Source organism: Lithobates pipiens, unplaced genomic scaffold (assembly GCF_037356315.1).
Source record: "Lithobates pipiens isolate NorthernLeopardFrog02 unplaced genomic scaffold, aLitPip1_a1.2 Scaffold_16, whole genome shotgun sequence".
NCBI lineage: Eukaryota > Metazoa > Chordata > Amphibia > Anura > Ranidae > Lithobates > Lithobates pipiens.
Genome location: NW_027507748.1, coordinates 586,348,765 through 586,900,616, shown reverse-complemented (window position 1 = coordinate 586,900,616; position 551,852 = coordinate 586,348,765). Strand labels below are relative to the sequence as shown.

At 43.4% G+C, this 551,852-nt stretch overlaps 1 protein-coding gene across 5 annotated transcripts; it reads right to left on the bottom strand.

The window, feature by feature from the left end:
* Positions 1 to 107,503: 107,503 nt before the first annotated feature.
* On the bottom strand, positions 107,504 to 450,963 carry RARG (retinoic acid receptor gamma). Of its 5 annotated transcripts, XM_077483865.1 has the most exons (11): positions 450,817 to 450,924; positions 389,018 to 389,115; positions 330,102 to 330,454; positions 128,116 to 128,264; positions 121,053 to 121,194; positions 116,252 to 116,278; positions 115,961 to 116,124; positions 115,572 to 115,748; positions 112,645 to 112,849; positions 108,985 to 109,143; positions 107,504 to 108,338 (listed from the first exon to the last, which is right to left on the bottom strand). In XM_077483865.1, the coding sequence occupies exons 3-11, from the start codon at positions 330,292 to 330,294 to the stop codon at positions 108,148 to 108,150; spliced, it is 1,407 nt and encodes a 468-aa protein (XP_077339991.1). In that variant the 5' UTR covers positions 330,295 to 330,454; positions 389,018 to 389,115; positions 450,817 to 450,924; the 3' UTR covers positions 107,504 to 108,147. The 5 variants fall into 5 exon arrangements, with proteins under 5 accessions (XP_077339991.1, XP_077339990.1, XP_077339992.1 ...); XM_077483864.1 differs by lacking the exon at positions 389,018 to 389,115 and having other exon boundaries at positions 450,817 to 450,963; XM_077483866.1 differs by lacking the exons at positions 116,252 to 116,278; positions 389,018 to 389,115 and having other exon boundaries at positions 450,817 to 450,963.
* Positions 450,964 to 551,852: the final 100,889 nt, after the last annotated feature.

Sequence of the window (551,852 nt, the reverse complement as noted above, 5' to 3'; positions counted from 1 at the left end):
TTTAGAAAAAAAATAATTTTTTTTTACCTTTTGCTATAATAAATATCCCCAAAAATGGTAAAAAAAAAACAAACTTCTTCATCAGTTTAGGCCAATATATAATCTTCTACATATTCTTGGCAAAAAAATAGCATCTGCAAACTATGGAAAAGATTTATACCATTTTTATGTCATTTTTATTATTTATTTATTTTTACTGGTAATGGCGGTGATCTGCGATTTTTATCAGGATTGTAACATTGCAGCGGACAGATCGGACACTTTTGACACATTTTTGGGACCACTAACATTTATACAGTGATCAGTAAAAATGCACTGATTACTGTGTAAATGTCACTGGTAGGGAAGGGGTTAACACTAGGGGGCAATCGAGGGGCTAAATGTGTTCCCTCAGTGTGTGTTCTAACTGTATGGGGATACGACTAAGTAAGAGAGGAGACATATCTTTGTTCCTTTTTACTAGGAACAAACAACATGTCTCCTTTTGCCTGACAGCACAGGAATTTGTGTATTTACACACACAAATCCCTGTGCTGGTGATCGCGCCCGCCGGCCATGTGCATCAGGTCCTCTGCCATGCAGTGGGTGCGGATGCGCCCTCTGGCGGCTCTTAAAGGGCCGACGTACCCATATGTAATTTTGCACACCCGTGCCACTTTGCCAACCTATATCGGCGTGAGCCAGTCGGCAAGTGGTTAAATAAAATGCAATCAATCAGTGATCACCGGGGGCATGTCCAAGATGTTGGCGTGAGCAGACGTGCTTCCCAGAGCTCTGCTGGAGACTGATCCTGAATTATCCGCCTGCCTGGACTGTTCGACAGTGTACTAGCCGATCTGACCCCCTATGCTGTCCCGATCCTCCTCCGGGCCGAAAGGAGGTAAGAAGCTCTGCTTTCCCCCGAGTGAGCCGGTGCCTGTCGCCCCTGTAGTGCTCAGGGCGGCCATTCTAATATGACTCAGATGGCGACCTGTAGAGACTGCCCCCTAATCTCTCCCTGGCATCCCTGAGGTGATGGTGGTGATTTCGGCATGCCAGACAGCCTTGACAGGGAAAATGGAGGCTGTACAAACCTGGGGGCCTGGGGGCAGCTGAACAGTGTGTCGGCCGTGTGGAGGATACTGTTGAGGAGCACTCGGTGGCGTTCCACACCCTGCAAAACAAAGTGAGGGCCCTTGAATACCACGCAGAGGATGCCGAGAACCGTAGCAGGCGGAATAATCTGCGGATAGTGGGCCTCGTGGAGGGAGTAGAGGGGCAGAACCCAACTATTTTCGTGGAAGATCTCCTGCGTTCCCTGTTGCCCAGAGCCCAGCTATCCCCGTACTTCACCGTGGAGCGGGTGCACAGAGTCCCGCCGCAGTAACCTGATTTTGTGCTTGTTAAACTTCAGGGACCTCTCGAGCTCTTGAGGGCGGCACAAGTGAAGAAGGAGATTGCCTTCTCAAAATCAAAATTCTAAGCTGCTATTGTTCCCTGATTATACTATGGAGACCCAAAAACAGCGAAGATCCTTTGATGCGGTCAAGGTGGCCATGAGGGCGAAAGGGATTAAGTATAGTATCCTCTTCCCAGCGAAACTGAGAGTGGTCGACGGTGAAACCGTCCGGTTCTTTACTAATCCCAGGGATGCTGCCTCGTGGTTGGAGACACTGCCCTCTTTGTCTGCTTGCCGGCGGTGCCCATTTGTTTTCAGTAGCTGGACTTGGGGGGTCAGAGTTTGTTCCGGTTCTATGTTCCACTTACCCCTGAACTGTGGGTGCTGCCTCCCAGTTGCACAGGAGCTCTGTAATTTCAGATCTTACCTACCCACCTTCTATAGCGGCCCTGGATATGTCGCATTGGTGGGTGACTGTCCCCAAGTGCACTTTACACACGGGCAACACTTTGAACATTATCCTGAACAGTTCCAGGTTAACACGCAACTCTTTTTCTTAAGTTTTCTGCCACTGGTTGTACCAAGCGATTTGAACTCATGTGTTATTATGTTACTAAATACTACCTAACTCTCTAGCAACTCCTGCTGGGAGGTATCGCGTCTTTTGCGAGCTGGAGTTGTAGTCCCCCTCGTGAAATTAAGGGAGGGGGTGGCTGGCTCTCCTCTGTTGCCTAAGGCGCGACTCTCTGAGTAGGTTACTCTGAAAGGTTGGGGGTTTTGGGGTTATGCGGGACTCCAGTTGGGGGATTCTGCAGGGTGGGGGGGAGGGGAGAGCAGCCGTTGCTGACCCTTGTTTGTTTTGGTTTAGTTTTATCTTTCACGTTTTTTTCAACATACTTCTCTCCAATGTACTCAGGTATGGTAAAAAGACTATGCATTCTAGGAATTGCATGCCTTAATGACATCTCCCGCAGTGACAGCTGGACTTCTGCCCGGGTAGTTTCCTTGCCCCCGGGGTTGGGACACTGTTGGACTGACTCCTGGGACGCATACATACCTCATATCTCTTATGGCTAGTTTCTCAGTTCTCTCCTGGAACGTCCGGGGATTAAATTCAGCGATTAAACGCTCTCTGGTTTTGAATTTTTTTGAAAAGTATACTCCCCAAATCTGTATTTTACAGGAGACTCACCTTGTGGGCTCTCGAGTCCTTGGTCTCAGAAGGGCATGAGTAAGTTCATACTACCATGCCACACATTCTAGCTATTCCCGGGGAGTAAGCATATTAGTTCATAGATCTCTCCCCTTTCAACTCAATAATATTAAAACTGACCCGAGCGGAAGATATATTATTATTCATGTTACAATAGTTAATGTTGAATATGTACTAGTAGGACTATATCTTCTGCCTCCTGCGGACGTCTCCCTCTTGTATGACGTCATGCGAGTTGTCATACAATATGGGACCAGAATGTTGCTGGGGGACTTTAATTTGGCTCCATGTCTGGCCCTGGACAGACTCCACCAGCCGACCAGAGGGGCACCTGCTCTCATGCAATGGGCTGATACCTTTGAGTTAATCGATGCTTGGCGGCATTACAACCACTCTGAAAGAATGTACACTTGTCACTCATCCACATTTCGAACTCTCTTTCGCATTGACCTGGGCTTTGTCACACGGGCAATGCTGCAGCGGGTATTGAAGGTACAACTTCTCCCCAGAGGTATCTCTGATCATGCCCCCTTATAATCACTGCTCTTCTGGGGCCCCCCACCAGGCCAAGGCTGTGGAGGTTGTCTGGACACTGGATAGTGGACCCTACGGTTCAGGAGGACATGCAGGAGGCTTTATGTCATTATTGGCTTGAAAATACCAACTCCGCTGAGCCATTGACGGTTTGGGACGCATTTAAGGGTTGGCTGAGGGGGGAATACATATACTGTATTACCAACAGCCGTAAGCAGTCTGTGCGGTCGCTGGAGGAGTTGGAGGGTGATCTCATTAACAAAGAGGCTGGATATGTTGCTGCTCCTACCTCCCTTAACTATGGGGCATGTCAATATGCACTCAGGGCAGTGGAACTGCATAGGATAGACATGACTAAAAAAATCTATGCTCAGTACGGCCCAAAGAATTTTTGAACACAGGGATATAAATGGCAAATTGTTGACGTGGTTATCCCAAGGGCAATTCCCCAGTAATCATATTGGCAGCATACGAGATGAGAGGGGTGTTCCCCTTGCAAACCCTGATGAAATTCTTGCTAGGTTTATGTGCTTTTATAGCTCCCTATACTCCACTAGGGTGAACTATGGAATGGCAGATCTCCGGGCCTACCTGGATGGGGTGGATTTTCCCGCCCTCTCTCGGCAGGCTAGCGAGAGCCTGTAGCGAGATATTTCCCTGGAAGAGGTCCAGACTGCTATGGCCCAGATGCAACCTGGGAAAACACCCGGCACAGATGGAATTCCGATTGCATTCTATACCACAAACCAGGAACTCCTTGCCCCCAGGCTCACAGGGTTATTTTCTCAATTTAACAAAATAGGATCGTTACCAGAGTCCGAAGATGTGATTGTGCTAGTGCCCAAGCTGGGAAAGGACCCCGAGGACTGTGCATCATACAGACCGATCTCATTAATCTCATTAATTAATGTAGACGCAGAGCTGCTGGCAAAGATACTGGCTAACCGATTGGCGTAGGTCCTGGAAAAGCTCATCCATGTGGACCAGATGGGGGTTCATGCCCGGCAAGGGTACCGACATTAATCTGAGAAGGTTCCATCTCAATTTGTCCATTCCTCACAATAACTCTGGATCCAGAGTCATTGCCTCTTTAGACACTGAAAAGGCATTTGACTCAGTTGAATGGGGCTACCTATGGGAAGTACTGGGTAGATATTGTTTTGGCCCCCAATTCCTGAGATGGTTGCAGCTACTATATCAAAAGCCTTCAGCTTGTATTCAGATCAATGACAGGCTCTCTGAGAGGTTTTCGCTACAACGTGGTACACGTCAGGGATGCCCTCTTTCCCCTTCCCTATTTTCTCCAGCGTTGGAGCCCCTGGCTATCCAACTCCGGGCGTCTCGGAGGGTGGAGGGGCTGCGGATCGGCCCCTTGGAGGAGAAAGTGTCATTATACGCTGATGACGCCCTGTTGTTTCTACATAATGCGGACTCCTCCTTGCGGGCTGCTCTGGAGCTCTTTGATGAGTTTGGCCGTTTTTCGGGGGCTAAAATAAACTGGACGAAATCAGTTCTTTTTCCCTCTCTTAGTCAAGAGCTGCTGTGGCCACCACCCAGCTGCAATAGGTTGCGGTTTTTAAATACTTGGGAGTTCAGGTGAATCATGATCCCTTGCATTTCTATGAACTTAATCTGCGCCCCGTGTTGCTGCAGCTAAAGGCTAGGTGTGCCTCCTGGGGAACTCTGCCACTTAATTTATTAGGACGTATTAACCTAATTAAAATGGTGTTTCTCCCAAAGTTTAATTACCTATTTAGGAATTCCCCGGTGTGTATTCCGGGTACATTCTTTAAGGAACTAGATAGCTGTATTGGGACCTTTGTGTGGGGGGTTCCACTCCCCATTTGGCGCAGTTCACCTTGTGTCTTCCTATGCAATGTGGAGGATTGGCTTTGCCCAATTTTCGGGTGTACTACTGGGCTGCCATTTTACTGTCGGCCCGCTGGTGGTTCATTCAGTCTCGAGCAAACGCAGCGGTATGCCTCGAGGCGGCCTGTTTGGGCTCCCTTGGGGATCTGGAGAATCTTGTGTACAGGGGCGCCGGGGCGTACGCTGGTCTTCCGCATCCGACTAGGACAACACTCAGGGTGTGGGTTTCACAAGCCGAATTTGTGGTCACCTTTCCAGCCTCTGTGGGGTAGTGCTAACCTCCCACACTTCCGTACAATCCCAGACCCACAAGTTTGGGCTAAGCGTGGGGTGAGGACCCTAGGGGATATTATGCCGACAGGAATGCTACTGTCATGTAAAGACCTTTCAGTCAAATTTAATTTGCCCAGATGGATGTACTTTGGCTATTGCTAGTTGCGACATGCAGCTATGGCGCAGTTTCCAGGCCCAATTGCCCTCTCTATGGACCCCGCAGAGGAGCTTTTGGCTCATGAGTCGCTTTCCAAGCCTCTCTCCTCCCTCTATATGTCATTGCTTAGTTTTGATTCTCCCAGGTTGGAGAGGCTGTGGAAGGTGTGGAGGGCCAATATCCCCACACTGGAAAAGGAGGATTGGAATTACTGTTTTTAGGATAGCTCAGGGTTGGTTATCTCTTTTAGAGATAAGGTGATACAAACCAAGTTTCTACATAGGGTGTATTACACCCTGCACAGACTGTACCCTTTGAGAGATCCCTTCTGTAATAGGTGTCGACAAGAGGTGGGGACATACTATTATATGTTATGGAGTTGTTCTGAGGTGTCCTGATTTTGGGTTGCGGTGTTTGAAGCCATTAATGAACGTCTTGGGCTGTCATTGGTTCAGTCCCCGGAACCAGCGATGCTCAGCATACAGGAAGATGACCAGAGGCCACATTATACTAAACTTCTGATCGCTTTCCTACTCTACTATGCTAAACAAATATTCTCCTTAAATGGAAGTCTACATCTCCCCCACAGTGACTTTATGGGAGAATATCATAAATAAGGCCTTACCACTTTATAAAATACCCTGTTTCCCCTAAAATAAGACCTAGTGTGATTGTCGGTGATAGCTGCAATAAAAGCCCTACCCCCCAAATAAGCCCTAGTTAAAGTCCTTGTAGGTCTTCTTTTCAGGGTAGAACTTATTTTTGAGGAAACAGAGTAGGGCTTATTTGGGTGGTAGGGCTTATATTGCAGCCAACACCGACAATCACGCTAGGTCTTATTTTAGGGGAAACAGGGTAACTTATCTTAATAGGAAGTGTCCCAAAAAGTTTGACTGTATCTGGTTGCCCAGGATGGCATGAGACAATGAATGCCACAGTAAAATATCAGGGTTGGTTTTTCTCTTCACTCTTCTCCTGTGTCCCGCACCGCCCCCCCCATGTCTGCCTTCCATATTTTGTCTGATATGTATTGCTGAAGGACCAGGCTGATTTAAGAGTTCTGAGAAGTGTCATACCTTTTCTGGATCTTGGTCTAATGGTAATTATGTCTCATGGGAAGTTAATGTAACCTCTTTCACTTGCTGTGTACTGTGATAACAGTCATCTGCTCTTCTGTTTTGTACCATGCTTGTTCTTTCTCATTAATAAACCGAGATGTTTAACCATGAAAAAATCAGTGATCACCCTTCTCACTAAATACACATAGTGTATCGCATAGTGTATGAGCATGCACCTAAACATACTAGTTGCGCTTTCAGTGCCATTAAGTGTTAATGGCACACCAAACACAGAAGCAAACACACATTTTGCCATGTGAAAAATTGAGGGGCAAATGCTGCAAAACGCACAGTAAAAAAAAACACAAAACGCCAAAATGTTCCATTAACCATATGTTGTGCAGCCAATTGAAATCAACAGGCTGCCCTATGTGTGTCACAGGAAAAACTAGACACAAAATGTGCTCTCCCACTATGGGACCTGAAAGTGAAATTGGCACGATAAAACAAGAACAATGAGGCTCCATTCACATCTGTGCGTTTCCTTGCATTTCACTCTAAAAAATAGTTCTGAAGCTTCTATGGGGTGATTGCTGTGAGTAGGGCAGCCCATCCACCTGAATGGGCTGCCCTATGTGTGCTGAGTGAATATGCCTCTCCCTCATTAAAACAAAAATAAAAACGCATGTGACAATGCAAGTTCCCGCTATGCAGAGAGTGAACGGGGCTTGACAGCTGAGTGTTTCTGTCCACTCCCTCTTATGTACTTGTATAAAGATGGCCATACACTGTGAAATCTGCTTGTGTATTTAGTGAGAAGGGTAATCACTGATTGATTGTATTCCATTTAAAAAACATGAACCTGGGAATGGGAGGGTGGATGATGCAGGGTGTGTGCTAATGATGTCAGCTGGTCAACTCCTTCCTGTGTCAGGACCTAAAGTCTGATCAGGAAGACATTATTAATAGAAACGTCTGGAAACATGGATTAGGACAAGAAAAGTAAATGACTGTACATTTAATGGAAAGCTTTAATATTTTTGCAAAAAATGTACATGAATACTATATTAGTGCATAGGGGAGCTGAAATTTCGAAAAAGAAAAAAAAAAGTGTACAAAGGTGAACTTACCCTTTAAGATCAAAACACAAATATTCATACCATCACAGAAACATGCAGAGAGCCAAAAGAAAAAAAGGGGGAGGGGGCAATTTTTACCCACCCCTTTCCCCACTCCTTCCATTGTCAAGTCAATACACAATCCTTTTATCCTATAAGTAAGAACTATTTTTTCCCATACATCTATATTCCGGCAAACGTTTCTCCTAACTCAATCCCGTATCCATATAGTTAAGCCACGGCTTCCAAATAATGTCAAACCTATTAGATGAGTTCCACATAAAGAAATATGCCTCTCATAGGAAATGCATCTATTCAGATTGAATATCCAATCAGATGTAGTCAAAGGGAAAGGGGAGGTCCACCTAATGGCAATTTGTTTCCAAGCCACAAAGCCTGTGCAACAGTACACCACCTTGGTGGTTTAAGCACTGAGCTATCAAGATAGCCCAGCAGACATATTAAAGGATCCACTGAAATATTCAAATCTAAGATCCCATTAACCACTTACAGACCGGACCATTTTGCTGGTCAAAGACCAGACCACTTTTTGCGATTCGGCACTGCGTCGCTTTAACTGACAATTGCGCAGTCGTGCGACGTGGCTCCCAAACAAAATTGACGTCCTTTTTTTCCCACAAATAGAGCTTTCTTTTGGTGGTATTTGATCACCCCTTCGGTTTTTATTTTTTGCGCTATAAACAAAAATAGAGCGACAATTTTGAAAAAAACGCATTATTTTTTACTTTTTGTTATAATAAATATCCCCCAAAAATATATAAAAAAAACATTTTTTTCCCTCAGTTTAGGCCGATACGTATTCTTCTACATATTTTTGGTAAAAAAAATCGCAATAAGCGATTATTGATTGGTTTGCGCAAAAGTTATAGCGTTTACAAAATAGGGATAGTTTTATAGCATTTTTATTAATAATTTTTTATTATTATTTTTTTTACTAGTAATGGCGGCGATCCGTGATTTTTATTGTGACTGCGACATTGTGGGGGACCCATCGGACATTTTTGACACATTTTTGGGACCATTGTCATTTATACAGTAATCACTGCTATATAAATGCAGTGATTCCTGTGTAAATGACACTGGCAGTGAAGGGGTTAACCAGTGGGTGGCAGTGTAGGGGTTAAGTGTTCCTAGGGGTGTGTTACTAATTGTGGGGGGGTTGGGCTTTCATTTAGTGAACACTGATCTCTGCTCCAATCACATGGAGCAGAGATCAGCGTCACTAGTTGCTAGGCAGGATGGAGAAATGCTGTTTACACGGCATTTCCTCCATTCAGCCGTCCCGTGAGACGATCGCGGGGATGCCCGCAGCGATCGAGTCCGCGGGTCCCGCGACCGGACTCATGGGGGTCCTGACCAGCGCGGGAGCGCGCCGCCGGCGGCGCGCTCCCGATGGCAGGGCGGCATTGAATATTGGACGTACCTGTATGCCAATATGCCTGCCCGTGCCATTCTGTCGACGTACATCGTCGTGCGCTGGCCGGGAACCGGTTAAGTGTACCCACAACCTCTACCCAATACCTCTGGAGTTTTGGGCATCTCCATAGTAAATGTATCATGGACCCTGAATTGCCACATCTAGTGTAAGCAGAGTCAGTTGTTGAGCCATTATTAAACAAAAATTCTGGGGTCCTATATGCCCTATGCAATATCTAAAATTGTGTTAATCTAAATGAGGGTGAGAGAGATACAAGGGGAAGAGCCCGAAGAATCCTATCCCAGACATGGTCGGAGATGGGACCAATTTCTCTCTAGATGGACAGTGAAACTTATTAGAAGTACACTGTAATAGAGACTTATACATAGCAGATATTAAGCCTTTAGTAGAGGTTGCCTGAATCACACTTACCAAGACTGGGACCGGGGAAAACAAAACAGGAGAGGAAGGAAATTTGGCAAATAAGCCATGACGCAGCTGCAAAAATTGATAGAACCATCTAGGGTTCAAAGGGAATTCCCTTACCAACTGATCAAAAGGTTTAAGTACATCCCTCTTATAAAGTTGATAGAGGGTAACAATCCTCGCTCGTTCCCATCGCTGAAAGCCCTGGACGGTCAATATCTCTGGTAGCCTTTCGTTGCCCCAAATAGGGGTATATTTAGTTAGGGAGGAAAACTCCAATATCTTTTTAAAAGATTTCCACACCTTATATATAAGTACCAGGGTGAGTATATTAGAAAAGGCAGAGCACCCTGATGCCCCCTCCAGGGCTAGCAACGGCTGGCGTACCTGAAAACCAAAAGAGACTAGGTGAAATGAGGGAGCAGTTAAGGTCTCTGATTCCCACTGTACAAGATGCTACAATTGAACAGCAAGAAAATAAATTCTCGGATTTGGGGCCACTAACCTCCAAGCCTCCTTTGGATATTGTAGGAGATTGAGTTTGATACAGGGGTCTTATTCCCCCAAATCAAATTTCAAAATATCCTTTTGATTTTAATAAAGTTTTAATAAAGTTCTTCAGAGGAATTCAAGTTGCGGCATCCAGACCATCTTAATAAAATGTATGCGGCCTATTACTGAGAGAGGAAGTTTACACCAAACCCTACTTTGAATTTGAAATCTTGTCAATAATGGAGCAATATTGTCCGCAATATATGACAGAGGGGATGCGGTCATAATGACTCCCAAATATTTAAAGGAGGAAACAATTACAATCTGTGGGCATATTGATGGCCAGGGGCTTACCCTAATCTCCCTGTGTGGTGCAGATTCCCCCTGTTTAAACCCCTGATATGTTACCAAGCCCCCCTAACAGGGCTCCTAAAAAGTTTGTAAAAAATACAAAAAAAGCAAATAATACTAATAAAACCTACTGACAGCATCCACTGCCTTACTGACACCAATCTCTGACACCCGCCACTTCTCTACTGACACCGTCAGTATGTATACACATGTACACCCATAAGTATTTGAGCTTTGAGGTGCACACCCTAATGCAATAATCTGTGCACACCTATGTTGATGGCAAATCCTTTGGAAGTGGATACAGTGGCAAAAGCAGTTAATAGAAAGCTCAGAAACGTAGAAAACTCATTTATATAGTTCATAACCCATGGCACAGAGGACTGAAGGTCAGATAAGAATAAAATAACATCATCAGCATATAGTGCTACTTTTTCTTCCATCTTTCCTCTTCCCAAACCCGTTACATCAGAAGCCGCCCGGAGAAGGGGTACCAATGCAATGGCAAAAATTAGGGGTGACAAAGGACACCCCTGCCTTGTGCCACGAGATAGCATAAAGGAGGAAGACTGTACACCGTCAACCCTAATTGAAGCCCTAGGGCTAGAGCATGGGTCTTCAAACTATGGCCCTCCAGTTGTTCAGGAACTACAATTCCCATCATGCCTAGTCATGTCTGTGAATGTCAGAGTTTTACAATGCCTCATGGGATGTGTAGTTTCACAACAGTTGGAGGGCCGTAGTTTGAGGATCCCTGGGCTAGAGTATAGTAGTTGAATCCATTGACAAAATATTATCCCCAGACCTAATTTCTCCAGAAAGGCCCAAAGATAGGGCCATTCTACACTGTCAAAAGCCTTAATGGCATCCAGTACAAAGAGGGCCTGATCTGTATAGTTAACCCCCGGGATCTGCATATTAAGATAAGCTTGCCTAATATTAACAGCATGAATAATATGTATGTAGCGGGTATTGCAGCCAAAGACTTATATTAACACAGATGTGCTGCATGTACACAGGCTTTCCAGCCTGAAAGAGGGGAGAGAGCTGGCTGTCGTGTCTGCATGGGCTTTTTCACCCCCTCCTTCTTCCTGTTTTCACTGACTGAGTAATGTAATGTGAGCTGACACACACAGAGCTGTGCATTCAGCAGCCTCTCTTGTGCTCCTATTGGCTGGAAGAAGAAAACCAATTAAAGGCACAGTTACAACATTCAATGGGAGAAACTGTACTGAACTGCAGGGAGAGCTGCAATGGATTCTGGGACATGCAGTTCCCACACAAAATGGCCCCGTAGACTGGTATACAGAGAGAAATACAAATCCCAGCAGGCTTTTCTGACAGGAAAGTAAAAGACTCCATTTTGTGTCCTGAGTTAAAAGTCAGTCGATGAGGGAGTGAGAGAGACACAGATGTGATCTGAGGGGCTGCTGTTACCCACGGAGGGGATCCATCCAGCCACAGATCCAGAGGTTGGTGTGTTGATCCTGCCACAGCTCCAGAGGTCGATGTGCTGATCCTGCCATGGTTTCAGGAGTCAGACAGTGACGAACATCCCACCTGAGAGGGATCCCGGCCATATATCCAGGTGTTCCTGAGGGCATGGTCCGATCTGGGTACAAGGTGGCCAGTCAGGCCTTTCGGGGAACTTGTCGCTTGATCCTTTGGTTGCAGGACTGGTGAGTGGGTGTTTGCCCATCTTTAACCATCTCCATACAGTGCACTTACACCCCCTTCCTGTCCAGACCAATTTTCAGCTTTCAGCGCTCTCACAGTTTGAATGACAATTACTCAGTCATGCAACACTGTACCCATATGAAACTTGCGTCCCTTTTTCCACATAAATAGAGCTTTCTTTGAGTGGTATTTAATCACTGGTGTTTTTTGTGAAAAAAAATGCCTTTTTCTTTGTTTGCATTTCTCACAAAGGATCAACAGGCATCCATGGTGGCCAAGATCTTAGTGGAAAAGTTCTTTGTACACTATGGCCTGCCCCAACTTATCCACTCTGATCAAGGGAGAGACTCTGAAAGCAGCCTCATCAAGAGACTTTTAGACCTATAAGGCATTAAGACGTCTAGAACCACCTCATACCACCCTCAAGGTGATCCTCAGCCAGAGAGGTTCAACTGAACCCTCCTGGATATGCTTGGGACTTTGAATTCATAACAAAAGCAACACTGGAGCAAGCATATAGCCGCTATTGTGCATGCTTATAACAGCACCGCAATCTATGCCACAAGATACTCTCCCTATCATCTGATGTTTGGATGGGAGGCCCGGCTGCCATTAGACTTGGCCTTTGGCACGTCTTTAGACCATACCTCAGCAACCACCCACAGAGGGTATGCGGACCGCTTACGGAAAAGTCTGAAGACCACCTATGACAAGGCCCGAGCTGCCTCAGATGCAAGAGGACAGAGGAACAAAAGAAACTTTGACCTCAGGGTAGGAGTGCAGGACTTGCAACCAGGTGCTTAGAAACTTGGATGTCCCCGGAAAGCACAAGTTGGATGACCGCTGGAAGTCGCAGCCTTATGTCATTTGCAAACATCTGCCAGGACTCCCAGTGCATCAAATCTGGCCAGAAGGGAGCTTAAGCCCGCTGAAGACTTGGCACCGCAACCATAATTTGCCTCTGTCGGAAGCAGTTTGTGTTCCCCCACAGCCAGTTTCACAGTCCACATGCATAGCCTCTTGGTGATCCAGACAGGTGACTAGGTCTCAGTCTTTGCATCTTGCTGAAAACAGGTGTGACCAGAACTGTGTGGACTGCAACAGAGTGAACCAAAACGTATGAAGGTGAGAAAAGTAATGTAATTAATTAGGATAAGTGAACACAGAAATAAATGTGCATCCAATATCAAACAGTGTAAAACAAATCAACAAACAAACAATGACACACAAAGAACAACAATCTAAACTAGTATATACAGCAAATAGGGAGAAACCAGAATCGTAATCGTAGCCAGGCCAAGGTCAAAAACTGGAGATCAGCAGATGGGGGCAAGGAGACAGACAGGACAGGGAGAAGGTGGAAGGGAACAGGCTGCAGGGCAGGGGTACAGGATAACAGAATCACAGGAGGGACAGGAACAGGTACAAATAGAGGTTCAGGATCACAGGATACAGGTCAGGGCTCAAGAACAATACCAAGGCAGGTGTGTGAGTGCTTGCCAGGTATAAATACACATTTCCTGCAATTAATCTCAGGTGACACTTGATTGCAGGAGATGATGTCGGCTCCAGATTGCTAGGAGACACTCGTTGGTGGACACCAGTACTGTGGCCCAAAGATCAGACAGTGCCACCAGCAGGTGAATGGAATGGCTGTGGCCTTCTCAAATGCCAGCCCCCCCCCCCTTCGTCTCCTCCCAAGGTGACAGACATTGGGATTCTCAGACCAGAGGCTCCTGAGTTTGTGCCTCAAAGTCCACCTTCTGAAGGGTTGAAAGACTCTCAATCTTCCTTGCTGACAGCAGACCCCGAAGACTTCCCCTCCTTTATTGAAGAGGAAGCTGAGGCTGATATGCAGGAATAAGAAAAAGCTGTGGATGAAGCAGAGACCAGTGTGCCCGTAACTCCAGAGCCTAAAGAACAGAGAGAACAAAGAGCTATTCACCCACCTAAAAGACTGACCTACGATACTCTGAAAGCTCTGAGGAAGCTGTTTTCACTTCAAAAAAGACTCTTGAGCTTCCTGGTTCTTCCACCACACATTTAGTGGAAGACAACCCCAACTCACCTCCTGGCACATCTAGCTGGGCCATTCCAATTCAGATAGCCTGTAGGCAAGACAACCTTCCTTCCTATGATCATTGGTGGCAGTTTCCTTTGCCAGGTTCTTATGCAAATGCAAACTGCTTGTTTTCCTGTGTACACTAACTTGCTTTTCCCTCCACATGTATGTACAAAGCATGTAACAGGTAACAGACTCTTTACCTCCTTTGGAGGACCAAAGGTTCTTTGGTGAGGGGGAGTGTGTAGGTATTGCAGCCAAAGACTTACATTAACACAGGTGGGCTGCATGTTCATTAATATAGATGGGCTACCACAGATGACTGCATGTACACAGGCTTTCCAGCCTAAAAGAGGGAAGAGAGCTGGCTGTCATGTCTGCATGGGCAATGTAATGTGAGCCACTTTCCATGGGGACACCTATGCAGACTCGCTCCCAACCAAGTCCTGCTGCTGCATCCATGGACTCGGACCTGACCCCCGCCCTCCCCACTCCTGTGTCACTGGATTTGATTTTGACAGTGGGAGCCAATGGCTCCTGCTACTATCAATCTGTCCAATGGGGAGAGAGGCAGCGACTGGAGCTGCTGGGCTCGTGCACATGGATGATCTCAGGTAAGAAAAACGGGGGTTTGGGGGGCAACGGTAGCACAGAAGGTTTTTCACCTTAATGCATAGAATGTATTAAGGTGAAAAACCTAGAGACTTTATAACCAATTTAAATGGCAGACCCTCAGGTACAGGTTTCTCTCCAGCAAGGAGAACAGTGAATACCACAGTAGTAACTTCAATAAATCTCACTCCAATATTTGTATGACTAGCACTCACTGTGCAGGCTCTTTTTAATGAGAATGAAAGATCCAAAGTACCACATGTGTGCCATTGATAACATCAGGTGATAAGGGAAGATATCTCCCTGCCAGTCACCCTTGAAGAGTTATCGCTCCATTATTGCTCAACCTACATCTAGTCAACATGGTAAAATAAAAGTGGTCATGGACAATGGACTGCAGCTAGATGGGAATATAATGGCATATTATCAAGGAATCATTCAATAATTTAGAACAGATTATAATAGAGATTTACCCATTCATATTGCAGGACATGTATGTCTATTGACTCAATACACATATATAGTGCTATGCCAATTCAAGAATGCCCAACCTTACCAATAGACTTTCATCCAAGGGGTCTCCTGTGGTTTAAAGTTGCCAATAGACATCACCATAATTATCTCATGCTGCCAACGCCTGTAGTTTAAATAATATTGAAACTTAACAAAATCATTTTAAATTTAGCTTGTGGTTTAGAGCAAAGTCCGGCTACCTTAGTGTTTACATTAAAGTGCAGTTCCTAAACATTTGCAGACTAATATTAAGAATATTTAAGTACAAACAATCATTCAGTCAGCAGAATAGCACAAGTGCACAAAACAACGTACCCGTACGTCACTCCGTTGGTGGCGGCTAGCGGGTGTGTGCACTCCGCCGGCAGTGCGAGCATGCGACCGCCTTGCACTGTGGGCTGCGGATGTCCACAGGTGGCATGGAGAGGCAGAATGGGGAGATGCCTATGTAAACAAGGCATTTCCCTGTTCTGCCTAGCAACATGACAGGGATCTACTGCTCCCAGTAATCGGGAGCAGTGATCTCTGTCATGTTCTAGTGAGCCCATCCCCCCTGCAGTTAGAACACACTGAGGGAACACACTTAACCCCTTGATCGCCCTTTGATAATGTTTAACCTCTTTCTTGCCAGTGACATTTTTATAGCACTGATCACTGTATGTCAATGATCCCAAAATAGTGTCAAAAGTGTCCAATCTGTCCTCCACAATGTTGCAGTCATGATAAAAATCGCAGATCACCGCCATTACTAATAAAAAAAATTAATAATAAAAATGTCATAAATCTATCCCCTATTTTGTAGACGCGATAACTTTTGCACAACTTTTGCGACAACTTTTGCACAAACCAATCAATGATTTTTGTTTACCAAAAATATGTAGAAGAATACATATTGGCCTAAACCGAGGAAGAAATTCGTTTTTTTATATTTTTTGGGGGATATTTATTATCGCAAAAAGTTAAAAATATTGAATTTTTTTCAAAATTGTCATTCTTTTTTTGTTTATAGCGTAAAAAATAAAAACCACAGAGGTGATCAAATACCACCAAAAGAAAGCTCTATTTGTAGGAAAAAAAGGGCATCAATTTTGTTTGGGTACAATGACACACAACCATGCAATTGTCAGTTAAAGCGACGCAGTGCCGTATCGCAAAAAAAGGGCATGGTCAGGAAAGGGGTAAATCCTTCCAGAGCTGAAGTGGTTAAAGCATACATTTAACCTGAATCCAGGGGACTGCTGCCTCAGTGGTTTAACAGCCAGCAGGTTTTACAAGCAGTGTTCTTGAAGCATAAAACTTCTCAAGCTTCAGAACTAGGACTTGGCATGGTTAGAAGCAAATCATAATTACGTTTTTTCCAATGAGTGATGTAATGTAATGTGTGATGTAATGTAATGTGCTGCAATTTACAATTTCAGGCAACCCTCTTCAATTATAGGGTCAGCTCGCTCAAAAGTAATATTTTAACTCTAGCTGGAATCATGTTAGCTGATTCAACCTGTAGGCAGGTTGCCTACAGTTGTGAGTCTTGTTATGGTTAGTGAGTTAAGAATAGTACACAAGGGCTGAATGTCAGGCGGCATTGGCCGGTTCAATAGAAACCAGCCGATATTCGGCCCATGCGTACTGGAGTCGGTCGGACAGAAGGCAGCCATTCAGCTTCTGAGGGGCATGACCAAAAAAGGTCTGCCGATTGGCTCTCGATCAGCACTCTCAGCCATAGGCCAGAGTGTCCTGGCGGGGGGGGGGGGGAGTCCTCCTGTCAGAACACAATAGAACAGCAGGGGAGATTGCCGTACTATTAACATTGGATTGTTGGCTCCTCCTGAGCTGTCAGTCTTTTTTTCGTTCAGCCCTGCTGGATTGAATGAGAAAACACTAGTGTGTACTAGGCTTTAGTCTGCACAGTTGGGAAAGGGGCTAACCAGCTCTAGACTCCATTCCTGGGTTTTTGAGGGCCCTGCCTGTCCACCCTGTCATCTATAAATAGGGAGAAGGCCAGGTTCCTAGAGAAATAAAAAAAAAAATAGGGCACTTCTGCCTACTAGGTCTTGACAGTGGTGCTCAGGACAAGGACTATTCTTGCAGCTGGAGATGGCCTTAGAGCAGCTCTTCTAAGAGTAGAATTGACTCTAGCATGAAGAGAAAAGGACAGAGAATGTTCTTTTATGTGCAAGATGGCAGCAGTTTTTATTTAGAAACACTTACAAGGTAGGCTCATCATCAGTAAGTTCCTGGCAGAGCTCTGTCACTGTCTTTCCATCTCCAAATACCCTGTGCTGTCCAGTAGCTCAAGGGTGGGTAGGATAGCCCAGTCAAGATGGCCGCTGCTCTTCAGGGACCACGGTGGAACGCATGCAGGTTCCTAAAGAGCCTGCTCCCGAACTTGCTGTCTCCAGCATGGAATTGTAAAGTAGGGCTGCTGTGCCACATAGTACATCAAGAAGGCAGATCGGAGAACTTCCAAGCCATGGAAGATGCCAATACTAGACTTTCACATTTGTCAGGGTATGCCTGGGCAGTGTTAGTTTAGACAGACAGGGATGAGACATATTGCACTAAACATGTAGTGCTGTGAAGATTGCCCTGAGAAGCTTACAGTAAAGTTTCAAAACGTTCTAAGCCTGGTCTGAAATTAATCAAGGGGTGCATGGTAGACGTGGCGTAACAGAAGATCTTAGGTCATTGAAGCACTCAGCAAGACAAGCAGAAGGAATGCAGTTGCTATGGGTAACCAAGAACTAATACAAAGTACAGTCAAAAAGCGTTGTGCCCGGGACAGGTGAGGGGTCCTCCAGTAATGAGGGGGGGCGGTGTTCTGGCTCCCTCTCCAGCGGCTGTCCACCCATAGCAAACCAGGACCAAACCCACATTACAGAGACCCCCAAGCCTGGTGACATAGTACTGGAAGGGTAGAGTTAACAAGTGCACCCATGAGGTCCACGCTATGCGCATGGTGGGACCCCATTTTGTTACTGGGAGTGAGGTAACAAGGTATGCTGGAGTGATAAAGAGGGCATGGGCTCAGTGGTGTCCCTCCTAAATACATCACATATCAAGCAACAGTGTGTAGTGACATGGGACAGTACTTTTCAGTGTAACACTGTACTTTTATTACTGCACACTGTGACATGACTTATCTCTAATGCCGCGTACACACGATTGGAATTCTTGCTGGAAAAAGCTCTGATGGTTTTCCCGACGGAATTCCAATGGAATTTGGCTCAAGCTGTCTTGCCTACACACGGTCACATCAAATTCCCATTGTTTATAACGCGGTGACGTACAACACGTACAACGGGACTAGAAAAAGGAAGTTCAATAGCCAGTAGCCAATAGCTTCTGTTTCGTAGTTGAATCTGAGCATGCGGGATTTTTAGCGTGTCGAAATTGCATACACACGATCGGAATTACCGGTAGAAAGTTTTTCAGTCGGGAAAATTGAGAACATGCTATCAATTTTGGGCTGGCGGAAATTCGGACAGCTAAATTCCGATGGAGAATACACACGGTCGCATTTTCCGATGAAAAGCTCTCATCTGTCTTTTTCTGGCCAGAATTCCGATCGTGTGTACGCGGCATAAATTGGGGAATTATCTTAATGTTTGATTCTCACATGACCACAGTCCCCCCTGGTCCCAGACATTGACAAGTGCATGCACAGCGAAAGGTACCCCCTCATGAAGGGTCTAGTATAAAAAGTTTGATGAACAAATGTGACAAACATTTGCACAGCTACTACAAATTGCTATATTCTGTGATATATAACTATGTCATATGATTGTTAGTGCCATCTAGTGGCCATAATCTCATAATTGTTTTCAGATTCAGTAAAACCTTGGATTGTGAGCATAATTCGTTTCCGAAAAATGTGTGTAATCCAAAGCACTCATATATCAAAGCAAATTTCCCCAAAACAAATAATGGAAACTCAGATGATTAGTTCCACAACCATTTATTCATAAATCCTTCAGTTTATAATCCATATAAAAAGATTATATCAATGTGACCAGGTTGTGTAACCATAAAATGGCCATCCACAAATGGCAGCTTTCACAAGGGGATTAGAAGCAAAATCCAGCAGGAGCTACAGAATATAAAAGAGAAGAGAGGCGCCTCTAAGTGTAGCAATATGGTTACATTTAATGAAGGTACAATTAGCAACTCACATGGCTGATGATTAAAAGTGGCCCATCTAAGTATGTAGGTGTAGCGCCGGCTCCTGAAGAGCATGCACTATTTGTTTTAAAAAATTTAATATTCCTAAAATCACAGTTGGGTTTTAGGGCTAATTTTGCCAAATTATGGTTTCAGTACCAGTCTAGCTGGGTTGCACTGGGTCCCCCCTGGCTGCAGGTGTCGCTGTCACCGCCTGCAAGTGGTAGAACGCAGTCTAGCTGGGTGTATTGAGTACCATCCTTATCTCGGAACCAGCCCAGTGGGAGTGTTTGTCCTGCTGTGCATTCTGGGAGGTGCTATTTAAGGTGGGTTCCGGTCCAGAGGAGTTTCCTGTCTTTTTGGTCCGGACCAGCCACCATGGCCCTCCTGGCCTGGGGTGTGGATCCATGCAATTCCGAGTCTCGGGGCTGTATAGCCCGAGGTGAAGCAACTGCGGGGACAGGCCTGAATGGATATGAGGCCATAATAATTCAAAGGTGGTCCGGTGTCGTCTCATCTAAGGAGAGGCCCAGCACCTGGAGAAGCATCCAGGGGAGGACTTTTCGGGAGAAGGCCATGCGTAAGGCTGGTTTCTCAGAAGGAGCCTGGAGGCTCAGTTGAAGGACACTTTGTGGATCTATACTGATACGATATCGCCGGACCGGCTGAGAGATACTGGTACCATATCATAATTCTCTAAATTTATGTACGTCCCTCATTTACATTAAAGTCTGTGGCAGAGACTTTTGCTCAACTGTTCTACATTCAAGTCTGTGGCAGAGACTTTTGCTTTACTTAACACCCTACCAGCTGCTAGGCCTAGTGAGAGGAGGTCTATTCGGTAGTTGTAAGAATCCAGTTTTGAAACGGTAATTCTCTGGATTTCTATAGTGAGAGACTTCCTATTTTTTCAGTTCCAAAAGTACCTAAACTTTCTTCCTAACCCTCTACCCTCCATTAACCAGTAGAGACCCGCGCTATAGCCAAATGACGGCTACAGCGTGGACCTCTATTGACTTCGTCCCATGCACGAGCGGCCTGCGCGCCCCCTGAGGGGCGCGCGCGGCGCGCTCTGTGATCGGCGAGTCTACGAGACTCGCCTGATCACGGATCCGAGCAAGGGGTCGATCCCGTCCCCTTACCATGTGATCAGCTGTCAGCCAATGACAGCTGATCATGTGATACAACGGAGCCGGTAATCGGCTATTTTTCCTCCTCGCGCTGTCAGCCTACTTTTTGCACGCTGTCAAAAAAAAGAGCCGATCACCGGCGCCCGTGATCGGGACATCAGTCCCGATCACGGCCAGCTTACCAGTGCCCACCTGCCCCCTGCCAGTGCCACCTCTGTAATAAAAAAGTGCCCCCCATCAGTGCCACCCATCAGTGCCCATAGTGCCACCCAGCAGTGCCCATAGTGCCACCCAGCAGTGCCCACAGTGCCACACATCAGTGCCCACAGTGCCACACATCAGTGCCCACAATCTGCCTCAACAACGGTGCTGCACCCCAGTGCCACATATCCGTGCCCATCAGTGTCATCTAACAGTGCCCATCAGTGCCACCCATCAGTGCCCAGCAGTGCCACCTATCAGAGCCACCTATCAGTGCCACCTATCAGTGCCCATCAGTCCCATCTATCAGTGGTACCTATTAGTGCCACCCATCTGTGCCACCCATCCGTGCCATCTTATCTGTGCCCATCTTTGCCCATCAGTGCCGCCTTATCTGTGCCCATCAGTACTGCCTTATCTGTGCCTATCGTGCCACTTTATCTGTGCCTATCGGTGCCACTTTATCTGTGCCTATTAGTGCCGCCTTAACTATGCCTATCAGTGCCCACCAGTGCAGCCTATCAGTGCCCACCAGTGCCGCCTCATCAGTGCACTTCAATGAAGGAGAAAAATGACCTGTTTGCAAAATTTTATAACAAACTATTAAACATGATTTTTTTGCATCTTTTTTTGTTTGTTTAGCAAAAAATAAAACTCCCAGCTGTAATTAAATACCACCAAAAGAAAGCTCTATTTGTGGGAAAAAAATGATAAAAATGTAATTTGGGTACAGTGTTGTATGCCCACGCAATTGTCATTCAAAGTGCATCAGCGCTGAAAGCTGAAAATTGGTCTGGGCAGGAGGGGGTTTAAGTGCCCAGTAAGCAAGTGGTTAAGAAACTGTGTTATCTTTTAAATAAATATCCCAAAAAGAGGATTCAGTGTCAGTTTCTGCAATTCTTTGGGCCATCTACCACGGGAAACCCCTGGACGGAGGTGAGGTCAAGAAGGTAATGGTAAGCCCAACAAAACCAGCAGCTCCTTTGGGGGGCAGTTCTACATGTGGGGGCCTGTAGTCCGGGATTTACCGTTACCCCTCGCAATGAAAGGAAAAAAGAGAATTGTACACCACGTAGTATTTACATGGTAGAGGGTTAAAATTTTTGGATTGTGCCATTTCTTCAAAGAGTGAGTGACATCCACTGTTGGCACGAAAACTGTGGGTGGTGTTGGAAAAAAGCCTGTGAGTTGTGTGACCAGAGGAACCAGTGGGAAGAGTCTTGCCTGTTTCTTTTCCCTGCACGAGGCTAGGTTGTGCTTTGCTGCAGAAGAAAGAAAAGTGAAAATGTTCTGAATACCAGGGACATCGTCTATCTTGGGACCCAGGATGCCTTCGGTGGGAAATCCCACGAGTGTGAGACTGCCTGGGACTGTGCTAACTGATACAGGAATTCACCTGCTACCGCAGGGGCATTTTGTCCTGTATACGTCGGGAGACGTTGAGGCCCTTGGGATGCTCTGCAGAAAGTGTGAGGGACTAGTCGCAAGCCCCCGGCCTTTTGTTCGTTGTCTCCGGTGTGGAGAATACCTGTTCAAGTGGAACAACCCATTGTGCCGCCTAAGGCTTACTGCATGGTCTGGGCCATGGTCGTTGCCACTGAGGAGTCTATTATTCCCACTCCTATGGTGAGGCCTACAACTTCTACATTGTCTGCTGCTGCCAGTGTCCCGGAGGGAGATGCTGCTACTACCGTTACTGGAGGAACTACTCCGGATGTCATGGACACCACTTCATCCACTGTTACTACTACTACCAGACCTGCTCAGAAGAGAGTGGCTATGTCAAGGCCTCCTGCGGCCACAGTAGAGTCCCATCTCAGAGCTTATCCGAGCCAGATCCGTGGGAGAAGCTCATCCCGGAGAAGTCAGCCACAATTACCGGTGACCAATCTAGGACAATTGCGTTGAGCGGGACTGTGAGTAATTATCTGCCAGCAGAGGAGTTGGGGAATTCGAAGTTAGATTCTCTCTCCGATGCAGGGGATGATGATCTTTTTGAGACTTTGTCCCAGGAGATGTTATGGGCAAATGGGGATGATGTGGCTGCAACTTGCAGTGTCTCCGATTGGCTGGCCCTTAATTCGGGGAGTGCATTGCCTCAGGTGGGAACCCCTACTTCCATAGACTTAACTCTACCAAAGCCTGTAAATTTGCCTGAACCAAAGAAAACATCTTTTACATTAGTGCGCATATCTCCAAATTCCTGTGTGCCTCCCGGGGATGGAAGTGCTCGGGCTCTGCCCAGGCTCGCACTGTCTCAGCGGCTGCTGAATAAGCGAGTGGCAACAGAGTACGGACTGGAGTTCCCTTACGTGCCTAAGGAGATTATGGAGGGGACTGAGAAACATTGTGAGGACTGGTACGCAGGTGATGTTTGGGACTACCTCAAGGTTCCAAAACAATGCCGAAGGAAAGTGTGTGCCCCTGATATGTATGAGCGATTCACCGGCTGTCTCCAGCATTGGAGTTATGGAAGGCACATTTATTCGGACAAAGTTGTTATTTGTCAGCCAGGAAGAGACAATGTTGTTTCATAACTACAGTGGACGCTCAGGGGAAAACACTGACTTTGCCAGACCCAAGGTTCTGCTCTGTTGAAGAACTATCAGAACTGTGTTTCTTTTGACTCAAAAGTGTTTTTCTCCTTCTTGAATACAAGGACCGTCGGGTAGCTAGCTAGTGTTAGATTTTTAAGAAAGCTCCGTGTCAAGGTTTTCCACGGGTCACAGCACTTGTTTCAAAGACTGGCACTTCATGACTCTTTACCACAAAGTGGTGTGGGTCTGCACAAAAAAATGTCTTATGCCGCGTACACAAGACAGGACTTAAGTCAGGCAGACTTTCGACGGAGTTCTGACGGAGTTCTGACAGAGTTCTGACGGACTTTCCGAATGAACGGACTTGGCCACACACAATCACACCAATGTCCGACGGATTCCAACGTGATGACGTATGACTGGACTAGAATAAGGAAGTTCATAGCCAGTAGCCAATAGCTGCCCTAGTGTCGGTTTTAGTCCGTCAGACTAGCACACACACGAGCGGATTTCTGGGTCCGGCAGAGTTCTGTCGGAAAAATTTGAAACATGTTCCATTTCTAAAGTCTTTAAGACTTTTGCAAATCAAAAGTCCGCTGCAGCCCACACACGTTCGAATAGTCTGCTGGAATCATTCCGTCAGACTTTTGATGTTGAAAAGTCTGGTCGTGTGTACGGGGCATTAGTCTTCCTCGCTAGCTTGTAAATTTTCAGTTAAGAAGAGAGAGTCTTATTGTCTATGGGAATGAGACTCTGCCTTCTAGAAGTATAGTATAGTGTGTGTTTTGTTTTTTTGTATGTTTTCCTTTTCAGGATTCATCAAGAGTGTCTATCAAGCTGCCGGAGAGTGGGTGGTGAAGATAGCCAGGAATTGGGCTGTGTAATATGTAACCTGCTTGTGACAACCGTTAAAATTATTGCATTGTTCAGTGTTTGGTTTTTGAATGTTTCCTTTCCATTCCAACCTAAAAAGTTCAGGTACTTAAATTTTTCTAGGACTAAAGGGGTTTTTTCTTTTTTCCCAGACGATGAGAACATTGTTTAATTGGGAGGGGGGAGTATGAAACGCCGGCTCCTGAAGAGCATGCGCTATTGGTTTTAAAAAATTAATTTTCCTAAAATCACAGTTGGGTTTTAGGGCTAATTTTGCCAAATTGTGGTTTCAGTACCATCCTTGTCTCGGGAACCAGCCCAGTGGGAGTGTTTGTCCTGCTGTGCATTCTGAGAGGTGGTATTTAAGGTACTGCGATCACGTTTTTTGGGGGTTCCGGTCCAGAGGAGTTTCCTGTCTTTTTGGTCCTGGTCCTCCTGACCAGCCCCCATGGTCCTCCTGGCCTGGGGTGCAGATCCATGCAATTCCGAGTCTCAGGGCTGGAAAGCCCAAGGCAAAGCAACTGCAGGGACAGGCCTTAATGGATATGAGAACCTAATGATTCAAAGGTGGTCCGGTGCCGTCTCATCTAAGGAGAGGCCCAGCAAATGGAGAAGCATCCAGGGAAGGACTCTTTGGGAGAAGGCCATGCAAAAAGCTGGTTTCTCAGAAGGAACCTGGAGGCTCAGTTGAAGGACACTTTGTGGATCTATACTGATACGGTATCGCCGGACCCGCTGAGAGATACTGGTACCGTATCATAGTTCTCTAAATTTATCTATGTCACTCAGTTACATTCAAGTCTGTGGCAGAGACTTTTGCTCAAGTGTTCTACATTCAAGTCTGTGGCAGAGACTTTTGCTCAAGTGTTCTACATTCAAGTCTGTGGCAGAGACTTTTGCTTTACTTAGCACCCTACTGGCTGCTAGCTGCTAGGCCTAGTGAGAGGAGGTCTATCCGGTGGTTGTAAGAATCCAGTTTTGAAACGGTAATTCTCTGGATTTCTATAGTGAGAGACTTCCTATTTTTGCAGTTCCAAAAGTACCTGAACTTTCTTCCTAACCCTCTACCCTCCATTAAGAAACTGTGTTATCTTTTAAATAAATATCCCAAAAAGAGGATCCAGTGTCAGTTACTGCAATTCTTTGGGCCATCTACCATGGGAAACCCATAGATGGAGGCGAGGTCAAGAAGGTAACGGTAAGCCCAACAAAACCAGCAGCTCCTTTGGGGGTCAGTTCTACATGTGGGGGCTTGTAGTCCGGGATTTACCGTTACCCCTCGCAACGAAAGGAAAAAATAGCTCCTTCGGGGTCAGTGATACACAGGCATCCAGGGTAAAGCCGTCCATATAGACCAGTGCTCATCAACCGTTTCCTCAAGGCCTACTAACAGGCCAGGTTTGTAAGATAACTGAAATACATCACAGTTAATATAATTTGCTGCTCAGTGATTGCAGTATTCTAGTCTGCATCTCCCCAAGGTAATACATAAAACCTGGCCTGGTAGGTGGCCCTGAGGACAGGGTTGATGTCCACTGATATAGACCATCCTCCGCACCACTGACTCTCACCGCTCTCAGTCTGCAATTGTGACCGGGAAGACTACCCTGTATAGTGATCTGAAAGCGAGGCTTGAAGCACTCGTGGAGCGCATAGTGGATGGAGTTGCCACCTCATCCCTTTAAACCCAAACACATATGAATTACACAGGTAATGGTTACTTAGGCTAATTTAATGCAGATATAGCACCAAGTGAGTTTAATTACCACCTTAATCAGCCACAGAACCTGTGTAATTAATATGTGTTCGGTTTTAAAGGGATGAGGTGGCAAGCCTAATCGTGGAAGGGATGATGTCGATGGTTGTGTGGAGGATGGTCTATGTGGACAACTTTACCCCAGATGCCTGCATACTGAGATGTACCTGTTTTAATCATCAACCATGTGAGTTGCTAAATGTTTTACCTTCATTACATGTAACCATATTGCCACACCTCTCTTCTCCTTTATAAACAGTTGTGAAATGACGCTACTTGTATATCGCTTGTTTATCAAGTCAAAATTTATTTAAAAAAATGTTGTTTTTCTTGCAAAACTCTCTCAAACCAAGTTATTCTCAATCCAATGTTTTACTGTACCTCAATCAGGGGAAAACATTGAATTTTGGCAACCAGATGGCAATAATGATCATTTGAGATTGTTATATGAGTTTTATACCAAAAAATATCTAATATTTTCCCGGAGCTGTGTGAATGTGTGTCACATTTGCTCAGGGAAATTTTTATACATAGATCCCCTGGTGTTTTGCATGTCTTACATTTTTCAACATCTAGATCAGCCTTTTTCAACCAGGGTGCCCATGCACCTTGGAGTGCCTTGAGGGTTTTCCAGGGGTGCCTTGAGGTTTCTTCAGGGGTGCTTTGGCAAAATGCCTAAAAATGTATAAAAATTTGTATATAAGCCAGCGGGTGGATCAAGCCTGCTGCTTTTAGTTACACAAAGCCATGGGTTTTCATTATGCCTCATTATGACTTTCTAGACACTGGCATCCTAACACCCAATGACATTATCAATTGATAAGGTGGATCCTTGTTTGAACTTCCTCTGCCCCTCTCCCTCAGCACTGGGGTCACATTAGCTGGCTGATGGAGAGAAATTGAGGGAGAAGAGAAACATCAGAATACTAGTCAGTAGCAGTGTGAAAAAGTGTATTTGCTTTGGAAGAATAAATCATTTCTAACATTGGGTGTCCTACATGTGGATGTTGATGCATTATGTAAGGCTTATAGAATATTATTTTTAATTTTAGAATGGGGTGCCTCAAGACTGTCCATAATTTTAAAGGGTGCCTGGACAGGCAAACAGGTTGAGAAACACTGATCCAGATGTCTATGCAACAGATTGTACTCCAGTACACCCAGTATATATTTGATGCCCCATAATAGAGATATTTTTATGATCTTTGCAATGAGCTTCCTGTATATATTTCCTGCTTTGCAACATTGCCCTCATATATTATCAATATTATTAAATCATCCAACAAGTCTGCCGCTTACAAGTTTCTTGAATCTGTTGACCACATTCAAGCTTTGCATCTTGATTGCTGATTCCTGTGCTTGCCTGGTGACAGCCTTGGTCAGGCTAGGTAAGGAAGTGGTGATCAGAAATAAACATGTGTGCCACTAATACCAAGAAATAAGTGGTGTGTCTAGCAGGTTTTGTATGCCAAGGACATAAAATGTGATAAAATGGATATGCAGTTTAGGTAATGACAGCTCAGTTCTGAGTTTAGTTATTTGGCTAGACATATACTGGAAGATCTCTTAAACATCTAAAGGATAGGAGATGAGAAAGTCACCTCACAAGGCTATACACCCAGTCCTATGGAAGATTTTTTTGGTTACCAAAATCAATGTATTAATCCCTCTATTTTGAAGTAAAGGGATTTTTTTTCTCTTTTTTTTCTTTTCTGATTCAAGAAATTTCCCAAAATGTGGAGGGAGCAGGGGCATTGCTCACTGGCAATGTGTGTGTCTATGGATGCACACAGCCCAGCTTGGGAGAGAGCAAATGGGTGTCCCTTTAGTACCCGGCTTGCTTAGGGGGCACCTGGAGGAAGGATGAGTGGACAGCGCTGGCGGGAGACCACTCTGTGCAATATCATTGCACAGAGCAGGTAAATATAAAAAAATGTATTTTACTAAATAAAAGTTGTAGTGCACTACTCCTTGGGAGCTGCACAGTGTGCTCATCACCTTTCTGTTAACTTGTTCCATTCCTCCCATGCAAGAATCCACAAGCAGCAGACAGACTTTATCTTTGAAAAGGGGTTTATTTCTTGAACTTGAAGAATGTTATGTTGGAAGCAGAGGATATGAGTTGCCTTTGATAATCTGGTTCCTGCCTCTGTCTCCGTGTACTTTCCTTTGCTGAACCGACCAGCATCACTCTGAATAATGCTGTGGGTTATGGATGTTAAAAGTCCCAGGCCTCACTGCCTACCTTGACTCCTGCAATCCGCCCAGTGTCAGTTCTGGAAAGTGTCCCTCACTAAGTCCTTGGACACAAGCGAGCTTTACCGATAAGCACTGATGGGTTGCACTCCCTTTGTTCTCTCCCATCAACAGTCCATGATTGCCAAGGAAGGTCGATCCCAGTTTCCTCCGTCCATTTTTCACCTACTTCCTCCGCCGCATGGTACGGTACACCCCAGGCTGGGGCGCCCGGTTTAGCGACTGTGTGGGTTATCCAGCACTGAGGTCTCTGAACCCTCAGGCCTTCAAACCCGCTCCTTCTATCCAGCACTGGGGTCTCTGAACCCCGGGCCTTCAAGCCTGCTCCACGCTCTCTATATCTCTTCTGCTTCTCTTCCTCCTTCTCCTCCAACTCCTCCAGTTCCTCCAGCTCCTCCCAGGAAGCATGTGACCCCCAGCTTATATGCGAGTCCTGCCCCTACCAACACAAATGAATGATTGGTCCAGAGCTCTCCATACAAGCTGCCTGCCACTCCAGTCCCAAGTCCTGCCTCCCTTTCAGAACATTTCCACTGAAAGGTAAAGGGGATCTCTTTGAGCCAGAGTGTAGGTGGCCACACCCCCCTCTATTCTATCACTCCCCTCTCCCAGAATAAATAACCAGGCCAAAAAAGTGTAAGGCCCTGGCCAAATTTACCTATCACTACCTATAAAACCCTATCTAGCACCTACCTAAATAGGGTGGGCGCTACAAAGTTTTAAGCTTTAGTATCATTATAAACTCAAGCTGGGCTAGCTGTCAAGTGGTTATAAAGTCAAAAGATTTTTTATCTTAACATCCCTGGCAGTTTTCCCAAGTGTGGCTCGGGGTAAATTTCCGTACCATTAGCGGTAACCCCCGAGGATCTTGGGACAGTGTCCTTACCTTGTCCCTAGGACCCTGCGATGTCCCCCCCCCACTGTGTCTGCAGGCTCTGTCCTCCGCCCAATGCTCTGCGTGGCGGGCTCCATTCCCTGCGAGTGTTGCGACGCAGGGGGCGGAGCCCAGTGGCAAATTCAAAAAATTGAAAATTCATAACACATACAGTACACTGTAATTTTATAGATTACATTACTGTATGATATCATTTCACATCCCTTTATATACTTTTTATATACCTTTATATACTTTATATACTGTTCTTTCTGCCTGGAAACTGGAGATTGTCCATAGCATCTAAAAAGTGTCCCTTTACATCAAAAGTGGTTTTAGACCAGATAGAAAACAGCGATAGTAAATTAGAACACTTGCAGAATTGAGCGACAGTGAATCGTGGGGAAATTCATTTTATTATTATTATATAAATTTTTTGAATTATTTACATAGTTATTTATTATATTATAATTTATGATTTTGTGTTTCAAACTTTATCATACCCGGGATATCTACTAGACTTGTTTGGACAGATTTAAGTGTTTTATTACTAAGAATTCAAGGCCCCAATATAAAATGCCAAATTTCTATGCAAAACAATGTACTGCTTTGAAATGCAAAAATCTGACATAATCATACCGCCAGGGAGGCTACTGCATTCTCTTCATTAAGGTAAAAAAAGCTGCCCCGCCCACTCTTCAAGGATAAGTTCACCTTTTAAAAAAAAAATACATTGCCATTTCTTGCAGGCAGGGCCAGACTTACCATTAGGCTTGACTGGGCTCAAGCCCATGGGCTCCGCCCAATAGGGGGCCCCGCCAAGATACATAGCCGACTAAGTGTGACTGTGAGCTGAGTACACTCTGCTAATTTCGGCTCAGCTCGGGACTGCAAGAGGACCCGAGAGCCACCGAGAGGACCCGAGAGCCGCCGAGAGAACCGGAGAGCTGCTAAGATGCACAGGACTCTGTATCTCGGCGGCTCCATTTTTAAACTTCAAGACTGCAATGACAAGGCTGCAAATGACAAGGCTGCAAATGACAAGGCTGCAAATGACACTGGGGCAAGGCTGCAAATGACAAGGCTACACTGACAAGGCTACAAATGGCACTGACAAGGCTGCAATGACCCTGGACAAGGCTGCAGATGGATGGGCAAGGCTGCAGATGGATGGGCAAGGCTGCAGATGGATGGGCAAGGCTGCAGATGGACACTGATAAGGCTGCATTGATGAGCATTTAAATGTACGTTTTTTTCTTAAACTTCCCTCCCAAAAGTTTTTTTCCTTATACACCGATAAATACGGTAATGTATAGAAGATAGGGCCCAAAAGTGACTCAAGCCCAGGGGCCCCCACCACCCTAAGTCCTGGCCTGTTTGCAGGTAAAAAATGTGCCATTATTATTTTTTTCTAAGGAGCCTGCAAAGCATTGCGCCTGCAATCAGCAGACCATGGATGCAACGTCCAGCTCCTGCAGACTCTCAGGATATCTGTCTGCTCATACCTTGTACAGGCAGGCAGTTACCCGAGAGCAGGAATATCATTGGACTACGAGGATGCTCACCAGTGCCCCCCCCAAGCTTATTGAAAACTACAAGCAGTCAGCCGCAATGACTGTCTGCACAGGAGAAGAACCCCAGCCCGGAGAGAGCAGGGGGAGAGCAGCAGATGCTGGAACATGTTACATTTTCCAAAATGAACCTATCCTTTAAACACTTACAGTATCTGAGCTCAATCTGGATCCAGCGCTGTGTTCATCTGCAGCAGCATTTCTCCCCTCTCTTTCTTCTCACAACAGACCCAGTAGCAGTGGGAGCCATTGGCTCCTGCTCCTCTCAATCAAATCCTTAGAGGAGGGAGTGAAGGACGTGGTGTGTGTCTAGAAATCTAGCTCGTCAGCTTGCTGTGGGATCACTCAGACAAAAGGAGGAGCCAAGATTGCCAGTGTGGGAGTCCAGAAGAGGAGATTTGGGGCCACTCTGTGCAAAACTATTGCACAGAGCAAGTACATATAATATGTTTATTATTTTCAGAAAAAAAGAAGCTTTACAAACACTTTAAAGAGAGAGAACCCCTGATGGGTTTTACCTCATCTTTTGTTCCTTGCAAAGTAAAAGCATAATGGGCTAGTATGCAGTGCATACTAGCCCATTATGTGGCACTTACCTGCAAACAAAGCCTGCAATGTCACCGCTGGTGGCCACATCCACCTTCACCCCTCTTCTATTTGGGGCCATGACCTCCGGCTCTGTGACTGTCCGGAGTCGCGTGACGTCAATCCCGCGCATGCTCGTGGGAGCCGATGGTCACGGCACGGCCTTGTAGAAACAGCAAGATCATACCCTTTCTTTAGTGTGAATGTGCCGATGCACATTTTTTTTATGTTCCGTTACTCAACTACTTGAAAAAAATGGTAAAAACCTGTGCATGAACAGCATGTTAGTCCTCCAGAAATGTTACTTGCTGACTACAATTAAACCATGTATTCAGTGCCACGAGAAATTCAACATATACACCCTGAGACATTTTTCTGTTTGAATTATGGATACGTCTGGAATTAGTTCTGTATCTAAGATGTACCCGTATTGTTCACAATTCACATGCGATAAGATGTATTGCCTGTATAAGATGCAAGAGTATGCTGTATGTGTAAATTGTTTAATAAAAAAACTTTTGTTTAAAGAAAAAAAAAAAAAAAACAACAGTATATTTTCCAAAGGTGAAGCAGTAGATGGTTGTTTTTTTGTTAGTGCATATTCTAAATGGCACTGGATAAAGCACTGTCAGGTGGCTGCTGTGCTTGCGAATGTCTGTGAACCGATCTGCTCGAGGACAGCTCGGTTCAATAACACCGATACAGAGCCAATCCAAGTGACACTGTACCAGGTGATCATTGTGATATTTCTTATGCCGCGTACACACGACCGGACTTTCCGGCAGACTCGGTCCGAAGGGATTAGTCCGTCGGACAATCCGATCATGTGTGGGCTAGTCTGATCATTTTTCAATGGACCTCGAAATAAAACATGTTTCAAATCTATCCAACAGACTCAATTCCTACTGACTAAAATCAGCAAAACCGTTCGTCTGTGTGCTGGTCCGACGGACCAAATACAACGCAAGAGAAGCTATTGGCTACTGGATATTGAACTTCCTTGTTTAGTCCCGTTTACATCATCACGTTCAAAACGAATAGACTTAGTCCGTTAGTGTGTGGCCAAGTCCGTTCATTCAAAAGGTCCATCAGAACTCCACCGAAAGTCAGTCGGGAAGACCGTCGAACCTCGTCTGCCAGAAAGTCCGGTCTTGTGTACCCAGCATCAGATCCATGTTTCTTCAGTGACTATATATCAACCCCTTCACTTCCTTTATCCTACATATCTGAATGTCAATACCTTAATCTCCATGCTCCCATTGTATGTGACCTGTACATTAACCCTTTCACCGCTTCCTCACTTGTGTATGACCTATTACTACTATTGATACTGTATATTTAGGGCACCATTACCAAGTTCTATTTTTTATCCCCTTCAATACCAGCATGGTTCTTCATTTCTCAAACATTGTGGCAAAAAATAAGATCGCCTTTCCAAAAAGGGGTAATTCTGGTGGTTTTTGTTCTGTCCAGGCATTTTTTATTTGTATATTTTATGTCATATAAGAGAAAGTAAATTTATTTGTCAGTTAAACTATCGCAGTACTGAAAACCTACGAATGACCTGGTAATGAAGGCATATGGCAGGCTAGTACTAAAGTAGTTAATGAACAAGAAAGGAAACAGGATTTTTGTACTTACTGTACTTCATTGAACTTCAAACACCAGATTTTACAGTAAATACAAAATGATGACACCTCCCTGTGGCTTGGGTCTTTGCTTTTAGACCTGTTTATGCTGCTATCAATCTTTGGTACCACTTGATACCCACCTATACCTGAGAGCTTTAGTGCTAATTGTTTTGTAAGATGGCTGCCTGCCTGTTGTGTCTTCACATTAAGCCCTTGTACACACAGTCGGACATTCCGATGGACAATGTCCGATCGGACCGTGTTGTCGGATAATCCGACCGTGTGTGGGCTCCATCGGACTGTTTCCGTCGGAGTATCCGACGGACCAAGTTTTCCAGCTGGGCTATAAAATTTTCCGACAACATAATCCGATCGGACTTTGTCCGATCATGTGTAGAGAATTCCGCTCGGACAAAGTGCCACGCATGCTCAGATCAAATTCTTAGACCAAAGCTATTGGCTACTAGCCTGAACGTAGTCCCGTCGTAATGAAATAACGTCATCGCGTTCTGAACGATCGGATTTTCTGACAACTTTGTCCAACCCGTGTGTATGCAACAGTTTCGGACAAAATCCGTCGGACAAAATCCAACGGATTTGGTTGTCAGAACGTCCGACCGTGTGTAAAAGGGCTTAGGCCTGTTTTGTTGCAGCTACTGTAACGCACAAAACTCAAGCACAGCTCATTACATCACCTATGGTAAACTGTCCCCAACGAACAAGCTCTCTTTGTCCTCTCACTATTATCAGCTCCAACACACTGACACTATGGAGGAGATTTACTGAAATGGGTGCACTCAAAATCTGGTGCAGCTGTGCATTGTAGCCAATCAGATTGTTTAATTAAGCTTTGGCAAAAAAAAACCTGGAAGCTGGTTGGTTTCTATGCAGAGCTGCACCCGATTTTAGTAAATAACCCTGTATGGCTTTGAATCGCAATCTCTTCAATCTGCTAACCAAATCTGTGAGAATTGATACATGGTAGCTGCGACTGCTGAGTTGTAAGCTTTTTGAGCTAGTGAGCCACTGATCTAGAATAGGCGTGCAAGAGTGAGCATGTTCACACCCTTCTAAGAAATGAAGTGGAAGGAACTTACATCATTCTATGCTGTTGTCCACAGTAATCTGTGGAGGTATGTAAAATATCAAGTCCTAAAACATTCCTATAGAATAAATCTTTAATACAATTCTTAAATATTAGACCAAATTCATAGATGATGAAATAACAGTCAGCTTGTATTCTCCCAATATATATTCCACCTCACTCAACAAATTTCTCTAGATCTAAAATAGATAAGGTCTTGCATGCACGTGAGCCCTCTGCTTGGTTCTGCTATACACTTTATAGTGGATTTCTGTCTCTCAAGTCTCACCAGACTGGATCAATAATACAGCAATCACCAACGGAAGTATCGGTAAATGTATGGCTGGTGCCCACCACCATTGGTAAACACAAAAAGGATCAGGAAACTGTAACTTCTGATGATCAATTCTCTTAAAAGATTTTGACTTCAAAGCCAGGCAGATATCACCCTACTTATTTGATAAAATTAGATCTTAATTCTTAACCAAAATCCATTTGCTTTAAATTTTCTTAGTGCAGTATATCCATCCTGATTAGGTGGTATCTATGGGATTTATGCTTGGCAGACATGCCCCAGAACATATAAAGGAAGAAATACAAGGGAGAAAAGTTCCCCCAAACCCTTCACACCTCTTGTTGTCATCTTCCTTCCTCTAGTCTGCACTTGTTTTCACAATCATAGTATTAAGCGCACACACTTTTCATTTTCTTCACTTGTCCTTTTTTTTTATACATCCTTTATGCTAATCTCTCACCTCTACTCACACTTTTTACTTCAGTTCTATTCATTTCTCTTTTTTTTTCTCTGTATTCTTTTCACTGTGCAGAATACACTTGTTCATGGCATATTATTTTCACTTATAGAGCTGATGTTTAGTGTTGCTCTAACCCTCTGTTTATTTATTTTATCTATTTTTCTTATTTTTATGCATATATTGTCTGAATGCCATTTTGCTGGATTATCGCCCCAGCTCGGTTTTTGGGACTGCAGGGTGCTCTGGGACCACCTGGGGAGACGAAAAAAGTTTTTAAAGGATCTCCATGTAGGAAGTCTTTTCCTTGTTGAACATACACTATTGGGTAACTATATTACATGTCTGCACTGTATGGTATTTATTGTTCTTCCATTGTGCATATATAATTTTGACATGTATACCTACAATATGTATATTTTTCTTAGCAGACCGATCCTCTGAAGAAGACCCTTGGTATATGGGTTGAAATGCGTCAGCCCAATCTTTCATACTGTCGACATTTTATTATTAATGTTGCTATAAAACTCCTGTCTGCAAGTGTATATTTGGTTTAGTTTTAATTTTCCTACTGGAGCTCATTTTTTAACCATCATGTTATGCCCTTTGGTACTACTAATAAACAACTTTTTTATAATACAATATTGACAAATTTTTTCACCTTGCTGCCTAAAAACCCCACTTTGGGGAAACTTTTCTTCCTTGTGTTGTATTTTCGGGGTGAGCAGCATTCTCCCATCTCCGGTTGTGTCTTTTCTTTGCTATAAGGGAAGAAATACACCTTGTTTTAGCTGAATATTCTAATTGAAACTAAAGTATAGACAGGAAAAATGTTGCTTTCTATTGATCTTCTTCATAAAGCATTTGATTCCAGTTCCTGAGACTTGTAAGTTAAAGGTTCACTCTTTACTTTTTCAGCACCCTCAAGGTATAATATCAGGATTTCTTAAAGAGGAAGTAAACCTGCAGCGAAAAAAAACAAAAAACCCTGCAAGCAGGGCCAGATTAACAGCATCATGGGCCTGGTGCTGAGGATTTTGGTGGGCCTTTTTACGGAAACAAAATGAAAATGCTAAAATGTTTTGCTAAAACAAATTAAATATACTCTCAACAGTAATATCAGCCGTGCAGCCTTTGAGCAGCAGCAACACCCCCAATACCACCTGCTATGCGGTCTCTCAACAGCAGCAACATAGGAGACCACATTTCCAAACTGCCATTCAGGGAGATCCCCCCCTTCCCAAAAAAAAAAGAGGGGGGATGTAGTCTCGGGTTGATGGGGAAATAGGTGGCGGGGGGCGATTTTTCAGGCAAATGGCACTTGGCACTTAAAATCATCCTGACGCTATGCTTGATATGGCGTCGGGATGATCAAATTCCATTATTTCTATTACTACATTGTAATATATAGTGAAATAGTTCAACTCACCATGATGCATTATCAGTGGGAACCTGAGCTTGTCACTTCCCACCAGATGCAGTGTGTCGCTTGCCACCATTGCCTGCTGCCAGATGCCACCCGCAGCCTGCCACCAGATACAGTGTGCCACTTGCCACCAGATACAATGTGCCACTTGCCATCAGCATGCCACCAGATACAGTGTGCCACTTGCCACCAGCAGCCTGTCACCAGATACAGTGTGCCACTGGCAGCCTGCCACCAGATACAGTGTGCCACTTGCCACCAGATACAGTGTGCCACCAGATACAGTGCCACTAGCAGCCTGCCACCAGATACAGTGTGCCACTTGCCACCAGATACAGTGTGCCACTTGCCACCAGATACAGTGTGCCACTTGCCACCAGCAACCTGACACCAGATACGGTGTGCCACTTGTCACAAGCAGCATGCCAGATAGTGTGCCACTTGCTACCAGCAGCATGCCACCAGATTAAAGCGGGATTCCACCCTAAAGTGGAACCTCCGCTGATCGGAACCCCCCCCCCTCCGGTGTCACAATTGACACCTTTCAGGGGGGAGGGGGGTGGAGATACCTGTCAAAGACAGGTATTTTCACCCACTTCCGGGCATAGACTCCCACGGGAGTCTATGCCATTTCCTGCCCTGCCGCGCTGTCTGCTGGGACACACACGGGTCCCAGTGACAGCGCGGAGATTTCCTATTGCGCGGCGCAGCTCGCGCATGCGCAGTAGGGAACCGGGAAGTGAAGCCGATTCGCTTTACTTCCTGATTCCCTCACCTCGAAAGGCGGCGGCAGCAGCCGAGGCACGAGCGGTCGATCGGCCTCGGCATCGCTGGAACCCGGGACAGGTGAGTGTCCATTTATTAAAAGTCAGCAGCTGTAGTATTTATAGCTGCTGGCTTTTAATATTTTTTTGGGGGCGGAATCCCTCTTTAAGTGTGCCACTTGCCACCAGCAGTCTGCCACCAGATACAGTGTACCACTTGTCACAAGCAGCCTGCCACCAGATAGTGTGCCACTTGCCACCAGCAGCCTGCCACCAGCAGCATGCCACTTGCCACCAGCAACCTGCCACCAGATACGGTGTGCCACTTGTCACAAGCAGCATGCCAGATAGTGTGCCACTTGCTACCAGCAGCATGTCAACAGATACAGTGTGCCACTTGCCACAAGCAGCCTGCCACCAGTTACAGTGTGCCACTTGCCACAAGCAGCCTGCCACCAGTTACAGTGTGCCACTTGCCACAAGCAGCATGCCAGATATAGTGTGCCACTTGCCACAAGCAGCATGCCAGATACAGTGTGACACTTGCCACCAGCAGCATGTCACCAGATACAGTGTGCCACTTGCCACAAGCCGCCTTCCACCAGATACAGTGTGCCACTTGCCACAAGCCGCCTTCCACCAGATACAGTGTGCCACTTGCCACAAGCAGCCTGCCACCAGATACAGTGTGCTACTTGCCATCAGCAGCCTGCCACCAGCAGCAGTGTACCACCAGATACAGTGTGCCACTTGCCACAAGCAGCATGCCAGATACAGTGTACCACTTGACACAAGCAACATGCCACCAGATACAGTGTGCCATTTGCCACAAGCAGCCTGCCATCAGATACAGTGTGCCACTTGCCACCAGATACAGTGTGCCACCAGATACAGTGTGCCACTTGCCACCAGATACAGTGTGCCACTTGCCACCAGCAACCTGACACCAGATACGGTGTGCCACTTGTCACAAGCAGCATGCCAGATAGTGTGCCACTTGCTACCAGCAGCATGCCACCAGATTAAAGCGGGATTCCACCCTAAAGTGGAACCTCCGCTGATCGGAACCCCCCCCCCCTCCGGTGTCACAATTGACACCTTTCAGGGGGGAGGGGGTGGAGATACCTGTCAAAGACAGGTATTTTCACCCACTTCCGGGCATAGACTCCCACGGGAGTCTATGCCATTTCCTGCCCTGCCGCGCTGTCTGCTGGGACACACACGGGTCCCAGTGACAGCGCGGAGATTTCCTATTGCGCGGCGCAGCTCGCGCATGCGCAGTAGGGAACCGGGAAGTGAAGCCGATTCGCTTTACTTCCTGATTCCCTCACCTCGAATGGCGGCGGCAGCAGCCGAGGCACGAGCGGTCGATCGGCCTCGGCATCGCTGGAACCCGGGACAGGTGAGTGTCCATTTATTAAAAGTCAGCAGCTGTAGTATTTATAGCTGCTGGCTTTTAATATTTTTTTGGGGGCGGAATCCCTCTTTAAGTGTGCCACTTGCCACCAGCAGTCTGCCACCAGATACAGTGTACCACTTGTCACAAGCAGCCTGCCACCAGATAGTGTGCCACTTGCCACCAGCAGCCTGCCACCAGCAGCATGCCACTTGCCACCAGCAACCTGCCACCAGATACGGTGTGCCACTTGTCACAAGCAGCATGCCAGATAGTGTGCCACTTGCTACCAGCAGCATGCCACCAGATACAGTGTGCCACTTGCCAACAGCAGCATGCCACCAGTTACAGTGTGCCACTTGCCACAAGCAGCCTGCCACCAGTTACAGTGTGCCACTTGCCACAAGCAGCCTGCCACCAGTTACAGTGTGCCACTTGCCACAAGCAGCATGCCAGATATAGTGTGCCACTTGCCACAAGCAGCATGCCAGATACAGTGTGACACTTGCCACCAGCAGCATGTCACCAGATACAGTGTGCCACTTGCCACAAGCCGCCTTCCACCAGATACAGTGTGCCACTTGCCACAAGCCGCCTTCCACCAGATACAGTGTGCCACTTGCCACAAGCAGCCTGCCACCAGATACAGTGTGCTACTTGCCATCAGCAGCCTGCCACCAGCAGCAGTGTACCACCAGATACAGTGTGCCACTTGCCACAAGCAGCATGCCAGATACAGTGTACCACTTGACACAAGCAACATGCCACCAGATACAGTGTGCCATTTGCCACAAGCAGCCTGCCATCAGATACAGTGTGCCACTTGCCACCAGCAGTGTGCCACCAGATACAGTGTGCCACTTGCCACCAGCAGTGTGCCATCAGCAGCCTTCCATCAGATAGTGTGCTACTTGCCACCAGCAGCAGTGTGCCACCAGCAGCCTTCCACAAGATAGTGTGCTACTTGCCATCAGCAGCCTGCCACCAGATACAGTGTGCCACTTGCCACCAGCATGCAACCAGATACAGTGTGCCACTTGCCACAAGCAGCATGCCAGATACAGTGTACCACTTGACACAAGCAACATGCCACCAGATACAGTGTGCCATTTGCCACAAGCAGCCTGCCATCAGATACAGTGTGCCACTTGCCACAAGCAGCATGCCAGATACAATGTGCCACTTGCCACCAGCAGAATGTCACCAGATACAGTGTGCCACTTACCACCAGCAGCCTGTCACCAGATACAGTGTGCCACTTGCCACCAGCAGTGTGCCACCAGATACAGTGTGCCACTTGCCACCAGCAGTGTGCCATCAGCAGCCTTCCACCAGATAGTGTGCTACTTGCCACCAGCAGCAGTGTGCCACCAGCAGCCTTCCACAAGATAGTGTGCTACTTGCCATCAGCAGCCTGCCACCAGATACAGTGTGCCACTTGCCACCAGCATGCAACCAGATACAGTGTGCCACTCGCCACCCACAGCCTGTCACCAGATACAGTGTGCCACTTACCACCAGCAGCCTGCCACTGCCTCCAAGACTCTGCCCAGATGGATAGAAGAGACAGGGACTGCATAGTCAATCAAATCCCTGGAGCCCCCACCCCTCCTGAGCTGGGATGGTATGGCTGTATGTATGTATGCCAGGAGTTTAGTTTAGACCAAGTTGTACAGGGTTGTGTGTGCAAGCTTTTGGGCTCACACTGGTGTGCTGCAGTTGGCTGCACTGCTCATGTATCTGCAGTTTTAGCTGCAGTCCTATTGATTTATATCAGGTTGCAGGTTTTTGCTGCATTTTCTGACAGTGCGCCAAAGATGCAGCATGCAGGAATTTTGGTGCGCTTTCAGAAAATACAAACAACCTAATAGAAATCTATAGGACTGTGGGTAAAACGCAGGAAAACTGTGGATACACCAGCAATGGGCCAAAACACAGCAAATCAGTGTGAACCACCTAAAAGCACAAGGGGCCACCAAGCACTGCCACAGGCTGATGACACAATTCTAAACACTTTGGCTGCAGTTATAACAGCTACTGCTGGTGAAAAAAGTTAAAAACGAGGGAAAGGGATATAAGAAACCAGTCACTGAGCTCACATGTGGACGGTCCCTGGAGGCTCATCACTCACAGATATCCTGTTAACCTTCTATCTGCCGGTGTTTCCCGCCCACACGGCTCCTTCACTGCACAGACTTCACAGAGGGGGAGGGGAAAGGCAGAGCCGACTCAGCCTCTCCCATTTGTGTAGGGGGGGAACTGTGCACTGTGACATTGTAATAACCACAGTGAGCAAACACAGATGCAGCCAGACACCCCTACATTTACACACACTTCTCCTGTCCCATAGAAGTTTATGGACAGGAAAAAAAAAAAAAAAATCGGGCTTATGCTGCTGGCTGGGTGGGCCTATTTTAAGGCAGGGGCCTGGAGCTGCAGCTCCATCAGCCCCTATGTTAATCCGGCCCTGCCTGCAAGAGAAAGGCATAATTAGCTAGTATGCATAGCATACTAGCTAATTATGTATCACTTACCTCAGATCGAAGCCCCTGCATCGGTCCACGTCTCCCCCTCTGACCACCAACATGTTGTCCCGGAGTGACTTCAGGGTATGGCGGCTCCGGTGCTGTGATTAGCGTTATCAAAGGTGAGTGGCTATGTTTTAAAAAAAAAACAAAGACATTTCCAAGCTCAACTTACCGACCAGCCTTTCGACCAACCTAATTGACCTGTCCAATAATATGCATTAAAAACAGGGGTTTAGTTGCACACATTTTCAAATACATGCTTAAGCCACAGAGCCCCGGAAAGGTACCCTATTTCTGTGGACCTAAACTTTAATTTCTGTGAGTCTCCAACAATGGAAGCACATGCATTTAGATGGACAGGTGTAGGGAAGATAAACCTGGAGGGAGCCCACCCCTCAAAGGTACAGGGGAACACTGGACACCCAGCCCATAACACTATGTCAGCAAAGGTGTCAGTGTGCTGCCTGGCCAATATAATTCATAGTACAAACTATTACCTTTCAAATGCTCCTTACTGCAGTGACCAGTTACAGGTGGGGGCAGGAACCACTTGTTTGTAGAGTGAATATTTTTTAACCTGAGCTTCTAGAATTCACTATAAAAGATAATAGTATTGGGGACATAAATTGAAAATGTAGAAGACAGAAGTGTGTCCTCTTTGCTAATGATGTCAGACATCCCAAGTCTCCTGCATTTGGCTGCGGGCTCACAGACACCCACAAGCACTGGACTATCTCCCAGCTGGACCTGTCACACAGCCACAGACAGAAGACAGGGCAGCCTGAGTGGTCGAATGGAGTATGCCCGCTCGGCCTGCTCTGTCTTCTATCAGTGCCGCAGCGGTAGTTCACTAAGAGCAGGGGAGGGGGTGGGCCAGAGACCCGGGAGCACTACTGACTCTTAGACCCCACCCCAATGCAGTCTGGGTGGTCAAGAAAAGGCAGAAGCTGCAGGTGAAGCTAAGTATTGGGTCGGGTTTGGAGTAGGAGTGGCAGCACTGAGATCCCCAGATTGCAGATCGAATGTGAGCTGGCTGGCAGGTACAGTAGGTCATTCTCCCCAATGCAATCATCATAATGTACAATTAAACTGGCTGCCTTTAAATTGTCTGATGAGGGGGCATTGGTGGGCACTGATAGGCTGCACTGGTGGGCACTGATGAGGTGAGACAGGTGGGCACTGATAGGCTACACTGGTGGGAATTGATGAGGTGGCACTAGTGGGCACTGATGAGGTGGCACTGATGGAAACTGATAGGCTGCACTGGTGTGCACCGATTAGGTGGCACTGATGTACACTGATGGGCTGCACTGGTGGGCACTGATGAGGTGGCACTGGTGGGCTGCACTGGTGGGCATTAATGAGGTGGCACTGATGGACACTGATGGGCTGCACTGGTGGGCACTGAGGTGGCACTGATGGACACTGATAGGCTTCACTGGTGGGCACTGATGAAGCTGCACTGATAGGCTGAACTGGTGGGCACTGATGAGGGGGCACCGATGGACACTGATAGGCTGCACTGGTGGGCACTGATGAGGCTGCATTGATAGGCTAAACTGGTGAGCACTGATGAGGTGACACTGAAGTACACTGATAGGCTGCACTGGTGAGCACTGATAAGGCTGCACTGATGGACACAGATCATTCTACACTGATGGGGCTGCACTGATTGACACTGATGAGGCTGCACTGATGAGACTTCACTGATGAAACTGTACTAATGGGCACCTATGAGGCTGCGTTTAATTGGCACTGGTAAGGCTGCATTTAATTGGCACTGGTAAGGCTGCATTAAATTGGGGGGGTTGGCGCTGGCGCAAAGTGCCACCTCCCTGAAATGAGACAATGGAATGTCTGTGATGTACCCATGTGTATTTATTTCTTCTCTGCTCTTCATGTTAACTCACTACACTCAACATTTTTGTTGATGTCTGAAGGTCCTTTCATATCCATGTTTTAATTTAACCTTTCCTCTTTAAATTATGTCTGCTAAACATTTTAGCATAAACAAATTGAGTAAACCAAAGGTGCCGAGTTAAACGCTAAACATACAGTACATAAGGTATAAACATACAATATATGTGAAATAAATCGAGTGTTAATACATAATAAAGTAAAAAATAATAAATTTATAGTCCCACAGAGAAATATTGGTTATCTGCATAGTCTCAGTGAAGAGTGTATCAGTAAAAGGAATCTTGAGCCACACAATCAGTTGATGTTCCGGACACCACAACTAGTGATGGACGAACTTCCGACGGGACGTTTCGAGAATGCGGCCGATAGTTCGCGAACCGGAACGTTCGCGGCGGGCCCCATTGACTTCAATGGGAGGCGAACTTCGCAAACCTACAGGTCAAATTTGCAGCCACAAAATAATTATTAGCTGTGCAAACATAGTCCCACCACATGGCCAATGACATAACACATGTATGAGGTGAACTTGGGATCGACAACTACAAGCATTCTTTTTTTATATGGGAAATTGTTGTGACAATTCAGGACTGTGGAGCGCATGAAGGCAATGGAGGAGAGGGAAGGTCAGGGACCAGGGTAGGCAAAGAAGAGGGTGCAGGAGATGATCACCAGCAGCGTGACATACAGCAATGACACCTGCACTGTGATAGAGTCATCTGACAGCAGCACCGTGATAGAGAGCACTGACATCAGCAGCGTGACATAAAGCACTCACACCAGCACCGTGATATACAGCACTGACAGCAGCACCGTGACAGAGAGCACTGACATCAGCACCGTGATATACAGCACTGACACCTGCACCGTAAGCAGCCCCAGGAGGAAGTCAGCATAGCACAGGGATGGTGGGAGCCCCTCATAATGAGCATAGCACAGGGATGGTGGGAGCCCCTCATAATAAGCAGCCCCAGGAGGATGTCAGCATAGCACAGGGATGGTGGGAGCCCCTCATAATAAGCAGCCCCAGGAGGATGTCAGCATAGCACAGGGATGGTGGGAGCCCCTCATAATAAGCAGCCCCAGGAGTAAGTCAGCACAGCACAGCACAGGGATGGTGGGAGCCCCTCATAATGAGCATAGCACAGGGATGGTGGGAGCACCTCAAAATATGCACAGCAGAGGTACAGCCCCAGGAGGAAGTCAGCACAGCACAGGGATGGTGGGAGCCCCTCATAATATGCACAGCAGAGGTACAGCCCCAGGAGGAAGTCAGCACAGCACAGGGATGGTGGGAGCCCCTCATAATATGCACAGCAGAGGTACAGCCCCAGGAGGATGTCAGCACAGCACGGGGATGGTGGGAGCCCCTCATAATAAGCAGCCCCAGTAGAAATATGACACCACTCAACCTCTTCAAAGAGGAGGGTACGGGCATATAGTACGGTGTGCTTTTTTTGGACGTGAGCCAAATGAAGAAAGAAGGTCTCTGTGCTCGATTAAAAAAATTGTTTATAGACATATACATGGTCTTGGTCACATGTGTTGAATTCCTCCGAGATCCATGCCTCATTCATTTTTAGAAATGTGAGGTAGTTAACACTGTTGTGAGCTAGGTGAGTACGCTTATCGGTCACGATGCCCCCTGCTGCGCTGAACGTCCTTTTGGACAGGACACTGGATGAGGGGCAAGCCAACAGTTCGATTGCAAATTGGGCAAGCTCTGGCCAGAGGTCAAGCCTGCCCACCCAGTAGTCCAGGGGTTCATCACTCCTCAGAGCGTCCACATCGGCCGTTAACCCGATGTAGTCAGACACCTGACGGTCTAGGCGTTCCCTGATGCTGGATCCGGATGACACCTGTCGATGGGTCGGCTGAAAGAATGACCTCATATCCGAAGTCACCAACACATCTTTAAACCTGCCTCTTCTTGCAGGTGCTGTTGGATTGGTACCCGCAACTCCTTCTCTGGGAGTGGGAATTGCTCCTCTGCCAGCGCACGCAAAAGCAGAATGCAGCATTCCTCGAAGCAAGGCCTGTAAGTGCTGCATTCTGACAGCCCTCTGTGACGGCTGTAACATTTCCGCCATTTTGTGTTTGTACCGGGGGTCTAAGTACGTTGCCACCCAGTACTGGTCCTTGACCCTTATGCTTTTTATACGGGGGTCCCTATTAAAACACTGGAGCATGAAGGCCCCCATTTTCACTAAAGTGGAAGCAGTGTGGTGGCCTGGCTCCTGCTCATCATCCAGGATAATGTCGTCCTCTTCATTCTCCTCTCCCCATCCACGCACAACAGGGATCCCAGAAAGGTTTAAAGCATGCTCTTCTTGCTCCTCCTCATCCGCCCCGGCACCATCCTCCTCTGACTCCTCTTCAGACTCCTGTTGTTCACTTGTCTCAGATAGAGTAGCCCCCCCTGGGATTTCATCCAGCATTGCGACTTCCTCATCTTCCCGCTCCTGCTCCTCCACAGCTTAATCAATGGCACGACGCAATGCACGCTCCATAAAGAAGGCATAAGGTACCATGTCACTGCGCATGAGCAGCCACTGGCGTGGTGAAAAAAACCCAGCTCCCCAGAACCGGTTCTGCCACAGAGTTCATACAGGTAGACGTTAACTGCACGTTTCTGCTGGAGCAGCCTATCAAGCATATAGAAGGTTGAGTTCCATCGCGTCCGGCAATCGCAAATAAGACGTCTGACCGGCAGGTTGTGTCGCCAAACGCTTGAACATTAGGCCCACGGAAGCCTGCCTTTTTGCAGAAAAACGTGAGCTTGGCGTGATGGAAGGTGGAGTGGAGGACAATTGTGAGGAGAGAGGAGAAGGAGAAGTAGAAGACGAGGCTGGACGGTGAGAGCCTGCAGTGTGGCTTTGTGTGTTCCGTTGCTCCCACTTGGCTCGGTGATGGCTGCTCATGTGCCTTCTTAAGGCGGTCGTCCCTAGGTGAGTGTTGGGCTTACCACCACTAATGCGTTGACTGCAAAGATTGCAGATGGCAACGCTATTGTCAGCAGCGGACAGACGTTAAAAAAAGCCCACACTGCGGAGCCATGTGCCAGTGTCCTGGGAGCGCCAGATGTGACCGTACATGGTCGATGACTTGCTCCTGATACATTTGCAGTCTGCTTTGTCCCTCCTGTGCAATGTAAGTTATTCCTGCTTCTCCTCCCTATCTGCTGGTCCATATCTCCCTCTGAACTCCCCTCCTCTTCCTCTCTTGTGGGCACCCACGTGACATCACTAGACACGTCATCATCAACGTCACCTTCCCCACCGCTATAAGTAGAGATCTCGGAGTAGGCAGCAACACCGGGGACCAACCTCCTCCTTGGGCTGATCTGGGTACTGTCGTCAGACTGCTCAGTAGCGGTTGTTGCTACCTCCTGATCCAATACCAAGAGTGGCTGCGCATCAGAAATGTCTTGATATGGATCGGAAAATAATTCCTGTGACTCAAGCGGAAGGTATGTGGTGGTGGTGGTGGTGTTGTTGGTGGTAGTGTCTTTGGGGGTGCACATAGCAGAGAGTGAAGAAGAGGGTGCAGATCGAGAGGATGAGGAGGGTGCAGAAGAGTAAGGCTGAGCGAGCCACTCAACCAAGTCTGGTGCGTCCTTTAAATTAATTGAACGCACCTTCTGCAACTTCCCACTTTGGCTCAAGCCTGTTGCTCCTGCCCTACCCCTACCACCCCTGTGGAAGGGCCTGCCTCTTCCTTTGTCTGTAATTTTTTAAATGACCCTGTGACAAAACTCTCAGTCCCTATACCGATGAAGGACTGCTGCAGTATAGGGCAGCGGTCAGCAGTAGTGCACCTCAACCCTATGTATTGTGGACCTATACCAGTCCTTATAGAGTAGCAGACTGTACCTCACTCAACCCTATGTACTGTAGCACCCTAGACAGACCAAGTTACCAGTCCTTATAAGGAGCTTTGTGGAACAAGTGGGTTGTGAATGATTAGCAGACTGCAGCAGAAGGGCAGCAGTCAAGTATAATATTTTTTCTATATTTGGAAGAAAGAATATTATACGTGTACAAGCCTATTACCATACCACTGATACCAGTCCTGAAAAGAACCTTTGTGGAACTAATAGTAACAGCTACTGATTAAACTGACCCTCACTGCCTCACACACTGCTTCCTGCCTGTCCCTATATAAACTGACAAAACAGAGGCTACTGGAACAATAATTGAAATAGCACTTTTGTGGACCTGATAGTAACAGCTAATGACTAAACTGGCTGTCCCTGCAGCACACACCGTCCTGTCCCTTTCTCTAAACTGACAAAAGACACTCAGGCTGCTGCAACAATCACTAGCACAGCACTGCCTATACTGAACTACACCTAACACCTATACCAGTCCTGAAAAGAACTTTTGTATACCAAATAGCTAGCATTTGGGTCACTGTAATCTCTCCCTGCTCCACACATCAACCTCTCCCTATAGTGCAGAAGAAAGAATGTAAAATGGCCGCCAGATCGGGTGTATTTATAAGTTAGGGGGAATGTCCAAGTGTCCATGTGCTATATAGTCTCAATTGGCTGTCCTGTACCCCATGATGGATGTGTCATCATAGGTTAAAGTTCTTTTACACAGTAAACACGGAAGTCCATGTCCGTTCGGCGGACTAGTAGCGCCGTTCGCCCGGCGGACTTCCGTGTTTACTGTGTAAAAGAACTTTGACCTATGATGACACATCCATCATGGGGTACAGGACAGCCATTCTATAATAACTGGTATCGGTCCACAGTACATAGGGTTGAGGTTCACTACTGCTGACCGCTGCCCTATACCGCAGCCGTCCTTCATCGGTATAGGGACTGACGTACAGTCTGCTAATCACTCACACACAACCTACTTGGTCCACAAAAGTCCTTATAAGGACTGGTAAGGTATAGGGTACTACAGTACATAGGGTTGAGTGAGGTACAGTCTGCCATTCTATAAGGACTGGTATCGGTCCACAATAAGTAGGGTTGAGGTGCACTACTGATGACCGCTGCCCTATACTGCAGCAGTCCTTCATCAGTATAGGGACTGACGTACAGTCTGCTAATCACTCACACACAATCTACTTGGTCCACAAAGGTCCTTATAAGGACTGGTAAGATATAGGGTACTACAGTACATAGGGTTGAGTGAGGTACAGTCTGCTACTCTATAAGGACTGGTATCGGTCCACAATACATAGGGTTGAGGTGCACTACTGCTGACTGCTGCCCTATACTGCAGCAGTCCTTCATCGGTATAGGGACTGAGAGTTTTGTCACAGGGTCATTTAAAAAATGACAGACAAAGGAAGAGGCAGGCCCTTCCGCAGGGGTGGTAGGGGTAAGGCAGGAGCAACAGGCTTGAGCCAAAGTGGGAAGTTGCAGAAGGTGCGTTCAATTACTTTAAAGGACGCACCAGACTTGGTTGAGTGGCTCGCTCAGCCTTACTCTTCTGCACCCTCATCATCCTCTCGATCTGCACCCTCTTCTTCACTCTCTGCTATGTGCACCCCCAAAGACACTACCACCAACAACACCACCACCAGCACCACCACATACCTTCCGCTTGAGTCACAGGAATTATTTTCCGATCCATATCAAGACATTTCTGATGTGCAGCCACTCTTGGTATTGGATCAGGAAGAGGAGGTAGCAACAACCGCTACTCAGCAGTCTGACGACAGTACCCAGATCAGCCCAAGGAGGAGGTTGGTCCCCGGTGTTGCTGCCTACTCCGAGATCTCTACTTATAGCGGTGGGGAAGGTGACGTTGATGATGACGTGTCTAGTGATGTCACGTGGGTGCCCACAAGAGAGGAAGAGGAGGGGAGTTCAGAGGGAGATATGGACCAGCAGATAGGGAGGAGAAGCAGGAATAACTTACATTGCACAGGAGGGACAAAGCAGACTGCAAATGTATCAGGAGCGAGTCATCGACCATGTACGGTCACATCTGGCGCTCCCAGGACACTGGCACATGGCTCCGCAGTGTGGGCTTTTTTTAACGTGTCCGCTGCTGACAATAGCGTTGCCATCTGCAATCTTTGCAGTCAAGGCATTAGTGGCGGTAAGCCCAACACTCACCTAGGGACGACCGCCTTAAGAAGGCACATGAGCAGCCATCACCAAGTCGAGTGGGAGCAACGGAACACACAAAGCCACACTGCAGGCTCTCACCGTCCAGCCTCGTCTTCTACTTCTCCTTCTCCTCTCTCCTCACAATTGTCCTCCACTCCACCTTCCATCATGCCAAGCTCACGTTTTTCTGCAAAAAGGCAGGCTTCCGTGGGCCTAATGTTCGAGCGTAAAAAAATGATGACGCCGGATAACCCTCTTGCCCAATGGTTGACGGCTGGCTTGTCAGAACTGATAGCCCGCCAACTACTGCCATATAAACTGGTGGACTCGGAGGCCTTTCGCAAATTTGTGGCCATTGGAACACCACAATGGAAGGTCCCAGGAAGGAAGTATTTCTCAGAGAAGGGCATACCAGAGCTATATGGCCATGTTCAGCGGCAAGTGAATGTATCTCTGGCACACAGTGTCGGTGCCAAGATACATCTGACCACAGACACGTGGTCTAGCAAACACGGGCAGGGAAGGTATATCACTTTTACTGCCCACTGGGTGAACCTTTTGACGGCCGTCAAGCATGTAACCCGTGGCTCCCGTGTAGATTTGGTTTTACCACCACGGATTGCATGCAGGCCTGACTCTTCTTCTCCTCCTCCTCCTACTCCAGCGTCCTCCCTCTTCTCCTCGGCTGACTCCTCCTTTTCCACTGCTAGCGTCTCTTCCGCTGCGCTGCCCAAGCTCCCCAGAACCTATTCGACATGCCAGGTGAGACGTTGCCATGCCGTGCTGCGTCTGTTGTGCCTGGAAGCCAAGAGCCACACTGGCCTGGCACTCCTTTCAGCTTTGCGTTCACAGGCAGATCAGTGGCTAACACCGCTCAATTTGACAGTTGGTAAAGTGGTGTGTGACAACGGTGCCAATCTGCTTAGCACATTGAAACAGGGCAAAATCACGCACGTGCCATGCATGGCACACGTCTTAAACTTGGTCGTGCAGCGATTCCTTGTCAAATACCCTGGGGTCCAGGACATCTTGCGGCAGGCAAGGAAAATCTCGGCCCATTTCAGAAGATCTTACACGGCCATGGCTCGCCTTGCTGACATTCAGCGGCGACACAATCTGCCGGTCAGACGTCTTATTTGCGATTGCCCGACGCGATGGAACTCAACCTTCTATATGCTTGATAGGCTGCTCCAGCAGAAACGTGCAGTTAACGTCTACCTGTATGAACTCTGCGGCAGAACCGGTTCTGGGGAGCTGGGTTTTTTTCACCGTGCCAGTGGCTGCTCATGCGCGACGCATGCAGACTTATGCGCCCATTTGAGGAGATCACCAAACTGGTCAGTCGCAGCCATGGCGCCATCAGTGACATGGTACCTTATGCCTTCTTTATGGAGCGTGCATTGCGTCGTGTCATTGATCAAGCTGTGGAGGAGCAGGAGCGGGAAGATGAGGAAGTCGCAATGCTGGATGAATTCCCAGGGGGGGCTACTCTATCTGAGACAAGTCAACAACAGGAGTCTGAAGAGGAGTCAGAGGAGGATGGTGCCGGGGCGGATGAGGAGGAGCAAGAAGAGCATGCTTTAAACCTTTCTGGGATCCCTGTTGTGCGTGGATGGGGAGAGGAGAATGAAGAGGACGACATTATCCTGGATGATGAGCAGGAGCCAGGCCACCACACCGCTTCCACTTTAGTGCAAATGGGGGCCTTCATGCTCCAGTGTTTTAATAGGGACCCCCGTATAAAAAGCATAAGGGTCAAGGACCAGTACTGGGTGGCAACGTACTTAGACCCCCGGTACAAACACAAAATGGCGGAAATGTTACCGCCGTCACAGAGGGCTATCAGAATGCAGCAGCACTTCCAGGCCTTGCTTTGAGAAATGCTGCATTCTGCTTTTGCGTGCGCTGGCAGAGGAGCAATTCCCACTCCCAGAGAAGGAGTTGCGGGTACCAATCCAACAGCGCCTGCAAGAAGAGGCCGGTTTGAAGATGTGTTGGTGACTTTGGATATGAGGTCATTCTTTCAGCCGACCCATCGACAGGTGTAATCCGGATCCAGCATCAGGGAACGCCTAGACCGTCAGGTGTCTGACTACATCAGGTTAACGGCCGATGTGGACGCTCTGAGGAGTGATGAACCCCTGGACTACTGGGTGGGCAGGCTTGACCTCTGGCCAGAGCTTGCCCAATTTGCAATCGAACTGTTGGCTTGCCCCTCATCCAGTGTCCTGTCCAAAAGGACGTTCAGCGCAGCAGGGGGCATCGTGACCGATAAGCTTACTCGCCTAGCTCACGACAGTGTTAACTACCTCACATTTCTAAAAATGAATGAGGCATGGATCTCGGAGGAATTCAACACATGTGACCAGTAGACCATGTATATGTCTATAAACAATTTTTTTAATCGAGCACAGAGACCTTCTTTCTTCATTTGGCTCACGTCCAAAAAAAGCACACCGTACTATATGCCCGTACCCTCCTCTTTGAAGAGGTTGAGTGGTGTCATATTTCTACTGGGGCTGCTTATTATGAGGGGCTCCCACCATCCCCGTGCTGTGCTGACATCCTCCTGGGGCTGTACCTCTGCTGTGCATATTATGAGGGGCTCCCACCATCCCTGTGCTGTGCTGACTTCCTCCTGGGGCTGTACCTCTGCTGTGCATATTATGAGGGGCTCCCACCATCCCTGTGCTGTGCTGACTTCCTCCTGGGGCTGTACCTCTGCTGTGCATATTTTGAGGTGCTCCCACCATCCCTGTGCTATGCTCATTATGAGGGGCTCCCACCATCCCTGTGCTGTGCTGTGCTGACTTACTCCTGGGGCTGCTTATTATGAGGGGCTCCCACCATCCCTGTGCTATGTTGACATCCTCCTGGGGCTGCTTATTATGAGGGGCTCCCACCATCCCTGTGCTATGCTGACATCCTCCTGGGGCTGCTTATTATGAGGGGCTCCCACCATCCCTGTGCTATGCTCATTATGAGGGACTCCCACCACCCCTGTGCTATGCTGACTTCCTCCTGGGGCTGCTTACGGTGCAGGTGTCAGTGCTGTATATCACGGTGCTGATTTCAGTGCTCTCTGTCACGGTGCTGCTGTCAGTGCTGTATATCACGGTGCTGGTGTGAGTGCTTTATGTCACGCTGCTGATGTCAGTGCTCTCTATCACGGTGCTGCTGTCAGATCACTCTATCATGGTGCAGGTGTCATTGCTGTATGTCACGCTGCTGATGTCAGTGCTCTCTATCACGGTGCTGCTGCCAGTGCTGTATATCACGGTGCTGGTGTGAGTGCTTTATGTCACGCTGCTGATGTCAGTGCTCTCTATCACGGTGCTGCTGTCAGTGCTGTATATCACGGTGCTGGTGTAAGTGCTTTATGTCACGCTGCTGATTTCAGTGCTCTCTATCATGGTGCTGTTGTCAGATCACTCTATCACGGTGCAGGTGTCATTGCTGTATGTCACCCTGCTGATGTCAGTGCTCTCTATCACGGTGCTGCTGTCAGATGACTCTATCACGGTGCAGGTGTCATTGCTGTATGTCACGCTGCTGGTGATCATCTCCTGCACCCTCTTCTTTGCCTACCCTGGTCCCTGGCCTTCCCTCTCCTCCATTGCCTTCATGCGCTCCACAATTGTCACAACAATTTCCCATATAAAAAAAGAATGCTTGTAGTTGTCGATCCCAGATTCACCTCATGCATGTGTTATGTCATTGGCCATGTGGTGGGACTATGTTTGCACAGCTATTAATTATTTTGTGGCTGCAAATTTGACCTGTAGGTTTGCTAAGTTCGCCTCCCATTGAAGTCAATGGGGCCCGCCGCGAACGTTCCGGTTCGCGAACTATCGCCCGCGTTCGCGAAACGTCCCGTCGGAAGTTCGTCCATCACTAGTTACATCTGCAAATGGAGATACCCTATATAAACATGCAAAGAACACGGGGAAACCACATAGCATACAACTGTATATAATATTTATTAAAAACATGTACAGACTACTTACAAATTCAGAAGTTAAAAGCACTGAAAGAAACAAGCAATCAGAGGAGATAGACAAATCACTTCCTGCTTACGAAAAGCTTGATGAAGTCACAATCGATAGGTCCGCCCCATGAGTTTTGCCACATCTGACATTGTTTACTATTTATTAATGCACAATTTATATCGATTGTTGTGCCAGCTGCTTTAATGCTTGACAGTGCAATTTCGTGTTCATACGTACCAGTTTAAAAGCATATTTGCCATTTTTAGAGATGTCTGGCTGTTGATGAGGTCCATCAGGCATTTCCTTTCTTTGCCTCACTGTATCATCTAAGGGCATTTGATAGTGGGGGTACAAACACAAATACAGCACCAATTTACCAAAAACAGCAGATGTTTTTTTCCAATCTATGTAACAAACTGATTGCAGTGTTATGTATTTTTCTCAAAGCATGAGATTTATCAAAACTGACTGCATGGTACAAAAGACTTGATAGATCCAATACAGTAAAGCATGATGCATCAGATTTACATGGAAGATATGAAGATTAACTAGTTAACATTACGTATGGTATCAATCATAAATCTTTGGAACTCTGGAAGAAATACAGAATGTATGAGGTCTATCCTATTAAATAGCGGAAAGCTTTTGATTCTGGTTCCCAAGGTTCAGTGGAAAATGTTCAACGAGAAGTAAAGTTGACAAATCAGCTTCTTTCCTGTGCCTGTAACTGATTAGCATCGCGTCACACGTATTGCTCCTGTCTGCATTTCAAAAATGTCAGTGTGGTGATGATCACCCTTCCCTGAACCCACTATGTAAGTGAGAAACGGAACAGCATATAGCAATCTTTCATAGCCTTTTTTTCAGACCTTGACAATACAGAGAAATGGATTCAGACATCCAAGCCAAGACCCACCTTCTATGACTACATCCCATGCTTAAAATCATTTAATGAAAGGCACTTGTGTAGAGACACAGGTGATAGAGCCCCATCTCATATGCGTTATACAGCCCTTATGTCACGTACCTGGTATAGGAGCCCAGAATGCAGGGAGCGGCCTTTCGTAAGCCTCTGGCTCGAGAACCCCTGGAAGTGGGAACAGGAATTCAGGAGTACAGAGGGCACAAGTGCCATGCTGGTGTAGGACTGGTTCGGACCCAAAGGAGCGGAGGATCCACAGGAGCGTTGGATAGTAGACACCCGGCAGACAGGTAGGAACAGCAGAAGGCAGCGGGCACAGGCAGACGGGCTGGAACAGGGGGTGGCAGACAGCAGACGGCAGCAGGCACAGGCGGTCAAGCTAGAACAGCAGGTGGCAGACAGCAGACGGCAGCAGGCACAGGCGGTCAAGCTGGAACAGCAGGTGGCAGACAGCAGACGGCAGCAGGCACAGGCGGTCAAGCTGGAACAGCAGGTGGCAGAGAGCAGAGTAAAGTACAAGCCGGGTTGGTAACAGGCGGGCAACAACGGTACACAGGAAGAGGCAGAAACATAGTCAGACAGGCCGGAGGTCGGTGGCAGGCAGCAAGCAAACGTCGTCAGGAACAGGCCGGGTAACAGGAATCAGAGGCAATCAGGTAGCAAATAGCAGAATAACTGGACACACTGTAGACTGGACAGCAAGGAGGCACAATGGCAGATTCCTTAAGTAGCCCTTTGGGCGCCAAAAATGGTCGCACGGCGAATCTAACCGTGCGCCCGTTCGTGACGCCGCGCACCCACGTGCGTCCGTTCGCACCATTGCGCACCCGCGTGCGCCCGTTCGTAACATTGCGCACCCGCGTGCGTCCGTTCGCGCTAACGCGCGCCCAAGGATACGGACAAGTTCTTAACATGGGGATTCTGCGGGCAGGTCTCCTATATGCCATTGGACCACTGGGACGACCATGACATTGCCCCCCCCCCCCCCCCAGGGGCAGCCTCCGGATGCCCAACTGTGCCATCTTACTCGGATGGGACATTTTAAAGGCAAGGATCAATCTTCTAGCATGGATATTAGATTCCGGTTCCCAGGAATTTTCCTCAGGCCCATACCCCTTCCATTTCACCAGAAATTGAATCTGATTACGTCTCTTCCTACAGTCCAAAATGGATTCGACCTCATATTCGATTTCTCCATCGACAATCACAGGTTCCGGGGGACCGACATTTCGGTTGGCAAAGGAATCCGGAACTGCAGGTTTGAGTAGGGCCACATGAAAAACTGGATGGATCCGAAATGATTCTGGAAGCTTCAGTTCATGTGCCACGCTATTCAACTTCCTTACAATCGGAAAAGGACCCACAAATCTTGGACCCAGTTTCTTAGACGGGCAAGCCAGTCTTAAGTTCAAGGTGGATAACCAGACCTGATCCCCGACCTTGAGATCGAGTTCCCCCCTTCTCTTCCTATCAAACACCTCCTTATTGTAGTTCTGTGTCTTAGTCATGGTCTCCTGCAGAAGCTTATTGCTTTGAAGAAGTTAAGGTTTTCTAGCACAGCTGGTACCGGGCATTCGGGGAGGTTATTGGATAGGAACAGCGGATGAAAGCCGTAATTTGCAAAAAACGGGGATTGCTTCGTGGCAGAATGAACAGAGTTGTTATATGCAAATTCAGCCAGGGGTAGAAACAAAGCCCAGTCATCTTGAGAGAACAAAGAAAAGCAGGGCAGATACTGCTCCAGCGTCTGATTCGTCCTCTCAGTTTGGCCATTGGTCTGGGGATGATAGGCAGAGGAGAAGCAGAGTTCAATCTTCAGAGCCCCACAGAGCGCTTTCCAGAACTTGGAGGTGAATTGCACCCCCCTATCTGACGTGATATTTGCGGCGATGCCGTGGAGCCTCACAATCTCCCTGATGAAAGTCTTGGCAGTCTCCGCGCCAGAGGGAGTTCCCTTCATTGGCAAAAAGTGGGCCATTTTGGAAAGTCTGTCCACCACCACAAAGATTGTGGAATAATCCTCTGAAGGTGGCAACTCAACAATGAAGTCCATGGAGATCATACTCCATGGTCTGTCCGGGACAGGTAACGGCTTCAGCAGGCCCCATGCTCTCGACTTGCTGCCCTTGTTCTGAATGCAGGTGACACATGCTTCCACATACTCCTTGCAAACCTTCTTCAACTGTGGCCACCAGAACGTACGTCAAAGCAGTTCAACGGTCTTATGTACCCCAAAATGGCCAGCCAGCAAATGGTCATGACAGGAACTCAGAACCAAGACGCGCACTTCCTGAGGGACGTAGATCTTATCCTTGTACCAAAAGAGGTCATCCCTGGACAGTAGAGGGGTGTCAGGCGAGAGAACAGTACTTGTAGAAGCCTGCTTGATTTGGGACAGTAAGTCCCCCTGAAGCAAGAGGAAGTTCCCTGAAGAAAGGATGGTGTCTGGGGACGAAGGAATTTCTGGTTCGCTATACATGCGGGACAAGGCGTCGGGTTTGGTGTTCTTAGATCCAGGGCAATAGGTGATGTGGAACGAAAATCTGGTGAAGAAGAGTGCCCACCTGGCCTGTCGTGGTCTCAGTCTTTTAGCAGTCTTTAAATATTCAAAATTTTTATGGTCGGTATACACAAGGATCGAATGGGTAGCACCCTCTAGAAGATAGCGCCATTCTTCAAGTGCCGTCTTAATCGCCAGTAGCTCACGATCACCAACGTCGTAGTTTCTTTCCGCCTCGGATAACTTGCGAGAGAAGAATGCGACTGGGTGCAGAAGGGATTTAGGTCCTTGTCTCTGAGAAAGCACTGCCCCGACCGCTATTTCTGAGGCATCCACTTCTAGGATATATGGCAGAGTTGAGTCGGGGTGCTTTAGGACTGAGGCTGAGATAAACAAGTCTTTCAGGGTTTTAAAGGCCTCTTGCGCTTCAGGAGTCCATTGGAACTTTAGACCCTGTTTGGTCAGTCCGGTGATGGGGGAAATGATGGAGGAAAGCCCCTTAATGAATTTCCTATAAAAATTAGCGAACCCCACAAACCGTTGGACCCCCTTCCCGTCAGTAGGAGCAGGCCAGTCCCGGATAGCAGAAACTTTCTGGGGGTCCATCTCAATACCTTCCACTGAGATGATCAGACCGAGAAACTGGATGCTTCGTTGCACGAAGACACACTTTTCAGGCTTGGCATACAGACCGTGAAGTCGGAGTCGAGATAAGACGTTTCTTACATGTTCCCGATGTTCAGCTAGAGAGGAGGAAAAGATCAAAATATCATCCAGATAGATAATTACAAATAGATCAAGGTAGTCTCTGAAAATATCATTTACAAAGTGTTGAAACTTGGCAGGAGCGTTGCACAGATCAAAAGGCATAACTAAATATTCAAAGTGCCCGAAGCGTGTACGGAAGGCGGTCTTCCATTCATCACCCTTCCGAATGCGGGCGAGGTTGCAGGCACCCCGAAGATCCAACTTGGAAAATACTTCAGCTGATCCCAGTCTTTGAAACAATTCGGGCACTAACGGCAGGGGATAACGGTTCTTGATGGTGACTTTATTAAGTGCCCGATAATCCACACATGGGCGCAGGGAATGGTCCTTCTTCTCAACGAAGAAGATCCCTGCACCCGCCGGGGAGGTAAAAGGTCGGATGAACCCCTTCTCCAGGTTGTCGTCCAGGTAAGATCTCAGGGTCCCCAATTCCGCTTCTGATAATGGAAAAATTCTTCCGAAAGGAATCTCTGCCCCAGGAAGCAATTCTATCGGACAGTCATACGGCCTATGTGGAGGAAGGGTTTCAGCACCCTTCTTACTAAACACATCCAAGAAGCTGTAATAGTCCTTGGGTACAGCTTGTCGGACCTCAGCGTCCGCTTCCAAGCAGAGTAGGGAAGAAGAGGCTTTGTTGACAACCGGAAAACAATGCTGAAGGCAGTAAGATGAAGGAAACTCGATTCTTCCTGAGATCCAATTAATACGTGGGTTGTGAGCTCTCAACCAAGGCATGCCTAGTATGACAGGAAACAGAGGAGACTTGATAACATCTAGGCACAATAGCTCCTGGTGAGTCCCAGCTATGGTAGCAAGCAGCGGTAAAGTCTCCTGAGTCACTGGTCCAGATTTAAGAGTAGAGCCATCAGCCAGATACACCGAAAGTCCTTTCACCCTAGGCCGAAGAGGAATGTTATTCTTTAAGGCGAAGGACAAATCCATAAAGCCACTACAAGCCCCAGAGTCAATTATTGCGCTGGTTTGGATATTCCCTCCTGGGAGCTGCAAAAGAATAGGTACAGCCAAATGAGAAATATTGTTCGACAAAACGGGTGGAGGAGCAGGAGAGATTGAAAAGCACTTACGAAGTTTAGCAGGGCAAGTGCGAACATAATGTCCCGATTCTCCACAGTAGAGGCAAAGGTTGCCAGCCTGAAGACGTTGGCGCTCCTCAGGTGTCAAAGAGGGTCGGAGCAACCCCAGCTGCATGGGTTCAGAGAGTCCAGGGCGGCCACGGCAGGAGCAGAAGGGGCTGAACGGGTAGAACTTGGTAACATCCAAACATGACTAGAGCTTGTGGAGGAACGTTCCAGGCGACGCTCACTTAGGCGTCTGTCTATTTGAATGGATAGATCTATGAGGGCTTCCAGAGTCTCAGGGGTACCCACTCGGGCCAGTTCATCTTTCAAAGGCTCTGAAGGACCCATGCGGAACTGGTAACGTAAGGCAGAATTATTCCAGTCTGTGTCGGAGCTCCAGCGTCTAAATTCCGACACATAGTCCTCCACGGGTCTGTGGCCTTGTTGTAGTGCGTGCAAAGCTGCCTCTGCGGTGGCAGTTAGCTGAGGGTCTTTATACAATTGAGACATAGCTTGAAAGAAGGCATTCAGAGTATCTAGAGATGGATCTTTCCGTTCCAGGAGACGGTGGGCCCAGGCCTGGGGTTCGTCTGTCAGCAGTGAAATGACAAACCCCACTTTGGTAGCTTTGAGAGAGAAGGTCCTCGGTTGTAAGGCAAAGAAGAGTTCACAAGAGTTGCGAAAAGCTCTGAATTTACTCTGATTGCCGGAGAATCTTTCCGGAGTAGGGACCCTGGGTTCGGGCGGCATCATCACCACCGAAGGTGGAGCAGAAGATCCGGGGACGGCTGGCGTAGAAGCAGATAGGGCCTGGACAAGTTCTTCCAGTCGGCCGTAGCCTCCCTGCAGGCTCTTCACCGCCTGGGTAAGTCCAGCTAAGTGGCGGCAGAGTTCGTCCATAGGGGAGGCTCCCTGCGTGGGCTCGGACATGGCTGTCCAGTACTGTCACGTACCTGGTATAGGAGCCCAGAATGCAGGGAGCAGCCTCTCATAAGCCTCTGGCTCGAGAACCCCTGGAAGTGGGAACAGTAATTCAGGAGTACAGAGGGCACAAGTGGCAGGCTGGTGTAGGACTGGTCCGGACCCAAAGGAGCGGAGGATCCACAGGAGCGCTGAATAGTAGACACCCGGCAGACAGGTAGGAACAGTAGAAGGCAGCGGGCACAGGCAGACGGGCTGGAACAGCGGGTGGCAGACAGCAGACGGCAGCAGGCACAGGCGGTCAAGCTGGAACAGCAGGTGGCAGACAGCAGACGGCAGCAGGCACAGGCGGTCAAGCTGGAACAGCAGGTGGCAGACAGCAGACGGCAGCAGGCACAGGCGGTCAAGCTGGAACAGCAAGTGGCAGACAGCAGAGTCAAGTACAAGCCGGGTCGGTAACAGGCGGGCAACAACGGTATACAGGAAGAGGCAGAAGCATAGTCAGACAGGCCGGAGGTCGGTGGCAGGCAGCAAGCAAATGTCGTCAGGAACAGGCTGGGTAACAGGAATCAGAGGCAATCAGGTAGCAGATAGCAGAATAACCGGACATGACTGGACAGCAAGGAGGCACAGTGGCAGATTCCTTAAGTAGCCGTTTGGGCGGCAAAAACGATCGCACGGCGAGTCTGCACGCCCCCGCGGGTAACCGTGCGCCCGTTCGTGACCCCGCGCACCCGAGTGCGTCCGTTCGCACCATAGCGCACCCACGTGCGCCCGTTCGTAACATCGCACACCCGCGTGCACCGTTTCGTACCAATGCGCATCCGCGTGCGTCCGTTCGCGCTAACCAGGATACCGACAAGTTCTTAACATGGGGATTCTGCGGGCAGGTCTCCTATATGCCATTGGACCACTGGGACGACCATGACACCTTAGTTAAAGTGTTACTAAACCCACAACAGTAAAGTCTGTATATGCAGTAACCTCTAGCAACTAATGAGTGAGCCGTAATGTGTGCTGTAACCTTTAGCAACCAGTCAGTGAACGGTAATGATACACTGTAACCTCTGGCAACCAATCGCAATAGCTGCCTGATCTGATTCAGTAAACCAATTTTGAGTCTAGCTGTTATTTATCGTCTCAGAGCAGGTGTAGAGCAAGACTGCATGCGGGGGGGCCCAAGAAAAGTTTTGCCCAGGGTCCAATCAATATTAAAGATGGCCCTGCTCGACCAGACACTGATAGACATCACAAGACTGTTATATACCGCTGATGAGAAAAGGTATTTAGCAGTTTAAATTGACTAAAATAATTGCATTTTCATGTTCTGTGTACTGTAGAAGACCCAGTCCAGTGTTAGTAAACCCAGTATAGTGAATGCAGGGTCCTGGGTTTAATAACACTTGTTTAGTAACATGCATATAAACACATAACACATATTGCAGGCAGTAAAATGTCACACCATGTTAGTCATGGGTAGTAGTAGGAAAGTAAAAATATAGATGATAACTTTCATGTGGCTAACTGAATATATTTAGAGGAACAAGCTTTACAAAAAATGTTCCTTTCTTTAGGCCTGGAAAGATTGCACCTCAAAATATATTCAGTTAACCACATGAAAAGTATCACATACATGCAGGGAAACGTGCCAATGTGCTGATGTTTATAGGTCTATTCTGAAAATAATATATATTTTTTTATAATGTCCTATGTCAGTTTTCAGAAGTTTTATAATGTCCTATGTCAGTTTTCAGAAGTTTTATAATGTCCTATATCAGTTTTCAGAAGTTTTATAATGTCCTATGTCAGTTTTCAGAAGTTTTATAATGTCCTATGTCAGTTTTCAGAAGTTTTATAATGTCCTATGTCAGTTTTCAGAAGTTTTATAATGTCCTATGACAGTTTTCAGAAGTTTTATAATGTCCTATGCCAGTTTTCAGAAGTTTTATAATGTTCTATGTCAGTTTTCAGAAGTTTTATAATGTCCCGTATCGGTTTTCAGAAGTTTTATAATGTCCTATATCAGTTTTCAGAAGGCCATTGATGGTCATTTTGTTCTATGCAACCTCTCTACCTTTGAACTAAAGCCTTCTACATGCAATACTTCTAGGATTCTACGATAGGGACAGCGTGTTCCATTTATTTCCCAACATGGTGCACATATTTGAAGAGACTTTGAAGGGTGATTTTGAGAATCTCTGGCCTGCAGAATACTAAGTTGGGAATAAGGCTCTTGGACCCCAGGGCTACCAAAAAGCAGCCAAAAAGGTCATCCCCATATCAAATCATTCTCTGCAGCTATTACCTTTTGTACCACCACCCCCTCCCTTTTAGAATGTAAGCTCTACGAGCAGTGTCCTCCTGTACCTTTTTATATTGAACTGTACTGTAATTGTGTTGTTGTCCCCCCTATACATTGTAAAGCGCTGCGTAAACTGTTGGAGCAATATAAATTGTGTATAATATTTCTCAGGGTTCCCTGCTGTGCTATCAATGCCAAGATGGATTGCATTTTATGCAAAACTCTCAAGCTTCATTGGAATATACCTTCAAATGCACATTCGTTTTTATTGATCACTGTATTTTCTAAATCAATGGCACCAAAGAATCCTAATTTCTTTCACAGCAAAAGGACCTAGAAAATAAATCACTTATACACAGAGAATAGGTGCAGGAACCCCCCCTTATGAGTCACCCTTCGTGTCTTCCCCCCTACCCACCTCCGAGCACTGTCTCTTGGCTCCACCCCCTACCCACCTCCGAGCACTGTCTCTTGGCTCCACCTCCTACTCACCTCCCAGTACCGCTCCTTTGAGAGAGTACAGAACCAAGTATCATTTTGTGCTACTAAATTGTATGGAATTTGATAGACCCCACCCAAGCAGCAACAGACTCCACAACAGCAACAATAGATCCCCCAACACACAACGACAGACCTCCCCCCAGTAACAATGGACCCCCCAAATAAAATATCACCCCAGCAACAATAGACCCCCACAAAAAAAATAGATCCCCAATGACAATAGATCCCCCAGCAGTCAGCATCAATTGACCCTCCAGCACACTTTGCCATAGAATACATTCAGTGCTGGAGGTGCCGGAACTGCTTTGCCCCGGGTTCCCGCTGAAAAAAAGCCCTGCTTATACTTTATACTTCAGCTGGTCTGACAAAAGTTCAGCTGGCTTCTGTCGAAGGGTCATGACTGTAAAAGGTCAGCTGACCGGCTACCAAAAGTGCTCTCAGTCAAAGTGTCCCCCTGTCAAAACACAATAGCAGAGCAGAGGAGGTCACTGCACTAACATCAGATTGTTAGTGCAGTGGCTCCGACCTGTTATTTTTCTTCCACCCACTGGGTTAAATGATAAAAACCCAGTAGTGTGTACAAGACTTTAGGCTTCTATGAATGGAAAAAAAACAAAAACTAAGGGCTTCACTGAAGATTGACCAATGTACAATAATTAATATAAAGCCGCGTACACACGGGCGGATTGTATGGCCTACTTAGTCCGTCATACAATCCGACAGGCAGTCCGTCATACTTTCGAATGAACGGACTTGACCACACACGGATGCACAAACAGTCCGTCGAAAGCTTGCGCGATGACGTGTACAGCACGTACGACGGGACTAGAAATAGGAAGTCCAATACACAGCAATGCAACCTTTCGCTGTGTAAATCCTTTCTGAGCATGCGCCATTCTTAGTCCGTGGAACTAGCCTACTGACGAGCGGATTGTCCGCTGAAACCAAAGTATGACGGACAGTATTACGGAAATTCCGAAATACTTAGTACGCCAGACTGCACGCTGAAAAAGTCCGCTGAAGCCCACACACGAAATGTGTTTCGACGGACTAAGTAGGCCATACAGTCCGCCCGTGTGTACGCGGCTTAAGAGTACCGGTATGTGAGAGCAAGTAAAGTTTAAAGAAGCAAATAATAATGCAAACATGGGATGTGCTTAATTGATATAAAAAATAAATGAATAATATACATTCATATGTGTGGTGATACTAAAACCATATAGTGTAAACCAAAGTAATGTGCAAAAATAGATATGTGCCAATTATTTACTCAGAAGACCATAAATCAATATGTAATGAATATTCATAAAAATTGATAATATGCAATAACACAAGATTAAATCATATGAACATATAGGTGCCTTAAATAAAATTAAAATGATGGACTCAAGCCAAAATAAATAAGTGATTAAATGGTAATAATATTATAAACAAAGTCCAAATAAAAAGTCCCAAAAAGGAGTAAAATTTTCCAAGGTGATAAAAAAGTGAAGTAAAAAAGTCCAACAGACGTGTGGCAAACACTGCCGCTTACCGGATAATGGTGGTTCCTTATTACAGGGGACCACAATATGCAGGTGGCTTATCACCCCAGCCAGGGGTCTTGGAAGGATGTGTTGGCATGAGCAGGACTACCCCAATCACTGCGATAATAGTCACCTCCAATATTCAAACCAGGTACAGCAGGGACCAACAACGTCAGCATTAACATAAACGATAAAACTCGCAATAGTGTAAAACCTTTGCATTTATTATAAATAATAAAAACCAAATGCACACTTACATTTAAATAGATGTACACAAAGCATAAATCAATCGAGCCGCCCGATACTTCCGGGACTAGGGGTACAGCGGTGACATCAGTGCGTCGCTCCTCCTCCCTACGTGTTTTGTCCCTAACAGGACATCGTCACGGGGTACGGGCGGCGTCCCGACGCACCGCTTAAATATCTGACCATCAACCAAGCCTTGGTCTGATTCCCGGAAGCGAAAAACAAAGAATCGCCATCTTGGTTAAGGGTAAACATACTTAAAACCACATAAACTGTCAGTTTAATACAAAAATGAAATTATGAAGTTAAAAAAGGGGGATACAGACGCATCGAAAGGTTCATCCCAAGGATATCAATCAAGGCATACCTACCGGGTAGCCCTAATAGTATCTGCCAAATTAAAAAAATGAATTGAGAAGGATCAGTAGGCGACCCAACCCCCGCACCACACAGACGGCGCTACAAGGCCCAGCCAATCATAGACAATGGCAAAAAAAATCCTTGCCAAACAGCACTTAAAATTAAGTAATACATATAAAAAACAGTGGCGGACTTTGACAGCCACAGTTAAAACTATCAGCACCATTTTAATGGTGCTGTGGTAAAAATAACCCCAAAAAGAGGGGAATGGAACAGCTATCTGTATATTAATAAGGATACACAGACAGAGTCCCCAAAATGAATCATAAATAACAGAGACATAAAAGTACCGGAAGATCACTGCTGCAGGGGTATCTGGGAGAAGATGTCAACTTAACGCAGCAGCCAATAGGACCCTTGTCATTCATGGTAAGTACCTTCCCTGTGCTGTTTAACCACTTGACCCCCCAGGTCAATTCTGACATTTCTCACATTCATGTAAAAATCTGCATTTTTTGCAAGAAAATTACTTAAAACCCCAAATATAATATATTTTTTTGAAAGCAGAGGCCCTGGAGATTAAAATGGTAGTTGTTGCAATTTTTTATGTTGCACAATATTTGCGCAGCTATTTTTAAAACTCAAATTTTCAGAAGAAATACACTTTAATGAATCTTAGAGCACACAAACACCCATTGTACCCATTAAACCCATTGTTTTTTTAAAAGTAAAAGATGATTTTATGCCAAGTAAAGATATACTTTATATGTCACACTTTAAAATTGCCCGTAGAATGTCGATAAACTACGGTAGCTAAAAATTTCCTTTGGCTAATGCTGTATTAGCGTACACAGGTTGCCAGTTAAGAGTAACGCATGAGGTGTTTTGATAGAATTATTGCTCTCACTCTGACGTTCACAGCGGTACCTCACATGTGTTGCGATCACCATTTACATATGAGAGCCGGACCTGCAAATTTTGGTACTGGGATAATAGCTGCACCTGCAACTACGATCTCAGTACAGACACTTTGACCCAAGGAAGGACGTACAGATACATACTAAGCGGTTAAAGTGGTTTACATTTTTTTTTTACTAAAGGTCAGCTTCGAAGCAAAACTAAAGTAAAAACAATAGAATTGTGAGCAGGCAGGCTCTTTTTTTGCTGAAGAGACAGGCTTTTTTTCTTCTGCAATAAAATAAACTTGTTTGTTTGCAATCTTTTTTTAGGTTCTGGAATGCATGAACACGCATGCATCATTATGTCATTCCCCACCGGTCAATCTGGAAAGCCAAAGACCTGGTAGCAGGGAGAAGTCAAAGAGAAGAATTAAGGAGAAGAACCTGTTAAAGAAACTTTAACAGAATAGCTAATTGGTCAAATGATCAGACTATAACTTGCACTTGTACTAAACAGGTGCAATGTTACAATCATTAATGCAAAACATGATCAGAATGGCAAAAAACATGCATACACTGTGACTGCAGAATAATGAAAGCTGTACAAATATATAAAAGCTTCACAAGCATGGACTCTTCACAGCAATGACTATGGAGCTCAGTCAGGGTAACATATGGCTGCATAGCATAGTCTCTAAGCAGGCATGTACTGGCCATTCGGACTATAGGGAGTTTCCCGGTGGGCCGATGGCTCAGTGGGCCGGTTTCTGTGACAAAGTAATGGCTGAGCGGCTCGCCCTCAACTTCACGCAGTGATGTGAGAAAGATGAGAAAAATACAGAGGAGAATAAGTGAAATAATAAAACAGGTTAACATATGTTATGCTACTTATGTTTTTTTGCACAATTGCGTATAGTTTTATATACTGTTTTTGTGCTTGTTTGCTAAATTAAAGTGGGCTGGTCTGGATGAAGTCCAGGGCCAAATTTTTGTCCTAGTCCAGCCCTGTCTCTAAGGCTGGATTCATGTATGTTTTTTTTGTGCTTTTTGCTTTTTTCAGATTTGCACTACAGAACATATTCCATAGGAAATCATGGTGAATGGACTGTAGTGTAAATCTGCAAAATGCAAAAAGCACTAAAAATGCATAGGGGTGAATCCAGCCTAAAGGACCCTGTAAAGACAGAGAGTTGAAGTTCATTAATAATACAGTACAGAACACAGCTCTTGTGATTATCCTCATAAACAGCGTCCCTAACATTGAAGTCCAGGGTAGATCTGGTAACACAAATGGACAGCTGGAGGGATCCCAGTGCAGAGGACATAGGGTTTTCCCACTGGAATTCTGGTAGCAATTTAGGAGGAGCAGCCCACAGTAGTTGTTTTTTTGGGAAAAGCAGTATGGTAGTGGGCTCTGGCCCTGCTGCCTGCTTACTGGTTCTGACAGTGGAGGGCCTCTGACTTGTCTGCAGATCACCTGCCCAGCTACCGTTGCCTCATCCGGTGTGGACTCTCTGAGCTGCTGATGATGGGAAGCTGAGGAATTTGCACTCGCTGGGTGTGTCCAGGAGCCCACGAAGTTGTGGGATATGGAGTTAAAGAGGCCTGCCCATCTGACCAGAGCACCTTCTTCCACATGTTTGCTGTGTCCCCCACATGGCTTTGCGCAAACTGCAAACAGGACTTCTTATGGCTTTTCTTTTAACAATGGCTTTCTTCTAGCCACTCTTTCATAAAGGCCAGATTTGTGGAGTGCACGACTAATAATTGTCCTGTGGACGGATTCTACCTCCTGAGCTGTGGATCTATGCAGCTCCTTCAGAGTTACCATGGGCCTCTTGGCTTCTTCTCTGATCAATGCTCTCCTTGCCCGGCCTGTCAGTTTAGGTGGACGGCCATGTCTTGGTAGGTTTGCAGTTTTGCCATACTCTTTCCATTTTCGGATGATGGATTGAACAGTGCTCTGTGAGATGTTCAAAGCTTGTGGTATTTTTTATAACCTAACCCTCCTTCTAACTCCTCCACAACTTTACCCCTGACCTGTCTGGCTGGTGTGTTCCTTGGCCTTCTTGGTATTGTTTGTTCACTAAGGTTCTCTGCCAAACCTCTGAGGGCTTCACAGAACAGCTGTATTTATTTTTAAGATTAAAGTACACACAGGTGGACTCTATTTTCTAATTAGGTGACTTCTGAAGGCAAATGGTTCCACTAGATTTTAGTTAGCGGTATTAGAGTAAAATACAAATGCACCCCAAACTTTTCAGATATTTATTGTAAAATATTTTGAAAACCCTTTATCATTTTTCTTCTACTTCACAATTGTGTGCCACTTTGTGTTGGTCTATCACATAAAATTCCAATAAAATACATTTAGGTTTTTGGTTGTAACGTGACAAAATGTGGAAAATGTTAAGGGGTATAAATAAGTTTTCAAGGCACTGTAAAGCCTATCTTCATGCTGTTTGGCCATTAGGCCCTATTCATCCTTTTGCAATTTTTTGTGTCTGTGGTTATCCTGCACGATAATGGAAACCACATTACTCTCTATGGTGTTGGTTCACATCAATGCAACATATACAATTTTTGAAAAGGTGCAGATGTTTCTTTTGGTGCTGCAGAGTGTGCTTTTGGCCCCATAGACATCAATGGGAACACATAAAAAGTACAATAGGCCAAGTGGGAAGTGGTTAAAGATACTTCAAAAAGTTCATACAGGTATGTCTTCCCACGTAGGGGGATCTCACCATCAGTGCAACAAACATAACATTCAGCCTTCTGGCTCTCTTGTGCCAGCTTTACTACTCTGAATAGAACCTCTTTGGTCCTCCTGACCATCAAACACGTCCCAGTTCATGCAAAGACGCTGTACCTCAGCTCTGACTGTTTCCTCGCAGCTCCCTAGCTGCTTTATTCCCCTGGGACTTTCTCTCAGGCTCAGGCCTTGGTCTGTCCCGACCTGGACAGTATGGTGCATACCTCTCATGGCTTCCTTCATACACTGAATTCCTTGGGTGGGTGGGACTCTGCGCTCTAACTCTGGCTCTCATATGAAGCTAGAACACACCTGTGCCATTAGTGTGCTCTCTTCTTCCAAAACCTGGCATAAACCAACATTTTAAACAGTGGTACAGCCTCGACCTGAGTTTGGAAATTCTAGAGAAATGCTTAACTAATGCTTTACAATTTAACTAAACCCAACTAACATACGACTAAAACGAAAACAATTCAGATGATCAAAATATAACTAAAACTAAAATTACATTTTAGTCAAAAGACTATGACTAAAACAAAATTTAAATATGATGTCACAATTAACACTGTGTTGAAGAGGATGGAATTGGTTTTTGGTTTAAAGGGATTGTAAAGTAAATTTTTTTATTTTTTTTAAATAACAAACATGTTATACTTACCTCCACTGTGCAGCTCGTTTTGCACAGAGTGGTCCCGAACCTGCTCTTCTGGGGTCCCTCAGCGGCTGTCTCTGCTTCCTCCCGCAGGTACTTCTCATGTTCATGCGAGCTCCCTCGCATGGTGAGAAGCACCTGCGGCGCGCTCCCGTGATACAGCCGGCGGCTATAGCCGCTCGCTGTATCACACGGCCCCACCCCCCGCGCGCTGCGACATTGGATGTGATTGACAGCTGCTTTCAATCCATCCACTCCAGCCAATCAGCGGCCAGGCTGAGCGGCAAAGAGGACAGCGGGGGCGAGCGCGGGATTTTCGAGGGGTCAGGTAAGTAAAACGGGGGGACTGGGGGCGCCGGCAGTGTGAGATGTTTTTTCACCTTAATGCATAGAATGCATTAAGGTGAAAAAACATTTACCTTTACAACCCCTTTAATTGCTCTGAGTTAATACCCCAGACTGTGTCGAAACAGAAAAAGCCAGGTAATTAGCATTTTGAGAAGGCGTTCAGCCAGGCAACCTTCATATGTTTCGCAGTGGAGGTTTCTTTAATTCTTCCCTATGGCCACGTCCCAAAAAATGAATTAACCTTTCTGTTATAGCCCCTCTGAGCTTAGTTGTTATTACTATTGCAGAGATGAAATGGTACACGACTGTTTTATTCCTATAATTTGTATATTACTAGTTTTATTTCATGCAATATTAGAAACTTTACGACATGGACAGAATTAGAAATATAATTAGTTCCATGTACTAAATTTATATTCCACAGTGGGACCATGGAGAGCTACAGTGTTAAGACATTGTTTATATTAATTCAAGTGCCACGTCACAGTGGAAGAGGGAATTTATTAAGTAACGCTTTTTCCACGAGAACGATAAATGCACACTGGTTGGTATTATATGGGTTCCTATCAAAGACCATTTCAGTTTTGCTTTGCTTAGACATCTTGAGACAAACTAAAAGAAAGTTGGTTAACCAGAAGTAAAGACGACAAATCAAGTTCTTTCCTGTGCCTGCATCTGATTAGGGAATGGTCCCCCCCACCCAGCAGAACTGGCACAAAATGATCACGGGAAATGTGTGCATATGAGATGACGGGAGGGACCTCTGGTTAACCACTTCCCTGCTGCAGGCTCTTGCAAAACTCTTTCACAAGTCATAGTGCCAGTACGCACAACTGATCTCAGCAAATATATTTCTAAATATAGCTGAGGGCTGTCTTAAAAATAATCCAGTAATGGAGTCATAATGTGACTACCTATACAATAGGTCTCATGCAGTTCTTAACAATGTACTCATTCGAATAGAGTATATAAGGAAATTAGCATTACTTTCATTTGTTAATGTGCCGTGATGATTACCATATTACCAATCATATCATAGTATCATAATTGGTGATTACTTTTTTACCAATCAGATTTGATTCTTCAGCTATTTATCACAGGCCGACATACTTTGACCTATTGTTGAGGAAAGTGGAAAAATAGGATTAGCTCACTGGTATTGCTATCTTAAAGTACTGATGTCAACACATATGGTCTGGTTACCACATTAGCTACTTTTTAGATCGTCCCCCAGACTTTTGTTGAAATTAAGTTGTTTCTAGACCTCTTAGCAGTGGTGTAGGACTTCAATTTAAATTTTGTTTCATTACAATACACTGACCTATAACTGTTCGTTATGGGTTATTACATTTACCACTTTGACTTTGTTTGTCTGAATAGAAATTGTCTGAAAGTAGAGACCCTGGGGAATAAAATGGTGGAAGTTGCAATTTTTGATGTCACGTGATTTTATCAAACTGTTTATCAAACCCATATTTTCAGTAAACAATATATTATGTAATTATAGTGTACATAACTAAACATGTTATAGTGGCCAATTTTGGTAAATTTTAGAAAAGTTGAAGGTTGCATTGAGTAAATAGACACCTAAAAGACAAAGCTCTTAGCCCTTGTACACACGATCGGAGAATCCGTCGGAATGTGTCTTATCGGACCGTCTTGTCGGATAATCCGACTGTGTGTGGTATGCATCAGACTGATTCCGTCGGAATATCCGTCGGACCCAATTTTCCAACTTGGAAATATTTTCCGATGAACTCATGTGTAGAGAATTTTGATCGGACCAAGTGCCACGCATGCTCAGATCAAATTCCTACATCAAAGCTATTGGCTACTAGCCTGAATGTAGTCCCATCGTAACAAAATTACGTCATTACGTTCTGAAAGATCGGATTTTTCAACAACTTAGTCCGACCGTGTGTATGCAACAGTTTCGGACAAGATCCGACTGACAAAATCCGACGGACAAAATCCGACGGATTTGGTTGTCGAAATCTCCGACCGTGTGTACAGGGGCTAAAAATTGCACGCTCCTACTTGAACCTTTGCTTTAGGGATTGCAAGCAGTGGGTGCACTAGTCCACATTTGGTAGAATAGCTACAGAATTAAATGATTTTGAACTAGGGTATATAAGTTAATAACAATTATTACTGGGTCATAACATCCCTAAAACAAATTTATGAAGCCCTAAAGTAGTATTAAACCCAAAAACAAAAATGTTACATATTGCACCTTACCAATTCTTAGATGTGGTGGCTGCATTCGTCTTCTTTTTTTTAAAGTTTTTTTTCCCTTTATTTTCACCTGTTGATCAAGCCAATTAATCTGTGTTTTTTTTTCCAACTTCCAATATATTAAAGTGAAATTTCACCCAAAAGGGCAGCAAAGAATTAGTCCTAGTGAGGACGGTGCTGGATCCCTGGACAGGTAAGTGATGGTGAACTGGTGGTGGTTACCCTGTCCCATGCTTATCTCCCCTTCTCCCCACCTGTCTTTTACTGTTTGTGTTTGGTCTTTCTTAGCATTTCTCTTTTTAATATCTTGTCGTATGGCCTAAACTTTCAACTAAGGTCCGTCTATATACTTAAATTGTATGCCTAGTTAGAGCTTTCATGAACACACATGAGTTTGATTTTAAATGGTGGGTCATCCTGGACCCACACTGTTACTGGACAGTGAAAGAAGAAGCAAGACAGTGATGAGCTCATGTCTCTGTCACTCCGATTTCTGTTACTGCATGCCTCTTTGTCCTGCTCAATTGCAGCCATTGTGGCCATCAAATGCAGCCACTGTGCACATCATATGCAGCCACGTGTGCCCATGATATGCAGACACGTACGCCCATGAGATGCAGCCACTTGTGCCCATCATATGCAGCCACTGTGACCATCATATGCAGACACATGTGCCCATGATATGCAGCCACTTGTGCCCATCATATGCAGACATGTGTGCCCATAATATGCAGCCACTTGTGCCCATCATATGCAGCCACTTGTGCCCATCATATGCAGCCACTGTGCCCATCATATGCAGCCACTTGTGCCCATCATATGCAGCCACTGTGCCCATAAAACGCAGCCACTTGTGGCCATCATATGCAGCCACATGTCCCATCATATGCAGCCACTTGTGCCCATCAAATGCAGCCACCTGTGCCCATCATATGCAGCCATTGTGCCAATCCAATGCAGCCACTTGTGCCCATCATATGCAGCCACTGTGCCCATCATATGCAGACATGTGTGCCCATGATATGCAGCCACTTATGCCCATCATATGCAGCCATGTGTGCCCATGATATGCAGCCACTTGTGCCCATCATATGCAGCCACTGTGCCCATCATATGCAACCACTTGTGCCCATCATATGCAGCCACTGTGCCCATCAAACGCAGCCACTTGTGCCCATCATATGCAGCCACTTGTGCCCATCATATGCAGCCACTTGTGCTCATCAAATGCAGCCACCTGTGCCCATCATATGCAGCCATTGTGCCCATGAAATGGAGCCACTTGTGCTCATCATATGCCGCCACCCGTGCCCATCATATGGAGCTATTGTGCCCATGAAATGGAGCCACTTGCGCCCATCATATGCAGCCACTTGTGCCCATCATATGCAGCCACCTGTGTCCATCATATGCAGCCACCTGTGCCCATGATATACAGCCATTGTGCCCATCAAATTCAGCCAATTGTGCCCATCATATGAAGCCACCTGTGCTCATCATATGTAGCCATTAATGTCTAAACCGATGGCAACAAAAGTGAGTACATCCCTAAGTGAAAATGTCCAAATTGGGACAAATTAGCCATTTTCCCTCCCCGGTGTCGTGTGAATCATTTGTGTTACAAGGTCTCAGGTGTGAATAGGGAGCAGGTGTGTTAAATTTAGTTTTATCGCTCTCACTCTCTCATACTGGTCACTGGAAATTCACCATGGCACCTTATGGCAAAGAACTCACTGTTGATCTGAAAAAAAGAATGGTTGCTGTACATAAAGATGGTCTAGGCTATAAGAAGATCCTGAAACTGAGCTGCAGCATGGTGGCCAAGACCATACTGCAGTTTAACAGCGCAGGTTCCACTCAGAACAGGCCTTGCCATGGTCGACTAAACAACTTGAGTGCACGTGCGCAGCGTCATATCCAGAAGTTGTCTTTGGGAAATAGACGTATGAGTGCTGCCACCATTGCTGCAGAGGTTGAAGGGGTGGGGGGTCAGCCTGTCAGTGCTCAGACCAAACTCCACACACTGCATCAAATTGGTCTGCATGGCTGTCGTCCCAGAAGGAAGCCTCTTCTAAAGATGATGCACAAGAAAGCCTGCAAACAGTTTGCTGAAGACAAGCAGACTAAGGACGTGGATTACTGGAACCATGTCCTGTGGTCTGATGAGATAAACTTAGTTGGTTCAGATGGTGTCAGGCTTGCGTGGCTGCAACCAGATGAGGCGTACAAAGACAAGTGTGTCTTGCCTACAATCAAGCATGGTGGTGGGAGTATCATGGTCTGGAGCTGCATAAGTGCTGGTACTGGGGAGCTACAGTTTATTGAGGGAACCATGAATGCCAACATGTATTGTGACATACTGAAGCAGAGCATGATGCCCTCCCTTTGAAGACTGGGCCACAGGGCAGTATTCCAACATGATAACACCCCAGATGACCACTGCCTTGCTAAAGAAGCTGAGGGTAAAGGTGATGGACTGGCCAAGCATGCCTTCAGACCTAAACCCTATTGAGCATCTGCGGGGCATTCTCAAACGGAAGGTGGAGGAGCGGAAGGTCTCTAACATCTATCAGCTCCGTGATGTCGTCATGGAGGAGTTGAACGAGACTTCAGTGGCAACTTGTGAAGTTCTGGTGAACTCCATGCCCAAGAGGGTTAAGGCAGTGCGAGAAAATAATGGTGGTCACACAAAATATTGACACTTTGGGCCCAATTTGGACATTTTCACTTAGGGGTGTACTCACCTTTTTCTCCCAGCAGTTTCGACATTCATGGCTGTGTGTTGAGTTATTTTGAGGGGACAGAAAATGTACACTGTTATACAAGCTGTACACTCACTACTTTGCATTGTAGCAAAGTGTAGTAAGTTCTTCAGTGTTGTCACATAAAAAGATCTAATAAAATATTTACAAAAATGTGAGATACTATATATATATATATATATATATATAATCTCTCAAAATATCCACAATACACAAATTTTGATGAAAAAATATTGATGAAAAAACACCTTCCTTAGGGACTACACATATACATGCATATGTGTGTATATATATATATATATATATATATATATATATATATATATATATATATATATATATATATATATATATATATATATATCCATATAAACACACAAAACCTCTCATCTATAAGCCCTTATACACACGATCGGACATTCCGATGGAAGGTGTCCGATCGGACCGTGTTGTCGGATAATCCGACTGTGTGTGGGCTCCATCGGACTGTTTCCGTCGGAGTATCCGACAGACCAAGGATTGTGGGATGAATAGTTCCCAGTCAGATAATTGCTTTGCACGATTATGTGCCAGGACTACATATCCCAGGGATCTTTGCTGCCATTGAGAGGATGCTGGGATTAGCTATAAAAGAAGGCCTGCTGGGCCTGATGCAAGACAGACTCTCTGTGCAACAGGGAGAGAGAGGTCGGGGCCTACCACGTGGAATTCCATCTTCCACCCATAACCTGAGAGGCCTAACTCCGCTATCTGTTGTCAAACATCTTTCCAGCACCACTCTGGTCGCCTGCCTGTCGGTGTGTGTCAAGCATCACGTCGGGAGAACAAGATGATGGACGAGTGTCGCTACACGAGTTCCTGTCCGAAAGACATCAGACCGATGAGGTCATTGGTGAGAGGGCAATTTGCTGGACCTTTATCCATTCTTGTCACTGCTATTTTGAGACACTTTGCACAGACATCTTTTTTTTTTTTTTTTATCAGAAAGGTTGCACAGACATCTTTAGTTCAGTAATACTTTACTGCATTTATGTGAACACTGTCCTTAGACATCTTTAACCTTCTTCATTACAAGATATCTATTGTTCCCACCATACCTAATCGGATTACAGTTAACAAGCTCCAACAAGCCGGTGAAGAACATCAGATCTGAAACAGAAACTTTATTGCTATATATATATATATATATATATATATATATATATATATATATATAAAAGAAAGAGGTCCCTTATATTATCACTCTTATACCTGCTCTCCCTTCTCAGGATAGCATTATTAGTTGTCCAGGACCCATCTTTTACATTGTGGCAGTATAGGCATCTGTAGTATCCATCTAGGGAGTAAAATTATCCTTTAGATAAGTGTACACATATACATATATATCCTTGTTGTTGTTAATACGTGTCTTGTATCTTCGAAGGATTCTTCTGCTGCGTTGGCTCTGTTTACTTAAAGCTCAGTAGATCTACTACCTCCTTTTTGTAGCCACATCCCCCTTTTTGGTTCAAGTAAAATATTCCTAGAACCTAAATATGCTGAGTTGTCTGATTATTATTCCACAGTGAAGCAAGGATGTCTGAACCCAGAGTGTCAGGTTGATTGGAATGTTCACCAGGTCATGGCCGTGCAGATGAGCAGGTAATTCTAAACAATCTCCTAGGGGGGCGTTCTACACTTTGATGCATGTTCCCAAGGCAGTACCCAGCATTGACTTCAATGAAGTTAGGATTCGGTGCCCAAACTTTAACCAAGTTTGCCGAACCTGCCTAGAAAAATTAAACTTAAAAAAGTATACCTGTAAAGTCTGCACAAGTTCAGCCTGTGTGACAACCATGACTCCTTTTATAGATGCATTGGAGAAAAAAGAGTGCAGTAGTAACCTGCGATCCAGTTGCTGTGTGTTTTATGAAGTAGTGCATGCACTTCTTTTGGTGCAGTGTGGCTCAATTTTTGCCGAAAATTGCACTGCACCCGGATCGCATGTGAATTGCGCAGGAACGTACATTGCATTCTTATGCAATTTATGGTGTGACCCGGCCCGAAACATCATGTACAAACTTGGCCATGATTCTGTGGCATTAATTGCACAATATATTATTACAGATGGCACATCAGAGTCTGATATAAATGTATATCTGCTACCTATGGTTAAGGACCTTTGTATGCTCTTTGCTAATGCATCTTAACAACCTTTAGGATTTATTTTTATTTAATAAAGCAGACACTAGAAATAGGTAAACTCTGCTGGCCTCATTTTGCTAGCAGGTTCAAAATATACGCTGCCCTAATCTATCCATCTAAATTAAGGATTAGCTCCAAAGCAGTGTAATTTACAGAAGATTAAAATAAATAGACAAATATTTTATGTTTTATTTTTCCCCATGTCAGAAAATCAATGGTGCTGCTCAGTTCCACATACAGTGGTATGCTCCTTCTATGAATGATCACTACCATGGGAGCATTCCCTATGTGTACGCAGCAGGCATATTTTGTGAGCGGCATGGCTATTTCAGTAACCTTTGTAAAACTGTGTGACTCATCACAGAACAAACTGCAATTTGCTAAAGAAAACCTCTCCCATAATCCTATGTGACACCCATGTCAAGGGTGTCGTAATTAAATTGGTTATCTAAACACAGATCAGTCTGTCAGTGTGCCCTGCACTAACAGTTCCTTTATGGTATAAGCCATTGACTGTAGTGAAACCCAAGTGACATTTTGTTGAAAGAATCCAAAACTAAACACGTTATTGCTTCTGTTATTACCTGAAAAACTGGACTTGAGCACACAGGACTTCTTTTTTTTTGCCTTATATTTTTTCAAACTGTGCAAAAATTCACACTATTTCAATTATTTTACATTTTACATTTTAAATTTCTATTATTTTACATTTTAAATTTCAATTATTTTAAATTTTACATTTTAAATTTCAATGTATTACATTTCAATAAATGTATTATGAATGTTGCTATTATTAAGCTCAATGCATTTCAACATTTTAAGTGCAGAGCGATTTTGGTGTGTTAAGTGTAGTAAATCATGAAAAAAAAAAAAAAGATTTCACCTTATTTAAAGGATAACTAAGCCCAAAACACAAGATGTAATATATACCATATTCTTAGATGTGGTGGCTGTATTTGTTTCATTTTTTCAGGCTAAGAACAATTTCACCAAGTACAGGATATGCCTGTTGATCTTGCCATTATCCACGTCAGCTCTGGAAGATTTGCCCCCCTTCATGACCAGGCCATTTTTTGCGATATGGCACTGCGTTACTTTAACTAACAATTGCACGGCCCTGCGATGCTGTACACAAATAAAATTGTTGTCCTTTTTTTTCCCACAAATAGAGCATGCTTTTGGTGGTATATTTAATCACCTCTGCGGTTTAAAATTTTTTGGACTATAAACAAAAAAAGTCAATTTTGAAAGAGACAACTGTATTTTTTTACTTTCTGCTATAAAACACATCCAATAAAATTTTTTTAAAAAACAAAATTTCTTCATCAGTTTAGTATTGTATGTATTATGCTACATATTTTTGGTAAAAAAATTCCCAATAAGCTTACATTGATTGGTTTGCACAAAATTTATAGAGCCTACAAATTTTTATGGAATTTGTATTTATTTATTTCTACTAGTAATGGCAGTGATCAGAAACTTATAGCGGGACTTTGACATTACAATGGACAAATTGGACACTAAGTGACACCTTTGACACTTTTTTGGGGACCAGTGACACCAATGATCAGTGCTAAAAATATGCACTGTAACTGTACTAATGACACTGGCTGGGAAGGGGTTAACATCAGGGGCAATCAAAGGTTTAAATGTTTCCCTAGGGCAGGGGTCAGCAGCCTACGGCCGCACCCGGCCTACCGCCGCTAGATGTCTGGCCCGTCAGTGCACGTGAAGAATTCATGTTCATCCGGCCCGTGGACATTTTAACCTTGGTCGGTTTTCTTGATATAGCAACCGATGCGTCTAAGAGGCCGCTTGGCTGTTATCCCAAGAAGCGGGAAGGGACATTCCCCCCTCACGCCACCTCCCGTCCTACTGGGAGGCCTGAGCAACCAGCCGACACATTTGCCAGCTGGCCGGAGACCCAAACAAACCCGGAATTGGCTTTGATCAGGCCTTGGATCTAGTAACCCGGTAGCATACGAAATTAGCATATGTAAGTCGCAAACGCAAATGTAAACAGTGTTCAAACCACACATGTGAGGTATCGCTGCACTCATTAGAGGGAGAGCAATAATTCTAACTCTAAACAGGTAACCTGTAGGAATTTTTAAAGCATCGCCTATGGAGATTTTAAGTACCGTAGTTTGTCGCTATTCCACAAGTATGCATCATTTTAAAGCATAACATGGGGGGGGGCTGTTTATTATGCAGGGGGTGTTGTAGAGGGGCTGTATCATGTGCAGGGGGAGCTGTGTAAAATGCAGGGGGTGGCTGTGTAATGTAAAGGGGTCCAGAGGTAGGGGGGCCGTTTAGTATAAAGGGGTCCAGATTATTATCTTAATTTATTAGCAGGTGAATGCGACCCTCCATGCATTTACATACATTGAATCTGGCCCTTAAGTGGAAAAAGGTTTCGGACCTCAGCCTTAGGGGGTGCTTTCTAACTGTGTGGGGGTGCTTTAACTGTAAGAAGACAGAGATACGTGTTCCTGCTTATCAGAAACACAAGATCTCTGTCTTCTCCTGTCACAGAATGGTGATCTGCCTTGTTTACATCGACAGGCTGGCCTTCTGTCTGCCTCGGGAATGATTGGTGGGTCCTGGTGGACATCTGGTAAGCTGGAACAGCTGATTGGCTCCCACTGTGTCCAATCATAGTGGTCGTCGACGGTGTGTGTGTGCACCCCAGAAGAGCAAAATCACATACAGGTATGTGATTTCGCCCAGGAGAGCCGCCGCCCCACAGTATATGTACATGGGGCGGTCGGCAAGGGGTTAATGCAATGTCCTTATCAATTTCAGTGAGGGGCACTGAAAGCAAATCTATCCTGTTTTTCTAATGTGAACTACTAATCCCATCATCTTTCATGTAATGGAGATGAATAAAGGAAGACATGTTAGAAGCCCAGCATGGTTGACAACCATGACTCCCTCTATAGATACAGTGGAGGAAAACCAATGCAACAAACAATAGTCAGATAAGCTGACAAATATTACATTTTTGTTTTTGGGTTTAAAATAATTTTATACAGATACCGTCGCTGAATGGGTTCTCTTAATGTCACCTCACCTCCACCCTTCATAGATACTTACTTTGTACTCTTCTGCCACTCTGTTGATCTGTTGGGCCCCTTGGAAGCACCCATTACTTTCAGGTATGTGGGAACATGTGACCTTCTCCCCATCTTCTACCAGAATGCATTGCTCGGGTCTAAGCAGCAACAATATGGACACCCATAAGTTAAAAAAGGGAAGGTTAGTGTGACAATAAACTCAGGGTTTAAAAAAATCTATTCTAGTATATATTCATAACTTAATCCCTTCACACCAACAATACGCATATATATGCGGCCCCACTGGACTGGGCTTTTCTCCGTGGGTCCTCATATATGTGTATCTGTCTTTGTGCTTGAAGTACGCTGCACAGCATGCTCCCAACACACAGACCAAGGTCTTGACAGGAGCCCCAGGTCCTGTACTAATGATCGGTACCTGGAACTCCCAGTTCTGAGTCATCTGATCGCTGTGATCTCCTCTGATTGGCTATCGCCATGATAGCCCTCTGATTGGCTATCACGGTGATCAGTCACTGTGAAGCCTGCCCCTGTGTTTTTATCTCTGTGAATGGAGAGGAAAGATACACTATATTACCACTATACTACACTTTATTATATTACTATATTACCAAAAGTATTGGGACACTTGCCTTTACACACACATGAACTTTAATGGCATCCCAGTCTTAGTCCATAGAGTTCAATATTGAGTTAGCCCACCCTTTGCAGCTATAACAGCTTCAACTCTTCTGGGAAGGCCGGCAACAAGGTTTAGGAGTCTGTCAATGGGTATGTTTGACCAATCTTCCAGAAGTGCATTTGTGAGGTCAGGTACTGCAAAGGGTAGGCAAACCCAATATTGAACTCTACGGACTAAGTCTGGGATGTCATTAAAGTTCATGTGCGTGTAAAGGCAGGCATCCCAATACTTTTGGTAATATAGGGTACAGTGGTGTGAAAAAGCGTTTGCCCCCTTCCTCATTTCCTGTTCCTTTGCATGTTTGTCACACTTAAGTGTTTCGGAACATCAAACCAATTTAAACAATAGTCAAGGACAACACAAGTAAACACAAAATGCAATTTGTAAATGAAGGTGTTTATTATTAAAGGTGAAAAAAAATCCAAACCATCATGGCCCTGTGTGAAAAAGTGATTGCCCCCTAAACCTAATAACTGGTTGGGCCACCTTTAGCAGCAACAACTGCAACCAAGCGTTTGCGATAACGTGCAATGAGGCTTTTACAGCGTCCTGGAGGAATTTTGGCCCACTCATCTTTGCAGAATTGTCCTAATTCAGTTACATTAGAGGGTTTTCGAGCATGAATGGCCTTTTTAAGGTCATACCACAACATCTCAATAGGATTCAGGTCAGGACTTTGGCTAGGCCACTCCAAAGTCTTCATTTTGTTTTTCTTCAGCCATTCGGTGGTGGACTTGCTGGTGTGTTTAGGATCATTGTCCTGCTGCAGAACCCAAGTTCGTTTCAGCTTGAGTACACGAACAGATGGTCGGACATTCTCCTTCAGGATCTCTTGGTAGACAGCAGAATTCATAGTTCCTTTTATCACGGCAAGTCTTCCAGGTTCTGAAGCAGCAAAACAGCCCCAGACCATCACACTACCACCACCATATTTTACTGTTGGTATAATGTTCTTTTTATGAAATGCAGTGTTCCTTCTACGCCAGATATACTTGGACACACACCTTCCAAAGAGTTCCACTTTTGTCTCATCGATCCACAGAATGTTGTCCCAAAAGTCTTGGGGATCATCAAGATGTGTTGTGGAGAAATTGAGACGAGCTTTGATGTTCTTTTTGCTCAGCAGTGGTTTTCTCCTTGGAACTCTGCCATGCAGGCCATTTTTGCCCAGTCTTTTCCTGATGGTGGAGGCATGAACGCTGACCTTAACTGAGGCAAGTGAGGCCTGCAGTTCCTTGGACGTTGTTGTGGGGTCTTCTGTGACCTCTTGGATGAGTCGTCGCTGCGCTCTTGGGGTAATTTTGGGCGGCCGGCCACTCCTGGGAAGGTTCACCACTGTTCCATGTCTTCGCCATTTGTGGATAATGGCTCTCACTGTGGTTCGCTGGATTCCCAAAGCTTTGGAAATGGCTTTATAACCCTTTCCAGACTGATAGATCTCAATTACTTTCTTTCTCAATTGTTCCTGAATTTCTTTGGGTCTCGGCATGATGTGTAGCTTTTAAGGATCTTCTGGTGGACCTTACTGTGTCAAGCAGCTCCTATTTAAGTGATGCCTTGATTGTGAACAGGTGTGGCAATAATCAGGCCTGGGTGTGGCTAGAGAAATTGAACTCAGGTGTGGACAACCACAGTTATAGTATGTTTTAACAAGGGGGGCAATCACTTTTTCACACAGGGCCATGATGGTTTGGATTTTTTTTCACCTTTAACCACTTGCTTACTGGGCACTTAAACCCCCCTCAGTCCCAGACCAATTTTCAGCTTTCAGCGCTGATGCACTTTGAGTGACAATTACGCGGTCATACAACACTGTACCCAAATGAAATTTTTATCATTTTTTTCCCACAAATAGAGCTTTCTTTTGGTGGTATTTAGTTACAGCTCGGAGTTTTATTTTTTGCTAAACAAACAAAAAAAGATGCAAAAAAAAAAAAAAAAAAATCATGTTTTAATAGTTTGTTATAAAATTTTGCAAACGGGTCATTTTTCTCCTTCATTGAAGTGCGCTGATTAGGCGGCACTGATAGGCTGCATTGGTGGGCACTGATGGGCTGCATTGGTGGGCACTGATGGGCTGCATTGGTGGGCACTGATAGGCTGCACTGGTGGGCACTGATAGGCATAGTTAAGGCGGCAATAATAGGCACAGATAAGGCGGCACCGATGGGCACAGATAAGGCGGCACTGATGGGCAAAGATGGGCACAGATAAGATGGCACGGATGGGTGGCACGGATGGGTGGCACGGATGGGCACTGATAGGTACCACAGATAGATGGGACTGATGGGCACTGATAGGTGGCACTGATAGGTGGCTCTGATAGGTGGCACTGCTGGGCACTGATGGGCGGCACTGCTGGGCACTGATGGGCGGCACTGCTGGGCACTGATGGGCGGCACTGGGGTGCAGCACCTTTGAGGCAGATTTTGGGTGGCACTGTGGGTGGCACTGTGGGTGGCACTGTGGGTGGCACTGTGGGTGGCACTGTGGGCACTGCTGGGTGGCACTGTGGGCACTATGGGCACTGCTGGGTGGCACTGACAGGGGGGCACTTACTTTATTTCAGGATGGCACTGCGGGTGGCAGGTGGGCACTGGCAGGGGGCAGGTGTCCGCTTGAATTGCTGGCCGTGATCGGGACTGATGTCCCGAACACGGCCGCCGGCGATCGGCTTTTTTTTTTTCTCCTCGCGCTGTCAGCGCGAGGAGGAATACTAGCCGATTACCGGCTCCGTTTTATCACATGATCAGCTGTCATTGGCTGACAGCTGATCACGTGATAAGGGGTCGGGATCGACCCCTTACACGGATCGGTGATCAGGCGAGTCTCACGGACTCGCCGATCACAGAGCGCGCCGCGCGCGCCCCTCAGGGGGCGCGCAGGCCGCTCGTAACCGGGACGACGTCAATAGACGTAGTCCCGGCAATCTAGGTCCGCGCTAATGCCGTCATTCGGCAATAGCGCGGATCCCAAGTGGTTAATAATAAACAACTTCATTTACAAATTGCATTTTGTGTTTACTTGTGTTGTCCTTGACTATTGTTTAAATTGGTTTGATGTTCCGAAACACTTAAGTGTGACAAACATGCAAAGGAACAGGAAATGAGGAAGGGGGCAAACACTTTTTCACACCACTGTATATTGTATCTTTCTCTCTCCTTGCAGAGAGAGAAAAAACTGTGTGTAAAAAAAAAAGAATAAATAAATAAATAACAATAAAAAATCAATTAAAAAAATACTTAGATCAAGGTTAGATCTAGGTCAGTGCCAGGGTTAGTGTTTGGGTCAAGTATGGGCCAAAGCTCAGATCATGGTTAGTATATTTTAGACAAGATTAAAAAAAACAAAAAACATTTTTTAAATTATTATCAATGTCAGTCAGTGTCAGTGTGTTTTAGGTAGGATGAAAAAAATAATAATGCGCACTATTTTTTTTTGGGCTGTACTATGGGTGCATAGAGCAACTAACATACACATATGTGGTTTTGTTGCGATCATCCGAGCAGGAGAATTTATTTTGGGTTGTTCTTTGGGTACAGCTTTTTTTTTTTTTTTACTATTTTGGCCCAGTTTTTTTTTTTTTTTATAATAAAACAAAATCACGAGATATACATTACCATTTACCACCAAATAAAAGCCAAATTTGTCATGAAAAAACAAGGTATAATCCACCTAGATGCACAAAGAACTTGTGATGATATGTACAGCTTTACTAACACGTGTCAAAATAGGAAAATAGTGCTTAGGCATTAATATTTGTTTTACCCTTAGGTGTAAAGAGCTTAAAAAAGGACCTTCTATTGATCTGTCTCCTCAAAAATTTGGTTTGTTTGGCTGTTAGAGGGTGGCTATGTTCATTCTGCATGATCCCAATGTATGTAGGAATGTAGCCACCCACTATTGCTCACACCCAATATGAACTATGGGATTTATAACTAAAGTTTATTCCTCTGATGTCAGAGGGGTGTGGCCTAAGGACAGGGAATGTGTCTACAGCCAACTATGTACAATAAACTTATCAGTGGGTCTTCCATGGAGTACGCTCTTCTTTTGATGTTGCTAAAGAGCACTGTTTGTTCCAAACAAATGTAAGTGCGGGGCGTGGGAGAGATTTTTGGAAGCTTACGGAGGATTGTACATGGAGGCAGTAAAACACAGTAGGAAACAATTTCATGAAAACAAGATAAGTACTTCCACCTAGCAGCACTAGGTTTGTCGGTAAAAAAAAAAAACAACTATGGCGCTACCTGCCTGGAGTTTGCATGTTCTTCCTGCGCCTGTGTGGGTTTCCTCTGGGCATTCTGGTTTCCTCCCACACACCAAAGATATGCCGGTAGATTAATTGGCTCCTGTCTCAATTGGCCCTAGTGCGTGTATGTATGAATGTGAGTTAGAGACCTTGGATTGTAAGCTCCATTAGGTCAGGGAGTTATGTGACTGTACAATATATATGTAAAGTGCTACATAAATTGAGGGGGCTATATAAGTACCTGTAATAAATAAATAAAATACAGGGCCGTTAAGTAGTGGATGTGTATGGATTCTTTTTGGAGAATAAGGATATTGTTTGGTGTCACTTTAAAACCGTTAGAGATAAATTCTTGTAGGTGTCTTACTGAATAAATCTTATACATTTTTTTTTCCAACAGCTTAACTAGACTTGTAGTTTGGATGCAGTAAGTATATACACTACCGTTCAAAAGTTTGGGGTCACATTGAAATGTCCTTATTTTTGAAGGAAAAGCACTGTACTTTTCAATGAAGCTAACTTTAAACTAGTCCTAACTTTAAACAAATATACTCTATACATTGCTAATGTGGTAAATGACTATTCTAACTGCAAATGTCTAGTTTTTGGTGCAATATCTACATAGGTGTATAGAGGCCCATTTCCAGCAACTATCACTCCAGTGTTCTAATGGTACAATGTGTTTGCTCATTGGCTCAGAAGGCTAATTGATGATTAGCAAACCCTTGTGCAATCATGTTCACACATCTAAAAACAGTCTAGCTCCTTCCAGAAGCTACAAAACTGACCTTCCTGTGAGCAGATTGAGTTTCTGGAGCATCACATTTGTGGGGTCAATTAAACGCTCAAAATGGCCAGAAAAAGAGAACTTTCATCTGAAACTCGACAGTCTATTCTTGTTCTTAGAAATAAAGGCTATTCCAATGCGAGAAATTGCAAAGAAATTGAAGATTTCCTACAACGGTGTGTACTACTCCCTTCAGAGGACAGCACAAACAGGCTCTAACCAGAGTAGAAAAAGAAGTGGGAGGCCGCGTTGCACAACTAAGCAAGAAGATAAGCACATTAGAGTCTCTAGTTTGAGAAACAGACACCTCACAGGTCCCCAACTGGCATCTTCATTAAATAGTACCCGCAAAACACCAGTGTCAACATCTACAGTGAAGAGGCGGCTGCGGGATTTTGGGCTTCAGGGCAGAGTGGCAAAGAAAAAGCCATATCTGAGACTGGCCAATAAAAGAAAAAGATTAAGATGGGCAAAAGAACACAGACATTGGACAGAGGAAGACTGGAAAAAAGTGTTGTGGACGGATGAATCCAAGTTTGAGGTGTTTGGATCACAAAGAAGAACGTTTGTGAGACGCAGAACAAATGAAAAGATGCTGGAAGAATGCCTGACGCCATCTGTTAAGCATGGTGGAGGTAATGTGATGGTCTGGGGTTGCTTTGGTGCTGGTAAGGTGGGAGCTTTGTACAGGGTAAAAGGGATTCTGAATAAGGAAGGCTATCACTCCATTTTGCAACGCCATGCCATACCCAGTGGACAGCGCTTGATTGGAGCCAATTTCATCCTACAACAGGACAATGACCCTAAACACACCTCCAAATTGTGCAAGAACTATTTACAGCAGAAGCAGGCAGCTGGTATTCTATCGGTAATAGAGTGGCCAGCACAGTCACCAGATCTGAACCCCATTGAGCTGTTGTGGGAGCAGCTTGACCGTATGGTACGCCAGAAGTGCCCATCCAACCAATCCAACTTGTGGGAGCTGCTTCTAGAAGCGTGGGGTGCAATTTCTCCAGCTTACCTCAATAAATTAACAGCTAGAATGCCAAAGGTGTGCAATGCTGTAATTGCTGCAAAAGGAGGATTCTTTGACGAAAGCAAAGTTTGATGTAAAAACAATGTTATTTCAAATACAAATCATTATTTCTAACCTTGTCAATGTCTTGACTCTATTTTCTATTCATTTCACAACGTATGGTGGTGAATAAGTGTGACTTTTCATGGAAAACACAAAATTGTTTGGGTGACCCCAAACTTTTGAACGGTAGTGTACATAAAAAATTCATAATCAAATATATACATTATCTTTTATCACGTATGTTGTTCTTAATAGTTTTAGCGCACTGGGAGCAACTTGCTGAAAGTGCACAGCAGAGCTTATTAGATACTCAAATCGACCCTGCTAACATATTTTGTAGGAGATGAAGGGCTGCTCATATGCAAATTCACCAATCCACTCTAGACAAAATTATTTGATGCCGGTGCCTGTCCTGTTCAATGAAAGTCAGTGAGATGCATTGGAGGTTATTTACTAAAGGAAAATCCACTTTGCACTGCAAGTGCACTTGGAAGTAAAGTCGCTGTAGATCTGAGGGGGACATACAAGGAAAATAAAAAACAACATTTTAGCATGCACGTGATTGGATGATAAAATCCGCAGAGCTTGCACTCATTTTAGATCTACCCCTTAGATTTAGAGCGACTGCACTTTCAAGTGCACTTGCAGTGCAAAGTGGATTTGCCTTTCATAAATAACCCCCATTATGTATCTTGCCTGTGTCTAACATTGCTTCATCTTGACTGATGCATGGAATCCCCATGAATGGAAACTCTTAAGCCTCATATACACGATCAGATTGTTGGTCAACAAAACCGTGGAATTTTGTCCGAAGGGCGTTGGCCCAAACTTGTCTTGAATACACATGGCCACATAATTGTTGGCCAACAATTACGAACATAGTGATGTACTACATTGTTTTTCAGCTCTTTAGCGCCACCTTTTGGTCTCCTTCTGCTAATTTTGTGTTAGAAGAAGTTTGGTGAGTGTTGATTCTCGCTTTTCATTTCGCACTTTTCAGTTCGTTTCTGAACGGCTGCTCGTCAACCAGACATGTTGCGGAATCGGAGGAGATAAGGCGTTATTTATTGGCCTTGGAGTTATTGCTTTGAAATAATTTTTTTGGTTGAATAATGATTTGATTTGGTATATTTTCTATATTCTTGGATGCATAGAATGCACTTTTTGGTTAAGTTCTATTGACAGATAGCATGTCTAATTTTATTTGTTTTCTTTTTTTAATGCACAATAAAAAAATTGTGGAAAATAATACTTGGCTATGTATTTTACTTCAAATGACAGTTTGGGAAAAGGCAGTTACATTTAAAAAAATACAATGTAAAATTGACAAGGAACTCCAACATAGTGGTATCTTTGATCTTAAAAACTACAGGATATTGGTGTTGTGGTAACTTGCCCAAATAAAAAAAAAAGCATAATAATATTATTCTTGATATCACTAAAATAAAAGCCTTTGAAAATTTGTTTGCAATAACCCCATCAGTATCACCAGCAAAGCACCTTAATTATTATCCAATTAAAAAGAACAGAATTGTGCACTGCATTTCGAGCTTTCATAATTTGCCACGTCACAAATGTTAATTCTCCATTACGAACGCTAGTTTACAAGACCGACCACTTCTGGCTCGTCCTTGCTTCCGAGCATGCGTGTTTGCACTTTGGACGGACTTGTGTATACACGTTGAGAAAATCTGACAACACACATTTGTCCGCGTAAAATTTTAAAACCTGCCAGACACCATTTGTCCGCAGAAAATCCGACAATTGTATGATGAAGCATACATACGGTCGGATTTTCCGCCAACAGCCTGTCATCGAACATTTCCTGTCGGAAAGCCTGATCGTGTGTACAAGGCTTTACTGTTGCATGAGGGCAGAGCTTTTTTTTTTTTTTTTCCTGATTCAGACCTGCTTAGCTTTGGTATGCTGATATGGAGTAGCCACAAAGGTTAGATGTCTTTAATTCTTCTAACTGCAGGGGAGGTAAGGTTGTTTCAAATGCAGTTATCTTAGCATTGCTCTTTTTTAAATGCAATCTCCTGCATACCTCTCAAAACTGCACTGATTTAAAAAAAAAAAAAACCTACGATCTGGTATTGTAGAAGAAAATTTTTAATTTGTTCCTTTAGATAATTTTGAATGAACGGTCATGATCAACTCTCGAAAGCTGTGTGCTAATGATCAGATTATCATATGTTCACTTCTGATTTTCTGATCGTGTGTACTAGGCTTTACTGTATTGTGACATTACTTTTTGTTCTGAGTAAATTACCACATTCAATCCCCATTCAATCCCCACACAATATGGTTATGTTTTACCAATCAGGTCTTGAGATGTTTTTCATTAGGTTGTAGAATAGTGTATAACTTTGTTTTGTTTTTTAAAGTGTAAGTAGAGCCAAAACTTTTTATTTAGCTTTATCAAGTCTTTATTTTTGTCTTTGTCCTTGTTGGGATGATTCTACCAGAACAAGAGGTGAGGGTAAACTTTCTAATAGGAACATCTGCTAATTGTCCAAGTTGGGAATTGCCCTCGTTTTGTAGAAATTTCCTAAAGAGGAAGTAAGGGGAAACCTCTGCAATGGGACCCAAAATGCAAAAACAAGACCTCTTATGTGGTTTGAAAAGATATGCACACAGTCAGGTCCTCTTAAGGGCACTTTCACACTGGGGCGTTGGGGGCATTGGCGGAAAAGCGATGCTAACGGCCGAAAACGGGTTAAAAGGGATGCAAAGTGCAGCTCCTTTGCATTTTTTTAGCGCATTTTCAGTTTTGCAGAAATACACTACAGTCCATTTAACATGATTTCCTATGGATGTAGTTCACATCTGAGCATTTTATGGAAAGGGCCAGGGACTTTTTTTCTGTTTTTTTGGTTCCGTAGATTTCAATGGATGAAAAGCATGTATTCAAAATGCAAAATGCACCTGGAATATGCAAACTACAACCTGCATAAGTGTGAATCCAGCCTTAGGCTGGATTCACACCTATGCATTTTTTGTGCTTTTTGCATTTTGCAGATTTGCACTACAGATCGTGTTCCATAGGAAACAATGTTAGATGGACTATAGTGCAAGTCTGCAAAATGCAAAAAGCACTAAAACTGTATAGGTGTGAATCCAGCCTAAAAACAGGGGTGAACAGCGGCGCTAGATATGATGATAACATAAAATTATATAGCAACTGGAATATAGGTATACATAAAATGTGTGTGAATAAGCACACATGATATTAAAACATTTGTTTAAAACATAATGTCCATAAATGATCCGAGATCTTGTATGATTAGCACCTGGAGGCAGCTCCCTTAGAGTGAAGCGATGAGCTCTGTGTAGAAATGGGAACAGAGGGGCGCCAGACTGAGTGCAGTATAAATCATATATTTAATAAAAACAAGTAGTAACTCACAGGTTAAATTAGATGAGTTCAGTATGCAGTGAAAATCGCCAGTCCTGGAGTCTCATAAATGTCTTCCCTTTGCTCTAAGGGAGCTGCCTCCAGGTGCTAATCATACAAGATCTCGGATCATTTATGGACATTATGTTTTAAACAAATGTTTTAATATCATGTGTGCTTATTCACACACATTTTATGTATACCTATATTCCAGTTGCTATATAATTTTCAGCAAGCTTCTTACTCATATTTACATTCTCTTCGGTCTCCAGCCATCTACCTCTTTGAATCTGTGTATTTGATTGACGGGCTGGCCAGCCCATCAGATCTCTCTGTTTCTATTTCCTCTGCAATATAAGACTGCCAGGTTTGCCAGCCAATCATGGTCTGATGAAGAAGCTGTAGCTTCGAAATGCATTACCATTCCTTGCCACTGTGAATAATCACACTTCCTGTTCCTGTGAAGTCACGACCAGCTGCTTCTTGTTTCCTGCCTCCTGGTTCCCAGCATTTTCTGGATCCCTGTAAGATCACTCCAGTGAATCCAGCCTAAGGCCGTGTAGCAATTATCCCCAAAGGAGCTGCTGGTTTTTATTGGGCTTACCGTTGCCTCACCTGCTCACTGTGTCCGTCTTAGGGGTCCCGTTGTAGAGTGGATTAAAGAATGTTATCTCTGACACTTAGTCCTTTTTTTCAAAGATTTATTTGAAAGAAACATGAAGTTTTGCAATAGAGGGATAGAGGGTTAAGGGGAGTTCAGGTACCTTGTAATTGTAGGTTAGAGGTATTTACTTGATCCAGAGGACAAACAACTTCCAAAGGCTGGATCTAGCAATCACCGGATAGGCCTCTCTCACTGACCTAGCAGCCGGTGAGATGCTCAAACAAAGTCTCTGCCACAGACTTGTCAGTTCAACGGAATCGTGCAATCCTCTGCCACAGGAAGGTACAACCATCAGCTTGTTGAGAAATTTAAAGAATAATTGTCACACAGTACCAGTTTCTTTCAGCCAGTCCGGCGGTACTGTGTGGTAGGTGAACTGGGATGCATCCTCCAACTGAGTATCCAGGCTCTTCCAGAGAGCCTTGTTGTTTGGTCTTCTCCTGAAAAAGTCCTCCCCTGGATCCTCCAGTTTCTTGGCTTCTCCCCGCAGGCAAGACAGCACAGAACCACCCCTGGATCAGTAGGCCCCAAGAATTTTGGGCCCACCCTTTCAGTTGAAAGGCCTCAGGCTAGCTGGCCCCGAGACATTGAGGAAGGCAGCACACACCTCAGGCCAGGAGGACTATGAGGTCGGGATAACGAACCCCAAAAATATGGTGCCTGTACCTTAAGTACCCTTACCCAGAATGCACAGTGGGTGAACCACTCCCACTGGGCTATTTCTGAGTAAAAAGGGTACTCAATGCTTTCAGCCTGTTGCATTTCCAACACTTACCAGTGGTGAAAGCGACACCCACAGCCAAGTGGAAACTAGCACAACCCAACTGAACTGGTACAGAAGCCAGACATTTTACATAATTAGTGTGAGCCAAACTGCAGCTTCAGACAAACTTAAATTTACAAAACAATAGCTCATTAGGAGCAGGGCGCTATAGCTGCTTTCACACGGCCTGTCCGATCAGCTCCGCCTGTCAGTTTTTCTGGCGGACCCGATCGAACAAGCCATTTATCCCTATGGAGTGGTGGATGTCAGTGGTGACATGCCTGCTAACTTCCGCAGCTATCCGATCCACCAAATACAGATGGATGGTGGTCCTATTTTCCATCTATCAGGCGGATCAGATCGAATGAAAACGCACAGGTGGTCTGTTTTAATTCAATCTCCCCATAGAAGAGAGCGTGACTCTGTCCAGCTCTGCTCTGCACAGCGAAATGGAGACAGACATGTCATCCACCTGCTCAGCAGGAATCAGCAAAGCACTCCCCCGCTGAGCAAGTGGAGTCAATCAAACAGAAGTGTCCATGTGAAAGAGGTGCAGCTGCACCAGATTTTGCTCTTTCCAGTGTTCATAAATCAACCCCACAGTTTCTCTGGTGTATCATTTGTTAAATTTACATTCCAAAGTCTATAGTGCCTTGAAAAAGTATTCGTACCCCTTGAAATTTTCCACATTTTGTCATGTTACAACCAAAAACGCAAATGTATTTTATTAGGATTTTATGTGATAGACCAACACAAAGTGGCACATAATTGTGAAGTGGAAGGAAAATGATAAATGGTTTTCATTTTCTTTTACAAATAAATATCTGGAAAGTGTGGTGTGCATTTGTTTCTCAGCCCCCTTTACTCTGATACCCCTAACTAAAATCTAGTGGAACCAATTTCCTTCAGAAGTCACCTAATTAGTAAATAGAGCCACCTGTGTGTAATTTAATTTCAGTATAAATACAGATGTTTTGTGAAGCCTGCAGAGGTTTCTCAGAGAATCTTAGTGAACAAACAGCATCATAAAGGCCAAGGAACACACCAGACAGGTCATGGATAAAGTTGTGGAGAAGTTTAAAGCAGGGTTAGGTTATTAAAAAAAATCTTAAGCTTTGACCATATCACGGAGCACTGTTTAATTCATTATCCGAAAATGTAAAGAGTATGGCACAACTGCAAACCTACCAAGACATGACTGCCCACCTAAACTGACAGGCTGGGCAAAGAGAGCATTCATCAGGGAAGCAACCAAGAGGTCCATGGTAACTCTGGAGGAGCTGCAGAGATAAACAGCTCAGGTGGGAGAATCTGTCCACAGGACAACTATTAGTTGTGTACTCCACAAATCTGGTCCTTTATGGAAGAGTGGCAAGAAGAAAGCTATTAGAAGTCTTATTTGCAGTTTGCGAGAAGCCATGTGGGAGACACAGCATACATGTGGAGGAAGGTATTCAGGCCAGATGAAACCAAAATTTAACTTTTTGACCTAAAAGAAAAACGCTATGTGTGATGGAAATCTAACAATGCACATCACCCTGAACACACCATCCCCACTGTGAAACATAGTGATGGCAGCATCATGTTGTGGGGATGCTTTTCTTCAGTAGGGACAGGAAAGCCGGTCATGATGGGAAGATGGATACAGGGAAATCTTATGCCCTGTACATACGACCGGTTTTCGCATCGGAATAAACTCTGAAGGTTTTTCCAACGGAATTCCGCTGAAACTGTCTTGCGTACACACAAAGGTTTTTCCAATGGAATTCCGCTGAAACTGTCTTGCGTACACAAGATCACACCAAAGTCCGATCGCCAAGAAAGCAGTGAAGCACAACACGTTACGACGGGACTAGAAAAATGAAGTTCAATAACCAGTAGCCAATAGCTTCCGTCTCCTACTTACTTCAGAGCATGCGTTGGTTTTGGTCCGTCGGAACAGCATACAGATGAGCGGTTTTCCCGATGGGAATTTGTTCCGTCGGATATATTTTGAACATGTTCTATTTCTAGGTCAGTCAGAATTTTCGGGAAAAAAAATCAGATACACACAATCAGGGCCGTCTTTAATATTGACTGGACCCTGGGCAAACATTTTCTGGGGCCCCCTCTTCCATGCAATTTCGCTCTCTGCATGCTTTGAGACATAAAATAAATAGCAGCTAGACTCAAAATAAGTTTACTGAATCAGATCAGGCAGCGATTGCAATTGGTTGCCAGAGGTTACAGTGTATCATTACCGCTCACTGATTGGCTGCTAGAGATTACAGCACACATTATGGCTCTCTGTTATTTTCTAGATGTTACAGCACATGACTTCTGCTTGTTGATTGGTTGCTAGAGCTTACTGTACATCAATACAGCTCACTGATTGAATTCTAGAGGTTACTGAAAATCTATACCACTCACTAATTGGTTGTTAGAGGTTACTGCACATTATTACTGCTCACTAATTGGTTGCAAGAGGTTGATGCATAGCATTACTGCTCACTAATTGGTTGCTAAAGGTTACAGCACATCATCTCCTCACTGCCTGCCTGCATATTCAAATGCATCAAAATTCAGGGTGCTGTGGCACCATGTTATTTTGAAGAATCCACCTCCAATGTGCTTACTTGAAAAACATGATATGAAGCTTAATGACCACAACTGTAGGCAAGACTTTCAAGCATGCTCCTTTACCTCCCCAGTGGGCAGCATTCAGCAGAAGTGATGGTGGATGTGACCTCAGGGGGACATGATATACATATGAATGCCGCCTCTATTTAAATATCAATTCCCCGGTCCATGACTATTTACATATTAATGCCACCACCATTTACATATCAATGCAGGTTATTTACATGTAAACACAGGGTCTGCAGGTGAGTCATCTGTACATGACAATAGGGCAGAGCTGGGCAGCAGCAACCGCAGTTTACACTGAGATATCGGGACACAGCATGGGACTAAAACTTCAAGGGACAAGGGAATTTAAACTGGGATAGTTGGCAAGTATTAGGCAGCTGCTTTGGGCCCCTCTACAATGATGGGGCCCAGGGCAGCTGCCCCTTTTGCCCTGCTTTAAAAATGGTCCAGCACACAATCAGAATATACGATGAAAAGCTTCCGTCTGACTTGGAAACCTGTTATAGTCTGCAAAAGACTTGAGACTGGGGTGGAGCTTCACCTTCCAGCAGCCTAAACATACAGCCAGAACTAAAATAGAATGGTTTAGATCAAAGCATATTCATGTGTTATAATGGCCCAGTCCAAGTCCAGACCTAAATCCAATTGAGAATCTGTGGCAAGACTTGAAAATTGCTGTTCACAGACGCTCTCCATCCAATCTGACAGAGCTTGAGCTAATTTGCAAAGATGAATGGCAAAAATGTCACAGTCTAGATGTGCAAAGCTGGTAGAGACATACCCAAAAAGACTTAAGCAGCTGTAATTGCAGAGAAAGATGGTTCTACAAAGTATTGACTCAGGGGGGCTCAGGGGGGGGGGGGGGGGCTGAATACAAATACACACCACACTTTTCAGATATACATTTGTAAAATATTTTGAAATCCATTTATCATGTTACTTCTACTTCACAATTATGTGCCTCTTTGTGTTGTTCTATCCCATAAAATCCCAATAAAATTAATTTACGTTTTTGGTTGTAACATGACAAAATGTGGAAAATTTCCAGGGATATGAATACTTTTTCAATGCTCTATATGTCTTCCCATACATTGCAAACTAGAAACATGACCTACACATAAAATCATTGTACATCATATCAAGAATCCAGCTTAAAAATTCTCACTCACTGATACAGAGCACCATAGGTCCTACATTACATGTTTCCAATGACCATGCTAGGCTAATATGCAAGTTGTGTCCTAAAAGGTGTTTGGGGACCCGGGTCCTGCCCCAGGGGACATGTATCAATGCAATAAAAAAGTTTTAAAAATGGAAGTTTTTCAGGAGCAGTGATTTTAATAATGCTTAAAGTGAAAAAATAAAAGTGAAATATTCCTTTAAATATCATACCTGGGGGGTGACTATAGCATGCCTGTAAAGTGGCGCATGTTTACCGTGTTTAGAACAGTCCCTGCACAAAATTACATTTCTAAAGGAATAAAAGTAATTTAAATCTGCTTGAAAAAATAAAAGTGAAATATTCCTTTAAATATCATACCCGGGGGGTGACTATAGCATGCCTGTAAAGTGGCGCATGTTTACCGTGTTTAGAACAGTCCCTGCACAAAATGACATTTCTAAAGGAATAAAAGTAATTTAAATCTGCTTGCGGCTGTAACGTAATGTCGGGTCCCGGCAATATGAATGAAAATTGTTATGAAAAATGGCATGGGCAAAAACGGCACCCCCCCCAGCCCATTACCAGCCTCTTTGGGTCTTGTATGGATATTAAGGGGAACCCTGCACCCAAGTTAAAAAAGAAAAGGCGCTGGGACTGTAGGTTTGTTCTTAAGTTGAATCTGTTTGTAATTTGGAACAGGTACATTTTGTAAGTGTAGCTCCAGCCCAAAATTTTTTTGGATAACATAGGTTAGGGTTATCACCCCTGTAACATTTGTTTTGCTGTCTGTGCACATGTTCAAAAGATTTCACCTCACTTTCTGTCCCAATGACAATTGGATTTTGAAAATTTGGGGTTATTAGGGAAACAAGGATTGGTGATAAAACATCAGTGGAGACAACTTTTTCCCATATTAACTCTTACAGGAGAGAATTTCCCTTCCTAGGGGTAAATTTCCTCTCACTTCTTGTTGTCTCCCTCCGTTTGCAAGTAAGAGTCATTTGTAAGTCAGATGTTTGAAAGTAGGGGACTGCCTGCATATGCTATACGGCCTGCCCTATATACTCTGCAGAAAATTGGGCTTTAGGTGTTGGTGGAACCAGAACACTGTAAGCCCTCACAGTTACTCTTGGTGGGCGCTGGAATGTCCCTGCTGTGAAACATTATATCAAGAATTGTAATTACATGCCCCAGGGGCAGAAAAATTGGGTCTTAGGCAGTGGTGGTGGTGCCACAACACTGTAACCCATCACAGATTCTGTTGTTGAGCACAGTAACGAGCCCTGCTGTGAAATATTAGAGCAAATATAGTAATTACATGCCCCTGTTAAACAGGGGTAGAACAATTGGGCCTTAGGCACTGGTGGTGGTGGTGGCACAACACTGAAAAGCCTCACAGATACTCTTGTTGAGCGCAGGAACATGCCCTGCTGTGAAATATTAGAGTAAATATTGTAATTACATGCCCCTGTTAAACAGGGGCAGAAAAATTGGGCCTTAGGCACTGTTGCATTGTTGTGGTGGTGCCGCAACAATGCAAACCCTCACAGATACTCTAGTTGAGCGCAGGAACGATCCCTGCTGTTAAATATTTGACCAAAAATTGTAATTACACGCCCCTGTTAAACAGAGGCAGACGAAATTTTGGCCTTAGGCACTGGTGGTGGTGCCATAACATTGAAAACCCTGACAGATACTCTAGTTGAGTGCAAGAACGAGCCCTACAGCGAAATATTACAGTAAAATTTGTAATTATATGCCCCTCCTAAACAGGGGCAGAAAAATTGGGTCTTAGGCACTGGTGGTGGTGCCCTGAAACAAAAATGTTCTTAGAAGCTATCAACATGAACATTGAGGAGGAATATGATAGTCACTCAGCATAACAGGATAGTCACTCTGACTGATTCATTTTTATGATGTTGAGCTGATCAACCGAGTCTGTGAACAGGCGCACTCTGTGATCGGTTACAAAGCCTTCAGCAGCACAGAATGTGCGTTCAGAAAGAACGCTGGATGCAGGACAGGACAGTAGTTCAATTGCATATTGTGCAAGCTCTGGCCAGTGATCCATCCTCAAGACCCAGTAACCCAGTGGATTTCAGGTTGGAAAGGTCTCCAAGTCTCATCTTGCCCCTAGGTATTCCTGCACCATGTAAATCAGATGCTGGCGATGGTTGCTGGAAAGGATCAGACCTTAGGGCTGCGGACTAAAGAATTGTCTGAACGCATCGGTCAGATGGCCACCTTCTCCACCGCTCCTTCTGTGACTGACCGAAGCCTCAGCAACACGTTGTCCAGGAGGACCAGGAAATTGTAACCTCCCAGGCTCTGGAAACACATTTCATCCTCTGCTCCCTCTGCTAAGGCTGGATAAGTTCTGCAACCTTACCCTTGTAACATGGATCAAGAAGGGTTGCTAGCCAGTAATGATCCCTCTCCTTGATACCACGAATCTGAGGGTCCTTTCGCAGGCCTTGCGGGATCAGCAAGGCCATGCAGCGAAGGTTTGCTGAAGCATTTGATCTGGAGTCCTCTGGTTCACTAAGAATGACATGATCCACAGCCACCTCCTCCCAGCCACGTACAAGTCCATGGGTTTCTGGGGACTGAAGACAATCCCTTGAAGACTGCTGCTGATGCTGAATGCTAGGCTCCACCTCCATGCTGACACAATCCTCATCCTCCTCTTCCTGTGTGATCGGCGGGCCCTCAGAAATACTGTCTGGATAAAGGGGCCTTGAGGGGTAAAGAAGTCCGCCTCTTCCTCCCTCTGTTCTGCCTCAAGTGCCCTGTCCATTATTCCACGAAGTGTGTGCTCCAACAGGAAGACAAGCACTGGCATTATATGACTGTCGGAAATGCCTACAGACTTTCCCGGCCTGCCTCAGGAGATCCTGTAAGCACAAGAACCTCTGCACCACCAAATTAAGCACGTGAGCCCAACAGGGAACATGAGTCAAGTGTCCCTGTCGGAGAGGAGGTTGGTGCCATTGTCGCAAACAATATTACCGCTGAAGCTGGCGTGGCGTCAACCACCTCTGAGTCTGCCCCTGCAGAGCTGACAGAATCTCTGCCCCAGTGTGGCTCTTGGCCCCCAAGCAGACCAACTGAAGCACTGCATGGCATCTTTTTGCCTGAGTGCTTGCGTAGCCCCTTGAATGCCTATGGAGCACTCTGGTTCCCGAGGACAAATCTGTAGAGGAAGAGGCCATAGATGAAGAAGGGGAGGGTGTGGCAGAATCACCACTACTAGCATTTTGGAGGTGTGGTGGCGGAACAAGCTCCAACAATACTGCACCCTGTCTTGCATCCTTCCCATCTGCCAGCAGAATTACCCAGTGCGCCGTGAAAGAAAGGTAACGTCCCTGTCCATGCCTGCTGGACCATGAGTCAGTGGTAATGTGCACCTTACTGCTGACCGCCCTGTCCAACGAGGCCAAGACATTGCCTTCCACATGGCGGTAGAGAGCCAGAATGGCCTTCCCTAAAAATAAATGGCGTTTGGGAACCTGCCACTGAGGTACCACACATTCCACAAATTCATGAAAGGGGCAGAGCTGAAAAGGCAGCAGTGGGAGTGCTAGCAACTTAGCCAAGCTACCATTTAGCCGCTGAGCATGTGGATGGCTGGGACCGAATTTCTTTTGACAGTTTAGCAACTGGGGTAGGGAAATTTGTCTGCTACAATCGGATATTGGTGTAGCGATAGCAGATTGCCCGCAAGTACTTGGCACACCTAATTCTACACCTTCATTCCTCTCAGTGCAGGTTTCTGAGAGGACTGAAGGTATAGTGGAGTTGGAGATACCAGCTGATGACGAGCAAGGAGAGGTTGGCCTTGTTCTTTGGTGTGGATCTTTTAAGTACTGTTGCCAACAGACTGTATGGGAGGTCGACATATGTCTGGTCAAGCATGTGATGCCCAAGCAGCTGCTGTTTTGGCCACGCTTGATACGCTTCAAACATATGTTGCAAGCAGCAATGGTGCGATCTGCTGCAAACGTATCAAAAAAGGCAGACACCAAAGAACTTTTCAAAATAAGCAGGGAGTCAGCAGCGCTCTGCACATGCGGAGCTCTGCGGTATGATGCTGTCGGGTGGCTGCCCTTAAGCTGGCCCCTGGATGGCATCCTGCCTGCATCATCTCCTCCCTCCTCCTCACTGGAGCAAACCTGGCAGTATGCTGCAGCTGGAGGGACATGACTGCCAGTTTCTTGTCCTTCTTGGGCACCCCCCTCTCTCTGGGCTCACGTTACTGCCTTCCTCAACCTGGGTACCCTCATCGGAGCTTTCAAAATGCTGCGCATCCTACTGCAGCATGTACCCGACACTGTGGTCGAACGGTTCGATGGCTGCTTTGGCAGCTGCATTGGCAGGACTGCTTTGGCAGCTGTTGTCAGACAAACTCTGAGTCTGGTTGACAGAGGATGAAGATAGCTTAGTTATCCACTCTACCAACTCTTCAGCATGTTGCAGATCAACACGGCCAGCTGCCGGAAAAAAGGACAAGCATGCCCCACGGCCACGTGCTGAGGTTGCACCGTGTTCACGACCAGCACTGTTGGCTGTAGACACAGAGCCTGCTTGCCCACTTTTAGTGGCCTGTGAGCGCCTGCCTCTCCTTGGTGGCCTTCCAGACATGCTGTAAAATTTTATTAGCAAAACACCGCCTGAAGTTTACTAGAAAAAGTACACCAGGAATGGCCTGCAGTCAGATTTAGGCTTGGCTAGACTGGAATGCAGTGGATATATATATATATATATATATATATATATATATATATATATATATATATATATATATACAGGTCCTTCTCAAAAAATTAGCATATTGTGATAAAGTTCATTATTTTCTGTAATGTACTGATAAACATTAGACTTTCATATATTTTAGATTCATTACACACAACTGAAGTAGTTCAAGCCTTTTCTTGTTTTAATATTGATGATTTTGGCATACAGCCCATGAAAACCCAAAATTCCTATCTCAAAAAATTAGCATATCATGAAAAGGTTCTCTAAACAAGCTATTAACCTAATCATCTGAATCAACTAATTAACTCTAAACACCTGCAAAAGATTCCTGAGGCTTTTAAAAACTCCCAGCCTGGTTCATTACTCAAAACCGCAATCATGGGTAAGACTGCCGACCTGACTGCTGTCCAGAAGGCCATCATTGACACCCTCAAGCAAGAGGGTAAGACACAGAAATAAATTTCTGAACGAATAGGCTGTTCCCAGAGTGCTGTATCAAGGCACCTCAGTGGGAAGTCTGTGGGAAGGAAAAAGTGTGGCAGAAAACGCTGCACAACGAGAAGAGGTGACCGGACCCTGAAGAAGATTGTGGAGAAGGACCGATTCCAGACCTTGGAGGACCTGCGGAAGCAGTGGACTGAGTCTGGAGTAGAAACATCCAGAGCCACCGTGAACAGGCGTGTGCAGGAAATGGGCTACAGGTGCCGCATTCCCCAGGTCAAGCCACTTTTGAACCAGAAACAGCGGCAGAAGCGCCTGACCTGGGCTACAGAGAAGCAGCACTGGACTGTTGCTCAGTGGTCCAAAGTACTTTTTTGGGATGAAAGCAAATTTTGCATGTCATTCGGAAATCAAGGTGCCAGAGTCTGGAGGAAGACTGGGGAGAGGGAAATGCCAAAATGCCTGAGGTCCAGTGTCAAGTACCCACAGTCAGTGATGGTCTGGGGTGCCATGTCAGCTGCTGGTGTTGGTCCTCTGTGTTTTATCAAGGGCAGGGTCAATGCAGCTAGCTATCAGGAGATTTTGGAGCACTTCATGCTTCCATCTGCTGAAAAGCTTTATGGAGATGAAGATTTCATTTTTCAGCACGACCTGGCACCTGCTCACAGTGCCAAAACCACTGGTAAATGGTTTACTGACCATGGTATTACTGTGCTCAATTGGCCTGCCAACTCTCCTGACCTGAACCCCATAGAGAATCTGTGGGATATTGGGAAGAGAAAGTTGAGAGACGCAAGACTCAACACTCTGGATGAGCTTAAGGCCGCTATCGAAGCATCCTGGGCCTCCATAACACCTCAGCAGTGCCACAGGCTGGTTGCCTCCATGCCACGCCGCATTGAAGCAGTCATTTCTGCAAAAGGATTCCCGACCAAGTATTGAGTGCATAACTGAACATAATTATTTGAAGGTTGACTTTTTTTGTATTAAAAACACTTTTCTTTTATTGGTCGGATTAAATATGCTAATTTTTTGAGATAGGATTTTTGGGTTTTCAGGAGCTGTATGCCAAAATCATCAATATTAAAACAAGAAAAGGCTTGAACTACTTCAGTTGTGTGTAATGAATCTAAAATATATGAAAGTCTAATGTTTATCAGTAAATTACAGAAAATAATGAACTTTATCACAATATGCTAATTTTTTGAGAAGGACCTGTATGTATATGAAGGAGACTGTATATACATTTAAGGCACTGCAGATCACTGAATCGCCTGCCTGAAAGTGTATTTGAAAACGTACATACGGAATGGCCTGCAGTCAGATATAGGCTTGGCTAGACTAGAATGCAGTGGATATATACGGTATGTAGGAGACTGTATATATATTTTATGCACTGCAGATCACTGAATTACCTGCCTGCCTGCCTGCAAGTATATTTGAAAACGTACACCAGGAATGGCCTGCAGTCAGATATAGGCTTGGCTAGACTGGAATGCAGTGGATATATATAAGTAGGAGACTGTATATATATTTTATGCACTGCAGATCACTGAATCACCTGCCTTCCTGAAAGTATACTTGAAAACGTACAACAGGAATGGCTTCCAGTCAGATATAGACTTGGCTGGACTGTGTCATGGTTATGCAATAGAGTTTGTCTGTCAGCTCTCCTGTCTCCATGTGTTCATCTCTACAGAACAGCTCTCACCTGACTGATTTTATAATTCTTCCTCTAGCATGGCTCCACCCTAGCTCTTATCAGAGAACTCTATATTAACCTGTGCACTGCAGGCCAACCCTGTTGATCATCCTTTGTGTGTTTGGTTCCCTGTTTCCTTCCTGCCGTGTGCTCTACATTTATTTCTGTTTCCAATCTTGGCGTGTTCTCTACCATTCTTATCTACTCCTGACCCTGACCTTTTGGGGTGTCCCCGACTATCCCTGTTTGCCTGTGACCCTGAAACTTTGGCGTGAACTCTGTTGCCCTTGTCGGCTTGTGGCCCCTACCTTGGCTTATTCCCTTACTATCCCTATCCTTCTGTTTCCTAATGTGGGCATGAGCTGGGGGTCGCGACCTGGAGCCAGTTGCAGCCCAGTCCATCCTCAGCACTAGAGGCTCTGGTGAACACCTGTTGGCTCTTAGACTCCGCGCCCTAGGGAATCTTACACTCTAACCCTGGTGGGATCCGTCTTGGTGTTCCAACGGCCCTGCATTCCTTACCACCTTGACTCCCATTCACAGCAGTCAACCGTAGGGTCCACTACCTCGCGGTGCACTCCTGATCTCAATGGTGTGCATCTGTCACCTAGCCTCAAGGTGACCTGACAGACTGGAAAGCAGTGGATATATATATGTAGGAGACTGTATATATATTTAATGCACTGCAGATCACTAAATCACCTGCCTGCATGAAAGTGTATTTGAAACCGTACACCAGGAATGGCCTGCAGTCAGATATAGGCTTGGCTAGACTAGAATACAGTGGATATATGTAGGAGACTGTATATATATTTAATGCACTGCAGATCACTAAATCACCTGCCTGCCTGAAAGTAAAAATATATTTGAAAACGTACACCAGCAATGGCCTGCAGTTAGATATAGGCTTGGCTAGACTAGAATGCAGTGGATATATATATATATATATATATATATATATATATGTAGGAGACTGTATATATATATATATATATATATATATATATATATATATAATGCACTGCAGCTCACTGAATCACCTGCCTGCCTGAAAGTATACTTGAAAATGTACACCAGGAATGGCTTCCTGACTGCAAGAATGGCCTGCAGTCAGATATAAGCTTGGGAAGACTGGAATGCAGTGGATATATACATGTAGGAGACTCTATATATATTGTATACACTGCAGCTCACCTGCCTGCCAGAAGTATATTAAAAACAGTACACCAGGAATGGCCTGCAGTGAGATATAGCTTAACTGTATGCAGTGGATATATATATATATATATATATATATATATATATACACACACACACAAGACTGACTGTGTATTATATATATATATATATATATATATATATATATATATATATATATATATATATTAAATACACTGCGGCTAACTGAATCACCTACCTGCCTGAAGTAAATTAGAAACAGTACACCAGGAACAGGCTGCAGTCAGATCTAGCTAAACTGGATACAGTGTATATATATATATAAATATATATATATATATACACATATATATACATATATATATATATATATATATATATATATATACACCTTATTTATTGGCGTATAACATGCACCCCAACTTTAGGATTGGTTTTAAAAGAAAAAAACTTTTAGGAGGGAAGTTTAAGGAAAAAAATTTACATTTAAATGCCCATCAATGCAGCCTTGTCAGTGTCATTTGCAGCCTTGCATTGCAGCCTTGTCAGTCATTTGCAGCCTTGCATTGCAGTCTTGCATTGCAGCCTTCCATTGCAGCCTTGCAGGCTTGTCTCCTTGCCATTTTAAAAATGGCACCGCCGAGATGCAGAGCGGATGCCCTGTGTATCATGGCGGCGCTCGTTCTCGGCGGCTTTTGGGTATTTTCGGCCGCACTCGGCCGTTCTCGGCTATTTTCGGCCCGTCTTGCCTATTTTTGGCTGTTCTGAAAGCCGCCAAGAACGGCCGAATGTGGCGGAAAATAGCCGAGAACGGCTGAATATACCTGAGAACGGCCGAAAATACCTGAGAGCCGCCGAGAGAGGCAGAAAAGGTTAGGAAGGGCGGGGGATCAGCTCCCCCGATTTCCCCTTGATTTTAGGGGGAAAAAAGTGTGTTATACGCTGATAAATACGGTATACGGTAAAGACTGACTGTATATATATATATATATATATATATATATATATATATATATATATATATATATATATTAAATACACTGCAGCTAACTGAATCACCTGCCTGCCTGTATATTAGAAACAGTACAATAGGAATGGACTGCAGTCAGCTCTAGCTAAACTGGATAAAGTGGATATATATATTAATACACGAGACTGACTGTATATATATATATATATACAGTGCCTTGCAAAAGTATTCGGCCCCCTTGAACTTTTCAACCTTTTGCCACATTTCAGGCTTCAAACATAAAGATATAACATTTTTATTTTTTGTGAAGAATCACCAACAAGTGGGACACAATTGTGAAGTGGAACGAAATCTATTGGATTTTTGAAACGTTTTTTAACTAATAAAAGAATGAAAAGTGGGACGTGCAAAATTATTCGGCCCCCTTGCGTTAATACTTTGTAGAGCCACCTTTTGCTGCGATTACAGCTGCAAGTCGCTTGGGGTATGTCTCTATCAGTTTTGCACATCGAGAGACTGAAATTCTTGCCCATTCTTCCTTGCAAAACAGCTTGAGCTCAGTGAGGTTGGATGGAGAGCGTTTGTGAACTGCAATTTTCAGCTCTTTCCACAGATTCTCGATTGGATTCAGGTCTGGACTTTGACTTGGCCATTCTAACACCTGGATATGTTTATTTGTGAACCATTCCTTTGTAGATTTTGCTGTATGTTTGGGATCATTGTCTTGTTGGAAGATAAATCTCCGTCCCAGTTTCAGGTCTTTTGCAGACTCCAACAGGTTTTCATCCAGAATGGTCCTGTATTTGGCTGCATCCATCTTCCCCTCAATTTTAACCATCTTCCCTGTCCCTGCTGAAGAAAAGCAGGCCCAAACCATGATGCTGCCACCACCATGTTTGACAGTGGGGATGGTGTGTTGAGGGTGATGAGCTGTGTTGCTTTTACGCCAAACATATCGTTTTGCATTGTGGGCAAAAAGTTGGATTTTGGTTTCATCTGACCAGAGCACCTTCTTCCACATGTTTGGTGTGTCTCCCAGGTGGCTTGTGGCAAACTTTAGACGAGACTTTTTATGGATATCTTTGAGAAATGGCTTTCTTCTTGCCACTCTTCTATAAAGGCCAGATTTGTGCAGTGTACGACTGATTGTTGTCCTATGGACAGACTCTCCCACCTCAGCTGTAGTTCTCTGCAGTTCATCCAGAGTGATCATGGGCCTCTTGGCTGTATCTCTGATCAGTCTTCTCCTTGTCTGAGCTAAAAGTTTAGAGGGACGGCCAGGTCTTGGTAGATTTGCAGTGGTCTGATACTCCTTCCATTTCAAAATGATCGCTTGCACAGTGCTCCTTGGGATGTTTAAAGCTTGGGAAATCTTTTTGTATCCAAATCCGGCTTTAAACTTCTCCACAACAGTATTACGGACCTGCCTGGTGTGTTCCTTGGTCTTCATGATGCTCTCTGCGCTTTCAACAGAAACCTGAGACTATCACAGAGCAGGTGCATTTATACAGAGACTTGATTACACACAGGTGGATTCTATTTATCACCATCAGTCATTTAGGACAACATTGGAACATTCAGAGATCCTCGCTGAACTTCTGGAGTGAGTTTGCTGCACTGAAAGTAAAGGGGCCGAATAATTTTGCACGCACCCCTTTTCAGTTTTTTATTTGCTAAAAAAGTTTAAAATATCCAATAGATTTCGTTCCACTTCACAATTGTGTCCCACTTGTTGGTGATTCTTCACAAAAAAATAAAATGTTATATCTTTATGTTTGAAGCCTGAAATGTGGCAAAAGGTTGAAAAGTTCAAGGGGGCCGAATACTTTCGCAAGGCACTGTATATATATATATATATATATATATATATATATATATATATATATTAAATACACTGCAGCTAACTGAATCCCCTGCCTGCCTGAAGTATATTAGAAACAGTACACTAGGAACGGCCTGCAGTAAGATCTAGCTAAACTGGATACAGTGTGTATATATATATATATATATATATATATATATATATATATATATATATATATACTAAATACACTGCAGCTAATTGAATCGCCTGCCTGCTCAATCTAAATGAAATGATTCTCTCTCGGTCAATGCCAGCAACACACTACACAGGGCCGACGTGCAGGAGGCCTTATATAGTGTGGGGCGTGGACTTAACCTCCTGAGCCATAATTGGCCAAAAGCCTGCCTTGGGCAAATTATGGCTCTCTTTGCTGACGGAACTGTGATTGGCCAAAGCATGCAGGTCAGAGTGCATGCTTGGCCAATCATCAGACAGCAATGCACTGCGATGTCGCAGTGCATTATGGGACGTCACGCGCTGCTCGAATTTGGCATGAACAACCCATAATGTTCGTATTTTGATGAACGATGGAACAGCCAATGTTCGAGTCGAACTCTTGTTCAACCCGAACATAAAGCTCATCCATAATTACCACAAACTCCACCTTGTGGCTGATAAAGAATATTTCCCAAGTGGAGCACACTACTAGCTGATACTAAACACCAATTTTATCCCCTTAAACCCAGGAAGTAGCAATTTAAAGCCACAAAATGCATTTTATTTGGTGAAATAAAGTAGTTGGCTGTTTTACTAAAGCAGACAACTCAAGCTTATCCTTTGAATAACCACTTAGGGCACCTCTGCCAATGAAACTAATGAGATTTTCTTGTGACTCCTCTTACCAAAGTGTAACACCATGGTTAGCAAAAGTAAATGAAATCAAGCGCATGGAGGACCTTATACCCTCCAACAGAGATGCGCATGACAGGTTCAGACAGACCTGGTTCGCCTGGAATAAGTTCTCTACAACCGGGGAGTGTGACTCTATCCTGTGCCCTAACTCGCAGCAGTAAGAATGCGGCATAAAAAATAAAAAATGCTTTTTACTAGGTACCCTAGGCAAAAACAAGCATATGTCCAGAAGTGTCTGATTCTGAAAGGTCGTCATATGGTGGTTCCTCTACAATACAGCAGCAATCAGTGGTAGTACAGGCAGCAGGAAAGGTATTATCTTCTTTGCAGGCGGCGCATTATTTAGCATTTTTATTTTAGCAATAGAGTCATTTTAAACAGTCACCTTTATGTAACAAACACCCCCAGAGTCATGTGTGCAGTCTAGCTCTCTTCTTATGTGCATTCCCCATGTTTTTAAGATGCTCAAATTTCAAAAAATATTATTGTCTGCCCCTGTTGCCATTGGGGTCATTTCACTAAATAGGTGAGTTATTTTAACATCATTATTATACCTTATGTCAGTTTTTTTTCTTACTGTATCTGGTTTTATTTGATATTGGTTAGTCAGGCTTTAAGAAACATATCATCTGGCTCTAACCTATATGCTAAAACGATATAAGTATTCATGTGGTTGCATAACGAGAATGGCATCTGAGGACCAGGGGGCAAACATCTCATTCCATAGCACACCTAAATGGGTGGACTTGAGGTGTTCTCTTATGGTTAAAAAGACTCTATTTTGCTGTATCAGTGGAAGAATAACTCAAACAACTTCATCCTTTGATTTAATGGATATAAGTTCAGGTGAAAATAGAAATATTATTTCCATGAGTCTTACAGATAAATTGGATGCAGTGTGCATCAGTAGCCTTAAAGCCCTCTTAAGCTGGTAAATATAACTTTAAAACATTTTGCTATACCTGTTCACCCTGCTGGAAATTCAGTGAGTTTCTAATTTCCTAGGGTAACACCGCTACTCCTCCCGTGAATGAGTGTAGTCACCATAGGCAGGAAGCATGTTACTGGTAGGATCACCAGGTAAAAGAAAGGGGGAAAAAGCCACATCCAGAGAAAGGTAGGCTGTAATATATTACATTTTTGTTTTTGGATTTAGAGACAATTGAATGTTTATGTAAAACACATTTCTTCGCTAAAGGCCACGCTGGGGAGTTTTTCAAGTGCTTTTGCGTTAAGGCGTAAGAAAAATGCTTCCCTTTAAAATCAATGAATGTTTTCACACTCAAAAAAATCCTGCTTGCAGCATCTTTGGGAAGCTAAAAAAAACTCACCAAAAATGCTCCTCCCCATTGAAATGAATGGGAATCGCATCAATAGCACCTTAAAACCCCCCCCACTACGCATTTTTGGTGCAGTTTTGAGTCACATGTCCTTTAAAAACTGCACTGCAAATGCTGCAGAAGTGCCACGAAAACGCTTCATTAACGCATAGGTGTTTTACTGGCAGTTTTGAAGTAAAAGTGCCCTAAGAATTCATCATCACGACTAGCCCACTTATGAATAGAATAAAGAGATGATTCCATACAACTGATCTTATATCTTAACTCACATACACTGATTTATAAGTATAACAGGCTTTATTTGTAGTCATATGACCTCGTTTAGCCAATGAAAAAAATGTAAGCATAAAAACATTGCAATAGCAAATATATTTAATGATGCACATCCATATATGTATATATATGTGTGCTTGTATATATAAGTATATGCATATGTACACACAGAGCAATGTGCTTCTGACCCATGGAGTAAAGTTGTTATCTCTTGTGCTGATATCGCTGAACACACCAGCTTGCACTCCGGTCTCACAGTCTCTTCTGCATAGGATCAATGGTCATAAGAATCTTTGGCAAAATACTGAGCGAGCAGAGTGGGCTCCTGGAAACATTCCAGTTCACTTTCAAGCATCGTTCGCTCCATTACATATTGTTTATTTGGGGAAAAATTGCAGTGCCCATATTTGAAGTCCCCTATGATGTGTTGGGAGCATTACTGATTGTAATAGAAGTCCCATCCCAATCCTCTCAGTGAGTAAGGCTTTTTTGCATCAGTAAATAAGAGCAGTATCGAGCACCAAGCAAGGCAGGGAACCCTGCTTGACTGGCTCACCCTGGAATGCCTCATATAACAGAGGGTGAAGCCAAAATGGCTCTTGGAGAAAGTTCAAGGTGCAGGGCATCCTCCCCTGCTTGTGTAGCATGGCTAAGGGGTCTTGGAACCACTGCTGTCTTCCTCCGTAGGACTGCCCTCACTGCTATTGCTGGACGGAGGTTCACTGGGTTTAGGAGTGTCAGCACCATCTTCAAAGGCTTCTGGGTTCTCCAGCATCTCACGGATCAGCGGAGGCATTGGTCCTGGGATCTCCATCTTTAATGTGATTGCCCGCTCGGCACCTGCCATAAAATAATGGGAAATTGATGAAACAATTCTTTACAAATCTTTACACACCATTTCACTTGCAGAGCAAATACCTACGTTTTTTTCACAGTAACATTGTACAAAACACATTCTTGCTAAATTTGCACTTCTGCATATCATTCATATATACAGCAGCACAAGGTCTATTGTAAATAACACTCTAAAATACTTGACTTGTGTGTACACACCACAAAATTAATCAAAGGGAAAACTGATTAAAATACATGTTTTTAAAACAAATCCACAAAAAGGGCACACAAGATTTAGATAGCAAAGAAAAAATATGCACAATGCATATGAAACGTTCTATGCAACTAGTAAAAAAGTTCCTGGGTACAGAACTTTCTAAATCTTAGGAACTGGTTTTATTTTGAAGTATAAATTATTTTTGTATACCTTACAACAACCTATAGAAAATGAGTTCTGTAATTATGACTTTAGCTAAGACACATGTTGCGCATATTGCAAATGTACAAAGGTGTTGGTGATTTCTCTCACTGTCCTTTATCTGGACATTAAAAATGCAGTACTAAACTTCCTGTAAAAACATTACCCACATCCCTGTATACACCTAGTAATTCACACAGAGAATACACGTGGCTTCATTTTATTGGGTATTACCTTTGGTACTGATACCACGCAGGTCAGTGATCTTCATAAGCATGCGTGGGAACATGTAGGGTTTGTTAGGTCGTCGTCTTCGAGCATAAAATTTAAGCGCCTCCAATAATGGCTCCTGAAGTTTTTCTACCTTTTCTGGTTCTTCCAAGTCCTGCCGATCTACAAGAAATAAATCAAAACCAATGCTTAATATCATGTAACTTAATGTGTTAAATCCAGTAAGCTCTTACAATCCTCTATGCCACCTTGGTTATGGTGGCTGCAGTAATGCTTTGACCTTAAGTACATGTAAACCATAACTGGACAACAGTAAGTTTGCTAAAAAAAATTTGGGGTTAATTTACTAAAACTGGACAGTGCAAAATCTGGTGCAGCTCTGCGTATAAAACATGGAAAAAATTACACTTTGCTACAATGTGAAGTAGTGAGTGTGCAGCTTGAATAACAGTGTAAATTTTCTGTCCCCTCAAAAGAACTCAACACACAGCCATTAATGTCTAAACCGCTGGCAACAAAAAGTAAGTACAGCCCTAAGTAAAAATGGTCAAAAAGGTCCCAAAATATCAATATTTTGTGTGGCCACCATTATTTTCCAGCACTGCCTCTTGGGCATGGAGTTCACCAGAGCTTTACAGGTTGGAGTCCTCTTCCACTCCTCCATGACGACATCATGGAGCTGGTGGATGTTGGAGACCTTGTGCTCCTCCACCTTCTGTTTCAGGATGCCCCACAGATGCTCAATAGAGTTTAGGTCTGGAGACATGCTTGGCCAGTCCATCACCTTTACCCTCAGCTTCTTTAGCAAGGCAGTGGTTGTCTTGGAGGTGTGTTTGGGTCGTTATGTTGGAATACTGCCCTGGGGCCCAGTTTTCAAAGGGAGGGGATCATATTCTGCTTCAGTATGTCACAGTACATGTTGGCATTCATGGTTCCCTCAATGAACTGTAGTTGCCCTGTGCCGGCAGCACTCATGTAGCCCCAGACCATGACACTCCCACATGCTTGACTGTAGGCAAGACACACTTGTCTTTGTACTCCTCACCTGGTTGCCGCCACACACGCTTGATACCATGTGAACCAAATAGGTTTATCTTGGTTTAATCAGACCACAGGACATGGTTCCAGTAATCCATATCCTTAGTCTACTTGTCTTCAGCAAACTGTTTACAGACCAATTTTATGCAGTGTGCAACATATGGGCCGTGCGCTGATAGGCTGACCCCCCACCCCTTCAACCACTGCAGCAATGCTGGCAGCACACGTACATCTATTTTCCAAGGACAACCTCTGGATACGAGATGCTGAGCATGTGCACTCAACTTCTTTGGTCGACCATGGCGAGCCCTGTTCTGAGTGGAATCTGCACTGTTAAACCACTGTATGGTCTTGGCCACCATGCTGCAGCTCAGTTTTAGTGTCTTGGCAATCTTCTTATAGTCTAGGCCATCTTTATGTAGAGCAACAATTATTTCTTTCAGATCCTGAGAGAGTTCTTTGCCATGGGATGCCATGTTAAGTGAGAGCTAAAACAACAAATTTAACACACCTGCTCCCCATTCACACCTGAAATCTTGTAACACTAACGACCAGGGAGGAAAAATGGCTAATTGGGCCCAATCTGGACATTTTCACTTAGGGGTGTACTCACTTTTCTTACCAGCGGTTTAGACATTAATGGCTGCGTGTTGAGTTATTTTGGGGAGACAGCAAATTTACACTGTTATACAAGCTGTACACTCACTACTTTACATTGTAGCCAAGTGTCATTTCTTCAGTGTTGTCACATGAAAAGATAGAATAAAATATTTACAAAAATGTGAGTCGTGTACTCACTTTTGTGAGATACTGTGTGTATATATATATATATATATATATATATATATATACAGACACATATACTATATGTTGTATTATTTGGGGTTGTTTAGCTCAAGTGTAGTGCCTGCTAATGAGTACAGTCCACACCAAGTAGTTTCATTTCAGGGCTTGTTGGCCCACTTTTATTAAAGGAAGAACAAAAAGTTCCAAAAACAAAATCAAAAGGTTTCCCACGCAGGGGGTTTTCACCATCCTCCTGGCTTATACCTGCAACATTGCAGTTGTGACCTTTCACTTTAGGCCCTTGTCTGTCTCCCATAGACCATTTTCTTGTCAACACTCCTTGTATAGATAGCAGCCCCTCACTGCTCTGACCCTCAGGCTAGGGTTGCCACCACATCCCTTTAAACCCGAACACATATGAATTATACAGGTTCTGAGGCAAATGTAATGCAGATAAGGCACCACATGAGTTTAATTACCAGCTTAATCAGCCACAGAACCTGCATAATTAATATGTGTTCAGTTTTAAAGGGATGAGGTGGCAATCCTACCTCAGGCTTGGGTGTCAGTCTGTACCAGTGCACACAAGCACTCCTCTGGCTTCTCCCTTGCAGCCTGGACTCTTCAGGAGGGTAGAGCCCAGAACCTCGGCCAGGTGTCTATTAATAGCCCAACCCACACCTGACCAGTCAGTGAGCTGGTGGTTCATAAAACCAGGACTGGGGATTTCATCCCACCCAGATCACTAAGAAATCCCCAGGCTCCAGGTGCCAAAATTGATTTTCCTAAACAATAAGGAAACAGATAAACTAATTTCCTCCTAGTTAAGCAATTGCCCTGGAGACCCTCAACCTGCTTGTTTGATAATCCTGCATCATCTCCCTGGTTGGGTACCATACTGCCACAATTTATATATATATATATATTTATATATATATATATATATATATATGTATATATATATATATATATATATATATATATATATATATATAAAAACATTTACAGTTGTTTTACTGATCTCATATATTCCAATATGAATAAAATTCTAGTAGTCATAAGTCTTTACAAAATGCAAGGGGCATTGTGAAAAACTATAGACGATTAAATATATAAAAAATCAGCACTAAATAACCTGCCATGTGTCCCTTTTTTTAACACTGCTTCTGAATATATTGATCCGTGGATCAGAAGCGAGAGAGCAGCTTTCCAGGGGAGTGATATAACTACAGTTTTATCTGAGGCTAGAACTGTATATGTAACTACAAATACTGTAGCTGCTGACGTTTAATAATAGGACACTCATCTGTCCAAGGATCCAGCCCCGTCCTTACCTGAGCCTTTGGGTCTAGGTGCCGGTATGTTTATTTTGGGAAGCCAGCTGTGACTGTCTGCAGCTCCACAGCACGCTTCCAACTGCGCATGTACAGTCCGCTCTGCACTTTGTGAATGGTCCCACAGCTTCCTGGGATCTGTGATGGGTCCCAGAAGGTTGGTGGGAGAAGGAAGAAGGGGCCGAACTTACACTCATATCACTGAGGTGATCCAATCGGAGGTGGAAGCAGACACCTGTCATAACCAGGTATCTGCTCCCCTCCAATAAAAATAAACTGATAAAACCTAAAGAATAGGGGGGCAGACAAGTGGAACTTTTGGGTAAAGTTCAGCTTTAAATCAAAAATAAACATGTAATTACTTATGTTGTTTAGGGTCTAATAACAAATTTTGGCAGCTAGCTAAAAGCCTAAGCTACTCTTTTGCCAGTATTACTAAAACAATACTTCTGCACAAAAAATGATACACATACACTAAATATAGGTTTCAAAATGTGTGTCATACCTCCACAGATTAGGCAGATGGCGCTCAAGAGTCCTGTCTCTGTGTCATCCATTTCCAATGGGAGCAGCTGACCAGCAAAGGCAAACACCAAGTCTGTAAGGGGACCAAAACCAGCATTGTGCATCTGAGTCCGGTTCAAGGTCAGTCCATCTGAAAAGGTCATGGTGTCCTGTTCTGGTGTGTAACGTGTGCAAATTCGCAGCATCTGTCATTAAAGCATAAAGTTTGCTTTGTAAATGTCAGCACATACAAATTATACAGATGAATCTCTGACATAATGTTCAATGATGTGTATGGAGGAGCATGCACTTTGACTCCAGTTAGAGGCATCGGCCATATTACATTTATTCATATGATTACTACTGACAAGGCAAAGTGTCATCAGCAGGCTTAAAGGGTATGTCTAGGCATTACCAAAATGTAATACCAAACTCCTCTCCCTCACTAGAGCACTTCCAGTATTAATTTTATTCCTTTTAAAGTGTTCATGTAGTATAAAACATCAGCATTATTTTTATGGGAAAGAAATCTGTGTATGGATAGGGTAGGAAATGCCAGCAAGAAGGGTTGATAATTATGACAACTGGCTGGCATTTCAGTGCAGCAAGGGTAGCGTGTTGTCAGTTTTAACAGGATGTTAGAAGCACACTGGATATCCTGCACGTCAGCAGGTATTTCTGTACTTGCAGTGTTTTTAGGGGATAAAAAATGTGTATGTATTGCAGAGATGTACTGAATATGTTATTTTTCTTAACTTTGCTCTGACATACATACAAACCAGTCATAAGAAAAATACAGGAATTGCCATTGCTGACCTCCTTCTGAAAATGCTAGTTATGCTGATACACTAACTAAAATCACGTTGAGACTCTGATATGAAACAAGCATGCAAAGAAAAAAGACAAAAGTATTATCTGCTTATTTGTTCCAGGTCAGTGATGCAAAACATTGTACAGCAAGGCTTAGGACCCATTCACATTATTGCGTTCTTGTGCACGCCACTGCAACAGGCAGCACAACACCATGCGTTGCAGTCAGTGCGCTGCCAAAAAAGTTGCAGGTCTGATTTCTGGGCCGTATGAGGTGTGTGACAGTCCATTCATTTTAAACATGCAGTGCATGTTAATCTGCGAAAATCATGTGTACTTGAATGCACTACACCTTGGCGGTTAGGTGTGAACCTAGCCAGGCAACTAATGTTTTTAAAAAGAGGTGAGCCCTGGCAACATCACTGCTTCTGTGACAGTTTTCTTTTAAGTGGTGTCATATGTAAGGCTTGTGTGCACTATTATTAACCACCTCCGCTAAAGCAGGCCATAGACGAGTTCAAAAACAAAAGTTCTGTCAATTGAAAATTGAAAATAACTCATGCGATTATGCCATCAATATCTTATTTTTTTCTTTCTAGTATTCAGTCTTAATTCGTTAGATACATTAAGCAACCCAAACTGTGCCATTTTAAAGGGTATTAAACCCTTTTCCACACTATAATGTTCAGTAATCTCTCCAAAAAGATGCAATTGCAGGAGAGGTGGACGGCCACCCTTTATCTCTCTGACCTGCAGAAATGACATAATACACACTATGGAGTTACGCAATAAAAAAAAAAAAAAAAACCTACCATATCAGATGTGTTGTTACCTAATAATATGTGATCGCTATTATTATGTGATCAATGGAAATATCTGAAACTAAGAATTTTTATTCTGATCTGTTAAAAAGGTGTGAAGAGTGCTGTAAATGTAAGTCAAGCTGTGAAACCCAAACAGGCATTTCTTAATTCATTGCCACATTACCGTTTTAGAGCCACAGCTACAGCATTTACATGTCATCACAAAAATATATTTTTTTCCCCCGATTTAAGGCTAGCTATATGCATATCTAGCTTGCAAAAACAGTTTTAGCATTCATCGGTGCAGAATAAGGAATCCATTGTTTTTAGGAAGTATGGATTCAGAAGACACAAGTTAACCATTAAATATGTGGTGATTTGGGTCAAAGGAAACCAAAAATGCTCCAATAAAATTCTTCAGGAATTCTTATCTAGTCTTGATGAGAGCTAGGAAGGTCTACTGTATGCATGTTGTATAAACCACTTTCATTTTGATTTGTGATTATGTAAACACCTTTCTTTTTTTTAAAAAAAGCATTTTAATTTACACTTTTTTGTTCCTTCTTAGCCCAGTTTTTTTTATGACCTGATAGTTTCTACTGCCTTTTTGCTGTATGTATATGAGCTCATGGGATCTAATAAGTGTCTTGACTCAGTACACACCAGCAGCTAATTGAAGCATTTGATGATTGAATGTGGCATGGGGGGTTGCATACCTATTTACTATCACTGTTTTTTTCACTAAATTGACCTCCCCAACAGGACAAGGTTGGTTGACTAACCAGAATAAAAACCCCAAAAAGTGCTAGGCAATTCTGTATTTGTAAAGCCCCATACACACTATCAGTTTTTCTGGTGAGTTTTTCCTTCAGATTTACCAAAACCATATAATATGAGGTCAAATCTTAGGAGTTTCAATGTGTTTGCAATCAGGAAGGTCCTTGCACTACATGGTTTTGGTAAACCTGAAGGAAAAACTCAGCTGAAAAACTGATAGTGTGTATGGGGCTTAAGAGGCTTGAGCTCATAGATTTTAGCATATATACTGCTACCCATAGGAAGTTGCAGTAGAAAAGAACTAAAAGGCAGATAAGATGGAGACATTATCTCTGACTAATTCATTTGATGAGGCTTGGTGAACTGCAATGGTGTGAAGGCTAGGGCAGGAAATGGTGCACTGCTTGCTGAGAATTGCAGGTAATGCTGAATCAGGATAATTTAAAAACAAACGAACAAACAAACAAAAAAACTATGGCTGAGCAGAGGGATATAGGAGTATACCAGCAAATTGTTCTACCAATTATGATTAACTTACCAGGATGTCAAGGCATGCTGCCTTTAACAGGGTGATTTGATCAGCAATGGTCAGCGTGGTGAAGCCTGGCAAGCGTTTGGCAAATTCCACTATCTTGATGATGCATTTAGTGGCGAGTTCACTGAACTTGTCCCACAGCCCGAGGTCCAGCTGTACCCGATGATCAGCACTCGAATTCTGTAGGAAAACAAAACGGTCATCGCTGCTCATACAACAATTCCATTCCCACGTTTTTACCATGTTATTATTTTTAGGACTATCTTAGACTACAGTAGTGAAATAGCTGAGATTTATGCTGTTCTCTCTGTAATCTCATGTCGGAAATGGAGGATTTTATTGAGTTAGGCAGTCGCTATGCAGCCTAGTTATTCACAGCCCACCGGTCTTACCGTAGTGTATTTGCCAAGCTGGCAGAGAGAAGGGAAGGTTTCCTGGTGAGCTTTGCTGACTTTCTGAATAAGCTCTTCCATCTCAGGAGGCATTTCATAGCTGTCTGATACCACCACCTCTTCTTTCACCTCTTTCTTCTTTTTGTTCCTGTCATTTCGCACCGCTGCACAAAACGGAGCACAAGGGTAAGAAAATGTACAGTTTATCCTTATGTTACCCCAACCTCCCAACTTGCTAAGATGAGAAAGAGGAACACATTTTGGCACAAAATATTAAGACAAAGGACATACCTATACCACTCCCCCAGCTGCATGGACCTGGAAGAAGTAAAACGCCAAAAATGATTGCTTACACCTGTAGGTGCTTTTATTTTCATTTTTACTTTTCTTTTATACTGGCTTTATTAAATACCAAATGCAATAATTTAGAGCTTGAATGAAAGTATTAGTGTAGTATGACACTTTTGGTAGTTACACAGTACATTTTTATAGAGGTCTGTGCATCAGACTCAAAGAGGGACAACTTAGGTGTAAAGAAGGATTTGCTTCCAAAAGGACAGCAGTAAGGAGCTATGGCGTTCCCTTCGACTAAACACTCTCTACGTCCCCATTAATTTGGCATGATAGAGACTCCGCTGACCTCTAACTGGTGCGGCTGTTTACAGCTGTAGTTCACAGCATGCATTGCCAGCAGTAATTACAATACAATTTAAAACTGTGGCTGAAATAATAGAGGGACAATTGTGTTAACCTTACTTTTGTGTGTGTGGCCTTCAAAAAACCAATGTGAACCCTTGTTGACATGACTAGTTTGACTACTTGTATATTATTATATTGTCGCTTTGCTTTCAAAGGGTGCAAAGCTGTGTGCTGTTTTAAAGGTTTTTTTTTTTTAATTTTTTATTTTTTTTATCCAGAAGTGAACCCTTTCAAACCTCTAAATTTAGGAACACTCTCACCTCTGGCCAGGTCCACATTTCACCAGCAGCATGAAAGCAGGAATTGCCGAATGTTGATCTAGCTTTAATAGTGGTTGTGGCTCGCCAAGCCAATACAAACATGAGGTGGTAGGAGAATGGCAGTTGCTTAGGAGAACAAGACCTCTCCTTGTCAATGCAGGGATCAGAGGTCTACTTTTTGTTTAAGGTGGAAACCCTTTTCAACTACTGCCAGTTGTTAGGAATCTAACCTTTCTTTGGTAAAAAGATATGGAGAGATGTGTAAGCTTTTCTAAAAATTGGAGACTTACTTCTGTAAGCCACTTTTATAGGGAAATGCTTTTTAAGTGGATAAAAGACTATCAAAAGCCAGAGGAATGTAATTAAAATGTACGATGATCATATTGTACCCATTAAGATCCAATGCCTTTTTTTCGGAAGCGTCATAATCAATCTCTGCTAGAGGCAACTGTGGATTTTCGGGGGAAGAGCCTAGTAGACTTGTGTCTGCTGTCTGAGCATCAGTACTAAATATCTCCTGGCCTGAACTTTGCCCCTGAAATGTGACCTTTGTCCGTGCCTGCAGGTGGTAGGTTTGAAGCACCGCAGGGGATAGAGATGGATGACCTGACTGCTCTTTTAAATCCCTAGTCTCTTTCTGCCATATATCTTTCTAAAAACCAACCACTGTATACATTTACGGAGAAGCAAGACAAATTGAACATTCTTCAAAATCACCAAGACAAAGACAAGCAACAAATCAAATTCAGAGAAAATATTACAGGCAAAGAGCCCTGTAACAAGCCTATTAGCTTCTCAGAGAAGTCCTTAAATAAACACATTATATGACAAGGGAAGTCAGTAACTTGAATATTAAGATATACTGCTGCCTCTTTATTCCAGCAGCCTAGGATATGTACCGGAACTGCTGCTACTACAGAAGCGATGTATGGAAATGAAAGCACACATAAAAAATGCATACTAAGGCAGATTAATGCGGACATTGCTTTTCAATAGTAAAATGTGCCTTATTTCTGTTGTTAAGTAAAGTTTACCTTTAGGGCCTTACTTGCATTTCTCCCTACTGTACATGTCACAGTGCTGCTCTCTCTCACCCTACTCCCCTGTGTCCTGACTCTCCTCACACGTTTCCTTGTGAACTTCCTTTTCACCTCGGGATAAAGTGTGCAGGACCCTAACAACAGGAAGCCAGGCGCCGGAAACCCACTTATAGCATGAGAAGGGCACACAGACTGAGCCGAGAGAAGATAGGGGCTAGAGAGGGTGAAAATTAGAACGAGAGCGCTAGACAGAGAGAAAGAGAATGAGACTATGAGAAAGAAATAGGAAGTGTTATAGAGAAAGAAATAGGAAGTGCTAGATATAGACACAGAGGAGAAAGGTGGATAGGGGGAGAGACACTCAAAACAAGCACAAGAAAGAATTAGAAAGTAGAAACCAAGGGATTGATAAAGTTACAGAGTGTGTGAGAGAGGATAGAGAGAGGTAGTGAGTGAAGGAGAGGGAGGAAGAAAAAAGGTAGAGAGAAGAAGAGAGTAAGGTAGAAAGAGAGAAAAAGAGAAAGAGAGAGAAAGGTAGAGAATGAGTGAAAGGGAGGAAGAGAAAAGTAGAACGTAAGGGGGGGAGAGAGAGAGAGAGAGAGGAGGGAGAGTGAAAGGGAGGAATGCCGCGTACACACAACCGTTTTTTCCGTCAGAATAAACTCTGATGGTTTTTCCGACGGAGTTCTGCTGAAACAGACTTGCCTACACACGATCACACCAAAGTCCGATCATTTAGAACGTGGTGACATACAACACGTACGACGGGACTAGAAAAAGGAAGTTTAATAGCCAGTAGCCAATAGCTGCCCATGTGTTGTTTTTGGTCCGTCGGAATAGCATACAGACGAACAGTTTTCCCGATAGGAATTGATTCCGTCAGAAAGATTTAAAACATGTTCTATTTCTAGGTCCGTCAGAACTTATTAAAAAAAAAGTCAGCTGAAGCCCACACACGATTGGAATATCCGATGAAATGATTCCGTCTGACTTTTTCTGCCGGAAAGTCCGACCGTGTGTACACGGCAGAAGAGAAAAAGTAGAGAGAAGAAAGCAAGATAGAGAGAGATGGAGAGAGAGAGCGAGAGATACAGAGAGAGAGATACAGAGAGAGAAAAAAGAAGAGAGAGTGTGAGAGGGAGGAAGTGAAAAGTAGAAAGTAAAGTAGAGAGTGAGAAAGAGAGATAGGTAGAGAGTGAGTTAAAGGGAAGAAGAGAAAAAGTAGAGAGAAGAAGAAAGTAAGGCAGAGAGAAAGGGGGGAGAGAGAGAAGGGTAGAGTGAGGGGGATAAAAGTAGACAGAAGAAGAAAGCAAGGCAGAGGGAGCGAAGAAGAGAGAGAGAGACAGAAAGAGAGAGAAAAAGGTAGAGAGTGAGTAAGAGGGAGGAAGAGAAAAAGTGGTTAGAAGAAGAAAGCAAAGTAGAGAGAGAGGAAGAGAGTGAGTGAAAGGGAGGAAGAGAAGAAGTAAGATAGGGAGGGTGAGCAACAGAGAGAGAAAAAGAGAGTGAGAGAGACAGGAAGAGAAAGGTGTAGATAATGAGTAAAAAGAGAGTAAGAGAGACAGGAAGAGAAAGGTGTAGATAATGAGTAAAAAGAGAGTAAGAGAGACAGGAAGAGAAAGGTGTAGATAATGAGTAAAAAGAGAGTAAGCTAGGGAGTCGGAGAAAAAGGTAGACAGTGAAGGAGAGGGAGTAAAAGAAAGGTGGAGATGAAGTAGGGCTACAGTGAGAAACAAAGAAATAGAGAGAAAGGTCCAGAGTGAGAGAGAGGGAAAGGTAGAGAGTAAGACAGAGAAAGAGAAAGAGAGTGAGACACTCGGGTTGATTTACTAAATGCAAAAAGACTCCAGCGCTTAGTAAATGAGCAGAAGCTCTGCTGACTTCCATCATCCAATCATGTGCAAGCAAAAATTATGTTTTTTTAAATTATCCTTTATTTGGGTACTCTTTGCAAAGTGAAACCTTACCTCATTTACTAAGCCCTGGAGCAACTGCACTTGCAGATGGCATTCAGCATGCCAAGACATTGGCAGAAAAATTTGAGAAAAAGAGAAATTCGGAGCAAAAGGGGAGTGAAAAAAATGGATAGTGGAGAGGGAACAATAGGAAAGAGGTGAGCTGAGTAATAACACATAGAGGAAGTAAGACAAATAAGGTGAGGAGGAAACAATAGATACAATATAGAAACGATAGGCTGATTAATTAAGTAGCAAGTTGAGAAAAGAAAGAAATAAGATTGTAATTAGAGAGAAAAGGGCCGAGCAAATAAAATGTCAATTTAACCCTGACAATGGTTAGAAAAGAGAAGTGCTAAATGGAGACAACCTGCAAGCTAACAAGGAAGATGGTCGGGAGTAAGATTACAAGAAGGAAATAGATAGGAACAATAAATAAGAATTGTGTACAGATATAACAGTGAGGTCACTTGAACAAAAGAACATGTACAGCGTATGTAAAGACCTAACAGTGAATGGCAATAATACAAATACAGACTCCCTGTCTGCCATTGTCTACTATGGCTCCAAGGAGGGGATGATGGATGTGCCTCTAGTGAGGAAGGCTGATCCTAATATGAGAACTCTGAGGTTGAAGAAAAGAAGAGAGCAGGTGAGGAATACTCACGGCAAACTCGAAAGAAAGGGAATTATTCAGCCTCAATCTCTGATATTTGTCATGCTGTTTAATATGTTTCATAGCGCACATTCCCCTATATTCTGCTCTACCTTGTACTTTTTTTCTATAGTTGACATTATAGAGGTGACGGGTTTGACACGCTGTCGCTTTCTTTTAGTCTTTCCTTATTGGAAATAGGAATAAAAAGTTTCTCACTTTGATATTAGGAGTGGGGCGGGATTGTTACTTGAGTATATGTTTATCCTTCTGGAATCCAGAATGGAGGAGCCTCTCTTTGTAAAGTATCTATTTACATGAGCACCCAAGGGACAGAATGAGGTGTTGGGATTACAAGGAATGCGGAGTCCACAGCTTTAACTAGCTGAAAGGCCGGTGTGAAAGGCCTGACCCCTCTTTTGCTGGAAAGATCTATTTTCTTTCTACACCCCATGTAGTGTATGATTGAACACGGCCATGACTCACCTTCTTTTGACATGCCAACCTGGAAACATTTTTGTAGTCGGCAAAACTGGCAGCGATTCCGTGTCACCTTGTTGATTTGGCAGTTCTTATCACGATGACAAGTGTAGACCATGTTTTTCTGTATGCTGCGACGGAAGAAACCCTGCCAGAGAGAGGGAAGGGGGTTGAGGTGACTGGATGGAATGAGAGTAGGACAAAAGAAATGATGGACATAATGAAATCCACATACAAGCTTATTCAATAAAGGGGCTTCATAAAATACTGTAGTCAAAATCAACCAATCAGAATGCAGCTTACAGTTTACCACGTCAATAGATTGCTCTGATTGGTTGTTATGGGTTATTACATTTTTCTCTTTGCCTTACTGGAAAACATGATAGATAGATAGATAGGGACTACCAAATAGAAGGAAGCCGCGGCACAGAAATAGAAGTTAGATGGCCAGACCTGGGTTGAACTTTGGTTCATTTGTCAAAAGATTTGGTGTTTGGCCATTTTTTCTAAAATAGCATGCCAGAGCCAACTGTACCCTGTGGCAATTCTCATGATGCCGTTTTCCGGCTAGACACTTTTCATTTTAAATATATTTTTTCATCTTTATTAAGACCTGTGAACTAAAACTTGCAACGGAACACTCCTTACATGCAGAACAGTAATGTCTTCCAGAGACGGAATGGTAAAATAATCCTGCACACTGAAAGATTTCTTAGGTCAGTGCTTAATATTTTCGTACAGAAATTGTATCAGTGCAACTGTTGCTTCAAACAACAAATACAGTAACAGACAAAAATTGATCTTGTGTACAGGACTGGCATTTGGGCCTACTCATGAATACTACTGGGATGTCTGACATCATTTTGGCCTAGGCTAGAAACCAGGAAGCAACTGAAGAAATGAAAAAAAAAAAAAGTTTTAAACAAGTAAATATAACATACACTATATTGTCAAAAGTATTGGGACACCTGCCATTACACACACATGAACTTTAATGGCATCCCAGTCTTAGTCCGTAGAGTTCAATATTGAGTCTCCCCCCCCCTTTATGACAGCTTCAACTCTTCTAGGAAGGCTGTCCACAAGGTTTAGGAGTGTGTCTATGGGAATGTTTGACTATTCTTCCAGAACTGTATTTGTGAGGTCAGGCACTGATGTTGAGCGAGAAGGCATGGCTTGCAGTCTCCGCTCTGATTCATCCCAAAGGTGTTCTATCGCGTTGAGGTCAGGACTTTGTGCAGGCCAGTCAAGTTCCTCCACCCCAAACTCGCTCATCCATATCTTTATGGACCTTGCTTTGTGCACTGGTGCGCAGTCATGTTGGAACAGGAAGGGGCCATCCCGAAACTGTACCCACAAAGTCGGGAGCATTAAACTGTCCAAAATGTCTTGGTATACTGAAGCCTTTAGAGTTCCCTTCACTGAAATCAAGGGTCCAAGCCCAACCCCTGAAAAACAACTTCACACCATAATCCCCCTTCCCCCAAATGATTTGGACCAGTGCTTAAAGCAAGGTTCCTAAAGACATGGATGAGTGAGTTTGTGGTGGAGGAACTTGACTGGCCTGCACAGAGTCCTGACCTCAGCCCAACTGAACACCTTTGGGATGAATTAGAGTGGAGACTGCAAGCCAGGCTTTCTCATTCACATCAGTGCCTGACCTCATAAATGCACTTCTGGAAGAATGGTCAACGGTCAATGGTTTATTGTTTTTAAGGTTGAACTGGATGGACTTGTGTCTTTTTTCTACCTGACCAACTATGTAACTATGTAACCATTCCCATAGACACATTCCTAAACCTTGCGGACAGCCTTCCCAGAAGAGTTGAAGCTGTTATAGCTGCAAGGGGTGGGCCAACTCAATACTGAACCCTACAGATTAAGGCTAGATTCACATCTATGCATTTTTTGTGCTTTTTGCAGATTTGCACTACAAGTCCATTTATCATGGTTTCCTATGGAACACGTTCTGTAGGGCGAACCTGCAAAATGCAAAAAGCACTAAAAATACCATAGGTGTGAATCCAGCCTGAGACTGGGATTCCATTAAAGTTCACATGTGTGTAAAGCAGGTGCCCCAATACTTTTGACAATATAGTGTACCTTCCCATCTATTTACTAATTCTAGCAGCAAAAGGAGAAAAATCATTAATGTTGATTGAGAGAGTTTAGTTCTGCTTTAATATTCAGATTCCCTGTTCATACGGTCAGTGTGCAGTAGTATTGGCTGCCTAAGCTATAAATCCTCCCCAAATGTTTACTAATTCAGCCTGCCTAAGATAATGTCCATCTAAACATGTAGAAGAAAATCTAAAGGGAAGCTATATATTAGATTACATAGATACATAGGTATACACAATGTAAACTATATATATATATATATATATATATATATATATATATATATATATATATATATATATATATATATATATATATATATATATATATATATATATATGTATTATTATGATACATATTATAAATAAGACTAAAACTGCTTGCTGTTAAACATACAATACAGAACTTTTTCGGTTAGCCCGTGCACCCCCTCTGTTGTGCTTGTTAGTGAGGGATCTGGGAATGCAGCAAAGAGTTGAAATCATTGATTATTTTAAATAGACACAGATGATGAATGCTTGATGGCATGCAGAGAGGGGGACAAATGAGAGGAGGGAGAGTAAACTCTAGCAGATGGAGATACTAGACAATGGCAGAGAAAAAGAGGGTCAGAGAGAGTTAGTCGGAGATCTGCGGCAGAAATAAAAGTTAAAGAAAGTAAGAATTGTGTTGCAGACTGAACAGAGACATTGAAGACATATTTCGGAGAAAGCCGTCTATCATGTCCTAAGGCACTATTATCTGGAGCCTCATGAATGGATAGACTGGATATAGGTTTTCCCCACAAAACAGATAATTCTACTATGAACACGTGATAGCCCCCATTACAAATGATGGTCTGCAAGCCTATAGGCGGTGGTTTTCATTACTTGCACTACATGGTAACTTATAAAATACAGCTGCACCCCATGAATACACAGGCTGATTCCTAATGAATATCGGCTCAGCCATGATGTATATGTAACAGAAATATTAAAGCTGAACTCTGCCCTTACCTTCAGTTTTATACAGTTGCACACTCTTGTACCAAAATCGCTTACTCTAATTTCACTGCACACTTTGAGCTTCTCACAGTGTGTATTATAAGTTGCAGCAAGTCAGATAGAGCCTGCCTCTATGGCTGGAGAATATCCAGCATAATTTAGCCCTTTCCTCCCCAGACGAGAGCTGGCCATACACCTATAGATTATCTGCAGATTTTCTCTGGTTAGATGGGAAAAGTGGGAGATTAATCCATCCACACAGTTTAGCGAACATGGGAGAAATCTGTTGCACTTTTTCCATCTGACCATGGAAAATCTGCAGATAATCTATAGGTGTATGGCCAGCTTTACTGTTTCTGACCCATCCCTTTTATTCATTGGATTTAAGTTTTTTCAATTTTGGAAGCTCTGTATTACATGTGGAAGTTACTAAGGGCGATCTGCATGTTAGCAATCTCCTTAGACACTCACACCTCATTCCTCCAGACTGAAACCTGCCCATGAAAGTATTTCAATCTTTGCATAAAGCTGAGTTCTCATATGTGAGGCTGCAGTTTCCAGCCTGGGGTTCGGCTCAGATGCGATTTTGTTGCCTGAATTGGCATCTGAACCGGACCCAAAAAACGCACAAGACCATTTTGGAATTTGCCCCATGGCTGCCTCCCGGACGTGTGTGAACTGCCTCTATTGAGAGCCGGTCACACCCGCATGTCATGCAAATTGGATGCAGTGAAAAACGCATCCAATTCGCACATAAGTGAACCCGACCTAACTCCGCTTAGCACTCAAATACCACCCCACTGCAACAGGGCTGAGGGTTCTTGAATTAAATATTGAGGCAGAGGGCTATAATATTTTCAGGAAGTTATGTGCAGCACCCTGCTGGCCCATCCCACCAGCCATGATGTGCCTGCATTGCATAAAGAAGCACTGGGACCCAGTGATGACACAACTGGGTTTAAAAGTATTTCATAAAAATAAGTTTTTTTTAAATTCTATTATCATGTGGGTGAGGGAGTGAAAGGAGGAACCAGGGAATGCAAAATATAGGCAAAATATAGGCAGATTTAAAGCGGAGTTTCACACATTTTTTAGTTTATTAAAAGTCAGCAGCTACAAAAAGTATAGCTGCTGACTTTTAATAAGCAGACACTCACCTGTCCCACAGTCCAGCAATGTGGTCACCCGGAGCCTTGCTCCTCTCCGCCGACACCGTCATAGCCACTGTGGGCACCTGCCCCGTCACAGCTTTCGGCTTCACGGCCAGGCGCGCACTGTGCATGCGCAAGTCACACTGTGCTCTGCTAGTGGCCGGGCAATCTTCTGGGACCTGTGACGTGTCCCAGAAGATTGCTGGCAGGGAGGGGCCGCCTAGGGTGAGAGGAGGAGTCGCTAGGTGGCCAAGAGCAGGAAGAAGGAAATGGGACAAGAAGTTCCACTCTAAACTAAGTACCCACTCCCCCTCCCCCCCCCCCCCCCCCAAAAAAAAATGACATGCCAAATGTGGCATGTCAGGGGGTGAGGAGTGCTTAAAGCGGAAGTTCCACTTTTGGGTGGAACTCCGCTTCAACAATTCAGAACAATAATATTTTCCTGTTTACACCAATATTTACAAAGCAACCTGCAAATAATGTTCACATATCATATATAAAAACCCAAAAGGATGTCAAAAGAGTGGCCAAGTAGAAGTTCCCAACTACGCTGTATGGGCATACACTGTACGCTGTATGGGCATACTCAGCCAAGAAATCCAACAAATACAAAAGCTTTCTATTTGCTTTAAGCTGTAAAGTGTATGATTATAGTAATGGTACATGTAGCATGCAGGTTATGACTCTGCAGTACAGGCAGTTTGCAATGGCTCTGCTAACCAGGCCCCCCACCAAGAAGTGAGGAGAACTGTGTGCTGACATTGGAGATTTAAATATGAGAGCACTAAGTATGGTACAAAATTGGAGCTCATTAGTATAAGCCCTTAAAGTGTGGTTGGACAATGAAATATAAAATAAAATCTTAGTTTCTTTATTTTTTGGCAACAGAGACCTTACAGTAATTCTCCACAGCTAAAATAAAGATTCATATAAGATCCTCAAAATCTGCAAGCTGATCAGGGTTTCGGACTTACTGCAGTGTAATTTATAGCCATAGCTTTCTAGTATAAGATGCCGAGCATATTATGTCTAATACTTGCCAAAAAAAAAGAAAGGGATGCCTAATATGTGGACATGATGTGGTTCAACTTTATGGAAAAACACAATGTTTAAAACACATTTTTTTTTTACAAAAATGATTTTGCCCATTTCTCAAATTACTGGTGCCATGGAAGTTGGCTAAAACACTGTTTTGTTAATGCATGTAAAACAGTCAAAAAATCAAATGCATTTTCGACCATCAGGCCTTAATCATGGCTTACAGTGATTGTAAAGGCAGAAGGTTGTTTATCCTAATGCAATATATGCATTAAGATAAAAAAAACTTTCTTTGTGCAGCAGCCCCCATAATACTTACCTGAGCCCCCTCTAGATCCAGCAATGTTGCAGCAGTGTCTCGGCTGCCCGGTCTCCCCTCCCCATTAGCTGAGACAACAGCGTTGCACCATTGCCTCCTGCTGCTGTCAATCAAAGTCAATGAGGAGAGAGAGGGGGCTGGGCCGGGGCACAGCTCTGTGTCTGAAGGGACACACAGAGCTGTGGCTCGGCTAGGGTGCCCCCACAGCAAGCTGCTTGCTGTGGGGGCACACAACAGTAGGGAGACGCCAGGAGCACCAAAAAGGAACCCGAGAAGAAGAGGATCGGGGCTGCTCTCTGCAAAACCACTGCACAGAGCAGGTAAGTGTAACGTGTTTGTTTAAAAAAAAAAAAAAAAAAAAAGAGAGACTTTAGTATTACTTTAAGGATGATGACGAAAATATGTTGGCTTTTTTGTTTTTCACCGGCATTAATGAAACAATGTTTTATCTGACTTCCAGGGCACCAGCCTTTCTCCCTTTTTTGTACAGATTTCACATGGAGGTTTGCAGAGTCTTCCCAGGCTGAATATTGTGTTTTTGAGGATGACCAGGCATTACTTGGGAGGTAGTAGCATGGATGTATCTGCTCCAAATGTGGTGGAAGGCCTCGTTCAAATAGATGTACTATGGCGTATGCATGTGGAATGGCCATGTTTTCCAGCATGAGGATGCACAGGTGTTCCATGCATCCCCGTGAAGGTAGTCCCTTTCATTTCAACTGGGACACAGCAGCTCCATTGACACATCCACTGCTCCCAATGTGAAGTAATGTAGAACTCACCGCTCTAGGTGAACGAACTATGCCTGACAGGATCTCCAATCAAGTGCTAGCCCCGGCCCCCCTCCGTGGATACATGAAGTAAAGAAGAAATGACTGCACATCAATGAAAGTCCAATTGCTGTTTATTATTTACAGAGATTACATCCAAAGACACCAATACACATTCTTGTTGACACGTTTCACACAGTACAATTGTGCTTAATCATTCGGCAACTGTGTGAAATGTGTCTACAAGACTGTGTATTGGTGTCTTTTGATGTAATCTCAGTGATTAATAAACGGCAATTGGAATTTCATCGATGTGCAGCCATTTCTTCTTTACTCCCAATTTCAAGCCCCCGAACGCAGACAGTGTGCTTTCAAGGCCATTCACCTGAATCCATACAGCTGTCAAATTGGGAGCAGCAAGTGTGTCTGTGGAGAAGCTGCATCCCAACTGAAATGAATGGGACTGCCTGCAGGGGGATGCAGGGAACACCTGTGCATCCCCATGTGGGCAAGCATGACCCTCACACGGGCATACACTATAGTACCCCTGTGTGACTGAGGCTTGAAAGTCAGTGGAGCACTGAAGAATGGCAATAATTTTTTGTTGCAGAGACTTCACCAACTATGTTCCATCACGGACTACTATTAGTAAGAAATAGATATAGATAACTGGCTGTGATGTCTCACCTTGCAGCCCTCGCAGGAGCTGACTCCATAGTGATAGCCAGAGGACTTGTCATTGCACACGAAGCAGGGTTTGTAAACACGTGGAGGAGGAGGAGGTGAAGGGGAGCTGGGGACCATCTCCTCTGAGCTGGTGCTCTGGGTTTCAACAGCTGCACAAAAACCAGAAAAACAATTGGTTAGAAATTATGGTATGCCTGGTATGTACTCTATATCTAATACCTAATACATGACAGGTACAACTTTTTTTTCTCTATGTAATAACTGCTCAAAAAAGGTATGGTGTTTGTTCTGAATGCTTGTGACATCTCCATGAACCTTTTCCCTTTTCCTTTTTCTCCACAGAGGTTTTTTATAGAAACACTACACTAACTCAAGGAGATGCAGAGGCTAAAAGGTCAGTAATAACATGAAACATATACAGCATTCATATTTATCAACACAAAACATACATAGAAAACAGTTTTTGCAAAATAAATTTGTTTTTTTACCTTTTTTTAAAAAAAATTACGTCTGTATAGTAGTTATGCAAAGCCCCAATGATCATTGGTATCATAAGCAATGTCATACAAATACAATTTTTTTATAACAATTGACCAAACCACAAAAAGTATCCCTTATGACAATGGCGATTGTCAAATTTGTTTATTGAATTTTAACAATTAGTATACATAAGTACATATAATGGCAGCAAAAGAACAGATCACATATATGGTAATAATATTGAGTTGTAGTTCCAACATAAACTAAGAGTAGTTTAACTAAAACAATTTTAGCATGGATCTAACTACTCAAAAGATTGTGTCATACATTGTATAAGAGAGGGTAAAACCAACTTAGATCAGGTTAATATAAGATGACCTCAGATTTAAAAAAAAGGCCTTAATTATTATCAAGAGTATCATTTTTAAATAAAAATAAAAATAAATAATTTATTATAGAATCTAAAATCGTATACTACATATTGGAACTATGTACAATTGGTATAATGATAACCAAGGAAATAAAAGTTCTGCTACCAAAACTATATAAAGAGTAAATTGAAAGAGGAGAGAGAGGATAGGGGGAAAAAGTAGAAGAGAGAAAGAAGATAAAAGAAAAAGTAATATTAGGTAGGAGAAAAAATAGATAGGGAAGAAAGAAATGAGAGCTAGTAGGGGTCCCAGGGTAGTACAATACCATGAATGCAGAGAATGGAAGCATAAATCGAGATTACCAAGGTCTTCGTAGGGAAAATTGAAAGGCAAAAAGTGAGCCACCCAGGGATTCCATATATTCTCAAAGTTGGATATTTTATCTTGAGTTATAGGCTCTGTTTTGGCATGGATCATTGCTTGATTGACTCTATTTTTAGTTTCAGCAATTATTAAGGATGGGGATTTCCAAGCTTTGGTAATTATTTGTTTTGCGGCTGTAGTGATCTCTAATAGGAGTTTAAATTGGTGGTAGGAGAGAGTGGCCGGTTTTAGGTTTAAAAGTGCTAATGTAGGATCAGGATTGATAGGGATTGCAAACAGTGTTTAAATCATAAGAAATACATCTTTCCAGACATTTTTTGCTACCGGGCAAACCCAACAAGTATGAAGGTGTGATCCAATATCACAACAGCCACAAAAACAATATGGGGACTAATTTGGAGCATATTTCGCAATTCTGATAGGGACCAAATACCATTGTGTGAGTACTTTGTAATTTGTCTCTAAGGCAGCTATGTTTTGTGAGGATGACTTAGTTGTGATCCAAATCTTATCCCAATCGGCTGCTTCCAATGAAAACCCAAGATCCATCTCCTACTTAGCCACATATAATGGTGGGTCTGAGTTGGGTTTAGTAATAAGATGAGTGTAAAGAGTTTAAATAAGTCCCTTAGTGACCCTGTGCGGGTCATATTCACATATATTTTCAAAGCACGTTCATTTATCTAAATGAGATCTTCCTTGTATATAGGGCATAAAAAAAATGTAATCTGAAGATATCGAAAGAGCTCTGAATTAGGAAGTTTGTGACTTTCACATAAGTCAGGGAAAATTTTGAATGAAGTACAGTAGAGGATGCTAGTTCACAGAGTTGAGTTAAATTAGTGGAGGTCCTTGCTTTAAAAGATTTAGGGGATGACCAAGCAGGATAGAAAAGTGGATTTTTAAGAAATGATAAAAGAGGTATATGAGGAGATTGTAGTCCATTTACTAATTTAAATTTATCTCAAATGACTAGTGTACCTTTAGTTAAAGGATTATTGAGTTTTTACGGTCAGAGGAATTAGACCATAAGAGGTTGGTTATTGAAAGTGGGTCGCAATCTATTGATTCCAGCACAACCCAAAGCGGAATTTCAGGTTTTGAGTGATATTTAGGGATATGGGTTAATTGAGCTGCATAGTAATAGGTGGGAAAATTAGGAAACCCTAGTCCCCCTTTGGGCTTTGGAAGGTAAAGAGTGTATTTGGGCATACGGGGTTTTCATGGAGCCCCAAACGAAAGTTAATACCTTACGTTGTAGTATTCTGAGAAAGTATGCTGGAACGGGGATAGGTAAAACTCGAAAAGATAAAGAATTTTGGGCAGTATAGCCATCTTTATTACGTTAATTTTACCAATCCAAGATAAAGGTAGAGAGGAGCATTGTGTCAGAAGATTAGATATTTGACGCAAAATTGGAGGATAATTGGCAGTGCAAATGTCAGAAAGATTGGGTGTCAGAGTTATCCCTAGGTAAAGAAGGCATGAAGTGGATCATGAGAAAGGGAGGGATGTTTGTGCTTGTAGTAAAATATGAGGAGGTAAAGATATATTTAAGGCTTATATATTTTATCTAAAGATAAGAGACAGATGGGTATTTGTCATGATTTAGTTGCTTGAATTAGTAAAGTAGTCCTTCGCACATTATCTGCCACTTGGTGCTGTTGGATAAAGCCGGCCTGGTCTTTATTTATTAAAGAACCTATTACACTATTTAAGCGGGTCGCTAAGACTTTTGCTAGTAACTTAATGTCAAGGTTGAGTAATGATATGGGTCTATACTTATAACAAGATGTATTGTCTGACTGAGGTTTGGGGATTATTGAAATTATAGCCGATAGTGTTTCGGGGCGAAAGGATTGATTGTTAAGGAGAGAATTAAATGTGTCGGTTAACATTTCTTATAGTATAGGGCAGAGAAGCCACCTGGGCCTGGACGTTTATTTGGTTTAAGAGTTAAGTGCTAATTTAATTTCGATAGCTGTAATGGGGCTTTCAAGACAATCGCTTTGGGCTAAAGGAATAGTAGGAAGTTTGATTTCTGAAAAAAATTATTCTGCTAAAGTTTGATCAAAAGATCCTTCCTTTTTATATAAGGAGGTAGGCTGTTTTTGAAAGGTGTGGAGGATCCTTACTGGATTATTAGTAAATGTATCATGAGATAATTTAAGTGGAATCGGTTTAAAGGGGCAATTTCGTTTTTTAAGTGTTCGGGCTAAAAGGGTGCATGGTTTATTTTCTTTAAGATAAAATTTATGGTTAGACTTACATAACATTATTTCAACAGATTCTGATAAAAAAAGGTCAAGGATTAAACATGCTTTATCAAGCTGTAATTTAGTCACAGGGTTGGATTGGATTGAAAGATTGTGTGGCATGTATTAAATTCTGCTTCTAATTTTTGTTTTAGTTGTCGTTTTTCTCTTTTAAGAAATAAGGCTTGGTGTATACAAACCCCACAGAGAACAGGTTTATGAGCTTCCCATAGGGTCAGTGGGGATATATCGGGGTCTCATTATTGACCGGTAATCTTTTATGGCTATTTTTAGATCAGAGGTGTGTGATGGATGAGATAGGATTGAGTAATTAATATGCCATGTAGAAGCTTGTGTTTTGGGTATTAGAGAAGTGAAAGTTGAAAGTACAGCACAGTAGTCAGTCCATGTAAAAGGGATAATAGATGAAGAAAGGAGTTCAGGGGTCATGCCTATTGATGGCAGTGGTTCTAAACCTCAGTCCTCAAGTACCCCCAATGGGCCATGTTTTGGGAACTTCCCTTAGATAAAATAGCTCTTATCAATACCATGTCCTTGATATTTATTTAAAGCAGCTACGCAAAGTAAAGGCAAACATGACCCGTTGCGGGCACTTGAGGTTGAGAACTACTGCCTTATGGTATGGAATATAGAAAATTATTTTATTACAATAATTAGCAAACATTTTGTACAAGCACAAGTTATATGTACAAAAGCTTGCAATCAAAAAGTTATCAACAATTAAAATGAACCGTTTTCAACTTTTTTGCATGTTTGATTTTTGTACATATTTCTTGCACTTTTACAAAATCATTTTAGCTATTTAATGCTGTAATAAAGTTATTTTGTATATTGCATACACTTTTTATTGATATCATTCAAAGTGGTGCAGGGCGGCGTTACCATAAGGGATATTTTTGTGGTTTGGTTGTTCAGTAGTTCCCTTTATGTCTTGCACATTCATTGGTGCAGATTTACATGTGGGGTGTGAAGTTATATTAATTGTGGTTAACTTTTATTTCACCCATGTCATCCAGTTCTAGCGAACATATAGATATAAATATATATATAGAAAGAGAGCGAGAGATACAGTTTATATAGTTGATGAAAAAAAAAATATTATTTTTCAGCTCATATAGTGTAAATCCCTGAAACCTGCCTTTTATTTTGTCCCCACCATCCACTGAAAGTGTAAATCAGCCTGGCAGCAGCAGCTATGTGCACTGACAGCCAGGAATGAGAGCTGAAGGATGTTACCAATGTGAGTTAGAAATTAAGGGGGTAGTGAAAAAGAGTTGCAAAGATGTCACATAACTTACAGTGGGGTTGGTTTTCCACTGGAAAACTGAAGTGCAAAATCTGGTACAGCTGTGCATGCTAGCCAATCAGCTTCTAACTTCAGCTTGTTCGACTAAGCTTTAACGATAAAACCTGAATGCTGATTGGTTTCTGTGCACCAGATTTTGCATTCGCCAGTTTTAGTAAATCAACCCCAGTGTGTATGCACCATAGCAAGGATGGGTAGATTAGGTGACTATCGACATCACTTTAAATATCTTTTGCCATTTAAAATAACCTATATTATGTGTTTCAGCTATCTAGTTTAGCTGAACGTTAATAGACCACCGCAATGGTTCCCTTTGAACCAAAAGGCTGCTAACCTGTTTACACTGATATAAACAAATGGTGTGCAGCTCATGGTCTAGCAACCTCAGATCAGGTTTGGGATCCCAGATTGATTCTGTTCAAGAACAAGAGGCATGTGACACTCAGGGTCTCACAGCTATTGCATACTAGAGTAGGTTGAGAGACATGACTACAAATGGAATCTCACCATATGTGGGGGAGACAGGTACACTTCAAAGTATACCGACAATATGCAACTTGTGAGAAGTTCTTGAAAGAAAGTAAAGATGGATGTTAATATGCTCATATGAGACCTTTTAATACAGAGGGATTTCATTACTCCTTCTCCTGTTATTAGGCTGGGCCTTTGACTAAAGGAAGTTGAATGCGAGTATCACAATGACATGTGCTACTAATTTAGTGCAGCCCAAAATAACCAGAAGAGGGGGGAAAGGAGGCAGCCTTAACCCTAATGTAACCCAGCCTTCACAGCCCCCTCAGGCTGAGTACATCCCTCGGGGCAGCTCTGCAGATGCTTTTTATCCTAGCTTTCAACACACATAGAATTTCCTGTTACATTGCCCTGAGAAGCACATTCCAGCCTTGCCAGGTTAGAGGAGACAGGCTTCTTGAAGGCCCGTGTCCCCAGAGAACAGAAAGTTTAAGAGAACCCCAAGAAGACCACCTCCTGAGTACCTCAGTTCAGGCCAATGCTACCTCAGTTCTCTTTATATCTCAGTCTCCTTCATAACAATGTCATATATAGAAAATTCTGATTACTTCACGCTGTATTGTGGTTGGTCCTTCACACCATAGCAGACATGATTGATGTCTCTCAACGCACAGCATTACAGGGAATGTGTCCCATGTTTGCATTGCTCATGTGCTTATTCAGTAATAGTCAGCAGAGCAATCACTTAGAAGCTTATAAAATTGAAGTAAATTTACTAAAACACAGTGCAGGCTGTATCTTCAGTGCTCTGCATTCTGTGTCCATTTTGAAGTCAGAAATTATGTTTGCAAGTCACTAAGGGCCTTTTCACACTAAAGCATGTATGTTATATGCGTGGGTCTGATGTGGTGCAATTCATTCCGATGGACCTTGCCAGCAGACGAGTGCTGCCATAAATGCTGCAAGCTCTGCTTTGGAGCATTAGGTGACCCATTCAAATGAATGGACTGACTTAACGCAATGCACGTAAACACAGGGAATAAGGTTTTATCGCACAGAGATGCTGAATTTCCTGCATGCATGCTATATTACTGATTTTTACTGCATTCTATACACAAAAGGCATAAAAATGAAAGCCCCTTAAAATATTGCTAGATGCTACCTGTCATTATTTCAAAAATTTGTAGGGGATTGCACCAATACACACATGAACCGTTTATTTAAACAGTTCAGTCACATTTTTTTCAAAGAAAAAACATGTGAAGTTTACATCAATTTTTCATCATTTTGTTTTTGCATCCACTACCATTGCAAAAACGGACTGTTTGTCCGTTTTTCGCCCGTTCCTTTTTTTTAACTGAACAAAAATATGGCTTTAATCCGTTCCAAAAAAACAATGTTGACAGATGCAGATGTAAACTGATGTAAATGGATGATCATCCGTTTACATCTGTTTTTCCATAGAGATGCATTGATGTCCGTTTTTCATCCATCAACGGATGGATGAAAAACGGATAAACGGTCCGCATGTGTGAAAGGGGCCTAAAGCAGTACAGACTTTCACTTACTATTAGGGTGAAGCTCAATTTGAATAGCAATTCAAATAGAATTAACATTAAGACAACTGGAATATCCATAAAAATGGCAATAGCATTTGGGAAGAGCTGGGAACTCTGATGCAAACATGTTGTTGCTGAGCCCCCAAGAGATATAAGAATGCAGTGGGAAACTCAACCAGTCAACTTCTACAATAACCAAGTGAAACAGATTTGGGAGGACTTGTTTTGTTAGATTAAGGGGCCATTCACAGCAGTGGGGTGTGTTAGCACATGCACGTTATTATATCTTAATATGTGAGATAAAGTGCATTACATTAAGGCAGCCCATTTATGTGCATGCACCGCAAAGGTGCATGTGCCATGTATGCACGTACATAAGCACTCTTGGGTGCCATTCAGAAAGAAATGGCAGTGCATCACAGAAACACATGTTGCCCGCACACCTGCGGTATTAATGGGTCCTAAACGTAGGAAAATGTGACCTATGTGATTTTGAAAAATGATGTGTATGCTAGAAATAGTCACAGATCCACATAAAAGCACATGAAAACTACCATCACATTTTAGAACGTCATGCCACTTATCAAAAGGCATGTAAGAAAACAGCAAAGGACAAATAACATGTACTGATGTGAATACATTAGGTTGAATGTTATAAGTAAACAAAGCCTCACTGCAATCAAAGCTTTGCGTTTTTACTTGATGCCCTTCCTATTAAAACCAATTGAAAAGCCACAAAATCCATCTCAAAGCATGTTTCATGAGACATGTAAATACATCATGACTCACATCAAGTGGGCTGATGGATGTTATGACGTGTGTTGACATCAAACAGCTTTGCTATGTGCAAAAACCATAGCTCCCAACTGTCCCAGATTTTGAGGGACTGACCCTGATTGGGAACAATATCCCTCTTTCCATCGTATTTGTCCCTCATTTTGGTTTGGTAAATATAGTTGTGTATAAAATGCACTTTTTAACTTTCAAAAAGTGTTTTCCAGTGCTGAACTTTTCATCCAATTTCTAAATTGCTGCATTTGTAAATTTTAAAAGCCATTGTAAAGGAATAGTAGTAATAAAAAAAAAAGCCCTTGTGGGTTTAACTGACCTTTTTTGTGGTTAATTCTCCTTTAAAAGGGTGTGACAGGAGGCGTGTTCTATGCCTACATACATTTGCTAGTAGGTGTCCCTCATTCCCATCTCAAAATGTTGGAAGGTATGGCCAAAACACATTAACTCTCCTTAATCAACATTGATTATTTTTAATCCCCATGCTGCTAGCATTAGTAAATAGATAGTAAAGTATATCTATTTTTTTATTTATGTTTTTATTTTTACATTTATTCAGTTACTTCCTTGTTTCCTGCTTAGACAAATTATGTGATACATTCCCAGGAGTCTTCAGGAGGAGGGGTTCTCTTAGCTGAGCACACCCTCCTGCATGCATGCTTGAGCTAAGTGCCGATGGATTCCAGGAAGTAAATACTATGTGAATCATTTGCCCTTACTCAAGATGGCCACAGCCAGAAAAGCTGGGGGTGTTTTCTCAATAAAATAAAGTATGGAAACAAGGATGAATAGAAGAGTTTGCTTTGACTATTAAAAAATAATTTAAGAGTGCTTTTGGTTTGTGGCGCTCATATGCAGTCAAGATCTGCTTTAACTTTAATGCATTTCCATGGATTTCAATAGAAAATTATTAGAGGGTAAAATGTTTGAATCCACATCAATATTATTGCATGGTGAGAACTTCAAGTCACAAGAAGATGATGTTCATGACTGTCGGGAATGAGTTCATATATAAGTGATATCATCCCCACAAAATGGCAGCAATTACAATGCTTCCTTTAAATCACTTAACCCCTACATATCCAACAATTAGCTGCTAATCTTCCCCAAGCAGTCATCTGGGTTACAAGTGCCATTTAGGAGGTCATCCATCAAGACACAGTGTCCTCTTTCTTTGCTTTCATCCTCATACAACAGGGTGACAGAGACGGAGTGGTTTGGGATTGAGGGAAGGTGTTCATTACAGAGGAAGAATGAGCTCCAAGTAGAGTGGGAGGACAGAGCACACAAACTGTCCCCTCGGAAGAATGTATAAATAGAATGGGTGAGAGGTGCAAAACGCGTGATGCTGAAATGTGAACAAGCGAAGAATCCTGGCAATGCTCTGAAATCGGCGGCGTGGCTGGGAGGAGCGCACACGGCCACCGGCAACAATCTGCTTTATGGCTGGGCACTTCTAGACAAGCTGAGTCTTACAGGTGTCATAATCCGATCTGCCTGCACATTCCCCGCCACTATTTCATCAGCTCCGAGGCCTGTCACTTTTCAGACCCAATTACGGCGTGTCATCTTCATTCTCTTCCCTGAAGGGGACTGTACAGTCCTGGTGACGCCACATGAAGGAAGTGGAAAGGAGATTATAATTATTAACCTCAAAATATGTTTAAAAATACAACAGAAAATATTTGCTAATAAGAACGAAGATGGGTACTTAGCATTGGGTATTGCAAATTTTTCTGGAGTTTATGCGTTTATTTATTACTGTTTTTATGTGTTATTTGCCTGTCTGAACAGCTGTCAGCATTTTAAAATGATTTCCAATGCGATTGGCTGCATGTGTTTTTGATCAAACACTAATTTTCCAGCAGGACCGTATGGAAGGAGTTGGCCACTAAATCGACTCCTCTCGAATGGGAACAGCCATAGATAGAGCAAATGGTCAACCGGACAAATTCTGATCCATCTATTGCCCGTTTAACAATAAATGTCTCTTATTTGGTCACTTTTGTTTTGTTAAACATACCATTGAAAGTGTTTTATGATATTTGTTTAACAAGTGCAAAAAATAACTGATAACTTCCCGTAGTCTCTGCCTCTGGACTGCTATCAGTCAGCATTGCTTCCTGCTATCTCCATGGACTCCAAAACATTTACCCCTGTTATGGAGAAGAGAGGGAGGTGTTATATAGTCCTAACAAACTCCCTGTCCTAGGGTGACAACACTGCTCAGTATGGTTATCACCCTAGGACAGGAAGTGCAATAAAGGCAGGATTACCAGATTAAAATAAAGGAAAAAAGTGTTGAAAAGCAAATACAGCCACAACATCGAAGGAATGGTAAGCTGCATTACTATCTGTTTTATTTTTAGGTTTAGATAATGCTTTAAAGTGTTATTAAATCCACAATAAAACCAGCCTGTATATGCAGTAAAGCATGCTTGCTATACTCACTGTGGAACCTAAGGGGTTAATACTTTGCATTGTCTAAAAAGGCTGTTTGATTCTGTCTTCTCTGATCCTCTCCTTCTTTTACTGTTCCCAATACATCTGCTGATAGCACAGAGCCCTAGGAGGCACTCTGCACATGCTCTGTTTAGTGTGTATTGCTGGGGTTTTTTTTTTTTTGCGAGTGTGCATGTGATCACCACAGGGCCAATCAGCAATGTCCAGGCAGAGGGTAAGGGGTCATGCAGTCTCGTAGGCCAGTTAGAGGAGAATGAAAACTCCTCCTACACGCTTTAACCAGTGCTCAGCCAGACACTGATAGAAGTCATATGACTGCTATATACTGCTGATGAGAAAAGGTATTTAGCAGTTTATATTTACTAAAGTCATTGTATTTCTATGTACTGTGGGAGACCAGATATAGTGAATGCGCAGTCCAGGGTTTAGTAACACTTTAAGCTAGCCATATACCCAAAGATTTATGTTATTGGACGAAAGACATCCGACACACTGCTCTATCCTTGCTAAAAACTGTGGATGGAGGACCCTCTCCAGCCAGTTATTGTATTCTGACAGCTGGCAAACAGTGGCTGCATCTGATTGTATGCAGTCATTTTTGGGCATTCAATTTTCCACTTGGCTGCTTCGACAAAAGTCGATTGAACAATCAACTGGCGGTACTAACGGGGGCACCCAGGGCATACATTTTGGCTGATATTGCATGAGTTGGCCAAAATTTGAGCTGTGTTTGACAGTTTTTAGTAGAGGATTTCCCATCAAGCTTGAAACTATTCCTGTAAAATGCCAAGCACTTCTGACTGCCTGGGGCACTCTCTGCCCTAAAGGAAAGAAGACACGGCCTGATAATCACAAGTAATGCTTCAAATAGAGACCATTGTTTGCTTTTATTAAGCTTATCTAACCAGTCATTATGCAAGGATGTTAATCTCATTTCATGATATACAGCTGACCACTAGAGGGAACCTTTGTAAAAGTCGTATCAGCAATTACTTATAGGAAAACTACAGAAAATGTGAATAGTGAAATGAAAATTAAAACAACATTAAATAGATTATATTGTGAAGTTGATCATTGTTCATAATCAAGGTAATTAGAAAAATAAATATTTAAAATCTGGGCCCACTAACACACATGGAGATGGGGCTATAAAACAACACTAAAATAATAAATAAGATATTTGAAATAAAATAATAATAAAGCCGAGATAATTAAAAAAAAAATCTCTAAAATCTGGATCAATGAAATTGACTATCGTAAGCTCTTCATAGAACTATCAGGAAAGCATTTTACGCCAAATATTATCAGGAGCCAAAGGCTGTCGGCAGCCATAGTGATCGATAGAATATACACAAATGTGAGCCAAGAGCAATACTGTAGTGACCATGACTGGAGTTTCCCAGCCCTGCCTTAACTTCATACATAAACACAGCATGCAGACACATAGTGACTTCATAAAACCTTATAAATACTGCTTATTAAGTGAATTTCAAAGAAAAATACACATGTATGAATATATATGTTGTTTTTTTGCTGGGGGGGGTTTTGGGGGGGGGGGAGGGGTTAGAAAACTTACTGTATTTCCTCTTACTCCTATGGCAAAATATACATGTATATTGCACAATGGCAGCTTCTCTGGAAGCAGATTGTTTGTCATTGATGAGCTGAATTATGATGTAATAATGTACAGCATATGTGATGTGAAAACAGATTGTAGATGGGGAAAATATTGTAATATAAAGACTAGCACATTGCTAGTTTTTTTGTTCAACCCAGTGGGCTGAACGAAAAAAAAACCTGACAGCGATCTGCCCTGCTTTGCTATTGTGTTCTGACATCCTCCCCGCCAGAACACACCGGTCAGCGTTCTCAGCCATTGGCCGGCTGCAGTACACACGGGCCCAATGTTGACCAGTTTCTATCGAACCAGCAGATGCCGCCGGAAATTCTGCCCGTGTGTACGGGGCTTAATACCGAGGCCTGGGGGGCAGATGTGGCCCTTTGCTTGCCATTATCTGGCCCTTGGGGCACTATTCCTCCTACTGATGCGAGACACTAAACTGACAGTGGTAATGGGGCACCATTTCTCCTACTGACACCAACAATGGGGCACCATTCCTCCCAATGATACCAACAATGGGACACTATTCCTCCCCCAATACCAAATGTGATGTTTACTCCCAATGATGCTGGGAAAATCTCCACAGTCCGGCCCCCCTAAAGTCTGAAGGACAAAAAACTGGCCCTTTGTTTGGAAAGCTTGGAGACCCCTGCTCTGATATGTAGTACGTTTTATTTCCATCTGCAACAAAATACAGCCTGGTAGATAATTTCCTGCCTGCATCCAAAAAACAACAATTGCCCCCTACCTCTCACCCGGGGGTGTCTGCTCTGATCTGCCACCACTATCATGACACCACCAATCCAATCTCTTTTTTCACACTATATTTTCTATCTCACACTTACACAGCAATGTGCATTAGGTTCCTAATACATTTAACAAAGAGATGCCACACTCCACAACACTACATTTAACACTGTGTACTGAAAATTTAAATTGTACCTGCATTGCCCCTGTTGTAAGATCCTAATCATTCCAAACATGTTACAATAATTGAGCTATTGGCAATTAAGCAGTAAACATTGATTGTTAAGCCTCGTACACACGATCGGATTGTTGGCCAACAGAGCATCAGACTTTTGTCAAAAAGGCGTGTGCCTGGATCTTGTCTTGCATTCTAACGCCACACAATTGTCGGCCAACAAACACAAATGTAGTGACGTACTACAGGGAATTTCAGCTCTTGAACGCCACCCTTTGGGCACCTTCTGCTAATGTCATGTTTGGTGAGCATTGATTCCGAGCATGCGTGTTTGCACTTTTGTGTGATCGATGTGTGAACTGACGATACGACCATTGTCCGCCAAAGATTTACTAGCCTGCCATCCAACATTTGTTGGCCAAAAGTTGGACAACAATTGTCTGAAGGAGCGTACTAACGTTCAGATTTTAGGCTAACAGTCTGTTGTCACACAATCCCCTGCCAACAAACGCATCGTGTGTCTGAGGCTTAAGTCTGTGTTATTGTGTAGTCAATGGTTCCCAAAAGGGCTTTTTGATTTTGTTATTGCACAAGAGAAGGTATAGGTGGGAAAGTTGAAAGGAACTAGGAAAAGGGAAAGTACCGTGGAGTGAGGCAGGTAAAAGGGGAGGTGGGTCTGGATGTGGGGAAGGGGAGAGCTGGGGTACAGGCCACCATACCTTTTTTTAACCTTAGTATACCTGCATGTTGTTTCTGTCTTGCAGTAAATGTATAGTGTATGACATAAAGTATATTCGTACCCAAAACAGAATTGTATAACACTGAAGAGCTTGTGTTGTAGCCCTACTCTCTCCCTTTACTATGTAAACTGGTGTGCAAACTATTGGCACTGTTTAAATCCTGTATTATAATAATAATGTTATGGAGGTCTGTTTTCTAGGCCACAGATGTCTCTTATACACTTGTAAGACTATTTGTAACTTGTAAGATTCTAGCCTAATAATAATTTATCACAGCTTAAAGAGATGCAAATTAGCTGACCTCCAAAACCATACATATCTAGATTTATTGGTTGATGGGAACCAGTGGAAGCCATCTTTTGGTTATGTCCCGACCACTGACAACTAGGACATGCTAAGGAGGAATGGCCACACAACTGGGTTTTATCACTTGCACAGAAGGGGTTGTTGTTTTCCTGAAATTACACTGAGGATATGTGATGTGGCTAATATTGATGCAAGTACTGTATGCCGGGTTTCTTCCCCCATAAAACAGGGAACAATTTACTACACATGCACAGAAAAAGAACACTGAAGGATTTGCTGGTGAACGATTGTAATGAACAAAAGACCTTTTGTTCCAATTGCCCAGATATATGCAGATGCCCTGACTGAGAGGGGCCACACACATTTAGATCTTCACAAGAATGGAAACAGGCTGAAACCTCCATACAGCGTGTATAACACTGCAGGTGACAACACGCATGCAGCGTGTGTTTACAACTGGCAGGGATTTTTGATCCATGATGGAATCGCGGCATTTCTCATGGAAAGCTTCTTTTTTTCTGTACTTGGAATGCAGCTACCCCTTTTACTAAATCAGGATATGACAGTTACCCCTAGGCCCTATTTCCATTGCTGTGGTTATGCATACATGTTTTTGGCTTCTGGTTTGAATATTGGGCCATTGGTACAATGAATTTGCAAATTGAGAGGGAAAAAAGCTGCAGACTGCATTTTTCTAGCTGCAGACTGCATTTTTCTAAACTGCAACCTATGGAAAGGCGTAAAGAGGAAAGGATTGCCGCTACTTCTGACCAACCCACCCTATGATTAAAGCGGAACTCCACCCAAAAGGGGAAGCTCTGCTTGTTTGGGTCCTCCACTGCCACATTTGGCACCTGATTTTGACAGGTACCCGCTCCCACAGCCGATTCGGATCACCGCGGCAATCTGAGTTAGAAGTTCGACCCCTCCTCCTTCCCCAGTAGTCTTCTGGGACACATCACTGGTCCCAGAAGACTACAGGATCATTCACAAGGTGCAGCATGGCTCACACATGCACAGTAGGAAACCGGCTGTGAAGCCACAAAGGCTTCACTTCCTGTTTCCCTTACTTGCTATGCCAGCAACTGTACCCGAAGCTAAGGAAAGAATCGGCTCAGGTGAGGATATCGCTGGATCCCTGGGCAGGTAAGTGTTCTTAAATTAAGAGTCAGCAGCTACAGTATTTGTAGCTACTGACTTAAAATTTTTTGGGGGGAGCATGGAGCTTTTCTTTAAGCCCCAGTGGACGGGGTGAAATCAATCAAGGTGTATGGTTTGATGGTGAAATGTAGGCTAAGGCAATTCTTTATCGAATAATTACCTAAGCTGATCGGGAGTAGCGGCGATCCTTTCCTCTTTACATATACTAACCTACTGGATTGGGGGTTAGTATATGCACCCTATGTTCTGGGACCAGGGATATGCTTTCACCTCTACTTTGAGTGGTGCCAAAAGCAATGAAACAAGTCCCATGGAAAGGCATAGTTGACATTGTACCATTGAATGCAGCAGCAATTTGCAATTGCAGTTTGGTTTCTTACCAGTCTGCAGGCAAACCACAGCAATGGAAATGGGCCCAAAAGTTAGCCAAACATGCATAGACTTCTCTTGTTCATCTAGCATTTTGCCCTGGGACAAGGGTTGCCATATGTCTGGTAATGATGTAGTGAATACACATCTATGGTTGGCATATCTTTCTCCTCGTGTTATTGTTAATGGGAAAATAGTCAGTGTTTGAATTCCCTAGTGGTACCTATACTTGTAAACATAATCTCTAGAGAAAAGTTTTTGTACTCATAATGAATTCTGTGTAGGGGAAGTCCCCGATTTTGAGGTCTAGACAAATCCAGTTGAATATGAACCAGCTGAGATATCAATGTTACCATGTCTTTAGCATGCTAGCAATCATATACTGCCCTTGTACAATCACTTCAATGGTCCCTGAAGCCTATGAGCTGTAAACCCTTACGTGAGGCCGCCCATTTAGGTGCCGATGGGACTCCTGGGGACAGATAGCCCCATTTTAATGCATATAGGCAGCCTTAGTGCAGCGGGATAGAAGAGGCATGACTGGGACTTGCGGCAAGGCAGTAAGCATTAGAAAACATCATTGGAAAGTTGGACTAATGATGTATAGCTCCAATCCATCATCATAAATCAGTCACTTCTGAAGGGTATTCTCTACAATAGTGGTACAATGGATGCTCTGTTCATGAGATACATGTGATGTTATGAATTTTATACATGTGTCTGTGTCAATCTGGCTGTGTGTGTATGTGGATGAAGTCATGGAGCAAGAGGCGTGTGTGCATGTATTTTCCTGTATGAGTGTGTGCTTACTTGTGTATTTTTGGGTGTGTGTTTTAGGAATGTTATAGCCGCAATTGCTCCTCTCTGTCACAATAGATGAAATGCTCTAGCAAAGCTAAGCTGAAAAGCTTTTCAACACCTGGGGGAGAGTTCTTCCCCCACTAATGCAAACACCCCTCTCCTGATCCTGCCAAACTGAGAACTGACATAACCGGTCCCTCAGGTAGGAGCAGCCATTAACTCATTCCTTGCATGAGATAACATCGTGTCTTGTATTATCTCCACTCCAGGACACATCCTTGCTGATACTGATACTACAGCCAGGCCAATTCTAAGGACCTGGTATGATTGTGTTAGAAAACTAACCTAATCACCAGTGCATAGCGTTACATAATAGAATAGGACCACCTTATTATATGAGGCATTTCATCTTGCTTAAAATGGTCAGTAAAGTCTATAGGACCTTTTTTTTGGTATTTTTGTTTTTTTATGTATGGTTTTTGTTTTTGCTGCAGTCAGCTTGGGATCTCTGCATATGCTAAACGGTTTCACCTGCTAGCTCCCTAGCCCATTTTGTCCAATTGAGCCCTCGCGGTCTGCGATAGGTTGATTTTGACATACAATCACAGGCCACATCTCCACATGGTACTCTGTCTACCCTCGGGTGTTGTAAGTAACCCAACTTCATGTTTCCTGGTTTATGTCAATATTTTGATTATGAGTTTTAGTTTATTCTCTCTTAGTTTATATAATCTCTGAGGGAGAGAATGAACCTTGAAACGCGTCAGTCAATTGGACTCAACTCATAATATACTGACATTGTACATAGTCCTCTTGTTTGTTCACAATAGTAGAGTTCATAAAATGTGAATGTACTGTATATACCAGGCTTTCTCAACCTTTTAACCCTAGAGAAACCCCAAAAATAGTTTTCAGGTCTCGAGGAACCCTTACTAAAACCAATTTATCAGGGGTCAATAAAATGCCCCTTATACTGGTGGTCAATAGGAAGAATGTTCCCCTTTAAAATGGTGCTCAGAATGCCATTCTTAAAGACAGCTAAAAATATATTTTGTGTCATGCTGCTGGCTTTACTAAGTGATGCTGAACCTTGAACTCTGTAGGCACCATCAAAAAGTGGTTCATTAGCCGCAGCTCAAGGAACCCCTAGCAACCTCTGTAGGAACCCTAGGGTTCCACGGAACCCTGGTTGAGAATGGCTGGTATATACAGACAATATGTGTGGCTTGATGCCATCATCGTGAATTATATGAGATGGAGTGTTTTAGTCTGTAGTTTTTATCTTTATTCAATAAAGTTTGTTACGTTTTTAATATAAATGTTGACTTTTGCACCCCGCAAAATCCTTGTCACCCAGCATTACATTTGAGTGAATTGAACTTTTGGGATGGGCACAGATGTGGTCTTAAACCTCACCTCTCCTTTTTTTATCAAAGTCTACAAGACATAGGCTGTTAAGCCACTTCTATCAGTTCATGATACAGGGAGAACCATGTAAATCCACTTTCTGAACACAATCCCTAGGAAGCTGACCTCAAACAGTCATCTATAACAATTCCCACATAAGGGAGAATCTTCTTCTTCACTTTTAAATGGCCTATGTATGGGCTGACTCCCAAATTTAAGACTGTTTATTAAATATTGAATGGCTGGGAGGGCCACACTAAAGCAAGACAGCAGGTATCGCGGGACCTCATATGCTGCTTCTCGCTCAATATAATAGTTTGATAGCCAAGCACGTCTGTCATAAATGGCCAGGACTACAAATAATAAAAAAGCATCAGCATTGTCTTATATATACATTGGCACTGGATGCAGAAGGGCGTCTATATAAAATATAAAGCCGCCAGCAGTAATCATATGTAAAAATTCCAATGGTCTAGTAGTACCCAAGTTGATTAATGAATCGATTTGGGTACAATCAGCCTGCCCTTACATGGACCGAAATCTGTCCAGTCCCTCTTGAACTGGCCAAATTATGATCCATGTATGGCTGCCTTAAGGCTTATCATGTACTCTGCGGCTGAACAGAAAAAACCTATTGATTTCCCAGTCTACACTAGCCAGCACGGATGGACAAATCTCCAGCAGCCAGCTATTGTATTCTGACAGCCAACTTCTGTGACAGTCACTGTTTGCCCGGCAATATTCTGAAGAGATTCTTTCATTTTGGGATCAAAGGATATCAGGTGGAGTGGTGCTGACAGGGCCACCCACGATTCAAATTTTGCCCAGTTTATAAGAAATTTGGCTTTCCTTTATTGGTTACAGTGTATGTAAACCTTAACAATCAACTTGTCTTATTTGCTACCTATTGGTCAGTCAAATATACCACTGAAAGAATTTTGCTGTATCCGTTCATTAAATGCAAAAAAAAATAAAAAATGTAGAGCAGCTCTGTGTCCTGTGCATACAGCCCAGTTCTTATCTTGTATTAAAGAATCATCAGTCCCTATGCTGTGGAGATGAGGAAAATGGGGGGGATTCAGTTGTTTAATGACAGACAGTTGGGAAGAGCTAGTGTACATATTCACCAGAACACCATGGATCGACAACTTCCATCCAAAGGTTTCTTTTAAAGTGGTTGTAAACCCTTACAACCAACTTTGACCTACAGGTAAGCCTAGATTAAGGCTTACCTGTAGGTCCAAGAAATATCTCCTAAACCTATATGGTTTAGGAGATATTTGCCCGAAGACAGCCACCGCTGTCTACGGCGCATGCAGGCGCGTGCAGGCGCACTGGGGCAGGCCGCAGATCGCGGCGATATGCCGCGAGCGTCAGCTCCCGCGCGCATGCGTGGGAATGACATCATCGCGGCTCCAGCGAATCACAGCGCCAGAGCCGCGACACCCGGAAGTCGCTCCGGGATCCATGGCAGCGGGGAAGAGGAAGATGGAGAACCGCTTCGGGGGCTTCGTTCTCAGGTAAGTTATTCATAATGAGCTAGTATGCTATGCATACTAGCTCATTATGTCTTTGTCTTGCAGGATTTTTTAAAAAGGGTTTACAACCACTTTAATGAAAGAGATCACATCAGCACTTATCTTTGTGATGTGATCTCTTCATTGAAAGAAACCTTTGGACGGAAGTTGTCGATTCATGGTGTTCTGGTGAATTTATACACTTGCTTGATGTTTCCAGAACCCAACTGGTAATCGCTGCAGCACCCACCATTTTATGAGCCATATATGCCAGGAACATGTGCGATAGGAATATTGACCAGACGGTTGGGTCCCTGGTATATACTTTAAGGTGCTAACATGTGATCTAATTTGCTTGCATACAAGTACATTTATATCTAATCTACAGGTAAATGGCTTGCATATGGGGAGCAAGGAACATTACCATTTATTCTCTCTAATATAATGTACAGTCTAAATTCAGAGTATATTTTGGCCACATGTGCCAGTATGACTTCTTCTATTGGACTTTATTTTCCATTGTGGTGGAATAAGTGGAGATAAAATAGTTTCAGGTGTTCTTCATCTCTATACAGCTGCCTATATAGACTTTGTAACCAGGTATGTACTATTGTAACCTCTTTTGTTTGTATGAATACTTACCCAGTTTTCAAAAAAAAAAAAAAAATTAAAAAAATAAAATGTCATGTGTGAAATAGTTTTTCTTCCCCTCTGTATAGACCAGTGATTCTCAGCCAGGGTTCCTCCAGAGGTTGCTAGGGGTTCCTTCAGTATTGGGCCATTTCTGCCTCTCGGATAAGTTCCCATTGACACCATTGATCTTTTTAGCTATCTGTAAGGAGGTAATTCTTCCCAATGACCATCACACTAATGTATCATGATTTGTAGATTTCTATTTTTTAGCAGGGGTTCCCCGAGACTGGAGAACTATTTCAAGGGTTCCTCTGTGTTGAAAAGGTTGAGAAAGGCTGATATAGACTGAGATCAATCTGTGATAATGGGATTCACCTTGTGAATTCTGGAATAAAATCCCTGACAGGTAATCAATCCAGTGAGTATTGCTGGCAGTCAGTTTATTAGGTCAGGTGGGACCTCAGTCTTGAGCTACAAATACCCACCTGAGCTGGCTGGAAATTGAAGAGGAGGGGGACCTGAGCTTATCTCCTTCATGGCTCACCTCTACCATTTTCCACAAGTAAATGAAGATCCTAATCAGCAAATCTCTCTCCACATCCTTTTGTATGTATAGAAAGGAGTGAAGAATGGTGGGGGTCCCTTTTTCCTGCTGAGAAATTCAAATGCAGCAAGTCAGAGCAATGTTTGTGGTGGGGGAGGAATGTTGATTTAGAATATTAGCCATTGTCTTATCTTAAAGAGGTGAAAATCACTCTGTTTTGTGGCCATTGTGCATTCAATCTGTGAGGTTTTGCATTGTAATGGAATGGAAGGGGGGGATGGCCATGCTTCATTGTAACAAACTCCTGGAAAGTGATACCTGCAACTGATATAAATGACTATAGGTTGGCCATACATGGTTGGCCATACATGGGTAGGCCTTTCTTCCTAAGCAGCAAAAGATACAACGTCTGACAGACCTACAATTTTGTTCCATATCATTTTTTGTGACACGGTTCTTGCCAGTATGTAAGGAGTAGCTATTACAAATGGTAAAGAGTATGAAGGCTAACAAGAAGCAGTATGGTGGCTTACTAGTTTGCACTCTAAGGCCGGACTATCCGTCCAACTAAGTCCGTTAGACAATCCGACAGACAGTCCGTCCTACTTTTGAATGAACGGACTTGACCACACACGACGAACAGACAGTCCGCTGAAAGCTTGCGCGATGACGTATACAGCACGTACGACGGGACTAGAAATACGACGTCCAATACACTGCAATGCAACCTTCGGCCGTGTAAATCCTTTCTGAGCATGCGCCATACTTAGTCCGTCCAACTTGCCTACTCACGAGCGGACTGTCCGCTGAAACCAAGTTTGGACGGACAATATTACGGAAATTCCGAAAGACTTAGTCCGCCAGACTGTCCGCTGAAGCCCACACACGAGCGGACTGTCCGCTGAAACACGTTTCAGCGGACCAAGTCCGTCAGACAGTCTGCCCGTGTGTACGCGGCCTAAGGCTGAATTTGTGCTAAGTTCACATGCTGCTTCCTCTACATAGGTTGCACAGTTCTGTTGGTTGAGTAGTGAACTATGTACTAACAGGGTGATAGTTTGTCCTACTTTTCTAGTCTTCAGTTAAAGCTGTACTGATCCAGAGTGTGAAAACGATTTATTTAGCTCCTCCGCACCTAGCCTCTGCAAGTCTTGTGTTGCTAGGATGGCTAAGCTTGTTGGTGTAATAATGAGACTAGAAGAAGGTCAGTACAAGAAAATAGCCTAGGGGGAAGAAAGTAAAACCCAGCCCTTAATTTTGCCTTTGCAGGGGTCTTCAAACTTTCTAAACAAAGGGCCAGTTTATTGTCCTTCAGACTTTAGGGGGCCAAACTGTGGCCAGCGGGAGTGTAAATTTTCCTGGCATCAGTGGGACATTTCCATATTTGGTATGAGGTGGAGGAATAGTGCCCCAACTTTGGTATCATTGGGAGGAATAGTACCCCATTGTTGGTGGTGATGATGTACGTTGTCAGAATAGTGTCTCGTATCAGTGGGAAAATAGTGCCCCAAGGGCTGGATAAAGGCAAGCAAAGGGCCGCATTCGGCCCTCGATCCAATCTTGGAGACCGCTGCATTACAGTGTTGTATTCTTGGGCTCAGTTTCAGGCACCATGATCACCCCCTGTCTGTATGCATGTTGTGATTTGGGGGATTTACCTCACAAGATAAAGGGAGCTTAAATAGCTTCCACCCAAAACTGGCCAGTGTGTGTGACTTGAGTAGAGAAATGTGTATGCTCTTTTGACTGATGTAAAATTCTGATAAAAAATAAATAAAATAAACCTCACAAGACGCTAGTACAGAGGACTGTGCATTCTTATCAGACATGAAACTGCCAAGACAGCAATTGCATATAGTGTAATCATCTGAGCTGGCTTTGTGGACTGGCCAAGAGGGTGTTCCTGAAAACTGTTGTACCACTTTGGAACATTTGGCAAGTATTGAAAATTAGCATTCTAATACTCACCCCCCCTTGGTGACATCACTGGGAGGGTGTTGCAGTCCCTCAAAGATACTCTACAGAGGCATTTTCCAATAACAACTTTAGCATGTTAAAGGACATTCTTACTCTCATACATTGTAGAATGTATGGTCAGCTCAAAACAGTTATCAATTTTAATATAAAAGAAATCTGGTTAACAACCCTGGATCTAATCATGTATTACAGCCTCTTGAAAGATCAAACATTTCCAGCATGCGCACAATTTTAAAATTGTGTGTTACTTACCTGAAGGTTTGTCACATTACCAATAGAAATAACTCATCGAGGGCTGGCAATAAGCAGTGGTTATAGAGCATTCTACCTAAAGCTAAAGCAGATTAAGGCTTCATGTACACAGGACATTAGAAAACCTCTTCTGAATGCTGGAACTTGACAGCTAATAACCGTTTTGCAGCGCTCATGAGCGTTTGCGCTTAGAAGCGTTTTTGACAGATAACAGATTTTACAAATCAGTAGACCCTCCCAAATACCTGCAATTCAGGAAAAGACTAGAGTCCCTCTCTCTTGCAGCAGCCCACTATATACAAGGGTTCTGGAAAATCTTATTTTCTAACATTGCAAATGGTCAGAAATTATTCCTCATTGAAAATGCCTATAAACTAAAAAGTTTATAAACTCGAGTTACCGTGTTTATACGCTGTTACAAGCATGCCCCTGAATTACCATCCTGAATGCAATTTTTTGCTTTCAAAAAATGCTTCTAACCTCAACTGCTTCTAAACTACTATAAACACCTGAGAGTACATGTACCCATAAGATAACATAGAGGAGAGTTCAGGGGCTGCTGAAAAAAACAAAACGCCCAAATGCTCCTAAACGTCCGTTTACCAGCTGCAGTGTACGTGAGGCCTAACTGTATGGTTATGTTACCATTTATGCATTTTACATTTAGGATGGACTATGTATGTGTATTGTGATTCTACTCTGGCAGATAAAGGAAGCAGATTTTTAAATCATGACACGCAGGTGTTGTAATAGCCCTTCCAGGGGGTTCACATACCATTGCTGAGAATGTCTGTTCTCGGTGACAGACAATATAAATTTGACTCATGCTTTCCATAAGTAAAATGAACATAAATCACTCAGTATTAGAGAGGATGATTCAGATGACAAACACACATTTGTGGCACATGCTCGGCCTGCCCTGATTAGTCAAAACTTTCCAGTGTAACCAGGGCATTATTGCCCTTGAAAATGCTCACTTTGATTAAAAGCAATTTCTTGTAAAGGAAGGAAATGACTTTACTTATAATAAGGCTTCCTGGTAGATGCCACTGATAGCTAAACTACACCATTTCTGCGGACAGCGTATGCAGCTAGCAACTAACACAGAAAAGTATTAACAAACAAGCAACACAAAAGGCTCCTGGGCATTCAAATGTGTCTACATTGTGCTGACGTCCTTGAGTGTAAAAATTAAATGGCAAATTAGTGAGCTTTAGATCTGCCCCCAGAAGGGCAGCAATTATTCAAAGGCATCTTGAATGGCTGATACAATCATAAGGAGCTGCATGTATTAGCAGATCATGGACTCAGTGAGGATTGCCCATCACTCTGGGTAAATATGCTAGATACCAGGCCACCCGCAACTGAAACTAAAGTTAGCCATAGATGGATCAAAATTTGGCCAGTTCAGCAGGGGCTGCAGCCCCTGATCAGTGTAGTCTGACAGCAGAGAGTCTCGTTTTCAGAATACAATGTCCCAGCGGGAAGGGGGTTATTGCTCCATCCACCACACTTGTGTGGATGGAGGAATCTGTTAATTTTTTTATGTTCAGCCTTTTGGCCGTAAAAAAAAAAAAAATGTATCGCCAGCTTCAAAAGTTAGTTCACCTTTACCATAAAAACACCTATGAAGATAAAGGGCGCCTATAGACTGTGCAGCTTTGACTAATCTTGAATAATGCCCTTGCTATAGGTATATAGGCGATTTACGTATTTCTTGAAGACTGACTGGAAAACTCAGAGGATGCTGCTAAGACACACCCAGCTGTTACTTCACCTTCACCATTAGAGGAGTGAGCTCTCAAGAGAAAGAGCATTGAAGGAGTTTTGAATCTCACTCCTGTGATGGTGAACAGTAACAGCTCGGCTTCTCTTAGCAACATATTTTCCTCATGAAAACTTTCCAGTAAGTTTTCATGAGGTATGTAAATGGTCTACACCAGCGATGGCAAACCTTGGCACCCCAGATATTTTGGAACTACATTTTCCATGATGCTCAAATACACTGCAGAGTGCATGAGAATCATGGGAAATGTAGTTCCAAAACATCTGGGGTGCCAAGGTTCGCCATCACTGGTCTACACCTATAGCAAAGGGCATTATTCCACTTTGGTCAAAGCTGCACAGTTTGTTTTTAATCTATTTACGCCCCTAATCTGCATCTGTAGTTTTTTTGGTAAAGGTGAACCAATCCTTTAAGATAGGTCAGGTGGCCACCCAAACCATAGAGACCATACAATACAGCAGCATGTAGATAGCGTCCTTGGGATGAAAGCTGCAAATAATTAGTATGATATATTTCCAATTTGCAAACTTTGTGCTCAGCATCTATATATCAACAAAATCCCCAAGTCATGGTAGTAAATGACAGAATGACAGTCTCTTTTAGAGGCCCTGAACTCAATACCATATGTCACAAGTGTGTGTCCAGCAATACATGTGTAGATTTCTAGTTCAAATCAGAGAAATCTATCAATTTTGCCTATCCATGCTAAAAAAAGCATTGATGGCGGAATCTGTATTCTGGCAGCCGCAGCACCAGTGGCTGTTTGAAAACCCAGTGAGTGCAGTGTAGGATTTGGCCAGTATAGCCAGGTGGTACAGACATGGCCATCAACAGCTTGAATTTTGGCTGATTTAGCAGATATCGCCCAAAATTCAAGACCAGTAAGGCCAGCTCATCACTATTGCATACTATACTTAATGATGCATGACTCATAAATACTGTATAATGACAGTCATCGGGTACCTAATGCAGATTACACGATCGTGTGAATGATGACTGTAATGTCACTGAGGGAAATGAGGCTAGTTCACACTGAAGGAAACCTGTAAAAATACAAAAACAAGGACTGACATTTATAACCTCTCCTTCAGAGTAGCCTGGCTGTCATGCCGATCCACTGACTTCAGAAGTGTAGGCTGCCATTGCTGGCAGAAACTGGGCTGGAACTGGCATAAGTCAGAACCCAAGAATCATTGACCATGAACAAGAATGCAGATCTTGGGTTCTGACTTATCTAGCTGCATGCCAGCTCCAGCTCAATGTCCTCCAGTTTTTAAGCCAGAGACAGCCAGACAAGTAGCATCTATAGAAGGGTTTAGCAATGGCAGCCTACATTTTGTTTCCTCTCTACAGGTTTTCTCTTTTTTTTGTGGCAGATCAACACACTTAAGGCTGGGTTCACACCATTGTGAATTGGATGTGGGATCAGTGCATCCAATTTGCAATAGCAGGAGATTTTGACCGTCTCTCTATGGAGCCGGTTCACATATCTCCGCAGCAGGTCCGGTGTATTTTGCAGAAAGACAATGTGTGGCTTTTCATCGTTTCAGGTCCGAATTCAGCACAAAATTTGGTCTGAATTCGGACCTGAAACTGTGAACCAGCATGCCCGGGACCCCTGCTGTGAGCCGCATGTGGCTCATATGTGAACTGAGCCTTAAAGAAAAACCCTGCATGCATATTTTTAAACCCCGTGGGGCAACTATTAAAGCGAGTTAATTACCAGTGGTTCCTGAAAATGAACATGCATGTGCCAAAGCTACACTTGTATTATCCAATATGTTAATGTGAATGAGCCAATGAAAGCTGAGTTCTGAATGGTTGGTCTTTACGTTATGTTATAATAAAGCTCAATAAAAGCATATAAAGTTAATCACTGCATATGTAGTAGATGACTGGTGGATCTCAAACAAAGCAGACTTTTGGGGTATGGGCTGAATAAATAAATCAGTTTCAATTTTCAGAGGAGGTGCATTACATTATAAACATTTCCATTGTGCGGCTCCATTGCATAAACAACATAATTACATTCATCTGCAGTGACCTTGAAAAAAAAACGCGCGTGGCACTGCTATGATGTGACACTCGTGAGGTTAGCTTGGGTCACTGAAATCTTACAGATTTCATTAACTTCTATGGCTGTGAATTTACTACACAATCTGACATGAACGTGGGGACAAATCAAATGGTTTGGCCGGGTATGCTTCATAATTAGCCTGCATTCTGCTGAAAAAATAATAATTTTAGGTAAAAATGGCTTCTCCTAAAAAAAAAATCATAGAATGCACAGTGGAACTTTCAGGCTGTAAAACATCTGATCTGATGATTCAATTACCCGGTCACACTAGCAGAATCAGCGTGGCATAAAAAGTCAAATTTATTTCCTTGTAGATCAGTGAAATTAGTATTACATGCCCCGTCACAAGCACATAGGGGGTTCTTATGTATGTTGCCATAAGTGGATCTAATATACAGAATTATTTCTGGAATGTGAAGAGCACAAGCCTAGTGTGCTGACTGCATGCTGTGTTCTGGCTTGATATGCTGTCAGGATGGAGGCTTTCAGTACAGATTGAAATAATACCAAAATGTAAGGGCTTCTTTACACTTTGAACAATGAAATATCTCATCGGAAAAGTATATTACATAGCAAAGTAAAAAACGCAAGATGTGACTACCCATAGAGGAGCTATTATCATTAGCAAATTATAATTTTTATGGTACCACCAGGGTCAAATTTCCTTCACTGGAGCCTTTGGCCGCGAAAGTTATACTTTTTTACACAATTCTTGTTCTACGGATCCTAATATTGGATAAAATATTGAGGCAGTATGTGCCAGCACAGGGGGCCACCATAAATAAACTTGGAGTGCCACTTCCAGATCATCTGGAAACCAAACAAGGTGAGTGAATAAATAACTGGATAAAACTGCAGTGGATGGTTGACAAGAGGACAGGTCTTCTTCCTGGGGCCACCCTTGGTTTTACCAGTAAGGATTGGCAAAGAAAGTGTGACAATGTACTGCAGCAAAATAAACTTACCGAACAATCACAGTGTTCCCCATTATGCGCTAGGAAAAGAGGAGGGCAAAGAACCAGTCCCCAGTATTGCCTGTAGACTCCCTGCAACTGGTGTTTTGAACAGACTGAGTTACCATGCCTTGTTCGACACTGTGCCTTTGTGGGAAGGCGGCCACAATAGTAGAGCAACAGGGCTTTTCCTCCTCATATCAGAGCTGAGACCCTCATGACTGGTGGTTTCAGGTGATTATAAAGCATTTTTCTTTTTTAATAACAAACATGTTATACTTACCTGCTCAATCCAATAGTTCTGCACAGGATGGCCCTGAATCTCCTCTTCTGGGGTCCCCTTCTGGTGTTATTGCCTCCTCCTCCTCTCTGTGTGCCCCATACCAAACCACTTGCTTTGGAGGCCTCCATGTAGGATTGATCCTGATCTGGGCTGTGTGTATCTATAGACGCACAAAAAGTGTCTCAGCCCTGTCCCTCCTCACATAATTAGACTGACAGCAAATTGCTCCCGCTGCTCTCAACCAAGCCTGTGAGAGAGGGGAGAGTGGAAAAAAACTGCTGCAGGCAGGACAGCACTGGATCAAGATCAAGATAAGGTGAGTGTTTAAGGAGGGGACTGGGGGGATCTACTATTGAAAGATGTTTTACCTTAATGCAGAGAATGCATTAGGGTAAAAAAACGTTTACCTGCACAACCACTTTAATGATTGACAGTGAAATAATCCAGAAGCAGCAGAAGAGGAGCAGAAAGCACAGATCAATAGAATGAATAAAGAAGGGAGGTTCTTGCACTACAGGCTCTCAGGTAGAACTTTCTCTCCAGTAGGAAGAACAGTGAGTAGTACAGCAGTAACATCACTAAATTTTTTGAGACCAGCAGTCAGAGGTAACAGTCCCTAGATGATCTCACATTGTAGATATACAGCTATTAGGCCAAAGGCACAGGAGTGCCTGGACAAAGTAACGTCAGAATAAGTACTGCTATTTCAGGTGGAATTCAAGGAAAAAGGTACAGCTTTCAGTGTATTACTTAGGCACAATAAAGTCTTTCTATATTTTTTGTATAAGATAGTAAATCTTCATCCATTCATGACCAAATGCGACAGATAAGTATGCTCAGCACAGGAAAATATTAATTATATCTTAGAGAAGAATCAAAAGGAAAAAAACATTGCTGAGATAAGATTGGTAGCTGCATAAAACCCACATGTGATAAACAAGAAATTCCCCCCACAGGGCCAATTTCCTCATGAGGTGATCACGTGACCATTTCTAAGTAGCGTGGAAGATATTCGATTGTACAGACTATGTAGAGTATCATTTGGTATCAGGGAAATCTGCAATTAGATGACATGGCTGGGATGGCAAGCAGTTAAGATGACCACAGGTTTTAAAACGCAGCCGGGCCAAAGGACACAATCTACTGAAAGATCTCATTGCACCAGCAGACCACCCAAGCTTCAATACTTATTTTTATAAAGGTGGAAATAATATCAGCTACAGGATATTTGTTCTCCTCAAAAATGATCAGTTGGCCCTGTCTCCTCCTACCCTCAGAAGGATTGTTGTTTGAAAAACATAGGGAGCCTCAATTGTACTAGGCAAAAAAATGTAAGCTGATCATAGATGGTTTAAATCTTGGCTGGTTCAGCAGGGACTAGCCAAGATTTGAGCTACATATGGGCAGGCTGATTGCAACCAAGTCAATCCATTGAACGATTTGTGTACAGCCAGTATGTTGGATTTTTACATGCAATTATTGCCAGTGACATTAGCCAATAATCACTCTGCTCTGCTGGCAGGGGTGGCTCCCCACACCCTATGGTTGCAGAAAATAAAATGGCATCATCTATGGCCTGCCTTAGCAACCTATTGGGGTTGACTTACAAGAGGAGTAGAAGCTGTTCACTTTGCTAAATGCAGGTGTACTGTGCCTAGTAAAGAAGGTGAAGCTGTGTTCATTTTGAATATCCAATTATGTGCAAGGGAAATTAGGATCAAAAAGGATTTTGCACATTAATGGATGAATATTTGGCTGCACCTCCTTAACTAAACCAAGGCTGGCCTCCTTAAATGGCTGTTCAAAAAAAACTGAATGAATTCCCCTATCCACACAGGCAAGGTAAAGGCCTGGGAATTCTGCCAGCTTTGCTATTGTATTCTGACAGCGGCGACTCCTCCGCTATCAGAATACATTGATCTGCGCTGCAACCTATAGGCTGCAGCGCTGATCAAAGGTCAACCCTTGATCTTTAGATTGGGAATGGGCACAGCTACACTAGTTTTGTTGTTCAAGCCAGCAGGCTGAATGAAAAAAAAAAACAGCTTAGGTCAGAGCCGCTGTACTAACTTTCCAATGTTAGTACAGCGATCTCCCCTGCTGTGCTATTGTGTTCCGACCGGTGGGCGCCCCCCAGAAGACTCCCATCAGAGTTCTCAGCAATTGGCTCATTTTCGGTCAAGGCCCTTTGACAGAAATTGACAGAACTTCTGTCAGACCAGCTGCCATACACACTGGCCGCATGTTGGCCAGTTTCTATTGAACTGGTCGGTGTCACCGAGCATTCGGCACATGTTTACTAGGCTTTAGTGAACATTTGCTTTAGCAAGTACTATTGTATTCTGACAGTGGCGACTCCTCTAAGTCAGCATACACTTAACAGCAATGCAGGCGATTGGCTGCAACACTGATCAAAGGAACATTTTCCAGTAAGCAAGTTCGAGAAAAGTTGATTATTAGATCGGGAACAGGAACAGCGATAGGTGGATCGAAATTCAGGCAATCCCTGCTGATCCTTCTATGGTCCGCTTTAGTAAACATTCACTTTTGCAAGTACATATGCTCCATATCTTTGTGTAATCAATCCCATTCTCTACAGAAAATCTGCAAAAGCTATTTTAAAGCACTAGTGAAATCTGCTTCAAAAATTGAAGGGAGATATACTATGTGGTTCAATACAGAATGTACACAATTGGACCAAAAGTGTTAAACCGGTTAATAATATATGTAATATGTGTAGCTCTTAATAAGGAGCGCTGTGTTTCTACAATTGACATTTCTTAAAGGTAAAAGGACAAACACTAAGACGATAATCTAACAATCGTCATCTATCTTTTTTATAAAGATACAATACAACAAGATGTACAGTCTCTTTGTGACTTTTAACAGCATTATATGTTAAGCCTAACTGCATTACAAAAATACAACACCCCTCAGTAATTCTTCATACAGCTAAATAATGGAACAACATGGAGTCTCTTGTTGTTCTTGGTCCTGTCTCAAGGTATAAAGGAAGGCGAGATTTCAGCAAATTCTTCAGATAATTCCCTTGGCTGACCACCCCCTTTTTACACACGACATGCACTTGACATCATTAAAGTTTAACGGGATCACACAAAAAAAAGGCCCTGAGCGCTCACGGTAATCCTCTTCCCATGACAATAAGGGATCCATTACAAAAGACTTGCCTTGCCCCATTCCTCCTTGGCTCTGTATGGCTTTGCTGACTCTGTATTTTTATGTGTCCCATCAGTCAGAAGTACAAATACTCCCAGAAATACAGAAACACATGCTCACAATGGCTTGTATTTATTAGGCGGCAGCATCATTTAGCTCTTTTGTTGAGCAGGCTGCATGATGCCTTATGGCTCATGGTGGCTGACAGTGACATCTGCATTTCTTCATCTAGACACGTTTGGCCAATATGACTATGCCTGGGCCATCCCTTGAGAGAATCAGACATAGTTCAAAAATAATCTGCCATTAGAAATATAGATATCGTCGGCAAATATGAGATCTGGCATGCTTAAAGGGATTTTCTACTACCTGCAGAGACTATCAACCATGACCAGAGATCATCATCCATGGGCTGGATGTGTTCTGCCACATTCCAGTCCATCGTGGGGTGATGCTTTAGTATGCGGCATTGCTTGAATATACTGAATACTTTATCATCTAAAATATTCAGTATTTTTAGTAATCATTTAGTGATCATTTCCACCAACTGTATCATAATGTGTAATGCCATTATAGATAATTTGAAGATAGTTCAGCGGACCTTCATAAAAAGTCTTCCCATGTGTAGCCAGCAGAAAATGCCGTCAGAATGGTCATAGCCAACATGATATTCACACATACAAGCACATCACATCCCTGGAAGATGAGAGGCAATTATGTAATGTGTTCAGTAGGACATTACTCAGCCTGGAGAGAGCCATGGCTGTGATTTATGAAGAGATGTAATGGAGATCCTGTGTAGCTGGGAAGCGCTTCATGAAGTGATGCTGTCTCTCCCAGTGGTAGGGGTGGGGTGCTGTCTGCCCGGGTTATAACAACCATCTTCTCCAAAAGTCATGCAAAGCACTTTCCAGCTTTGAAAGCGTCACTTTCCCGAGGACTCTCACATCGGTCTTTTTGGTTACTGTTACACTGATACAATGTCCCAGGGAGATACAACAATGGTGTGACACGCACAGGCATGCAAACAGCACCAATGCACTTCAGTTTTCAGAGGATAAGTAAATCCTGCCCTAATTACAGTCTAATCTCTTGAGCAATTAAAAATGAAGAATGACAATAAGCCCACAAACAGTGCCAGCCCAGTGGAGGCTTCAGAAGCTGTCTTTTACATTTCCATAAGAATCCCTTCTGTTGGAAAAGCTGGTTATCAGTCCAACCATTTCCTGGGCAGATCTCATTACAGGCCAGGGACTAATCCTGCTTAATAGCTTCTGAACACAACAAAACAAACAATTATCCCTTCAGTAGAAGAGGGGGCTCCTCTTTAACTTGATGCCAGTGATGGTGATAAGGGATACACACACACCCTTGATGTACTCTAAAGCTGTCCATGCATGGGTAAAATTTCAGCCAATTCCTGCTGAACTGGCCAAAATTCGAAACGTGAGTGGTCCTGACACCACCCGGCTCACGAAACTTCAACTGAAAAACCAAAAGAGTCTGGTAAAAACTAGATGCAGTCACTGTTCGGTTGTTCTGACAGCCCCAGATTTCAACAATTTGGGCGGCACAGTGGTGTAGTGGTTAGCACTCTCCCCTAGCAATAAGAAGGGTTGCTGGTTCAAATCCCAACCACGACTCTACCTGCCTGGAGTTTGCATGTTCTCCCTGTGCCTGTGTGGGTTTCCTCTTGGTACTCCGGTTTCCTCCCACAATCCAAAGACATGCAGGTAGGTTTATTGGCCTCTGCCCAAAATTGGCCCTAATATATGAATGGGGACCTTGGATTGTGGGCTCCTTGAGGGTAGGGACTGATGTGAGTGTGCAATGTACAGGGATAGGGACAATTGTAGACACTCACTCAGGTTGAACTGGATGGACTGGTGTCTTTATTCAACATTAGCAACTATGAAATCTCAGCCACTATGAAACAACTTTCGGAATACTATCGCTGGGAGGGGAGAGTCCTCCATCCATAATGTTTAGTGTAAATGGGGGAATCTACTGAATTTTCCTAACTCAGCACATGGGCCGAAGGCAAGAAATCAAAGCATGTACAGCTGGCTATAAACGTAGCATTGTCTTGGACATTGTGGGGAAGGGCTGGAACCTCTGTCGTGTTTTATTTGTGGTCTTCTTCCCCAGTGAGGAGGAATACTTCACTACCTTGTGGAATATCATCACTAGGGAAACAGTGAGGTTTATTTACTAAAGCGGGAGAATGTACAATCAGGCTCACTTCTGCATTGAAACCAATCAGCTTCCAGGTTTTATTGTCAAACCTGAACACACTGAGGTTAGATGATGACTGGCTACCATGCACAGCTGCCCCAGATTCTGAGTGCTCCAGTTTTAGTAAATCTAACCCAGTGCAACAAAACACTTTTTCAATAAAATGTAGAGTGGTTAGAACTTTTAACAGGTTATTGTGTTTGATTCCTAGCAGCATCTATATCCGGGGTCTCCAAACTTTCTAGACAATGATCCAATTTACTGTCCTTCAGAATTTGGGAGGGCCGGATTGTGACCATTGAGAGTAGAAATTGTCTCAGACTTGGTCATCAGAGGGGTAAAAGAAATTACATAACACCGTCTGTGGGTGGTAGGAGGAGGAACAATGCCTCATCATGTATTAGTGGGAATTGTTAGTGTTAGTGGGAGGAGTAACCCCTATAGTTGGTCTTAGTGGGGGGAATAGTACCCCATCCTTGGTATCAGTGGGAGGAATAGTGCCCTATTATTGGTATTAGTAGGAGGAATAGTGGTCCATCATTGGTTTTGGTGGCTAGAATAATCCCCATCATTGGTGTCAGTGGGAAGAAAAATGCCCCAATTATGGTGCCAGTGGGATGAATAGTGCTCCATCTTTGGTGTCAGTGGAAAGAATAGTGCCCCAATATGGGGTGTCAATGGGAGGTGTAGTACTTTGTATCAGTGGGAAGAATATTGCCCCAAGGGCTGGATAAAGACAAGCAAAGGTGCCACACCTGGCACACGGGCCACAGCTTGGAGACCACTGATCTAAATAGATAGAGATGCTAGAAGATAGGAATCACACGCATGAAATGAAAACATTAGTATGGATAATGTAGATATTGTAGGATATATTACACCTAGCTGGGCTCTGACATGGGGATGCTGATATATATATATATATATATATATATATATATATATATAATTGTATATGTATTTGTATTGTAATACAGTAAAGTATGCTCATTTTAGAGTGGCCTTTTGTTGTGGCCAGCCTAAGGCACACCTGTGCAATAATCATGCTGTCCAATCAGCATCTTGATATGCCACACCTGTGAGGTGGATGGATTATCTTGGCAAAGGAGAAGTGCTCACTAACACAGATTTAGACAAATTTTTAAACACTATTTGAGAGAAATCGGCCTTTTGTGTACATAGAAAAAGTCATAGATCTTTGATTTCAGCTCATGATAAATAGGGGCAAAGGCAAAAGTGTTGTGTTTAAAATTTTGCTCAGTGTACAGTGCCTTGCAAATGTATTCACCCCCTTGGCATTTTTCGTGTTTTGTTGCCTCACAACCTGGAATTAACGGATAATGGATTGTTTGAGGATTTGCATCATTTAATTTACTGAACGTGCCCACAACTTTGAAGATGTTTTTTTTTATTGTGAAGCAAACAACAAATAGGACAAAATAACAGAAAAAGTCAATGTGCATAACTATTCACCCCCTAAAGTCAATACTTTGTAGAGCCACCTTTTGTGGCTATCACAGCTCCAAGTCGCTCTGGATAAGTCTCTATGAGCTTGCCACATCTTACCACTGGGATTTTTGCCCATTCCTCCTTTCAAAACTGCTCCAGCTCCTTCAAATTGGATGGTTTGCGCTTGTGAACAGCAATCTTTAAGTTTGACCACAAATTTTCTATTGGATTGAGGTCTGGGCTTTGACTAGGCCATTCCAACATATTTACATGTTCCCCCTTAAACCACTTAAGTGTTGCTTTAGCAGTGTGTTTGGGGTAATTGTCCTGCTGGAAGGTGAACCTCCGTCCTAGCCTCAAATCACACATGGTGGTACAAGTTTTGCTCAAGAATATCCCTGTATTAAGCACCATCCATCTTTCCCTCAACCCCCGACCAGTTTCCCAGTCCCGACTGCTGAAAAACATCCCCACAGCATGATACTGCCACCACTATGTTTCACTGTGGGGATGGTGTTCGTTGGGTGATGTGACGTGTTGGGTTTGCGCCAGACATAGCAATTTCTTTGATGGCCAAAAAGTTCAATTTTAGACTCATCTGACCAGAGCACCTTCCTCCATATATTTTGGGAGTCTACCACATCCCTTTTTCGCAAACTCAAAACGCGCCATTTTGTTTTTTGCTGAAAGTAATTGCTTTCTTCTGGCCACTCTGCCATAAAGCCCAACTCTATGGAGCGTACGGCTTATTGTCCTTTTATATACAGATACTCAGATCTCTGCTGTGGAACTCTGCAGCTCCTCCAGGGTTAACTTAGGTCTCTGTACTGCCTCTCTGATTAATGCCCTCCTTGCCCGGTCTGTGAGTTTTGGTGTGCGGCTGTCTCTTGGCAGGTTTGCTGTTGTCCCATGTTCTTTGCATTTGGTTATGATAGATTTGATGGTGCTCCTAGGGATCATCAAAGATTCGGATATTTTTTTATAACCTAACCCTGACTTGTACTTCTCAACAACATTGTCCCTTACTTGTTTGGAGAGTTGCTTGGTCTTCACAGCAGTGTTTGGTTAGTGGTGCCTCTTGCTTAGGTGTTGCAGCCTCTGGGGCCTTTCAGAAAGGTGTGTATATGTAATGACAGATCATGTGACCCCTAGATTGCACACAGGAGGACATCATTTCACTAATTATGTGACTTCTGAAGGTAATTGGTTGCACCAGAACTTTTTATGGGCTTTATAACAAAGGGGATGAATACATACGCACATGCCAATTATCACTTTTTTATTTCTGAAAAATAGTTTTATGTATATATTTTTCTAATTTTACTTCACCAACTTAAGACTATTATGTTCTGATTCATCGCATATAATTCAGATTTAAAAAAAAAAACACTGAACTAAAGGCTGTAATGTAAAAAAATAGGTAAAAAGCCAAGGGGGGTGAATACTTTTGCAAGGCACTGTATTTTGTGGAAATGTTTCCATTGTATTTGTCTTGATGAGCACTATCGGCAGGAAAATCTAAAATTTGGAATTGTTACTTTAATAGGAATAGAGTGAAAAGCATCTACTAGGGGCACGTGTACCAGAGACAGCAAAGAGAAGATTTCCCTCACTTTGGGGAGATTTCCTCTCTCTTCCTGTTGTGCTTTGAGATAGGAAACAAAACAAAACTGCATAATGGGACACAACAGCAAAAAAAAATAAAAATAAAAATAAAAAAAAACAAGGGTTTTAACCTTTCTATATTATATACAAACTAAAAGTGTTCATTTTTATTTAAGATTTTGATATAACTGTTTAAACATATAATGTCAGTGGGCCATCACATAGAAATGAATCATCTCTAAGACAAAAGTTATCTAAAGTTATCTGTCATTTTTGCATTATAAACATACAGATACAAGGAACTGACAATGCCTATCTCAGCTTACCAACCTATATTATTTTATATATATTTATTTTAGGTTTTGCAAAAAAAAAAAAAGGAATGGAAAATCCCCTGGTGGTTTAGTTTTGTCAGTGCTGTCTGTGTCCAGTTGGGGAGATTTCCTTCATTTCCTGATGTGGAGGTGGAACAGGAAGAGTAAATCTCTACAAAGTGATGGGAATTCACCTCAAATCTAGTGTCCCCATTGCAAGATGTCTCCTCTATTCCTGTTCTGGGACAACTGTAAAATTTTGGATTTTCCATAATTATTTTTTTTAATCACAATAGTCAGCAGGATGGGTAGAGAGGCTGAATCTCCCCAGTGGGACAGACTGCAATAAAAACTTGACAGGGGTTCTAACCTTTCCCCACTTTACCCAAAATAAAAATAAAAAAAACAGTTTGGGGTATACATACACTTTAACCTTGGTAATGGTTAAAGAGGTGTTCCTTAGTATGAAATGAGCATACATGATGCATTTCCATTATAGTTAGTGCTGTACTGACACTGGTTAAGCTTAAAAGAAAATAAAAGGTCAACGTTAAAAAAGAAGACTAAGCCCTACACCACAGCACTATGTGACAATTTGTGCAGCTTGTCGTGTAAGTGGATTGTGTTATATCAGCATCAAAGTGTCTGCCTCACTTCCTTCTTTAACCAGGCACCAATATTGCAACAAATACCATCACGCACGTATGCCACTGCCTGACGTAGACTCTGACAACTTTTTTGACTCAGCCATGCCAACGTGAGAAAGGAGAGGAAGTGACATTTCAAAGGGAGGGGTAGCTGAGGGAGAGAATGAGGCTATAGAGAAAAAACATTAGAAAAGGGGGAAAACCAAAAGCCCGGGGGGGGGGGGGGGGGGGGGAATGCTAACAGTAAATTAGTAGAGTCTGCAGTGCTCAATTCAAATGTGAACGCATAGCTTAGGGGAACCCTGTGTTCCCATATGAATAAGCTCATTCTATAAGATCATGCCTATCTATAGCACTTGTTGGCACATAGGAAAGCTCAAGCTGAAAGTAGAGAATTCATAGAGGATTTGATAAACTTTGACTTTTCATGCAAATTTGATCTTAAAGTATAATTCCAGGAAAAATGTAACTGCTCTAAAAATGCTTCCCCCCCCAAACACCTATTCTGTCTAACCTGGGTCAGAAAAGATCTGAATACCTACCTATTTTTGGGTCGTTCTGGTTTGGTCACATGATCCAGCTTCCTTCTGTAAGGCTGGCTACATATTACTATGTATGTATGTATGTATGTATGTATTACTACATATTTGAAGGCAAATCTAAACGGAATTGAACAAGAAAATTGTATAATGTATGGCCAGCCTAAATCGGCGCTGGCTGCAGGGGAGAGGAGAGAGAGCCAACAATGGATGGACCATAGGAAGCCTATGGGAGATGTCACCACTCCTAAGCATTACCAGCAGTTGCCAATCGCTCTCTTCTATGCCCTACAGCCATCGCTGGCTAAAATATGGTAGATCACGTGACTGGACCTGAGCAGCCTGAAAATAGGTAAGTATACAGATCTTTTCTTATGCCCTGTACACACGGTCGGACTTTCTGACGGAAAATGTGCGATCAGATTGTGTTGTCGTGTGTGCGCTCCATCGGACTTTTTCCATCGGAATTTCAGACACACAAAGTTTGAGAGCTGGATCTAACATTTTCTGACAACAAAATCCGATCGTTTAAATTCTGATCGTGTGTAGACAATTCCGACGGACAAAGTGCCACGCATGTTCAGAATAAATTATGAGACGAAAGCTATTGACTACTGGCCTGTCGCACGTGTTTTAAGTCACCACGTTCAGAACGATCGCATTTTCTCACAACTTTGTGCGACCGTGTTTATGCAAGACATGTTTGGGACAAAATCCGTCACAAAAAAAATCTGATGGATTTTGTCGCCGGAAAGTCCGACCGTGTGTAAAGGGCATAACACAGGTTAGTCCGAATAGGTGTTAGGAGGGAGCATTTTTAAAAGTAGTTAGAATCTACCTGGAATTTTACTTTAAAGCATGTCTAAAAATAAAAAAATATCGTAATACAGTTTATCAGTCCGATGGGGTGGCTGCACTTGTTTTTGTTTTTTTTTCACACTAAGAATATTGCAAGTTTAGAAAAATTCCTGCTGATCCTGCCAGAAATCTGATGTCTTTGTAACGTCTTGTGCACTGAACTGAAGTCTCGAACAATGTTATCAGTTTTCCCAGCTGTCATTTGTGGACTATGTAACACATCTCACTTCTGCTATTAAAGCGGGAGTCCACCGGGACTCCGCGTTTTTTTTTTTTTTTTTAAAAGCCAGCAGCTACAAATACTGCAGCTGCTGACTTTTAAATAGTGACACTTACCTGTCCAGCGCGCCCGCGATGTCGGCACCCGAAGCCGATCGCTCGCTCGGCTGCCGGGTCCCGCCGCCATCTTGGGTATGGGAATCAGGAAATGGAGCCTTTCGGCTTCATTTCCCGGTTCCCTACTGCGCATGCGCGAGCCGCGCGGCGCAATCCGGACGGTCCCCGCTGCCTCTGGGAGCTGTGTGTTTCCCAGCAGGCAGCGGGGCACTTGCTGAAGGGGGCGGGCGCTTGCGGAACGGGGGCGTAACCTACGCTCGTTCCGCAGAGAGCTAGCCCGGAAGTGGGTGCAGTTACCTGGATTATCCAGGTAACTGCACCCCCCTCCCCCCTGAAAGGTGCCGATTGTGGCGCAGGAGGGGGGGGGATTCCGATGAGCGGAGGTCCATTTTAGGGTGGACCTCCGCTTTAAGTAAAAGAGAGGGAGAGGTGCTCTGTAGTTCTAACATACTTCCTGTCCTAGAGTGAGAAGGGTGCTCCTCCATGGATACAGATACAGTACCTGCTAAATAACGTTTACTAATGGACATCATTTTGTGGGTGGAACAAACTGTCTGGAGAATATAATCTGCAATCCAATGTCAATGCCATTTGTACGCGAACAATGCAAGATGATGCAACGTGGGATCTTGCAATAGAAACCACCAAAGTCATTCAGCCTTGAGTGCAACATAACTGACTAGGAGTGCTTGAGCACATACAGCCATTAACACTGGCTAAACTTAAGAAAGTTTTTCATTCAATATACATTTAGTTTGCTAAAGAGTTTTCTTTGTGTCCAAGCTTTTTAAATTACACCCTGATGAAGCTTCTGCTCCGTGAAACACGTCGGCTGCATATTTTTGAAATAGTTATTTCATTTTGAACCTTCGGCTTTGTACTCCTGTTGTATTCCCGTGCTACAACTGGATGGCACCATTGAGGACACAAAGTGCTTATTGATATTTTGGTATTTTATTTATTTTATCTCTATTGATCATTTACGGCGCTAGCTGAAATTTCTGTTCTATCATCGTAACCTACTATTTCCAATTTTGCGTCCAAAGAAAAGTGCAAGTTAAAACATTCCTACAGTGCTCAGAGTTCAGGAACTTATAAAATTCTTTGGGACAAAAAAAGAGCCATTGTATCAAATGTGCTAAACTATGAATTAGAATGCAGTGTGATTTAGAAGCTGTTAACACAGCTAATAAAGTTATCAAACATTTGCTCATGTACAAAGCAGCATATCCCACGTACAAAAGGATTATGGCCGTGCAGGGGCAGGGGGGATGGAGTTGAGTATTTGAGAAGTTTAAAGGAACTTTTTACGAGGGCCTCAGACTGGTATCAAGAGATCAAGGGGAGAGGAAAAAAATGAGGCAACCAGGCCCCTTCACCCAGCTCTCACCTCTACCATCATAAAAAATCAAGTACTAAAAATGCTGGGACAGGAATGAGAGAAAAAAAAAAAAAAAATGACAGTGTTTTCCACCCCAAATTTCTAAAATTGAGGAAATTCTTTGTCCATGGGCTGAACTTCAAAGTAGAAACATTTATAACAGTCATAAAATGTTTACAACCTAGCCGGACCATTAAGAGCCATTTGTCCCTAATACTGGAATCCTGGTAACTTGTGAAGAAGCAGCATAAGAAGTCTTTTGTCAGTGCCGCATATGTGGGACAGGTTTAAAGCCTTCCAGCAGAACCCACAAACCCATAATATTCTCAGCTTGTCCATTTCCGTTTCACCGCCCTTTCACCCAACAGCAGCAATTTTACTGTAGTTTGCAGTTTAACATGTCAAGAACCAACCTACTCCCATCCTGACTTGTTTTAACCTTTGCAAAAAAAAAAAAACTTACGCTCATTGGAGAACATAGACTGGAATGGCTACTCAGAGCTCCATGAAAACTCCATCATTCACAAGAGACAAGACATAGTGGGGTTCCTATACACCATCGAGGACAGGCAGACCTGTATGCACAATCCAAGTGCTCCAAGTCAGTTGTGTAGCATGGCTCGCTACCAAACGCAAACATCCGGCAGCACATTTGTTTGTAAAGCTGCCCATAGACATGAGATGACTGCTGAATCGGTCTAACTGGATACAATCTCATGTCTATTGCTTTCAAAAGAGAATGTCCCCTCTCTATTGACTAATGAACCCCCACACACTGTTATGTTTGAAGCCCTTGCAGATCTATAAGTGTCCTAAAAAATTTTTAGATGGCGGGCAGATGGGCATGGGAGACTTGGCGGCCAGCAAATCTTTTCAACAAAAGATCGTTCCATGAATGTTCAAGTTCACATTGGATGAACTTGTATGTTTGTACATATAGAAGAGTAAGGTGGGATTCATGTAGCTGTTGGCCTGTCTAATATGAAATAAGTGATTGGCTGGGAAAATTCATCCTGGCCAATCGAATTTGCCACCTACCATTCTAGCCTACAGAGTGTTGGCCAGGAAAATGATAGTGCATACTAAGACATGGATATTCCCCTATGCCCCCTGGAGGGTGGTCAGCCTTTGGAAGTTTGCTGTTATAGGCTAGACATTGTTCCCCTATCTGAGCAGTATCACTGTTATGTCCTATATATGGATAACTTTCAAATGTATATATTTATTTATTATTAACATAGCCCACTATATTCCAGTGTACATTTAATACCTAAAGCCTCGTACACACAGGCCGAATGTTGGCCGGCTTTGGCTGGTTCAATAGAACCCGGTCGACATTCAGCCCGCGTGTATGGCAGCCGGTTTGTTGAAGGCTCAAAAACGAAAAAGTTCAGCAGACCGGCTCCCTATCAGCCAATGTCAGCGAGTGCTGACTGGAGTGTTCTGGCAGGGGGGACGTCCCCCTGTCAGAACACAATAGCACAGAAGGAGATATTGCTGTACTAACATTGGGTTGTTAGTACATAGGCTCTGACCTGAGCTGTCATGTCCTCTGGGTTGAACGGAAAAAAAAACTAGTGGTGTGTTTGAGGCTTAAGACACAACATTCCAAAGCTGTATTTACAACTGGGAGCAAATGCACGATCACTTATACTACTAAAGAAATTGCTCTATCAAAGCTACAAGTCACATGAAAATATAATTATCAAAGTTAAGTCCAATAGACTTCTATTTTTAACCATAACTATATAACTAACTAAAATACCTATTATTTAATCAGTAACATATCTGACTTTTTTCTTATTGCAGAACCCTGCTAGCAACCAATGAGCTTCCCTTATTCCTGGTGCCAGGATAGGTCAGAACATTAGAATGTTAGAAAACAGAGACACAGATTGCAACCAATCAAGTTTCCCCCTTTCCTGGTGCTAGGATAGGTTAGAACATTAGAAGGTTAGAAAACAAAGAAACTGATTGGTTGCTGGGAGGGAAGCACACATTGCTATTCAGTTAACATTTCGGAGGTCTAGGGTTAGCTGGACCAGACACGATGACAACTGATATGTTTATGGGTATCCATTGGATAGCTATGCCTGTTCTTCCTTGAGCAAAATAATGATTTTTATATTGTTGATGATTAATCTAGTATCTTTTGAGATAAGACAGGCACTAACGTTGTCTCCATGAAGTAACATGAATAACCAAGCAATACAAGTGTGCATGTTACTATTATCATTCCTCTCCACCAGGATCACAACACAACACCTGACAGCCACCCAAGCCAGAACTGGCAGCAGGGCAACTCTGGTGTGTCTGAAAGTATGCTAGGATTGATATGAACCCCTGTGGACTGGTCATTCTTGAACAGCTCCATATGCAGTATTAAAAAGTAGGTGATCAATATTTTAGTGAAACATTATAAATGTAAATATATAATATTAAATTGAGTGAGTAGAGAATGGTGGCATTTATTTACCTCTATTGGGCCTAAACATTTTTGGACAAATACAGAATGATAACTAGAGCTCTTTATATGGCAGGGTTGGTACCTAGCTCCAGTTTGGCACTGGCTCTGGTACCTAGCTCCAGTTTGGGATTGGCTTGTTACCTAGCTCCAGTTTGGCATTGGGTTTGTATCTAGCTCCAGTATGGCATTGGGTTTGGTACCTAGCTCTAATTTGGCATTGTGTTGGTACCTAGCACCAGTTTGGCATTGGGTTGGTGCCTAGCTCCACTTTGGAATTGTGTTGGTATCTAGCTTCAGTTTGGTAATTGGGTTGGTACCTACCCTGTTTCCCCGAAAATAAGACCTAGTGTGATTGTCGGTGATGGCTGCAATATAAGCCCTACCCCCCCAAATAAGCCCTAGTTAAAGTCCTTGTAGGTCTTATTTTCAGAGTAGGGCTTATTTTTGGCGAAACAGGGTAGGGTTTATTTGGGGGGTAGGGCTTATATTGCAGCCATCACCGACAATCATGCTAGGTCTTATTTTCGGGGAAACAGGGTAGCTCCAGTTTGGCATTGGGTTGGTACCTAGCTCAGTTTGGTATTGGGTTGGTATCAAGCTCCAGTTTGGCATTGGGTTGTTACCTAGCTCCAATTTAGTATTGGGTTGGTATCTAACTCCAGTATGGCATTGGGTTGGTACCTAGCTCCAGTTTGGCATTGGGTTGGTACCTAGCTCCAGTTTGGTATTGGGTTGGTATCAAGCTCCAGTTTGGCATTGGGTTGTTACCTAGCTCCAGTTTAGTATTGGGTTGGTATCTAACTTCAGTATGGCATTGGGTTGGTACCTAGCTCCAGTTTGGCATTGGGTTGTTACCTAGCTCCAGTTTGGTAATGGGTTGGCATCTAGCTCCAGTTTGGCATTGGGTTGGTACCTAGCTCCAGTTTGGTATTGGTATGGTACCTAACTCCAATTTGGCAATGTAATGCTTATGATCAGTGATAGACTAGGTCAAATTCATAGATGTCTGTAAGTAAAAATTGGTGTGGAATCTAAGTTCAGTTCAGGATTTTATGTCAGAGTAGCATAGTACCACATAGTGTCATGAACCGGTGACATCACAGAACTTTGTGCCACTATCATGTCACTAGTTTCTAGGCAAATCACACACATGCGGTTTATATTACACCTTAAAAACACTAAAACATTTCTAGAATACTTATTGCAACTGTACACCAATGGTGGACAGCTTAGCAGCAATATAAAAGTGATAAATGTAATGATTCCATAAAATGTCACATATCTAAACATGGTGAGAGGCATATATAGCTGGAAGAGAGTCACAACCCACACGGACACACTCCTTCACCCTTGGTGTGGAGCTCAATGTGTCTTTGCCCTTTTCTGATTGTCATCCTGTTTGTCTGTCTAGTGGCACTTGGCCAAATTTCCATATTAAAAAAAAAAAAAAAATCACCCGCCCAACAAGCGTGAAAGAAAATCTACATTCCGACTGGTACTCCTCCCTCCACCACACACTGAACACTCTCACAATCTGACACAGTCAAAACAATATCCACACAATCATACCTAGAACAACCTTCACACCCACAGGACTGACACTAAACCACTGCTGTGCATTCACAGGCACAATCACAGTACTTGACTCAGTGTTCCAGTGTAATGTCTTCACCCACACACTTCATCCCTTGGGAAAGCCCACTGCATTGTGTGCACTTCCAGAGATGCTTCGCCGACGTAAAGAGCACTTTAACTCTTCGCTGTCCGGAGTGGCCTGGATCTGCCCTGTGATGCCCAAGTTGACCCTCGCCCTAAGCATGGGAACCTTCCTGTCATAACACAGAGCCTACTTATGCACCAAAGTTTGTTGGGGAGACTTTGTACACACAATGTGGCACTACACACTAGTCTTTACATATAAAAAGTTACCGATCCCAGCAACTATTTACATGTGTACGAAGAGATAGACAAATCTCCAAGTGGAGGTCACATCCACCTAGCAGAGTCCCTGGACATAGCGTGGATGTTTATACTGCACATATGGTACTGATATGCAGAAATAAGAAGGCATTGCGGTCTCTGTGTATCCCACCATGGTATGCAGGAGGGGATGTGATGGATCTCACATCCCACAACCCTGATCATCTGCAATCACACTAATCATAACACACACACACTAAATGACAATACAATCAGAAACAATTCAACTGTCAACAAAAAAATTGTTATGTTAGTAAATAGCTAAAGTTGCAGCTTAGATAGCGACAATGAAAGTGTCGGAAGGACTTTGTGCAGTTGCAGTAGACACTACAAACACTTGTCCTGTAATTATAAATAGAATTGAGTACATGAGCGAGTTTTGTAGTGTCCCCAGACAGATCCCATGAATAGACAGACACATAAAGAGTTACCTACATTGTAAGCTGTGGGTCTGCATCCATCCGAAAGGGTCCAGTCCCCCAAAGCAGCCAGCTTTCCGCAGCATGCAGGCACCTTGGGGACTCATGTCATAGAGTGGCCGAGGCATGAGAGGGAAGGCTTCCACGCAGTCATACATTGTGTCTATGGGCTTGAAGAGTGCACAGGGCACTTACTGGATCCGATCAGGACTGGCACAATGGGCAATGCTATGAGCAGAGATGGCCACCTCTTGACCTGTGCTTTCCCCTCTCTCTCTGTCTCTCTCCCTCCTCCTCTAGCACAGCCTGCTTTGTGGCATACCTTTTGCAAATAGCCAAACTGCCTTGGGGCTGTGGGAGTGACTAGAGGCTGAGATGGGACGGGCCGCCTTTCACAACAGCCTTTCAACTCTCTGCTTCCTCCACAACTAACTTCATTCTTTACCTGTTCCAAAAATCTGCCTAACAATGCAAAGCAATCCCAGTGTATCCTGATACCTACCCCCCTACGTCAGATGTCCTCTGCAACAGCAAAGCCACACAAACTCAGCGCAACAGCAACACACATTTAAATCCCCTTTATAAGAAGACATGGAGCTGACTACTCTGCAAAGGGAGCATTCCCTCTCTCTATGCCCACATTTAAGCCCCGTACACACGATGAGATTTTCAGATGAACGATCTTCCATTTTTTTTCCCTGCATGCTAATCTCAGATCGCATCTGATGCGTTTACTAAAGTCCCGAAAATTCCCGTACCACAGAAAAAAAAATTGGAAGTGATGTCTTGTGTTGCATTTTAAAATGACAGCTGTACTGATTAAATGAAAATCGTATGATCTGGCATCGTATGAATTTTTTTTTCGTGCACGTCCGATTGAATAATATCAGATGAACTGTCATGATCGGCTCTTGAAAGCTCTATACTAACGATCTGATTATCATACGATCGATTCGAAGGCGGTATTTTCCGTACAATTTTCTGATCGTGTGTACGGGGCATTAGGGGTTCATTTAAGGGATGCTGCTTTAACGTACGTTTAGAGGCAGTTGGATGCTTTTTTCAATGTTATCCTATGTAACCATGTACACAGCCTCATTTATTGGTGTTTTTAGGCAGTTGCGTTTAACAGCGTTTCTTCAAAAGCAAAAAAAGGGTTCAGACGCTGAAGTTTGCGACATTTCAGACGCCAAACGCATCTAAATGCGTTTGTTTATAGGCGTTTTTAGTTTTTGCCCATTTAAAAAAATATATATTTTTTTTAAACCACTTGAACACTATATACTTAAACCCCCTTCCTAACCAGACCAATTTTCAGCTTTCGGTGCTCTCACACTTTGAATGACAATTACTCAGTCATGCAACACTGTACCCAAATAATTTTTTTGTCCTTTTTTTTCACACAAATAGAGATTTCTTTTGGTGGGATTTAACCACCGTTGGGTTTTTTATTTTTTGCACTATTAATCAAAAAAGACAGAAAATTCGGTAAAAATTTTTTATTTTCTTTTAAAATTTATTGCATTTGGCAAGTATTGGCAGAGTATTGGCAGATTATTGCAGAGTATTGCACAGTATTGGCAGAGTATTGCACAGTGATGCAGAGTATGGGCAGAGGATTGTCACTGAGCAGAGCGGAGAGATGGCAGCAGCGCTGTGGACTGGATGTGAAGTGCCCACAGCGCTGCTGCCATCTTTCCGCCTCTCTCCTCTCACTGCACAGATCGGTACAGAGAGGGGAGGGAGGAACCGGCGTCATGACGTGACGTCGGTTTGTTTACAAGTGATCGCTCCGTCATTTGACGGAGTGATCACATGGTAAATGGCCGCGATCAGCGGGCGTTTACCGTGATGCGCCGGGTCCTTTGCGTGCGCAGGAGCAAGATTCTGGGAGGATGTCCATGGACGCCCATGGATACCCTCCCAGAATAAGCCGACCGCGCTGTAGCCGTCTTTCAGCTATGGCCTAGTCGGCATGTGGTTAAGAAATGCTTCTAAACGCAAACGCAGCAAAACGCAGCATGTAAACATGGTAAAATGGATGTTTGAAACGTGGGTTACTATCTGTCAAGTTAAATAGTTCAGGAGAGGTTGTAAAAGCGTCTCGTGTATATGGGGCCTAAGGCCTCATGTACACTGCTGCTGGTAAACGGACATTCAGAGGCAGTTGGCTGCTTTTTTCAGCTGCCCCTGAACTCATCCAATGTTATCTTATGTGTATATGGGTACACAGGTTTTTTAATGTCGTTTTTAGGCAGTTGCGTTCAGAGGCTTTTCTTTGAAGGCAAAAAAATTAGTTCAGATGCCGAAGTTTCCGGTGCCAAACGTGGCTAAACGAGGTAACTCGCGTTTAGCCACGCTTCGTTTACAGGTCTTTTTCATTTTCGGCTATTTTGATAAAAAATATATATATTTTTCAAACGCTTCTAAACGCAAACGCGTCTACACGCGGTACCGGCATTTAGCTGTGTTTTCGTTTAGAAGCGTTTTTAAAGGTGCCCTATATTTATTACATTACAAAACTTAAAAATGATAGCAAATGATGAAAAACCACAAAAAAAAAATTATAAAATGTTTTTTTTTTAAACGTGTAATTGCTTGCAATGCTTCATTGACCATTTATATACCCCTAATGAGCCCATGATCCAATCCAATACACCACTAGCATTGCTGTTAGCCAAAGTAGAATTGGAATTTGACCTATATGTTGTTAGATTTGAACCAGATGACCCCACCATTGAGCTTGACCCCCGACTTGATCAAACATAGTTGCATGAAATTTAATATCTGTCTTTTTTAATTTCCTCACATGTGCTCATTATGGGATCAATTGTAAAAGCACTGAAATTGAGCTCGATACTAAGTAAGGTAAGTTAAGGTAAGTACACTGCTGCTCTCTCAGCTGCTGCTACTCACACTGGTCTCACAGAATGGCTGAAATAGTTAAATAATACAGTTTTTTTGTGCTTTTGGAGGGTCTTATGATGCTATCTTAAGTAAACGCTCCTATAAGCGAACGCGGCTATACGGGCGTTTTTAAACGCCGGTTTCAAGCTGTCAAAAAAAATCGTTCAGAAGAGGTTGCCTCAGCGTCCCGTGTAGCCCACTGAGAGGGCTTTGTTCTAAGGTGAGTATTTCATAATGTGCTAGTATGCAATGCATACAAGCAAATTATGCCTTTGTCTTGCAGGGTTTTTTTTGGTTGTTTTTTTTTCTCCACGGTTTACAACCGCTTTAAATTGTAAGTTCTCATGAACAAAGCTCTCCTAATGCTGCCCATACATGGGTCAGATTTTTTTGTCCAATCAGCTGGTTGAACAAAAAGACTGACCCGATACCCCCATCCCATCCACACATCCGAGGTGTATGGGGGAATCTTCCCCAATTGGTCATTGTAGGTTGACAGTGGGGGAATACACAGATCAGCACTGCAGCCTATAGCCTGATAGAGCAAAAAAATACCAACAGGGAGGTTGAACAGTGGTCGATCTGTATTTCAACCTCTATTCAACCACATTGGCCACACATGGATCGCAAATCGGCTGGTCCCTGCTGAACCCGGATGAATTTTGACCCATGTATGGCCAGCTTAACCCCTTTGTGTTGAATTGTATTGTAACTATACTGTCTCCCTTCATTTTTTATAGCACTGTGCAAACTTCTGATGCTTTATTATGACTTCATGTGCATGGACAGTGAGAGGCTTAAAAATGAGGGCATAAAAATCTGGATATTCTAAAAAGTGATCTGGGACACATAAGGCCTCATTCACATGAGAACTAAATCAGTTATCACCACATCCAATCCGCATGACAAGCTAGTGTGACCAGCTCTCAATAGAGCCGGTTCACACAGCTCCTTGCAAAAGGGTCCTGTGCATTTTTGGGTCCAGTTCAATTGAAAATTCTGACAACAATTCAGACCTGAATCGCACCTGAACCAGTGAACAGAAACACACCGGACCCCGGGAATGAAACCAGGGGTGCACATATGTGAACCCGGCCTGAAAGAGCCATGTGTTTGCGCGGCTTGAGTCGCCAGGTGCTGCGTGCAGGCAGACCATTTAAATGTGTTAGTAGGTGAAGTTAGCTAGTTTGCCACTAGCTGGCGCTGTACCGAAATAGTGTGGTAATAGGAAATTATGTAAGTGGGTGTTAGTGCCTAAATAAATCCAAGGTTGGGAAGTGCCTAGAGAGATGGGGCATTGGAGCCAAACACCCCACAGCCATGTGGATGTAGTCAGCTACAGCCAAGGGCCTGTAACACCCAGAAGAATAAGCTGTAGTCCTCCTGACTCTTGTTACGGTCTGATGTGGACTGAGTGGGATGCAAAAGGCCTTTTAGGGCAGGCTAAATGCTCTTTGATGTGAGTACTAGTACACCTGGGAGTGAGGGAGTAACATCTGGGAGCGTGCCCAGCCTGGCAGAGTTATTATATAGGACACAGAGAAAAAGACTGGTGTACTATAGAACAGCACCAGAATGTGACAGAAGTTCTAGTAGACAGGGAGAAGAGTCCTAACACTGTGGTGCTCCCAAGGAGCAGTGAGGTGAAGATGGCTTATTCATTATGTGCTGGCGTTCTGTGCCAGAGTGACTGTTACAGAAGGATTGCTCTTATATATTGCAGTGTGTGCCAAAAAGTTCTGTTAGTATGTCAATGTGATTGCAAATGTTACGGCCATCTTTGCAAGCTACTGTAATGTGTGGAAAACCTATTATCTGTATGGACATTTCTTTATTCAAAGATTAAGGCTTATGGCCAAGAATGTCGTGAGCAGGCCTATGGCTAGGAGTTGGCCACAATATGGTGAAGGCTTTCATCTACCTGCAATGGTCACTGTCCTATCCAAGAAGAAGCAGATCAGGGACTCCAACAATCTGCCAACACACAGCCAATCATAGTCACCCTTACAAGTGCATGTGTGTGTCAAACTGCATGGTGTTGCAGCACCATGTGGTTCAGTGTGGTCATTTTTGAAAAAGAGTCAAGGACTTCTTTTCTGTGTTTCTTAGACTTAGGGCAACCCATTGAAATGAATAGGTACGGAAACGTGCCACCTGTAGGAGCGAACCAAGCCTTAATGGGAGGTAAATCATCCAACGCTCAAGGAACCACTAGCAAACTCTGCAGGAACACTGGTTGAGAATGGCTGGTTTACAGAAATCTCAAAGTGGAGACACTGAACAGGAAAGGGGATTTTGGCTTAAATATAGCAAAAGTGGCAAACATAAGTGCATTGTTTGTTTGTGCTAAGTACACACACAAAATCCGCACAAAATTCAACACACAATTGAACAGTTTTGGTATTTAATTGCTTGGCTGAGGAAGCAGGTAGTATTGTTTCAGGTTTGTTGCTGTTAAGTCAGTCCACAAACACAATCCAGTAGATTGTGTTTAGCCACCTAAAAAGTTGGCTAAACACAGGTTTAGGACAAATTATGGGGTTAATTTACTAAAACTGGAGAGCGCAAAATCTGGTGCAGCTCTGCATGGTAGCCAATCAGCTTCTAATTTCAGCTTGTTCAGTTAAGCTTTGACAAAAAATCTTGGAAGCTGATTGGTTTCTGTGCAGAGCTGCACCATATTTCGCACACTCCAGCGTTAGTAAATCAACTACGGTCTGTGCAGCTGATCCATATAAGATTGGAAATCAGACATCAGAATTATCAGTATAGCTGTGTGGGGCTCCTTTCCTACAGTAACATTCACTAATGAACTTACGTACAGGTTGGATGTTCTTGGTATTTCAGCCTTTTCTGAACGTGAGCTGCAGTATTACCTGCACTGCAACATACAGATCATCTCTATAACTGAACGCATGATTCCAATCAAAACATAGGGCCTGATAAAATAAAGCAAATGAACCAAGGATAAATCATTATAATATGCTTGAACTGTGGGCCCTCATGCCCACACACACACAGCAATTGTAAACCTTAAACAAACTAAGTAAATTGTCCATCCACTAATATTTATTATGTACAGTGCAGGCCAAGTTTGACAATGCTGCTTTTGTGCCTTCTGTTCCTATCAGGCGCATCAAACCATGTGCACATCAATATTTTTAATAAAAATAAAAGGTTATAAAATGAAACAAAAAACAAATGTGATCAAGCTAAGTAACTGTATACTATCCAATAATAAGAAAAACACAGCCTATGTACTTGGATATCACTGGAACATTTATTCCTAATACTAACGTATAAAATCTGGTACATAAGCTAGTTCTGGAACTTCTTTGTAATACTTCTCAACATACGGTTTGAAAGGGCTTTTTACACTTTCTGACCACTACAGCATGAGAAATAAGTTTAAAAAGATTATTCGTACTAGTATTAAGCTCATGATTAGGTTAGCCAAACGCGTTTCGTCTGTTGGGAAAATGAATGTATACACATAAAACTTGGTCTTCTTGATCTATGTCATTGAAATTTATGTACCCTGGCAGAATTTATGATTTCTTGGACATTTTTCTGAGAATATGAATAATGACACAAAAACATTTCTTTCACTCATGGTTACTGTTTGGCTGAAGCTATTTATTATCAGTCAACTGTTTTTACTCTTTTTAAATTATAATCACAACAGAAACTACCCAAATGACCCTGATCAAAAGTTTACATACCCTGGTGATTTTGGCCTGATAACATGCACATAAGTTGACACAAAGGGGTTTGAATGCTATTAAAGGTAACCGTCCTCAAATGTGATCTGTTTGCTTGTAATTAGTGTGTGTGTATAAAAGGTCAATGAGTTTATGGACTCCTGACAGATCCTTGCATCTTTCATCCAGTTCTGCACTGATGTTTCTGGATTCTGAGTCATGGGGAAAGCAAAAGGGTTGTCAAAGGATCTGCAGGAAAAAGTAGTTGAACTGTATAAAACAGGAAAGAAGATATCCAAGGAACTGAGAATGCCAATCAGCAGTGTTCAAACTGGAAAATGAGGGGTTCTGTTGAAACCAAACCATGGTCAGGTAGACCAACTAAAATTTCAGCCACAACTGCCAGGAAAATTGTTTGGGATACAAAGAAAAACCTACAAATAACTTCAGGTGAAATACAAGACTCTCTGAAAACATATGGTGTGGCTGTTTCGAGATGCACCATAAGGAGGCACTTGAAGAAAGATGGGCTGCATGGTCAAGTCACCAGAAGAAAGCCATTACTACGCGAATGCCACAAAGTATCTCGCTTACAATACGCCAAACAGCACAGAGAGAAGCCTCAAACTTTCTGGCACAAAGTCATTTGGAGTGATGAGACCAAAATTGAGCTTTTTGGCCACAACCATAAATGCTACATTTGGAGAGGAGTCAACAAGGCCTATGATGAAAGGTACAGAGGTGGATCGCTGATGGTTTGGGGATGTGTGAGCTACAAAGGCACAGTAAATTTGGTCAAAATTGTTGGCAAGATGAATGCAGAATGTTATCAAAAAATACTGGAGGAACATTTGCATTCATCAGCCAGGAAGCTGCTCATGGGACGTACTTGGACATTCCAACATGACAATGATCAAAAGGCCAAGTCGACCTGTCATTGGCTACAGCAGAATAAAGTGAAGGTTCTGGAGTGGCCATCTCAGTCTCCTGACATCAATATCATTGAGCCACTCTGGGGAGATCTCAAATGTGCAGCTCATGCAAGACAGCCCAAGAATTTACAGTAACTGGAGGCTTTTTGCCAAGAGGAATGGGCATCTTTACCATCTGAGAAGATAAAGAGTCTCATCCACAAATACCACAAAAGACTTCAAGCCGTCATTGATGTTAAAAGGGGGCAATACACAGTATTAAGAACTGGGGTATGTAAAATTTTGATCAGGGTCATTTGGTAGTTTCTGTGCTCATTATGATTTAAAAAGAGTAAACAGTTGATTGATAACAAATGACTTCAGCCAAACACTAACCATGAGTAAAAGAAAAGTTTTTGTGTTATCAATCATATTCTCTGAAAAATGGCCAAGAAATCATAAATTCTGACAGGGTATGTATAGCTTATGCGAACAACTGTATGTAAAGCAAAGTGCAAATTGTTGGTGCTATTTAAATGCCTGTCATGAATAAATACTGGAAATTTCCCCAAGGGTTTTAAAGTGGTTGTAAACCCTTTACAGCCACTTTTGCCTGCAGGTAAGCCTATAATAAGGCTTACCTGTAACTACTGTGAATTTCTCCCAAACTTGTATACGCAGGTGCCAGCGTCATGTGCACTAAAAAGACAGCTCGTATGTGCCATTTCTTCAGCTAGTGTGCCGTTACCGGCGGCTCCCGCGCGCATACGCAAGAGTGACGTCATCGCAGCTCCGGCCAATCACAGGGCCAGAGCCCGTGATACTTGGAAATAACTCCGGGAGACATGTCACTGGCCAAAGCAGTGTGCCGGTGTCTTGCCGAGAAAGTTCCCCTGGTGGATAAGGACCCCCCTGTACTGCGCAGTTGCAGCGCTTGCGCAGTACGAAGCACAACGGAGTCTCTGAAAATAGCCAAAGCTGAACACAGTCAGTCAGCTGTACACAGCGCCTACGCACTACTTTCGGACACGGCCTTCGCTGCGCTCGGCATATTTTTATTCCAACTCTATGTCCACTTGGATGGTGGGGTTCAAACCTGGACATAGTTTAAAATGTAGTGCGCAGGCATCGTGTACAGCTGACTCACTGTGTTCAACTTCAGCTATTTTCGGAGACTTCGTTGTGCTTAGTACTGCGCAAGCATTCTGCTTGCACAGTAAAGAGGGTCTTTATCCACGGGGGGGGGACTTTCTCGGCAGAACACTGGGACCGCTGCGGGAGCTAAGGTAAGTATATCATAATGAGCTAGTATGTTATGCATACTAGCTCATTATGCCTTTGTCTTTCAGGCTTTTTGACCTGTGGGTTTACAACCACTTTAATTATTCCCTCTATCCAAAAAAAAGAAAAGTGTTGGCTTTAGATATCCATTACAGATGTCACATTATTGGTTCATTGGTATGTCACCATAACAGATTAGATAAACATGGAATATATCCCAGTGTAAATGAATTGTGAGTGCTTAAACAATTAAGGCCAATGATTAGTGTACTTTAGCACCAAAAAGTGATAATGATTTGACACATGACTTCCAGCACCACTAGCCGGTCTACTAGAAGGATCTCAATGGGAACTGTTCTCAAAAACTTGGGGATTCCATTTAAAGGATGAAGAAAGTCCTTAGCTCAGCGCATTCCTATTAGGAAAAGTGTAAAGTGTAAGCACATTTACATAAGACCAACAGACTGCTGTGCCTCTCTATTCTTTACAAAGGCTAATCACTTCTCCGCAGGTATTTTGGTGTGACAGGCAGGAGATTGAAAGCCAATATTTTTCTATACACAACAAGTTAATGAATATATTTCTAGATGGTGGATTTCTGGGTACTGTATGTTTCGTCAGCAGCTACGTGAGTCAGGTTTGCAGACGTATTTGTATGAGCACATACATGTATGAAGAAAGATGTTTTGTAATTCTGTTTCAGATCATAGACTGCATTTGACGGTAAATGAATCGCATCTTCACTTCCACAATCTAGAAAAACACCATCGGGGCTTTATCTTCCTCCTTTATCGATATGGGTGGACCACAAGCCAAGGGATTTGTACAATTCTAGGATGGAATTCTCTATTTTGAGAAAAGTGTAATTCAATAAATGTCATCAGTGCTTAGTGAATGTTTATTGAATCTGCACCGTCCAGGAATGTTTAGCGAGTAAAAGATCCCATTAGAGTTGAGGGCCTCCTTGTGAATGATAATAAGCACAAGTGTCAAAAGTTCCCATTATTATAGAGACTTTCCAACACTTTGTACAAGCCATCGGCAGTCATTCCCATTTCCGCACATGTGTTGTGCTTACATGGTAGGTCTTTTTTTTTCTTTAAGTCTTTTGCCCTGACAAAGGCAGATCTTTTAGAACGGGGTAAAAAAATGTGATACTTAGGATTAGGGTTAGCTTTCCATAAAGTGTCTCGTTTTATTGCTTACAAGTCGAAGACTTTTTCATCATTGTGTTTACAGAAATGAAAGATTATTGTGTCCCCTCGGAGCAATCCTGCCGGCAGACCCTTCTACTCCCCCCTCCCCGTTTATCGTTAAAAGAACTGCCAAGCGTAGTGCTATGTCTGCTAGCTTTTCCTTTAGTTAGCCATATGGTATGACGGTGTTTGTATAAAAGTAGTAATTGACATACAAAAGGTAGACATTCTCCCCTTCTGAAAATACTAGTTGGTTGGCTGAATCCTCTTGTCACTCAATCAAATTATGTCTGTATGAAGGCCAGGCATCTAGCATTTTCAGAAGAAAAGATAAGCAAGCATTGTCTACATATTTCTCTCAATCCTGTAAATACAACAAAAGCCTAATTTTAGGATGGAGAATGGAAGTGTTAAGGGCCAATTCACACTATGTGCGGTGACAGACGTTCTACCGCACGGTATACCTGGAGCTGCACGATTCTGGCTAAAATGAGAATCACAATTTTTTTTGCTTAGATCAAGATTCTCTCACCAGTCTCACAGTGTCTTCTTTCAAATTATACAAAAAAAATTGGGCTAACTTTAGGGCCGGTTCACACTGCAGGCGCGGCGAGGCGTCTCCGACTTGCCTCGCCGCGACCTGCGGCGACCTCAGCGGCGACTTGCAGATGACTTCTGTATAGAAGTCAATGCAAGTTGCCCCCGAAGTCGCCCAGAAGTAGTACAGGAACCTTTTTTCTGAGTCGGAGCGACTCGAGTCGCTCCTCTCAGAACGGTTCCATTGTACAGAACGGGGGCGACTTGCGAGAGCGAGGCGAGGCGAGTCGTGTCGCCTCGCATCGCCCGCTGTGTGAACCGGCCCTAACTGTTTAGTTTTTTTTTTTATTAATTAAAGTGTATTTTTTTAAAAAAAAATTTTTTTTCCAGCTGTGAGAACTCTCTGCACTTGTAAGGCCCCTTTCATACCTGCGGACCGTTCAGATCCGCCTGTCAGTTTTTCAGGTGGATCTGAATGGAAGCTCCCTGTACCTCTATGGAGGGTCCGATGTCAGGAGAGACATGTCCGCTGACATCCGATCACCCCCGATCCGATCCTCTCCGCTAAAACCAGATGGATGCAAACCCTATTTTTCATCCGTCTGGTGGATCGGATCAGATGAAAACGGAAAGGCGGTCCATAATCATCCGATCCCCCATAGGGGAGAGCGGGGCTTGGACAGGTCCATCCCTGCACAGAGCGCAGAGGCAGACTTGTCATCCACCAGCTCAGTGGGGATCAACGGAGTGATCCCCGCTGAGCTATTTACGGGCTCAATGCGGACAGCCCCGTGTGAAAGGGGCCTTAGCCCTTGTACACACGGTCAGACATTCCGATAAAAATGTCTGATAGGACCGTGTTGTCGGATAATCCGACAGTGTGTGGGCTCCATCGGACTGTTTCCGTCTGAGTATTCGACGGACCAAGTTTTCCAGCTGGGCTATAAAATTTTCCGTCAACATGATCCGATCTGACTTTGTCCGATCATGTGTAGAGAATTCCGATCAGACAAAGTGGCACGTATGCTCAGATCAAATTCCTAGACCAAAGCTATTGGCTACTAGCCTGAACGTAGTCCCATCCTAACGAAATAACGTCATCACGTTAAGTACGATCGGATTTTCTGACAACTTTGTCCGACCGTGTGTATGCAACAGTTTCGGACAAAATCCATCGTACAAAATCCGACGGATTTGGTTGTTGGTATGTCCGACCGTGTGTACAAGGGCTTAGAAAGAATCGTGACAGTAAGTTTGAAGATCAGGAAGGGAAAAAGATTTGATTCTTAACTATTAATCGTGAAGCTCTAGAACACACAGGAAACAATTGTTTCCTATGTGTCCCGTTCACACTGCAATGCAGCCTAGTGCTGCAGCGTAGTTCCATAGCACAGTGCACCAGCCCGAATCGCACTGCAATGGCCGGACATTGCAATGAGTGAAGTGTATGTTTGGTACACTTTAAATAAAGCTCATACAAAAAAAAGGGAGCAGTGCGTTGAATGTCGTGCCACACTGCCCCTAGCGCAGTCGGCAATGCAGAGCTGACAACTGCAGCTCTGCGCTGCAGTGTGAATTTTCCCTAAAAGTTCATCAGGTTTTTATTACTGTCGGTGGCCCACTGGGGAGATTCACCCTCTCTATTTGTCCTGGTAAACACTATTCACTGGGACAGAAAGTGATGGGAAGTCGAAGTCCAAAATGTTGCCGTTATCACCAGAACAGGAACAGCGTTTTTAATTTTCCAATGGGGACATCTAGTTTGTTGATCTCTGACAAAGGAGGGACTTCCCTCAGTTTGCAGAGATTTCTTCTCACTTCCTGTTGTGTCTCTGGAACAGGAAGGGAATGGTCCAAAGGGGACATAGACAGTAAAAAATGATCAGCTTGGGTTTTACTCTTTGCTGCTTTATCCCCAAAAATGTATTGGCCTCACACAGTCTTTCTGATCAGGTCCACCTGTCATTTTTGCAGATGGACCTAATTAGAAGCTCCATGTGGCCCTATAGGCAGGCTGATGTAAATTGAGCTGTTTCTGTTGACACTCACCTACCTCCATCCAAGTCCGGAAAAAAAAGGAAATGGGCTGTGTCTTTTTCAGGACTATACATTTTTTGGGATATTCATACTTACCTAGGTGGATGCAGCATCAGACGGCTGCTGCAGCTGTCCCCCCGCGCCTCTGCACTGAGAACCGAGCCACCGAACACCACTAATCGCTCGGTTCTCTCACCACCCCGAGCAGAGAGATGCTGATCGTCAGTCAGCATCTCTCCTAATCTGTTCCTCCACGCTCATTGGAATGCTGAGCTATAGGAGGTGCGGGGAGCGGCCGTCTCAGCAACTCGCTGAGACGGCCATCAGTCCTGGCAGCTGGCGGATCCAGACTTCCGCAGTCCGGATGATACTGTGCCTCAACTGATCTTGGTGACGTCAGCAGAGAGCGAACTTCAGACCGCTCTCCACTGGAACACTAATTGCACTCCTGTGACCCATAAAAAGCTCAGGCTGGACTTCTCCTTTTAAGTGTTACTGAACCCAGGACCCTGCATTGACCAAATCTGTTCTACTACAGTACACAGGACATGAAAATGCAATTATTTTAGTAAGGCCGCTTTCACACTGAGGAGCTTCTAAACTGCCAGTAAAACATTTGAGAGCGTATGGAGAGCTTTTCAGGCGCTTTTGAAGCGCTTTCCATTTATTTCAATGGAGAGGGGCTTTTTTTCACCGCCCTGTCAGCCCACTTCCCCAGTGTGAAAGCATTCATTGCTTTTAATGGAAATAGGTTTTCGTGAGCTTTTCAGGTGCTTTTTTAGCGTGAAAGCGATTGAAAAGCGCCTCAGTGTGAATTGGGTCTCAATTTAAACTGCTAAATACCCTTTCTCATCAGCATTATATAGCAGTATTCTGACTTCTCTCAGTGTCCAGCTGAGCACTGGTTAAAGCTTATAGGACAATTTTTCATTCTCCCCTGATTGTCCTATGTGGCTGCAGGACCCTTGGCCCTCTATCTGGACCAGGGATCCTCAAACTACGGCCCTCCAGCTGTGACCCCTGGTCTGGACAGTGCTAATTGGCCCTGTGCCGATCACATGCATCCTCCCAAAAAAAAAAAAGAACGCTCTAGCAATACACACCAAACTGAGCATGTGCAAAGTGCCCCCAAGGCTCTGTTCTATCAGGAGATGGATTGAGGACTGTGGAAGAAGGGGGGGGGGGGGATCAGATTAGACAGGATCCAACAGCCTTTTTTACAAAATGCAGAGGATGAACCCCTTAGGTTACACAGTGAGTTTAACAAGCATGCTTTACTGCACATAAAGACTGATTTTACTGTTGTGGGCTTAGTAACACTTTAAATGTGATGGATCAAGGGTAGCCTGATGTAAACGGTACAAGTCAGTTTACATCCAGCCTTCCAAAGAACTATCAAAAGTCTGCCTGTGTCTGAATGGGCATGTTCAGTTCCAATTCAGCAAGGGATCTGCTTAGGGATCCCCTGCTAAAAAAGAGTGGCGCAGCTCCATGTGAAAGAGCCCTAAGGATATACTTTAAATTTCACATTGGGCAAAGATAATATATAATTGGGCAAAAATAATAAATGGTGACACATTGTAAAGCAGAATAAACTGGTGCTATATAAACAAAGGCAAAGTACAAAATAAAATCTCATTAAAAAATAGTGTATAATATCAGCATGCAGTTGCAGACAGTATTTATGTCTAGTGGCAGTGCTCTTCTTCTGCAGCTAGAAGCATGCAATTTCCACATGAGACAAAATGCCCCGGTTGGAATATGGAGATGAGTGCTCTGTGCACGGTGTGAATGTGATGCTAATGGTAAGAGCAGCAAATAAAAGCCACTACCATTACCCAGTGGTCATCAGTGAGCATATGCTCCTTGCTGACACATGAACAGTATGAGCTCACCCCGGGGTGCACCGCACAACCTTCATTCTCACAAATGCAGTTGCCTGGGAAAAGCTCCTCTAGACACATTTTTTTCACTGAAAGGAGCCTGCTGATATAAAACCGACATGCTGGCTACACAATGCATACTGTGCTATAGGTTTTCTAGGCTGAATCTGCTCCATAACTGGACAGGATTTTCTATGGTCTATACACAAATGACTAAAGCTGGCAGTAGACTGATCACATTTCATCTGGTTTCTGACAATCCAGATGAAATTCAAGCGGTAAGACTGGCCATACACCATACAATTTTCTTGTTCAATTTTCTTTAGATTTACCTTCAACTATGTAGTGCAAGGGCCTGTCTGACTGCATACACATTGAAAGAGTTTAGGTTTGGCCTCATATTATATGGTTTTGGTAAATCTAAAGGAAAATCGAATAAGAAAATTTGTATAATGTATGGCCAGCCTAAAAAGTAGACTTATCGGCAACCACCTGCCCAACTTTCTATGTTCTGAAAGTCGAAGGAGCTGGACAGATAAATCTCAGCCAAACAGTGACTATAGCCCATTAGCAGCAATCACTGTTTGGCTTTGCCCGCTGTATTCTGACAGTCACTAGAGCCGGCTGTCAGAATACAATAACCTCGGTGGGATAGTCAACCGTTTAGTGTGGAAGGAGGAATTTCTTTGATTTTTGCTATTCAGTTAGTAGGCTGAATGAAAAAAAATCTATCAGTGTGGCCAGACTATGGGAGACTAAAAAGCTGGTTTGAGAAAGAGGCCGCACCACCTTGAAATGTGTAACCACACCCACGCACGTGACATCACTTCCTGAGTCACGTGCTCTCCACCGGCAGCCATCATGTGGTCCCAAAGTGCTCTCCAGGGCTCCCATTTACATCCATAGGCTCCAGTGAGAGCTGAACCGTGCTCAGCATGGGCGTCCGTAGGTAGGGGCAAGGGGGGGTCAAATGCCCCCCCTGGAATCAGGGATCAGATCCTAAATTCAGCACAGTTGCATCGCTATCAGGGTGCGGGCTCCATTCCTTCCCTATTGGCCATAACTGAGGGCCAATCAAAGGAGACTAAGAGAGGAGAGCATCATGGGACAGGGGGATTACTTATCCTAGGGACTGTACTATGTCTGTAGTCTTTGACCATGATAATGTGATAATGAAATTGTTGAAAAGGGGTGGTGCATGGGTGATGGAATCTGACCCTGAATGACGTTTCTATATGCCTGATATCACTACATTGTCTTGTAAGTTGCCAATTGTTGTGTGAATAAATGCGTTTTTATACTGCTACACTCAGATGTGCCCCCTGCTGTCCTAATCTATTACTGTAGAGAATCTCCAGTCTCTTGAGAGGTGCTGCACCGCAGCGTTTTGGAATCACTCTACCCCCTCCCCCACACCACCCAAGCCATCTCCCTCCAGTGTGTTGGTCACTTACATTTCTGCGCCATATCTCTCCACATACAATCGTAAACTGCCTAAGAGGTTCTTTACTGTTAGAGGGGAAAGGATGTGGAACTCCCTTCCACAGTTGGTGGTGTCAGCAGGGAGTGTAGATAAAGTCAAAAACCTTTTGGATGTGTTTCTTAGCAAGCACAAGGCTAATGGTAGTGACATAGACACACACACGCACACACACAGACACACACACACACACACACGTTGAACTGAATGGACTGGTGTCTTTATTCAACCTAACCCAACCAGGTAACTATGTAAAAGGAAAAAAAGGAACTTGACAAATATTTTATTTTTAAATGCAGACATAATAACACTAGTAATATTATGGACATAACAAATGTACAACAAAAAAATGAAGCACACAAAAATGTACTATGGAACACACATAGATGGGAGTACTGCTGTACAGAGTGCTTCCCCTTCTTGTTGCACTGCTAAAAAAACATAAAAATATCTGAAAAAACTATATTAGTTTTATCTGTAAAAATGAGAGAAAATCACTTCATAGGAACCCTGTACTGAGAGAATTATGTGTGCTATCATTGATGGCCTGGTACTTACCAAGAACAAGCAAGTAGCAAGTGTTGTCTGGGCACTTGATCCGCACAGCCGTTCTGAGATGGTACTTGCAGTTATTGGATCAACTTGAAAGCCAGGCCACTAACCAGCAAAGGTCGCCTCTATATTTCTCTCAATACAAGTTGTCAGGAAAGAAATGTAGAAGCTGCCATTGTTACCTTCATTACAGACATGCTAGTTGCCTGGTTGTGTCTGGTATCAATACTAATGGAAGAAGCACACAGTAAATGAAAGAGGCAGAAAAGTCAGAATTCATTATTCTTTTCCTTCTACATACACTATATTACCAAAAGTATTGTGACATCTGCCTTTACATTAATTTTACTGACATCCCAGTCTTAGTCCGTAGGGTTCAATATTGAATTGGCCCACCCTTTACAGCTATAAGAGCTTCAACTCTTCTGGGAAGGCTGCCCACAAGGTTTAGGAGTGTGTCTTTGGGAATTTTTGACCGTTCTTCCAGAAGAAAATTTGTGAGGTCAGACAGTGATGTTGGACAAGAAGGCCTGGCTTACAGTCTCTGCTCTAATTCATCCCAAAGGTGTTCTATTGGGTTGAGGTCAGGACTCTGTGCAGGCCAGTCGAGTTCCTCCACCCCAAACTCTCTCATCTATGTCTCGGTTCTCTCAGCTCCCTGAGAGGAGAACTGCTGACTGTCAATCAGCATCTCTCCTGCTCTGCTCCTCCACACTCGCTGAAGTGCTAAGCTGTGAAGGAGCAGGGAGCGGCTGTCTCAGCGGCTAGCTAGGAGGCTGAGACTGCCATCAGTTCAGGCACCTGGCAGATCCAGACTTCCGAAGTTGGGATGACGCGGTGCCTGGACTGATCCTGGTGACGTCAGCACAGAGCAGACGTCAGACCGTTCTCTGCTGAAAACGGGTCACAGGAGTGCAAAATATATTGCTCTCCTGTGAGCAATCCCTTCAGAGAAACCCAGCCAAATGAGCCCAGGCTGGACTTTCTCTGTAATATTTGCAAACAAAATGAAGGTTTCCTATTTAGAATAATAAGTTGTCAGTTTAGTAAAACAACGATATGAGAACCGATTCAATCATACAGTTTGTAGTGTACATAGATTTGCAAGACAATGGGATAAAGGAATATTCCTGAACTTTGATTATCTCATGGTTACTGCGAAATTGTGTGAATGCATCAATGCAGTGCATGAATTAATTGAATGAGTTTAGCAAAAATGTAAATATTACAGAATATACAGCCTCATGCTACATAACTAAGATCTATTACATGCTAAATAAAATAAATTATTTATTTATATATATATATATATATATATATATATATATATATATATATATATATATATATATATATATGCGTATTTTTTTGATTTTTATCAAATTTATTTTAATAAAATGCTTTTGGGGTAAAAAAAGAAAAACATATATATATAACAATATATAATATATAATATATATATATATATATATATATATATATATAAAATATATATATATATATATATATATACATACATATATATATATATATATATATATATATATATATATGTTTTTCTATCTTCAGATTTAGATTTTTACCCCAAAAGCATTTTATTAAAATAAATTTGATAAAAATCAAAAAAATCCAATTTAAATTGAAAAAAAAAATTTTTTTTTTTTTTTTTAAAGTCATTGGTTTTTATCCACCCTGTTGGTAAAACTTTAGTACTGTTTAAAGTAAAGCTCATATAGGGACACCTGGTAAGATATGTAAAATGCAGTGAGTGCTACAACCACACCACATACGTGTATATTGCTAGGGTACAAATGTTATCATCTAATATATATATTTGTTTTCCTGTTTACAATTACAGATGTGAAGCAGGCAACATTAAAGGCAATAGCATTATTACGGTGCAATAAGGTATGCGTGAGACGGCAGTGTTCACTTAACGGAAGCCAAGTAGCACCGGGTAACCAATAATGACTGAAGGTGCCTCATAAGACTGAGTGGAGCCAATCAGGGTCATGAGTGGCACATTACAAACACAGTGGGGGACACACACAAGAGTAAACTGGTGTAAAAAGTCATAAAGGCAATTGTGACACTTTACAGTCATTGCACCTGTTAGATAACTTCCTCCGGTGGCATTGAAAAGAACAAAAAGCCTGCTATTAATTGCATTACAAGGCCAGTTCTAGTACAAAAATCCACTAAGACACAATGTGTTCCTTAGACCTAAAAATGGATGTTATACAAAGCTAAAATCTCTGCGGCAAGACATTCAGATCAGATATATGTCATTCTTCCAACAAACAATTGACATAAACAGCGATCTTTTCTGCTGAAAACGAGTATATTCTGTCATAGAGCAGATATCAGATCACAACGCCTTTTTTTACTGTATATTTACTAGCTATCAGCTTTCGGTGAAGGAATCTGGTAAGAGTCAGCAAGCTGTTGTCTATACATAGCTTCAGTATCTGTAAGTACAGGAAACTTCCAGGGTCTACTGGTTGTTTCCAAAGATCTTTTTTGGTGTTTGGATAGCTTCACAAGTAACTGCAAAAAAAACAAAAAAAAAAAAAAATGTATTTTATGGCTATTTTAGAGGTGTCCACATGGCACATTACATGCAGCGGGTAAAGTTTCCGTTAGTTTCCATCACAAGTGGGCAAAGGCTCTAGATGGTTGATAGATGTGGACAACCCTGCAGCAGTAGACTAACCAAGGCTATACTTGCCCTCATCTTAATCGCTCTTCCATACTGGGTACCCCTCATGGAAGCAAACAGAGATGGAAATTCAGGTGATTCTTTTTCTTCTTTGTTAGTAAAGTAAGCATTGAGCCACACACCACAGGCCACATACACACAACACACACACATGATATCAGCCCAAAAGTTGATATGGATTTTGGAAAACCATTCAGCAGTTTGTGGGATGCTTCTTAACATCCTGTTCCAACATAATGATAAAGTCCAACCAAAACTGATCAGTTATTTTCAATCATTGGTCTGATGAATCCATAAAATGGTCTTTCTCAACTAGGTAAAAGTGGTTGTAAACCTCAGGTATGAAATATGAACAAAATATATCCTACTAGCATGTACTTGTATCGATTGATCGAGCACCAAGATAAATTCTGTCTGCTGCTTTGTTCCTCTGCTATCAGCATGAATCACTTCTGACACCAAGAGAAAAATTGTGATGGGGAGGGACCTCCAGCAGATTGACAGTCCCAGCTCTGTCCCTGTGTGAAGGGGTGTGTGTCTCTTCCCTCCAATCAGCAATCAGACCTCTCCTCACTGAGCTCTGCAGAGTGTAACTTCAGCGTTCCGCCCACTTTTTTTTTACTTTCAGGAAAGCTTTATAAATTCAGCTCTTTGAACTGATGTAGAGGAGAGAAGACTGCAGATAGACAGGTACAACGTATGTAAGAAGATTTGTTTCATCTTTGTGTATAGTAGGATAGTCACTTTACTGGGATTACAACCACTTTAAGTGAAACCCTGAGGTTCCTCCAAAGGTTGTAAGGGTTTCCTTGAGCAGTAAACAAATTCTGTGTCTCCGATAAGTGCCCAGTGACAACAATGATCTTTTTAGATATCTGCAAGGGAAGGTTCTTTTTCCACCAACCAATAATGTAAGGAACATTCTTCCCATTAACCAATATTGTAAGGAACATTCTTCCCATTAACCAATAATGTAAGGAACATTCTTCTCATTAACCAATAATGTAAGGAACATTCTTCTCATTAACCAATATTGTAAGGAACATTCTTCTCATTAACCAATAATGTAAGGAACATTCTTCTCATTAACCAATAATGTAAGGAACATTCTTCCCATTAACCAATAATGTAAGGAACATTCTTCTCAATAACCAATAATGTAAGGAACATTCTTCCCATTAACCAATAGTTTCATAGTTAGTAAGGTTGAATAAAGACACCAGTCCATCCTGAGTGAGTGTCTACAACTGTCCCCATCCCTGTACACTGCACACTCACACCAGTCCCTACCCTCAAGGAGTCCACAATCCTAGGTCCCCATTCATATATCATGGCCAATTTTGGACAGAAGCCAATTAACCTACCTGCATGTCTTTGGATTGTGGGAGGAAACTGGAGTACCCAGAGGAAACCCACGCAGGCACAGGGAGAACATGCAAACTCCAGGCAGGTAGTGTCATGGTTGGGATTTGAACCAGCGACCCTTCTTACTGCTAGGTGAAAGTGCTAACCACTACACCACTGTGCTGCCCTAATGTAAAGAGCTTTTTTTTTGCACAGACCTCAATGTATTTTTTTCACTGACCCCCAGATTAAATGGAGCCCTTCATCCCCCGACCACCAACGTAAAGGGGCATGTCTGTAAAAAAGCGTAGTATGCCACAAATCTTTTATTTATTCTTACTTCTACAACTTACTGTTCATGCTAATGTGCCTTGATAAGTTAATATACTAATTAATAGCAAGGATTAAAAAGCAACTCCCTATGGTGTTGGTAGCTTGGAACTAAACTGCAGATCTTGTAACAGGAGCCTATAGAAATATAGACATTTGAGATAAAGGCTCACTTGTACGACTCCAATGTTGCACAACTTTGGAGTGCAACTTTGACCCACCCTTGATGCAACTTTGACACAACTTTGGATACGACTTTGATCAATGATAATGGACAACTGTTGCACAACTGTTGCACTGTATAATAGTCAGGTACGAATTTCATGCAACTTTTGAGGGTTACGTTTGAAGTCTATGGCCCTCAAGTTGCATGAAAGCCAGACCAGTAGCTAGTAGTGCATGAACTAAGTCGTAAATATATGAATAGTTATCACTGGAAAATATGGCGAAAGACCAAATTCGCACAAGTGTGAATAGAGCCTTAAACAGTAAGGTTAGGGTTCCACTATTGCAACCCCAAAGTTGTGCGATTTACAGTGTGTTTTTGCAATGCGATTTTTTATGCGATGTCATGCGACTGGTGAGAACCATGGGAGACCAAGTTGCACAGAAGTCGGAACAAAGTAGTACAAGAACCTTTTTTGGAGTTGCTGCGACTTGAGTCCCACCAATTAGAATGGGGACCATTGAAATACATGGATTTTGACTTGTCATGTGACTTCACATGTGTCAAGTCGCACAACAACTTGCAGTAGTGAAAATAGAGCCTAACTCCACTATCGTTGAGAAAAAAACATTCCCCTCTGGGTGATCTAAGTACATTGCAGGGATTTTAACCAACTTTGTAGCAGATTCCTACCTTTTGTAGTTCCAAAGAACTAGCTGTTTGTTTGTCTGTGTCTATGTTCAAAATTAATCTAATGGGAGTGTTTTATAATTATCAATCAGCTGCTGCACCGGCAGGTCTCTAATGAGGAAATTGGCAAGGTCTGCATCCCTATAGATGTGATTTCCCTTTGGGAGAATCTCGCCAAAAATTACATTTTTGTTGCAGAAGATGCTTTAAAATCCGACTTGCATCTTAGAGCTGATTTCTGGCAAAATCAGTGAGCCAATCACACAAGCAGGAAATGACATTTCTCCAGGTAGCCATATTGCATTTTACATAAAATGACATCGCTGCAGATTGAAAAGGAAAGGTAATTTCATTTGCTCATTTTTCCCCCCACAATAGTGGTTTTACCCTTTAACTGCTATATTGATTGTGGGTGTCGATGACCTAAACAGATCCCATTCTTTACACAGTATATCTGTGTTCCTGTATACCACAATAAAATGGAAATGTGACCAAAGTGAAACATTTTTAAACACATATGGGATCACTGAATGACAATAGAGAAGTCCTTATTTGTTCAGTTCTATTTTAGTGCAGAAAGTAGAATAAAAACAAAAAAAAAACTTACAGCCCTTAGCAAACAAGTCACTTCTATGAAGTTAGGCTTGTGTATGGAAACTGTTGCTCATAGAAACCAATCTACTGTTATTTTTTCAGTAGAGTTTTTAAAATATAATAAAGCTGTGATTGGTTGCTAGGGACATAAGTATATTTTCCTTCTACAAATCTTTTCATACATAAGCCCTGTAGAGGTTTTGAAAAGTCTTTTCAACACATTTCCCAAAATAGTCAACTTGAAACTGATATTCCAACTTTGGATGGACAGTAGAAAGCTGAACAACCAAGTTCATCTCTCAGGGACTACGGGGATGAGATGCCTCGGTTAACTTGCCTGTAGTTTTACTCCTTCTGCCTTCCCTATAATGTAAAATTAAAGAAATCCCTGTCATTCGACTCATAAAGTGTATCTACAAAGGAGACAGCAAGAAACATTTACTGACATTGGCTTTCAGATAACTACTGTTTTTTTAGCATGGGAATTGATGTGCAGAAATCATGCCATCTAAAATGTTTAGCATGTTTACTAAGGCCAACAGCACACTTCTGATCTTGTCTTTGGCATGTCGACGGAAGACGTCAGTATCTAACGAAACATGTAGGGCGGAGACTTCCCGTGATGTCTACGTGTACAGGACCTGGACGTTGCTGTGATTGTTGCCGGCTATGTGAATATATCGATATGCGCATGTTGTTTTTATACTTGTAAGTGTGGTTTTGGAATAAATAAATTGTACTGTTAACATCTACACTCTAAGGAGTGTTTGTTTGCTTGTTTTCCCATGTTCCTACTTGTTTGTGCTGCTTTTACTATCTAGCTGAGGAGCCGTGGAGAGCATTGTGATCTGAGTGGATAGCTGCTGCGGCTGAGAATTCAAACCACTCTGAATATGGGTGTCTTTCCATTTGGTAAGCTTACATCGTTAGTAAGGTTGAATAAAGACACCAGTCCATCCACTTCAACCTGAGTGAGTGTCTACAATTGTCCCTATCCCTGTACATTGCACACTCACATCAGTCCCTACCCTCAGGAGCCCACAATCCAAGGTCCCCATTCATATTGTAGGGCCAATTTTGGACAGAAGCCAATTAACCTATCTGCATGCCTTTGGAGTGTGGGAGGAAACTGGAGTACCCAGAGGAAACTCACGCAGGCACAGGGAGAACATGCAAACTCCAGGGAGGTAGTGTCATGGTTGGGATTCAAACCAGCGACCCTTTTTACTGCCAGGCGAGAGTGCTAACCACTCCAACACTGTGCTGCCCTACAGCTTGCCTTCACTTTTCTGATGGGCTCACTGGTGATTAAGAGAGAAGATTTGCTGATCACATCATTTATTCACTGTGGAATATTTTGATTTGCTCACGTTTGTTATTTTTTATCAATATTTCTGGTCACCTTTATCAGTCTATGTTTATTATAGTGACACACTTTTTTAATTGTGATTCATTAGAGAGGACATCCTCTTTTACTGTATTATTTGTGCATTATTTTGTGCGTTTTTCATTTTTTATTACCAGACATGTTGTTGTCTTGCTTTACAGGGCAGACAAAAACTCACCTAATTTCATGGTGCTGGCGGGATTGGCACAATTGACAGGATGAGCAAGCCCTGCTGATGAGGGATATTCAGCAGCATTCTACTCAGGGCTGCTGTTAGAAATCACGGGGCCCCATACAGCCTACCTGGCAGGGCTCCCATTGGCCAAACGTGACTAAAGACATAGACTTATCAGTCCCTTTCTTTGCAGCTTCAGTTGCACAGATGAATGAATAGAAAGCGCTCTGAGGCTTCCTGCTCATTCACAAACTGAAGCATAGTAAACCCAATTGATTAATGAACAGAGCAGTGATTTGGTACTGATGGCTCACTGTGTTCATTCAGGAAAGGAAGGTGCCAGTAAATAACATATTTACTGGCCCCTTACCCTGCTCTCCAGCCTGAAACATCTCCCTGTGTGCCCAAAGCTGGCAGAAAAGGAGGGAAACCGGTAATGCTGTGGGGAAAATAGGCACATGGGGGATCTGGACTGAAAATGGAAGGGGCACATGTGCCAGGACCAATCCTCCTACAGTGCAGCCTGAAGGAGAAAAAGGAGGAGAAGCTGGCAGCACTGCAGGGGGAGGTAGAAGAGGATTGGTGTCTGCAATAAGACAGTACAGCCAGCCCTCCTGCTTAGCAGGTGCCTGCGCCCCCCTTTGGAAATGATGGGGCCCGGGCCCAGTACAGGAGGGCTGGTTGTACTGCCTTTTCAGTGGCCCTGATTCTACTCCTTCAATAAATCAACCACATTGATAGATATAGAAATATCAGTCTTAGGCAGACTGACCTTTTTTCATAATAGAAAAAATAGACTGTATGTAAAACTCATAATGATATCATGTTACTCAGTGTGAAGATGAATAATATTACAATTGTAAGTGACTTGTTCTGCTGGCTAGCTCTATAAACACTTTTTGACATGGTGCCTCAATATATCATGTGTACATGTTGGAATTACATGAAAACTTTTTTTTTCCATGAACACAAGTGTAAGTAGATGCTCAGTGATGTGTGAGATTACACAGAGGGTGTAAAAAGATCACAGACTGGAAATATAATGTTGACACTGCATGGGAAAATGTATGTTTGTCTGAATCAGTGCAAAGCCACCATGTACTAAACATTAGACCTTCTTGCTGGGAGTAGTGGACACTAGAATATACGGAACACCAGCTACTAACAAACAGTACAAAGGATCATTTTATTATTATTAAACTCCTGTTCATGTTCGTTACACTTTTATAAATCCATATAAACTGTACTAACATTTTGGTATTAATCAGGGTACACTTATCTGCTGAACACAAATATGGGGGTGATGCACCAAAATGGACCTCCATAGTGTCTCTGTACTTCCTTGCAGCAGCCAGGGAAAGTCAAAAATAATTCTTTAACACGCCGGGCGGGTTTGCACCTGATTGGTTGCTCTGAAATATTGCAGACAACATATCTTCCAATCTCCTATCTCATTTTAAGACCAAATCCCTTTGTCTCTCGTTGTCCCTCTTTTTGGTCTGATGTGTACATCTTTATACAAAATGTACTATTGTACTACCAAAAGTGTTCTGCTGTACTACATTTTTTTTTATCCAATCTCTATATTATTGCATTTTATTTTTAAAGCCAACAAAAAGGAAACATATAGGCAAAAAAAGCATTAGTGTGGTTTAACCCAGTGTTTCTCAAACTTTTTTCAGCCAAGGCACCCTTTAAAATTATGGAAAGTCTCGAGGCACCCCATTCTAAAATGTACAAAACTATTCTAATAGCTTTACATATTGTAACAACATTCACATGTAGGACACCCAATGTTAGAGATAATTTATTCTTCCAAAGCAAGTACACTTTTGTGAACTGGTACTGACCAGTATTCCAATGTTTCTCTCCTCCCCCTTAATTTCTCTCCATCAGTCAGCCAATGTCACCCCATATAAAATCTGTGTAAGGGTATTGCACAGAGTGGTCCTGGACCTCCTCTTCTGGAGTCCCCCAGAAGAGGAGTCCCCCACTGATGCTCTCCGCTCTGCCTCCTCTCTGTGCACAACCATAGAAAGCCAACTGCTACATACAGGTGTGCTCCCAAGCTGGGCTGGGTGTATCCATAGACACACACAACACGGTTCTGCTCCACCCCCCGCTCTCTCCTCACAGGTTTTGACTGACAGCAGCGGGAGCCAATGGCTTCCACTGCTCTCAGCCAAGCTTGTGAGAGCAGGGAGAGGAGAGAAAAGACTTGCAGACAGACACATCGCTGGAATGATGTAGGACTCAGGTAAGTGTTTAAGGGGAAGAACAGCAACTGGAAAACAATTTTACCGTAATACTGTAAGGCAAAGAAAGTATTAAGGTACAAAACCTTCTGACTTTACAACCACTTTAAAAGATTAAAAGATAATTATACTCACCTAGGTGGATGCAGCATCGATACAATGCTGCATTTGTCCCCCGCCAGCCCTGCAGTGAGAACCGAGTGATCAAACACAGTTGATCACTCAGTTCTCCCCTCCTCTCTGAGCAGAGAGCTGGGACTGTCAGTTTCCGGCTCTCTGCTCTGTGCTGCAAGGCAAGTATGCTAACCACTTAGTGACTGAATGACAGGCTGTCATAATACCCAGCAGCTTCTCTACATAGTGACTTGTATGTCACACAGCATAAAAAAAACCCGGAGGCAAAGCAATGCACAGAATAGTCATTAATTCTAAACAAATGCTTTCGTTTGGTATGCTGATACAGACTATAGTGCGCTAGATGTGGTTATATTGTCTGATGTAGCAAGAGTGAAGAAATGAGTAGGGAAAAATCATGACTTTAATTAAGTTGTGGTAAATATCATGCTTTTCTTAATATCTATGTAACAAAGAACACATGCTAAATAAGGAATATGCTATCCCACAACCATTAAAGTAGAATTCCCCATAAAACCTAACTAGAATAAAAGAAATTCCCTCCCCTCTCCTAACACCTATACTAACTAACTTGTGTAAAAAATATCTATATAATTACCTACTTTCAGCCCGCTCCGATCCCGTCATGTGATCCGGCTCTCCTGTGTATGTGGCGGCTGCAGGGGAGAAGAGTACTGACAACAGCGGCACCATGGGAGCCTATGGGGGACTTCATCGCTCCTGCCTTTCACAGCTGTTGTCAGCTGCTCTTTCTATTCCCCTTGAGCTGCCACTGGCTGCCACTGAGGATTACATTACTGGGCAGTTTTTCAACAGTTTTTTCTCAGTACCCGAGGAAGTTCAATGACGAAACGCGTCACTGGATCGCAGCAAAATTGAGTTGATAGCTGTTTTGCTGTAATCCAGCTTGTATTTTAAGCTTGTCCAATTGGAACATTTTCATTGGAGCACTGATAATAGTTCTGTGGTGCACTAGGAAAATGTGAGAGTCACTTTTTGCTCTGCAAAATCTGGTGCAGCTCTGCAAACAAAGTCCATAAAGACATGGATGAGCGAGTTTGGGGTGGAGGAATGTACACTCCCGCTGGCCACGATCTGCCCCTCCTGGAGTCTGAAGGACACTAAACTTGCCCTTTGTTTAGAAAGTTTGGAGATCCCTGCTCCAAATGTAGGCAGGAAATGCGTCTCAAAATTACAGGTGTGAATAGGCAGAAATGCAAGCCATAGGTGGCTCTGCTGACAGCACCAGGCTCATCAACCTTGATTGAAAAACTGAAGGAGCTGGGCTGGAAAAAATGTGGCCAAACAGTGGCTGCAGCCAGCCACACTGCAGTCACTGTTCAGGTATTCTGAGAGCCACACTGCAGTCACTGTTCAGGTATTCTGACAGCCACACTGCAGTCACTGTTCAGGTATTCTGAGAGCCACACTGCAGTCACTGTTCAGGTATTCTGAGAGCCACACTGCAGTCACTGTTCAGGTAATCTGACAGCCACACTGCAGTCACTGTTCAGGTATTCTGACAGCCACACTGCAGTCACTGTTCGGGTATTCTGACAGCCACACTGCAGTCACTGTTTGGGTATTCTGACAGCCACACTGCAGTCACTGTTCGGGTATTCTGACAGCCACACTGCAGTCACTGTTCGGGTATTCTGACAGCCACACTGCAGTCACTGTTCGGGTATTCTGACAGCCACACTGCAGTCACTGTTCGGGTATTCTGACAGCCACACTGCAGTCACTGTTCGGGTATTCTGACAGCCACACTGCAGTCACTGTTCGGGTATTCTGACAGCCACACTGCAGTCACTGTTCGGGTATTCTGACAGCCACACTGCAGTCACTGTTCAGGTATTCTGACAGCCACACTGCAGTCACTGTTCAGGTATTCTGACAGCCACACTGCAGTCACTGTTCAGGTATTCTGACAGCTTCTGACAGCCACACTGCAGTCACTGTTCAGGTATTCTGACAGCCACACTGCAGTCACTGTTCAGGTATTCTGACAGCCACACTGCAGTCACTGTTCGGGTATTCTGACAGCCACACTGCAGTCACTGTTCGGGTATTCTGACAGCCACACTGCAGTCACTGTTCAGGTATTCTGACAGCCACACTGCAGTCACTGTTCAGGTATTCTGACAGCCACACTGCAGTCACTGTTCAGGTATTCTGACAGCCACACTGCAGTCACTGTTTGGGTATTCTGACAGCCACACTGCAGTCACTGTTCGGGTATTCTGACAGCCACACTGCAGTCACTGTTCAGGTATTCTGACAGCCACACTGCAGTCACTGTTCAGGTATTCTGACAGCCACACTGCAGTCACTGTTCGGGTATTCTGACAGCCACACTGCAGTCACTGTTCGGGTATTCTGACAGCCACACTGCAGTCACTGTTCGGGTATTCTGACAGCCACACTGCAGTCACTGTTCGGGTATTCTGACAGCCACACTGCAGTCACTGTTCAGGTATTCTGACAGCCACACTGCAGTCACTGTTCAGGTATTCTGACAGCCACACTGCAGTCACTGTTCAGGTATTCTGACAGCTTCTGACAGCCACACTGCAGTCACTGTTCAGGTATTCTGACAGCCACACTGCAGTCACTGTTCAGGTATTCTGACAGCCACACTGCAGTCACTGTTCGGGTATTCTGACAGCCACACTGCAGTCACTGTTTGGGTATTCTGACAGCCACACTGCAGTCACTGTTTGGGTATTCTGACAGCCACACTGCAGTCACTGTTCAGGTAATCTGACAGCCACACTGCAGTCAATGTTTGGGTATTCTGACAGCCACTCTGCAGTCACTGTTTGGGTATTCTGACAGCCACTCTGCAGTCACTGTTCAGGTAATCTGACAGCCACACTGCAGTCAATTTTCGGGTATTCTGACAGCCACAGGTGCCAGCTGTCAGAATACAATAGCCAGGGGAGATTCATCCATGCACTCTGTTCAGCATGGATAGGGGAATCGATGAATTCTTCTCATTCAGCCCACTGACCTGAACAAGAAACATCTTTACGTGTATGGCCAACTTAACTTAGAACACAGCAAAGTCTCCAATGATAACTCACTGCTAATAAAAGATTGGGGAAAACTTTATTACAGTCTTTGGCGTGTCAAGTATCAGTTTTCTCTTGGACTATAAATGATATAGTTCCACATTGTATCTCTTGTAAAAGAAGCAGTGTGACCCCGAACCCCTAGGCCTGTGCGCCTCTAGGCAGTCCACTGACCTCCCCTTCACTTTCTTAGCCTGAACGTAGCAGCAGCCCCCATAAACAGGAGCTTAGAGTACGATGAAAAAAAGAGGTACAGATCAAGTTTCATGCAAGCACTGGAAAGAGTAAAATATGTTTCTTAAGTACTACTGTATGTGGCAGATTTCATCATCTTGATACATATCTACAGCCTTGAGGCCATATTTCTTTTTTTTTTTTTGTTGCAGCAGATGTGCTAAGTGGTGATAAAAGCTGAAGTGTGAAAAAGCTCTTGCAGCAAGTGCCTGTGTATACGTATATCCAATGTCTAGTACTTCAAACATTCCTTGGTGTGTATTGTGTGTGTTGTGTGTATTGTGTGTGTTGTGTGTATTTTGTGTGTTGTGTGTATTGTGTGTGTTGTGTGTATTGTGTGTGTTGTATATATTGTGTGTGTTGTGCGTATTGTGTGTGTTGTATGTATTGTGTTTGCTGTGCGTGTTGTGTGTGTTGTATGTATTATGTGTGTTGTGTGTATTGTGTTTATTGGCTTTTTGTTTATGTTCTAACCTTTTCTCTGCTCACATTTTGTACTTTCTCTCTTTGACAACTACAATTCTCCACGCATGTACAGTCACACCTACGGTGCCCACTTCTCGCCCTCTCTGGCAATCCATTGCAGTCTTTCTGGCTCCCTTTCTCCCCTTAGGTCAGGATGTAGTGGTACATTCCTGTGGCGTGAAACTCTGCATTTTCCTTTCAATATGAGTGGCCTGTGAGAGGGAATCCATCTCCCCCTCCTTTCCTCCCTCTCCCCTCCCTGTCAGTAAGATGCAGGCAGCCAGCTCTGTATGAACCCTGCCAGAACCCCCTTTGGGTGCAGTAACCTCCATGTGACCCAGCCCTGTGTCAGTCCTTCCTTCTCTGCCTGCTACACAATTTTCCAAGGCATTGATACTATTACACGCCTGCCCTCTCTCTGCCTCTCCTGGTCCCTATTACTTTCTCCTCTCCTCCATCCCGTCTCCCCCTTTCCTCCTTCTCCCCTCCTCCATTGCCTGCTTTTATTTCTCTTGGTGACTTCTCCATATTTTTCCATCTCCGAATAGCTTCGTTTTTTTAAACGCTCTTACTTTCCTTTCTCATGAACCATTTCCCTTTTTCTGCAGTTACACCACTTTTTTTCTTCTCACACTTTTCCTGTTATTTGCAATGTTCTTCAACTCCTTCTAAGTTGTATTGGATAAATAATGTCACCTAACTGCCATTGTTAACTTTCCCTCATCAATGTCACCTAACTGCCATTGTTAACTTTCCCTCATCAATGTGACATAACTGCCATTGTTAACTTTCCCTCATCAATGTGACATAACTGCCATTGTTAACTTTCCCTCATCAATGTGACATAACTGCCATTGTTAACTTTCCCTCATCAATGTGACATAACTGCTATTGTTAACTTTCCCTCATCAATGTGACATAACTGCCATTGTTAACTTTCCCTCATCAATGTCACCTAACTGCCATTGTTAACTTTCCCTCATCAATGTGACATAACTGCCATTGTTAACTTTCCCTCATCAATGTGACATAACTGCCATTGTTAACTTTCCCTCATCAATGTGACATAACTGCTATTGTTAACTTTCTCTCATAAACATGACCTAACTGCCATTGTTAACTTTCCCTCATCAATGTGACATAACTGCCATTGTTAACATTCTCTCATTAACGTGACCTAACTGCCATTGTTAACATAGTTACATAGTAGGTGAGGTGAAAAAAGACACAAGTCCATCAAGTCCAACCTATGTGTGTGATTATATGTCAGTATTACATTGTATATCCCTGTATGTTGCGGTCATTCAGGTGCTTATCTAATAGTTTCTTGAAACTATTGATGCTCCCCGCTGAGACCACCGCCTGTGGAGGGGAATTCCACATCCTTCCCGCTCTTACAGTAAAGGACCCTCTATGTAGTTTAAGGTTAAACCTCTTTTATTCTCATCTTAATGAGTGGCCACGAGTCTTGTTAAACTCCCTTCCGTGAAAAAGTTTTCTCCCTATTGTGAGGTCACCAGTACAGTATTTGTATATTGAAATCATATCCCCTCTGAAGCGTCTCTTTTCCAGAGAGAATACGTTCAGTGCTTGCAACCTTTCCTCATAACTAATATCCTCCAGTCCTTTTATCAGCTTTGTTGCCCTTCTCTGGACTCTCTCCATTTCCAGTACATCCTTCCTGAGGAGTGGTGCCCAGAACTGGACAGCATATTCCAGGTGCAACCAGACCAGAGTCTTGTAGAGCGGGAGAATTATAGTTTTATCTCTGGAGTTGATCCCCTTTTTTAATGCATGCTAATATTCTATTTGCTTTGTTAGCAGCAGCTTGGCATTGCTCAGCCCATCATCTATTAGGACCCTCAGGTCCTCTTCCATACTAGATTCCCCCAGAGGTTCTCCCCCTGCATGCAGTTTTATATTATATATATTGTTCTTTCTGCCTGGAAACTGGAGATTGTCCATAGCAAACAAAAAGTGACCCTTTACATCAAAAGTGGTTTTATACCAGCAAGAAAACAGCGATAATAAATTAGAATCACTTGCAGAATTGAGCGATAGTAATTTGTGAGGAAATTCGTCATCAAACACTGAAAGTAATGACAGCGACAATTCTGCAACTGAGCACATTTCTGTGTTTTTGATTTGATTACATTATTGTATAATTGTTATTATTATATTATTATTTGTTATAATTATTTATAGTTATTTATTATATTATAATTTATGATTTTGTGTTTCAAATTTTATCATACCCGGAATGTCTGCTAGACTCTGGTTTGGACAGATTTAAGTGAGTTATTCCTAAGAATTACAGGCCTACAATATACAATGCCAAATTTCCATGCAAAACAATTGTACCACTTTCAGCATCAAAAATTGGACATAATCACACCACCAGGGAGGTTAAACCTCATTTGCCATGTAGTTGCCCACCCCATTCATTTGTTCAGATCTTCTTGCAAGGTTCCTACATCCTGCGAATAAGTTATTGTCCTGCTTTGTTTAGGATCGTCCCTAATCACAGAGATTGAACTGTTTACCCCATCCTCCGGGTTGTTTATGAAGAAAATTAAATAGCATTGGTCCCAGCACAGAACCCTGTTCTCTCATCAATGTGTGACATAACTGCTATTGTTAAAGAAGTTGTAAACAGCTGGACATTTTTCTTTTATTATCCTGCAAGGTAATGTCATAATGTGCTAGTATGCATCTCATGCTAGCACATTATGCTAAATTTTGACTAAAGCCTAGTACACCTGGGCCGAATGTCAGACGGCACCAGCTGGTTCAATAGAAACCAGCCGACAATCGACCCATGTGTATGGCAGCCGGTCATGCCTGAAAAGGGTCATATCAAAAAAAGGTCTGCCAACCAGCTCAGCCAATGGCTGAGAGCACTGACCAGAGTGTTCTGGCAGCGGGGGTGGGGGGGCGTCCCCTGTCAGAGCACAATAGCACAGCAGGGGAGATTGCTGGACTAACATTGTATTGTTAGTACAGCGGCTATGACCTGAGCTGTCAATAGTAGTGTGTACGAGGCTTAAGGCAGGCCATACACGTAATGAATTTCTTTCCTGCAACCAGACAGTGTTGATGCAGGAATCCCTCCTGCCGAGCCATTGTCTGCTCCTGGCGGAGATGGCTGAAGACAGTGATTATTGCTAGCGGCTAAAGCAGCCACTTGTTGTACCCAAGTTCATCAGTTGATCAACTTGGTACATTCAGCCTACCCATACACAGTTTGACTCTCAGCCAGTTCAGCAGAAAGGATTCAAACTGTGTATGGCCTGCCTAATGCACACAGTCGGAATTTCGGCCAGCAAAAGACCGATGAGAGCTTTTCATCAGAAAATGCGACCGTGTATATGCTCCATTGGAATTTTGCTGGCCGAATTTCTGCCAGCAAAAGATTGAGGGCAGGTTCTCAATTTTTACAATGGAAAAAGTTTCTATCGGAAATTCCGATCGTGTGTATGCAATTCCGACACACCAAAAATCACGCATGCTCAGATTCAACTACGAGACGGAAGCTATTGTCTACTGAACTTCCTTTTTCTAGTCCCGTCATACGTGTTGTATGTCACCGCGTTCTAGACGGTTGGAATTTGGTGTGACCGTGTGTATGCAAGATAGCTTGAGCGAAATCCCGTCGGAATTCCATCGGGAAAACCATCAGAGCTTTTTCTGACCAAAATTCCATCATGTGTACGCGGCATTAGACTAACTATATATAACTATACTCGCTAGCAGGTTTTCATTTGAACGTTCAAACGAACATTCCTACCAACATTCGCAGTACAGTTGGCTTGACGAACGTCATTTAACAGTAGTTCAAAAGTTTGCTTTTAACCTTCATTTTTAGAATTAATGGACTTTACTAAATGAGAAGCACATACTTTGTTAGAAATTCATTTGTTTGAGAACAAATTTCCCTCCTGCTCTTTAGAATTTTCTTGTCACTGTGGTCCAAAATGAACACTGAGTTTACTTCACTAACTATTGGAAAACTGAACGAACATTCTTAATGCAAAAAGATTGAAACAGAAATCTACTGGTGCATATTCAGCTTAAAGCCTCCTATACACTACTCGTTTTTTTGTAACTGACAGCTCAGATAGGGGACCACTGTACTAACAACCCAATGTTAGTACAGCAATCTCCCCTGTTGTGCTATTGTGTTATGACAGGGATACGGCCCCCCACCAGAACATGCGGCCCATGTGTACTAGGCTTAAAGCTGCCACACATGGCTCAGATTTTGGCTAAAACTCGAGACGGGAGTGCCCTGTCAGCACCACCAGACTCAACAAAAGTGGATTATTCAATCAGCTTTCTTCAAAGGAGCTGGGTAGAAAATGATTGGCTGAACAGTGACTGCATGCAATCAGAGGCAGTCACTGTTCGGATGTTGTGACAGCTGACACAATATAATAGATGACAGAGGGAGTTTATCCATCTGTGTCATGTAGCATGGATACTAAAGGACCTTGTCCCAGCGCTGAGGCTGTCATTGCTGGCGTTCTTTTAAAAAAATGCTTATTGTCTGGCTGTGTCTGGTGTCAACACATTTCATTCATGGGGCCTGGAATATGCATGCAGTAAGGCAGCCCATAGATACTTCAATTTTCTTCCTTCCCATCACGGGTCAGTGTTGATGAGGGAATGCCTCCCGCAGCACTATTGTGTTCTGCCGGCAAATGGGTGCGGGAGCCTTCCCAGCCCAGCCAGCAGAACACAATGATTGCTGCTAGTAGCTATAGCCCCTGAATGTAAAAGATGTGACTAGGGTACGATTAGTCTGCCCATACATTGATTGAATCTCGGCCGGTCCCTGCTGAACCGGCCAAATATTGGTTTAAGTTAAAATTCTTTATCTGACAGGTAGCATTAGGGCTGATGCACTAACATGATGGCTAGGCAACTAGCATTTTTGAAAGGAATAGTTAGTAATGGCAGCCTCCATGATTATTTTTTTTAGAATAACTATGGGAGAGGTAAAAACCCTCCTGCTATTTTTTTTTGTCTGTGTACAATTAAAAAAAAAAAATTCTTAACTTCCTGTCTTAAAGGACAACAGGAAGTGAAAGGAAAACCCTCCAAAGTAAAGAAAGTCCCCTGTCACTTTAACAAGTGTCCTATTAGAATAGTTATGCTCTTTTCCTGTTCTGACTACAACTCAGTGGGGTAGATTTACTAAAACTGGTGCATTCAGAATCTGGTGAAGTTGTCTATGTTAGCCAATCAGCTTCTAACCTGAGCTTGTTCAATTAAGCTTTGGCAATAAACCCTGGAAGCTGATTGGTTTATATTCAGAAGTGAGCCTGATTTTGCACTCTTCGGTTTTAGTAAATAAACCCCAAAATGCCAGCTGTTCCCTCACTTTCAGTCCTGGTGACAATGGTCATTCAGAGAAATGGAGAAGCTAAATCTCTCCAGTGGGGACACAGAGAGCAAAATACTACCTACTTATTGTATCAAGAAAACAATTGGCTTAGATACACTTTAAATTCTACATGAATACAACCCAATGTGATAATCAGATTTTTGACGTAGACAGGTCAGCTTTCACCATTTAAAAGAAGACTATCGGCACATCAAAGTAGGCAGTAGTCTACATCATTGTTTCTCAAACTGTGATCCATGGACCGTTGGTGGTTCGCAGGCATGTGCCAGGTTCTCTGAAGCCATCGTCTTACACTCTGCTTTAGGATAAAGGAGTAAAACGGAGGTGAGAAACAGTAAAGAACAGAGGCTATAAAAATCAGATAACACCGAGTAAAAGAATATGAGACACCATAGGAAAGTGGCAACAAGGTGTCAAGTAAGTGAGAGAAGGGCAGAAAAAGACCACAACTAAGTGTGACATCTGTCTTCAAGTTACAATTTTACAGAGTAAGAAGTGAATGTGCACATACAGTAGGTACTTCATTCCATCTGCGAAAAGTGGTCCATAGACCAAACAACTTACATATCACTGGCCTAGAACTGGTATCTTATGCTTCAAGCTCGGTTCACATATGAGCCGCATGCATTTCACAGTAGTGGTCCGGTGTGTGCTGGTTCACCATTTCAGGTCCAATTTCAGACCTAATTTTGGGCTGAATTCAGGCCTAAAATGAACCAAAACACGCACAGCGTTTTTGTGCAAAACGCACTGGACCCACTCCGGAGATATGTGAACCGGCTCCATAGAGAGTCGGTCAAAATCTCCTGCTATTATGAATTGGATGCAGGGATCCCACATCCAATTCGCAATGGTGTGAACCCGGCCTAAGGCTCTCACATCGCTCACATCCCATAGTTTTAAAGTGTGTTGCGGGTGCAACGCAGTGATATTGTCCTGCTTGTTGCCTCTTTGATGCAGTCTCCAGCAATCCACACTTTACATAAATAAATTGTAGTGTAAAGTACAATATAAAGTACAAATATTCCTGAATAATGATATAAAAGGAAAGAATGTCCAAAAAAGACAAACAAATCCCACAGTGTTCTTAATTGGTGAAAAAGGGAAATCAGCAAAGTAACGCCATAACATGTGAAGAGTCTTCTTATGCCGCGCACACACGACCGAACATTCCGTCAGACTAGGTCCAACGGTCTTCCCAACTGACTTTTCAAGAGAGTTCTGATGGACTTCCAAACAAACGGACTAAATCTGTTCGAAAGTCCGTTCCTTTTGAACATGATGACGTAAGACGGGACTAAAAAAGGAAGTTCAATAGCCAGTAGCCAATAGCTTCCCTTGCGTTCCATTTGGTCCATCGGACCAGCATACAGATGAACAGTTTTCCTGATAGGAATTGAGTCCGTCGGACAGATTTGAAACATGTTCTATTTCTAGATCCGTCTGATTTTTATTACGAAGAACAATTGGATTAGCTCACACACGATCGGATTGTCCAATGGACTGACCCCGTCGGACCTAGTCTGCCGGAAAGTCCGGTCGTGTGTATGCGGCATTAGAGTGCTCAGATGGCTAGCCACCAACATCAAGTAAATTCAACACTCACCAAAAGATATGGCTACCATTACAGCAGCATACAAGCCGATGATAAATTGGAAGTCCCCTCAGGAGCCAATACAGAAGCCTACTTCCAATAGCACCTTCTGATATGCTCCAACTAGGGCAAATAAAGTTCACCAAGAGACAAGAATGACCTCCAAACAAGCCTACCATACATTGCACCCATGATACATAAAAAAACAAAGCAGATATGAACAGGGTATTTAGTAAAAAAAAAAAAAAAAACAGGCTACATTAACATCTATATGTTTTTCAGTGTAGTTGCAGCATGTTGCGTTTTAATTAGCTTTTACTTGCTATTCATCCTTATGAAAGGCATGCGTTAGTAGAAAACGCACAATTGTTTCTAATGCAAAGGTGTGGCTGCAGCTTAAACATTCCTGATAGAAGTTTTATATATATATATATATATATATATATATATATATATATATATATATATACACACAGACATTATACCAATTTTTTTGTCAGTCGCCCCAAATAAACAGCGAGACGCAAATGAATGTTCTTCACCAATTTTTGCTAGCATGCACATTTCTACAATCTAATAATGCCAAAAAACTCTATGCATTCACCTAGTCTGTTAACAAATGAACATACTTTTTCTATTTTGTCCAACTGATTTATTTATTACAGGTGTTTTTATGGTGCCAAATATTACTTAAAATAATCACATCAGTCCCTGCCCTCATACACATACTAGGGTCAGTTTGGACAGGAGCTAATTAACCTACCAGCATGTTTTTGAAGTGTGGGAGGAAACCAGCATTCCCAGAGGAAACCCACACAGGCACAGGGAGACATGCAAACTCCATGCAGGTAGTGTGCTGTTTGGGACCCTAGTGTTCTCATACATTTTACCTTGAGGGGAACCCCTTAAGCCCCGTGCAAACGGGTCGAATGTCGGGGGGGGGGGGGGGGGCAGCGGGCGGTTACAAAATAAATAAAAAATGGCCGACCTTCGGCCTGTGTGTATGTCAGTCTGTGTGACAGAAGCTGGTCGTTTGGCGGGTGAATCGGAATCAGCGACCTGTCAGATTAGGTAGTTGAAGTGACATTCCGTCACCTGCGCATGCGTACAACCTCTATCAGGTTGCCTAATCTGACGGAACACCTGCAGTCAGAAGAAGACAGCGGACGTCTAACTACACCCAGCTACGCCTTTAATTTAACAGTCATTTTAGCAATAAAGTGCGCGTATATACTATATTTATTTATATACAGTTTATTGCTAAAATTACTCTTAAATTCAAGACGTAGGTGTGTGTACTAGGATGTCTACTGCCACCTTCTTCTGACTACAGTGTTCTCTCAGATTAGGCAACCTGGTTTACGTCGAACGTCACTTTCGTTACCTAATATGACGGGTCGCAATTTCTGACAGGACACCGGCTTCTGTCGGACGCGCATGCTGGAAAAACAGCAGCCCACCGATTACCGTTCAACGTTCTCAGCCAATGTACATGCTAAGTGCAAATATGTCACCAGAAAAACATTAGCCACAGTCACAAAAATGAATATTATATTTCTAAACCACGCTGTCACAATTGTATGACTATATGACCTTAACAATATAGGGGAGAATTCAATTACGCTGCTGCGACGCTTTTCTGCCATTAATCCCTCTGGTTAATGTATTGTGCCAAATTCATGAAGCGTGTGAGACACTGTTGGCTCTGACAACGACTCGTGCACCAAATTGAGATAGTTCTAAAATGTGCCACTTTTATACTGTGGTACAATGAATGTGGCAAATTCTAAATAAAATACAGACAACTTGTATCTTGCAAAAGTGGAGCTAATAAAGACCAACTCTCTAATGGCATACAGAAAGAGACCATAGCGCAGATTCTGCAAAGATGACTTGTGTGCATTCGAAAAGTGATGCAGCATGCGTCACTTTTAGAATGAATACAAGACACTTTTGTGAAATCTGTCTGCCCTAGTCTTTATGAATTGAAGGGGTAGAGTTATGCAAGCTATAGATTATGCCATATTCTTTCCTTCAACCCTGAGTTAAAGGAAAGAAAATCACACGATTTCCCCATCTACACAGTCAGTGTTGATGGGGGAATCCCCCCTGCTGTGCCATCAGAATACAATTATCACTGCCGGCAGCTATAGCCCCTGCCAGTGATCGCATGAGAAAAACACGACAGGCTGGTTGTACTGAATCGATTGATAGATCCTCTTTGGTACAACAAGCTTGCCCATAGATGTATCGAAATTTGACTGGTTCCTGCTGAAGCAGCTGAGTTTCGATCTGTCTATAGCCGGCATTACTATAATGTATGAGTATGTATGAATGTGAGTTAGGGACCTTAGAGTGTAAGCTCCTTTAGAGCCGGTTCACACAGCGGGCGATGCGAGGCAACACGACTCGCCTTGCATCGCTCTCGCAAGTCGCCCCCGTTCTGTACAATGGAACCGTTCTGAGAGGAGCGACTCGAGTCGCTCCGACTCAGAAAAAAGGTTCCTGTACTACTTCTGGGCGACCTCGGGGCGACTTGCATTGACTTCTATACAGAAGTCATTTGCAAGTCGCCACCGAGGCCGCTGCAGGTCGCGGCGAGGCAAGTCGGAGTCGCCTCGCCTCGCCTGCAGTGTGAACCGGCCCTTAGGGTAGGGACTGATGTGAATGTACGATGTATATATAAAGCGCTGCGTAAATTGACGGAGCTATAAAAGTACCTGAAATAAATAAATAATTAGAATACAGGTAAGAAAAAAATATCATAATATTGGGGAAAGCAACTCTTCTCAGAGTAAATTTTGGCTGCAGTGGTTTGTCCAATTACTTATGATTCAGGTCTGATTTGTGACAGGCCACATACAAACTTAACATTGCATGGTTTGCTTTATTGTCAGAGAGCATCTGACTAGGTAAGAGCACCGTCTTCTTTTCTTCAGCTTAGTGCTGAAACCCCAGATAGCCTCGCTATAAAATCCTTAGTACTAAACCCAACTATCAGTCTTGAAGGAAAGGACAGGGGCAAATCCTAATCAAGCAGCGGAGTGATCCAAAATGGTCCACGAAACAAATGTTTTCAGTGCACTATGGCGAGACCTGGTTGTAATCCTGTTCCAGGTAATCAAAAACCTGTTATATGAGGTCCTCAATTAAAAAAAGTCACTGTACATTTTTTTAGCATTAATTCTACTGACCTTGAAGGAAACCTCTACTAAAATACACAGACTACCACTGCTAACTTCCTTTTGCTAGCTAGATGCCTGGTTATCTCTGGATTTAAAATGTATTGAATCCGTGATCATACAGTAGAACAGGAGTAAGTTAGAACTCCTATTCCAAAACAGTGATACAGTGCAGTTGAACTTCAGTGCATTTCTTGTTCAATTTTCTTTAGATTTACCTTCAACTATGTAGTGCAAGGGCCTGTCTGACTGCATACACATTGAAAGAGTTTAGGTTTGGCCTCATATTATATGGTTTTGGTAAATCTAAAGGAAAATCGAATAAGAAAATTTGTATAATGTATGGCCAGCCTAAAAAGTAGACTTATCGGCAACCACCTGCCCAACTTTCTATGTTCTGAAAGTCGAAGGAGCTGGACAGATAAATCTCAGCCAAACAGTGACTATAGCCCATTAGCAGCAATCACTGTTTGGCTTTGCCCGCTGTATTCTGACAGTCACTAGAGCCGGCTGTCAGAATACAATAACCTCGGTGGGATAGTCAACCGTTTAGTGTGGAAGGAGGAATTTCTTTGATTTTTGCTATTCAGTTAGTAGGCTGAATGAAAAAAAATCTATCAGTGTGGCCAGACTATGGGAGACTAAAAAGCTGGTTTGAGAAAGAGGCCGCACCACCTTGAAATGTGTAACCACACCCACGCACGTGACATCACTTCCTGAGTCACGTGCTCTCCACCGGCAGCCATCATGTGGTCCCAAAGTGCTCTCCAGGGCTCCCATTTACATCCATAGGCTCCAGTGAGAGCTGAACCGTGCTCAGCATGGGCGTCCGTAGGTAGGGGCAAGGGGGGGTCAAATGCCCCCCCTGGAATCAGGGATCAGATCCTAAATTCAGCACAGTTGCATCGCTATCAGGGTGCGGGCTCCATTCCTTCCCTATTGGCCATAACTGAGGGCCAATCAAAGGAGACTAAGAGAGGAGAGCATCATGGGACAGGGGGATTACTTATCCTAGGGACTGTACTATGTCTGTAGTCTTTGACCATGATAATGTGATAATGAAATTGTTGAAAAGGGGTGGTGCATGGGTGATGGAATCTGACCCTGAATGACGTTTCTATATGCCTGATATCACTACATTGTCTTGTAAGTTGCCAATTGTTGTGTGAATAAATGCGTTTTTATACTGCTACACTCAGATGTGCCCCCTGCTGTCCTAATCTATTACTGTAGAGAATCTCCAGTCTCTTGAGAGGTGCTGCACCGCAGCGTTTTGGAATCACTCTACCCCCTCCCCCACACCACCCAAGCCATCTCCCTCCAGTGTGTTGGTCACTTACATTTCTGCGCCATATCTCTCCACATACAATCGTAAACTGCCTAAGAGGTTCTTTACTGTTAGAGGGGAAAGGATGTGGAACTCCCTTCCACAGTTGGTGGTGTCAGCAGGGAGTGTAGATAAAGTCAAAAACCTTTTGGATGTGTTTCTTAGCAAGCACAAGGCTAATGGTAGTGACATAGACACACACACGCACACACACAGACACACACACACACACACACGTTGAACTGAATGGACTGGTGTCTTTATTCAACCTAACCCAACCAGGTAACTATGTAAAAGGAAAAAAAGGAACTTGACAAATATTTTATTTTTAAATGCAGACATAATAACACTAGTAATATTATGGACATAACAAATGTACAACAAAAAAATGAAGCACACAAAAATGTACTATGGAACACACATAGATGGGAGTACTGCTGTACAGAGTGCTTCCCCTTCTTGTTGCACTGCTAAAAAAACATAAAAATATCTGAAAAAACTATATTAGTTTTATCTGTAAAAATGAGAGAAAATCACTTCATAGGAACCCTGTACTGAGAGAATTATGTGTGCTATCATTGATGGCCTGGTACTTACCAAGAACAAGCAAGTAGCAAGTGTTGTCTGGGCACTTGATCCGCACAGCCGTTCTGAGATGGTACTTGCAGTTATTGGATCAACTTGAAAGCCAGGCCACTAACCAGCAAAGGTCGCCTCTATATTTCTCTCAATACAAGTTGTCAGGAAAGAAATGTAGAAGCTGCCATTGTTACCTTCATTACAGACATGCTAGTTGCCTGGTTGTGTCTGGTATCAATACTAATGGAAGAAGCACACAGTAAATGAAAGAGGCAGAAAAGTCAGAATTCATTATTCTTTTCCTTCTACATACACTATATTACCAAAAGTATTGTGACATCTGCCTTTACATTAATTTTACTGACATCCCAGTCTTAGTCCGTAGGGTTCAATATTGAATTGGCCCACCCTTTACAGCTATAAGAGCTTCAACTCTTCTGGGAAGGCTGCCCACAAGGTTTAGGAGTGTGTCTTTGGGAATTTTTGACCGTTCTTCCAGAAGAAAATTTGTGAGGTCAGACAGTGATGTTGGACAAGAAGGCCTGGCTTACAGTCTCTGCTCTAATTCATCCCAAAGGTGTTCTATTGGGTTGAGGTCAGGACTCTGTGCAGGCCAGTCGAGTTCCTCCACCCCAAACTCTCTCATCTATGTCTCGGTTCTCTCAGCTCCCTGAGAGGAGAACTGCTGACTGTCAATCAGCATCTCTCCTGCTCTGCTCCTCCACACTCGCTGAAGTGCTAAGCTGTGAAGGAGCAGGGAGCGGCTGTCTCAGCGGCTAGCTAGGAGGCTGAGACTGCCATCAGTTCAGGCACCTGGCAGATCCAGACTTCCGAAGTTGGGATGACGCGGTGCCTGGACTGATCCTGGTGACGTCAGCACAGAGCAGACGTCAGACCGTTCTCTGCTGAAAACGGGTCACAGGAGTGCAAAATATATTGCTCTCCTGTGAGCAATCCCTTCAGAGAAACCCAGCCAAATGAGCCCAGGCTGGACTTTCTCTGTAATATTTGCAAACAAAATGAAGGTTTCCTATTTAGAATAATAAGTTGTCAGTTTAGTAAAACAACGATATGAGAACCGATTCAATCATACAGTTTGTAGTGTACATAGATTTGCAAGACAATGGGATAAAGGAATATTCCTGAACTTTGATTATCTCATGGTTACTGCGAAATTGTGTGAATGCATCAATGCAGTGCATGAATTAATTGAATGAGTTTAGCAAAAATGTAAATATTACAGAATATACAGCCTCATGCTACATAACTAAGATCTATTACATGCTAAATAAAATAAATTATTTATTTATATATATATATATATATATATATATATATATATATATATATATATATATATATATATATATGCGTATTTTTTTGATTTTTATCAAATTTATTTTAATAAAATGCTTTTGGGGTAAAAAAAGAAAAACATATATATATAACAATATATAATATATAATATATATATATATATATATATATATATATATAAAATATATATATATATATATATATATACATACATATATATATATATATATATATATATATATATATATGTTTTTCTATCTTCAGATTTAGATTTTTACCCCAAAAGCATTTTATTAAAATAAATTTGATAAAAATCAAAAAAATCCAATTTAAATTGAAAAAAAAAATTTTTTTTTTTTTTTTTAAAGTCATTGGTTTTTATCCACCCTGTTGGTAAAACTTTAGTACTGTTTAAAGTAAAGCTCATATAGGGACACCTGGTAAGATATGTAAAATGCAGTGAGTGCTACAACCACACCACATACGTGTATATTGCTAGGGTACAAATGTTATCATCTAATATATATATTTGTTTTCCTGTTTACAATTACAGATGTGAAGCAGGCAACATTAAAGGCAATAGCATTATTACGGTGCAATAAGGTATGCGTGAGACGGCAGTGTTCACTTAACGGAAGCCAAGTAGCACCGGGTAACCAATAATGACTGAAGGTGCCTCATAAGACTGAGTGGAGCCAATCAGGGTCATGAGTGGCACATTACAAACACAGTGGGGGACACACACAAGAGTAAACTGGTGTAAAAAGTCATAAAGGCAATTGTGACACTTTACAGTCATTGCACCTGTTAGATAACTTCCTCCGGTGGCATTGAAAAGAACAAAAAGCCTGCTATTAATTGCATTACAAGGCCAGTTCTAGTACAAAAATCCACTAAGACACAATGTGTTCCTTAGACCTAAAAATGGATGTTATACAAAGCTAAAATCTCTGCGGCAAGACATTCAGATCAGATATATGTCATTCTTCCAACAAACAATTGACATAAACAGCGATCTTTTCTGCTGAAAACGAGTATATTCTGTCATAGAGCAGATATCAGATCACAACGCCTTTTTTTACTGTATATTTACTAGCTATCAGCTTTCGGTGAAGGAATCTGGTAAGAGTCAGCAAGCTGTTGTCTATACATAGCTTCAGTATCTGTAAGTACAGGAAACTTCCAGGGTCTACTGGTTGTTTCCAAAGATCTTTTTTGGTGTTTGGATAGCTTCACAAGTAACTGCAAAAAAAACAAAAAAAAAAAAAAATGTATTTTATGGCTATTTTAGAGGTGTCCACATGGCACATTACATGCAGCGGGTAAAGTTTCCGTTAGTTTCCATCACAAGTGGGCAAAGGCTCTAGATGGTTGATAGATGTGGACAACCCTGCAGCAGTAGACTAACCAAGGCTATACTTGCCCTCATCTTAATCGCTCTTCCATACTGGGTACCCCTCATGGAAGCAAACAGAGATGGAAATTCAGGTGATTCTTTTTCTTCTTTGTTAGTAAAGTAAGCATTGAGCCACACACCACAGGCCACATACACACAACACACACACATGATATCAGCCCAAAAGTTGATATGGATTTTGGAAAACCATTCAGCAGTTTGTGGGATGCTTCTTAACATCCTGTTCCAACATAATGATAAAGTCCAACCAAAACTGATCAGTTATTTTCAATCATTGGTCTGATGAATCCATAAAATGGTCTTTCTCAACTAGGTAAAAGTGGTTGTAAACCTCAGGTATGAAATATGAACAAAATATATCCTACTAGCATGTACTTGTATCGATTGATCGAGCACCAAGATAAATTCTGTCTGCTGCTTTGTTCCTCTGCTATCAGCATGAATCACTTCTGACACCAAGAGAAAAATTGTGATGGGGAGGGACCTCCAGCAGATTGACAGTCCCAGCTCTGTCCCTGTGTGAAGGGGTGTGTGTCTCTTCCCTCCAATCAGCAATCAGACCTCTCCTCACTGAGCTCTGCAGAGTGTAACTTCAGCGTTCCGCCCACTTTTTTTTTACTTTCAGGAAAGCTTTATAAATTCAGCTCTTTGAACTGATGTAGAGGAGAGAAGACTGCAGATAGACAGGTACAACGTATGTAAGAAGATTTGTTTCATCTTTGTGTATAGTAGGATAGTCACTTTACTGGGATTACAACCACTTTAAGTGAAACCCTGAGGTTCCTCCAAAGGTTGTAAGGGTTTCCTTGAGCAGTAAACAAATTCTGTGTCTCCGATAAGTGCCCAGTGACAACAATGATCTTTTTAGATATCTGCAAGGGAAGGTTCTTTTTCCACCAACCAATAATGTAAGGAACATTCTTCCCATTAACCAATATTGTAAGGAACATTCTTCCCATTAACCAATAATGTAAGGAACATTCTTCTCATTAACCAATAATGTAAGGAACATTCTTCTCATTAACCAATATTGTAAGGAACATTCTTCTCATTAACCAATAATGTAAGGAACATTCTTCTCATTAACCAATAATGTAAGGAACATTCTTCCCATTAACCAATAATGTAAGGAACATTCTTCTCAATAACCAATAATGTAAGGAACATTCTTCCCATTAACCAATAGTTTCATAGTTAGTAAGGTTGAATAAAGACACCAGTCCATCCTGAGTGAGTGTCTACAACTGTCCCCATCCCTGTACACTGCACACTCACACCAGTCCCTACCCTCAAGGAGTCCACAATCCTAGGTCCCCATTCATATATCATGGCCAATTTTGGACAGAAGCCAATTAACCTACCTGCATGTCTTTGGATTGTGGGAGGAAACTGGAGTACCCAGAGGAAACCCACGCAGGCACAGGGAGAACATGCAAACTCCAGGCAGGTAGTGTCATGGTTGGGATTTGAACCAGCGACCCTTCTTACTGCTAGGTGAAAGTGCTAACCACTACACCACTGTGCTGCCCTAATGTAAAGAGCTTTTTTTTTGCACAGACCTCAATGTATTTTTTTCACTGACCCCCAGATTAAATGGAGCCCTTCATCCCCCGACCACCAACGTAAAGGGGCATGTCTGTAAAAAAGCGTAGTATGCCACAAATCTTTTATTTATTCTTACTTCTACAACTTACTGTTCATGCTAATGTGCCTTGATAAGTTAATATACTAATTAATAGCAAGGATTAAAAAGCAACTCCCTATGGTGTTGGTAGCTTGGAACTAAACTGCAGATCTTGTAACAGGAGCCTATAGAAATATAGACATTTGAGATAAAGGCTCACTTGTACGACTCCAATGTTGCACAACTTTGGAGTGCAACTTTGACCCACCCTTGATGCAACTTTGACACAACTTTGGATACGACTTTGATCAATGATAATGGACAACTGTTGCACAACTGTTGCACTGTATAATAGTCAGGTACGAATTTCATGCAACTTTTGAGGGTTACGTTTGAAGTCTATGGCCCTCAAGTTGCATGAAAGCCAGACCAGTAGCTAGTAGTGCATGAACTAAGTCGTAAATATATGAATAGTTATCACTGGAAAATATGGCGAAAGACCAAATTCGCACAAGTGTGAATAGAGCCTTAAACAGTAAGGTTAGGGTTCCACTATTGCAACCCCAAAGTTGTGCGATTTACAGTGTGTTTTTGCAATGCGATTTTTTATGCGATGTCATGCGACTGGTGAGAACCATGGGAGACCAAGTTGCACAGAAGTCGGAACAAAGTAGTACAAGAACCTTTTTTGGAGTTGCTGCGACTTGAGTCCCACCAATTAGAATGGGGACCATTGAAATACATGGATTTTGACTTGTCATGTGACTTCACATGTGTCAAGTCGCACAACAACTTGCAGTAGTGAAAATAGAGCCTAACTCCACTATCGTTGAGAAAAAAACATTCCCCTCTGGGTGATCTAAGTACATTGCAGGGATTTTAACCAACTTTGTAGCAGATTCCTACCTTTTGTAGTTCCAAAGAACTAGCTGTTTGTTTGTCTGTGTCTATGTTCAAAATTAATCTAATGGGAGTGTTTTATAATTATCAATCAGCTGCTGCACCGGCAGGTCTCTAATGAGGAAATTGGCAAGGTCTGCATCCCTATAGATGTGATTTCCCTTTGGGAGAATCTCGCCAAAAATTACATTTTTGTTGCAGAAGATGCTTTAAAATCCGACTTGCATCTTAGAGCTGATTTCTGGCAAAATCAGTGAGCCAATCACACAAGCAGGAAATGACATTTCTCCAGGTAGCCATATTGCATTTTACATAAAATGACATCGCTGCAGATTGAAAAGGAAAGGTAATTTCATTTGCTCATTTTTCCCCCCACAATAGTGGTTTTACCCTTTAACTGCTATATTGATTGTGGGTGTCGATGACCTAAACAGATCCCATTCTTTACACAGTATATCTGTGTTCCTGTATACCACAATAAAATGGAAATGTGACCAAAGTGAAACATTTTTAAACACATATGGGATCACTGAATGACAATAGAGAAGTCCTTATTTGTTCAGTTCTATTTTAGTGCAGAAAGTAGAATAAAAACAAAAAAAAAACTTACAGCCCTTAGCAAACAAGTCACTTCTATGAAGTTAGGCTTGTGTATGGAAACTGTTGCTCATAGAAACCAATCTACTGTTATTTTTTCAGTAGAGTTTTTAAAATATAATAAAGCTGTGATTGGTTGCTAGGGACATAAGTATATTTTCCTTCTACAAATCTTTTCATACATAAGCCCTGTAGAGGTTTTGAAAAGTCTTTTCAACACATTTCCCAAAATAGTCAACTTGAAACTGATATTCCAACTTTGGATGGACAGTAGAAAGCTGAACAACCAAGTTCATCTCTCAGGGACTACGGGGATGAGATGCCTCGGTTAACTTGCCTGTAGTTTTACTCCTTCTGCCTTCCCTATAATGTAAAATTAAAGAAATCCCTGTCATTCGACTCATAAAGTGTATCTACAAAGGAGACAGCAAGAAACATTTACTGACATTGGCTTTCAGATAACTACTGTTTTTTTAGCATGGGAATTGATGTGCAGAAATCATGCCATCTAAAATGTTTAGCATGTTTACTAAGGCCAACAGCACACTTCTGATCTTGTCTTTGGCATGTCGACGGAAGACGTCAGTATCTAACGAAACATGTAGGGCGGAGACTTCCCGTGATGTCTACGTGTACAGGACCTGGACGTTGCTGTGATTGTTGCCGGCTATGTGAATATATCGATATGCGCATGTTGTTTTTATACTTGTAAGTGTGGTTTTGGAATAAATAAATTGTACTGTTAACATCTACACTCTAAGGAGTGTTTGTTTGCTTGTTTTCCCATGTTCCTACTTGTTTGTGCTGCTTTTACTATCTAGCTGAGGAGCCGTGGAGAGCATTGTGATCTGAGTGGATAGCTGCTGCGGCTGAGAATTCAAACCACTCTGAATATGGGTGTCTTTCCATTTGGTAAGCTTACATCGTTAGTAAGGTTGAATAAAGACACCAGTCCATCCACTTCAACCTGAGTGAGTGTCTACAATTGTCCCTATCCCTGTACATTGCACACTCACATCAGTCCCTACCCTCAGGAGCCCACAATCCAAGGTCCCCATTCATATTGTAGGGCCAATTTTGGACAGAAGCCAATTAACCTATCTGCATGCCTTTGGAGTGTGGGAGGAAACTGGAGTACCCAGAGGAAACTCACGCAGGCACAGGGAGAACATGCAAACTCCAGGGAGGTAGTGTCATGGTTGGGATTCAAACCAGCGACCCTTTTTACTGCCAGGCGAGAGTGCTAACCACTCCAACACTGTGCTGCCCTACAGCTTGCCTTCACTTTTCTGATGGGCTCACTGGTGATTAAGAGAGAAGATTTGCTGATCACATCATTTATTCACTGTGGAATATTTTGATTTGCTCACGTTTGTTATTTTTTATCAATATTTCTGGTCACCTTTATCAGTCTATGTTTATTATAGTGACACACTTTTTTAATTGTGATTCATTAGAGAGGACATCCTCTTTTACTGTATTATTTGTGCATTATTTTGTGCGTTTTTCATTTTTTATTACCAGACATGTTGTTGTCTTGCTTTACAGGGCAGACAAAAACTCACCTAATTTCATGGTGCTGGCGGGATTGGCACAATTGACAGGATGAGCAAGCCCTGCTGATGAGGGATATTCAGCAGCATTCTACTCAGGGCTGCTGTTAGAAATCACGGGGCCCCATACAGCCTACCTGGCAGGGCTCCCATTGGCCAAACGTGACTAAAGACATAGACTTATCAGTCCCTTTCTTTGCAGCTTCAGTTGCACAGATGAATGAATAGAAAGCGCTCTGAGGCTTCCTGCTCATTCACAAACTGAAGCATAGTAAACCCAATTGATTAATGAACAGAGCAGTGATTTGGTACTGATGGCTCACTGTGTTCATTCAGGAAAGGAAGGTGCCAGTAAATAACATATTTACTGGCCCCTTACCCTGCTCTCCAGCCTGAAACATCTCCCTGTGTGCCCAAAGCTGGCAGAAAAGGAGGGAAACCGGTAATGCTGTGGGGAAAATAGGCACATGGGGGATCTGGACTGAAAATGGAAGGGGCACATGTGCCAGGACCAATCCTCCTACAGTGCAGCCTGAAGGAGAAAAAGGAGGAGAAGCTGGCAGCACTGCAGGGGGAGGTAGAAGAGGATTGGTGTCTGCAATAAGACAGTACAGCCAGCCCTCCTGCTTAGCAGGTGCCTGCGCCCCCCTTTGGAAATGATGGGGCCCGGGCCCAGTACAGGAGGGCTGGTTGTACTGCCTTTTCAGTGGCCCTGATTCTACTCCTTCAATAAATCAACCACATTGATAGATATAGAAATATCAGTCTTAGGCAGACTGACCTTTTTTCATAATAGAAAAAATAGACTGTATGTAAAACTCATAATGATATCATGTTACTCAGTGTGAAGATGAATAATATTACAATTGTAAGTGACTTGTTCTGCTGGCTAGCTCTATAAACACTTTTTGACATGGTGCCTCAATATATCATGTGTACATGTTGGAATTACATGAAAACTTTTTTTTTCCATGAACACAAGTGTAAGTAGATGCTCAGTGATGTGTGAGATTACACAGAGGGTGTAAAAAGATCACAGACTGGAAATATAATGTTGACACTGCATGGGAAAATGTATGTTTGTCTGAATCAGTGCAAAGCCACCATGTACTAAACATTAGACCTTCTTGCTGGGAGTAGTGGACACTAGAATATACGGAACACCAGCTACTAACAAACAGTACAAAGGATCATTTTATTATTATTAAACTCCTGTTCATGTTCGTTACACTTTTATAAATCCATATAAACTGTACTAACATTTTGGTATTAATCAGGGTACACTTATCTGCTGAACACAAATATGGGGGTGATGCACCAAAATGGACCTCCATAGTGTCTCTGTACTTCCTTGCAGCAGCCAGGGAAAGTCAAAAATAATTCTTTAACACGCCGGGCGGGTTTGCACCTGATTGGTTGCTCTGAAATATTGCAGACAACATATCTTCCAATCTCCTATCTCATTTTAAGACCAAATCCCTTTGTCTCTCGTTGTCCCTCTTTTTGGTCTGATGTGTACATCTTTATACAAAATGTACTATTGTACTACCAAAAGTGTTCTGCTGTACTACATTTTTTTTTATCCAATCTCTATATTATTGCATTTTATTTTTAAAGCCAACAAAAAGGAAACATATAGGCAAAAAAAGCATTAGTGTGGTTTAACCCAGTGTTTCTCAAACTTTTTTCAGCCAAGGCACCCTTTAAAATTATGGAAAGTCTCGAGGCACCCCATTCTAAAATGTACAAAACTATTCTAATAGCTTTACATATTGTAACAACATTCACATGTAGGACACCCAATGTTAGAGATAATTTATTCTTCCAAAGCAAGTACACTTTTGTGAACTGGTACTGACCAGTATTCCAATGTTTCTCTCCTCCCCCTTAATTTCTCTCCATCAGTCAGCCAATGTCACCCCATATAAAATCTGTGTAAGGGTATTGCACAGAGTGGTCCTGGACCTCCTCTTCTGGAGTCCCCCAGAAGAGGAGTCCCCCACTGATGCTCTCCGCTCTGCCTCCTCTCTGTGCACAACCATAGAAAGCCAACTGCTACATACAGGTGTGCTCCCAAGCTGGGCTGGGTGTATCCATAGACACACACAACACGGTTCTGCTCCACCCCCCGCTCTCTCCTCACAGGTTTTGACTGACAGCAGCGGGAGCCAATGGCTTCCACTGCTCTCAGCCAAGCTTGTGAGAGCAGGGAGAGGAGAGAAAAGACTTGCAGACAGACACATCGCTGGAATGATGTAGGACTCAGGTAAGTGTTTAAGGGGAAGAACAGCAACTGGAAAACAATTTTACCGTAATACTGTAAGGCAAAGAAAGTATTAAGGTACAAAACCTTCTGACTTTACAACCACTTTAAAAGATTAAAAGATAATTATACTCACCTAGGTGGATGCAGCATCGATACAATGCTGCATTTGTCCCCCGCCAGCCCTGCAGTGAGAACCGAGTGATCAAACACAGTTGATCACTCAGTTCTCCCCTCCTCTCTGAGCAGAGAGCTGGGACTGTCAGTTTCCGGCTCTCTGCTCTGTGCTGCAAGGCAAGTATGCTAACCACTTAGTGACTGAATGACAGGCTGTCATAATACCCAGCAGCTTCTCTACATAGTGACTTGTATGTCACACAGCATAAAAAAAACCCGGAGGCAAAGCAATGCACAGAATAGTCATTAATTCTAAACAAATGCTTTCGTTTGGTATGCTGATACAGACTATAGTGCGCTAGATGTGGTTATATTGTCTGATGTAGCAAGAGTGAAGAAATGAGTAGGGAAAAATCATGACTTTAATTAAGTTGTGGTAAATATCATGCTTTTCTTAATATCTATGTAACAAAGAACACATGCTAAATAAGGAATATGCTATCCCACAACCATTAAAGTAGAATTCCCCATAAAACCTAACTAGAATAAAAGAAATTCCCTCCCCTCTCCTAACACCTATACTAACTAACTTGTGTAAAAAATATCTATATAATTACCTACTTTCAGCCCGCTCCGATCCCGTCATGTGATCCGGCTCTCCTGTGTATGTGGCGGCTGCAGGGGAGAAGAGTACTGACAACAGCGGCACCATGGGAGCCTATGGGGGACTTCATCGCTCCTGCCTTTCACAGCTGTTGTCAGCTGCTCTTTCTATTCCCCTTGAGCTGCCACTGGCTGCCACTGAGGATTACATTACTGGGCAGTTTTTCAACAGTTTTTTCTCAGTACCCGAGGAAGTTCAATGACGAAACGCGTCACTGGATCGCAGCAAAATTGAGTTGATAGCTGTTTTGCTGTAATCCAGCTTGTATTTTAAGCTTGTCCAATTGGAACATTTTCATTGGAGCACTGATAATAGTTCTGTGGTGCACTAGGAAAATGTGAGAGTCACTTTTTGCTCTGCAAAATCTGGTGCAGCTCTGCAAACAAAGTCCATAAAGACATGGATGAGCGAGTTTGGGGTGGAGGAATGTACACTCCCGCTGGCCACGATCTGCCCCTCCTGGAGTCTGAAGGACACTAAACTTGCCCTTTGTTTAGAAAGTTTGGAGATCCCTGCTCCAAATGTAGGCAGGAAATGCGTCTCAAAATTACAGGTGTGAATAGGCAGAAATGCAAGCCATAGGTGGCTCTGCTGACAGCACCAGGCTCATCAACCTTGATTGAAAAACTGAAGGAGCTGGGCTGGAAAAAATGTGGCCAAACAGTGGCTGCAGCCAGCCACACTGCAGTCACTGTTCAGGTATTCTGAGAGCCACACTGCAGTCACTGTTCAGGTATTCTGACAGCCACACTGCAGTCACTGTTCAGGTATTCTGAGAGCCACACTGCAGTCACTGTTCAGGTATTCTGAGAGCCACACTGCAGTCACTGTTCAGGTAATCTGACAGCCACACTGCAGTCACTGTTCAGGTATTCTGACAGCCACACTGCAGTCACTGTTCGGGTATTCTGACAGCCACACTGCAGTCACTGTTTGGGTATTCTGACAGCCACACTGCAGTCACTGTTCGGGTATTCTGACAGCCACACTGCAGTCACTGTTCGGGTATTCTGACAGCCACACTGCAGTCACTGTTCGGGTATTCTGACAGCCACACTGCAGTCACTGTTCGGGTATTCTGACAGCCACACTGCAGTCACTGTTCGGGTATTCTGACAGCCACACTGCAGTCACTGTTCGGGTATTCTGACAGCCACACTGCAGTCACTGTTCGGGTATTCTGACAGCCACACTGCAGTCACTGTTCAGGTATTCTGACAGCCACACTGCAGTCACTGTTCAGGTATTCTGACAGCCACACTGCAGTCACTGTTCAGGTATTCTGACAGCTTCTGACAGCCACACTGCAGTCACTGTTCAGGTATTCTGACAGCCACACTGCAGTCACTGTTCAGGTATTCTGACAGCCACACTGCAGTCACTGTTCGGGTATTCTGACAGCCACACTGCAGTCACTGTTCGGGTATTCTGACAGCCACACTGCAGTCACTGTTCAGGTATTCTGACAGCCACACTGCAGTCACTGTTCAGGTATTCTGACAGCCACACTGCAGTCACTGTTCAGGTATTCTGACAGCCACACTGCAGTCACTGTTTGGGTATTCTGACAGCCACACTGCAGTCACTGTTCGGGTATTCTGACAGCCACACTGCAGTCACTGTTCAGGTATTCTGACAGCCACACTGCAGTCACTGTTCAGGTATTCTGACAGCCACACTGCAGTCACTGTTCGGGTATTCTGACAGCCACACTGCAGTCACTGTTCGGGTATTCTGACAGCCACACTGCAGTCACTGTTCGGGTATTCTGACAGCCACACTGCAGTCACTGTTCGGGTATTCTGACAGCCACACTGCAGTCACTGTTCAGGTATTCTGACAGCCACACTGCAGTCACTGTTCAGGTATTCTGACAGCCACACTGCAGTCACTGTTCAGGTATTCTGACAGCTTCTGACAGCCACACTGCAGTCACTGTTCAGGTATTCTGACAGCCACACTGCAGTCACTGTTCAGGTATTCTGACAGCCACACTGCAGTCACTGTTCGGGTATTCTGACAGCCACACTGCAGTCACTGTTTGGGTATTCTGACAGCCACACTGCAGTCACTGTTTGGGTATTCTGACAGCCACACTGCAGTCACTGTTCAGGTAATCTGACAGCCACACTGCAGTCAATGTTTGGGTATTCTGACAGCCACTCTGCAGTCACTGTTTGGGTATTCTGACAGCCACTCTGCAGTCACTGTTCAGGTAATCTGACAGCCACACTGCAGTCAATTTTCGGGTATTCTGACAGCCACAGGTGCCAGCTGTCAGAATACAATAGCCAGGGGAGATTCATCCATGCACTCTGTTCAGCATGGATAGGGGAATCGATGAATTCTTCTCATTCAGCCCACTGACCTGAACAAGAAACATCTTTACGTGTATGGCCAACTTAACTTAGAACACAGCAAAGTCTCCAATGATAACTCACTGCTAATAAAAGATTGGGGAAAACTTTATTACAGTCTTTGGCGTGTCAAGTATCAGTTTTCTCTTGGACTATAAATGATATAGTTCCACATTGTATCTCTTGTAAAAGAAGCAGTGTGACCCCGAACCCCTAGGCCTGTGCGCCTCTAGGCAGTCCACTGACCTCCCCTTCACTTTCTTAGCCTGAACGTAGCAGCAGCCCCCATAAACAGGAGCTTAGAGTACGATGAAAAAAAGAGGTACAGATCAAGTTTCATGCAAGCACTGGAAAGAGTAAAATATGTTTCTTAAGTACTACTGTATGTGGCAGATTTCATCATCTTGATACATATCTACAGCCTTGAGGCCATATTTCTTTTTTTTTTTTTGTTGCAGCAGATGTGCTAAGTGGTGATAAAAGCTGAAGTGTGAAAAAGCTCTTGCAGCAAGTGCCTGTGTATACGTATATCCAATGTCTAGTACTTCAAACATTCCTTGGTGTGTATTGTGTGTGTTGTGTGTATTGTGTGTGTTGTGTGTATTTTGTGTGTTGTGTGTATTGTGTGTGTTGTGTGTATTGTGTGTGTTGTATATATTGTGTGTGTTGTGCGTATTGTGTGTGTTGTATGTATTGTGTTTGCTGTGCGTGTTGTGTGTGTTGTATGTATTATGTGTGTTGTGTGTATTGTGTTTATTGGCTTTTTGTTTATGTTCTAACCTTTTCTCTGCTCACATTTTGTACTTTCTCTCTTTGACAACTACAATTCTCCACGCATGTACAGTCACACCTACGGTGCCCACTTCTCGCCCTCTCTGGCAATCCATTGCAGTCTTTCTGGCTCCCTTTCTCCCCTTAGGTCAGGATGTAGTGGTACATTCCTGTGGCGTGAAACTCTGCATTTTCCTTTCAATATGAGTGGCCTGTGAGAGGGAATCCATCTCCCCCTCCTTTCCTCCCTCTCCCCTCCCTGTCAGTAAGATGCAGGCAGCCAGCTCTGTATGAACCCTGCCAGAACCCCCTTTGGGTGCAGTAACCTCCATGTGACCCAGCCCTGTGTCAGTCCTTCCTTCTCTGCCTGCTACACAATTTTCCAAGGCATTGATACTATTACACGCCTGCCCTCTCTCTGCCTCTCCTGGTCCCTATTACTTTCTCCTCTCCTCCATCCCGTCTCCCCCTTTCCTCCTTCTCCCCTCCTCCATTGCCTGCTTTTATTTCTCTTGGTGACTTCTCCATATTTTTCCATCTCCGAATAGCTTCGTTTTTTTAAACGCTCTTACTTTCCTTTCTCATGAACCATTTCCCTTTTTCTGCAGTTACACCACTTTTTTTCTTCTCACACTTTTCCTGTTATTTGCAATGTTCTTCAACTCCTTCTAAGTTGTATTGGATAAATAATGTCACCTAACTGCCATTGTTAACTTTCCCTCATCAATGTCACCTAACTGCCATTGTTAACTTTCCCTCATCAATGTGACATAACTGCCATTGTTAACTTTCCCTCATCAATGTGACATAACTGCCATTGTTAACTTTCCCTCATCAATGTGACATAACTGCCATTGTTAACTTTCCCTCATCAATGTGACATAACTGCTATTGTTAACTTTCCCTCATCAATGTGACATAACTGCCATTGTTAACTTTCCCTCATCAATGTCACCTAACTGCCATTGTTAACTTTCCCTCATCAATGTGACATAACTGCCATTGTTAACTTTCCCTCATCAATGTGACATAACTGCCATTGTTAACTTTCCCTCATCAATGTGACATAACTGCTATTGTTAACTTTCTCTCATAAACATGACCTAACTGCCATTGTTAACTTTCCCTCATCAATGTGACATAACTGCCATTGTTAACATTCTCTCATTAACGTGACCTAACTGCCATTGTTAACATAGTTACATAGTAGGTGAGGTGAAAAAAGACACAAGTCCATCAAGTCCAACCTATGTGTGTGATTATATGTCAGTATTACATTGTATATCCCTGTATGTTGCGGTCATTCAGGTGCTTATCTAATAGTTTCTTGAAACTATTGATGCTCCCCGCTGAGACCACCGCCTGTGGAGGGGAATTCCACATCCTTCCCGCTCTTACAGTAAAGGACCCTCTATGTAGTTTAAGGTTAAACCTCTTTTATTCTCATCTTAATGAGTGGCCACGAGTCTTGTTAAACTCCCTTCCGTGAAAAAGTTTTCTCCCTATTGTGAGGTCACCAGTACAGTATTTGTATATTGAAATCATATCCCCTCTGAAGCGTCTCTTTTCCAGAGAGAATACGTTCAGTGCTTGCAACCTTTCCTCATAACTAATATCCTCCAGTCCTTTTATCAGCTTTGTTGCCCTTCTCTGGACTCTCTCCATTTCCAGTACATCCTTCCTGAGGAGTGGTGCCCAGAACTGGACAGCATATTCCAGGTGCAACCAGACCAGAGTCTTGTAGAGCGGGAGAATTATAGTTTTATCTCTGGAGTTGATCCCCTTTTTTAATGCATGCTAATATTCTATTTGCTTTGTTAGCAGCAGCTTGGCATTGCTCAGCCCATCATCTATTAGGACCCTCAGGTCCTCTTCCATACTAGATTCCCCCAGAGGTTCTCCCCCTGCATGCAGTTTTATATTATATATATTGTTCTTTCTGCCTGGAAACTGGAGATTGTCCATAGCAAACAAAAAGTGACCCTTTACATCAAAAGTGGTTTTATACCAGCAAGAAAACAGCGATAATAAATTAGAATCACTTGCAGAATTGAGCGATAGTAATTTGTGAGGAAATTCGTCATCAAACACTGAAAGTAATGACAGCGACAATTCTGCAACTGAGCACATTTCTGTGTTTTTGATTTGATTACATTATTGTATAATTGTTATTATTATATTATTATTTGTTATAATTATTTATAGTTATTTATTATATTATAATTTATGATTTTGTGTTTCAAATTTTATCATACCCGGAATGTCTGCTAGACTCTGGTTTGGACAGATTTAAGTGAGTTATTCCTAAGAATTACAGGCCTACAATATACAATGCCAAATTTCCATGCAAAACAATTGTACCACTTTCAGCATCAAAAATTGGACATAATCACACCACCAGGGAGGTTAAACCTCATTTGCCATGTAGTTGCCCACCCCATTCATTTGTTCAGATCTTCTTGCAAGGTTCCTACATCCTGCGAATAAGTTATTGTCCTGCTTTGTTTAGGATCGTCCCTAATCACAGAGATTGAACTGTTTACCCCATCCTCCGGGTTGTTTATGAAGAAAATTAAATAGCATTGGTCCCAGCACAGAACCCTGTTCTCTCATCAATGTGTGACATAACTGCTATTGTTAAAGAAGTTGTAAACAGCTGGACATTTTTCTTTTATTATCCTGCAAGGTAATGTCATAATGTGCTAGTATGCATCTCATGCTAGCACATTATGCTAAATTTTGACTAAAGCCTAGTACACCTGGGCCGAATGTCAGACGGCACCAGCTGGTTCAATAGAAACCAGCCGACAATCGACCCATGTGTATGGCAGCCGGTCATGCCTGAAAAGGGTCATATCAAAAAAAGGTCTGCCAACCAGCTCAGCCAATGGCTGAGAGCACTGACCAGAGTGTTCTGGCAGCGGGGGTGGGGGGGCGTCCCCTGTCAGAGCACAATAGCACAGCAGGGGAGATTGCTGGACTAACATTGTATTGTTAGTACAGCGGCTATGACCTGAGCTGTCAATAGTAGTGTGTACGAGGCTTAAGGCAGGCCATACACGTAATGAATTTCTTTCCTGCAACCAGACAGTGTTGATGCAGGAATCCCTCCTGCCGAGCCATTGTCTGCTCCTGGCGGAGATGGCTGAAGACAGTGATTATTGCTAGCGGCTAAAGCAGCCACTTGTTGTACCCAAGTTCATCAGTTGATCAACTTGGTACATTCAGCCTACCCATACACAGTTTGACTCTCAGCCAGTTCAGCAGAAAGGATTCAAACTGTGTATGGCCTGCCTAATGCACACAGTCGGAATTTCGGCCAGCAAAAGACCGATGAGAGCTTTTCATCAGAAAATGCGACCGTGTATATGCTCCATTGGAATTTTGCTGGCCGAATTTCTGCCAGCAAAAGATTGAGGGCAGGTTCTCAATTTTTACAATGGAAAAAGTTTCTATCGGAAATTCCGATCGTGTGTATGCAATTCCGACACACCAAAAATCACGCATGCTCAGATTCAACTACGAGACGGAAGCTATTGTCTACTGAACTTCCTTTTTCTAGTCCCGTCATACGTGTTGTATGTCACCGCGTTCTAGACGGTTGGAATTTGGTGTGACCGTGTGTATGCAAGATAGCTTGAGCCAAATCCCGTCGGAATTCCATCGGGAAAACCATCAGAGCTTTTTCTGACCAAAATTCCATCATGTGTACGCGGCATTAGACTAACTATATATAACTATACTCGCTAGCAGGTTTTCATTTGAACGTTCAAACGAACATTCCTACCAACATTCGCAGTACAGTTGGCTTGACGAACGTCATTTAACAGTAGTTCAAAAGTTTGCTTTTAACCTTCATTTTTAGAATTAATGGACTTTACTAAATGAGAAGCACATACTTTGTTAGAAATTCATTTGTTTGAGAACAAATTTCCCTCCTGCTCTTTAGAATTTTCTTGTCACTGTGGTCCAAAATGAACACTGAGTTTACTTCACTAACTATTGGAAAACTGAACGAACATTCTTAATGCAAAAAGATTGAAACAGAAATCTACTGGTGCATATTCAGCTTAAAGCCTCCTATACACTACTCGTTTTTTTGTAACTGACAGCTCAGATAGGGGACCACTGTACTAACAACCCAATGTTAGTACAGCAATCTCCCCTGTTGTGCTATTGTGTTATGACAGGGATACGGCCCCCCACCAGAACATGCGGCCCATGTGTACTAGGCTTAAAGCTGCCACACATGGCTCAGATTTTGGCTAAAACTCGAGACGGGAGTGCCCTGTCAGCACCACCAGACTCAACAAAAGTGGATTATTCAATCAGCTTTCTTCAAAGGAGCTGGGTAGAAAATGATTGGCTGAACAGTGACTGCATGCAATCAGAGGCAGTCACTGTTCGGATGTTGTGACAGCTGACACAATATAATAGATGACAGAGGGAGTTTATCCATCTGTGTCATGTAGCATGGATACTAAAGGACCTTGTCCCAGCGCTGAGGCTGTCATTGCTGGCGTTCTTTTAAAAAAATGCTTATTGTCTGGCTGTGTCTGGTGTCAACACATTTCATTCATGGGGCCTGGAATATGCATGCAGTAAGGCAGCCCATAGATACTTCAATTTTCTTCCTTCCCATCACGGGTCAGTGTTGATGAGGGAATGCCTCCCGCAGCACTATTGTGTTCTGCCGGCAAATGGGTGCGGGAGCCTTCCCAGCCCAGCCAGCAGAACACAATGATTGCTGCTAGTAGCTATAGCCCCTGAATGTAAAAGATGTGACTAGGGTACGATTAGTCTGCCCATACATTGATTGAATCTCGGCCGGTCCCTGCTGAACCGGCCAAATATTGGTTTAAGTTAAAATTCTTTATCTGACAGGTAGCATTAGGGCTGATGCACTAACATGATGGCTAGGCAACTAGCATTTTTGAAAGGAATAGTTAGTAATGGCAGCCTCCATGATTATTTTTTTTAGAATAACTATGGGAGAGGTAAAAACCCTCCTGCTATTTTTTTTTGTCTGTGTACAATTAAAAAAAAAAAATTCTTAACTTCCTGTCTTAAAGGACAACAGGAAGTGAAAGGAAAACCCTCCAAAGTAAAGAAAGTCCCCTGTCACTTTAACAAGTGTCCTATTAGAATAGTTATGCTCTTTTCCTGTTCTGACTACAACTCAGTGGGGTAGATTTACTAAAACTGGTGCATTCAGAATCTGGTGAAGTTGTCTATGTTAGCCAATCAGCTTCTAACCTGAGCTTGTTCAATTAAGCTTTGGCAATAAACCCTGGAAGCTGATTGGTTTATATTCAGAAGTGAGCCTGATTTTGCACTCTTCGGTTTTAGTAAATAAACCCCAAAATGCCAGCTGTTCCCTCACTTTCAGTCCTGGTGACAATGGTCATTCAGAGAAATGGAGAAGCTAAATCTCTCCAGTGGGGACACAGAGAGCAAAATACTACCTACTTATTGTATCAAGAAAACAATTGGCTTAGATACACTTTAAATTCTACATGAATACAACCCAATGTGATAATCAGATTTTTGACGTAGACAGGTCAGCTTTCACCATTTAAAAGAAGACTATCGGCACATCAAAGTAGGCAGTAGTCTACATCATTGTTTCTCAAACTGTGATCCATGGACCGTTGGTGGTTCGCAGGCATGTGCCAGGTTCTCTGAAGCCATCGTCTTACACTCTGCTTTAGGATAAAGGAGTAAAACGGAGGTGAGAAACAGTAAAGAACAGAGGCTATAAAAATCAGATAACACCGAGTAAAAGAATATGAGACACCATAGGAAAGTGGCAACAAGGTGTCAAGTAAGTGAGAGAAGGGCAGAAAAAGACCACAACTAAGTGTGACATCTGTCTTCAAGTTACAATTTTACAGAGTAAGAAGTGAATGTGCACATACAGTAGGTACTTCATTCCATCTGCGAAAAGTGGTCCATAGACCAAACAACTTACATATCACTGGCCTAGAACTGGTATCTTATGCTTCAAGCTCGGTTCACATATGAGCCGCATGCATTTCACAGTAGTGGTCCGGTGTGTGCTGGTTCACCATTTCAGGTCCAATTTCAGACCTAATTTTGGGCTGAATTCAGGCCTAAAATGAACCAAAACACGCACAGCGTTTTTGTGCAAAACGCACTGGACCCACTCCGGAGATATGTGAACCGGCTCCATAGAGAGTCGGTCAAAATCTCCTGCTATTATGAATTGGATGCAGGGATCCCACATCCAATTCGCAATGGTGTGAACCCGGCCTAAGGCTCTCACATCGCTCACATCCCATAGTTTTAAAGTGTGTTGCGGGTGCAACGCAGTGATATTGTCCTGCTTGTTGCCTCTTTGATGCAGTCTCCAGCAATCCACACTTTACATAAATAAATTGTAGTGTAAAGTACAATATAAAGTACAAATATTCCTGAATAATGATATAAAAGGAAAGAATGTCCAAAAAAGACAAACAAATCCCACAGTGTTCTTAATTGGTGAAAAAGGGAAATCAGCAAAGTAACGCCATAACATGTGAAGAGTCTTCTTATGCCGCGCACACACGACCGAACATTCCGTCAGACTAGGTCCAACGGTCTTCCCAACTGACTTTTCAAGAGAGTTCTGATGGACTTCCAAACAAACGGACTAAATCTGTTCGAAAGTCCGTTCCTTTTGAACATGATGACGTAAGACGGGACTAAAAAAGGAAGTTCAATAGCCAGTAGCCAATAGCTTCCCTTGCGTTCCATTTGGTCCATCGGACCAGCATACAGATGAACAGTTTTCCTGATAGGAATTGAGTCCGTCGGACAGATTTGAAACATGTTCTATTTCTAGATCCGTCTGATTTTTATTACGAAGAACAATTGGATTAGCTCACACACGATCGGATTGTCCAATGGACTGACCCCGTCGGACCTAGTCTGCCGGAAAGTCCGGTCGTGTGTATGCGGCATTAGAGTGCTCAGATGGCTAGCCACCAACATCAAGTAAATTCAACACTCACCAAAAGATATGGCTACCATTACAGCAGCATACAAGCCGATGATAAATTGGAAGTCCCCTCAGGAGCCAATACAGAAGCCTACTTCCAATAGCACCTTCTGATATGCTCCAACTAGGGCAAATAAAGTTCACCAAGAGACAAGAATGACCTCCAAACAAGCCTACCATACATTGCACCCATGATACATAAAAAAACAAAGCAGATATGAACAGGGTATTTAGTAAAAAAAAAAAAAAAAACAGGCTACATTAACATCTATATGTTTTTCAGTGTAGTTGCAGCATGTTGCGTTTTAATTAGCTTTTACTTGCTATTCATCCTTATGAAAGGCATGCGTTAGTAGAAAACGCACAATTGTTTCTAATGCAAAGGTGTGGCTGCAGCTTAAACATTCCTGATAGAAGTTTTATATATATATATATATATATATATATATATATATATATATATATATACACACAGACATTATACCAATTTTTTTGTCAGTCGCCCCAAATAAACAGCGAGACGCAAATGAATGTTCTTCACCAATTTTTGCTAGCATGCACATTTCTACAATCTAATAATGCCAAAAAACTCTATGCATTCACCTAGTCTGTTAACAAATGAACATACTTTTTCTATTTTGTCCAACTGATTTATTTATTACAGGTGTTTTTATGGTGCCAAATATTACTTAAAATAATCACATCAGTCCCTGCCCTCATACACATACTAGGGTCAGTTTGGACAGGAGCTAATTAACCTACCAGCATGTTTTTGAAGTGTGGGAGGAAACCAGCATTCCCAGAGGAAACCCACACAGGCACAGGGAGACATGCAAACTCCATGCAGGTAGTGTGCTGTTTGGGACCCTAGTGTTCTCATACATTTTACCTTGAGGGGAACCCCTTAAGCCCCGTGCAAACGGGTCGAATGTCGGGGGGGGGGGGGGGGGCAGCGGGCGGTTACAAAATAAATAAAAAATGGCCGACCTTCGGCCTGTGTGTATGTCAGTCTGTGTGACAGAAGCTGGTCGTTTGGCGGGTGAATCGGAATCAGCGACCTGTCAGATTAGGTAGTTGAAGTGACATTCCGTCACCTGCGCATGCGTACAACCTCTATCAGGTTGCCTAATCTGACGGAACACCTGCAGTCAGAAGAAGACAGCGGACGTCTAACTACACCCAGCTACGCCTTTAATTTAACAGTCATTTTAGCAATAAAGTGCGCGTATATACTATATTTATTTATATACAGTTTATTGCTAAAATTACTCTTAAATTCAAGACGTAGGTGTGTGTACTAGGATGTCTACTGCCACCTTCTTCTGACTACAGTGTTCTCTCAGATTAGGCAACCTGGTTTACGTCGAACGTCACTTTCGTTACCTAATATGACGGGTCGCAATTTCTGACAGGACACCGGCTTCTGTCGGACGCGCATGCTGGAAAAACAGCAGCCCACCGATTACCGTTCAACGTTCTCAGCCAATGTACATGCTAAGTGCAAATATGTCACCAGAAAAACATTAGCCACAGTCACAAAAATGAATATTATATTTCTAAACCACGCTGTCACAATTGTATGACTATATGACCTTAACAATATAGGGGAGAATTCAATTACGCTGCTGCGACGCTTTTCTGCCATTAATCCCTCTGGTTAATGTATTGTGCCAAATTCATGAAGCGTGTGAGACACTGTTGGCTCTGACAACGACTCGTGCACCAAATTGAGATAGTTCTAAAATGTGCCACTTTTATACTGTGGTACAATGAATGTGGCAAATTCTAAATAAAATACAGACAACTTGTATCTTGCAAAAGTGGAGCTAATAAAGACCAACTCTCTAATGGCATACAGAAAGAGACCATAGCGCAGATTCTGCAAAGATGACTTGTGTGCATTCGAAAAGTGATGCAGCATGCGTCACTTTTAGAATGAATACAAGACACTTTTGTGAAATCTGTCTGCCCTAGTCTTTATGAATTGAAGGGGTAGAGTTATGCAAGCTATAGATTATGCCATATTCTTTCCTTCAACCCTGAGTTAAAGGAAAGAAAATCACACGATTTCCCCATCTACACAGTCAGTGTTGATGGGGGAATCCCCCCTGCTGTGCCATCAGAATACAATTATCACTGCCGGCAGCTATAGCCCCTGCCAGTGATCGCATGAGAAAAACACGACAGGCTGGTTGTACTGAATCGATTGATAGATCCTCTTTGGTACAACAAGCTTGCCCATAGATGTATCGAAATTTGACTGGTTCCTGCTGAAGCAGCTGAGTTTCGATCTGTCTATAGCCGGCATTACTATAATGTATGAGTATGTATGAATGTGAGTTAGGGACCTTAGAGTGTAAGCTCCTTTAGAGCCGGTTCACACAGCGGGCGATGCGAGGCAACACGACTCGCCTTGCATCGCTCTCGCAAGTCGCCCCCGTTCTGTACAATGGAACCGTTCTGAGAGGAGCGACTCGAGTCGCTCCGACTCAGAAAAAAGGTTCCTGTACTACTTCTGGGCGACCTCGGGGCGACTTGCATTGACTTCTATACAGAAGTCATTTGCAAGTCGCCACCGAGGCCGCTGCAGGTCGCGGCGAGGCAAGTCGGAGTCGCCTCGCCTCGCCTGCAGTGTGAACCGGCCCTTAGGGTAGGGACTGATGTGAATGTACGATGTATATATAAAGCGCTGCGTAAATTGACGGAGCTATAAAAGTACCTGAAATAAATAAATAATTAGAATACAGGTAAGAAAAAAATATCATAATATTGGGGAAAGCAACTCTTCTCAGAGTAAATTTTGGCTGCAGTGGTTTGTCCAATTACTTATGATTCAGGTCTGATTTGTGACAGGCCACATACAAACTTAACATTGCATGGTTTGCTTTATTGTCAGAGAGCATCTGACTAGGTAAGAGCACCGTCTTCTTTTCTTCAGCTTAGTGCTGAAACCCCAGATAGCCTCGCTATAAAATCCTTAGTACTAAACCCAACTATCAGTCTTGAAGGAAAGGACAGGGGCAAATCCTAATCAAGCAGCGGAGTGATCCAAAATGGTCCACGAAACAAATGTTTTCAGTGCACTATGGCGAGACCTGGTTGTAATCCTGTTCCAGGTAATCAAAAACCTGTTATATGAGGTCCTCAATTAAAAAAAGTCACTGTACATTTTTTTAGCATTAATTCTACTGACCTTGAAGGAAACCTCTACTAAAATACACAGACTACCACTGCTAACTTCCTTTTGCTAGCTAGATGCCTGGTTATCTCTGGATTTAAAATGTATTGAATCCGTGATCATACAGTAGAACAGGAGTAAGTTAGAACTCCTATTCCAAAACAGTGATAAAAAAATACTGATTCCACTTGGCTACCTGGCAGCTGACGAAGCGCACAGTCACATCTGCGAAACGCGTTGACGTAGGCAGGGCCATCTCTGCCCCATGCTCTACCATGCGTTCCAGCAAATGTGCGGGTTAACCTCATACCACCATCTCCATAGGGATTGACTGGACAAGCCTGCTTCCCATTTACCTACGGGCCACCGTAGCCAGCATATTCGACACCTGACCGGATGTTTAGAGCATAGACGTTCTACACCAGACTGCCGTTGCAACACGCTGATGGACCCTATTAGCGTCCATCCATATGCTGATCCAGCATCCATCCACAGGCTGATTCTAGAGGGGGATGGACCTCACGCACAATGTCCATTGCAGCCATCATCTCGGAGTGGTGAGAGCCTTTGAGTAAACAACATCCTCCCTCCCCACTACCTCCTGTTGATACTTAGCAGATTTACCCTAAATGTGCATTGTTTGATATGCTACATTCAACCAAGGGACATTGCAGTTGACGCACGCATATATAATATGCCCAGCAACCAGTCAATCTCTATATGATAGGCCTGAATTTTTCACTATTCATCCAGTGACCTTCTGCTCAATGTTACATACCCACTGGTAGAATGGCAGTCTTTAGAAAGCATCAAAAACCAAACAGATCCATACTGCAATTAAGGCTTAGATCCCATTCATCGCTCTTTGTGTTTGACTCACCTGTTCAATGCAATCTCTCTACACAACAACCGCACAAGCCCGGCATACGTACATGCAACATGTGTAGCTCTGATATTATTGATTACACAGGTTTTAGTCCTTATACTGGTTCTATTCTATAGAACAGATCCATTTTTTTCTTCTCCCTAGTTGGTCTATGCATGTGTATGCATGTGTGGGGTCCCAAGATTGGCACCATATTGTGACAACGTTGTCATTTTTCTTTGTGTATGTCTTTTATTTTTGGGTACACTGGGGCGATGTTTCTACTACAATGTCGCTATGACATTTTAAGTGGATCTATTTTACATTTGTAACTTTAATAAAGCGATTTTTCAATACAATATACCATGGATGACCCTCCCCATTGCTTCTTTGGGACATCCCTTTGTTCCACCACCATCAATTTTTCTAAATGGCAGCTAGCATTTTCATAAGAAGAGGTCAACAATGGAAGCCTCCATACTTCTCCAGCACCAGAAGTACAGGTTTGCTTTATGTTGTGATCCCGGAATCTTGGAAGGGGAATATTCTGTCCTGTCTGTCTTTCTTGGATCAAATGAAGATCACTACGGGGTGTCTCAAAGATTGTGAAAGGGCTGATAAGAGAACAGCTCATGCTCAGATGCACAGGCAATGGAAAAAACATTTGCTGTTACAGAGGTATTATTCTAAATTTACAAACAGAAGTATTATTCTTAATTTACCTTGCACCAACATCTTCCACAGTTCTGTACAAAATGTATGCAGGAGCAGTGCCCTGACCAAACAAGCTTGTAATTTTAATATGCATTTTCACATATTGAAATATATCTTTAGGACTAGTTTAACATGATGGTGCGCAATACAAAGAAAATATGAGGAAAAGAGGATAAGCCTGTCTTAAGGCCCCCCTTTTTCTTATGGGATCATGGTAGGAGCAGTTTCCAGGCTCCTCGCTGTGAGAAAATGGCGGGAAAGCCTGTGATTGGTTTTTTAAGGTCAGCTGACCTGGAATCTTCCAGAATCCAAGAGCCCCTTATCAGGATAAGTCAGCAGGGGTCAAATGACCCCCCTGAAACATTCTGGAATTCCGGGAGATCCCTTTATAAAGGACTAGTTTGTAAGGTCCGGGGCCAGTCGTTTGAGGAGAATCAACAACAGAACTTCCCACCCACCTTTTCTTGTCGCGGTTATATTATGTGGTAGGGTCCCTTTTGCTTTCAAAGTAAGAGGGGACAGTTTTGTGACATAATATTGAAGACAGATTGTTTTTCAGCTTGAGTCGTAGTGGCTGAGCTATATTTTCCTACGTTATTTCTACGCTGAATAAAATACATATGGCAATTTTAATGCTTAATAAATATGTTTATAAACCAATAATATATACCATGGCAAAGTTTTATCCAATAAAATATTTTTATTTGAAGTAGTCTTTTGTTGAGTGTTCATTTTGTCCAAGCATTCCTGTCTGTGGTCCCATAAGTGCCGTTGAACTACAACTCCAAACAGGTTCAGGGACAATACCTGAGCTATAGAGTATCTAGAGGGCTCTAAAATACAGTAGAGGATAATTTAATTCATAGTAACCAGCTGTAAAATAATATTCCTAGTGAAGGTTACACCTTGTAAGAGGCATTTCTAATCATTTCAGCTTATTAAGTGCACAGCAACTAAAATGTTGAAAGGAAGACAAATTTGCCAATGCAGGTTATTCGACTAGCGTAAACACCCACAAAAGCAGAAGTTGGTATTTCCATCAGTGGTTCTACGCCCAGGGCTTGCCACGCCTCTGCTAGTTCCAGTTACTGTCTCTGGTCACACACATGGAACCAGTTAAAGTCTGGAGATGACTTTTTGGCACCTTGGGGTGAAATCTGTAAAAAAATCATTAGCATCTGGAAGGCATTTTGAATTTGATGTGTCGTGACAATCTGCATAGGGGGAAGTATAGTAAAGTTTGTCAACCAGCAGCAAGTGAGAGTTTATAGCCTGTTACAGTGCTAAATAAAAACAAGTGTAAGAGAAATAAAAAAAATAAATAATAATAATTATCTTGTGTAAGTCATTATCGCACGGATCTATAAAATGAATTTTTTATCTTACACACACTTAATATATCGGCGGATTCTCCTTTTTCGGGTTCGTCCCTTGCTGCTGAGTGTATGAAAGGCGCTATACAAGTACTGATACAAACAAATACTTAGCACTGCACATATGGAGAACACCCACAGATTAATGTGAAAACAAACACCCTGTCATTTCAGGTTAAGCACAAAGTAACTGGCAGGGATGAAGGGGTTAAGGGCTGCCAAAAGGTCGAGGGTACCCTGAAGCAGCTGGGCCTGGTAATTGGAAGCAGAAGGGGCTGAAGAAAGGTCCACACTGAGTGCGAAGGTAAGAGGGTTCTGCAGTCCTCTCCTTCTGACACTCAATGCCTTTATGGACACATCTAGACATTCCCTCACTCCCCGGTCCCACATCTGGGAAGACGTCACATCCTGTCAAGCGAGACTCAGACACTGCTAAGAAATGCCCTGTAGCTCTGCCTCCCAGACTGAAACTGAAGATCAAGAACAAAAAATGAACTGTTAAAGACATGTTAGCTCAAATAACTATTTAGAAAATCTCTTGGCAAGACAAGAGGGCTCAACAATGAGGGTATAACATATATTCGGCAGACCCCAGCCTATTAACGAGTTCAAAACGAAGGTATCCCCCCTCGTAACAAAAAAAAAAAAATTGCTGGAATAAGCCAAATATCGGTTTTAAATACAGAGCTGGAGATCAAGATATTTGACTCTAATAACACCAGAAGCTTAGCCGAGTCCCACAAATGCAAGCTTTAGAGGAGAATGTGAACATGCCGTCTGCTGACACACCCTGCCCACAGTGAAAAAGAAAAATTCAGCTTTCCTGTACTGAACAAACCCATATTGGACTAGGACCACAGCACAGTTGCTGTAATTATTCCGCTTCTGTATAAGTTGTGCTGTTGTTAACCACTTCAGCCCTAGAAGGATTTACCCCCTTCCTTACTAGAGAGCTTTTTGCGTCGCTTTAACTGACAATTGCGCGGTCGTGCGACGTTACACCAAAAAAAAAATCGACGTGCATTTTTTTTCCCACAAATAGAGTTTTCTTTTGGTGGTATTTGATCACCTCTGCCTTTTTTGGTTTTTTTTGCGCTATAAACAAAAATGAGCGACAATTTTGAAAAAAAAAAAAAAAAACAATATTGCTTACATTTTGCTATAATAAATATCCCAAAAAATATATATAAAAAAAACAAATGTTTTCCTCAGTTTAAGCCGATATGTATTCTTCTACATATTTTTGTTAAAAAAACGCAATAAGCGTATATTGATTGGTTTGTGCAAAAGTTATAGTATCTACAAAATAGGGGATAGATTTATGCCATTTTTATTATAATTTTTTTTTATTAGTAATGGCGGCGATTTGCGATTTTTATATCGTATATCAAACAGATGGTGCATCGCTCTAACTAAAATAAAATAATTTCTAACGTATTAAAATTAATTAAAAGTCCAAAATAGCTTATGTGTCAAAAAATCCACGTGAGAAATCTTCAGTGGTATACAGTCAGATCACTCATAAAGTGACTTAGTGCCAGGGAGGACCGCCACCAATGGTAGAATTGGCTGCTCACCTCATCGTATGGACCCTTTAAATTACAGAGGGTCACATGCACTTAATATCAGCGAATGATTATCAACTCGTCCAATTGCTGTATTCCTCCTCACAGATAATATCCGACCGGTTCACAATCTAAAATACAGCTTTCTCTCACTCAGATTCAAACCAACTGACAAGTTCGTGGAGTACCCACATTGGATAGTTGTATGGCAATAGTCACATTTCCTCAAACCTCATTAGCTCCGTTTTTTTTCACTGACCTGATTTTTATATGAGCTATGAGTAAGCGCTGTTTGTAGCGTGAAACGCGTTAGCTATTTTATTCAAAAATCCTTTTTTGTTCCCTTTTTGCTGTGACGTTTTGTTCAATGAAGTTTTGCACTTGCATTTTGAAGAAATAAAGGCATCTAATTTTTACACAATCCGGAGTGCGGCTATCCAGAGTTTCGTTCTGTTTCTACACATCTGATTTTTATATTGTGACTGTGACATTGCGGCGGACACATCGGACACTTTTGACACTATTTTGGGACCATTGTCATTTATATAGCGATATAGTGCTATAAAATGCACTGATTACTGTGTAAATGACACTGGCAGGGAAGGGGTTAAACACTAGGGGGCAATCAAGGGGTTAAGTGTGTCCTAGGGAGTGATTCTAACTGTAGGGGGGATTAGCTTACTACAACATGACTGCTCCCAATGACAGGGAGCAGTAGATCTCTGTCATGTTTCTAGGCAGAACAAGGAAATGTCTTGTTTACATAGGCCCAGTAGCCTGCAAATTAAAGGGGACGTACCTGTATGCCCATTTGCCCACCACTGCCATTGTCCCATGGCTGGTTGTTATTCCCCAATTAGGAATGTGAAGTAGACATAAAACACAACTGTATAGCATTTCATTTGCTAAAATCGCTTTATATCATAAACAATTACAACTTTTTGTTAGGACACTAAGGCTGGGTTCACATTGCTGCGATGCGGGAACGCTGCGAATCTGCTGCGGATTCCCGCATCGTATGCCTCCCGGCGGCAGTTCACACTGCCCTATGCGAACTGCTGGGAGTGTCAGTGAAAAATTAATGACACCCCCAGATCCATCCGCATATCGCAGTGCGATCTGCAAACTCGAACAGGAATCGCATCGCATGGTGTGAACACCCATGCGATCCGATTCTGCTGCGGACCAAAAAAAAGGGTCCTGTGCGAGTTTGGGCCGGATACGATGCAAATTCAGCCATACTATCTGTATGGCTGAACTCGCATCGCACAGAGATCGGATGTGATTTGCACTGCAGTGCGGTGCAAATCCCATCCGATCTTGTCACAGCAGCAGTGTGAACCCAGCCTTACACACGGGGTGGGCTCTGTTGGAGTCTGCCTGCTCAGTTGGGGGTCTGCCCGCTGATCCCCATTGAGCAGGAGGATGGTTGGTCCATGTCCGTTCTTAGCTTATGCAGAGAAGACACGCTCCTCTATGGGCAGACGGCTGTAAACGGACCGTTTACACCTGACTGCAATCCGTTCTGCCACATGGAAGGGATCCCCATCCGTCTGTTTTTAGTGGACAGGATCGGATGTCAGCAGGTGTCAATGGACACGTTTGTTGACACCTGCCACTCCATAGAGGAGACTGACAGGTGGACCCGTGTGAAAGGACCCTTACTCATAAAATAGTTTTTTTTCATCCATTTCTGTATCACAGTGCTGAGGATCTCCTCCAACTTCTTTACCCATTTCCCGTCCCATTTCTCGTCTACAAGCACTGACACCACAGTTTACTGAACATCGTTTCTGTAGAGTAGAGATGAGTTCAGGCATCCTCCGAACTCATCTCTAGCTTAACTCCGATTATGTGCTCTTTTTTTATTCCAAAGAAATTCCGACTAGGTCATTACTGCCTCTTTGTTTACATGAGTTGCAGGGTTGGAATAAAAAAAGAAGCATGAGTTCAGAGCTTGGCTAGAGATGGGGTTGGAGGAAACCCGAGCACTTCTCTACCGTGGGCCTCTGTCCTGATAGTGACATGGGTGGACCATGCCTGCGTAATGCGTGTCAGCTTGACAAGACAGGAGCACAACTGAGACACAGAGACAGGGCATTACCATAACAGGTAGTGCCTGAACAAGGACCACCAGATATTATTTTAATGAAAGCTTCAGATTTAAGAGATGCAGTGTCTCTGAAATAAAAAAAAACTTCCCTGCCTCTCCACAGTCTTCTGTAGAATGTTCACCTGCAGGTACATGCGCAGCTCAGTTTACATTTCTGGTACAGTGTCAGCGTGCTAGAATGAATGACTCCCGCACATGCGCAGAAGTGATTTCATCCCACGATGGCCAATCATTATATTCGCAGAATGGGGAAAACTTTGGGTATAATTCCAACAAGATAATACCTTGCAGGAATTTTCCAAGGCCCGTACATTACAGGAGCTTTTAAAAAGTGGCAACCAAATCTCACCCACTCTTAGGAGAGAAGGAATTTGTTAAGGCCCAATTACAGTCTAGGACAGTAAAGAGGGCCTTGGTTGGAAGTTGGAAGAGCACAACAGGGAGACCTCTCCCTTCATCATAGGATTGTACTTACATATTGATTCAAATGTTTTCAAGGACAGAGGTAAGTCTCTATTTAGAGTAGGGAGTCAACAAGGTGTCAGCAGTGTGAAATGTTAGTAGTGGAATAGTTCTCTGTTTGGTATTACAAAAGAGTCTTTAAGTTGTTGGAAAGTGTGGGACACTTGTTTATCTAGGTGAGAGTAGAGCATAAAGAAATCATGAGAGCTCCACCCATGATAGCTTTAGGTATCCTACAAACTAGCAGGGAACAGGGGGTAATTAAGAAGACGGAGGAGTGGAAGGTGAGGGGAGAGAAGGCCTGTAGAATACTTATGCCGCGTACACACAACCGGACTTTTCGACAGCAAAGGTTCCGGCGGAACAAATCCATCTAACAATTCGATCGTGCCTGGGCTCCATCAGACCTTTGCTGTCCAAAAATATGACTGACTTTAGAAATAGAACATGTTTCAAATTTTTTCGCCGGAACTCCACCGGACCCAGTTCCTATCGAGAATTCCGCTTGTGTGTATGCTAGTCCGACTAACAAAAACCGACGCTAGGGCAGCTATTGGCTACTGGCTATGAACTTCCTTATTCTAGTCTGGTCGTACGTCATCACATTCGAATCCATCAGACTTTGGTGTGATTGTGTGTGGCCAAGTCCGTTCATTCAGAAAGTCCATCGGAACTCCGCCGAAATTCAGTTGGGAAGAACGTCGGACCTAGTCCATCGAAAAGTCCGGTCATGTCTACGCGGCATTACAGATCTGAAATGGACAATGAATGAGTCAATATCGGGTTGATAGGTCCGGGGTGTAATGAGTAAGGGAGGGGGACAGGCTGAGCATCCAGTATGTCTAGCAAAGTCCAGAAAGGTGCTTCTTGTCCTGGGGTGTAATTACTATGGCAATTTTGGCCACCTGGTAAATAATAAATGATGACTAATTAAGCGCTATTAGACAAGTTTGAAATGTTTGGATGGTATATATGATCCCACTAGTACACTTATAAGGGGTGCAGCTCCCATTGCGTTTTTACCACAAAAAATGTCTTATTAAGAGTGTCTACTTGCTCGTAAACCATTCAACACTAGAACTTGCAATCATCTTCCCCCCAATTAGGCTGATAATACTTTGCACACACGCAGTAAAACTTTTCTTCTCTCTTCTGGATTGACGCTAAATTAGTCAGTATGTTGGAAAATCTCTACACAGCCCCAAAAGCGGCAAACTATGCCTGGAATAACCACATTGCTGCTTTTATTGGACTTGTGGTCATATCTAGATCTACAGTAATGAAAATATTTTAAATGAAATTATGCAAAGGGCTTTTGGTACATTTTTAACACAACCTGTAGACCAGGGATATGCAATTAGCGGACCTCCAGCTGTTGCAAAACTACAAGTCCCATCATGCCTCTGCCTCTGGGTGTCATGCTTGTGGCTGTCAGAGTCTTGTTATGCCTCATGGGACTTGTAGTTCTGCAACAGCTGGAGGTCCGCTAACTGCTGTAGACCATCCAGTGATCATCATCTCATCCTGCTAATTTGATCCTGTGACACTGCAACAGACCCCTTTGACAGTGTGATCTTGGGATAAAAAGGTAGGATTTTCCAACCAGTAGCCTAACAACAATAATAATGTCTGGTAAAACAGAACTACACATGGGAAGACACTATCATTCAAATGCATATGCTTATAGGGTGGGTAAGACCTTCCTTAATACATTAAATAATTGATTCCCTGAGAAGTAAACTACTATGTTTTCCTCTTACTCTTTCAAAAGACTGCACTTACAATAACAAATCAGTGGAACATTCTACGCCAGCCGGTTGACTTGCTCACATGTAAACACAGATTGGTGTCCAGCACTAGGAATGCTGCATGCAGTGAGGCATCCTTTGTTGTTCACCCGATCTCTGTTTCTCATCATTATCATACTTTTATCTGTACTATTATCTATTATCTGTGTTTTTTTCATCTATTTTCCGTTTAACTATTTGAAATATGTCTTTTTGGGAAATATATTTGCAAGGCATTTAACTCGTAGTATTGTGCATGTCCAGTAAAGAGTTGGTAACTGGGGTGTATTTCCACTTTGTTTAACTGATTTTCCATCTTCCAGTTATCCTTTGTTACGGCTCCATAAAATATAAAAATAAAAATCACATCTTTCGCACTGCTCTTTTGTTGCCAATTTTCACAGATTTTTTTTTTTCTGGATAGATTGTAAAAGTGTTACAGCCCCGTAAAGTGTTACAGTTGCCCAGGTCTCAGCTATAGAGATGTTCCCACCTTTTTGATTTGTCGGGACAATGTTTTATAAGACAGGAAGTAAGAGAAAATCTTCAAAAAGAAAACAGAAAAACAATAAAATGCTGACAGGGGTTCTAACATTCCCCTACTTTCTATACCCAGACCTTCACTCCAAAAAACAAATAGTTTGCATTTGGCTCCAGTCCCCTCTCTCTCACAATTTGATATTTTTTTTATGTTTTTTACTTTTTGTGCAAGGTACTCCACTTCCTCCGTCGCTGCCTAGGAGAGAATGGCCTTGGGCCTGATTCACGTGTGGGCAAATGTGTGGAATGGCTTTGTTTGACCATGGCAGAGACCTTCGGGAGATCTGTGCATGCACAGGTTATCATGCGCACAAGCAGGGGCAATTGAGGAGACACAGGAGCACACAATTTTCCAGCATGAGCGCAGATATGCCAATGGGGGTCTGCCAGGCTCCAAAGGCCCGAGCAGAGCCCTTCGGCACATCTACACAGGGGCTGGACCATAAAAAATGGTGGCACCGGTAACTGGTGGGGGGGGGGGGGGAGGGTAAGCAGTAAGGGGGCTGAAGTTCCCTTTAAACGTAAAAAGCATTTTTATTTCTGTGTTGCTGCTGGAGAGTTTACTTCACTGGTAAAAAAGGTTGTCTCTGGGACTGTGAGTATGAGGACATCTCTTTAACCAAGCCTCAGATAGTAGTAAAACCTGACAGGGGTTCTAATCCTTCCCCACTGTATCTGAAACTAAAACATGGGCAGCACAGTGGTGTAGTGGTTAGCACTCTCACTTAGCAGGAAAAAGAGTCGCTGGTTCAAATCCCAACCACAACACTACCTGCCTCAAGTTTGCATGTTCTCCCTGTGCCTGCATAGGTTTCCTCCCGGTACTCCGGCTTCGTCCCACACTCCAAACACATGCTGGTAGGTTAATTGGCTTCTGTCCAAAATTGGCCCTAGTATCTGAATGGGGACCTTGGATTGTGGGCTCCTTGAGGGTAGGGACCGATGTGAGTGTGTAATGTACAGGGCTAGGGGCAATTGTAGACACTCACTCAGGATGGACTGGTGTCTTTATTCAATCTTACTGACTATGTAACTATATGTCAATCTAGGGCTGATATTTGATGCTAATTTAACCTCTGATACACATGTACAAAAAGTTGTCTGAACATCTTTTTTCCATTGCTCAGCTGGGTCCTATGATCATACACTATAGCTGAAAAGCAGATCCAAACATTTGTGTTCTGCTGACTGGTGTACCTAAATTCACTATTAATTAACTTCAATATGTACAAAATTCTGCAGCCAGAATCCTGACTAGGTCCAGTACAAGTGATCATATTACCCCTATCCTGAAGTTCTTGCCCTGGCTTTGTGGGTTGGATATTCAGATGGAAACAGTCCGATGGAGCCCACACACGATCGGATTATCCGAAACACGGTCCGATCGGACATTTTCTGTCGGAATGTCCGACCGTGTGTACAAGGGCTTAGAGTCTGCAAAAGCCTTGAGACTGAGTAGAGGTTCACCTTCCAGCAGGACAATGACCCTAAACATACAGTCAGAGCTACAATGGAATGGTTTAGAGTTCAAAGCATATTCATGTGTTAGAATGGCCCAGTCAAAGTACAGACCTAAATCTAATTGAGAATCTGTGACAAGACTTGAAAATTGCTGTACACAGACGCTCTCCTTCCAATCTGACAGAACTTGAGCTATTTTGCAAAGAAGAATGGGCAAAAATGTCACTTTCTAGATGTGCAAAGCTGGTACAGACATACCAAAAAAGACTTGTCACTGTAATTGCAGCGAAAGGTGGTTCTACAAAGTAATGACCTTGGAGGGCTGAATACAAATGCACGTCACGCTTTTCAGATATTTATTTGTAAAAAAATTTGACAAACATTTATATCTTTCCTTCCACTTCACAATTATATGCCACTTTGCGTTGTTCTATCCTAATAAAATCCATTTACGTTTTTGGTTGTAACATGACAAAATATGGAAAATTTCAAGGGGTCTGAATACTTTTTCATGACTTGGCACCTCATTAGCTCTCTGAACTTTTATCAACTTACTCCCCCCTTGTAACCTCTGTTCATCAAATTCTGGTCTTCTGTGTGTCCCCTCTACTCACCTACACTGGATGGGAGACAGATCCTTCTCCTGCTATGCTCCAAAACTCTGGAATTCACTTCCAAAGAACATCAGAGAGTCATCTTCTCTAAACTCATTCTAATCAAATCGAAAAACTTTTTTAATTGTCTTTTTTTTTTCCCTTTATGTTATTCGGTGTATTCCTTGTGTTTTCCTTCTAAAGCCTTTTGAGAAGCTACTATAAAGGCGCCATATAAAATAAAGCTTATTATTATTATTATACACACTTTACAGGCGGAAGTTTAGGCAAAAATGAACTAGCTCTAATCCTACTCTATGCCACGTTCTAAAACTGATCTATCTAGCCCTGTAAAGAAAAAATCTCTGTACTTACCTGTTCTGAAGCCGATCCAGTCCAGTCCCACGCTGAGCTGTCAGAGATGACATCTCTGTGTGGGCGTGTGCAGCAGAGGCAGCTAACAATGGAAGCCCCATAGTAACTCTATGGGTGATGCCAATTCCCAGGCATTTTGCAGGCGTTGACGATTCTCTCCTGCACATAGCATCCTAGCATCCCATCCAACGGAGACCGGACCAGATCTGCTTCAGAAAAGGGATGTATAACGATCTCTTCTTTACAGGGCTAGATAGATTTATTTTAGAATGTGGCTGAGAGTAGGTTTAGTTAGTTATGTTTTGGGTGAACTTCTACTTTAAGTTCCAACAAATCAAATCAAAGAGTTGGAGCATTCACCAGCGCTCATTTGCTCTGTAATGTACACTTCTTTCTTGACCTAGAGATCACTACCTCATTGCTCTCATAGCTTTTTTTTTTTATATAACTGTTAATGTCTTTACAACCACATTAAGTATTTTTCATCTGGTTTAAATTTTGATTGCTTTGAAATTATAGAGATTTGCTTTAAATTTCCTGACTGAGAAATCAGAAGAACTAGGAAGACTTCCGTTATGCCAACAGCGTATGAATGTGCTGTAGACCATGTTACTAAACCAAAACTTCTATTGAGTATGTTTCGGGAAGCATAACATGTAAAATAAATTTAAAGGATACAACCAATAAAAGTGTATACTGTATTTGTTACTCCTACAAACAATCCAACATTTCAAGCACATTTCCATTTTATCCGTAATCCATCTCTAGCATTCTGGATTATAAAAAAAAAAAAAAAAAAAACACATTCGAACAGAAGAAATCTCTTTTAATGTGATTGTAGGGGTTTTATTTATTTAAATAACAAACAAGTTGTACTTACCTGCTCAGTGCAAGGGTTTTGCACAGAGCAGTTCGATCCTCCTTTTTTGGGGCCCCCCAGGGGCTATTCTGGTCGCATTCCATGGGGGGCACTCGTGCGGATACGCTCCAGAGTCCTGTTGCTGCGTCCATTGACAGCAAGACTGGGCCCTGGCTCCCATGTGAGTGGATTTGATTGACAGCAGTAGGAGCCAATGGACAGTCAATCTGTCCAATGAGACCCCGAGACAGCAGCTTGAGCTGCTGGGTTAATTCTCGTTGCTGGAAAGATCGGGTTCAGGTAAGTAAAAGGGGTGCTCGGGGGGAGGCAGCTTCACCACAAAAGGTTTTTCACCTTAATAGAATGCATTAAGGAGAAAAACATCAAGACTTTACAACTTCTATAACCACTTCAGCCCCGAAGAATTTCCCCCCTTCCTGACCAGAGCACTTTTTGCGATACGGCACTGCGTCGTTTTAACTGACAATTGCGCGGTCGCTGCTGCACCCAAAAAAAATGTACATCTTTTTTTCCCCACAAATAGAGCTTTTTTTTGGTGATATTTGCGTTTTTTTATTATTTCTGCTATAAACAAAAGAGACAATTTTGAAAAAAAAAGCCATATTTTTTACTTTTTGCTATAATAAATATCCCCAAAAAATATATATAAAAACAAATTTGTTACTCAATTTAGGCCGATATGTATTCTACATATTTTTGGTAAACAAAATCACAATAATGGTATATTGATTGATTGCTTGCGCAAAAGTTATAGCTTCTACAAAATAGGGGATAGATGTATGGCATTTTTATAAAAAAAATTTTATTAGTAATTGCAGTGATCTGCGATTTTTATCATGACTGTGACATTACGGCGGACACATCGGACACTATTTTGGGAGCATTATTATACAGCAATCAGTGCTATAAAAATGCACTAATTATGGTGTAAATGACACTGGCAGGGAAGGGGATAAACACTAGGGTGCGATCAAGGGGTTACATTTGTCCTAGGGAATGATTCTAACCGTGGGGGGGGGGGGGGGGGGGGGGGCTCACTACAACATGACAGAGATCATTGCTAGACAGAGCAGGGAAATGCCTTGTTTACATAGGCATCTCCCCGTTCTGCCGCTCCGTGTCACAATCGCAGGGCCCTGGAGGACATCGAGTCCGCGGGCATGCTCACGGAGTATATGGTGGGCGCACACGCCCACTAAGCCTCGTCTTAAAGGGGTTGTACAGGTACGCCCATTTGCCCAGCCATGCCATCGTCATGTGCTGGTTGGCAAGCAGTTAAACCCTCAGCTTATTCTGGTCATAAACGGCCCAATTTTGGGCAATTCCTCCTAAATTGGCTGAAATTCAAGGTGTGGGTGGCCCTAGAAGCACTAACTGGCTTAAAAAACTTCAATTTGAAAATAAAAGGAGCTGGGTGGAAAATCTGTGGCTGAAAATTGACTGCATCCAATTAACGCGGTCACTTTTAAAGGATGGTCTGATAGGGTGGAGGACTCATGCTCTTTATGTGGGGAGTGAGTTTATGGGGGAATCTATTGATTTCTTTCATTCAACCCGCATGGCAGAATGAGAGGAATCTTACCATGTATGACTAGTGTTTTCTTATCTGTGCAAGGTAAGCAATGAAGTAGCAATGTCATATATATAGGATTGGCCACATCTGGCCAAGTAAAAGCAAGCAATGCAATGGTTTCAAACATCTTCTATAATAGGCCATGTAAGTATTTTGTTAACAAGTGCTTTTGAACGTCATAAGTGATCCCTATTGACTCAAGCCAATTGTTCTTTTTCTATTGACAAAGTAACACAGCTTTCATAAAAGTGGATATTTCTTCATGAAAGGCAAGTGGAGACATGACTGTTTATCCTATTAGGGCATTGCTTTGGGTCTTAAGCCTGGAACACAACACTAGTTTTTTTTCATTCAATCCTGATCGGGAGCCAGGTGGCTGATGTTTTTCCAGCATCTGACAGAAGCCGGCCGGCTTCTATCGGACCGGCTGCCTTACACATGGGTCGAATGCGGCCGGTTTTACTGAACCGGCCAATGTTGCCTGACATTTGGCCCATGTATACTAGGTGCCAAGGGACGGCGGCTCTCTCCCACATCAGATAACCCCTTGGGAGAAGCGCTCTCCCGGGGGTTACCTTGTGGACGCTTTCAAGTCCAGCATTCGGCGTCCATAATCTATCCAATCAACAGCCGAGAACCCCCTAGCAGAGAGAAGGCACGTCCCCGTGGGACAAGTTCGAGGGATCAGGTAAGTAAAAGGGGGGGGGGAGCTGGGGGAAGGTCACTGACAGGTGTTTTTTCCTATGCATTAAGTTGAAAACACACAAATCTTTACAACCCCTTTAAGTAGTGACTAGTTTGGCACTGGGCATGACTGCTTTATGGACTTATTAGTGTTATCTTACTCATGGGCACCATCGCTACTACTTAGGCTTAGTACTGCTAAACTGTTCATAGTAGTGGATGTCACTATTGCAGCAAATGATTCACAATGACACATGGCATAGTCTAAAGTTGCTTACATAAGGACGCAGATTACTGAACAATCACAGTCATTTGACAATCTCCCCATTTACTAGCCTACAAAAATCACTATTTCTAATCTTCATCGATCAGACAGATTTGAAAATCAGTGGACAAATCCCACTGTGCTCCACTGGCTAGGCAATGGCCTGCACTGCACATCATTTTCTATATACCGCTATTGGATATAGATGTTCTGGTTATTGGGCAAATATAGTAAAAAAATTCAATAGAGAGTCTGAATGTTCCTGCTAAAGCTTGTGCATGGAAACCTTCAGTCCTGGTGGCTCATAGTTACATAATGGAATCTCGCTGTGCTCCTGTAGAGATCCCAAATCAAATGCAGATGATATGCATTTTTGCTATTCATTTTCATTTCCTTTTCTATTGCATAATAAACTGTAATGTCCAGCCTTATGAAAGGTTTGGGGCCACACGTGAGGTTGCCCACCGGTGATTATATAGTCACGCTATTCAGAGATACAAGGAAGGCAGTTAGTGATATCATATTTAAAAGTGCAGAATTCTTTTAAGCATTGAAAATGAAGAATCCATAGTGAAAGGGTGTGATGTTTAAGCAGTGCTTTTAACGAAATAACACCTGCTGTTCTTGTAAAAGGTTATTTTAGCACAATAATGGCGTGGGATTTAATAAGGACTACAGAAGATCATGTCATACATTACCCTTCAAGATATTTCCACTCTAAACCCAGGTGTTTGCTCCATGAGTCTCCTTGTAATGAACGGTGGTCACCTGGGTGGAGTACAAAATGTACTCTGCGAACGTGTTTAAAAGGCAATATCAGTATATAATGGTGAAAATCCCAGACTGCTGGCTAAGTCATAGGTAAACTATTTCATCTCAGAACGCTGGAATCACCTGAATAATACATTTTTAAATGCACTAAGGGATATGGTTAGGGCCAGAAATATATTTCAGAAAGAGAAATATTGTAATAGGAGGTTATGTTCTGAGACTGGAAAATGATCATCTCATGGGAAATATCAGGAAGCACTGCATAACTTCACAATAATGACCGCGGATAGGTTCCCCGGTTATGGTGGTACAAGTTTTTAAAACAACATTATGAACTGAGAGTTGTCTGAACAGAAATTAGCCTACTAAGCAAGACTGTTAAGAAAAGCTAAAAGCCCAGACCATGAAGAGAAGAAGCCACACTCTATTGCAGCCTTTCTCAACCTTTTCAACACAGAGGAACCCTTAAAATAGTTCTCTAGTCTCAGGGAACCCCTGCTAAAAATTAGAAGTCTACAACTCATGAAACATTAGTGTGATGGTCAGTGGGGAGAATGGTCCTTACACTAATGGTGATTGGGAAGAATTACCTCCTTACAGATAGCTAAAAAGATCAATGGTGTCAGTGGGAACTTATCTGAGAGGCAGAAGGTGCCCAATGCTGAAGGAACCCCTAGCAACCTCTGGAGGAACCCTGGTTGAGAATCACTGCTCTATTGCATGATTATTGTTGCATCCAATGCATGGGCAAAGAACATGGTTTGCCTGTTGGATCATGTGGATTGCAATTATTGGATCAATCATATCTCAGGACCTCCTGAAAATTATGCCAGGTAAACAGCTAATATAGGCTGAGCTAACTCTGATCAGGATTGCTTATGCCCCGTACACACAATAAGATTTTGTCAGAAAAATCTTGGATGGTTTTTCCGACGGAATTCCACTCAAGCTTGGCTTGCATACACACGATCACACAAAAGTTTGCTGAACTTACGACCATCAAGAACGTGGTGATGTACAACACTACGACGAGCCGAGAAAATTAAGTTTAATGCTTCCGAGCATGCGTAGGAATTTTGCGTGTTGGAATTGCTACAGACGATTGGAATTTCTCAATCTCAACATGCTCTCAATCTTTTGCTGGCTGGAATTCGGCCAGCAAAAGCCTGATGAAGCATACACTCGGTTGCATTTTCTGACCAAAAGCTCTCATCGGTCTTTTGCTGGTGATTTCCAATCGTGCGTACGTGGCATAAGTTAGCTTACCCCAGTCTAAGCCCCTGTACACACAGTCGGAGATTTCCACAACCAAATCCGTCGGATTTTTCCCATCGGATTTTGTCCGTTGGATCTTGTCCGAAACTGTTGCATACACACGGTCGGACAGAGTTGGCAAAAAATCCGATCTTTCAGAACGTGATGACGTAATTTCGTTTCGATGGGACTATATTCAGGCTAGTAGCCAATAGCTTTGATGTAGGAATTTGATCTGAGCATGCGTGGCACTTGGTCCGATCAAAATTCTCTACACATGATCGGAGTATGTCCGATCGGCCCAGTTGGTCAGGAAATATTTCCAACATGTTGGAAAATTGGGTCCGACGGATATTCCGACGGAATCAGTCCGATGCATACCACACACAGTCGGATTATCCGACGACACGGTCCGATAGGACACATTCCGACGGATTCTCCGACCGTGTGTACAAGGGCTAACAGTACCTTGTATGGACAAAAGTTTGTAGATACCTGACCATCACATCTATACAAGCTTGTTTGACATCTGATGCCAAAACCAAGGCAATAAATGTGGAGTTTGCCACTACTTTGCAGCAAAAATAGCCTCTAGGAATGCTTTCCACAAAATGTTGGGAGTGTTACTGTAAACATTTGTGCTCATTTAGCAAAAAGATCATTCATAAGGCCAGGTGCTGAAGGGGTTCTGTAGCATTGAGCTCTGGGCTCTGTGCAGGGCAATCAAGTTTCCTTAACCTCCCTGGCGGTATGATTCAGTCTGGTTTTAGGTGCTGAAAGCGGTACAATTATTTTGCATGGAAATTTGCCGTTTTATATTGTAGTCCAGTAATTCTTAGGAATAACTCTCTTAAATCTGTTCAAACCAGAGTCTAGTAGACATCCTGGGTATGATAAAGTTTATAATATAATAAATAATAATAAAAATTATTCAATAATGTAATCAAATCCTAAAACACTGAAAAAGGGACACTTTTTGGTTGCTATGGACAATCTTCAAATTTCAGGCAGAAAAAACAGTATTTATAATATAAAAGTGCATGCAGGGCACTGCACAGACCACTAGGGACAAAGGGGGTATGTAATTTTTAATACAGTACTGTAATCTGTAAGATTACAGTACTGTGTGTTTTGTGTATTTTAACTTTTTTGAATTCTCCGCCGTTCTCCGCTCCCGTGCGCCGTAACGACGCAGGGAACGGAGCTCAGGGGCATTCGGCACTGTGAATCGAGCGGAGGACAGCTCGATCACACAGTGCGGAGGACATCGCTGGATCCAGGGGACAAGGTAAGTAACTCTCCCTGTGTCCTCCCTGCATCCAGTGATGCGATCCCGAGTCTGGCTCGAGGTTACCGCTCCCGTTAGTAAAATCCCAACCTGAGCCAGACTCGGGATTACCGCCAGGGAGGTTAAAAGAAAAGTGAAAAAAGAAAAAAAGATTCATACTCTCCAAGATTTCGGTAGCATTGATCCAATTCTGCTGCTGTCCCCCGCTAGCTTTACACTGAGAACTAAGTGATCAAAGCAACTGATCACTCAGTTCTCAGGTCCGCTCTGAGCACAGAACAGTGACTGTCATTACTGATCTGTGCTTTGCCCCTCCAACACTCACTGGAGCACCGGACTGTGGAGGGGGTGAAAGCGGCGGGCTCATGCTCTTGGCACGTTGAGAGGCTCTGGACTGGCTTTGTGGCATCAGCCAGCTGAATTTGGATCACAGGTGTGCAGAACTAAGTGCACTCCTGTGTCCTACAGGAGAAGTATGGCCAAATGAGGTTTGGCCATGCTTCTTCTTTAACCTCTTGCTTACTGGGCACTTAAACCCCCCTCCTGCTCAGACCAATTTTTAGCTTTCAGCGCTGTCACACTTTGAATGACAATTGCGCGGTCATGCTACACTGTACTCAAAATGTTATCATTTTTTTTCACACAAATAGAGCTTTCTTTTGGTGGTATTTAATCACCACTTGGGTTTTTATTTTTTGCTAAACAAACAAAAAAAGACAGAAATTAAAAAAAAAAAATTTCATAGTTTGATATAAAGTTTTGCAAACGGGTAATCTTTCTCCTTCATTGATATTTGCTGATGAGGCTGCACTGATGAGCACTGATGGGCTGCACTGAAAGGTAATGATAAGACGGCACTGATGGGCACTGATAATATGACACTGATGGGCCTTCATGAGTGGCACTGATGACTGATGAGTGGCACTGATGGGTGGCACTGATAGATGTCACTGATGGGCACTGATAGGTAGCACTGATGGGCACTGGTAGGTGGTATTGATAGGCAGCACTGGTAATGAGGCACTTTGGTGGTGACTTTTATAGGTGGCACTGTGGGCACTGATAGGTGACACTGGGGGCTCTGATGGGTGGTACTGTGGGCACTGGTAGGTGGCCCTGGTGGGCACTGGTAGTTGGCGCTGGTGGGCACTGGTAGGTGGCTCTCCACGATCGGGACTGATGTCCCTCTTACAGCCTCCGGGGATCGTTTTTTTATTTCTCCTCACGCTACTAGCATGAGGAGAAAAAATAGCCAATTACCGGCTCTGTTTACATCACATGATCAGCTGTCATTGGCTGACAGCTGATCACATGGTAAGGGGTCGGGATCAACCCCTTACTCCGATCTGTGATCAGCTGAGTCTCATAGCCCTTGTACACACGGTCGGACATTCCGACGGAGAATGTCCGATTGGACTGTGTTGTCGGATAATCTGACTGGGTGTGGGCTCCATCAGACTGTTTCCATCGGAATATCCGACGGACAGAGCTGGGCTACAAAACTTTCCGACAACATGATCCGATCGGACTTTGTCCGATCATGTGTAGAGAATTCCGATCGGACAAAGTGCCACGCATACTCAGATCAAATTCCTAGACCAAAGCTATTGGCTACCAGCCGGAACGTAGTCCCGTCATAACGAAATAACGTCATCACGTTACGTACGATCGGATGTTCCGACAACTTTGTCCGACCGTGTGTATGCAACATCAGTTTCGGACAGGATTTTGTCCGACGGATTTTGTTGTCGGAATGTCCGACCATGTGTACAAGGGCTTAGACTCGTTGATCACAAGCCGCTCGAGCACGGGAGGACATCCATGGATGCCCTCCCGGCAAATTAGGTCCGCGCTGCAGCCATCTTTCAGCTAGGAGGTGGTTAAAGCAATTTATTTAAATTCTGTATTTATGAACCTGGCTGTATGCACAGGGGCACAGTCAAGATGAAGAAAGGTCTTCCCCAAACTAATACCATAGGAATGGAAGTGCACAACCTTCTAAAACGTACTTGTATTTTATTTTATGCTTCTTTTGGGGCGGTATTCACATAGCTTTGGCAATATAGTGTATTTAACAGACATCTTTGCACGAAGACCCCATGTTGGCTTGCAGAAACATTTAATGGTCGGTAGTACTTTGCAATGGTAATACACAGTGAAGAATCTTCCTTCAATGGCCGCTGCCCCGCACTGGAGCATGTTCTCATGTGATGCATCTTCTGCTGCCCAGAAACGCACATAATGGATCACATGACAGCATCAGGGGATGAATGGTGTGGCCAGAATCAGCAAACACAGATGCTTACCTAAGTTGGCATTATCACATTCTCTCTTAGTTGGCATGGGCACATTCTCCCTAAAGTGGCAGACTCTTGTATTGAGGCAGTATCTGTAATGTACCATGTGCTAGTCTCTTTAATATTGCAGTCTTTGCAGTGTGGCAGTTGCTTTAACATGACAGTTTATTTAGCTAACAGCCACTTTAACACAGCACCCTCTTGTAAACTTAGCTGTAAATTGTATTAACATTTTAATCTGTATAACATGGAAGTCTGTTTGATGAGCTTGGCTCTTTATTATGGCAATGTCTGTAACACAGCATACTCTTTTAAGATGTCAGCTTCTAACAAAACAGCATGTAAGTATGTGAGTATAATTGAGTATATGGATGTATGATTGTGTACATGCAAGGTATTGTACAATTGTGATCACATACATTTGTGAGTAAATGTATATTGACACTAATGTGTGTGTGCATGCACCAGTATAAGCATGTGTCTGACAACTGAACAAGTATGGGGTCCAAAAAATGTGTTGTATTTTGGGGTCCAGGTTCAGAGAGGGTCAAAGGTGAACTCCACGCAACAAGCTAAATACATAGCTAAAATATGTATATGGGAGCTATTTTATTTACCAAAGTATTTGTATTTTGTATATTAGATCCTAAGATTAACGCAGTAGCGCTGGGTGGTTGACTGCTGTTTTCTGTATTGTGGTTAACCACTTGTTTGCTGGGCACTCATACCCCCTTCCTGCCCAGGCCAGTTTTCAGCTTTCAGCGCCGTCACAATTTGAGTGACGATTGCGTGGTCATGCCATACTGTATCCAAACAAAATTTTTATCATTTTTTTCAGACAAATAGAGCTTTCTTTTGGTGGCATTTAATCGCCTCTGTTTTTTTTATTTTTTTGCTAAAGAAATAAAAGATTATTTTTTTTTGGGAAAAAAAAGATACATTTTTAATAGTTTTTTATAAAATTTTGCAAACAGGTACTTTTTCTCCTTCACTGATGTGCGCTGATAGGCTGCAATGCTTGGCACCGATGAGGTGGCATTGATGAGGTGGCACTGATGAGGAAGCACTGATGAGGCTGCATTGATAGGTGGCACTGATGGGCACAGATAGGCAGCACTTATGGGCACTGATAGGCAGCACTGATAGGTGGCACTTATGGGCACTACCGATGATGAGGCACTGACGAGAACCAATTGCCAGCACTGATGGGCACTGATATGTGGCACTGGTGGGCACTGTTTAGCAACACCGATGAACACTGTGTGGGACTGATATCCTTGTAACAGAAGCCAGTTGCCGGCTTTCTTGCTGTGATGACCAGCTCCTGTTTACTTCCATGATCAGCTGTCATTGGCTGACAGCTGATCACGTGGTAAAGGGCTGCCGCAGGTAAAGGACTTGACGATCACAGAGAATACCACCCTTGTGCCGCAGGGTGCGCATGGGCAGCGCGATTACGGGAGGATGTCTACTGACACCCTCCTGACACTGGAAGCTGGCCGCTGTAGCCGTCTTTTGGCTATATCGTGGGCATAAAGTGGTTAAGCTATGCACATCTCCCTGCCTCTAGCCTGTGCTTGGACAGTTAAGGAACAGCAGACTAATGAGGTCATCTCTCTCCTCTTGTATCAATATAACCCTTCTAAGCCCATGTGCATGCCGCAGAGCCTGACTGGCTCCTAGTGCTGCCTGACCCTCTACAATACTAGAGTTCTGCAGTTAAAAGAATTCTGAATGAATTCCGAATGACTGATAGCAAGATAGATTCAGCATAAATTTAAAGTAGAACGGTAATTTGCCCATGCAGCCAGACTTACAACGTACAAAAAGTCAAGAAGAGGAGAAGGTGAAGCAAGTATGCGCAGATGATGGGGCTTCGATGAGCAAAGCAAGGGGTTCACAAGTTATGTGTGCAAAAGTAATGATAAATTCTCACAATTCAGACAAAACGGTGACTAAGCGCATATTCTTTAAGATGGGGTGGAAATTCATAGGATATTGTGCTTATTATAATCTAAACAATGCAGCTTTCAAAAGTTTGAAATTCTTTCTTAGTAAAATCAAAACAGGCTTTTTTACAATAGCTATTATATATACCACAACTGTATGTACATCCTGTGATGTATTACAGCCAGAGGGGTCTGGTATATTAAAAAAAATCACAACTGAGACCGACATACTATTTTACAAAACGGCACTGCATGGTTTGTGGCAGGGCTATAGGGGTATAACTGTATCAAAGAACTTACCAAAGAAAAGGGTAACAAGGCCTTGGTCACTGCTCTTGTATTAGTATAATGGTGTGGTGGGCTTCGCTACTCTATGGGTAAGGCTTGTCAAAAGACACACACAGGTAAAACATGCAAAAGCTCACATAAACACCATTGTAAGTACTAAAAGATCCTCACAGTATTATTGGTACACAGTCATAGGTGTTCTTTTCAGTACCAGGGTATTTGAGACCAAAGGCATGTTAACTGCCAGGGCAGTGTGAGCCAAGGTACTGTTAAGTTTTACTAAGGGACCATTCATATAAGATACATTGGGCTGCCCTGGGCAACCTTGGCTAACATAGTCCCAATGCACAGACAAGGCAATTTGTCTTGAGTTCTGTGGGGGTTATTTGCGAAAGGCAAATCCACTTTGCACTACAAGTGCACTTGGAAGTGCAGTCGCTGTAGATCTAATGCCATGTACACACGACTGGACTTTCTGGCAGAAAAGGTCCAACGGTCTTCCCGTTGGACTTCAGAACAAATGGACTAGCCCACACACGAATGGACTAAAGTCCGTTCGAAAGTCTGTTTGTTTTGAACGTGATGACTTGAGATGGGACTAAAAAAGGAAGTTCAATAGCCAGTAGCCAATAGCTGCCCTTGCGTCGTATTTGGTCCGTCAGACCAGCATACAGACAAACGGTTTTCCCGATAGGAATTGAGTCCGTTGGACAGATTTGAAACATGTTCTATTTCTAGGTCCGTCTGATTTTTTTTAAAGAAAAACGATCGGACTATCCCACACACGATCACACTATCCGACAGAATGATTCTGTCTGACCTAATCTGCCGGATTAAGTCCGGTCATGTGTACGCAGCACAAGGGGTAGATCTGAAATGAGGGGAAGCTCTGCTGATTTTATCATCCAATCGTGTGCAAGCTAAAATGTTGTTTTTTGTTTTCCTTGCATGTCCCCCTCGGATCTACAGTGACTGCAATTCCAAGTGCAATTGTAGTGCAAAGTGTATTTGCCTTTAGTAAATAAGCCCCAATGAGTTCAGTTCATACATTGTGCTGCAGTGATGTGCGTCTATAGGACAGCAGGAAATGCTGCAGTTTTTTTCTGCATAGCATGTTGCGACAAATCACACCGCAGCACCTAAAGATGGCTGAAATGTAATTTTGTGACATTTCAATAAAGAAATGAAAAGGGTAAACAGATTCATCATTAGCATGAGCATGACTCCCTTCACAGCGCACACCAGTGGCCACGGTATAACGTGGTCGCTGGTGTGAACAAGCTCTTAATCCCTATATGAAAAGAAACTGCATGGACCCATGAGGAAGCTTTGAATGAGAATGAAAGATGGACCCTGTCCTAGTTTCTTTCTTCAGCTTCCGTCAAAGCTTTCCCATGGGTAATGGTAGTTCAGATTCTTATAAGGTTCAGTAGAAGAATATCTGCACACGCAAGAACAATGACATCATTGACACATAAATTATATTCATTTCTTACAGTAATCTTTTATGCCTGTACACTTTCTAAAGTAATCCTTGTTACCAACTGCCCATTGCCTCTGTCTGTATTTTTAAAGTAATTGTAAAGTCTTTTTTTCTTTTTGAAATAACATGTTAGACTTGACCTGATCTCTGCACTGGAATTGCACAGCTCGGCCCTGCTCCTCCTTTTCTTGGGTCCCCCGCTGGCGCTCCTGGCTACTCCACCCTTCTCAGTGCCCCCATAGCAGGATATGGGGGGGGGGGCACTCATGCAGGCTCAATCCCGAGCCATGCTGCCTGTGGTCACAGACACAGACAGCATGGCTTGGCCTCACCTCCCCTACTCCCCCCATAGGATGTGAAAGAGAACAGCGGGAGGCCAATAGCCTCTGCACAGCCTGTAAAAGCCTGTAAGTGACAGAGAGCAGTGGGAGGCCATTGGCCTCTGCACAGCCTGTAAGAGCAGGAAGGGAAGACAGAGCTACTACAGACAGGCACAGCACAAGGGAGGACTCAGGTAAGTAAGGGGGGGGGGGGGGGGTACTTAAGGGAATGCATTAAGGTAAAAAAAAAAATGGTTTCCAAATAACTTTATGTAAAGCTAAAACTACATAGATTTTAAACTCCTGTTAAAGGTAGCTCCATCAGTGCTCCCCTTCTGTCAATGGTCTTGTTGGGATCATCCATGAGTTTACATGAGATCCATGATATTCCAGCTCTGGACTTCTCTGGACAGAACTAGAGTCATTTGCACAATAACTACAAATGTTATTTCTGTCATTATTTTGTTCCTCCGCATTATTGAAAAGGTTTATAGAAATGCAGTTCAATGCTAAACATGAGGAAGAGTTGTCTACAGTCAGGAGGCATAGACACAATAGTCCATGAGGGTGATTTACTAAAAGAGTAGGGACTCTTCACTTAAAGTGTTACTAAACTCAGGACCCTGCATTCACTATATCTGGTCTCTCACAGTACACAGAACATGAAAATGCAATTATATTAGTAAATATAAACTGCTAAATACCTTTTCTCACCGGCAGTGTATAGCAGTCTTGTGACTTCTATCAGTGTCCAGTTAAAGCTTGTAGGAAGAGTTTTCATTCTGCTCCAACTGTCCTATGAGGCTGCAGGACCCCTGACCCTCTGTCTAGACAGTGCTGATTGGCCCTGTGCTGATCACATGCACCCTCGCAAGAAAAACAAAACTCTCTAGCAATACACACCAAACTGAGCATGTGCATAGTGACTCCTGGAGCTCTGTTCTAGCAGCAGATGGATTGGGGGCAGTAAAAGAAGGGGAGGATCAGAGAAGACTGTATTAAACAGCATTTTTACACACTGCGGAGAATTAACCCTTTAAGTTCCACAGTGACTATAACAAGAATGCTTTACTGCATATATAGACTGATTTTACTGGTGTGGTTTTCGTAACACTTTAAGCTGGTCAGTTATTTAATTGAGTCAGCTGAATAAAATAAAAATAAAAAAACTTAGAGAATCCTCCATCCATACAAGTGAGTTGGATGGGGGAATCCCCCCTTCCAAAACATTGGGGGTTATTTACGAAAGGCAAATCCACTTTGCACTGAAAGTGCAGTTGGAAGTGCAGTCGCTCTAAATCTAAGTAATGGATCTGAAATGAGTGGAAGCTCTGCTGATTTTATCATCCAATCATGTGCAAGCTAAAATGCTGTTTTTTATTTTCCTTGCGTGTCTCCCTCGGATCTACAGCGACTTTACTTCCAAGTGCACTTGCATTGCAAAGGAGATTTTCCTTTAGTAAATAACCTTCATTGCATTCTGACAGTGAGACTCACAGCTGTTAGAATACACTGATCAGAACCTGCAGCTGATTGGCTGCAGCTGCTGATCAAGAGCAATATTCATGTACCTTTGGTTGAAGCCGATAAAACAATCGGCTTCTATCAAGCAGGTTGAAATTTGCCTGAATTTTGACCAGTGTATGGCCAGCTTTATCAAAGTGAATGGTAATTTATTTTAGTAAATAAAGTGAAGTAGTGTTCACAGTGGGGTTGATTTACTATAACTGAAGAGTGCAAAATCTGGTGCAGCTGTGCATGGTAACCAATCAGCTTCTAACTTCAGCTTGTTCAGCTAAGCTTTGACAAAAAACCTGGAAGCTGATTGGCTAACATGTAGAGCTGCACCAGATTTTGCACGCTCCAGTTTTAGTAAATCAACCCCAGTAAACCAATCATGTGCAAGAAAAATTTCTGTTCATTTAACTTTATTACACCTGTAGAACACACCCTATTTACTAAATTCACTAAGCAGTATTTTGCTATGTGAACGGTCTATAGCCCTTTAATAAAGCCACCCTAATGTGTATATTTTTCCTCCCTGCAACAAGGAGGGATTTTTCTGTACAGCACAATGGATAATTTAAGAACATATGCAAGAATAAAATAAGTAATAAATACTTTCTACAAAAAAGGTATTTTAATTTGTCCTGTCTAACGCTATCAAATTTGCCAGAAGTCTGGAACAGTGCTATAAATCCTAGGACAGATTGTTCTGGCTTTAAACAAAGGAATTTTTTTCAACAAACCTTGTCGTATAAAGATGAGGCCCTGTGATTTTATAAGAGACAAATTCAATGGAGCAAGACCATTGAAAATAAAGACTGGAAAGCACCCATTTAAATGCAGCATTACCCCAAATGTTATATAGGCAGTCAGCTCTTTATAGCAGTTTCCATTTAAAGAATAGGCCTAACTACTATCAATATAAGGGAGAGAGAATACCATTATTTCCAAGTGATTTTATAAGTTCTTGTAAAAGATACTACCGAGAAGGGGATTTGTCCAATCGCAATTAACCATATGACACCCCTGATGCCGAGGTTACACCAAGAGCGTAGACCAAGACCAAGAGCGGACGTCTCTCCATTTTACTACCTGTTGTAGGTTGTTATTCATGACACTGATTTGAAAATTAGATTGTTGAATCGCACTTTGTCATTTCAAGGGTATGTCCCTCCTGGTCAAATCCAGAGTATGATTATTGTACAGGATCTATGATCAGCTTCTTAAGTGGACAAACTTTTTTTCTGGACACCTGTGTTGAAATAGCCTGCAATGTCCCAGACAGCAATAAATACAGGAAGCCTTGCTTTCTAAAGAGGAGGCACTAAAGTAGCCTGAATTGGAGTCATAAAGTTGTCTAAAGAGGGAGGGGTCCTTCCTGCTCATTTATAGCGGTGGGAATAAGGGCTGGGGGGGGGAGGAAAGTTCAGAGTGAATTACCGGCTGACCAAAAGGAGGCACTGGAAAGATATCCCAGGTCAGATGTGAGGTTCAAGGGGAGACACTGACAGCACCAAGCAGGAGGCTGGGAAGTATCATTAATCAGTGGTCAAGTGGAGGCACACAGGCTTACTGATAACGTGATCAACCGTATGCCACCCAGCTGAGCCAATCAGCAACTGTATTAAACTTTGTATATAAAACGTTGCAAAAATGAGATACAGTATAATACAACATCATTATTTTTGTGCAATTATTTCTTGCCTGGGATTGTAGCCATATTAGTGCACTTGCACACTGTTATCTGTTAATACAAATTAAAAAAAGTACAGACAGCACTCGACAGTCCAATAAAAAAAAAAAAAAAAAGCATAATAGCATGAAATTTCAGAATAATACTTTTATGTTTTACCAAATGTTAGCGCGAACGGAAAATGTAGTATTGTTTGGGGGAAAAAAAAACAAATCTTCCTCTAAAACATTTCTGTATGTACACTATAATGTGTACTAAAATGTTTAGGAAAAAGTAAGCTCCCCATCTACACAATGGCGGTGAGTTGCAAAAGTATATTTTACTAAGAACTAATGGTGGCCTTTGATAAATGATCGTCGTCTTTTCCTTTTTTTATTTTTTCTCTTTTTTATTAAATTTCAAACAACAAGTTAACATCATATCACACAGCTCTTGAAACCCGCCATTACAAGCTATATACAGAAAACAAAGAGCTTAATACAAAATATAAAAAAAAAAAAAAAAAAAAAACCCTTATCTTACCCCGAGACCCATCCTAACCCACCCGCCCAAATGCACACCGCTTATACCAATCCAGATAGTCCTCGATTGGTCAGGGGAGGGGAGGCAACAACAGCAATAGAGGGGGGGGGGGTGGGAGTCCCTAACCCCACTGGATGAAATACACAGGGCGCCCGACCGAGGAAGAGAGAGGGGGAGACACTCACTACTCCCTCTCTCCACCCCGCCCCCTCCCCCCCCCCGCCCAGGCAGAGGGTCAGCAGAGCGGGGGCTCAGACCGCCCCTCAGGCACCACCCGTAACGAACAACCCATCTCGTTCAGCCAGGGACTTCACAGATCCCAAAACTTCTTTGAATTATTTTGTTTAATGTACATCGCCCTCTCACACCAAATTGTAGAGCTGATGGCTTCAGCCTATGCCTCTGAAGAAGGGGGGTTCTTGGCCTGCCAGTTCAGGGCTATCATACGCCTCGCCTGGTACAAACATCTTAATACTGCAATTCTTGTCGAGGAAGGCATTCTACCCTCCTCTAAGATACCTAAAAGACAGGTCTTGACTTCCGGCTTCAATATAGTCTTAAAAGTCCTATTTATCCTCTGAACTATTTCAATCCAATATCTTTGGGCATTTCCATACCATATGGAGAAGGTCCCCTGGGGCTTTGCATCTGGGACATTCATCCCTAGGTGCCCTGCCGAACTTCCACATTTTTTGGGGAAGTTTGTCGTCTTTTCCAATCAAGCTCTTGCCATATGAATAATCGATCTAAAGCACAGTGCAAATTTCTTTCCTGCAAAATAAATTTGCAAGATTCCCCCATCAACACAGACAGTTCAGCAATTGTCTTCTCCCGCCAGGGGAAGCTGCCCCCGCCAGGGGAAGCTGCCCCCGCCAGGGGAAGCTGCCCCCGCCAGGGGAAGACTGTGATTTTGACTAGTGGCTATAAGAGAATCCAGCAGGTTGGTTGTACGATCAGCCTGCTTATTAATGGTTCGAATATTGCCTGGTTCCTGCTGAACCGGGCGAGATTCGAACCGTATAAGGCATGCCATAGCCTCCCTGGCAGTATGATTATGTCAGATTTTTGAATCTCAAACTGATAAATTGTTTTGCATAGAAATTTGGCTTTTTATATTGTCGGCCTGTAATTCTTAGGAATAACTCACTTAAATCTGTCCAAACCAGAGTCTAGTAGACATGCCGGGTATGATAAAGTTTGAAACAGGAAATCATAAATTATAATATAATAAATAACTATAAATAATTAAAAAAAATTATAATATTATAATAATCACTATCGCTCAATTCTGCAAGTGTTTTCATTTACTATCGCTGTTTTCTAGCTGGTCTAAAACCACTTTTGACATAAAGGGACACTTTTTGGTTGCCATGGACATTTTCAAGTTTCCAGGCAGAAAGAACAGTATATATAATATACAAGTGCAGGCAGGGCATTGGACAAAGCATTAGGGACAAAAGGGGTGTGAAATGATTTGATACAGTAATATAATCTGTAAGATTACAGTGTACTGTATGTGTTATGTTTTTTATACTTTTTGAATTTGCCGCCGGGCTCAGCCCCCATGCCTCGTGATGCTCACAGGGAACGGAGCCCAGAACAAAGAGCATCGGGTGGTGGATCCGGCGGAGGACACAGCGAGGGGACTCAAGGTTACTGCTAATGGTAATGAAAATTAACCCCAAGCCACACTACCTGATTACCGCCAGGGAGGTTAAAGTGGTTGTAAAGGCAGAAGGATTTTTATCTTAATGCATTCTATGCATTAAGATAAAAAGCCTTCTGTGTATAGCAGCCACCCCAGCACCCCCTAATACTTACCTGAGCCCTCTCTCTATCCAGTGCTGTCCAAGAGTGCCTTGGCCTTCCAGGACTCTCCCTCCTGATTGGCTGAGACACAACAGTGGCACCATTGGCTCTCGCTGCTGTCAATCAAAGTCAGTTAGCCAATCAGGAGAGAGGGGGGTGGGGCCAAACCAGGGCTCTTTGTCTGAATAGACACATGGAGCTGGGGCTCGGCTGCCCCCATAGCAAGCTGCTTACTGTGGGGGCACTCAACAGGAGGGAGGGGCCAGGAGAGCTGAAGAGGGACCCAAGAAGAGGAGGATCTGGGCTGCCTTGTGCAAAACCACTGCATAGAGCAGGTAAGTATAATATAGTTATTTTTATAGAAGAAAACAAGACTTTACAATCACTTTAAGCCTAGTACACACCATAAGCTCTTTTTCGTTCAACCCAGGAGATTGAACAAAAAAAAAAAACTGTCAGCTTCAGTTGAAGCTGCTGGACTAACAATTTGATGTTAGTACAACAATCTACCCCACTGAGTTATTGTGTTCTGATGTAATTACAATTGTGTTCTGATGATTAAGTACATTCAAAATACAACCATAAAATAAGGTAAAAAAAACAAGGAAAGGGCCACAACCGGCCCAATGAAGGTTGTGCCGGACCAAAATATCACCCACAACTCAAGTAAACAAATTCCATCCCCCCCTCCCCCATCCCCCGCCTCTTTTTGTGGCATTCTTTCCCAATCTTCACAGATTAGAAACATTACCATATATGTATATATATATATATATATATATATATCAGAGCAATCACCATCACTGATGGGATTCAGGCCCATCTGGACACACCAGTTTAACTAAAAACACTGTGATTGGGGAAGCACAGACTGAAGGGAATAATAACCTCATTATAGTGGTGATAGTCTTTCACTGTCCATTCAGCAGGCTGGTTGCAGGTTGGTGACCAAGCTGTATTTCTTAATTGAGGAAAAGTAGGGTCACCAAACTAGCTATTCTGTCTGGTAGGGGTGACTGGTCTACAACACTGCCTATTATGACACAAAGATAACGCAAATAAGCCGCAAAAAAAGTAAAGTAGAGTTGAAAAATACTAGAGGAAAACAAAAGAGGAATATTTATCTATAATGCACCGTCTTGTATCAGTCTGTGAGTGTTTGAAGAATTGTGTTCTTCTCTTTGAAAGAAGTTGAGTGTGGACAATTAGCACCTTCATTTTTTCTTTACCTTCAAAGGGATCAAGGTTTATTACCAAGTTCAGCTGCCTTTTGGTTGAAGCAGCTGCAGCTCTACTTTATATAACATTACTGAACTGAGAAACTTGCTGAAAGAACAAAGACCTGGACAGTATCCCATGCCACTAATAAAAAATATCAAACTCTTGTTTTACAATGGTAAAATTAAACATTTTACAAATCTACCACCTGCTAATAAATTAACTTTTTAAAATTTGTTTTTTCACATTTAGGCTTCTTTTGTTGAGTTCACCTTCTGAAAACGCTATGATGATTACGCCGATACAGTGGCTTTAATACCTTCTAAGCTACTGATCTGAAACAAGCATCCTATGATTTCCAATTCATCTGAGAAATCCTGTACATCTCCATGTTCTCTGAGTTAAGCTGGCCATGCATGTACTCTATAGGGCTCTTTTGTGTATTCTGGGGGCTAAACAAAAGAAATCGAACAGATTCCTCCATGTTAACAGCTCAGATGGATGAATCTCCCGCTGTGGGCTATTGTACTCTAACAGCCAGTACCCGCACAGGTGGAGATGAGTGTGGTTGATCCCAAAGACACAAACCCTTCAAAGCACGCCTGCAGGTACTACACTAGTATGAGATCAAGTAGTGTAGTAGCTGGCATGTGGTTTGAGTTCTTGTGAATGACCGCACTGTTCTCCAGTGGCCTCTATTCACAACGCAAGACAACAGTTCCTACTCCACATTCTCGTCCCTTCCATAGCTGGTGGTAGGCAGGGGGTCTGTTCTCAGCTCAGTCTCTTTCTTTGGCACACAGAAGTTTGGTCACTACAATAATGCTATCAAAAGGGAGTAACAGAGGAGACACAGGCCTGCAATACAGGCCTGGTCCTGGCAACATTCAGAGAAAGAAGCAGTGGGGGTTGAGCTGACACTCCTATGTACACCTAGGGGGAGCTAGCAGAAGAGGCACGGAGCTGCAGAATGAAGAGAGAGGAGGTTTTAGTGCTGACTGTTAATACTGTACAGTGCTAAAGCCCATAATTTGGGCTTCAGCCTGGGGTGGAGCTACAGCCAGCACTAAAAGAAGTAAAAATGTACTTTCACTTGAATCCCATGCACAGATTTGAGTGGCACCAAGTGCGATGTGCAATAGGTTCTCTGGGGGATTTAAAGAAGAAGTACAACCAAAGCTCATTTGGCTGTACGTCTGTGTATCGCAGGAGTGCAGTTCGTTCTGCACTCCTATGACCTGTTTTCACCCAACAGTGGGCTAAAGCTTGATGTCGGCTGACATCAGAGAGCCTGTCCAGGCTGGGAAAAGATCGCAACCATATGGTCGTGATCCACCCAGGAGCTTGGACTGGCACCTGACTCGGCCTCCTCCACAGCCTCAGTGTTCCAGGGAGCGTAGGAGGGGGGGGGGGCGGGACAGAGCAGGCAGCGGCGTCTGACAGTCCCAACTCTCTGCTCAGAGTGCCAGGATGAACTGAGCTATCAGCAGTGTTTGATCACTCAGCTCTTAGCCTTAGAGCCAGCGGGGGAGAGATGCAGCATCAGATTAGAGCTGTATCCACCTAGGTGGATACATTTAAAAAAATCCTATACTTGTCTTTTAAAATGCATTTTAGCCCTCATTCACACAGGCATACTTATCAGTACACCTGTGTGAATGACTGTCTTCGCCCAAATGGGATGTACAGTTGTTCTGTGCATCTGTCTGTCTGTCCCAGTCATGACTATTGGGATGCAGCGGCTGTACAGATACAGCCACTGGTTCCAGTTTGACAGCCACGCACACTATCTGCATTTGGGGACACCTGCAAAGCTGTTAAATTTGGACCAGCCACTGCATCCTAATAGAAATGTATAAGACTACGAGGGCATGGAGGAAATAAACATCTGTATATTCCGTGCACTTTTTGAACAGGAGCACGAATGGGAACACCCCATGAGGCCTTAAGGTGTATGCTCAGTCAAAACATTTTTTTTTACGTTTTTGATTGAGCGGGAGAGGATTACAACTCCTGTAGGGTTTTTGCTCAGCTAGATAGTTTCACCAGACAGAAATCGGGAAATTCAAACTTCCACAGCTCTACATGCATTTATAGTTTTTTCATTTTTAAGGTGGATTTAAACCCAAAACCAACAATGTATTGTATTGCAGCTTACCAATCATTAGATGTTGTAGCTGCCTCAGTTTTCTTTCCTTTGACGTTTTCTCTCTGTTTTCACCTGGTGATCTAGCCAGTAACACACCTCCTGTATTAGTGAGGCACAACTCTGGAGGAATGAGAACAGGAGGCACAGCAGACAGCAACATTGTCAGTCTAGGGGGAAGGGTAGTGCTAAGTGCATTAGCGGATTTAGATACACTAACAAATTGAAGCCAAGCTCTAGCACACACTTTGTAAGCAGTTACATCAAACATTTTTTTTTCCTTTTCGGATAAAGGTTTTGAAATTTTGAATAAATAAAAGCTGATCATTTTAATCACCCCTGACAGTGTTAAAGATGATGGGTTTACTTCCTCTTTGTCTCCCTGAAAAGGTAAAGCATAATGGGCTACTATGCATTGCATAGTAGCCCATTATGTGTCACTTACCTGACACAGGAGCCAGCGATGTCACCGATGTCACCGATGTCCCCTGTAGCACAGAGCGTCCATCTTCTTCCGGTTATCGCTGCTCCGGCCACTCACAGCGCCGGAGCAGCGATGACGTCACTCCCGCACATGCGCACTGGAGCTGCCACTAACGGCATATCGCCGTTAGCAGCGACATGCCCAGTGTGCCTGCGCGCCGCTGTCTATGGCGCATGTGCCATAGACAGCGGTGTTTAGGAGATATTTCTTGGACCTACAGGTAAGCCTTAATCTAGACTTACCTGTAGGTCAAAGTGGTTTGTAAGGATTTACAATCACTTTAAATGATTTGTCTCATCCATGTAAACTAATACATTCTGCTGGAGAGATTCTGCTTTTGAAAAACATCAAACTTGCTGGCTGGATCACCAGATGAAAATAGAAGGAGGAAACAGAGCCTTAAGGATAGTAGTTTAGTAGGAGAAGGCTAGAACCTTTGTCAGATTTTTATTGTTGTGTGTCTCTGTTGCAGGCATTAAGGTTAAATCCCTTTTGCGGAGCTGTAAAAACCCAAACGTTTTGGCTTGACATATACTTAAAATGTGTTTATATCTACCTAGGGTTCAGCTCAAGGCCTGGTTCCCACCTATCCATTTTTAGTGCTTTATCCCTTTGCCGCCGAGCGTACGCATATGTGTGTGCTCGGCTTTTGGGGGTTATACCGGGATGATGCCCGCAGCTGCAGGCATCATCCCGGTACTGTTATACCGGAGGAGCGGGAGGGGACACCCCCCCCCCCCCCCCGCTGCCTCTCGCCGCTCTTACTGGGGCTCCCGTTCCTAAGGCCTGGTACAAACTTATGCAGGTAGCAGTTTTCATATTCCTGGTGCAATTTACATTTTTCAATACATGACTTTGATACATTGAAGTCTATGGAACCAAAAAAACAGAAAAAAGCCCTTGGCCCTTTCCATAAAATGCACAGAGGTGCAGAGCCTCCCTGCCCCAAACACCCACCCCCCTATGTTGAGGGTATGTATGTCTTGTATGGTTCAGGAGAGGGGGGGGCATGCTCGCTCGTCCCCTCCCTTTCCTGACCTGCCAGGATGAATGCTCAGATAAGGGTCTGTATTTTTTTGGGGGGGGGCCCACACCATTTTTTTTTTTACATTTTGGCATGGGGGGTCCCCTCCAAATTCATACTAGACCCAAGGGCCTGGTATGGACCTGGGGGGGACCCCACGCTGATTTTTTTTCACGATTTTCTTTTTTTAGCCGGCAATTCTTTTTTTTTTTTACATTTAGCGGGGAAGCCCGCTGACGACTCATCGGTTGTTAAGGAAGCGGTGGTCGACTTCCCGGCCCCCTTCTTAGAAACCAGTTATATACAGTGAATGTACAGCTAAAAAAAACAAAAACAAAAAAAAACACAAATCGCAAAATGCAAATTGTGGCAAAATCATGTTAAAAATGCGGTAAAAACGCAGTACTTGCTTTTTGGATGCGGGTCCTTTACATGCAAAAGTCCCTGGCTCTTTCCAAAAATGCATTGATGTGAACATGTTCCATAGGAACTCATGTTTAAAAAATTCCCTGCATTTCTGCAAAATGCATCAAAAAACGCATTAGTGTGAATCAAGCCTCAGTGAGTAACTAAATGTCTAGAGATAATGACAGCACCTTGCAAGAGATCTCAAACCCATATTCCTAAATGGTCTCTATAAACATTAGAAGATCATTTTTTACACTCCGTCAAATGTCAATGTCACAAAATATGGGCATATTTTCCGCATAAACTTTAAAAAAAAATGCTTATCTTCACCTTGTCACTGATTTTTGTTACATATATAGAATGAAATAAATGTTCTTCCTGTTTATGTCTTTGGAGACAAAGGTTTGCATTCTTTGTAAACACAAGTCAATGTAATTGTATGTATAATATAATTTACGCTTCATTCTATTTGTCTCAGTGGCCCGCTCCACCATCTTGCTGTGTTATTTATGTAGAAGTGGGGTCAGGAAGGGAGGCGATAGATAAGGTAAGGGACATGCTCCATGTGTATATCCCAGTCTGAGTGACAACTGGCGTGACTGACACAGTACACTGGACAGGATTGCATGCAAGTCCCCTTCACATTGAACTTGCTTTGTTTTAAATACTAGACACAGGACACTTACATGGAATGCAATATTTGCTGTTTTCTCACCTCTGTCAGACAGTAAGATCGATGACTCTAACAAAAAGTCACTGGAGTAAGGGAAAAATAATAATTTAAAACTTGAACTATTACCCAAAGTCTAAATTTGAAAAACAAACAAACCTGATGCTGCAACCTGAATTGTTACTGTCATTCCTGGATAAATATATACCCGTACCTGGACCACAGCTGCCCTCGACGTCAGGTAATGTGGAAGATGAATTTAGATCTGGCAGCTTGGTATAGCATATGCATAAAATCTTTGTAATCCTTATTGCAAAACCATGAAGACAAGGGAGAATCCAATATACGGCAAAAGTTGACGCATTTCAGCCCCTAACTGGGCCTTAGTCATAAACTGTGCACACAGAACAGCAGACCGGTTTATGGGGTTAGAACTTCTGTCCAGCCCCTCCTCTGGATTGGGACGCTTTTTTTGTTGTTGACCAAAACTTATACTTACAAATAAAGTTCCTACAACTGAGAGTGCTAATAAGGTCCAAGTGTTATGACTATATACAAAAAATCTTTATTAGTAATTATAATCTTCTACAATTAGTCAAGCAATAGAAAAAGCACCCTAGTTTACCCACCGAGCAGCATACACCAACAATAAAAGGATTGACAACGTTATCAATTACATTTAAACAAAGCCAATTATTTATTGAGCTGTTCTGTGTGCACAACTTGTTATGATTAAGGCCCAGTCAGTCAATGCTTTACGTTAAGGCAGCCCATTTATTATGAATGAGCTGCAAAAGCTTCACAACACATAAAATAATGCACATGACCCTTTTTTCCACCTCAATGCACCACAATATATGGACATTGTGGTGCACTGGCAAATACTAAATGAGAAGTGGCTACTGAATGAGAAGTGCCTAGGCACTCCTTTGGTTTGCACCTCATAACTGTATGTCTGCATTGTGAGATCATCTCCCACACTCTGACTGCTAGTCTTAGATTTGGAGTGACGCCACTTCTGAGATTCTCGCGGTTCTCCTTGCTGGAGGAGAAGCTGTTTGAGGACCTATAGAAAAAGCACACCCTTACTTCTAAGTCATTCATTCTGTGGATCTGTGTTTTCTCCACCTCTGTTGCATCTTCTTGAACATTTCTCCACCAGTCGTCAGATGATTAGTCTTTAAAAGTGCAGCTCTGACATGAAGAAGTAAAGCATTGCATCTCTAACAAGATGGCAACCACCATAGAGAGACAAAGTGTGGAACATAGCATGGGAAATCAGTATTGGATAAAAAGATCTGATGCAGGGGGCTATAGGCAAGACTGGTGACTAGGAATGAGATCAGGCATGTTCAGAACTATCCCGCCAGGAAGCTGTCACGGTGGTCAAGTGGCTAAGGCGTGTATACATGCGGTTTCAGGGTAAGGAATGCCTCAGCCGTTTAAGATTGCCAGTCCACAGTGGCATCTTCCTGATGGAGTAGCCCAGGAAGGTTCAGACTATCATCCAAACCCATTTAAGCTCACCCCTGATGGTAACTAGTCTTTTGCTCACTGCTTTCCTATTTTTGGGCACAGCTTCTAGAGTTCGGGTCCTCTTTGAGTGGTGGCTACAGACAATACAGACAATAATAGTGCAAAGAATGTCATCCTCCTTTTTAAACATGTTATATTGAAACACCGGGGTCTGGATACATCAGATCCCACATACTTACTTTTCCCCAGACCTGCACATTTTGTATACCAAATTAAATAAAGCATTTACTGATTAGATCAGGCATTGGTTCTGGAAGGAAAAAACTGTATTGTCATCATTGGAGGGGAGTCAATAACATATACAAGGTAAGGCTTTCACATTCCAGGTAAAGGCTATTTCATGTGCAAGATGTATCTGATTAACTGTTTATATAAGCTAGTATACATGGGATAGACATCACACAGTGTTCAGGGTTAGGTTGAATTTTCATAGGTATGCCCTTTGTACCTGTACACCACCAGAAAAGCATAGCTGGATTTTGAGAGGCCGAAAAATTCCATTGGGAGTAATCATTTCTTTTCATGCAAACACAATTTTTGTAAATTAAGAAATGAATCTTCCTTGTAGATGTGTATATCTCCTAGAAGTGTGTGGAACACCACAGCCAAATCATCCTCACGCACCAGAATGTAGTCTGTTTGATAGGTGGTCAGGTTTGATAGGTGCTGCAAAAGGTGTTTATTTCAGTATTGAGTATTGCTATGATATGAAATGTAATGGATCTATACACAAGATATACCAAAGCCTACAAGGCTTAACGTAAATCTATTCTAAACCCTACTTAGTTTGCTAAAGCACTGATGAGTTGATTTACTAAAACTAGAAAGTGCAAAATCTGGTGCAGCTGTACATGGTAGCCAATCAGCAATTAACTTCAGATTGTTCAAAGCTTTGACAAGATACCTGGAAGATGGTTACTACATACAATTGCACCAGATTTTGCACTCTCCAGTTTTAGTAAATCGACCCCACAATATCATAAACATCTGCCATGTATGTTATTATAATTTTTTCCCCTTTTTCACCCTTTTTTACATCTCATTGTGGTCTCTTCCAGCCTTTGCCATCTACTTTATGTCTATATGCATTTGTGTTGACTGCACATCATTGCTCAGGACAAACTTACTGACAGTGACAGAAGTGGATCATATCTGGATAATATGTCAACACAGCCCCTTCTAAACTCAACAAAGCTCATGTAGCCGGATGACAACGCAGGAACACAATTAGTAAACGGGGAAGAGCGTTGTCACCCTATAACAGGGCCCTTATGACAGGATCCCCAGGTATTCTTTTAATGAAACCTGAAGACATGAAACAATGAAAATTGACTTTTGACATTGCACGAACATGTTAAAACTTATAAAATTTTAGTGACTGGATTGAAATGCCAAAAGTGCATAAGGAAGGGCATGTTAGGCCTGAAACAACGTGCTGTGTGGTAGAAAGACTAACAAGATGTCTACTATTAATATATGTAAGCTGTCCAGAAAAGCTTTCTTTTTTTTTTGCAATTCTCTAAAATTAGTGTCACCAGGGGTTTGATTCCTCTCACTAGAAGGCAACAGACAGATGAAAATTTAGCAGGTTTTCTGGTTAAAAAAAAATCGTAATAAGCGTACATTGATTGGTTTGCGCAAACGTTATAGCATGTACAAAATAGGGGACTGACTGGGGGAGGAGACATATCATTGTTTCTACTTAGTAGGAACAAAGGATATATCTCCTCTCCCCTGACAGAACAAGAATTTGTGTGTATAAACACACAAATACCCATAATGGTGCTCGTGCACATGATTGCAGGTAGCCGGCAGGGATCATGCCAGCCGGCCACGCACATTGGGACCCCTGCCATGCAGCAGGCACACGTGCCCCCAGCGTCTCCTAAAGGGTATGACATATCCATATGGAGTTTCGCCCAGCGGTGCTATTCTAAAGCAATATATAGACGTGAGCTGGTTGGGAACCGGTTAAACCAAAAACAATTTAAGCGGCTGTCTTACTGGTTTACTTTAAAGAGGACCTGAACTCTGGAAGCTGTGCCCAAAAAGGAATATAGAGGGAACAGGACTAGCAATCAGTATTGCCTGTAGTTTTCCTGCAGATGATCTTTCCCTCATGAATGACATAACATGCCTTATCTATGCACTGTGTCAGCCATCTTGGTAGAAGCAGGGTTTTGCTTCCTCATATCAGAGCCTCCAACAAGGAGAACAATGAGCAGCATAATAGTGACACTAACAAATCTCACTCCAATCTCCTAAAGCTGGCCATACATAGTTAATTTGGCTGAACAAAACAAGCCCATCTATGTGATCGTCTTCTCATGAATGGGAATGGCCGTAGTGAGTTCAGCAGGCACCATGTATGGCCAGCTTAAGTTCCCTTTCACACATGTGGATGGTTCGTTTGATCAGTTCAGTCATGTTTTTCAAAGCGCAAACAGACAAAAACAGACCGTTTACCCATTTACATCAAATTTTTTGTCCTATCCATTTTTTAACGGGAGAAAAATAGGGTTTTGATCCATTCCAAAAAATGGATAATGACGAAAGTTGATATAAATAGATGTAAATGGATGATCATCCATTTACATACGTTTTTCCATGCATGGATGCATTGATATCTGTTTTTCATCCGTCAACAGATGAATGAAAAACGGCAAACGGTTCGCATGTGTGAAAAGGGACTGTTAAGACTCAAGCAAAGTGCACAGGCACAGGAATGCCTAGGCACCCTCCCATACCAGGAACAGAACTCCAGAACTACTTTCAGAAGGCATTCCATACAAAAAGTTACATTTTCAGGGCTAGGCACAGTTAAAGTGACATTAAGCCCTCATTCACAGTGGAGCAATTTGTCATGCGATTTGACAGGCCAAATCGCATGACAAATCTCAGCCTATTGCCGGCAATGGCACCGTTCCAATCGGTGCAACGCCGACTTTGCGGCGCCTCTCCGATTTGCAAAAGTAGTTCCTGCACTACTTTTGCCAATTTTGGGTGCGACTTCAATAGACATCTGTGCATGCAGCCGCATAGATGTCTTTCAAGTAGCACCTGAAATCGCGCTGACCCGCTACTTCCAAATTGCGCTATTTCAAGTGAAGCAGCACGATTTCAAAGTAGCATTAATGTGAACCCGGGCTAAAGGTTTTTTTTTTTTTTTAAATAACAAACATGGTATACTTACCTGCTCTGTGCAATGGTTTTGCACAAAGCAGCCCCAATCCTCCTCTTATTGGGTCTTCTGCCGTGCTCCAGGCTCCTCCCTCCTGCCTAGTGTCCCCATAGCAAGCAGCTTGCTATGGGGACACCTAAGCTGGCTTGCTCATAAGCTTCTGCTCGGCCCTGACCCCGCTCTCACCTCATTGGCTGTGATTGGCAGTAGCGGGAGCCAATGGCTACAGCTGCTGTCTCAGCCAACGAGGAAGGAGAGACCAGAAAGAGCTGAGGCTCTCGTGAATGTCGCTGAATGGAGATGGGGCTCAGGTAAGTTTTAGGGGTGCTGCTGCACATGGAAAGTTTTTTACCTTCATGCATAGATTGCATGAAGAAAAAAACCTTGAGCCATTACAACCACTTTTGAATGTTCCCTATAACATAGCAAACCCACACTTTTTAAGCTCAAATCCACTTAAAAAAACAAATATACTCCCAAAGCATAACTGTTCTTTTTTTGAAAAATAACTAAAAATACACCATGTCTCAGTGGGAATATTACACAGGCATAATTTTATTCCTTCTAGCATTGCTATTAAAGAGACCGCAGCTGAGATTTATTACTTGATTTGGATCAAATGCCGGGCCTCAGCCTTTAAAATCCCTACTTATCGCACTCCCACATGGCCCTGATTTTTATCCCCCCCTATTCTTCGATCTGTGCCATAATAAGTCCCGTGCCTGTTTCAGCTTGAAAACATGGCTGCTAAGATTCCTTTTTTTTGCTTTACTGGCTTTGCAGCCCAGTTCTGATGAAACGCTCATTATAGTCTCTAAAGAGAACTTGGACGACAAAGCAGATTGTTGAATGTGTTTAAGATTGCTTCAATTTCCTGTGTTTTTGCAAAAATGTATTTTTTGGAAAGGCTGGTGCTGGCAGCTGAGTCAGTAGTGGGGTCAGTGGAAGAACAGCGAAGTGCTCGGTGGGGTAGGTATGAGGTGAGTTACATGGAGAAGTAGGCCCTGACAAAGGGAAAAAAAAATCTGCTTAGATGATAGAAAAAAAAGATGCATGTCTGAGCCAAGGGGGTTTCACTGCATTCCATAAGTAATAAGTATAGCTTGACAAATTCTCGCCGGGTGCAGCGCAGCACCTCCTGAAGTCTATATGTGTGAGAATGTGATACCGGCGTCTTGGGGGGATATGCTATAGCTGCATGAAAAATATGTTATTGCCGTCAATCACATCTCAGTAATCTGCGACGGTTTAGGAGGAAGCTTCTGTAGCGGGCAGACTGCATACGTTTACTGTCTTAGCAGTGCTAAGATGTTGGCCATGCTTATCGGTCACTTTGATAACACATCGCTGTCTGCTGGATAACGCCAATGCAACATCTGCTTTCCCAAAAAGGTGAGTATCAATCAGCACGATAATAATAGCGACATAATCACCGCTGAGGGCCAGGGTAAGGGCTGTGTGTGGCAAAGACATTAAAGTAATATACATTCATATGCACTGCATATTCTATATGTAGCCTACAGAGTTCTTCCATTTGAAGTCTCAGCTAAAGAAAACAGTGTGTTTTGGAACAGCTGCTATGTATGTTGAGAAGAGGGGGGGGGGGGGAAGCTGGTATTACAGCTTATTCTAAGTTAGATTTTACCCCCACCTCCCTGGCAAAGTCTATCCGCACCTCCCCTCCCATCCTGCTCCTCCTAGGTTCAATGGAAGGACACTATGTTGAAAACCCCTCCTCTGTTGATGAGCCCAAAGCAGATTTCTGCCACTTCGGCAAGCAGTGAAGGAGTTAAGTCTTGGGCTGGCTGGGTATTTTGCTCCCCCTGCAGATGAGATGGGGGAATGACAGCTCCGTTAACCTTACACAACCAAAGTTTGGGACCATACATTGTATAAGGACTTTGCGGGAGCCAATGTAGGGATACTTGCTTCTCAGACGTCTTTAAAAAAATCATTCCTAGAGAGAATACATGAGCTGCCTGGAAAAGCTTTTTTTTTTCCACGGGGCAGAGTCTCTACAATACTATATTAAGTATCTTTTCTTGTAAATGTATAAGGCACCCCCTGCTGTTAACTTTTATATTAACGGTCAGTGTGATCATTTTTTTTTTTTAAGGAAGCTCTTTTTAATAAAGAAAAAAAAATGCCATTTTCATGTGTTTTACATATGATGAATTATACAGTATGGTATAGGAGTAAGATATAGGAATACCATTTTTTATTTTAGACACACATTTTTTTATTGCTCAGCCTGCGGGCAGACTGAAAGAAATGTAACAAATTCCACCATCTATGCTAAACAGCGTGGAGCGGGCTGTTGTATTCTGATAGCAATCGGCACCAGCTGATTGGTGCAATCAATGTTTGCCTGACAATTTTCTGTCTGACATTTCTTCAATCTCCAGATTTAAGTTTTTCGAGCCGGATGGTGATCGCAGGGCCACCCACGGGTACATTTTGGCTGATTCACCAGTAAACTCCAAAATGTTACTTGTGTGTGGGCAATTTAAGTGATGGTTATAACCCCAACGCCATTTGTATCCCATGGGGAGATTTCCCTCCACTCCCTATCCAAAAGCCACAAGTGAGAGGGAATCCCTCCAAAGTGAGGGAAATCCCTGGTTTCCACCATCTGTATTCCATGGGAAGATTTCCCTTGACTCCCTATCCAAAAAGCCACAAGTGAGAGGAAATACCTCCAAAGTGAGGTAAATCTTTGGTTGCCACCATCTGCATCCCATGGGGAGGTTTCCCTTCACTCCCTATCCAAAAAGCCACAAGTGAGAGGAAATCCCTCCAAAGTGAGGGAAATTCCTGGTTGCCACCATCTGCATCCCATGGGGAGGTTTCCCTTCACTCCCTATCCAAAAAGCCACAAGTGAGAGGAAATCCCTCCAAAGTGAGGGAAATCCCTGGTTGCCACCAGCTGTATCCCATGGGGAGATTTCCCTTCACTCCCTATCCAAAAAGCCACAAGTGAGAGGAAATCCCTCCAAAGTGAGGGAAATCTCTGGTTGCCACCATCTGTATCCCATGGGGAGATTTCCCTTCAATCCCTATCCAAAAAGCCACAAGTGAGAGGAAATCCCTCCAAAGTGAGGGAAATCCCTGGTTGCCATCATCTGTATCCCATTGGGGGATTTCCCTTCACTCCCTATCCAAAAGCCACAAGTGAGAGGCAATCCCTCCTAAATCCCTAGTTGCCACTAGGGTCCCCAAAACTAGTGTCCTCAGTGGAGGTTTTCCCTTTATACCTGCTTTGGTGACAACTTGAAAGGTGGGCTTGTTACTCTCAATGATAATGGTAAACAGTCAGCAGACCTTTTTTGGTCATGAGCCTTTGGCAGAAGCGGCTTCATTTGTAGCGGCTGCCATACACACGGGTCAAATGTCATGCGGACTGTGTGTACAAAGCTTAACGGAGCCACAGAAAGCAAAAAAAAACATGATCTATGTTCTAATTATTTTCCACTCTTTCCAAAATGAACAAAGTTTAGTCCTACTTTAACCGCTTCCTGTCCAGCGACATACCGGTATGTCACTGCATACGAAGGGTGGTATCTCAGTCATTGCTGCAGCAGATATCATTTTTTGGTGCTGGTGATTCCCTTCACTGTAAAAGTAATCCAAGCGGCTATGGAACCACTGGATTACGTTTACAGGAGGAGAAAGGGGGTCCAACCCCCACCGCCTTTACTGGGCTCTCCAATCGCTCGGGTGGATGCAACCAGCAGCTTCCAGTTCCTGGGACACAGTGAGAAGAACTGATGCTGTTCCTCTCACTGTGTGATGTCAAAAATCAGAAGCAACAAGGATTTTGTCACTTCCAGTTTCACTCTCATGTAAACAAGCTATTGCCAGCTTGTGAAAGCATCAGATCAAAACTGATCTCGATTTGATCTGATGCTTAGGAGGCCAGAAAAGAAATTTGGGGTTCTAAAAGACTCCAGATCTCTCCATAAACAGCACTCATCACGGCCAATGCCATCACGAAGAATGTTGTTCATCCGATGTGATATCAATAAAGTTGATAAAAAATAAATAAAGGTACAGTGTTAAAAAATGTAAAATAAATTAATAATTTTTAAAAAAAAAATGTTAAAGAGCCCCCGTCCCCTATGTTTGCATGTAAAGGCAAACACGTGCCTGTCTGTACCACATGCATATGTAAATGGCACCACACATGTGAGGTATCACTGCAAATGTCAGTGTGAGAGCAATAGAGTGTGAGAGCGCGGCCCCCCCACCCCAAAGCACCTTGTCCCCATGTTGATGAGGACAAGGGCCTCTTCCCGACAACCCTGGCCGTTGGTTGTCGGGGTCTGCGGGCGGGGGGCTTATCGGAATCCGGGAGCCCCCTTTAAGAAGGGGGCCCCCGGATACCGGCCCCCCACCCTATGTGAATGAGTATGGGGTACAATGTACCCCTACCCATTCACCTGTGAAATAAAGTACAAAAAAAAACACAACACAGGGAAAAAATATTTTATTGCACAGCTCCGGGGGTCTTCCGTCTTCGGGGGTCTTCTCGCCGGACTCCTCCGCTATCTGTGTGTAGCTCTTTTACTAGCGGAGGAGCCCGGCTTTCTTCCTCCCCGCCGCCGGCCTCTTCTCCCGACTTCGGGGGTCTTGTCCCCCTCTTCGGTTCTTCTGCCGGGCCACCGCGCCTTCTTGTAGCTCTTTTGCAGGCGGTGGCCCGGTCTTCTGTCGCCGCTGCCTTCCGTTCTTCTGTCGCCGCCTTCGGTTCTTCTGCCGGGCCACCGCGCCTTCTTGTAGCTCTTTTACAGGCGGTGGCCCGGTCTTCTGTCACCGCTGTCGTCCCGCTTTAAAGTTCCTTTTGAAGGATAGGAATAGTCCTCGGCTTTGCTCAAAAGTTGGAATCATGGAGGAACAGTACAAGGAACCCCAGTTTCAAGAATATCTCAGAAATGGGTGCAGTCAGAAAGCTCCAAAAATTCTGCGTTTTTATTTTTTTTTGCAATATTCAAACTGGGTGTAATGGGTGAAAAGTCTAAATATGTATCTGAGGTCAGCATCCATCAGTGTAACTAGAATCTCCGAGCATTCTGGATGAGGTCTGCTGCCTAGGTAATAAATTGTTTGCTAACAAGTACAACTGGATGATGGAGCTTGGTACTCATTTAAACAGCAAGCAATCATTTATGGCAACAAATGAAACCCCAAGTCTCAAGACTAGCTCTTACTAAACATAAATCAATAGGTGGCTCTGCAGTCCCTGACCTCAACGACTATTATGACGCTACTATCCTCAGCCAGCTTAGAGAATGGTTCTGCTCCCCCCACAAATCCCTGTGGGGGGAAATAGAACTAGCATTTATTCCCCAATCCTCTCTCCACTACTGGCTGCTCAGCTGTCGAGTGAAAGAACCCATACCAACCCATCTCCCACCCACAATCAAAGCAAGTGTTTTGAGTTGGCACCGTGTTCTCGCTAACCAGTGGAGCGATACCCCAACCACTAAACTGAACCCGCATTTGACAATCCTTACTTCATTAATCCCCAATGTCAATATTAAATCATGGAAAATACCATCTGATACTAAACTTAATGTATTGTATAACCAGGAGTCCCTAAAACCGTGCCACCAAATTCAAACAGACTTCAATCTCTGAATGTCTGCTCACTTTACTTACCTTCAAATAGCACACTGCCTCAATGCTAATCCCCAGCTCCGGGCCAGGATTCCCGTTAAAATTTGGACATATTTATCGAATCCCACCCTAGGTTTGAAAGGTATATCCACTATATATAATATACTGAACGAGAAGACTATATTTAAAATGATACCACCACTTGTCAAATGGGAAGACCTAGGCTGCCAGTTTACGGTATCTCAATGGAAGACTCCAATCCATATATAAAGCAACGGCTTGTGCCACACTAATAGAATTAATGCAAAAAATAACACAACATAGATATTTAACCCCGTCGGTTATTTCAAAATTTGGGGGCTCTAACCCCCTTACCTGCTGGAGAAAGTGTGGCCAACCGGGGACAATATTCCATATCTTCTGGGACTGCCCTGCCATTCTAGACTACTGGAAAACTGTTTTTGGGCTGATCTCCGAAGTCATAGGCACTCCTTTTCAACCTACCCCAGAACTGGCTCTACTTAATTTAGAAATCAATACCATTCCCCTCGTACATCATAAAATGGTAACTCGCATACTCCTGGCAGCTAGATTATCGATCACTAGGAAATGGAAAGCGGACCCCCCCCTTCCTTAAATGATGTTATACTTTTGACTCAGACCCACCATTCCTATGAACTTATAACTACAAATTCAAGTAACCACTATCACAAAGAACAACAGCTATGGGCACCATGGGTCAAATGGTACAAAAACTTCAAAGAAAAATTATAATAATTCATGACGGTCCTTACGGTTAGCTAGTGGATCTACTTTTACGCCTTTAAGTATTAGAGGTACTAAGTGATACCGACCTTGAGACCTAAGTGGTGGTGTCAGACCCTCCTGACACAGAAAGTTCCCGCTAAGGAGTGTCGGGGGCGTCCTGATACTACCACTAGGGTCGAATACTGCTATTATCTATTTGACTACCTGTACTATTATGTACTCAGATTTTGAAACTGGATTCTGTACTTATTTATATGCCTCTGGTTGTGCATGATGTGCTGAGCAGTGGTACTCTTCTTCTTCCTATCATATCCTCAAATGTAAGCTGTGTTCTGTTTTTATTTATTTTTCTTTTGTTTACTTCTGTTCACTTTTTGTACTGCTTTACTGTTTAAAATCAATAAAAAGATTTGACGCAAAATAAACAGCAAGCAAACATTGTTCATTGCATTACATCTGTGTATGGAAAGAGTAGACAGTTTTATAATTAAATACGCTTTCTATTAAGCTGGTGAAGAGATTTGTGGACAGCCACATGGCTCCACCAGTCTCGCTCTCCAATGTACATAAATATACATTTTTTTCTCTGGGGAGTTTACCCTACTAATTAAAAAACAAAAGGTGTCGGAAAGGCTGAGAATGAGTCTCTGGGGTAGATGGTCTTAATCCCAAACCCAAACGTCTTTAGCTACAGAACAAACAGGACTAATGGACAGAGGGTGAGCACTAGGGATTAAATGTCTGTTTGAGAAGGAGGTCTGTATGAATGGACACAAGCATCAGAAATAGATCTAGATAAGAAAGCAGGAAAGGTGAATGCCTTTAGGGAGATAAGACATTTAAGAGAGGAAAAAATATATATTTTAAGATTTATTATCCTTCTGCATCAAATTTGTTATTCTTTGCCTCCAATAGGCACTGATAAGTGGGTATCACCATGTTACACGGGAATCCCCATTCAGCCATCCCTAGGTCTTTGGCCCTGTGCCAAGGAAACGCGGAGATATTATTAGGAAAGATTGAATGCTCACCTCATATGAAAAAAAATAACATGGCATCTGGTATAAAAAAAGATTGCAATGTTACTTGTGTAATGACCAGGGGACAATTAATATGCTAAAGCAGTGTGTGTCATAAACAACTGCCATGTTTTTTTTTCTCATAGAATGCTTATTTTCACCTTTTTAATCTGTGTTTTAAAGTTTCTAATCTCCTCAAACCTGTTTCAGCGAATTTCTGTCTAAATGCATTCACTTCTGCGTTGGCTGCACAACATTGGTCTGGACCAGCTAGCTGATAGTTACAGTGGTCCGTGCAATGTGTGTTGTAGAGTCAGGCAGGGGTGCATGCGACTTGGTGACAACACAGGATCACAACTGGGAGATGGGAAGAGTCTTAACAAGGACCTTAGGCCAGGCATGGACTGTTCGAATCTCCGATGGTTCAAAAGGAGCTGGACGGAATTTGAACCATTAACAGGCAGGCTGAATATACCAAGTTGATCGATCAATGAACTTGGGTACAACCAGCCTGCCGATTATCGCAAACGGCTGATATAGCCACTAGTGATAATCACTGTCTTTTCTCGGCGGGACGGCTTCCCTCCGCCGAGGAGGGATTCCCCTGTCAATACTGTCTGTGTTGATGGGGGAATCATGAAATTTGCATAGTCTATGGCCTACCTTATTCCTTGTGCACACGGTCGGACATTCCGAAAACAAAATCCATCAGATTTTTTCCAATGGATTTTGTGCCAATCTTGTCTTGCATACACACGGTCGGACAAAGTTGTCGGAAAATCCAATCTTTCTTAACACCCCCCCCCCCCCCCCCAGCGGTATTCCTGAGTCTGGCTCGGGGTGAAAATGTTGTACCATTAGTGGTAACCCCGAGCCAGACTGGGGGCCGCATCGCTGGATCCAGGATGAGCTTACTTACCTTGTCCCCTGGATCCAGCGATGTCCCCCCGCTGTACGAGCAAGCCATCCTCTGCTTGATCTATCCCATCGCCGAGCTCCGTTCCCTGCGAGCGCTGCAACGCACAGGGATGGAGTTTCGCTCCGAATTCAAAAAGTAAAACACACAGTATACATACAGTATAATGTAATCTTACAGATTACATTGCTGTATGTAATTATTTCACATCCCCTTTGTCCCTAGTGGTTTCTCCAGTGTCCTGCATGCAGTTTTATATTATAAAAACTGTTCTTTATGCCAGGAAACTGGAGATTGTCCATAGCAACCAAAACTGTCCCTTTACATCAAAAATGGTTTTAGGCCAGCTAGAAAACAGCGATAATAAATTGGAATCACTTGCAGAATGGAGCAATAGCGATTTGTGGGGAGATCCGCCATCAAATGCTGAAAAGTAATGACAGTGACAATTCTGCAACTGAGCAAATTTCAGTGTTTTTGATTTGATTACATTATTGATTTTTTTTATTATTGTTACATTATTATTTGGTATAATTATTTATAGTTATTTATTATATTATAATTTATGATCTCATTTTTCAAACTTTATCATACCCAGGATGTCTACTAGACTCTGGTTTGGACAGATATAAGTGAGTTATTCCTAAGAATTACAGGACTACAATATAAAATGCCAAATTTTCATGCAAAATAATTGTACCGCTTTCAGCACCTAAAATCTGAAATAATCATACCGCCAGGGAGGTTAACGAGGTGACGTACAACACGTACATCGGGTCTATAAATGGGCCAGTAGCCAATAGCTGTGGTCTCTTAATTTATTCTGAGCATGCGTGGCACTTTGTCCATCGGAATTGTCTACACACGATCGGAATTTAAATGATCAGATTTTGTTGTCAGAAAATTTTAGATCCAGCTCTCAAACTCTGCGTGTCGGAAAATCCGACGGAAAAAGTCTGATGGAGCGCAAACACGATCCGATTTTCCGACAACACGATCCGATCGCACATTTTCCGTCAGAAAACAGTCCGACCATGTGTACAGGGCATTAGAGTCTTAAAGGATCACCAGGTAAAATTTTAACAAAAGCTGCAGATTTAAAAAGACTGAGAAAAAAAGATTTAAAATGACTTGGACATGTTAGATTTCGTATGTGATTTGCAAAGGTTAAGTTTAGATCTACCTTGATCAGTTTCTGTGATCTAATGTTTTAACATTTGGAAGTGGGCTGCCTTGATCTTTTCAATCATTTTTGCAAATCAAAATCTGATAGAAAATTGCAGTGTGTATGGCCAACATAAGAGTTAAGTTTTTATTATTGGTCTGGCTCTGTAATTCCCTGTAAATGCATGTAACTGAAACCTTTCTTTTCATTACAATCATTCCGAATGCATACTTTCCCAGTTCCTTCTAATAAATATCAGGTCAGAAACACATGGCGGTGAATGTCACAGAGTATGGTGAGTCACCGCTTGATTCGGGAATACGAAGAGCAATCATCACTATAGAGACAACTGATCCTTAGGCAGATTGCAGAGAGATCGAGAACTACGACGCTACAGAAGTCTGCAGTATGGAGGTCAATCTCTGAATGTGGCAGGGAGCAGAAAAAGTAAGGGCTATATCCCTGCATGTGACAAAATTTCATGAGCTGGCAGAAAATATTTCAGTCTGGGCGCACAATGACTGTTCCAGCTCCAGCACATCTATCATCGTTCATTAGAATCAATGAGAGATATGCTATGTATGGCCACGAGGCAATTTTGGATGCTTTCCAAGCTTTAAACATTTACAGGTTTATAGCCAGCATAGATCTATTAATATGCATATGCAGACGAATTGTCAGCATAGCATTAAAACCCTCATTTCCTTTTTTCGTGACACCCTGTATGCCAGGTTGTGACAGCATGTCTCCAGGAGAATTGAGGGGCATCTTCCCAACAGAGACAAGGGAAAGAGTAAAAACCCAACAGAGCTTGTAACCTTTCTGTACTTTGTCCAAAATAAACAAAAAAAAGTTTTGGATGGAGTTGGGTTTAATAAATGCAAGTCAGTAAATAGGGTGCTGGCAAATCTTTTGCACATATAGTTTATTGTGGACCACAGCATGCTCCCATCATCTGGGTCCACCTTTCTGCATGGCTGTGTAGACTTGTAATATTATAAAGCGCCCATTGTCTAGTATTTCTCCAGAGGTTGTTAGGGGTTCCATGAGCTGGGGCTGATTGACAACCCATCTCATAGTGCCTGCATAATTATGGGTTCAATGCCACTTGGCAGAGCCAGCACCATAGCACCAATGATCTGGAATGGTGGCACTGTAACCACCAGTGACCGTGAATGTAAGGAGGATTCTTCCCACTGACCATAATGTGATGGTCAGTGGTTAGAATCCCCCTTACATTGATGGTAAGTGGGTAGAATGCCCCTTCATTGGTGATCAGTGGGAAAAATGTTCCTTACATTGATGGCCAGTGGGAAGGGTGCTGCAAACATTGGTGATTAGCGGGAAGAATGCTCCCTACATTAATGGCCAGTGACAAGAATGCTTCTTACTTTGAGGGGCGTCCCTTAAAGTAAGAAACATTCTTGCCACTGACCATTAATGTAGGCATTAATGTAAGCATTCTTCCCACTAATCACCAATGTATGGCGCATCTATCCATTGACCATCAATGTAAGGAGCATTCTTCCCCCCTACCACCAAAGTAAGAGCATTCTTTCCACTGACTACCAATGTAAGGAGCATTGTTCACACTAATCACAAATGTAAAGAACATCCTTCCCACTGACCACTAATGTAAGGAGTATTCTTCCCATTGATTATCAATGGAAGGAGCATTCTTCCCACTGATTATCAATGTAAGGAGCATTCTTCCCACTGACCACCAATGTAAGCCCTTGTACACACGGTCGGAGAATCTGTCGGAATGAGTCTTATCGGACCGCGTCATCAGATAATCCGACTGTGTGTGGTATGCATCGGACTGATTCCGTCCGAATCTCCGTCCGATCCAAATTTCCAACATGTTGGAAAGATTTCCCGACCAACTGGGCTGGACGGACCTAATCCGATCATGTGTAGAGCATTTTCATCGGACCAAGTGCCACGCATGCTCAGATCAAATTCCTACATCAAAGCTATTGGCTACTAGCCTGAATGTAGTCCCATCGTAACGAAATTACGTCATCACGTTCTGAAAGAATTTTTCGCCAACTTGGCCCGACCATGTGTATGCAACAGTTACGGGCACAATCCGTCGGACTCAATCCGACGGGCAAAATCCGACGGATTTGGTTGCCGAAATCTCTGACCGTGTGTACGTGGGCTTAGGAGCATTCTTCCCACTAATCACAAATGTAAACAGCATCTTTGCCACTGACCATTAATGTAAGGAGCATTCTTCCCACTGATCACCAATGTAAGGAGCATTCTTCACACTAATCACCAATGTAAGAATCATACTTCCCACTGGCCATTAATGTAAGAGGCATTTTTCCCGCTGATCACCAATGTAAGGGTCATGCTTCCCATTGAACACCAATGTAAGGGACAATTTTCTCACTGATCACCTATGTAAGAGGCATTCTTTTTCACTGATAAGCAATGTAAGGCCGCGTACACACGCGCGGACTGTTTGCCCAACCTTGTTCGTCAAACAGTTTCGGCAAACAGTCCGCTCAAAATTTGCATGAGCGGACTTGCCCACACACGAGCGGACTGTTTCAGCGAACTGTTTGCCAAACAGTTCGCTCAACTTTTGAAATGAACGGACTCGCCCACGTAAGGAGGAGGCAAATCCGCCCATTTCGAGCGCGTGTACAGGTAGGCGGGGCCCGCGAAGGAGACGTCGCGGGCTCCGCCGCCTGGAATGGGCTTAAAGGGGAACCCCAACGCCGAAAAAAATCGGCGTGGGGGTCCCCCCAAAGTCCACACCAGACACTTGTCCGAGCACGCTACCCGGCCGGCCAGGAAAGGGGGGCGAGCGAGCGCGCCCCCCCTCCTGAGCCGTACCAGGCCGCGTGCCCTCAACATGGGGGGTGCCTTGGGGAAGGGGGGGCCGCGCGGCCCCCCCACCCCAAAGCACCTTGTCCCCATGTTGATGAGGACAAGGGCCTCTTCCCGACAACCCTGGCCGTTGGTTGTCGGGGTCTGCGGGCGGGGGGCTTATCGGAATCCGGGAGCCCCCTTTAAGAAGGGGGCCCCCGGATACCGGCCCCCCACCCTATGTGAATGAGTATGGGGTACAATGTACCCCTACCCATTCACCTGTGAAATAAAGTACAAAAAAAAACACAACACAGGGAAAAAATATTTTATTGCACAGCTCCGGGGGTCTTCCGTCTTCGGGGGTCTTCTCGCCGGACTCCTCCGCTATCTGTGTGTAGCTCTTTTGCTAGCGGAGGAGTCCGGCTTTCTTCCTCCCCGCCGCCGGCCTCTTCTCCCGACTTCGGGGGTCTTGTCCCCCTCTTCGGTTCTTCTGCCGGGCCACCGCGCCTTCTTGTAGCTCTTTTGCAGGCGGTGGCCCGGTCTTCTGTCGCCGCTGCCTTCGGTTCTTCTGCCGGGCCACCGCGCCTTCTTGTAGCTCTTTTACAGGCGGTGGCCCGGTCTTCTGTCGCCGCTGTCGTCGCCGCCGCCGCCGCCTTCCGTTCTTCTTCTTCTTCTTGTTCTTCTTCTTCTTCTCCTGGAGATGTTGACTCGACGAGCTCTCCGGCCGGAATGCCAGGGACACGCTCCGCTGCCACTTATATAGTGACAATGGGGCGGTGTCACATGGTATATGTCACATGGGTTGGTCACATGGGTTGATGTCACATGGGGACTATGACATCGTAAGGGGGCGGGGTCACCCGGCAGAAGAACCGAAGAGGGGGACAAGACCCCCGAAGTCGGGAGAAGAGGCCGGCGGCGGGGAGGAAGAAAGCCGGACTCCTCCGCTAGCAAAAGAGCTACACACAGATAGCGGAGGAGTCCGGCGAGAAGACCCCCGAAGACGGAAGACCCCCGGAGCTGTGCAATAAAATATTTTTTCCCTGTGTTGTGTTTTTTTTTGTACTTTATTTCACAGGTGAATGGGTAGGGGTACATTGTACCCCATACTCATTCACATAGGGTGGGGGGCCGGTATCCGGGGGCCCCCTTCTTAAAGGGGGCTCCCGGATTCCGATAAGCCCCCCGCCCGCAGACCCCGACAACCAACGGCCAGGGTTGTCGGGAAGAGGCCCTTGTCCTCATCAACATGGGGACAAGGTGCTTTGGGGTGGGGGGGCCGCGCGGCCCCCCCTTCCCCAAGGCACCCCCCATGTTGAGGGCACGCGGCCTGGTACGGCTCAGGAGGGGGGGCGCGCTCGCTTGCCCCCCTTTCCTGGCCGGCCGGGTAGCGTGCTCGGACAAGTGTCTGGTGTGGACTTTGGGGGGACCCCCACGCCGATTTTTTTCGGCGTTGGGGTTCCCCTTTAAGCCCATTCCAGGCGGCGGAGCCCGCGACGTCTCCTTCGCGGGCCCCGCCTACCTGTACACGCGCTCGAAATGGGCGGACTTTCCGAGCGGGAACAGTTTGCTCATTTCGAAAGTAGCCTACACACGGGCGGACTGTTCGCTCAAACACAGTTTCAGCGGACAGTTTTTCGGAATTTCCGAAAGACTTTGTCCGTCCAACTGTCCGCTGAAACTGTCCGCTGAAAGCCCACACACGGGCGGACTGTCCGCCCAAACACTGTTCAGCGGACAAGGTTGGGCGAACAGTCCGCCCGTGTGTACGCGGCCTAAGGGACATTCTTCCCACAGATCAACAGTGTAAGGAGCATTCTTCTCACTGATGACCAATGCAAAAGTCTTTCTCCCCACTGACCACCAATGTAAGGGTTATTCTTCCCAGTAATCATCAGTGTAAGGAGCATTTTTTCCAGTAATCACTAATGTAAGGAGCATACTTCCCAATGATTCCATGATCACCAATGTAAGGGACATGCTTCCCGCTGACCACCAATGTAAGGTGCATTCTTCCCACTGACTGTCAATGTAAAGAACATTCTTCCCCATGATCACCAATGTAAGGGGCATGCTTCCCAATGACCACCAATGTAAGGCGCATTCTTCCCACTGATTACCAATGTAAGAGGCATTCTTCCTACTGTATACCAGTGTAAGGGACATTCTTCCCAGTGATCACCATTGTAAGGAATGTTCTTCCCACGGACCATTCACGTAAGGGACATTCTTTTCACTGACCATCAATGTAACGGGCATTCTTCCCACTGATCAGCAATGTTAGTGTATTTTTTCCACTGATCGGCAATGTCAGGGCATTCTTCTGATGACCACTGAAGAATTATTTCTACTGACACCCAATGAATTTTAATAGGGGTTCTAAACATTAATTCAAGGATTCCTCTGGGGCAAAAAGGTTGATAAAGAAGAAGTCAATCAGGTGTGCTACCATATATATGTGCTGACAGGGAACCCACTGAAAGGAGAAGAAGCCAACTGACAAAGGGGGGTGCTACTGCCGCTATGTAAAATCACAGACTTGGGCAGAGAGGTGACCCAGCTGTATTACTTAAAGAGGAACTAAAAGCACACATACTGACCTTAGTTCCAATGGTCAGAATTCCACGGCAACCAGTCTTCAGCCATTTTGATTGGCAAGTGCAGGATGACATCACTCTCGCGCATGTGCATTGGCTGTGTGCCTGCAGAGGATTGTGAATTGTACTATTGTAGAATGTGTACTTTGTGAACAAAAGATCTTTTTTCATAGTGACTATGAATGCAAAGGTCTTCTTTACAAGAAGACCACATCGATGCAAAGATCTTTTCCAAGTCTGGCAAGCACAGTCTAATCTTTAATATACTGGACTTGGTGGAACCATGGCGCTATAATAGTATCTGATTTGCATATCAATGATATGTATGTCAATGTGGGTGACCGGTATGAGAAAATCATTTATGGGTGAGACATTTTTCTCTTATGTGTATGGTGGACAGCTGAAAGAAGAAGGACAAAGGGTGGGCCAATGGTCTCCACAAGGCATTTCATCAGAAAAAAGGGTTAATTGAAAAATCCTCTCCTTTTGTCCTCAGGGGAAAACAAAAAGATTCATCTTCTAATACAATTAAGGAAGCTAATCTGTCAGATACAATCAGCGGCTGGTGTCTCTCTCAAACAACAGGCAGTAAAGTCATTACATTAGCCGTCATCGAGCTTCCCCTAGGAAAACAAATAGGGACTTCTGTTCAGAAAGTGGGAGAGGGTTTACCCCCGCACTCTGACACCAGCAGGTCATGCTGTGATGGAATCCGAAGGAATTAAAAGGGACATTTTTTTTTTTTTTTTTTCTTAACATGGCAGCATAGCAAATAGGTGATACAGATGGGGCTACGAAAAATAATGACATTAAAAAATTGTATATAGCAGTATTCAATGAGTCCCATCCAGCATTAGGGAGCTTGATGACTTCTCTTAAAAATAAAATAAATTGAGGACTCATAAAATTATGTTAAAGTAGAAAAAAAGAAGATCTGCACAGTTGCAAGTTTTCGTTAAACAATGATCGCCACTTAGTGGGCAAACATGAGTCAGGGCTGCAGTCAGAGACTATGTATAGATTGTATATTATGGAGAAAACACGTGAGAATCTGCTATGGATGACTGTTTTCCTAACCGCCAGCTTACTTGATTGGCTCTTAAAGCAGAAGTAAACTGTATCTGAGCACCACAAACTGAAAACACTATTTCATTCATTTATAATATTCAACGCAAACTGCCCCATACATCCATGTCTCTAAGCTTTATTTTGTTAAGCAATCACATTGAAAAACACCCCCTAACATTACTAGTAGCCACTGCCATCTTGAGTAAGGACAGATGATTCATGTAGCATTGACATCCTGGAATCCATCTGCCCTTAGCTCAGGCATTTAGCCAGGAGGGTGTGCTTATCTGAGAAAGCTCCACCTGCAGAAGAAAGAAAAAAAATGCCCATGAAGATTCCTGGGATGTATGATATCATTTTGGAGTAGACCACAAACCAGGATCCAACTAAAGAAATGTAAAAAAAAAGTAAATATAATATACATACACCACAACTATCTATAGCCCATTGGACTTTTATCGAGTCACAACACCAAGGTTAAATATAAGAAGATTTATTGCATGAAAAAATACATATATTATAAAACACATATTATGTATACCAACAGAGAAAAAACATCATCAAATGGCATTCAAAAACCTTCAAGTTTGAAAAGACCTGACATCAACATATGACAATGAGCTGATGCTATCCGTCAATCAAGATGGTCTGTGCTTAAATTCTCTACGTGTTTCACTAGATAAAAACTTGCTTCCTCAGGATAAGCACACAGGGATATATAATTATGAAATCGGTCCAAAAGCCTTCACGTGGATAAAATAATATAATTAACTTATAAATAAAATCCAATGACTGAAACTTCCAAATGTGTAACAGGCCAGGAGGGGGTCATCCCAGATGCACATGAGACTCTACCCGGGAGCTGTAGAGAGGCGGGAAGATGTAAAGGATAGGTCCTAACAGATCACAATGAAAAGACAAAAAACAAAAATTCCAAACCGTCACATCAAAAATTATCTAATGGAGATCTGTGATCAAGGCTGGAGCCACACATGCACTGTCCACTCCCAGCTGCAACTCCCGGGTAGAGTATGATGTGCATTTGGGATGGCCCCCTCCTGGCCTGTTAGCTCTTGTACACACGGTCGGAGATTCCGACAACCAAATCCGTCGGAGTAATTCCGACGGATTAATTCCGGAAGAGGTCCGGAAGTGATGTTGCATACACACGGTCGGACAAAGTTGTCGGAAAATCCGATTGTTCATAACGTGATGACGTTATTTTGTTACGACGGGACTACGTTCAGGCTAGTAGCCAATAGCTTTGGTCTAGGAATTTGATCTGAGCATGCGTGGCACTTTGTGCGTCGGAGTAGGCTACACATGATCGGAGTATGTCTGATCGGAGCAATTTGTCGGAAAATTTTACCGGCAAGTTGGAAAAGTTGGTCCGTCGGATATTCCGACGGAAACAGTCCGATGGAGACCACACACAGTCGGAATATCCGACAAAACGGTCCGATAGGACACATTCCGTCGGAATCTCCGACCGTGTGTACAAGGGCTTACACATTTGGAAGTTTCAGTCATTGGATTTTAATTATAAGTTAACTATATTATTTTATCTACGTGAAGGCTTTTGGACAGATTTCATAATTATATATCCCTGTGTGCACATCCTGAGGAAGCAAGTTTTTATTTTGATTTTATTTCGATTCGATTTTTTTATTTTCGGTTTTGAATGCCATTTGATGAAGTTTTTTCACTGTCGGTATACATGTATAATGATATGTGTTTTATAATATATGTATTTTTTCATGCAATACATTTTCATATATTTTACCTTAGTGTTGTGACTCGATAAAAGTCAATGAAAGTCAGTGTCCCTGATCAACGCCACACCAGTTATATGATGATGCTGTACTACACTGGTGACAGTATGTAAATAAAATTTAAAAAAAACACTGTGAACATTTTTTTTTGTAATTTCCTAATTTTGACAAAAAAATTACAACTTCAAAAAACTTCCAATGCCTCTTACTAAATACCTTGGACTGTCTACTTTCGAAAAGGGGTAAGGTGAGGCTGAGATGTGGCTGAGATGTGGGCACAGGTGAGGCTGCATTGCTGGGCATTGGTGAGGCTAAGGTGTGGGCACAGGTGGGTCTGCATTGCTGGGCACAGGTGAGGCTGCATTCATGGGCACAGGTGATGCTGCATTCCTGGGTCACAGATGAGGCTGCATTCCTGGACACAGGTGAGGCTGCATTCCCGGGAACAGGTGAGGCTGTATTGCTAGGCACTGGTGAAGCTGAGATGTGGGCACAGGTGAGGTTGCTTCCCTGGGCACAGGTGAGGCTGCATTCTTGGGCACTGGGGAAGCTGAGATGTGGGCACAGATGAGGGCTGCATTCCTGGGCACAGGTGAGGCTGCAATCCTGTGCACAGGTCGAGCTGCATTCCTGGGCACTGGTGAGGCTGTATTGCTGGGCACTGGTGAGACTCCATAGATGGGCACAGCTGGGCCCTGCATTCCTTATGTAGTGCACTCCTGAGCCCTGGGGCTCTCTGGGTACCCTGATGTAAGGGGAGGGGGGCTCTCTGGGGGCCCTGGTGTAATGAGGGAGGCTTTCTGGAGACTCTGATGTATAGGGGTGTCTCTTGGGACCCTGATGTAAGTGAGGGGCTCTCTGGGGACCCTGATGTAAGGGGGATCCGCACTCACATATGTATCAATATATTATATATATATATATATACATACATACATACATACACGCACACACATGTATATTATATACATGTATATGTCTGTCCAAGGGTATGACTTTCTTTACTTCGCTGCTATGGGCTATAGCCCAAGATTTTTTGTACACCTAGAAACGTCTCTGGTGTGGCATACATGCATATTTGTGTATGAAAGTATTGACCACCAGCCCAGATTTTTCTATTTTTTTCTATATACATTTATTTATGCTTGGTGTTCAAGCCTATAAAAAACAATGGATTTCATTTAGATCAGTAAAACAAAAAGTCTGAATGCATAAAAATGTGGTGTTTTTGGGCTTCTGTGTGCAACTGGCTTAAAAAGTAGCTACACAGCATCGGTAGAAATGTGATACGGTAACACAACGCACTAAACTGATCAACTTTAGAAATATTTTTTGATCACTTATATCCTTACACTTGCATGGACATTTGAGGTACGGTATACTTTATTTATGTCAATGGAAGAAAATGAAACTTTTACAGAGTATTCACATAGACACAACATTCAACGGGTACGGAAGGTACGGTATGTTCCCCTATGAGAAGGCCAGCTGGAATGTGATGTTGATTTCCACCAAGGAGTACATGGAGTTTGTATATACTTCTCCTGTTTACAATAACCCTGCAATGTTTGCGGCTTCATTCACAGCTATACCATAGATAAAAAAAATAAACATGGAGCAAAGGAAAACACATAAAAAGCTAGCAGCAAGCAATCGTTTATTTTATGTATGTTGATATAGATGGTAAAAAAGTGCACATTTACTCTAGGTTCACATGTATGCGCTCTTGAGGCGCGTTTTTGAACATGTGTTTTTGATGCGTTTTTTTAGGGTTTTTTTTTTCTCTTGTATATCTGGCTGTTAAGAAGCAGGCCGGGAAGCTGGCTGACCCGTCCTTAACAACTGATGAGTCCTCAGCTGTCAGCGGGGTTCCCCGTTGACAGCTGAATGCATGAACAAGAATTGGCAGCAATAAAAAATCAGCAAAAAAACAGCTCTGGTATGGATTTTGAGGGGAACCGCACACCAAAATGTTTTCCTTGTTCAAATGATTTATGCATCAAAATGACAAGAGACAGGTTGGTAAACCATTGCGAAACATGTGTAAATAATATACAAATGCATGGGAAAGGGTTAACAGCCAAAAATGCAAACAGAATAAATTTAGGGGGGGAAAAAAATGATTAGCAAACAAAATGTGACCAGCCTGGGGTTCAGAAACCCATTACTTAGGCCTTTAGGGCCTAGGCCTTTAGTACTCTACACCAGGGATCTCCAAACTATGGCCTCCAGTTGTTTAGGAAGTACAATTCCCATCATGCCTAGTCATGTCTGTGAATACCATAGTTTTACAATGCCCTACTGGAGGGCCGTAGTTTGGAGATCCTTGCTCTACACTATCAGACGCTAAGAGCGCTGAAAGTGCCCAGGCATCGGCGGTAAAGCGTCGCTATTTTTAGTGACGCTTTACCGTCGTTTTAGAGGAGCTATTTGGCTGCTAGTGGGAGGTTTTAAACCCCACTAGCAACCAAAAAAAAGGATTAAAACCACCGGCAAACCGCCGCTGCAATTTCATTTTTAGTGCTAAAGTGCCTGAAAAAAGCCGCCAGTGTGAAAGGGGTCTAAGGGATTCAAGAATGCCAAATACATTTTTAAAAATGGCATACGGTGCGAACCTAGGGTCAATGTCGGTTCACAACAAGAATCGCACAAGAACACGCTCTGCATTCCTGTGCAATTCATTGCAATTTTCAGCCCATTAATTTGAATAGGTTGAAATCGCACTGGACTGCGCTACCTTTAAAAGCGCACTGCAACTGGATTGCATAGTACTGAGGTAAGATGTGATCCGCTGCAGGCAAACGCACTGCTTTTTGATATTTGGGGCATCGTTAGGAATCTACTGACACCCGCAGCAGATCGCACATCCTGTGCGTTTTGAGAAAATGCTAACAGAACGCAACTTTTCTGCACCGCGTTTCGGTGTGAACCACCACAGGTAACAGCATGATTTTTGTATTGTTCTTGTATTTTTCTAATAGGTGAATACATGCATGCTATCACAGGTAGTTATCCTGTTTCTGAAATAGTAATAATGAAGAAAATCTTGTAAAGGGAACAGAACAATCTCATGGCATTTAGCTTTCAAAAAAATTGTGCAAGACATTGGGGGTTATTTACTAAAGGAAAATCCACTTTGCACTGCAAGTGCACTTGGAAGTAAAGTCGCTGTAGACCCGAGGAGGACATCCAAGGAAAATGAAAAACAGCATTTTAGCTTGCACATGATTGGATGATAAAATCAGCAGAGCTTCCCCTCATTTCAGACCTACCCCTCAGATTTACAGCGACTGCACTTCCAAGTGCAGTGAAAAGTGGATTTTCCTTTCGTAAATAACCCCCATTGTTTTCCTTTTATTCAAAGCAATAATAAGCCTACAATGCATACGCCAAGGATTGCACCAAGCTACATACACGTATTTCATGACATCCCTTGACAGCTCATTGTGATGTCCACTGGAACTGGGAGTGAATCTCCCTGTTAAGTATCTGGATGTAATTGTTCCTTTGTGTTCCGGCACCTAAAATCACTCAGTGTGACAAATAGGTTATGGATGAAGCATAATGGCCTCAAAGAACAATTAAATTGCCTGAGATAAGAGTTTATCTTTCTGCTCTGCCTGCACAGGAGATAAAAACTTCCGATAAACGCATAGAATGCAACAGAATCTGACTACCTGGCCCTCCATCCTTCCACTGGCACCTGTTACATTGGTCATACACAGGTTGAGACATTAAAAATAATTTTGGTGTAATCGTGAAAGATGGTCCTTATGTACCAAAGACAACCAGTCCTGTCCAAAGAAAATGGAAAGCCAGCCTCAGCTCCAATGGCAGTCAGATACAAGTTTACATTTTCATTCTATTTATCTATTTATATAAGGTAGGTTAGGTTTGCCATACATACCGTAGATTGCTTTCTCTCAGCATGAACGGAGAAATCTCCTCTGCCGGCTCTTGTGTTCTAACAGCCTTGGCATCTGAGGGCTGGATTTACACTGATGCAATGCCAGACATTGCATGTGATTCGCACCGCATTGCTGTGTAGATCAAATGCGATGTCCGTGCGATGCAAATTCAGCCATACAAACTGTATTGCCGAATTCACATTGCATTCGGACCAAACTCGTGCAGGACCCTTTTTTTTTGTCCGCACCAGAATCGGATTGCATGGGTGTTCATACCCATGCGATCCGATTCCTGTCCGAATTCACAGTTTGCACTGTGATCCGATCTGGGGGTGTCATTAACTTTGTTTTGACACCCGCAGTGGTTCACAGAGGGCAGTGTGAACCGCTGGCGATTCAGGTGTGATGAGGGAACCCGCACTGGATTTGCAGGATTTCCTGCATCACACCAGTGTGAACCGAGCCTGAGGCTGCCTCACATTCCAATCAGTGACTGTATCTGATAGGACGCTGTCACTGTTCACCTGATAATTTTCTACCCGGCTCAGTCATTATTGCTTGCAAGACCTTCCGTTGCTCACATTTTGGCCAATCTGGTAGAAATCATCCAAAATTCAAGCCATCTATGGCCAGCATTAATACAAATAGGTTGTTCATTAGGTGCACCTAATAGAAATTTAAGTGGCAAAACCAAAACCGAAAATTCCAGATGCACTTGGCCGAAACCAAAAATTACAGTTTAAAAAAAATATATTTTTATATATAATTTTTTTATATTAAACTTTTTAATTAATACCCCAGATTTAAATGAATAATTAATTTATTGTTGCCCATTATTGGCACCTTTAGCGCAAGAAAAGCTCAAGAAAAATTGAGTTGTCAGTCCACCCCTGCACGTGACCTATCAAAAACACACCATAAGCACAGTAAAATCATGGCAAAATCATGTCTGTGTTTTGGCACCTTCTTCTCTATCAACAAAATGCCGAAAATACAATTTTTACAAGATATTTCAGCTGCCGAAATTTCGGTGTACCTCTAGTCCTGATTACTACCACACAGGCAGCAATGGAGAGATTGCCCAACATATGAAGTACAGTAGACTTGCATTTTCAGGTGAAAGGAAAATGATCGGTGGGAGATCATTCATTTCCAAACTGGTTCCTTTGTGTATAACCAGCTTTATAATAGCTATGTATTGTACAACATGCTATTCAATTTGATACCTTCCCCTGAAATTGTGGGTAAAACTAATTGCTGCCTATGTGCAGAACTGTTGCAATCACCGCAAAAAGCAGTATGTTTACTGCTCATTATCCATATCAATATTATCCATATTATGCCATCTCTTTAATGAAAGAGGAAAATACAGTGAACTTTCTGCCAAACATTTCCAACCCAGTTTCATTTTTTTCATTGCAAGCAAATCATTGAGGTTGTCTATAGTATTATAATGCAAGACCGGCCACAGACGGTTCGAATTTGAGATTCAAACCATGTATGGGTGAGCTAAATGTACCAAGTTGATTGATCAACCAACCTGCTAGATCAATAATCAACAATTATCACTGTCCTCCCGACAGGGATGCCTTCCCCTACCGGCTCGGTGGGAGGGAATCTGATTGTACAGTCTCTGTACAATGTAATGTAAAGGCTTCTTAAAATAAACCAAACAGTTCATTTTCAATCACGCAGGCCATTACACTACAAAATTATTGGTAGGTCTAAAGGAGAATGTGGAGTGGTCTTCCTATGATGCCAACTCACTGAGTCCTATAAGCATAACAGCTTAAGTAACCAGCAGGACTGACGAACAATATATCATTAGGTGAGTCACTGCGGAAAAGATTGGAGCTGGTAATTAACCGACAGCTGAGTGGCCTGCTCTGAGAAGGAAGGGCTAAGCCCAGCTCTGACAAGTAGGTCGTCTTTCCAATGTCAAAGTGGCACTGCTTCCATTGACATACCAAATCCAGTTCACAGCTCTCAAAGTAGTGTCAGAGTAGTGTCATATATGTAAGAGTCAAGAGTAAAAAACAGTGCAAATTGCCCATATAATATATTTAATAAAAGTAAAAATACCACTCACAATTCAGAAGTCAAATACAGGCATATTTCACTACTTTCCATGGTTTGCACAGCTCCGCCCAGCGTGATTACGTCACCGTCCACATCACACGTATCGCTTTCTCGAAGGTCAAGGCTCCTTTGAGCCCTTTAAGACTTCTTTCCTTCGCCGCCGGGGCCATTAACAAAGTGCACAAAGAGAGCCTGCTGAGAAGCTGCAAGGCTTCACTGTTGTTTTCCCTTACAAGAAATGGCGACTGCAACACCTGAGAGCCGATTGAAAAATCGGCTGCGGTGAAGAAATTGCTGGATTCGGGGACAGGTAAGTGTCCTAATATTCAAAGTCAGCAGCTACAGTATTTGTAGCTGCTGACTTTAAAGTGGGGTGCCCCCTAAAATAAAAATGTAAAAGTCAGCAGCTACAAATACTGCAGCTGCTGACTTTTAATAATCGGACACTTACCTGTCCCAGGGTCGTTCACCCCCTCGTTCCCCGCTTCGCTTCTTACTGTGGGCTCCCGGCTGTGGCTTCACAGCCTGGCACCCACTGCGCGTGCGTGAGCGGCGCCGGGCGCCGTGATACGCCGCACAGTTATCTGGGACATGTGACAGGTCCCAGGTGACTGTGCGGCACGAGTGATGTCACCAGCTTGGGCATTGAAGAAGGCAGACTACGAGGGATTCCCTAGCAACAGGCATTTACAGCCCGTTCACACCTGAACGTTTTGTAGCCCTACGCCTGAAGCTACAAAACGCTGGAGGGGAAAAAATACATTATTCTCAATGGAGATCGTTCACATCTCCACTCCATGTCGCCTGAAGCCGAACGCCTGAAGCTCAAACAAGTTCTGGACCCTTTTTTGTTGCGCGAATCGGGCTGATTTGGACGTTTTCATTCCCATAGAAACTAATGGAAACGCTCGATTCGAGCGACAACGCGCGACAACGAGCATTTCTACGGGCGTTTTGACGCTGTATCTGCTCAAGAAAAAATAAGCAGATGAAAAATATTTTTCCTATTGGCTGAAAAAAAACGCCGAAGTTAAAAAACGCTCGTTGTCGCGCGTTGTAGTGTGACAAAATGCTCGTTGTCGCGCGTTGTAGTGTGACAAAACGCTCGTTGTCGCGCGACAAAACGCCGGTAAAAACGTTCAAACACGCTACGCTCAGGTGTGAATGCAGCCTTAGAGGTGAGTGTACATTTTTTTTCCAATTATTTTTATTTATTTATTTTTATGAATTTTCAGCCATTTTTTTTTTTTTTGGGTGGCAACACCACTTTAAATTTTTTCTGAAAGAAGCCTGGACCACTGAAAGATAATCAGGATAAATTTGAATGTAAACCTACACGTCAACACATACATCATAGCACATCATAATATGAATTCAAAGCACATGATAAGCAGCACACATACGTGTAATAGATTTTTTTTTTATATATAACTAGAATAACGTGTACTTTTGAAACACTAGCCATTTAATAAGGCATGCTATAATTCTTGAGGTTAGATTCGCTATGGCACAAGACAAAAGCACTGTTCCACAGACAACCAATATGATTAGATATCCTTTCTTTGATGCCCAAGAGTTTGACAGGTGTGTGCAGCAATCAGGTTACTAAGGCCCCTTTCACACTGGAGTGGTTTTCAGGCCCCAATAGCCCCTGTGTAGCGCCTGAAAAAACCGAGCCCTTTCACTCCAGTGTGAAAGCTGGAAGGCTTTCACACTGGAGCGGTGCGCTAGCAGGAACGGTGAAAAAAGTCCTGCTAGACGCATCTTTGGAGCGGTGAAAGGAGCGGTGCATTCACCTCTCCTAAACATTGAAATCAAAGGGGCAGCGTGGCTATACCGCCAGCTAAGCGCCGCTGCAGCGGTGCTTTGCGGGGCGGTTTTATCCTTTTTCGGCTGCTAGCGGGGATTAAAACCGCCCGGCTAGCGGCCGCAGACCGCCGCTAAAGGGACGGTAAAGCGCTGCTAAAAATAGCGGTGCTTTACCACCGACGCCTTCACCACTCCAGTGTGAAAGGGGCCTTATGGTGTAGCTGGAGGCCAGAGGAAACTGTGGGAGGCTAACATATATAAAGGTCGGGCCAGTTAGAGAAATGTGGAGTTAATTGAGCATCTTATTATGAGCGCAAAGGTTTGTAGTAGGTACCAGAAATAACTGTGCGTCTTTACAGATTTCGATGAAATGTGTAGATTTGCCAGCGGAGGGGTCTAGAAAGGTCTTTCTGTGGTCAGATTACTGGCATGCCCATCTGCCCTTTAATAACTATCATTCATTAAACTCTTGAGTATTCTAGACAAGAAAGCACAAAGTTCTGATTTTGGAGGACAGAACAGTATGAGTAGAATACTAAGGAATGATAAAATAATATGGAGGAATGCGTGCAGAAAGGTAAAGTCCATATAGGAGGTGAGAGCTCCATCTGCAGCAGTATGGGGTAATATTTTCCAGGTGCTCCGCCAGCTCACACTAAAATCAGAGCTGTCACACTCCATCCACAGCTGAAACCTGCCTAACCCCTTCTAATGCAAAGCCTCTGTTAACCCCTATATTCCCTGTACATGGTAAGTTAACAAAGAAAGCAATTCTTATACACAGGCTTCATCATATATATATATATATATATATATATATATATATATATATATACATATATACATATATACATATATACATATATATATATATATATATATACATATATATATATATATACGTATATATATATATATATATATATATATATATATATATATATATATTTTTTTTTTATTTTATTTTTTATTGTCATAAAGTTATAATCTGTCTATAACTATGCATGTTTAGCTAGAAGAAACTGCAGAGGGCATCTAAAAATCACATTTTGAAAAGGAATTGCAGTTTGCTCAAATAATTTGTAATAAAAACATCATTCTGAAGCTTCCCTCCAAATACTTTGCATATTATTTTACATATATTCTGTACTTGCCAAATAAGCTGCAGAAATCTCCCTCCACTGGGTCTGGCTGCATCCATTTTAACTGTGGGCAGCTGAAACTGCTGCCTGTTCACTTCCTAGATTTACACACACACCTCCAGATTTGCAGCTCTCATTGGCCCTCTTATGGCTCATCCACACTCCCTTCCTGGAAAACTCTCAGGAGAGTGAGAGAGAGAGCTGTGCATGATGTGATAAGCCTAGGCTTTTTATCAGACAAGAAACAGGTAGTGGGCTGTATAAGGTATTTACTGGCAGAAAAAAATATTTTACTATCCAAAGTCAAAACAAGGAGGGCAGAAGATTTAATGGAAAAAATAAAAAATGACTGAAGTTCCGCTTGAACAACACTGTTCACCCCAACTGTTTGTTCAGTATATGAATAAATGTTTACTAGCATTGAAGATCTATAAGGTCATAGACATTAGATGATTAGTGCCAATAGGCAGACGGGCTAAGGCTGCATTCACGGCGATAAATCGCAACTCGAATCACGTGGAGCATGGACAAGCTTTAAGCGATGCGGGTTGCCGCAATCACAGCATAATTTATCACAGCAGAACCGTACTATAATTTTAGGTGCCATTCAAATGAATGGAATCTCAAATGTGCTTTTTGCGATTTTTCATTCTAACCTCTGCGCTTTGAAATTGGGGGCAGAATCTTGGCAGATCTGCCCGTGATTCAAAATGCAGAGATGTGATTTTTGACCATTTTGAAAAACGTTTGCTTAACAATTGGTTTGCTCATTGACTCCCATAACGTTTCTCCTTCTTTCTCAAATCACCAACCTAATAACAAATTAGTCCCCCTTTTGCTGCAAAAACAGCCCCTTTTGCTGCCCTGACCCATCAAAGCCAGACATCACTAAACCTCTAAGGGTACTTTCACATTGGGGCAGTGCCAGCATTAGTGGAAAAGTGCTGCTAGTTTTAGCGGCGATTTACCGCTGTTATAGTGCCACTTTTCGGCAGCTAGCGCGTTGCATTTCTGCGGAACCGCTTTGCAGGCGCTTCAGCAGCGCTGCCCATTAATTTAAATGGGCATGGCGTTTTGGGAGCGGTGTATACATTATTTCTGCACCGCCCCAAATATATTTCACATTGGGGCGATGCCCTTGCAGGACAGAAAAAAAAGTCCTGCAAGGGCATCGCCCCAATGTGAAATTCCTTGGGCTTTCACCCTAGGAAGGCATGAGAGACGCTTTTAGGTGCTTTACAGGCCAATTTTTAGTGCTAAAACACCTGAAAAGCGCCCCAGTGTGAAAGGGGTCTAAAGGTATGCTCTGATATATAGCAAGCTGTCAGAAGCAGATCTTTTTAAGGTAGTTGTAAACCCTTACGTATACCCAGTGAAGTTATTGGCCTCAGGTGATACACAGAGATAAAACAAATCCTCTTATATACGTTCTACCTGTTTATCTGCAGACGTCTCTTATCTACATCTGTCCAGAAATTACATCTGTCCAGAAATTATAAAGTCTGTCTGAGCTTTCAGAAAAAAGGGGGTGGAGAGTTGAAGTCACACTCTGAAGAGCTCAGTGAGGAGAGCTTTGAGAGTTGATTGGAGGGCCACACGCCCCTTCACATAGCACACAGGAATAGAGCTGAGGCTGTCAATTAGCTGAAGATCCTTCCCTTGTCACCTTTTTTCTCTTGGTGTCAGGAAAACTTGTCAGAAGTAACTCATGCTGGTGAAGAAGTAAAGCAGCAGACAGAAATAACAGTTTGGGGTTGCTTTACTAAAACCACATGGGCACTGGTAGAGCAGAGACAGGCAGAGAGGGGGGGAGAAGGACACAGGATACAGATAGAAGGGCTGAGGCTGCCGGAATCTCGCAAATGGCAGGGCTCAGCAGCCATAATTATCGTGGTCTTTTTTGCGGGGGGGGGGGGGGGGGGTGTAGCCAGGCAGGATCAGCCAGGTATTTCAGGTGATACGGGGGTCCAAATGACACATCACTACCACTGTGCTGTATAACATACTTTACGGGAACAGGATCTTTATTTATTTTTTGGGGTTAACAAACGCTTTAATGCATTCTATGCATTAAGATAAAAAACCTTCTGTGTGTAGCAGCCTCCCCAGCACCCCCTAATACTTACCTGAGCCCCATCTCTGTCCGTGAGTCCCTCAGCCATCCAGAACTCTCCCTCCTGATTGGAGACACAGAAGCAGCACCACTGGCTCCCGTGGCTGCCAATCAAAGTCAGGTAGCCAATCAAGAGAGAGTGGAGGCGGGGCCGAACGGCAGCTTTGTGTCTGAATGGACACACAGAGCTGCAACTTGGCTCAGGTGACCCCATAGCAAGCTGCTTGCTGTGGGGGCACTCGACAGGAGAGAGGGGCCAGGAGAGAAGAAGAGGGACCCGAGAAGAGGAAGACCCCTGTGCAAAACCAACTGCACAGAGGAAGTAAGTAAACATGTTTGTTATTTATTTTTAATTTTTTTAAACAAGACTTTACAATCACTTTAATGAATTTTTCATTGAAAATCCAGTACAAGAGAAAAGTAAATAAAAAGGCACCTGTGTGTTTAATCAAACATTTTGCGTATTCATCCTTCCTAGTCTAAGGTCCCATTTACACCCGTGTGTTTTAGGTGCGGTGCCTTAAGAAAAATCCTTGTTTCTCCATCTCCATCTCATTGTAAAGCACCTAAAACACAATTAGACTTACCAAAAACACACTGCACAGATGTGAAGCAGCCCTATGTAACTGAGACAAGGTGGGGAGGTGACCTCTGCCGGCATGCTTTGTGCAAAAATGTTTGTTCTCATCTCAGAAGGTTGGGGGGGGGGGGGGGGGGGTACGTGTCTCAGACGTTCTCTGCAAATAATTAAATGAGCCACCACTGACTTGCAAGACAAGAAATAGCCACTTTGATGCTGAATGTCTGGGACTGAAGATATGACCATTCTAGGATGGTATCAGTACTTGTATTCTGTGCTACCATCACTTTTCACCATTGTCCCCTAAACAATATGAAGGTCCACCCATAATTTACAATTACAAGTTATCTTTGTCTCTCCCATTGCAGACAGGAGTGGTACCAGAAGGACTGGTCCTCCGATGGGATAGTCTCAGCCTGAAGGACCCTTTTTGCCAAACAAGTCTATTTCCTTTTTGTACTGTATGTTTCCCTAGTTAAAGTGATACTAAACAAACAGATAAGTTAAGACAGAGTTGCATCCAAAAGTGGAAGTTCTGCTTTAAGCACTCCTTGCCCCCTTCTATGCCACATTTGGCATATCATTTTTTTTGGGTGGTGGGGGGACAGGTACTTAGATTTGACAGGTACCTGCTCCCACTTCTGCTCGGAATGCCTAGGTGGATCGAGCGGAAGTTCTCCTCTCCCCCTCCTTCTTTGCAATCTTCTGGGACACGTCACAAGTCCCAGAAGATTGCCCAGCCATTCAGGAGGCGCAGAGCGACTCGTACCTGGCTGTAAAGCCACAAGTTGTCACAGCCAGGTGTTCCAACGCGAAAGGTCCCCCCCATCGGATAGTGTCAGGCGCAGCGCTTGCGCAGTACAGAGGACAAAGGAGACGCCGAAAGCCTCTGATCGTGAACAGCTGATCATGAGCTCTACACGGCACCTGCGCAATTAGTAGTACGTTCTGTCACACGCTCCCGCATGCTCCCGATGCTCGTGGGGGTGGATTTCTGAAATGGGCGGATCTTTGCGGGGCGTGTTTACACAACTGAAGGGTGGGTTTAGCAATGTTGATGGGCGGGTTTGGTGTTTAAATGCATGCCCTGTAGGCATCCTGTGGTGAAGGGGTTAAGATATAAGCATAATAAAAATGTAATCAGTAAGTATACCGCCATTATCAGCTTTGGCCATCATTGTAAAACTTCTTCAGTTGTGTAATCAGCTTTGCCCATTCTGTAGGCACACTGCCCCTTGCAGAGTTGTTTGAGCATCGGGAGCGTGTGACAGAATGTACTATTAATTGCGCAGGCGCCGTGTAGTGCTCATGAACAGCTGTTCATGTTAGGAGACTTTCGGGGGCGTCTCCTTTGTCCTCCATACTGCCCTGCGCAGTATAGGGCGGACATTATCCGTTGGGGAGTCATTTCTCGCCAGGACACCAGTGCCGGGGAGAGGCAAGGGTTCAGGCGGCCGCATCGTTGGATCCTGGGACAGGTGAGTATTAACCACTTAACGACCAGCGCACGCCGATGTACATCCTATTTTTGAAGAGGGATATCTCGGTAAGGGCAGCAGCTGCTGCCACAACCGAGATATCCATCTCTTCAGGTGCTGGTCGTCTGTACGATAACGGTGGTCTCGACAGGTTCGCTGCAAGATCACCGTTATCGGCGGCGGGAAAGGTGCCGCCGCCCTCCCGCGCCCTCTGCCGCTTACCGGAGCCGTCGGTAGCAGCGGAGGTGATCGGGTCCTCTTCCTAGTTGGGTATAGAGACGAGTGAGGCTAAGATGGCCCCCACTCGTCTCTATACCATAGGAGGGCAGAAGCGACGTCAAAACGTCACTTCCGCCTATACCTCTTAAAGGTATATTTTTTTATGTCATTTTTTCAAATGACTTTTTTTTTTTTATTGCATTTAAGTCCAAATATGAGATATGAGGACTTTTCGACCCCAGATCTCATATTTAAGAGGATCTGTCATGCTTTTTTCTATTACAAGGGATGTTTACATTCCTTGTAATAGGAATAAAAGTGATCTACTTTTTTTTTTAAAACAGTGTAAAAATAAATAAAATCAATTAAAAAATAAATAATAAAAAAAAAAGTTTTTTAAAAACACCCCGTCATGACGAGCTAGTGCGCAGAAGCGAGTGCATATGTGAGTAGCGCCCGCATATGAAAATGGAGGTCAAACCACACATGTGAGCTATCACCATGATCAGTAGAGCGAGAGCAATAATTCTAGCCCTAGACCTCTGTAACGCAAAAAATGCAACCTGTAGAATTTTTTAAATGTCGCTTATGGAGATTTTTGAAGCTAAAAGTTTGACGCCATTCCACAAGTGGGCGCAATTTTGAAGCGTGACGTGTTGGGTATCAATTTACTCGGTGTAACATTATCTTTCACAATATAAAAAAAATTGGGCTAATTTTACTGTTGTCTTATTTTTTTATTCAAAAAAGTGAATTTTTTCCACAAAAAGTGCACTTGCAAGACCGCTGAGCAAATACGGTGGGAAAAAAAGTATTGCAATGACCGCCATTTTATTCTCTAGGGTGTTAGAAAAAAATATATAAAATATTTGGGGGTTCTAAGTAATTTTCTAGCAAAAAAAAACTGTTTTAAACATGTAAACACCGAGTCTGAAAAAGAGGCCTGGTCCTTAAGTGGTTAATAAACATAAAAATGGCTGGAACGCTGCTTTAATTTCCATATTTCCTTCACATAAATCGTATATATTATGGCTCTGTGTGTTTTTTTAAATCCTATACTATAAGTACCGTATTCCTGCAGCTATGTTGTGATCTTTCCCTGTTCTCTGGCACCTGCCGGCAAACATCTTGGGAAGGGGCTTCTGTTACTCTGCCGATGTCTACAGTGTGAGCCTGTATCTGCACAGCCCTGGTTGCTACCTTGCCAGTCACATGATTTAAAAAAAAAAAAAAGTTTCAGAAGAGCGATTGAAATTAGATTATAAATATTAAATAACTTTTACAGCTTCCTATAAATCTTTATTGAACAACAAATATGTATTTTATGTGCATTAATATGTTGTAGGCAGAGCCAAAAGATGATTGACACTAGCTTTCATTTCGTTCAGCTGGCATCTGCATCCAAGGCTCTTTTTTTACTTTACATGTATTAACAATTACATTAGATATATTTAATAGTGTTTAAAATAGTTTTTGTGAGATTCATAGTGATTTTAAACGATCAGCACACTATATCCCGCCCCCATAGTGTTTAGCAATAGGAGGATATGAAGGAGGAGGGAGGAAGGGGAGTGTCCTCACCATTGTGCATAGGCCCACATGTGTGACTCTAAATCATGTGGGCTGCAAAGATAAGAAAAAGAAGGACATTCAAAGCTTAGAAGGGAACTGAAATTGAACCTGCTCCATTGAGGACACCAGCTGGTCTACACAGTCTCATGCTGCAGTGGGGACATAGAGAAGAAGGGAGGGACAGCTGAAGGCAAGATCAACTAGGTATATTTTAGTCTACAAAAAACGTATGTTTTAGTGGATTTTGTTTGTGTATGAACACTGTTATATAGAGAGTTCTTATAGCGAAGAGAGGTTTCCCTATGACCACACATCCATGCCATCCCTGAGATGACTGTGACTGACAACCTCACCCTGGGCTCAGACCAGGCCATGCCCCTAAGATAGAGAATTTTTTTTCTAGTCTGAGTTTAAGGATGGACATCACAATGGAAGGCTAAAAGATACATCTTAAACCTACGAAGGTCTAATGCTTTATATGAGGGCAATCTAAGGCTGCCTGTACATACTTGAAAAAGTGGGTTTTATTCCAAGAAACACTTTGGATGAAAATCAAAATACTTGTGATGTATACTGTATGAGAATATGGCATGGATCTGTTAATGGTTTTAACAAAACGTGTTTAGATTTTTACATGTAGAAAAAAAAAAAAATGAATGCTTTAATATACTGTGTGTGTTAAATTACAGTCGCAATTATACTGAAAATATCCCTTCCTTCTCTATATACCTTCTCTATATAGTAGGTATTAAATATCCTGTTGAGCATATGCTGCGCAGTATGTGTGTATGTGCAGTATGTGTGTACTGAGATAAGCAAATGATCTCCTCTGACATCTCATCACACCTTTCTCCTATATGTATCTCTGTGTTTGATTCCAGCTGATAGAGACTGGCTTACTTATAATCTGATTCATGTATGGTCAGCTTAAGGCTGGATTCACACTTATGTGACGCCAGACATCGCATGTAATTCACACCGCATTGCTGTGCACATCACATGCGATGTCTGTGCTATGCAAATTCAGCCATACAGTCTGTATGGCTAAAATCGCATCGCATTCGCACCAAAGCGGTGCAGGATCCTACTTGGTCCGCACTTGAATCAGATCACATGGGTGTTCAGACCCATGCAATCCAATTTCACAGTTTGCACTGCGTTCTGTGAACCGATTTGGGGGTGTCATTAACTTTTTATTCACACCCGCAGCGGTTCGCAGATGTCAGTGTGAACAACCTATGAGTCAGATGTGACGGGAACACGCACAGGAATCGTGCCGGTTCCCACATCGCATTCAGTGTGAACTGAGACATATGCCCTGTACACACGGTCGGACTTTCTGACGGAAAATGTGCGATCGGATTGTGTTGTCGGAAATTCCGATCGTGTATATGTCCATTGGACTTTTTCCATTGGAATTTCCAACACACAAACTTTGAGATCTGGATAAAAATTTTCCAACAACAAAATCTGATCGTTTAAATTCCAATTGTGTGTAGACAATTCCGTCGCACAAATTTCCACGCATGCTCAGAATAAATTACGAGACGAAAGCTATTGGCCTCTTTATAGTCCCATCGTACGTGTTGCACGTCACCTCGTTCTGAATGATCGGATTTTATGACAACGTTGTGCGATCGTGTGTATGCAAGACAAGTTTGGGACAAAATCTGTAAGAAAAAAATCAGACGGAAAAATGTCCGTCCGTGTGTACAGGGCATTAAACAGAACCGGGGCATACTGTATATGGCCACCCAAATTGTATATTGCCTTTCACAAGATGTAGACACCTAAATACACAGAGATATGATCTCATAACAAAACAATGAGAGGCATCCGTAAGAACTATGCCTAACAATACCATTTACCTGGGAAAAGAGATACCATCTTAATTAGGTAACTAAGACAACAGAACAAAAGAAATGGCAAACACAAACAGCAACTAATCCATTAGCTATGAACACATAAAATTCAGCCATACCATAGAGGTTTACATCTGCAGACGAAAATACTAAAATATTAATAATGGAAAACTATACCTCCATCTGTAAACAGAAAAAAGTGTGCCTGGCAGCTAATTATGCTATATAATATTCTGTAGTTTGTATTGATCTCACAGTCTGCATCTCACCTATGTGCTTTTCAGATATATTTACATTTCCTTTTGTAGGGGAAAGAGGGATGTGAAGTGCTGTTCATTCTCACGGCATGTTGGGCGTCCTTCTGTGCAGGAACTACTAGTACCACCACTTTTATTCTTCACATACAGTGGGGAAAATAATTATTTGATTCCCTGCACATTTTGTATGTTTGTCCACTTACAATGAAATGAAAGGTCTATCATTTTTATCGTAAAAAAACTAAGAAATTGCAAAGATGGACTTTGTAGGCACACACATAAAATACAAAGTTATGAAATTTTAATTGGATAAAGTTAAAAAGGTAATATAAAATATAATAATAATAATAACTATAATTTTTATCACAATGTATGACCTAAAGCAGTGATGGTGAACCTTGGCACCCCAGATGTTTGGAACTACATTTCCCATGATTCTCAACCACACTGAAGCATGCATGAGCATCATGGGAAATGTAGTTCCAAAACATCTGGGGTGCCAAGGTTCGCCATCACTGACCTAAAGAGATAACATGAGCCACACTCACCTTAGAGAATACTTTCTTTTCTATGGAGAGAAGGAAATCATCCTTACATTCTAACTCTTATGCCACGTACACACGATCTGACTTTCCGGCGGACAATCCGCCGGACTTTGCAGTGGAGGTTCGCCGGACTTTCCGAATGAGTGGACTTGCGCACACACGATCTGACTTTCCGGCGGACTAGGTCCGACGGACTTCCCGTCGGACTTTTGGTGGAGGTCCGACAGACTTTCAAAATGAACGGACTTCAGGTACGACGGGACTAGAGAAGGAAGTCAATCTCGCCGCTTTCATCGGTGAGATTGACACCTTGCGAACCCCGTCGCCTGGTATGGATCTTAAGGGTAACCCCCTAAGCCGAAAAACCGGCATGGGGATCCCCCCAAAAACCATACCAGACCCTTATCCGAGCAGGCAGCCCTGCCAGTCAGGAAAGGGGGTGGGGACGAGCGAGCGCCCCCCCCCCGAACCGTACCAGGCCGCATGCCCTCAACATGGGGGGGTGGGTGCTTTGGGGAAGGGGGCGCCCTGCAGACCCCCCCCCAAAGCACATTATCCCCATGTTGATGAGGACAGGGGCCTCTTCCCGACAATCCTGGCCATTGGTTGTCGGGATCTGCGGCCGGTGGGGGCTCGATCGTCTCTCGGGTGCTGCCGCCGCCATCTTGGGTATGGGAATCAGGAAGTGGAGCCTTGCGGCTTCATTTCCCGGTTCCCTACTGCGTATGCGCGAGTCGCGCTGCGCAATAAGGATGGTCCCCGCTGTCTCTGGGATCCGTGTGTTTCCCAGCAGACAGTGGGGGACCTTCGGAAAGGGGCGTAGATTCTGCGGAAAGGGGCGTACCTTCTGCAGATATCTATGCCGGAAGTGGGTGCAGATACCTGTACTGTACAGGTACCTGCACCCCCCTCCCCCCTGAAAGGTGCCAATTGTGGCGCCGGAGGGGGGGAGGGTTCCAATGAGCGGAAGCTCCACTTTAGGGTGGACCTCCGCTATAATATGGAAAACAGCCATTCTGCTGTTCCTGTGACTTTTGTTAGTCATATTTTTTAGCACAGTTTCAAAAGTTGTAAAGAAATGTGAGTTTTTAGCCATTTTGAGTGATGGGTCCACTTTAAATACACAAGCAAGCAAATAACACATACTGTACAACTAAATTACAAAGCTTTACTGTTTACTAACCACATCAAGTGAATAATATAACTTTTTTTAAATTTGTATTCAAACCTCGTGTACCTCATCATCATGCATCACAAGCAACAAAACCACAAGCTGCTATAAACCGGAATCATCTGATTCACCTTCTGAGACCTCAGTAGCACCAGTGGTATAAGCCTGCTTGAGAAGTCATTTGTTAACATCCCAAATGATGAGGAATTATAAAGGTAACGCAGAAACGATGTTACCATTCAGTTTACATACATTGAAATACAGAAGGGTGACCCCACTTTCCCTGTTAAAGTCCCATTCACACTATATGATTTGGGCTGCATTGGGCAAACTTGCCCAACTTGCAATGGCAATTTACCTTGAACCCTATGAGTTCAGTTCACACCTCTGTGTAGAAAAGAAGTAGGGTATGTCTTTTTCCAGCACAGTGTATTCCAACACACTACACCATACTAACCCTGCCGGTCCAGGCAGATACATAAATTTATCAGCGTATAACACACACTTTCTTCCACCTAAAATCAGGGGGAAATTGGGGGTGCGTGTTATACACCGACCTCCCACTATTTTTAACCCTTTCTGGCGCTTTCTGCGGCTTCCGGGTATTTTCAGCCGCACTTGGGCGTTCTCGGCTATCTTCGGCCGTTCTCTGATATTTTCGGCCATCCTTGGTTATTTTCAGCCGCACTTGGCCATTCTCGGCGGCTTTTGGAAAGCCGAAAGCTGCAGAGAACGGGCGAAAATAGCCGAGAACGGGCAAAAAAAGCCGAAAGCCGTCGAGAGCGGCCGAGAACTACCAAGCGCTGCCGAGATACACAGGACATCCGCTCTGTATCTCGGCGGCGCCATTTTTAAATGGCAAAGTCACAGACAAGACTGCAAATGACTGACAAGGCTAAATGCAAGGCTGCAAGTGGCTGACAAGGCTGCAATGGACTGACAAGGCTCCAAGTGGCTGATAAGGCTGCAATGGACTGACAAGGCTGCAAGTGGCTGACAAGGCTGCAAGTGGCTGACAAGGCTGCAAGTGGCTGACAAGGCTGCAATGGACTGACAAGGCTGCAAGTGGCTGCAAATGACTGACAAGGCTGCAATGGAAGGCTGCAAATGACGCTGCATTGCTGGGCATTTAAATGTAAGTTTCTTTCCTTAAACTTCCCTCCTAAAAGTTTTATTCTTTTAAATTCCCTCCTAAACTTTGGGTGCGTGTTATACGCCAGCGTGTGTTATACACCGATAAATACAGTAATATAAATGTAATATAAATGTGTTATTTATTCAATGCAGTTTTTTTATTAGTATGGTATGGCTTATTATAGTACAGTATTTAATTTAATTTCATTTTTTTTAAATCAATTGATGGTTATTGCTGACTATTGGTGACTTGACTTGGTGACTTATTGCTGTTATTGGTTGGTGACTTATACTTTGTTATTGTTTCTCTAGTTTTTGTTTGTTATTGTGATTTTGTTTTGTATTTGACTTTACTTTTTGCTTTGTCTTTGTTGAGTATAACCAGGTCCTAATAAAGTATTCTTAATCTGAATACTAAGTAGTCTTTATGCACTGAGTTCCACTACTTGGGTGGACTTCAGATTTGGACTTCTAGATCACCCTGTACCCTGGGGCTAACTCAACACATCATACCACATGCCTAGGCAGGAGCCAAACGCAGTGCCCATTACAGGCCCGCCCAGCATCACCTCCAGGGCGGGGTCCAGGTATGATCTTCTGCAGCCTCAGTGGCCCTGCAGCAGCTAAAGAATCTTCCTAGAAGAAAAAAAGTATTGAAAAAATAAAAAAAGGTTTTGCTTTTCTCAGAGCAGATGCTTGTTCTCCTACCGACACCAGCAAAAAACCTTCTGTGAGTGGGAGGGCTTATGTCGGGTCATCCCCGCAGCTTTGTTTTGCCAGTTTACAGTCTCCTGTAGGTGGCAGTATACCCTAATGCTTCAGAATACTATCTTGTGTCCCATGATCCATGAGGAAAATGCACTTTAAAAACGGTGAATAGGCTGTAAAAGGATGAATCTACATGGCCATGATAAATAAGGCCTTGCTCAAGGTTTACAAATTGTTGAAAAGCTTCCATGAATTCAATAAAAGAAGAAGTTATTTTTGTTCTGCAGACTTGTTCATATATCTATTGTAAGTAACAGCGGGAGTTTACTCTAAAAGTTCATAGTGCACTGAAGTACAAAGGAAATACAAAATTCCAGGCTATAAAAACTCACATTAGATCAAAAACAGATTTGCATGCATGCATACTATAAAAATTTGGACTCCTGCGGTTTCCCAAAAGCTTTAAGATAAAAACGGTTGTTTTTACAATGCAAGGAACGCCTCTGTAGATTAATATATATGCAGGGTTCCTCCAGAGGTTGCTAGGGGTTCCTTAAAGCATTATTCCCGGTATGCCAATTTTTTTTACATATTTACATCGGTCCAGTATGCACCAATGTAAGCATGTATGTGCCATACCAGTGGGATCCCCCTGTAAGCTGGAAATGACTGTAGTAGGCACAATGCTACTGCAGTGATTTCTGCTGGCTTGCACGTTTTCCGCCAACTGACTACCCTGCTGCATGAATACAGGAGTTCGCTCACTCGAGAGGCCGCTCCATTCGAAGAGCATTTTTCGCAATGTTGGATGAGATGGGGACCATGATGTCAACACCCCATCTCGTCTAATTAGGAAACGCTTTGTATGTAATGAGCCGTGCCGAGCAAGCAACCTCCTGTGTACAAAATGCAGCGACCAGTTGCTCAGCACGGGACCCATAAGCTAGTGGAGATCACGGGAGAGGTGGTGACTAATACAGTGATTTCCAGCTACCATAGAGATCCCACAGGTATGGCACATATATGCCTACATTAGTCCGCCTTGATAACTAAGTAAAAATTGCAATACCTAACATTTATCTTTAACCACTTCAGCCACAGAAGAATTGCTGACCAGAGCACTTTTTGCGATTCGGCACTTTAAGTATCAATTGCGCTGTCGTGCGATGTTGTACCCAAACAAAATTGATGCCCTTTTTTTCCCCACAAATAGAGCTTTCTTTTGGTGGTATTTGCGTTTTTTATTTTTTGCGCTATAAATTAAAAAAGAGCAACAGTTTTGAAAAAAACACAATATTTTGTACTTATTGCTATAATAAATATCCCCATTTTTTTTTTTTTTTAAAAAGCAAAGTTTTTCTCAGTTTAAGCCGATATGTATTCTTCTACATATTTTTGGTAAAACAAAATCGCAATAAGCGTATATTGATTGGTTTGCGCAAAAGTTATAGCAATATAGGGGATAGATTTATAGCATTTTTATTATTTTTTTATTTATTTTTTTACAAGTAATGCGGCAATCTGTGATTTTTATCGTGACTGTGACATTATGGTGGACACATCGGACAATTTTGACACATTTTTGGGACCATTGGCATTAATTAATTAATTAATACAGCAATCAATGCTATAAAAATACATTAATTACTGTAAAAATGTCACTGGCAGTGAAGGGCTTAACACTAGGGAGCAATGAAGGGGTTAACTGTGTTCCCTGGGAGGTGATTCTAACGGAAGTGGAAGGAGAGTGACTAGAGGAAGTGACTGATCGTGGTTCCTAGCTAACAGGAACACACGATCTGTCATTCCTCAGAATACACACACCCGTCCCTGTTCTGTGTCTCCTGCTCAGAATCGCTCGCTTCACTTAGGGGTATACTCACTTTTGTTTCCACCGGTTTAGACATTAATGGCTGTGTGTTGAGTTATTTTGAGGGGACAGCAAATTTACACTGTTACACAAGCTGTACACTCACTACTTTACATTGTAGCAAAGTATCATTTCTTCAGTGTTGTCACATGAAAAAATACAATAAAATATTTACAAAAATGTGAGGGGTGTACTCACTTTTGCAGATACTGTATAAATATACATATATATATATATATATATATATCATGTATACATGTGTACAATCATACACACGTCATCAGATACATGGTAATTGCTCCACATGCCTAAGGGATAAGATTGTTGTACGTCCCTTTAAGGCACGTTCGTTGACCTCACTGATGATGAGGTCATGAGGTCCCTGGGACCGGACAAGATTCTGTACCTGAGGGTGTCAGGAAATGTGTCCCGTTTGTCTCCAGAGGGTGAAATGTACCCCTCACACACTGGAAACCATCAGTCCTGACAAAGGGCCAAGAAGGGAATTTTAAGGGCTTTGACCTTATCTACACAGTAATTATTGACACATAATGACCTTGTTGTAACATTGATAATTATTGGTCCTCACGGGAGATACAAAGTAATAAAAAGGCAGAGTTCCACTACAAATAAATAAACATATCTCTTTACATAGTAAAATGAAGTTCCTAAATCACACAAACATGGTGAAAATAGATTTTCATTGTTGTAAGGTTTTGAGCCATTGATTTGATCTTTTCCATACTACACACTGTCTGTGAATAGTTATAGTATCATCACATCACACAAAGAGAAAAATGCATCACCCAACTGATAAGGCAAAACTTGCTAAAGCCACAATGAAAAAGTCAATCAATCAATAAATAAACATAAATAAATAATGGGGGGTGACGACTCTAATGCCGCGTACACACGACCGGACTTTCCAGCATACTAGGTCTGACGGTCTTCCTGACGGACTTTCGGAGGAGTTCCGACGGACTTTCCGAACGAACGGATTTGGCCACACACCAACGGACTAAGTCCGTTTGAAAGTCCATTAGTTTTGAACATGATGACGTAAGATGGGACTAAAAAAGGAAGTTCAATAGCCAGTAGCCAATAGCTGCCCTTGCGTCGCATTTGGTCCGTCGGACCAGCATACAGACGAACGGTTTTCCCGATAGGAATAGAGTCCATCGGATAGATTTGATACATGTTCTATTTGTAGGTCCGTCAGATTTTTTATGTGAAAAACTATCGGATTAGCCCATACACGATCGGATTGTTAGATGGACTGATTCCGTTGGATCTAGTCTGCCGGAAAGTCCAGTCGTGTGTACGTAGTATAAGAAAAGCAGTGAATAAAACCATGGAGGAGAGAGAAATCCATAATCACGTACAATCCTAATATGTCAGGAATGCCAAAAATAATAATGATATGATTAAAATATAGCCATATACATACTGCTGCATTCAAAAAGCACATGTTAAAAGGTTTCTAGCCATATTTTACAAGCTAGTTTATATAAAAGAAGTTTTAGCAACCCCTATGGATGAATATAAAAAAGTTCAATTTTAATAAAGCTGGAGAGTGCAAAATCAAGCCCACTTCTGCATTAACCTCCCTGGCGGTTTGATTATGTCCGATTTTTGATGCTGTAAGCAGTACAATTATTTTGCATGGAAATTTGACGTTTTATATTGTAGGCCTGTAATTCTTAGGAATAACTCGCTTAATCTGTCCAAACCAGAGTCTAGTAGACATCCCGGGTATGATAAAGTTTGAAAAACAAAATCATAAATTCTAATATAATAAATAACTAGAAATAACTAGAAAATGCATTTCCTGGAGAAAATGAGTGGGAATGCTGAATAGCTGAATTGCTAAAGCTAACTGGATGAATAGCTTAAATCCATAAGAAAAAGCTGAAGAAGTGAGAATAGTTGTAAAAGTAGGAATGGTTTTAAAATAAACATGAATTTCATTAAAACCACTTGCCGACCGCTGTCAGCAAATATACGTCGCACGCGTGCGTGCTGCCGGCGGCGCGTGCACCTGCCGTGAGCTCCGTGACTCGATCATCGCTGAGATACCCGCGATCATGTCTCAGAGCTGAAGAACGGGGAGGTGCCGATGTAAACAGCATCTCCCCGTTCTGCCTAGTGACAGGACACTGATCGTCTGCTCCCTGTCATCGGGAGCAGCGATTAGTGTCATGTCACTGCTAGCCCATCCCCCAGACAGTTAGAAACACTCCCCCAGGACACACTTACCCCCCCCCCCCCCGCCCCCCAGTGGTTAACCCTTTCACTGCCAGTGACATTTTTACAGTAATCAATGCAATATTATAGCATTGATTGCTGTATGTTGATCGCTGTATTAATGCCAATGGTCCCAAAAATGTGTCAAAATTGTCCGATGTGTCCGCAATAATGTCGCAGTCACGATAAAAATCGCTGATCGCCGCCGTTACTAGTTAAAAAAAAAAAAATTATTAATAAGAATGGCATAAAACTACCCATATTTTGTAGACGCTATAACTTTTGCGCAAAAATATGTAGAAGAAAATATGTAGGGATATCTATTATAGCAAAAAGTAAAAAAAAAAGTGTTTTTTTCAAAATTGTCGCTCTTTTTTTATTTATAGCGCAAAAAATAAAAACCGCAGAGGTGATCAAATACCACCAAAAGAAAGCACTATTTATGGGGAAAAAGGGACGTCAATTTTGTTCGGGGGCCACTTTGCACGGCCGCGCAATTGTCAGTTAAAGCGACACAGTGCCAAATCGCAAAAAGTGCTCTGGGCAGGAAGGGGGTAAATCCTCCCGGGGCTGAAGTGGTTAACAACACCACTAATGTATGAAAGATGTGGAATATTTAAAGGTTTTTTGAAAATCTTTTTGATCATTAATCCCCACACTTAATGAGTGAGAGACAGTGTGAGAGCCTTTGTGAACGTATTAATATAAAATTTCTGTTGATAAACTTATAAATGTGGGCATGTCAGCGATTTAAAAAAGTTGGCTGTGCGTTTCACTGGGAAATGTTATGGACAATCTCCAGTTTCCAGCCAGAAAGAACAATATATATAATATAAAACTGCATGCAGGACACTGCACAAACCACTAGGGAAAAAAGGGAGGTGAAAAAAATTGATACAGTAATGTAATCTGAGATTTTGAAGATTTTACACTATGCGGAGTCTTCATTTTTGGGGCACCTCTATGATCACCGTACGAGGAGGATGGATGTCCCCTTCTTAGAAGACTGACCTGATTAAAGGCCTTGGCTGGGGATGGAGTCACAGGCGTTTCTGACCTTTTGTAATGAGGTCTATCTGATCCGGTAAGCAAGCCCCTTTTCAGCCATTGATGGTGGTGTCTATTCACATGATCACTTTTCAAAGGTGTTGGATGGCGGTGAAGATCCATCTGAATTACTGAGCATTTTTCACTAGAACATTTATATTACTGGACTTTTTATTGGATAAATCATTTTCACAGTTTATTCAAAATAGCTTTGGATCATTTCCAGTTATTTGATTATTCTTCACTGGATTATTACACATTTGTTATATATGTTTTGTATTTATATATGTCATGCATTTGTAGCGCAGCTTATCTAAGTTTAATTTACATGGGCACTGGATTCAGAAGGGCACCTGTGTTTTGCAGTCTCTGTTTGATCTGTGTACAGACTGGCATGCTACAATACACAATGTAGGCAGAAATGTGTATTGGGTACTTTAACAGCCAGGGGGCATTTGACAGGCGTAGAAAACAAAGTGCCTGCTATGTAACGGGCCTGTTACTTTGTCTAGTGATGCTTTCAGTTCAGAAGAAAGTGCGCATTGCCATTTTATTTCTGTTAGTAAGCAGTAACAGCTATACCACATATAAATGGAATGCTGAAATAAAGTCTTTACAAAATGCTGATTTGAAAGTTAAGCAAGCACCAGTAATAAAACAGAACAGTAAATTGCAAAGTGGAAAAATAAAAATTGCAACTCAAGCTCGCCAAGCATTGAAAACCATCAGTTTTACAAATCTGTCCACCTTACATTATAGTGAAACAAGAGGTGTGAGTCTTTATGTTAGAAACAGTTAATCCCTCTGAGGGGATCAGAAGGGAGGGAGCTAGAAGCCAGTTTGTAGTGAGTGACAGTTCCTAAACTAGGCAGCTTTGTGTACTTGTCCTGATCTGTATGTTGCAGTGGGCAGATTGCCATTCAACACCCCAAGCTTGTTCTGGCATGTACCCCCAGCATAGGACATGCGGCATACAAGCCCCCAACCAAAGCCAAGATGCATGAATAAGCATTAAGATGGTGAAGACTGGTAGAGGGAGAGAGCAAGAAATAAATAGCAGAAGTAAGGTATATTTTATACATAACGTACAGAATCAAGACACATACAGACCTATATGCTTGCCCCCCAGTGATGGCTGCTGCATACTATAGCTCAAACTGCTGATGAAGTTAATGCTGGTTCTGATAGAAAGGTGTCAAAACATACAGAAAGTACAGTGCATCACAGTTTGTGCATGGGGTTGTGAAGCCGCAGACCGGTCGGTCATGTGCTCATGCCTACCCATGTCCACAACCAATGGAAGATGGTGGCCTTGTCTGATGATTCACATTTTCTTTTATATCATGTGGATGGCTGGGTGGGTGCATGTGCATCGCTTACTTGGGGAAGAGAGGGCAGCAGAATGCAGTATGGGAAAAAAGGTAAGCCAACGGAGGCTTGAAAGATCTGTGACTAATGGTTTGGTGCCAGATACCACAGCATACCTTCAGAGGTCTAGAGGAGTCTAGGCCTTGAAGGGTCAAGGCTGTTTTGGTGGCAAAAATGGGACCTACTCAATATTAGGTTTGTGGTCATAAAGTTATGGATGATCAGCGTATAATCAGTGTGAAAATCAAGAATGATAGGCAATAGAATGCAAACTGAAATGCAACTGGTTGACATCTTCATTGCACATTGTATTATAAGTTTATTAGTGTAAAAAAGGATGACAGCTACAATCCAATCCAACACGTAGAAACAGCTTTTCTGAATCGTAGCCACAATATTTTCATTGAAAGTAATATTTCTCTGAGGACAGCAGCCAATTACACATAATTATTTGTTGTGTTGAGAGATGTATGAAAGGAAGCTGGTAAATGTAAAGTACGGAGGCAGGAGATACTAGTAAACAATGAGTGAAGGAATATGGAGGTTGATGTAAACAGACAAAAAGACAAGAACGTTGGGCCCCTCCCTCAGGAGTGCCCGGGAGAATGTATTCTTGATTATTATTATTATTATAACAAAACTAATTACATGTTAAGAGTCACAACTATGAGCCACTGCACCCATGGGTGCGGTTCTCCTGATGGAACAATTTGTCTCGTGTAAAAATACCAACTTGGCACTGTTTCTTTCTGATTTATCCAAGCTGCGCATAAAACGCAGGTACTGCCACCGTTGTGCATAACCCCAGGCTTTGTCACAGAACATCTTTTCTTAGTCACCTCAAACAGCCTAGTAATCTAGGGACAGATGGGCTGCTGTGTTCTGTGACTGACATATGTCTTATGTGACCTCAAACGACTGGAAGTGACAATACTTGTGACATTAAAAGTAATTAGGGTGCATGCATCAAGCTAATTCTGGAAGAAATTAGGGAAATTTGAGGCCCTGTCACCACTCTCCTTCTTCTCATTGATAAAAGGGACGATTGGGCATATAAATTTGGGCAACGATAAGTCAGATGTGCTCTTTATTACCTCCTGAGGATCTATGGATGGGTCCCTTCATTTACAGCCACTTAATACTGATCTCACACCAGTAAATAGAACTTTGCAACAGTCTTAATTTTGACATCAAATTTGGATTGAATTTTTGTCATAATCCTTTGACTAAAATGCCATTTTAATTACAGTGGTACTTTAGTCAACTGAATTGTTTTTATTTAATCGTATTTTAGCCAACTAAAATCTCCAGTACAATTTAGTTGACTAAAATCATTTTAAATCGAATGGGTTTAGTTAAATTGTAATGCATTATTTAAGCATTTCTCTAGAATTTCCAAACCCATTATATACTCCTGGAGTAAAAATCTAATAACATGTTATTTATGTTATTAAAGTTTGAACATACACTACAGACACAGATTTAGCTGTTGTGATATATAACCAGTGTTCATTTTGAGGTCAAATTTAAATTTAATTTTACTCATAGTCTTTTGACTAACATGCCATTTTGGCAAATTTTAGTTTTAGTCTTGTTTTAGTTATATTTTAGTCACCTGAATTGTTTTAGTTTCAGTGGTATTTTAGTCAACTAAAATAGTGTTCATGTCGACGAAATTTATACTGCTTTGCAATCATCTATCATTATTCGGGTTGATTATATCTGACTGGTTGCTACACCTAGCCACGCACAGTCAGATTATTGAGCAATGAAAACTGAGTATATGAAAAATTATTTATAAGCAGAGGTTACCATGATTGAATACCCAATTTTCAAAATGACCAGTAGATCTAGAGACATAGGTAGCTGAAAATATATGCTAACCTCAATCTTGCCTTGAGCTTGGCTTTGCTTCTCCGGCCTTCCTGTTGGTAAGTGAAGTTAGCCATCACATCTCAGAGGGAAGGAGGGCCAAGTCCAAGGTGACATTGAAAAGACAAGTAGTTTCACTAAAAGTGTTTATCATCAAATGCTTAATCTGAATTGTCCAGAATGTGACATCCATTCTGTCCCCAAAGAATGGGGGCCTCCTAATCACAAGATGTAAACATTGTGGCAGGCTGTGGCTGCAGGATACAGGTGCAAAACGTTTGTCGATTAGCCAATCGGCTCCAGACGCTGCTAAGCGTCTACTGACAGCAGAGAGTTTCGCTATAAGAATACAATGTCCTGGCAAGGGTAGATTCCTCTATCCACCTCGTTTGTGTATATGGAGAATACGTTTGTTTTTTTCACTCAACCCACTGGCTGAAGAAAAAAAAATCTTACACTTTTACCATTGCTTCTCTGTGCAATGTATGCCTGTAATTATTAATGATAGCTATAAGTCAATTGACCTTTTTTATTTTAATTATTATTATTATACAGGATTTACAGTTGTGCTCATAAGTTTACATACCCTGGCAGAATTTATGATTTCTTGGCAGTTTTTCTGAGAATATGAATGATAATACAAAAACATTTCTTTCACTCATGGTTAGTGTTTGGCTGAAGCCATTTATTATCAATCAACTATGTTTACTCTTTTCAAATCACAATGACAACAGAAACTACCCAAACTACCCTAATCAAAAGTTTACATACCCCAGTTCTTAATACCGTGTATTGCGCCCTTTAACATCAATGACAGCTTGAAGTCTTTTGTGGTATTTGTGGATAAGGCTCTTTATCTTCTCAAATGTAGTGTTTATAGTTGTGGCCAAAAATCTCAATTTTGGTCTCATCACTCCAAATGACTTTGTGCCAGAAGGTTTGAGGCTTCTCTCTGTGCTGTTTGGTATATTATATTATTATACAGGTTTTCTATAGCGCCAACAGTTTGTGCGGGATACTTTGTAGCATTTGCGTAGTAATGCCTTTCTTCTAGCGACTCAACCATGCAGCCCATCTTTCAAGTGCCTCCTTATTGTGCATCTTGAAACAGCCACACCACAATTTTTCAGAGAGTCCTGTATTTCACCTGAAGTTATTTGTGGGTTTTTCTTTGTATCCCGATCAATTTTCCTGGCAGTTGTGGCTGAAATTTTAGTTGGTCTATCTGACCATGGTTTGGTTTCAACAGAACCACTCATTTTCCACTTCTTGATTAGAGTTTGAACATTGCTGATTGGCATTCTCAATTCCTTGGATATCTTTTTATATCCCTTTCCTGTTTTATACAGTTCAACTACCTTTTCCCGCAGATCCTTTGACAATTCTTTTGTTTCCCCATGACTCAGAATCCAGAAATGTCAGTGCAGCACTGGATGAAAGTTGCAAGGGTCTGTCAGGAGTCCAGAAACTCATTGACCTTTTATACACACACACTAATTACAAGCAAACAGATCACAGGTGAGGATGGTTACCTTTAATAGCCATTCAAACCCCTTTGTGTCAACTTGTGTGCATGTTATCAGGCCAAAATCACCAGGGTATGCAAACTTTTAACCATGGTCATTTTGGTAGTTTCTGTTTCCATTTTGATTTAAAAAGATTAAACACAGTTGATTGATAATAAATGGCTTCAGCCAAACACTAACCACAAGTAAAAGAAAAGTTGTTGTGTTATCATTCATATTCTCTGAAAAATGGCCAAGAAATCATAAATTCTGCCAGGGTATGTAAACTTATGAGCACAACTGTATATAATGCCAGTTTATGCATTGCTTTCATTTCAGCGTTATGTCCCACAGCAAGCAATCGTCAAACCCAAGTGAAATATGAAAGCTGAAGAATGAACATGTGAATGTTATTGGCTGCTACAGAGAAATGCAGACAGTTTTTAATAGTGACATGTTGATAAATGGAAGCCATTGACTGAGAGAGCTCAGACAATCTAGACTTGACCTGCAGTCATATATCAACCAATCTCCCTCAAGCCTGCAGCAAACTGGTCAAAACACAGAATTTTGGTGAATGGTTACATATGAGAAAACCCCATTTACAAAAAAACTTACATATGTTTAGAACGCAATGATGTCACACCTGAGAAAAATGTAACATTTATAGAAAGCTGTATGAAATATGTCACATGACTTGCTTTAACAGTGCCCTGTGGTGGAAATCCAGACAGCTAAAAGCAGAAGTCTATATTGGGATTTCTACATAAAGAAAACTTTAATAGAAAATTGGCTTCAAGTTACAAAAAGAACATTTCTATTCATGTGTGAATTTTTTCTGATTCCAATTATCAGCCAAGCAATGGTGGTATAACTATGTGGTATCATACTGCTCGCTTTACATAGAAGATTCTGGCAAATTATACCTAAACCAAAAGACACAAAGACCAGTAACCGTGAAGCAGCCGATGGATTTACCTGTACAGGCAGTCCCTGGCTTGCAAACAAGATAGGGTCTGTAGGTTTTTAATTAAGTACAATTTGTATGTTGGTTGGAACAGGTACTTTTTAAGTGGAACTCCAGCCAAAGATATGGATAGCATAGGGAAAGGTTAACACCCCTGTAACATTTGTTATGCTGTCTGTGCCCCTGTTCAGAAGATTTTGCCTCACTTTTTGTCCCTGTGACAATTGGATTTTGAAAATTTTGGGTTGTTGGGGAAACAAAGATTGGTGATAAAGCTTCAGTGGAGACACCTTTTTCCCATAATAACTCTCACAGGAGTGAATTTCCTAGGGGTAGATTTCTTCTCACTTCCTGTTGTCTCCCTCCGTTTTTAAGTATTGTATATAAGTCAGATGTATGTAACTTGGGGACTGCCTGTAGTAAGTGGCAATAAGTCATTGGTCTACAGTACCATTCCATTAATTACTTTAAAGTTTGCATCCCATGGAACTGGTAACTTTATTAAATCAATATGACCTGTACATGCAAATTATAGATGGCCTCAAAAACTATTTTAGTGACTATATAAGGTCAAGTAAAAATTGTACCATCATCCAAAGATTCTTTTGAAATAAAGGGGTTGGGAGCCTGGCTCCCAGCCAGGTACTCACCAGGTAAGTACCTGGCTGGGAGCCAGGCTCCCAACCCCTTTATTTCAAATCGCCTGTACTTGGTATCTAGTAACTATGAAACAATGTAAACTGACTTTAATGAACATGCAAGCAACATAACTAAATATATTCTACCCTATATAAGACCACAACATTCTATCAGTTAGCAGGCCACATACGGTATTACCCCGGAGAAGCACTGAGGGTCTTTATGTGTTTCCCACGCCTGTTAAATAGGTCAGCATATCCTGTAGTAAATATATATAAACTGGTGCAAAGTGCATACTCACACAGAGAGGCCATTTCTTTAGGCAGATCGGTAGGGAAATTTCTAAAGAAGCTTCCATTGGCAAGCATTTCAAATGGCGGTGAACTCCTGATGCCTCCACTAAAAGCGAATGGATAGACAGACTGGGGAAATCCATTGACGTGACCGATTGGTGCACCGGATCCACACAAGCGCTCCTTGCTGCTGTTTGCCATGGTGATATGGTATCTCAATAGCTCACTCAGTCCAGCAGATCCTCCTCAGGCAGATATATCTTATCTAGTTATGCTGCGATAAATCCATCCTGCACTTTTCTGGACGGGTGAGGAGTGATTTAATGGCCAAGCAGTACACTGCAGTCTCTTACATATTTTCCTGAAAAAAAAAAAAAAAACACAATAAATTAGTGTGAGTTTTTATCTCTATCTCAAAGGCTTGTCCAAGCTTAGATTTCAGTGGCGACAGCATATAGACTATGGTGAAATGCAAAAATGAGGAATGTGAGATTGGTCTTTACCTGATCATTAAGCCATAAACTATCGTCTTCTACTGATCTGACATTAGAGGTAAAGTTTCACTTATGTGAAAAGGAAAATACAAATACATCATGAAAGTAAAGTGCAATACGCACAACTGAAGCTTACAATTTACCTACAGCTAACTGGTGAATTATGTCTCTGAGACATATAACCTAGTTGATAAATACTATTTAATATTAAAACTTAGGGTTGGTTTACTAAAGGCAAATAGACTGTGTGGTTAGGAAAGTGCAGTTGCCCCAGAGCTTAGTAAATGATGCAACGCTTCACTTTGCAAAGTGTACCCAATCACATGCACAGAAAATTTAAAAAGCAGCATTTTTGCTTGCACATGATTGGATGATGGAAGTCAGCAGAGCTTCTGCTCATTTACTAAACTCTGGAGCAAATGCACTTCCAGAGTGGAACTGCACTTTGCAAAGTGCACGGTCTTTTTGCCTTTCGTAAATCATCAGCCCCTTAGCGTTTCTCCAGCCTCTTTGTTTTGTCTTCATTTTGGGTAGGCCAGTGAAAGTTTGCAATCTCTGTTAAATTTCACTGCTCTCTGTGACCCTGTTGGGGAGATTTTACTTCACTTCCTGTACTATATGGACAGTGTGCCACCAGAACAGGAGATGAGAAGAGATTTTCAAGTGAGACAAAGATATTGGTGACAGAAGTCTTTTTTAATAGAGTTAAGCAAGGTCGGAACCTTCTTCAGGTTTTTAGGGTCATCACAAGGGTACACCTGGCAGGCAGGTAAGTAGCATTTTAAGAAGAAAAGCTCAGCAACTGCAGGTTTCCTATCAATCCAGTATACTGTATATCTGCAGTGAATGTGCAGCCAAGTTATTTGAAGTCCTTGTCATTCAGTTATTGACATGAACAACCAAATAAAGATATCTATCCAATTCTAGCTATCATTGATAAATCATGCTATTGTAAGAGATGCTCAGATTATAGTTACATAGTTGGTGAGGTTGAAAAAAGACACAAGTCCATCAAGTCCAACCCATGTGTCTGATTATATGTCAGTATTACATTGTATATCCCTGTATGTTGCAATCGTTCAGGAGCTTATCTAATAGTTTTTTGAAACTATCAATGCTCTCTGCTGAGACCACCGCCTCTGGAAGGGAACTCCACATCCTTGCTGCTCTTACAGTAAAGAACCTTCTACGAAGTTTAAGGTTAAACCTCTTTTCTTCTAATTTTAATGAGTGGCCACGAGTCTTGTTAAACTCCTATCCGCAAAAATAAAAAGTTTTCTCTCTATTGTGGGGTCACCAGTACGGTATTTGTAAATTGAAATTAGATCCCCTCTGAAGCATCTCTTCTCCAGAGAGAATAAGTTCAGTGCTGGTAACCTTTCCTCATAACTAATATCCTCCAGACCCTTTATTAGTTTTGTTGCCCTTCTTTGTACTTGCTCCATTTCCAGTACATCCTTCCTGAGGACTGGTGCCCAGAACTGAACAGCATACTCTAGGTGCGGCCAGACCAGAGTCTTGTAGAGCGGGAGAATTATAGTTTTATCTCTGGAGTTGATCCCCTTTTTAATGCATGCCAATTTTCTGTTTGCTTTGTTAGCAGCAGCTTGGCATTGCATGCCATTACTGAGCCTATCATCTACTAGGACCCTCAGGTCCTTTTCCATCCTAGATTCCCCCAGAGGTTCTCCCCCCAGTGTATAGATTGCATTCATATTTTTGCCCCCCAAATGCATTATTTTAATTTTTTTTTACATTAAACCTCATTTGCCATGTAGTTGCCCATCCCATTAATTTGTTCAGATCGTTTTGCAAGGTTTCCATATCCTTACGGAGAAGTTATTCCCCTGCTTAGCTTAGTATCGTCCGCAAATACAGAGATTGAACCATCCTCCAGGTCGTTTATGAAGAAATTAAATAGGATTGGTCCCAGCACAGAACCCTGGGGGACCCCACTACCCACCCCTGGGAGTCAGATTATGTATCTCTGCCCTCAAATTCCCAGGACCACACAGCTGCTGCATCTAGTATGAAGGGATTCCCTTTTTCCTTTTGTATATTTAATATATTTTATATTTTGCAACAAAAGGAAATAAATATTGAAAAGATGCCAGGAACAACTCCTCCCCAAACGCCATGGTAGATAGAAATACCCCAAACAGCATAATATGCGGGAACAGAGCCTGCCATAGAAGCCCACCAGAGTCTATCTTTAACCAACCAGGAAAGTCAATATGATGCCTTAGATCTCACACTGTAGATATACAGCCAGGAGATACATGGAACACAAGCGTATATGAACAATTAAAATTCAAGGAATGGACTGCTATTTTTCAGGAAACACATTTCAGGGTGCTGCTTAACCACTTCAGCCCCGGACCATTTTGCTGGCCAAAGACCAGACCACTTTATGTGATTCGGCACTGCGTCAATTTAACTGACAATTGCGCGGTCATGCAACGTGGCTCCCAAACAAAATTGATGTTCTTTTTTTCCCCTCAAATAGAGCTTTCTTTTGGTGGTATTTGATCACCCCTGCGCTTTTTATTTTTTGCGCTATAAACAAAAATAGAGCGACCATTTTGAAAAAAATGCATTATTTTTTACTTTTTGTTATAATAAATACCCCAAAAATATATAAAAAAACATTTTTTTCCCTCAATTTAGGCCGATACGTATTCTTCTACATATTTTTGGTAAAAAAATCACAATAAGCGATTATTGATTGGTTTGCGCAAAAGTTATAATGTTTACAAAATAGGGAATAGTTTTATGGCATTTTTATTAATAATTTTTTTTTACTAGTAATGGCGGCGATCACTGATTTTTATTGTGACTGCAACATTATAGCGGACACATCGGACATATCTGACACATTTTTGGGAACATTGTCATTTATACAGCAATCATTGCTATACAAATGCACTGATTCCTGTTTAAATGACACTGGCAGTGAAGGGGTTAACCCGTGGGTGGCAGTGTAGGGGGTTAAGTGTTCCTAGCGGTATGTTACTAACTGTTGGGGGTTGGGCTTTCTTTTAGTGAACACTGATCTCTGCTCCAATCACATGGAGCAGAGATCAGCGTCACTTGTTGCTAGGCCGAACGGGGAGATGGCGTTTACAACGAGACGATCGCGGGTATGCCTGCAGCGATGGAGTCCGAGGGACCCGCGACCGGACTCACGGGGTCCCGACCAGCACGCGAACGCGCCGCCGGCTGTGCGCTCGCGATGGCAGGGCGGCATTTAAAATTGGACGTACCTGTACGCCGATATGCCTGCCCATGCCATTCTGCCGACGTACATCGGTGTGCGCTGGTCGGGAAGTGGTTAAGCTGGCCATAGATGGATCAAATCTCGGCCAGTTCAGCAGGGACCAGCCAAGATTCGATCCATCCATGGGCTGGCTAATGTACTGAAGTTGATCCATTGATCGATTTGAGTACAGCAAGCCTGTCGGATTTTTTACATGCAATTACTGCTAGCGGCTATACCTGCTAGCAGTAATCGCCGTGTTCTGCCAGCCTGGAAAGCTCTCTGCCAGCAAGACACAATAGCGCTGGAGGGGGAATTCCCCACCAATACTGACTGTGCTGATGGGGTAATCAAACAATTTTCCCTCCAATGATGGTGGAAAGAAAAAAAATCAAATCATTTATAGCTTGCCTTAGGCACGACTTACATTTCTGGATGTTCTCTAAAAGATCGTCACTTTTTGAGTTTGGGTGAACTTTAAGAGGAGCCAAAATAATACCTAAAAAGTGTAATGTAATAAAAATGTCTAAATATATCAACATACATTTCCTAACTTGTTTGAGCCAGACACCAGATGATACATCCACACATCACAAAGACTCGTTCAGTCTTATTTCCTCTTCTCACAAAGGGGCATTTCAATTTTATATGAGCTTCAAAATGAAAAAAACTGATGTTCCCCACATGATACTATAAAAATAAAAGACACTTGCTCATTGCTATAATTGAAACATACATGTGATCATAAATTAGTATTGTAATACCATTTCTAGTGAAATGTACTTCTAACAAATTCAAGGATCAAAACCAATTTTAGCATTTCTTTGGACAATTGGGAGTAGAGGTTGCCAACAGACTGATAATGGGCATTTCTAAGAAGAGATTATTTGGTGAAATGACGCTGGAAAAATCCCCATAGAAAAGGAAACAGGAAAGCGTTCATAACCATAAAGGGTACCATTTGTTGGCCACTTCAGGTAGAAAGTTTGCATTAGGTCACAGTGTGCCAGGGCTAATAATTTAAGCCAGGCATAAAACTGATTGGACAGACAGGTATTCTGACAGCCACTGGTGCAAGCTGTCAGAATACATTAGGTAAACTAGAAGATCCATCCTTCCTTATTATAAAGTGTGGATAAATAAGTTCAGACTGCAGGCCGAATGAGAAAAATCTAACTGTATGGTGAGATTAATTCTTAAAGGTAAACCCCTGTGTAGGATGCATTAAGGTGAAAAAACACCTGGCAGTCCCCCGTTTTACTTACTTGAGCCCTGGAACTTCACCCGGCTGGGACGCGCTGTCCCTCTGCCCAGGGTTCTCGCCTCTTGATAGATTGATAGCAACACAGCCATTGGCTCCCACTGCTGTCAATCAAATCCAATGACGCAGGTGCCAGGGGGTGGGGCAGAGTCATACATTCAACGGTTATGGATGCCGAATGCTGGACTCGGGCGCGCGCCCGCAAGGTAACCCCTCAGGACAACGCTTCTCCTAGGGAGTTATCTGACATGGGGAGGAGCTGTAACAGCCGCCAGGGGAACCCAGAAGAGCAGGTTCGGGGCCACCCTGCGCAAAACGAGCTGCACAGTGGAGGTAAGTATGACGTGTTTGTTTTTTTAAATAATCAAAGCTTTACAATCACTTTAAAGTCTTTCTTAATCATCTTACAGTACTGTCATATGTAGCAAAGTGTGTTTGTGACTTTACAGCCTCATCCTAAATAGCTGACAGTAAAATGACAGATCTAGATTTCACCTTCCATTCATAATTAGAGGCTAAGTTCACCTTTGCAACATGTTACATGTTCCTCCTGTATTTAGGGTGGAACATGTAACATATTCCAGCTTCTATCCCCTTTACCCCTGATCCCTTCCCCCTTCCCGGGTACAGCCGGCGGGAGTTCTACTCCCTGCACCCGCTGTCATCAGCTTCGCCCACACAGCCGTGCCATTCATTCACAGATTCCTGTGAATGAATAACCTACAAGTACCATCTTCCCCAGTGGTAAACAGACTTGTAGTCTCAATGGGCTGCAGGGGTGCTGATGAGCGCTCTCATAGTTCACTGTCATGTCCCCTGGCTTTCAAACAGAAGGCTTGTATAGGGGTACAAGCTGCAGGACATCTCTGCAAACAATATTACATGCATATTTTGTTTCTGCAAAAATATGTGCATTTATTATTTTTATATAAATGCAAACTTATCCTTTAAATAACATTTTCTATTCATTTTGCTGATATGTGATATTGTGATGAGGTGTCAATGGGGTCTATCTATCTGACATAGATGACTAGGGTCGAATGACCTGCCTGTAAAGATGCCAAGAATGTTATCCTATGAGACATTTTTGTGAAATGTGTATTTGCAATGTGATGACGGGTGTTTGCTCTGTATACAACATCTCTTACTGTGGGGATGTTTAATTCCTAACGCTCAACACTCGGGATTTGCCATTTCTGGGCACCAAGCAAGATGTATTTTCTTACATTAAGCCCTGCTAAATTAGAACCGCTCTGTCTGCCTTTATAATATAGGAAACGGGAAGCGATCAGCACACATCACTTTCGGTTTCTCCAACGCCATTTTTAAGAATGGAAAGCATTTGATTACACTGATATTGGTGTGATCAAATGGTTTTAAGAACAGAGGAGGGATCTGGGGTCTTATAGACCCCATATGTTTCCATAAAGTGTACTTGCCACTATCTAGCTTTTATCACTTTTATTGCTGTCACAACTAATGTAAACATCCCTTGTGACAGCAATAAAAGTGATAAAAAGCTACAGTATAAAAATTTCAAGAACCCCTGTCCCTGTGTGCAAAGATGAACCCACACATCAGTCCCATGCACATAATACAGCAATCATCCTACACATGTGAGGTATCACCACGAACGTCAGATCATGGATAGTTTTATAATGACAAGCAGATTGTCATGAAGGACAGGTAGATTGGGACCCAGATTTAGTCCTTTGGACAAGTCGTCTTTTAACTGGTTCCCCCCTGCCTATTGTATGACGGCTGGGCAGGACCGCTCTAGTTCTGGGAATACGTCACATGACGTCCTCCCATTCTTGAAAGGCATGCACGCCCCTGGGGGTGCACAACATGGTGATTTGTGGTAAGCTGTGTCCCACGTTACCATGTGATCAGCTGTGTCCAATCACAGCTGATCACATGTAAACAAATGTGACTGTCTGAGGAAAGGAAAGCCTGATACCTGGCTTCCCTGTGACAGGGGACATTTACACTGATAATATGGCATTGCTCATCAGTGCCCTGCTGGATGGTGCAGCCTTAACAGTGCCAATCAGTGCATCATATCTGTGCCCATCAGTGCAGCATATCAGTGCAGCATATCTCTGCCCATCACTGCAGCAAATCAGTGCCCATCAATGCAGCCTTATCAGTGCAGCTTCATCTGTGCCTCTTCATCAGTGCCCATCAGTGCAGCTTATCAGTGCTCATCAGTGCAGCCTCATCAGTGCCTATGTGCAGCCTCATCAGTGCCTATGTGCAGCTTCATCAGTGCAGCTTCATCAGTGCCCATTAGTGCAGCCTATTAATGCCCATCAGTGCAGCCTATCAGTGCCAATCAATGCAGCCTATCAGTTCAGCCTCAACAGTGCACATCAGAGAAGAAAAAGGACTTATTTGCAAAATTTTATATCAGAAACAATGAAAAAGTTTGTGTTTTTTTCAAAATTTTCCATCACTTTTCATTTGTTTAGCAAATAATAAAAAACCGAGTGATGATAAAATAACGCCAAAGGAAAGCTTTATCTGTCTTGAAAGAATTATAAAAATTTCATATGGGTACAGTTATGCGTGACCGCGCAATTGTCATTCAAATTGTGACAGCACTGAAAGCTGAAAATTGGCCTGGGCAGGGAGGGGGTAAATGTGTCCAGTACTGAGTTGGTTAAAAAAAAATTCCATTCCCCTGTACTGTAATGATGTTTGACGCCTTGACACTTTTTTTGTAACATTTTATTTGTAAAACAATAAAACTTGATTATACAAAAAAAAAAAAAAAAAATTCTATTAATTAGGATGGCGACAAGCAGAATATAACGATTGTTAATGCATGATGTTTTCTGCTTCCCTTGTTTAGTGTTCAGAACTTTAATAAGAATTGACTGAAACGAAAGAAGTTAGGCGCCAGCTGTAATTTTTTAGAAGCGTTGGCTACCTGGCTCCAGGGATTTCTCCAGCCCCGTGTTAGTCTGTTGAGGAACAGAAAAAAAAAAGTCTTGCAATGTGTGTGCCATATGACTGGCCAATGGAAGACATTCATAGAAGTAATGAGAACACACTTTCCGTGTTCACATAGGAGGCTGCTTAGAGGATAGGGATTTGGACTCTCTGCTGCTGTGCTCCCAGTGTTTCTGCTCTACATAGATCAAACCAAGACAGACTGGACACGGCATAGTACCCAAGTCACCCCCTACTGAGATCCACAAGGATGCTTTATTGATACGCCCGCAATTTTCACCCCCTTTATCCATAAAAAAACCCCAAAAGTATATTATTTCCGAAGGATCAATTTTATATAATGCACAAAGCAGTACACTTCGTACTCTTTTAAACAACATGAATTCTAGAGTATTTGTTATACTTTCTAATCTAATTACGGAGAAGCTGAACGTAACTTGCAGAAACATTAGCCGTGGCTGAGTAGAGTAAAAAAAAAAACACTAGATTAACCCATCGCACAGAGGCACTTTGTAAAGGGTTAAGTCCTGGCAGCGGCGGCAGCTGAATGAGAGAACAGGGTGTGGATCTGCTTTCTGTGTGTTTTTTCCCCCTTTTTGAGCCGCGTCCAGACTCGGTGGAAATGTGTGCCGCATGCACCATATGATTTAAATCAGCAGTCTTTTTGGGCTGTGAGATAAATAGCGCTTATGTTCTCACTGCCAGCGCTGGGGCAGGCTTGGCTCCCACCGAGCTGCAGCCTTGGCTGTACCACCCCGAGGGCAGAAACTGAGCTCAAATATTCCACATGGAACTCAAAACCACACTGCTAACTCACAACAGGCTCACTCTGTCCCTGTGCCGTCCTTACGCTCCCCCCTACCCTGTCTGTCACCCGCACCCCCTCCCTGCTATTTCCTTCGCTGGCTCTTACTTTTTTTTTCCACATCCCTCCTTATTCTCAGTCTCTACTTTTCACTCTATAGCCATTCCGTCCTTCTTCTTTCCTTCTATATGTCACAGACCTGAAATGCCTTTGTGTAAAAAAAAAAAAAAAAAGCAACACGATACTTATGATCATTTCTACTTCCCTCCTCCTGCTTAACAAGAACACCATGGTGTATTCTGGGTCCTGTACACTCTGCGCATTCTGTGAACACACGGAAACATGCGTTTACGCACGCATTTACAAAACGCATTTAAAAAACGGCATGCTGCGTTTGTGGTGCCATTAATTGTTAGTGGCACCCCAGACACAGAAAGCAGACACACATTTGACATGCGCACAAATGCGCAACTAGTACAGTAAAAATGCAAAAACTCAATGAGATACTTGGCCAAATTTGTTGCAATCGATAGGCTGCCCTATGCGTGCCACACAATGTGCATGTAAAATGCTCTAAGTCTGAATGCCGCTTTATGCCCCAAACCCAAAAATCAGACGACAGACCGTCCGGTTCTTTTTTTTGCATGCTTGTCGTATATCGAACATGAAAAGCTTACTAAAGTTACTACATACAACATACAACAGTATAAAAAATCAGAAGTGATGTAATGTGTTGTAGTGTATTTGGTTTATTGTTCCTGATCATGCCCAGTCTTTCTTATCTGAAAACGGTACACAGGGAAAATCGTTCGTTCTGTTCCCGTACGAGAAAACTTTTGCAGTTTGTCCCTTTGGGAATTTTCGTACGAAAATTCTGATTTGGCTTTCGAAAGTTGTGTACAGACAATACGAAAAAAATCGTACGAAAATTCTCATATAACAGTTTAAAAAATCAGAAGTGATGTAATGTGTTGTAGTGTATTTGGTTTATTGTTCCTGATCATGCCCAGTCTTTCTTATCTGTTTTTCTTGTACGAAAATTGTACGAAAACGGTACACATTGGACGAAAATCGTTCGTTCTTTTACCGTACGAGAACATTTTTGGAGTTTGTCCCTTTGGGAATTTTCAGACGAAAATTCAGAATCGGCTGTCGATAGTTGTGTACACACTATACGAAAAAATTGAACGAAAATTCTTTGGATGAAAATTTTTGCCCGATTTTCTTATCGTGTGTACGAGTCTTTAGGCTAGTGAAACATTGGGGGAGATTTACTAAAACTGGTGCTCTCAGAAGCTGGTGCATCTGAGCATGGTAGCCAATCAGTTTCTACCTTCAGATTGTTCAATTCATTTTGGCAATAAAACCTGGAAGATGATGAAGCCTCAAATTTTGTACTCTCCAGCTTTTGCCATTTTACTTTATAAAACCTCATTCACATGGATGAAGAGGGTCATACTACATAGGCATGCACAGGGGTTGTGGCAGGTGTGCACCCTAATTGCCCCATATGTATTAGCATTATCGCTCTTTGTGTCGGCAGGGAGATGGAAAATATCTCCCTCTGACCAGTTCTGCCATTAACCTGTTCCCGACCAGCTGCTGCAGTTTTACTGCGGCAGAATGGTATGGGCAAGCGAATCAACGTTATGTTACGTTGCTTCCTTAGGCGGCCACTAGGCACCCGCACACGCGCCCGCTGCTCGTCCTAGGAGATGATGCGAGTGCCTGGCGGGCTTCATGACCGCCGGGCTCCCTCAATCAGTCGTGACACGGTGAGAACCGGGATCTCTGTGTGTAAATACAGAGATCCCGGTTCTCTGAGGGGAGAAGTGGCAATTAACCCCTTCACTGCCAGTGACATTTTCACAGTAATCAATGCATTTTTATAGCACTGATCACTGTATTAATGCCAATGATCCCAAAAATGTGTCAAAATTGTCCGATGTGTCCGCCATAATGTCACAGTCACGATAAAAATCGCAGATCACTGCGTTTCGAGTAAAAATAAAATAATAATAAAAATGCCATAAATCTATCCCCTATTTTGTAGACGCTATAACTTTCGCGCAAACCAATCAATATATGCTTATTGCGATTTTTATTACCAAAAATATGTAGAAAACTACATATCAGCCTAAACTGAGGAAAAAATAGCTTTTTTTTAAAAAAAATTGGGGATATTTATAATAGCAAAAAGTACAAAATATTGTTTTTTTTTTCAAAATTGGCGCTTTTTTTTGTTTATAGTGCAAAAAATAAAAACCGTAGAGGCGATCAAATACCACCAAAAGAAAGCTCTATTTGTGGGGGAAAAGGACATCAATTTTGTTTGGGTATGACGTTGCACGACCGCTCAATTGTCAGTTAAAGCGTCGCAGTGCCAAATCGCAAAAAGTGCTCTGGTCAGGAAGGGAGTAAAATCTTCCGGGGCTGAAGTGGATAATGAAGTACTACTATACTTCTCTTTCACTGAGCATTCTGCCTTAAGAGTGTGTGTGTGTGTGTGTATGTTGTAAGATTGGGGTGACCAGACTAAAACAGTAATTGTATTTTCAATGAATGCGCCAGTCTAAAACTGTATTTTTAAGGGCATGGTATCCCACTTTTATTTAAAACAACGGAAAAGTTCACAAAAGACATTGGTAGCCCACGCAGGGGGTTCCACCATTACTGTAACTGTAAGATTACTTAAGCCTCCTGGCTTACTCTCTTGCTACACAGCTGCTTCAGGCCTCAGCTTAGGCCATAGGTCTGCTCCTCAGACCAAAAGAGTACCTCAGTCAAGCTCTCTCATAGCTTACTCACGATCAGCTCCTTGCTGCTTTGTCACAGACGAAATCTGCCTCCTGCAGACATGTACGCTTAGACTGCCACCTGCAGCCTCCCTCTCCTAGAGAAGGTGGGAGAACTCTTGACTCTCATACACTGACATCGTGTCTGTAGGGTGGAGTCTTCCTGACTCCTGAGTCAGACCTCCTGTCTGCCCAGGTGGAGCTGTCTCCAAGTGGGAGCCCTGAGCTCTAAACCTGCGAAGAATATGAACCCAGCCCACAGGTGTGCAGCCTCTCCAACAATCTGCCGTAAACCAGCAATCTTCTGAGTAGCACAGGGTCCCACTGCCATAATGTATATAAATATATACTGTATATATACACACACGTATGTGTGTTTGAGCTTTCGGGTGCACACCCTATCACAATAGGCTGCGCACACCTATGGTCATACAACGTGCAGTGTGATTTCTGCCCCCCGGCGCCCAGGTGTTTGCGTACATCCAAGGGAAGCAGCCTGTGCAAAATGATGCATACATTTTCCTCCAAGTGGCTGAAAGATCTATGGCTGCATGTATGCAGGGGCACATGAGTTGCCCTTGACCCAGGCAGTTTGTTTCCAAGGCCTCTCATCGTTCCCTGTATGGATGTAAATGCTCACATGTGCATACAGCCATGGGGTCTGTCGCCTGCGATTGATTTGTACAGGCTGCTGTTTGCGGGTATATCAAATACCCCTGGCATTGTATGACCCTCTGCTGCCGTGTGAATGATGCACCAGGAACATGCATTGCATGCCTTCTTTTAGGGCCCATTTCCAACACGATACCATTAAAGATTAGATAGTGCTCCAACACACCTATCCAGCGCAGAGCAGCACAATTGTGTTGGAGCACACCCCAATGCACTGATGTGAACCATCACTGCGTTGTAGTGTGCTGCGTTAAGAAAATGTGCAATGTATCATGCTGGCAGTCTATTTAAAATGGGTTGCCTTAATGCAATTCATTTTACCATGCAGCTGCCACAAAGCACTAGGTGTGTGTTGCCACTGAATAAAGCGTTATTCTATCCAGAATTCACCAATGCCATTTATCAAATTCCAGAATTATAAAATAAAATTTACACTCACTGGCCACTTTATTAGTAGACCTGTTCAATTGCTTGGTAACACACATTAGTAATCGGCCAATCACATGGCAGCAACGCAATGCATTTAGGCATCTAGACATGGCGAAGACGACTTGCTGAAGTTCAAACTGAGCATCAGAATGAGAAAGAAATGGAATTTAAGTGACTTTGAACATAGCATGGTTGTTGGTGTCAGACAGGCTGGTCTGAATATTTCAAAAAAGGCTGCTCTACTGGTATTTTTACACACAACCATCTCTAGGGTTTACAGAGAATGGTCCATGAAAGAGAAAATATCCAGTGAGGGGCAGTTGTGTGGACGAAAATGCCTTGTTGATGTTAGAGGTCAGAGGAGAATGGGCAGACTGGTTTGAGATGATAGAAAGGCAACAGTAACTCAAACAACCACTCATTACAACCAAGGTATGCAGAATACCATTGCTAAATGCACAACACATCAAACCTTGAAGCAGATGGGCTACAGCAGCAGAAGACCACACCAGATGGCACTCCTGTCAGCTAAGAACAGGAAACTGAGGCTACAATTCGCACAGGCTCGCCAAAATTGGACAATAGATGCTTGGAAAAACATTGCCTGGTCTGATGAGCCACGATTTCAGCTGAGAAATTCAGATGGTAGGGTCAGAATTTGGTGTAAACAACATGAAATTATGGATCTATCCTGCCTTGTATCAATGGTTCAGGCTGGTGGTGGTGTAACAGTATGTGGGATATTTTCTTGGCACACTTTGGGTCCCTTAGTACCAATTGAGCATTGTTTAAATGCCACAGCCTACCTGAGTATTGTTGCTGACCAAGTTCATCCCTTTATGACTACAGTGTACCCATCTTCTGATTTCTACTTCCAGCAGGATAATTCATCATGTCACAAAGCTCAAATCATCTCACCACTGGTTTCTTGAGCATGACAACGAGGTCACTCCATTGGCCTCCACACTCACCAGATCTCAATCCAATACAGCACCTTTGGGATGTGGTGGAACGGGAGATTTGCATCATGGATGTGCAGCTGACAAATCTGCAGCAGCTGCATGTTGCTATCATGTCAATATGGACCAAAATCTCTGAGGAATGTTTCCAACAACCTGTTGAATCTATGCCATGAAGAATTAAAGGGGTTGTAAAGGTAAATGTTTTTTCACCTTAATGCATTCTATGCATTAAGGTGAAAAAACATCTGACAGTGCCTGCGCCCCCAGCCCCTCCGTTTTACTTACCTCACCCATTGAAAGTCCCGCGCTCGTCCCCCGACGTCCTTTCCACCGTTCATTCAGCCTGGCCGCTGATTGGCTGGAGTGGATGGATGGAAAGCAGCGCAGCCATTGGCACGCACTGCTGTCAATCACATCCACTGACGTGGAGCGCCGGGGGGGGGTGGGGCCGTGTGATACAGCGAGCGGCTATAGCGGCTGTATGCTTCTCACCATGCGAGGGAGCTCGCATGAACGTGAGAAGTACCTGCGGGAGGAAGCCGAGACAGCCGCCGAGGGACTCCAGAAGAGCAGGTTGGGGGCCACTCTGTGCAAAACGAGCTGCACAGTGGAGGCAAGTATAACATGTTTGTTATTTTAAATTAAAAAAAAATTTCACTTTACAATCACTTTAAGGCAGTTTTGAGGGCAACTGAGGGTCCAACCTGGTACTAGCAAGGTAGACCTAATAAAGTGACCAGTAAGTGTATATGAAAACTATAACAGTATAACAGGTTGTACTGAACCCTCCTAAAAGTGTATATTTATTCAAAACATATTTTTTATTTTACTTTGGATACAGAGGGGAAGGGTTTAAAGCTGAAGTTTAGCTAAAAATAACTTTTCTTCTACAGCGTTAGCTACACTGCCTGTGATGAAACATGTCCAATGATGTGCAGACTGTTGCATTCTGTAGAATCTTCACTGCAGGGCTGCCCTGTCCTCTTCCTGATCTTCCCACGCTGTGGAGGGTTAACACAGCTTCGGGTCTGTGGGCTATGCTGCACTAAAGATGGCACACACTCCCTCCTGCCCTCTCCTTCAAATGTTCTTTCACAAATTACATGACCTGTAATATAATGTGTGAATGAGGCAGAGTCTGATAAGTCACAGGATTCACTTCCCCATTCACATAATGTGTTACACATGTGCGGTGGCAAAGAGACTTGGCCCTAACACCAACACCTTGCACATATGCATCCATGTTATCTCTTGCCTTGACTATCGCAACTGCATTCTCATTGGCCTGCCTCTCCATAGGCTGTCCCCTCTTCAGTCCACCATGAATGCTGCTGCCAGACTTATCCACCTTACCAACCGCTCAGTGTCTGCCAACCCTCTCCTCCAATCCCTACACTGGCTCCCAATCACCCAGCAAATTCAATTCAAAATACTAACAACATACAAAGCCATTCACAACTCTGCCCCGAGCTTCATCACCAATCTTGTCTACAAATATCACCCAAAGAGTCCTCTCCGCTCCTCTTAAGACCTCCTACTCTCATGCTTTCTTGTCTCCTCCTCTCATGCTCATCTCCAGGATTTCTCTAGAGCTTCTCCCATCCTCTGGAACTCGCTACCTCCACCTGTCTGGCTATCCCCTACTCTTGCTACCTTCAGGTGATCCCTGAAAACTCATTTCTTCAGGAAAGCCTATCACGTCTCCAACTAATCTTCTACCACTTCCATCAGCTCCTTCCCCACAGTTACGACCTTTTGTACCACCTGCCCCACCCTATTAGATTGTAAGCTCTTCTGAGCAGGGCCCTCTCAATCCTCTTGTATTTTATTGTATTATAACTGTTTTGTCTCCTTTTTATATTGTAAAGTGCTACGTAAACTGTTGGCACTGTATAAATCCTGTATAACAATAATAATAATATGATGGGGTTCCTGTGCTTAGATTGTTCTCAATGAAGGAGGCAAGGGTGGGTGGGCATGACAGCTGAGGTTTTTGTGCTGACAGCTTACTGACTGCATGCTCCCAGCACAGTGACCGAGCTGTCACCGACAGTTTCTGGTCTCTAGTTATGATTGGAAGCTGGTAGGATGGACTCCTGACTCTGTGACCACTGTGACAGCCAGTGGTCATGTGATCAGGCATTCCATCCCGTCCCCCTGCCTTACACCCCAGATAAAGGGCCACGGTGGGTGGGCAGGAGGGGGTTAATGATGTATTCATGATTACAGAGCTGCATTAATTTGTGTCTTTTATATCTGCCTAGAGTTCAGCTTTAAATTAGCGAAGGTCACAAGCCAGGAGTCAGGATAAGCCAAATTAAGAAAGAGGTAAACAGGAACCAGAGCACAAGCTGAGGTCAAGCCAGGAGTTCACCCAAAGAATAATACCAGGTACACAGAAAACACTGACACACTCATGCCGTTATTACGAATCTCCTTGGTATAACTAGGGATGATTTTTTGTGCCTAGAGTTGGTAATACAGTCAGCACTGACAATTTGAACTTAAAATTGTTTATTTTCTAGCATTACATGATGATCATCTGTTGTGCGATCTGGAAGTTCTGGCAAACTGAATTCACTAAGGGCTCTTTCACATGGGGCGGATCCATGATGATCAGCACCGTGGACATCCGCTTGCTCAGCGGGGATCGCTCCGTTGATCCCCGCTGAGCTGGCAGATGACAGGTCCCTGTCTCTGCACACTGTGAGGGACGGACCTGTCAGAGCGCAGCTCTCCCCTATGGGAGATCAGATGGCGACAGACCGCAGTGCCCGTCTTCACCCGATCCGCAGACGGATGGAAAAGTAGGTTTTTCCTCCGTCACACTTTTTCAGATCGGAGAGGACAAGTCACCGCTGACATCCGATGCTCCATGGAGGTCTATAGAGCATCCGTTCAGGTCCGCCTAAAAAACTGACAGATGGGCCTGAACTGATTGGTCGTGCGAAAGAGCCCTAATCAGCCACATTTAAAATCCCAAAGGCAATTTAAAATCGAATTATTATTCCTTTTCCAGTTTGGTATTATCTCCTCCAGCATTCTCTTCTCTCCTTCCCGGGTCACAGTTCCTGATGCCCACGCTACATACACCCCTGCTCTAGAGTGTTCGTTGAGAATGTAAATGCATTTTCTTTAAATTTCCATACAGCAGTAAACAAATGTCCTGCACGTGTTGCATCTGACAAACAAATTTCCTGCACGTGTTGCATCTGACAAACACAAAAGAGACTAAGCATCCAATATTTTACTATAATTCAGCTAGGCAAGAGCGAGGTCACTTTCTTCTTATTACAACACAATATAGGCTTTCAAGTCATGTATTTTTACGGACTGACATATAGTAAGGCTGACTATCAGTGATAGCAGAGTAGAAATCACATCAACATAAAGCCCCCTAAATTAGCTAAGGATCTAACACCTTCCACTGTGGAAGGGGATGAGGCTAATGTCAAATCTGGAGAAGGTAAGATTGTAGACAACCTTGGCACACCTACCAATCAGGTTTTATTTTTAATTTTCTAGTAAAATGGAACAAGGAATTAAACTGATCAGGCAAGTACTCCACTTTCATTTTCATGAATGGGCCTCTGTGATTTTGAACTCCGAGAGGCAACCCACACAGAGGAAGAACCTCAAGTGTATGTATACACAAACCACTTTATTTCTGTTTTGGATAGAGTAGAGAAGGGTTAAAACCTCAGTCAGTTACATTTTTGCTGTGTTTCATTGGGGAGATTTACAGCTTCTGGGATCTCGGGCATACTCAGAGACGATAGCTCTCCACTGACTGAGTGCCTGTTTATGAAGCAGTGTAGACCACTTCTCCTTCTGACGAGTGAAGTGATCTACAAATGCTTAGAACAGTGGAGAATGCCTCCTGTTCGTGGATATTTTCAGAGGAGACCGCTCTCCACAGTACCTCATAATAATAAAGTTATAGACCGCCAAAATAAATTTTATATATATATATAGTGTTTCCAACCTGCACTGCCAGTTTTGGGGGGTTTGTGAAAGGCGGGGGACCTCTTTTACTGTCTTGTAGGCTCTTATTGAGGAAGAAGGAAGTCAATAATCCTTCTCCTTCCTCCTCAGTTCTCTGATTCTCTCTTCTCTCCCCGATTCTCCACCTCTGGGCTGGAGACTCTAGGAGGAAACATTCTTACACAGATTGGCAGTGAGGCGCAGAGTTCACACCTTCATAAACTGATCGTTTCTATTTTTGTCAATGACATATTAGAGAACATGTTCTCTGCTGATCATCTCAGTTTCATAAACCATTAATGATCTGAGATGAGCTCCGATCATCAGGATTGCAGCTCATCTCAGTTTCATAAACGGACACTTAAATCCCTACAAAGGGAGGGGAATTCCCTTCTTAGCCCTTGTACACACGGTCGGACATTCCGACAACAAAATCCGTCGGATTTTGTCCAACAGACTTTGTCGGAAACTGGTGTTGCATACACACGGTCGGACAAAGTTGTCCGAAAATCCGATCGTTCAGAACGTGATGACGTTATTTCCTGACAACGGGACTACGTTCAGGCTAGTAGCCAATAGCTTTGGTCTTGAAATTTGATCTGAGCATGTGTGGAACTTTGTCCGATCGGAATTCTCTACTAACGATCAGACAAAGTCCGATCGGACCATGTTGTCGGAAAATTGTATAGCCCGGCTCTAAAACGTTGTCGGTCGGGTATTCAGACGGAAACAGTCCGATGGAGCCCACACATGGTCGGATTATCCGACAACACAGTCCAATCGGACATTTTCCGTCTGAATCTCCGATCGTGTGTACAACGGCTTAGACAGTTGTCCTAAAAAACGTGTCCCCATTAAATAATTTCCCCTCTACACTTGTTTTGAGGACAGCTTTAAAATTTTGCATTTCCCATCAATTTCTATTTGGGAGACAAACAGAAAGGTTCAATATTCCTGATGGGACACAGAAAACAATAAAAACGTCTGTCAAGTTTTGTCCCACAGGGGAGATTCAACCTCTCTATTTTTACTGTTGGCCGTTGTCACTAAAATAGGGAATGGTGGAAAATGCAAAATGATTTGCAGAGATTCCTGCTGTGGCTCTCAGTAGCCAGGTGTGGCCGCAGCCCCATTCATTATAATGACAGGTCGTTGACAGCCACCGTTATTTGCTACTTTTTGCACAGCCAATGAATACCTGACTGATCGATACTGGGTGCACTTTGTGCTGAGAGACACATGTGGCTGTGGCTGTGGCTGCTGGAAACCTGTCATTATAGTAAATGGGGTTGGCGGCCGCACCTAGCCACTAAGGGCTTCCTGCCATTATTATTCACACCAGTCCTAATCATTTTTGTTGATGATTTTTGGTGTTTGATTAAGGAAGTGTTTTCTGGCACAGAAACTTTCTGCGTCAAATACATTTTTAAACACCCGAAAAGCAGGTTATCTCATGGGAAAATATATTTTTAGGACAAAGAATTTTTTTGTTCTATCATCACAGTTAAAAACAAACTTAAGCTAGGCATACAATGCATGAATTATGGCTATTAACTGATGAATCAGCCAAAAAAAATTCGATCAACGGGTGACCCTGTCTCCACCCTCTTGACCGGCCCTCTGGGCTCCATTGAAGAATCAAAGGAGCTGGTCAGAAAATTGGCAGTCAAGCATAGGCTTTTAAGTTTGCTGTTCAAGTTTTTTGATTGCCGGTGGGGTCGGTTGTCAAAATACAACAGCCACAATGGGAGATCCATCCATCCACCCACTACAGCATGGATCGAGGACTTTTTTCGTGCACTAAAATAAAAACATTCTCACCTGTAACATGATGTCTTATGCCGCGTACACACAAGTGGAATGCCCAACAGAAAAAGTCAGACGGAAGCTTTTCATCGTATATTCCGATCGTGTGTATGCCTCATTGGACTTTGTTTTCTGAAAATTCTGACGGACCTAGAAATAGAACATGTTCTAAATATTTCCGACGGAACCAATTCCTATTGGGAAAACCACTCGTCTGTATGCTGTTCCGACGGACCAAAAATGACGCATGCTCTGAAGCAAGTACGAGATGGAAGCTATTGACTACTGGCTATTGAACTTCCTTTTTCTAGTCCCGTCGTACGTGTTGCACGTCACCGCATTCTTAAAGATTGGACTTTGGTGTGATCGTGTGTACGCAAGAAAGTTTCAGCGGAATTCCGTCGGAAAAACCTCCAGAGTTTATTCTGACGGGAAAACGTGTGTACAGGGCAATAGGGATGTCTTCCCTTTGCAGCTCTAGAATATAATGCAACCAAATGCAGAAATCTGCAAAGGAAGTCAGTGCTGGAAAAAATGCAAAACTGTGCTGCGCTCATTCATTAGAGAAAGCAAAATGATAAGGATGATTTGTAATTGGTATTTCAGTTTTTGTTAGACGTGGGCGAGTTAAATCACCAAACAGTTAGCCCTTGTACACACGGTCGGACATTCCGATGGACAATGTCCGATAGGACCGTGTTGTCAGATAATCCCACAGTGTGTGGGCTCCATCGGACCAAGTTTTCCAGCTGGGCTATAAAATTTTCAGACAACATGATCCAATCGGACTTTGTCCGATCATGTGTAGAGAATTCCGATCGGACAAAGTGCCACACATGTTCATATCAAATTCCTAGACCAAAGCTATTGGCTACTTGCCTGAACGTAGTCCCGTCCTAACGAAATAACGTCATCACGTTAAGTACGATCGGATTTTCTGACAACTTTGTCCGACTGTGTGTATGCAACAGTTTCGGACAAAATGCGTCAGACAAAATCTGACGGATTTGGTTGTCGGAATGTCCGACCGTGTGTACAAGGGCTAAGATGCCTAAACCTCTGTTCAGTAGTACAATGGGTCTGTTCTGATATTCTTTATCTTTCAGTGCCTTCACTAAGGATCTTAAGGTTGCAAGTACACCTTGTTCCCAAGCAGTTAAACCTGTTTGAAGCATGCAATAAATGGAGGTCCAATCCTCGAATGTTTTAATTCAGAACTTAAATATGAAGAACAAAAGAGGGTGGAAAATCCAGACCTCTCCCCGTGTTTCTATAGCTTTTCTGGCTGGTAGTCGCTGGGTGGGTTTGCACAGTGAAACAGGAGGCTATTTTGTTGTTCCAACACACTGAAATTCTAGCAGAGAACAGGTACAGCAGGCTCATGGATTCCAGGTATACAACTTGCACACAACAACCCTATTTGCAAAGATTCTAGCAGAACATGGCTAAACTGTTTCAATGGAGACATGTCCAACCCTATGTCAAACTTACCATAGGTTTGCCAACTAACAAGACAGACAAAAAGTTCTGTATCACACCCATGCCATAGAACTCTGGAGCACATTAGAGTCTTGGCAGATAATACCGTACAAAACGTCCCTGAGCACTACATCCTTGCATAGATTTTGCCGAGGTGAGAAGACGCACAAAACGCTCCAAAGTGGACAGGAAAAGAGTTGTAAATTACAGTAGTCAGATTGAATAAAAGAAGCCATACTATGGCCACCAGGCTCTATCTATAATTAAAATATCACTTCTGGTTTGACTGCAGATCTTAAAAAAAACTATAATGATATATAATTATGCCCAATGAATTGTAAAGTAGCATTTTACATTCTTGGATTAATGGAATAAAACTGCATCACAATGTAACTATAATCATAAACCAATTTCTAACCTTTTCTTATATAGTAACAGTATTTGGAGGATCCCTACTTACGCGTGTGTGTTCACCTTTTATAGCACAGGCTTTAAAGTGTCTAGAAAGATTCTTCCCATCGGTACAGTTTCCCTGTGGTCTGTAGAGCAATCTCAGGAGTGATTTCAAGGCAAAACAAGCTTTTACAAGGCATTTCTGGAATTTGCAGCAAAATAATGCTTAGTCTTACATTTTTTTGAGTCACACCAACCACCAAAAATGCTGGTCCCATTTTACATAAGCTATCAGGTTTTTGTGCAAATATCTCCAGTCCTGCAATTACCTCTGCCTCGTGCTGAGTGCTTTGCTTGCTGTGCTCTGTATACCGAGGGCCAAACTGCATGCAGCAAAAGTCTCTGAAAGCCACATTGAGGTTCATAATAATACAGCGCAAAGAGCAGCAGAGTAAAATAACATGCAACAGCTCAAAGAAATTAGGCAAAGTCATGGCAAAAAGATCATTTCAAATGGAAAATAAATGATACAATCTAGGATTGTGGCTAGAGTACTGAAACGTGTCTTTCTATTGTACAGACATACCCCACTTTTAAGTACAAAATGGGGTATATTTACTAAAGCTGGAAAGGGCAAAATCAGGATCACTTCTGCATAGAAACCAATGAGCTTCTAACCCCAGATTGTCCAGTTAAGCTTTGTAATAAAACCTGGAAGCTCATTGGTTTCTATGCAGAAGTGAGCCTTATTTTGCACTTTCCAGCTTTAGTAAATAAACCCCATTGTGTACTTAAAAGTGGGGTATTACTGTACTGTACTTAACTTTTTTCCTTTAAAATTGAGAGCTATGTACTATCCACATATTACATCTGACTAAAAGTACATAGTGTGGGTGACCCCCTCAAACAAGTACTATTTTCACCTGAATTGAATACACGGCAAAGCCCCAATACAGGACAGCAAAGCTTTCTGTTTTTTTTTTATTTTTTTTATTCTGTTTTAGTAATTTTTAGTAGTAGTGCAAGATACAGTACAATACATTTGGGCAGGGTATAAAAAAATGGAACCAGAGCAAGCTCCACGCAATACAGTACTGCAGTGCATGGCTGCCAATAGAGGTACAATGACGGAATTCCGTCAGACAAATATGCAGTTTATCATGGATGTAGGAGTACCACTGTCAGATCCGACTCACGGTGTCACTAACACAACAGCACCGGATGACCAATAAAGAAAAGAGAAGCTTGCCTGACAATGCTGAGGCCATACGCACAGAACGGGAGCCCATTGGCCAGATGGGGAGAGAGATGAAAACACAACTGGCAGATCAGCTCCCTTGAAATATAGAAACATCAGGATAGGACGTCTGTATCAGAATTCTCTAACCAAAGTGACAAAACTTTGTGAAATTTAGTTGGACATCCTTGGCTGCTGTAGGAGACCTTATAAAATGGGAGTGAAGAATTAATACTCAAATTCCACCTGTCCAAGGTTGGGGCGGCAGTGGAGTTCCAAAGAAGTACAATTGCTTTTCTGGCATAATACAGTAACGAAGTTAAGAGTACTGTCTTCTAGTAACCTTTCTATAGGTCGATGTGTGGATATGTGTGGATAAATGAACCGCGCTGTTGCGCTAATGTGTTAGCAGCTGACACAGCAAGTGATCCGTTTGCAAAAGTGATAAAAAACTATATATAAAGAAAGTGTAGTGCTTAATATGATGTCAAATGTAGTAAACATCAAGTGATATAACTGCTTGTGCAGTGCAATAACCTCTTGTGTAATGGAACCAAGTGATATCAGAGCACTGCGTGGCAAGAGAGTATAATTAAATCACCGGTGCAGTGATATCAAATGTTATATAATGAGATCATAAACCCCATACAATCACATAAATCAAAGTGAACTATCAAATAATGAAAATTGGTAGCAATATAGTGAACCAAAAAAAGTGAACCAAAAAAGGTATGTGCATCCATAAGAGAACATCAAAGTCCATACATGACGGCATGGTGACTTGAAAAACTTGGTGCAGACAGTTTGTCAGTAGATAATCCACCACCGATAAATATAAGGCTTACCGGAAAGGTTAAACCCAAATAGGCGTATGCCTAATGAGTCAGTAAGGCTTGTGGTGTGATACACCCAGGGGGATCCTTCAACAGCGCAAAGGGTATCCGATGGAAGGGAAAAAACCTTTCTGGTCCTTCACAGCACTTTTCAAATAGATGCCCACCGAAGAGGTGATGACCAAGGGATATATCAGAGAATTTTCTTCCCGGGTATATATTTTCAAAAAGAAGAAGAAATAGGCCACAGAGTGTAATTCCATCAGGATAAAAATCATTTAATGTATATAAAAGGGAACAATCACATTTCATGAAGATAAAAAGCGCTTTGCAATAATGGTAAAAGTGACGCAGTGGCATCAGCAGAGCCCGTGCAGACGCGTTTCGTCTAATAAGACATCATCTGGGGTTATGCAATACATAGTAGCAGATTATGACTTTAGCTTGCAGGTAGATTTATTTTTATTTTTTAATTATATTTACTACCTCTTTAACCTCCCTGGTGGTAATCCCGAGTCTGGCTCGGGTTGGGATTTTACTAACAGGAGCGGTAACCCCGAGCCAGACTCGGGATCGCACCGCTGGATGTAGGGAGGACACAGGGAAAGTTACTTACCTTGTCCCCTGGATCCAGCGATGTCCTCTACGCTGTGTGAGCGAGCTGTCCTCCGCTCGATTCACAGTACCTGAGTGCCACCGAGCTCTGTTCCCTGTGACGTTACAGCGCACGGGAGCGGAGAACGGCGCCAAATTCAAAAAAGTAAAAAGACACAAAACACACACAGCACTGTAATCTTACAGATTACAGTACTGTATTAAAAAATACACACCCCCTTTGTCCCTAGTGGTCTGTGCAGTGCCCTGCATGCACTTTTATATTATAAATACAGTTTTTTCTGCCTGAAATTTGGAGATTGTCCATAGCAACCAAAAAGTGTCCCTTTTTCAGTGTTTTAGGATTTGATTACATTATTGAATAATTTTTATTATTATTTATTATATTATAAACTTTATCATACCCGGGATGTCTGCTAGACTCTGGTTTGAACAGATTTAAGAGAGTTATACCTAAGAATTACAGGACTACAATATAAAACGCCAAATTTCCATGCAAAATAATTGTACCGCTTTCAGCACCTAAAACCAGAATGAATCATACCGCCAGGGAGGTTAAGGGACCCATAAAAGCTCCCATATGACAGCCTAAAAAGGTCCCAAATTCATTTTACTATGTGATGCAAAAACCGCATAAGGTAAACAAAAAATTACATTTACCCCCTTAAAGCAAAACTGCACTGCATCTGAGCACTACAAGTTAAAAACGCTATTTTATTCATTTTTAATATTCAAAGCAAAATCCCCCATCCATCCATGTCTCCATTCTTTATTTTGCAGAGAAAACATTTTGATAACCACCCCCTAGCATTTCTGGCTGTGGCCATCTTAAGCAAGGGCAGATGATTCATGTAGCGTTTACTTCCTGGAATCTATCTGCCCTTAGCTCAGGCATGCAGGCAGGAGGGTGTGCTAAGAAAACCCCTCAACCTTTCCTGAAGACTCCTGGGATATATGACATAATTTGCCTAGGCCTGGAAACTAGGAAGAAACTGAAGACATGCAAAAAAAGGTTTAAACAAGTAAATATAATATATTTTCGTATCTACTTACTAATGCTAATACTATAAGGATTAAAAATAGTCAATGCTGACTGAGAGAGTGAAGTTTCACTTTAATTGAGCCTAATCCTCCTTCATTTGTGCTCACATGCTCCCACTCCTAGAACTCACAGTGGGATGTTTCAGCAACAAAGGCAATGCTCTCATCCAGAAAAAGTGGGCAGGACGAGGTGTGGCCAGGTGCTGATTGATAGACTTGTGAATCAGTAAAGACAATCCTAATAAAACCACGACACCCCACTGTAGTGCAAGTAGGCATAGCCTACACGTATGGCAAATCTGCTCTGAATTTAGAAGCCAAGGCCCACCCACTGATAGGCCGCATATTTGCATGCGATTGGCACCAAGGGGTTAAAGCAACTCTGTAGCTTAACCACTTAAGCCCCGGACCATTTGACTGGCCAAAGACAATGTGGCTCCCAAACAAAATTTACGTCCTTTTTGACACCCTTTTTTCCCCTTAAATAAAATATCACCAAAAAATATTTTTTGGTGGTATTTGATCACCTCTGCAGTTTTTATTTTTTGTGCTATAAACAAAAAAAAAAGCGACAATTTTGAAAAAAACACATTATTTTTTACTTTTTGGTATAATAACTATCCCCAAAAAATATATAAAGAAACATTTTATTTCTTTAGTTTAGGCCGATATGTATTCTTCTACATATTTTTGGTAAAACAAAATCGCAATAAATGTTTATTGATTGGTTTGGGCAAAAGTTATAGCGTTCACAAAATAGGGGATAGTTTTATGGCATTTTTAGTAATCATTTATTTCTTTTTTTACTAGTAATGATAGCGATCAGTGATTTTTATCGTGACTGCAACATTATGGTAGACAGATCAGACACTTTGGCACTATTTTGGGATCATTCACATTTATACAACAATCAGTGCGATTAAAAATGCATTGATTACCGTGTAAATGTCACTGGCCGTGAAGGGGTTAAACAGGAGGGGTTTCTGCAGGGGTTAAGTGTGTCCTAGGGAGTGATTCTAAATGTGGGGAGAGGGGCTACGTGTTACACACTGATCACCGCTCCCGATCACAGGGAGCTGTGAACAGTGTCCTGTCACTAGGCAGAATGGGGAGATGCTTGTTTACAACAGCATTTTCCCATTCTTCCTCTCCGTGAGATGATAACGGGGACCCGCGATCACACTCACGGAGCTCGCGGCAGGGTTGCGCACACCGCCGGCAAATTTAAAGGAACGTACCTGTACACCCATTTGCCTGTCCGTGCCATTCTGCCGATGTAAATGTTCGTGCGGCGGTCGGCAAGCGGTTAAAGTGGTCCTAAAGCCAGGTTTTTCTCCTTAATGCATTCTACGCTACAGCTCCCCCCAAACCCCCCATTTTCTTACCTGAGCCCGATCCAATCCAGCAATGTGCACGAGCGCAGTGGCTCCAACTGCTATCAGTCAGTCCAATGAGGAGGTTCATTGCCTCCTGACGATCAAAAGCTGTGACACGGGAGCAGGAGGAGGGTCCGAGTCTTGCTGTCTGTGTCAATGAAAACAGCAGCAGCACTCGGGAATGTAGCAGTGGGACTTGGGAACGAGCAATCACGGGTGCTCCCACGGAAAGCGGCTTTCTGTGGGGGCACCCACCGAAAGAAGAGGGGCCTGGAGCGCCGGAGGAGGACCCCAAAAGAAGATGATCAGAGCTTTTAATTGAAAAAACAAAACAAGGGTTTAATACATTTGAACATGGGGTCTCTGAGGGGCATTGGGTTCCTCCCGGAGTTTTAGTGCACCCAAGTGAGTGAGGCCTGCTGTCTAAAGCCTGTCAAAGTCTATGGCAAGCTGTGGCTGAACACTGTAGCAAGTGGTATCTGTGCTGGTTTCAGCATATACAGTGCTGGTGGAGGGCAAACCTGGTGGCATACCATCCGTAGGCTGGCTGCAAGACCAGGAAGAGACAGATGGCTTTCAATGATGTCAGAAAGGAATATGGCAGCTCTGGACCTGGTGTGCAGCAGGACAGCGGTGGATCACAGCAGATCAACACTGAATTTGCTGGGAGCGTGAGTATGTTTATTGTAGCAAAAAAGGTAAGAATGGATTTAAAAAAATAACCTTGGAAGTACCTCTTTAACATGAAAGGCTAGCTTCAGGACCTTGCTATATATTTAATCTATAGGTTTGGTTACCTTATAAATATGTGCTAGGACCAGAAAGGTCTCGGACAAGTCTAATGGATAGGTTATATGGTTTGTCAGCAATTCATGATACAAAAAGCTATATAATATCTTCCTGCAGGTGAAAAATATATTAGTCCCTGTGATTCTAACTTACCGTACCACACCTTTTGTGAAAGCTACAAGACGGGAACTCTGGTAGTAGGCTAATGGCATGATACTCTCAAGTAGCTTGTTGCTTGGACTGACTAATATGAAGAATATTCACATCTCGCAGAGCTACATTCCTACAACTGAAGCTGAACCTGCCCTATTTTGAGAGGGTAAAAATGTCAGGTTAGGAGCCCTAGAATTATTTAACACTTTCAAAGAAAAAAACTGCCAAAAAAGATTGCTTTTGCTAGAACTGTTACAGCCATGCCTTATTTTGACTGCACACATGTAGACAAGATAAAGTTATTAATTCAAATCCCCATTGGAAGACCTCCCAGCACTGGAATCTCTGATGGTTATAGGGTAGGGAGCGTGGAAAAGTTGATGTTATATGTTTTATTAAACATAGACAGTAAGTGCCTTCTGATTATCAACATATGAACACAAATAAATAGCTTAGATCACACTTGTGCTGGCTACGTTCTGCGTTCAATGGGCTGCAATATCTGGAGAAAGCTGGGGAACAAAGTCCCCAACCCTTTTTTTATATAGGTGGACCAAGCCACATGGTCCTACGACACGAAGTGGTTTTGCACACGCAAAAATGCTCTGTATTTGCCAATGCTTAGGATCTAAAGAGCATTGCGTTTGCCGGCAGATCAGGAACGCATGCGACTTTGTGCATATCCCAGCCAGCAGTAATGTGAACCTAGCCTTACAGCACAATGCCGAACAATCACTTCATATCATTTTGGTAAAACTTTCTACAAATAGAGAAAAAATAATGGAAAGGGGAGCTGAATGTTTAGATAGATGACACTTGTAATTCATTCAACTAAGCATTTGTTTTTAGAATGATCTGTATTTTTTTTTCTCACTGTAGCTGCCTTGTACTTTAAATTATTTACTGACAGGCTCGACTATCATTTTGTCTGAAATCTCCATTTATTGACAGTTATCAGCAATCTTTACAGCCAGAATGATGCAGTTCTATAAATGCTGTCAAATCATATGAAAAACGAATGCTGGCCATACACATAGCAATCTGATTGAACTACGACTTCACAAATTCTACATCAAAATGAATAACATAAATGGTGCTCTAATTTTCGACCACGGTATTCAAAAGAAAAAAAAACCTTGATTAATTCAGATGGAAGAAACAGATCACTTTATGTCATTTCAAAGCAATTATTCATTCAATCTATTAAATCTTTTTTAATCCGTAATGTCATTCGAAGTTTGCCGGTCAATCAAGTGTGTTATTAGTAGGTTGCCATTCTTCTCTAATGCTGCGTACACACGACCGGACTTTTTGACAGCAAAGGTCAGACGGAACGAGTCCATCAGACAATTCGATCTTGTGTGGGCTCCATCAGACCTATGCTTGCCAAAAATCCGGCGGACTTTAGAAATAGAACATGTTTTAAATTTTTCCACCGAAACTCCGCCGAACCGAGAAATCCATTCGTGTGTATGCTAGTCCGACGGACAAAAACCGACGCTAGGGCAGCTACTGGCTATGAACTTCCTTATTCTAGTCCAGTCGTACGTCATCGCGTTTGAATCCGTCAGACTTTGGTGTGATTGTGTGTGGCCAAGTCCGTTCATTCGGAAAGTCCGTCGGAACTCCGCCGAAAGTCCGTCGGATCTAGTCCCTCGAAAAGTCCGGTCGTGTGTACGCGGCATTAAAGTTGAACTCTGGGTAAATGAAAAAATATCCTTAAGGCTCTTCCTGCACTGCAAGGGTTAAATGCTCGGTTAACTAAAAAAAAAACAGGATTTTTTTATCTACAAAATACTGTTTGGCAAACAAATGCCAACAGGTCCCCACAACAAACGGGCAAACACAGGGCATGAAAATTAAGCAGTCTGAAGCACCTTGAACTTCAAAATGGGATCAGAAGAGGCCTGAACATTTACCAGATTAAACGTAACAAACCTGTGAAAAGAAGACCAGGTGACAGCCTTGCAAATCTGGCAATCAGATGCCTGATACTAAAAGCACAGATTTGGTAGAATGTGGCTTAACACTGAAGGATGGAACCTTATCCTTTAGACCAGGGGTCTCCAAACTTTCTAAACAAAGAGTCAGTTTACTCACTTTAGGGGGCGCTGGACTGTGGCCATTGGGAGAAATAACTGTCCTGGAGTCAGTGGGAGTAAACAGTGCACCTTTGGCATTAGGGGGAAGAATAGTGCACCATCTTTGGTGTCAGTGGCAGGAATAGTGCACCATCATTGGTGTCAGTGGGGGGAATATTACCACATTGCTGGTGTCAGTAGGAGGAATAGTGCCCCATCGTCGTTGTTTGTTTCAGTGGGAGGAATAATGCCCCATCCTTGGTGTCAATGGGAGGAATAGTGCCCTATCGTTGGTGTCAGTGGGGGGAATAGTGCCCCATCATCGGTGTCAGTGACAGTAATTATACCCCATTCTTAGTGTCAGTGGGAGGCATAGTGTCTTGCATCAGTGGGAGGAAAAGTGCTCCAAGGGCAGGGTAAAGGCAAGCAGAAGGCATCAGGGCTGAAGTTTGGAGACCACTCTTTTAGACTATAGGATCGAAAGATGACTTGTCTAATCTTACAGGCAGCAGGGGAACGAAAGGCCAGGTATGCACTATGGGAATCTTCAGGAAGGACTAAGAAGGAATCTGATTGCCTAAAAAAAGCTGTAGCGGAAGGGTAGACACAGTGTGTGCCACATCAAGACAATGAAAAGATATTTTCCTTGGATGCTGAGGAGCAGGACAGAAAGAAGGGAGAATAATGTTCCGGTTAAGGTGGATGGAGGAAACTACCTTAGAAAGAAAAAGAGGTCTTATAACTCAGGACAACCTTATCCTGGTGTAACACTAGGAGGGGCTCTTTGCATGATAAGGCCACTACTTCAGAAACGCGCCTCTCAGTGGTCATAGCAACAAGGAAGGCAACCTATGTGAGTGGATAAGGACATATCCCTAATAGAGTCAAAGGGAAGTTTTGGAAGATAGAACAGATTGAAATCCCTACTCGTCACTTGGAAACATACAGGAGGAGCAATGTGAACTACACCCTGCAAAAAAGCTTTTACAAAGGAATGTGAGAGGCATGCAGTCTTTGAAAAAGGACAGCTAGGGACGAGATTTGACATGTGATGGTACTGAAGGCCAATGTTGATCCAGACTAGACTGGAGAAAAAGAACAGGATTCATCCCATGGAGTACCTCCTGGGATGGAAATACCTAGATTTGTACCTAAGAGAACAAAATTGTGGCGTGGGAACAGTTATGTTAGAGCTGCCCTTGCAGCTTTGTTTGTGAGTGTACAATCACCTGAAGGCAGCTGCATATAACCCATGGTCCAAGGCTAAGATATGCTTCCTGCAATGAACCATTCAGAAAAGTGTGTTCACTTACTTTATCCCTTGCTCCCACAGGCACTTTCTTCCATGCAAACGATCCCCCGCAACCTTTTCTCTTAGGCCAATGGTCATGGACGTCATCATGTACAATGCAAGACCATCCGTATGGTAATTAAAAGTACTTTTTACTGGTATCCTAGGCAACAAAAGGCATGTAGCACTGCAATGCAGAGAGGGTAGTCCCACTGCCAGAGCCGGTGCTACCACTAGGAAAACTAGTTTGCACTGCCGCCTAGGGCGCGCCACAGCCTAGGGCGCAGCCACAGCTGCTGTTCACACCCTGTTTCAGCCTCCTACCGCCCCCTGGGCCCCTCTGCTCTTTCCTGACCTGCACCGCAAGGCTCTGGCAGGCTCCATCCTCTTTATCACCAGCACAGAAGGTACAGCGGGGTATGTGGCTCAATGCAGCGGGGTGTTCTGGTTCCGGACAGACCAGGCTCTTCCTCTGGTACTTGGAAGTATCAGTCCGCTCTGTGTCTGTCACGGATCCCCAGACTGCCACTCACAGCCAGTAATGCTCCATAGAAGGAGCTCCCCGTTCTCTGCCCACTCCACATCCCCGCTTATCAGAGGAGGACCCATCCAGCCATACGTCCACTCTGCTCCTCTGTCCACCTTCATTGTCCGGCTGGGACCAACATCCCTGACCGGCAGGACCCCAGCACACTCAGCCTCTCTATATACTACTACCCTAGCCCATTTATATACTACCGCAGCCCATCTATATACTACCTCAGCCCATCTATATACTACCCAGGCCCATCTATATACTACCCAGACCCATCTATATACTACCTCAGTCTGTCTATATACTACCTCAGCCTGTCCATATACTACCCTAGCCTTTCTATATACCTGAGGACCATGGCTGGCGCGCCATAACTATTTGTCTTCAGGCCTGGTCGAGAGGTGCAGGTGCGGGCCTAAGGACCACGGCTGAAGAAATAGGTGGAGAGGTGCCACAAAAATCTCCACCACCTCCACCGTATACATGGGCATGGCAAAGGGGTGGAGTCAGAGGTGGAGCCAGGGGGTGGCAAAGTGAGGTTTCACCTAGGGTGTCAAAAAGCACCGGCCCTGCCCACTACAAATGTTTACACAAGCGTTGCCTTTTGCATTTGAATGTCCACTGCCCAAACAATGCAGTTAAATACAACAGGCAGAAAAAAGTTGCATATTACCTGCTTGGCTGTATATAAAAATGCATCTCGGTAGGTCCTGCTGCATCCAAAACGCAAAACAGAAAAACACAGCCTCAGATCTCGTATCTGCACTACACCATTGAGGTAAATGGGAATGTGCTGGTCTACATTAGATATACACTGATCATCCATAACTTTCTGACCACTGACAGATTAAGTAAATAACATTGATTATCTTTTTAATTTGGCATCTGAAAGTCGATAGGATAAATTAGGCAACACATAAACATGTTGTCCCTGAAGTGAATGTGTTGAAAGCATAAAACTGGGCATTGCAGTTTGTTGTGCATGGGACTGCATAGCCCCAGACCGGTCAGGGTGCCCATACTGCCCTGTGTATACAGCCAAAACGGTCTCATGAGCATCTGAACTGGACTAGGCCCAAACTTATCTAGCATACGTTATTGGAAAATCTGATCATTCTGAACGCGGTGACGTAGAACAGGTATGACGGGACTATAAACGGGCCAGTAGCCAATAGCTTTGTCTCGTAATTTATTCTGAGCATGTGTGGCACTTTTTCCGTCTGAATTGTCTACACACGATTGGAATTTAAACGATCGGATTTTGTTGTTGGAAAATTTTAGATCCAGCTCTCAAACTTTGTGTGTCAGAAATTCCAACGCAAAAAGTCTGATGGAGCCCACACACGATCAGATTTTCCAACAACACGATCCGATCACACATTTTCCATCGGAAAGTCCGACCGTATGTACAGGGCATTAGACTTGGATGCCATTAAATTTCTGTGTGTGTGGAAAGGCAGGTGTCCCAATACTTTTGGTAATATAGTGTATGTATGGTATCTTAGTCTTATTTCCTAATGTATACATATTAGTGCTCTTGACTTTTCTCCAAGAAAGGAGCCTGCTTTCCAAACTTCGTCTTAGTAATAGTGCATTAAATAAGCACAATTGAATCTTTGACAGAAACCTGTATAATTACACATAACCTGTAACGGGAACTATGTCACCTATAAAAACACTGCTAACTGATTTTTTTCCAGCCAAAACAGGGCAAGAGACAACTGTTCACAGAGCCATTGGGTTACACAGATGAGGGCCAGGAAGACCTGGCTTCCCTCACCCCAGCAATTAGTGGAACAGTGCTGCCACTGTATATACTGCACTGCTCTAGGCCGCTTCTCAGGGGACCGAGCAAGAGCATTTTCTCACAAGGTTTTCAGGAGCTGAACTATTTGTCATCATGGTGATTATCCAGCAAGAACTGCTGGCTCATCAATGCATGATACTTCAAAATAATAATGTGCAGAGCTTGTCCAGAAATCCTAGGCCTTGCCCAGCCATGTAAGATTAGTATTGGACTTACACAATGACTTTGTGCTGATATGAAGTAAGCACATCAGTATGTGTGTGAAAGAAAAAGGAGACTTATTTCCTCCATTCACAAATCCTCAAAAATCACAAGCATGCTAGACAAGTTCTGTAGATTCTACTAGGGAGTCAGGCTATAGGAAGACAGCAATACAACTACTCCATACCTCCCAACTGACATGGGAAAGGACACTCCAACTACTACTACAACTACTCCATACCCTTCCCAACTGACACGGGAAAGGACACTCCAACTACTACTACAACTACTCCATACCTCCCAACTGACATGGGAAAGGACACTCCAACTACTACTACAACTACTCCATACCTCCCAACTGACATGGGAAAGGACACTCCAACTACTACTACAACTACTCCATACCTCCCAACTGACATGGGAAAGGACACTCCAACTACTACTACAACTACTCCATACCTCCCAACTGACATGGGAAAGGACACTCCAACTACTACTACAACTACTCCATACCCCTCCCAACTGACACGGGAAAGGACACTCCAACTACTACTACAACTACTCCATACCTCCCAACTGACATGGGAAAGGACACTCCAACTACTACTACAACTACTCCATACCTCCCAACTGACATGGGAAAGGACACTCCAACTACTACTACAACTACTCCATACCTCCCAACTGACATGGGAAAGGACACTCCAACTACTACATACCTCCCAACTGACATGGGAAAGGACACTCCAACTACTACTACAACTACTCCATACCTCCCAACTGACACGGGAAAGGACACTCCAACTACTACTACAACTACTCCATACCTCCCAACTGACACGGGAAAGGACACTCCAACTACTACTACAACTACTCCATACCTCCCAACTGACACGGGAAAGGACACTCCAACTACTACTACAACTACTCCATACCTCCCAACTGACACGGGAAAGGACACTCCAACTACTACTACAACTACTCCATACCTCCCAACTGACACGGGAAAGGACACTCCAACTACTACTACAACTACTCCATACCTCCCAACTGACACGGGAAAGGACACTCCAACTACTACTACAACTACTCCATACCTCCCAACTGACACGGGAAAGGACACTCCAACTACTACTACAACTACTCCATACCTCCCAACTGACACGGGAAAGGACACTCCAACTACTACTACAACTACTCCATACCTCCCAACTGACAGGGGAAAGGACACTCCAACTACTACTACAACTACTCCATACCTCCCAACTGACACGGGAAAAGACACTCCAACTACTACTACAACTACTCCATACCTCCCAACTGACACGGGAAAGGACACTCCAACTACTACTACAACTACTCCATACCTCCCAACTGACACTGGAAAGGACACTCCAACTACTACTACAACTACTCCATACCTCCCAACTGACACGGGAAAGGACACCTATGTGCACAATAATTTGTAGGCACAGAATATGCCCCACTCACACCCCCAGTTACTGTAAGCAGAGTTCGAGGATAAATCTTACTAAACTTCAAATGATTGTAAAGTCTTTTTTTTGTTCAATAAAAATAACAAACATGTTACTTATATGTTCTGTTGCAGTGGATTTGCACAGAAGAGCCTGGATCCTCCTCTTCTCGGGTCCCTCTTCAGTGCTCCTGACCCCTCCCTCCTGTTCAGTGCCCCCACAGCAAGCAGTGTGCTATGGGGGCACCTAAGCCGAGTCATAACTCCGTTGTATCCATTCAGACACAGAGCTGCGGCCCTGACCCCGTCCCCTCTCTCTCCTGATTGTCCGACTGACTTTGATTGACAGCAGTGGGAGCCAATGGCGTCGCTGCTGTGTCTCAGCCAATCATGAGTTAGGGATGGCCTAGACACTCATGGACATCGTTGGACAAAGATGGGGCTCAGGTAAGTATAAGGGGGGCTGCTGCACAAATAAGACTTTTTATCTTAATGCATAGAATGCACTTTACAACTCCTTTAAGCCGGGTACACTTTGTTTTTTTGGTTCAACCAGGGACCGCCCCCCCCCCCCCCCACCAGAACACTCAGATCAGCGCGCTCCAGCATTGGCTGAGAGCGATGATTGGGCATCGGTCAGCTGCTGGTTTTCCAGCATGCTTGTCTGAGATACAGACCAACATACACAAGGGCCGATTGTCCGCGTTTTTTTTTTTTTTAAATGGCATGGCATGACATTCGGCCCATGTGTACCCGGTTGTAAAAATGCTCTTTCACCCTCATAACACCTATGTTGACTAACCTGTGTAAGAAAACAGTATATACTTACCTATTTCCAGGTCACTTTGGTCTGGTCACATGATCTCTGTGTCATCCAGTGCTAGCTGCAGGGGAGAGGAGAGACAATGGCTGGCACAGTGGCATCACCAATAGGCTATGGCTCGTCCATTGTTGGTGCTCCCTCCTCTCCCCTGCAGCCGCCGTTGGCTGACACAGGATGTGGCCAATAGCTATGCGAGGTAGCCAGATCACGTGATCAGACAAGAGCAGCCTGAAAATAGGCAATTATATACATCTTTCTTACATAGGTTGGTAAGCATAGGTGTTTGGGGGAGCATTCTTAATCCCTTTTCACTGCTGGAGCCCAGCCCTTTAAGTGGATCTGAAGGCTCGGATGGGGCCATTCCGATTGGCAGTCACAGTGGTCATATGATTGGAAAGCTCCCAATCACAAGTATGCATCGTGAAATTTTCGCTACACATTCGTTACTGTGTTGGGAGCCCTCTGAGCACAGTAAAGTGGTTACCTGACACTACATATATGGGGCCCCTCGGCATTAAAGTCCACTCATCAAGAGGCCTCATATTTGCACCTGGTCAGCGGGAAGAGGTTAAGATTGGTTGGATTTATCCTGGAATTTTACTTCACATGAGCCACAAAACATAAACACTGCTAGATTCTCATCACTGTAGCCACACAATTTTTGGCATATTTTTAACACCCCTCAGATAGGATCAATTCTTTTATACAAAACATTTATTTGCTTTCTTGTATGTAACCAGGCTTAGAATATTGTGATAATGAGTACATAACCTTACACAAGACTTTTTTTACTAATAAAGGAAAAATGTGTGGTCAATAGTTATGCAGGGAAATGCTACCCCAGGGGCTTTCTTAGCTAAGCACACAAATCTACCTGTATTCCTGAGCTAAGGACAGATGGATTCCAAGAAGTAAATGCTACATGAATCATCTGCCCTTGCTAAAGATAGTCATGGCTAGAAATGCTAGGGGGTGTTTTTCAAAGTGATTTCTCAATAAAATAAAGCATGGAGACATGGATAGACGGGTGAGTTTGCTTTGAACATTAAAAGAAATGAATGAAAGTGGCAGTAAACCCTGCTTGGTAATTTTGACCTATAGGTAAGACTTATTATAGGCTTACCTGTAGGTAAAAATGAATATCTCTTAAACGTGCATCATTTAGGAGATATTCAGCCTGAATGAAACCAGTTACGTCACTGGCGCATGCGCTCTGAAAGACCAGCATACCATGACTGGGCCTTCAGAGCTTAGTGCCGGAACCGAGGGCTCCCGCATGCATGTGCGGGAGTGACATCATCGCGGCCCCGGCCAATCACATAGCCGGAGTGCGTGAACCCAGAAGAAAGACCGTGGGAAGATGTGAGCCCTGTCAGCGCTGGAGGGCTTTGTTCCAAGGTGAGTATTTCATAATGTGCTAGTATGCGATGCATACTAGCACATTATGCAATTGCCTTACAGGTGTTTTTTTTTGTTTTTTTTACAACTGCTTTAAATAGCATTTTTGTTTTGTGGTGCTCAGATACAGTTTAGTTCTGAACTGAGGCACATTCATAAAAACAACATGAAAGATCTGTTGGCCATATTAACCAATCGGTTACCAACAGTCATTTTTTTTTTTTTTGCGCACATTGGAAAGAGAAATGAAAAATCTCAACAGCTTCCACAGACTACACAATCCTGTTTATTTGGACCTTAATAAATCAGTCCTGCTGTATTTTACTAGAGGAACAGACAGACTGTGGATGTGCACACACTTCAGGCTCAGGCCCAAAATATTTCACTGGCTCCCAGCACACTATAGATGGGTAATGAAAAGAGACAACGGAAAACGATACATCTCATTTTAACATGTGTGCAAAATAACCCCATAAAACTTCTGCCCAGATCTCGCACCGGTGCCAAGTGATAATAAATTGCTCCACTTATTTAACACAGCTCATCATAATGGCTAAGTAACCAAAAACGTATTGTACATACATTTTTGAAGTATGACATATTATTTCAACTGTATTTTATATTAAGGGGAACAAAAAAAACACAAATGAGAAATTTTATATGGAATTCTATGTCAAATTAAATCCTGATGATGGCTTGTCTTTGTGTACTGCAGGCCAAACATGACACATGGCTTGCTTTATTCAGAGAATAGGTGCAAATTAAACCCTTTCTCATAGTTTGTATTTTACCTACAAAGTAGCTGAAATAAACGTTTATTGAAAGGACAGGCACACATATTTTCCACGCACAAGGAAGCCCAACGCTAAAGTTGGACATACAATATACAATCTGATTGCTAATGTCTGTAGACAGCTTTGGATAAAAGGAGAAATGTCAATGTTAGAAAGGGACGTCTCGTTGTAGACCAGCCTTTCTCAGCTGGAGTGCCATGTGGGTTCGTCAGATGGCAGTGTACTACATATAGGTGGCATCCCAGAAGTGGTCTTTCTTCTGTGGCACCACACATGCAGGGCCTGTGCTACCACTAGGCAAACTAGGGCGCCTGGCCACTGGTGTTCCTATTCTCTTCTCTCTGCAGCCAGCAACTAAGTCTCAGCATCAGCAGGCAGCCTCTGCTCTGTTCGCACATAGTGTCAGAGGTGCAGTGGCAGCGAAGGACTGCGGCCTAGCTTCGAAGCGGCGGCCATCTTTCTAAACCCAGGCTGTTTACACTGTGATCGCTCCGACGGAGCGATCACTTGTAAACAAACCGGCGTCATGTCATGACGCCGGTTCCTCTCTCCCCTCTCTGTACTAATCTGTACAGTGGAGGGGAGAGATCCAGAAATGGAAGCAGCCATCCCTCCATACCCTGCAGTACCCAGCAATATCCTGCCAATACTCTAGCAATACTCTGCGATACCCTATCTGCCAATACTCTAGCAATACTCTGCGATACCCTACCTGCCAATACTCTGCGATACCCTACCTGCCAATACTCTAGCAATACACTGTGATAACGTACCTGCCAATACTCTAGCGATACCGTACCTGCCAATACTCTAGCGATACCCTACCTGCCAATACTCTGCGATACCCTACCTGCCAATACTCTAGCAATACACTGCGATACCGTACCTGCCAATACTCTAGCGATACCCTACCTGCCAATACTCTAGCGATACCCTACCTGCCAATACTCTTATGATACCCTACCTGCCAATACTCTAGCGATACCCTACCTGCCAGTACTCTAGCGATACCCTACCTGCCAGTACTCTAGCGATACCCAGCCCTACTCTGCAATACCCAGCCGTACCCAGCCATACTCAGCCGTACTCAGCCGTACCCAGCCGTACCCAGCTATGCTCAGCCATACCCAGCTGTACTCAGCCGTACCCAGCCATGCTCAGCTGTACCCAGCTATACTCAGCCGTACTCAGCCGTACCCAGCCATGCTCAGCCGTACCCAGCCATGCTCAGCCAATATTACAGTGGGGGAGATTGTGGATATTACAGTGGGGACTATATGCTGGTGGAATTTTTACAGGTTTTTGCAAATTAAACTATTATTTGCTAACCCGAAAAATGATCCAATCTGTGACTCTGATCCGAGGAACAATCCGATCTGTGAGTTTTTTGATCCGTTGCACCCCTAATGGGCACTGGTGAGGCTGCATTTGATGGGTGCTTCATTAAAAAGATGGGGTATTCATAGTCAGGGCAAAGGGGGTGGAGTCAGGGGTGGAGTCGAGGGGGTGGCAAAATAAGATTTTGCCTAGGGTGTCAAAAATCCTTGCACCAGCTCTGCACAAATGCTTTTGTGCTGTGAATGTGCTTGATTGGGCACCCCCAGCATAGAGACCGACAGCTCCTGGCCTCAGAGTAATGTTTGGGTACAAATAAAACTGGCTCTGGATCATGTGGTCACTGTGAATGCCTAATCACAGTGATCACTAGTGTTAGAACTTGTCCCTGTATTGTTTCTCCAATGTGAGGAAAAAAGGGTACTTGTATCTTCTTCCCCTTGCTAGAGAAGTATATGTAAATAAAAGAAAGTCAGTTAAAAAAAATAAAAAATAAAATAAAAAGATTAATAAATTACATCAGTAACTCAGTATAGTGCCAGTGTAAGGCCTCATGTACACTGCTGCTGGTAAACGGACGTTTAGAAGTTGGGCATTTTTTCAGCTGCCCCTGAACTCTCCTCTATGTTATCTTATGGGTACATGTACACAGGGTCATTTATAGTAGTTTCTAGGAAGTTAAGTCTAGAAGCATTTTTTGTAAAGAAAAAAAATTTGTTCAGAACAGATGTTCAGAGGCATTTGAAACGCCAAACGCCTGTAACAGCTTGTAAACATGTATAAATGCAGTAACTCACATTTAGCCGCGTTTCGTTTACAAGCGTTTTTAATTTTTGATTTGAAAAAAAAAAAAATGCTTCTAAACGCAAATGCAGCTAAACGTGGAAAAACTGACATTTTTAAATGTTGGTTACTATCTGTCAAGTTAAATCCTTCAGGGGAGGTTGTAAAACGTCCCGTGTACATTAAGCCTTAGGGTCGGTGACAGTGTGAGTAATAAAAGACAAGCATGGCCAAGGCTTTTTAGCCATATTTCTCTTCTGGGTCACAGGAGTGCCCTTACTGTTGCTCTGTTGTGCCGACAGCAGGCTAAAACATCACAGGGCCGCTCCAGGCTCTGGAAGGATCCTGACAATAATGACTGGATCCACCCAGCTGCGCCTCACTGACAGCCTGACACAGCCGCTTCCACCCCCTTCACAGCCCGGCACTGACAGTTACCATTCTCTGCTCAGAGCAGACCAAGAACTGAGTATTAGCAGTCAGGTGATTGCTTAGTTCTTGGTGTTAGAACAGGCAGGGTACTGTTGCAGCATCACAGCGTTGTTGTAGCCATATAAGTATGTACGTTTATTTTTTTCAATTCACATACTTCTTCTTTAATCATTAGTAGTTTTCCACACTGCAAAAATACTGCCACGGGACGGTCGCCTGATCACGTACATGTACGTCAGGGGTCCTCAAACTTTTTAAACAGGGGGGGCAGCTCACTGTCCCTCCGACCGCTAGAGAGCCTGACTATAATAATAATAAAAAAAAAAACTATGAACAAATTCCTATGCATATGGCACATATCTTATTTTGAAGTGAAAAAACAAAACTTAAAATGAAGAACAAGTAAAGTTAAATCAACAAACTTACCAATATTTCAATGGGAACTATGGGCCTGCTTTTGGCTAATGAGATGGTCAATGTGGCAGCCCAATCAGTGCCCGCCTCACCATCATTGCAAGCCCCCCTCACCATCATTGCAAGCCCCCCCCTCACCATCATTGCAAACACTCCTCACCATCATTGCAAGCCCCCCTCACATTCATTGCAAGCCCCCCTCACTATCATTGCATGCCCCCCTCACCATCATTGAATGCCCCCCTCATCATCATTGAAAGTCTGAAAGCCCCCCTCACCATCATTGCAAGCCCCCCTCACCATCATTGCATTGCATGCCCCCCTCACCATCATTGCATGCCCCCCTCACCATCATTGCAAGCCCCCCTCACCATCATTGCATGCCCCCACACCATAATTGCATGCCCCCCTCACCATCATTGCAAGCCCCCCCTCACCATCATTGCAAGCCCCCCCTCACCAGCATTGCATGCCCCCCACACCATAATTGCATGCCCCCCCTCACCATCATTGCAAGCCCCCCCTCACCATCATTGCAAGCACTCCTCAACATCATTGCATGCCCCCCCTCACCATCATTGCATGCCCCCCCCTCACCATCATTGCAAGCCCCCGTCATCATCATTGCATGCCCCCTCACCATCATTGCAAGCCCCCCCTCACCATCATTGCATTCCCCCCTCAACATAATTGCATGCCCCCCCCTCACAGCCTTACTGTGCTAAACAATGTTATATAATAAAAAATAAAGAGCACAGTGGTGATCAAATACCCCCAAAGGAAAGCTCTATCTCTGTGAAAAAAAAATTATATAAATTTAATTTGGGTAAAGAGTTGCATTACTACGTAATTGTAGCACAGTGCCGAATAGCAAAAAATGCCCTGGTTATGGGGTTAAATCTTCCAGAGCTTACGTGGTTAAAGTCAATGTGTTTTGGGTAGAAAAAAAAAGCAAACTAGTTACAAACAACAAATAATGATAATGGCATAAAAATAAACAGCTGAAGTTTAAAAAAATATATTTTTGTACTTTAGTGTTTTGAGCCAGTTTTGATAATTTGAGTAGATTTGATACCTTCAATAATGAAATAATCAAAATAGTAAAAAATAATAGTAAATTTGTGCTTGGGGCATATACTATTTAAAATAGAAAATCCGCATACACAAATATCTTGATATACAATAATTAGTGATGTATGAGGAAAAAATGCTGCACTAATCCTGAAATAAAAAAAATACAAAAACAAGGTACAATTCACCTGGGTGACTCAAAATTTTGCATACCTTTAAAGGGTGTCATGATGGAAAAAAAGAATGAGAAACATTGTTTTAGACAAGTTTATTGGCAACAATCTAAAATGCCATGTGCTAGACTGGTAATTTTGCTTAAATTATAGGGCATGACCTGAAATAAGACTACACAGGCACAATGAGAATGCGGCAGTGCCATGCGAGGTGACAAGGCTTTCTCTACCATTCAAATAGGGTGCTGTACTTAATTTAGCGACATTCACTAACGTCTACATTTTAGAATTTTATCTCAAGTACCCCTAAAGTGTGTAAGTTTTTGGTCTCTAAATTTATATCTGTGTTTTACAAGCAATGCCTTTTTATTTTAAATAACCAAAATAAATGATCCAGTTGGTTTTGCATATGATTATGAACTTACTAAGCTTTCAGACTACTATACCAAATATACTGTAACACAGGGCTTCTCTTTTTTTTCCCTATTCTCTGGAGAGTTGCAATTGGGTGGGGGTATTTGGGGGAATGATCTGTGTGTTTTTGATTTGGTGTATAATGAAAAAAAACAATAAAAAAGTATCTGATTAAAAAAAAAACACAGGGTTTCTAAACCAGGGTTCTGTGGAGGGGTTCCTCCAGAGGTTGCTAAGGGTACCCTGAGCAATGAAGAGTTTGAAGAGTCAGCTGTGTGTAAGGGAGCAGTTTTCCTGCTCGTCAACAATGTAAGAGTATTCTTCTCCCATTGACCATTGATATAGGGCAGGGATATGCGATTAGCAGACCTCCAGCTGTTGCAGAACTACAAGTCCCATGAGGCATAGCAAGACTCTGACAGCCACAAGCATGACACCCAGAGGCAGAGGCATGATGGGACTTGTAGTTTTGCAACAGCTGGAGGTCCGCTAATTGCATATCCCTGGTGTAGGGGGTGCTTCTCCCATTGACCAACAATGTATGGGACCTCTACACCAACAGCCAATATAAGAAGGAATTGAGGGTCCACCAATATGAGGGGCACTACAATTTTCACCCTTGGTGTTTCTTTTCTGGGTATGATTATTATTTGTTCCATTTCATGATTGTTACAAAAATATTTTTTTGTGTTAAAGTGTTAGCAGGGGCATGTTAAAAAATGAACTGCTGTAGGTGTAAAATAGGCTAGATACACGATTCTGGCTAAAATGAGTATCACAATTTTTTTGCCTAGAAGATAGATCACGATTCTCGCACTGTAACATCATCTTTCACATTAAAACAAAAAAAATGGGCTAACTTTACTGTTTCATTTTTTTTTTTTTTTATTGAAGGGTATTTTTTCCCCAAAAATTGTGCTTTAAAGACCGCTGGGTTACCTAAAATATTGCAATTGACATTTTATTCCCCAAGGTTTCTGCTAAAATATATAAATATATATATATATATATATATATATACACACATTATATATATATATATATATACACACATTATATATATATATATACACACATTATATATATATATATATATATATATATATATATATATATATGTTTGGGGGTTCCAAGTAATTTTCTAGCAAAAAATATTGATTTTAACTTAAAGCGGTTGTATACCCACTGAAGTTTTTTTTTTTTACTCACCTGCAAAGGAAAAGGCATAATGAGCTAGTATGCACCGCATACTAGCTCATTATGAAATACTTACCTTAGAACGAGGCCCCCGACAACTGGCCTGATCCACGCCGAGGGAGCTAACATGTTCCCTCTGCGTTTCTTCCGGGTATTGTGGCTCTGGCGCTGTGAGTGGCCAGAGCAGCAATATCGTCAGCCGAGAATCCCCTGTGCGCATGCGCCGCTGCAGTCAGCGGCGCATTGCGAGGGGAATATCTCCTAAACCGTACAGGTTTAGGAGATATTTTTTTTACCTACAGGTAAGTCTTATTATAGGCTTTCCTGTAGGTAAAAGTCCCAAAATTTACTATACAACCACTTTAAGAAACAAGTGTCAGAAAAAGATTTAGACCTTAAGTGGTTAAACCTCCTGCATTTACAGGTTGTTTAAAAACACAGAATGTATCCCTTTGATCTAAGAAGGAAGAGTTAGTTACAAAGTTTAATTTTAAAAACTTGTCAGACTGCCCAGATGTTTTCTTTCGACAGCTGAGTGAGCTGATAAGTCTCTCCACTTGTTATATGAAAGAATCGGCAAACTCTGCTATAGAGAGCATCAGGGGGGTAGAATCGAGATCACGATTATTTAACGATTAATTGTACAGCTCTACTAGATACACTACATTCTTTATTCTTTTATGTATTATTATATTTACAACTTACTTACCAAGAAAATGTGTTGTGAGCTAGAGATGTAATGATTTAGCAGGTGTTCCCCAAGACACAAAAATTATTTTAGGAGTTCCTCTATATTTAAAAAAAAAAAGTTGAGAAAGGCTGCCATTACAGATGTAAACTTACAATCAATCTCTCCAAGCTTCCAACGGTTAAGAATCATTCATCTACAAAGATTCACCAATGGTGTTCACACTGCTCTCATGCCTTGTGCCGATGGATATGGTTTAGTGCATGGCAGGTCTCATCATCCAAATAGTGTCAAAATTATGAGTGTGGAATGCTGCTATAACTGTCTTCATTATTTTTTATAAGAAAAATGTGTTTTAATTATGCAAAAATTGAAATACAAACACATTTCTGGAATCCTATCAAAAATTGAGAACCACATGTATAGAGCCCCATAAATTCTCAAACTCACCATGAAGGGGTGGTTTTAGAAAAATAACATAGGATTATATTTTTAGAAGGTCCCTTAAGAGTCTAGATGCTAATTCCATCAGTGATGCAAGGCTCTCATTAAAACTAACTGGTTCCTAAAGCATAAGTCTTGCTTTTGTAGAACACAAAATGCTCACCAGAGAAGTTCTTTTAAGCCCCATACACACGATCGGAAATTCCAGCAGCAAAAGTCTGATGTGTGCTTTTGGTCGGAAATTCCGACTGCGTGTATGCTCCATCGGACTTTTGTTGGTAGAATTTCCGCCAGCAAAAGATTGAGAGGCAGGTTCTCCATTTTTCCAACGGAAAAAAGTTCCAATCGGAAATTCCGATCGTCTGTAGCAATTCCGACGTGCAAAATTCCTACGCATGCTCGGAAACAACTTGACGCATGCTCGGAAGCATTGAACTTCATTTTCTCGTCTCGCTTTAGTGTTGTACATCACCGTGTTCTTGACGGTCGAAAGTTCAGAGAACTTTTGTGTGACCGTGTGTATGCAAGCCAAGCTTGAGTGGAATTCCGTTGGAAAAAACATCCAAGACGGAAATTCCACTTGTGTATGGGGCAATTCGATTAGGGAACAGATGGTACTCTGAGAAGACATGATAAGGTGAAGGTGCTGAAGCACATCAAACTAAAATTCCAAAATGTTTGTGTTCATCCTTGAAAAGTTTTCCTAGCAGGCAAGCATAGTATGCTTAACCTCCCTGGCGGTATGATTAGTTCTGGTTTTAGGTGCTGAAAGCGGTACAATTATTTTGCATGGAAATTTGGCGTTTAATATTGCAGTCCTGTACTTCTTAGGAATAACGCTCTTAAATCTGTTCAAACCAGAGTCTAGCAGACATCCCGGGTATGATAAAGTTTATAATATAATAAATAATAATAAAAATTATTCAATAATGTAATCAAATCCAAAATCACAGAAATTTGCTCATTTGCAGAATTGTCGCTGTCATTAGATTTAGTGTTTGATGACGAATTTCCCCACAAATCGCTATCCCTCAACTCTGCAAGTGATTATAATTTATTATCGCTGTTTTCTAGTTGGTCTAAAATCACTTTTGACATAAAGGGACACTTTTTGGTTGCTATGGGCAATGTCCAAATTTCAGGCAGAAAAAACAGTATTTATAATATAAAAGTACATGCAGGGCACTGGACAAACCACTAGGGACAAAGAGGGTGTGTAATTTTTTTTTATACAGTACTGTAATCTGTAAGATTACAGTACTGTGTGTGTTTTTACTTTTTTGAATTTAGCGCCGATCTCTGCACCCGTGCGTCGTAACGTCGCAGGGAACGGAGCTCGGCGGCACTCGGGCACTGTGTGAATCGAGCGGAGGACAGCTCGATCACACAGCACGGAGGACATCGCTGGATCCATGGGACAAGGTAAGTAACTTCTCCCTGTGTCCTCCCTGTATCCAGCGATGCGATCCCGAGTCTGGCTCGGGGTTACCGCTTATGATAGTAAAATCCCAGCCCGAGCCAGACTCGGGATCACCGCCAGGGAGGTTAAAGCCCCATACACGCTATCAGTTTTTCTGCTGAGTTTTTCCTTTGGGTTTACCAAAACCATGTAGTGCAAGGGCCTGCCTGATTGCATACACATGGAAACTCCTAAGGTTTGACCTCATATTATATGGTTTTGGTAAATCTGAAGGAAAAACTCAGCAGAAAAACTGATAGCGTGTATGGGGCTTAAGTGATAGTTTGACCTTTCACGATGTAACCCAACATCCCCACCCATTCCGTATCCCAAAAAACTGTTGTCACCACATTTTCAATTGAAATGACTTTTTTGGAGACAGAACTCTTCCATTGTTTTGGACATTGTAGTCATGTATCCTGGAAGTGGTGAAGTTTTACATACATACTGAACTTCTTTGACAAAAAGTCAGTCCATCATAGCGATGAGCCAATAGGAATGTGGAGGAGCCGAAGAGAGCAGGCGCCTCTAGGTGTTCATACTCTTTCTTTTTTAAGTTAATTCTTTTTCATTTCCAATTATGACTGAAATGTACCATTAACAGATTTGCGAGTATTGAAGAAAGTCCATCTAGGTGACTTAGCTGGGAACGGATAATGCTATTCTTAATTCTTAATGATATTTTAAACTCTAGGGTATTTACAGTATGACTTCAAACCATAATTCTTTGATTACACTGAACAATGAACAGAGTATTATCATAATATAATCATTAATCATGTACTATTACAGAATGATTTTTATCTCTAAATATTATAACTGCCTTATTAGTGTAAATAATTATCAGTAGGGATGAATACACATATAGTTTCTGTCAGCTTAAATTTAGGGCACTGAGCCAGTAAGCTACCTACTTCATATACCAATACAAGCAATAAATCATCAGTTCGCTCTTAACCACTTCAATACAGGGCACTTTCGCCCCCTTCCTTCCCAGCCCAATTTTCAGCTTTCAGCGCTCTAGCGCTTTCAGTGACAATTGCGCGGTCATGCTACACTGTACCCAAATGAAATTTTTATCATTTTGTTCGCACAAATAGAGCTTTATTTTGGTGGTATTTATTCACGACTCCGTTTTTTATTTTTTGCGATATAAGCGCAAAAAAGCGGAAATTTGGAAAAAAAAACTATTTTCTTTTTTCTACTTCAATAAAAATCCAATAAAATCAAATTTTGTCATAAATTTAAGCCAAAATGTATTCTGCTACATGTTTTTGGTAAAAAAAAATCCGTTAAGTGTATAATAATTGGTTTGTGTGATCACGGACATATGTACGCAAATGATCATGTACATATGTGTGCAGGTGATCACGTACATATGTGTGCAGATAATCATTGGGACATGTGATTTTAGTGGGACATATGTGGGGGACATGTTTTTATTATTAGGGACATGTGTTTTTATTATTTGGGGACATGTATGTTTTGGGGACATGTGTGGGGACATTGTGTTTATACTGTGTGATGTGTTTACTGTGTGGTGTGTTTACTGTGTACACTAGACTGGTGATCAGTGAGTAAAAAGCTGTAAAAAGCAGCTCATACTCACTGATCAGCAGCCGGCTGCAGCGATCTGCTCTCCTCTCCACAGCGATGACTTCTGTGTGAGGAGAGGAGGAGCCGATTGCCTAGCAACCGGCTGTTTGTTTACATCACATGACGGCCGTGATTGGACACGGCCGTCATGTGATCAGGAGGGCCAATCACAGAGCCCTCCTGCCGATCTGAGATGCGCCGTGTCCGGGTGACACGGGCGCATCGGGATCGCGCCGCTGCGCGGGCGCACGCGCGGGCGATCCCGCTACTCCTGAATGACGTTCCTGAACGTCATATCAGGAGTAGGCGGCTCCCACCCGGCCGTATATGTGCATTGGCCGGGTGGGAAGTGGTTAATAATACCTTGAGGGGAATTTACTAAAACTGGGGCAGAAAGAATCTGGAGGAGCTGTGCATGGCATCCAATCAGGGTCTACCTTTTATTTTTAAAGGTGAACGGAACAAGCTAAAGATAGAAGCTGATTGGTTACTATGCACAGCAGCTCCAGATTCTGTCTGTTCAAATTTTATTAAATGTCCCCTTTTGTGCCTTAAAGTGGTTGTAATGGCAGATGGTTTTTAATAAAAAAACTTTCTGTTTGCACTGCAGCAGCCCCCCTCAGTCCCCCCTAATACCTACCTGAACCCCCTCTATATCCAGTGATGTTGCACGAGAGACTCGGCTGCCCGGGACTCATTGGCTGAAACAACAGCTGATGTCAATCAAAATCAGTGAACCAATAAGGTGAAAGAGGGGGCGGGGCCAAACCGCAGCTGAGCGGTGGCTCAGATAGGGTGCCCCTATAGCACGCTGCTTGCTGTGGGGGCACTGATCAGGAGAGAGGGGCCAGGAGCCCCGAATAGGGACACGAGAAAAGGAGGACCACTGCACAGAGCAGATAAGTTTAACATGTTTGTTATTTTTAACAAAAAATTAAACATGACTTTAGTATCACTTTAAGCCTGGTACACATTACGAGATTTTTTTCCCTTCAACTCAGCAAGGCTGAACGAAAAAAACTGACAGCTCAGGAGGAGCCGCTGTATTAACTATGCAATGTTATTACAGTGATATCCCCTGCTGTGCTATAGTGCTCTGACCCTCCGCCATAACACTGCGGTCAACGCTCTCAGCCACTGGCTGAGAGTGCTGATCAGGAGCTGATCAGCAGACTTTTAACAGTCATGCCCCTTCGGCAGAAGCTGACTTTGATTGACAGCAGCGGGAGCCAATGACGCCGCTGCTGTGTTTCAGCCAATCAGGAAGGATCAGGAAGGCCAATCAGGAAGGGGAATCTCACAGGGCTGAGACATTCATGGACATTGCTGGAACTAGATGGACCTCAGGTAAGTGTTAGGGGGGGCTAAGGGTGGCTACTGCACACAGATGGCTTTTTATCTTAGAATGCAAGAAGATAAAAAATCTTCTGCGTTTACAACCCCTTTAGGCTAATTTCACACTGGGGTGGCGGGCGCCTTATTTTTTAGCGCCACTTTACCGTCGTTTTAGTGGCGCTATTCGGCCGCTAGTGGGGCAGTTTTAACCCCCGGTAGCAGCCGAATGGGAATGGCCGCTTTAGGAGCGGTGAATGCACCTCTCCTATAGTGCTGCAAAGATGCGGGTTGCAGGACTTTTTTGACTGTCCGGCAAGCGCACCGCTCCAGTCTATAAGCCCTCGGGCTTTCACATTGGAGTGAATTGAGCGTCTCTTTCAGGGCGCTTTGCAGGTGCTATTTTTAGCACTATCGTGCCTGCAGAGTGCCTCAGTGTGAAAGTAGCCTTAATGTCACTTTAACCACTTAAGGACGGCCTCATGCCGATATACGTCGGCAGAATGGCACGGCTGGGCACAAGCACATACAGGTACGTTGTCCTTTAAGTGCCCAGCCGTGGGTCGCACGTGCGCCGCCGGCGGGGCGCACGTGCGACCCGGTCCTGAGCTCCGTGGCTGTGGCCACGGGACCCGCAGACCTGATCGCCGCCGGTGTCCTGCGATCGGGTCATAGAGCTGAAGAACCAGGAGAGGTAAGTGTAAACAAACCTCTCCTCGTGCTTCCTAGTGAGCCTGTCACTGATCGTCTGTTCCCTGTCACAGGGAAAGAAAATCAGTGACGTCACACGCCAAGCCACAACCCCTACAGTAAAAAAAACACACATACACTTAACCCCTACACTGCCCCCCAGTGGTTAACGCCTTTACTGCCAATTACATTTTTACAGTAATCAATGTATTTTTAATCGCACTAATCGCTGTATTAATGCCAATGGTCCCAAAAATGTGTCAAAATTGTCCAACGTGTCAGCAATAATGTCGCAGTCACAATAAAAATCACTGATCACCGCCATTACTAGTAAAAAAAATTATTAATAAAAATGCCATATAACTATCCCCTATGTTGTAGACGCTATAACTTTTTCGCAAACCAATCAATACACGCTTATTGCAATGTTTTTTACCAAAAATATGTAGAAGAATACATATCGGCCTAAACTGAGGAAAAAAGTGTTTTTAATATATTTTTGGGGGATATTTATTATAGCAAAAAGTAAAAAATATTGAATTTTTTTCAAAATTGTTGCTCTATTTTTGTTTATAGCACAAAAAATAAAAACCGCAGAGGTGATCAAATATCACCAAAAGAAAGCTCTATTTGTGGGAAAAAAAGGACGCCAATTTTGTTTGAGAACCACGTCGCACAACTGCGCAATTGTCAGTTAAAACGACGCAGTGCCGAATCACAAAAAGGGGCCTGGTCCTTTAGCTGCAAAATGGTCCGGGGCTTAAGTGGTTAAGGAACTTTTCAGATGGAGGTCCGTTTTGTTTAGCTGTTGTGTAACCTAAAAATCTACCAGTAAGAAACATGCAATTTCATCATTCGTACAGCCATTTAACTGACAAGGGGAATAAAATGAGACTGCAGTATGCTGAACCATTTCATGAAGTATTCATGTCAGCACAGTAATGTTTCCCAGGGGTAAATATCATTCATAGTTTCACAAAAGGTTGATTTTAAATCCCCACCCGCCCAAGAAATTAACTATAACTGACTATGAATAATATTGTATATATAATATATGTAAATCAGTTGCTTTTTGGACCTTTTATGTGACATCGCCACCTGCACAAATGAAAGGTTGTTGCCTTCACTGCCCTTCTTGCACCATCATAAACGGATCAGACATCAGATGTCCACAAACTCCACAGCAAGAACAGCAGCTGTCCCATAAGATCTGTGCAAATGATCATAGCAAATGGGGAATGTATCAATCGATATAGAGCAAGCACCGCTGGAACTGACTTGGCTGTACATAAAATGTATCAACATCGCAGAGAGTCTGGAATATATCTACTTTACCAATTTAAATAATTAATGGCAAATGTCCGATATTATTTCCATTGCCACCCTGTATCATTACATTTTAATTGTCAGAAATATATATTTCCTATAATAGTACCAAAAAGCCTCTTTAGGTCAATAATAGGGAACCTGCCATCTTTGAAAGTCTTATATTTAGCTCTTCATGTGTCCCTGCATGTGTCTTCAACAGAAGGACAACAGCATTCAACAATAATGTGGCTTAGGTCATTATGGATCTGTGATTGATAGAACACTTTATCTATAATCAATACTGATATCTAGTACAGCAACAAATTTACTACCAACCCTAGGAATCTCACTAGCGTTAGGGTGCCACCACGTATTTGCAGCAGCACCACTTAGACCAGTGGTCTCCAAAGTGCAGGCTGGGGGCCGGATGGTGCTTTGCTTTATCTGGCCCTTGGGGCACTCTTCCACCAACTGACACCAATGATGGGGCATCATTCCCCCTATTGACATGATCATTTGGGCACTATTCTTTTAATTGATATCAACAAAAGGACACTACTCCTCCCATTAAAATCAATGATAATGCAATGATGCCGGAGCATTTTCTAATCCCACTGGGTACAGTCTGGCCCCCATTAACCCTGGTCTAAAGCACGGTAAACTGGCCCCTTGGTTTGAAAGTTTTGAGAACCCTAACCTAGACCAACAATAGTGCCCTTAGAGCCCTTTCACACCGAGGGTGTTTTGCAGGCGCTATAGCGTTACAAATAGCGCCTGCAATCCGCCCTCAAACTGCTGCAACATTCATTCCAGTGTGAAAGCCCTGAGGGCTTTCACACCGGAGCGGTGCACTGGCAGGACGCCAGGAAAAGTCCTGGCAGCAGCTCCTTTGGAGCGGTGAAGGAGCGGTGTGTTTACCGCGTCTCCTCATTGAAATCACTGGGGCAGCACAGCTATACCGCCGGCAAAACGCCACTATTGCAGCGTATTGCGGGAAGGTTTTAACCCTTTCTTGGCCGCTAGCGGGGGTAAAAGCTCCCCGCTAGCGGCTGAAATGCGCCGCAAATCCGACGGTAAAACGCCGCTAAAAATAGCAGCGTTTTACCGCCGACACTATAGGCTCGGCGGTGTGAAAGGGGTCTTAATGGGTAGAATACAGGGCTCCCGAAGTCTCTGCTTTGTATTTCTCTGCAGATACCTCAGAGTGGACATGCTATTAAATGCTTTAACAAGAAAACATATTATACTACATCCTATCCCCCTGCATAAATGTTTGTTCGTACAAGCACAACCCGAGGGGCATATATATCAAGCTTTGCTAACTAAAAGATATTACACAAGGTTAAAGGGCATGTAGAGCTTTAGCTTTTGTTATTAAAATAATAAACTCTGTGCAATCGTTTTGCACAGAGCAGCCCCTATCCTCTTCTTCTACAGTGCCCCGCCGACATCCCAGGCCCCTATTCTTTATAGGATGCCCCCAAAGAAAGCCGTGCTCCCTGGGGGCATCCGTGTGGGCTCGCTCCTGACTCAACGCCGCCCCCCCCCCCCCCCGCTCCCTTGTCACTGGATTTGATTGACAGCAACGGGAGCCAATGGCTGGATCGGATTGGGCTCAGGTAAGAAAAAAGGGGAGGGGGGGCTCTGGGGGGAGCTGCAGCACAGAAGGTTTTTCACCTTAATGCGTAGAATGTATTAAGGTGAAAAATCTTAAAGTTTACAACCACTTTAACCGCTTTCCGACCACCCGCTGCAGTTGTACTGTGGCAAGGTTGCACGGCTACACGAAACAACGTACCTGTACGTAGTTTCATACAATAGCCATTAAGTGGCCACAGGGGGAGCCTGTCAGCTGATTGTTACCCAGAGAAGAGATAGAATGGCGATCAGCCGATGTAAACAAGGCAGACCACTGTTCTGTCAGGCATGGACACTGTGATCTTGTGTTTCTGCTAATCAAGAACATGGATCACTGTGTCCATGCAGTGAGCCCAACCCCCCCACAGTAAGAAAGCATAAACAGGGAACACATTTCACCCTTTGATCGCCCCTGATGTTAAAGTGGTTGTATACTCCATTTTTTAACTTTTACCTACAGGAAAGCCTATAATAAGGCTTACCTGTAGGTAAAAAAAAATATCTCCTAAACCTGTACGGTTTAGGAGATATTCCCCTCGGTATGCGCCGCTGACTGCAGCGGCGCATGCGCACAAGGGGATTCTCGGCCTGAAAATCCGGCAGTGGCCGGCCAGCCGGAATGAAATCTCCCGCGCGCATGCGCGGGAGTGCTGATATCGCGGCTCCGGCCACTCACAGCGCCGGAGCCGCGATACCCGGAAGAAACGCCGAGGGAGCATGTCAGCTCCCTCGGCGTGGATCGGGCCAGATGTCGGGGCCTCGTTCTAAGGTAAGTATTTCATAATGAGCTAGTATGCGGTGCATACTAGCTCATTATGCCTTTTGCTTTGCAGGTTTAAAAAAAAAAAAAAATGTGCGGGTTTACTACCGCTTTAACCCCTTCCCTGCCAGTGTCAGTTATACAGTGTCAGTGCATCTTTTTAGCATTGATCACTGTAATAATGTCACTGGTTCCCAAAAAAGTGTCAAAGGTGTCAGTTAGGTGTCCGATCTGTCCACTGCAATGTCTCAGTCCCACAAAATTCGTTGATTGCCACCATGACTAGTAAAAAAAGAAAAAATGTCAGAAATCAATCCCTTTAGTTTGTGCGCTATAACTTTTGCGCAAACCAATCAAGGGGATTTTTTTTTGATCTTTTTTGTTGAAGAAATTTTTTTTTTTTTTTTTTTTTATTGGGTGTGTCTTATAGCAAAAAGTAAAAGAAATATATATTTTTTCATATATAAAATTGTTGGTCTTCTTTTATTTATAGCGAACAAAATAAAAACCATAGAGGTGATCAAATGCCACCAAAAGAAAGCTTTATTTGTGGGGAAAAAAAAGACAGCAATTTAATTTGGATACAGCATCGCATGACCGCGCAATTGTCAGTTAAAGTAACGCAGTGCCGTATCGCAAAAAATGCCATGGACACAAGTAGTTAAAGAGGGATTCCACCTACAAAAAAATATTAAAAGCCAGCAGCTATAAATACAACCGCTGCTGACTTTTAATAAATGGACACTCACCTGTCTCAGGGTCCAGCGATGTCGGTAGCCGAGGCCGATCGATCGCTCGGGTCTCGGCTGCTGTAGTCACCATTATAGGTGAGGGAATCAGGAAGTGAAGTGTTGCAGCTTCACTTCCCGGTTCCCTACTGCGCATGCGTGAGTCCCGCAGCGCACTAGGAATGGTCTGCGCTGTCTCTGGGACCCGTGTGTGTCCCAGCAGACAGCGCAGCGGGACAGGAAACGGCATAGACTCCCGTGGGAGTCTATGCCCAGAAGTGGGTGCAAATACCTGTCTTAGACAGGTATCTGCACCCCCCTGAAAGGTGCCAAATGTGACACCGGAGGGGGGGAGGATTCCAATGAGCGGAGGTTCCACTTTAGGGTGGAACCCCGCTTTAAGGCAAAAAAAAAATTGGCATACTGGCAAGCACCCGCTTCAATACTAACAAAGATATTTGGTGTCACGCTGCTGGCTTTGCTAAGTGATGCTGAACCTTGAACTCTGTAGGCACCATCAAAAAGGTGGTTCATGGGCCACAGATCAAGGAACCTCTAGCAACCTCTGGAGGAACCCTGGTTGAGAATGGCTGGTGTAACACCTCACGGGAACAGAAGTCATCTATTTACATGGAATAAGCACGGAGCACTTTGTCACAACTTGTTTAAACACAGATATTATTTTTGGACTTTATGAACTGTATAGAAGCCAAGAACTGTGTTTTATGAGTTTATATTAGGGCAGCACTAATACTTATTGGATTCACTCTACCTCCTGTTTGCATGCTACACAATGAATTAAAAAACAATGCATTCTAAGCCATATTAACTTTTCCAGTGTGCGCCCCCCCCCCCCCCTCCTATTCATTAAACGAAATGTTTGCCTGCATTTCAAAGTGCTGGGCAGACAGCGGGTTGACAGTTCTGCAGATGAGCCCCCAGCTACATCACCAACCTCATCTGCAGATATCACCCAAATAGTCCCCTTCGCTCCTCCCAGGACCTCCTGCTCTTCAGCTCCCTTATTACCTAATCTTGTGCTCGTCTTCAGGACTTCTCCTGAGCCTCTCCCATCCTCTGGAACTCCCTGCCCGGTATATCCAATCAGCCCCTAACCTGTCCACCTTTAGGAGATCCCTGAAAACTCACTTATTCAGGGAAGCCTATCCCACACCCACCTAACAACTGTCCCCGAGCCACCCCCCATCAAATCATTCCCCGCATCTATTACCTTTTGTACCACCACCCCTTCCCTTTAGAATTGACGACCAGGGCCCTCCTGTCCCTTCTGTATTGAACTGTACTGTAATTGTGCTGCAACCCCTCTACATTGTAAAGCGCTGCATAAACTGTTGGCGCTATATAAATCATGTATAATAATAATGAGATCCCCAGAAATACAGAGTATTCCAAATCTTGTGAGAAGTCACTGCAATACAATGCAGAATCGTTTTCTAAGTCACTACTCAATTCCCAGGATCTAGTCTAAATGCTGACATCATTCTCTGCCATTGGCTGAGAGCGCTGATCGGGGGCTGGTTTTCCAGCATGCTAGTCTGAAAGAAGCCAGAAAACCGTCCGGCTTCTGTCGGACTAGCTGCCATACACATGGGCCGAATGTTAGCTGGTTTTTATTGAACTGGCCGATGTCGCCCGGCATTCGGCCCTGTGTGTACGGGGCTTTAGGCTTCACAGGCAGAGGCCAAGGGAAAGGAAAGTATATTATCTAACTTTTTACCACATATCTTTTTTTTTTTTAGGTCAATGTGGCATTTAGGTATGAGGTTGCCTTTCTGAGGGTGATGGTTATTGCAATTAACCAGTGAACCATCTAGCGACTAACCTACAAATTTCTATATTTAGTACAATACCAAAAAATATGGAAGAACAAACTGTTAAAAATGTAAGAGCCATATTAAAAATGATGTTAAGGTAAACACTGCGATAATATCTCAGAACGTAAACTCACTGAAAATACAATTTACTCTTCTTTTTAGAAGCAACATACATGGTGCATGGTTGTGAATAACCAAAATCTCATACATCATTTGTCTTCATTATGATTGTTCTTATAGCACATAAACAAACTAAAGTACATCACCTGACACATTAGACAAGTAGTATAAGCTCACATATACAAACAGCTCAACATACTGTATACAAGTTGTAGTGTAACCAAACATGCGTGTAAAAACACACAACTGCATCATAAATTATAATCCATTCGCTGTCATCCTACATCTGTGTGTTTTCGTAAGTGTGACATCTCATCACTCAGTAAAATATATAACGAGCATTAAAGCATAACTCTACTATCCAGAATAAAACAACAATGTAAGACAATGAAATCATCATCTCTGGAAGTACTGTGAATTTTCTTCTTTTATGCCTGCAGTAAAATATTCAGTTACAACCGTTTTAGTTGTCTTTTTTTATAATGCAGAACAGAACATGTGCACAGGCACACCATTCCACGGGCCTATACTGCACCCTTGGCTATAAGCTACATTTCAACATTCCTACTGAGCACAGTAGATACTTCATGAGTCCTTACAAGTAGAAGAATACATTTAAAGCCAAACCTGAGCACAAAACCTGTCACTGAAACATATTCCTCAATACTAACAAAATATATAAATGCACTTTTTGTGCCCGAAATGCCTTTGCAGATCCAGGTATTACATTGTAAATGTAGTGGTGCCATCGTCACCATACTGTACATAGCCTGGGCAGAGCTGTAGGACACAGCATGCACTTGCCACCACAGGCGACCTCCAGAAAACTACCAGTCACCCTGTACAAGGAGAGAGACTGGTCAGTAACTGGTCTTCATCAGGGATGAGCTCAGGCGTATTCAGAAACAATTCTGAGCTCTCCAGACAGGAAGCTGTCAAAGCAGACAGCCAATTATAGGCAGTGGAGGTATTCCCTACCCCACAATGTATACATGCCTTCCTACCAATGATTGGCTGTTCTTTTTGACATATTCCTGGCAGGATAGGTTAGGAGGGATCAGACTTGTGTCCAAACCTACCAAAGCTCATCCCTAGTCATCATTATGGGAACTTTCTGAGCAGAGGCAAGTTTTCACACTGCATTACCGTATTTATCGGCGTATAACATGTGCCAGCGTATAACATGCACCCCAATTTAAGGGGGAAGTTTCATGAAAAAAAACTTTTTTTTAAAATAAACCACTTTGAAGCAAAATAATGGTCAGTGAGCATCAATGCAGCCTGATTAGTGCCCATCTGCAGCATCAGTGCAGCCTAATTTGTGCTCATCTGCAGCTTCAGTGAAGCCTGATCTGTGCCCATTTGCAGCCTGATCTGTGCCCATCTGCAGCTTCAGTGCAGCCTAATTTGTGCTCATCTGCAGCTTCAGTGAAGCCTGATCTGTGCCCTTCTGCAGCCTGATCTGTGCCCAACTGCAGCTTCAGTGCAGCCTGATCTGTGCCCATGTGCAGCTTGATCTGTGCCCATCTGCCACCTGATCTGTGCCCATGTGCAGCCTGATCTGTGCCCATCTAGAGCCTGATCTGTGCTGATCTGCAGCCTGATCTACACCCATCACCCCCATCAATTCAGCTCACCATCTCTCTCCTTGCAGGAAATCACCAAGCCGTCATCTATTTACTTGGCTCTCAGTCGGCAGTCGCATACAAAGTCCCGCCTTTGCCAGCGGCATTGAACCAGCTCCTGTGATAGACAGAACACTGGTCCAATGCCTGTGGCCGAGGCAGGACTGAGTGTTTGTGACGTGAGAGCTGAGTGGAGAGTAGATGATGGCTCTGTGATTTCCGGTGGCACTTGTCTCCCTCCCAGGTACACTGTCGGCATATAACACGCACCCGTGATTTTCCCCCTGTTTTCAGGGGGGAAAAGTGAGTGTTATACACCGATAAATACAGTACTTCACCAATCTGCATACTAGCACATAATGTGAAACTTACCTTAAAACACTCCTTCAGAGTGCATGCACTGGTGACATCACCAGCTCATTTACAAGTAAATATCTCCTAAACGGTGCACGTTAAGAAGATATTTACTGTACCTATAGGTAAGCCTTATTATAGGCTTACCTATATGTAGATATGTGCCATGGGAGTTTACTCCTACTTTAAAGTATAACCAAAGGCAAAACTTTTTTGGATGTTTTGGACAGTGTGGGGAAGGATTAGATCACCTAATAGAATTTTATTGCTGTTTGTGCCCCTTAGAGAGATTCACCCACTCTATTTGTCCTGTTTACCATTATCATCGTAAGTAAAACAAAATCCCAAATTTTGGATTGTCCCCAGAAAAGTAATAGAGGAAAAACTTCCAATGGGGACACTAGTTCTGTTGAGCTGGGGTCCCCAAAAAATTCCCTTAATTTGCTGGGATTTCCTCCCACTTCCCATTTGGCTATTGGACAGGAAGTGAAGGGAAATCTCCCCAACAGGGCACAGATGGGGAAAAATAATCTGACAGGGGTTATAACCATCCCTTACACAAAATGTCTATAAATATTATTTACACGGGTGATCATTTTGCTGTCCCATTATCACAGGTCAGGATTTGGGGTTAAATGGATCAACGGAATGATTAAGGATAGCATTAGAGCATGGCCTGACGGGGTTTGGGATAGGACTGACAATTAGAGTTTGGGATTAGTGATCTTGTCACCACAGGATCAGTTGTAAACAAAGCCCACACTCCAAAAAAGGAGCATGCATACTCACCATTTTAGCCCAGGTCTTCATACTCTGCTTCTTTTCTGCTACCTGGCCACTGAAGGTTTTTATACAGCTGGAGGTGTCAATCGTTTGACAATAATCACCTAAAATGCAAGGCACAGATGTGAACCAGCCCTAACACATTTTTTATGCACACCCACCTCTCTCCTCTTCCCTTTATCCCAAACCGTATCCATAGTTAGTAGTTTATAAATTTAAAGTGGTTGTAAACCTCAGACATTAAATATGAACAAAGCATTGTTCCTCTGCTATCAGCATGAGTAACTTCTGACCAGTTTTTCTGACACCTAGAGAAAAATGGTGACAGGGGAGGGGCCTCTAGCTGAATGGCTCACCTCTGTTTTTGTGTGCTGTGTGGAGGGATGTGTCTCTTCCCTCCAATCGGCTCTCCTCTCAACAACCTTTTATTCAGAGCTGAGAGATCCTGTGTAAATGCTGCACTTTGAATGGATGTAAGGGAAAGACACATGTAGACAAACAGGTACAACTTATGTAGGAGTATTTGTGTCATCTCTGTGTATCACCTGAGGCCAGTCACTTCACTGGATATAGATAATGCACTGCCTCTAACGATGAAGTGGGTGCTATAACTTACTGAAATATCAAAGAGTGACATTTCAATAAAGTTAGCTTAAAAAAAAAACGTTGCGATGTGCCACGATGATCCCACTGCACCACACGTTGTAACCCAGCGGCTGTTGTGAATTAGGCCTTAAATAGCTTGAGTTATACAGAGATGCTTCAAGCAATGGGCTACATCAAATTTAGCCACGCATGCCCATTTTAATGTAGAATTGTATGTCTGGGGCCTGGATGACTTGCTCCCTAAACATACTAGTGCTATTTACTAAACATAACCCTGCAGAAGGGATAGCCAAAGGCTTTATACTCCATTATGGCCCACAAAAGGCATTGTTTTATTTAAAAGAGAAGTATGTTTTTGCTTTTGTTTTTTAGACTCATACTTACATAGGGGGGTGCAACATCAGACCAATGCTCCATCTGTTTCCCACCGGCTCTAATGCTCAGAACCCAGCGATCAACCTCTGCTGATCGCGCGGTTCTCAAAGCTCCCTGAGCATAGAGCTGCTGACTGTCAGTCTCTCTGCTCTGCCCACCCCTCGCTCACTGCAGGTCTAGGCTGTGGAGGGGGTGGGAATGGCTGTCTCAGGTTCCCTGAGAGGTTGAGGCGGGTGCTGGTCCAGGCATGTGGGCGGATTCAATGACAGCTGATCATGTGATGTCACCACAGGCGGTAATCAGCTGACAGCACGAGGAGAAAAAAAAGCCGATCGCCGATGGCAGTGAGCGGGACATCAGTCCCGCTCACTGCAATGTGCCCCAGCTCCTCAGTGCCCACCTGTGCCCCCTACAAGTGCCTCCTACCAGTGCCCACCAGCGCCACCTGTCAGTGCCTGCCAGAGCCACCTGTCAGTGCCCACAGTGCCACCTGTCAGTGCCCACAGTACCACCTATCAGTGCCCACAATCAGTGCCTGGGCAGTGCTGCTGCACATCAGTGCCATCTATCAGTGTCACCTACCAGTGCCCATCAGTGTCACCTATCAGTGCCCATCAGTGCCATCTATCAGTGGTACCTATCAGTGCCCATCCGTGCCACCCATCCATGCCACCCATCAGTGCCATCTTATCAGTGGCCATCAGTACGACCTTATCTGTGCCCATAAGTACCACCTTATCAGTGCCTATCAGTGCCGCCTTAACTGTGTCTATTAGTGCCCACCAGTGCAGCCTTTCAGTGCCCACCAGTGCCGCCTCATCAGTGCATATCAACGAAGCAGAAAAATTACCTGTTTGCAAAATTTTATAACAAACTATTAAACATGATTTATTTTTTTCAAAATTTTCCATCTTTTTTTTGTTTGTTTAGCAAAAAATAAAAACTCCAGCTGTGACTAAATACCACCAAAAGAAAGCTCTATTTGTGGGAAAAAAATGATAAAAATATAATTTGGGTACAGTATTGTATGGCCGCGCAATTGTCATTCAAAGTGCGTCAGTGCCGAAAACTGAAAATTGGTCTGGGCAGGAGGGGGGTTTAAGTGCCCAGTAAGTAAGTGGTTACATTTCTTCAATCAGGCAAAAGACAAAAATTCAGTTAACCGGTAGCAAGTAATCACAATGATATTAGTCAAAAACTTCTGGTGTCTTTGGGTTAGTGTACATTGAACAAGCTCCTTGATATTTACTGCTAGGCCTGGCGTGTTATGCCCTGTACACACGGTCGGACTTTCCGACGAAAAATGTGCGATCGGATCGTGTTGTCGGAAAATGGGATCGTGTGTGGGCTCCATCTGACTTTTTCCTTTGGAATTTCCGACAAAAAAGTTTGAGAGCTGGATCTAAAATTTTCTGACAACAAAATCTGAACGTTTAAATTCCGATCGTGTGTAAACAATTCCGACGGACAAAGTGCCATGCATGCTCATAATAAATTACGAGACGAAAGCTATTGGCTACTGGCCCATTTATAGTCCCGACGTACTTCTTTTACGTCACCTCGTTCTGAACGATCGGATTTTCCGACAACTTTGTGCGACTGTGTGTATGCAAGACAAGTTTGGGCCAAAATCCATCAGAAAAAATCCGACTGATTTTTTCGTCGGAATCTCCGACCGTGTGTACAGGCCATTATACACATTTAATAGGTAAAAGAAGACAATTTTTACTACAGTGAGCTGTTGTTTTCTGAAAAGGAAGAGCCACCCCAAAACAGAAGTAGCTTTGACAGCAAATTGAGGGGCCCTATTGTGAGTTCCAAAGGAAAAAAAAAAACGTTTAGTATAATTCCATATGAACATGTCATGACTTCAGACACCATGATTGGCTCTGGGCTCCCCGGGGAGAATAGGAGCAGCGAGCAGAACACACCTACCCGCCTGCAACACACACAGCCTGGAATCATTATCCACGAACAAAGCTTTCATTTTCAAAATTGCTCCTCTAAGCATGATGAGACGATTGCTTGCAATGCATTATGGACATATGACATATCAGTAAAAACATCCTCCGATCCATGAGTGCTTTACCAGGCCAGCTGGTCCAATGATAATGACCTGACCAATGTGCAATCAACATAGTTTATGGTAATACAGGAAAGAGATACCTAATTACACTGTACAACATCAATGCAGCAAACGCATGACTTAGCCGCACTCCTGAGCATTACTATAAATCCTACATGGTTTACATAAGGGTTACATCAATCACATCCTCTAAAGCAGGACTTCTGCTTTCATCAGATGCTTCCTAAACTCTCTGTTTTGCGTAGTGCTTGTTATTGGTACATGACGTACACTAGAACTCTGCTCTACACAAAAACATTTCTATAGTTTCCAATGGAAAGCTTTTAAACCGCTGTCTTTATATCCATTGCAGACCCGTCCCCCCCACACTCCCTGTCCCAAAGAGCACCTGTCACCAGGACAAGGAGCAAGAGGAAATATCAGCTTTTGATTGGTGGATAGTGATAGTGGAGGAGTCCTGCTGTCAGAATACAAATGTCTCAGTGGATGAAGAAAATCTGTTAGCCCTTGTACACACAGTCGGACATTCCGACGGAAAATGTCCGATCGGACCGCGTTGTCGGATAATCTGACCGTGTGTGGGCTACATCAGACTTTTTCCGTCGGAATGCCCGACCAACAAAGTTTGAGAGCTGGATATAAAATTTTCCGACAACATGATCCGATCGGACTTTGTTCGATCGTTTGTAGAGAATTCCGATCGGACAAAGTGCCACGCATGCTCAGATGAAATTCCTAGACCAAAGCTATTGGCTACTAGCCTGAACGTAGTCCCGTCGTAACTAAATAACGTCATCATGTTACGAACGATCAGATTTTCCGCCAACTTTGTCCAACCGTGTGTATGCAACACCAGTTTTGGACTAAATCCGTCGGAAAAAATCAGACGGATTTTGTTGTCGAAATGTCCGACCGTGTGTACAAGGGCTTAGATTTTTCTCCTTCAGCCCACCGGCTGATGAAAAAAAATGAGTCATCTATGGTCACCTTAAAGTATAACTAAACACAAAACTTTTTTTTTTAGTGTAAAGCTGGCCATACACCTATACAGTGGTGTGAAAAAGTGTTTGCCCCCTTCCTCATTTCCTGTTCCTTTGCATGTTTGTCACACTTAAGTGTTTCGGAACATCAAACCAATTTAAACAATAGTCAAGGACAACACAAGTAAACACAAAATGCAATTTGTAAATGAAGGTGTTTATTATTAAAGGTGAAAAAAAATCCAAACCATCATGGCCCTGTGTGAAAAGTGATTGCCCCCCCTTGTTAAAACATACTATAACTGTGGTTGTCCACACCTGAGTTCAATTTCTCTAGCCACACCCAGGCCTGATTATTGCCACACCTGTTCACAATCAAGGCATCACTTAAATAGGAGCTGCTTGACACAGTAAGGTCCACCAGAAGATCCTTAAAAGCTACACATCATGCCGAGACCCAAAGAAATTCAGGAACAATTGAGAAAGAAAGTAATTGAGATCTATCAGTCTGGAAAGGGTTATAAAGCCATTTCCAAAGCTTTGGGAATCCAGCGAACCACAGTGAGAGCCATTATCCACAAATGGCGAAGACATGGAACAGTGGTGAACCTTCCCAGGAGTGGCCGGCCGCCCAAAATTACCCCAAGAGCGCAGCGACGACTCATCCAAGAGGTCACAAAAGACCCCACAACAACGTCCAAGGAACTGCAGGCCTCACTTGCCTCAGTTAAGGTCAGCGTTCATGCCTCCACCATCAGGAAAAGACTGGGCAAAAATGGCCTGCATGGCAGAGTTCCAAGGAGAAAACCACTGCTGAGCAAAAAGAACATCAAAGCTCGTCTCAATTTCTCCACAACACATCTTGAGGATCCCCAAGACTTTTGGGACAACATTCTGTGGACCGATGATACAAAAGTGGAACTCTTTGGAAGGTGTGTGTCCAAGTATATCTGGCGTAGAAGGAACACTGCATTTCATAAAAAGAACATTATACCAACCGTAAAATATGGTGGTGGTAGTGTGATGGTCTGGGGCTGTTTTGCTGCTTCAGGACCTGGAAGACTTGCCGTGATAAAAGGAACTATGAATTCTGCTGTCTACCAAGAGATCCTGAAGGAGAATGTCCGACCATCTGTTCGTGTACTCAAGCTGAAACGAACTTGGGTTCTGCAGCAGGACAATGATCCTAAACACACCAGCAAGTCCACCACCGAATGGCTGAAGAAAAACAAAATGAAGACTTTGGAGTGGCCTAGCCAAAGTCCTGACCTGAATCCTATTGAGATGTTGTGGTATGACCTTAAAAAGGCCGTTCATGCTCGAAAACCCTCTAATGTAACTGAATTAGGACAATTCTGCAAAGATGAGTGGACCAAAATTCCTCCAGGACGCTGTAAAAGCCTCATTGCACGTTATCGCAAACTCTTGGTTGCAGTTGTTGCTGCTAAGGGTGGCCCAACCAGTTATTAGGTTTAGGGGGCAATCACTTTTTCACACAGGGCCATGATGGTTTGGATTTTTTTTCACCTTTAATAATAAACACCTTCATTTACAAATTGCATTTTGTGTTTACTTGTGTTGTCCTTGACTATTGTTTAAATTGGTTTGATGTTCCGAAACACTTAAGTGTGACAAACATGCAAAGGAACAGGAAATGAGGAAGGGGGCAAACACTTTTTCACACCACTGTAGATTATCTGCAGATTTTCTCTGGTTAGATGGAAGAAGTGGGGGATTCCTCCATCCACACAGTTTAGCGAACATGGGAGAAATCTGTTGCACTTTTTGCATCTAACCATAGAAAATCTGCAGATAATCTATAGGTGTATGGGCTCCCATTACGGAGATTCACTCTCCGTATTTGTCCTGTTTACCATTATCATTGAAAGTAAAGTAAAAGAAATGACCCACATTTTGGCCCAAAACGGTCGCAAAAAGTTGTCGGAAAATCCGATCGTTCAGAACGAGGTGAAGTAAACCACGTACGACGGGACTATAAAGAGGCCAGTAGCCAATAGCTTTCGTCTCGTAATTTATTCTGAACATGCGTGGCACTTTGTCCGTCAGAACTGTCTACACGTGATTGGAATTTAAATGATTGGATTTTGTTGTCGGAAAATTTTAGATCCAGATCTCCAACTTAGTGTGTCGGAAATTCCGATGGAAAAAGTCCGATGGAGCCCACACACGATCACACAACACAATCCGATCGCACATTTTCCGCTGAAAAGTCAGACCGTGTGTACAGGGCAATAGAGGGTAAATCTTCTAATGGGTACACTAGATCTGGTGACCAGGGGTTCCTCAATGAATTCTCTTGATTTACAGGATTTTCCTCTCACTTCCTGTTTGGCTATGGGACAGGAAGTGAATAGAAATTTCCACAATGAGAAATAAACAGCGAAAAAAAACTGACAAGCGTTCTACCCCTCCCTTGCTGTATCCAAAATAGAAAAAAAAAAGTTTTACCTATATTCCTACTTTAAGGCCTTATATAGACTTGCCGCTGGGGGCATAAATAACTGCCTCCCTTAAGCTGCAAAGGCAGCGGATAAGGGTATTCACATGCCACAGTAAAGATGTCCCAGCATCCTCTGGGACTGTGACATCATAATGGGTGGGGACATCACCAGGTGACCCCGCCCATTGTTCCTATATAAGTCGCCGCGCAACATGTCCCTGTCATTATGGCCAGAGACAGCGTCGTGTCAACATCTCAAGGAAGAAGAAGAGAAGAACAGAAGAAGAAAAGGCGGCGAAGACAGCGGCGACAGAAGACCGGGCCACTGCCAGTAGCGGAGGCCCGGCAAGAAGAACCGAAGAGGGGGACAAGACCCCCGAAGTCGGAAGAAGAGGCGGCGGCAGAAGACCGGGCCACCGCCAGTAAAAGAGCTGGAATGAGCCTGGCAAGAAGAACCGAAGAGGGGGACAAGACCCCCAAAGTCGGAAGAAGAGGCGGCGACAGAAGACCAGGCCACCGCTAGTAAAAGAGCTAAAGGAAGAAAGCGGAGGCCCAGCAAAAAGAACCGAAGCAGGGGACAAGACCCCCCAAAGTTGAAAGAAGACCCCCGGGCGTCGACGAAGAAGAAAGCCAGGCTCCTCCGCTAGTAAAAGAGCTAGCAGAAGATAGCGGAGGAGTCCGGCACCCCAAGACGGAAGAAGACCCCCAGAGCTGTGCAATAAATTATTTTAAACCCTTGTGTTGTGTTTTTTTTTTACATTTTTTTTTTTCACCAGGTGAATGGGTAGGGGTACATTGTACCCCATACTCATTCACATAGGGTGGGGGGCCGGTATCTGGGGGCCCCCTTATTAAAGGGGGCTCCTGGATTCCGTTAAGCCCCCCGCCCGCAGACCCCAACAACCAACGGCCAGTGTTGTCGGGAAGAGGCCCTTGTCCTCATCAACATGGGGACAAGGTGCTTTGGAGTGTGGGGGCCGCTCGCCCCCCCTTTCCCCAAAGCACCCCCCCATGTTGAGGGCACACGGCCTGGTACGGCTCAGGAGGGGGGGGGGGGGGCGCTCACTCGTCCCCACCCCCTTTCCTGACCGGCCGGGCTGCGTGCTCGGATAGGGGTCTGATATGGACCTGGGGGGAACCTCCGCGCTGTTTTTGGTTCATACCAGGTGACTTTTCTCCGTGTGTGGGACACACACATGGCCGGATTGTCCGCCTGACAATTTTTGAGTCAAAACTACTTTCTAAGTCCGCCAGACTTTTGGGGAAAAAACGTCCGCCGGAGCCCACACACGGGCGGATTGTCCGGCGGACTCTGGTCCACCGGACCAAGTGCGCCGGATAGTTTGATCGTGTGTACGCGCCATGAACGTACATTTACACATATCTGCCATGCCTGGCTGACACATGTGCAAAAGAGTCTGTATTCAATTATATGGAAAGGCCATCAAGCATTGAGACCAATGGTGGGCTACTGCTATATCAGAAAAGAATGGGGGCTCCCCAAAACTGGGCAGGCAGTTATCTGTGCACTCTCTACTACTGCACTCTCTTTATGAACAGTAATAACAGATGCAATGGAAGTTTATTGGGTTTCCTTTTGCAACAATTCCATTCATAATATAGCAGGAATGGGAAGCAGAGAGCTACCAGTACCATTGTGCATGCACCATTCACAGTATTTGTATAATTTGTTGTATGAAAGGACGGCATAGAAGTTAAGCCTCATACACATGATCGGATTTTCAGCAGACAAAGCTTGAGACTTTTGTCCAAAGGGTGTTGGCCCAAAATTTGTCTTGTATACAAACGGCAAGCAATTGTTGGCCAACAAGCACGAACGTAGTGTCGTACTAGATGTACTACACGCCAATAAAGAGGAAGTAGAACGTTTGACGAGTATTGATTTGTGCTTTTCATTTCACACTTTTCATTTTGCGCTTTTCATTTTGTGCTTTTCAGTTTGTTTCTGAACGGCCGTTCGTCAACCAGACATGTTGCGGAATCGGAGGAGATAATGCGTTATTTATTATTGGCTTTGGAGTTTTTGCTTTGACCCATGTCCAGTCGAGGAACAGGAGGAGGATTTCTTGGACCAATAATTGGTTGTTTTATTAATCGTGACCAATTATGTCATATGCCTTTGCTGCGGGAGCTCCAAGAGAATAATCCGGATGATTTTCGGAATTATCTCCGGATGACGGATCCCTGCTTTCACCAACTCTTGGCATTGTTGACTCCCTATATTAAGAAGTAGGACACATGCAATAGGCTTTAATTTTATTTTATGGTTGAATAATGATTTGATTTGGTATATTTTCTACATTTTTGGATGCATTGAATGCACTTTTTGGTTAAGTTCTATTGGCGGATAGCATGTCTAATTTTATTTGTTTTCTTTTTTTATTGCACAATAAAAAAATTGTGTAGAATAATACTTGGCTATGTGTTTTACTTCAAATGATAGTTTGGGAGTAAGCAGTTACATTTAAAAAATACAATGTAAAATTAACAAAGGACCCCAACATAGTTGTATCTTTGATCTTAAAAACTATTGGCTAATGGTGTTGTGGTAACGGACAAAAAAAAAAAAAGAAGCATATTAAGCAAAGCATAATAAACATAATAATATTATTCTTGATACCAGAAAAAAAAAAGCCTTTTAACCAATTGCCGACCACAAACATTTACGTCAGCAGCATGGCACAGACAGGCAAATGGGCGTACATGTACGTCCCTTTAAATTTGCCTGCCGCAAGCTCTGTGAGTGTAATCATGGGTCCCGTGGACTCGATGTCCGCGGGGGTTACCCGCGATCATCTCCCGGAGAGGAAGAATGGGGAAATGCTAATGTGAACAAGCATTTCCCCCTTCTGCCTAGAGACACTGATCACCGCTCCCTGTAATCGGACACACTTAACCCCTGCAGCGTCCCCTCCTGGTTAACCCCTTCACATTTACACAGTAATCAAAGTATTTTTAATCGCACTGATCGCTGTAAATGTGAATGGTCCCAAAATAGCACCAAAAGTGTCCAAATTGTCCGCCATAATGTCGCAGTCATGATAAAAATCACTGATCGCCGCCATTACTAGTAAAAAAAAAAATTATGAATAAAAATGCCATAAAACCATCCCCTATTTTGTAGACGCTATAACTTTTGCGCAAACCTATCAATAAACACTTATTGCGATTTTTTTTTACCAAAAATATGTAGAAGAATACATATCGGCCTAAACTGAGGGAAAAAAAATTTTTGATATATTTTTTGGGCATATTTATTATAGCAAAAAGTAAAAAATAATGCATTTTTCTCAAAATTGTCGCTCTATTTTTTTGTTTATAGCGCAAAAAATAAAAAACGCAGAGGTGATCAAATACCACCAAAAGAAATCTCTCTTTGTTGGGGAAAAAAGGACATCAATTTTGTTTGGGAGCCACATCGCACGACCACGCAATTGTCAGTTAAAGCGACGCAGTGCCAAATCGCTAAAAGTGCTCTGGTCTTTGGCCAGCCAAATGGTCCAGGGCTTAAGTGGTTAAAATACATTTGGCAGAACTCCATCAGTATCACCAGCAAAGCAGCTTCATTATCATCCCATTAAAGAAGAATAGAATGTGCGCTGCATTACGGCATTTCATAATTTGCCACGTCACAAATGTTAATTCTCCATTACAACGCTAGTTTTACAAGCCCGACCGCTTCTGTTTCGTCCTTGCTTCCGAGCATGCGTGTTTGTACTTTGGACTTTTGTCCGGCGGACTTGGGTACACACGTTTGGAAAATCCGACAACAGACCACACACACGGTCAGATTTTCCACGAACAGTCTGTCATCAGACATTTCCCATCGGAAAATCCAATCGCGTGCACGAGGCTTTACTGTAATTAATTAGCACTTTAGATTTACATTGCAAGGAGATTTCCTGCAAATTAAATTGCTGTTATGAGGACAGGTGTAAGTGGTACTTAGAGGAGCTTTTGTTTAAAGAAATCAAAGCCCCAGAGTGAAGACATACTGCAGTCCAGCAGTCTCTGTTAATGCATTCAACAGTGCTTTGCAGGGGCACACATGTTAACGTGCGTGTGATTGAAATATGCATTAACAAGCATTACATGAATTAGCACATGGTGTCATTTATTTTTAATGGTATCCCAACACACTACCCCAATGCACGTCCAACACACATGCACGACAGTGCCCCACAAAACACTACTGTGTGTTAAGGTGTGCTTTGTTGTCAAAAATTGGGTATATCTGATTCTTGGTCCATTCAGCATGTGGAAAAATACACATTAACAATGCACAGGAATGGACAGGTCTGAATGGGTCCTAACCCATGAAAAAAAATTGCGCCCTGAAATCCTGGTTCACGTCTTTTTAAGATGTTGCAGCTGAATAGGAGGGATTATTGCCAAGGTTCAAGCTGTTGGGACTCAGGAGAGCTTTGTTTCTGCAAAACACTCATGTCGCGTACACACGATCGCAATTTTGGCCAGCAAAAGACAGATGAGAGCTTTTCATCGGAAAATGCGACCGTGTGTATGCTCCATCGGAATTTAGCTGGCCGAATTCCCGTCAGCCAAAAATTTGAGAGCATGTTCTCAATTTTTCCAAAGGAAAAACTTTCTATTGGAAATTCTGATCGTGTGTATGCAAAAAAATGCAATGCACGCAAAAACTCACGCATGCTCAGATTCAACTAGTAGATGGAAGCTATTGGCTACTGGATATTGAACTTCCTTTTTTCTAGTCCCGTCATACGTGTTGTACGGCACCGCGAAATTTGGTTTGACCGTGTGTTGTGAAGACAGCTTGAGCGAAATCCCGTCAGGAAAACCATCAGAGATTTTTCCAACCAAAATTCTGATCGTGTGTACGCAGGATTACACCTCAATCTGCCCCTATGAGTGTAGAAAAGGTGCTGATGTCGCAGTATAATTCCACTTTCAGTGCAGACTCTGTGCGAGAATCAATGCAATTTATGGCACTGCCACCTCTACTATCCATAGGAGCTAGTCCTGAGATCAAGGCAGACATTCAGGCTGGGTTCACACTGGAGATCGTGGCGTCCGGTGCGTTTCCATTCATCATTTCAGGTCTGATTTCAGCCTGAATTTTTGGCTGAATTCGGAGCTGAAACAGACCAAAGACGCACAGGATTCCTGTGCAAATCGCATCGGAGCTGCTGTGGAGATGTGTGAACTGGCCCTATAGAGAGCCAGTCACAATCTTCTGCTATGCATATTTTATGGGGGGAAGCCACATCCAATTCGCAATAGTGCGAACCCAGCCTAAAGGAGTGCTATGGTCACTGCACACATGTTCATTTTATAACATTATAACATCAGTATTTTAAAAGCAATACAATGATTATTTCTGACAATCCACTATAAGCTTACTTTCATGTGGTAAGTGCTGCAACATCCCTGCCCACAACTTCCTGGATTCCCTGCATGCTTTGCAGCTTCTCCTCTGCTGTTTACTTTCACTTTCTACAGACTACATTTCCCATGGTTCCTTGCTGCATGCACATTGTGATTCCAGTACTGACTCCTCCTCCTGAAACTCCTCCTCCTAGCACCTCTGTAGATCAGTAGGTGGTCTCTGTGATATGTGTGACACAGCAGTGTCTACTCACAGGGGATAGTGAATGGGTGTCACAGAATTCAAGTAAATGTGTACAAAGTACGTTTACAAACTTTAACATAACAGATTATTATGAGTAGGCTAGAAATAACTGAAATACAATGTGGAAATAAATATGTTATTTTTAAATTTAAATGTGAACATTTGGTGATAGCTACTCTATGGGGTTGATTTACTAAAACTGGAGAGTGGAAAATCTGGTGAGGCTCTGCATGGAAACCAATCAGCTTCTAACTTGTTTGATTGTTCAATTAACCACTTCAGATTTGGACGGTTTCACCCCCTTCATGACCAGGCCTTTTTTTGCTATTCAGCACTGCACTACTTTAGTCACTTAAGGACCGATCCTCTTTCTGAGATTTGTTGTTTACAAGTTAAAAACATTTTTTTTTTTTTGCTAGAAAATTACTTAGAAACTCCCAAACATTATACATTTTTTTTCTAACACCCTAAGGCTGGGTTCACACTGCTGCGGGGGGAGATCCGGATGTGATTCGCACCGCAAATCACATCCGATCTCCGTAGCGCTGCGAGTTCAGCCATACAGATAGTATGGCTGAACTCGCAGCGGTCCCGCAGCAAACTCGCACGGGACCCTTTTTTTCGTCCGCAACAGAATCGGATCGCATGGGCGTTCACACCATGCGATCCGATTCCTGTGCGAGTCGGCAGATCGCACTGCGATATGCGATCGGATCTGGGGGTGTCATTAACATATCATTGACACTCCCAGCCGTTCGCATAGGGCAGTGTGAACTGCCGGCGGGAGTCGTGCGATGCGGGAAAACGCCGCGGATTCGCGGCGTTCCCGCATCGCAGCGGTGTGAACCCAGCCTTAAGAATAAAATGGCGGTCGTTGCAATACTTTCTGTCACACTGTATTTGAACAGCGGTCTTACATGAGCACTTTTTCGGGAAAAAATAGACTTTTTTTTTTTTAAATAAAGTTAGCCCATTTTTTTTTTATATTGTGAAAGATAATGTTACGCCGAGTAAATTGATATCTAACATGTAAAAATTGCACCCGCTTGTGGAATGGCGATAAACTTTTACCCTTAAAAATCTCCATAGGCGACGTTTAAAAAATTCTACAGGTTGCATGTTTTGAGTTACAGAGGAGTTCTAGGGCTAAAAATATTGCTCTCGATCTAACGATTGTGGCAATACCTCACACGTGTGATTTGAACACCGTTTTCATATGCCGACGCTACTCACGTATGCATTTGTTTCTGCACGCAAGCTCGCCGGGACGGGGCGTGTTAAAAAAAAATTCTTATTTTTTTTACCTTTTATTTTTTATTTTTACACTTTTCAAAAAAATAAAAGTAAAAATGCACTTTTATTCCCATTACAAGGAATGTAAACATCCCTTGTAATAGAAAAATGCATGACAGGACCGTTGATATATGAGATCTGGGGTCAAAAAGACCTCAGATCTCATATTTACACTAAAATGCAATAAAAAAATAAAATAAAGAAATTTTGTCATTAAATATTTTTTTTTAAATGCCCCTTTAAGAGCTGTGGGCGCAAATTACGTTTTGACGTCGCTTCCGACTAGCAATTGCATGGAGACGGGTGGGGGCCATCTTCCCCTCACTCGTCTCCATACTGATTCAGCAAGAGGACGCGATCGCCTCCGCCGCTGCTGACGGTTCCGGTAAGAAGCAGAGGGCACCGGATTTCAGTGGGAAGAGGGGGGCCCTCTCCCACCACTGATAAAAGTGATCTCGCTGCAAATCTGCCGCAGAGACCACTTTTATCTTGTAGCGGACCGCCTGCTGAAAAGGAGGATGCCGGGGTTATGGAAGCTAGCTGCTGCCATAACAACGATATCCTCCTTCAAAGTGGTTAACTTCTTCCCGACCAGCACGCAACGATGTACGTTGGCAATATGGCACAGCTGCGAAATGGGCACACCTGTACGTCCCCTTTAAATTGCGGGCTAATGGGCGCGCGCACACGCCACGCGAGTATGCCTGCAGGTTCCGCTGACTCAATGTCCGCTGGTAGCCCGCGATCATGACACGGAGAGGCAGAACAGGGAGATGTCTATGTAAACAAGGCATTACCCTGTTCTGTATAGCAACATAACAGGGATCTACTGCTCCCAGTGATCTCTGTCATGTTCTAGTGAGCCCATCCCCCCTACAGTTAGAACACAGTGAAGGAACACAGATAACCCCTTGATCGCCCCCTTATGTTTAACTCCTTCCCTGTCAGTGTCATTTACACTGTAATCAGTGCATTTTTATAGCACAGATCACTGTATAAATGTCACTGATCCCAAAATAGTGTCAAAAGTGTCCGATGTGTAGGCCGCAATGTCGCAGTCATGATAAAAATTGCAGATGGCGGCCATTACTAATAAAAAAAATTATTAATAATAAAAATGCCATAAATCTATCCCCTATTTTGTAGACGCTATAACTTTTGCGCAAACCAATCAATATATGCTTATTGCATTTTTTTTTTACCAAGAATATGTAGAAGAATATGTATCGGCCTAAACTGAGGAAGAAATTAGTTTTTTTATATATATTTTTTAGGGATATTTATTATAGCAAAAAGTAAAAAAAATATACTTTTTTATTTAAATTGACGCTCTTTTTTTGTTTATAGAGCAAAAAATAAAACCTGCAGAGGTGATCAAATACCCCCAAAAGAAATCTCTATTTGTGGGAAAAAAAGGATGTCAATTTTGTTTGGGTACAATGTTGCACGACCGCGCAATTGTCAGTTAGAGCAACCCAGTGCCGTATCGCAAAAAGTGCTCTGGTCAGGAAGGGGGTAAATCCTTCCGGGGCTGAAGTGGTTAACTGGCAACTGCGCAGTCATGCAATCCTGAACACAAATAAAATGTATATCATTTTTTATCACACAAATAGATCTTTCTTTTGATGGTATTTTGATCACCACTGGGCTTTTTATTTTTTTATTATATAAATGAAACTAGAAATTTTGAAAAATAAATTTTTTTACTTTATGCTATAAAACATATCCAATAACGAAAAAAAAAAACTCAACCAACGGCAAGGGTTGCTGGGAAGAGGCCCTTGTCCTCATCAACATGGGGACATGGTGCTTTGCGGTAGGGGGGCACAGAAGAAAGGTTTGGCTCGCCCCCCCCCTTCCCAACCTGCAAGGCTGCATGCTCGGATAAGGGTCTGGTATGGATCTTGAGGGGAACCCCAAGCCATTTTTTAGGGCGTGGGGGTTCCACTTAAGATCTATGCCAGACCGAAGGGTCTTGAATCATCTTGGGGGGGAACCTCACGCAAAATGTATTTTTAAATTTTGACTGGGTTCCCCTTCAAGATTCTCAGCACAAGTCGCACCGCAAGTCGGATCATGTTGATCCGAGTTCTAATGCAACTTCTATTCAAATCAATGGGCTCCTATAGGGAACCATTGATTTTTAATAGAGGCAGAGAAAAGCCGGACAAGACTTAGCACTGTTTATACAGCGTTAAGCCTCATTAAATCACGTTTAACAACTTTTACCGGCGTCTGGCGTTTTTACAGCTCTAGCGCTGGAGCCTCAGAATGAGCTGGTCCTGGGTTGTTTTTTTTTTTGGAGCTTAAAGTGGTTGTATACTCGATTTTTATAATAAGGCTTACCTGTAGGTAAAAAAAATATCTCCTAAACCTGTACGGTTTAGGAGATATCCCCCTCAGTATGCGCCGCTGACTGCAGCGGTGCATGCGCACAAGGGGATTCTCGGCCTGAAAATCCGGCAGTGGCCGGCGGCCGGAATGAAATCTCCCGCGCGCATGCGACGATATCGCGGCTCCAGCCACTCACAGCGCCGGAGCCGCGATACCCGGAAGAATGTCCAGATGTCGGGGCCTCGTTCTAAGGTAAGTATTTCATAATGAGCTAGTATGCGGTGCATACTAGCTCATTATGCCTTTTGCTTTGCAGGTTTAAAAAAAAAAAAAAAAATGTGCGGGTTTACTACCGCTTTAAAAACACCATCTTACAGCTCAAAAACGCAATGGTGTGTATGAGGCCATTCAATAACATGGAGTGACTTTTTAAGCTGCAAAAAAAGCTCAAAAACGCCGCTGTAAAAACGTCCGTGTGTAAGCAGCCTAATTGACGCTGGGGAGGGGGGACTGATTTATTGTCAATGACATTACCAGTGACACTAATACAGTGATAAGTGATAATACTATACACTGTCACTTTAATAAAAATACTGGCTGAGAAGGGTTTAACATCTAGGGCAAGCAAGGGGTTAAATGTGTGCCTAATAATGTGTAATGTGTGCTGCTGCCTCTGTACAGAGCCCTGTGTTGATTGTCAACACAGGGCTCTGGGCTGTGATTGGACGAAGCCGATCAGCAGGTTCCAGCCATGAATCATTGGCTGGGACCTGCTGACAGACTCTGATTGTGTACAATTACAGTGGGTGTGCGCACATGCATGCATCCTAAACCCAGAAACATGCAGTGCCCTGTCACTTTGCCTGTCCGCAGTACATTACGGGAGGGCAGTCCTTAAATGGTTAAGCTATGGCTAAAAAACCTGGAAGCTGATTGGCTTCTATGAAGAAGCCAATCATGCTCCAGTTTTAGTAAATCAACCCCTTTAAAGTGCTTTCTATATAGAGGATAGTGGCAGCAAATCAGCGGTCTACTGATTTTGCACTTTCCAGCTTTAGTAAATAAACCCCATTGTGTACTTAAAAGTGGGGTACGCCTGTATATGGTAGGGTACATTGATCAGTTGTAAGGATTTCTACAGGTAGAAAAAAACAAAAAAATTCTTAACTTTAGTAAATAAGAACCACTGAACCCAGTATAAGGGCAGTAGGTGGGGACAATGTACTTCCATTAATACAAAAGACGTATAATTAGGTGCCAGATGTATTTTTTTAAACACATTGGTATTTATCCCTCCCTAGCTAAGGGCCATCTCAGCATTACCTGGAATGAAAACTTTATGGAAATGAAGATTTCCCTTAAGGCTGCCCATACGCTACAATGTTCTTATTCAATTTTCTTTAGATTTCAACTATGTAGTGCAAGGGCCTGTCTGATTGCTTACACATTGAAAGTATTTAGGTTTGAACTCATATTATATATGTTTTGGTAAATATAAAGGAAAATTGAATAAGAAAATTGTATAATGTATGGCCAACCTAACATGCAATGCAATATACTGCAGCACAAGAAAGTTCAATCTATTGTGCACTGACATTAGTCGATTTCAAACAAATTCTGTAAAATAATGTAAAATAGGATATACCTTACCATATACAACATACCATCTATACGACACGTATGTTCCTCTCCAGCACAGACAAACACAAACATATACATATATACTGGAAAAGTTGTTTCTTTTACTTTCTCCAGTTCACTTTCCAAGGATTGATCACCCCTTTGAATAAACGCAGGGGCTTGAATGAACAAGGCACCTATTCAGAGAAGCCCTCCTCTCAATCCCTCTAATGTTTGGCTTATTCAAATAAAATAAAGTGATATATGCTCCTTATTCCAGGCGAGTCCAGACCCGCTGCTCATTAGTGGCTCATGTCTGGATGTCTGGCAAGGGAGAGGGAGGTCCCATATCCTGATTTCCAGGAGGGCTATTAAAGGTGGGGAGGGGGGATTTGGCAGCAAGAGGCACCTTCAGACAAGGCAAAAGTAAATGGAAAAAGCAAAAGCAAAAAAAAACTGTACAAACAGGCAGAGTGTGTAGCAAGGTAAAAGGAGGAAAGTGAGGACACCGCAGAAACAGAGACGCACTTGAGGCTTTCGGTTGCACGTGCACACACATAAGTAGATTCCAAATGATTCAATAAGGAAATGCCCAGAGCTATGGGGATGTAACCCGGAGTAACCAAACAGCTTTCATTTCCTAGCTCAACTACTTGTAGTATACAGATGTCTGATTAGGTTCTACGAAATACTATACATTGCACATCTTCGCAGCTCTTTGTATTTCCTTTTTGTAAAGAGCTTGGCACAAACATAAGAGATTTGTTGCCCAATCATATTGTCTTTATTCAAGCTTACCTACTATGTAACTACTGGCAGGGGAATTGCTAGGTCTATAAAATATCTGGGGCTAGAGCCCATAGCAGCTTAGTAAAGAAAGTCATATGCTTGGGCGAGCATACACATGTATATACAGTAATATATACGTGTGTATATATATCCCCAGAGAGCCCCCCCCTTTACATCAGGGTTCCCAGAGAGCCCCCCCTTACATCAGGGTCCCCAGAGAGCCCCTTTCATCAGGATCCCCAGAGAGCCCCCCTTACATCAGGGTCCCCAGAGAGCCCCTTTCATCAGGGTCCCCAGAGAGCCCCCCTTACATCAGGGTTCCCAGAGAGCCCCCCCTTACATCAGGGTGCCCAGAGAGCCCCTTACATCAGGGTTCCCAGAGAGCCCCCCTTACATTAGGTTCCCCAGAGAGCCCCCCTTACATCAGGGTCCCCAGAGAGCCCCCTTATATCAGGGTTCCCAGAGAGCCCCCCCTTACATCAGGGTCCCCGGAGAGCCCCCCTTACATCATGGTCCCCAGAGAGCCCCTTACATCAGGGTTCCCAGAGAGCCCCCCTTACATTAGGTTACCCAGAGAGCCCCCCTTACATCAGGGTCCCCAGAGAGCCCCCTTATATCAGGGTTCCCAGAGAGCCCCCCCTTACATCAGGGTCCCCGGAGAGCCCCCCTTACATCATGATCCCCAGAGAGCCCCTTACATCAGGGTTCCCAGAGAGCCCCCCTTACATTAGGTTCCCTAGAGAGCCCCCCACTTGCATCAGGGTCCCTGGAGAGCCCTCCACTTACATCAGGGTCCCCGGAGAGCCCCCCACTTGCATCAGGGTCCCCGGAGAGCCCTCTACTTACATCAGGGTTCCCGGAGAGCCCCCCACTTGCATCAGGGTCCTCGGAGAGCCTTCCACTTACATCAGGGTCCCCGGAGAGCCCCTCACTTACATCAGGGTCCCCGGAGAGCCCTCCACTTACATCAGGGTCCCCGGAGATCCCCCCACTTGCATCAGGGTCCCTGGAGAGCCCTCCACTTACATCAGGGTCCTTGGAGAGCCCTCCACTTACATCAGGGTCCCCAGGGAGCCTCCCCTCCCCTTGAGGACCCCTGCAGAGACTCTGGGTCCCAGATTCAAGGCTATAGTCCCAAAAGCCACCCCCTAGCGATGCCACTGACTACCGGTATGTAAGGATGATGTCAGTCAGGGATTGTGTCCATTGCTCCCAACTGTCCCTGATTTCAAGGGACTGTCCCTGATTTGGAGCAATGTCCCTCTGTCCCTCATTCTGGTCTGATCTATATAGTTGTATATAAAATGCACTTTATATCTATCAAAAAGTGTTTTCCAGTACTTAACCTTTCATCTGATTTCTACATTTCTACATTTGTAAATCCCAAAAGCCAATATAAAGGAATAGTAGTGGTAAAAAAAAGCACCTATGGGTTTAACCAATCTTGTTTTTTATACAATTCTCCTTTAAGGGGGCGTGGCAAGGGGTGTGTCCTATGCCTGCATACTTTTGCTGCGTTGAGATGCTTTGGTCATGAATCCAATCATATTTCATTCCATCAATTCATAACGCTGCATGGGGAAAACAGAGATACGATTATTAACTTACGTTTGTATCCTCTATCTGTCAAAATTCACTTCCCCGTGTGAGCTATATCGATTGAATGAGTTGTCAAATATAAATCGATTATCCCTATCAGTTAGAGATCAAGTATATAAATTGATTATCCCTATCAGAGATCAAGTGGAAAAGAAATCGGTCATTTATCGAGGATATATATGGCCACCATTACAGGTATGCTTCATGTCAGAGAGCTATAAAATATCAGGAGTGTCCATAATAAAAGCCAGAAGACGGTGACTATAGATATTAGCCAGGTGTTGGATGGACGTAACGTCCCCTCCTACTTTTATTTCTGGGGAACTATGAGATATTCTTGGAAAAAGTCCAGCCAAAAAAAAGAGAAAAAAACTCATAGTGGCCAGCCGAAGTTTTCTGGTGACATTTGTGGTTATATACTGTATATACAGGTTCTATAGATAGAAAATCTTGCTGCCATTGCCAGTACTGGGTGATAATCCCTTTGTGATCGTATGTCTATGAGTACCTAGGGGCTAAAACTCGGACACAAGTTACAAGTGAAGAATGACAAGCAATAACAACTAAAAGAATCAAGTTCACTGGAAAATAAATGTGAAAAGGTTAGAAAGGGACTAGCCCTTTAACCGAACAAATCAGTCAAAAAGCGCTGACAACTGAAATGTATAAAACCTCACCACCAATGGAATGAAGCTCTTAAAAGTTCATAAATAGTCTGTATCATTTTTTTTTTTTAATTTACTTAGAAATACCGTCATGGGGATGGGATGTCCTGCACTTACAGGCGAAGAGCTAGACATCCTGTATTCATGGACCAAGAGGGTGGGGAATGTTTTCCTGAACGTCCAAATTATAATTATAACCTATTACCATCAAAACAGAGCCCTATTCATTGACCTGAGTCCTAATGCCCTGACTCTGTGACCTCTACATGGCAACTAAAGGTGAGCCAAACGGCACTCTAGGGACAACCCATTTCTATGTACCTGTCATTAAATCAGACCACGCAAAATGACAAAACAAATTAGACACATGAGCTAATTAAAAAAAACATACAAAAACAAATAAAAGCAAATATCACACGCCTGTTTTGAAATGACACTATATTTTTATTTTAAAGAGAAAAGTATTGGGACACTTGCCTTTACACGCACATGAACTTTAATGGCATCCCGGTCTTAGCTCTTGTACACACGGTCGGACATTCCGACCACAAAATACGTCTGATTTTTTTCCCGATGGATTTTGTCCGAAACTGGTGTTGCATACACGCGGTTGGACAAAGTCGTCGGAAAATCCGATTGTTCGGAACGTGATGGCGTTTGTTCGTTACGACGGGACTACGTTCAGGCTAGTAGCTGAAAGCTTTGGTCTCGTAATTTGATCTGAGCATGCGTGGCACATTGTCCGATCGGAATTCTCTACAAACTATCAGACAAAGTCCGATCAGATCATGTTGTTGGAAAATTTTATATCCAGCTCTCAAACTTTGTTGGTCGGACATTCCGACGGAAAAAGTCAGATGGAGCCCACACATGTTCAGATTATCCGACAACACGGTCCGATCAGACATTTTCCGCCGGAATTTCCGACCGTGTGTACAAGGGCTTAAGCCTCGTACACACAATCAGATTTTCTGCAGACAAAACCGTGGCCTTTTGTCCGGAGGGTGTTGGGCCTGAACTTGTCTTGCATACAAACGGTACACAATTGTCGGCCAACAAACACATATGTAGTGACGTTATACGTGTTTTATCAGCTCTTTAGCGCCACCCTTTGTGATCCTTCTGCTAATTTTGTGTTAGTAGAAGTTTGGTAAGTGTTGATTCACGCTTTTCAGTTTGCACTTTTAATTTTGTGCTTTTCCGTTCGTTTCTGAATGGCCGTTCGTCAACCAGACATGTTGCGGATTCAGAGGAGATAACGTGGTATTATTAATGGCCTTGGAGTTATTGCTTTGACCCTAGTCCAGTCCAGGAACAGGAGGAGGAGTTCTTGGACCAAATATTGGTTGCTTTATTAATCATAACCAATTATGTCATATGCCTTTGCTGTGGGAGCTCCAGGAGAATAATCCAGATGATTTTAGGAATTATCTCTGGATGACGGACCCCTGCTTTCACCAACTCTTGGCAATGTTGACCTCCTATATTAAGAAGCAGGACACATGCATAAGGCTTTTATTTTATTTTTTTTGGTTGAATAATCATGATTTGATTTGGTATATTTTCTATATTTTTGGATGCATAGAATGCATTTTTTGGTTAAGTTCTGTTGGCAGATAGCATGTCTAACTTTATTTAAATTCTTTTTTTAATGCACAATAAAAAAATAGTGTAGAATAATACTTGGCTATGTGTTTTACTTCAAATGACAGTTTGGGAGTAGGCAGTTACATTTTAAAAAATACAATGTAAAATTGACAAGGGATACCAACATAGTTGTATCTTTGATCTTAAAAACGATTGGCTAATGGTGTTGTGGTAACGCCCAAAAAAAAAAGAAGCATATTAAGCAAAGCATAATAAACATATTAAGCATAATAATATTATTCTTGATATCACCAGAAAAAAAAAAAACGTTAAAAATTTCTTTGCAATAACTCCATCAGTATCACCAGCAAAGCAGCGTCATTATTATCCCATTAAAGAAGAAGAGAATGTGTGCTGCATTTCGACATTTCATAATTTTCCGCATCACGAATGTTAACTCTCCTTAACGAACGCTAGTTTACAAGACCGACCTCTTCTGGCTCGTCCTTGCTTCTGAGCATGCATGTTTGTACTTTGGACTTTTGTCCGACGGACTTGTGTATACACGCTCGGAAAATCCGACAACAGTCATTTGTCCGTTGAAAATTTTAAAGCCTGCCATCCAACATTTGTCTGCAGAAAATACGACAATTGTTCGATGGAGCCTACAAACGGTCAGATTTTCCGCCAGCAGCCTGTCATCACACATTTCATACTGAAAAATTAGATCGTGTAAACGAGGCTTAAGTCCGTAGGGTTCAATATTGAGTTGGGCCACCGTTTGCAGCTATAACAGCTTCAGCTCTTCTGGGAAGGCTGTCCACAAGGTTTAGGAGTGTGTCTATGGGAATGTTTGACCATTCTTCCAGAAGTGCATTTGTGAGGTCAGGCTCTGATGTTGGGCGAGAAGGCCTGGCTCACAGTCTCTGCTCTAATTCATCCCAAATAGGTTCTATCTGGTTGAAGCGGTTCCCCACGAAACATGTCGAGCTTCCTGCAATTCATACTTTGTACTAGCCGTCATGACAATAGTTGAGGTTGTCACCAGTACACCCCTAACGTAGACGGCTGTCTTGGAGACATATATTTGACCACTGTGTGTGTTTTCTCAATTACTGTCTTTTAAATTCTATTTTTATATTTATGTGGTGTGTTCAAAAAAAAGTATTACTTTTTATCAGTGGTGCCTATAAAGTCAATTTTTCTAATTATATTTTTCCTCAATTTCTCTATAATTAAATGATGCCACATAATAAACAGCTCTGTTCTACATTACACATCACAATGGAGACAAAAAGCAGTATATAATGTAAGGACCGGATAGAAATTAGGACAACACATCCCAAAAAAAGAATATAAATAGAAAACAGGAAGCAAGTTCCAGTATTCAGAATTTCAGTAGTGTCACAACTGGTATGTATAAGTGAAGAATTAAAAATGTATTTTATTACAAACATAATTAAAACCACATAAAACCACTTTGTATCACAGTGCTTTGTATAGTCATAGAAGAATTTGAGATTAATCATACAAGCACATACAGCCTGCCCATACTCCTCCCAGTCAACATTATAAACTCCAGGGTTTTGCAGATGTTACATTTAATTGGCTTAGTAATATCTAGAAATCAGCCTAACTATAGTAGGATTTATTAAACGTGTTTCCCAGAACCCAGTCTGCTTCCTCAGGAAAGCACAGGAGGCATGTCTATGATAGTACAATAGAAAACAAAATCATTCAAACACTTGTATCATGGTCAGTTCATATTGTCATAACCAGACCTGGAGAGGATTACTTCCTCTCATTCTGATAAAAAGTTGTTCTAGAATCTTTGATTTAATATGACAAGCCACTAATGCTGATTCGTATTTAAAGCTCCAGGAATTAAGCCACTTTGTAAAATGTGCTGGCTTACTGTGAGTTAACCACTTTCAGACCGGACCATTTTGCTGGTAAATGACCAGAGGTCTTTTTACACTTTGGCACTGCGCTGTTTTAACTGGTAATTGCGCGGTCATGCAATGTTGTACCCAAACAAAATTTGCGTCCTTTTCTTCCCACAAATAGAGCTTTCTTTTGATGGTATTTGATTGCCTCTGCGATTTTTATTTTTTGCGATATAAACGTAAAAAGACCGCAAATTTTGAAAAAAAATGATATTTTCTACTTTTTGTTATTAGAAAAATCCAATAAACTCAATTTTAGTCATACATTTAGGCCAAAATGTATTCAGCCACATGTCTTTGGTAAAAAAAAAGTCAATAATTGTATATTTATTGGTTTGCGCAAAAGTTGTCACATCTACAAACTAAGGTACGTTTTCTGGAATTTACGCAGCTTTTAGTTTACGACTGCCTATCTCATTTCTTGAGGTGCTAAAATGGCAGGGCAGTACAAAACCCCCCCAAATGACCCCATTTTGGAAAGTAGACCCCCTAAGGAAATTGATAAGAGGCATGTTGAGCCCATTGAATATTTTATTTTTTTGCCTCAAGCGATTGAATAATGACAAAAAAAAAAATTTTTTTTTTTTTTTACACAAAGTTGTCACTAAATGATATATTGCTCACACATGCTATGGGCGTATGTGAAATGACACCCCAAAATAAATTCTGCTGCTTCTCCTGAGTATGGGGATACCACATATGTGGGACTTTTTGGGAGCCTAGCCGCGTACGGGGCCCCGAAAACCAAGCACCGCCTTCAGGCTTTCTAAGGGCGTAAATTTTTGAGTTCACTTCTCACTACCTATTACAGTTTTGAAGGCCATAAAATGCCAAGATGGCACAAAACCCCCACAAATGACCCCATTTTAGAAAGTAGACACCCCAAGCTATTTGCTGAGAGGCATGTTGAGTTCATGGAATATTTTATATTTTGCCACAAGTTGCGGGAAAATTACAAACTTTTTTTTTTTTTTTTTTTTTTTAACAAAGTTGTCACTAAATGATATATTGCTCATGCATGCCATGGGCATATGTGAAATGACACCCCAAAATAAATTCTGCTGCTTCTCCTGAGTACGGGGATACCACATATGTGGGACTTTTTGGGAGCCTAGCCGCGTACGGGGCCCCGAAAACCAAGCACCGCCTTCAGGCTTTCTAAGGGCGTAATTTTTTGATTTCACTCCTCACTACCTATTACAGTTTTGAAGGCCATAAAATGCCAAGATGGCACAAAACCCCCACAAATGACCCCATTTTAGAAAGTAGACACCCCAAGCTATTTGCTGAGAGGCATGTTGAGTCCATGGAATATTTTATATTTTGCCACAAGTTGCGGGAAAATTACAAACTTTTTTTTTTTTTCACAAAGTTGTCACTAAATGATATATTGCTCACGCATGCCATGGGCATATGTGAAATGACACCCCAAAATAAATTCTGCTGCTTCTCCTGAGTATGGGGATACCACATATGTGGGACTTTTTGGGAGCCTAGCCGCGTACGGGGCCCCGAAAACCAAGCACCGCCTTCAGGCTTTCTAAGGGCGTTACAGTTTTGAAGGCCATAAAATGCCAAGATGGCACAAACCCCCCCCAAATGACCCCATTTTGGAAAGTAGACACCCCTAAATTTAGGGGTACACTAGTGAGACTAGGTAATAAATGGCGGGTGCCCTGAAACTATAAAAAAATAACTAACCAACCAGCGTCACCTGTAACAGTTATATGGTGATCACTGGTGAAAGGGTTAACTAGGGGGCAATTAGGGGGCTTTATGCGGTAGTATATGGGGGTCCCTGGCGCTATAAAAAGCTGCAGCGAACCTAAATACCTACCTGCCTAACTAGCGTCACCTGTGACACTAATACGGCGATCAGAAAAACGATCGCTTATTAGGCTGGGTTCACACTGGAGCGATGCGGGAACGCCACGAATGCGCGGCGGGTTCCCGCATCGCATGCCTCCCGGCGGCAGTTCACACTGCCCTATGCGAACTGCTGGGAGTGTCAGTGAAATGTTACTGACACCCCCAGATCAGTTCGCATATCGCAGTGCGATCTGCAAACTCGGATCGCATGGTGTGAACACCCATGCGATCCGATTCTGCTGCGGGCCAAAAAAAGGGTCCCGTGCGAATTTGCGGCGGGTGCGGCGAATGGCTGAACTCGAATCGCACAGAGATCGGATGTGATTTGCACTGCAGTGCGGTGCGAATCACATCCGTTCTCATAAACCGCTGCAATGTGAACCCAGCCTTAGTGACACTGGCGACGGGGGGTGATCACGGGGTTAAACCTTTATTGGGGGGGTTAGGGGGGTACCTTAGAACTAAAGGGGGCTAACCCTAACTGCCCTAACAGTTATTAGTCACAAATGACACCCGCCGGGTGATCAGGGGGTTAAACCTTTATTAGGTAATAAATGGCGGGTGCCCTGAAACTATAAAAAAATAACTAACCAACCAGCGTCACCTGTAACAGTTATATGGTGATCACTGGTGAAAGGGTTAACTAGGGGGCAATCAGGGGGCTTTATGCGGTAGTATATGGGGGTCCCTGGCGCTATAAAAAGCTGCGGCGAACCTAAATACCTACCTGCCTAACTAGCGTCACCTGTGACACTAATACGGCGATCAGAAAAATGATCGCTTATTAGGCTGGGTTCACACTGGAGCGATGCGGAAACGCCGCGAATCCGCGGCGGGTTCCCGCATCGCATGCCTCCCGGCGGCAGTTCACACTGCCCTATGCGAACTGCTGGGAGTGTCAGTGAAATGTTACTGACACCCCCAGATCAGTTCGCATATCGCAGTGCGATCTGCAAACTCGGATCGCATGGTGTGAACACCCATGCGATCCGATTCTGCTGCGGGCCAAAAAAAGGGTCCCGTGCGAATTTGCGGCGGGTGCGGCGGGTGTGGCGGGTGCGGCGAATGGCTGAACTCGAATCGCACAGAGATCGGATGTGATTTGCACTGCAGTGCGGTGCGAATCACATTCGTTCTCATAAACCGCTGCAATGTGAACCCAGCCTTAGTGACACTGGCGACGGGGGGTGATCACGGGGTTAAACCTTTATTGGGGGGGTTAGGGGGGTACATTAGAACTAAAGGGGGCTAACTCTAACTGCCCTAACAGTTATTACAGTCACAAATGACACCAATGCAAAAAAAAAAAAAAAAAAAAATGACATTGGTGTCACTGTGACTGGGGGGCAGGGGTAATTGGGGGGGTGATCGGGGGGTAAAGGGGGGGTGTGAGTGTGCCTGGCATGTTCTACTGTGTGTGTGAGTGTTGGTGCAACTTACTGATCCGCTCTCCTCCGTGTCGGAACGAAAAATACCGACACGGAGGAGAGAATACATCACTTCCTCTCCTGTGTTTACATTACAGGAGAGGAAGTGATGTCACCGGGGATTTCTATTCGTCGGGAGCGATCGCGAGGGGGTGGCCATGAATGAATGGCCGTCCCCTCGTCCGGGATCGCTCCCGTACGAATACCGACCGCCGCAGGCACCGGGCGGGGGCCCGATCGGGCCCCCGACCCGCGGGAGGCAAGGGACGTACATGTATGTCCTTATGCCTGCCCGTGCCATTGTACCGACGTACATCGGCGTGCGGCGGTCGGCAACTGGTTAAAGAGGAAGTAAACTTCCTCTGCAAACTTTTACCTATAGGTAAGCCTATAATAAGGCTTAATTATAGGTATTGAAAATATTTCCTAAACCTGTACCGTTTAGGAGATAGTTCCAGTGCATGCAGCCAGTGACATCACCGGCGCATGCGATCTGAAGGAACGGCTCACGAGCCATTCCTTCTGAGCCCGTGCCTTATATAGCGGCTCCCGCGCACATGCACACGCAAGAAACTCTGGGAAAGATGTCAGCTGTGACAGTGGTGTGCAGGGACCGCTGCAACAACTTCGTTCTAAGGTATTTTTTTTCATAATGAGCTAGTATGCAATGTATACTAACTCCGAATGCCTTTGTCTTGCAGTTTTTGTTTTTTTTTGAGAATTGTTTTGTGAGGTTTACAACCTCTTTAAGTCCAATGGGGTATTTGCCACTTCGTCGACTTATCTATTTTACTTACAATTAACAATTTTACGGAGCACCAGGAGTACAGCTATTGTTATACTCCAGGTGCTCTGATGGGAGACCCTGAGGTTACTAAGACCCCTTTCACACCACACCGCCCATTGCGTCGGCGGTAAAACGGCGCTATTTTTAACGCAATAGCGGCGTTTTGCCGGCGGTGTTACAGCGCTGCCCCATTGATTTCAATGGGGAGCAGCGGTGGAGGAGCGATAAACACACCGCTCCTTCACCGCTCCAAAGAAGCTGCTGGTAGGAGTTCTTTCTGACGTCCTGCCAGCGCACCGCTGTAGTGTGAAAGCCCTCGGGGCTTTCACACTACATACAATGGTGCAGCTTCTTTAGGGCGGATTGCAGGCGCTATTTCTAACACTATAGCGCCTGCAAAACGCCATGGTGTGAAAGGGGTCTAAAGGCAAACTTTCCCCAGAGCTTAGTGAATGTGGTTTATGAAGAAAACCTGATTAGGTGCAAGGAAAATAGAAACAACAGCATTTTTGCTTGCACATGATAGGATAATGGAAAACAGCAACAATCCCAACATTCATTAAAATGTTTGTAAAGGTTTGTTTGTTTTTTTCAAATAACAAACATGTTATACTTACCTGCTCTGTGCACGGGTTTTTCACAGAGTGGCCCCCAGATCCTCCTTTTCTTGGGTCCGCCGGTGGCACTCCTGGCTCATCCTCTTCATTGGGTGCCCCCTCGGAGAGCCGCTGTCCATGAGAGCACCCGTGTGGGCCCGCTCCTGAGTCCTGCTGTTGCGTCCATTGACAAAGACAGTAGGATTCTGCCCCGCCCCTGCTCCCATGTCACTGGATTTGATTGACAGCAGCGGGAGCCAATGGCTCCTGCTGCCATTAATCTGTTCAATGAGGAGAGAGAAAGTGGCTGGAGCTGCTGGGCTTGTGCTCGTCGATGGAACGATCAGGTCCAGGTAAGAAAATGGAGGGCTCTGGGGGACAGCTGAAGCACAGAAGGTCTTTCACCTTAATGCATAGAATCCATTAAACTGAAAAACCTTGAGACTTTACAACTCCTTTAAGCTCTGGCGAAAATTTGTGCAACTGCAATTGGAAAGTACGCAGTCTACTTACCTTTAATAAATCATCCCCGTCCTCCCTGCCCACCCCTCCCTACTGCTGTTCAATCACAGAAGGCTTTTCCTTCTGTGAATGGGCTCAATTTATAAAAGGCACTCTCTGATTGGGCAGGAGGAGGGGAGAGGCGGGCACAGCAGCTGCATGCGACTCTACAGCTGCTGGAGCTGAGACCAGAAGATCCAGAATTAGAACGCCAAAAGTTTAGCGATAATCAGTAAAAATATCAACTGCAAATTAAAGCGATAAATCCACAAGGTGGAATGCACCTAATTGGACTTAACCCCTAGTAATCCAGAACATTTTACAAAGTAGCTGAATTCCTGAAGTTTAGCTTTAAAATGGCCACATCTTTTTTTTAAACATTTAAAAACATGGCAATCCTTTCTGTATAAGAAATCTGATGCTTCCCTAATACATGTAGCCACTCCTAATCTTCAGCATGTCACAACTTTGTAGATGTAAACCAGGAAAATACGTTCAACTCCCATGACTCAATGCAGCCTGTGACACTTTATCATGTTTAAACTTGATCTATCAGGATGAGCCCAAAACTCTTTCACTTTGTTAGGTTGTGGACTGCATCTAGCTGTCCCCCCATTACCACTGAAGGAGGTAAAAGCATTCATTGGTTCAGCTTAGTCAAGACACAATTATAAACTAAGCTGCTGCAAAAGTGATTAATGTGAGTTTGACAGTCAATCAGCAATAAATGTCAGTAATAAAAGAGGTGTGTCAGTTTTGTTTTTTTCAAAACGCAGAATTGAACAGAGTTCTAAACCAATCAAAGCATCTTTTGTACAGATGGTACAGTTAGGCCGTGTACACGCGACCGAACTATCCGGTGGACTCCCTGTCATTTCCAAAGGCATCCCGATCGCAGTTCGATTTTGCTGTGATTGCCGCCAGATAAATTGCAATAAAAACAGAACAGAATCGCGGTACTTCTTTGTGGAACTTCTTTTGGGCAACAGGCATACAGCGATTCTGTTAGGGCAAGGACATCCCTTGGTTTGCCATAATTCGGGATTGGAGGCAGAATCGCAGCGATTCTGCCCGTGATCCGGGACGCATAGATGTGAATGAAGCCTACTGCTTTCCTACTTTTCATAATTCTTTTAGCAAGATAGCTAATTGCTATTATATAACAATAAATTGTAAATTAGGAATTGGAATCAGGGAACTGAATCTGAACCTTCCACAAAAACGGCATGTCACAAGATTGATAAAGAAATCTTCAATGTCAGGGCTGTCATTTGGAATCCCTTGTCAGGCCAGCTTACATAGATGTACTCTATATACCAGTTGAAGGAGTACAAAACCTGAACATGGGCAGTGGAAAAATCTATTTGTGTTAAGTCTTTTAAAGAAAGCCACAGGATGCCCTTATCCAATGTCTGGCACCAACCGTTAAACGAGGGATCCATCATAAAAGTCATTAGGTCTAATAACTGCTCTACTGGTTGGTAAACAGAGCCAAGGAGTATAATGGGATTTTACAAGCCAGACACACCCTAGGATGCAAAGTTTGTTGGAAGGACCTAAGCCTAGTGTACACCATTTGTTTTTTTCAGGTGAACGAAAAAAAATCTGACAGCTCTGGTCGGAGCTGCTGCACCAACATGCCAATGTTAGTACAGCGATCTCCTCTGATGTGCTATTGTGTTCTGACAGGAGGACAGCCCCCTTGCCAGAACACTCCGGCCAGTGCCCTCAGCCATTGGCTGAGAACGCTGATCAGACCCTTTTCAGTTGATGAGCCTTCAAACAGCTGGCTTCTGTTGGACCGGCTACCATACACACAGGCTGAACGTCGGCCGACTTCTATTGAAGCAGCTGATGCCAGCCGACATTCGATCCGTGTGTACTAGGCTTAAAGACGACCATACACGGTTCAAATCTTGGTGAGTTCAGCAGCAACCAGCTGAGCTACAAACCGTGTATATGCAGGCTGACTGTAACAAGTGGGTCAACGTGGGTACAACAGGATACCGGGTTTTACCTGCGATTATCAATAGCAGCTGCTATAGTCGCTAGCAATCATCACTGTCTTTTCTCAGCAGGGAAGGCTTCCCCCTGCCCCCCAGTTGGGAGAAGGCAATGACTTGGCAGGAGGGATTCCCACATCAACACTGTTTGTGTTGAAGGGGGAAACAAGCAAATTTGTTTGTGGCATGTATGGCCAGCCTTTATTTGATTGGGAGCTGTAAAGCAATATATGCAGTTCTTATGAAAGAGTTGCGTGACTGTACAAAATTCATCAGATCATGAGAACTTTACATAGATTTTGGGCGCAAATGAGTACATTTAGTTTAAAGGGTATGAAAGGAACTCCGTTGGAAACGCAGGATCATAGTGTACCTAGGAGACATCTTATGAGCATTTTACTTCTCATGCTTCATGTTAATGTTATATTTGTGTAGATTTGTGGCATGGAGAACTACACTGCATTAAGCTGTCCTACTCGGCAATAGGGCAATGCCCACTGGAGCCATTACTGTAATATAATACTGAGTCAATTAAAAAATGTATTAACATGAACATACTATGTGAACCATAGGGGGTGATGCATACCTCCCAACTTTTTGAGATGGGAATGAGGGACACCTATCAGAAAAAGTATGCAGGCATAGGACACACCTCTTGCCACACCCTTTAAAGGAGAATTATACAAAAAAAAACAAGATTGGTTAAACCCACAAGTGCTTTTTTTTACCACTACTATTCCTTTATATTGACTTTTGGAATTTACAAATGCAGCAATTTAGAAATCAGATGAAAGGTTTAGCCCTGGGAAACACTATTTGATAGATAAAAAGTGTATATTATATACAACTTTATAGATCAGACCAAAATGATGGACAAATGAAGAGGAAACAGAGGGACATTGCTCCAAATCAGGGACAGTCCCTCGAAATCAGAGACAGTTGGGAGCTATGTGTGATGCAGTATAAATTTCCATCAGAATAATCTCCAATTCTTGAAGCACTACTATTCATACTGGTTTTCTCAAATGAAGCATCTACATGTTTAAATTGCTAATTCTTCCAAGAACCTATAAAACAAATACTGAATGGGAATCTATAATTTATCTCACATCAAGTCTGCCGAGTTCTTTTCTTAATGCTTACGGTATGTGACTGCTGTTATACGTTCTTACTTGTCAATATAGTAGAATAGGGGCAAAAGTTCAGAATATACTTGAAAAAGAACTCCAAAAATAGTACGCTGTTAGACAGGATAGAACACGTGATAAGACCTTGTATCACTGCATTTCCTCTGTGACCCAGCAGGTTATGAATACTGCACACATTTCTGTTTTCTTTTTACAACATTTTTTCCTTTTTCGTTGCTTAGTTAATGCTACTCTGCCCTCCGTTTTGTTCCTTGTACTGTACATATCATCCTCCCGATGTACAGCCATCCTGCCCTGTAGCATACTGCACTGCTCTCATGTTGACCACACGCATAAATGTTTGTTATACCCACTGCTTACCCAGCATGAAATCCCATGATAAATGTATACCACACATACCACATCTATTTCTTGGAAACCAAAACATAAGAGCAAAATAAAAACCAACATTCATGCATTATATTCAAGTCCTTTAGGAAAAGTGGAATAAGTAGACTATGATTGCTTGGCCTCTCCTGAAAATACTAGTTGCTTTGCTGTTATGCTTGGCATTTTGGCTTCAATACTTTAAATCCTTGACCTGAAACAAGGATAGACAAGAGATAAGGAATTCTAACATTTTTCAACATTTCTTTACCAAGAGCTTCTTCCACATGTGATTCAGGGGAACTGAAGACAGAAATGGGCAAGCAAGGGGGACTTTCAGAAGAAGGCCAGCAATGGCAACCCACATACTGGAATTCTGCCATGGCTGGCGTTATGACCACGCACTCTAAAACATGTCAATGTAAAAGAAGCCAGTAACTTAATTTGAGTAAGGCTTTCAAGAGCTCATGATATTTCATTTTTATCCAAACCAAAGAACGAATATAAAATACATGGCAGCCTATGCGTCCTTTGATATGGTGGCTAAATGTGTTTACTTGTTTTTTTTCCCCTTTTCTTTTCTTTATTTTCGCCTGGTGATCCTGCCAGTAACACACTTCCTGACAACACTCTCACTGTACCATATATTTATGTTATCACCTAAGACAGGAAGAGTGTTAAGAGAACACAACCTCTCCCCATTTTTTGGACTTCCATAACATGGGAGTTGCTCTGTACCAATGCTAACTGGTAACAATGCAGCAGGTGTAGAGTGTACAGAAAGTTTCTGTCAACTTTTGACACTCATGAAACATCTAACAAAACACTTGCAACTGTAGATTAACCTACCAAAAAGGGAACAAATAGGAAGTTCATTGTTAAGGTTTACGTACAATTTAAGAAAAGATGTTTTGGGGGTTTATATTCTTTAACCACTTCCCTCCCAGCCTATAACAGAATGACAGCCGGGAAGTGGTTCAGTTATCCTGACTGGGCGTCATATGACATCCAGCAGGATAAGCCACGATCGAGCGCCCACGATCGGTGGTGTGGTGCGCCAGTCTGACATATCGCTTCTCCGATCTGGGTAAAGAGCCTCTGACTGAGGCTCTTTGCCACATGATCATCTGTATCCATCACAGCTGATCACAATGTAAACAGTAAAAGCTGTGTATCGGCTTTTCTTCTGCTCGTGCTGACAGACGCAAGTAGAGGAGAGATGATCAGATGCTCTCCTAACAGGGGGTGTATGCACCGGTTATAAGTGCACCCCCCCGGGGATACCCATCCATGGCCAGCAAGGATGCCTGCCAATGGCCACCAGGGATGCCCACCCATGAACACCAGGTAAGCCCACTAAAGCCAACCAGGGATGACAATCATTGCCCATTATGGATGGCACTCCGTGCCTATCAGTGATGCCTGCTAGCACCTCTGATCAGTGCTGCCCATCAGTGCCATCTATCAGTGCCCACCAGTGCCACCTATACATGCCCTCCAGTGCCACCCTTCAGTGCCACCTATGAGTGCCCATCAGTGCCACCTATGAGTGCCCATCGGTGCCTATCAATACCACCTCATCAGTGCCAATCAGTACTGCCTCAGCAGTGCCCATCAGTGAAGGAGACAAAATTGCTGTTCTTTTATTTGTAGCACAAAAAATAAAAGAACCAAACCAAAGAAATCTCTATTTGTGGGGAAAAAAATGATTAAAAAAATTGTTTGGGTACAGTGTCGCATGACAGCACAATTGTCACTCAAAAAGTGAGAGCACTGAAAGCTGAAAAGTGGCCTGGGCAGGAAGGGGGTATAAGTGCCCAGTATTGAAGTGGTTAAAAAGTAGCAGAATTCCTGATCTTACAAAGAGATGTTGTGAATTGCATCTGCATGGGATTAAGGAGCCCAAACACTAAAGGTGCCCATAAAAAACAGTATCTTTCACCAAGAGTGAGAGGCAGTGGGAGAACGTCCCTGGTCCACCCTGATTCTACCAACTTGAGCAGATTTCCATTCTTATGCGTTTTTCATTTCTGCTTCTGGAAGTTGGGACTTCTCAACGCACTCTTTCCATATTGGTGTGGCTACTCCTGCTTCTGGCATGGGTCTTTCAGATGTAGAACTTCACCGTTTGGGTAGGTGGGAATCTTCTCGCTTTTCTTTGCAAGTTTGCCCACACCATTTGTGTTAAATTCTAGGCTCCCCTCTGGCTTTGAAATTGACTCCTTCATTTATTGGGTCTCGCATGTTGCTGAAGACTGAAGCTATGGGAAGAACTTGGGTTTCACCTTTGAGATTGCTGAGTGATTGGCTACCTAAAGACAAGGAGAGGGCCTGAACTCTATTAAAACTACCACTAAGGGAAAACATCGGTGACATGAGGAACTGCAATGTCTGAAAAGTTGTCCGCCTACCGACCCTGTAAGCAGTTAATTATCACAGCTTTATTGGTGTTTTTTGTACCTTGCCAGCCTTAAATGTTGCCTTAATGGGCTATGCCCATGAGTGAAAGTTGGATCAGTCTAATGTCTGCCTGGAACTCATGCTAAACACAGACCTTTTAGACTAGGTCAAATTAATGCTCAAGCATGCTCATGATAAAACTGTGATTGGCACTGGATTTATGTTGGAAATTGCTTATTTTGCTAATTAATTTGTCTACGTGTCATCTTTGGGCAATGTTACTGGTTAATACAGTTGTGGCTTTAAGCCTATGCTCCTCAGCAGCCATGAGAGGCAGTGAGAGAACTTCCTTCAAGTAATTTAAAACCGGAGCCAACACTACATATGGGTGCTGACAGCCTCATTCTCATTAGTCACTTAGATATTTTCAACATTTTAACCCCTTACACAACCCAGCTGTAACAAATGGTGGCTGGACCTAGTGTATCAAATGTGAATATCCACCTGTGTTATAGCTGCCCTAGCAAATCTATATCAGGGTGAGGAGGCTAGATTTTTGGCAGATTTACCCTGATCAAGCAGTACATCATCTATATTTTTTTATATTAATATCTATACTCAATAGATTAACCTGTATAAAATAGCATGATGCATGTATTTTGGTCTACAGAATTTGTACGTGAAACAAGACATCAACAAGACCACTTCAAAGCCCCACTTCAGGCAGGTAAAAAATGACCCTTGCCCCCCAACTCGCAAAGACTGAATGCTCACTAAATCTAAAGATAGAGGAATAAGGTTTAATATCTTATTTCTCACTCTGGCAGGCTCCCTCCATCTTTGTGATTGGTCCTTCAAGGCCTCTTTTCTAAAGACCTTTAGCCAGCAGTCTAATCGATTACAATGCAGGACCAATAGTTCGGCATTGCAAGAAAGGAAACCAAGGCCCCCCAACAACCCAGAAAGGTGGACAGAAGTGGGTCGTTAGCTAGGGGAGTGATAAAGAAGGTATTACTGGCTTTTCCTCTGACCCCTAGGCTTAACAAGCATGTAACCCTTGCAGTTCAGAGGAGTTCAGCCTTAAGAAGAAAAAAGAAAAAAGGGTTACTGATATAATAAGACAGAGGCAAATAAACATGAATGTTTAAGCAAATATCAGCAACAAGTCACATACGGGCACAAAAAACACAAGTTCCATCAAACTGCTACACTAGCAAGGTTCATTAACCAGCCATGTTTTGATGGTGAAGCTGTGACATGGGGGACAGTTATACATTTCCTTTTGTAAAGGGATACCGTCACCATAGTACCTGATGTGATGGAAATAAAAACTATTTTAGGATACCACAGACATTAGATGTTCATCACTCAATCACAGAACCTGCAGCATGAGGCCCCTTTTATTGTAGAATGTAGTCTTCTATTGAGCCTCTCGACACTTTCTTATAAAATCATACGAGATGTAAGTAAACCCATCACAAATTTGGTCACGAAGCAGGCGAAAAAGCATAGATTAACTTTTGTAAAAGCTGCATATCAAAACAATCACCAAGTCTAGAGATGTAGACAGCTGAGGTTTGTAGATAGTCCAGAATGGCCTCCCAGCCTCCCAATTTTGTCAGTAAGATCCACAGTTGATTGAAAATGGCAATATGGAGTCTTTAGAAGTTGTGAGGTGAAAGCTCAGCTTTTACGTTAATTTGTTCATTTAGATATACCTTCAGTGGACTATAGCCTTAGGTCTACTAACTACCCAAATTTGTGACAGGTTTATTTAAAGTAACCCCCTTAAAAAAAAGTTAATTAACTAAACACAGGTAATTGTAATCAGAAATATAGATCAAAAGCAGAGCATTTTGTACTTTATGAAGAGGGTCATGTTTGGCTGATGATGACTGAACTGTCAGAAAAAAGTAGTGACGTTCATTCAGTGAAGGAAAAAAGAAAGTTGCCGGCTTTGATTTTTTTTTTTCAGGTACTGATGTTGTTTGCTGAACACACTGACATGCACTCTAATATGAGACCTCCCATATGTATGCATATCAATGCAAACATGAATGACATATCAGGTCCAAAAGTCTTAACCAGTTTACTTGGATACAATATGCGCAGATAACGTTAAGGTACCAAAGCAGAAGGAAGGCGAATGGTCATGAAAAATTTAGTTGACTGTTGATGTTGAATAAACCAGGAACAATGGCTAAGCAAACCATAGCCCATGCAATGAGTATTTATTAAACAGCAGGGGTGAACAAATTCATTTTGAATTCGGGAACTATTCAGTCCCAATCCAAGAGTCAGCAGGGAGTTTTACAACGCCAGGGAAAAAAATGCTTCCAGTTACAACCACATCTACAAGGCTAAAAAAATGTAGGCACATTTGCCTGGGATTTGTCTAACACCACCAAAGGGAATAAGTGTACTCAATACTTAAATGTTTTGTTGGCGGTAAGATAATGTCCTGAGAAGGTATTACACAATCATTACAAATTATCATTATAATTTAATTGTCCCTTCGATAGCTAAAAAGATCAATGGTGTTAGTGGGAACTTATCTCAGAGGCAAACATTTCTCATTGCTCAAGGAACCCCTACCAACCTCTGGAGCAGGGCTAGGGAACCTCGGCTCTCCAGCTGTTTTGAAACTACAAGTCCCATGAGACATTGCAAGACCCTGACAATCACAGGCATGACTCCTAGAAGCAGAGGCATGATGGGATTTGTAGTTTCAAAACAGCTGGAGAGCCGAGGTTCCCTACCCCTGCTCTGGAGGAACCTTAGGGTTGCACGAAACCCTGGTTGAGAAACCCTGATCTAATTATTTGGAATTCAACACTAGTTCAGTACTGTGTGGCAGTGACACTATCTCTATACTAAATTTAAAAAAAAAGTGGAGCCTTTTCCCTTTGGTCATAACAGTATGTCTACTAATTGAGCTCTGGAGATACTCATCCTACCTGTAAAGGCCATTATTTATTGATGATATAAAATCATCCATAAATAGTATTATTATTCCTATGTAGAGCTGACACAATCTGTAGCTCTATCAAGAAGCTTCAAATACATAATCATATTCAAATTTGAATTGGCAATTGTATTAAGCTGTAAAGGGTTTCCTTGAAAGCACAATGCCAGTTTTCACAGCTATAAAAAACTTAGACATAAGCAGTAGCCACTGAGAAAACTCAGATAATCACAAATGCATATGTATATAAAAAAAATTTATTAGGCGCACACCGATAAGATACAGTACAAGCCATCACTGACATGGCTTTGTTTATAAACGAACCCATGTGATCGCCATGCTACTAGAGATGCAGAGCTGTCAATGACAGCAGGGTATCTCAGCTAGGATAGCACAGAGATGCACACTCCAAGCTGTAAAGGGGAACATAGATTAGCTTTCCTTCTGAATAAGGCATCACACAGGGTAATATTCCTTTCTGGATTTGTAGATCCTTCTATATTGTAAGCTCTAACAAGCAGGGCCCTCTAGTCCCTCCTGTATTGATTTGTATTGTTTTTTAAGCACTTTAAATTGAGTTATAATTATTATTATTACTTTAATAATAGTGCCCTCATGTTGTAAAGCGCTGTGCAAACTGTTGGCGCTATATAAATCCTGAATAATAATAGATGGAAAGGGCTTAACCATTACAGCTGAGCAAACATCTGCAGCTGAAATGTAGCCATTACATCACAGCCAGAATTGGTGCCAGCTCCAGAGATGGCAAATCATGGTGAGTATGGTGCTGCCCAGGTGTGCATTGCCCCATAGCTAGCATCACTTGTGAATCAGATGTTTGACTTTTGTAGTGAATGGGATTCTCAACTGAGATAGCTAGCAGCCTTTGTGATAACTTTAATGTAAATACATTATACTAAAGCCAGAAAGAGTTACATCTTACTTACAAACCATGTGGGAAATATAAAACTGATGCCAACACATGCACTGCTATTCATTACGTTCTGAGTGCAGTGGTTTTTGGTACTGAGAACTCTTGGTGCAATATTTTCAGTGATGTACAAGTGCAAATGTAAAGTTACTCTATGTACCACCCTATGTACCCCCAATCCCTACATTTTTGACTGATCTTAAGGCATAACTATCATCTCACCTGAGACCTGAAATATAACCTAAACCCTGTAAATTAACACTTACAGCTTCACCTTAACCCTAAAACAACCTATACCTAAAGCTTAGTCCTTATGTTCACCCTACCCTTATCTTTAAAAATGCACCCTTAACCATTTTTTCTTACAGATTATCTTACTATGTATACCTATTTAGATTTTTTTTTTTTTTTTTTTTAGTTTTGAATGGAGCAGAGAGAGTTTAGAACACCTGTCAGTTTTTTCTTGTTTTTTTTTTTTGCTGTCTGTGCCCCCTTAGGGAAATTTACCTTTTCTAAATGTCCCTTTTACCATCATAATCAAAAGTACAATTAAAAGAAAATCTCAAATTTTAGGTTGACACAAGAACAGTGACAGGAGGACATTTTCCAATGGGCACACCAGTTCTGGAGACCCTGGTGACATCCCAGGATTCCCTCACTTTGGAGGTATTTTCTCTCACTTCCTGTTTTGGCTATGGAACAAGAAGTAAAGGCAAATCTGCCCACAGATGGCAAAATAAAAAAAACTGACAGGATATTACATTTTGCACATACATAAGGGTTGATTTACTAAAACTAGAGAGCGCAAAATCTGGTGCAGCTGTGCATGGTAGCTAATCAACGTCTACAGATGGGCCCTTTCACATTCACACGTATGTGTTTAACCCTAACCATTGCTTTGAATGTTGTCTGTTCACAAATGTGTTAGGCCGCGTACACACGCGGGGACTGTTCGCCCAACTTTGTCCGCTGAACAGTGTTTCGGCGGACAGTCCGCTCGTGTGTGGGCTTTCAGCGGACAGTTTCAGCGAACAGTCCGCTGAACAAGGTTTTTCGGAAATTCCGAAAAACTGTCCGCTGAAACTTTGTTTCAGCGAACAGTCCCCTCGTGTGTAGGCTTGTTCGTCAAACTAAGTTCCGCGCATGCTCAGAAAGGATTTACACGCCGAAAGTTATAATGCAGTGTATAGGACGTTGTATTTTTCGTCCCGTCGTACGTGCCGTTCACGTCATCGTGCACGGTTTCAGCAAACTGTTCGTTCGTCGTGTGTGGCCATGTCCGTCTATGCTAATTTTGAGCGGACTGTTTGCTGAAACTGTTTGACGGACAAAGTTGGGCGAACAGTCCCCGCGTGTGTACGCGCCCTTACTGTATGTGTTGATCTGCCCTGCATGTTTTTATATGAATTGGTGCGTGTTAGAGAGCCTATTGACAATAATGGCATTAAAAACATATGAATGTTGATAATGCAGTGTTATTATATGAGGTCCTACAAGCCTTAATAATAATAATTATTATTATAATAATAATAATAAAAAATAATAATAATAATTATAACTCAATTTAAAGTGGTTAAAAAAAACCTACACATTTTTTACCTTAATGCACTTCTTACATTAAGGTCAAAAATGTTGTTTAAAAGGGGAGGTAATGAATAAACATTTTTTTTTACCACAATGTAAGGAATGCGTTGATGTCAAAAATGTTTATTCATCAGTATGCCCTCTCACCTCCCCTTTTATTTACCAGAGCCCTCATTCGATCCAGTGCCTGTATGCAGCTTTTCTCTTTTCTAGCTTCCTGGTCTGCTAAGGGAGCGGGACCCATTGGATTAATCAAAGCCAGTGATGAGGGCGCGCTGTCTGTGTCTATAGACGGAGACAGCGAGCTCACACAAGTGCCCATATACGAAGTGGCTTTCTATGGGGACACTCTCCGGGGAGGAGGAGCCAGGAGCTTGGCGGGGGACCTGAGAAAAAGAAGGTTTGAGGCCATTAAGTATAAATTGTATATATATATATATATATATATATATATATATATATATATATATATATATATATATATATATGTATATATATATATATATATATATATATATATATATATATATATATATATAAAGCAAACAATAAAATCTAACCTTTACAATTACTTTAAAGACTAGCAAGTTAGACAGCTGAAGCCTACACCTGACTGGTGACCAGGTCCCATTTTTCTTAGGACTCCTTCCGTGCACAACCATACTCCAATAAATTCCAGACACATTCAAACCTATTCCAGCAGAAGTCTCATAGCAACAACGTATGCTGAAATATAAATATGCAGACAATACATACTTTCTGGACAATATAAACGATTCCCATATGTTAGACTGTATATTTAAAACAAAGTTAAATCTGCTTACATAATCCACTAAAAAAGACATGGGTGAATGTAAAAAAACAGACAAACCTATTTTATAAATGTCTGAATATAACACTATTATATGTTTTACCATTTGTCTAGAACAATGACAGGCATCAATACTCTAGAACAATTCATACCAATGTTAACACAAATATCTATAATGAATTCACAAAAAAATATGGTAAAAAAAAGAAAGAAAAACCTGATAACAGCCACTGTATACCTACAGAATGTTTTGTCTGTGTAGCCTGTTTGAATCAGAAATTACATACAGATGGGTATATACAGTACCCTTTGACGTTTATATTCATTACCGTATATACTCGAGTATAAGCCGAGATTTTCAGCCTCTTTTTTGAGGCCGAAAGTGCCCCCCTCGGCTTATACTCGAGTCATCGCTGTCTGCCTGCTCGATCAGCGTATCGAGCAGACAGACAGCGGCCATTCTAACATTCAAACGCCGCGCCTCCGCCTCCGCCTTCGCCTGTGATAGGCGGAACACTGAATTTCCCAGCAGCCTGTGTTCCGCCTATCACGGGCATCGTCTCATCCTCGTACTACGGACGAGGATGAGACGATGCCCGTGATAGGCGGAACACAGGCTGCTGGGAAATTGAGTGTTCCGCCTATCACGGACATCCGATAGGCGGAACAGCAGTCAGTGGGAAATTGAGTGTTCCGCCTATCACCGACGGAGGCGCGGCTTTTGAATCCTAGAATGGCCGCCGACGAAGAGCTGAAGGACGGAGGCTCGGCTCGGGACGGGACGGGACGGGCCGGGACGGGACGCAGGCTGGACGGGACGCAGGCTGGACGGGACGCAGGCTGGACGGACACAGGCTGGACGGACACAGGCAGGCTGGACACAGGTAGGCTGCACGGACACACACACACACACACACACACACACACACACACACACACACACACACACACACACACGGATGCATGGACACACACACACACACACACACACACACGGATGCATGGACACACACACACACACACACGGATGCATGGACACACACACAGGGATGGATGGACCCACAGGGATGGACGGACACACAGGGATGGACAGGCATGTCTCACCCTCGGCTTATACACGAGTCAATAATTTTTTCCAGTTTTTTGGGGGTAAATTGGGGGCCTCGGCTTATATTCGGGTCGGCCTATACTCGAGTATATACGGTACTTTTTCATTTGTATTATCATCTTCTATATTTATGACCTTTTATTTTTAGATTTATGACCTTTGCATTTGTGCTTGTTCTGTAGCCCTGATGAACAGGGACTGTGCTTGACCCCCGAAACACGTTGCCTCTATTCTACTATGAATCACTTTTTTAAAAAATTTGCCTTGGACTCTTAGCCCTTGTACACACGGTCGGACATTCCGATCACAAAATCCATCGGATTTTTTCCAACGGATTTTGTCCAAAAATGGTGTTGCATACACACGGTCGGACAAAGTTGTCGGAAAATACGATCGTTAGGAACGTGATGACGTTCATTCGTTACGACGGGACTACGTTCAGGCTAGTAGCTAATAGCTTTGGTCTCGTAATTTGATCTGAGCATGCGTGGCACTTTGTCCGATCGGAATTCTCTACAAACGATCGGACAAAGTCCAATCGGATCATGTTGTCGGAAAATTTTATATCCAGCTCTCAAACTTTGTTGGTTGGATATTCCGACGGAAAAAGGCCGATGGAGCCCATACACAAGGGCTAAGACATTTGTTTGGTGTTCTCATTGGGTTTTATGTGTGTGGATACTTAACCCTGGATCCTTTCCCTTTTTGCCTGAGGGTGGTCTCATTTTGTACTGCTAAACCAGAACCAGTGTACCCCGTGACAATTTCAGTGGCCTTTTTTAATAGATCCGAACCCAACACCCTGTTTGTTCTGTGTTTGGACTGTTGTTTGAATGTCCTCGCACCTACTGTATAACTTTCTTACCCAAAAACTCAGGCTTTCAGGCTGATTTCATTAGTGTATGTCAACCCAGTTTCTTACCTGGAGATTCTGCCAATCACAGTGCTTCCTGTTGCAAATTGACCACGCTGAGCACCTGCTTCTCAATTAGCAGCAGAGTTGTCAGCCTGCCATGCAAGCCCCTTCATGTGGCTGTATTAAGCCTATTAAAAAGACTGCCCAACGGTCAAGAAAAACAGCCCAAAGGGCAGGCTGATTCTGCTGCTACAATTAATATGCCAGGGTTGTCAGCCTTCAAAAAGAAGTGCTGTTACTAGCAGAATCTACAGGTAAGAAACTTTGCAACACATTCACAAAAAAGTATTTGCTTGGGAAAACTCTATACAGTGAGGCCTGATGACAAACATACTGAAAATAGATTCTGGGTTCACATACACTGTACATTGAACAACTTTAGGCTTTTTTAATGTATGCAAGTTGATGTGTAGACAAGCAATAATGTGTTTTGTTGTATTTCGGCATGCTCTTGCCTCAAACACATTGATGGAGTAATTCATACAGGCTGCATTTTCCATATACTACACTGCTGCAGAAAGTTATAATAAACAGGAATTAAAGATCTGTAGGGCAATTCTTGCTATAACCTTCCTGTGTTAGCTGACTTCATTATACCGCTTGGCACTGCTAAGTTGTGAACACAGCCTCACTGTATCCTAGGTATTTCTCTGGTATAATGACATCCAACCATTTAAAGTCGTACGACACCATGAACAAACATTTGTGACACATACAGCAATACCCCACTTTTAAGAACACAATGGGGTTTATTTACTAAAGCTGGAAAGTGCAAAATCAGGCTCACTTCTGCATAGAAACCAATGAGCTTCCAGGTTTTATTACCAAAGCTTAATTGAACAAGCTGGGGTTAGAATCTCATTGGTTTCTATGCAGAAGTGAGCCTGATTTTGCACTTTCCAGCTTTAGTAAATAAACCCCATTGTGTACTTAAAAGCGGGTTATGCCTGTACATTACATCAAGTGCGTTCTTAAAGTGGAACTCCAGTCTCACCAAAAAAATTAAAAGTCAGCAGCTACAAATACTGTAGCTTCTGATTTTTAATATAAGGACATTTTCCTGTCTAGGGATCCAGCGAAGTCGGCACCCGAGCCAATATTTCAATCGGTTCCAGGTGCAGGCGCCAGGCATCTTAGGTAAGGGAAACCAACAGTAAAGCCTTTGCGGCTTCGCAGCCGGCTTCCCACTGAGCATGCACGAGTTGCGCTTCACTTTCTGAATGGTCTTACACTCTTCATGGACCAGTATGTGTCCTAGAAGGCTGCTGGGGGGAAGGGGGAAGTGCCAAATATCGTTGTAGATCCCTATCCCTTCTCTTTCTCTGTGTGGATGATAGCACTGTAATTATTTCAACAACAAAAAAAAGTACCATTTTCCTAATTTATATACAGCTGCTACATGACCCAGCTCTTTCCCAGCCTGTTTGCAGGGAAACATAAGCAGGAGGAGCTTCTAGTCCCCTGCTGCTGGTCACATGCTCAAAATAAAAAAAAATAACAGCCTTACAGCCTTTGGAATACAGAGTGAAAATATATTATTAGCATCAATAACCTGTTTTAAATTGGTATACAAATATATATTTGAAGTAAAATCTTTATTATTTTTTGGCAATAACATGGTGTGGGTGGATATCTTCCAGTAATAAGCTGTGTCACGCCCCTCCAGCCTGTGTCTTATAATAAGAGGGAGGTGAAGCCAGCATCAATCTACAAGTAAAATCCAACCCCCAGATGGTTAGTGGGCCTGGAGGAGGAGGGAGGGAGTGGACTGCCCTTTACCACTTTGTATATGCCCACTTGTGTGACTCTATAGTCACATGGTCTGCTCAGATGTGATAGGGGGGAAAATACTCAGCACAGAACTCACTAAAAACCGAGCATGTGCAGAGTTGCCACGACAGCTGCAAAATCCCTTGATGAATTGGGGTCATGAACAGAAGGTGGAGATAGAGAGCAGCAGGGTCAACCAGGTTTTTTGCAGAATACAGAAAACAAATCTCATAGTGTCTGAGTAAATTATGAACAGCAGGTAATACACCATTTATTAATTGATTTTTTATGATGTGTGTTTAGTGACACCCAAAAACCTGTGGAAAAGAGAGGTTTGGAGGTTCATATTCTACTAGAGCTGCACAATTAATCGTCAAGAATCGTTATCGTGATCTTGACTAAAGTGTTTCAAAATTCTTTCTATGCAAAGAATTCTCTCTGCTCTTCTGAACCCACAGCCTTCAAAAGAAAGGAAGAGAAAAACTGGGCAGACTGCCAAGAATCAAAACATTCTTTATCAGTTGAACTTGAGTATAAACATTGTAACTATTTGTCAATGGAATAGACTTTGTGGGTAAGTGAAAAAAAGTTTAACCACTTAAACACTAAACCTTTTTCTGACATTTGTTGGTTTCAAGTTAAAATAATTTTTTTTTTTTTTGCTAGAAAATTACTTAGAACCCCCAAACATTATATATATATTTTTTAGTAGACACCCTAGAGAATAAAATGGTGGTTGTTGCAATATATATATTTTTTTTTTGATATAATGCGAGAATCATGAGAGAATCGTGATCTTTTTATTCTAACCAAAAAAATTGTGATTCTCATTTTGGCCAGAATCGCGCAGCGCTATATTCTGCAATAAAAAGGCTTACTAATCCAGCAAATCAGTTTAGCAATATATTTTACTTAGGTGTTTTTAGGATGGTGGGGCTCCTTTCAACCCAAGCTGGCAAGGAATTTTACAACTTAAAATAAATATATATTATTAAATAAAAAGTAAATGATTAGCCGTGCTGTGGTAGCAGTACTAGGCTGACCCAACGGCTGTTTTTAATATTTCTGTTTTATTTCCTAGGGAGCCTATTCTTGCCATAATCTTTTGTCTGCTAAAAAACTATGTAGATGCCATGAGCTCCTTTTGGAAAATACTCACTTTCAGAGGGTCGTACATGAGAATTATTATGTCATTTATTGGCTAACTAAATAGACAGTAGAGCAAGCTTTCAAGGCACATTGACCTCTTCTTCAGCCAGAGATGAGGCTGCCTACAGAAGAGGCCAGCATGCTTCCAAAGCTTATACTACAACCGATTTAGCTAGCCAATAGATGATATCATCCTAAACCCAAACTTCTACTTTTGTCGATGGCTAACCGATATAAATTAGGATACACACTCTCACAAAATGGCAGCCAGAGTCTATAACTTTTTACTGTTCACTAGTGTATAGAGAACAAATTAAGATCGTGGACTCCTGTGGCCATTTTGCGGGTGTCTAATGTGTTCTCATGTTGAGGAGCTGTTTAAGAGGCTATCTGATTCCTGCTTACATCAGACAGCCTTGTGTGTCCAGCCAACCTTTTTTGTTTTGGCTTTGGATAGCATAGAGAATGATTAGAACCCCAGTGTTTACTGCTGTCTGGGGCTCCATCACAGAGCTTCCCCTCATTCACTGACCTTCGAAAAATTTCCACAGATAGGATGTGTGGGAAAATCTCCAATTTAGAGACAGAATTTAAAGCGGTAGTAAACTATTCACAATATGCCATAATTTGCTAGTATCAACTGCATACTAGCACATTATGGCAGCTATACCTTTCAAATGAAGTCCTCCAGCAGTGCGTTGCCACCGCTGCAGGCACTTCCAACTTTCCCCTGGTCTTCCTTCTGGGTTCACACAATCCAGCCATTTGAATGGGCAGACTGTGATGATGTCACTCCCACATGCACGCACATGAGAGCCATGATCATGGCACGGCACTCTTCATTTCTCTGTGTGCCCTAAATGCAGAGTGCCAATGCTCGTGTGCCGCTGACATCATTGCTTATTGCTGAAGTAAATATCTCCTAAACAGTGCACGTATAGGAGACATTAATTGTACCTACAGGTTAGCCATACTGTATGCTTACTTCTAAGTACAAGTTAAAGTGTTACTAAACCCTCAACAGTAAAATCAGTTTGTATATGCAGTGAAGCATGCTTGTTATATTCACTGTGGAACCTAAGCCTCTGCATTGTGTAAAAAGGTTGTTTGATCCTGTTTTCGCTGATCCTCCCCTTCTTCCACTGTCCCCAATCTATCTGCTGATAGAACAGAGCCTTGGAGGCAAGCTGCACATGCTCAGTTTGGTGTGTAGTGCTAGAGATTTTTTTCTTGGAAGGGTACATGTGATCAGCGCAGGACCAATCAGTCAGGGGCCCTGCAGCCTTATAGGACAATCAGGGAAGAATAAAAACCCCTCCTACAAACTTTAACCAGTCACAAGACTGCTATATACTGCTGATGAGAAAAGGTATTTAGCAGTTTATATTTACTAAAATAATTGCATTTCCATGTGCTGTGTACTGTGGGAGATCAGATATAGTGAATGTAGGGTCCTGGGTTTAGTAATATTTTAAAAGCAGTAGTTTAAAGCTTTTTAGTACAGTAGAACCCCTGGCAGCTTATATCTATGTTCCTGTTGGAGATTCCCCCTCACTTTTTCTTTTCAAAATGTTGTCACTGTGAGGGAAAATCGCAGCTTCAGGTAGCAGTAAAACCAGACAGAGGTTGCAATCCTTCCCCACCATATCCAAAACAAAAAAAAAAAAGGCTGAATGTTAATGCACTTTAATTATTATTTATAATAGTATTTAATTAATAATTAATGTGCAATGCATTTCAGTAGGTACATGTGCTATTTGGAAGCTTTGCGCTCCACGTGACTAAACAGACACGCACATGATCACATGGCAGGACTGCTGCGCACTTCATGGAGAAGAAGCAAGACTCTTAAACAGCCATTAGCATGAGCCGTAACACATCAGGTGACATCAGCTGTACTGCCATGTCATCCAAATGTGTGTGCCATACAGTTTAGGAATCTGCTGCTCTAGGAAGCCCCAATAGCCATCTAATACATATCTGAACTCTGCCTGACCTAAAAAAAAACTTCCCCTAACACCAGTGCATGCAATATAACATTAAAAAACCTCAAGGAAACTTGTCCTGGGACAAATATAGAAGCAGTCATTGGTGACTTCCCTTCCCAAAAAATGCCGGTTGCCTTGGCTGTTATGCTAAATCAGTGTTTTCAGTACTTTCCAAGTCACTGACCCAGAACAAACACATAGATCAGGAAAGTCAAAGCATAGTCAGAGCTCCTAATCTGCATACTTGTTCTGAGCCAGTAATTCAGAAAGTACTGAAACCATTAATTCAGCATGGCAAGCCAGGCGACTTGCATTTTCAGAAGCTGAGATCAACAGTGGTAGCATCTTAATAAAGGTTTTCTTTCAAGTGTGCTTTGTGTACCTCTGTTCTCCCCCTTCTCACACCTACTGTAAGTGTGAATGTCCCTTCTAACCATAAACTTTATGGCTATATAGTGCCTTGGAAAAGTATTCAGACCCCTTGAAAGGTTCCACATTTTATCATGTTACAACCAAAAATGTAAGTGTGTTTTTATTGGGATTTATGTGATATGTGAGACAGGTGATAGACCAACACAAAGTGCCACATAATTGTGAAGTGGAAGGAAAATTGATAAATGGTTTTCCAAATTATTTACAAATAAATATCTGAAAAGTGCGGCATGGATTTGTATTCAGACCCCTTTACTCTGATACCCCTAACTAAAATCTAGTGGAACCAATTGTCTTCAGAAGTCACCTAATTAGTAACTAGAGTCCACCTGTGTGTAATTTAATCTCAGTATAAATACAGCTGTTCTGTGAAGCCCTAAGAGGTTTGTTAGAGAACCTTAGTGAACAAACAGCATCACAAAGGCCAAGGAACACACCAGACAGGTCAGGGATAAAGTTGTGGAGAAGTTAGGAGGAGGGTTAGATTATAAAAAAATATCCCAAGCTTTGAACACCTCACAGAGCACTGTTCAATCCATCACCTGAAAATGTAAAGAGTATGGCACAACTGCAAACCTACCAAGACATGGCCATCCACCTAAATTGACAGGCCGGGCAAGGAGAGAAGCAGCCAAGAGGCCCATGGTAACTCTGGAGGAGCTGCAGAGATCCACAGCTCAGGTGGGAGAATCTGTCTACAGGACAACTATTAGTCCTGCACTCCACAAATCTGGCCTTTATGGAAGAGTGGCAAGACATTGTTGAAAAAAAGCCATAAGAAGTCTAATTTGCAGTTTGTGAGAAGTCATGTGGGGGACACAGCAAACACAAACATGTAGAAGAAGGTGCTCTGGTCGGATGAGACCAAAATGTAACTTTTTGGCCTGAAAGCAAAACGCTATGTGTGGCGGGAAACTTACACTGCACATCACCCTGAACACACCATGCCCACTGTGAAACATGGTGGTGGCAGCATCATGTTGTAGGAATGCTTTTCTTTAGCAGGGACAGGGAAGCTGGTCAGAGTTGATGGGAGGATGGATGGAGCCAAATACAGGGCAATCTTAGATGAAAACCTGTTATGCCCCGTACACACAATCAGACTTTCCGACAACAAGACCGTGGAATTTTATTCAAAGGTTGTTGGCTCCAACTTGTCTTGTATAGACATGGTCACACAAATGTTGGCCAACAATTATGAACATAGTGACGTACTATGTAGTTTTTCAGCTCTTTAGCGCCACCCTTTGGGCTCCTTCTGCTAATTTCGTGTTAGTAGAAGTTTGGTGAGCGTTGCTTTTCTTTTTGTGTTTTTCATTTAGCGCTATTTCTATTATTATTTTTCTTGATATCACTTGAAATAAAAAGCCTTTGAAAATGAGTTTGCAATAACTCCATCAGTATCACCAGTAAAGCAGCTTCATTACTATCCCATTAAAGAAGAAGAAAATGTGCGCTGCATTTGGAGTTTTCCTAATTTGCCACGTCATGAATGTTAATTCTCCATTACGAATGCTAGTTCACAAGACCGACCACTTCTGCTTCTGTGCATGCGTGGGCTTTTGTCCGACTGACTTATGTACACATGATCGGAAAGTCTGACAACAAAAATTTGTTGGTGGAAAATTTGAGAACCTGCTAGCCAACATTTGTTGGCAGAAAGTCCGACAACAATTGTTCGATGGAGCATACACACAGTTGGACTTTCCGCCAATAAGCTCACATCCAACATTTGTTGTCGGAAAATATGATCGTGTGTACGGAACATTAGCGTCTGCAAAAGACTTCAGACTGAGGCGGAGGTTCACCTTCCATCAGGACAACGACCCTAAACATACGACCAGAGCTACAATGGAATGGTTTAGAGCAAAGCATAGTCATGTGTTAGAATGGCCCAGTTAAAGTCCAGACCTAAATCCAATTGAGAATCTGTGGTAAGACTTGAAAATTTCTGTTCACAGACGCTCTCCATCCAATCTGACAGAGCTTGAACTATTTTGCAAAGAGGAATGGGCAAAAATGTCACAGTCTAGATGTGCAAAGCTGATAGAGACATCCCCAAAAAGACTTGTAACTGTAATTGCAGTGAAAGGTGCTTCTACAAAGTATTGACTCAGAGGGATGAATACAAATGCACATCACACTTTTCATATATTTATTTGTAAAACATATTGAAAACCATTTATCGTTTTCTTTCCACTCCACAATTATGCGCCACTTTGTGTTGGTCTATCACATAAAATTCCAAGAAAATACATTTATGTTTTTGGTTGTACCATGGCAAAATGTGGAAAATGTCAAGGAGTATGAATACTTTTTCAAGGCACTGTACTGTCTCGATCGAAGCCCTACTCTATAGAAGCCATGATTTCTATACACTGCACTGATGATGACCAAATAGCCTGAAACAGCTGTACGCGGTTTGAACTAAATAACTCATCATAATATCAGGCTATGTTTGCGCTGTGCACGAGCGGTTTGGAACGTGCATCTGGCCAATGAGGCATAATGCAATTATTTGCATTTCTCCACCCACTGTCTTGAAATGAGGGATAATCCTCTAATATTTGGGATATGTGATGGAATGACGTGTGAATACTCTCTGTTGTACGAAGGCTTTACTGTGCCATGCATTGATTTTGTTGTAGGGCTTTTTGATTGCATTGATCCAGTCTCGCCATAACCTCTACAGGTACATGGTTAAGTTAGAATGTATGAGTAAAAAAAAAAAAAAGGGAGGTGTTCTGTAGTCCAGCAGAGAAGAATTGGATAGCGTTGACAACACTGTTTCATTGTAGCAGACGGCATAATATTGTCAGCTCAAAGAGGAAGTTAGAAGCACACTGGCTTTGTGACAGATCAACTGGTAATCTCTGTACTTGGAATATTTGTGGGGATAGAACATGGGAATATTTTGATTTATTGCAGATGTATTGAATGTTTTTTTGTTTTGTTTTTTGTTTGTTTTTTGCATAGATTTGCACTTTAATTGTATTTTGTTGTGCAAAAGATACTATACATTATTGTGAACAAAGAATAAAAAAAAAAAAAAAAAAGAATAAAAAATAAATTTACAAAAAAAAAAAAAAAAGAATAAAAAATAAATTTACAAAATAAAACAATAAAATAAACACGGCACTGTTTATTGTAAAATTGTAACTGTGACTTTATATACAACCTGCATTGTTGAAAATGCTAACGCATAGTCCTGGAAAACTAGCAACTGGATAGATTTTTTATATCGCTGGAGGGTTTTAGGGGATATTTACATTTCAGCTGTGCGTTAATGTGTGTTATTTGTGTGCATTACCAAAGTATTCTGAAAAATTCAACATTTTTTGCACAGCGTTAGTTGCGATGCGATTCAGCACACTGCAACACATGTGCGTTGGGGTGATATTGAAAATGAATGGCACAGCAGCCAACGCATGTAATAGGTTAGTGAAACAAACAGATGTAAATTAACACAGGAGGCACAGATGATAAAACCAGCGCGGGATAAAATTGGATAAATTTGATCGATGAGTCGTGCGTTCAGCAATAAGCCTGAGGCTGCCATTCACATACAATGTTATGATGGAACTAATTGGACTGTACATTGTATGAGTGTACAGGAAGTAAAAAGGTCTTTAGAATGCTGGACAGTTACCTAACAATGCACCCTAACTAAACCAAGGACTTTGGATGAACAAATAACATATTCTTAGCATAAAATCTATTGTAACCAATAAAATAAAGACAAAAGTAGCGTGAACAAGATCTTTAAAACATGCCACAAATCAGAGGTTCTCTCGTATTCTGGTTCCCTATATATCAACACATGTTTGGGGACCCCAATTATAAGCACAGCAGGAATTTAGGGTTAAAAATAAAAAATAAAATCCAACAGAATTTTAGTAAAACTAAAGACAGAAAATGTCATTTTGAAAAGTGAGGGGAAGACATTAAAATCTGTTTTCTATTGCTGTCTATGTCCCGCTAGGGAGCGTCACCCTCCTTTTTGTGACCATTATGACTGGGACTGAAAATAAAGAAAAATCAACATTTTTAGTTGACACTAAAAATAAAGAAGAAATCAATCAAAGGGGAACTCATTTCAGTTGGAAACTGTCTAGTGCCGCGTACACACGAGTGTTTTTTCCGTCGGAATAAACTCTGAAGGTTTTATCGACGGAAGCTGTCTTGCGTACACACGATCACACCAAAGTCCGACCGTCACAAACGCGGTGACGTAGAACACGTACGACGGGACTAGAAAAAGGAAGTTCAATAGCCAGTAGTCAATAGCTTCCGTCTCGTACTTGCTTCAGAGCATGCATCGTTTTCGGTAAGTCGGAACAACATACAGACGAGCGTTTTTTCCCCATAGGAATTTTTTTCTGTCGGAAAAATTTAGAACATGTTCTTTTTCTAGGTCCATCAGAATTTTCAATGTAAAAAGTCTAATGAGGCATACACACGATCGGAATATACAATGAAAAGCTCCTATCTTACTTTTTCTGTCGAAAATTCCACTCGTGTGTACACAGCATAAGACTGGCCATACATTTTACATGCAATTTTCTTCTACAATTTTCCTGTAGATTTACCAAAACCATATAATATGAGGTCAAACCTAAACATTTTCAATTTGCATGGAATCGGGAAGGCCCTTGTACTACATAGTTGAAGGTAAATCTAAAGGAAATTGAATAAGAAAATTGCATAATGTATGGCCTGCTTAAATCTCAGTTCACACTGGAGCGGCTTCAAAGTTGCCTGACTGAAGCTGCCCCAAACAGCACCACTTCAGCGCGGCTTGCAAATGACTACTGTAATAGCAGTCAATGCAAGCTGCTCCAAAGTCGACCCCCAAGAAGTTCAGGAATCTTTTTCTAAGTCGGAGTGACTTAAAGAGGAGTTCCATCCAAAAATGGAACTTGCACTTTAACCACTTGCAGACCGGACCATTTTGCTGGTCAAAGACCAGACCACTTTTTGCGATTCAGCACTGCGTCGCTTTAACTGACAATTGCGCGGTCGTGCGACGTGGCTCCCAAACAAAATTGACGTCCTATTTTTCCCACAAATAGAGCTTTCTTTTGGTGGTATTTGATCACCTCTGCGATTTTTATTTTTTGCGCTATAAACAAAAATAGAGCGACAATTTTGAAAAAAACGCATTATTTTTTACTTTTTGTTATAATAAATATCCCCCAAAAATATATAAAAAAAAATTTTTTTCCCTCAGTTTAGGCCGATACGTATTCTTCTACATATTTTTGGTAAAAAAAATCGCAATAAGCGATTATTGACTGGTTTGCGCAAAAGTTATAGCATTTACAAAATAGGGATAGTTTTATAGCATTTTTATTAATAATTTTTTATTATTTTTTTTTTTTACGAGTAATGGTGGCGATCTGCGATTTTTATTGTGACTGCGACATTGTGAGGGACCCATCGGACATTTTTGACACATTTTTGGGACCATTGTCATTTATACAGTAATCACTGCTATATAAATGCAGTGATTCCTGTGTAAATGACACTGGCAGTGAAAGGGTTAACCAGTGGGTGGCAGTGTAGGGGTTAAGTGTTCCTAGGGGTGTGTTACTAACTGTGGGGGGGGTTGGGCTTTCATTTAGTGTACACTGATCTCTGCTCCAATCACATGGAGCAGAGATCAGCGTCACTAGTTGCTAGGCAGAATGGAGAAATGTTGTTTATACAGCATTTCCTCCATTCGGCTGCTCCGTGAGACGATCGCGGGGATGCCCGCGGCGATCGAGTCCGCGGGTCCCGCGACCGGACTCACGGGGGTCCCGACCAGCGCGGGAGCGCCGCCGACGGCGCGCTCCCGATGGCAGGGCGGCATCGAATATTGGACGTACCTGTACGCCAATATGCCTGCCCGTGCCATTCTGTCGACGTACATCGTCGTGCGCTGGTCGGGAAGTGGTTAAGGGAAGGTGTCCCTTGACATGCCACATTTGAGCTGGCAATAGGGCAGCCTTTCTCAACCTTTTCAACACAGAGGAACCCTTGAAATAACTTTCCAGTTGCAGGAAACCCTTGCTAAAAATGACTGCATCTACAACTCATGATACATTAGTGTGATGGTCAGTAGTAAGGATGCTCCTTACATGTGCGGTCATTGGGAAAAAATTCCTACCTTACAGATAGCTAAAAGGATCAATGGAACTTATCTGAGAGGGAGACATTTCTCATTGCTCAAGGAACCCCTACCAACCTCTGGAGGAACCTTAGAGTTCCATGGAACCCTAGTTGAGAAACCCTGCAATAGGGTATACTGCAGAGACTACAACGAGTTTGTTTCCCAAATTCTTGTCTATAACTTGAAAGTATAGCCAAAGTCAAAACTTTATTCACCAACTTGGTGTATTTTAAGGTTTCAGCCATGACTACCCTTTCCGTTCTTTCCTCCAGATGGTACAAATGAGGTGGCTTTTTTTGTTTGTTTTTTTACCTTTTTTGTCTAACCATAGATCTATGTTTGTCCCAAGCATGTTTGAAGTCGCTTACAGTTGACTGTCTCCCTACCTCTACTGGAAGTGTATTTCAAGCATCAACTACCCTTTCAGTAAAATAATACTTTCTAAGATGAATTATGAATATTCCTTAATTTGAGGTCACATTTTGATCTTAGCTTCATATTGAAAATACTGCCCTCATGAACCTTATTCCCAAACTTGATGTATTTAAAGCGGTTCTTCACCCTAAAGGAGAAGTTCCGCTAATCTGATCCTTCCCCCCCTCCGGTGCCACAATCTGCACCTTTCAGGAGGGAAGGGGGTGCAGTTACCTGGATAATCCAGGTATCTGCACCCACTTCTGGGCAGACCGCCGCAGACCCCCGCAGACGCCCCCCCCCTCGTTGTGTTCTGGGAAACACACAGTTCCCAGGACACAGCGGGGGACCAGAAGAGACGCGCAGTGCGACTCGCGCATGCGCAGTAGGGAACCGGGCAGTGAAGCCGCAATGCTTCACTTCCCGATTCCCTGACAGAGGATGGCGGCGGGGACTGAAGTGTTCTGCTGGACACAATAGAACAGCAGGGGAGATCACTGTACTAACGTTGGATTGTTAGTACAGCGGCTCCTCCTGAGCTGTTGGTTTTTTTCATTCAACCCTGCTGGGTTGAATGAAAAAAAAACTAGTAGTGTGTATTAGGCTTAACTAAGTATCCAATTGGAGAAAGTTTGGAGTTCAAATTATTCCCTTTATTGGGAGATGTAAAGGTTTTTTTTTCTTTTTTAAACAAACATGTTATACTTGCCTCCTCTGTGCAAGGGTTTTGCACAGGGCAGCCCTGATCCTCCTCTTCTGGTGTCCCTCGGCGGTGCTCCTGGCTCCTCCTCTTCTCGAGTGGCCCCTCGGAGAGCCGCTTTCCATGGGGGCACTCATGTGGGCTCGCTCCTGTGTCCTGCTGCTGCATCTATTGACACAGACAGCATGACTCAGCCCTGCCCCCCATGTCACTGGATTTAATTTACAGCATTGGGAAACAATGGCTCCTGCGGCTATCAACCTATCCACTGAGGACCTGTGACAGTGGCTTGAGCTGTTGTGCTCGTCCCCGTCGCTGGAACAATCAGGTTCAGGGAAGAAAAAGGGGGAATCTGGGGGGCTGCTGCACTACAGAAGGGTTTCCACCTAAATGCATAGAATGCATTTAGGTGAAAAACCTTGAGGGTTTACAACCCCTTTAAAGCGTAGTTCCACCGGAAAAAAAATAAAGAGTCAGCAGCTACAAATACTGCAGCTGCTGACTTTGAAAATAAGGACACTTACCTGTCCAGGGCGCCCATGATGTCCACACCTGAAGCTGACCCATCCTTCAGCTCTGGGTGGAGGCGCCAGCATCTTCAGTAAGGGAATCAGGAAGGGAAGCCTTGCAGCTTTACAGCCTGGTTCCCTACTGCGAAATGCGTGAGTCACGATGCACATTCTAACTGGTCCCCGCTGTCTTCTGGGACCTGTGTGTCTCCCAGAAGACAGCGGGGGTGGGGGGCAGAGGAGGGGCCAGACATGACATAGATCGCCCCAGATACTGCAGCGATCTTTCGCTGGAAATGGGAGCAAATACATGTATTAGACAGGTATCTGCTCCCCCCTCCTCCCTGAAAGGTGCCAAATGGCCCAGCGGATAGGGGGAGGAACCGGATAAGCGGAAGTTCCATTCTTGAGTGGAGCTCCGCTTTAAGTTATTAACAATGCAAGTTTTTGGGATAAGATAGATCTAAGTTATCCTGGAAGCTTTCATGTTTCATAACTTAAAGAAGTTGTAAACCCTTACACATACCCAGTGAAGTTACTGGCTTCAGGTGATACACAGAAATGAAACAAATTCTCCTATATAAGTTGTACCTGTTTATCTTCAGCAATCTCTTCTCTATATCCATATTCAAAGGACAGAATTTATAAAGCTTGTCTGGGCTGTCAAAAAAGGGGGCAGAGAGCTAAAATTACACTGTGCAAAGCTCATTGAGGAGAGCTTTGAGAGCAGATTGGAGGGAAGGGACCCACCCCCTTCAAACAGCAGACGGGAACAGAGCTGAGGCTGTAAATCAGTGGGAAGTCCCTCCCCGTCACCATTTTTATATCGGAATTTCCACCAGCAAAAGACAGATGAGAGCTTTTCATCGGAAAATGTGTGTATGCTTTATCAGAATTTATCTGGCCGAAATTCCCGCCAGCAAAAATTCGAGAGCATGTTCTCAATTTTCCCGATGGAAAAATTCTGATTGTGTGTATGCAATTCCGACATGCAACAACTTACGCATGCTCAGATTCAACTACGAGATGGAAGCTATTGGCTACTGGGTTTTAAACGTCCCTTTTCTAGTCCTGTCGTACGCGCTGTACGTCACTGCGTTCTTGAAGGTCGGAATTTGGTGTGACCGTGTGTATGCAAGACAGCTTGAGTGAAATCCCGTCGCAATTCCGTCAGGAAATCCATCAGAGTTTTTTCCGACCAAAATTCCGATCTCGTGTACGCGGCATTAGAAGTGATTCATGCTGATAGCAGAGGAACAAAACAGCAGACAGAAATGACACATAGGGGGTTACTTACAAAAGGCAAATTGAAAGTGCTTTTGAAAGTAAAGTCACTGTAGATCCGAGGGGGACATGTAAGGAAAATAAAAAACACTATTTTAGCTTACACATGATTGGATGATAAAATCAGCAGAGCTTCCACTCATTTCAGATCTATCCCTTAGATTTAGAGCGACTGCACTTCCAAGTGCAGTGCAAAGTGGATTTGCCTTTCGTAATTAACCCCCATAGTGCTCTTAATTAGGACAAGTACACACTATAGAGGGATATGCTTTGTTCATGTCTGAGGTTTCCAACCAAGTTAGTCAATAAAGGGTATCAAACTCCAAACTTTTTGCAATAATCGATGGCTAACATAGTACAACACTTTACTTTTTTATTAGGAATTGGAAATCAGAAGCCTCCCTGGTAAGGAAAAGATCAAAGAAAGCCAGTAATGGCAGAGACTTCTACAGAAATAGTGACGAAAAAGAAAAATCACTTCCTTGATTTGTAGTATAAGATTGTAAGAACTGGAATGACGGATACAAACAAAGCTCCGACATCGATAGCATCTAGAGATCAGGAGTATATAGTATATACCGGCTACCATATTTCTATACACATGAAAGCATAGTGTTCACCCAAGAGGAACATGAGTCAGCAGTGAGTACTATATGTTTTTCAAAAATCATAATGTTCAGCCAGGGGAGCCGCAAATTATGAATTTTTTGCTTTGAAGCGTCACCCCAGGACAGAGCAATCCAGCAACTCAATCGCACACTCCCCACAACCTAAGTGTCTTCAACATAGAAACCAATGCTGTGGTTACTTAACCACATCACAGCGTCACTACTCCGCTCTTCCCCAAACTCCCTCCCTTTACCATCATCCTCCCGCGGTACCGCACACAAAAATCACAGAGCCGCAGTCAGAGACAGCTCCGGGGGGCAAGAGGCGGCGCAGGAAAAGGGTGATGTTTTTATTACCATGCTGCCAACCCCTCCTTTGAGTTCACCTCATCTCACCTCCCCCCCCCCCCCCCCCACTCTTCGCTCCAAACTCCTTCCCCATAAAAAATATGAAAGCATGAAGGCAAATAATAAATGGCACCAAAGACTCCTGCTGGTAAATGAGGGGACTGCACTGGCAATTTATTTGCAGCATAAAAGTTCAGAGGTTAATAGGTAAAGGTCGGTTACACCATGGTGCTCACTTTTACCTGATCGCTTAACTCTTTACTAACTACATACAGTGCAGCTGCCAAATTAGTTGCGGGTTCCATTTTTTTTGGGCTATGGTAATGGATCTAGGAGAACAGGGCTTCACTTTTTTACACTTGAAACATAGAGGTTGATTTACTAAAACTGGGGAGTGCAAAATCTGGTGAAGCTCTGCATAGAAACCAATCAGCTTCCATGGTTTAATGTCAAAGCTTAACTGAACAAGCTGAAGTTGGAAGCTGATTGGCTACCATGCACAGCTACACCAAATGTTGCACTCTCTAGTTCTCGTAAATCAACCCCATTGCATACCTGGAGCTTTATGAGGAACTTTACTTTGGGTTTACAGCACACATTATCTTGCTTTTTTCCTAATACTGATACCTACACTATACAATCTGATTGTACAATCTGCTTTAGTTCTACCACCGACTATGTGCTACAAGGGCCTGCCTGATTTGATTCATAGGTATGTCCTCCTATTACATAGTTCCGGTAACTCAAAAGAAGATTATACAGAGATTTTACAATCAGATTGTATAGTATATGGTAAGTTGTGCTTTTTTTTTCGTTTACTATACGAACTGCCAAAAGCTAAACCTAAGTTTAATGTAGGCGAGGGAGTATTTAACAAACAATAGTTTACTGTACAACTCAATACAGGTAAAATCAGTAAACAGCGGCAGAGAAAGGACTGATGTACACCTTGGAACTGCTGTCATTCGACTCTGGTAGGCAAAGTGTTAAGAAAAACCTTGTTATGCAAGCTCTAGGATTGGGCAACAAGACGTGATGTGTAAGTCCAAACAAACTTATGGTTAAAAGAATAATTAAGGTAAATACCAAAGAGGAAATCAAATGTTTAAAATATATATATATATATATATATATATAAATATAAATATATATATATATATATATATATATATATATATATATATATATATATATATATATATATATATATATATATATATATATATTCACTTTAGATTGTAAGCTCTCATGAGCAGGGTGCTTCTAAACCTTGTACCTTGAATTGCATTGTAATTGTACTGTCTACCTTTATTTTGAACAGTGCTGTGTAAACTGTTAACACTATGTAAATCCTGCATAATAATAAAAATAATAATAATAATGATATACACCCCCTCTCCATTTAGATTGTAAGCTCCATGAGCTGGACCCTCCTATTCCTTCTGTATTGAACTGTATTGTAATTGTACTGCATTGTAAAGTGCTGCGTAAACGGATGGCGCTATATAAATCCTGTATAATAATAATATTATACATATATAGATTATATATAGATATTATCTATCTATTTATCTATATCTATATATATATATATATATATGTGTGTGTATATATATATATATATATATATATATTATATATATATATATATATATATATATATATATATATATATATATATATATATATATATAATAATTAAAAATCAGCATCCTCCCTGGTAGGGAAAGGATCAAAGCCAGACAAAGTGACAAAATAAAAAAATATATATATTTTTTTTGACTTGAACGACAAAGTTGTATTCTGTGCTAAGACCTAGACTGACCAATTCAAAATTAGCATTGAAAGATCAAGGGTCCATGCTGCCGGAGCCTACCCAAAAAAAGTGCCATCCATGCCAGAAATCCACCATTCACCAAAAGAAAAGTGCTGAGCCTTTCAGGGCAAGGAAATGGTAGAAAACAGAGCAGTTGCACTACAGCTACACAGGTGATCTCTGATTGCGCGACAAAATGACCATAATCAACCACGAGCTTTAGAACACGCTTTGTAATAGCCAGGGCGACTCGGGCAAGCTTTGATTGTGCGACTAAAACCACTAGTGACCAATTGCCAGCTTCAGAACTCGCTTCATAACAGCCAGAGCTTCATGCGCAATTTTTAGTCATGTGATCATAATGCTCAGTTCTCCAAATGAGTCGCAACTTTTTTTTCCTTTTTATCCGTTTGACCAGCTACAAGCAATTAATTGCATATAGTTGCTTCTGCATGCGATCATAAGAGATTTTAAATACAGCAAATTTCATTTAAACTCGACAATCCCTTCTACTAAAGCGTCTGATCGCCTGAGATAAAATGGCGAAAAAAAAAATCACACGCGATTGCGCAAAGTCATGAATATTAAAAATGTTTTTTTTTTCATATTTGTGCAATCAAAAAAAAAATCTACAATCATATATTTAAATCACCAGAGAACCCTGTCCCTTGAGTCCTGGTAACCTTTGGATGTCACCGGAATACAATCCATTTGCGACAACTGTCGTTTCCCATACAGGGAAGATATTCGAAAAAAATGTAAGTTGGCGTTGATGGTATCAGCTGACGTCCTATAATATTGGTTTTGTTTTCTTTACAAAAAATCTTTCCACTAAAAATGTATGGGAAGAGCCCAGAAAAGTTGGAAACGGAGAAGAGAAGAGACGAAGAAAGGGGGGAAGAAAAGAGGAATGTGAGCTGCAGAGAAAGGAGACAAAGATCCAGAAGAGTAAAGTCAGCGAAGGAATGGAGAGGAAGAGTGAGAGGGAACTGACAGCCATGACCTCTGCCCTCTGTCAGACAACGTGTCAGAGTGTGCCCGGCTGGCGGTGTCACAGGGCACTGATGACCAGAGGGGCAGGAAAGAGTTGGGAGGAGAGGGACGTGCGCGGGGCACCAGCCGGGTTCAATTAATGAAGGAAAAAAAAGCTCTTCTAACTTCCTGAGATGAGAAATCTTCCCTCCTCCCTGTAAAGTCCCCTAAAGGAAAACAATAGGAGTCCTTCCCCCAGCACAGTGACTGGACGCTCACCTTGTCCAGCCGCAGCACACGGTGTCTCCTCCACACGTACCTGGCCGCCTCACCCAGCGTAGACACTCTATGTGTGTATCTGTGTGTGTGTGTGTGTGTGTGTGCTCTCGCCTCCTCTCCTACTTACACTACCAACTCATTACAATCTGCTATTCATAACCCGGGTCATGTGACACTCACAAAATATAAAGCACATTTTTTTTTTTCTCCTCGCAAACCACAGAATGAATTTCAGTGGAAAGCACGGAAAATGTATTCCCCCCCCCCCCCCCCCTTTCTGGCTGTGCCATTCCAGGCAATGTAATTTTAGTCATTATATGACCATCCTTCTGGAGAGGCCTGCAGAACATTCCTGTGTACACAAACACATGTGTGTGAGACGTCCAAGTCCTGGTGTGTGCGCGCCGCTGTGTCCGGTGCAAACCTACAGGAAAGTGCCGCCGACGATTAACCGTTCCAAATTCAGGGATGAGCCAAAATGCGCGTTTTCATTTCCGAAAAATTTCAGCAAAAAATCAGGGGATTTCGGAGAAATTGCGCCTTTGTAGCGACATGATTGGAGTCGCTGTGGAAGGTGGTTTTTAGGGCTCGTGCATACGATTTTACGCAGGATCTTGTTGGCAGTAAAATCCTACAAAATCCTACATAAAATCTTCTCCGCACACTGAGCGTATATAACGTATGCATGAGTACAGCGTTTAGACTTCTTGCACACTGAAGGCGCTTTTCAGGCGTTTTAGCGCTAAAAATAGCTCCTGAAGAGCGGTGTATACATCGGTCCTAAACTGCCCCTGCTACTGAAATCAATGGGCAATGTTGCTGAAGCTCCTGCAAAGCGATTCGGCAGCAGCAATTTGCTGGTGACTTTAACTCTTTCCTTGGCTGCTAGCAAAGTTAAAAGCACCCCTCCAGCAGCCGAAAAGTGCCGCTATAACAGCGGTAAAGCGTCATTAAAACTAGCGATGCTTTACCGCTAATGTGGCCGCGCTAGCAGTGTGAAAGGGCTCATAAAGTAAATGTACCCTATTAGCCCTATTGGTTGATAGGACGCAAGCAGCTCCTACTGCCCAGCCCCATTTAGTGCAGGGATTCAGACAACTGCAATAAGGTAGATTAAGCCTGGGTTCCCACTGTTGCGATGCAGACACTGCATGTTCTTTGCACAGGAATCACACTGCATGTTCTTTGCACAGGAATCGCACCGCATTCCTGTGCACATTACATGCAATGTCTGTGCAGTGCGATTTCAGCCTTACATTTTGTATGGCTGAAATCGCATTGCATCCACACCAAAAAGGTGCATGACTCTTTTTTCCCACTGCACCTGAATCGCATATCATGGGTGTACAAACCCATACAATGTGATTCTGGCTATCTCACTGTGTTTTGGGGTGTCAACCACTTGCCGACGTGCACACCGATATTGCACACCGATATACGTCGGCACAATGGCAGTGGTGGGCAAATGAGCGTACCTGTACATCCCCTTTAATTGGCGGGGCTAGCAGGCGCGCTTGCCTACCGCATACAGCGTGACCGTGCCTGCAGGACCCGTGGACTCAATGTCTGCTGGTCTCTCGGCGATCATGTCACAGAGCCGCAGAACAGGGAAGTGTAAACAAGGTATTTCCCCGTTCTGCCTTGTGACATGACAGAGATCACTGCTACCTGTCGTCGGGAGCAGTGATCGCTGTCATGTGAGTGGAATCCCACACCCCCCCCACAGTTAGAATCACTCCCTATGACACACTTAACCCCTTGATCGCCCCCTAGTGTTTAACCCCTTCCCTGCCAGTGCCATTTACACAGTAATCAGTGCATTTTTATAGCACTGGTCGCTGTATAAATGACAATGGTCCCAAAATAGTGTCAAAAGTGTCTGATGTGTCTGCTATAATGTCGCAGTCATGATACAAATCGCTGATCGCCGCCATTACTAATAAAAAAAAATTAATAATATAAATGCCATAAAACTATCCCCTATTTTGTAGACACTATAACTTTTGTGCAAACCAATCAAATATACGCTTATTTGATTGTTTTAACCAAAAATATGTAGAAGAATACATATCAGCCTAAACTGAGGGAAAAAATTTTTTTTATATATTTTTGGGGGATATTTATTAAAGCAAAAAGTAAAAAAATATTGCTTTTTTTTAATTGTCGCTCTTTTTGTTTATAATGCAAAGAATAAAAACAGCAGAGGTGATCAAATACCAACAAAAGAAAGCTCTATTTCTGGGAAAAAAAGGACGTCACTTTTGTTTGGGTGCAACTTCACATGACTTTGCAATTGTCAGTTAAAGCGACGCAGTGCCCAATCGCAAAAACTGCTCTGGCCAGGAAGGGGGTAAAATCTTCCAGGGCTGAAGAGTTTAACCTCTTCATTCTGATGCCTCCCAGTCCTTTAAGAGGAGACAGGGCGGGGCTTAAGACCATGTGAGCGCCGTGATTGGCTGTCACGTGATCTTTTGGTTAGGCGCCAGTAAATCTGTCAGGAACGCACAGCGCACAGGGCACACACTCTTGGCACAGCTTTATTGTCCACAATTCACGTAAATATGCTGCCTCTCAGCACCAAAGACCAGGCACTGAGAGGCCGCGTATTTGCGTGCGGCTAGCGCCAAGGGGTTAAGATAACATTGACACCCACAGCAGACGCCATGCTATTGCAATGCGATGCGGGAAATGTACAGGATTTTCTGCGTTTCCCGCATTCCATAAGTGTGAACCAGGGCTTACATTGTACGCAGGTAAACATTAGCACAAATATATGGTGTATAGTGTCAGGGCTCATTCATGCGTGAGGTTGGGGGGCAGTAAAACCAGGCAGCTGAACGCCTTACTTTTTCACAGAAAGAAGACAGGCAGTTAAAAAATGAAAAGAAAAGTTTTAAAAGTATTGTGAACAAATAATGATAAAATGCATATTAAAGCGGTGTTGCCACCCAAAAAAAAAAAAATTGCTTAAAATTCATAAAAAAATAAAAAATAAAAATAATTGGAAAAAATAATTTTTTACTCACCTCTAAATGCCTGTTGCTAGGGGGTCCCTCGTAGTCTGCCTCCTTCATTGCCCAGGCTGGTGACATCACTTCCCCTCGGCGCCACACAGTCATCTGGGAACTGTCACGCATGCGCAGTGGGTGCCCGGCTGTGAAGCCAAGGCCGGGTGCCCACAGTAAGAATGCCAGCCGACCCCTTTCACATTGAGGTGTTTTCAGGCGCCTGAAAACTGCTTCTTATTCATTTCAATGGAAGCTTTCACACTGGGGCAGTGCGTTGGTGGGGCGGTGCAAAAAGTCCTGCAAGCAGCATCTTTGGGGCATGTTTTTCTTTTTTTTTAAGGTCACATTGTCACGTGACCTTAAGGCTGCTTAAAAATAACGCCTGCATAGCGCCTGTAAAGAGCCTCTCCTCTCACTCCAGTGTGAAAGCCCACTGGAACGGTGCACTTGCAGGATGGTAAAAAAAGTCCCGCAAGCAGCATCTTTGCAGCACTGTAGGAGCGATGTATACACCGCTCCTAAAGAGCCCCTTGCCCATTGAAATCCATGGGCGGCATTGGCAAACCGCTGGCAAAGCGGGCGGTTTTGGGCCTTTTTCGGCCACTAGCGACGATAAAGCACCGCTAAAAATTGCGACGCTTTACCGCCAACGCCCCAACCGCTAATTCCAATAAAGTGCAGCAAAAACTGCGCTGAAGTGTCAATAAAGCACTGCAAAAATGCCTGACGTTTTTTTGAGCGCCTCAGTGTGAATGGGGTCTAAGCCTCCCCCTAATTCTCTCCCTAATAATAAAAAAAAAAAAACAGAAATATGGAGAACACACAATGAAATAAACTGAACTATTCTAAGTACACCCCCCCCCCCCAAAAAAAAAAAAAGCACATCCATAAATAAAAATGTACAAGAATAGTTATTTTTTTCATGCAATTTTCCCATAAGCAGCTCCATGAGTGGAAATCAGTTTCCACTGAGGTGACAATTTACTAACGGCAAAATAAATTCTGCCAAAATCACTTTGCTCATCCCTAGTTGGCAATTTTTTCCCTCCAATAGAGAATACAAAGAGAAATGATGGTGGGCGCAATGCAGGGAGGTTTAGCAGCCAATCAGATTTTGGTTTTCATTTAGCAATCAGAACAATGTGATCAATTCACTAAGGTTTACCGCAGGCGATAACATGGTCAAATGACTAATTTGCATAGATGATTGCATGTGGGAAATAAAGTCCAATTCAAAAGAAATAAAATGACAATTATGCAGTATTTACCACAAAATGAAAAATGTGCCGGTAAATATCATTAAAAAAAATGCGGTAAGTCCAATTCACAAACAGAACAGAGAGTAAAAGAAATGTAATAATTGTCACCAGGGTTTTGCTGGCTGTATCAAATGCAATATTTGTCAGAAACAGCCTGGGTCCCCCCCCCCCCCCCCCCCACACAATAGCTGGTTGCTAAGGAGCAACATCACCGACCCAGCGTGCGCCAGACGGTGAAGTCACAAGGGGAGCAGTGCCACCGGATGACGTCGCCAGGTGGTCCTGCCCCATAGTTAAATGTCACACGGCAGGGGAGCCAGACTGCAGGAGCATTCATAGTGAGCGGAGCTTTCTTTTTTCGGTTCCAGCGGTGGCGCTATGATAATGTACCCCATACTCATTCACATGGGGGGGCAGGATCTGAGTCTGGGGGCCCCCTTTTTAAAGGGGGCTTCCAGATTCCTATAAGCCCTCAGACAGTGCAGACACCCACAACCACAGCCCAGGGTTCTGGGGAAGAGGCCCTTGTCCCCATCAGTATGGGGACAAGGTACTTTGGGGGGTAGAGCTCCCCATCCCACCCCCCCCCCATTTTAGGGCATGTGTCCTGGTATGGTTCAGGAGGAAGGGGGGTGCTCGCTCATACAAAGTACCCCATACTCATTCACATAGGGGGGCTGGGATCTGGGGGCTCCGGTAAGCCCCTGCCCACAGACCCCCTCAATCACAAGGTGCTTTGGGATTGGGAGGGCAGAGCCACCCCAGCCCCAAAGCACCTCCTCCAATGTTGAGGTCATGTGGCCTGGTATGGTTCAGGGGGGGTGCCTGCTCATCTCAACCCTTTTTTTTTTTTAATTGCCGTGGGGTTCCCCTTAAAATCAATACCAGACCCAAACGGCCTGTTATGCATTAGGAGGGGACCCCATGCTGTTTTTTTTTTCATAATTTTTCATTGCCAGCATGTAGCTACTGCTAAATCTAACAAATACTGCATTTGTTATTTAACGCAAAATTCTTAGTGAATTGCACTTTCAAAACTGATTTAGCGCAGGCGCTATTTCACCGATTTTATTGCCAATTATTTAACGCTTAGTGAATTTACCCTATTGAAGGATGTGTTCGCTATAAAGTGTTAAGCCTTGTATACACAATGAGAATATCAAACGATGTTGTTTTTTGCATGCTAGTCTCATATCGAAAATGAAGAGGTTACTCAACTTACAAAAATTCTTCTTGTACAACAGAATAAAACTTTGGAAGGGATGTACAGTGCCTTGCAAAAGTATTCAGCCCCCTTGAACTTTTCAACCTTTTGCCACATTTCAGGCTTCAAACATAAAGATAGAAAATTTTTATTTTTTGTGAAGAATCACCAACAAGTGGGACACAATTGTGAAGTGGAACGAAATCTATTGGATTTTTGAAACTTTTTTAACTAATAAAAAAATGAAAAGTGGGGCGTGCAAAATTATTCGGCCCCCTTGCATTAATACTTTGTAGAGCCACCTTTTGCTGCGATTACAGCTGCAAGTCGCTTGGGGTATGTCTCTATCAGTTTTGCACATCGAGAGACTGAAATTCTTGCCCATTCTTCCTTGCAAAACAGCTCGAGCTCAGTGAGGTTGGATGGAGAGCGTTTGTGAACAGCAGTTTTCAGCTCTTTCCACAGATTTTCGATTGGATTCAGGTCTGGACTTTGACTTGGCCATTCTAACACCTGGATAATTTTATTTGTGAACCATTCCTTTGTAGATTTTGCTGTATGTTTGGGATCATTGTCTTGTTGGAAGATAAATCTTCGTCCCAGTTTCAGGTCTTTTGCAGACTCCAACAAGTTTTCATCCAGAATGGTCCTGTATTTGGCTGCATCCATCTTCCCCTCAATTTTAACCATCTTCCCTGTCCCTGCTGAAGAAAAGCAGGCCCAAACCATGATGCTGCCACCACCATGTTTGACAGTGGGGATGGTGTGTTGAGGGTGATGAGCTGTGTTGATTTTACGCCAAACATATCGTTTTGCATTGTGGGCAAAAAGTTCGATTTTGGTTTCATCTGACCAGAGCACCTTCTTCCACATGTTTGGTGTGTGTCCCAGGTGGCTTGTGGCAAACTTTAGACAAGACTTTTTATGGATATCTTTGAGAAATGGCTTTCTTCTTGCCACTCTTCCATAAAGGCCAGATTTGTGCAGTGTACGACTGATTGTTGTCCTATGGACAGACTCTCCCACCTCAGCTGTAGTTCTCTGCAGTTCATCCAGAGTGATCGTGGGCCTCTTGGCTGCATCTCTGATCAGTCTTCTCCTTGTCTGAGCTGAAAGTTTAGAGGGACGGCCAGATCTTGGTATATTTGCAGTGGTCTGATACTCCTTCCATTTCAAAATGATCGCTTGCACAGTGCTCCTTGGGATGTTTAAAGCTTGGGAAATCTTTTTGTATCCAAATCCAGCTTTAAACTTCTCCACAACAGTATTACGGACCTGCCTGGTGTGTTCCTTGGTCTTCATGATGCTCTCTGCGCTTTCAACAGAACCCTGAGACTATCACAGAGCAGGTGCATTTATACAGAGACTTGATTACACACAGGCGGATTCTATTTATCACCATCAGTCATTTAGGACAACATTGAATCATTCAGAGATCCTCGCTGAACTTCTGGAGTGAGTTTGCTGCATTGAAAGTAAAGGGGCCGAATAATTTTGCACGCACCACTTTTCAGTTTTTTATTTGCTAAAAAAGTTTAAATTATCCAATAGATTTCGTTCCACTTCACAATTGTGTCCCACTTGTTGGTGATTCTTCACAAAAAATTAAAATGTTATATCTTTATGTTTGAAGCCTGAAATGTGGCAAAAGGTTGAAAAGTTCAAGGGGGCCGAATACTTTCGCAAGGCACTGTAATGTATTGTACTGTATTTTAATGTATTCTTTCGTTTCTGAGCATGCGTGGTCTTGCTCTTCCAATTTTTTCTGGACGAAAACTGTACTAATTAAACTAAAATCGTATGACAAAAATGTTTGTGTTTGTCCCTTCGGATAACTTTGGAGGAACTGTCATGATCGGCTCTCGCAAGCTGTGTGCTAAGGATCAGATCATCGTACGATTGCTTTGAAATCGATATTTTTCGTCCGATTTTCTGATTGTGGTGTACTAGGCTTTATACACTGCTTTTTACAGCCAGACTCCAGACAGAAGTTTAGCTTTGATAGAACAGGTAAGTGCTAGAATCTCTGTCAGGTTTTAACTACTGTCCATATTCACACTACAGAGATTTACCTTCACTTACTGTTCTGAAATGTGTCACCTAGACAGCGTTGTGAAACAAAAACAGTGTGCTGGGCTGCATGTCCTATACATGTACAGCTAACCTGGTGGTGGGGGAGCATATTCCTGCTAGACATGTGCGCCGTCAATAAATTTGTTTTGTTTCATTCCGTTCCGTTTCGTTTAAGCCGTTAATTCGTATTTTGTAATTCGTGTCCAAAATTCAATTTGGATTCGTATGAAATACACATTTTTGTTAGGTTTGTTAACTTTTTGTAACAATTACGAACGTTTGTTATGATGAATTTATCATTATGAGGGGCTCCCACCATCCCTGTGCTGTGCCCATTATGAGGATCTCCCACCATCCCTGTGCTGTGCTGACTTCCTGGGTTTTCAACTTCATCATAACAAATAATCGTAATTAACGAACAATCTTTTTCTGAATCTCCCATCGACTACCAGTACCAGTCTCCCACTCCCATATTAAAAAAGGTCATTTTCCCAACCCTCACTCAGCAGCAGAAGAAAACCTCTGATTGGTCAACAAAACACCAGTGACGTTTCCGGAATTTGGATCTCAAATTCGGAAAAGTACATTTTGTATTTCGTACAAAATTCGGAAGCATAGCAATTCGTATTTCGGATCCTCCCGAATTTATGGAAATTCGTATGAATTTTCGATTCGTACAAAACGAATTAGTTTCGTACAAAACTAATGCAGGGGGCCAGTGGATTTCTTTTATTGAAAATATGAACTTGATAAACATTTGTGATAATAATGTTTGACATAAAAACAGAAACTGGCACCATTTTATTTTCCAGGGTCTCAGATTTAAGAAAATGTATGCTTTTGGGTTTTAATATATTTTCAGTCTAAAAATGTGCATTTTAACGTGCAAAAAAGGAAAAGAACAACTCTGTCAATTAAAGGGTTAATAACAAGACATTTTCACTGACTATTCAATCAGGTTATTTGTTTTTTTTTTTAACTTTTTTACCCCCTCCTCTCTTTTACATTTAATCTCCACACTGTCTCTCCATGTGTCCTGTAAACGAACAACTTCACCCCGTTATGCTGCTCATTAAACCCTTTATAGCAATCCTGCCTCTGTGAATGGCCTGTACATTAAAGTGGTTGTAAACCCTCACATATACCCAGTGAAGTGAATAGACTCAGATGATACACATAGATGAAAAATCCTCCTACATAGGTTTGACTTGTATATCTGTTGTCTACCCCTTTCTACACTCTTAATAATGTGCAGATCATGCTAGAAATCTTTCTTCCTCTTTCAGCAGTACATAGGGGTGGGTGGGGAGACTGGAAGGAAGGAACATGCAGAGCTGTAGTCTGAATAGACAAGCTCCCTCCCTGACACAAATTTTCAGTTATGCTGCATACACATGATTGGACAAACTGGCGGACTTAGTCCGGCGGACGACCTGCCAGACTTTGCAGCGGAGGTCCACCGGATTTTCCGAACGAGCAGACCTGCCCCCACACCACCGGACTTTTCTGGCGGACTAGGTCTATGGCGGGAGTCCGCCGGACTTTTGAAACGAACGGACTTGCCCACACACAGAGAAAAGTCTGTTCATTTTGAACGTGACTCCAGGTAGACGGGAATAGCGCAGGAAGTCACAGACACATGAGATAACAGTAATGCCGTGTACACACGATCAAATTATCCGGTGGACTTGGTCTGCCCGTGTGTGGGCTCCAGAGGACTTTTTGTTCCCAAAAGTCTGGCGGACTTAGAAGTTTTGACTCAAAATTATCCGCCGGACTCGGCAGTCCAGCGGACAATCCGCCTGTCTGTGTGCTAGTCTGCCGGACTTTTGAAATGAACGGACTTGTCCACACACGGTGAAAAGTCCGTTAATTTTGAACGTGGCTCCAGGTAGACGAACCTACGGAAGGAATTCAATGTCGCCACCTCCATCGGCAAGATTGACACCTCGCTAGCCCCGTCACCTGGTATGGATTTAAAGAGGAAGCCCTACGCCGAAAAATAGCACGGGGGTCCCTCCCAAAGTCCATAGCAGACCCTTATCCGAGCACGCAGCCCGGCCGGTCAGGAAAGGGGGTGGAGACGAGCGAGTGCCCCCCCCCGAGCTGTACCAGGCTGCGTGCCCTCAACATGGGGGGTTCTTTGGGGAATGATGGGGCTAGCGAGGTGTCAATCTCGCCGATGGAGGTGGCGACATTGAATTCCTTCACTAGTTCCATCTACCTGGAGCCACGTTTAAAATTAACGGACTTTTCACCGTGTGTGGGCAAGTCCGTTCATTTCAAAAGTCCGGCAGACTAGCACACAGACGGGCGGATTGTTCGCTGGACTGCCGAATCCGGCGGATAATTTTGAGTCAAAACTTCTAAGTCCGCCGGACTTTTGGGAACAAAAAGTCCTCTGGAGCCCACACACGGGCAGACCAAGTCCACCGGATAATTTGATTGTGTGTATGCGGCATTACTGTTATCTCATGTGTCAGAGAACTTGTCAGAAGTGACTCATGCTGATAACAGAGGAACGGAGCACCAGAGGAAAACGGCACTTAGAGCTTTGGAGACAGTAAACACTACAGATATATGTGCTTAGTTCAACTTTCATGAAAGGTTTACAACCACTTTAAAGCAGTATTAAACCCAAAATCAAAAATGTAATATATTGCAGTTTACCAATCATTAGATGGGGCGGCTGCATTTGTTTTTTTTTTTTAGGCTTCTTTCTCTCAGTTTTTACCTGGTGATCTGGCAAGTAACACACCTCCTGTACTAGAGAACTCATCTCTCTGGATTAAGGAGCACAGGGGGCAAATTTGGACAGCGGCATTGATAATCTGGAGGGAGGGGAGTCTTAGATGGACTAGCAGATTTAGTTACGCTAACAAATTGAAGTCAAACTCCAGCTCACATTGCAATTACACAAGAAGTTACAACAACTTTGTTTTTCTTTTGGGATAAAGGTTTTACATGAATAAATAAAAGCTGATGATTTTACGCATTCCATTCAGTGGTAAATGTTTTTTTTTATCATTCTTCTAACTGCTACATTTGTAGGAGAGCTTGTTCTTTTGAAAAATGGCAGACGTACTGATCACCAGGTGAAAATAAAGTTAAGAAAGCCTGAAAAACAAAACTAATACAGCCATCTCATCAAATAATTGGTAAGCTCCAATACAATACATATCTTCTGTTGGGTTTAATACCACTTTAAAATGGAAGTAAACCCTTCCAAACAACTTTGACCTACAGGTAAGCCTAGATTAAGGCTTACCTGTAGGTCCAAGTAATATCTCCTAAACCTATATGGTTTAGGAGATATTTGCCCGAAAATGGGCACCGCTGTCTACGGCGCATGCGCCGTAGTCAGCGGCGCGCAGGCGCACTAAATGCGGCAAGTCCAAGAATGGATTTGCCAAATTTGTCTACTCCCGTGCGCATGCGCGGGAGTGACGTCATCGCGGCTCCGGCGAATGGCAGCGTCGGAGCTCCGAGACGCGACTCCCGTGCGCATGCGCGGGAGTGACGTCATCGCGGCTTCTCCGCTGTCATTCGTCGGAGCTGCGAGAGACGCCACAACCAAGATGGATGCGGCGGACTACAGGTAACAGCGGCGACTTCGCTGGCTCCTGTGTCAGGTAAGTGACACATAATGAGCTACTATGCGATGCATAGTAGTCCATTATGCTTTACCTTTGCAGGGAAAAAAAGAGGAAGTAAACCCATCAGGGTTTACTTCCTCTTTAATGATGCGCTGTATCTAGTGCACAATTCCCTAGCTCCATGCTTTAACCACCTCAGTACCAGCATGTTTTTAATTTGCTAATTTTGGCAAAAAAAAAAAAAAATGATATCACCTTGGGGTGTATACTTTTGCAGACAGTTTTGCGAGGGTTTCCCAACTCGCACACGTATGAACCTAGATTTAGGGAAACAGTAAGGGATTTTCTCTAATTCAGTGGGCTGATTTAGAGAAAATCAATCAATTCCCCCATCAATAACAGCTTGGATGGAGGAATCTCCACTGACAGCTATTGTATTCAGCTGCCTCGGTACCCGTGGCTGCCCAAATACACTGGCACAGTTTCTGTACCTGATCAGACAATTGTTATGCACTTAGCCCCTTTGATTTTTAAATCAATCCTGGTGGTGTTTGTACAGCAATCCAGGGCTCAAATATTGAGCCCTCCATAGCTAGCCTTCCACGGTTAGGCTAGACCAGGGGTAGGCAACCTGGGGCCCTCCAGCTGTTGAAGAACTACAAGTCCCATCATGTCTCTAGGAGTAATTGTAATGCCTCATGGGAAATGTAGTTCCACAACAGCTGGAGGGCCCCAGGTTGCCTACCCCTGGGCTAGACATTCTTGCATATTTTACACTGTTTCCATACCTGCATAAATAAAACTTCAGAGAGGAGATGTGCATGTGTTGTAAAATCTCTAGACCTTTTCTTTTTTTTTTGAATAAAGGAGGGCAAAAGGTTGGTTCAAAGGCCCTGGCAGGTTTTCACTGGGACAATAAGTAAAGGAAAAGCTCTCTAACAGGGCCACATTGGCAATAAAAACATTATGTATTAGTAAGGTAGACTAGAACCTATTTATAGTTTTGAATTTATTCTCACTTCCTATCACAGTGACAATGTTGTCACCAGGACAGGAAGAGAAAGAATATCTCTCCAATAGGATGCAGATAATAAAAAAACACTGACAGGGTTTTTAACTCTTCCCTACACTTTAGGAATAGTATTTGAAATAATTTCTGCAGAAGACATTGGGTTTCATGCAGTGGTATGGCCTTACCATGGCCATACCAATAGATACAAAATAAAGCATATTTATAAAGTAACCTGAGCGCTATTCAAATAAATGAATGAATGAAATAAAAAAATAAAAAATAAATAGAAGGGATCCAGATCATATGACTTGACGAAGCCATGTGACCGACCCCTCCTCCAATCACAATTCTCTCAGCAGTGTATTATGTCTATAGGACGCATGCTGACAGATGACAATGAAATGTGATGTGGGGATCTCTCTCTCTGCGATATTCTGCCAGAAATCACTGATCAGCGGTGTAGCCATTGGCTACGAGTGCTGATCAAATGCTGGTTTTTCATCATGACTGTTGGACGGAAGCCAGTCGTTAGACTGGCTCCTTGCGAACAGACAGCTGGACACACATACTGAAAATCGTCCAGTGTCTGCTGAACCAGCTAACTTTCAGTACATGTGAACCTGGCTACTCACAAAAGTACCTTCCATTGATCTCTACCTCCTCCAAATATTCAAGTTCCTGTTTTTCTTGCTGCTGTGATACAACTCCCCATTAGAGGTGGCTACATTCATTCTATATGGTCCCACTGTACGTAGTGACATCCTTAGTCTTCAAAAAATGATATCTAGAACCTCTTTAAATAGCAATTGTCATTTTTTCCCCCACTGTGTAAATTAAAAGTTATCAGCTTAAAGTAAATCTGTCAATAGATAAATATGGAGGGCTGCCATTGCTGACATCCTTCTGAAAATGCAAGTTGGCTGGCTGTTATACTTACATGGTTGACTCAACACTGCAAGACACCGACCTGGAACAAGCATGCAGATCAGAAAAGTGAGAAAAAAGTCAGAAGTCCTGATCTGCACACTTGTTCCAAGTCAGTATTTAATCCTAGTAGACAACTAGCGGTTCTGAAAAAGAGGCCAGTAAAGTAGGTTTCTTTATAATGTAAACATTGTTATCAATGTGTGTTAATGCATTGGGCATCTGTTTATATGCCAGTATGGTAACAATTACCGTATTTATCGGCGTATAACACTCACTTTTTTCCCCTTAAAATCAGGGGAAAATCGCGGGTGCGTGTTATACGCCGTTCCTCCGCGATTTTTAGCCTCTGGGCAGCTTTCAGCCGCCTTCGGCCATTCTCGGTGGCTTTTGGCCGCCTTCGGCCCTTCTCGGCGGCTGAAAACCGCAGAGAAAGGCCGAGAGCCGCCGACAGCCGCCGAGAACGGCCGAAGGCAGCCGAAAGACGCCGAGAACTACCGGGCGCCGCCGAGATACACAGGACATGTCGGCGGTGCCATTTTTAAAAAAAAAATCCGAAATTAACACTGCCAAGGGGACAACGATGCACAAGGCTGCATTAAAAGGTTGCAATGACAGACAGGCTGCAATGATGGACAAGGCTTTAGTGATAAGGATGCAATGATGGACAGGCTGCATGACAAGGATGCAAATGACACTGATAAGGCTGCATTGATGGGCATTTAAATGTAAGGTTTTTTTTTCCTTAAATTTCCCTCCTAAAAGTTTTTTTCCTTAAAATTCCCTCCTAAACTTGCGTGTTATACACCGGCGCATGTTATACGCCAATAAATACGGTATGTACATGGGGACAGCTACATTTAATTTCTTTGTTCCCTCTGATCCTTCTATCTTACTGCAGGTCTACAGTGCCTTGAAAAAGTATTAATACCACTTGAAATTTTTCACATTTTGTCATGTTACAACCAAAAGCATTACAAATAAATATCTGAAAAGTATGGCGTGCATTTGTATTCAGCCCCCTTAACTCTAATGCCACGTACACACAAGAAAATTCTGCCAACAAAACCGTGGATTTTTTTTCCATTGGCAGGGGCACTTTAGGAGGGTGCATAAACCACTCCTACAGCACCTCAAAGATGCGGTCCTGGCAGCGCAACACTCCAGTGTGAAAGCCCCTAGGCTTCCACATTTGAGTGACAGGAGAGGCTCTTTCAAGGCGCTTTGCAGGCCCTATTTTTAGCATTATAGTGCCTGTAAAGTGCCTCAGTGTGAAAGTAGCCTAAATACCCCTAACTAAAATCTAATGGAATCAATTGCCTTCAAAAGTCACCTGTGTGCAATTTAATTTCAGTATAAATACAGCTGTTCTGTGAAGCCCTCTGAGGTTTGTTAGAGAAACTTAGTGAACAAAAAACATAATGAAGGCCACGAAACACACCAGACTGGTCAGTGATAAAGTTGTGGAGAAGTTTAAAGCAGGGTTAGGTTATAAAAAAATATCCCACATTTCACGGAGCACTGTTCAATCCATCATCTGAAAATGAAAAGAGTATGGCACAACTGCAAACCTACCAAGACATGGCCGTCCACCTAAACTGACAGGCCAGGCAAGGAGATCATTAATGAGAGAAGCAACCAAGAGGCCCATGGTAACTCTGGAGGAGCTGCATAGATCCACAGCTTGGGTAGGAGAATCTGTCCATAAGACAACTATTAGTCGTGCACTCCACAAATCTGGCCTATGAAAGAGTGGCAAGAAAGAAGCCATTGTTGAAAAATCCATAAGAAGTCCCAAGGGACACAGCAAACATGTGGAAGAAGGTGCTCTGGTCAGATGAGACCACAATTGAACCTTTTGGCCTAAAAGCAAAACACTATGGGGGTTATTTGCATTCCTCACCCCTAAGTCAATACTTTGTAGGACCACCTTCAGCTGCAATTAAAGCTGCAAGTCTTTTTGGGGATGTCTCTACCAGCTTTGCACATTTAGAGAGTGACATTTTTGCCCATTCTTCTTTTCAAAATAGCTCAAGCTCTGTCAGATTGGATGGAGAGCATCTGAGAGCGTCTACTAAAATGTTTTTTTTTATATTCCTTGCATGTCCCCCTCGGATCTACAGCGACTTTACTTCCAAGTGCACTTTCAGTGCAAAGTGGATTTTCCTTTAGTAAATAACCCCCACTGTGTTAGACCAGGTCTTCCTGATTGACTGCAGTCTTCAGTGATTGGTTGCCACAGGCCATGTGATCTAGGCTTCCTAGGCCGGGGAAACATTATTTCCTTGTACATGCAAAAGATACTTTATTTACTCAAAATAATGATCTGATTAGTAATGCTGACCCAGATCATACTGGTTCCTGTGCAGTATGAATTGTAACAAAAGTCCCTAGCCCCCCCCCCCCCGAAAAAAAAAGTTTAAAGTTAATTGGTTTGGCACGGATTCTAGCAAGCCCTATCACTGGATCTTTATACTGTGTTGAAATACATTTTTGTCACTATTATAATTAAAGAAATGTCCCATCTACAATATTACACTAGAAAACACACCAACATTCACATACTTACAACTTTTGGGTAGCTAGTGGATATTTCCTGGGATCACGCAGGCCTACGTGGTGAACACAGCCCTGGGAAAAACATGAAAATGACAGAGATGGCTCATCCGCAGGCACGACATGTGCATTATTAAATTATTCTGTGGCTTTAGTGGTTATTATTATATTGCTACTAAAGGAAACCATGCACTCAATCACGACTTCATAGGAATACTGTAGAACTATAGACGAAAAATTTCAATAGTATGGGGACATCTCTCAGACTGATGTGATAACAGACAAGATTGTGTATATGTTTTATACATTAGGGGTCTACAATATAATATGGCTGGTTAGCTCATACAGCTATCAAAGCTTTAAGGCATGAGGCACTCACAGTGTGATATTTGCAGGTTTTTAGGAAAGGATGACATAGGTCAAATATGTTCATTGTGATAACTTTAACTGTTATCAGAGAAAATGTTATGGGCTACTTGGGCCCATTAATATGTTTTACATAGTTACATAGTAGGTGAGGTTGAAAAAAGACACAAGTCCAACCTATGTGTGTGATTATATGTCAGTATTACATTGTATATCCCTGTATATTGTGGTTGTTCAGGTGCTTATCTAATAGTTTCTTGAAACTATCGATGCTCCCCGCTGAGACCACCGCCTGTGGAAGGGAATTCCACATCCTCGCCACTCTTACAATAAAGAACCTTCTACGTAGTCTAAGGTTAAACTTCTTTTCTTCTAATTTTAATGAGTAGTCATGTGTCTTGTTAAACTCCCTTCAGCGAGAATTTTATCCACAGTATGGTATTTGTATATTGAAATTATATCCCCTCTGAAGCGTCTCTTTTCCAGAGAGAATACGTTCAGTGCTCGCAACCTTTCCTCATAACTAATATCCTCCAGTCCTTTTATCAGCTTTGTTGTCCTTCTTTGTACTCACTCCATTTCCAGTACATCCTTCCTGAGGACCGGTGCCCAGAACTGGACAGCATACTCTAGGTGCAACCGGACCAGAGTCTTGTAGAGTGGGAGAATTATCGTTTTATCTCTGGAATTAATCCCCTTGTTGTTGTTGCTTTTCTTTCATCTCAAACCAGTCTGCCCATTCTCCTCTGACATCAACAAGGGATTTTTGTTCCACACAACTGCCGCTCACTGGATATTTTCTCTCTTTCAGACCATTCTCTGTAAACCCTAGAGATGGTTGTGCATGAAAATCCCAGTAGATCAGCAGTTCTTGAAATACTCAGACCAGCCCATCTGGCATCAACAACCATACCACGTTCAAAGTTACTTAAATCCCCTTTTTCCCCATTCTGATGCTCGGTTGGAACTTTAGCAAGTTGTCTTTACCACGTCTAGATGCCTAAATGCATTGAGTTGTTCCCATGTGATTGGCTGATTAGCAATTTTTGTTACCAAGCAGTGGAACAGGTGTACCCAATAAAGTGGCCGGTGAGTGTATATACATATATATCATTCTCACTGTGGGTTAAATTCTACCGCTCAACAAGAGCAAGAGCCACATATAATGAGTTCAGTGAGACTGATTACAAATGACACTGAAAAACAAGAGTAACTCATACAGCAAGGCATGGCTATACTTGGAGCGAAGTTATAAGCATGGATGATTACGTTTCCTGAAAATCCCCTTATCTACATCTTTGGAAAATCATCACATTTACAGTATATGGGTCTAATTATTAGAGCAGCACTGGAGGTAGATTAGGCTACATTCTTTAAAGGTAAACTCCAAGCAAATATAAACACACTGAATAACACATGCTATATCAGTATATTTGTATTTACATATAGCTAGTATACCTACAGTTAGGTCCATATAAATTTGGACACAATTTTCATACTTTTGGCTCTGTATGCCACCAGAATAAAATTAAGGACCAGAAGATTTTCCTCCTTAATGACCAGGCCACTTTTTGTAAATCGGCACTGTGTTGCTTCAACTGACAATTGCGCAGTCGTGCGACGCTGAACTCCCAAACAAAATTGACATCCTTTAGACAAATAGAGCTTTCTTTTGGTGGTATTTGATCACCTCTGCGGTTTTTATTTCTTTGCGTTTTAAACAAAAAAAGAGCGACAACTTTTTATTTTTTGCTATAATAAATATCCCCCCTAAAAAATGTAAAAAAAAATGTATTTCTTCATCAGTTTAGGCCAATATGAATTCTTCTACATATTTTTGGTTAAAAAAAATCACAATAAGCATATATTGATTGGTTTGCACAAAAATTATCGCATCTACAAAATAGGGGAAATATTTATGACATTATTATTATTCTTTTACTAGTAATGGCGAAGATCAGCGATTTTTAGTGGGACTGTGACATTGCGGTGGACAGATTGGACACCTAACTGACATTTTTTACACTTTTTTGGGAACCAGTGACATTATTTCAGTAATCAATGCTAAAAATATGCACTGTTATTGTACTAATGACACTGGCAGGGAAGGGGTTAACACTGGGGCGATCAAGGGGTGTGTTCCCTCAGTGTTTTTACTAACTGTATGGGGGACTGTGTGACTGGTGAAACACACAGATCCATCTCCATGCATAGCAGAAAGTCAGGATCTGTGTGATCTCCCCTGTCAGAACGGGGAATTGCCTTGTTTACACAGGCAGATCCCAGTTCTGTTAGTGCAGGGAATGATTGCAGGTGGCCGGTGGGCATCAAGTCCGCCCCACCCGCTTATTGGCTCGCCCGTACATGCGCCCACAAATCGCTGTGTACAAGCCGATGTACAATGACGGCAATTTGTGGGAATCAGCCCTATTACCGCAGTACAATTGCTGTGGCTGGTCCTTAAAGAGGAAGTAAACCCTGATGAGTTTACTTCCTCTTTCATTCCCTGCAAAGGCAAAGCATAATGGACTACTATGCATCGCATAGTAGCCCATTATGTGTCACTTACCTGACACAGGAGCCAGCGATGTCACCGCTGTCCCCTGTAGTCCGGCGCATCCATGTTGTCGGTGGGGTCTCGCAGCTCCGCCGCTGTCATTCGGCGAAGTCGCGATGACGTCACTCCCGCGCATGCGCACGGGAGCCGACACGCGCGGCAGCTCCGTTCTTGGAGATGCCGCGCTCAGTGAGCCTGCGTGCCGCTGTCTATGGCGCATGCGCCGTAGACAGCGGTGCCTGTCTTCGGGCAAATATCTCCTAAACGGTATAGGTTTAGGAGATATTTCTTGGACCTACAGGTAAGCCTTAATCTAGGCTTACCTGTAGGTCAAAGTGTGTTGTAAGGGTTTACAACCACTTCAAGCAGTTAAAACAAAGAAATCCAAATGAATTTGAAGCTCAGACTTTCAGTTTTAATTCAAGAGAACATAAATATCAAGTACAATTTTTAGGAACTGCAACCATTTTTTTACACAGCACCCCATTTTCAGGGGCTCAAATGTAATTGGACAAATGAATATAATCAGAAATAAAATGATAATTTTTAATATTTTGTTGAGCATCCTTTACTGCCAATGACTGCCTGAAGTCTGGAACCCATGGACATTACCAAAGACTAGGTTTCCTCCTTTCTGATACTTTGCCAGGCTCTACTGTAGCTGCATTCAGTTGTTCTTTGTTTGTGGGACTTTCTGATTTTAGTTTTGCCTTCAGCAAGTGAAATGCATGCTCAATTGGGTTAAGATCAGCTGATTGACTCAGCCATTGCAGAATATTCCTCTTTTTTTCCTTCAAACGCTCCTGGGTTGCTTTTGCAGTGTGCCGTCCAATCAACTTTGCTGCATTTAGCTGAATGTGGGTTGACAGTATATCTCTAAACACTGCAGGTTTCATCCGGCTGCTTCTGTCACATCATCAATAAACACCAATGACCCAGTGCCAGTGGAAGCCATGCATGCTCATGTAATCACACTGCTTCTACCATGTTTTACAGATGACGTTGTGTGCTTTGGCTCATGAGCTGTGCCAAACCTTCGCCACACTTTTTTCTTCCCATCATTCTAGTACAGATTATTCTTATTTTCATCCATCCAGAATGCTTTTCCAGAACTGGTCGGGCTTTTTTAGATGTTTTTTGGCAAAGTCTAATCTGACTTTTCTACTCTTCAGGCTTACGATAGGTTTGCACCTTGTGGTGAACCCTCTGTATTTGCTCTCAGGAAGTCTTCTATTGATTGTAGACTTTGACAATGATACGCCCACCTATTGAAGAGTGTCCTTCACTTGTCTGGATGTTGTGAATGGGTTTTCCTTTACCATGGAGAGAATCCTGTGGTCATGCACCACTGTTGTCTGCCGTGGACGTCCAGGCCTTTTTATGTTGCTGAGCTTGCCAATGCATTCTTCTTTCCTCAGAATGTACCAAACTGTTGATTTGGCAACTCCTAATGTTGCTGCTATCTCTCTGATGGATTTGTTTCATTTTTTAAGCCTTACAATGGCCAGTTTCACTTGCATGTGCAGCTCCTTGGAACGCACGATGTAGGTTCACAGCAAAAGATTCCAAATGCAAAGACCACACTTATGCCGCATATACACGATCGTACATTCCGACAACAAAACCGTGGATTTTTTTCCGACGGATGTTGGCTCAAACTTGTCTTGCATACACACGGTCACACAAATGTTGTCGGAAATTCCGAACGTCAAGAACATGGTGATGTACAAGACGTAAGACAAGCCGAAAAAAATTAAGTTCAATAACCAGTGCGGCTCTTCAGCTTGATTCAGAGCCTGCATGGAATTTTGTGCATCGGAATTGTGTACACGCGTTTCGTTGTTGGAAAATTTGAGAACTAGTTCTCAAACATTTGATGTCGGAAATTCCAACAGAAAATGTCCAATAGAGCATACACACGGTCGGATTTTCCGACAACGAGCTCACATCCAACATTTGTTGTCGGAAATTCCGACCATGGTACACGGCATTAGAATCAACTCCAGACCTTTTACCTGCTTAATTGATGAAGAAATAATGAAGGAATAGTCCACACCTGGCCGTGAAACAGCTTTTGATTCAATTGTCCAATTACTTTTAGTCCCTTGAAAAAGGGGGGGGGGGGGGGGTGGCTGTTCTTAAGAGGTGTAATTCCTAGACCAGGGAAGTGCAATTAGCGGACCTCCAGCTGTTGCAGAACTACAAATCCCATGAGGCATAGCAAGACTTTGACAGCCACAAGCATGACACCCAGAAGCAGAGGCATGATGGGACTTATGGTTTTGCAACAGCTGGAGGTCCACTAATTGCATATCCCTGTCCTAGACCCTTCCTCCGATTTGGATGTACATACCCTCAAACTGCCCTTATCCATTATATAACTATAGCTTGAATATGTTTTAGTAAACACCTGAAAAAACTAAAATTCTGCCTGTGTTCAAATATATATGGACCTAACTGTATATCTGTTTTTATTATGACTTACTTATAATCTCCTTAGCAGCAACATTTAGATTGTCAGAAGTATGATCCACACAGGAGAAAATCAAGTTCTGCAGCAGTATACAGCGCTGTCAGCATAACATAGGAAACATGCTGACAGGTGGGATGAGCATATGGTTGACCTCATTAGTGTTCTGATACTCTTTCATTGTCTTCTAAGTAGTCTGTTGGTGCTTCCTGGACTGATCTGTGATGCTGCTGCAGTGGAGGTTGAGAATTTAACTGTACTGCCTGGCAGGGGGACCTATATCCCAGGAATGTCTAAACATACTTACAAATCATAAGGCTTCTGGGTGATGGTTTGAAAACTTTTTCCAACTGCTACTGTTTTCCTCTGAAAGGCTAGCAATGGATTTGCTTGCAGTACAATTTCTCTACCCCTGCTCTACACACATAAGAGATCCAGATCACAGAGGGTGATTGGATTGTGTCTGTGTGTTTGAATGCTCTCTAGTGTTTTTGGTCACTTTGCTAGGCTTACTACTCCTACAAAGTAATGACGTGATTAGGAAACACCTACTGTGACATACTGAAACAAAGCAATATCCCCTCCCTTTCAGAGACTGGGCCGCAGGGCAGTATTCCAATATGAAAACGACCCCAAACATACCTCCAAGATGAGCACTGCCTTGCTAAATAAGCTGAGGGTAAAGGTGATGGATTGGCCAAGCATGTCTTCAGACCTAAACCCTATTGAGCATCTGTGGGGCATCCTCAAACGGAAGGTGGAGGAGCGCAAGGTCTCTAACATCCACCAGCTCCGTGATGTGGTCATGGAGGAGTGGAAGAGGACTCTAGTGGCAACCTGTGAAGCTCTGGTGAACTCCATGCCCAAGAGGGTTAAGGCAGTGCTGGCAAATAATGGTGACCACACAAAATATTAACACTTTGGGCCCAATTTGGACATTTTCACGTAAGGGTGTACTATCTTTTGTTGCCAGTGGTTTAGACATTAATGGCTGTGTGTTGAGTTATTTTGAGGGGACAGCAAATTTACACTGTTATACAAGCTGTACACTCACTACTCACGGGGGACTATATATCACTATATATATATATATATATATATATATATATATATATATATATATATATAGTGTGTGTGTGTGTGTGCATTTTCTGAATTTACAGGAATTGGATAGGTCTCAATCCATTTACACATTAAAGGGGAAGTCATCAAGATTGATAGTATTGGCAGACTCTTCCTAGGCTAATTCTATTCAAAAGGCCAATGCAACCTGTGACAAGAAAATATTAATTCATCACATTGCCAAAATGTCCCAGAAAATGAGTTTCCACTACAGTTGGCCTTAATTGTTATTTTCATTAATTCAGCTAGGGTTGTTCATGTTAAGATCAAACGTGACCAATAAAATGTATTTGAGGAAAGAATGATCTAGGACAGTGATGGCGAACCTTGGCACCCCAGATGTTTTGGAACTACATTTCCCATGATGCTCAACTACACTGCAGAGTGCATGAGCATCATGGGAAATGTAGTTCCAAAACATCTGCGGTGCCAAGGTTTGCCATCACTGCTCTAGGATGTAACACACATTATTGTATGCATGGAAGCCATCACGGTGCATAAATTAGATCAGACATACAGTATATGTATTATGGATGGTGGAGTGTCTATATGCTTGCTAGGATATGACAGGTGAACTGGGGTATTTCGCAAATACTCTTTTGGGATCCAATAAACACTGCTCTCTGGAAAGAACCAAGTTGCTGAGGAAATTTGGTTGGAATGAAGGAGTGTGTGCTATACCTGTTGATGCACTCCTGTTTATACAAACATTAATGATCACAATAATTAATGGTTATTCAAAGTTTACAATATATTGGTGTCATGACCCTGATTATTTACAACAGCATGTATTTACAGTGCGGCTGACAGTTTGGTAACCTTGTAGGGAAGCTAGCGCAGAGGAATAACAATGATTATTAAACTGGAACTTAAAGCGGGAGTCCGCCGGGACTCCGCGTTTTTTTTTTTTTTTTAAAGCCAGCAGCTACAAATACTGCAGCTGCTGACTTTTAAAATAGTGACACTTACCTGTCCAGCGCGCCCGCGATGTCGGCACCCGAAGCCGATCTCTTGTTCGTCTCTCGGGTGCTGCCGCCGCCATCTTGGGTATGGGAATCAGGAAGTGGAGCCTTTCGGCTTAATTTCCCGGTTCCCTACTGCGCATGCGCGAGTCGCGCTGCGCAATAAGGATGGACCCGCTGCCTCTGGGATCTGTGTGTTTCCCAGCAGGCAGCGGGGGACTTTCGTAAAGGGGCGTAATCTACGCCCCATTCCGCAGAGAGCTATCCCGGAAGTGGGTGCAGATACCTGTACTGTACAGGTATCTGCACCCCCCTCCCCCCTGAAAGGTGGCAATTGTGGCGCCGGAGGGGGGGAGGGTTCCGATGAGCGGAAGGTCCACTTTAGGGTGGACCTCCGCTTTAACTATCCCAATCAACATTGGTTATTTGTAATCCTCATTCTGCTAGCATTAGTAAATAGAAAGGAAAGTCTATCATATTTACTTGTTTTATACTTTTTTTTTTTATATTTTTCAGTTACTTCCTGGTTTCCTGCCTAGGCAAATGATGTCATACATCCCAGGAGTCTTCAGGAGGTAAGGAGAGGAGGAGGGGCTTTCTAAGCTAAGCACACTCTCCTGCATACAGGCTTGAGCTAAGGGCAGAAGTATTTTTTGCTGCCTGTGCCCCATTGGGGAGATTTCCCTTTACAGCTTGTCCTGTAGAAATTACAGAAAGTGACAGGGAAACTCTCCAATGTGCAGGAAATACCCTCCAATACAGTTGTTTACACAGTGCCCCCATTGGATGATTGTCCCTTTATTTCTGTTGGCAGTTTCCACTGACAACAACTCAAATTTTGGATTTTTGAAATTTTTAAATTTTGGCCACTTTGTGGCCCTGTAATGGTCGCAGAAGAAATAGTGAGGGTAAATCTCCTGGGTGGGCATACAGATAGCAACAAATCAAACATAACAGGGTTGCTGACTCCAGCCAAAACTAAAAATAAGTTTGGGCTTTAAAAGAAGCATGGGTCTCCCCCCAAAAAATAAATGGTACTCAACTAGGTGGATGCAGCATTGATCCGATACTGCATCTGTCCCCCTGCCTAAGAACTGAGTGGTTAAACACCACTGATCGCTCAGTTCTCCCCTTCTATCTGAACAGAGAGTTGTGACTGTCACCGGCCCTATGCTCTGCCCATCCAGAGCTCTTTGAAGCACTGATCTGTGCAGGGGGCTGGAGGGGCTGGCTTAGTCTCCCAGTGGAGCGTTGTGCTGGCAGGGCGTCAGAAAAAGTCCTGCCAGCAGCTTCTTTGGAGCGGTGAAGGAGCAGTGAACTCACCACTCCTCTACCGCTCCTTCCCATTGAAATCAATGGGGCAGCGCTGTCATACAGCAGCAGCGTTTTGCCGGGGCATTTAACCCCTTTTCGGCGCTAGAACAACAGTAAAGCGGCGCTAAAAAATAGCACCGCTTTACCACTGACGCTCAGGGTGGCACAATGTGAAAGGAGTCTTAGAGAACACTAAAACCATAAACAAAGCAGCCTACTGCATTATCCTCCAAATATATATTTTCTTATTAAAGTGGAAGTAAAGTTGATTTGTAAACAGATGGCTAACAGGCGGGTTATTTATGACAGAAGAGACCCTATTGCAGCGGCAATGTGACTCCCATGTGCATGCGTGGGAGTGACCTCTTTGTGGCCTGGTATATCAAATGACCGAAGGCACGGGACCCTAAAGGAAGACAGGCATGGATGGAAGAGCATGGCGTTCACCAGATCGATCCCATCGCATCGCTGGACACCATATGACAGGTAGGTCTGCCATAATGTACTAATATGCTGTGCATACTAGCACATTATGGCATAACCCATTGGGGGGGGGCACTAAAAAACAAATCTTATAGCGGACTTTACTTCTGCTTTAAAAAAGTGATAAAGTTCAAAAGGCTAAAGTTTTTCAAGAGTCTTCCCTCTTCCTCCAAGCCAAACTCTGAGCTCTGAGGAAACGTGTCAGCCTTTTGAACTTTTATCATCTCATTATAAGATGTGGTGTACGGAGGTCTTGGAGATGTAAAATTTTGACAAGCTTTAATGAATCGGTTGGTTTGTGAGCATACTACATTTTTAATAATAAAAGATATGTTTAGTGAATAATGTACTAGGCTGGTGCACTCTCTGTTTTGTTTATGGTTTCAGTTTATCCAGACCTCCCTATTCTTAAGAGGGCAGCAAGGAGAGGCATGTCTACAGAACCCAGGATGGAAATATAGCCAACCGCTACCTCTGGAGTCCACTCTCAAGCGCAGGAGGTTAAATATATGATTGCTGGAGAACATCCTATCCATAGGAGAAGAGGATAAAAGACTAACCCATGTAGTAATTTAGGACCAAAACCAAATTCAGGCCTGGTTCACACCTGTGTTGATGTATTTTCCAGGTGCGTTGTGCATTATTTTGTATGTGTTTTTGATGCGTTTTGGGGGAGTGTCTGTTGTCATGCAGCTGAAACAAGCAAAACCGCAAGCACTGCATTTTTGATGTGTTTCCATTGAAGTCTATGAAACCAAAAATGTAACCTGCTGAGAAGAAAGAAGTCCCTGACCCTTTCTAAAAAATGCACCAGTAGAAAATGCAGACATGTGAGCAGGACCCATAAGAAACTATGTTAATAGGCTGTGGTGCATGCAAAACTGAAAATGCAATGAAAAATGCATGGGTCTGAACCAGGCAGGGTCACCCAGAGGTATGGCCACTCCACCAAGTTAAAAGCTTTCTCCGCATCAAGAAAAGCAATAACCCTAGTGCCAATGTTATACAATGTGAACAGTCTATGAAAGTTGATGTCAGTACCCCTATCTGGGATAAACCCCAACTGGTCTTTGTGACCCAACTCAGTAATAACAAAGCTGAGTCTACAAGCCAGGACTTTTTTTTGCAGTGTGCGCATTTTTAAAATAGAATCAGCACCGGTGCCATCTATAAGTCTATCCTATGGTTTGCTTTAAACTAAATAGGTGTAAATTAAGGGGTACAGAGATTTTAAAAAGTAATATTAGTTGATACAAAGTTAAAAAAAAAAAGGGTTAAGATCTCTTAGTTGCAGTAAAATAGAATATACATGTTCAAAAACGGCAGAGCCGAAGTGAAAGAAGCAGCTGCTGGAGGAACGCTTGAAATAGAGGTAAACAGCCTTAGGTCTTCAAACAGGTTTAACCGGTGAGAAAAAAAAAGTAAGGAGCTGAAAGAGGGTGAGGCAAATAATACCAGCGTACTTGTGTGACATGCATGTACATGTGTGAGTAGAGGCGCAACTCAACCCCGAGCACATCTGCAGCCGACACAGCTGTCTGCCCACCACACAACCAGCCTCATTCATCAAACTGTCTGACACAAGGACTAATACTGCTGCCCATAGCAGCCACTCACTCACTCGCTTTCTGCACTTTAAAGTGTATGTCATGGAAAAAGGAATAGAATAGCATATCAAGTACATCTTTGAAATACATTTACATTTCACAGTGCTATTGCTCTTAAAAACAGTTGCAAATACATAAAAAAAAAGCTTCTTGATCCTGCCAAAAAATCCAGTAAGCGTGTAACTTCCTGCACAGAGCTGACAACTTTGTCTCTGCTGCACTGAAATTCTGAAGTTCCAGCAGTCTTGCCAGCCCTGACTGAGTTCTTTCTTCTTGGACTACAACACCCTCCCACCCCCAAAAAAACGAGGCTCCTTGGTTCAAATCCCAACCAGAACACTACCTGAATGGAGTTTGCATGTTCTTCCTGCACTTATGTGGACTTACAAAGAACAGGGGAGAGGGAGGTGTTCTGTAGTTCAGCAGGGAATAAAAAGGAAGGACTGACTAGACTGCTTGTGATTTTGGTGTAGCAGAGGGAGTTCCCATCTTAGTCTATAGTCACATTGAATCTGACTTTGAAATCATGCGACTTCACTTGAAGCTGCGTGATTTAAAAGTTGCATGTCAGTGCGACTTCAGGTGTGACTTGGAAGACATCTGTTGCGACTTCATGTACAGATGTCTATGCAAGTTGCACCTGAACTTGCAAAAAGTAGTGCAGGAACTACTTTTAAAATCGGTGCAACTCCAACTCCAGTGGAGTTGCACCAATTTTGATTTGACCACTTCCATTGCAGAAAATAGGATGCAACTTGTCATGCTATTTAAAATGATCAAATCACACGATAAGTCGCACCGGGGTGACCACGGGGACTTACTGCATAAAACTGGGAGCCTACCGGATTTTTGTCAGGATCAACAAGTATTTTTTGTAGCTGCAGCAAATCAAAAGAGTCAAAACATTGGGGAGAAGTGCATGTACTGCAGAAATACACTGCATATTGTTCCAGATTTCGACCAGTTTAAAGTGGAACTGCACTGCATCTGAGCACCACAAACAAAAATTGCTATATCATTTATTTTTAATATTCAAAGAAAACTCACCCATTCAACCATGTCTCCATGCTTTATTTTGCTGATAAATCATTTTGAAAAACACCTCCTGTCATTTCTGGTCGTGGTCATCTTGAGTAAAGGCAGGTAATTCGTGTAGCATTTACTTCCTGGAATCTATCTGCCCTCAGCTCAGGCATGGGCTGAGCTGAGAGCCCTCTCCTCCTGCAGACTCTTAGGATGTATGTATTTGCATAGGCATTGAAACCAGGAATTAACTGAAGAAATCCAAAAGGAAAAAAAAAGTTACGACAAGTAAATATGATATACTTCCCTGTCTAGTACCTACTAATGTTAGCAGCATAAGGATTTGAAAAAGACAATGTTGATTGAGAAAGTGAAGTCCTTCTTTAACCACATAAGGACAGCCCCATGTACATGTATGTCAGGACGGCCCTTAAGCGCATAATCATGTACATGTACGTCACCCCCTTCATTGGCTCTGGGACACAGCAGGAGCCAATCAGCCTGTCTGGCGGCCGCAATCGTTCAGAAGAGAGACAGAACGGCGATCTGCCTATGTAAACAAGGCAGACCGCTGGTCTGTCAGAGAGGAAGAGAGAGATCTTGTGTTTCTGCTAATCAGGAACACATATATCTCTCTTCGCCCAGTTAAACCATCCCCCACACAGTTAGAAATCACTCCTTAGGAGCACACTTAACCCTTTAATGGCCCCTGATGTTAACCCCTTCCCTGCCAGTGTCAGTTATACAGTGTATTTTTTTTATCACTGATCACTGTATTAGTGTCACTGGTCCCCAAAAAAGTGTCACTTAGGGGTTGATTTACTAAAGGCAAATAGACTATGCACTTTTGCAAGTAAGGATGAGCTCAGACATGTTCACACACAGCACGTGCAGAGCCCGCCAGGAAGTTGGCACTGTACAGCGCTAATCACAGGCAGTGAGACATTTCCTGATCTCTGCAGCCGCACATCGGGACAATGTTTTACTGGCTGTGATTAGCGATGTGCAGTGCCGACTTCCTGGTGGGCACTGCACGTGCTGTGTGCGAACACGCCTGAGCTCATCCTTATTTGCAAGTGCAGTTGCTCCAGAGCTTAGTAAATGAGCAGAAGCTCTGTTGCTTTCCATCATCCAATCATGTACAAGCAAAAAGGCAGTTTTTTTTTATTTTTCTTGCTCCCGCTTGGGTAAAAAGTGAAATGAAGCCTTGCCTCATTTACTAAGCTCTGGAGCAACCGCACTTGCAGAAGGCAATTGCACTTTGCACAGTCTATTTGCCATTAGTAAATCAACCCCTTTTTGTCTGATTTGTCTACTGCAATGTCACAGTCCCACAAATAAATCGCTTATTGCCGCCATTACTACTAAAAACAATAAAAAAAATAAAAAGTCCATAAAAATATCCCATAGTTTGTAGATTCTATAACTTTGCGCAAACCAATCAATATACACTTATTGGATTTTTTTTACCAAAAAAGCACAATTTTGTTTGAGTACAGCGTTGCACGACCGCACAATTATCAGTTAAAGCAACGCAGTGCCGTATTGCAAAAAATGGCCTGGTCAGGAAGGGGGTAAAACCTTCTGGAGCTGAAGTGGTTAAGGACACGTTAACACTCCCTTTTACTGTTCCTCAACCACTACCCTCTTTAGCTGCAGAGGCAGCATTGCAGGCACATCAAGAATTATACCCCAAGCCACTTTCTGTGGGTGTAGGGGAACGCATCCAATTCAAGTGAATGCACTCTGTGAGTGCCTCTCCACTATGTGCAATGCACATGGATGCGCCATGCTAGTGCGAGGATCAAGAGGTTAAAGCAGGCAGTGAGGAAGAGATACAAGGCATTTGAGGCTGAGTTCACACTTATGTGAATTGGATGTGGGGGGTTCCCTGCATCCAATTCGCATGACAGGAGACATTGACCGGCTCTCAATGGAGCCGGTTCACACATCTCTGGGATGGCTACGAAGGGGTCCTGTGCATCTTTGGCTCCCTTTCAGGTCCGAATTCAGGCAAAAATTCGAGCCTGATTCGTCCCTGAAACGGAGAACAGGGACGCGCCGGGCCCCTGCTGTCAGCCGCATCCGAATCAAGTGTGAACCCAGCCTGACCCTGCCTGTTAAAGGTGTTTAGATCACTTCAGAGAGCACCTCACAAGTGAAAAAGCCTTAACGCCTAGTACACAAGAGCTGAATGTCAGACGGCATCGGGCAGTTTAATAGAGACCGGCCAACATTCGGCCTGTGTGTACGTCAGTCGATCCGCCATTCAGCTAGCTTCTGTCGAAGGGGCATGACTGAAAAAGTTCTGCTGACCGCCTCCCAATCAGTGCTCTCGGCCGATGGCTGAGAGTGCTGACCGGGGTGTTCTAGCATAGGGGCGTCCCCCTGTCAGAACACAATAGTACAGGAGGGGACTGTTATTGATTTATTTAAGCCTCCTACACACTATTTTTTTTCCGCTCAACCAGGCAGGTTGAAAAAAAAAAATTACAGCTCAGGTTGGAGTAGCTGTACTAACAATACAATGTTAGTACAGCCTCTCCAACCTGAGCTGTCTTTTTTTTTTTCTTTCAACCTGCCGGATTGAGCGGAAAAAAAAAATAGTAGTGTGTCGGAGGCTTAAATAAATCAATAATCTGGTTGGCTGCAGTGTGCTACAAGAACATTTCCCCCGTGGTACTCCGATAAATAAAGACCATATGAAATGTTATAGTGCTGTTGTGTAATAATATGACAGAGCGCTTATTACAAAAACTGTCTTAACTAAATTCAAACCAGAGTAACGTAGGTTGGAAAATTGTATCCAACTCCTCATTGCTCTTTTTGTGACAGTTCCTAATTAAAAAATATGGCAGCATTCAATTTACAGGGAGATTTCCTGACATGCAATATATATGTGTTGCTTTAAAAAAATATATATATATATATTTTTTTTGAACTGGGAAGGGGAAGGGATAAAGGTAAGAAGCTGAAAGAGCAGCATTTGAGCAGAGAAGAGGTTGATTTCACAGTGACAGAGGGAATCTCACACTAAGCTAGGAGGGTGGTGCTACAAGCCGGAGTAAAAGCACATATCGATGCGTCTTTCAACACTTTTTTTTGATCGTCAGCTCTTTATATGGAAACTGTCTGCTTCTCTGACAGGGATCAGACAAGCCTGGGCACACCTAGTCGCACACATTTACAGACACATAGGATTCCCATTTAAGAACAAGCGCAGGTGAATCATAGTTATTATTCAGGTTCATCTGTGTACCCTCAGGGTGCAGGGCATGTTCATCCTTTCTGAGACCACAGAGGGCCACACCTAACATCCTTATGTATGCCCACATTCCTCCTTGTGCAGCAACAAAAGGGTAATTAGAAAATCTGCACCACTGGGCTCATGTGAACCCTGGGTGGAAGAATACAGAAGCACTCTCTGTTTCTCCATAGCTACTTTCCCAGAAATCACTTCTGTTTGGCGTCAAGTGCACAAAGGCGAAGATGGAATAAAAATGCTCACAGACCTTCGATGCAATAGAGATGAATTAGGAAATTCTGAAATAGAAAAAGTAAATTAATCAGTGTTGCACATAGCTGAACAAAAAGTAACTTAGTGGTTAGCATCTTTGTCTTGTAGCACTGGGGTCCTTGGTTCATTATCCACTTCAGGACACAACCTACATAGTTAGTTGGGTTGAAAAAAGACTCACGTCTATCTAGTTCAACCAATAAAAGAGAAAAAATAAATATCATACAATCCCATATACACAATCGTATATCCACAGTTGATCCAGAGGAAGGAAAAAAACTAGGGGTGCACCGAGTGGAAATGCTGGTGCCGAAAACTAAACCCAAAATGCAGGATGCACTTTGCCGAAAACCAAAACCGAAAATTACAGTTTTAAAAAAAATTTATATTTTTATATATAATTGTATTATATTTGACTTTTTATTTAATATCATCTTTTTAAATTAATATAAATTTGTTGGCCATTATTGGCACCTTTAGTGCAAGAAAGGTCAAGAAAAATTTAGTCTGCAGTCTATACCCATCTCTTGTATTATGTCCTCAGTCTCTAACCATCTCTTGTATCAAGTCCTCAGTTTCTAACCATCTCTTGTATCAAGTCCTCAGTCTCTAACCATCTCTTGTATCGTGTCCTCAGTCTCTATCTCTTTTATCAAGTCCACAGTCTCTAACCATCTCTTGTATAATGTCCTCAGTTTCTATCTCTTGTATCAAGTCCAGTCTCTAACCATCTCTTGTATCATGTCCTCAATCTTTAACCATCTCTTGTATCATGTCCTCAGTCTCTAACTGTGCTGCCCCAACGGGGCATAGAATTTATATAGATTGTTCCTTAACCATTTTCTATGGACGTTTATATTTAGTTCACATGCTGCCATCTAGTGACCTTTTGTGGTAATGCACTTGTTTTCTCATTTTCCCTTTCCTGATATTATAACACACTTCCTTTGTATGTAATGCTCCACCCTTCTTCCTGTTATTGTACTTCCTGTGTCATGGATGCAGCTACAAGCCACATGTAGCAGAGCACATGTATTCTGCATTGTAAGCTACAGACAATATCATCTTTTGATCGCATTAATACTACAACCTATTCATCTGTTCAGAATAAAAGCATCTTGTGGATGGAATTGGTATTTGGTGAGTTCAAACTATTTGATGAGGATTGTCCTCAGTGGTTATATCTTATACGGGCCAGGCATAGAGGTTTCACAAGGGATAGACTCTTCACAACAATCAGAGCCACAATAGTCAAAAGATGTATAGAATTACCATAACCTGCTGTGTATATGTGTGTGCCTGATCTGCAATCAAGATCAGTGCCATCCGCCATCTTGTGAAGCACATGGTCGCGTGAGTTTACTGTACCTCATGTGAATGTTAAAAATTGTTTCCCTACATTGAACTGTGTTACCCCACCTGTCTAACCTGCTGTTCATCTTCTTAAAGAGACAGTACCATTTCTTGCAAAAATTTGAAAAATGTCTAGACAAGACTCTGAGCACCCTTTTGTAACTGAACCAACACAGATTCATCATGCCTCTGAACCCGCAGATGTACAGGGATCAGATTCTGCAGATATTACCGAACAAAGCGTAAGACCCAAACGTACAATAAAACCTACACAGAAACTCAGAGAAAACTATGAAGCCACTAGAGATGAGTTCTCCAGCAATCTGTCAGACTTATGGGACAGAACCTCGCACTGCATTTCAGTTTTGTCTCACTTTAACAATCAACCAGCTGAACTAAGAGACTCTATAGATCGCTTATCTGCCGTGTACGAATGCTACCAGCGGCTGTTTGCAAAATACACAGCTTTCTTGCAGGATTGTAATATAGAGAACTCTTCTGCAGAACTGACCAGGGCTGATGCACCAAACCAACAAAGGGATCTCTTAGTGCAAAATGCCCAGTGTAAGGCAGAACTCTGCATCGCTCAACTGCAGGAGACCAGATCTCAGACATCCACATCAACCAAGCACACTGCACATTCTTCTAGATCCTCTCGCTCCAGAAAATCAACATTAAGCGACAAGATAATAGAGGCCCGTGCAAATCTGGAAGCAAATAAAGTGCAAAACTGCTTTACCAGAAAGGAAGCAAAGATGAAAGCGCAACAAGCAGAAACAGAGGCAAAGGTGAAATCTCAACAAGCAGAACAAAAGGCAAAGATGAAAGTTCAACAAGCAGAACAAAAGGCAAAGATGAAAGCTGAACAAGCAGAGGCAGATTCCCAATTAAAGATTCTGCAAATGGAAAAGGAAGAAGCAGTTGCCCTAGCAAGGCTGAGAGTTCTCGAACAAGCGATGGGAGAAAGTGCTAACTCAGACTGGTCCATCCCAGCAGAACTGCAAGACCCAGTTGAACGCACCAGCGAATATGTACTAAAGCATAATACTTGCAATGATACAGAGTTATCTCCTGTACATCTTACTAACGAACAACACTGTTCTAACTCTCAACACAGAGACCTCTCAGCTGCAAATGCCTAAGCCTCTTCAAGTCTACAACACAAGTGCATCTATGCAGCAAATCACATCACCTCTTGCTGACAACAAGGTGGCTTCCAGTGACAAGCCGCAGCTCAAGCCACAGTCAGCACAAGCCTTAAGCCCCGTACACACGAGAGGACTTATGTCCAACAGACTTCCGCCGGAGTTCCGCCGGAGTTCCGCCGGAGTTCTGACAGACTTTTCGGCCGAACGGACTTGGCCACACACGATCACACTAAACTCCGACGGATTCGAACGTGATGACGTACGACCCGACTTGAATAAGGAAGTTCATAGCCAGTAGCCAATAGCTGCCCTAGCGTCGGTTTTAGTCCGTCGGAAGTAGCATACACACGAGCGGATTTTTCGAAGGGGACCGGGTCCGGCGGAGTTCCGTCGGGAAAATTTGAAGCATGCTTCATTTCTAAAGTCCGTCAGACTTTTGCGAAGCTAAAGTCCGTTGCAGCCCACACACGATCGGATAGTCTGACGGACTCGGTCTGACGGACTTTGGATGTTGAAAAGTCCGCTCGTGTGTACGGGGCTTTAGGGACTACACAACAGTTTAACGCTCCTACAATATAATTTCATCCTGGTAAACCTCACTCTACTTCACCAGAGAACTTTCACACCCCAGGGGTTTCACGAGCTACGTTGGCACCGAAGAGTGAGAGATCAGAATTGAATGACTTTGCCGTGAGCTCATTAACACTACCCTCTCAAGGTTTGATGACTGTCTGGAGAGCTACAGGGCCTGGAGATCAACCTTCAAAGCTGCTATTGCAGATCTCAACCTTACTACCAAGGAGGAGTTGATTTGCTTATAAAGTGGCTTGTGACAGAATCTGAAGATCGTGTTAAAAGACTAAGAACAGTGCATGTTGACCACCCAGATGCAGGTCTTGTTGCTGCGTAGGCAAGACTTGAGCAAGCTCTGAAGCCATAGAAAGCGCTCTATTCAAGAGACTGCAAAACTTCACAAAAATAGAGAAAAAAAGACGAGTGATCTGAGTGATCTCATGGAGCTGGAGTTGGCAAAGACAGACCCATGACTACCTGAACTAAGCTTCCTGGACACTGCTCATGGTGTCAATCCAGTGGTGTCTAAACTGCCATATTTCTTGCAAGAGAAATGGGCACAACAGGGCTAAAGGTACAAAAAAGACTATAACGTATCTTTTACTCCATTCGCATATTTTTTGCAGGTTCATCAGTGATCAAGCCTGGAAGAAAAACGATTCCAGCTTCGGCTTCAGTGAACCCAACTTGCGTCATCATCTTCATCAAGGTATGATTACATAGCAGCAATGTAGAGACTTTAATAAAGCAATATCTGTTATGCCGCGTACACACGATCGGACTATCCGGCGGACAATCCGCTGGACTTTTGGTGGAGGTCCGCCAGACTTTCCACACATGGACTAAAGTCTGTTCATTTTGAACGTGACTTCAGGTACGACGGGACAAGAGAAGGAAGTCAATCTCGCTGCCTCCATCGGCGAGATTGACACCTTGAGGGCCCCGTCGCCTGGTATGGCTACGCTGACAAAAAAGGTGTGGGGGTTCCCCCAAAGTCCACACCAGACCATTATCCGAGCACGCAGCCCGGCCGGTCAGCAAAAGGGGTGGGGACGAGAGAGCGCCCCCCTCCTGAACCGTACCAGGCCGCATGCCCTCAACATGGGGGGTGGGTGCTTTGGGGAAGGGGGCGCCCTGCGGCCCCCTCACCCCAAAGCACCTTGTCCCCATGTTAATGAGGATAAGGGCCTCTTCGAGACAACCCTGGCCATTGGTTGTCGGGGTCTGCGGGTGGGGGGCTTATCGAAATCCGGGAGCCCCCTTTAATAAGGGGGCCCCCAGATCCCAGCCCCCCACCCTATATGAATGAGTATGGGGCACATCCTACCACCACCCATTCACCTGGGGGGAAAAAGTGTAAAAAAAAACACACTACACAGGTTTTTAAAGTAGTTTATTAGGCAGCTCTGGGGGTCTGCTTCCGACTTCGGGGATCTCTTCCGGCTTCTCTGCGCTTTACGATTCTTCTCGCCGGACTCCTCCGCTATCTTCTGCTCTTTTGCCACTCTTTTGCTAGCGGAGGAGCCCGTCTTTCGCCTTCATCGTTGCCGTAAGGGGGTCTTCTTCTGACTTCGGGGGTCTTCCTCTGACTTCAGGGGTCTTCTTCCGACTTCTCTGCGCTTTCCGGTTCTTCTCGCCGGGCTCCTCCGCTATCTTCTGCTCTTTTGCTAGCAGAGGAGCCCGGCTTTCTCCTTCGTCATTGCCGTCTGGGGGTCTTCTTCCGACTTCGGGGGTCTTCTTCTGACTTCGGGGGTCTTCTTCCGACTTCTCCGCACTTTCCGGTTCTTCTCGCCGGACTCCCCCACTATCTTCTGCTCTTTTGCCGCTCTTTTGCTAGTGGAGGACCCCGGCTTTCTCCGTCGTCGCCGTCCGGGGGTCTTCTTCTGACTTTCGGGGTCTTCTTCCAACTTCTCCGTGCTTTCCGGTTCTTCTCACCAGGCTCCTCCGCTATCTTCTGCTCTTTTGCCACTCTTTTGCCAGCGGAGGAGCCCGGCTTTCTCCATCGTTGCCGTCCGGGGGTCTTCTTCCGACTTCTCCGCGCTTTCCGGTTCTTCTTGCCCGGCTCTTCCGCTATCTTCTGCTCTTTCGCTGCTCTTTTGCTAGCGAAGGAGCCCGGCTTTCTCCTTCGTCGTTGTTGCCGTCTTCTTCTTTCTTCTGTTCTTACTATGTTGACACAACGCTTTTTCCCGCTGTAATGCCATGGACACGGTACGCGGCGACTTGTATAGGCATAAGGGGCGGGGTCATCGGGTGATGTCAGACAGTGACCCCGCCCCTTATGGCTATATAAGTCCGGCGGACTCTCCGATTGTGTGTATGCGGCATTAAAAGGACAGACATCTCACCACCCCTATCCTCTCCCGCTCACCAGAGAAATTCGGGTGACAGAGATAAAGACCCTAAGCATCAGTGCCCTATTCACAAGAAGCCTCACCCCTTAAAAAAATGTCGTGGGATTAGGGCAAAGAATTTACAAGAGTGCAGGGAGATTCTTCAGAAACTTGGAATATGCTACAGTTGCTGTGCTTGCTATGGACATTTTGCTAAAGACTGTAAAGTTGTCATCGAGTGCATAGAATACAGTAGCGACAGACATGTTACAGCTATGCACAGGGCCGGCGCTACCACTAGGCGAAGTAGGCAGTCGCCTAGGGCGCACTACCACCTAGGGCGCAACTACGGCCTCTGCCCAGTGTGAGCTCCTCTTCTGCTCTCTCGCCCCCCCCCCCTGTGGTGTTCCACTGGCGCCACCAATCCCCCATGTTTCCCGCTGAGCGCCCCCACCGTACTCATCTCACAGCGCCGCTCCGGGACTCCTTTGCTCCAGCCTGTCCCTCTGGAGCGGCGCTGTGTGACTGTGTGAGTGCAGCGGAGGGGCGGGGCTCGGCGGAGATGGGAGCTTCGAGAGGTCGGTCAGCTGACCTCCTGCCCGGCGGGGACATCATGGAGCGGGGTTGACGGCGCTGGCCTGGTCCCAGCGGGAATATGATGGAGGCGGAGCGGATGGATGGCGCTGGTGTGGCCCCCGCGGAGCGGGTGGACGGCACCTGGTGTGGCCCCGGCGGAGCGGATGGATGGCGCTGGCGTGGCCCCGGCGGAGTGGGTGGACGGCGCTGGCAGTGCGGAGGAGTCGGAGAGGCTCGGATGATGGTCGCTGAAGGCAGCATCAAAGAGCAGAGGTAAGGAGGAGGATGGATCCATTGAGCTGTATGGAGGGGGTTTGTGTGTGAGTAATGCAGGAAGAAGGAGTCAGGTAGGTCAGTGTGATGTGTGTCAGTGTCATGCCAGTGTGGTGTGTCTGTGTATGTGTCATGTCAGTGTGATGTGTCTGTGTATGTGTCATGTCAGTGTGATGTGTCAGTGTATGTGTCGTGTCAGTGTATGTGTCATGTCAGTGTAATGTGTCTGTGTATGTGTCATGCCAGTGTGATGTGTCAGTGTATGTGTCGTGTCAGTGTATGTGTCATGTCAGTGTGATGTGTCATGTCAGTGTGATGTGTCTGTGTATGTGTCATGTCAGTGTGATGTGTCTGTGTCATGTCAGTGTGATGTGTCAGTGTATGCGTCAGTGTATGCGTCAGTGCCATTGTATGTGTCAGTGTATGTGTTTTCAGGGTATGTGTTTTCAGGGTATGTGTTTTCAGGGTATGTGTTTTTAGTGTAGGTGTCAGCGTGATGGTCAGTGTAGGTGTCAGCGTGATGGTCACTGTAGGTGTCAGCGTGATGGTCACTGTAGGTGTCAGCGTGATGGTCAGTGTAGGTGTCAGTGTGATGGTCAGTGTAGGTGTCAGCGTGATGGTCAGTGTAATTGCCAGTGTAGGTGCCAGGTGGGTTGGTGTAGGTGCCAGGTGGGTCGGTGTAATTATCAGATGGGTCAGTGTAGGGGTCAGTGTGATGTGAGTAGTGCAGGAAGTAGGAGTCAGGTGGATTAGTTTATGTGTCAGGGGGTCAGTGTAGGGGTCAGATAGGTCATGTGTAGCAAGGGCAGGGTAAGGTGGAGTCATGGGTGCAGCCGGGGGGGGGGGGGGGGGTGGCAAAATTAGGTTTTCGCCTAGGGTGTCAACGATCCTTGCACCAGCCCTGGCTATGCATCCGGGCCCACCCTGACAATTCACAGCAGCCTCCTACTTCTAGCCCTCTCTCAAGTCATGGCAAGGAGCAGCAAGGTCATGCTCGAGGCACAGTTGACGTTTCTTCTTCAAGCACAGAAGTCTGTGGAGAAGGCTTAGATATGCCTAGTCAAGATATACCCAAAGGGTCAACCTGATGAAGCTATTAGGATGTATGCCATAATAGATGAACAGAGCAACAGATCCGTGGTTAAGCCTAAATTCTTTGAGATCTTTGGTATAGAGGGACACGCATCACCGTATACTCTCGGAACCTGTTCTGGTCGTGAAGAGACCTTCGGTAGAAGGGCCGATGGGTTCAAGGTCTCTCATATAAATCTTACCCCTACCAACATTAGTCGAGTGTGACCAGATACCAGATGAAAGGGAAGAAATTCCTACTCCAAAGGCTGCATATCACCATCCTCACTTGAGGCACCTTGTTAATGAAATTCCTGCAATGGACATGAATGCTGAAATCTTGATCTTGCTAGCAAGAGACATTCTCAGAGTACACAAAGTACGCAAACAGTGCAGTGGGCCTGATGATGCCCCTTTCACACAAAAACTCAATCGAGGCTGGGTAATCATGGGCAACGTATGCTTAGATACAATGCGTACATCATCCGAGATCCACTACTTAAAAAGGTACATGTTAGAAAACGGACATGCATCCCACTTCAAATAGTGCCCTCGCCATTACAAAGTAAAACAGAAGCCTCTTGACATGATTCAAGTATCTGATGTCACTCTTAACCTTTGTGATGACAACCTAGGTACCACAGTGTTTTGTACTACAAGCGATGACAACAAAATAGCCTTGTCAGTCGAAAAGACAAAGAATTCTTCCAGGATGAGTCTAACAGCTGGGTTGCACCATTAACTCTTCGTGCTGCAAGAGTTAAACTCCCAAACAATCGTGAACATGCTCTATCCAGATTCAACTCACTTCTACAAATACTACAGAACAGGCCTGAAATTAAGGACCATTTTATCGCTTTTATGAAAAGGATCTTTGACAATGATCACACTGAACCAGCTCCACCACTTCAAAGACATGATGAGTGCTGGTACCTGCCTTTCTTCGGAGTGTATCATCCACGTAAGCCAAAGCAAATCAGGGTAGCATTTGGCACCAGTGCCAAGCATCAAGGTGTATCCCTGAATGATGTTCTTCTCACTGGTCCGAACCTAACCAACAACCTTGTAGGCGTACTTATGAGGTTTAGAAGAGAGCCAGTTGCCATAACTGCTGACATTGAACAAATATTTCATTGCTTCACTGTGCATGAAGACCATAGAAACCTCCTAAGGTTTCTGTGGCACCGTGACAACAACGTGGACAATGAGATGATTGAATACCGCATGAAGGTACATGTTTTATGAAATAGTCTCTCACCGGCTGTTGCAACATATGGTCTAGGAAGGACTGCCCTTGATGTGGAAAAGGATTATGGCATGGATGCTCGACATTTCGTTGAGAGAGACTTCTATGTGGACAATGGACGAAGAAGCCATAGACCTGCTCCAAAGGACACAAGGTATGCTTTCTGAGGCTAACCTCAGACTACACAAGATTGCCTCAAATAGTGTTGCTGTTATGAAAGTCTTTCAACCTGGTGATCATGCCACAGGGTTTAAAGCAGTGGTCATCAACCCTGTCCTCAGGGCCCACTAATAGGCCAGGTTTTATGTATTACCTTAGGGGAGATGCAGACTAGAATACTGCAATCACCGAGCAGCAAATGATATCACCTGTGATGTATTTCAGTTATCTTTCAAACCTTGCCTGTTAGTGGGCCTTGATGACAGGGTTGATGACCGCTGGTTTAAAGACTTGAATCTGGGAATGGACATACCACTTGAACAGAGAAGTCTGGGACAAGCCATTTACCAAACGTGGTGTTCTGTCAGTAGTGAACAGCCTATACCAGTGATGGTGAACCTTGGCACCCCAGATGTTTTGGAACTACATTTCCCATGGTGCTCATGCACTCTACAGTGTAGTTGAGCATCATGGGAAATGTAGTTCCAAAACATCTGGGGTGCCAAGGTTCACCATCACTGGCCTTTACGATCCATTGGGATTCATAGCTCCCATCACCATACAAGGTAAATCCTTACTTAGATAGTTCTCAGAGACTATTAAAGATTGCGATGCTCCACTACCAATAGACCAGCTTTCAAAGTGGGAGTCCTGGAAAGAATCTCTACATGCCTTGGAATCCATATACCACAATCTGAATCCATATACATGTCTCTGGAATCCATATACCACACTGCTACACTTCTGCCTCCCTTGCCACAAGTCAGAGGAAAGAGCTTCACATCTTCTCAGATGCATCTACTGAGGCCATAGCAGCTGTCGCTTACCTCAAGGTAAGAGATTCTTCTAATCAAGCCCACATAGGGTTTCTGTTTGGGAAAGCTAAGTTAGCACCTAAGCCAGAACACACGATTCCCAGGCTTGAACTTTGTCAGACTGTGCTAGCTGTAGAAATAGCAGATTTCATACTGTGTGAGATAGACATTCAGATAGATGACGTCAGATTCTACACAGACAGCAAAGTCGTTCTGGGCTACATATACAACCAGACTAAATGTTTCTATGTCTATGTCAGCAACCACGTAGAGAGAATCAGGAAATCACCTAAACCTGAACAATGGCATTATGTTCCATCTGAAATTAACCCTACAGATCATGCCATCAGGCAAGTGTCTGCAAGTGTCTTTGCAAATTCTTCTTGGTTAACAGGTCCCGAATTCCTGCTGGATCCTCCAGAAGAAACCACAGCTGAAGTCTTCTGTCTTATAGAACCTGACAAAGATTCAGAGATTCGTCCTGAAGTCAAAATCCTCATCACCAGAACTGAACAAAGACTCGTCTTGGGCTGTCAACGCTTTCAACGTTTCTCCAAGTGGAGAAGGCTTGTATGCACCACCGCAAGGTTAGTTCATATTGCAGATTGCTTCCACACAAAGCCCACAGATGCTCACTGTCAAGGTTGGCATGTGTACCAAAAACTTTTTTCTGCAAAAGACACTGCTGAAGGTGAACTGATTATAATACGCAGTGTACAACAGATAGAACGATAGGCATCACACGTAAAATATTGAACTCTTTGCTTATGGACCTTAATTCCACAAGACTTAGGCCGCGTACACACGGGCGGACTGTTCGCCCAACTTTGTTCGTCAAACAATCCGACAAACAGTCCGCTCAAAATTTGCATGAACGGACTTGACCACACACGATGAACGAACAGTCCGCTGAAAGCGTGCGCGATGACGTGAACGGCACGTACGACGGGACGAAAAATACGATGTCCAATACACTGCAATGCAACCTTCGCCGTGTAAATCCTTTCTGAGCATGCGCGAAACTTAGTTTGTCGAACAAGCCTACACACGAGCGGACTGTCCGCTCAAACCAAGTTTCAGCGGACTGTCTTACGGGAATTCCGAAAAACTTTGTTCGTCAGACTGTCCGCTGAAACTGTCCGCTGAAGCCCACACACGAGCGGACTGTCCGCTGAAACACTGTTCAGCGGACAAAGTTGGGCGAACAGTCCGCCCGTGTGTACGCGGCCTCACTCACAAGATTCTAACCACCTTCCTGGCAGAGGATTCTTCCATAATCAATTCAAGACCACTTGTTCTAGTGTCCAAAGATCCAAAGACCCCAACTATCCTTACCCCAGCTACTCTTCTTACCCAGAAGCTTGGATCTGTTTCTGTTCCACCTGGAAACTTTAAAGCAGGAAATCTGTGCTATGACCAGTGGAAACGAGTACAACACGTCGCCAACTTCTTCTGGAATCATTGGAAGATGGAGTATCTTTCTACTCTGCAAGGACGCAGGAAATGGCAACAGCTGAACCCTAACATACAAGTTGGAGATCTCGTTCTGCTTAAGGACCAGCAAGCTGAAAGAATCAAATGGCCCATGGGACTTATTGTAAAGAGCGTTCCTAGTGATGACGGTAAGGTATGTAAGGTGGAGGTGAAGGTTTCAAGACAAGGGACCGTAAAGACTTTCATCAGACCTATCACGGAACTTATTCTGCTCTTACCCTTTGGAGAATGAACTTGTTTGCCTACACTGCTGGATCCCACCTGTGACTTCAAGAAGAAAGTGTCTTGAACTTTAGTTGACATAACTTGAAGCCTTGAATTAAGAGTTATGATTATTGCATTATATGCATGTTCTTTTTACATCTTTCAGGTCTTTAAGACATCTAGCAAATTACTCTGTTTGTTATTTGCAGTTGCATAACTACCATTCTGATGTATAGAGTGACATTTACTATGCCACACGGGGTGTGTGCTGCCCAAACAGGGCATAGAATTTATATAGATTGTTCCTTAACCATTTTCTATGGACATTGTGATGGCCAGAGACTACAGACATGATACAAGAGATCAATGCAGCCTCACCAGTGCCTGTGAGATGCAGTCTACCAGTCAGATGCAGCCTTGCCAGTACCTGTCAAATGCAGCCTACCAGTGCCTGTCAGATGCAGCCTACATGTGCCTGTCAGATGCAGCCTCCCTGTGTCAGTCAGATTCAGCCTCACCAGTGCCAGTCAGATGCAGCCTCCCAGTGCCAGTCAGATGCAGCCTCCCAGTGCCAGTCAGATGCAGCCCACCTGTGTTAATCAGATGCAGCCTACCTGTGCCAATCAGATGTAGCCTACCTGTGCCAGTCAGATGCAGTCTACCTGTGCCAGTCAGATGCAGCCTTGCCTGTGCCAGTCAGATGCCGCCTTGCCTTTGCCAGTCAGATGCCACCTTGCCTTTGCCAGTCAGATGCAGCCTGCCTATGCCAGTCAGATGCAGCCTTGCCTGCACCAGTCAGATGCAGCTTCCCAGTGCCTGATAGATGCAACCTACCTGTGCCCGTATCAGGGCGGCGATCTCCGAGTGTCACTGAGCTGGATTTAAATTTCCCAGGTGCAGTAACAATGACCCGCCTTCTGTGATCACGTCACACTGATTCAATGTCCCGCCATTGGATCAGTGTGCCGCCTATCACAGAAGGCGAGTTACTACTGCTGCCCAGGCAATTCAGCTCCGTGACACATGAAGATTGCCGCTCTGTGTGAGGAGGACTGGGGAGTGCCAGGATGACACACCCACAATGGGCAGCACCCTGAGCAGACCCTGTCCCCTTTTCGGCACTCCATTATCTGCATTTTTTGTTTTTTGCCCAAAATTTCGGTGCACCACTACAAAAAATCCTGCAAAGCATGATCCGATTTGCTCCAGCAGGGAAAACAAAATCCTTCCTGATCCCCCAAGAGGCAGTCAGACATTCCCTATATCAACTTTACCTATAAATATTAGTATCCATATTATGTACATTAAGGAAATAATCCAGTCCTTTTTAAAGCAATCTACTGAGCTGTCCAGAACCACCTGCCTTTCTTCAGAGTCTATTCCACATTTTCACAGTTCTTACTGTTAAGAAACCTTTCCGTATTTGGAGATTAAAGTGTTTAACCCAGAAAAAATAATAATTCAGATCCTGGTCCCTTAAAGCAGATTAAACAGTACAGTGCTAGTGCTGTGTAATCTGCCCCCCTCTAAACTGTAAAAAAAACTGCCTGATCCTGCCTCTTCCTGTATCCCGCCCAATGCACTGACCACAAAAATCAGGGCTGATGAGCCATGACCATCGTACTCAGTGTACATCCCTTCATCATCCGCAGCTGTCCTCTCTGCTCTCCTATCTCCACCTCACCCCTGCCTGTCAGCTCCATCTCTTTGTCTCTGTCTCCACCCCGCCTCCCCCCTGCCACTATTATTAAAAGTAAAAAGCTTACAATGGTCACTGCCAGCCCCTCTATAATGGGCAGGCATACCACACTGTGTAAGTTTTTTCTAAAAACGAGGCTTGTAAATACCTATTTAGAGCTATCTTCAGGCCGGTCACATGATCTCCCCAGCTGATGTCAGAGGGAGACCTCAGCCCCTCCTGCAGAAGCCACCCACCAGAGCTGTAAAGCAGCCGCGAGTCATGTGACCAGCCTGAAGGCTCTAAATAGGTATTTAAAAGCCTTGTTTTTACAAATGACTTACATAGGGTGGTATACCTGCCTATAATAGAGGGGCTGGCAGCAAGTTTTAATGTAGACTTAACAAACACTTTAAACCTCTTTTACTCCAGACGTAAAGAGTGCCCCCTAGTCCTCTGTGATGACCTTAAAGTGAATAACTCAGCACCAAGTTCACTATATGGACCACTCGTGTATTTATACATGTTGATCATATTCCCCCTTAATCTCCTCTTCTCAAGAGAGAATATATTCAGTTCCTCTAATCTTTCTTCATAGCTGAGCTCCTACATGCCTCTTATCTACGGATGAGCTCTGGCGTGTTCGCATACTCCATGTGCAGAGCCTGCCAGGAAGTCGGTGCAGCGCTGCGCTAATCACAGGCAGTGAGACGTTGCCCCGATGCGCGGCTGCAGAGATAGGGAAATGTCTCACTACCTGTGATTAGCGCTGTGCCGACTTCCTGGCAGGCTCTGCACGTGGAGTATGCGAACACGCCGGAGCTCATCACTACTCTTATCAGTTTGGTTGCCTTTCTCTGCACTTTCTCCAGTTCCCCGATATCCTTTTTGAAAACTGGTGCTCAAAAGTAAACTGGATATTCCAGATGAGGTCTTACTAATAATCTGTAAAGGGGCAAAATGATATCTCTCTTTCTGCAGTCCATATCACTCCTAATACAAGAAAGCACTTTGCTTGTTTTGGAAACCACAGCTTGGCTTTGCATGTTATTATTAAGCTTATGATCTACCAGAACTCCCAGATCCTTCTCCACCACTGAACCTGCATGGAGCTTAAAAGTTCTCCCTGTCCTTAGGTGGATCATTCCAAAGACATGCTGGCAGTGGCGTCGCTATGGGGGGGGGGGGCAGAGGGTGCGGCCCGCACCGGGTGTCACCCGCCACACCTGCCACAGGGGTGACAACGGGCCGCCGCTACACAGTGCACTATATTGGTACAGTGTTTGCAGGACAAGTAGCTGTGCAAGGGAGGCTGCCTGTAACACTCCCCAGTAGTAAAGCTAACCCTCGGGGATCTACAATATCTCCTCCAGCCAGGGTTGGTGGGTGGATCTGGGGGGTTTGGCTGCCCCCTCCAGTCCTCCCACAGAGTTCTTTACTCTAGCTCAGTGGTTCTCAATCCCTCTAGTGCCATGACCCATTGATAAAATTTCCCAAGTTTTGGGGACAACTAACAGTAAAAATATTTTCATAGCCTGGGTTGTCAGCACATAAGGCAAGACAAGTAATTTGGGCCCCTAACCCATGGACATTTAGGGCTCCCTGAGTCCCTTCCACTCATACAGTATTAAAACCCCTCATGGTACATTTTAGGATGCACCACTTTTTCTCTTTGTTCTTCTTTCTTTCCCTTTTATCTCGATCTATCCTAATTTCTTTTTTTTTTCCCTATCCCTCTCTCTAGCCGACTTTCTTGTTCTTTCTCTTATTCTTTCTCTTCCTTTTTTCTTTGTTTCTCCCCCTCTTGGGGGGGCCGCAGGCTCCAGACTCCAAGAACAGCCCAGCTGGGAGGCCACAGGTTCCAGAGACAGCCCTGCTGGGTGGCCACAGGCTCCAGAGATGGCCTTGCTGGGTGGCCACAGGCTCCAGAGACAGCCCTGCTGGATGGCCGTAGGCTTCAGAGACAGCCCTGCTGGATGGCCGTGGGCTCCAGAGCCAGCCTTGCTGGGCTGCCACAAAAAGGCTGGGAGAGTGGTGTGGGCTTCAGGTACAGCCTAGGATTCAGTGACCACTGACAAAATGTCATTCGACCCCCGAGGGGGCCCCGACCCCAGGTTGAGAACCACTGCTCTAGCTGATCCCACGAATGAAGGCAGAGAAAGAGACGAGGACACAGCAGCCTCGAGTGTCTTCATATGCAGCTATGTTATAAGGTACTGCAAACTGTCACTGCATACAGTAGATCCCTAACCTGCCCTATACCACCCTAAACTGTCCTATACCTCACTAACCTGCCCTACACCACCCCAAACTGCCCTATATTACCCTAACCTGCCCTATACCACCCGAAACTGCCCTATATTACCCTAACCTGCCCTATACCACCCCAAACTGCCCTATACCACCCCAAATTCCCCTATCTCCCTATCTTACCCTAACCTGCCTTATATCATCCCAAACTGCCATATACCACCCCAACCTGCCCTATACCACCCCAGACTGCCCTATACCACTCCAAACTGCCCTATACCTCACTAATCTGCCCCATACCACCCCAAACTGCCCAATACCACCCAAACTGCCCTAAACTACCTTAACCTACCTTATACCACCTTAAACTGGCCTATACCACCCCAAACTGCCCTTCACCACCCCAAACTGCCCTATAGCACCCCAGACTGGCCTATACCACCCCAAACTGCCCTATATTATGTTAACCTACCATATACCAACCCAAACTGCCCTATACCCCACTAACCTGCCCTATACCACCCAAACTGCCCTATACCTCACTAACCTGCCCTATACCACCCCAAACTGCCCTATACCTCACTAACCTGACATATACCACCCCAAACTGCCCTATATTACGTTAACCTGCCCTATACCACCCCAGACTGCCTTATACCACCCCAAACTACCCTATATCTCACTAACCTTCCCTATACCACCCAAACTGCCCTATATCACCCCAGACTGCCCTATACCACCCCAAACTGCCTTATACCTCACTAAACTGCCCCATACCACCCCAAACTGCCCTATACCTCATTAACCTGCTCTATACCATCCCAAACTGCATAATATTACCCTAACCTGCCCTATACCACCCCAAACTTCCCTATATCACCCTAACCTACCCCATACCACCCAAACTGCCCAATACCACCCGCTCATTCACCGCTCCAAAGAAGCTGCTGGCAGGACATTTCCTGACGTCCTGCCAGCGCACCATTCCAGTGTGAAAGTCCTCAGGCTTTCACACTGGAGACAATGGAGTAGCTGTTTGAGGGCGGATTGCAGGTGCTGTTTTTAACGCAACAGCATCTGCAAAACGCCCTCGGTGTGAAAAGGGTCTAATTGCAACTGTGTAACTATACAGCTAGACAGGGAGACATTCTTTGCTCTGAGGTCACGTTGGTTTTAGCTTAGTGCAGTTTCACAAGCAACATCACCTGTCCAATTTGCCCATTGAGTTCAATAGGACAGCACCACAAGTTGAGCGTTTGAGATGTGGTCCTATTGAACTCAATGGGTAAATGTCATGCAATGTAAACTTGGCATTAAGCAATTTTGTAAAAAAATAAAACAGGTGTTCATGAAGTAGCGCCTCCTGTACACCTGTGAAGCGCAGCTATACTGCCCTCAGAAAAGCAATCCACTGTAGATAGCTTTTCCAGAAATCAGTAAGCATTCCTGTACAGTGAGCACTAATGTGAAAGAAGCCTCACTGGATGCTACGGGTATTGCATTCATTTCCTTGTATTGTTTTATGGACCTAACCTGATTGCACCTTTTGCTACAACGCTGTCAGGCTATAATTAATGGATCATCCAGGTACAGTGTTACTGCTTCTTTGTATGCAGACAGGAACACCTTCAGGCTTATTTAATAAAATTGTGTAAACAGCAGTGATAATGTGCACATGCTGTAACCCACGGCAACCAATCACATTTCAAGTTTCATCAGCGCATTATGAACAATGATGGATGATCACTGCACACTGTGGCTTAATGCAATGTATGCATCGCCCTTTGCCTCAAATAAGCCTACACAACCTTATTTAATAAGGCTAAGCGTGATGTGCATCGGCAGCCAATAAACATCTTTCTTATTAGAGCATTTTGGGTTGATACACATTACAGTATTTTGCACATCGTTGTTCCTGTGTGTACTATATCACAAAATGAAATCACATGTGTCAAAAGTAGACACTAAACACCATTATTTTTTAGTATAGGATGACAATAATGTGGCAGAAATAAATAAGTATGAAAATCCTATATTTCCCTTACAGCAAATGTGGCTGCCAATAGATTTGTTACAAACATGTAACAGCATAAACACAGCATGCACATTTTCTAACATCAGCATTCTATTAACAATAAAAACAAAAGTTATTACTGACAATCCACTATAAGCTTACTTGAAAAATACCTTTTATGTTGTAAGTGCTGCCTGTCTGCTGGTCATCTCCTTCCACAACTTCCTGGATTCCCTGCATGCTTTGCAGCTTCTCCTCTGCTGTTTACTTTCACTTTCTAAAGACTACATATCCCATGGTACCTTGCTGCCTGCAAGCAGTGTCTATCAACAGAATACAGTAAAAATGTGTCATTCTAGGGAATGTGTGAGGATCTTCACAAAGTAAGACTGTTCAGTGTAATAGGAACAAGCGAGAAATAATTGAAATATGATGTGGAAATGAATATATGATCTTACATTGTAAAGTGTTTTTTTATATAGTTAAAATAAAAAAGGGGTTTATACTCTTTTATACAATGATATGCACAGAGCGGCCCCTTACCTCCTCCTCTGGAATCCCTCATTGTGGCTGTCAGCCCCTCCTCGCTTGCATGTGCCCCAATAGCCAGCGCTGTGCTATCGGGCATACATCTAGGCATACTCCCAAGCCGAGCTGTGTGTGTCCATAGACACACAGTGCAGCTTTGCCACACCCGTGATCTCCCCTCATTGGATTTGACGGCAGTGGGAGCCAATGACTGCCGTTGCTGCCTGAGTCTCTTGTGAGACCAGGAAGAGGGGGGAGAAGAAATGCAGTTGGGGACAGCACTTGATCGAGAGAAGACTCAGATAAATGTTTAGGGAGGAGGAAGGCACAACCAGTGGTAAAACCTTTTTTACTTTAATGCAGGGAATGCATTAAATGATACATTTTTTTTTTTTAAATCATACTTACATAGGTGGATGCAGCATCAGTTCAATGTTGCATCTGTCCCCTGCTGGCTCTAAGGGTGAGAACTGAGCGATCAAACAGTGCTGATTGCTCAGTTCTCAGAGCTTTGTGAGCAGAGAGATGGTGACTGTCAATCACTGCCCTCTGCTTGATCCCCCCTCACTCACTGGAACGCTGGGCTGTGGAGAGGGCGGCTGGCTCAGGCTCTCAACGGCTCACTGAGAGGCTGAGCCAGCTGCAGATCTAGGCATCCGGGTGGATCCCATGACCATATGGTCGTGATCTTTCCTCAACCTGGACCGGCTCTGTGATTTCAGCCGACAGCAGGCTTCAGCTCGCTGTCAGCTGAAAACTCATCACAGGAGTGCAGAACAAATTGCACTCCTGTGATCTATACCAGAACTAGTGTCTCCAATGGAAGATTTCCCCTCTATTTCTGTTCTGGGGGCAACCCAAGATTAGGCATTTACTTTCACTTTTAGTGATAATGGTAAATGTGACCAAGACTGAAATTAGGGGGTCGGGCCCTGGGTGACGCATCTGGGGGGTTGCCACAATGAGTGCCACCCCCACCTGCACTGGGAACCGCTGCTCTAAGGGTGCCACTGCCCCCTGATAAAGTGTAATGGACAGGCAGTGCCCGCTGCATAGTTTGCCAAATACCGGAGAATCAAATAGGAGGAAGACAGCCCAGCTGCACTAGTGCTGAATCACTCTGCTTCTCCCACCCACGCTATAGAAAGGCATTCCAGAGAGACACTTCAGCTACTGTTGCTATGTTGCTAAGCAACAGTAGCTGTAGCGTTGCTCTGGAATGCTTTTCTATAGGATGGCAGGAATAGTTGCCAACATTGTTAAAATTTTTAGGGACCCTTTTTTGGCTGTGGGCGGAGTTGCATTATAATTATGGGGTGGGGCATGCATCTGTAGGCGTGGCATAAAAACGCGGTGTGCATGAACGTGGTTCGCTTAAATGGTCATGGCTCAAAGGGGGCATGGTTAGAGTCTGAAATGAAAGAGGGATGGAGAGGGAAAGGGGGGAGTGCAGAGGAGGCCTTGGACTAGGGGATGCGGAGGAGACCCTGGACTAGGAAGTGAGTAGTCAGGAGGCCCTGGACTGGGGGGTTTCAGAGGAGGCCCTGGACTTGGGGATGCAGAGGAGGCCCTGGACTGGGAAAGGAGTACACCGGAGGCCCTGTACTTGAAAAGTGGGGTTAATGTGGTAAAGGACCTTGATTCAGAGAGCAGGGTGCAGAGGAGGCCCTGAACTGGGGGGGGTTTGCAGAGAAGGCCCTGGACTAGAAAAGGGTTGTTGTGGCAAAGACCCTGGATTAGGAGAGGGGGAGTACAGAGGAGACCCTGGACTAGGAGGGGAGTGCAGAAGGAGGCTCTGGATTAGGAGGGGAGTACACAGGAGGCCCTGGACTAGAGGGTGCAGAGGAGGCTCTGAACTAGCAGGGGAGTGCAGAGGAGGCCTTGGACAAGGTGATGCAGAGGAGGCCCTGGACTAGGAGGGTAATACACTGGAGGCCCTGGACTCGGGGATGTAAAGGAGGCCCTGGACTTGAAAAGTGGGGTTGATGTGGTAAAGGAGCAGAGCATTCCCATGCTTTTCTTTTAATTACCCGACATCTCCTCTTTCCTGCTATCTGGCCCACATGACAATTAGGTCTCATTCACATGGACCATGTGCCCGATGTGATGGTTGTGTACCGTGTGGGGATGGGATGCATGGTGTTCTGGGCATCCCTGTGCAGGCCTTCCAGTCAAAGTCAATTGGGACGCAGCAGCTGCATGGACATAGTGGAATGTCAAAATTTGACATGCAGACAGGAAGGGATGCATGTATCAAAACACACAGTGTCTATATTCGGATCTGTGTATCCACTTGTACTTTGGTGGATGCAGATGCAGCAAAAACTGGCACAGCATACAGGACCTGTCTCAGCACCTGTCTGAATAAATCCTGAGGGCAATTGATCAAAACTAGAGCAGACAGAATCTGGAGCAGCTGTGCATGGCAACCAATCAGCTCATAGCTCTAATTTTAGAAGCTAAACAAGCTAAAGATAGAAGCTGATTGGTTGCCATTCACAGATGTTCCAGATTCTGACTGCATCATTTTTGATAAATTCCCCTCACTGTGTTTTACATTTCTTACTCCTGATTACTGCATTCTAAGTACAGCACATTCTTTGTTAAAGTGATTGTAAAGGCACAAGATTTTTAATCTTCATGCATTCTATGCACAAAGGTAAATAACCTTCTCTGTGCAGCAGCAGCAGCATCCCCCAGTCCCGTCTAATACTTACCCGAGCCCCCTCTCGATCCAGCAATGTCTACAAGAACCTTGGCTGTCCAGGGACTCGCACTCCTGATTGGCTTTTGGCAGCAGCGGGAGCCATTGGCTTGCACTGCTGTCAATCACAGCCAGTGAGCCAATCAGAAGACAGAGGGGGCAAAGTCAAGCCATGGCTCTGTGTGTGAATGGACACACAGAGCCGCAGTTCGGGAGCGCTCCTGCTTGGGTGCCTCCATAGCAAGCTGCTTGCTGTGGGGGCACCCAGATAGAGTGAAGGGCCAGGCGAGGGACCTGAAAAGAGGAGGATCCAAGCTGTTCTGTGCAAAACCATTACACAGAGAGGGTAAGTATAACATGTTTATTATTTAGAAACAAAAAACAAAACTTTAATATCACTTTAGGGTTAGCTGTGTGTAGTAAATCAGTGGTTCTCAACCCTGTCCTCAAGTATCCCCAACAGGCCATGCTTTGGGAATTTCTCTAATGCTCCGTACACACGAGTGGATTTTCCATTGGAAAAAACCTGGATGGTTTTTCCGACGGAATTCCGCTCAAGCTTGGCTTGCATACACATGGTCACACAAAAGTTCTCTGAACTTTCATCCATGAAGAACGTGGTGACGTACAATACAACGATGAAAATGAAGTTTAATGCTTCCGAACATGCATCAAATTGTTTCTGAGCATGCGTAGGAATTTTGTGCGTCGGAATTTGTACAGACGATCGGAATTTCTGATCGGAACTTTTTCTGAACGAAAAATAGGGAACCTGCTCTCAATGTTTTGGTGCCTGGAATTCTGCCAGCAAAAGTTCAATGGAGCATACACACGGTCAAAATGACATTCGTACGAATCCAAAATACAAATTTTTATGCTTACGAATTCTGTACGAAATACGAAATTTCGGATTCAAATTCATAACGAAAATTCGTAATTGTTACGAAAAGTTAACAAACCTAAAGCCCCGTACACACGAGAGGACTTATGTCCGACAGACTTCCAAAGGAGTTCCGCCGGAGTTCCGCCGGAGTTCTGACAGACTTTTCGGCCGAATGGACTTGGCCACACACGATCACACTAAACTCCGACGGATTCGAACGTGATGACGTACGACCCGACTCGAATAAGGAAGTTCATAGCCAGTAGCCAATAGCTGCCCTAGCGTCGGTTTTAGTCCGTCGGAATAGCATACACACGAGCAAATTTTTCGAAGGGACCGGGTCCGGCGGAGTTCCGTCGGGAAAATTTGAAGCATGCTTCATTTCTAAAGTCCGTCAGACTTTTGCGAAGCTAAAGTCCATTGCAGCCCACACACGATCGGATAGTCTGACGGACTCGGTCTGACGGACTTTGGATGTTGAAAAGTCCGCTCGTGTGTACGGGGCATAAAAGTTAAAACCCCAGGAAGTCAGCACAGGGATGGTGGGAACCCCTCATAATGGTCACATCAGGTGTACACTCAGACCCGGGAACACAGCAAAGGGATGGTGACAACCCTATGGGAATTTCTATGCTTACGAATTTTATACAAAATACTAAATGTAACAAATTAACAGAAACATGACTGGTGTTTTGTTCACCAATCAGAGGAAGTCAGCACAGCACAGGGATGGTGGGAACCCCTCATAATGGACACAGCAGGTGTACAGACCTGGGAACTCAGCACAGGAATGGAGGGAACCCTATGGGAATTTCTATGCTTACGTATTTTATACGAAATTTTGTTAACGAATTTCGGATCCAAATGCCATTACAACAGAAACGTGACTGAAGTTTTGTTCACCAATCAGAGGAAGTCAGCACAGCACAGCACAGCACAGCGTCATTTTACGTAAAGTTTACAAAATGAAAATTTGTATTTCATATACGAATCCGAAATGAATTTCGGACACGAATTACGAAATACTAATTCATTTTCGTACGAAACGGAGCAAAGCAAATTTAATTTATTGACAGCGCACATGTCTATGCTGCACAACAAATTCCGAGCGCTAGCTGTTTACTGTATCATACATAAGAAAATACATCTGCAACATCTTACAGTGACAAATGCACCATGTTGTTTCCTGGTTTGCTTCCTACATGACCCATCTGATTTATCACCAAGATTTATGGTTACAGGGGAAGATAAGCAAGTCTGAGGTCTTCCAAGCAGGAGCTAGTGTGAGTAAAAAGGATTTCTAGGAAAGAGATGTATGATAGCTACCCTCTATACACAATGCTGTAACAATGCTGATCCAAAGTTCTAACACATGTTTTCTATTAAAATTACAGGCAAAAATACAAACATGAATAAAACTTGAAAGTACTATTGTTGGGGTCTGAAAGTAAGGAAGGATAATTTTGTAAGAATAAGTTATTAGAGGTTCCGTAGAGTTGAGGGCAGCGGTGAATAGCTAGCCAAGTGCTGGTACTACTACTGATTGTGTATCCTGCACTTATGCATGAAAAACAAGTGTTGGAGAGCACTTTAAAGTGGTTGTAAACCCTTACAACCAACTTCGACCTACAGGTAAGCCTAGATTAAGGCTTACCTGTAGGTCCAAGAAATATCTCCTAAACCTACACGGTTTAGGAGATATTTGCCGAAAGACAGGCAGGTGGACAGCTGCGTGCAGGCGCACTGCGCGCGCCGCTGTCAACGGCGATATGCATGCGCGGGAGTAACATTATCGCGGCTTCGCCAAATGACAGCGGCGGAGCAGCGAGACCCACCGAGAAGATGGATGCTCCAGACTACAGTACTACTACTAATGGACTACTATGCGATGCATAGTAAAGAGTAAGCAAACCCTGATGGGTTTACTTCCTCTTTCATTCCCTGCAAAGGTAAAGCATAATAGACTACTATGCATCGCATAGTAGCCCATTATGTGTCACTTACCTGACACAGGAGCCAGCGAAGTCACTGCTGTCCCCTGTAGTCCGGCGCATCCATCTTCTCGGTAGGTCTCGCCGCGTGATGTCACTCCCACGCATGCGCACGCGAGCCGCCCCGCGCGGCATATCGCCGTTGACAGGTGCCGCGCTCAGTGCGCCTGCGCGCCACTGTCTACGGCGCATGCGCCGTCGACAGCGGTGCCTGTCTTTCGGCAAATATCTCCTAAACCCTGTAGGTTTAGGAGATATTTCTTGGACCTACAGGTAAGCCTTAATCTAGGCTTACCTGTAGGTCAAAGTTGGTTGTAAGGGTTTACAACCACTTTAATGTTCTCATGTGCAAAATGTTCTGTCTAGTGAAGCTATAGACAAGAATGAAAGATACAGTGACAACAAAGACCAGCTCTACATCCATGCTCATTTTGCCATGAGATAAGACCATGTAGAGTTTTCTTAAACTACCACCTGTATTGAGCAGTTCAACAAAACATGCAAAGTCCAAACCTAACACTCAAAATCCCATTTGTTGATTGTTTCCTCTAGATGATTCTGCATCTATGATGATTTTAATTTGCAGGAGGGTCCATTTGAAAGACCAGATTTTTAAAGTGAAATCCGGGGACACCCTACTGACCACACCAACTTTTAAAGGAGGTGGGTTGAGCTAACACAGGCAGGCATAATGTGCTGCACGGCAGCGTGGGTGTTGCCCAATTGTGCTAATAGTGGGAGGGCTAAAAGGTGTATAGTTAAATAAAACTACTTTAAAGAGAAGCACGGATTATGAATGCAATGATATAAGGAGTGCTGGACATGACAGTGTGGATGAGGGACACAGAGGGTTAAGCTTTATGGGTGGAGCTGAGGAAAAAGGTTTGCAGGAAGCAAGTTCAGTGTAGGGGAGGGGTCATATAAAAGGGAGGGGTGTGGCTTTAGGGGATCATTCGGATCCCAGCGTGACACAGAGGAGGCAGTTTTTCTCTGCTCCTCTGTAATGGCCGACCTGGATGTGATTTTCAAGAGGCTGAGACGGGCGGCGGAGGCGTGCGGAGCGGAGTGGCTGCGGGACCAAGCGGGGACCTGGAGGACACCGCGGAGGATGTCGGGGATGCAGGTGAGGCGCCGCTGCGTGCGCGGAGGTCTCGGCCTTCGGCGCGTTTTTTCCCCGGGCCTACACCTCGTCCACCTCGTGACTGGCAGAGCCCGGGGGCCGACCGCTCGGTCCCCCCGGCGAAGAGGAAGGTGCCTGGCTCTCCCTGGTCCGGGTGGTCATTGCGCCGCCGACCGGAGGGGGGCGGGGCCTCGCGGCAAAATGGCGCCGGCTACGGGTCGGGCCGGCACCCGGGAACGGGGGGGGGGGGGAACGGGCGGGGGGCTCTGGGTCCAGCCGCCTTGGGGGTGCAGCGGAAGGGGGGGGATCCTCGGACTGGGGGTTCCAGCATGGGGACACGCGCGGTGGGGGGGCAGGGTTGGCACGGGGGGGGGGGTCGCAGCTCCCGGGCTGGGGCGGGTGGGATGAAGGGAGCCACCGAGGTGCCTGGCAGGGCTGGTCTTGGACACCAGCATGCCGGGGGTGGTCGGGGGCCACAGGCACTGCGGGATGCGCCTGAACGCGCGGACCAGGAGGTCTGCGATTCGCCCAGGGGGATGGCGGCGCCCCCAGCGCGCACCGCGGAGGACAAGTCCGAGGGTGAGCTGTCGCAGGAGGAGGAATTTTCACATGCAGCGCACGAAACCATGACTGTCGGCAAGGCCCCGGTGCGGCCAGGTAAGTCACGTGATCTTTTGGTTCTGACGGAAGCCTTGGGGGATTTGCTGGGGGACCCGGTATCCCAGAACGGCAAGGGGATGGCATGTCGCCCTGGGGGGGCCCACGGACAGCTGCAGGACCTTCTTGGAGGGGCTGCGGGCCCTGGTGGGTAAGTTTGCCGGGGGTTCGGGGGCGCCGCAAGTGGGTCCCTGGATGGCTGCGGGCCCAGGGTCGGGGGGAGGGGGGTCCGGGGCCACGCCGGTGGTGGACCCCCCGACCGCTGCGGCTTCTGGGGGGGTGGTAGACATGGGGCCTGGGGGCACGGGGGTCCCCCCAGTGGTCACGGAACCTGGGGCGTGGACCGATGTGGTCAGGATTGCGGATGCTGCCCGGTGCGAAGTATATGTTGATTCGAGGGCCCGGTGGGGGCGTGCCTGGAGCAGGAGGTGCGGGAGAATATTGGCATGGGTGAGTATGTGGAGATTTTCTCTTTGCTCCCCCTTGAGAAGTTCAACTTGGATAGGGTCAAGCCGGACAGTTCAAAAAGGACAACGAGGAGCGGCGTAGGTATCGGTGATTCTGCGCACTTTCTCCAATTGGCTTCAGGCGTTCGCTGGCTTAGCTAGGGTGATTGGGGAGAAGAACCCCGAGCATTGCTCGGCGTTGTTCTGCTGTATGGACGCGACTGGAGAGGCTTATCGGGTGTATGGGGGGTGGCATGGCTGCGTTATGACGAACAGTCCAGGCAGCGGTGCGGCCGGAACTACGCTGGGACCACAAGGACATCAGCCTCTGGATGAGGCTTATGTCTGCGGCTCGGACTCCTGCTCCGTTTCTTCAGGGGGGGGCGGGAGTGTGTTGTCCTCAGGGCTGCCGGCCGGGAAAAAGTGGGGTGTGTGCTGGCCCTTTAATGGGGGGCTTGTAAATTCGGGAGAGCGTGCCGATTTAAGCACGAGTGCTCCCTCGCACTGTCCCGCTGTTTCAGGAAAGAAAAGCGTTCCGGCGATGTTGCTCACGAAAGGGATGACGCCGGTAACCCTGGAAAGGATACTTCCTTTCCTAAGTAAGTATCCGGATGGTTAGGCGGCGCGGGGGTTGATTTCGGAGTTTTCGGGACGGTTTCAGGATTCCTTGTTCATTGGCGGAGGTGCCCCTAGTGGCCCGGAACTTGCGATCGGCTTTGGTACACCCGGGGGGTGGTAGGCGAAAACTTGGGCAAGGAAGTGGCGTTGGGCCGGATGGGTGGGCCTTTCGAAGTGCAACCGTGGGGCGACCTGGTGGTGTCCCCGCTGGGTGTAGTTCCTGAGAAAGAGCCTGGGAAATTTTCGCTTGCTTCATCACTTGTCCTTTCCTAAAGGGGGGTCGGTCAATGACTTCATCGGCCCTGATGCGTGTACGGTCTCATACACGTCTTTTGATGCGGCGGTGAGGTGGGTCAGGCTTTCTGGATGCGGGGCTCTTATGGCCAAGGCAGATGTGGGGTGCCATTGGCGGGGCCAGTTCTATATGAGTAAGTGCCTGCCCATGGGTTGTTCCATTTCCTGCGCCTACTTTGAGGCGTTTAGCTCATTTTGGAGTGGGTGGTGAGTGACGTTTCGGGCCTGGAGTCGGTCATCCACTATTTGGACGACTTTCTGTGCGTGGGCCCCGCCTGCCTCCAGTGTGGGTGCGATTTTCTGTCCACGTTGCAGCACATTGCAGGTAAGTTCGGGGTACCGTTGGCGGGGGATAAAAAAGAGGGACCAGTTACGGACTTGAGTTTTTTGGGGATAGTGATCGATTCGAGGGCAATGGAGTGTCGATTGCCCGAGAATGAATTACTTGATCTGAGAATGGAATTGGTGGAGATGCAAGGATAGTAGAAGGTCCGGTTGAGGGCCCTGCAGTCTCTGTTGGGCTAGCCTAACTTTGCTTGCCGGATCATCCCTATGGGGGCGGGTGTTCTGCAGACAGCTGTCGGCAGCCTCGGCTGGGGTGAGTGTGCCTAACCATTTTGTGCGTCTGCGGGAAGGAACACAGGGAAGACTTGCGGGCGTGGCGTGAATTCCTAGCCTCTTGTAGCGGGCGGGACATGTGGATGTCGGGGCCAGCGAGCAATTTCGATGTGGAATTGGTCGCTGCCGCGGCTGGGTCGGCGGGTTATGGGGCGTATTTTCGGGGACGGTGGAGTGCTGACCCTTGGCCGCAATCTTGAGAGGTGGCGGGGTTGTTGGGCAACCTGGTTCTGCTTGAACTATTCCCGGTGGTGTTGGCAGTGGAGCTGTGGGGGGAGGAGTTCCGTAATATGAAGTTGCGCATTAGTTGAGACGGCATGGGGGTGGTTCAGGTCCTCAACCATTTGGCTGCTACGGCGGCTGGTGTTTCGGTGCTTACGGCTCAATGTTTACGTTTCGGCAGTGCACATACCTGGGGTGGAGAATTCTTTGGCTAACTCGCTCTCTCGTTTTCAGTGGGACGAGTTCCGGGATCTGGCGCCGAGAACGGAGGAGTCTAGGGCGTCTTGCCCTGGGTGGATGTGGGGGATGCCCTTGTAGTCGCCGCAGGTTGGATTCAGGGGTCTTTGAGTGAGTCCACGTGGGCGGCCTATTCTAGGGTGTGGTCAGAATGGTTGAGTTGGAGCGGTTGGTCGGGGCTCCGACCAGCGCTGGTTGGGGCTGTATTGGGTGGCACGGAACATTGAGATGGGATTGGCACCTGCGTCGATTGATCGGAAATTGGCGGGGTTGGCATTTTGTTTAAGCTGTGGGGAGAGCCGGACGGGAATGCGGCTTTTTGGGTGCGGCAAACCTTGAAGGGGTATAGGAGGGAACGGAAAGGTCGGGAGGCGCACAGGCTGGTGAAGTGTGATAACTTGGTGGCGATTTGTTCCCGGCTTGTGGAAGTTTGTTCTTCCGCTTACAAGGCCATCCTGTTCACAGCGGCTTTTTCATTGGCGTTTTATGGGGCGTTTGGGACTGGGGAGTTGGTGTGTCGGTTTAAACGGGGTGCTGTGGGGCTGTTGGATCAGGATGTACAGGTGGCTGCTGATCGGGTGAGTATACGGTGGCGGAGGTCCAAGCCTGACCAGCTGGGCAGGGGAGTGGTTATTATACTGTTTGCCTTGCCAGGCTCGGCAGTGGGCCCTGTGGTGGCGGTAAGGGCCTTTCGGGCGGTGCGGCTGGAGGGGGGGGGGGCCTTTCTTGCTGCATGCGGGGTGCTCTTTTCTCTCTAGGTTGCAATTCGTGTCAGTTTTCAACGGTGCCTGCGGACTGTGGGTTTGGACGACCGGGAGTACTCGTCGCACTCCTTCCGTATTGGGGCGGCCACTGAGGCGGCCCGATGTGGGCTGGCTGAGGCGATTGTTCGCCGGATCGGTCGTTGGGAATCTAAGAGGTTCCGTTCGTATGTCCGGCCGCAGTTGATCCTGGGGTGAGTGGGGGCGCGGCTGGGAGTGTTTTGCAGTATGGGGTTGGGAGTTACAGGTGTTATGGTATATTACGTTTGTTGGTTGTTATGTGTTCTGTGTTATGTTTTTTATTCCAGATGGAGGTTCCTCACGCCTCGTTTGGATCCTAGGGCACTCGGACGTGTGCTGGGGGGCCGGGAGAGGTGATGCTCAGCCGGCAGGCGGGCCGTTGGGAATTCCTGGGGGGAGGCTAGGTTGATGTGGTTGGGATTCCCGGGCATGCGGTGGGAGCGTGTGATGAAGGAAGTTGAGCGCTTTGCAATGAGGGACAGGCCCCCGGATGTGTTGGTCATTTACGCAGGGGGCAACGACCTGGGCATACGGAAGGAAAGGGACATCTTAGCTGATGTTAGGGCGGATGTTTTGCACTTACGAGTCCGCTTCCCGGGTACCATCTTGGTTTGGTAGGTCGTTGCGGGCAGATCGGTGTGGAGGTGGGCTAGGTCCATGGTAAGCATCAACAAAACCAGGATGGGGGTCTGACGTGGGTATTGACCTTTGGTCATTGGGTCTGCAGGAGGGTATACAAAATAGCTCTTAGGGTGTGGGGTGGCCCTCAAGGTTGAGGGGGTCACCCTTTCGGGCTGTGGCGGTGTGTTTTCTGGTGGTTTCTGACGGTAGACAGGTACTCAGAAGGGATCTGAGGGTGTGGGGGGCTCATCTAACGATCGGCCCCTCTGGGTATTCCTGAACGTTGGAGGGAATACGGTTATGTTCACTGGCGGAAGTTGTCTCCGACCGGTCACAGGTGGAGGCCTTTGGGAAGTTGGTGAGGTGTACCGCAGTGATTTGGTATTGTCTTAAGTGGGGTCACCGTCAGAGATCACCAGAATGGGCAGTTAATGTTATTTAATGTGGTTTAATGGTAATAAAGTTATTTATATTTATATATCTATATATATTTAGATATTTTCATATTTACAAGTTATTGGAGTGAATTTTGAGTTATGTTTAATAAAGGCTGTTGTGGCCAGTTTACTCCAACCTATGGTGTGGTCTCGTTTCTAATAGGGGAAGGTATGGGTAAGGAATAATATAAGGGGAACATTCAGACTACACTAGTCAAGAGAAGCACGGATTATGAATGCAATGATATAAGGAGTGCTGGACATGACAGTGTGGATGAGGGACACAGAGGGTTAAGCTTTATGGGTGGAGCTGAGGAAAAAGGTTTGCAGGAAGCAAGTTCAGTGTAGGGGAGGGGTCATATAAAAGGGAGGGGTGTGGCTTTAGGGGATCATTCGGATCCCAGCGTGACACAGAGGAGGCAGTTTTTCCCGCCCTCCCGCCCTAATGTTATGTGTTTGTTTTGTTGTGTCGTTTGTTGCTGGTCTTTTCTTCTTTTGCAGGTTTCGTCGGTTGTCACGGCAGCTGAAGGTTTTCCTGTGTTGGCGGTGTGTTTTCTGGTGGTTTCTGACGGTAGACAGGTACTCAGAAGGGATCTGAGGGTGTGGGGGGCTCATCTAACGATCGGCCCCTCTGGGTATTCCTGAACGTTGGAGGGAATACGGTTATGTTCACTGGCGGAAGTTGTCTCCGACCGGTCACAGGTGGAGGCCTTTGGGAAGTTGGTGAGGTGTACCGCAGTGATTTGGTATTGTCTTAAGTGGGGTCACCGTCAGAGATCACCAGAATGGGCAGTTAATGTTATTTAATGTGGTTTAATGGTAATAAAGTTATTTATATTTATATATCTATATATATTTAGATATTTTCATATTTACAAGTTATTGGAGTGAATTTTGAGTTATGTTTAATAAAGGCTGTTGTGGCCAGTTTACTCCAACCTATGGTGTGGTCTCGTTTCTAATAGGGGAAGGTATGGGTAAGGAATAATATAAGGGGAACATTCAGACTACACTAGTCAGTGGTTGTAAACCTACGTAAAATATAAACAAAGCATATCCGTTTATAGTGTGTACTTGTCTCAATCCAGATCACTAAGTATCATTTTTGTCTACTGTCTCGTTCCTTTGCTATCAGCATCAGTCACTTCTGACAAGTTTTCCTGACACCAAGAGAAAAATAGTGGTGGCAAGGGACCTCCAATAGACTGAAAGCCTTAGCTCTGTTCTTGTGTGCTGTGTGAAGGGGGATGTGTCCCTTCCCTCCAATCAGCTCTTAGAGCTCTCCTCACTGGAGTAACTTCAGCTCTCCACACCCTGCTTTTCAGAGCTGAGAGATCCTGTGTAGATTCCGCACTTTGAATGGATGTAGGGGAAAGATGGCTGTAGCTAGACAGGTACAACTTATGTAGGAGGATTTGTTTCATCTCTGTGTATTACCTGAGGCTAGTCACTTCACCTGGTTTTATGTGTAGCGCCGTCTCCTGAAGAGCATGCGCTATGTTTTTGAAATTTAAGGTTACACCGGAACTGCAGTTTGGTTTGGGTATAATTATTCCAAATTTTGACCTCAGCATCAGTCTGACTGGACTATAGGGTGTTCAGCCTGGCCACCGGTGGCACTGTCTCTTCTGGCAGGCATGGAACCACAGTCTGGTTGGGTGCTTTAAGGTTACTTTCTCTCGGGGCCCGCCCAGTGGGAGTGTCACTCTTGCTGTGCTTTCTGGGAGAGGGTACTTAAGGGTACATGCTGATGTCACATGGTTCGGGGTTCTGGGCCAGAAGTATGTTCTGACTTCATGGTCCTGGTCCTCCTGACCAGCCCCCAGGAAGGCTATGGCCTGGGGTGCGGATCCACCCGACTTTATGTCTCGGGGCTGGCTGGCCCAGAGCAAGGAAACTAGAGAAATTATTCTGAGGTGGTCCGGTGCTGTCTCTGGTCGTGGAGAGGCCCAGCGACTTCGTAGCTATCCAGGGGAGGACTCTTCAGAAGAGGGCCACGCACGGGTTGGCTTCTTAGCAGGAGCCTGGTGGGGCTGAAGTACCTAAGTGAATCCAATCTCGTGGGTATCGCCAAACTGGCTGAAAGATCCAGGTATTACACGAGTGTTCTACAAGTTCTAGTTTCCTACATGTTCTACAACAATGTCTGTGGCAGAGACTTATTCCTACATGTCCTACGGCCCACAAACCAGGGATACCATTTGAGAAAAAGGTGAGAATTTGGGGACATTTTATTTCTGGGGACAGTTTCCTAAAATCTGAGACCCAGGAAAACAGGGATATCTGGTCACCCTGTGGTGCAAAACCAGAAAGAGCTTTTAGATGTGATTCACTTTATACCTTCACATACATTAGGCATTCCATTTGTTAGTACTGTGCCCAGTTCTACATCAAGCATCTTCAGAAGTGAGAAGTACAGAATCCAGGTATATGTAGCCAGGTGCTTGGCTAGCAGAGGGAGCAACTTTAACCCCTTGCCACCGACTGTACGCAGATGTGCGTACTCGGCTTTCGGGGGTTATAAAGGGATGATGCCTGCAGCTGCAGGCATCATCCAGCACTGTTTTTTAGAGCCGAGGATCGGCTTTTCGGCTATAACAACCAATACGGCTAAAAGCCTCTCGGTTGTTATGCCAGAGGAGCAGGAAGGGACACCCCCCCCCCTCTTGCCGCTCTTACCGGGGCTCCTGTCCAACCAGGAGCCCGATCAACAATCCGCCGCTTCTGGCGGCTAGGGACAGACTGGAATGAAGCCGTAAGCAGCTTCATTCCAGTCTCCTAATTGTAAACATGGAAGCGATGTCATGACACCACTTCCCGTTTACTCGGCTGCCAATGGCGCCAGTTTTAAAAAAATATATAGTATTCAGAATCACCCAAAATGGCGATCTGAATACTTTGAAGTGCAAAGGAGGGATCGGAGGTCTTTTAGACCCCCGATCCCTCCATAAAGAGTACCTGTCACCACCTATTACTATCACAAGGGATGTTTACATCCCTTGTGACAGCAATAAAAGTGATCAAAATGTTATTCATTTTAAAATAAATAAGACATTTTTTTTTAAACCGCTCCCGTCGCCGCAAGCTTGTGCAGCAAAGAAACGCTTACGGAAGTCGGGCCCGCATGTGTAAACGGTGTTCAAATCACACATGTGAGGTATCGCCGCGTTCATCAGAGCGAGAGCAATAATTGTCGTACTAGATCTCCTCTGTAACTCTAACCTGGTAACCGTAAAAAAAATGTAAGTGTCGCCTATGGAGATTTTTAGGTACCGTAGTTTGTCGTCATTCCACGAGTGTGAGCAATTATAAAGCGTGACATGTTTGGTATCTATTTACTCGGCGCAACATCATCTTTCACACTATATTGGGGATTCTAAGTGATTTTCTAGCAAAAAAATATGGATTTTATCTTGTAAACACCAAATGTCAAAAATAGGCTTAGTCATGAAAGGGATAAGGACACTGTGTTTCAGCTGCTCTATATGCCTCTACTGTATGTTTTTGCGGACTCAGTCAATGCTGTTCAGTCTCCAGTCAGCAGAGAGAGCCAGCAGGTATGAAGGACTTGAGAGAATTTGAGGCAGGCCATACTGGACTATGGGAGAGATAGGGGAAAGCCCCTTGCTATTAGAGTGAATGAGACAATGGACTAAAATCCTCAGGGAGAAACTTGTAAAGTGTTACTAAGCCCACAAGAGTAAATTCGGTCTATATACGCAGTAAATCATGCTTTGTTATACTCGCCGTGTAACCTAAGGGGCTAATCCTTTGCAATGTGTAAAAAGGCTGTTTGATCCTGATCCTCCTCCTACAAGATTTAACCAGTACTTGGCTGGACACTTATAGAAGTCACAAGACTGCTATATACTGCTGGTGAAAAAGGGTATTTAGCAGTTTATGGTTACTAAAATAGTTGCGTTTTCATGTACTGTGAGAGACCAGATAGAGTGAATGCAGGGCCCTGGACTTAGTAACACTTTAAGAGGAGGAGAGAGTGAACAGTTTTCCTGGGTTGGGGAGCCAGGGACTCCCTCTTGCCTCAAGGGGAGCACAGGGTGCACACCTCTGTGCTACTGTGTGCACTTGCTAGCTGCAACCTGATGCCAGAGACTGAACCGCATACCTGGGAGACAGAGACACCATGGGGAATATTTGGCCCGAGCACAGAGCCTGAGGAACCACTGACAGTCAGGTTCTCCAGATCATGATCCACTGTGTGCATGGGTCTTGTGAGTGGCCGTTTGCTGATTTTGAATTACCACTGCTACCAGAGAGAAAAAGACTGGCCATCTACCTGGTAGCATTAAATCACTGCATGCAGAGCTTTAAAAGGACTGTATTTACATGCACCACCTTAAAGACTGGGCCTCACCAAAAGGGTTGAGAGCCAAGAACCAACCATCTACTAATTGCCTTACAAGGACCATACACTGAGTTGCTCAGAGACAAATAGCAAAGAGCCCTTGTAGGTGATATATACAGAGGGGCCCAAAAAAATGTATGAACACTTCAACATAAAAAATATATGCATAAAAATGTTATTACTAGATTTATATAAACATCCTAAGGGTAGCTGAAAGTTATGTTTGTATTATGCAATCACATTAGGTGCTCAAAGTGATCACCATTAGCATCCAGACACTTTTGATTTCAGCAAACTACAGCATGAACAACATTGACTAGGGTGTCCACGGGAATTTCTCTGCATGATGTTTCAATTTCTTCCCACAGTGCAGTTAGTATAGGTGGTTTTCTACGGTACACCACATCCTTTAGTGTTCCCCACATATAGAAATTGAGGGGTGTTAAGTTAGGTGAACAAGGAAGGAATTCAGTAGCACCTCTACGTCCTTTCTAACATGCTGGCCAAATGTCATCAAGATAGGCTCTTAGGTCTCGGTGGTAGGGAGATGGTGCGCCATCTTGCTGGGAGTAAAATTGCTTATCCATATACACTGCATGAATGGCTGATAACATGATGACACACATTATATATATATATATATATATATATATATATATATATATACAGTATCTCACAAAAGTGAGTACACCCCTCACATTTTTGTAAATATTTTATTATATCTTTTCATGTGACAACACTGAAGAAATGATACTTTGCTACAATGTAAACTAGTGAGTGTACAGCTTGTATAACATTGTAAATTTGCTTTCCCCTCAAAATAACTCAACACACAGCCATTAATGTTTAAACCGCTGGCAACAAAAGTGAGTACACCCCTAAGTGAAAATGTCCAAATTGGGCCCAAAGTATCAATATTTTGTGTGGCCACCATTATTTTCCAGCATTGCCTTAACCCTCTTGAGCATGGAGTTCACCAGAGCTTCACAGGTTGCCACTGGAGTCCTCTTCCACTCCTCCATGACGACATCACGGAGCTGATGGATGTTAGAGACCTTGCGCTTCTCCACCTTCCATTTGAGGATGCCCCACAGATGCTCAATATGGTTTAGATCTGGAGGTATGCTTGGCCAGTCCATCAACTTTACCCTCAGCTTCTTTAGCAAGGCAGTGGTCGTCTTGGAGGTGTGTTTGGGGTCGTTATCTTGTTGGAATACTCCCCTGCGGCCCAGTCTCCAGAGGGAGGGGATCATGCTCTGCTTCAGTATGTCACAGTGCATGTTGGCATTAATGGTTCCCTCAATGAACTGTAGCTCCCCAGTGCTGCCCCAGACCATGACACTCCCACCACAATGCTTGAATGTAGGCAAGACACAATTGTCTTTGTACTCCTCATCTGGCTGCCGCCACACATGCTTGACACCTTTGGAACCAAATAAGTTTATCTTGGTCTCATCAGACCATAGGACATGGTTCCAGTAATCCATGTCCTTAGTCTGCTTGTCTTCAGCAAACAGTTTTGCAGGCTTTCTTGTGCATCATCTTTAGAAGACGCTTCCTTCTAGGACAACAGCCATGTTGCAGTGTGCGGCATATGACAGGCTGACCCCCCACCACTTCAACCTCTGAAGCAATGCTGGCAGCACTCATACATCTATTTCCCAAAGACAACCTCTGGATATGACACTGAGCACGTGCACTCAACTTCTTTGGTCGACCATGGCGAGGCCTGTTCTGAGTGGAATTTGCCCTGTTAAACCGCTATATGGTCTTGGCCACCATTCTGCAGATCAGTTTCAGGGTCTTGGCAATCTTTTTATAGCCTAGGCCATCTTTATGTAGAGCAAAAATTATTTTTTTCAGATCCTCAGAGAGTTCTTTGCCATGAGGTGCCATGTTGAACTTCCAGTGACCAGTATGAGAGAGTGAGAGCGATAACACCAAATTTAACCCAACTGCTCCCCATTCACAGTTATGCCCTGTACACACGGTCAGACATTCTGACTGAAAATGTACGATCGGACTGTGTTGTCGTAAATTCCGATCGTGTGTGGGCTCCATCTGATTTTTTCCGTTGGAATTTCCAACACACAAAGTTTGAGATCTGGATCTAAAATTTTCCAACAACAAAATCCGATTGTTTAAATTCCGACCGTGTGTAGACAATTCCGACACACAAAGTGCCACGCATGCTCAGAATAAATTATGAGACGAAAGCTATTGGCCACTGGCCCCTTTATAGTCCTGTCATACGTGTTGTACGTCACCTCGTTCTGAACGATCGGATTTTCCAACAACTTTGTGCGACCATGTGTATGCAAGATGAGTTTGAGCCAAAATACGTCGGAAAAAATCAGACGGATTTTGTCGTCGGAATGTCCGTGTGTGTACAGGGCGTAACACTAACGAGTCACATGACACCGGGGAGGAAAAATGGCTAATTGGGCCCAATTTGGACATTTTCACTTAGGGGTGTACTCACTTTTGTTGCCAGTGGTTTAGACATTAATGGCTGTGTGTTGAATTATTTTGAGGGGATAGCAAATATTCACCGTTATACAAGCTGTACACTCATCACTTTATATTGTAGCAAAGTTTCATTTCTTCAGTGTTGTCACATGAAAACATATAATAAAATATTTATAAAAATGTGAGGGGTGTACTCACTTTTGTGAGATACTTTATATACAGTATATAGAGAGAGAGAGGGAGGGAGAAGGAGAGAGAGAGAGTTTTACTGACTACTAACTGCAGAGAAGCTACTGTGCTGATGTCTATCACTGTTGATACTGTCGATTGCTGATATTTTTCTTCTTCAGATTTATGGTACAAAAAAAGGACAAAAGGATGGGACTTTAAATAAAACTGTGTATTGTTGGGCGCTTTCGTTGGACATGCCCCCACCACAGCTTCCTACCATGATGTCTCTGGGTGACCCTCGATTCCTAGCTTTACACCACCAGCACATGATTTTCTATAAGTAACATGTGGTAAGAGTGGCTCCCCCCTCTCCCATATTTGTATATGACAGAATATTTAGACCCATTTTCTATTTTCTATTTTTTATTATAGATATACCACGCTCCTGACGAGTGGTTATACACCACGAAACGCGTAGAGCCAATATATGCCATGTATTGTACCAATGATGTGGCCAATTGAATTTTTATACAATCATGTTTGTTTATATCTGCCTTGACTGTGAATAGCAAGGTCATAGGCCATGCAGGCTATACCTTGTAATTATATTTGTATATATATCAATTTTGTTGGATTCTGGTGATTTATTACGTTATGCAATTGATATCCATATTATTATCATAGTTACGGCTTCATTTAAAGTCCCATATACCTCTTCCCCTTTCCCTTGTAATATAGTCTTCAGATTTATGCTCTTGTGGTATAATTCTGAAGGTTGAGCAACTACAGCTTAGTGCTCAGAGCGGTTAACTTATTGAGAGTGAAAAGGGTTTTTTCCACTGACTAATTCATTAATGTATGATTGTTGTCCCTCCAACTTATGACAATATACTGTACATACTTTACTTGCACTTAGGCTTTGTTCGCACTAGTGCATTTATTTAATAAAAACTTACTATAGCTGTGTGTAGGATACTGGTATGTGTGCTTACAGTGCCTTGATAAAGTATTCACACCCCTTGAAATTTTCCAAAGTTTATCACGTTACAACCAAAAACGTAAATGTATTTTATTTGGATTTTATGTGATAGACAAACACAATGTGGCACATAATTGTGACATGGAAGAAAAATGATAAATGGTTTTACAAATAAATATCTGAAAAGTGTGACATGCATTTGTATTCAGCCCCTTTACTCTGATACCTCTAACTAAAATCTAGTGGAACCAATTGCCTTCAGAAGTCACCTAATTAGTAAATAGAGTCCACCTGTGTGTAATTTAATATTAGTGTAAATGCAGCTGTTCTGTGAAGCCCTCAGAGGCTTGTTAGAGAATCTTAGTGAACAAACAGCATCAAAAGGCCAAGGAACACACCAGACAGGTCAGGGATAAAGTGTTGGAGAAATTTAAAACAGGGTTAGGGTTTTCTTTTTCTATGTATATATATATATATATATATATATATATATATATATATATCCCAAGCTTTTAAAATCTCACAGAGAACTGTTCCATCATCCAAAAATGGAAAGAATAAGGCACAACTGCAAACCTACAAAGACATGGCTATCCACCTAAACTGACAGGCTGGGCAAGGGGAGCATTAATCAAAGGGGCAGCCAAGAGGCTCATGGTAACTCGGGAGGAGCTGCAGAGATCCACAGATCAGGTGGGAGAATCTGTCCACAGTATAACTATTAGTTGTGCACTCTACAAATCTGGCCTTTATGGAAGAGTGGCAAGAAGAAAACCATTGTTGAATAAAAGCTATAAGAAGTCCCGTTTGCAGTTTGTGAGAAGCCATGTGGGGGACACAGCAAACATGTAGAAGAAGGTGCTCTGGTCAGATGAGACTAAAATTTTACTTTTTGGCCTAAAAACAAAACGTTATGTGTAGCGGGAAACTAACACTGCACACCACTCTGAACACACCATCACCACCGTGAAACATGGTGGTGGTAGCATCATGTTGTGGGGATGTTTTTCTTCAGTAGGGACAGGGAAGCTGGTCAGAGTTGATGGGAAGATAGATGGAGCCAAATACAGGGCAATCTTAGAAGAAAACCTGTTAGAATCTGCAAAAGACTTGAGACTGGGGTAGAGGTTAACCTTCCAACAAGATAGCAACCCTAAACATACAGCCAGAGCTAGAATGGAATGGTTTAGAACAAAGCATGTTCATGTGTTATAATGGCCCAGTTAAAGTCCAAATTGAGAATCTGCTGCAAGACTTGAAAATTGCTGTTCACAGATGTTCTCCGTCCAATCTGACAGAACTTGAGCTATTTTGCAAAGAAAAATTGGCAAAAGACTTGCAGCTGTAATGGCAGCGAAAGTTGGTTCTATAAAGTATTGACTCGGGGGGGGGGGGGGGGGGGGCTGAATACAAATGCACGCCACACTTTTGATATTTTTATTTGTAAAAAGTGTTGAAAACCATTTATCAATCTCCTTCTTCTTCACAATTATGTGCCACTTTCTGTTGGTCTATCACATAAGATACCCAATAAAATACATTTATGTTTTTGTTTGTAACATGACAAAATGTGGAAAATTTCAAGGGGTATGAATACTTTTTCAAGGCACTGTATGTAGGTGTTCCAGCAACCGCTTTTACTCAGTCAGGCGTGTCAGAGGGGAGAAAGCAAAGCTGAATCATGACATAAAAACAAAGAACCTGATTTACCAAGTGGCTTCTCCAGGGGTAAATGCTACACATAGGTTTCCAGTGTGGGCTAGCATCTGTAGGTGACAAGCCTTCATTCCTGAGCAACAAAAGCTGCTGCTTCCAGGAACTGTGAAGGTTCCATAGAGCAAAGTCTTGTGGTACAAGGGCACTATAGAATGGTCAGTTAAGGAAAGGGCTCCCAGGTTATGTGACCTTGCCCCAGCTTCTGAAAATATAAGCCGACCTGTTGTTGAATATGTAACTTGTAAACAGAGTTCAAACTCTGCTGCCAAGTGGATAAGTCACTATGGCCAAATATCTGTTTGGTTGCTCATAATACCTGAGCCTTGTTTCCTATTAATTCCATTTGTTCTATTAACTACTGTACTCCTTTAAGAAATTGCTTGAACCATCTGGCTTCACCAGCAGAGAAACCCTATAAATTATTGCACTATAGGGTATCCTGAAGCGTGTATTAGGCAAGGAACTGTACCTTTATTGTAACCGTTAAGCTGTTGTGCCTGGACTCTGTCCTGTACCATAAACATCTGTGCCTGGATTTTATCCTGATTTCCTAGACGCCTTTGGCCATAAACCCTAGCATGCCATATTACATTTGGCATGTCTTCTTACTAGCATACAAGAGAATGGAAAAGAAAAATAATACCATTGCGTATTTCGACCAACCTTCTTGTGCCTACATTTTTCAGCATCTACATTTTAAGGTGTTTTATTTGTGCTTTGTTTTTTTATTTGGCATTTTTTATGTGTACCTCATGTCAAATCTCTGTTAATATATTGTTATATCCTCCATTTTAAACAAATGTTAAAAGGGTATTTATATGCAATAATATACAGTAAAACCTTGGTTTGAGAGTAACTTGGTTTAAGAGCGTTTTGCAAGACAAGCAAACATTTTTTATAAATTTTGACTTGATATACAAGTTGATATACAAGTAGCGTCATGTCACAACTGAGCATATAAGAGGTACTTCTAAGTGTAGGAATATGGTTACATGTAATAAGATACAACATTTAGCAACTCATATGGTTGATGATTAAAACGGGCAGATTCAAGTATGCAGGCATCTGGGATAAAGATGTCCACGTCGTCCCTTCCACGCTGCGCTCCACAAGTGGTTCAAGCCTCGTTTTCAGATTGCTCTACTGCAAGGTAGTCTTCCCAGTCACAATTGCAGACAGCTTTACCCCGGATGCCTGCATACTTATATGTGCCTCTTTTAATCATCAACCATGTAAGTTCCTAAATGTTGCACCTTTATTAAATGTAACCATATTTCTATACTTAGAGGTGCCTCTGTTCTCTTTTATACGCTCTAGCTCCTGCTGGATTTTGCTTCTAATCCCATTTGTGGATGGACATTTTACGGTTACACAACCTCTCACATTGTTATAATCTTTTTATATGGACTATAAACTAAAGGACCTATGAATAAATGGTTGTGGAACGAATCATTTGATTTTCCATTATTTCTTATGGAGAAATTCGCTTTGATATACAAGTGCTTTGGATTACAAGCATGCTTCTGGAATTAATTATGCTCGCAATCCAAGGTTCTACTGTACATTATTGTGTGACAACTTTGCTGCTTTGTCACTCTGTTATTTTTGCATTGGTTTTTAATTTTAATTTGATTTAACACAGACATATATTAATGGAAATTAAAATGCACCTTTATGCAGCTTTTGTGCTAGCAATGCCTACAAACTTTAGACAAAGCACACAGATGGTAATATGGACCTGTTAATTTATATCATATTTCTTTGTTTCACATTTCTGTGTTCATTTATTACATAGCTGGGTTGGAAAAAAAACTGAGGACCTGATCTAGCTAGTCAGCATAAAAGACCTTAAATGGTTTCCAAAATTTAAATTAAAAACAGAGGTTTTGGTTGCATATATTCTCAAATATAGGTGAAACCACGCTGCTGTGTCAAGGAACCAGAAAGTGCAGTCCCTAACCCTAATGTATCTAAGCTTTCGAACATGGCCATATAGTACAGTGGGGAAAATAATTATTTGATTCAATGCAGATTTTGTAAGTTTGCCCACTTACAAAGAAATGAAGGGTCTATAATTTTTATCATAGGTGTATTTTAAATGATAGAGACAGAATATCAACCAAAAATCCAGAAAAAACACATGATACAAATATTATAAATAGAGTTGCAGTTCAATGAGTAAAAAAATGATTAGATCCCCCTGGTTTGTTACCAGGTTTGCACACATCTCAGGAGGGATTTTGGTCCACTCTTCTTTACAGATCTTCTCTAAATCCTTAAAGGGGTTGTAAACCCTCACAGTTTTTCACCTTAATGTATGGGATTGCAGTGTGCAATATTCCAAACAAGAAGCAAACACGCTAAAAGAATGGTGTAAACATGGCCGCGGCACTTTATTGATTTACATAATTAACAAAATTAATCTATAATAATCTTTCAAGATAAGCGTGTGAAGCAATAAATTTGCTCAATCCTCATGACTCAATATAAATTAATCAAAATTATTAAACAACAGCCCCCTCCTTGATTTTTTTTATCAGACTATTGGCACTAAATGTTAAAAGAACTATATCGCTAAAACCCAATCCTGACCTGCCTTTTTTGTTCTTTGGTACTAATTCTGATATCCTTAATGCTGCAAAGATTGCCACAACAAAAGCAATTTTAAAAAACAAGGCTTTATAAGAAGAGATGCATACTAAATGAGTAGATGAGCAGTTTTTTTCAAAATATCCATAGAAATGAGACACCTATCGTCAACCACAAAGAATGCCTTTTTATATCCTTTGAGTGCTTTTTTAATGGAGAAATAGCTGTTACAAGCAGGAAATTTGAAAAAAAAATAAAAATGAAATTCCTGCTACAGTTTTTACCACCTGACTATGAAATAGACTTTGCTGCATCAAAGAACATAGAAAGGCTAAAACTATATGCTCAGATGGTGAAATTGGATCAAAGCCATATATTATATTAAAAGATAACCATTTCTCCCATGCGACTGAGTATTCAGTCCATGTATTGGCTTCTATAGAACTTTGTATTGCCTTGCTGACAATGGTCATATCAAATCCCAAAGATGTTCCAGGCATACATAACCATCCAGATCTGCACTTGGGAGCAGCTGCCTGAACTGCGAAATCTGTAAGTGAGACAGAGCATCTGCCATGCCATTCAATTTTCCAGGGATAAACTTTGCTTTGACCCAAATGTTACGTTTTAGGCAAAGAAAAATGAAGTAACTCAAAAATTTGATGACAAAGACTGATTTGGAAACAAAACAATTTATTGCAAAGATAACGCCTTTTGTTATCTAATTGGACAATAATGCGTTTCTTAGCAAACAAATGACCCCACACTTCCAAAGCTACAATGATTGGAAATCACTCCATGTCAGGTCACCTTGAGGCCAGGTGACAGATGCACACCGTAGGGATTAGGAGTGCACCGCAAGGTTGTGGACCCTACGGCTGACTGCTGTGGACGGAGGTCAAGGTGATCGGAAGGCAGGGCCGCCAGAACAGCAAGATGGATCCCACCGGGGTTAGAGCGTAAGATTCCCTGGGGCGCGGAGTCTAAGGCCGCGTACACACGGGCGGACTGTTCGCCCAACCTTGTTCGGCAAACAGTTTCATCAAACAGTCCGCTCAAAATTTGCATGAGCGGACTTGCCCACACACGAGCGGACTGTTTGACGAACAAGGTTGGGCAAACAGTTCGCTCAACTTTTGAAATGAACGGACTCGCCCACGTAAGGAGGAGGCAAATCCGCCCATTTCGAGCGCGTGTACAGGTAGGCGGGGGCCCGCGAAGGAGACGTCGCGGGCTCCGCCGCCTGGAATGGGCTTAAAGGGGAACCCCAACGCCGAAAAAAATCGGCGTGGGGGTTCCCCCCAAGTCCACACCAGACCCTTGTCCGAGCACGCTACCCGGCCGGCCAGGAAAGGGGGGCGAGCGAGCGCGCCCCCCCTCCTGAGCCGTACCAGGCCGCGTGCCCTCAACATGGGGGGTGCCTTGGGGAAGGGGGGGCCGCGCGGCCCCCCCACCCCAAAGCACCTTGTCCCCATGTTGATGAGGACAAGGGCCTCTTCCCGACAACCCTGGCCGTTGGTTGTCGGGGTCTGCGGGCGGGGGGCTTATCGGAATCCGGGAGCCCCCTTTAAGAAGGGGGCCCCCGGATACCGGCCCCCCACCCTATGTGAATGAGTATGGGGTACAATGTACCCCTACCCATTCACCTGTGAACTAAAGTACAATAAAAAACACAACACAGAGAAAAAATATTTTATTGCACAGCTCCGGGGGTCTTCGGGGGTCTTCTCGTCGGACTCCTCCGCTATGTGTGTGTAGCTCTTTTGCTAGCGGAGGAGTCCGGCTTTCTTCCTCCCCGCCGCCGGCCTCTTCTCCCGACTTCGGGGGTCTTGTCCCCCTCTTCGGTTCTTCTGCCGGGCCACCGCGCCTGGTCCGGTGGCCCGGTCTTCTGTCGCCGTCTTCCGTTCTTCTGTCGCCGCCTTCGGTTCTTCTGCCGGGCCACCGCGCCTTCTTGTAGCTCTTTTACAGGCGGTGGCCCGGTCTTCTGTCGCCGCCGCCGTCGCCTTCCGTTCTTGTTCTTCTTGTTCTTCTTCTTGTTCTTCTCCTGGAGATGTTGACTCGACGATCTCTCCGGCCGGAATGCCAGAGCCGCGCTGTGCGGTCACTTATATAGTGACAATGGGGCGGTGTCACATGGTATATGTCACATGGGTTGGTCACATGGGTTGATGTCACATGGGGACTATGACATCGTAAGGGGGCGGGGTCACCATGTGACCAACCCATGTGACATATACCATGTGACACCGCCCCATTGTCACTATATAAGTGACCGCACAGCGCGGCTCTGGCATTCCGGCCGGAGAGATCGTCGAGTCAACATCTCCTGGGGAAGAAGAAGAACAAGAAGAAGAACAAGAACGGAAGGCGGCGGCGGCGGCGACGACAGCGGCGACAGAAGACCGGGCCACCGCCTGTAAAAGAGCTACAAGAAGGCGCGGTGGCCTGGCAGAAGAACCGAAGGCGGCGACAGAAGAACGGAAGACGGCGACAGAAGACCGGGCCACCGGACCAGGCGCGGTGGCCCGGCAGAAGAACCGAAGAGGGGGACAAGACCCCCGAAGTCGGGAGAAGAGGCCGGCGGCGGGGAGGAAGAAAGCCGGACTCCTCCGCTAGCAAAAGAGCTACACACACATAGCGGAGGAGTCCGGCGAGAAGACCCCCGAAGACCCCCGGAGCTGTGCAATAAAATATTTTTTCTCTGTGTTGTGTTTTTTATTGTACTTTAGTTCACAGGTGAATGGGTAGGGGTACATTGTACCCCATACTCATTCACATGGGGTGGGGGGCCGGTATCCGGGGGCCCCCTTCTTAAAGGGGGCTCCCGGATTCCGATAAGCCCCCCGCCCGCAGACCCCGACAACCAACGGCCAGGGTTGTCGGGAAGAGGCCCTTGTCCTCATCAACATGGGGACAAGGTGCTTTGGGGTGGGGGGGCCGCGCGGCCCCCCCTTCCCCAAGGCACCCCCCATGTTGAGGGCACGCGGCCTGGTACGGCTCAGGAGGGGGGGCGCGCTCGCTCGCCCCCCTTTCCTGGCCGGCCGGGTAGCGTGCTCGGACAAGGGTCTGGTGTGGACTTGGGGGGAACCCCCACGCCGATTTTTTTCGGCGTTGGGGTTCCCCTTTAAGCCCATTCCAGGCGGCGGAGCCCGCGACGTCTCCTTCGCGGGCCCCGCCTACCTGTACACGCGCTCGAAATGGGCGGACTTTCCGAGCGGGAACAGTCCGCTCATTTCGAAAGTACAGCGGACAAGCCCACACACGGGCGGACTGTTCGCTCAAACACAGTTTCAGCGGACAGTTTTTCGGAATTTCCGAAAGACTTTGTCCGTCCAACTGTCCGCTGAAACTGTCCGCTGAAAGCCCACACACGAGCGGACTGTCCGCCCAAACACTGTTCAGCGGACAAGGTTGGGCGAACAGTCCGCCCGTGTGTACGCGGCCTAAGAGCCAGCAGGTGTTCACCAGAGCCTCGAGTGGTGAGGATGGACTTGGCTGCAACTGGCTCCAGGTTGCGACCCCCAGGGTCCCCCAGCTCACACCCACAGTAGGCAACAGGAGGATAGGGATGGTGAGGGACAAAGCCAAGGTCGGGGCCACAAGCAGACAGGAATAGTCAGGGACACGCCAAAAGGTCAGGATCACAGGCAAACAGGGATGGTCAAGGACACGCCAAAGTCGGTAACGGAATAACAGCAGAGCACACGGCAGGTAACAGGAAGCTAACACACAAAGGTTGATCAGCAGGGCTGGCCTGCAGTGCACAGGTTAATGTAGAGTTCTCTGATAGGAGCTAGGGTGGAGCCATGCCAGAGGATGGATTATAAAAGCAGTCAGGTGAGGGTCGGCTGGTCTCTAGAAATTAACACATGGAGACAGGTAAGCAGACGAACTCTATTGCATAACCATGACACTCCAATAGTATAATACACTTTGTAGCATTTTTAACTATCAAAGAATGGGGCCAGATGCCACAGCACCAATGTCATCCGGACATGCGAAAAAGGTGACTTCAATCCAGAAAAGGCCAGGGAAAGATGTCTGGAAAATTTTTTCCCTACTGGCATAATCCTAGAGGCAAATGCCAAAAGGCCTAAAAGGGATTAAAGTTCTCTTAATAAAACTTTTCTCCCCACCCCCCCCAAAGAAAAAACAGAAGAGAATACTCAAGTCTCTCTATTATAAACTTCAGGTAGTCTGTATTCCTTTAAAGAGGTGGCAATAGTTATTTCTAAAAGTCCAATGAAGTAGTGGGAAAAACTGTTTTCTCAAAAACTAAAGGAATTTCAAAATTATTTTATATATAAAAGAAAAGCTTTAGTAAATAAAAACAAAGTGAAGAATCAGGAGGGCCAAAAAACAAAAAAATCATCTAAATAATGGATTATATTATCAATACTGGATTCATGAACAATAACCCATTGCAGAAAAGATGCAAAGGTTTCAAAATAGGAGCAAGACAGCAAGGAGCCCATGGGCAAACACCTGCCAAAGAAAAATTGCCCTTCATAGTAAAAACCAAGGGAGTTAAAACATTCAGGTGCAATAGGTAACAGCCGGAAGGTTGATTTTATATCTGCCTTAGCATTCAAGGTACCAGTACCAAATGTCCTTATCTTGCTAATGGCATCATCAAATGTTGAATAACTGACAGATGAAAGTGAGCTATCAACTTGATCATTTAAAGAGTCTCCTTTGGGGAAGGAAATATGATAGATGAGCTTAAAGGCGTTTGGGTCTTTTCTGGGGACTATGCCCAGAGGTGATAACCGAAAATTCTGAAAAAGAGGATATAAAAAAGGACTGGATAACCTTCCTTTAGAAATTTATTTGAAAATGTTCTCCCTAACAATGTGTTTAAACTTATCAACTGAATTTAAATTATGGACTAATGAGCAACCATAACCTTTATAAATAGGGAGCTGAAAACCTTCAGCAAAACCTTTAACCACTTGCTTACTGGGCACTTAAACCCCCCTCAGTCCCAGACCAATTTTCAGCTTTCAGCGCTGATGCACTTTGAATGACAATTGCGCGGGCATACAACACTGTACCCAAATGAAATTTTTATAATTTTTTTCCCACAAATAGAGCTTTCTTTTGGTGGTATTTAATCACAGCTGGGAGTTTTATTTTTTGCTAAACAAACAAAAAAAGATGCAAAAAAAAAATCATGTTTAAAGTGGTTGTAAACCCTTACAAACCACTTTGACCTACAGGTAAGCCTAGATTAAGGCTTACCTGTAGGTCCAAGCAATATCTCCTAAACCTATATGGTTTAGGAGATATTTGCCCGAAAACGGGCACCGCTGTCTACGGCGCATGCGCCGTAGACAGCGGCGCGCAGGCGCACTGAACGCGGCAGTTCCAAGAATGGAGCTGCCGCATTTGTTGACTCCCTTGCGCATGCGCGGGAGTGACGTCATCGCGGCTTCGCCGAATGACAGCGGCGGAGCTGCGAGACGCCACCAGCAAGATGGATGCGGCGGACTACAGGGGACAGCGTGACTTCGCTGGCTCCTGTGTCAGGTAAGTGACACATAATGGACTACTATGCGATGCATAGTAGTCCATTATGCTTTGCCTTTGCAGGGAAAAAAAGAGGAAGTAAACTCATCAGGGTTTACTTCCTCTTTAATAGTTTGTTATAAAATTTTGCAAACAGGTCATTTTTCTCCTTCATTGAAGTGCGCTGATGAGGTGGCACTGATAGGCTGCACTGGTGGGCACTGATAGGCTGCACTGGTGGGCACTGATAAGCTGCATTGGTGGGCACTGATAGGCTGCACTGGTGGGCACTGATAGGCATAGTTAAGGCGGCACTAATAGGCACAGATAAGGCGGCACCGATGGGCACAGATAAGGCGGCACGGATGGGTGGCACAGATGGGTGGCACGGATGGGTGGCACTAAGGGGCACTGATAGGTACCACTGATAGATGGGACTGATAGGCACTGATAGGTGGCACTGATAGGTGGCTCTGATAGGTGGCACTGCTGGGCACTGATGGGCGGCACTGCTGGGCACGAATATGTGGCACTGGGGTGCAGCACATTTGTTGAGGCAGACTGTGGGCACTGCTGGGTGGCACTATGGGCACTGCTGGGTGGCACTGCTGGGTGGCACTGTGGGCACTGCTGGGTGGCACTGTGGGCACTGCTGGGTGGCACTATGGGCACTGCTGGGTGGCACTGACAGGGGGGACACATTTTTTATTCAGGCAGGCAAAGCAGTGGGCAGGTGGGCACTGGCAGGGGGCAGGTGGGCACTGGCAGGGCTGGCCGTGATTGAGACTGATGTCCCGATCACGGCCGGCTCCGTTATATCACATGATCAGCTGTCATTGGCTGACAGCTGATCACGTGATAAGGGGTCGGGATCGACCCCTTGCATGGATCGGTGATCAGGCGAGTCTCGTAGACTCGCCGATCACAGAGCGCGCCGCACGCGCCCCTCAGGGAGCGCGCAGGCCGCTCGTGCACGGGACTACGTCAATAGACGTAGTCCCGGAAAAGGAGATCCGCGCTGTAGCCGTCATTCGGCTATAGCGCGGGTCTCAAGTGGTTAAGAAGCAGATACATACAAGAAAAATTCTATTTACATTGGGACTCGTTAAAGGCCTGACAAATGCTTTTCTTATAAGCAGAAGCAATAATTGAGTTGGTGGTCAGCTGTTAAACAAAATTTAAGTGGAGTTACACTCAAAAGTGAAACTTCCACTTTAAGGCCTCCTAACCCCCTGACATGCCATATTTGAAATGTCATTTTTTTTGGCTTTGGGCGGCTGCATCGATGGACCATGAGACAGGTGAGTGTATGTTTATTAAAAGTCAGCAGCTACACTTTTTGTAGCTACTGACTTTTAATAAACAGGAAAACAAGTGAAACTCCGCTTTAAGCTAAAGATGGCAGCCTCTCAAATAAATTTACAACTATCCAAGGAAAGGTGTGCAAAAACATGTAATTTAAGATGATTAAAACAATTGCATCCTCAGAACTCAAAAGTTGGAGTTATCATCAAAAGAACTATGGCATTTTATTGCTCAATTTGTAGTTTACTGATTTTTTTTGTTTTCTCTTTCTCTTGTCCCTTTATAGCAGTCCCACTTGACAATGTACATAATGTATGTGGACTTCAGTACATGAATTAAAAAACCCTTATAAAGAGAGTGGTCCAATTTTCTTTAATAAGGGAAAATTCCTTCCTGATCCCCAAAGGCAGATCAATAACAAGCTGGGTCAACATTCCGGAATGTTATTTCTTATAAACGTTAGTAGCCCTTTATATTTTGTGAATTTAGAAATGCATCCAGCCCTTGACTCTACTGAAATACCGGTAGTTATTTTGGAAGACTACTACCATTTTTTACAGCTTTTAATGAAGCTGCTTTTTATGCAATTGAACTGCTAAAGTATTTTAAAAATAATAATTGTATTATTTCTTCTTCTTCTTCTTCTTATTATTATTATTAATAATAATAATAATAATACTGTTAGAAGTACTGTAATATATTGTATGATTCAGTACAGAACATAAATAACTGATATCTATCCAAGCCCTCGGGTAATTTATTTATTTATTTTTTATGGGTACTTATATAGTGCTGACCACTTACACAGCACTTTTTATATATTGTACATGCACATCAGTCCCTTACAGTATAACTGTATGCTGTAAATATAGAAGCATACATATAGCCTTCATTTTCTTCTATGGGAAGCACAGTGTATAATACATAAGTAGCTGATATAAGCATACACAAGAATACAGATAGGTAAGCTTGAAGTGTTATTAAACCTTCATTTTTTTAAATTAAAATAACAAACATGTCTATACTTACCTGCTCTGTGCTTTTGCACAGAGCAGCCCCATTCCTCTTATTCTGGGGTCCCCCACTGATGCTTCTGGCTTCTCCTCTTCGACAGGTTCCAATCTGGCCAATGAGGATAGAGACAGCTGCAAGAGCCGCTTCATGCACTTCGCTGGTTTGGGTCAGGCTTAGGTGCTGGGGGCCCGGCACAGAAGGTTTTTCACCTTAATGCACATAATGCATTAAGGTGAAAAACCTTAAGGCTTTAGAACCACTTTGACTACAGCATTATGGAGCACCAGGTGTTAAAGTTGTAAACCCTAAATTAATGACATTTGGTTTTCTGAGCATTGTGTATCATAAACAGAAAATATTTCTATTTATCTTGTACACCCCTTATCTCACTGTCGTCAGCTGGCTGTATAAAAAAACATCTCCATTACTTCCTGGACAGACCTTGGGATGTGACCCAGGAAGGAGTTTACCAGCTGACCTCATTAGCGCACACCCTGCATTTACCCTCCCCCTTTCAGCAGATCACTACCACCCCTCATCAGGTGCATGCTTTTCCTATGCCATCAGTGAATACCATTCTCACTAAATACACAGGCAGTGATTATTCATTTGGCAGAATGTGCAGGAGCTAAGTGATCATATAACAGCCTATGCAAATAGAGCTGTAGTATTGAAAACAGAAGTATGTCCTGGGTTCTGTAAAGCTCAGCATACACTATACAATCTGATTATACAAACTCCTTTAGATCTACCATCGACTATGTAGTGCAAGGGCCTGCCTGGTTGAATACAGAGAAATTGGATAATATTTCTATTATATAATTTTGGTAAATCTAAAGGAGATCGTACAGAGGTTGTACAATTGGATTGTATAGTGTATGGCCACCTTTATACACCTAAAATTAACTAGTTGCACTTTGATGCCATTAATTGTTAACGGCACACCAAACACAGAAGCAAAAGCACATATTTTGCCACATGAAAAGTAAGCCAAAAATGCAGGAAAACGCATAGTAAAAAACATGCAACACGCTAACATGTCCCATGAGCTGCTTTGCCACATGTATGACAACCCACTAAAATCAATTGGCTGCCCTATGCATGTCATGGAAAAAAACGCGTCAATAAATGTGCGCTCCCAATAAGCTAAGTGTGAATGGGTTCTGAAAGTAAAATTTGTTTGTTTACACAAGACCAATGAGGCTCCATTCACATCTATGTGTTTCTGAACGCGTGGCAAAACGCACAGAAAATGCACGCTTTGTCATGCATTTCAGAAACAGGCTGCAAGCGCACTAAAAAGCATGGTAAAAAAAGCACCACACCCCACTCTAAAAAAAAGTTGTGGACTTTCTTTAGGGGCAATTGTTGCATGTATGGCAGCCCATTCAAGTGAAGCATGGTGGTGCCAGGAACCAGTGAAGAGCCAGCCTGGGTGAGTACAGCACTGGATCCCTGGACAGGCAAGGGTCTAATTATTAAAAGTCAGCAGCTACATTATTTGCAGCTGCTAACTTTAATTTTTTTTAAACATAATGGAGAATCGCTTTAAGATGGCAACAGCAAACCATGCCTTTAGTGCAAAACAGCCATTTGTAGCCTCCATCAGAAGAACCCTGTCACTCCTTAACAGGAAGTACTTCCTAAACAAAGACATTCACTGCACAGTCATTAGGTATAATTTTAATGCAAGCTGCAGATTTAAAAGAATTACAAAAATTACTTTTGAAATAAAATTTTGGCAGGATTTAAACTGAGAGAGAAAAGGTAGCATTAAGAGCTCATCAGGCTCTGAGACAGGTCATATGTGCTCACAAGTCACAATGGACTTGCGGACTGGAGGAGAGAGAGACAAAGACCGCCATACACAGTTCTAATCTCAGCCGGTTCAGCAGCAACCAGACGAGATTCGAACCATTAGTGGGCAGGTGCTCAATCAACTTAGGTACAACCAGCCTGCCGGATTTGCTGACGATTATCGCATGCGGCTGCTATAGCCACTAGCGATAAACACTGTCTTCTCCCAGCAGGGACAGCTTTAACCAACCCACCTACCAGAAGAAGACAATGGTCCGGCAGGAAGCATTCCTATACCAACGTGGTCTGTGTTGATGGGGATTCAAGTTAATTCACTCCATGTATGGTCTGCCTAACACACTGATGAAGCAAAATCAGCGTGTGCTGCACACTCTAAACCAAGCTGTGCTGATTCTGCAGTGAACATCAAGGACTTGGCTGTATGGCAAAGATGTCTGGATCGCAAGGCAGACTGTACATAATTAAAAATCCCTTGGGCAAGGAAAACTGTTGACATGTACAGCATGTATACGAACTGTGTGTTTACTGCCTGGAGTTAACACCCAACCTATGGGTTCCAAAACAGCCTTCAGCCTTTTGCTGAAGCAAGGCACCAATATTGACAGTACTGTTTTTCAGAATTAGACTACTGCTTCTGGTCAGCATGCCAAGAGCCACAGAAGTGACTGTACTCTATAATTTTGCACATTTTGAGGGATTACTGGACCCCTACTCATCACTTTTTGTTGAGCATAAAAAAAGGCCATGCTCTGAAACAGCAGCTGACGTAGAAAATTCCTTTTAAGACCAGAAGAGCAACATATCAGAAAAGACCATGCAGCTAAAAAGCATTACAGTAGTGTCCCACCTGCTTTTTCACATTTGGCAAACAAGTGATTACTATCCATTCAACCAACAATTTATACAACACTTTATATATTGTACATTCATATTAGTCCGTGCCCACAAGGAGCTTACAATTTAAAGCGGAGGTTCACACAAAAATTGATCCTCCACTTTTCAGAACCCCCCCCCTCCGGTGTCACATTTGACACCTTTCAGGGGGGAGGGGGTACAGATACCTGTCTAAGACAGGTATTTGCACCCATGTCCGGGCATAGACTCTCACAGGAGTCTATGCCTCTTCCTGTCCCGCCGCGCTGTCTGCTGGGACACACACGGGTCCCAGAGGCAGCGCGGACCAGTCTCATTGCACTACGTGGCTCGTGCATGCACAGTAGGGAACCGGGAAGCGAAGCCGCAACACTTCACTTCCTGATTCCCTCACCGAGAATGGCACCGGCAGCAGCCGAGAGCGGTGCGATTGCTCAGCTTTGGCTGTCGACATCGCTGGACTCCAGGAAAGGTAAGTATCCATTTATTAAAAGTCAGAAGCTGCAGTATTTGTAGCCGCTGGCTTTTAATAATTTTCTTTTAGGTGGACTCCCTCTTTAACGTCCCTTACATCACATACATACATACTAGGGCCAATTTAGAGGGCATCCATTTAACCTACCAACATGTCTTTGGCATAGGGAGGACATCAGAGTACCTGGAGAAAACCCACGTGAGCATAGAGAGAACATGCAAACTCCATGCAAGGGGTGTCATGGTTGGGGTTCAAAACAATTACCCTAGGGCTGCAAGGCAGAAGTGCTAACCACTAAGCCACTGTACTTCCCTCATTGGGGATCTGAGAATATTTATACCAATTTTTGAGCCAGCAATGCAGGCTAGTAGATACCCCAATACTCATTATGTTTTTTTTACCTCTTGTCCTCCCAATGGGTTGTTTCGGGGCAGTCCTCCACACTCTTAGTTATACACTATTATTATTATTATTATTTATTTATTTTTTTACCTTTTGCCCCCCCCTATACTTTGTACTGCATTTTTCCTCTTCATTCTTCATTTTGTAAATAGAAAATTATATGCAACTATATTTCCATTATGTATATATATTGATTTTTTTTGTACTGATATCTTAGTTATATAGTTTACCAGCTGTCTCTGCTTGCTCTATGAAAAAAAAAATTGAAAAACGGATCACGAGGAAGCCCTCAACTTGGGTGAAACGCGTTGACCCATACACTTCCTGAGATTCATCCCCAAATGGTATCTATGTACTGTATGTGAACATAATATTTTATTAATATTTATTATTATTAATATTAACGTTATTGTTTTTAAAGTTTTGAGGAAATAAAATGATTTTAGATTAACATTTTGTTTGAACAATTATCATTATCTGGGCAGTTTAAAAATCCTCATCTCCCATGAACCCCCTTGTTTTAAGAGATTCATGAGAAACATTTCACCTTCCAATATGCATTTAGAGGGGATTGTGCCAGAATTGTATGTACAGGTACCCCCACCCAATATTTTTCTACTCATCACATCCTTCCTATCTATGCCAACCTCCATCAAGACATAAATGACCTAAAAAATAAAAGGGAGGTTGCACAACAAATAATTGCTGTCAAAAGGCTACAGTCCTACACAGAGGCACTTTGAAGAACCCACTAAATCTTACATTAAATGTATTATGGAAAATGCATCCAAACCAAATGAGTAACAGTGTTCTCCAGTTGCACAAACGCTCCTCCTTAGCCAGGTTTCTTTGGACTGGAAGACCCAAAGCTGTATTGGGGTTGATTTACTAAGGGAAAATATGCTGTTTACTTTGCAAGGGAATTTTCCCTTACCTTGGTGGATGAGGTGAACCTCTTCTGACTTTCATCATCCAATCATGTGCAAGTAAAAATAAATTTTTATTTTCATTTTATTTGCACATGATTGGGTATTCTTTGCCAAGATCAACTTCTGTACCAACGTTTTTCATTCAATCCACTGGTTAAACAAAAAAAAAAAACTGACTAATGTATGGGATGCCTTACCGTGAAGAACAGGGAACATTTTCCATTCATTTACAAAGCAGTTAGAGGCAGTAGGCTATATTAGAAAAGTTGACATCCTTTTTCTTTTTTTAAATAATTTGCAAAGGGTTCAAAGTTTTTCTTGAGTTAATTAGAATGAGTCAATGTAGAGGATGATGAATCATCTTACAAATCCAAATCCTTCCCATGAAAAAGACAAATTATTTTCCCAGAAATAATTATCACAATGATGTTTCAGTGTATGTGCAGGAAAATGCCATTTTCACGGTAGATAGGTTAGTGTTTGTAGTGCAATCTGGAGCTGCACACAGAGGGCGGCTTCTGAATGCCAGGCTGCTGGCAAATCAAAATAGTCTGAAAGGGTCAGAACGGAAATATGTTGGAATGGAATGAGAGAAATCATCTTTATAGAGTGTTAATCCTCAACAAGGCTGAAAAACAAGGATGGTAGTGAGACATTTTGGAGAAAGCAAAAACACCAGGATTCAGACTGAGGATAGGGATCATATAAGAGACCACTTTTGCTGTGTCCTGGAATTAAGATGCATGCAATTTCTTGTAGGTGTCACACTTCTTATAGTAATCATTTTGCTAAATAAAACATTTTAAAAAGTTCCCTGCAAAAGAGACTTAAGCCCTGTACACACAGGCCAAATGACAGGCGACATCGGCCAGTTAAAAACAACAGCCGACATTCGGCCGGTGTATATGCCAGCTGGTCCAAAAGAAGCCAGCCGTTTGGCTGGCTTCTGTCGGGCGAACCTGGTGGACAACCAGCAGCCGACTGGTTCCCGATCAGAGCTGAGATCGCTGATCGGAGTGCTCTGGCGGGGGGGGGGGGGGGTCCCTGTCCAAACACAACAGCTCAGTGAGGGGAGATTGCTGTACTAACTTTAGTTCAACACAGCGGAATCGTTGTGGCGATCATTGTTGCAGTGTGTCAGTCTGACCCCCCGCAACTATGATCTCAGTAAAGAGTCTCCGACAGAGACCGTTGATCGGCTTTTCCTCACTCTTGTCTGTCAGACGCGAGTAGAGGAGAGCCGATCGGCTGCTCCTCTGACGGGGGGGGGGGGGTCTGTGCTGATCGATTGTCAGCGCAGCCCCCCCCCAGGATGCCCACACTGGACCACCACAGAAGCCACCAGACCACCAGGGATGCCCAGCACCAGGTATGCCACCCTAGACCACCAGGGATGCCAGTCAGTGCCCACAATAGATGCCAATAAGTGCCCACAATGGATGCCAATCAGTGCCCACAATGGGCATCACTGACTGGCATGCATTATTGTTTGGCACTGATTGGCATCCATCAGTACAAAACAATACAATACAATTCTGCCTATCAGTGTCCATCCGTGCCACCTATCAGTGCCCATCCGTGCCACCTATCAGTGCCCATCCATGCCAACTATCAGTGCCCATCCATGCCCATCTGTGCCGCCTATCCATGCCCATCTGTGCTGCCAATCCATGCCCATTCATGCTGCCTATCCATGCCAATCCATGCCAGCTATCAGTGCCAATTTGTGCCACCTATCAGTGTCCATCCGTGTCGCCCATCAGTGCCACCTATCAGTGCCCATCAGTGCCGCCTATCAGTGACACATATCAGTGCCCATCAATGCCACCTCATCAGTGCTACTTCATTGGTGCCACCTCATCAATGCCCATCAGTGCCGCCTTATCAGTGCCCGTCAGTGCAGCCCCATCAGTGTCCATCAGTGAAGGAGAAAACGTACTTATTTACAAAGTTTTGAAACTGAAACAAAAAAAACTTTTATTTTTTTCAAAATTTTCGGTCTTTTTTTATTTGTTTAGCAAAAAATAAAAACCGCAGAGGTGACCAAATACCACCAAAAGAAAGCTCTATTTGTGGGAAAAAATGATAAAAATTTCATTTGGATACAGTGTAGCATGACCGCGCAATTGTCATTCAAATTGCGACAGCGCTGAAAGCTCAAAATTGGTCTGGGCAGAAAGGTGTTTAAGTGCCTGGTATTGAGGTGGTTAATTAAAAATTTGTAGCACTCTTCATCATCTAAAACTGCATGTACATTCGATCTGTGTAAATGGGGACAAAATTGAAAGATACTAAGCAATTTTCTCTCCAGGTCAGGAAAAAAAGCACATTATGGTCACTAGATGGAACTTATAGTATAGTATTATGTATTTATTTCCTATGATCATCAGTTCCTTCTAGTGGCCTTATTGCAGTATTTTCCTGTTTAATTATATGCTGTATGAATGAATATTATTTGACAGAGAAAGAAGAAAGCATAATAACAATCAATGTTACCTCTTTTCACAATGTACGAATGTACATGCTGTCTAAAAGGATGAATAGCTCTGCATATTTTTGATAAATACACCCCTTAAAGTGTATGTAATTCCTAACAATGAATTGATATTATTTGCTCCCTTTTGGTCTGTTAAAATTAACGTTAAATATATACTTTTTGTTCAATAAGTGCCAAATAATACAAGTTGATTTTGACATCCAATGATCTCTTAACTTTGTGTGCTCTCCATCTGTGCTACACTTGTCACCCCCATCAGTTATTATGCCTGCCCAGTTCATTCTGTGGACTACAAAACAACTCTGTACATAGAAATGAAAATAAAGGAAGGTGTTCTGTGGGTCAAACACACATCCCGCCCTAGGGTGACAATGCTGCACCTTCATAACTACACTGCAATGAAAAAGCCTACTGTGATCATTTTCTCTTCTATTTTTCCATGTGGGCATCACTAAGACAGAAATGGTGGGAAATCCAACATTTTTACAGTTGTACCATGGCAAGAAGTAAGGAAAAATCCATTAATAAGGATAATGCTCTAAGAGGCGAAAACTAAGGATCACAGGCATAGTATACACAGTGGCGTTCTTTAGCTTTCATATTTGGGGGGGGGCACATGGGGGGACAAGGACAAAAGTAGGGGTGCCAACCATAAAACGCATAAAAAAAATGATATATATATATATATATATATATATATATATATACAAACACACACACACATTTTATTAATGACAATGGGCATCAAACGCATATAAACATGAAATATTCCTGACCATGCACAGTGGCCGTGCCGTGTAAGCGTGAGATATTTGTAATCCGGCGGTGCTGGGGACTTATGGTCACTCTAGGCTAGTGGCTGGCAGGACCCACACACAGGTCAGTGGCCAGCAGGACCCACAGATCAGTGGCCAGCAGGTCCCACAGATCAGTGGCCAGCAGGACCCACAGGTCAGTGGCCAGCTCCCAGCAGGGCCCACAAGCTGCGGACCTGTGGGTCCTGCTGGCTACTAACTCGTGGGTCATGGTCGGAGGTCCTGCTGGCCTCAGTGGCCTGTAGGCCATGGGCAGCTCCCAGCAGGAATCTCAGGCCATGAAGGGCAAGGTAGATGAGGTGTATGGGGGGGAGATCGAATTATTGATCCTGTGGGTGTGTCAGGGTCTCTCACCTATCTTGCTCGGCAGACCCAGAGCTCAGCAAGACAGGAAAGGTCCTCTTTTCCAAGTTGCACCTTCTCCATCCTTGTACTGCTGCTTCCTCTAGTCGTGGGGTCAGTCAGTGATGTTGCTCCTGGGGGTTCGGTCACTCCACTCCACTCCACTCCACAGTATTCTGTACTGTCTGCAGCCACCAGGTGCACCCAGGCCAGCCATGTGGTGTCCAGGCAGGCCAGGCAATATCCCACCACAGCGATGGCAGTTGTAGGTAGCACGTAGGCTCAGGCTGGCTTCTCTCCTCTGACTCCACCCCCCGGGAGCTTGAGCACGCATCCTCCGCCGCGGACTACAACTCCCATAAACAATAGTGGAGGCCGGCGGCTGTCATGCGACACCAACAACACCTGGACTAGCCCTGCTTACTGACTCACACAGTTACAGTGAGTCATTCAAGCGGACGGTCACTCGGACGGACAGCCGCGGCACTAGTCAGCGGCCATTATTAATTTATTATAGACAGTGCTTAATTGGAGGGGCAGATGGGGGCACACTGTAAAATTGGGGGGGTTATGGCCCCCTCAGGCCCCACCCTGGTGACACCCATGAGTGTACAGAGCTGATCCATCCAACTCTGTACCTTGTAATCGTTGTGATGTTCAATCATAGGGATCATGAATATGAACATACTAGTGTTTACATTGGAAAGCCCTCTCCTTCATCATACAACATAGGAAAGGGAGAAAGCAGAAACTAACAAATAAAATAATCACTCATTTATTAGTAGAAGATCATAGGAAGCTTGGATCCTTTGTTTTTTTTTTTTTGTTTTTTTTTTACTCTTCTCCTGTATATCTCAGCTAAGTCTTGACATCTGCACATTATCACCTTCATCTCCACCCTCCCGCTGTAAGTAACTTTGTCTATTAACCCCTTTACCTTCTCCTGCCTTTCTGTATGACCCGTGTGTTTATTGATGTGCTGTATCTAGTGCACCATTACCAAGCACTATCGTTAAACTACCTTATTACTAAACACGTGCCTTCATTTCTAGAAAGGTTGTGGCAAAAAATTTTGATCAGTTTTTATCCCTCTCAGTTTCACAGAAAATGATCATTTGATCAACTTCTATCAGTCAAGTTGGGTGTATTTTCTCAATCAGTGTATTCTGAGAGCAGCAGGAGCCGCTGTCAGCATATAGTTATCCAGTAGGAGGAATTCCTTTGTCCACCTTGCTTGTGTGGATGGAGGAATCTGTTATGCTGAGATGTAAAAAGGGCTTGACAGTTGAGTATTTCACATGAAAATGTGTAATAAAATAATAATAACATGAGGGGTGTACTCACTTTTGTTAGATACGATATATATATATATATATATATATATATACACACACATATATATATATATATATATATGTAAAAAGGGCTTGACAGTTGAGTATTTCACATGAAAATATGTAATAAAATAATAATAACGTGAGGGGTATATATATATATATATGGTGTATGGTGGCCTGAATTTATGGGAGGAGCCCGGAGGGGTATTTAACCAGCCCATCCGGCTGTGTTCCTTGTCGGTTCCTGTGCGCGATATCTGTTACGTCAGAGATCTAGGGCCGACTATTCAAGACTAGACGTTGTGAGTTCTGTGTTTGTGAGTTCCCGTATTCGTTAGTCCCGTGTTCGTGAGTTTGTGTATTTCATGCATTTTGTTGTGTCACTAAACTGCGATATCCAGAGCTCACGAATTACTCACAAACATTTCTTAGTCATAAAACGTATACCTCTCATTTTGCACGTGTTCGTCACCAAACATCGGTTGCTCCTATGCTTCACAAATGACTCGTAGTCGCTCGTTCGTGACACATCGGTCGATGCCACATCAGGCACTCATTTCACAAACATTTCAATTATTTCGAATAGTTCCTAATCATTTCTAATTTGTTTCAAATTGTTCGAGCCGTTTCTAAAGTCGCGAGTCGTTGCTTATCGTGTCAAAACATTTCTAATCATTTTGAATCATTTCTAATCATTTCTTGAAAGCTTTCAAATCATTTCTAATCATTTCATTCATTTCTGTCACGTATCGCGCTCCGATTCGAATCCAGTCGCATCTACAATGCACCGATTCGCTCCGATGTGCCCCAGTTTTTGGCCTCGTTTCAGTACATGCTCCAGAGACAGATTCACTAGCAGGTTCAGGTTCAGTCACTGATTCTTGTCTTTGTCATGGCATATCATTTCTTGTCACGTATTACGCTCCGGTATGAATCCAGTCGCATTTTAGGAATGCACCGATTCGCTCCGGTGTGCCCAGTTGTTTGGCCTCATTTCAATACATGCTCCAGAGACGGATTCTCTTGTCAAATCGTTGGTTTGGTCACTGATTCTTGTCTTTGTCATGGCATATCATTTCTGGTCACTTATTAAGCTCCGATTCAAATCCAGTCGCATTCAAAGATGCACCGATTCGCTCCGGTGTGCCCAGTTGTTTGGCCTCATTTCAGTACATGCACCAGAGACAGGATTCATTTGTCAATCGTAGGCTCACTCTCTGATTCTTGTCTTTGTCATGGGTATCATTTCTTTGTCACCTATCACGCTCCATTAAGAATATAGTCACTTCTCGATCACGCCCACGGTACCCAGCAGGCAACAAAATTCTATAACCTTTGGCAAGACTGGCTTGACCTCCCAGGCCTGGCGCCGCACCAGTTGATTCAAAATATGTTGCTACAGGGCTGACCCGACCTCAACCTTCACCATGGGATCTATACTACCTTTCTAGAGCTTCTGTACACAATTGTTTGGGGCATGTTGTTGAACAATGTTAGGGTGAGGGTGCTATGCATGCCACTACTCCCATATGTTATAATTCGCAGGGATTTCTGACTCTCTTCCCCCCCCCCCCATACTGTTTTCTCTTTTCTTTTTTATCTAACAAAAAAAGAAAACAAAAAGTCAAAAAATGAACGGAAGGCTTCTCCTTCTCCCTTTTTTGTAAGGATGTCCTGATATATGACAACTTTTCTTATTTGTCTGTATACCAACGCTTCTGTTTTACTTGGTCAAACTAATTGTACCCCTTTGCTTTATTCCCTATGTGGAGATTCTGCATGTTATCCAGATTCAATACTATGTACGTTGGTGCACTGCATGGTCGATGTTACAGATGTCTTGTATTATTATGTTTTCTAATAAAAACGTTTCTGATTTAAAAAAATATATATAGTCACGTCTCAGCACTAAATTCGTCTCGGCGTGCCCCAGGACAAGCCACATTTCAGTACATGCTCCAGAGTCCGTTTCGTGCTCAGTCGCAAACTACGGCATGACGATCCGGGCCTCTGTCATGGCGCCCCGGTTCAAGTCCAATTGTATCTTGCAATGTTCCGATTCGTCCCAGGGAGCCTTGGTTGTTGGCCTCATTTCACTAATTGTCTCATTTCAGCACATGCTCCAGAGTCTGGTTCGTTGTCAGTTGCATCTGCAATACGACCGAGTCGTGCCTCTGTCATGGCAGATGTTCATTTCATCCAAGGCAACATTTCATTGTTTGTTTATTTCATTTCATTTCATTTCAACTCACTGTCACCCATCAAAGTCACCATTTTAGTCAATTATTTGTGACAGGTATTTGGAACTTTCAACAAAGTTTTCGCCTTTCATGTTTTTAGGTCAGTCGAGTTTCAGTAGGTCCACCCTGCACCTGCTTGGATGGTGCTTCCCTAAGTAAGAGAAAAAAAGGAAAAAAGGGGGGAAGAGAAAGGTACACGAGCAGGAGTATTCACTGCGTTTAGGTATGTATACCATTAGGGAACACTAGCGAGTCTTGTAATCTATGTCACCCTCATTAGGTTCTGCTCAGTGAACTTTCAACCCCGAGGACAAGTCGGCACACCCAGGTTTAGGACAACGCTACCATGTCCCAGGCCGACAGTGAAGATCTCACTGCCCCGTTGTCCCCCTCTCCAGTCTCAGAAAGTGGCAGCGTGCAGTCCCTTAGGGGATGGACTATCCCGAAGTTAACTTCTGAGTTGAGGCCTAGAGGTGTGCCCTTTTCCGCTACAGCCAGGAAAGCAGAGCTCTTCAGGCTTCTCTTCCCTCCACCAGCCATGGCAGGATCCAGCACCCAGCAAGCATCCCTGGATTCCATTTCATCTGCCATAGCACAACTCCACACCTTGGTGTCATCCCTGACCGCCTCAGTTTCCGAGGTCCAGAATAGAGTGGCACTCTTGGAGACCCGTCCGCCCATGCCCCTGACCCTGCGGTAGCCCAGGCAGTGGTAACTCCTTCTGCAGGTACCATAGGGTGGAGTTCTGTGGTGTACCCTTCCCACTTGGTCCTAGCCAATGTCAGGAAGGACATCCTGGAGGGCAAGGACGTCAACCTCGCCTCCCTGCTCATCTCCGTTGACGACCTGTCAGAGAATAAGGCATACATTTGGGGGGACGTGTTTGTAGTCCTTAAGGCTAAAGACCCCAGGTTGGATAGGAAGCTGTCAGTGCCGGAGTTCACATTGGCCTTCGGCATGATGAGGCATGTGATATGCTCAGCCTCCCCCAACAGGAGAGAAGAGCTTGATCGGTATCTCCATACCATGGTAGACCTTGGCTACAAATACGGGGGTTTCGGCTTCTACGACTACCACCGCTCCTTCTCCGACAAAGCGGCTGCAAGATTCCTACAGTTTCAGATGCCCACTGACTGGAGCGTCATGGATACGGAGCTCTTTTGTAGCCACTTTGCGGGCCTTCGATCACCGCTCTGCGTAATCTGCCAGTCGGCTACCCACACTGCCACTTGGTGCGCCAACACGACATTTGCTCGTCCCTTTGAAAGTCCCTCTACCTTCGGTGCAGTTCAGGGTCAGCAGGCCCTTGCACGTCTGCCTCAGATGGACAAATTTGGGCGCCCAGTCCGGACCGTAGGAGGAGCAGTGATCTGCAATAATTTTAATTATAGTTCCTGCAACTTTAGCCAATGTCGTCTGCTGCACATCTGTACCCTTTGCCAAAGGGCTCATCCCAGGCTCCTGTGTGAAGTCAAGCTGCTAAAGAAGGCATGACTAAGCCGGGTCAACGTCACATGGCTCAGCTTCTACCTTTCCACACACCCCACTCCCTCCCTGGCCACCTACCTCATTCAAGGTTTTACGGAGGGCTTCCACACTGGTCTCATTTCACTGCCTCACACGACCCATGAGTGCTGGAACCTTCGGTCGGCGGCCACCGACGAGCAGGCCATAGACCAGCTCCTGAAAGTTGAATTAGATCGGGACTTCATGATAGGCCCATTCATTCAGCCCCCCTTCAACACATGGAGAGTCAGCCCTATTGGGCTTGTCAAGGGCAAGTTCTCCAATAAATTATGTCTGGTGTACGATTTGTCAGCGCCTCATTCATCTACCATCCCCAGCCTGAATTCACTTATCCCCTCCGAAGAGTTTTCTCTCAAGTACGCCTCTGTGGATATGGTCATCCAGACTATACTCAAAACGGGCACTGGCACCTGGCTCTCCAAGGCCGATATCTCAGATGCCTTTAAGCTCCTTCCCATCCACCCGTCTCTTTGGTGCTGGCATGGCATCAAATGGAGGGAGACTTATTATTTTGCCACCAAATTGACCTTCGGGTCAAAAAGCAGTCCCTGGCTCTTCGACATATTTGCGCAATCGCTTACATGGATCCTCCTACACAAAGCCCAGTGCCAAGAGGTCATCCATTACCTGGACAATTTCTTGTTGATAGAGCCGCCCGGGGACCTCGACAAGTTGAGGGTTGTGTTTAGGAATCTCAATGTCCCCATTGCGGAACACAAAGTCGACGGTCCAGCTCAGTTCATCACCTTCCTCGGGGTTAACCTGGACACCTGCGCCATTCAGGCCAGCCTTCCCCAAGACAAACTGGCCCGCATCAGGGCGGTTCTGCGAGACTTCACCCACTCCAGAGGATGCACCAAGAAACAGTTGCAATCCCTTCTTGGGATGCTCAACTTCGCTATGCGTATCATCCCCCAGGGTCGCTCCTTCGTGTCCCGTCTACTGGTGTTCCTATCCCATATGCAGGATCCCGAGCAAGTCCTCAGTCTTGACTCCGCAGCAATAGTGGACCTCTCTATGTGGGAGGAGTTCCTTTCTTCCTGGAATGGTATATCATTGTTCATTCCCACCGTGTCTTCCCTATCACCCCAGGTAGTGACAGACACAGCTGCTTCCACAGGCTTCGCGGCAATTTTTGGCCGTCTTTGGTTCGCAGCTCCCTGGCCACCTCAAATACTAGCTATACCCGGCTTCACCAACACATCTTCCCTTTTCGAGATGTACCCTATAGTGGCAGCAGCACACCTCTGGGGCCATAGCTGGACTGGTCAAACTGTGGCCTTCACTACAGATAACCTTGCCACAGCAGAGATCATAAACAAAGACAGGTCAAAGTCCCTTGCAGTTATGACCTTCCTACGCAGGCTGGTTCAGCTGTCGTTACAGTTTCAATTCAATGTTTATTGTTCGTTTGTCCTGAGCAAGGACAATCTTGCAGCAGATGCCCTCTCCCGTTTTAATTTCGTTTCATTTTTTGAACAGATGCCCAGAGCCGAGTCGGGGTGTCAGCCGCTATCCCAGCCTGGTCTCAGCTGACCCTGGACTAGCTCTACATCTTCAGTCAGCAACCCAGCTCATCAATTCCTCTCTCTCACGCAACAACCTCAAGGCCTACCAGATGGCCTGGAGGGCCTTCAACAAATTCCTTTCACATCACGGCAGAGAGACATCCAGTGTCAAACAGGTTCTAGCCTTTATCTCTTACTGCCATACTGAGCTTGCGCTATCCCACAATACCATCTGGCTGTACCTAGCCGGTGTCCAGCATTTTTTGTCACTCCAGGACCCCACGAAACCCTCATTGTTTATGTTCCATGCTGTACGGGCCATTCTACGTGGTATTCAGAAGCTCCAACCACTGGTCAGCGCCAAACGCCTGCCCATAACGGGAGATATCTTTAGGAGTATGTCAGATATCCTGGCTACATCACCGTTCAGTTTTCTCCCTAGTATGGTCCTGCAAGCGGCCATGTATCTGGCCTTCTACGGGTTCTTACGACCTGGAGAGTTCACCTGTAAAAGCCCTGCAGACTGCATGCTACGCAAACGCTACCTGGTCCACTGCAAAGACCATTTCATTCTACATCTAGTGGTCTCTAAAACCCAGCAAATAGGCTCAGGTACGGATATCCATTTCTATAGAACCAATAACAACTGGTGTCCAGTCACTACACTCAATCGGTTATTGTCACTACTGCCTGAGCAACCGGACTCTAGTCCACTTCTACCATTTCATACCAAGCCCCTGAACACCGCTCAGTTCATGGAGCACATGAGGATACTTCTTCGTAACCTTCATCTCAACCCTACTCAGTACTCCGGACACTCATTCCGTATCGGGGCAGCCTCAACAGCATCCCGCCAAGGGGTCCCGGACCACGTTATCAAATAACTAGGCAGGTGGAAGTCCGCCTGCTTCGCCCGCTACATTCCCAATCCACAAGTGGAAATGGCCCAGGCCTTTGCCAAACTCACACAGTGACTAAACTCAAGCCAATAAAGAGCTATCCCTACCCGAATGTTTTTGCCCCCTTATTTTGGTATACCGTACGTTAGACCAAGGCACACTGTCAGGTCCATTTCAAGTGGTAAGTTTATGTTAACCCCGTATGTCATTCTTATCTGTATCGGCCATAGGGCTCTAAACCATAAATAAGAAGGCCAGTATGGTGGCCTGAATTTATGGGAGGAGCCCGGAGGGGTATTTAACCAGCCCGTCCCGCTGTGTTCCTTGTTGGTTCCTGTGCGCGATACCCACCCTCCCATCCCCTTTATAGGGCATTTCTCAAGGTATTCATACTCCTCACAAGAGTACTAATTTCATCTCATTTCATATTCATTTCATGTCATTTCTCATTTTTTATCTAGGGTATGCCCGCTTATTCTGGTATACCGTACGTTAGACCAAGGCACACTTTCAGGTCCATTTCAAGTGGTAGGTTTATGTTAACCCTGTATGTCATCCTTATCCGTATCAGCCATAGGGCTCTAAACCATAAATAAATATATATATATATATATATATATATATATATATATATATATATATATATATATATATATTATTTATACATATACACACGCTTTTTTATTTTTGAGTTAGGGGGGAATCTTGGCTGAGTTCCCGCACTTTTTTTCCCAGGACTTGACCCCTGCTTGTAACCCCCAATCCTCTCTTCCCTGGACACTGACCAAATAAAACCTGCAATCACACAGCTTCTTTGGGGGTGAGGAATCGAACAGCAAAACAACAACTTATAGTGCACTGTTAGCCGCAGTTCCTGGGTTATAGGATTCAGTGTGCACAGGGGATGGACTCAACAATATTTTTTTCTCACCCAGATGAAACTGGCTTTATGGAAGTTGTATGCACCACATAGGACACAGTAGCATTTACTGACACACCCTGAAGCCTAGAGTTAGACCCCTTTCACACTGGGGCATTTTTCAGGCGATTTTCAGGCGATTTAGCGTTAAAAAAAGCGCCTGTAAAGCGCTTGGAAAGAAGCCTCATCTGCAGTCCCAATGTGAAAGCCCAAGTGCTTTAAGAGCCCTTTCACAATGTCAACGCCCGAAAAACACTCGTAAAGCGCCGCTTAAACTAGCAGCGCTTTACCAGCGTTTTTCGAGCGTTATTGGGGCGCTTTTAACCCCTGCTAGTGGCCAAATAAACGGTTAAAAGCGCCCACAAAACGCTGCTGCCAATAGCGTTTTTCAGGCGTTTTACAGGCGCTTGCCACTGATTTCAATGGGAAGGGGCGCTTTAGGAGCAGTGTATTCAATGCTGCAAAAGCGATGCAAAGAAGCTGCTTGCAGGACTTTTTTTGACGCCCTGCCAGTGCAGCGCCTCAGTGTGAAAGTACTCGGGCTAAAGCGCCTGAAAAACGTCCCATTGTGAAAGGAATCTCGGTGTGAAAGCACTCGGGCTTTTACATTGGGATTGCAGTTGCGGCTTCTTTCAGGCGCTTTTTTAACGCTAAAGCGCATGAAAAACGCCTGAAAAACGCCCCAGTGTGAAAGGGGTCTTAGTGTCTAAGACACTCATTCAATGGGCCTTGTGGGAGACTGAGCATTTGCAGACAGGAAGTATGCCTACTTGTGCCTTCAATGAAAATTCAGAGGGGGAGTGGGAAGAAATGAATCCTGTTCCCTTAAAGCATGTTATACAGCACAGTGTGTGTGCTGTGTAATTTGGCCACCTGTATTATGAAAAATACATGGCTGATCTTGCCTGGATCTGCCCTTCCCCCTGTAAACTGACCATGGTTTATCATGGCTGCTGAGCCCTGATACCGTGGTCAATTTTCAATTGCCTCCGTCATCCACAGCTCTCCTTTGACCTCCTCTCCCTGCCTGTGAGCTCGTACCAGTGCCACTCTGCCCCCCTCCCAGCTGCTATAAAACTGTGTAAAAATGTGATGGTCATACCATACCCTCTGTTAGTTAACATCATGTTCCCCACTGTATATGCTTTATAAAAAATAAGTTGATTTGTACCTTGTTTCAGAGCACCTCCTGGTGGTCACATGACTGCTCGCCTCTCTCCTCACCTCTTCTCGGCTGACATCAGTGGGAGTTCTCAGCCCTTCACGCTGTAGCAGTCAAGCGAGTGCCGGTAGGTGCTCTGAAATGAGGTACAAATCGTCATTTTTTTTATAAAGCATATACAGTGGGGCACATGTTGTTATCTAACAGAGGGTATGGTATGAACATCACAGCCACTCTTAAAGTGGCTTTACAACCACTTTGAGAGCTTTTGAAGAAACTCTATCCATGTGGTTGTAAACCCTTACAATACCCAGTGAAGTGATTGGCCTCAGGTGATACACAGAGATGAAACAAATCCTCCTACATAAGTTGTACCTGTTTATCTGCAGTGTTCTCTTCTCTATAGCTGTTCAAAGTCCAAAATGTATACAGCTTATCTGAACTGTCAGAAAGCAGAGGAAAGGGAGCTGAAGTTACACTCAGTGAGGAGGGCTGAGAGCTGATTGAAGGGAAGGGTCATATTTACCTTCACACAGCACACAGAAATAGAAAGGGGGCTGTCAATCACGGGTTTTGTGCTGGAGCTCCCTTCTGTCACCTTTTTATCTCTTGGTGTCAGGAAAGCTTATCAGTAGTGTTTCCTACAGATAGGAATGAGGCAGCAAACCGAAATGACACTTTGGGGGTTATTTACGAAAGACAAATCCACTTTCCAATGCAAGTGCACTTGAAAGTGCAGTCGCACTAAATCTAAGGGGTAGATCTGAAATGAATGGAAGCTCTGCTGATTTTATCATCCAATCATGTGCAAGCTAAAATGCTGTTTTTTATTTCCCTTGCATATACCCCTTGGATCTATAGCGACTTTACTTCCAAGTGCACTTTCAACTGCATTTGCAGTGCAAAGTGTATTTTCCTTTAGTAAATAACCCCCTTCGTGCTGTCGATTGAGAAAAGTACACACTATAGAGGGATAGGCTTTGTTCTTATTTCATGTGATTGAATTGACGGCACATAATAATAATAATAATAATTATTATTATTATTATTAATATTGCTTAACAGTTACCATGTCAGTCACACAGGGAGGGCATCACTTTTAAATGGCCAACCAACTCATGGGGGCATATTTTGATTTTTGAATTTGACATATGTCAAAAAATCATTGCAGGTGAACCTTTCTAGTACATATGTTTTAAATACAGTGATCAATTCACCTGCAATGAATATTTGGTGAAGTTAGAACTATGGCCAAATGCCTTATATTGTAAGAACGATCACTAAAGCTCAGCCTGTGTGGAGCTTGAAGAAGAGACTGCATATGTGATAAGCAAATGTGGAAGCTCGATCTTGTAGTTACAAACTATACTTACATTTTTTATGTTAACACACATTGATACAATTTTGTTACATCAAGCTGGTTTCTTGTATTTGCATATCAACTCCATCCATCCATCCATTTCTTTTAAAGAGAAAGAGTCTCAAATGGGCCTATTCAAGAATGTGAACAGTCATTTGTAAGTTATTAGAACAATACAGGCTTACTCAAGAAACATTTACATTTGTCCAGTTATTTAGCTTTATTAACACTGTCTGTGTATGCCTTTTCAGTCAGAGGGTGAAAAGTAATTTTCTAAATTTACTCATTCCAGTGTCAGCTGCCCATGATGGCTATGGCGGACCATGCCAGCACACTTGGAGTCTTCAACAGGGGAGCAAGTGAAAGGATGACAACAAAGAATTACAATTGGAAGTCTTGGTCACCTCATAACAAGGATTGTTAGAACAAGGACCTTCATGACAAGTGTAGCACTGACCCCCAAAGGAGCTGCTGATTTTTGTTAGGCTTACCGTTACCTTCTTTACCTCGTGTATGTCTAGGGGTTTCCCGAGGTTGATGGCCCAAAGGATTGTAGAAACTGACAATTCTCAATGAGGGTTAGAGGGTTTTAGGTGGAAAGTTCAGGTATTCTTGGAACTTATTCAAAGTAGGTAGTCTCTCACTATAGCAATCCAGAGAATAGCCATTCACAACTGGATCCTCACTGCTACCGGATAGACCCCCTCTCACTAGGCCTAGCAGGCGATAAAGTGTTCAAATAAAGTGAAGCCTCTGCCACAGACTTGCATATGGAACGTTTGAATAAAGTCTCTGCCACAGACTTGTTGTAGAACACTTGTAGTAAAGTCTCTGTCACAGACTTGTTGTAGAACACTTGTAGTAAACTGAAGGGTGTAGACAAATTTAGGGAACCCTCATACGGTACCAGTATCTTGCAGCCAGTCCGGTGATACCGCATGAGTGTAGATTCACTTGGGGTCTTTCAACTAAGCCTCCAGGCTCTTTCCGAGAAGCCAGCCTTCCGCATAGCCTTCTCCCGAAGAGTCCTCCCCTGGTTGCTTCTTCAGTTGCTGGGCCTCTCCACAGATGAGACGGCACTGGACCACCTCCAAATCCTCCCTCCAGTTACTTTGCCTCGGGCTAGCCAGCCCTGAGACTCGGAATTGGATGGATCTGCACCCCAGGCCATGAGAGCCATGGGGGCTGGTCAGGAGGACCAGGACCAAACAGACAGAAAAATCCTCTGGACCAGAACCCAGAAGCCCATGATGTCAGTACCTTAAGTACCCTCTCCCAGAATTCACAGCAGGACGACACGCCCACTGGGTTGATTCCGAGAAGGAATGGCACTCAATGGGCCCAGCTGAACTGCGTTCCCACACTTGCCAGTGATGACAGCACCACCTATGGCCAAGCAGAACACACAATCCCACTAGACT

What these genes read in the sequence shown, in the direction of transcription:
- RARG (XM_077483864.1), bottom strand. Translation starts at nt 330,294, where the DNA reads ATGGCAAACAGCAGCAAGGAGCGCTTGTGTGGATCCGGTGCACCAATC. An exon ending in GGTTGGCATGTCAAAAGAAG is followed by an intron (nt 116,279 to 121,052) that starts GTGAGTCATGGC and finishes TACTTCTTCCAG; the next exon opens with GTCCATGCAGCTGGGGGAGT. An exon ending in AGCTTGGCAAATACACTACG is followed by an intron (nt 115,749 to 115,960) that starts GTAAGACCGGTG and finishes GTTTTCCTACAG; the next exon opens with AATTCGAGTGCTGATCATCG.